At 37.6% G+C, this 522,111-nt stretch overlaps 45 protein-coding genes, 5 long non-coding RNA genes, 2 other non-coding genes and 2 pseudogenes across 72 annotated transcripts; 33 read left to right on the top strand and 21 right to left on the bottom strand.

Annotated features, from left to right (window-relative positions):
• Positions 1 to 9,034: 9,034 nt before the first annotated feature.
• On the top strand, positions 9,035 to 18,291 carry LOC145228446 (CUB and sushi domain-containing protein 3-like). 2 transcript variants are annotated; one of them, XM_080093501.1, is made up of 17 exons: positions 9,035 to 9,143; positions 9,364 to 9,552; positions 9,809 to 9,973; positions 10,432 to 10,563; positions 11,318 to 11,524; positions 11,655 to 11,858; positions 12,799 to 12,993; positions 13,314 to 13,511; positions 13,874 to 14,059; positions 14,473 to 14,691; positions 14,972 to 15,181; positions 15,431 to 15,625; positions 15,916 to 16,107; positions 16,765 to 16,980; positions 17,169 to 17,375; positions 17,450 to 17,669; positions 17,782 to 18,291. In XM_080093501.1, the coding sequence occupies exons 1-17, from the start codon at positions 9,080 to 9,082 to the stop codon at positions 17,792 to 17,794; spliced, it is 3,012 nt and encodes a 1,003-aa protein (XP_079949627.1). In that variant the 5' UTR covers positions 9,035 to 9,079; the 3' UTR covers positions 17,795 to 18,291. The 2 variants fall into 2 exon arrangements, with proteins under 2 accessions (XP_079949627.1, XP_079949628.1); XM_080093502.1 differs by lacking the exon at positions 15,916 to 16,107.
• Positions 18,292 to 22,225: 3,934 nt separating this feature from the next.
• Positions 22,226 to 24,530, top strand: LOC145228218 (complement receptor type 2-like). Its single transcript, XM_080093223.1, has 6 exons — positions 22,226 to 22,334; positions 22,626 to 22,847; positions 23,073 to 23,282; positions 23,768 to 23,980; positions 24,047 to 24,238; positions 24,307 to 24,530. Exons 1-6 carry the CDS (start codon positions 22,226 to 22,228, stop codon positions 24,528 to 24,530), a joined length of 1,170 nt encoding a protein of 389 aa, XP_079949349.1.
• A 2,611-nt stretch (positions 24,531 to 27,141) lies between these two features.
• LOC145230494 (CUB and sushi domain-containing protein 3-like) lies at positions 27,142 to 28,846 on the top strand. Its single transcript, XM_080095927.1, has 5 exons — positions 27,142 to 27,424; positions 27,569 to 27,754; positions 27,890 to 28,120; positions 28,278 to 28,487; positions 28,705 to 28,846. Exons 1-5 carry the CDS (start codon positions 27,355 to 27,357, stop codon positions 28,749 to 28,751), a joined length of 744 nt encoding a protein of 247 aa, XP_079952053.1. The 5' UTR covers positions 27,142 to 27,354; the 3' UTR covers positions 28,752 to 28,846.
• Positions 28,847 to 30,545: 1,699 nt separating this feature from the next.
• Positions 30,546 to 41,713, top strand: LOC145228217 (sushi, von Willebrand factor type A, EGF and pentraxin domain-containing protein 1-like). Its single transcript, XM_080093222.1, has 20 exons — positions 30,546 to 30,627; positions 31,284 to 31,478; positions 31,764 to 31,901; positions 32,152 to 32,295; positions 33,660 to 33,854; positions 34,151 to 34,348; positions 34,750 to 34,935; positions 35,241 to 35,408; positions 35,784 to 35,984; positions 36,109 to 36,297; positions 36,406 to 36,591; positions 36,773 to 36,958; positions 37,198 to 37,380; positions 37,527 to 37,712; positions 37,922 to 38,104; positions 39,050 to 39,235; positions 39,547 to 39,726; positions 39,924 to 40,106; positions 40,533 to 40,712; positions 41,490 to 41,713. Exons 1-20 carry the CDS (start codon positions 30,546 to 30,548, stop codon positions 41,711 to 41,713), a joined length of 3,573 nt encoding a protein of 1,190 aa, XP_079949348.1.
• A 281-nt stretch (positions 41,714 to 41,994) lies between these two features.
• On the top strand, positions 41,995 to 48,338 carry LOC145228216 (CUB and sushi domain-containing protein 3-like). The gene is made up of 13 exons (XM_080093221.1): positions 41,995 to 42,177; positions 42,238 to 42,423; positions 42,723 to 42,908; positions 43,299 to 43,484; positions 43,770 to 43,955; positions 44,231 to 44,428; positions 44,951 to 45,136; positions 45,241 to 45,453; positions 45,785 to 45,967; positions 46,422 to 46,616; positions 47,240 to 47,425; positions 47,603 to 47,788; positions 48,053 to 48,338. Exons 2-13 carry the CDS (start codon positions 42,354 to 42,356, stop codon positions 48,310 to 48,312), a joined length of 2,235 nt encoding a protein of 744 aa, XP_079949347.1. The 5' UTR covers positions 41,995 to 42,177; positions 42,238 to 42,353; the 3' UTR covers positions 48,313 to 48,338.
• A 185-nt stretch (positions 48,339 to 48,523) lies between these two features.
• On the top strand, positions 48,524 to 50,758 carry LOC145229216 (E-selectin-like). Its single transcript, XM_080094514.1, has 5 exons — positions 48,524 to 48,715; positions 49,061 to 49,267; positions 49,513 to 49,743; positions 50,105 to 50,300; positions 50,613 to 50,758. Exons 2-5 carry the CDS (start codon positions 49,237 to 49,239, stop codon positions 50,638 to 50,640), a joined length of 486 nt encoding a protein of 161 aa, XP_079950640.1. The 5' UTR covers positions 48,524 to 48,715; positions 49,061 to 49,236; the 3' UTR covers positions 50,641 to 50,758.
• A 1,034-nt stretch (positions 50,759 to 51,792) lies between these two features.
• On the top strand, positions 51,793 to 64,392 carry LOC145229061 (CUB and sushi domain-containing protein 1-like). 3 transcript variants are annotated; one of them, XM_080094316.1, is made up of 17 exons: positions 51,793 to 52,091; positions 52,235 to 52,326; positions 52,605 to 52,805; positions 54,013 to 54,210; positions 54,564 to 54,710; positions 55,586 to 55,801; positions 57,558 to 57,752; positions 58,086 to 58,283; positions 58,604 to 58,810; positions 59,080 to 59,280; positions 59,468 to 59,665; positions 59,960 to 60,166; positions 61,759 to 61,962; positions 62,287 to 62,490; positions 63,086 to 63,289; positions 63,611 to 63,820; positions 64,152 to 64,392. In XM_080094316.1, exons 2-17 carry the CDS (start codon positions 52,260 to 52,262, stop codon positions 64,163 to 64,165), a joined length of 2,871 nt encoding a protein of 956 aa, XP_079950442.1. In that variant the 5' UTR covers positions 51,793 to 52,091; positions 52,235 to 52,259; the 3' UTR covers positions 64,166 to 64,392. The 3 variants fall into 3 exon arrangements, with proteins under 3 accessions (XP_079950442.1, XP_079950441.1, XP_079950440.1); XM_080094315.1 differs by having other exon boundaries at positions 63,083 to 63,289; positions 63,614 to 63,820; XM_080094314.1 differs by having other exon boundaries at positions 63,083 to 63,289.
• Positions 64,393 to 65,060: 668 nt separating this feature from the next.
• Positions 65,061 to 77,136, bottom strand: LOC145229478 (uncharacterized). 4 transcript variants are annotated; one of them, XM_080094819.1, is made up of 7 exons: positions 71,752 to 71,961; positions 70,019 to 71,325; positions 69,066 to 69,226; positions 68,501 to 68,614; positions 68,095 to 68,280; positions 67,747 to 67,836; positions 65,061 to 66,957 (listed from the first exon to the last, which is right to left on the bottom strand). In XM_080094819.1, exons 2-7 carry the CDS (start codon positions 70,027 to 70,029, stop codon positions 66,950 to 66,952), a joined length of 570 nt encoding a protein of 189 aa, XP_079950945.1. In that variant the 5' UTR covers positions 70,030 to 71,325; positions 71,752 to 71,961; the 3' UTR covers positions 65,061 to 66,949. The 4 variants fall into 4 exon arrangements, 3 of the variants coding, with proteins under 3 accessions (XP_079950945.1, XP_079950944.1, XP_079950943.1); XR_013860456.1 differs by lacking the exons at positions 65,061 to 66,957; positions 67,747 to 67,836; positions 68,095 to 68,280; positions 68,501 to 68,614; positions 69,066 to 69,226 and adding exons at positions 72,360 to 72,449; positions 73,364 to 73,549; positions 75,211 to 75,327; positions 75,433 to 75,602; positions 76,925 to 77,135 and having other exon boundaries at positions 70,117 to 71,325; XM_080094818.1 differs by lacking the exons at positions 65,061 to 66,957; positions 67,747 to 67,836; positions 68,095 to 68,280; ... (1 more) ...; positions 69,066 to 69,226; positions 71,752 to 71,961 and adding exons at positions 72,360 to 72,449; positions 73,364 to 73,549; positions 75,211 to 75,327; positions 75,433 to 75,602; positions 76,925 to 77,135 and having other exon boundaries at positions 70,117 to 71,325.
• Positions 77,137 to 79,102: 1,966 nt separating this feature from the next.
• Positions 79,103 to 84,602, bottom strand: LOC145230118 (uncharacterized). 2 transcript variants are annotated; one of them, XM_080095496.1, is made up of 10 exons: positions 84,372 to 84,600; positions 83,937 to 84,118; positions 83,766 to 83,873; positions 82,472 to 82,663; positions 81,938 to 82,048; positions 81,717 to 81,770; positions 81,349 to 81,374; positions 81,223 to 81,288; positions 80,790 to 81,039; positions 79,103 to 80,498 (listed from the first exon to the last, which is right to left on the bottom strand). In XM_080095496.1, coding segments are annotated over exons 1-10 (1,092 nt in total). In that variant the 5' UTR covers positions 84,374 to 84,600; the 3' UTR covers positions 79,103 to 80,397. The 2 variants fall into 2 exon arrangements, with proteins under 2 accessions (XP_079951622.1, XP_079951623.1); XM_080095497.1 differs by lacking the exon at positions 83,766 to 83,873 and having other exon boundaries at positions 84,372 to 84,602.
• A 15,467-nt stretch (positions 84,603 to 100,069) lies between these two features.
• Positions 100,070 to 102,947, top strand: LOC145229020 (uncharacterized). 2 transcript variants are annotated; one of them, XM_080094268.1, is made up of 5 exons: positions 100,070 to 100,347; positions 100,509 to 100,741; positions 101,020 to 101,164; positions 101,456 to 101,562; positions 102,130 to 102,947. In XM_080094268.1, exons 1-5 carry the CDS (start codon positions 100,335 to 100,337, stop codon positions 102,412 to 102,414), a joined length of 783 nt encoding a protein of 260 aa, XP_079950394.1. In that variant the 5' UTR covers positions 100,070 to 100,334; the 3' UTR covers positions 102,415 to 102,947. The 2 variants fall into 2 exon arrangements, with proteins under 2 accessions (XP_079950394.1, XP_079950393.1); XM_080094267.1 differs by lacking the exon at positions 100,070 to 100,347 and having other exon boundaries at positions 100,383 to 100,741.
• A 687-nt stretch (positions 102,948 to 103,634) lies between these two features.
• LOC145230703 (L-rhamnose-binding lectin CSL3-like) lies at positions 103,635 to 106,261 on the top strand. Its single transcript, XM_080096206.1, has 7 exons — positions 103,635 to 103,730; positions 103,848 to 103,959; positions 104,074 to 104,237; positions 104,354 to 104,474; positions 104,797 to 104,972; positions 105,319 to 105,439; positions 105,853 to 106,261. The coding sequence occupies exons 1-7, from the start codon at positions 103,685 to 103,687 to the stop codon at positions 106,025 to 106,027; spliced, it is 915 nt and encodes a 304-aa protein (XP_079952332.1). The 5' UTR covers positions 103,635 to 103,684; the 3' UTR covers positions 106,028 to 106,261.
• Positions 106,262 to 106,330: 69 nt separating this feature from the next.
• LOC145228214 (uncharacterized) lies at positions 106,331 to 112,334 on the top strand. The gene is made up of 10 exons (XM_080093220.1): positions 106,331 to 106,348; positions 107,929 to 108,112; positions 108,331 to 108,511; positions 108,643 to 108,816; positions 109,066 to 109,226; positions 109,654 to 109,864; positions 110,207 to 110,325; positions 110,703 to 110,907; positions 111,206 to 111,518; positions 112,023 to 112,334. The coding sequence occupies exons 1-10, from the start codon at positions 106,331 to 106,333 to the stop codon at positions 112,332 to 112,334; spliced, it is 1,878 nt and encodes a 625-aa protein (XP_079949346.1).
• Positions 112,335 to 115,315: 2,981 nt separating this feature from the next.
• Positions 115,316 to 122,992, top strand: LOC145228213 (sodium-coupled monocarboxylate transporter 1-like). The gene is made up of 11 exons (XM_080093219.1): positions 115,316 to 115,523; positions 116,276 to 116,415; positions 116,837 to 116,954; positions 117,677 to 117,899; positions 118,360 to 118,500; positions 119,114 to 119,332; positions 119,753 to 119,855; positions 120,205 to 120,366; positions 120,877 to 121,091; positions 121,326 to 121,426; positions 122,709 to 122,992. Exons 1-11 carry the CDS (start codon positions 115,316 to 115,318, stop codon positions 122,990 to 122,992), a joined length of 1,914 nt encoding a protein of 637 aa, XP_079949345.1.
• Trnas-gga (transfer RNA serine (anticodon GGA)) lies at positions 121,899 to 121,972 on the bottom strand. The gene has a single exon. It is a non-coding gene; the product is annotated as a tRNA-Ser (tRNA).
• Trnas-gga (transfer RNA serine (anticodon GGA)) lies at positions 122,254 to 122,327 on the bottom strand. The gene has a single exon. It is a non-coding gene; the product is annotated as a tRNA-Ser (tRNA).
• Positions 122,993 to 141,067: 18,075 nt separating the features above from the next.
• On the top strand, positions 141,068 to 153,492 carry LOC145229779 (T-box transcription factor TBX1-like). Its single transcript, XM_080095108.1, has 7 exons — positions 141,068 to 141,808; positions 144,660 to 144,776; positions 145,075 to 145,231; positions 146,182 to 146,337; positions 149,548 to 149,615; positions 151,345 to 151,475; positions 152,123 to 153,492. Exons 1-7 carry the CDS (start codon positions 141,159 to 141,161, stop codon positions 152,659 to 152,661), a joined length of 1,818 nt encoding a protein of 605 aa, XP_079951234.1. The 5' UTR covers positions 141,068 to 141,158; the 3' UTR covers positions 152,662 to 153,492.
• Positions 153,493 to 170,341: 16,849 nt separating this feature from the next.
• LOC145228811 (uncharacterized) lies at positions 170,342 to 172,977 on the bottom strand. The gene is made up of 3 exons (XR_013860304.1): positions 172,880 to 172,977; positions 172,706 to 172,813; positions 170,342 to 171,833 (listed from the first exon to the last, which is right to left on the bottom strand). It is a non-coding gene; the product is annotated as an uncharacterized LOC145228811 (long non-coding RNA).
• Positions 172,978 to 173,253: 276 nt separating this feature from the next.
• LOC145228807 (perilipin-2-like) lies at positions 173,254 to 179,535 on the top strand. 3 transcript variants are annotated; one of them, XM_080093996.1, is made up of 11 exons: positions 173,254 to 173,371; positions 173,772 to 173,891; positions 174,006 to 174,161; positions 174,480 to 174,636; positions 174,900 to 174,955; positions 175,444 to 175,542; positions 176,095 to 176,232; positions 176,377 to 176,493; positions 177,150 to 177,326; positions 178,096 to 178,186; positions 179,148 to 179,535. In XM_080093996.1, exons 2-11 carry the CDS (start codon positions 173,832 to 173,834, stop codon positions 179,204 to 179,206), a joined length of 1,110 nt encoding a protein of 369 aa, XP_079950122.1. In that variant the 5' UTR covers positions 173,254 to 173,371; positions 173,772 to 173,831; the 3' UTR covers positions 179,207 to 179,535. The 3 variants fall into 3 exon arrangements, with proteins under 3 accessions (XP_079950122.1, XP_079950120.1, XP_079950121.1); XM_080093994.1 differs by lacking the exon at positions 173,254 to 173,371 and adding an exon at positions 173,570 to 173,707; XM_080093995.1 differs by lacking the exons at positions 173,254 to 173,371; positions 178,096 to 178,186 and adding an exon at positions 173,571 to 173,707.
• Positions 179,536 to 179,919: 384 nt separating this feature from the next.
• LOC145228810 (uncharacterized) lies at positions 179,920 to 183,101 on the bottom strand. The gene is made up of 3 exons (XM_080093998.1): positions 181,999 to 183,101; positions 181,389 to 181,583; positions 179,920 to 180,472 (listed from the first exon to the last, which is right to left on the bottom strand). Exons 1-3 carry the CDS (start codon positions 182,048 to 182,050, stop codon positions 180,246 to 180,248), a joined length of 474 nt encoding a protein of 157 aa, XP_079950124.1. The 5' UTR covers positions 182,051 to 183,101; the 3' UTR covers positions 179,920 to 180,245.
• A 70-nt stretch (positions 183,102 to 183,171) lies between these two features.
• LOC145228809 (uncharacterized) lies at positions 183,172 to 187,424 on the bottom strand. The gene is made up of 8 exons (XM_080093997.1): positions 187,314 to 187,424; positions 186,743 to 186,928; positions 186,246 to 186,344; positions 185,616 to 185,804; positions 185,159 to 185,293; positions 184,454 to 184,618; positions 183,724 to 184,029; positions 183,172 to 183,274 (listed from the first exon to the last, which is right to left on the bottom strand). Exons 1-7 carry the CDS (start codon positions 187,366 to 187,368, stop codon positions 183,728 to 183,730), a joined length of 1,131 nt encoding a protein of 376 aa, XP_079950123.1. The 5' UTR covers positions 187,369 to 187,424; the 3' UTR covers positions 183,172 to 183,274; positions 183,724 to 183,727.
• Positions 187,425 to 189,178: 1,754 nt separating this feature from the next.
• On the bottom strand, positions 189,179 to 195,494 carry LOC145230193 (uncharacterized). 2 transcript variants are annotated; one of them, XM_080095580.1, is made up of 13 exons: positions 195,306 to 195,494; positions 194,919 to 195,010; positions 194,677 to 194,748; positions 194,411 to 194,489; positions 194,060 to 194,132; positions 193,566 to 193,969; positions 192,989 to 193,167; positions 191,787 to 191,898; positions 191,483 to 191,531; positions 190,920 to 191,129; positions 190,392 to 190,431; positions 190,227 to 190,311; positions 189,179 to 189,885 (listed from the first exon to the last, which is right to left on the bottom strand). In XM_080095580.1, the coding sequence occupies exons 1-13, from the start codon at positions 195,398 to 195,400 to the stop codon at positions 189,768 to 189,770; spliced, it is 1,608 nt and encodes a 535-aa protein (XP_079951706.1). In that variant the 5' UTR covers positions 195,401 to 195,494; the 3' UTR covers positions 189,179 to 189,767. The 2 variants fall into 2 exon arrangements, with proteins under 2 accessions (XP_079951706.1, XP_079951707.1); XM_080095581.1 differs by lacking the exons at positions 189,179 to 189,885; positions 190,227 to 190,311; positions 190,392 to 190,431 and adding an exon at positions 190,438 to 190,545 and having other exon boundaries at positions 195,306 to 195,489.
• Positions 195,495 to 196,794: 1,300 nt separating this feature from the next.
• On the top strand, positions 196,795 to 205,156 carry LOC145229007 (ATP-dependent RNA helicase DHX58-like). The gene is made up of 21 exons (XM_080094245.1): positions 196,795 to 196,967; positions 197,983 to 198,105; positions 198,176 to 198,362; positions 198,731 to 198,918; positions 199,322 to 199,395; positions 199,458 to 199,508; positions 199,567 to 199,765; positions 199,839 to 200,010; positions 200,210 to 200,312; positions 200,411 to 200,554; positions 200,774 to 200,939; positions 201,003 to 201,098; positions 201,386 to 201,546; positions 201,833 to 201,977; positions 202,039 to 202,196; positions 202,251 to 202,335; positions 202,778 to 202,948; positions 203,517 to 203,674; positions 203,914 to 204,062; positions 204,423 to 204,467; positions 204,628 to 205,156. Exons 1-21 carry the CDS (start codon positions 196,865 to 196,867, stop codon positions 204,956 to 204,958), a joined length of 3,009 nt encoding a protein of 1,002 aa, XP_079950371.1. The 5' UTR covers positions 196,795 to 196,864; the 3' UTR covers positions 204,959 to 205,156.
• Positions 205,157 to 205,766: 610 nt separating this feature from the next.
• On the top strand, positions 205,767 to 215,458 carry LOC145229006 (ATP-dependent RNA helicase DHX58-like). 2 transcript variants are annotated; one of them, XM_080094244.1, is made up of 23 exons: positions 205,767 to 205,837; positions 206,382 to 206,516; positions 206,677 to 206,799; positions 207,107 to 207,293; positions 207,493 to 207,680; positions 208,119 to 208,207; positions 208,462 to 208,536; positions 208,757 to 208,832; positions 209,015 to 209,152; positions 209,336 to 209,504; positions 209,702 to 209,804; positions 209,999 to 210,142; positions 210,574 to 210,730; positions 210,915 to 211,010; positions 211,258 to 211,418; positions 211,538 to 211,682; positions 212,291 to 212,448; positions 212,509 to 212,593; positions 212,666 to 212,836; positions 213,026 to 213,183; positions 214,172 to 214,323; positions 214,551 to 214,586; positions 214,762 to 215,458. In XM_080094244.1, exons 2-23 carry the CDS (start codon positions 206,402 to 206,404, stop codon positions 215,099 to 215,101), a joined length of 3,066 nt encoding a protein of 1,021 aa, XP_079950370.1. In that variant the 5' UTR covers positions 205,767 to 205,837; positions 206,382 to 206,401; the 3' UTR covers positions 215,102 to 215,458. The 2 variants fall into 2 exon arrangements, with proteins under 2 accessions (XP_079950370.1, XP_079950369.1); XM_080094243.1 differs by lacking the exon at positions 205,767 to 205,837 and adding an exon at positions 205,897 to 206,135.
• A 3,292-nt stretch (positions 215,459 to 218,750) lies between these two features.
• Positions 218,751 to 231,452, bottom strand: LOC145228207 (uncharacterized; annotated as a pseudogene). Its single transcript, XR_013860038.1, has 10 exons — positions 231,392 to 231,452; positions 227,258 to 227,371; positions 226,925 to 227,088; positions 226,385 to 226,568; positions 223,347 to 223,416; positions 222,737 to 222,903; positions 222,477 to 222,637; positions 222,160 to 222,340; positions 220,943 to 221,013; positions 218,751 to 218,959 (listed from the first exon to the last, which is right to left on the bottom strand). The product of XR_013860038.1 is annotated as an uncharacterized LOC145228207 (transcript).
• Positions 231,453 to 233,866: 2,414 nt separating this feature from the next.
• On the top strand, positions 233,867 to 242,875 carry LOC145230016 (ATP-dependent RNA helicase DHX58-like). Its single transcript, XM_080095369.1, has 21 exons — positions 233,867 to 234,061; positions 234,195 to 234,329; positions 234,469 to 234,652; positions 234,833 to 235,017; positions 235,564 to 235,703; positions 235,940 to 236,047; positions 236,197 to 236,296; positions 236,463 to 236,582; positions 237,250 to 237,397; positions 237,505 to 237,607; positions 237,792 to 237,956; positions 238,100 to 238,271; positions 238,764 to 238,859; positions 238,978 to 239,147; positions 239,252 to 239,396; positions 239,819 to 239,976; positions 240,339 to 240,423; positions 240,699 to 240,869; positions 241,389 to 241,549; positions 241,728 to 241,876; positions 242,074 to 242,875. The coding sequence occupies exons 1-21, from the start codon at positions 233,959 to 233,961 to the stop codon at positions 242,402 to 242,404; spliced, it is 3,129 nt and encodes a 1,042-aa protein (XP_079951495.1). The 5' UTR covers positions 233,867 to 233,958; the 3' UTR covers positions 242,405 to 242,875.
• On the bottom strand, positions 237,865 to 243,436 carry LOC145230017 (uncharacterized). The gene is made up of 6 exons (XR_013860540.1): positions 243,326 to 243,436; positions 243,001 to 243,099; positions 241,064 to 241,141; positions 240,647 to 240,831; positions 238,050 to 239,389; positions 237,865 to 237,920 (listed from the first exon to the last, which is right to left on the bottom strand). It is a non-coding gene; the product is annotated as an uncharacterized LOC145230017 (long non-coding RNA).
• Positions 243,437 to 245,129: 1,693 nt separating this feature from the next.
• On the top strand, positions 245,130 to 255,174 carry LOC145228962 (codanin-1-like). 2 transcript variants are annotated; one of them, XM_080094190.1, is made up of 19 exons: positions 245,130 to 245,954; positions 246,496 to 246,611; positions 248,289 to 248,410; positions 248,623 to 248,771; positions 248,843 to 248,932; positions 249,655 to 249,802; positions 250,222 to 250,312; positions 250,599 to 250,795; positions 250,881 to 251,007; positions 251,083 to 251,171; positions 251,494 to 251,692; positions 251,939 to 252,080; positions 252,523 to 252,702; positions 253,212 to 253,372; positions 253,435 to 253,473; positions 253,536 to 253,659; positions 254,204 to 254,326; positions 254,689 to 254,782; positions 254,848 to 255,174. In XM_080094190.1, exons 1-19 carry the CDS (start codon positions 245,184 to 245,186, stop codon positions 255,102 to 255,104), a joined length of 3,219 nt encoding a protein of 1,072 aa, XP_079950316.1. In that variant the 5' UTR covers positions 245,130 to 245,183; the 3' UTR covers positions 255,105 to 255,174. The 2 variants fall into 2 exon arrangements, with proteins under 2 accessions (XP_079950316.1, XP_079950315.1); XM_080094189.1 differs by having other exon boundaries at positions 246,496 to 246,617.
• A 621-nt stretch (positions 255,175 to 255,795) lies between these two features.
• On the bottom strand, positions 255,796 to 261,283 carry LOC145228964 (NACHT, LRR and PYD domains-containing protein 3-like). Its single transcript, XM_080094191.1, has 9 exons — positions 261,233 to 261,283; positions 261,082 to 261,143; positions 260,769 to 260,880; positions 257,501 to 259,254; positions 257,265 to 257,426; positions 257,048 to 257,206; positions 256,752 to 256,913; positions 256,467 to 256,628; positions 255,796 to 256,305 (listed from the first exon to the last, which is right to left on the bottom strand). The coding sequence occupies exons 3-9, from the start codon at positions 260,839 to 260,841 to the stop codon at positions 256,243 to 256,245; spliced, it is 2,535 nt and encodes an 844-aa protein (XP_079950317.1). The 5' UTR covers positions 260,842 to 260,880; positions 261,082 to 261,143; positions 261,233 to 261,283; the 3' UTR covers positions 255,796 to 256,242.
• A 10-nt stretch (positions 261,284 to 261,293) lies between these two features.
• On the bottom strand, positions 261,294 to 262,128 carry LOC145228206 (uncharacterized). The gene is made up of 2 exons (XR_013860037.1): positions 261,790 to 262,128; positions 261,294 to 261,503 (listed from the first exon to the last, which is right to left on the bottom strand). It is a non-coding gene; the product is annotated as an uncharacterized LOC145228206 (long non-coding RNA).
• A 1,115-nt stretch (positions 262,129 to 263,243) lies between these two features.
• LOC145230534 (NACHT, LRR and PYD domains-containing protein 3-like) lies at positions 263,244 to 270,564 on the bottom strand. The gene is made up of 11 exons (XM_080095976.1): positions 270,123 to 270,564; positions 269,633 to 269,809; positions 269,533 to 269,569; positions 269,204 to 269,283; positions 268,918 to 269,014; positions 265,822 to 267,575; positions 265,588 to 265,749; positions 265,375 to 265,536; positions 264,505 to 264,666; positions 264,110 to 264,271; positions 263,244 to 263,846 (listed from the first exon to the last, which is right to left on the bottom strand). Exons 1-11 carry the CDS (start codon positions 270,126 to 270,128, stop codon positions 263,787 to 263,789), a joined length of 2,859 nt encoding a protein of 952 aa, XP_079952102.1. The 5' UTR covers positions 270,129 to 270,564; the 3' UTR covers positions 263,244 to 263,786.
• Positions 270,565 to 270,761: 197 nt separating this feature from the next.
• LOC145228820 (NACHT, LRR and PYD domains-containing protein 3-like) lies at positions 270,762 to 278,861 on the bottom strand (annotated as a pseudogene). Its single transcript, XR_013860305.1, has 11 exons — positions 278,472 to 278,861; positions 278,044 to 278,247; positions 277,939 to 277,978; positions 277,734 to 277,780; positions 277,571 to 277,670; positions 275,586 to 277,337; positions 275,351 to 275,514; positions 274,778 to 274,939; positions 274,433 to 274,594; positions 272,683 to 272,844; positions 270,762 to 272,616 (listed from the first exon to the last, which is right to left on the bottom strand). The product of XR_013860305.1 is annotated as an NACHT, LRR and PYD domains-containing protein 3-like (transcript).
• Positions 278,862 to 278,904: 43 nt separating this feature from the next.
• Positions 278,905 to 282,099, top strand: LOC145228822 (12S rRNA N(4)-cytidine methyltransferase METTL15-like). The gene is made up of 4 exons (XM_080094015.1): positions 278,905 to 279,388; positions 279,561 to 279,752; positions 280,730 to 280,800; positions 280,858 to 282,099. Exons 1-4 carry the CDS (start codon positions 279,111 to 279,113, stop codon positions 281,376 to 281,378), a joined length of 1,062 nt encoding a protein of 353 aa, XP_079950141.1. The 5' UTR covers positions 278,905 to 279,110; the 3' UTR covers positions 281,379 to 282,099.
• Positions 280,858 to 285,056, bottom strand: LOC145228821 (integrator complex subunit 11-like). Its single transcript, XM_080094014.1, has 11 exons — positions 284,797 to 285,056; positions 284,485 to 284,713; positions 283,997 to 284,211; positions 283,416 to 283,557; positions 283,218 to 283,360; positions 282,955 to 283,153; positions 282,741 to 282,899; positions 282,299 to 282,480; positions 282,130 to 282,187; positions 281,930 to 282,067; positions 280,858 to 281,526 (listed from the first exon to the last, which is right to left on the bottom strand). Exons 1-11 carry the CDS (start codon positions 284,997 to 284,999, stop codon positions 281,386 to 281,388), a joined length of 1,809 nt encoding a protein of 602 aa, XP_079950140.1. The 5' UTR covers positions 285,000 to 285,056; the 3' UTR covers positions 280,858 to 281,385.
• A 559-nt stretch (positions 285,057 to 285,615) lies between these two features.
• Positions 285,616 to 338,675, top strand: LOC145227914 (calcineurin-binding protein cabin-1-like). 2 transcript variants are annotated; one of them, XM_080092875.1, is made up of 45 exons: positions 285,616 to 285,733; positions 285,934 to 286,020; positions 286,113 to 286,226; positions 286,828 to 286,980; positions 287,261 to 287,441; positions 287,774 to 287,903; positions 288,428 to 288,476; positions 288,541 to 288,645; positions 289,044 to 289,185; positions 289,703 to 290,179; positions 290,345 to 290,432; positions 290,588 to 290,648; positions 291,279 to 291,399; positions 292,013 to 292,182; positions 292,310 to 292,425; positions 292,524 to 292,609; positions 292,754 to 292,969; positions 293,374 to 293,521; positions 294,654 to 294,897; positions 295,374 to 295,461; positions 295,905 to 296,094; positions 296,511 to 296,617; positions 296,772 to 296,841; positions 297,098 to 297,223; positions 297,780 to 297,936; positions 299,006 to 299,220; positions 301,046 to 301,136; positions 301,270 to 301,409; positions 301,606 to 301,723; positions 301,974 to 302,110; positions 302,538 to 302,716; positions 302,929 to 303,020; positions 303,120 to 303,225; positions 304,134 to 304,268; positions 304,634 to 304,821; positions 305,070 to 305,218; positions 306,103 to 306,231; positions 322,073 to 322,266; positions 323,639 to 323,673; positions 333,683 to 333,919; positions 334,927 to 335,052; positions 335,454 to 335,747; positions 335,906 to 336,110; positions 336,455 to 336,679; positions 337,162 to 338,675. In XM_080092875.1, exons 1-45 carry the CDS (start codon positions 285,731 to 285,733, stop codon positions 337,383 to 337,385), a joined length of 6,648 nt encoding a protein of 2,215 aa, XP_079949001.1. In that variant the 5' UTR covers positions 285,616 to 285,730; the 3' UTR covers positions 337,386 to 338,675. The 2 variants fall into 2 exon arrangements, with proteins under 2 accessions (XP_079949001.1, XP_079949000.1); XM_080092874.1 differs by having other exon boundaries at positions 291,276 to 291,399.
• On the bottom strand, positions 291,396 to 292,826 carry LOC145227915 (uncharacterized). Its single transcript, XR_013860007.1, has 3 exons — positions 292,761 to 292,826; positions 292,501 to 292,577; positions 291,396 to 292,195 (listed from the first exon to the last, which is right to left on the bottom strand). It is a non-coding gene; the product is annotated as an uncharacterized LOC145227915 (long non-coding RNA).
• Positions 338,676 to 341,012: 2,337 nt separating the features above from the next.
• Positions 341,013 to 351,778, top strand: LOC145229080 (ubiquinone/menaquinone biosynthesis C-methyltransferase UbiE-like). Its single transcript, XM_080094342.1, has 5 exons — positions 341,013 to 341,193; positions 349,447 to 349,683; positions 349,743 to 349,860; positions 351,058 to 351,172; positions 351,352 to 351,778. The coding sequence occupies exons 2-5, from the start codon at positions 349,473 to 349,475 to the stop codon at positions 351,550 to 351,552; spliced, it is 645 nt and encodes a 214-aa protein (XP_079950468.1). The 5' UTR covers positions 341,013 to 341,193; positions 349,447 to 349,472; the 3' UTR covers positions 351,553 to 351,778.
• Positions 351,779 to 355,295: 3,517 nt separating this feature from the next.
• Positions 355,296 to 357,397, top strand: LOC145230070 (ubiquinone/menaquinone biosynthesis C-methyltransferase UbiE-like). Its single transcript, XM_080095442.1, has 4 exons — positions 355,296 to 355,528; positions 355,588 to 355,705; positions 356,879 to 356,993; positions 357,173 to 357,397. The coding sequence occupies exons 1-4, from the start codon at positions 355,318 to 355,320 to the stop codon at positions 357,371 to 357,373; spliced, it is 645 nt and encodes a 214-aa protein (XP_079951568.1). The 5' UTR covers positions 355,296 to 355,317; the 3' UTR covers positions 357,374 to 357,397.
• A 6,886-nt stretch (positions 357,398 to 364,283) lies between these two features.
• On the bottom strand, positions 364,284 to 370,742 carry LOC145228204 (uncharacterized). The gene is made up of 2 exons (XM_080093209.1): positions 364,605 to 370,742; positions 364,284 to 364,377 (listed from the first exon to the last, which is right to left on the bottom strand). The coding sequence occupies exon 1, from the start codon at positions 370,740 to 370,742 to the stop codon at positions 364,980 to 364,982; it is 5,763 nt and encodes a 1,920-aa protein (XP_079949335.1). The 3' UTR covers positions 364,284 to 364,377; positions 364,605 to 364,979.
• Positions 370,743 to 374,123: 3,381 nt separating this feature from the next.
• Positions 374,124 to 378,668, top strand: LOC145228203 (uncharacterized). Its single transcript, XM_080093208.1, has 4 exons — positions 374,124 to 374,274; positions 374,322 to 375,283; positions 375,349 to 376,420; positions 376,498 to 378,668. The coding sequence occupies exons 1-4, from the start codon at positions 374,124 to 374,126 to the stop codon at positions 378,666 to 378,668; spliced, it is 4,356 nt and encodes a 1,451-aa protein (XP_079949334.1).
• A 126-nt stretch (positions 378,669 to 378,794) lies between these two features.
• Positions 378,795 to 379,856, top strand: LOC145228196 (uncharacterized). The gene has a single exon (XM_080093202.1). The coding sequence runs from the start codon at positions 378,795 to 378,797 to the stop codon at positions 379,854 to 379,856; it is 1,062 nt and encodes a 353-aa protein (XP_079949328.1).
• Positions 379,857 to 381,451: 1,595 nt separating this feature from the next.
• On the top strand, positions 381,452 to 383,483 carry LOC145229397 (uncharacterized). Its single transcript, XM_080094727.1, has 4 exons — positions 381,452 to 381,668; positions 381,729 to 381,846; positions 382,233 to 382,347; positions 382,562 to 383,483. Exons 1-4 carry the CDS (start codon positions 381,452 to 381,454, stop codon positions 382,760 to 382,762), a joined length of 651 nt encoding a protein of 216 aa, XP_079950853.1. The 3' UTR covers positions 382,763 to 383,483.
• A 2,889-nt stretch (positions 383,484 to 386,372) lies between these two features.
• Positions 386,373 to 387,736, top strand: LOC145229950 (uncharacterized). The gene is made up of 4 exons (XM_080095291.1): positions 386,373 to 386,641; positions 386,702 to 386,819; positions 387,206 to 387,320; positions 387,536 to 387,736. The coding sequence occupies exons 1-4, from the start codon at positions 386,425 to 386,427 to the stop codon at positions 387,734 to 387,736; spliced, it is 651 nt and encodes a 216-aa protein (XP_079951417.1). The 5' UTR covers positions 386,373 to 386,424.
• Positions 387,737 to 396,111: 8,375 nt separating this feature from the next.
• On the top strand, positions 396,112 to 397,604 carry LOC145229845 (uncharacterized). Its single transcript, XM_080095173.1, has 4 exons — positions 396,112 to 396,353; positions 396,414 to 396,531; positions 396,918 to 397,032; positions 397,202 to 397,604. The coding sequence occupies exons 1-4, from the start codon at positions 396,137 to 396,139 to the stop codon at positions 397,400 to 397,402; spliced, it is 651 nt and encodes a 216-aa protein (XP_079951299.1). The 5' UTR covers positions 396,112 to 396,136; the 3' UTR covers positions 397,403 to 397,604.
• A 4,585-nt stretch (positions 397,605 to 402,189) lies between these two features.
• LOC145230043 (ubiquinone/menaquinone biosynthesis C-methyltransferase UbiE-like) lies at positions 402,190 to 404,291 on the top strand. The gene is made up of 4 exons (XM_080095404.1): positions 402,190 to 402,422; positions 402,482 to 402,599; positions 403,797 to 403,911; positions 404,091 to 404,291. Exons 1-4 carry the CDS (start codon positions 402,212 to 402,214, stop codon positions 404,289 to 404,291), a joined length of 645 nt encoding a protein of 214 aa, XP_079951530.1. The 5' UTR covers positions 402,190 to 402,211.
• A 3,458-nt stretch (positions 404,292 to 407,749) lies between these two features.
• Positions 407,750 to 409,736, top strand: LOC145229470 (uncharacterized). The gene is made up of 4 exons (XM_080094808.1): positions 407,750 to 408,081; positions 408,142 to 408,259; positions 408,646 to 408,760; positions 408,976 to 409,736. The coding sequence occupies exons 1-4, from the start codon at positions 407,865 to 407,867 to the stop codon at positions 409,174 to 409,176; spliced, it is 651 nt and encodes a 216-aa protein (XP_079950934.1). The 5' UTR covers positions 407,750 to 407,864; the 3' UTR covers positions 409,177 to 409,736.
• Positions 409,737 to 413,351: 3,615 nt separating this feature from the next.
• LOC145229427 (uncharacterized) lies at positions 413,352 to 415,472 on the top strand. Its single transcript, XM_080094765.1, has 4 exons — positions 413,352 to 413,568; positions 413,629 to 413,746; positions 414,133 to 414,247; positions 414,462 to 415,472. The coding sequence occupies exons 1-4, from the start codon at positions 413,352 to 413,354 to the stop codon at positions 414,660 to 414,662; spliced, it is 651 nt and encodes a 216-aa protein (XP_079950891.1). The 3' UTR covers positions 414,663 to 415,472.
• Positions 415,473 to 418,268: 2,796 nt separating this feature from the next.
• On the top strand, positions 418,269 to 419,839 carry LOC145229489 (uncharacterized). Its single transcript, XM_080094836.1, has 4 exons — positions 418,269 to 418,539; positions 418,600 to 418,717; positions 419,104 to 419,218; positions 419,433 to 419,839. Exons 1-4 carry the CDS (start codon positions 418,323 to 418,325, stop codon positions 419,631 to 419,633), a joined length of 651 nt encoding a protein of 216 aa, XP_079950962.1. The 5' UTR covers positions 418,269 to 418,322; the 3' UTR covers positions 419,634 to 419,839.
• Positions 419,840 to 423,913: 4,074 nt separating this feature from the next.
• Positions 423,914 to 426,105, top strand: LOC145229783 (ubiquinone/menaquinone biosynthesis C-methyltransferase UbiE-like). The gene is made up of 4 exons (XM_080095112.1): positions 423,914 to 424,172; positions 424,232 to 424,349; positions 425,583 to 425,697; positions 425,868 to 426,105. The coding sequence occupies exons 1-4, from the start codon at positions 423,962 to 423,964 to the stop codon at positions 426,066 to 426,068; spliced, it is 645 nt and encodes a 214-aa protein (XP_079951238.1). The 5' UTR covers positions 423,914 to 423,961; the 3' UTR covers positions 426,069 to 426,105.
• A 6,900-nt stretch (positions 426,106 to 433,005) lies between these two features.
• LOC145229236 (uncharacterized) lies at positions 433,006 to 435,744 on the top strand. Of its 2 annotated transcripts, none has more exons than XM_080094537.1 (5): positions 433,006 to 433,179; positions 434,345 to 434,516; positions 434,571 to 434,688; positions 435,105 to 435,219; positions 435,427 to 435,744. In XM_080094537.1, the coding sequence occupies exons 1-5, from the start codon at positions 433,105 to 433,107 to the stop codon at positions 435,625 to 435,627; spliced, it is 681 nt and encodes a 226-aa protein (XP_079950663.1). In that variant the 5' UTR covers positions 433,006 to 433,104; the 3' UTR covers positions 435,628 to 435,744. The 2 variants fall into 2 exon arrangements, with proteins under 2 accessions (XP_079950663.1, XP_079950664.1); XM_080094538.1 differs by having other exon boundaries at positions 433,113 to 433,179; positions 434,283 to 434,516.
• Positions 435,745 to 436,378: 634 nt separating this feature from the next.
• Positions 436,379 to 445,393, bottom strand: LOC145229235 (uncharacterized). Of its 2 annotated transcripts, XM_080094535.1 has the most exons (13): positions 445,219 to 445,393; positions 444,475 to 444,813; positions 444,215 to 444,273; positions 443,937 to 444,087; positions 443,373 to 443,550; positions 443,079 to 443,225; positions 440,865 to 441,025; positions 440,583 to 440,710; positions 440,374 to 440,518; positions 440,179 to 440,216; positions 439,960 to 440,019; positions 439,626 to 439,863; positions 439,202 to 439,512 (listed from the first exon to the last, which is right to left on the bottom strand). In XM_080094535.1, the coding sequence occupies exons 1-13, from the start codon at positions 445,376 to 445,378 to the stop codon at positions 439,415 to 439,417; spliced, it is 1,902 nt and encodes a 633-aa protein (XP_079950661.1). In that variant the 5' UTR covers positions 445,379 to 445,393; the 3' UTR covers positions 439,202 to 439,414. The 2 variants fall into 2 exon arrangements, with proteins under 2 accessions (XP_079950662.1, XP_079950661.1); XM_080094536.1 differs by lacking the exon at positions 439,960 to 440,019 and having other exon boundaries at positions 436,379 to 439,512.
• Positions 445,394 to 462,361: 16,968 nt separating this feature from the next.
• Positions 462,362 to 464,698, bottom strand: LOC145229389 (demethylmenaquinone methyltransferase-like). The gene is given in 5 exon segments (XM_080094719.1): positions 462,362 to 463,792; positions 463,998 to 464,048; positions 464,051 to 464,126; positions 464,290 to 464,407; positions 464,473 to 464,698. Coding segments are annotated over 5 exon segments (663 nt in total). The 5' UTR covers positions 464,684 to 464,698; the 3' UTR covers positions 462,362 to 463,585.
• A 1,801-nt stretch (positions 464,699 to 466,499) lies between these two features.
• LOC145230357 (uncharacterized) lies at positions 466,500 to 468,912 on the bottom strand. 2 transcript variants are annotated; one of them, XM_080095777.1, is made up of 5 exons: positions 468,765 to 468,912; positions 468,628 to 468,705; positions 467,901 to 468,064; positions 467,478 to 467,613; positions 466,500 to 467,320 (listed from the first exon to the last, which is right to left on the bottom strand). In XM_080095777.1, the coding sequence occupies exons 2-5, from the start codon at positions 468,698 to 468,700 to the stop codon at positions 467,010 to 467,012; spliced, it is 684 nt and encodes a 227-aa protein (XP_079951903.1). In that variant the 5' UTR covers positions 468,701 to 468,705; positions 468,765 to 468,912; the 3' UTR covers positions 466,500 to 467,009. The 2 variants fall into 2 exon arrangements, with proteins under 2 accessions (XP_079951903.1, XP_079951902.1); XM_080095776.1 differs by lacking the exon at positions 468,765 to 468,912 and having other exon boundaries at positions 468,628 to 468,758.
• A 3,910-nt stretch (positions 468,913 to 472,822) lies between these two features.
• On the top strand, positions 472,823 to 475,069 carry LOC145229148 (uncharacterized). 2 transcript variants are annotated; one of them, XR_013860375.1, is made up of 3 exons: positions 472,823 to 473,246; positions 473,324 to 473,398; positions 473,523 to 475,069. It is a non-coding gene; the product is annotated as an uncharacterized LOC145229148 (long non-coding RNA). The 2 variants fall into 2 exon arrangements; XR_013860374.1 differs by having other exon boundaries at positions 472,827 to 473,237.
• Positions 475,070 to 499,029: 23,960 nt separating this feature from the next.
• LOC145229794 (forkhead box protein J3-like) lies at positions 499,030 to 520,056 on the bottom strand. The gene is made up of 14 exons (XM_080095120.1): positions 519,090 to 520,056; positions 518,144 to 518,251; positions 517,670 to 517,793; positions 517,389 to 517,463; positions 516,288 to 516,365; positions 512,296 to 512,355; positions 511,099 to 511,179; positions 510,346 to 510,475; positions 509,235 to 509,340; positions 508,596 to 508,795; positions 505,936 to 506,037; positions 502,606 to 502,788; positions 501,502 to 501,580; positions 499,030 to 500,849 (listed from the first exon to the last, which is right to left on the bottom strand). Exons 1-14 carry the CDS (start codon positions 519,176 to 519,178, stop codon positions 500,783 to 500,785), a joined length of 1,482 nt encoding a protein of 493 aa, XP_079951246.1. The 5' UTR covers positions 519,179 to 520,056; the 3' UTR covers positions 499,030 to 500,782.
• Positions 520,057 to 522,111: the final 2,055 nt, after the last annotated feature.

Raw genomic sequence — 522,111 nt, 5'->3', positions numbered from 1 at the left:
AGTATCATTTTTTCGAGAAACTTTTTTTTTCATTGTGGATTCCAAAGAGTTTTATAAAATTGTTAAGGTCGATTCGATTACACATGGCACTGTCAATCCAAGACTATTTAGCTAATTTTTTTTTCTATTTAGCTATGTTCCTAAAAAACTGACACCCTTGCGCCTTCTAATGGATGTTTGTTTGCTTATTTTGTACCGCTATTGGCACACCTGTGGTGACGTCATCCAACGCCCCAGGCCCTTGTTTCATTTTATTTCAACAACTCCGACATAACCAATTGAGAAAAGACAAGTTTTTGACTCGATCTTATACACTCATGACAACTCTCATAAACTTTACATGTAACGTTGAAATTGCAGTAAAGCACAAAACACGATAATAACACTCTGTAGCTTTCTTTGGTGTTAGGACGATTGCCATGAATGGTGATAAAACTTTTAACTAAAAAGCCTTAAACCTAAATTACTTAGTTGCCTAACAAAAACATGAACTTACTTATACTTGAATTTTGATTACCATTTAACAGAGGAAAAAATGTAGTTAAAGTGCAGTTTTATCATTCACTTCACCAAGGGAAGTTGGCTTTTGGTCTTCTTCGAACAGGTTGGAATGTTGACGGATCAACTTGGTCAAACGCGAGGAGCGACTCAATTGTACTTGCACGGGTTTGCTTGCAGCATTGCTAGCAGCTCTAACACGACAGGTTTGCGTTTTAGTCAACTCTTTAATGGAGTCTATTTGTTCTACAGTGACAGGTTTGGTTACTTATTGCTCAGATCCAATGCATTGGTCTGCGGTTTTGTAACGATAAACTATAATTAAACAGTTGTAATCAACAAAAAAGACATTAATTTTTAATGCAATTTACGAGATGGGACTAAAGCACTCCCTAAAGTACGAAATAACGATCAGGTTTTCCAAGAGGTTTTTCGTCAAACAGACGCAAAAAGCAGGTTTTTTTCTAGCGACCTAATGCGGTTGTAATATTGTAACTATTTAATCCGCTAGAGGTCAATATCAAGTTCACACAACAAATATAAATGGTAAGTTTATGGCGCGTCTGACCCACATACAGACATAAAAAACCGTGGTTGGGATTCGTCCCGGGGAGCGTCCTGGGGAACCCTGTGAAGAAAAAAGAGTGCATGGAAGATAATAGAACCATCATAGATTACAGTTCACCACAAAAACGTTTTAAGCATCCGTGAAACACAAATAAGAAGTAAAAATAAATTGTAAAATATTGACATATTAAAAAGCAACATACCTACCCAATATACACTACATTTTCACGTTTTCATTCAGTACATTATGTCCCATAATAAATAAGGTTTATGTTTATCATTTGCATTGCATTTACTCTGCTAAAAAAGTAACATAGCTTTAGAATTTGTGTAGACAAGTTATACAGCGGTTTTTATCTGTTAACTTTTAAATCTTCTACCATGACCCATTTTGAAATAGTTTGTGATAACTTTAACCAGCCATGAAAGTACAGTAATTTTCTTACTGTATTTGTCAAAATGGAACGATACGGTATTTGTCATTTTTTTCCAAAATGTTAACAATTGAACGCCGTACTTGTTTCCTTTCACCATGGTCTTCACACATGTGTAATTGATAAACATATAAACCATTTTGCTAAATATACCCTTTAACGCTTTGGATGTTTAGAATTTTTCTGCAGGCTACACAAATGAGTTGTTTTTTGTTTTATATATGGCAACTTTTATATCCACTATCAAGCGCCATAAAGCAACGTAATTGCGTCTGAAATTATCATGTTTATTTATCGGCGCTATAAACAATATAAATAATGTCGATTGATCAAACTAAATAGAAAACGGAATATCAGGAGAAATAAAAAACTTAAATTTGAAAGAGAAATTCGAAGAAATCAAGTCAATTAATCTATGATTTCACATTTTGTTTGAAATACTAATTTCTAAAAATTGAATTTAAAATTGTTTTGTATATAACACGTGTAGATGTTTGTACGCGCACTGTCAATTTCAGATTGTAACTATAAAAAAAATGGAAACAAAATTAAAATCACTAAGTGTTAAAAGTCCCAAAGCGTTGGCGAACAAAGTACTTCTTGACAAGTGCTCGCAAAATATTTCTGCGGTCGCCTTAAGGCAGAACATTGCGTGGTATGCCCTGTAACGAAAGATGTGGGCCAAAACATTCCGAACTATTGAAATGTATATACACTTCACTACACGTTTTGTAACCATATGAAACAACGAGCTTGTTTACCGACGGTTAATACACTGAAGTTTAATGGAAGTGTACAACTACATATATTTAATTCGATAAAATACAACTGCTTCACAAAAAGGAATTGACAGCTAAAACTCGTGTAAGACAGCTAAAACTCGTGTATAAATAGTATTAATAAATGTTATTGTAAGGATTTATGTTTTTACATTTTGGCTGCATTGTTTTGGTTCGATACATTTTTTAAAAATTTTGCTGGCTCGATAGAACAGCTTGAAGAAAAACGAACTTTTAGACTTGCGTGTTATAAGCATGGGACATATTTTTGTTAGCTTAGGACTATTTCTAGCGGTGTCCTATATCAAACATCTCAAGACGCGGCTGCCACCATTTTCCACCATTTCGAATTTCACGAGGTCAGGTTGGTAAAGATAAAATCAGATAATCGTTACAAATTTGCCTCACGTGTGATATGACCACAGGCAGACCCAGACTACATTTAAAATTCTTACAAACTAAGGTTTTATGTGAAACACTGTTAGACAAACTATTGTAGTAAAGTCGAATCCTGCCCTCAGGCGAGAGTGACTTCTGTCGAACGGTAGGGCTTGTGCTTTGCGACACAGGTTAGCACATCGCTCGTACTATCTTGAATTTGCTAAAATTGAAACACACCCAAAGGCATTCGCAGCGACTGAAGTAAAAAGCAGATGTTTTGATGATTTATTGTGGGGAATGTAGTTCGCTGTTGAAACCAACCAACTGTTTTGTTGTTTCAACCATATTCTGGTTACAGTGGACAGCGTGGGTCAGGTTAAACTGGTTCCTGACACAAAAGTGGGACTTTTTTACATGTTGGCAAAATTTACCATTGTTAATGGAATTAAAGTACAGAATACGCAACAATGCAAAATCAATCAACAATTTCTACAGATCCCTATTGATTTCACCATTATTTTTCGTTACAATTTTGCAACAAAGAATTAGGTAGATGTTCAATTTTCATGTGGTTTTGTGATCACGACACATCAAACACAATATGAAAGGAGGAGTTTTATCTCGGGACTATAAGAAGTGCGTGGGACAACTGGCACCAGCACGGGAAGCAGCGATTACATTAAATTGCCGGGTTTTCTATCCGAGCGACGAAACTCTCTCCTACCGAAATCGTCACCTTTTGTTTTCCGTCCGCTCGACGCAATGTTTAAAGACGCAAAAATAATCGGTTCTCACAAAAACGCACAACCATTTGAAAGCTGACTGGCTGTTTGTGGGAGCTACCTATAGATTTGACTTTGATTGATTGATGTGAAAGTTTGATTGACGTGATTGACATAAAGACAGGCTATGCCGGGTTTCATTTGCAGGTTGGGCACTATTAGGTAATCCGCTTTCCGGATTATTAACACAGATGCTCGTACTTATCAAAATTAATAATCTCTGCACCACACCCGAGTTCACATTTAATCCTTGTCGGAAATTATTGAAACAGATTATCAAAGTTAGGCGTTAGCTTATCACCATACTTGTTAAACAGGGTGTGTGTAAACATGAAATATTTGCACAAAAATGTGCAGAATTTAAAAGACTCACGTATTTAAATGTGAATATAACACATTAAGGACATGATGCTGTTTTGTTAACGTAAATTATAAATCATGTTAAATCAGTGCAAGTCTGGCATAAAATTACGCCAATAGGGTTTGCGAGTAAGTGATTTCTTATGCTGTAAGGAATTAAGTTACATTCAGACGAAGCAACAGCCTTCTCACGATGACTTTGCATGAATAAGTCAGTGATCTGTTAATATACGACAGTTTTTTGCAATCACGCCTCAGGGAACACAAATAAATAATATGTTACAATATAAACCAGCTGACGTGGGGAAACAGTTGTTTACACTTTAAAACCTGGCAAATCGTGGGTACCTTTCAAAGGAGCGGTCTAATTATTTGCGAAGAAATGCCGATTTATTGAACCTGTCTCTCAAACAAAAAAAAACTTTCGTGACGATGTTAAGTGGTGTGTTGTCAAGGTATGGGTATGCTTGTTTTCTCCCGAAGGTGTTGGGATAAAACCAAATGTTCCCAAAGCTTCACTAACCGATGAAAAAATTGAAAATGACTTTGAGTCTCAGGACATGCAGACCAAAGTTTTTCAAAGAAAAATAAATTCGTAGTTAGGTTTTAGCAACAAATATAGCATTGCATACAATAAATAATATTAAACTGGTGTGACATTATAAAATGCACGTTTTTCTTGTTGACCTTTCCTGACAATCATATAATCTCATCATCAAATAAGACGCAATAATTTTAAAGCAGTGCTTATGTTTAACGATCTCGTAAACGATAAAAGCCACATTCCAAGCAGGACTGCGTTTTACCATCTCGGAAGTGTCAAGATCTACTTCAAAGCCCCATAAAAAAGCGTAAATTTATATCGAACATTGTTTGACATTGTAAGTAATAAATTACAACTACGTGGCCAATTAGGAACAATCGTACATCGCATAAAACCTAAGCTGTGAAATTAAAGCCCAAGTCAGTCAATAATTGATGTGATTAAACCAACGTAGCTTGCACGTAAAGACTTACTAAAATTAATGGTGAGAAATAGAAGCACGTGCGCCATTAAAAAAGATCAATTCTGTAATAGCGGTGTTTTGTTATTGCTTTGTTAAAGGTCGAAACAGGTGTTTGCACTGATGTAGACGTTTATGGTGACTTTTTTAAATTGAAATGTCATTAAGATCAAGCCTCATTAGGATCAAGCGTGGATATGTTGATAAATTGTGAACGACTGGGTAGTTACTTTTGTTTTGTTGATAAGAGCGTTTTTTAATTAGTTGGTACGAATCACGGACTTTTCATTTAAAACGCTTTGAGCTTGTAAACACCAGCTAATTTTACCAACATCAAAACAAAAAAGAAACCTGTATCAAAAAGGATTCTTTATTCCTGACCTCAGTTTTAACTGTTTCGTTACTTTATAATCTGAAATGTGTGCGTTAAGATTTACATTGAAAACGTACAAATAATATTAAAGGCTGAACAATTTGTTTTTCGTAAACGACGGTAAAATCAGTAGGAGGCAAAACTGTTATTTTGTATTGTAACTAAAAGGTATATATTAACGTACTGTTTCAAAAAGCTAAAAAGCTAAATTATTTATACCATAAAAAAACGATTGCAATGTAGCCTGCATGAGACATATTCAATCTATACCCATCGGTATTTTCTCCCGTGCATTGAACTCTATAACCTCGATGAACGAAGGGGACGCTAATTAATGAGGTATCTTTACCTTGAAATTAGATGGCCCTTATGCATTGCGATGACATCAATGGGAACACGATAGTAAATAACTTAACGTCAGTTGTTATAAAACACACAAAGTGCTTTTTATGCTTCAATCATACTTCTAAACATCTCAGTTTAAAAATAAAATACTGAACATGATTTATACATTTTCCTTTTGTGAAAAACTCCATTGGGCCACTCTACATTGCAACGTTCACACAAACGACAGTGATTGTTTTTCGCCGTCGGCAATGGAATAAGGTGCACAAAGAGATAACGAAAACAAACACCTGGTCACGGTTATTCCGCATTGCTGTCAACTACGCGATAACCTTGCACGGAATAAACATCTCAACCGTCTCTAGAGATCGAGGGTGCCCGATGAGTGTTCTATTACCAGCGTAACAAATTTGTTTGTTATCGCGACCACATCCCGTCCAGTGAACGTAATGAGTAGTAATAATTGTTGCCTAATTTAAAACGCACACGATTTCTCCCAATCTATTTAACTGTTGTTGGTAAATCAAGTCTATGCAAGGATTTTTAGTAACACTTTTCCCAGTTTATGTCATTTTATGGTTTAAAATTAAATTGATAAAATTGGAGTACACACGCGCCTTAATCAGAAAAAAATTGACAAAAGGTTTTTCTGTAAACTGAATTGATTTGAAACATTTAAGTGATACAGTTTGGTTTTGCGGAAGGAAACACGTAACTCAACTCAAATACAAAAAGTAACGAAATAAACGTTAACGCACAACGATTATTTGCTTTACAAAACAATGTGCCTCTAAAGCCGGAAAATCAACTGACAATTAAAACCGGCTCCCAAAATTTTGTTTGAAGTCGCGCAACAATGGAAGTAGTAAAAGTCCACAAAGTGCGCATTTGCTGTGTTAGAAAGAGTCCCGTGCATCAAACAAAAAACTGTGCGATGCACAATTAAGTGATTATGAGTGGACGGCGGTATTGTTTACAGACATTGCTGTACACAAGGAAATCACCGGTGTTCTGCATGGAATAGGAATTCTACGTATGCTCTTAAACTTCTAACCTGGCACACAGAAACTCCATTTAATAACCATAAAGCCACAATGCACTTTTAAATGTCGCAAAAACCACCTGCACTGAGCGAAAGTCCAAAAGTTCAAACATCGAAAAAAAAGTTTTGTTAAAAAACTGCAGCACTGACATTATGTAGGTCATTAACATTTTCGTTCAATATGTTAATCTGGTGGATTTGATTTTTGGCCAAAAACAATCTCGGTACGCTGCACAAATGTCAATCCTATTGATGCAACAGATTTGGAGATTATTTTGGCTGCATGCAAGAAATCGCAACGTTGCAGATTTTAGTTGAAGATGCAAAACTCTGCTGGACGAAACGGTAAAAAATAACATGTTCTGTAACCAAAAAATCTAGTAATTTGTGTAATTCAAACTCGTTGGACGAAAACTTTAATATAGATTCAAAAATCTGTTGCACAACAATAGTTACTAAAAATGCTTTCAAAGCACAACTGATTACTAAACAACGTCATGATTATTTCAACAAACTATGATGTTGAATTCTGTCCAAGTTAAACACAAACAATAAAATAAACAAAACCAATATTTACTGTTGTGGAATGTATGTTTGAACCACAGATAATTTGAAAAGTGATTCTGTTGTCAAAGTACCACTAAATATGAAGAGCAGGTGTGAGATAACTTTTCATGCTGGATTTTGTCTCGATTTAGAGTATTTGCAGGGCGTTTAATTGGATTCAAAAATGCCTACGGCACTGGCAGTATTACCAGAGCAGTTTAGGACAATTTTGCTCTTTTAAAACCAAACCTTATTTCAAGCGGGGGCCCTCATATTTTTATAATAAAACAGAGCAAACATTTTGATTCCAAATTTTACTGATTACAGTTTGCATTTGTTGGCGGTTTAGAAATTTAGCTTATCATAGATTTGGCATCCGCCCAACACATGACCGCCTCCACAAGAATATTGGTTTTATTGTGGCACAGCTTTCGGCACAAACGGATATAAGTAAGTATGTGTTTATCGCAACACAAAAAATAAGGGGCTTTCGACCTACAACGCTACAATACTAATTGGTTAATTAAGCCAAAACATTGACTTTTATCAGAAAACACTTATCTCGATTGTATGGGCCTTTGTCCATGCGTAGTGGGTATAAATTCTATCATGGTTTTGAGTTTCTAGACGTAAATATCCGGGCAATTTTTGGTTTATGGAACAATTGGGTCAAGTAACTTTCGGAAATTAATAAAACGATTATCAAATACAATTAACGTAAATCGGTCACGATTCTGACCACACTTAGACACGGCAATAGCTTATGTCGGTAGCGCTACGGTCAGAAAGTGTTTCAAATAAGCCGTCATTTGAAAAATTCACACATTGCCGGCAGGCACATTAAAAATTTCGTTTGACTCTTTTTCGCGCAACGCACAAAATGTTGCAGCGCAAGGAGTGCCTCAGGGATGTGTTTTGGAACCCTCTCGGACCAGGCGGCATCTAGAGTATACTATCCATGAAGTCGCTTACAAAAAGGTAGGAAAGAAAGGCAGTGATATAAACACAGAAGAGCAGTGGGGAACATAAATCAGAACTCGAAAGCACGAGAAAGAGACGTTTATGTCTTCCTTAATCAGGCTCTTTGGAGGCCGTAAAACTGTAACGAGAAGTACGTGTTTATGTGCGACACGTTTTACTTTCGGCTTTATATAGCTCGCCTTTACTTGCAGATGACATAGCATTTCCCAAGTTAGTGGCCACAGGCAGCAGCTTGCTAATGCGTAGTATACCTGTGTTTAGGAAGCACAATTGTCTGAGAAGAATCGAAACATTCATTAAACAAGAAAAGTAACGCGCTTCGTAGCGTATTAGTTTGGGCGTTTGATATTTTTTGAAATGTTTTTTTTCCTTTGAACAACCAACGAAAAGGTTGCTTTGCTTTGTACAGACAAAATAATTCGCAACAATAAGTAACGCGCTTCTTAGCTTATTAGTTTGTGCAATTTAATTCTTTATAAAATGGTGTTTTAATTTGAACAACCATCGCGAAGGTTGATTTGCTTTAAATTCGCAACAGAAACAAAATATTGCGTGAACCGTTACCAGACGTCTTTAAGCCGGAGGGTATGGAAAATTTTAAATACCTAATGACATTATCCATAAAATTGAATGGCGTAACAGGACGCACATCTTGTGTGATAATAGGCAGGTGCGCGCAATTTAAAGTACTCTAGTAGACTGTGTTTGGAAGTAGTTACAACACGCTAAATGCTATTCTGGTCAGTTGTTTACGTAATGTCGAGTGATTGGTCCCGGCAATCCAAAGGTTTCAGTTGTCAGTTTACTAATACCAGCCCCAACTCGGCGCAATAGGTATCCACTGAGAAACAGCGGGAAACATTATACTTTTCAGTTGATTTTTTATCGTCGATATTAAACGAGTAGTGGTGGTGACAAAAAATTCCTTCAGTGAAGGAATATCAAATTAACAATTTTACTTTTAACTTTTAGCTCATAAACTTAAAAATGGGTAACGCTACTTGGTTTCTTGGGACCCTGGCCTTGCTGGCAGTGGTATTGGATGTTCAAGGTAAGTTTACCGTTGAATTCTTGTTTTTCATCAAAAGTGTTAAAACCGCTATATAACCGACCGAAACCTTTCTTAAGCCTAATGCTAACTTGAATAATGTAAAAACAAGACCAAAAAATTAAACTTTACAATTTTTTTATCCATATCTTGTATGGCTAATTACGCTGTCGCAATTCCCTCTGAGTTTGTCACAAAGTAACCAAGCACTCCTTGCACACAGGAATGTGTCCTAAACCGCTACCCATCCCGTTTGCCACTATCTCACCTGACCAAACAACTTACGAAGACGATGCAAGTATCATAATCACTTGCAACGACGGTTACCGCAATATGGGAGAGGGCGTAGCTAGATGTGAAGGAAACATTTGGAAAGTCAACGGCGGAAGGCTGAATGCTCCAAGATGCGTTGGTAAGACATAGTAATCCAAGTTAGCAAATAGTTTTGTTGATTCTTTTTCTAGGACACAATGGATTTTATCAAACGTGGATAAATGCTTAAATGATAAGTCAAGTTCCAATTTTTCGTATTTAATTAGTACATAAAAACTAGATGATATGCTTTAAAAACAATTTTGGTTCACATTTCTTGTACGAAAACAAATAAATTCATCTGTAACTGACTGAAAGGGTTTATATAATGTCTAATATAACTTTTTATGTTGCAGTGAACGTCATCGCGCCAGTTGTAACGCTACCTACACCCGTGGGTTTTGCCGTCAGTTGCCCCGCCAATTGCGATCTGGCAAACAGTCAATGCGTTATCTACCAAGGTGTAAGGATGTGCGCTTGTAATCCCGGCTTCTTCAAGCACCCTGTCGAAGGATGCGTTTGTAAGTAGCTTGAATTATATTCAAACCAACAGAAATTCCATAAGTTAGTATTTTTTATTGAACTTTTGTTTTACAAATCTAAGCACAACCAAATTTGACTAAGTCAGTAAAATATTTGGTAAGTTTGGTAAAATGTAGTTCATTAGCTTTCTCTTTAATTTTTGCAAAAACAAGAAAAATATTAGTGCATTTTTTGGAAAACGCTAATTTTTAATTGTGCATTCCCTGTTCGCTCCTTTAATGGAAAACTCTCTTTTTTACCTCTTAAAAAGGTTGTAAGCGGGCCTTATATTAAAAAGTAATGCCAAACCCGAACTTAACAATTAAGCTCGAGTTATCAAGCTTGTTTCGTTCCACCTTAAGCATTGGCCATAACAGAGTTGCAAACCAGCCCACAAAATCAAATGTTTTGCAGTTTCCAATGTATAGATTTAAAAACTACTTTCTGTAATCCGCAGCACGATCGAGCATTATTGCGTCCAGTGAATGCAATAGCTGCCCAGCTAACTCCGCCTGTGGCAGATACAGAAACACAGCTTGCTTCTGCAACAATGGATACTTCTTGGTTTCACAATTGCGCCAATGCGTCGGTAAGTTGAAGAAAATACTTGCAAACGTTTTTAGCGAGTTAAATTACTTATTTTAAACACAAAAATTAATAATGGGTGCCATCATTACAATGCGATTCCCTGTGGAACAACATTTTGCTGGTCATAAATCATCTAAAGAGAACGGAAGAAACATTTGTTCATGTACATGTTGTCTGTTTTTGGTGATGGCTTATAACCTAGTCTTTAAAAAGGTTAGGCTGCTTATTCTATAGTACAGAAAGACATAAAACTAGTAGCAATTTTTGGCCCGACGGGTATAGCTCTCAACGCTACATCAAAGCAAAAAAGATTATGGTCATTTTCCGAAACAAAGTTCTTATCTTGGTAATTTATACGGGTCGTATGGCAAAAGTCAAGGCTTTGGAGAGAGACAAATTGACGGATCGGTCAATGGTAATTTGCGGTGGGTCGTATATAACGATTGGGCGTGGTCGACTGACATTTCCTTCCCAAAGCAAACGGGTAATTGATCTTGTTAAACGCCTAAGAAACGTCATTTAATAGCCCTTGACTGCAAGAGTTTCAATGTTAACCAACACAGCGTAATGGAGTAAAATGTTTCACTCTGCCACACTTTAAAATAACCACACTAAAAAAAAACTTTTACAGTCAGTTAATTACTTTTCAGTATTTTCGTTACATGTGTCACTAGTGTTCATTTCGTAGAAATAATCTAGACGTCATGTTTATACACATACAACTTTTCATTTACCCGGTTACTATTTCTCTTTAGCTTTGCCAGCCGCACCAGTGCCCACAACTTGTTCAAGACCATCTGGTCCAAATCTTGTGGTTGCACCAGCAGGACGAACCGTGTGGGCGGTTGGCCAATCCGCAGCCTTTGCTTGCTCCGGAAACTACGCCCTCTCTGGTCAACGCATCGCAACATGTGCAGCTTCAGGCACCTTCAACGTTCCACTGCCAACATGCATACTACTACGTATGTATTGACTTTTTTTGAACGCCAGGTTTAGGCTCCGCCACTGGTTGTGCTATTGAAAAGTTAATGAATTACCAGTTTAAGATCTGCCCAGTGATTAAATCACGCTTAAACAACTTAAACTTTTTAGTCGACCCAGTCCCAACAGTACCAGTCACTTGCTCCAACCCGTCAACACCAGCGAATGGAGTTTCAATTCCTGTCGGTAAAACGGTTTGGAATGTTGGCGAAGAAGTGAGGTTCGCCTGCAACTCCAACTACAACATCCAAGGTGTCACCACTGCAACCTGTCTCAGCACTGGATTCTTCACACCCCATAACCCAAGTTGTATCGGTAAGCCAAGTTGTTTTATATTACTCTCTTATCGAGGCAACAAAAGCGGTCACAAATAAGCTGAAGTCACAAAAACTCAAAGTACTTAAAGTAGACCTAAAGCTTATGTAGCGGTCACGTGCTTTTAAACCATCATCTTAGTACTTTGGTTGAGCTAAGCATTAAGTAATGGAAAATTTTAACTTTGCAACCATGACTTTTCGTTCCATGGAATTTATATGCTGCTTTTGCGACATATGGTATCGAGCGGTGTAACTATTGGAAGCACATATTCAGTGTCGTTGTTACATGTTCCCGTCTTCCTGATATGTTCCAACAAGCGTTTAACTTAAAACAAACTAATAACTGATGTGAGTAAAAGAAGGTACTGTTTTGCAATGATCGCACGAAAAAACGAGTATCAGTTTAAAAGCCAACGTTTATCGTTGATCTTTCTCTTTTCCATCGTATTTCCTTGAGATAAATGAGACTTGATGTGTGTTGTGTAACCAGAATAAAAGACAAGAACTAAATTGATCTTTTGTGGATCATGTCGGCTCTATGCAGCAAGCGTTAAGAATCGTAATAATGAACTTACTCGCTACTGCAGACGACCGATACGAGCCAAGAGAAGCGGAAGAAATAACAAGCTTTCAAGTAAACAATAACACAGCACGCGCACACTCTAGACCCCGCACTTATATGTATTTTATCTCATATGAAGCAAATGCGATTACATCCCAGTTGTCGTAAGGGCCACCTGTCCTAAAAAAATATACTATTCATAGACCGAAAAAAAAAACGCAAAACAAAATTATGATGGGGTCTCACAATTGTTAACCATTTACTGCAAATCCAGAAGGTGACATTTCCCCATAATTCGTGGCAATTACAGTGCATGCATGTAATTTACTGTGTTTAGAGTTAAATAAGCACTTCTCGACTACTTTTGGTTTCACAGGGAACATTGCGCCAGTCCAATGCACTGGTCCTCTTACGCCAGCAAACGGAATATCTTTGCCAGTGGGCACGACCGCATGGAATGTCGGCGCAATTGTTGGTTTTCAATGCAACAGCGGATACCGATTGTCAGGAAGTAGCACAGCCACCTGTACTGCTAGCGGAACATTCACAGCACACAACCCAAGCTGTACATGTAAGAAGCCTATTTTTATTATTGCGAACGCAAGTCACAAACATTGGTAACCATTAGTTCACTATTCTTGTGTGGATTTAAGAAAAAAGGACGAAACAAAGTAAAAAAAATGAGGGGAAGTTTTGTTATACTTGCAGCACTAGCAAACGTATTACAGATCAGATAGGTATCACTGATATTTCAAATATAATTGCCGGTTGGTCAAAATGACACTTTGTGAATATGCCTCGCAACAGTATCATGTACAGCTCTAGGTTTGTCGAACGGGAGTGACGCGACTTCAATTCATAAATAAAACCCAAACATTTTATATTATGAAGTAATTCAAGTGGTCGTGAGGGCAACTTGCCCTGCACCGGTTGCTCCACTCAATGGAAGAGTGAACGAGGCAAGACAAGTATGGAGAGAAGGAGATCGAGTGACTTACAGCTGCAACGCAGGGTTTCCATTGAGCGGCAGTAGCGCGGCGGTCTGTCAGAGCAACGGAGAGTACAGCAATGCACCACCATTTTGCGGAAGTAAGTCTCCAAGTTACGTGTGCTTTCAAAAATTAAGATTTTGTCTTTAAAAAAAATTGGTTAACACGTGATACCCTCTCCAGGTAACGGCAACAAAAACTAAAAAACGATTGCTTGTTACACGTGAAAAGACAGCTTATGTAGGGCTGGTGCCCTGACCAATAAGCTATTACTTCCAGACATATACCCCGAAGTCAAAACGAAATGCAAAAACTCCATGCATTTACATAGGCTGAATGTGCCCTGGGACAAATTTTGCAAAAAAAACAGTTGATTAAAAAGTCGATTTGAACTTCAATCTTGATATGCCGCCACACATTTTAACACAAATTTTACTCACAATCTTACTTCTTACATTTTAGCTCCTCAAAGATGCTCACCACCAGTTGTGCCGTTTGGCGGCATGCACGACAAGATGGAAATTACTGAACTTTCACCAGGACAAAATGTCCGATACACCTGCAGAGCTGGATTCCGGTTGTACGGAAACCCACTTTTAAGATGCCTGAACAATGGTTCATACTCTTCACCATTCCCACACTGTATCAGTAAGTTTTTGGGAACCTTCATCAACAGTATTAGGCCTTAAAATAACACTGCATTTGATGTGATGATTTGCTCAGTAAACTCAAAACGACAACTTTAGTAATAGATCAGTACCATCAAAAGCATGACTTGTAGCAGCACATTCATTTTAACACATTTTCGTAGAAAGGCGATTTTGGGCTCCGTTTCAACAATTCTCATTAATGCTTGTTGCTAAACCTAAACCTAATGGGTCACACAATTTTGGCCACGCTGAACCAACACAATAAAAAACGGTTAATTTGGCAGCAAACCCTATTGGACCTTATATACTGTGCTGCAACTGTTACTTGTGCATTACTTTGAAGAAACAAAAACGCAGAGCAAAACTACAGTGCACTCGTTGACTTGTGAAATCGCAATTTTTCTTACCCAGGTCTGACACCTATCACGACGGAAGTGCCAACCACGCAAACAGTAGTTTCTTGCCGCAACCCAGTCGCCCCAGCAAACAGTTTTATCATTGGCGGTAACGTTTATTTTGTTGGCCAAGCAGTCCAAATTCGTTGCATTACTGGATATCAGCTAGTCGGACCATCAACCTTCTTCTGTCAGGCAAATGGAGAATTCAGCCCAGTCACCCAAAGATGCGATGGTGAGTTCTGGATAATTGAACTATCTTGTAAAACACAATCAGCTGTCTTGTAGTTTCGATGAGTAAAAGTAATAACCTACAAAATCTTTGTAGTAAATATCATCATAAAAAAAGGAAATCTTTTACCGCGAGCACTGTGTAATTCAGTCTCTCAATACTATAAATTTACTTTGATCAGTTTCACACAGCACAAAGTATGACTTTAGGTGAAGCGTATTCTATCGACAAAGTTGTCCAGTACCTCTCAAAGATGACAAAAAAAATTTTTGCGATATTACAGCCATCGTTACCGGACCAACTGGATGTGGCAGACCACAAGCGCCAATTAATGGCGAAATTTTACTGCAACCCGGAGAAGCAAACAAAAACTTTTGGTCCCCTGGCGAGAGAGTTCTTTTCAACTGCGCACCTGGTTATAACTTGGTCGGTGTGGAAACTCTCCTCTGTCAAGACAATGGCGCTTTCAACGCAAACGTTCCTGTTTGCATTGGTAAGATTTTCGGGACAATACATACAAGAGTTGTTCTGCAGTAACTATAATCACACAAATACCAAAGTACGCACTTTGTAGATGTTACGTTGATTTGATTCAACGCTTTGGTATGGGCTTATTTTTAAACAAAAAAATCCAGCAAGTTGACACATTATTAAGTTCTAACAAATTTATAGATCGTAAATTCTACATATATTTAAGTTACAAACAGCTGATAAAATAATCGACAATTGAACTTTTGTACAGATACTATCCGCGTGGTATGCCCAGCGCCCCAACTACCACCGTTGCTGTTCATAACGAACTCCAAATCGACGGAATGGGAAGAGGGAGACATCGTGCAATTTGGATGTCCTCTTGGATTTGAACCGTCGCGTCAACCGGCATCAATCCTCTGTCAGTCGAATTCCGAATATTCCGCTGATCCACCCACTTGCATCGGTAAGCTTAAACCTTGCCATAATAGACACAGTAATGATATACTGCAGTAGCCTTCCGTATAAAAAAGCTTCTAACACTCCACTGTGGTGACACTATTCTAGTCTACACATTACAAAATATCTTACAATAAAATTCCAATTTTTTTCGCAACATTACTTTTTGGATAATTCATCCTACATGATACAATTTTTCCAGCACGCAAGTAAAACGCCTTATTCGTTAATTTACTTTAATGAAAAATACTCTAACCCTACACGGCAATATCATACACAACTGTTTGCTGTCTGTAGTGTCTGGCAGCACAACAGTAATGTGCTCAATCACGAACCCCCAAAACGGTTTCGTGGTCGGTGGGAAATCGAGCGCCAGTCCCGGGGAACTTGTTGATTTTGGTTGTTCAAGTGGTTTTGACCTAGTTGGCATATCTAGGATGGTTTGTCAGTTTGACGGCGAATTATCGTCTGCAGAACCCACATGTGAAGGTATGGTTTGGGTCCAACCGCTTTAGCTTTGGAATGCCGGCTTTTGGGGATTTCGCTTCAGTTTTGCTGCTGATCTACCAGTAGCTTTGGGGTAGTTGCTTGCAAATTTCGTCCCAAAGTTCTGAGGACTTTGTGGCTAAATCTTAAAGCTTGTGGGTCTTGGTGAAGCTTGCACATGTTTACGTACATAAGAGGCGATTCGAAAACGCAACTACTCGGCTGAGCCAGCTGGAAGTAAGTTGCGAAACCTTCGAAAAAAAGCTTGGATTGTCCAACTTTGTCAACGACGTAACCAATCACAAAGTCATAATGCTTGTGTAGTAGTGTATTGGACTATATTAACAAAATAAAACAACACCTTTTGTGACTTTTTCAGTTTATCGTCAAGACATATCATTACATGACATGCAAATTAATAAATACAAAAGATGCCTTTATTCTTTGAAACGATTTTTACAGTATAACTAAACTATTATGATGCAGTAAACCTTATAAATAAATGGTGATTGTCATTATTTAACAAGCAGATAAAAATCTGTGTTATTATTTATTGATGGCAGTATATTTATACGCAGGAGGGTAACAAACTTTTTTTCTAATCCGTTCATTGAAGAACCAATTAAGTACAACAGCCTAATGCAAATATATGTTGTACAGCAATTACTACGCAACCTATGACGACAATGACAGCAGTGACTTGTGACAATCCTGAAGTTCCACTAAACGGCATGACCATTCCACCAGATCAAACCTCTTGGCCAGTTAACCAGCTTATCACTTATGAGTGTATGTCTGGCTACCGAATGGTTGGTCTTCCAACCCGATTCTGCCAACCAGATGGAACTATATTTGGTGATGTTCCATCATGCGAAGGTAAGAAAGTTAAACCAATTAGAATTGCATAGGCAATCAGTGGTAATCAATGCAGTCTGGTTACTGCATATAACAAAACTTAATCAGTCAACACAGGTATAGGTCGATGAAAAAGTACAAACGTACATCAACTTGATAAAAAACAGACATTTTACAACAACTTTTCATACCATTTACGTTTGTACCAGAAACGACCGAAGAGACACCAAAAACATGTAGTAACCCTGAAGTGCCAGTAAACGCAAGGACGGTACCACAAACGCAGACAACATGGCAAGCTACTGAACTCATCAGATATGAATGTATGGATGGTTACGAGCTTGCTCCAGGAAGTGTGGGACTTCGTTTCTGCCAACCAGATGGAACCATTTTCGGCCCTGTGCCAGATTGCAGAGGTTTTTAACCGTTACTAGTTCACTGTATGATTTAATTTCGTAAAAAATAAATAAACATACATTTGTCTTTTAAGTGAAATCCAGCGTTCCTGCACAACCATCGACGACGAACCCACTAATGTGTACGCCCCCACAACCGGTAAATGGATACATCGAGCCACAAGGCCAAACTATGTTCGATGTCGAAGTAGTATTCTTCCTCAAATGCAACGAAGGATATGAACTGCAGGGCATGGAAAGGAACATGTGTCTTAAGGACCAAACCCTTGCAATTGAATTGGCCAGATGCGTTTCGTAAGTGAACAACATTGGAGATAATTATAACTAAAAAGTTTGGCAAAAATGCTGTTTAACAAAATTATAACTTCTATAAATTTTGATCTTACAATAAAATACTTTATTTCAGAATTGGAAACTAAATGAAGATGGCCGATTGACGAAAAAAATAGTAAAACGTTGTATGAGCACATTCTCGATTTTATTTCTGTATTTTATACGTTCCCATCGACCGAGTATCTTGCATCGTAAGACAAATTCGGCATCTTGTATATTTTAGTCATGCATTTATAAATTTCTAAATAAAAATGTGTGTATATTTGATAACAACATTGTATATTTGCCACTTTATATTCAATCGTGTTGTATGACCGGCTTGGGCTGTGTTAAACATACAGGTCGTATGTTAAACAATTTAAAATACCTCATGCTCACTTGATCTTGCTTTCCCGAAATAATTCATTTTAAAGCATTGCCTTACTTCTCCAATTGCCAAGGCATAAAACTAATTATGGCATACAAATATTACGTGAATTTTTCGGCAAGGTTTTTATCACGTCAAGTGTTCCCCTTTATCCGGTGTGTCGAAATTTCTATCGAAATCGTTAAGTTTTGCAAATATTAAACCAACAGCACGTTGTTTGTATCGTGTATATGTCCCAAGGAGATACTACTGCCGACTTATATACGCCAGTAGGTAACAAAAGTTCTGTTTTTGTGTTAGAAGATCGAAACAGTGCACAACGTAAACAGAAATCGTGACCAGCGACGGTTTACTTTTGCCCCTAAAATGTTTTGGTATTTAGTGGTAAGTTAATTTAAAGCAACTTGAATCAAACGCAAAAACCAATTGTCGTTTTTATCCAAAACAAAGACATACATTGTAAACAACAAAATTGAATTGATTTAACAAATTTGTCGTTCAACTGGTGTAATGCTAAACAAAATATTAGTTGTTTTTTCAAGAACTTGTATTTTTGATGACGTTTCGCCCACCGGAACGGTAGAGCAATGAATGCTACATTTGTGTGATAACTTTACGTCGATAAATGTAACTTCAGAGTGTACAACTCTACTTTGCATATTTGAGTAGGTTTTGTACTGAAAAAGCTAAATGTGGTGGTAGGTAAAGATCCAAATTACCACTTCACAGCAACTTGCCAACACGGGTAAGCGCCACCGAACGGTACGGTTACAAATTCTATATTTTATCTAACAACAAACACACTTCATCAATAAACGTTTGAATGTAGTAACAAACCTCGGTTTTATGCACATATGACGAAGCAAATTTTGTAAGATGAATCATAATCATACTGGGATCAGCCCAATCCTACCGCAGGCTAGATTTCCGTGCCTTGCCGCATGAGAATGCTTGGGAGACCAGCTGATTTGGTACAACGCCTTTAATAGACCTGGCGTACTATGATAAAACAAATTTTGCATACATTCTGTTGTATAAAATATCGGTCGAGACGACCGTATGTCAAATTATCTAATTCTAAAGAAACAAGATGCGCAGATTTGGGCTATCAGTTGCATTAGCGGTATCATAATGTTGATACCGCTAATAATTTTACCATTGAAATTCAGCGGTCATCTAGGTCAGGGCTTCTCAAACTGTGGGTCGCGACCCCAATTGGGGTAGCGGAATATAATTTTGGGGTCGCGAAACATCGTGCGTTATTTTTCATTGCCACATTAAATGGTTTACATGCGTAAATTTATTGTTTAAACATCATTCTCGTGTATAGGCTATACCAGTGGTTCTTAAACTTTTTTGACCGCGACCCAAATCTGAGTTATATGAACATCTCACGACCCAAGCTCCATTTTCTTCTGATATGCATGAAAAAAGACGCAGACAGCCAGTTGTAGTACACAGTACTATGAAACAATGATTAATTAGAAACAAATGATTGATTTATTGTAGCGTGTTTCATTAAATTGAAATTTTTCTTTCATAAATCTTCAATGCACGGCTCTATTTTTCATTCAAGAGACCACTTGATATTTATATTCAGTAAAGGTCTGTGATTCGACTTTTAACTGTCCTGTTCGACAACGAAACAGACTGCAATTTTGAGGCCACGTCGTCGCCGCATAACATGGCTAAATGGCTGCAGGCTTAACGAGGTCAATTCGTTCGACAACACTACATAACACAACACACATCGTGGCTTTGCAGCATGATCGTTGATAGAAGTGAATCCCAAATCTAAACATGTTTCTTTGTACGAATACTTGTCCTATTATTCCCCGTGTTACGACGTCACAATCGCCATGTGCGTGACAGTAAAGTTGGAAGCCTATTGTCGTCTGTATAGAGTAATGAATGGTTCATTTTAATGTAAAACGTGGTCGAGTGAGGGGACTGTGCTACTGCATTAAGTAAATTTGTTTGTGTTTACTTAATGTAGTAATAGTTCGTTCAGAATTGAATCACTATAGCGCGACCCATTTTTTGACCCTGCGCGACCCATGTTTGGGTCGCGACCCATACTTTGAGAACCACTGGGCTATACCAAGGGTGCACAAGTGCGGCGACAGAGACGAGTTTATTAAAATGTATGTACTGGCGGCCGTGACGTAAATAAAAACTCTTTTTCCAAATATTTTGATTTTCAAACTGCTCTAAGCACATTTTGTGGAGCTTAAAGAAATATTACCAGCCTAGAAGCCATATGCGCCACACTTTTAATGCCTATTGTGTGCAAACAATGCGAAAAAGCTGAAACCACAGGCGTTACAATATAGATTATGACGTCATAAAAGCTAACACTGACAATCTGTGTATCAAGTTGGAAATTAATTTAGGCTTGTTAGGCGCTATTAGATGGTATATATATATATATATAATATATAAGTATTTCTTCAGATCAGTAATTTTGAAACACAAGCAAGCAGGCAATTGGCGGCCGTTGAGAAAATAAATATGCGGCCGTCATGGCGAAGAGGTTGTGCACCCCTGGGCTGTACCCATCAAGGGGTCGCGTAAACATTTCTGTTTGAAAATGGTGTCGCAGAGCTAGAAAGTTTGAGTAGCCCTGATCTAGGTAATGGTCAAGGTAAGTTTCTCGCGTTTAAAAGCAATTGCGTCAAAATCAAAGTTAGGCGCCAATGTTTAGAAAAAGTTACGGGAAACAGCACAAAACTTGGCGGGGAAACAACATGCAACATCACCAAAGTGTCTTGCAAACGCAAATTAAGGCGGTCCCCAAAGGTCATTGGGATTCGTTACTGCCTATCAGATGGAACATTGTTTGGCATTGTACCAGAGTGCAGAAGTATTTAAACCGTCAATGCTTTTCTGTATGTTTGAATGAGGAGGTAAATTAAAATTGTGTTTGCAGTTCAAGAGATAGTCACCAATGTTCAAACAACAAAGACGGTGAACACAACGCAAAAAATGTACACCCCCAACACCGGAAAATGGATTTATAGTACCAAAGAACCAAACTAAGTTTGACTATGAAGTAATATTCGTTCTGAAATGCAACTAAGGATATGAGTTGTTAGGCCTAGAAAGAAACATGTGTCTTGGTGACCAAAACCAAGAAATTCTAGCAGTTGAAATACCCAAATGTGTGCTTTAAGTATAGCTGAACAATAACGTCATGACAATACCAACTTTGTGTGCTAAAATGCAGTTTAAAACGGCACACCAGCGCCATAAACACGTATAAGCATTTGTGGCCGATGTTGTCATTTTGTTATTACAGCTTTAGCTGTCAAAATAAAATTTTGATCATAAAGACTGCGTAAAATGTAGATCTAACAATAAAATGCTTTGTTTCGGAATTACAAATCAAACGACGACGACCGGTTGCCAAAAGGAATGGTGAAAGAGGCATTGTTATAACGTTGTTCGCACATGTTCTCGATTTTATTTTAATTTTAACGATCCCATCCTTTTGTACAAAGAGCTATCTTACATTGTAAGAAAGATTTGACGTCTTCTATTTTTTTGGCCATCGCAAATGAAATTGTGTGTACATTTAGTCATAACATTGCATGTATGTCATGTCATATTTAATCATGTGGCGTATATAATATAATCACAGATTTTTCCACAAACTCTGTCGAAATTGTTATGTTTTGTAAATAGTTAACCAACAACAAAAAACAAATCACATATTTTTCATACGAGAAAACGCACGTTTTTACACTGTGTGTGCAACTTTCGATGTGCATGTTGTACAAACAAAAAACTTTAATAATATTTTAATAAATGTATGAACATGAATTTTAGCATACATGCTCGAGACCGCGTAAGCTTTTAACCGCTGCTGCATACAGCCCTTGTAGTACATGACTTTCTGACGTACATAAGCGGTAAAACGTGAAACAAGTTGTACGGGAACAAGGCACATGCGGTAGTATTATTCAAGAACGAACATACTTTATCAATGAATCCTTGACGTATCGTTGCATGTAAATACGAGTACCACAAAACTTTTAGGAGTTCGAGGAACTGCCAAGAGGCAACTTAATAAATCCGTAAATATTGCATTCATTTTTATTATATAAAGTCTCGGTCGAAACGTTCGTTGGTTAAATGTACAGTAAGAAAAATGCACTTCGGAAAACAGACCAAAGTTTACAGTTGTATTGTGGGTATTATAATCTTGACATTGGGAATTTTTGCATTGACGTTTACCGGCTATGTTGGTGATAAACAAGGTATGTTAGTTACGTTTTTTGTGTGAAATTAGGTCAAAAATCGTTCCGCGTTTAGAAAAAGTGTCAAAAAATGTCTCAAGATTAGGAGGAGAAACAACATGTAACATCACCAAAGTGCCCGCAGTTTTGTTGTATATAGTGATATATCCGCACCAAGCTCACATCTATGAAATCACTTTAACGTTAATCAACTTGTAATTGTCACCAGTTTAACTAGCGAGTCTGTTTTTTGCAAACCGACAAAAACAAGAATGACCTAATCAAGCTGACTTTTTTGCAGCTGTTTTACAGATTTTTACGTCACTACGCCACCATCGACAACAGTTACCCCAGTGACTTGTGACAACCCAGAAGTTCCGAAAAACGGCAAGACTATTCCAGCTGACAAAACCAGTTGGGCAGCAAATGAGCTTATCACTTACGAATGCTTGCCTGACTATCAAATAATTGGTCTTCCGACTCGTTTCTGCCAACCAGACGGAACTATATTTGGTGAAATTCCAACATGCGAAGGTGAGAACTTTAAGCGCCTTACTACAGACTGGTCTCCAATAGGCGATGTGCATTGAGCAAACCGTTTCTTTCTAATTCTTAACAAAATGAATTAGAGTCCACCAATTCATAGGTGGACAAAAAAATACACACTAGCTTTTTTGAATGAATTCAAAAGAAGATTAACAGCAACATAAAACGAATTGACCCAAAGTTGCTTAGTTTAATTTTTTTATTCCAAAACAGAGACCGATCAGGCTGTTTCCGAAACAAAAACAACATGTCAAAATCCCATCGTTCCGCAAAACGCAATAACTGTCCCAATTGGAAAGACAATCTGGCAACCCACAGAGCTTATCACTTATGAATGCATGGTTGGATACCGCATGGTTGGTCGCTCTACTCGGATGTGCAAACCGGATGGAACTATCGCAGGAAATGTCCCAAAATGTGAAGGTAATCGTAGTCTCGAAACTTCAGAAATAAGAAGACTTCCAATTAAAATAATTTTGACAACCAATTGCACTAAAGCAGACCAGTGTTGAAGTAGAGCATTTGCAGCACGAAACATCCCCTGTACGAGTCGAGTATGCTCCGTGTTCAGGCACTTTAAAAACGATTTTCGCAACAAACCTGTTTACCGTCTACAATTAAACCTGAACTTAATTTTGTGCCAGTGTAAGTGGTTTGTTCGGCGCCCCAACTACCACCGTTGGTGTTTATTACTAACCCCAAATCTGGGGTGTGGTAACAAGATGACACCATGCAGTTTGGATGTCCTCACGGACTCGAACCGTCGCCAACCGGCCTCAATCCGCTGCCAGTCAAACGGAACGTTTTCCGCTGATACACCCACTTGCATCGGTATATTTAAATCTTGCCATAGTAGACACAGTACAGAACAAATACTCTGCAATAACCTATTCCTGAACGTTTTACAGGAGTCACTGCGCCACCAATTACAGTCACACCAGTAACTTGCGATAACCCAGAAGTTCCAAAAAACGGCATGACCATTCCACCTGAGAAAACCAGTTGGGCAGCAAATGAGCTTATCACATATGATTGCTTGCATGGCTATCGAATGGTTAGTATCCCGACTCGATTCTGCCAACCAGACGGAACTATATTTGGTGATATTCCATCATGCGAAGGTAAGAAAGTTAAACCAATTTTAACACATTCTAGACTTTCCGTTTATACTCCAACAATTTCGACAGAAACCAAAACATGCAGTAACCCTGAAGTGCCAGCAAACGCAAGGACGGTACCAGAAAAGCAGACAGCATGGCAAGCTACTCAACTCATCAGATATGAATGTATGGAAGGTTACGAGCTTGCTCCAGGAAGTATCGGACTTCGCTTCTGCAATTCGGATGGAACAATTTTCGGCCCTGTACCAGATTGCCGAAGTATGCAAACCGTCACTAGTTCACTGTATGATTTAATAGTGGGAAAAAGTATATATTTGTTATTTAAGCGAAACCCAGCGTTCCTGCACAGCCTTCGACGACGGCACCACTGATGTGTACGCCCCCACAACCGGTAAATGGATACATCGAGCCACAAGGCCAAACTATGTTCGATGTCGAAGTAGTATTCTTCCTCAAATGCAACGAAGGATATGAACTGCAGGGCATGGAAAGGAACATGTGTCTTGGGGACCGAACCCTAGCAGTCGAATTGGCCAGATGTGTTTCGTAAGTGAACAATATTGGAGATAATTATACCAAAAAGTTTGGCAAAAATGCTGCTTAAGCTCTTGTCGTTTTTTAAGCAGCTAAAACAAATTAGCGAATTAAAATATTCAGCCCAAAAAATATATATAATTCCAGATCTTACAACAAAATACTTTGTTTCAGAATGGGAAACTAAATGAAGATGACTGGCTGACGAAACAGATTGCAAATTCGTTGTATGAGCAGATTCGATTTTATTTCTGTATTTTATACGTTCCAATCGACCGAGTATCTTGCATTGTAAAACAAATTCGGCGTATTTTATATTTTAGTCATGCATTATAAATCTCTAAGTAAAAATGTGTCTATATTTGATCATAACATTGTATATTTGCCACGTTATATTCAATCGTGTTATATGACCGGCTAGGGCTGTGTTAGACATACAGGTCGTGTTTTAAACGATTTAAATTACCTCATGCTCATCTAATCTTGCCGAAAATGATTCATTTTAAATTTAAAGCATAGCCTATTTTCTCCAATTACCGACGGATAAAAGTAATTTTGATAAAAGAATACTGTGTGATTTTTTTTCGGCAAGATTTTTATCACGTCAAGTGTTCCCCTTTACATGGCAAAGTGTGCCGAAATCGTTATGTTTTGCGAATATTAAACCAACAACACATTATTTACACAACAAGGACACAAGCTAACAGTGATGTGATTTCTTAAAATTTTTCTAAACCTTGTTAAATAAAATAAAAAAAAATACACATAAAAAGAGGCGTAATGGAAACTAAACAAACATAAGAATGAAGTGCTTGTTTGAGACGTTTTCCTAAAATACAGACAGGACGATTGCAATTTTGTACGATTGCATCTTTTAAGTGATTTTCTCTTATATATAAAGTTCCAAATGTTTTGGTTTTGTCGCATGCTGAAAGTTATAGATATTATTATCAGTTTTGGGTATAGTTTGTAAGTTTCAGTTTTAAATCACACTATTACACTTGTGTACCATACGCAAATAAAACACGCATACAGATATAGAATTCTTAACTTTTCTGTTATGTTAAGAACTAATTGATTAAACAACAGACGTACAAAAACTTTTTCAATCCAAGCAAAAGCTTAATCCAACTGTCTTTTAACGGCAAACTCGGATATCAAAACTCGGTACTTAGTTTGGCCTTCAAACTTGTTTGGGTCAACTTTAAACAAACATGTGAAATGAAATGAAGATCCGTTTTGGCTCCTCATTTGTTATGCATTCCATTTACCATGTCCAATTCTGCAATCTGGTCTGATTTCTAAAAAATGAAATATTTGTCACCTAATTCTATGCTGAAAAAATCCGTACAAGATTACAAGTTAGTATGCCACAAGACTTTACTGTTACCAAATGTTCCGCGCAAATTAACATATCCAACATCAGACGAACAGCGCAAAGCGCCACAAAACTGCCGCGCAAAACAGGCGTTGATTACAGGCACGCCTTTTGTACCCTTTATCGACGACATGCTTTTTCACTATAGTACACGTTTTGTTACTTAAAAATTAAAAAACACGTGTTGTTGTTAGCAGTTGTCCTCATTGAAAACAGATGTAAATGCTAGTGAGATATTTGGAAGTACGTATAAATAAGAAGCATGTAAATAGGTCGATGTCATATATCTGTAAAACAACAGATGTGTTTTATTTAAAAAGGCTACTGATGAAAAGGAGAAAATTAAGTATCTCACAAATCACAAACAACGAATGACTTCGTGTTTTTTATGAACGAAAATCTATTTTTAAACTATGTTAATGTAGTGAGTATATGCAGATAATTCAAGCAGCATCTGCTCTACAACTTTGCAATAAAAATCATCCCCGAATTCAATGAGGTACAAAGCCTTTAGTCCAGCGGTTCTCCAACTGGGGTCCGCGGTCCTTTAGGGGTGCGTGAGGCGATTTCGGGGGAACCGCGAAACTTTGGCGTCAGTTTGTCCACTGAATAAGTTTAAATCAAAGTAGAATTGAGAATTGACTGTCTCCATTGCTAAACAATAGCCTTTATTGCGTAACAACCAACAAAAATGCAGTTGTTCGCGCACAATTGTAATGTTTTGTTGTCTTGTCTGTGATGTCGCAAGTTGTCTTTGGATCTTTGTTATGCGTAATTTCGCAAAACTAGCTAAAATCCTGTGATCAACTTTCGTTTTTCTGAAAAACACATTCAGGCTTGAGGACCGCGAGCCCTCGAAATAATGGCAAAGAAACCGTTTTGAAAAAATAATGGAAAAGTTTGAGAACCACTGCTTTAGTCCAAGCAGTAAAAAAGCTGTTCTGCCTACAAATTTACATTGAAGGCCTGTCCGACTTGTAGCCTTAGGCATCCGTTTTCCAACTACTGGTCTGCAACGCAATCAAGGCAAATTGCGAATATTTGTTCCATGGAAATAAGCGTCTTGCATTAATTTATCATCACGTTTTGTCGTAGCGCATTTTTCCAATGTAACGTTCGCCGATAAAATAGAAACTGATGTTGTGGTATATTTCTAAAAATTAACACTCACATAGGCATCACGTTTTCAAAGTAAAACTCTTACCTATATGGCGATAACAAAATTGTTACACGAACTACTGCCAGGCATTACACAAAATTAAGCTTTGCATGTTAATGAACAACTCAAGAACTTGGAGTTTCAACGAATGGCCAACGGCTTGGAACAAAAGCAAAGAATACTTTGCATATACATTAGCAAGTTCTGTATAAAACCAACAACTGCCTGTTACTTTCGGTATCAAACTCCAACTTCGACATACGCATTAAGGAAGACAAAAACTTGGAAATCAACAACGACATCATGGACTGCAAAACTTCTATGTTTAGTTTTCTTGTATTTGCTAGTCTTGGTCTTCTTGTTATTGGACAAGGTAAGAAACGTTTTCTTTCATTTGAAGGGGGGTGATGATATGCAGGAACGCTGTTATTTGCCTGATGGACAAAAATCGCGCAGATGAGTATATCAGAACGATTAAGTACTCTGATTAATTTCGGCATGTTCTCTTTCATTACAGGTACTTGTAAAAGTCCGAGAGTGCCACCGAACGCAAAGATTTACCCCAAAGGAAAAACGGAGTGGCAGACACTGGAAATTATTGCGTATAAGTGCATCTCCGGTTATACGTTCACACATGACAGCCACCCACTACGGTTTTGTCTGCCGAACGGGAAAATTTTCGGCAAATTGCCAGTTTGCAAAGGTGAGTCAAAAATATCAACTCTGCACATAGTGGTTATTTTAGAGTTGGGGCTAATTTAAATAAATGAGTATGCTGACAAACTTTAATCTAAATGTTTACAAGAAAGTAAAAACATAGTGTATGTATATTTCACAGAAGTGGAGATTGACCAAGTAGCTTCGCCATTCGTACAACCAAACATTTCAGTGACTTGCAACAACCCACAAGTTCCGGCAAACGCCATGACTGTTCCACCAGAAAAGACGGTTTGGAAACCCACGGAGCTAATTACTTACAAGTGCACTACTGGCTACCAAATTGTTGGTTCCTCAACTCGTTTCTGCACACCGGACGGAACCATTTTAGGAGATGTCCCAAAATGCAAAGGTAAGAAAAAAAAACTAATGACTCTTTAACACTACATTAAGATGCAGCGGACGTTTCTTTAATATCTCCAACTCGTTTTACAGTTACTTAACAAGTGTCTTAGCAGATGTGGGTAAATGACAATGCACATACGTTAATCATGTGTAAATTTTTGCAGAAGTGATTTGCAACAATCCTGAAGTTCCTGCAAATGCTAAGATCGTTCCTGAAAGCAAATCGAAATGGCGAGCCAACGAAATTATCACTTACATGTGTCTGCCAGGTTACCGTTATGAGACAAGTCCGACCAGCCACCCAATATTTGCTCTACCAATTCGATTCTGTCAAGGGGACGGCAGTATATTCGGTCCTCTGCCGGTTTGTGAAGGTAGGTTACTTTTCTTATCTCGTTGTATTGATTTAACTTTATCATTTACCGCAAAATTAAATCGAATAATTTCCAATAGTTGCAAAAGAAATCTTTTAGTCGTTTGAAAAGTGTTAATTGAGATACTATGCAGAAGGGTTTCGTTAAAGTGCAAACGTAACAGTTTATTGCCACTCCCACTACTTCGTGACAAACATTTATTCAATGTTTTTTGCAGCTATTTCAACCGAGTCACCAACCCCGATTACTTCGAGTCTCATGTAAGGTTGTTGTTATTGCTGCAGAAAGAAATTTTTTTTTCCAAAGCTGAGTGTTAAAATACCGATACTGTGCGCTGTTTTTGTCAATAAACCTCCAAAATGCTGTTTTTGAAAGCTTTGAGGCAGCTTTTCAATGCTAAAGGTTAGAAACACGGTTGGAAATTATCAACACCAACCGTATAGATCAGGTCTTTGACCAGGTGTCAATTTGATATGATTTTGGATTCTATAAAAGAAAATGTAGGACATTTTTAAGAGATGAAAATCATTTACGTTGTCACGCACATTATAGTAACATACTATCAGAAAGGACATACAAAAAAAAATTTCTACAAGGATTCAGTTTGTTAATATTTTAGGTAAACGACACCACAAACGCAATATACACGGCATTAAACTTCTATAGCTTCAGGACCAAATAACCTAATCTTTAAAGGTTAAGGGTCAGTGTTTTGTTTCGAATAGCTTTAGGGCAATACAAAGTATATGTCAAAGGGTAACGACAAATTCCAGGTAAATATTTATGGCAAACAACGAAGCTTGCATAAGCACGAGACTATCATAAAAAGCCGATATTATCAAACTAAAAAAATCTTGCAATTGTAAAAGTAGGTTTCGATGTTGCTGAATAAACCTGGTTGTTAAAAAAATCAGAATTAGTAAAGCAACTTTTATACAATATTTACGGTTGATGCCACAAATATGAAGCGAAAAAGGAACTTTAGCTCAAGTACTATCGACATACATAAAAGACAACATAAAAACAAACATGTAAAAAATAACCACAGTCGCCAAGTAAATGATCACGAAACGTGCAGTTGGGGAGGACACAAGGCCCGATAAACAAGTGAAGTTTCCAGGTAAAGAGTTTTGCCTACAGGGGGTCTTGAGAATTTAGAGAGCACGTATTTTAAGTGGATATGTAAAAGAATTCGTGCTGGAGGTGTCAAAGACAGTGCAAATTAGCGAACAATAGTGTCACTGATCAGTCATTTGTTTTCTTTGAAGTGTTCCCTATATTTTTTGACAAAAACACAAATGGTTTTAAAAGCCTGATGCTTGTGGTAGTTTAAAGCGAATTGCTAAAACAACAAATCATCACTTTAAGGTTTTTACTTTGCGATGCGAAACGTGAAATCCAGACATCAAACATAAATCATACCATTGGTCAAATGTCCAGTATCAATGTAAAATTAGCCCCACCTTCTGCAATTGAAATGACGAGAACTATCGTTTACCCAAAAAGGCACATATATCTTATCGAAAAACGTATCAATCATCCCAAACTCACATATCGTTTTATAACGAACTTTTCATCGCAAAATACCGACCTCAAGTGAAAATGGAAAGTAACAGTGCATTATGTGCAGGCTGCGGTCCCAAATATCAAAATTCTAATCTTACCCGAGGTCTTAGAGGGGCGTCAAGTTACCCACAAAACTCGGGGCTTGACTGGGAATCGCTGGGAGGCAAGACACAAGATTGAATTCGTCCCACAATGTTAAAAAAGAATACATTCTGGCAAAAGACTTAAAAAGGTTTGACTCAGATCAGCACAAGCAGTCACATGAACTCGTTTTGAGTTTGGGTAGCAACGTTTCGAAAATGGCATATTATTTAAAATTCGCATCCTCCAAAGCCTATAGTCACTTTAGCGTTTGTTCGACTCCTTTTGTTTTAAACACAAGGAAGCAAGAGAAAGTGTTTTTTTTTTCAAAACCAAAATAACAGTTAGTCTAATGTGTGCTTTCGTATTGACAGGATTCCTTTAAAATTATATTTTTGCGAAGACAGTACAATGGTTCACTCAAAGTGGTTGTTTTGCTGTCTAACACTGACAAGCGTAACTCTCGTGGTTGACGGACAACAGCAACCTGTTGGTGAGTTTTCCGTGGACGTCAATTGGAGACAAATATACTGAATATAAGATGACATGTAAAATATAAAAATATTTTGCATGTTGGTAACTATTATAAACCGAGTAAAAAACTGCAAAACAGTGAAGTTTTTGCAGCTTACAAAAAATTTTTTAGAGTCTTTTTTGGTGCTGTCACTGCTTTTCGTTGTATAATGACATTGCTACCAGTGGCGAAGCGGTGCTTTCTAAATACTTGTTCTTTGACAAAACAAATATTTGTTAGGTTTGCTCATCGCTAATTCTTTTTTTCCAATTCAACTGTTGCCTGGCGAAGTCAGCATTACTTTACCATTATTAATATTAGTTGCCAATTAATTTGTGTTAATAAACGGTGATATATAAGGTACTTGAAAGTACTTCAACAAAGTACGGCCCATTGCTTGTATCTTTTCAAATTGATAAACTAAAAAAAATATTTAAAAAAAATTGTTAACATAAAATTTATACGTACTCACAACGGTTCACAAAGTTTGCTGTTTGTTCTGTAAAAAAATGAGTTTCAGGTTGGCGTTTATGTCCGCTGTCATCTCAGCAGGAGCACAACTAAAGACACAGAATCCGTGAAAACTAGTAGAAGTGTGCAAGTATACAATACCTTATCCTTTTTTCCAAATACAGACTTCTGTTACCGTCCTCCGGGGATACTGAATGCAATTTACATCCCTGACCCACCACTCTCCAGGGAGAGGTACAACGCAGGTGACAACATAACTTTTATCTGCAACGCAGGCTACAAAAGTGTCGGAGGTAGTGTAGCTGTTTGTGGTGATGGTATATGGACGGTGGAAGGAGGAACCACGCCGAGATGTCTAAGTACGTTAAACAGGAAAAACTAATTATGGTGCATTATATAGTCTACATTCGTATACTACCGTCAAATCCGCTTTTATGTAAGCTGTATTCATATCATCAGTTTGGAGTATATTCCAAAAAAATTATATTTGTTTGACAAAGATTTTTACAGAAAATTTTCAGCGTTTGCTGCTATGCCGGTACAGTGCATTTTTTGTTCGTAAACTGGGATTGTGGCTTCACACTAACATCTCGGGGCCATTACACGTATTTCAGCCAACAGTTTACAAATCAAAATATTTTTAGATATCCAGCCCTCCATTAACGTCGCGACGAGATGCACAAAAAACTGTGAGCGAAACAGTCACTGCGTGTCATACCAACGACAAGATATATGTGTTTGTAACCCTGGATTTTTCACACACCCTGCAGATGGTTGTGTCGGTAAGTTTGGGGTGAGAGCAAATACTTTTCCGTCAAAGCTGTATTTGAAACATAAGATCGGGGGATAAACGAAAAAAATGATCGATCGTCTTAAAGTGGTGTTTTGTGCAAAAGCAAAGTACTTAATGTGAGGAGTCTAAGAAAAAAAGGAATTAACCGAAAACTGTAGACCACAAATTGATAAAAACTAAAGTAGTTAATTGAATTAGTCAAGCCCCTAATGTTTGTTTCAATTTATGCATTTTAACAGAACGTACGAGACTTACTCCAGCTTCTTTTGGCGATTGTGCTGCACTTAATTGCCCGCTCAACTCCCAGTGTCTTACATACAGAAGGGTCGCCTGTATTTGTCAAGACAGCTATTTTCTATTTCTGCCTTTGCGGCAATGTATCGGTAAGTGAAAGTGAAATATCGCGTAGCGTCAGCATCTGGTCGAGTTATGTGGATTTGTAGAAAATGCAAAAGCTTTGGTGAAAAATATCCAACAAAATGCTATCCATTACACTTGAAATGGCGTAGCTAAAACCAATTTTGGAAGAGGGACAATCATTTTTTGGAAAGAACGTAAAACGGTTGTGTCATATATATATACGTGTGTGTATAGTGGTTCTCAAACCTTTTAAGCACGCGGCGCAATAAGAACTAAAATTCCCAGCCGCGGCACACGCAGGCAAACATAAAACAAACGTTGTTCACAGAATGTTAATTTTCAACTTTATTGCGGTGGGTAAGGATGCTTTTCATCACCAACACAAAAAATATGAGCTTTGAAGCGTTGTCATGCACACCAGTACTTTGTCATAAAGTCAATCCCTAAACACCAGGGAATGTCTGCACTATGAAATAGAAAATATTTTGCAGAACACTTTGAAATCTCTCACGGCACACTGGTGTGTCGCGGCACACAGTTCACAGTCAGTTTAAAACACCAAGATATTGAACCAAAAATGAGCAGTTTAAATTTTTTTGGAGGAGGTGACCCCTGGCCTGGCTACGCCAATGAGTCCAACCACAAATAAACCAGGTGCTTTAAAAAGTAACACGTTTGGTACCCAGTTTTAAAGCGATACATTTGAAGCAAAGCTGCAATCTTACCACAACGCGATTACATGTACAGGAAAAAATCCGTTAGAGCATCTGTTAGAACAAAAAAGATTAGCGCTGAAAGCCGACCCAATATGGTTGTGTTTCTTAAACCTGAGTTCGTAGACTCACGTGTGTTCATAAACTGTTTTTTGTGAGTCGTGAGAAAAACCTTTTCAACGCCATACTACTCTCATAAAAAACAATATCAACAAATGCACGAATGGATATTCTGATTCAATAATGGTCCGAGAACAGAAAATATTGGATAACACTGTCAAAAGGTTGCAGCTAATCAATCAAATATGGCCCAGTAGAATTTTTTCTATGAAGACAATGCCCCTAAATAAATTCCAAAACGCAATGAATTGGACGTCCATCCTTGCGTAATGCAAATACAACTACATGTACTCCAATTTTAGTACATAAGTTTGTGGATGATGTAATGCTCAACACAAGTTCAGCAATGCAACTATGGGTGAATAGGCCTACCTTGCAATTATCGTAATCTTGAAATATAATACAAGTTTGAAACATACAGATCTATACGAATTATGCAATACCAACTGGTTTATTGCAATACATAACGTGTTTGTGTATCATGGCGCGGCGCATTAGTCAAGTGCAATGTTAATGTACACTTGGTAGGTTAAAAGTTATTTTCTCTTTTGTAGCTATGCCAGAGGCAATTTGTCCTAAACCTATCGGCGAAAACCTTCTTCTATTTCCCGCTGAAAAGTCGGAATGGATGGAAAGGGAGGCAATAGGATATGCATGTGCTGAAGGCTACAACCTTGTAGGACAAAATACTTCTGTCTGCACTGCATCGGGAACATTTGGTTCTGTTCCAGTGTGTCAAGTGAAACAAGGTAAATTGTCTTCGTTTAGAAACTTACACTCAGTTTGATTTATAAATGCCTTTAACTGTATTTAAAAGAAAGACTGGCAAGCTTTTATTACCAGCGAGGTATTTCAAAGACCCTTGTAGCTATACCACTAAAACACGAACAGTTGTGCTTTGAAGTTTTGCCGCAATATATTTATTTTTCGGAAGTGAATGTGATGAATATACAAAACGTTCAGTGTCGAATCAAAATCAAATATAAATATACCAGAGTGGCATTAAGTGATTATATTGAGGTAGTTATTACAAATACTTTTCCAGCTGATCAACCTTCAAGTGTTTCGTGTACCAATCTATCAATCTCAGAGAATGTGATTGTCCTGCCATCTGGTCAAACCGAATGGGCCGTCAATGAACGTGTGTTCTTTGTTTGTGACAATGGATTAATTCTGCAAGGAGAAAGCAGTGCGACATGCCAGGAAGATGGAGTTTTTACTGAACATAATCCCACTTGCAGAGGTAGCAATATCATTATTCACAACGCAACCAATAAGTTAATTGTTATGTGTAAATATTTTCACAGATATACAATTAGTTTGCGTTGTAACAAAAACTGTTGTGAAACTCTTTTTTAGTTTTTTCTCTGGACCAATTAATTATCAAACATAAATGAAACCAGACTAACTGTAATGCAAATCGGTTAAGTTTTAAAACTAACGATTAAACAGTGGACACAAGCCTTGCTCAAAACCTATGGAAGCTACGCGAGGTACTGTTTCATCAACCCCAATCATAACTAGCCCACATAGGACAAAACTAGCTGCCTCTGTTTGGATATACAAACCGTAAAAAACACAAAAATAAAATAGCGCCAGTTCAAATATACAAAGGTCTCTCAGGTAACGGTAAATACTTTACAGCTGTAGATTCTACTTGTCAAGCACCCTTAGCGCCACCCAACGGAATACTTGAAAACCCCTCGGAAAGATGGATGTTAGGGGATATAGTGATGTACGCTTGCAACGCTGGATATACGGTGACTGGAAGAAGTATGGCCGTTTGCCTAGGCAATGGAGAGTTCAGTAACGGTCCGCCAACATGCTCAAGTAAGCGATGTTATTAATATCATGTCGATAAGAAGAAAGTACAGCTAAGATATTCATGTTATGGACTAGTAGGCTTAAAACGTCATAACTTTTTAGCTTATGTTTCAATAAGGATACATAAGTAGATCAAAAATTAAAAAAGTACCTACTTTTATAGGCTAATGTCCCTGTTCCGAGGTAAGTTAATTATTAATGCCTTTTTTAATGAGGACAACACCTAGTATTTTTAGCTTAACTTCAAACATCTAACTAGATTGGGTGCTTTCAACCTGGCGTAGTCGTAGTAAATCTTTACTACCTTGCAGTGATGACGACGACATGTTCTCAATTCACTGCACCACTTAACGGAAGAATCGTTATCCAAAACGCAAACGTCGTGGTGTTTGCCTGCAACATAGGATTTATGATGACAGGAACCAATCTGATAGAATGCCGGAACGGATTGTTTTCCGGACAGGCCCCAACGTGTTCGAGTGAGCAAAATTACTAGTAAAAGTTGAAATCAGTATTCATTGATATAATAAAGACAAAAAAGTTGAATTTAGAAAGCATGGATCAGTTTTAAGGGTGAAATGTTCACTGCTCGTAAAAATAAAGACCACTTAACAAGACAAAATGTTTTAATCGCAAGGGATGAAATACTACAAAAAAACCGTAGAAGTAAGCGACAGACGTTTTCACATTGGATCCATTTTAAAACACAGTACCGATATTGGCTTTTTCAATCTTGAAAAAATATTTTTTTGGTAATTTGTGACCAAGCAAAATAATAGGAGGTTGTGAAAACCATGCAGAGTTGACAGGGACACTGAATATAAGCCAGACTGCTTTGTAATTTTTTTCCAAATTTTGTTTACAAACAGGAGTAGTGCAATGCACAAATCCTTCCACACCATTGAATGGAACTTCATGGCCTCGAGGAAAGTCTGTTTGGGGTTTCAACGAAATTGTGAACTTTACTTGCAACGCCGGGTTTACCTTAGTTGGTTCCAGTAGTGCAAGATGTCTGAATACCGGATTATTTACATCGCATAACCCTATATGTACAGGTGAGAACGTAGTATAAATTTAAAACGTTTAAAGAAGTTAGAGGCAAACAAATGGCAATATTTCTGTACAGTTTTAAAATTAAGTGTACAATTAAATTTGTCTTACAATATCATGTCTTAATAGCAGCGATATTTGTAACCTGCAATCGACCTGTGGCGCCAATTAATGGAGGAATAACTGAACAACGCTTGCAATGGCGAATAGGAGAAAGATTGACGTTTGCATGTAACAGTGGATTTGTAATAAATGGAAACAGTGTTGTAGTTTGCCAGAACAACGGACAGTTCAGCAGCCCAGCGCCATTGTGTAATAGTAAGTATTTGCCAATACATTATCGAGAAGTAGAAACAAGAAAACCTGCCTGTATCAGCAGGCATATGAATTAAGGATGCTTTTGGTTAATGCATCGTTTACCAACAGGACAAGTGCAATGTACAAATCCATCCACTCCATCAAATGGAATTTCATGGCCTCGAGGAAAAACTGTGTGGAATATAAACGAAATTGTGAACTTCACTTGCAATGCCGGGTTTACTTTAACTGGTTTGAATAATGCCAGATGTCTGAGTACTGGATTATTCACACCACACAATCCTAGATGTATAGGTGAGATCATAGTTAAATAGTTTAACACAAATATTCAATTTAACCCACCAAACGGTATATTTTTGTAACTTTATAACGTTGCTTGACGGATTGTTAGAATTTCCCAAATAATGTAACACGCATCAACTAAGCAGCATCATGGACTACAGTAATCTTTGATCCATCCAAATATCTTTTCTAGTCATAACTGCAACCTGCAACCGTCCTGAGGCTCCCATCAATGGACAGATATCTGAACAACGCTCGCAATGGCAAGTGGGAGAAAGTTTAACGTTTACATGCAACATAGGATTTGCAATGACTGGAAACAGTGTTGCAGTTTGCCTGAACAACGGACAGTTCAGTAGCATGGCACCCATGTGCAACAGTAAGTTACTGTTTAAAATAAAAGTAAACAAACTAGTCGTTTTTGTGAGTAAAGTGTTATGACAAGCTGATAAAATGCGTTTCGTGATTCAGTTCAAGATCAGGCTACATTCAATAGACGCGATTCTTTTAGTCAACGAAGTGTTGGAAAATTATCAACAACACAGTAACTGGTTTATCATACAGTTCCATAGTCAAGCGTTTGCAATTTAAGGAAACAACAAAGTTTTTTGCAAACAGTAGTACAATGTACAAATCCATCCACTCCTGTAAATGGAATATCATGGCCTCGAGGAAAGACTGTTTGGAGTTTGAACGAAATTGTAAACTTTACTTGCAACGTCGGGTTTAGTTTGACCGGATCGAGTAGCGCAAGATGTCAAAATACTGGATTCTTCACATCACACAATCCCAGTTGCACAGGTTTGAAAATAGATACAGTTTTAAAGCGGTGGGGTCAAACAAGACGTTTGATCACACAAGCGTTTGTAATTAATGCATTTGACATGTATTATAAATAGTAGTATTATTTATCACACTTCTGTTAATTCCTTCAAAATATTTTCTAGCTATATCGATATCCTGCAATCGACCAGCTGCGCCTATCAATGGAGGAATAACTGAACGACGCTTACAATGGCAAGTAGGAGAAAGTTTGACGTTTACATGTAACAGTGGATTTACGATGACTGGAAACAGTGTGACAGTTTGCCTTGGAAACGGACAGTTCAGCAGCATAGCACCCATGTGCAACAGTAAGTACAAACCGAAAGTCTTAAAGGTAAACGATGCACTGATCATTCAGCATATATGACACAGACTTTCAAATCACCATAGTTGAGTTGAGTTTGATATAATCATACGTTAAAAAATCGTAAATATTATAATTATTAGTCTAATTAGACGGCTTGTCATTTAACGTTTTACATTTAAACAAAACAACAAAGGTTTTGTTCACACACAGTCGTACAATGTACAAATCCAACCACTCCTGTAAATGGAATATCATGGCCTCGAGGAAAGACTGTTTGGAGTTTGAACGAGATTGTAAACTTTACTTGCAACCCTGGGTTTTCTTTGACTGGTTCAAGTAGCGCAAGATGTCTGAGTACCGGAATATTTACATCACACAATCCCAGTTGTACAGGTGAGATCAAAAATCAAAGAGTTTAAAAGTGTGAGCAAGGAAATCAAATAAAATGCGTCTATTTGTAGACATACAAAAAAGGTCTTGTTCACGTATAGTATTTGACAACATCCTTGTACAACAATTAAGGAGCCAAGTAATAATAATACAGTTAATGTATTTACTTTTTCTAATCATAGCAATCACGTGCAATCGACCTGCGGCGCCAATCAATGGAGGAATAACTGAACAACGCTTACAATGGCGTATAGGAGAAAGATTGACTTTTACATGCAACAGCGGATTTGTAATGCGCGGAAACAGTGTAGCGGTTTGCCAAAGCAACGGACAATTTAGCAATATGGCTCCCATGTGTAATAGTGAGTACTTTTTACAAAAAAGCAACTATTTTGTCAGATGCCATAAATAAATCATAAGAAATCATGACAAATTTCTGCATTTAGTTAGGATTGCATACGATCATAACGAAATCAAACAACAATCGTTCTGTTTACCCACAGTAGTGCAATGCACAAATCCATCGACACCCTTGAACGGAATTTCTTGGCCTCGAGAAAAAACTGTTTGGAGTTTGAACGAAATTGTAAACTTTACTTGTAACCCTGGGTTTTCTTTGACTGGTTCAAGTAGCGCAAGATGTCTGAGTACCGGAATATTTACATCACACAATCCCAGTTGTAGAGGTAAGATCATAGAACAAAGAGTTAAAAAAAGTATTAAAATGTGAACAATTGCAAAAACAAAAAAGCGTCTTTTGTGAAAACACACAAAAGGTTGCATTGAAAAAAATCGTTTCACCATACTTTACTAAGAGTAACATATACTAATACTTTACTAACAGCCACCATACTTTACTAACAGCCGGTTAACTAACAGTAACATACTTGCACAACAGTAGATATAAACAACAAAACATTGAATGTGATTACGTTCAAATCCTTTTAGCCATAGCCGTCACGTGCAGTCGACCTGCGGCGCCAATGAATGGAGGAATAAGTGAACAACGCTTGCAATGGGGACAAGGAGAGAGATTGACATTTACATGTAACAGTGGATTTGTGATGAATGGAGACAGCGTGGTGGTTTGCCAGAGCAACGGACAATTCAACAGCCTAGCACCATTGTGTAATAGTAAGTTCTTATACCGAGGAAACCGAGTATTTGCAACACAAATCCGGAAACGAACCTCCAAAATATGCGTAAAAGTGCAAATAAAATTTTGATGAACCATTTTTGATCACAAAACCTGAAAGTATGAGGTATTGGGCATTTTAATCATAAAAAAATGTTCAGAAAGTGTTAAATTCAAATATCATAAGGTTTTATTTTCTTTGATCCCATAAGTAGTCGTTGACATTTTTCATCAAAAATCTGGCACCTTTCTGGTGATAAAAATATGGTATTTCTAACCAGAAATAACTTATCAAACGTTTTTTAAACAGGAGTTACTTGTACTATTACACCACTATTGGATGGCAGAACCTTACCACTCGGTCAGAATGAGTGGGGAGTGGGAGAAGTTGTGAACTTTGTCTGCAACGACGGATTTACCTTGCTGGGTTTCGAAAGTGCCACATGTTTAGGGAATGGATCATTTTCAACACAAAATCCATCTTGTGCAGGTAGGAATGACCAGAAGAGAAACACTATATCTAGTTTAAAACGCACCTGTTCGTCATTCAAAGTATTATAAGTTTTCTAAAACAAAAGCATAACTGACGACAAGGGCTTGGAAACATAGCCTGTGTGGTTGATTAAAAAAATCAACCAGCATGTTCTTGTCATAATATACTTTTAACGTCATCAATACAACCAACAGTGGTATCAGCTTGCGAACGACCTGTGGAACCGGCTAATGGTGGAATAATGGGAGAGAAGATCTTGTGGCAGACAGACGAAGAGATCGTCTATATGTGCAACAATGGTTTTACTTTGAGGGGCAGCAGCAATGCAGTTTGCTTGAGTAACGGACAGTTCAGTAGCGTTCCTCCAGCGTGTATTGGTAAGTCCCCATTGTTTTGGCAAAACGCAGCAGTGGCAGAGTAATACAAAGCAGCATTAAAGTTAAATATATGTCTAAACAAAAACCGTTAATAACAACAATCAACAACATAAAATTATTGTCATTGCAGGTCAGGATTACTGTAATTTCTTAGTTTTTGTTGTGTTAAACTTGTATTATTTCCTTCTTTACATCGAGAGATAAACAAATGATACTCGAATTATAGTTATAACAAACTGAAACCGCAACTCAACAGACTGACTACAAAGTCAAACAAATTACCACATCAAGAAAATTATCCATGCTTCAGTTTAGAGAATGAATTGAGACAATTGGAAGCAAATTAAATGCTTAGTGGAAGTGGAAACTGGTGGTTTTTAGTTTCGAAATTTGAATTGAAACTTTAATTAATCTTAAAACTTGCAGCAGCAACCTGCAGCAACCCAACAGTTCCAGTCAACGGTCGGATTGTTATTAGCCTTTTACAGTGGCCAGTTGGAACTCAAGTAACTTACACCTGTAATGATGGATTCGAGCTGATTGGAAGAATTTCGTCGACTTGTCAGAACAACGGACAGTTTGACAACCGACCGCCCATATGCAGGCGTAGGAAGGAACATGTTTTGTTAATACGTGCTCTTGTTTCATGACAAACATATATATTACGTTACATATCAGATAAAACTCAAAAACACAGAACAAAATTCTGTGCATTTAACCAAAAAACTTTACATTTTCAATGAGTTCACCAAAAGTAAAGAGTGTATTTGGAAAAGTGTGCAATATGAATCCTCTTGTGCTGTTTAGGTAAAATATATTTTTTCAGGAATAATTTTATGCACTGACCCCAAAACACCAAGGAATGGCTACACGATACCCCGAAACACAACTGTTTGGCGAATTAATGAGGTTGTGTCGTTCGCTTGCAATCCTGGGTTCAACTTTCAAGGCGTAAGGACTGCGAGGTGCCTCAGTACCGGATTATTTTCGCCACATACTACTTTTTGCGCAGGTATAATATGTAAATCATAATGTTCATGAAAATAGGCAATTTGCAGCGGAGTTGTAGGCGGACCAGAAATCGAGGTCCGAACCCGAAAGTACATGTCTAAAACCCTGGCCGAACCCGAACTGAAAAGCCAGGCCCAACTTACAACTCTTACAACTCAACTCTGAGTTAACTATTGATCCTAGAATCCTAGATGCTCGATATATAAGTTAATAGGGGCTAGCACATGCAAAAATGTGCGAAATTAGAATTGGGTTTGTAGTGAGAGAAATATAGTAAAAGTATATAGAGGTGATAGATGTATTGTTTTTCCTGTGCAAAGGTGGTCAAAAAACGTTATCAAATACACCCGCCAAAAATTCTCTTTCACTTAGAAATGGCACCAATTTGTGCGCGCCCACCTGTCCCAATCAATGGCCGAATTTTGGAACAGAGAGTCCAGTGGACGCCGGGACAACAAATAACATATTCCTGCAATGCTGGATATGTGATGAGCGGCAGCAGCGAGTCATTTTGCCAGAACAATGGACAGTTTGACAACCCGCCTCCCATATGCAGTAGTAAGTACCCAATTGAAATGTATTTTTCGCCAAACTAAAACAAAGTTAAATATGCTGTTCATATCTTCAAAGTCTTCTGATTTCGCTCTACAATTTACTTCTTGGCAATAGTGTCGACTGGTGAATTTTCCCCACATGCCAAAACCCAATTGCAAAATGTACCAAACCAATTGCCTTCGTGACTTACGAATCAGTGAATGCGTGTAGGCTAAAAAACAGAATAGTATTGGATTAACTTAAATCAAAACTGTTGTCAGACCTTAATTTGTTACATTTCTTCAACCGTTCCAACATCTTAAACATCTGTTTCCAATCCCTGCAGTTCGGTGTGCAAGGCCGACTGCACCCGAAAACGGCTTCATTCTGACACTGAACCAATCCGACTGGGGTGTGAACGAGGTTGTGGCATTCGATTGTATACGTGGTTACCGTTTTCAGGGCATCAGCATTGCCACTTGCCTCTCTTCTGGATTCTTTACGTCACACAGCGCAGAATGCAAAGGTAACGTTATTATCATCAAGATATCGCAACGAATTTTAACCTTATTCCTCTACATTGTAGCGATTACCTCAACTTGTGCTCGACCTCGGGCACCAATTAATGGAAGAATCACGGAGCTTAGAGTCCAATGGTTAGAAGGCGACAGCTTAACCTACACGTGCAACCCTGGCTATGAGATGACGGGAAGCCCTATGGCCGTTTGTCAAAACAACGGACAATTTGATCAAAGAACACCACTCTGCAGCAGTAAGCATTTTTTTAATAACTACCAATAAACAATTGCACACACAAGCTCAAATCTCCACTAACAAACCTGATTTCACATTATCAATGCTGTTTAACCTATTTACACAAGATCCATGCCACTATTTAATAATTTCTCGCAATACAGCGATGCTGAAAGCGTTTAAAACCAATTAGTGTTTTGAGTCACTAGATCGTCGCTACCGCACAATTGTGAGAACCGACAATTTTCCCTCAAACTGTGCACAATTCCAATGGCACCGTTTAACACAATTCAATAAAGTATGCGCTGCTGTTTTCAGGAGTGACTCGTTGCATCCCGCCTGTAACACCGGACAATGGCTACATCCTGCCACTAAACCAAACCGTGTGGAGAGTAACGGATGTTGTAGGTTTTGTTTGCAACGATGGATTCACCTTTCAGGGTGTCAGCACAGCAACATGCCTGAGGAATGGCTACTTTTCAGCACACACTGCTTCGTGCATAGGTAAAACTGATACCCAATGTTTTTTAAGTAGTGTTCACACCACAATCAAAGATAACCAAATATAGCGCTGTTCCAATAGGAATAAAAGTTAGCGTGTTTCGTAACTAGTGTACGGCATTTATAAACACCTATAGGTAAATAAGGTTGTACCTATAGGTACATTGCTAGCCAAATCCATTCGATATGGCGCCTTCAATGGGTCTGGCGTACTGTGATTTATATATGAGTGTGCCGTATAATCGCTGGTCTGCATAGACGCTTCAGTGCTGATCCCAGTTATTTATGTTCATCTTAACAGGTTTCATTCTAGTTAGTTTAGAATGCAAATCCGCTTGCTATTTTGTAGGAAAGTCAAAAACATGAGTATCACGGTCAGATATTTTATTTTAGCAAACAGGGCAAGGTGTGCGAAGCCTACGTCGCCAATAAACGGAGGAATTTCGCAACAGGGTGACGAATGGAGGGAGGGAGATAGCATTTCCTACTTCTGTAACTCTGGATATGAGATGCGGGGAAGTAGTGTGGCCTTTTGTCGCAACAACGGACTTTTCAGTAACCCACCACCTATGTGCAGTAGTAAGTCTACCCTTATAAACTATACTATGGTATTAGCAATCGCCATTATACATGTTTAAGTGATCACCGTAAATAAACGTACATTTTGTCAACTTTTATTCTGACATACTTTTACGCTGTTTAACCATTAATTAAACTTATCTTGCAAATCTTTTTCACCTAGGAAAACTATCAAATATTGAAAAAGTGCCAAAGGCGCACAAAATTTGTCTTTACTTGAAGCTGTGCAAGTTTCTTTAGGACGCAAGTACCGCTAATGACACAGATAATGTTATTTTTGTACAGGAGTTATTCAATGTGTCGACCCCAAACCACCGGTGTTTGGCTTCGCACGACCGTTTGGAAAGATTGCGTGGAATGTTAACGAAGTTGTAACATTCGGATGCGACGAAGGGTTCGTGTTGCAAGGCGGAAACTCGGCAACTTGTCTTTCTTTCGGATTTTTCTCAACGCACAACACCACCTGTATCGGTAACCGCATAGTAAACATGGTATTTTCGGGTCGCTAAATCAGGCCTCAGCACGCCGACTATTTTGGTCGAAACTTCGAAGAACAAAGGTTCTACGTCTAACGTGTTCATAAAAAGCTGGAAGTAAGGACCGTTAAAATAGACACAACAGCGCAGGTACACGTCAGACTTTGACCAGACAACTTTTTTTAAGCAGGGACCGATTGTGCTTTGAGTTGCCGGACCGATTTGCTTTGACAAGATTGTTTTCTTTTACTAACACAATTTACTTTTTAGAAGAGATATCAATGCGATCACAAAGGGTCCTTTGCGTTCCGCCTGTGAACCCACTCAACGGAAGAATCGTGGGTCAGAATGTCGAATGGAGTGTTGGTCAGCGAATAAGATATGCCTGCAACTTCGGGTTTACAATAAACGGAGCAAGTGAAGCGGTGTGCCAAAGAGATGGACAGTTCAGCAGCCCGACACCTATTTGTACATGTACGAAGAATTTGCCTAATATGTATAAAATTGCAACACCGTCCGGCGCAAATTATTATCGCCATATTCTTGTTTGGTTTCCCAAATCTACGTTAAAGCTATCCACGTAAACACATACACGGGTTTAATTTATCCTTGGTGCTCATTCGCCAGTATAGATCATTTATCAATACAAATCCAAGGCCTAATTGGAGTCTGACGAAATATTTCGTTTCAATCAACATTGGGCCACTTCGTATCAGTTACCCAAAACCAGGAACTTATTTAATTTTACGCCTTTTGTACGAAAATAAAACACTCGCAGCAGATAACTTATGCCAAAACAAAAGAAATAAACTAAATGTAGCCGGATTTTGATATGCTCCGTAAAAAACCCAAGTCCAGGTCCAAATCCGGGGTAAAATTATATATTATCCAAGTTCAATTGCAGATCAGTGTGCCTTTGTGGGTTTGGGCCAAAAAGTGATGTACATTGTCAGAGGTTCATGCTCGTTTTCCATAAACCTATTTCTACAGATATGATGCAATGTTGTCGGCCAGTTATTCCAGAAGGAGGAATGATTAATGGTTCGCAGTTCGAACGTCGCAATACCGGAGATGTCGTTGCCTACACTTGTTTGGATGGTTACCAACTCGTCGGCCAAGCATTCCTAACCTGCTTGTCAGATGGAAACTACACCTCACCTTTTCCTTACTGCATACGTAAGTTTGCTACATATGATATGCAGTGACCGCTTGCCGACGGTTTAAAAAGTTTTGCCATCAACTTTAGAATTTGGGTTACCTGATAAATTACATTGCTGCAGGAGATTTTCATGATGGGGGAATTGCTGCTGATGTGACTTGCATTAACCCACCAACGCCCATCAACGGCCGTGTAGTAGGCGGCGGTGGAAAGGTGTTTACAGAGGGACAAGTGGTCGAGGTTACGTGCGTAGAGGGATACCGGCTGATCGGACCATCGTCCTTCCAATGTCGAAGTGACGGGACGTTTGAAAACATCAGAAACATGTGTGTCGGTAAGAGCGTATGGTGTGCTGTCTGCATATTATGCCACGTATTTCGCATTATAACGCTAGAAATCAAAGCACATCAGGCGTATTAGAGGCGTTATACTGATTCAAGTCTGTCGCCAAACCATTCCCATACGACAAGGCATAGGCTATAAAACCTTGCATGACAAGCTGAACCATTATAGAATCCTTTGTTTAACTAACTTTCTGATCACTCAAAAACCTTCCGAGGATGTAAAACAAATCAAGCTGTAGGTGTTACTGTTTTCACATTACTACCAAAATACCTGCTCACATTACAGAAAATTGCAATACACGTTCATGTTACATATTCTAGCAAACAAGTGCACCAATCCATCCACTCCGCGAAATGGAAATTCTCTACCATTGGGGCAGACTGAATGGAATGTCAACGAAGAGGTGACCTTTTCCTGCCAGACGGGATACACGTTATCAGGGGTAGCTCGAGCAACCTGCCTTTCTAATGGATTGTTTTCCAAGCACGATCCAAGATGCACAGGTACTTAAGCTAGCAGAAATGTCCTTCGCTTGTTTAACACGACTGGCTTGTATATGGTTCAAACAAAAATAGTGCAAACTTGAAATGACAAAACCTATCAAAATCGATGCGGTCTAGTTTCACCTGTACAAAGTGGCACTTATATTAGGAGTGCGGCAGGCTTAGATAGTTTCCACTGCCTTTTATAAAATATTATCCATCGGGGACTTGGAGGCCTCACACCAAAGTTATTATCAGTCATTCCGGATTCTCCATTAAAATTGGGAAAATATTTAAGAAATCTGCCTTGCTGGGATAACAGAAATCAGATGCTAGGTTTTGCATGAACATGTGGTAACTCTAACAGCTTGAAACTTAAACACATGCGCTTATAGAATTCATTGTTATCCGTTGAAAACCACTAGAGACCCCAGCTCTTGACGTTGCATTTTGCCCAGTGGGTTTCACGTTTCAGCTACTACAGTGGAAATACCAACATGTCCACCTCCCAGTCCACCAACCAATGGAAGAATAGTGGAAGTCCGAACACAATGGAGAGCGGGCGATCGCGTCACCTACATATGTGACAGTGGATATAATTTGACCGGAATTGCACAAATTGTCTGCCTCAACAACGGACAATACGGAAGCGACCCTCCCGTATGCACAAGTAGGTGATAAAATTTAATGGTACGCCTTGCATGTGAAAACAAAACTCTGCGCAGACCGAATTTGTCATGAACTTTGTTACAGTTTTCAAAGCGGGAAAATTTAAGTCTGGAAGGGATAAGCAACCATAAACTTTCAAATGTTTCGAGAAAAGAAAACTTAAACTCTGCGCAGACCGAATTTGTCATGAACTTTGTTACAGTTTTCAAAGCGGGAAAATTTAAGTCTGGGAGGGATAAGCAACCATAAACTTTCAAATGTTTTGAGAAAAGAAAACTTATTTGTGTGATTCGACTGATATGGTGTTTGCATGCCGCAGCATTAATATCAGCATAATACTCCACCAGAACTTGTCTACACGTTTTTGCAACCAACGGGTTTGGAGTGTTGGTTAGTTCGAATAACACGATATTTATTTAAATCGGCTATCGTGAGAACATGAATTTTCTACCGACATACTAAATGCAACATTGCAAAAATCATAATTTATAGATTAAACAGTCTTTATACAACATATTTATCAGGTCAACTTGCGTAGTCAACAAGTCATAACAAGAAAGTAAACCTCTAGGTCGGATAAATTTTAGCAGTGGGTTGAACCTAATACTATTTTATTGTTTTAAGTGCCACAGAAGTGTCCTCCTCCCGTGGTGCAATTCGGAGCAACCATTAACGGCACAGTCGAGCAGCTACGTTCTCCAGGAGATGTTGTTCAGTATTCCTGTACCCTTAGACTTCAACTTATCGGCAACCCTATTATTAGATGTATGACCAATGGACAGTATTCGGACACCTTCCCAATATGCACAGGTTAGTGTGCAGACTTCAGAAAATCCTACGGTCAAAATCAAGATGCGGACAAAAATGCCTTGGTCGAGCTTAAATATACGATTTGCAGCACTAAAGCGCAGATAAATTAAACCAACATCTCGGAAACTTAGAGTCCGTTAAACCCCCTCTATTTATTTTGTTATTTGCCTATTTCAGGTCGTCAGATCACTTGTTCAAATCCGCTATTGCCAGCAAACTTACGACTAGTGAGAGAGGCAACGGTTTTTACTGTGGGACAAGTCGCAAGATTAGAGTGTGCAGCTGGATACCGTTTAGTCGGGAGTGCGATGATTAACTGTCAAGCTGATGGAACATTCAGTCAGCTCTCAGCAAGTTGTGAAAGTAAGAAAATTCCTCATACAGTATATAGTGTCAATAAACTCAGGTCGGAAGTGGGCAGCTTAAATTGTTCATTGCAGTTTGTCGTGCATTAAGCAATATGTTACACACCTGATTTCTGCTTTTCATTGCCCTGCAATACAAACTACATGACTTTGACCGTAAAAAGCGATTGTTTTTCTCATTTTACACATATGCTTACTGATGTTGTTTGCTTTATAGGTTAAACAACACATAAAATTGCTTTCTAATCTTTTATATTTGCAGTTGTACAACAAGGATGCCGAAGACCTTTACCACCAGACAATGGCCAAATTCTTCTCAGAATAGACGAAGCAAACAAAAGCTTTTGGCCAGTGGGTGAAAGAATCCTGTTCAACTGTGACGCGAACTACAACCTAGTTGGACCAGAAAGCTTGGTTTGTCTTGCAACCGAACAATTTAACGGCAATGTTCCAATTTGCACCAGTAAGTCAAATAGCAGTATTCCGAAAACAGGGGGATACCAAGTAGCATCGGTACTTTAGGCATCATTTTTACGTGATAGAAAACACAGCGCATTGAACGAAACGAAAAAGTGGTAGTTTGACAAAAAAATATTGAAGTTGCCACTGGCACGTTTTGTAACAACAAAAACTTACACCATGAAGACCTTAAACGTTACAAGAAAGTCCGTCAAAAAATAGAAATGATTTTTCAAGCGAAAGACCAAACAGCAAATATTCTTTATAGAGGGGCCTTTAACAAGGCTCTGTCCAGCACCCATCCTACCCACGTTGATATTTATTTCAAACCCTAAAAATGGGCCATGGGAAGCAGGAGACACCGTGCAGTTTGGATGTCCACCAGGACTCGAACCGTCGCGTCAACCGGCATCCATCCTCTGCCAGTCGAATGGGCAGTTTTCTGCTGATCCACCCACTTGCGTCGGTAAATGAAAAAGTTTTATATTAGTTATACAGCAAAGGATTGTATGAGCGAAAATCGTTCGTGTCTGGTCCCAAAAGTGGGTATAGGTATGTTTCGCAATAATTTTCAAGTTTACCAAATGTGAAGATATTGTTATTTGTTTCGGTTAATTTATTTCGCCGCCGCAATCTTCACATAGTTCAGTTCAAGATGGCATCGTTACGTACCATTGAGCGAGTAAACTAAGAAGATCGTCAAATTAAGGAAGTACTTGGGGACAAAATGGGTTGAATAAGTGTCGAATAAAATCAAAACTTAAAAATGATTCTAAAAGTCACTTACACTATTTAAAATATCTTGACACAGAAGCACAGAAGTCAAATGTAACAACATGCAAAAATCCTGAAGTGCCACCGAACGCACAGCTGGTGCCGCCTGACCAAACCGAATGGAAGCCGTTTCAGATTATCGCCTATAGATGTAAGCAAGGATATGAACTGGCTCCATTCAGCAGTGGCCTGCGCTTCTGTCAAGAGAGTGGCATGGTTTTCGGAGATTTGCCAGTTTGCAATCGTAAGTATGAACAATTTATAGTTGGAGAACTGTTTTAGTGATTTAAGTCAGTAAAAAATAAGGCATCCATACTGGTACGGGTTTAAACTTATCATCAGTCCACACTTCTTGATTTCAAAAATAACAACCATTAGTGTGTTTTTGTAATCAAATCTGAATAAAACATGCAAATCTAGTGAGTTACTAATGTTTTGTATCAAGGCAATGAGTTAATGCAACAATTTATGCTTTTCCATTTTCGACAGTGAGTCCCTCAAAATCCCCAGTTCTAACGACAACTCCAAAAACTGTGACTTGCAAAAGACCAGAGGCCCCGGCAAACGTAAGGATTTTACCTGAAGACAGAACAGAATACCAGCCAAATGGTATCATAACCTATGAATGTGTGACTGGCTATCAGCTTTCAGCTAATACTACTGGAAGGCGGTATTGTCTTGAGAATGGGACAATATTAGGAGAGGAGCCAAAATGCGTCAGTAAGTACCTTTAACATATATGTACTGTTAACCATACGGAGGCAAGGCATTTATGTGTGGATTCAAGTAAAATTGGAAGATTGTTGAGAAACATTTAACAATCCATGCTGCCTACATGGAAACAAGTTATTTAGTAATTATTTCGAATAGGAAACTACTAGATAAATTGCACACGTGGAAACTATTTCAAACTTAAAAAACTGCGCAACAACCCAACGTATTAGCTATTACAGCTTGTGCAATCTTCAAAGCGCAAATTGTTCCCAGTTTGGTGCATTTAAAATTTGTCGCATCTTTACTGTATTGCAAATTTTTCAAGTATCGCCGACAAAGCTCTTATTGCATTTATACATTTTTACAGAGGGAACAGCAACCGGGTCGGTCACATGCGAACCAGAACTAGCAGAAAACGTATTCATCGTGCCGAATGGTACAACTGTGGTTAATAGTAATGCCTTAATAACGTTTGCCTGCAATGAAGGATACGAGCTTGTTGGCCTACAAAGAAATTTGTGTCTTTCAAGTGGACAGTTGGCCGTCGAACCGCCTACATGCAAGTAAGTACAGATTTCTATTGGTCCTTGCTAGAAATGATAACGTTCTCTGCGCAAACGATTTTGACGATAACATCTGCCACATTTTAGGTCACCAAGCACGCCATAGTACAAAATAGGCGCTGAAATCTGATTGAAGAATACTAAAACTGACAAAAAGTAGTCTTTTGTAATATGGATTCCCAATATCATTTCCTGAAAGGTCTCAAAAGCGTGCAGCAAAACTTAGAAAATCTAATTTCTTATGCCATCCATTCACTTAAAAACGTATTTAGCGTTTGAAAAATTTGCTAAAATTGCTTTGTATATTTGCAGGCTCATAACAGAAAACAAACAAGAATAAAAGATGCATCAACTTGTTGTCGTTAGTAATAAGCTGCGAAACTACATTAGAAAGTGCTTGCTGCATGTTAACCAATTAATGCAAGTATTTACCCGGTGATTCTATAAATACAAAACAATAAAGCAACCAAGTTGAGTTTTTTTCAACGACAGTTTACGATGCAGGAATGCTTTCAACGACAAGTGCAGATTGTTTACACACCGAACGAGTGTATATATTTAAAGGAAATTTTAAATCTCGTAAGCTATGAAAGCGGTATACTTTAGAACAGGGCTCGGAACCTTTTAGGCGACGCGTGCCAATTTACTTGTTATTTTTATGTATTAACTAACCTCTCCAGCAGATTGCAATAATAAGTTATCGAGAAAGCAGAGTGTTTTATACATGTAAGGTTGAATTTAAAACAATGCCATAATGAAAACTGAAAAAAGCAGTGTTACTGGTTGAATTGTTACTCAATATAAACACGCAAATCGGTTGGCGTGCCATGAAAAACACCCTCGCGTGCCAATCTTGGTACGCGTGTCATGGATTGCCGACCCCTGCTTTAGAATAACATATCTAAAGCGGTTTTCTTGTTATTCTTGCAGAGCTAAAACAACCAACCTCGAAAAAACAAACAACGCTGTTCAAATTTGTGCAAAACAAGAGTTATTGGATAACAAGAAACAATTTATTCTCGGTGGTTGTGCGATTGGGGCATATTAACAATGTGTAATTCTTACAAACGACAATTAAAACATTTAATTAGAAGAAGCCAAAATTCACAGCAAAAACATACTGAAAATTTTTGGAAATTTCAAAATCAACTTCCAATGACATGTTTACATCGTTGTTGTCGACAAACACCTATCAACGCAAGGCCAAACTTCGACCCAACTTTGCAGACAGCAGAACCTGCGTAGTGGCCAAAATTGAAACTCGTATCCTGCGCAAATAACCGGTTTTGAGTTGCAGAAGTGGAAGATTTTTGTCAGATGAGTGTTTGTGATTGGGGCTTGCTATCACAAACACGGAATCTATTTAAACCTCGCGTTCTGCCTTCGGGCAGACGTGGCCGCCCCGAGAACTACGCGCCATCGCAGCAAACGAGTCAAATGGCGCAGATTGCGCGCAGTGACATAACTTCAGTATGTGGGAAAAGATCGATGTACAATACTTTATAAGATTGATAAAAGCTAAAGTCGTTGAATTCAGTTTAAAGTGCCAAAACTATTTAAACATAATATAGAAATACAAGCTCAGGAAAGAATAAAGGTGCTGTCATACAAGAAAATGATTTGTATATCCAATGTCCTTGTATGTGCTCATGTATTACAAGCAGAATAATCACAAACCGCTTCAGGCCTAGCTTATGCAGAAAAACAACATTTTGTCAAGAGTACGTGGTACATATGGATGTCGGACGCTTTTAGAGCCCAAGGCTCAGGTAGATTGTAACACTGATTCATGTAAGTAAACACTTTGCTCAATACAAAACACAACAACGATGTTTTATAGAGACAAATGGAGTTTAGATTGAAAAAAGTTACAACCCGACGTCAACGCGAATACATCAACTGTTTTGAAACCAATAACATTGTATGTTTTTTAGAAGTCGGCAAATTAGCATTGGCAAAATGAATCGCTTGTTAGGTGTTTTGACATTGGCAGGTTTCATCTTGCTGACAAAAGCACAGTTACGAAGTAAGTATTATAAGTAATCACTAATAAGTAATCAGGGTTGTAAAATGTAAGTTTCGAGCCTTTGTACTCGATGTAACTGCAGTTTTGGCACCAGTGGAGGTCAAATTAACTAAGAAGTGGATTCGAGAAATGAAAGTATATCGGATAAACTAGCATTTGATGAATAAATTAAGCTTTCGTGTTTCGTGAATTTGTTAATGAAAATAGGCTTTCGTGTTTTCTATTATACCAACAATTGGTCTCGCATGCTCATTACCAACACCAGCTTTTTGTTTCAGCTTTTTGCAACAGACCGTATTTCGTGCAGAATGCAGTTTACACGCCCCAACCTACAGGCACACTTCAAAGATACAACAGGGGAGACAGGATTACAATAACCTGTAACAATGGGTATGAAAACTTGGGAGAAAGCGTACTGGAGTGCATTGGAACCTACTGGAGGTCGATTCGGAATCCAAGATCCGGGCCGCGATGCGTCCGTAAGAACATGTACCAACAATTAAACGCATGCAGCATTTTTTATATTAAAGTCTAACGCCACCCCGGTAATATTTTTACTTCTGTAGTTAGGCGTTTAATAAAATCACAAGCCATAAGCTAAAGACATCATGAAAGATACTCTTAGCCCAAACACAAGTTCGGGGGAAAGTTTTCGCTTATAATTTATTGTACACTTAGAGCCAAAGTTTGTGGACAGAAGTTAGCGATCTGCGGCATTATGCGAGACAATAACGTCGTGTTTGTGATCCATAGTTATAACAAATTTGGTGACACCAAACCTGGTTATTTTTAACTCGAGCTATAACAAATATATTTTTCTTATCTTCTATATGGCAAATGGTTCCTTACTTGTACTTGTAAAATTTAAATGTACTTCTGAATCACTATTAATGTTCATAACGTAACTATAAGCTGCACATCAGTAACACGATAGTAACATGTATGTAACTTTTCTGGGTTTTTGGAAGTAACAGTAACAAAGACATGCATAAATGGATAGAATGCGAGTATGGTCACCATGGTGCAGTTGTATGAAACGAAAGTAGCTTTTTTAAACACAATTTTATAGCAAGATATCGGGCAAAAGTCAACCTGGCCGGGGGCGAATTGTTGGAGAAAGTGCATGTGTCGGTCAATATCATGGCGTTGACGCTTATAGGCAATTTTGACTGTAAGAATATTTTTTAAAAACCTTCCATGGCTAAAACGTGTGCACGTATGCAGAGAAAACAAACATTGCTGATCGTTTAACGCTTGTCAGGAAGCAGGTGTGTCACTATTTAAAAACTACGAATTTCGCGGACATTGTGGAAATGAATTCACGCAAAATTGCTACTTTGTGGTCAAATGCCATTTGTATCCAAATGCCTTGCGTGATAATGCATTATTTTCAAAAACATGCTGCCCGGAAGTACAACCAATTCTTTGCACCAATTTCGCGCGCTAGGTAGGTGCAAAACAGAAGGAAAGAAAACATATACAGTTGACAAACTAGAAGACGCAATTAAAACAAATAACATTTTTCGGTGATGTGTTTATTAACAATGTGCAATTAGGCGGCTGTGTTCAGATGCGTAGGCGTTATACACCTCGTTTCTAGCTGGTTGTTTGTGTTTTGCTGCTGTTAGATCTTTACACATTTTGCTAATGGCAACAAACTTTTAATTTTTACGGCCTATTTTTTAGGTATCAATAACCCTATGATGGGAGGAATGGGGCCAGTCGCTACGGTTGGTCCTGTATTACCAGCACCAGATGTAGGCGTGGCGGTTTACTGCGCCGTAAACGCTTGTGCAGATAATAGCAGATGTGTGACATATGGGGGAACAAACTATTGCGCCTGTAACGCTGGTTACTTCAGGCACCAGACGGATGGGTGCGTAGGTGAGTATTGGATAATTGGAAGTGTCGTACACAAAACCTTCCTATGAAATCGCGAATCATGCAAATTAATTTTAGTGGGCAATTCGGTTTCCCATTCTGGCGGTGTGATCATAGTAAAGCGGAAAGTTGACCGCAGCGTTTTAAGAAATCATCCAAATAGTAAAGCGGAAAGTTGACCGCAGCGTTTTAAGAAATCATCCAAATATCTCATAATAAATGAAAAAAATCTCTAGTACAACATCGTAAAAAAGTAACAACACCGTTTAATAAACGAGATTTAAAATATTTTCCTTTCTTTAGTATTTGTTTCATTTAGGAAACAATAACTTTTAACAATATGCTTTTTGTTTTAGCCCGAAGCCTGCTTACAGATGCAACTCCAGCTCAGTGCGCTACACAACAGCCGTGCCCTGCAAACTCTGCGTGCGCTGTTTACAAACTACCGGCATGTATTTGCAATCCCGGATATTTTGTGTCCTTCTCATTACGACGATGTATTGGTAAGTAGAAAGAAATAGAAGAGACGCAGCACCAAAAAACATACCCGCGCAGAACTTTGTTGTCCCATAATGTAAAAAAAACACGAAGTATGGCGGCAACATGATGACTTAAAATTACAGGGTGTTATGATTTCGCAGAACGGAAGCGCATTGGTTACCATGTTGCACATTACCAGTCAGTTTTGCACATTGTAGGTGCAAATTTCATATCACAGAAGTAAAGCACATAATTATAATCGAGAAAGGTTCGTTTAAGAGCAGGGTGTGTGCGACACCTGCGAAAAAGGATAACCTGGCCAGAGGCAATGTTAAGTACACGAAGGCGACGAAGGTTACAGGGTAGAAAAAGCGTTTCTGTAAACGTTCAAATTATGCCCCAGGACGAGGCTCCGTCAAACTTTTGTTTATATTAAAAACAAACTTTATTGACATGTTAATGGGGCTTTCTGGTGACATAAACGCTGAAACGTTATGAAACTTTTGACAATGTTTATAATATAACATGATTAACAAACAGTAAACGTATAAAAAAAAACAATTCTGTACGAACTTTTGCTTCTAAACATTTGTGTAACCCTGACGAGGCCGACAACTCTGATCGATCGTTAATCGCCACAAGATAAGTGGTTTTTGAGCGGAGGCGGCTCATATATATAAATCCAAACGAAGGCGGTTTATGTAAATAGTCAATAAAATATTTTACAAAGTTCAAAATTTGTTAATTCAACATTCATCACAGTAAACCGTTTTATTCGAAGTTCTTTAGAACATTTTCTACAACCATCCTCGAAATCTTTAAAAGTTGTCTGCCGAAAACGTTTTTGAAAAGTCCTCTCCAAATTTTGCTCAGTTCAAAACCAATTTCACTTTTGCAGCCATGCCAACGTTCATACCATCAGTACCTGTGGAACCCACTGTTTGTCAGCGACCAACTGGAGACAATCTGGTTACATTGCCTGCTGGCAAAGCGGTCTGGGCAGTGGGAGAATCCATCGCATTTGGATGTCCCGGAGATTACTCATTGGATGGGCAACGTCTTTCAGCATGCGCATCAAATGGACAATTTTCCACCGCTATTCCAATTTGTCGACGTGAGTCATTAATAAATATTTACTTTTTTAGCTAATTCATTCGAGTAATATCCCGCAGCCAGCACAAACGAATTCTAGCTTTTTGAACAATGTGGCATTACATAGATCTATACCTCATTGATGAGCAAAAAACTTCAAAACATCAAACATTTACTGAATAGAATGATTAAAATAAACAAACTTGAAAGAACTTAAAAGATGTATATCAATCTTCATTTATCAAAGATCCCAGTAAAAAAAGCGTACAGAGCAGTGGTTCCCAAACTTTTTCATTATTTTGTCAAAACGGTCCCTTTGCCATTATTTCGAGGGCTCGCGGTCCATAAGCTGGAATGTGTATTTTAGAAAAACGAAAGTTGATTGCAGGATTTTCGCTAGTTATGCAAAATTGCGCATAATAATGATCTAAATTCTAAACACAGCTTGTGACATTAAAGACAAGAAAAAAAGCAGTACGATTGTGCGCGAACAATTGCATTTTTGATAGTTGTCATTTAATAAAGGCTATTGTTTAGCAATGGAGACAGTCGATTTCTCAATTCTCTTGATTTAAACTCATTCAGTGGCACAAACTGACGCTAAATAAGATTATAGAATTACTTTACCCGCCTTGCGGTCCCACCAAAATTGCCTCACGGACCCCTAAAGGACCGCGGACCCCAGTTTGGGAACCGCTGGTATAGAGGGTTTTGGTGGTGGTACAAACTCGGGATTAAGACTTATCAAAGAACGAAAAACCTATAATGCCTATATTAAATTGCGTATTATACCAAATTTACCTTGCTAAGAAAACAACAGCAATTTCTGTTGTTGTTTTTTGTCACAAATGTCGAGTAGCACAACGCAAAGAATTTAAAATTCAAGCACGCAAATTGCTGAGCAAAATGTTGGGTTGTATAAACAGCCAAAAAAAAAATTTCGTTTAACCCCGGGGCATTCGTGAGTGAAAATCGGAGACTGGCCAAAAGCCAAAAGCAGCAGCATGCCGTTGCTGAGAAACCATAAAAACAACAAAGTAAAGATGAATCAAACAAATGTGAGCTAGAATTTTTTTGCGCTGTCACGCACACTGAATAGTCCTTACTGTTTTACCTGGAACGAAAAGACAATGAACAGTGAAAATGAAAAGAGTCCGCAAAATGTTGTTTGTTGTTTTTGAAAGTGTATGACAACATCAATATGTTCAAGTCTAAGGTTGTTTTGAAGAAGTGTATTTTTCTAATCGTTTTGCAGCCCCGCAGAGGAGCTGTTCACCAGTGTCTATAGCTGGAGGGATTGTCACACCGCACACACACTAAATAGTCCAACTTATGCAACTCCTTTGCCACTTTTCAAACAGTGTGCCGTTTGAAAATTAGTATTTTTAGACCAAATTCAAGAAAACCGCAAAACAACATTATAATCGGCTCATACAATTGTTAACAATTTACTGGAAATCCAGAGGGTAACATTTCCCAATCCCTATAATTCGTGGTAATTACCGTGTATGCACGAAATAAAAACGGGATTTCTTGGAGATCTTGACAAAAAACGCCATGGTGTGAAGGTACTTAATGTACATAAATTATTATCATTAGTTATTTATTTTATTTGAAAAACTCTCAATTTTGTTTTAATCATACAAGCGTAAATATTACTTTATATATGGCCCCAGTTTGGAATATTCCAACTCCCAAATCTTTTTCACGTTCCGTGTTGTGGTCTTGCTGTGTTTAGAGTTAAATAAGCACTTTCTCGATTACTTTTGGATCCACAGGGAACATTGCACCAGTCCAATGCACTGGTCCTCTTACGCCAGCAAACGGAATATCTCTGCCGGTCGGAACCACAGCATGGAATGTCGGCGCAAGTGTTGGTTTCCAATGCAACAACGGATACCGATTGTCAGGAAGTAGCACAGCCACCTGCACTGCTAGCGGAACATTCACAGCACACAACCCAAGCTGCACATGTAAGAAGTCTAGTTTTTTTAATAATGCAAACGCAATTTACAAACATTGGTATCCATGAGTTCACTTCTTATATTTTTGTGTGGATTTCAAAAAAAGGACGAAACAAAATGAATAAAATTACGAAGAAAGTTTTAATATACTTGCAGCACTAGCAAACGCATTACAGATCAAATAGGTATCAATGATATTTCAAATATAATTGCCGGTTAATCAAAATAACAGTTTGTGGATTATGCCTGGCAACAGCACTATGTGCAGCCATAGGTTTGTCGAACGAGAGTAACGCGACTTTTAATTCACAAATTAAATCCCAAACATTTTATATTATGAAGTAATTCAAGTGGTCGTGAGGGCAACTTGTCCTTCACCGGTTGCCCCACTCAATGGAAGAGTGAACGAGGCAAGACAAGTATGGAGAGAAGGAGATCGAGTGACTTACAGCTGCAACGCAGGGTTTCCATTGAGCGGCAGCAGCTCGGCGGTTTGTCAGAACAACGGAGAGTACAGCAACGCACCACCATTTTGCGGAAGTAAAAGCATTTTTAAAAGCTTAATAGTATTAGCAGATTTGCGACATTACATTTTTATTAATTTGTATGTGTTTTTTTGCAGTCCAGTCTGCAAAATGAAAATTTTAAGCTTTGATCTGAATAAAGTATTCAAACTACTTTCGGATGAAGTTTGGATTCTCTAAGTTTAAGGCAGCGGCTTTACCATTACTTTTGTAGCTCTATAAAAATAACATTAAAATGCAAATTTGAAAAGCGACTAAAAATGTTGTTTGTCGTTTTTGAACATGTATGAAAACATCAATATTTGAGTTTAACGTTGTTATGTAACCGCTTTGCAGCTCCACAGAGGTGCAGTGTACCAGTGGCTATAGCTGGTGGGACTATGGTTATAGCTGGTGGGACTGTGACTCCCGCCAATATGCGAGAACTAAACCCGGGAGAAACAGTCCAATATTCGTGCGCCACTGGCTTAAGGATATTTGGAGAATCACAACTTAGATGTCAAAGCAACGGGAGATACAACCATCCATTTCCATACTGCATCGGCAAGTGAAAGCCTTTTGCTGGCAAAGGCGTTGAAACACATGCCAACAACATACTCTATTATGAGACTAAACCTTGATTACAGAAGAAAACATTAAATCTGTAGATGCAAGTTAAAGGCCAGGCCAAGTTACACAATAAAGCATTCACACGTTGAAAAAATGTTGACAAATTTAACAATGATATTTGGAGCCTTATTATTTCGTTAGATAATGTTTAACAGGCTCTGTTTGCAAGTATTCTCTATAAACTCGCTTTCCGTACGTTATAGGCGCCGAACCATCTCCGGTAGCTGCGACCTGCTCTAACCCAGGGGCACCAGCAAACGGTTTCGTCGCAAGTAATCAAGGCACGTACGTAGTTAGGCAAGCTGTGCAGATTGTGTGTGTTAGTGGATATGAAATTGTGGGACAAACGCCACCAGTCTGTCAGGCTGACGGTTCTTTCAGCTCTGGAAATGTGCAATGCATTGGTGAGTATCAAAAGTTCTTTGTTCCTATGTATTGATTAAACTTCTCTAACCATTGAACGAAGCATTCGCCCTGATCCGCGAGTTTTGGCGTAGTCTGCTGACATGCAAAATATAGTGAAACATACAAAATAGTGATGCACCGAATCAGATAAATTAGGTTAAGACCTAAACCGATGTATTTTCGCAGCAACACAACCACCAGTTGGAGTAACTTGCTCAAACCCGACTTCGCCACAAAATGGTTTTGTTACAAACAACAGAGGATCGTACGTTGTTGGTGAGGATGTTCAAGTATCATGTAACAGTGGATACCAGCTGGTTGGTCAAGTTCCTGCAGTCTGTCAGAATAATGGATTTTTTAGCGCAGGAAATGTTCAATGTGTTTGTAAGTATTCATAGTAAGCATATTTTAAGGTCCTGTATTTGGATTACTCAGCGTATGTAACGCAACAAGTAGCCTACCTAATTTGAACAGCCACAAAATTTTCACAAATCTCCACAAACCACTTCAGATTAAACCACATAAAGGCAAACAGTAATCATGTTCATTGCAATGTCTCATATAAAATGTCAATTACAAGTTTGCGCAATGCATTTTTCTCTGCACACATTTGTATTGAACTCGTCTTTACACGCATTCCTGTAATAGTGAAAACCTTAAGGCAAGCTTTTTTCGCAGTATTAACAACGCAACCACCACCAGTAGCAGTGTCCTGCTCAAACCCAACAACACCAGCAAACGGTGTCGTTACAAACAACAGAGGGACGTACGTTGTTGGTGAGGCTGTTCAAGTATCATGTAACAGTGGATACCAGCTGGTTGGTCAAGTTCCTGTAGTCTGTCAGAATAATGGGCTTTTTAGCTCCGGAAACGTGCAATGCGCTCGTACGTATTTGTTTTTTTAAATTTTGCTTCAGTTACCGAAACGAAAACAGTTCGATATACTATGTATATGACACATTTAAACGAGCAGCTTTATACATTAGTCTGCCTAGAAAGAAACCATAAACTTTGAAATCAAGTTGTTAGACGATAATAAATAACCAAAACGCACTGATACAAGGTACTTTTAACGGACGTAATATGTACAGCAGTAGGTCAAGTTCCTTATTTTTCAAGTTTTTTTCTGGTCCTGAAGATTTTGCTTTAACAATAGTCAAGATTTTTTCCTGCAATTGCATTAAGTGTTAATTTTGGTTTCACAAGAGTTGATTACCACGACAACTTAAAAATAATGCTTGTGCAAATTCCAAATATCACACAAAGATCAAACATTTTTATGTCAAACACAACCCATTAATTTTAAAGTGAAATAAAAATGGAAAAATCAGTTCTGCATTTTTATCTGCAGAGTCATGAGTACTTAAGAGTAAACCAACAATGTTTATACCCCATCATAAACGTCAAACCATACACATTTTTCAACCTTTCCAGCAAGAAAATAACACATACGTATTGTGACCACACCAGTAAGCATTACATGCTTACAAACCTATGTTTAGTTGGTTGCACACAAACCAAGATAAAGCTAATTTTTAGCTAGTCTGTAGTCAAATCTCTGAGAGAACAATATTTGGTGAAGTATAAGTCGTATGTTCAAAACACCATCGCCTTTAACACTCCTTGAAATAAACTTTAATGTAAACAACAACTCAAAGTTCTGAAATAAAAATACAACCAGATTTAACTTGCTGCTCACTTTGTGATTGCACAAGTAAAAATCTTTACCAGCCGAAATTATTAAATGTTCAACCGACTACTCTAAAATTTCAGTTGTCACACGATCATAAAAGAATATGACACAACATTTTGTTACAGCAACCGCAACAAATCGTAATGTAGCAGTTACATGCTCAAACCCAACAGCACCAGCAAACGGTTTTGTCACAAATAACCGAGGGGGGTACGTTGTTGGTGAGGCTGTTCAAATTGGCTGTGCCAGCGGATACCAGCTTGTTGGTCAATTGCCTTCAGTCTGTCAGAATAATGGGATTTTTAGCTCAGGAAATGTGCAATGCGCTCGTATGTATTTAGTTTTAAATAGGTTCAGACGCCAAAAAGCAATCTAACATGCATGGCACATTTAAACCCGCTGTTTTATACACTACTTAAAAAACACACACTTTGAAACCAAGTTGCTGGACGATGACGCCCCTTGGAACAATGCTGCAAAGCACTGTCAGTTGTGGAATGTACCAGAACGTGAATGTGTTACCGACAACCTGAATTTTAAAACACAATTTCTGTTTCATTCCACAAATAAAAACCTTGCTTTGGGCAAAATAATGATCTGGTGTCATGCAAGTGTACGAATACTTTGATTATCATTTATATTACAAGTTACAAAAACCGCAATAAACGACTCACTGTGTCACTTTAAGTAAGCCAAATTGAACTGCCTTAAAACACTTTATTGCTTCATACCATGTGTTGTTAATACTGATGACTGATAACTAAAATCAATTATATTTCCGCAGAAATTGTTACAAATCCGCCAATTATATCGGTGACCTGCTCTAACCCAGCGGCGCCCGCAAACGGTTTTGTAGTAAATCTTCAAAGCTCGTATACAGTTGGAGAGGCAGTACAGTTGGGCTGTGTGACAGGATATCAGCTTGTAGGTCCTACACCTCCTGTTTGTCAATCCAGCGGCTTTTTCAGTACGGGCACACAGTCCTGCCGTAAGTCTAATTTTCTTTTGTCTTTACTGTCTTTTATTTGTGTACAGAGGACCGAAAAAAAAAGTTTTTAAAAACAGTAAAATAAATTTAGTGGATACGCGTTTTTTTAACGAACATCAAAACGAACTTTGTCTTACGTAACCTTTCCATGATGACTAGTCGCAAACGCATCAAAGATTTCAGCTGATAAGAAAACATAGGTCAGGAATTCTCAGTACAAATGGCATATTGCTTCAGGAAATTTGCTACGCGCTTTTGTGCTGATAAATGCAGTCATTTTTTCTGTATCAATTATTTTTGCAAACAAACGTTTATACTTCGCAGAGCTTCTTCCACCTCCAAACCCGAACACGTGCACTAACCCTACGGTGCCTGCAAATGGAAGAATCGAACCCGTCGACAAAACAGAGTGGCAAGAAGGCGAACTGATCGTTGTCGTGTGTTTCGAAAATTTCTCGTTGGCCAACGCAGGAACGAGGCTGTGTCAAAGCGGAGGTGTCATTTTTGGTGAAACACCACAATGTGAACGTAGGTGGTCAGAATTTTTGTTTATATACAAATTTACGCATGAAAGGGACGTCTTGCCAACTCGCATAACCAAGAAATTATTTGGGTAAGGCAAGTCCATAATCGCTTCAATGTGCACCTTATGATTTGATATATTGAAGAATGGGTATTGTTTGTACCCTTAAAGAAATGAGCTATCAAGAAGGGAACAGCATGTAAAACGCTTCAGGGTCTAATTTGCAAACACTAATTTACTGCACCTATAATGATGGGCAATGTAGAACAATTTGCTTTTCTAGAATTGTTCTAGTTTACTTGCTTTGAATCCGAAACACCGAATCCAGTTCTGTTTTTGCACAAGTTTTCTTTTCGTTTTTTTTTTCTAAGTTAATGTGACTGCTTCTCATCACAAATAAATACAAAGTATGTCTGCGCGTCTGTTCTTATCGCACAATCGTTGTGTTTGATCGACAACAAGAACATGTGAAAGAGTTAAAGTGAATTCGAAAATTCTGTTTTGGATTTGTATGTTTCAGGATCCGAATAATCTAAGATCGCTTTCTAAATAACATAACAATAACTGTATCGCTAAAGTATTCAGCTATTTTCTCAGCAGCTGAAGAGCCCACAGAACCACCTTTGCCCACATGCACACCGACTCCACCCATAAACGGTCATTTTGTGCCAAAAGATGTAACACAATTTGAAGTCGGTGTTCCGTTCAGCGTGGCCTGCGACGAAGGTTATGTGCGTAAAGGATTGGGCCTTAATGTGTGCTTATTGGATGGCACAGTGGCTGTTGAAGTCGCAACGTGCGAGGGTAAGTAAGACTGTATCCGTAATGGCAAAAGAGGGCGTCATTGGTAAGAAATACTTTGAAGTATGCAATAAACATTAGCGAACTACAACTATTTGGGATTTTTCTAAGAAGCGCCACAACCAACCAAAAGAAAATAATAAAATTAAGAAATAAGTTAAGTCATATTTATCATATCTAAAACAGATCCTTCAAAGATTGATAAATTATTTTGCAATTGGATAGACAAAAATACGCTTAAATACTATGAAAGAAGTCTCAAAACAGACCTGCAATTTTTAGGTTTGGCTTGAAACCGTTTAGAAACTAAACATTCTTATTCAGCAGCGACTGTGGCACCGGTTGCGGCAGATAGCACATGTACCCCGCAAAGCCCCGTAAATGGATACATTGAGCCGAGGGCACAAACGGAATACAATGTGGGCACTTCTTTTACCTACGCCTGTGAAGATGGTCATATACTGGTTGGAACCCCCGTCAATTCATGTCGGTCCACTGCGGGCAATGAGGTTCTTCCTATACCTTTATGTGTTGGTAAGTGTTAAACAGTACAACAAAATTACCCAGGCATCTTTAGATTGATCAAAAAAATCTCACGAGAAAAAACGCACACTTCGCTACTTCTGTCGCTGTGAAAAACAAGTTCTAAACCTAATAGCAGGTAAAAAGATCGTAACTGTACCACATTAATTGTAACATGCAAAGTCGCGGAAAGCAAATACCGATTCGCGGTGACTATTTAGTGTCGCTATGTTTTTCTCACCAGCGCAAGAGGTTAAAATCAACCCGACGCCAATGAATCGGTATTTGGCACATTGCAAAATCAAGTGCAGAAAACCGAAGTGTCGTGTTTCTATTTTTTCAGCAAGTATTAACTAACCTGGATCAAGCTACGGAAACATGATCTATAGATTCGTTCCGAGTTGACACTAACACTGACTAATGAACCAAGGAAAGAACGTCGCTAACCTTATGGATTCTCTGCTTGTTGCCACTCTGCTTTATTGGCGACGATGACACCGAATCCATCTTGACTGACCACCAACATATATTTCGCCTAAAACGTGTACAGATATTGTTGGAGACAATAAATTTGAAGCATTTGAGGTTTGTGAAGACATAGAATGACACACAGCCGTAAAAGCTTTACAGACTGGTCTCGGATTAAGCGTTTAGGGCAGAGAATCATGTAGTAGTCCATGTCACAAAATTAAGGTACTACTGAATTTAATTTAACTTACAGCCGTTAGCACATTATGGTACCTGCCCAACAAAACACCTTTTGAACTTACAAAGTTACTGATCTACAGTAAAAGCAACACTAAACATTATCAGGGTTTTATTATTGCAAGTTTACCCGTTCTTTGATCAGCAAGGTCATAGGTGGCAACAGATTTAAACCAAGTATTTTTTTCAGATTTAAGCTATATTTCGGCTATGATATTTTATGCTACTTTTTGCGTCTAACGCTAAATATCAACTTATCACCGCTCTTCTCTGTATTAATTTAACAATAACAAAAGCAAGGCATTTAAATGCAGAACTTGTTCGAGTTAGTTTATATGAGTTCATGTAAAATGGATAGCAGACTACCCAATCGATTTATTTTTAAATGGCAGAACTATGTAAAACTTCGCTTCGAAACATCGTCCAGGGAAACAAGATTCCAACAAAATGATGATAACAGTATAAACGGTTAATAAATTTACCAACGAAAAAATACGCCTAAAAACTGCTGCCAAACGTTTAGTAAGTAAGCTAATGACGCAGTAACTGGAAAACAATTTAGAACTTTATTTTGTTATGCGTTCGAAATCACATGAAGAAAGAAATAAGAAATTTGGAAAATAGAAAAAACAAACGAAAAATATATTGCTTGCTTTGCAAAAAACGTACATCGAAAAGTGCTTCGCAATGCCCTAAAATAGTTCGAAATATAAATTACACAAGGTGGCGCTAGAAAACAGTGCATCACGAGTTCATCAAACAGAAGGCGAGTAGTGTTATGTCGAGTTGTTAACCAGCCTAAGGCGCGACTTGCAAAATATAAAACCAGGTCTAAGTCCCTACGACCTAGGCTCGGTTAGTTTACCTTAAAGAAATGCCTCAGTAGTAGGGCTGTTATCAAACAAATAATTGTTTGATTATTTGAAATTTTTAATTATTTGAAAATTTATCAAATAATTTTGTATTCGTTTCAAATAATCAAATATTTTTTTCCTATGCAGTACACCTCGATATATGTACAAAATCAATTTATTTGAACACATTGGGGACTTTTTTATGAAATTGCGGTTACACAGAAGCACTTAAACATATGTTTTCAGCCTTATATTAATGTTCATTACCCATTACCCCAAAAATGTTGGACCAAAAAAGCATGATAATTTTTTGTTCATTCCGGTACTAGTTACACCCAGGAATAATTGAAGTTTTTCCAGCAAGTTATTAAAATGGTATAGATCACAATTCAATTCAGCCAGTATCCAAGAAAAAGATGTTGTAATAGCATAAACATACACACGGAATATGTGCATATGGTTTTGCCAAATTAGGGAGAATAATTGAAGCTTGTCTCTATCTGTACTAATTTATTATTTTAAACAGAAAAGAAGATGTAGCCTAGATTTAATGACTAAGAGCTTATAAAATTTGTTTAGTAATTTCAACTATCCTTATTTAATAATGACTCTGGGACTTATATATCCGGTATTGTAAATTATTTGAATTATTTGATTTGAAAGGAAAAAAATATTTGATTATTTGAAAAATTAAAAACCTTTATTTGATAACAGCCCTACTCAGTAGGCCTGTATCGGCCTTAAGTAGATTATACACCCCAACCTGACCGGAAAAGCCTGGTCACACTTATAACTCTAATTCGGGCATTGGGGAATTAATATTGTAGCATTGAAGTTTAGCAATAAAAAGTAAGACACCAGGGATATCTCAAAACATAAATCTTTGTCCAAAAGACTATGTTTATCATTTGCTGGTACCATTGATGACATAAAATCACAACACATTATAAGGCACATTTATGTTTAAACTAAAACCATCACAAACAAAAATGTGCCTTTTGAACTTACGGATTGAATTTGCACCATCAAAAAATAAACACCAATGAAGAACTCGGTCGCAACACGTTTTACATCTTGAAGTTGGAGGATCAAATCCCATTGGGGCAGTTAATAAAAAATGGTAGCTACCATTTCTTTCAGAAACCAAAGTTTGTTGATACAGGTTGCAATTGAATGCAATAATAGATAAACATGTACCTTAGTTTACATGACAAAGATTAAAAAACACAAAATCAGTTAAGGGTAATAATATCAAAAAATGCTAAAAAATTATTTGGATAAAAAGGAAAAACAGTGCATATAAACAAACTTGTACAGATAACAGTTGAAGAATTTTTACTTTCATAAACAATTGAAAGTTGAAACATTTTAATAGATTTTTCAATTTAAATTGGAAATGTAAACAAACACCAACACATTTTAGAGGTTTAGTGCAAAACCTGCTTTTTGTGAAGTTTTTGAAATCACCCAGATGAAATTGACAACCTCAGTTAGGCACCTTTGCAAAAACAATTTATGACCTGAGTCTAACAGGAAATTCCATGTCTTAAATATTGAACAACAGCTGCAACTCCACAAAGAGTCAAGATCCTGATAAAAAATAGAATTTGTTTAATATTGGCAGCATGACAGAATGCAAGTTACCCTTAAATTCAGTTTTATTGCTAATATTTGGGTGCTTTGAAAAATACAACAAAACATTTATAATTTTGTGTGCAAAGTGCAAATATTGCATGCAAAAAACAAACTTGAAATGGTGAAAAAATATTCTCACAACAATCCATACACTGACTAACATTTTTTCACATACCTTGTATTAGCTTGAATGCTCTAAATTTAAGATTTTCGTCTGTCTTCAATTCATTTCTTCCTACTTGTACTATCTTCTTACATTGTTGTACCGTACCTTCCATCTCTCTCTGTGTTATTTTCTTTTGACACAAACTCTGCCCTTTTCTGTCTCATTTTTCTGACAGATCTTTTTCTTTGATGCTTTTTGTACACAGTTTAATTAAACTGTTTTCACTCACTTTACAGCTTACACAAGTGTTAAATCAAATTTGTGTACTTTTTCAAACTGCTGTACATCTAACTTTTAAGTTTGTGTCAAACAGCTAAATCAGTAAACAGATTTGGTACAACAATGTTTGCTTCGTAATAAATAAATATGTTTCCTTCACATCTAGTATATGTTAACAGATAAAAAAAACGATATCTGCAGACCATCTTTTGCTGTGAAGGTTTTAGCTGTACATGTCTGTAAGTTGCACTGGCCAAAACTTACATACTAAACAAATCAATTTTTTGTAACTTATATATATCTGAACATCTTTTGTGCCAATAGTTAAGCACATATACCAAAGCTTTAGATCTACTTACGTTCAGATTGTGTACCCATGGCGGTGGTGTATTCCCGTGACACAACTAAATTCCAACTCTTGAGTTTATCTCCAATTTCATAATTTGTCTCTGTAAGCACATTATATAATATAAAACATAAACTGTTTCTTTGTGTGTTACTAGTGCAATGTAAAAAAATACTACATTAATATCAGCCAATCCATAGCAATGTATTTTTTTCTTCTCTTTGGAAGCTTGCAGTGTTAATCACTGGGGATATTGAGTGAAAGAAACAGATAACACGTCACCACAGCCATATCTACTATAAGTGCACAAGTTTTCACCAGGATTCCAAAATTGTTGTAATTGGATAAAACATAAACTTACCAAATCCTTCTTTTTGAATCCAGTGCAGAAGTGTCTGGTATTGTTTTTCCTGGTTAGCCTCATGGTCTACATTTATATTATGCAATGCGTTGCTATCCATTTCAAATTTGTTCCGAACAATATCATCCCATTGAGGACCATAGTATGTTTTCGCAAAGCCATATAGTAAAAATGCCCGATCACGATCTGCAATACAGAAAAAACATTGTTTTGCTAGAACAGCAATATGTGCATAGAACTTTAAAACGAATTCATTTAAGAGCACACAAAAAGAGCTAGTTTTTATACAGTATCAGTTTTAATGGGTTACATTTTATTTCATCGAGATTTAACTTTCAACAATTTTTACACATTTTTATATTTAACTTTTCTTGCTAGGTTGAATAGTAGGGTAGAAAAGAAGTACTTTTTGCAAGTTTTGATTCAAGTCCACTGTCAACATCACGATTTCTTTCATCTGCATTAAACACTTCGTGTTTCACTTTTTTTATTAACTGTTTTCTGTTAACATCCAACGCACCTAAAAAAATTAGCAAAGTTCAGTTAAATGCCATTTGTTCCAGTTCCCGAAATCATTAATTATTTTTACCAACAAAATATAGCAAATCATGTAAACTTTAAACTTATCTCATTGCAGCTGATCAGAGTATTTTTACACAGTAGTTCTTACAACAGTAAAGAGTGTAAGGATTTGTTCGTTGCTACAAGGACAAAATATGGAGTTTGTGTGCAGCATACACATATATATATATAACTCAACAAAAACATTGGCAAGACAATGTTAGACCAACCATAAATAAACTGGTTACCTACAAAACAGCAGTTACATCAATATTTTATCTTTTTTTTCGTTTTATATTTCGTCTTGCGACAATTAGGTACATTCAACAGTAACCCAATAAAAAGCAAGCCTATTTTTCAAGGACAGTCAGAACATTTTTTACAAATTATTCACAAATCAAGTAATATACCCATTTTCATGACCCATTGATTTAACATTGCATGTTTGGTTGTGTTTTGGTCCATAATTAAATTCTCTGGCATTCCAAGCTTCCGCAGGAACTCCAGCCATTTTTTTCCAACATCTTCAATCAACTGATCAAAAAGTTCATTTCTTTCTCGATTAGTAAGTCTGAAAGGTTAAAAAACTTTGATCCAATAAAGGATTTTAATAAATAATACACACTTTCCAGACAAAGGTACAAAGCAAAATATTATTTACCAAAAGATCCCCCCTTTTTACCTACAACTTCGTGCAAATGGAGATAAAATTGTCACACAACCATACTCAGACTTGCCTTTACAACAAGTAAAAACAGAAAAACAAGTTGTAAAGTTGAAAAACGTTCAGCACAAAGTCAGTGCTGTATAATATTTTTTTCTAACCACAGAAAGTAAAAGCAAATATTACCATTTGACAGTAAATGATAAAAATGGCAAATGAAGTTGAACTACCCAAACTACATTTCAATAAATTTCTGTTTCACCCTGCCGCTGTAAATAATTTTTATCATTTTTCGATTTATAGTGGCTTGCAGTGCTCATTAAAATTGTTCTTTTGTGGCAAAGATGGGAAAACCACTGAGGCAATCTGGGAAGCAATACAGACTGAAAAGCTGTAGACCATATGCACCTGTTTTAAAAAATTCATAACAATTTATAACAAGCAAGTGCTGCTACAGATTACAAAATGAAAAAGGCAAAAAGTTTTCCTTGGGAAACCAATACCAGTTTCAATTATAAAGATATAAATGGAACTCCAAAATACAATAATCTGTTTGAATAAAGGCAAAAGGATGCACACAAAGTGTCATTAATTGGTACCATTATATAACATTCCATACTATAAAAAAGAATAAATACGAATTGCATTAAAAACTCCTAACATTTTGCAGTTGTTATAATCCTAAAAGATGAAACTTACACATTAGTCATGATGACTCCAAAGAATTCCCCAGTTGAAAACACCTTATTCCACTTACTGACAAAAAAACTATCAATATAGATAAATTAAAATTACACCTAAATAAACAACAAGATTTTAAACTTACATATTCGTTTAAATTAAACATTATGAAAAGATTTGCTGTCTGTGACATGATTACACATACAGTCCATTACAATACAGCAGGTAAGTTAAATCACCTATACCAATACACTTAATTGAAAAAATAAAAATAATTGAGTCAATAAGTTTATGCCACCCAATGTCAAGAAACTACATTTCAGGCCAAAAAAAAAACCAATAGACCACTAAAATTCCAAAAAGGCACATTTTAAGTAAAGAAAAAAGTTCACATAGCATAAAGTTGCATTGCATACACTTTGAAGACACAATGAACAAACATCATATCTTTTAATAGGACAACACCAAATTGGTCATTTAAAGACACAATTTTAACAAAAAAATAGGCTTTACCCAAATATGAGGATGGAAGAAAGACTGTAATTGCGCAGCACTTAAGAGTCAATAAAAGTTTTGGCTATGTTTACAAACAATGGTGGAAATAGATAAAATTTTATGACAGTAATTTTAAGAACCATAGTTTTTGGAATAGTTAAACAAAATCAAGCCAAAATCGCTCAGTATTAGCAATCCTACAGATAGGTGGTGAAACAAAACATTGATATAGACACATAAGATCAAGTAGTTTTTCAAACACGACTTTTTCAATGTAAGCACACAAAAAATTTGGTCAAAGATGGAACTTTTCTTTTTAAACAATACAAAAAAAAGTATCAAATATATTTGACATCATAATAGCTAAAATACGCTTGAAAAGCAACAGGGTTTACAAGAGGTGCTGTTGAGTGTTAGAGTTTGATATAGAACAAAAAACATCACATGTCACATATAAAAACAAATGGTGAAATCATATTTCGGTTAAAAACAAAAAAATAGAAAAAGTTAAGCCTGTATGAGGTTTACCCCCTAAAAAAACAAAAGAATACAATTATCTGAAAATATTTATGCCGTATAATACACTTCTAAAGACTTGATTTTGTGACAAGCAAACAAAGGAAAACTTTTAAAAACTACTATGTTTACAAAAGTTTGTGCATATTGCTGGTTAACCATTATATCAAAAGTATAAGCTGACTGCTTAAACAACACACTTGAAAAACCCATATAAAATAATTTAATTTGTAAAATTAACTGCATAGACTTCAGAAATTACAAACTGGAACATTGCTGCAAGAGGTTTGTTTCTGTAGAAACACACCAATGTCCTGAAAATACAAAAACAAATGGTAGGTTAAAAATATGCATATCAGCACAACAAACCATACAGTAACAAAACATGTTTGAACCCAAAACATAGTCTAGGTAAATGCAGTACACCAGAAAATCTGATGGCCAGTACGGCTGTTAATCTATTAGCAGACTTTAGCTTAAACCATACTTTAAGCAAAATGTATATGCTCATAGTATAAATCCTGATGGTATCAAAGCACTGACAAGTTGACACAGCATGGTTAGTAAACCTGCATTAATCCCTTGCTGCAAAGAACCCTGAAGAAGAATAAATCCCCATTTGAAGAACCCTGCGTTAAATAGTCAAACAAATCGTTGTGCACAATTGAAACGAACAGTGTTAAAAAAATAAATCACCCACAAAAACAAGGAATCTTCACATAAATAAACAGATACATAACCTTGGTTGGCATTATTCTTAATCTTCTTCTGCAGACTCGTTATGTATCATTATGTATCTTGCATCTGCAGGCTCATAATGTATGTTTTAACCATAGTTTTTTTTACATTCTGTTTTTGTCTCTGAGTAGCTTTTACATAGCTTTGCTCCTTAGTCAAGGTTGTTAATATTGTTTACTACAATGTTCTTGGTCCCTCCTGTCTTCTTTTTTCTAAATTGTTTTTCTGTATTAGTCCCTTTTAACTTTCCTTCCGTTGTATTTTTATTCTTTATAAAACACTTCAACAAACATAACAACTTTGTTGACAGTATTGTTTTTCCTCTTAACCATGCCACACAAATAGCCCACCTAGCTGCCACAACTGGAGTTGCTAATAGTTAACTTAATTATGTGTCAGTATGCCAACACTAAGCACCTAGCTTATGATTCAAGTACCGCATAAATATTATGCAAAAAGGTTCTAAATATTATGCTAAAAAAATTATCAAAAAAGAAAAGAACACAAGCAAATATGTTTTAAAACTTACGGGCATGCAAAAAAAGTACAAAATATCTAATCTTCTATTTCCAGCGAAAAATAAAGCTAACATGCACAAGTATGTACTTACATTCCTGTTCGGCCCCTTCACGGTTAACATATGCATTAGGGTGCAACAATTTCAAGTCTATTAATGCACGCTCTATTTCAACATTGCTCCCTGCAAACAAAGTAGGTCAATGATTAGAAAACATGACTTCGTTTTTGCAGCAAATTTATGTACTATATTCATTATGTACAATTTGCAATGCTTACAATGATGAAGGAGATTATATATATTGCAATAAAAATACGTTTTTGTTTGTGAGTGTTGCGCAGATGTGTGTAATGAGTGTATGCAGGTGTGTCATTATTTGGTAATTTTGCTTAAAAAGTAAATATTTAAAAATACCATGCCATTTCCAGGAAATTAACTAATACCAAGGTACACAACAAAGTATTAAGTTTTCACACTAGGTATTTACTAGAAGCAACTATGTAGTGATCATACCATAGCAACTTAATTTGCTTGCTTGTAGAAAGCTAAAATGAGCTAGAACACCAGTTTTTAAACAAAGATAATTATCTATGACATGCGGTAAATAAAGGAAAAAACATGTATTCTTGTAAACTACAATATAGCCAAATATGGATGTACTTGAATTACTGTGCTTTATCTACTAAGCTACGTAGATGGGACAATTAAAGCCATGGCATATTTATTTTATAATACAAAGTGTAGCCCAGGGGTCGGCAACCCCTGGCATGCATGCCAAGGTTGGAACGGGAGGTTGTTTTTCATGGTACGCCAACCGATTTGCGTGTTTATGTTAAAGTAACATCTTAACCTGTTACACTGCTTTTTATAGTTTTTATCATGCCATTGTCTTAAAATTCAGACTTACATGCACAAAACATAATGTTTTCTCTTTTTTATTGATACCTGCTGACACAAGCCACACTATTATTTAGAAAAACGTTGGCATGCAAGGTCATTAATACATGAAAATAACAAGTAAATTGGCAAGCGTCGCCTTAAAGGTTGCCGACCCCAGGAGTAGCCAAACACATAACAAGGTTACATATAACACTCACTAAAACCCTTTTTCTGGACCCAGTAAGCAAGCACCATGTATCGATTTTCTTGACTGGTTTTGTGATCTTCACAAATATCAAACAAAACACTGTCACGAATCTTCAATTCTCGCCGAGCGATCTCCTTCCAACTCTTACCATAGAAGTTGTCCATAACAGAATAAAGCAAAAATGCTCGATCACGACCTATAACAGAAAAAAGCAGTTAAAACACTGAAAGGATACCAGAAAACTATGGCAGACAAAAGACTAATTGAAATAAAAACTATTTCTGCCAAACCTGGAACTGTTTAGGAACAATATACACTCACTTTAAAATGAATTTAATCATAAACAAAGGTACCATATAACTGGTGTATATAGAATACATGATGCAGTCAATTCAACAATCTCTGTTGTCATCATCAGTTCAGGTTGTCCACCGAGCCGATGGTTAGTTACAAATATTCAATTAAAGTGTCTTCTAAAGGTCTGCTGCTAAACCTCCAATGCTTGGCATAATGTCTGTCTTCCAGTAACTAACTCCACAGTATTTGTGACTGTGGCAATTTAACAAGTGCATCACTGCTTCAGAAAGGTGTTTTCGCCCTTTAGTGTTTTTAGCACTGAGGTTTCGTTAAAATTATTTTTGGTGTTGTCATTAGGAATTTAGGATAATAGATAATAATAGGACCTGATGCCACCACTTGACACCTCAGCAATTCTAAGCTGTAGACAGCGCAAAACTTTTTGGCATAACAGGTTTTTAAATTTCAGGTCTGTTTTTACACTTGGAAGAAGGCATTTACTGCTGTACATGTCATTTTAAATTATTGAATAAAATAGGCAATGAAACAACTACTGACTAGCAGACATGAATTTTATAGCATAATTTCCCAGAGTAAATGGGAATAGATGTCATTGGGGAAGTTTATAAATTTAAGTTACAGTATATGCCCCTAATCACATCATAAGGACAGACTCAGACCATTTCATGTTTATTCAGTTTTCATTTTGAAATGATCTGTTTTAGAAGACCAGAAATGTAACTGACGGGCTGTAAGAGGGAGCACAATATTGGATCCAGGAAAAGTAAAAGGGGGTTGGGAAAAAATTTTAAACTTGCAATAATGCTATCGAATTCTTTTGAAGTGCTACATCATCTTTTATGTTTCAAATTGCTGCAAATCAAGGCTAGTTTCGCAGTCCATATGTTTCAATCAAAGTAGATATAAATCAGATATGACAGACACCTTTAGTTATGACTAAATTCAGTTAAAAGTTGCATAAAACTTACAATGGTTCAACCTATAAAACTTATTCTAACTTGAATATTGTTACAAAAATGACTAAGACAGGTAAATAATATTAGGACAAAAACACTATGTACCAAAAGCATGTCACAATCCATAATGATTTTTATTCAGACACTTTTAAATAATCAGTGTTCAATAGTTGTTTAGAGTGTTACATAAAAAGTAGCTGAATCTTCTTTATTAAATACATAAACCAGGTGTCGGCAACACCTGACATGCGTTGGCACGCGAGGTGGTTTTTCATGGCATCCCAACCGATTGGCGTGTTTATATTGAAGTAACAATTGCTTGCTTATAGTTTTAATGTCACACTGCTTGTTTATAGTTTTTATTATGCCATTGTCTTAAAATTCACCCTTACATGCACAAAACACTTTGCTTTCTCTTTAATATTAATATCTGCTGACACGAACCACTACTATTTGAAAAAGCGTTGGCACGCGAGGGCTTAACACATGGAAATAAAAGTAAATTGGCATGTGCCGCCTAAAAAATTGCAGACACCTGACATAAACAAATCAACAAATAAATAAAGAGCCATATGACACCTACTTTGTGCAAGTTTTTCTGGAAGGCTTCTATCAACCTCACATTTTCTTGGTTCCTCTGGATTTAAAACCTCATGTCTTACTTTGCGCATTAGAACAACTTTTTCAGCAGTGAGTGTCCCTGTCCAAACATATTTGCAAATCAGTTAAACTTAAAAGACATTGTCAATACGTGGTTGCTTTTCAAATTTATACCACAACCACATAAACTTGTGTAACAACGTACCAATTTTCATAACCCATTGACATAACACAGCATGTTTGTCAGTTTTACTGTCTGGTTGTGTTGGCATATCAGATTCTGGCATTCCAAGTTTTCTCAAATATTCATGCCACATGCCACCAATAGTGGAAATTAAATTCGCAAATACCTCATTTTTTTCTGCATTAGTAAGTCTGAAAAAATCACAGTCAGTGTTTTTTTTAAGGTGTTTTGGGGGAACGAAACGGTCCCCCAAATTTTTCCAGCGGTTTCCCAAATAAGCAAATATGGCTATTTTTTGGTATTTAAATGAAACACTTGCGGTCTCTTAAAACTACTTAGCGGTCACCCAAACCAAACCTTAAAAAAAACTGATCACAGTATAGAGCAGGGGTGTGCAACATTTTTCATAGGTGGGCTGTATAACCAATTTCTGACCTCAAGCGATGGCCACATAACTTTTTTTCATGTGCACAATAAATTCGAAATTCTTCCAAAAGCATCAACCAATTTATTTTCTACAACATATAAAGTTTTGGCGCAACGCTGGCTTTCGCAACAAAGTAATTGTTTACAAGACAAAGGGAATTGTTACGTCACATGCAGTGAAGTAGGCTACTTGTTGTAACTGCTGTATGATCCACTAGTTGGAAAACGCTAATTTAGCTTATATTGTTACATATAGTATAGCAACTTAGGAGATTTACTAAAAACTAGTGGAAAATTTTGCCAAATTCTTAGAAGAATTGCATTTTTTATCTATATCAGTGTGTTGGTGGGGGCCACACTAAAAAGCTTGGCAGGCCGGACTGTGGCCCGCGGGCCGTATGTTGCACTCCCCTGGTATAGAGCATTAATCACTTTAATAACCTTAGCACAAACTCATAGGTCAACTTTTATCATTGACATTAGAGCAGTGGTTCCCTACCAATAGTATATATGTGTACCACTAGCAAGACAGCATTCCCGGTGGTCTGTGAACAGCTATCAGCACTTAGTTATTCTGTTACTGAAACACATTGTTGTATCACTTACAATCTGGTGCAAAAGTAGGACGCTAGTAACTTTTTGTACACAAAACGTTTTTTCTTCGATTATGCACTCACCAATAAACTAGTGTCTAGGGAATTTAGGTGTACAGAAAGTGCAAAAAGTACATTGGAAAGCAAGAACTTACAAATGGTGCATTAGTATGCTAAGCTCTTCATTGTACTACACTTTTAGATTCAGTATGTATATAACAGTTTCTGCTTGAAAACAGGGTGTGTAACCTTAAAACTGGTACCACAAAAAAGTTAGGAAACCACTGTATTAGAGATCATAAACAGCTTTATCAAAATAACCACAGTTTTAGAAGTGCTTTATATATTAGCCAACATGCACAGTTACACTTAACTTTATAAAAACTATTTGCCCTTTTGGTAGTCAACACAAAAACTTTGCCACAAAAAAACTGATGTAATGGAATGAGGTATAACACAAATATACTTGAGAAAAAAGTAAACAGAAAACTTACTGGCGGTTGGGGTCTTCGTTTTCAGTCATTTTCCATGAAAAAACAGTAGTTTAGTGGGATTGGTAAATGCCTGAATGGTCAAAGATAGTTCAATGACAACTGACATAAGAGTGTCTGGAAACTTTACGGAGATCTGTTAAACTCACATTAAACATATAACTGTAACATGTTTGTAAAAAAACTTCTGAACAAAAGAAAACACTTTTGTTACTACCAGTGCTTTTACTTTTACTCTACAGAACACAAAAGGTTTATTTGAGAACACTAATATTGATGCACCCTTATCCCTTATATCACTTGGTGCACCTTAACATGGATTAGTACATTTTTTTCGCTTGGTGCACCTTTATGCCACTTGGCGCACCTATTATATCGACAGGTAAAAATGCACCTAGCCGTAGACAGGTACACCAAGCGATTTAAAGGTACATCGAGCGATATGAAGGTGCACCAAGCAATATTAGACCTAGAGTGATATTAATTTGCACCAAGCAAACCAATATTCAAAGTAATACATGCGGTCCTGTTTATTTTAGATGTACAGCCGGCTCGGAGACAAATCAGCAATTCAACACAATACAGCTCGAGCTGTTTGCTTTTTTAGGAAAGAGGAACTACCGTAACAAATACCATTAACAAATTGAGAATATGATTGCAACTTTAATTGTAGTGAAGCTGAATAAAATCACTAAAATTATTTTATGTTATTACTATTGTAATCGAAATGCAAACAAACAAAAACAAAAAGTATGTGCAAACAAATCGTTTCGTTGTTGCTAGTTTTTATTTTTTTAAATGTTTTTTTTTCACGGGGTTCGAATCCAGGACACTCCCGGGGACGAATCCCGATTAAGGTTTTTTTTATGTCTGTATGTGGGTCAGGCGCGCCAGACCATTCGGCCAAGTTCCTGCCCTCGTTGTTGCTAGTTGCCCCAAACATTTTTCCCGCGCATTTCTTCCGCCACTAGTGGTAATGATGTTACTGTAAGGCACATTGCAGACGACTCAAAATCAAATGTGGTCTAAACAAGAAAATATGAACAAATGGTAAGCATTTTTTATATGAGCGGAGCAATTGCTAGGATTAAGCTCATTTAACACCAACCTTTCTTAAAGAGAAAAACTGATAGACTATCCGTCCATAATAGCCTAGCTAGTAGGCTGGCTACTTTTTCAATAGAAACGCTTGCAGTATTATATGGTTTAGGTTCGGGTTTACTACCTACTGTTTTTAGGGGGTTCTGGTTCGGTTCAGATTGTTTTAAACAAACTATTTTAGGGTTCGGGTTAATGTCCGTTTCAAACCGAATTGCGTTTTTTAAACCGGGTAAAGTTCGATTTTGTATGTTTTAATTCTGCTCTTAGCCTACATACCGTACACAGCCTTATCAAACTCAAAATGAATGTCAGCTGTGCAGTGTGAACTTCGCGACGTATTGTTTTTTTAGTTTGACTAGGTTCCCGGAAAAAAATGAGTTGGAAACCTCTGACCAATGATAGCCTATCAAGACAAGGTAGAAAAAGCAGGATTAGATTTAGAAGCTTTCGCCACCTTTCATGTACATTTCACTATATCATTACAAACACTTTATAATACGGCGTAGGTGTAGCTGCAGCGCGTTCAGCTGTTATTAACAAGTGTGCCACACTTTCTTGGGCTCCATAACGTTTTAACGTTGCGCAGCTATTTCAAGCGAAATAAACTCAACGCACGGTTCCAAACCCTTTGTCTTTTACCTGAGTGAAACTGGCCAACAATCGCTATTGCTCCAAAACTAAAAAAGATACGATACCAAATTTTGGCACAATATTCTACGCATTTAAAGCTTTTCAGCGCACAAACGTTTGAAAACAAATATTTTCCAGTTATTAATATGCATATTTTGGAATTTGTATTCATCGATATGAACGTCATAACGCCAGGGGTACTCTACAAAATGGGCTTACATGCACACCACTTGGGTGATAAACAGTGGTGGGGTTCAAATTTTTTGTCAGTCGGTTCTTTCACAAAAGTCACATTTTTTAGCCGGTTCTGTTACAAAAAGTTCATTGACAGTAACCAGTAGGCTAATGCTAACCAGTTCGCTAATCTCATAAACTTTCGTGAGACCCTTCTAAAGAACCTGTGCGAACCGGCTGAATCCCACCACTGGTAAAAAACAAATAGCACAACTGTTTCATCTAAATACATTGAATATTTCCCGCCAAAGTACATATGCAAACAACACAAGGAATAAGAAACAGGAAGAAAGTAGAAGGGTGACATGGCACATTTTGTCGTTGCGCATACACTACAACTCATTTTAAAACATTAATATATTTCCTTCGCTTATTTTATGTTGAGTCCAATATTAGCAAACGTCTTTTATAACCTTAGTTGTTTCCGCAAGCAGAAACTCATGGGTCCCCACACATGCAAGGTGCAAAATAATGCATTTCAAGAGATAACCATGTGAAAGTCGGGTGTTGTAAGGTAAAACACAGTGATCGGCACTGGGCTTTAATAATAATACTATGTAGATCACAGACTATACAAGTTAGATTCACCCCAGATATTGTATGCTCTATTTAACGTTCTTTTTAAAGAAAAGGAGTAAATAGTGGTATAATGGGGTAAAACAAAAAATAGACACCTACAACTAGCAAATTTACAAGCTGTCCAATTTTCATTAAATTTAAACATTGTTAAAAGTGTCACTCATTTTAGGGGCCAGCTGGAATTGTGGTACTAAAACACAACAATTGAGGACTTAAAATAGTATGTTCAATAAACTTTGCAAATTTCATTTAATTCTGACGTTTTTTAAACGATCACTTATTTTAGTTGACAAACTTTGGAAAGAAAAATAACATTTTAGGGGGTTAGCGGGGTAAATACTGGGGTTATCAACACAAGCAAGGTGGAATGCACATCTACATAACTATATCTGTGGAAGTTTCAGCCAAATCCATGAAACATTTTATGGCAATACGAGTCGGGCAAGCTTTGGGGAAAAAAACAATTTAGGGGGCTAGCAGCGTAAATGCTGGGGTGATCAACACAAACAAAGTGGGATTCACATCCACATAACAAAATCTACCATCTGTGTAAGTTTCATCCAAATCCATCAAACATTTGACAGCAAAACGAGTGGGACAAACTTTCAGGAAACAAAAAGAAAAAACGATTAGAGTAAAATCAATATGTGTCCCCTTCAGGGAAAGGGACCCATGTATATTATAATTAAAAGTTTTGGTATAGACCCATAAAAATAACCAATAAAACTGTAATATACAAAAAAGATATGCTTATATCAGCAAAATAACACAGAAGGTATGCTTTTACCAGTACATTGAACATAGAAAATTAAACCATCACAGTGCTTTACATACATCATCATTTAACATTGTCTTGCTGCCAACAACCAAGTCAATAAGGTTTAAGACTATGAGTAAACTTTAATCTCGACATAGCTGATGTTAATTATTATTCATCGAATGTAGAGTTGAACTTCTTTCAGCAATGCATTAAACTCTTCCTCAAACGGATGTTTAGTAAAATCAAAGTACTTTAGGTCTTCCATGATCAAGTCTAAGAAACAGTCAAATAAAGTCTGCTGTAAACATTTACTTTATTGTGATTCATTTTAGTTTAACAAATGTTTTGTCAAACAAATTCTACCTTATTGTTTTAGTTTGTTATTCAAAACAAGTTGCCCTTAAGGCAGGATTGCTGCATGAATTTCTTTATTGTAGGTATTTTATCATGCCAGTTATAATAACAAGTCGACTGTATCTGTTTGCTGTTTAATCAACAAAATTATACAGTACATGGTAGGTTTTGAATCCTGTTTGTCAATTTCATACAAGCTATTATAATTACCTAACCATTCGTCAGGCTTAAAACCTTCTTCTACTTTGATAGGAATAATATGTTTTTTCTGTTTTGAAGCAGCAACTGCCTCCTTTCTACAGTTGTCGCTCTCTTGATATGCCTTGGAAATAAACATTAAAAAAATGTGGCATTGCTTCACAGCGTCTGCCATAGAGGAATACAATCGGCCATGGATATTTTCTTCATCAATCCAAATTCTAAAATTAAGATCAGGGCTCTTGGTGATGCGCAATGCAATCTGCAAAAAAAGGACAACATTGAATACTTGAGTTTAATAAAACAAAAAAAAGTATTTGATTGATTGAGTCAAATACTAATGTTTTGCTGGAAAGGTTTTAGTACTTTTGGCTACTTTGTAAGCCAAATCATGACAAAGTCATTTAAATCATGTGGCCAAGAAAGGTTTTTTTAAAACTTTTACCTGTCTAGGGATTGTAGAAAGTTGGTGTGCATAGCTGAACATTAGGCAGCACTCTACAGGAGGATTCTAAAAATCAATTAGTCATGATTAAAAAACTGAAAAGAGTTCACCAAAAAGTAGATATACCTGCAGTGATGGTTGTGAGGGGTTCACTGCAAATAAAACATACTAGGTCTGAAGACTTCATAAAACTCTATGTAAGGTATGTAGGTATATGTAAAGATTAGTTTACCTTTTAACTATGTTTTTTGTACTTTAAAATGCCAATTTTGCTCTGAAGTTAAACCTATTGACTTAAATACAAGTGTTGTAAAAATTTGTTTTTTCAAGAAAAATCTATAACAACGTTTAACAATAAAAGAATGGAAATGCTGCATTGTTGGTTTAATGTATTAATAAATTATACAAGTTGTGTTTTTTTCAAACTAATATACCAAACTATCATATAATTCTTTGACATAGTTGTTTAGACATGAAAATAATGAATTGTGCACCTGCAGAAACATTGCAAGTCACAGGACCTTCAGATATTGATCCATCCACATGATCTGAAAAGAAAAAGAACTTAGCTTTAGGTTATGTATAACATGTTCAACAGGCCTGGCATACTATGATTTTGACCATGTCATCATCGCTGGTCTAAATGCTTCAAGGATTATTCAAGTGATCAACATATGTTCATGTTTGTTAGAAAAAGTATCAAAAAGTTTTTTACCTTCTTGTCTGGAACCATTCTCTGTTTGCACAGGTTGAAAAATAAAATCGAATTCATCAGGAACATAGGCATTTAAGTGCCTAAAGCCATGGGCAATTTCATGCACAGTATCTGGAATATATACATATATATATATGACCCTGAAGGTGGGTTGGACAAACACCTATGCAGAAATAATTTATTGTGTAGGCTGGAGCATATTGCAATGCATGTGTCATAATTGGTCAGCCCTGCACAAAAGTGTTCAGCAGTCAGTTCTAAAGTAAAAAAATAATTATTTTACAACTACACATCGCCACCAGCACAAATAAATAATACAAGACACAATAGTTTTTAAATAGGAGCAAAGGTTAACACCTTAAATAGGGCAAGCTTAACCAAAATTAAAGCAGGCTGATAATTACAATAAGAACAGTAAAACAGTATATATTTTTGAAATCATAAAATCCCCCGAAAGATAGCAACAAAAATGTACTTTCAAAGAAAATTATGTAAGCAGTGCTGTTGTCTGGATTAGCGTCTATGTTTACTTACTTTTATTTGTTTGTTTGCACCAAGTCAACACCATCTGAAACTTTTGTTCACTAGTGTTTTGGTAATAATCATTTTTGATTTGTTGAATATTATCTTCAGTTAATTCCATTTTTCCTCTAACAATTCCCAAAAAGACAGCATCAGCACAGTAAAACTTGACAAACAGGTATATAAGCCATGCTTTGTCCCGATCTGGAGTATACAATAGTGTCGAATTAAACACAAAAACATACACAGATAACTGATGAAAAGTTGCATTGGACTGATTATTAACTTAATTTTGTCAGTTCGGTTATTTGCAACTGGACTTTTCTAAAGCACATAAAATCATTAAAAACACTATTCACCAGTGGTTCCCAACCTAAGGTTCGCGGACCCCCAAGGGGCTGTGAGATGGTTTTAGGGGGTCCTTGGAGGCAAACATTTTAGTACCATTTACCAACAGTAAAAAATGTGTAAGTGTTTGACCCGTTTTTACTTACCTGCATACAAGTGCAGACTGTTAATTAAACCTTCGGGTCAGGAAAAATTACTTTTTTGTGATTGTTAGTCCCATTGTGACATCACAACACACATGAACAATGGAATTTATAATGCTTTGTTTCAACCTTCGTACACTAGAATATATATATCTCTTTGTTGCTACAGTAAAAAATTAAGGAGTGTGAAGGTTGAGCAAAAATGCTACCCAAAAAGTACAGTAACATATTATGAAAGAAACGAAAAACATAAAGACTTAAGAAAAGTTACCTTGGGGGTCATCTGGCATCTAAAATTTATAAAAGGGGTCTGTGACTACAAAAAGGTTGGGAACCACTGCTATACACAGACTTGAAATCATTCTTAGCCAAGTTAAAGTTTAACCCCTATGTTTGCATTGGCCAAAATCATGAGGATCAATGGCAAAACTTTGCTAGTGTTGTGTTGAAATGTTGTCCCCTGGTACAAAAACTTATGAACAAACCCCAAAAATGCATTTTTACAAAGACTTTAAATCACAGCTTTTATTGATACTGGTGGTATATATAAGTACCAAAGATTGGGAAACAGTGGTTTGGAGTAAAACACATTTTAGCACATATTTATGTCCCGTAACATTTAGCGACAGTCATTGTAAAAAATAGAAGCATGTTTGATTTGATATAGTATTTGCTTTGACACAGTCACATCAGTGGGTGAGTATTATTTTCACTAGATCCTTTTTAACAATGTTTGGGGTGCCTAAAAACATTTGCTACAAATTGAAAACATTGAAAACTTTTAAATTATGTACAGCCGACTAAGAAAGTCTTACTAGCTAAAAGTTTTACTGGCAGGTGATTGTCCAGGCCTGTGACTCTGGGACCATACAATTCCCTTTTAACCTCATTCAGTATTTTTTTCTGGTTGTCATTGAAATTTCCTAAAAATATACTGGTAAACCTCTACAGAGAGGGAGAGCAAGTACAATATCACACATTATTACCAATGTAGTTGCTCCAAGTAATAAGCATTTTGTGTTTCTTTTCACTGATTACTTCCTGTAGCTCCCATGCATTTTGAATATCGGGTTCTGAAAGTCCTAGTTTTCTCACATACTCAAACCATTGTTTGATACCGACATCTTCAATTACTTGTTGAAAACAATCTCTCCTCTGTGTTTCAGACCTTTGTTTGTAAACAAATATATTAACAAGTAGGCCTAAAGTAACACAATACTTATGACGATTCCCTGCTGGATGGTATGCACATGAAATGTTGAGTTGTGCAGTCAATCAAATTTCTTATATTATGTAGTTAAATGCAATGTTAGGTACAAGTACAACCTTGCTTTGAAATGCGCAAACAAAATAACTAAAAGTTTAAAACAATGAAAAATTTAAAAAACTATTGACTAACAAAGCAGGCATATCATGCTTACATATTTTCCAACTTGATTGTTTAACGTTGATACATAATGATCAAATTGACGAGTGCTACTCAGTTTCAGCAACTGCCTTATACAAGGACATTGGTAAACACTAAACAAATGTCAGAATAAAACCTAACGGAGGAACTACTAAACAAGGCGAAAACCCTACATCGTTTCATAAATACCGTATTTACTCGATTGTAAGCCGCGGCTTACATTGTTTTTTAACCACCGTCATTTCGCCGAAATGAGAATTCGAGTTTTTTTGTGGAAATGTATGTGGTTTATCCGTTTACCATATACATGTTTCGAAATGTTTTTTTTTTTTTATCGACAATCAGGCGGCAGTCCGATAACTGAAAATTTAACAAAATGTTTATTTGGAAAAAAGCGTTTTTTTTGTTCGGGACAAATTTATTTAAGTTTAAAACCTTATGGCCATGCTTTTTAGCTGAATTTATTTTATCTTTAACTTTTAAGTGGCTAATCAGGAATACTAAAGTAAAACTTATTTGTATTACGAATTCTACCTTAAAGTTTGCAACTTTAACTAGGACTTTCCAACCACGCCCAGGAGGCAGTCCTTGCGGTGGTCGTTCGGTTTTTTTGTTAACCCAGGACCTTTGCCAATAGCCGTATTTTACCTGGGCCTAGAGCAGGGGTCTCAAACACGCGGCCCGCGGGCCGCATGCGGCCCTCCAAGGTTTTTTGTGCGGCCCGCGAAGGAACTTTTAGAAGTTATGTGTTTTACTCGGGCGGAATACCTAGTAAAACTAGTGAGTTTACATGATATATTCATTCTCTGATAGCAGTATTTGCAACGTTTAAATGGCATAATCGAAATAGTCCTTCTTTAGAATCAGCAATTGCGATTGTTGCGTCACTGTTATTGTGGTGTCACTGTATGCCATTGTTTCCACACAAAGCAACAGGGCAGAGTTGGCTCTTTCACTTTGCTACACTGTATATTTGTTTGTTATTTATCACAATATTGTTTGTTCAATAAAGATAATGGGATTAATGAACATTTCCCCTTTTTAATCACGCAATATGTTTGTTGTCATGCTACACTGTAACAAATGTTTCGATAGTGCGGGCCTCGACTTACTTAATAGTTTGTTGTTTTTGGCCCTCAAAGCACTTTGAGTTTGAGACCCCTGGCCTAGAGTTTGTTAGGTTTTGTATGGAGATCTGCAGTTTTTTATTTCGTAGTTGACTGTTGGTTTTTTTCAAAAGTATTACAGGATAAGGAGAAATTAGCAGTAGCAACGTCGTACGACGTTTCATCGCAGGTAGCCTGGTAGTAAATTATAGCCTCACGGTTTACAACTATATCCAAAAATTCGAGCAAATTGTAATTTGTTTTGTTAACAACGGAATTCAACAAGCTTTGTTTCGAAATTAAATTTGGTTTTAATTCTAATCCCACTCTTGAAGAACTAACAATTTGGCCGTCTGAAAATTGGCGGTTCCTAATTTTTTCTCGGCACAGGAAATGCTTTACGTATTGCCACAAATTAAAGGTTTCAATTGTCGAAATATTGCTTTTCTCAAATGAAAAATTTTGATAATACTTTTTTAGGTCGCATTTTGATAAGGTCAAATAAAGGCAGTATCTATACCCAGCAGTTACACATTGGGCGTTGGTCCAGTTCATACTCATATCACGTAGCAAGTGTTCTGTTACAGTATGATAAATTTCTCTGTCCTTGTTGTTTAAATCCAGTTCAGTTATTTTATCAATTACATTATCTGAAGTAGCGTGGTACAACGGATAATTTTCAAAAAAATTTTTTTCAGAAATTTGAGCGTTAGCGTGTTGTAAGTTAAGTTTTCTTTTTTTTTTTCTTTAGATTGTGATAGGGATTTGGCTTGTACTTAGCATATTCTGGGGAATTTGAGATAATTTAGTGTAAAACAAAATGTATGCGCCACTCTGTATTCGATGTTCAACATTGTCCCAATTAACATGTTTGATTTTTTTGTCATTGTATTCTAATATTCCTTGCTCCGCAAATGAGTAGGCCATGTAATGCCCGGAACTGGATTGCGCGCCAACATGAACAATTGCACATTTTAAAACAAACACAGCGTCTCCTAGTGTCAATCGCAAATCCGATAAAATCGTTTTGGTGCATTTTCCGCTAATACTAGATCGTGGCAATACGGTCGGCAAAACGTCGGAAGTTGAAACAAGTTTTAATTTTTTTTCAAACTGTTTTTCACTGCCGCAAGTGGAGCAGTTTGCCAAAAAGATTTCATTGCAACATTTATCGAAATACTTGCTTAATTTACTGCCAGCAACTATGTTTTGGTACATCGGAACAAACCAAAAGTTTTGCTCCGGTTCCATTTGATTCTGGACGCTTTTGCAGGTTTGGCAGGTGGTGGTTGACCGAAATTGATGCATAGGATTAAGGCCACAGTTTTCTAGCAGACTACCATTTTGATATAACATTAAAAACTCGCCGGCATCATGTTGATTACTAAAGTTCCATTTAAGATCTTTACAGATTTTTTTAATCAAATTGCGATGGACGTCTACGTCGTACGATTTGTTACTTAAGGAAGTTAAAAAGTTAGCAACGGGGTCAGAAACAGCCGTACGAGGTGAATTGGCAAACTTTTGCTTCATGAGGAATTTAAGTGATTGAAAAACAGAATTTAACCAGCATGTGTTTCCAAAGTTTTGCAAACCGACGGATTGGTCATTTTGTTCGTCTAAATGTCGTTTTATTGCAAAATTGCACTGTGGCGAATTTTCTACTAAGGCGTATGCAATCCACTGACCGAAAAACTTAGGATTACATAGGGGTTGTTTTGATACGTTTGAAATAATTCGGTCTACTCCATAACAAACGCAAACTCCGCAACTTAACTGGTCTGTTTGTGGTATTAAAGTGTCATGGAAGAATTTAATCTTTGAGCCTGGGCCAGTAATGTCATTTAAAAACGGCACTAGATGGGACTGTATTAACTTAACAAGTTCGTTTTGGGGTTCTTTAGCTGATTCAAATAATTTAAGTTCCATTTTATCTTTGCAAAACCAAATTAACATAAAATGATTTTTCCATAGGATAGGAATAAGTAAGTTATTCCTGATTTGACCGTCTGTTGGCCGACAGATGGGCTGCATAACTCCTTGCAAGTTTTTAAATGCTTTGTTCTTCGTTAAATTTAACGAATTTGGAATCAAAATTTGTTACCAATAGAGAAAATGCATAGGGCACCGTTCCCATGTTAGTGGACTGCCGTTGGGCGTTATTAAAGCCTGATTTAAAATTGATGCGTCAGTAAATGTCACATGATGCCAAATATAATTTGCCAATGTTTTCACCATTTTTACGACAGAGGGAGTTGATGGAACAAAGGAAAAATGCGCCAAAGTTGGGGTACGGGTTAATACATTGTTGTCTTTAGTACTATTATTTTGAAACCGAATTCGTTTTGCCAATCGTGGTGACGAATAGAAGCTTTTTGAGTTTCGTTTTCGTTTTTTAAATTGCGCCAAAACCAGAGGCGTGGATTTTTCGTCTGTTCCAGTGTTTTGCGTATTTTTATTTAAATGCATCAAACTGTCAGCAAATTGTTTTTCCTGAACCTTTATCGCTTTGTGATATAGATGGACAAAGTCGTCTATTCGTGCTACTCTTTTACCGTCGATATAATTTTGTTTCATGTCCCCGAAATGTTGTTCTATAATTCCTTGTGTGTTATTGTTTGTCAAAATGGTCTGAAATTTCACATTACTTAATTTGTCACATTTATTTGAATAATCTAAGTACAGCTCATGCTGCTCAGGCGACGTGTCGTCGGCAACATGTCGAGATAAATCCCCTAGCAATAGATGTGATGTGCAACAAATTCTGCTCAGTACCCGTTCAAGTAATATTTTGAAAAAAGTTGGATTGTGGTACAAATTGTTTTCAAGATTTGCTGACAGTTGTATGTTGTACTCGTCTGAAACCATGATATTTTTAAACATTCTGTCGTAACGATGAAAAAATCGGGATTTTTTTCTTGTAAAGCATCATCACTTTTTCCAGTAAAAAAATAATCTGCATCATCACCCGGGTCCAATTCAAAGGTGTTATCGTTAACGTTTTCATTTGGGGAGTTATCGAGTTTATGTTTCAAATTGTTAAAATGTTTTTCTACAAGGGGAGAGTTTTTTTCGCAGTGGGTTAAAATAATTAAACTAGCAACAGCATCATCTAATTCCTTAATAGTTTTGCAAGTAAAAAGCAAATTTATCCAGTATAGAGCCGACTGAGCTAATTTCTTGTCGGACCATTGTTTCAGGCAAAGAATTTTGGCTGCTTTCATGACATGACTGTAACAATTATGCACTATTGTTAGTTTTAAATCATCTTTGAGTGGCAACCCAACTACTATGGGGTGACAACGATTGTAATATTCAAGGCGCGATTCTCTACATAAGGCTTTAAGAACCCCATTCCACATGGCCATGGATTCATCAATTATTATAAAAGCCGGTTTTCTAGAAACTTTACAAATTTTTACAACGTTCATAAAAAAAAACTCGAAAAAAAAGGCTGATGCTGTTGCTGTCATGACAAGTGGTAACGTTTGTTGCCATCGGAAGTGCCACTTCCCCTTTAGTAGGGTTTCTTACTAAAAGTGTATACACCTGAAAATCAGAGTATCCATTTTGACTACGGAGGCAACTTCCAGTAGCATCAAAGTAGACGATATCTTTTAAACAAAGATCGAAATAGAGTTTTACTTGTGGATTTGAATATAATGTTACAGACGGGGGATGAATGCATATTAGGCGAACAAAAGTTCGTTGCTTTTTTAACTGGAGAAAGTGCAACAAATTTATAAACCATAGTTTAAAATAATGGAACATGGATTTACCTTCGCTTTTTATGTTGCGAAGCACGGATTGAGAGGGTAAAAAAGTATGTGCACCTAACCAACGTTCCGCTTCTGTTAAATTGTCAAATAATTTTCTTTGTAATTTATTCGCAGACTGAAATTGAAGTTGGCGTTTAAGTTGGCCCCGTCTTTTACCAGATGCCCGTCGTCTCCGTTTGCAACCTTTTTGGTGGTTTCGCATGCCTCTTACCGTTACTTGGCCTTCAACTCGATCCACGAACGAAATCAAATCCACACATATTTTTATTTCACAGTTGCAGCATCTCCCGTGGGCACAATACAGTTTGATTGCTCCTTCGAGGTAGCTGTCGGAATTTGGCTTAATAGTATTGACATTTTGGGGATCCCGTAAATAATGGCTTTCAATGTTAGGGACGCAATTATCATATATTTGTCGTATTTTTTTAAAAAATAGTGTCTTTGTACGCATTGCTCCCAAACTTATTCGCAGTGCGTTTTTTTGTAATACTGTCCCAAACGTCAAGATCATTGTGAATTTTTTCTTGCAGGTTAACGTAAACATTGCATCAGAGAAGTTGTTTGTTTTTTAACTTTACCAAGGTCGTTTAAAACATTTGTCGAAATCCATTTCTCCTCTGACGAACTGTTTTGAATTGTGCTCTCAATTTGTGAATCGACACTACAATCGCTTAAATTATCAGAAAATGCGCAATCGTTCGCGTGAGTTGACATGGCGTCCGTGGCAGGTGAGAGGCTTTCGTCAGAAAAGTCGGATGATAGCGGTTGAGTTTTTGAAATACTAGTTGAAACAACGGGATTAATTGAGTTAGGGGATGCTGGCTTGCTCGTACTGATTGTGCCTATATCAATGGAAGCATGGCGGTACACGTTTTTTGGATCGGCGTCGTTTACAATTGAATTATTACATACAAAATGAAGCTTATTCCATTGCTCGTTGCTAAATTTTTGGGGGGTGACATTTTGAAACACGCATCGTGGATGAAACCATTGTAAACACGATTCACATTCTACCATTTGTTCTCCGCACCAAACAGTTTTGCAAACACAACATGTTTTTTGACCTATGACTGTTGGACGCATTTTCTAAATGCCAGGTTATTGAACCATTTATATCGAATCGTTTTTACTGTTTGCTTAGCAGTTATTGCAGTTATTGCACTTATAGGTAAAGATGAGTGATTGGGGTATCTAGTGAGCTGCTTTGCCAGAGCATCAATACACGCTTTTTTATATTCATCCTGATTGCAACTAGTATCCTTGTTTCCATGTAATGTTTTTATATACTCCCTTTCAAACGCAAAAAGCTTGTTCAAACGGTCAGATTGAGTATAATTTTTCCAAAATGAGTTTATTTTTAAAAAGTGTTTAGCGGATGTATCATCAAACCCCAAAATAACAAGTTTTTTAAAGTACAAAGCAATTGCTTTTGCCAAACGATTTATCACGTTTTTTATTTGCACCGCCAATTTTAATTTTAGGGTTGTTGTAAACTACATATGTACCATGCAAAGCTCAACATTGTGGGCAAATTTGATTGTTTGAACCGTTTTTCTGTTGTGATAGGGGAAAACAAATGGGGATTTAATCCACGACCATGTTTCGTATGCAAGAAAAAAGTCTGTGAGAAAAAAATCAAAAAACAAACACATACACAAACCGTCGACTTCCGGGAAGAGCACACACAAGATGCATAGGTAGGTAGTGAAGACACACTGTGCATCACACTTTATATACGCCTATTGTGTTCAAACAATGCAAATAAACAGTCACCTCGTGCGTCACAATATAGATTATAACGTCATAAATAGCTCAGACTGTTCGTCAGACTGTTTACTTTAGCTCGATCTGTGGATCAAGTTTTAAATTATCCGGGCTTTTTGAACGCCATTAAATGGTTTATGGGTGGGACAAGCCCTTTTTTCACATAATAAATTTAAAAACAAAAACAAGCAGGTAATTGGCGGCCGTTGGTGAAATAGGAATCTGCGATGCGGCCGTCTAAGCAAAAAGGTTGTGCACCCCTCACCTAAATGGTTTCGCCTTAGCTTAGCATACAGTATCGTTTTCATTACTTCTGCCTGTTGCAGCTTATAGGATGACAACTGTATGATAGAAAGGTATTAGCGGATCCAAATCAACGCACGTTACATTTAAGTCTATTAAATTTTTTTGGCGGCCCAAAATTGGCCATATTATTCAAATGTATGAAATAGAAGAATAAGCTCAATTCTGCAATAAATTTTTAGTTTAACAAACTGACCAGTTGCAACACATAAGGAAATACTGAATTCACGTAATGGCGAGAGATGTGCCAAAATGTATTCGAACATGATTTTGCTTTAAATCACGTTTTGGCCTTTACGCCAACTGCAGGCAGTCGCAATGCGGTTTTATGCAAGAATGGGCAACGAAGAGATTGTAGAAACCCGAGAATAAGTTTCTGAATTGCGAGACGGCCAGTGGGTGGAACTGGAAAGGCTTTGTATAAGTTTGACAATAGCTTAAACTTGACGCTATATCACAAAACGATATCCCAACCTAAATAGCATTAACCGTCATTATGTTCACTCGCAAATTCAGCGGAAAAAAACAGTTTGTCGAAAATTTGGCGGTTTGCAGACATAGTGTTTCAGTGTCGCCTTGGCCTTCGTGAAGTTCGTGTATATACTAGTGCGGTGTATTACGCACTATTGGGCAAAGTCACGAAGCGTTTTAATACTTGAAGACAGTAAGTTCAACCAGTTGCCGACAACAAAAAGTCAAATGAAAAGACTTTAGATGGGGTCGGCTTAGAATACAGTATAGTCTTCATTACTTCTGCCTGTTGTAGCTAATTAGGAAACAACTGTACAATGGAAATGCTTTTAGCAGACCCAAAAATCGGCCTTTCTAACATTCAATAAGTGTTTGCAATGTAAGAACAGACTTAAATCCTGTAACCCATTTTTGAGGAATAAGCTCAATCCTGTAATATATATTTTTCGTTTGACAAACTGACCAGTTGCAACACATACGGAAATAGCAAATTAAGGGGCAGAGTATAAAACATGAGGGCAAAAAATGTGACAAAATGTATTCGAACATGGTTTTGCTTTGAATCACGGTTTCGCAGACAGTCACGTTCACTACGGCGCGGTATTATGCAACATTGAGAAACGTCACCGGGATGTAATCGTTTCCTGCAGCCTGCAGTTTGTTTTCAAGTAGAGATAGTATTGAGCGTGTTGCCTCTGTTTTTTAAATACTTAAATAGAGTATATTGTTGTCAGGATTTTACTGTTAACGGTACAAAGTTGCACCGTATGTGTCAAATTCTCGGAGAAATAGTGTTGATGTTGCATGAAGTTTTAAATTTATTGTTTGTTGGGGAACACAGTTTCGTACGCATAGGCTAGTTTCAAGACTATTGTACCGTAAAAAACAAGCTAAGCACTAAGTATTTATTATGTCCAAGGGGTTGTCAACGCTAGATCTGAAAGAAGCCCAAGGGTTACCAAACCTTTTGCCACAGGAACGGATAGTTTTCGAAAAATTGCACTAAGGCCAAACAGTTCAGAAGCCCCAACGCAGCCGTTTCAAACCGGAGTAACTTGGGGTTTACAGAAGCCAAAAAACTAACGTGCTTCGGTTTATAGTTTACAACGTATCAGAAGGTTGGAAACCGCTATGCCAATTTCTAACTGTCGAGATTCCTGACCTTCCGTTTCCCCACAAGAACAAGAAAGGAGATTTTTTCATTCCCCGTAACAACACAAAAATTTCGCTGCGAATTTTACCCTCAGCATTCCTGAATTTTTCAGTGCTGGTAGCTTGTCTATCCTTTGCGATGTATTATGTTTTTGCTGTGTTTCGCAAGTGAATCAAAAAAATATTAACCCTATTGCAAAGGTGTTAAACCTTTTATATGCCCTAAGCACGTATACGTATAATTCATATGTGACTTAACTCATATGTGACTTACAGCAGTGGTCGGCAACCGCCGGTCCGCGGCCCGATACCGGTCCGCGAGGAGTTCGTTACCGGGCCGTATAATTTTTCAGGTTAAATGCTATAAAACATTTTGCGAATGTATACCGGGGATGATAAACTAATTTAAGCGTTTTTATAGCTATATATTTTTAGTTTTTTGAAGACCGGTCCGCGATAAAATTTTAGTTTTCAAACCGGTCCGCAGTGCAAAAAAGGTTGCCGACCCCTGACTTATAGTACCAATGGCAAATCCAGCTATGCTCACAGCGTTATGTCGATGCTAGGTGTACCACAGTGTAACTAAATTTCAACATTTATATACCTTTTGGAAAAAAACAGAAACATTTTTTGACGGTGACAAATTAGAACGTTGAAACTCATGAACAAATACAATGGTTTTGGTCACAAACACGCAGGAGGTTTTGAAGAAAAGCAAGTGAAATTATGTCATGTTCCGTACACTATATGTTACTTGTATTTTAGTCTTAAGGTGTACGTGTACCGCCGTGGTTGAAAGATTTGTTTGTGCGATGTACGTCAAACAACAATTGCAGAGCACCATAGTGTTCTAAGCCAGTAAGCCTTTTTACATGAGCGAATCGAACCGTATCGTTGATGCGCATTGTGTGACGTCACGATTTCGATTCGCTAAAGCGTAAAATTACATGTTGCCGAAACGAATCGCATTCAAGGTTTTCAGCTTTGCGCAAAAACGATATGGTGGTTATTGTAAAGTGATATACAAACATAAGGCCGCTTAATTGTTAATTTTAAAGTATTTTTAGCGTTTTAGTCTATTCTTCCGAAAAAATCTGTATTAATTTGTGTGCAGCAGTTGTTTGCGTCGAGTTTAGACATACCAAATGTATGAATTTCTTTATTGTGAACAGTTAAACCATCAGGAGTAGTTGGAAGAAACATTCAAAGTGTATAGATTACTCTGACTTCGCTGTCCAATAGTAATACGTGCTGATTTCTAAGTTTACATACTAAAACTGTATTACATTCCCAGGCCATGTAGCACATTAAAAAAATCCTTTATATGACTGTACAAATCTATTAAATTTGTTTCATTAAAGTCTCTTGTGCGTTATATGTATAAAAAACGACTAATTTGTATAACTTTGCACCAGTTGGACGAACAAATTAATGAAATATGTAACTTGGTGTATGGAACGTATGTTCAGCATTAACTACAAATTTCCCTGTTATATTAGGCACCAAATTAAACTAAATACATATGGTTTCAAGTTGACCTATTTGTTCACAAAAGAGTTCTCCTAAGCGTATTGGTGCCTAAGCGTATTCAAACCACCTGTGCCGAGCGCATCGAGAATCGGAGAAGTCTAATACGCTTTGCCTTTTTTCTTATGAGCATCTACTTTTTGACTTCGCCTCGTGGCGTTATTTTAATATTTCCCAAGGCTTTAACTTGTTGCCCAATAATAATTTCATTGCTTGTTGTGATAATGGTTAAAACTCTTTGTGACGTCATAAAGTGATGTGTTAGTTCACAGTTGAGCGTTGTCTGGCTAATAATTCTTGGATTCAGCTCCAAGTTCGGAATAAATGGAAATGTTTGGTCGAAAACAACAACAACAGTATTTGTTCGTTATAAGGTTATTGATTTGCCAAACTGGCGTAGCAATTTTCAAAAAGCTTTCTTAATTTAGAGACAGAAATACAATTAAAATAACATGTCCATGGGTCGCGAAAAAACACTTGACGAAATTTTGGTAAGTATTTGGGTCGCGTTAAAAAAAGGTTGGGAACCACTGTTCTAAGCTATTTTTACACCAAAGTACATTAATTTAATGTCTTAAGAACTCGGGAACATTTTAACAGTAAAATTCAGATCGAAATTTGGCAGATTTTCTCTTACAAGATTCTCTATTTAAGCACCGGTATATTGCAGTTCGTGTACTTGCGTGCGTTTTACTTTGACCGTCGTCACATACATAGTCATTGGTTTGTGTTTGCACTGTGATATGATAGCCTCTTGCGGTGTTTGTTTAGTATGTGTGACACCGACAATGTGACAGTAGGTGAAATACCAAGTCAAAAATGCAAACGAAAGCGATCCAACGTACTTGCAATGAGGCAGACAACTCGATGGCGAACTCATTGGGAACGTAACGCATTCAGGCGTTGCCCAAGAAGAAAACAAAAAATGATGTATTCAAGAAAGTTCTCTCAACATCGTCTCATGCCAAGCCCATAAGTTCTAAGATTTTTAGCGTTGTACTACCAGCAGTTTCAGCCAAAACATTCGCCAGGTACAGTCCCAGGTTTGTAAATGGACAATACTAATTTACGGAAAACGGAAATGACAGAAACGAAAGAAACGACATACTAATTTACGGAAATAGGAAAAGACGGAAATAATTCAAATCTAATTTACGGAAATAGGAAATACTTTCAAAATGACGGAAATCGACAGAGATCATTCTCTATGCATTTCTTATGACGGAAATCGACAGAGATCATTCTCTATGTGTTTCTGATGACGGAAATCGAAACTCAACATTCTGTATGCATTTCTTATGACGGAAATCGACAGAGATCATTCTCTATGTATTTCTTATGACGGAAATCGACAGAGATCATTCTCTATGTGTTTCTGATGACGGAAATCGACAGAGATCATTCTCTATGTGTTTCTGATGACGGAAATCGACAGAGATCATTCTCTATGCATTTCTTATGACGGAAATCGACATAGATCATTCTCTATGCATTTCTTATGACGGAAATCGACAGAGATCATTCTCTATGCATTTCTTATGACGGAAATCGACATAGATCTTTCTCTATGTGTTTCTTATGACGGAAATTGGCACTTAACTTTCTCTATGTGTTTCTTATGACGGAAATCAACAGGGATCATTCTCTATGCATTTCTTATGACGGAAATCGACATAGATCATTCTCCATGTGTTTCTTACGACGGAAATCGACAGAGATCATTCTCTATGTGTTTCTTATGACGGAAATCGACAGAGATCTTTCTCTATGCATTTCTTATGACGGAAATCGACATAGATCATTCTCTATGTGTTTCTTATGACGGAAATCGACATAGATCATTCTCTATGTGTTTCTTATGACGGAAATTGACAGAGATCATTCTCTATGTGTTTCTTATGACGGAAATCGACACTCAACATTCTGTATGTATTTCTTATGACGGAAATCGACAGAGATCGTTCTCTATGTATTTCTTTTGACGGAAATCGACAGAGATCATTCTCTATGTATTTCTTATGACGGAAATCGACAGAGATCATTCTCTATGTGTTTCTTATGACGGAAATCGACAAAGTTCATTCTCTATGTGTTTCTTATGACGAAAATCGACACTCAACATCCTCTATGCTTTTCTTATGACGGAAATCGACAGAGATCATTCTCTATGCATTTCTTATGACGGAAATCGACATAGATCATTCTCTATGTGTTTCTTATGACGGAAATCGACAGATATCATTCTCTATGCATTTCTTATGACGGAAATCGACACTCAACATTCTCTATACATTCCTTATGACGGAAATCGACATAGATCATTCTCTATGTATTTCTTATGACGGAAATCGACAGAGATCATTCTCTATGCATTTCTTATGACGGAAATCGACATAGATCATTCTCTATGCATTTCTTATGACGGAAATCGACAGAGATTATTCTCTATGCATTTCTTATGACGGAAATCGACAGAGATCATTCTCTATGCATTTCTTATGACGGAAACCGACAGAGATCATTTTCTATGCATTTCTTATGACGGAAATCGACACAGAACAAATTCTGAACGAAATCTTCTTTAATTTTTGAAAAAAAATATTAACGAATTGTAAAAGTACACTGCAAAGGGAAGCAATAGTTTGAATATATGAAAATATTTTTAATTAGGTTTTTTTGTGCATGAAAAGTATGTTCCCGAAAATGCAACTTTTCCAGGCGAGCAAGATTTATGGAACCACCTTCGGTAAGTCTCGCACAAAATTTGTTGCTCATCGGTTTTGTTGCCGTCACAATCTTCGGCCTCACATGCAGACCATCGGTTTGACGTAGAGATATCGCCAATTACTTTATTGTAAGAACAATCTTGGATGGCAATTTTTGAAGAAAAATCATCTTGACTTCTCCAAACTGTTCCTACTCTTTTTTTTTGCTTCATCCAACCTGACTCTGGGTTGTCGTTCGGTGGTTATGGGTGGGCTTTTCAGTATAAGTTGTTTTATCCATTTTCTGAAGCAATTTGGACAGGTATTGGCAGTTTGCTTATAATACAGTAGCAGTTTATGATCACATGTACGCCACAATCGAATGAATTTGATTTGCATTCGGACATCGGTGCATCGCAAGAAACGCCAATCATCAATTCCGGTTGTTTGATCGCTACTGCAAAGCATGCTTTGACGATGTTGAATGTGGCCGCGAAATAATTTTTAACTTGGGACAATGATGTTGGCAAAGAATCTAATAAAAATATGTTTGAAGTCTACCACAATCAGATACCAATGAATTCCAGTATTTGCAGCAAACATTAATCTGTCGCAATTTAATGCATCGTTATTGCACGCGAATGCTGCAATAATTTGATGCTCGTTTTTAATCGAGCCATTGATTAAAAAACTGTCACCAAATAGATAACCTTCTGTGTCAGAATGTATCGCCTTCACAGCTCTCTCAATAGTTAAGTCAGCCAACCAATTTTGTTCATCTAAGCATTCCCAAGTTATGCTGGATGTATTGTCTTGCGGTAGCTTGATTTCAACAATTGCCTGTTTCCATAGGTATGGCGTTGGTAGAGGAGCATGTTCCGTTTGTTGTAGACAATCGTCGCTCGTGTCTAGTTCCGAAAGTATATACTTACTTTCTATATAGAAGATACTCTTGATATGCTAAATGTGTTGTCATACTCTTCAATGATATTTCTTTTCTTTTTTGGTGTTGATGTAGAAATGACCTTAGAACGGTCAACTGGATTTATCGCGTCGGGTGCGGGATTAACTGAGTAATCGTAATCATTGGGTCGTGGTCGTTTTCTTCCGGATCTTTTTTCATTTCCTCTGTATTTACGCATCATCATTGATAAAGAATAAATTGCCGTGTCGTTCATTTGCCCTTCAGGAGTTTGAAGAGACATGTGGGCTGCCGTTATGTGAAAGCATCGCCCAGTGCTGGGGCATGAACAACGCGAAGGTAATGGAAGAAAAACCTGCCTATATAACCTTATAATAAACCCTTTATTTACCTTACTGTTACATAACAATACACGATCAGAAGCTGGCCGGCTGTCTCATAGTATGGAAAATATACGCTCGTTTTTGTTTAGAGCAGTGGTTCTTAACTTTTTTCCTTGCTGCACCCCTTTCAAATCACCAACCAGTTTTCTCACCCCCTGGGTTTTTGCACTTATATACAATAGACCTAAGCAACCTTAATGATTTAGCATCCCCGCACCCCCTAGGAACAGTTCTCGCACCCCTTGGGGGTGCTTGCACCCCTGGTTAAGAACCCCTGGTTTAGAGCACTGGTTCTCAAACTTTTTTATTGTCGGGGCCAAATGGTATTTTTTTAAGTGTGTAGAGAGCCACTAAAGATTATTACTTTGAAAGCTAAAATAGCAATGTTTGGTGGTTTTCTGAGGTCTGGTGCGAGCCGCAAAATAAGTAGTTGGGAGTCGCATGCAGCCCCGAAAACCGAGTTTGAGAACCACTGGTTTAGAGCATACTGCGTTCTCCTTCCCAACATACATATGCCACTGACATGACATGTTCTCAAAATACATTATATTATCAAATTCTGGGAGCTTCTTTCAAGAGTCTTTTTTAACACACGCCTACAAACGGAAAAGGCCAATCGAAGCACAGACTGTCGCAAACAGTATATAACCAAGAAATCACATAAGATTCTTTATGTTACTTCATAATGGTAGTCTACGTTCCTCGATGAAACTGCCAGGTCAGCAAGTTTGTCCATCTCGACGTGCTAACGTCACAGATCAAGTTGGATTCAATCTAGGAAGGAAAAACTTGCTGAATTGACAATTACATCGAATAATATTGACCACCATTATGAAATAAAACTGTGTCTTTTATACAAGATATCGATCTCCGTCATCAAAAATGCATAGAGAATGATCTCTGTCGATTTCCGTCATCAGAAATGCATAGAGAATGATCTATGTCGATTTCCGTCATAAGAAATACATACAGAATGATCTCTGTCGATTTCCGTTATAAGAAACACATAGAGAATGATCTCTGTCGATTTCCGTCATAAGAAATGCATAGAGAATGTTAAGTGTCGATTTCCGTCATAAGAAATGCATAGAGAATGATCTCTGTCGATTTCCGTCTTTTGAGAAATATTTCTTATTTCCGTAAATTAGATTTCAATTATTTCCGTCATTTCCGTCTTTTCCTATTTCCGTAAATTAGTATGTCGTTTCTTTCGTTTCCGTCATTTCCGTTTTCCGTAAATTAGTATTGTCCTTTGTAAATACACTACGACACAAAAAGAACGCTGGGACAAACTATAAGAAAGGCGCTTTGGATATGGTGTAGTTCTTAAGTTGAACATTAACCACGAACCGCCCAGAACAGTTTGTGACAAGTTTGTTAAATGGTATACTCGGCGAATCTAAAAACCTTTCAATTTGAAAAGAAACAAAAGCTTAATTTGCCAACATTGTCCAAAATCGGATGTGTAGATTTACACCCTTACAATTCTGTGGAAGGCGAGTTTATTTTCTTTAATATTCCAATTTTATCGAATACCTGCATTGCCTTTTAAAGTAAACTTTTTAATGAAACAACTGTGTTTTGTTAACTTCTGTGCAGAATGTCAAGAATGTTATTGAATAGTGCTGGAAACGTTTCGCAACAAAAAGCGGGTCAAGTTATTTGCGACAGATTTATCAGAAATCGACTTACTGGAAAAGTTTATCATTGACTGTGACGTGCCGTGGTATCAATGTACATCGTTGACCGACATGAAATGTTCGCAAGTTCGCTTCCCTTGCAAAGCCAGCACATGAAAGGCATGGGAAGAAAACTGCCATAACCCTGGGAACGGTCACAGTATAAAGTCATTTGAGGAAAAGTGATGACACTGGCAGGTCAAACCTCACGGATTTAATAAAATGCAAATTTGCAGTTAATCAGTTAAAGTGAAAGTTAGAAGCTTTTTAGCTTTGTATTCTGATATTTTCCTTGCAAATTTTAGGTATTAGGGATAACCAGTATAATCTCAACGTAAAAATGAAGGTGATTTTAGCAGGATACTCCAAAACGGGCACAAAGACAATGGCAGCAGCGTTTCGTCTTCTGGGCTTCACAACCTACGATTTCTTGGAGAACTACTACTACGCATATGAGGGCTGGGAAAAGATTTTTAAGGGCACAGCTACAGTGGAGGATATTAAAAAGACGTTTGAGGGTGTTGATGCAGTTACGGACACACCAGCCTGCCATTACTGGGAAGAATTGCATGAAGCTTTCCCAGAAGCAAAAGTAAGATTTTGTCAGAAAATATTATTAATGTGACAAAACATATGATGGGTGAAGATATATTTCCTTTCACCGTTCTGTTAAACATATGAGATAAAACGTTTGCCTACGACAGACAAAACAGCTTGGGTATACCGCCATTTGCTTAAATATACTCTCATATTCAATACACTTGTATTTTACTCAAATTTACTGACGTAGGGTTCATTATAGTCATTACCACCAAGCAAAAAGCTAGGTGATTATTGTTTAATTTGTAATTCGTATGATTTGTGTTTTAGATTATTTTCACTTGTCGTGATGAAGACTCTTGGTACAAAAGCATGGTTAATCAGATTGAACTGCTGAATCAGACCAAAGTATCGTGGTTCCTCTCGGCTTTCGCTCCAGCCTGCTACCTACGCGACGGCTACCAACGCTTTATGTGTAAGTAACAATCAACCTCGTGGTATCAACAGGAAACGAAGTTATGGTTTTTGCATGTAGTCAGATAAAAGTATAAAAGGGCCCGCCTATAAAGTCTTCCCTAAACTAATTTGCTGAACAAATAAGGTCGCAAACTTTGTAAACCGTTGAGTACGTATAAGCTAATACATCTGAGGGTTCTGAGATGGATTTAGGGCTACATCTCAACTAATATGTTTTCCGTACGCTCGGTATGGCTAATGCCCAGAAAATGCTTTGCAGCAGAGGTCTAACTTTTTTTTAATAATTTAGACCGGTACCTGGGTGATTTCTCGAGATTCCCTATTCCCATAATCAAACCCCACTTGGAAAAGGTGTTGAGGGCTCACTACAAATATCACAACGCCAATGTTTTAGAGGTAAGAACCGCAAATTCCGTTTTCTGGTTATATCGATGGCTACAGAGCTCTTCCTATTTTATATTTGTTGCAAAAAGTTATTCGCTCCTTTGGGTTTTATTTAATGTTGCCAGTGGTATATTGGAGCTTTATTTCAAATTAATGAGGCAATAGTTCACACTCGACGATATAGCAAAGGAAAGAAGGCAATTTGTCGGCGCAGGTATCCAGATCGCTGTAGGTGCTTAAACAAACACATTTTAAGTGCCCTTGAGAGAAGCCGCTAAACGGTGGTTCCCAACATTTTTCGATAAATTCCTCCATTAACAGTTAAAACATTTTCATTTTTCCCAATAGATAACATAGTCGATATCAAACCATACAAAGATAACTAAAATGGGTCTTTCATTAACTTCACAGGTTATATTCCCAGAGCTGAAGTGTCTATTTACACATTGACGAATTAAAGTAAATTTCTCCTCTCCCCGGTTGGGAATCACTGCGCTACAATGTACAATTTAAAAACATTATAGGTTTCGTGATAAAAGCGTGAAACAACTTTACTAAAGACACTAAAACTTATTACAGAAAGCTCCCAAAGACAAACTCCTGGTCTACAAACTGTCGGACGGCTGGGAACCATTGTGTGAATTTCTTGGTGTTCCGGTTCCGAAAGAACCGTTTCCACACCGAAATAAGGGTGGAAACATTATCGAGGAGGTAACGAAATCAGACGCAGTAGTGGCGAAACTACTTGGGCAGGCAATGATCGGAGCTTCAGTCGTGACAGGTTGTCTGGGATATCTTGCCTATAATTTATTTTCGTCCGGTACCTGGACGTCAGTCACCCAAGCTTTGTATAACATTTTTTGAAGTAAGGTAACAATAGTTTTGCTTGTACGCATACAAGGTTTGGTCAACATGCTGTATATCTTCAATGTAATTTTTTCGCTTCTCTTCCTGTTAAATATTCATTTTTGCCTAATTTATTTTTCTGAGCGCCCAAATGTTTGACATGTTTCTAAATTATAGAATTAATCGTCATAAGCGTAATATCCCTCGGTCTTTTCGTTACTAACCCACATGCTGTTTTTGATGTATTTGTTTTTTAACATTTTTTGGCGTCTTTGTTGATTTTGTACGTAATTGTGCAAGTGAATTGACTTTGTACAAACAAGTTACTGCGAAAATCTGTGGTGCTGTTTTCTGTGGTATTATTTAAAGACTTTAAAACCCCTTTAATGACTCATTTGGGCCAGCAGGCTCGCGATTATAATATATTAGACTGTTATATTGACCTGGGCATGTGTAGTCCCTGGAAGCACCATAGTTAAGAACCGTAGGTTGTTTTGTTGCATTTTAAGCAAAAAAGAAACATTGTTAATAAAGTTAAAAATCGGGCAGGACTTTTTGGGCAGGGTTTGGGCTCAGTTTTAAAACGGTCTTGATTCGGACTTTGTTTTTTCAATCAATCTGGTTTAGGCCAGGTTTGCTGCTTGTACTTGGAGCCTCGGTTAGGCTTGCTAACAACTTCGACTAACACCACAAAAAGGAGTATTGATACTACTACAATATTAGTATTGGTACGGCAGTTAAAAATGCAAAAACCGCGATTGACAATTTATCCGTTGTCCACTTAGCAACATACCACAGGAGAACATTATAAGACATTATAAGATTTTTCTATGCGCAATCTTCACGCGATAGTTTACGACATAATATTATTCATTTGCACAAAGACACAGAATACAGAAATACAGAATACAGCTGCCTTCTAATCGCTGTCAACGAAGAGATTTCAAGCACGCACAGTCTTTAGTAACTACACCTGTAGTATCAATTACAACCTACACAGCACTGTGTCAAAGTTCCAACCAGTCCAAAGTCTTGGTAAACAAAAGGGGTAAACTTGTTTGATTTGCCCTGAAGCGAGGCGAGAGAACTAGATGCCCATGCGTCCAGGATTGTTTAGGCAATTATGGACTTGAAACAAGTTCCAATTGCTTCAGATTACACTTATTAGTCATTGGAGACCCGTTAATATTTAGTTTACACACAAAGGCCTTTTAACACAAATACTTTGGCACTAGCCCATATAAGACCGTGATTGACTGAGTTGGGACACAAGACTGCTTGGTTAAAAATGCAGTTTTACGTTTTTTGCCTGATAGTGGCCATTGCAAGCGCTGGTAAGTAAGTTGTGCTTTATCTTAAAATATTTTATCTTGCTATTTGTAGTTTAATTTTTACCAACCGGTAGTGGAACGTACTATGAGCAACCAAATTTATACTCTTTAATCCAACAGAAGCCACTGCAGACGTAAAAACAGCCATTCATGCTGAAGCAACAGCAACGTGTCCTGCTGGTACGTTCATCAACGTCAGAACAGCGTACTACGGACGTCGATACATGATAGAGTAAGTTTATGTGTCCATTTGCGATTCAACCAAACCTAACAAATCAGCAGACTGCTAAATTTTCCTCTAAAAATGAAGCGAAACTTTTATTCTAAGCTATAAACAACATTTTAGGTGTGGTGGGGATCTAAGCTCAAGTTGTCACGTGATCAATTCCACCATTGTGCTCACTGCAGTGTGTCAGGGTCAAAATTCATGTTCTGTGAGTCCTGCGCAGTTTACATTCGTCGATCCGTGCCCAACCACAACCAAGTACACGAGATTGGATTACGAATGCAGTAAGTTGAAACACAAGGGTCCCAATAACGTTTCAAAACACTGGTCTGTCAAATAAACAATAAAGATGTATTTTCCGTAAATTTTTGTTTTATTACTTTTTTCTTTATTTTTTTAGCGAACTTAAAAGCCCAAAAACAACTGGCATGTGAATTTGGTTTGCCGTCAACAGCAGTCTGCCCTGCCGGAAAAGTAATTCAAGTTCATCGTGGATTGTACGGGCGAACAGACCCTTATCGGTAAGTCATAAAAAGCATTAATCAAGCATACGGATATATGAATCATAGTACGCCAGGCCTAATGAGGGCATCATATCGAATCCAATCACAGGAGATTTTTCCTAGCCCATTCCTTGCTTTTGTAATTGGCGGACAACCTTGACAAAAGGCAAATGCTAAGCTTTATCGTTGAAAAAGGTTTAGAACATTTGTAATATTTTGCAACACCGTTGGAAAACAAGTTTGGTTGATGGTTTAACAAGTTGGTCTAAGTGAGAACAAATTGTTATTAAGCTAGTTTTACTGTAATAATCGTACTTATGATCAATACTGTTTGACTTAGTTGCGTAGGAAACCCGAATCCCGGGTGCGAGTTACCGAGTTCCCTTGAGAAAATCCGCCAGCTGTGCGAGTACCACGACAAGTGCGAATTGATTGCGAGCAACGATATATTTGGGGATCCCTGCCCATATGTTCCCAAGTACTTCGAGATGGATTATTTCTGCGTATCATCGCCGGGTAAGATTTGACAGGTCGATTATAAAAACAACGTTCAATGGATTCGATGATTAATGTATTTCTGTATGTAGTGAGCTTTTTTTAATTTATTTTAGATTGAATTATCCTAAAAATGTTTAAAATTGTGTATTTAGCTGTCACAGTTTTATATCATACTTTATACTGACGGTGGTTCACAGCTTATTTTGTAGCAAAGAAATAACAATTACATTTTTGTGATTTAAAAGCTAAAAGTACAAAAACTTCCTTTTAAGAGATTGCATGTATAACGAAAAAACATTTGACGAACACCTTTTTGTAAACGCTACATGGGCTATCTCGTTTAAATAATTTCTTACTTTGCAAGTGACGCACCACAGTCAACCCACAATAACTATTTGTGAGCACTCTAGCGCCACCATCACTTGCCCCGGCCAGCAGCAAATACTGGTTCTCAGCGGTTTCTATGGAAATGACGCTACAACAACGTATGTGCACTCAGATTTTTTTTGTATATTTTCTATTGTCACAAAACTGTAGTTTTAGTTTCAGAGGGCCCAGAATATGTAACCTAATAACAACTGCTTTTTAATTTAGGCGTTTATGGTGTGAATTAATACGTTTTCTCGATGGTAAATATATGCTAGTTTGCTGCCCTATAGCCCGAAAACACTACATACCATAAGTCCTTGGTTTCATGATTGTGCTGTTATCTATTTAATTCCTCGGCCTGAATTGCTGCTGATAATAATTACTTTGTATTGAATTGTAAGTAACCTTAACCTATACAGCTTTCAAAAATACCTTAAAGTCTATGTATAATCTTCTTTCGACTTTTCACAAAAAAACAAATATTTAACGACTGAATTACAGTGTTTAAATGGGTATTTTTTATACACAGGTGTGGCAACAATCCTCCCGTGACAAGCTGTAAAGCTTTCGCAGCGCTACAAAAACTGAGGATCCTCTGCAGTCTTCGCAATTCCTGTACACTTCATGCCAGCAATTCAGTGTTCGGCGACCCATGCCCGTATTATACCAAATTCATTAAACTCACATATGACTGTATACAGTAGAAAAGCATGTAAGCTTAAATAAATATGTACCTACCCGCCTTACCGACAGGTCAAAGAACTCCTATCATAATTGAAGCACTTGTGTCTCATTTGTCTTGCTTAACACTTTTTGTATATGTGTGAGTTTGTTCACTGTAAAAAAATGTTTTTCGTCGATGCATGTAGTAAAATGGTTGGTGACTGTTTATTGCTCGTTGTTGGCTATGATCATTAAACCATGTCTAGTACTGTTAAGGTGTTGCGTGATAACTCTAAACGAAAGAAACATAAAACCATTCCACGTTTTTACAAAACATAGATAAAATGCTAGTGAACCCCAATGTAAGTGTAAGACACACCCATATATGGTCATGTAGCTACTGAGGACACACCTCTCATACTGCCATGGACTGAACAAACAAAGTACTTGACAAATGCAGTCGAAAGATTGCGCACGTCATTGCATGACCAACAAGAACAACGTCAACTAAGTAACAGGTGCTGGTCACGTGCAAACCACTCTGGTCTACGTGACAGCGAGTTGAGAAAAACGTTTCAACGTTTGTCTAATCGATTGCATGTTTGTTCACAGCAAAAAAATATGTTATTGCAGTTTATGAAATCATACGAAACGTAATCAAAAGACACGAGAAGCAAAATGCAAAGATTCTTGACCAAAATATCACGTCTATTTGTTCGATTTCATTTCGTCTATTTGTTCCATAACAGTCATTTTTTCAAGCTTTAAAAAGCGCATAATTCTGACAATCGGTCCTTAATGGTCCAACGCTATAGTTTACAAACAATTTACCAGTAAAAACATTTCCGAATAGAAAAAGTGACGGTAGCAAATTTGCGCAGATCTACCTACGTCATTAGCTTCTCGTAACATGCGTGGTTAAATTGGAACATTTTGTGGCAGGATGTGCAACCCCATGTGAGTAGGGGAGGGGCTGGGTAACAAGACGCACAAATAAACAAAAAGCAGGTGCAAAACCACCGTCACCCTTAACAACCAACGACGAAATTACAAAACAGCAATTATCCCATTTGACACACGCACGCTTCCGGGTATCAAGTATAATGCATTGGCGTTTATAAAAACATCCACTTAAGGACAACATATTGAGTTGTGAAAGCGCGTGTTTCAATGGTAATCGTACCCCATTAACACACTTATAACATCACACCCCTTGCGTTTTATACCAACAACATGCACATGTGCATAGACATTTACACCACAAAAGTCCTTTATGGAAAATTTCTCCTATGAATTCGAGAGCTCTTGCGTCAAACAGGCAAGAACAAAGTTGATTTTGCAAATATGTGTTTGATTTGGGGCTTGGGAAAGCATATGATATGACGACTTAGTTTGGCGTATATATATCGGGTACAAAGTTGGTACACTTATTGTTTCGCTTCTGTTTAGAACTGCGAACACCAACGAAGAAATATGAAGTTACTTCTTGTACTGCTGGCCTGCTTTGCCGTAAGTCTGCTGTTTTTCTATATGCCTTGGGGTTAGGGATTAATGCTTTACATCAAATGTTTCGTACTTTTGGGCTTATTGCTTGTCCACATACGCACAAATGTAGTGGTAGTTTTATTGACTTTTTCAATGCAGCTTAGTGTACATATTCTGCATTGCAAAGTTTACCCCTTTTTATTTCAAATTTTTACGTATGTATTATTGCAAATTTTGTTTGTTACTTTTTAAAACTTACACTAACCTTTATTCAAAGATAGTTTATTGGACTGTATTTATCTGCAACATGGCACCGTTTTTTAAAGACGTTAATCATATAAATGTTCAATATGAGCAAGACTATAAAAACACAATACTTAAATGTTAAATTAAATTCACGTTCCCACTCAAGTTAGAAATCTCAACCTAATTATAACCGTTAAATGTGTTTTTCTAGGCAGCCAATGCAGCCAGCACGTACGGTTACAGTTACTACTATCAAAGAGGTTTCTGCGTCTACCCGTCTTCACAAATCTACTGCTACCAAATCAACTTCAACCCATATTGGTGTTCCACTCGGTACTATGCCTCCATTTTGAAGGTTTATCCCGGTAGCGACTGCGGTAGTGCCGATTGGAAAGGTATGATAAAAAGAATGTTGCGAAACAATGTATCACAAAGAGTCCAAAAGATTATAAACTTTTCCGAAACAATAATAAACGAATACGTTATTTTTTTAAAAATAACCGTCCAAAGGTTATTTTTGTGATTATTAAAAGTCAACAGGGGCAAAATTTACAACAAACTTAACAACTTACCCCTATTGCGTGACAATAAATTTAACAGCACTGTATCACAGAGACCCCGATCGCCGATGTCGTCTCCGAGATGCAAAACATGCTGAAAGAATCTCTTCACAATATGGCGAAGGGGCTGGTCGCCAGCAGGGATGCATGGATAAAGAAGATCGACAGCTACCATGCTAGCTTCAAGTCTACCTTTGTTAATTACATTACACGTTACTATGACTACAAGCTCTCGTGAGTACATCTGAGTCAACGTAAATTTTGAGATTGAAAATGTCGGGTAAAACAATTTTTTTTCGTAATATTTCGATAACCCACATTTGCGTCCATTAATTGGAAATAGTCTTAAACAGTTTGTTTAACAGATGCGTCACCGACGATGCTGAAAAATCCGAACTGATCAAAGAAAGAGACACAAAGATTGCCGAGTATAATGCAAAGTTGGACAAGACCAGGGAAGAAATTTTAAAGAAATACAACGATGCCCTTCTGTCCAAGCTTAACTCTGTCATTGAATTCCATGCCAAGCTTGTGGAAAAGTAAGTAATCGTGCACAATTAATAAAATGCATCGTTTAAAACAACATCGACACTTTGGTTGATAAGTTTGGTTTTCTACCAACGCCTCCAACATGAAACTTACATTAACCTAAGTTAATTGGTTTTTATATTACAACATAATAAAGGATACAGATAAACGGCGAAAATATATTCGATTTTCCGCCTTTAAAAATTTGAGATGTAATTCTTCAACGAAATTCTGTCATTTAAGAAAATGTTATTGTGTAGCGCCGCCAAGTGTTTGACCACTCGTGCCGGAAAAATTGATGATTTCACTCTCGAAGTCAACACGAAGCTTAAAACTAACGTGCTCAACTACTACAAATACCTTCTTGCTATCCTCAAGAATCGAACCGAAAGCTACAGAAAAAACTTGGCTGTCGTTCATTGTAAGTTACAAACCTGAAATGGTCAAAAACATTACGCTAATGAATTCGTGGCATGCATGGTGTTCATTGCACAACATGAGACAACATTGCGACTTCGAACTTTATAATACGTGTAGTAGGCTACGTGTTAATTTTAGTCCCTATATGACATATCAACATAAGTTATACGAAAAAAGACTAAATATAACTGTAAATAGTGTTACATATGCTGGAAGCAAAGCATAAACTAATAATGTTGTGGAAATTGTCGTTATGTTTCCAATCAAGTTATTAAACGACGTTTAAAAATATTTTGTGATGTGTAGCTTAAGTCATTAGTGTTTCAATGTTTTGAACGATTTTTTTATTTTGCGCATTTGCTAATTCTATAAAGTTTACAACCAAATTGGTGTTTTCACCGTTACACGACATTTCTCTATGTTTGCAGGCAGTGCCGATTGGGAGAAGGATATTGTGGACGGAGCTATCGCCTCTTTCGCCAAGCATGAAATGTTGAAGATTAGAGACATGGTTGCCGACTACAGCAAAAAACTTCTCAGCGCCAAAGACAAGTTGATCGGCTACTACACATGTGCTTACCGATGCTACCTCTCCAACTCATATCTTCAGTTCTCCAGACGATATTATTACGCTGGATGGTAAGAATAAGTAATTTAGCTAAATCGCGTTGTGGGCAATTAAATTTAAAATGGCGATTTAACTTCAATTTAGGGCGTTAAATGTTAACATTTTAAACGTTATTTAATCTACATCCACAAATGTTAAACATTTTTGTTTGATGTTTGGAAGCAAAGAAAGCGCATAAAAACTAATAATGAGAAACTTTTGAAAAGAAATTGCAAAAAAGTGCAAGCGCGGATTTTTTTAATATATTTGGATTGGATTTGAAAATAAAATTTAAAGAAAGGGCCAGTTTCTTTTCGGTCGGTGAACCACTTTACTCATCCCGGCCCAACTAAAATGCAGCGTTATTTTTTCAGCCAAAGTTTGGGAGAGTGGTACCAATACACAAAATATACTTACACCAACTATTGCGTACCAGCATACAGCTATAAGTGGCGCAAATCAACTTACACCGGACTGAAGACATGCGACTTGAGTAAGTATTGTTGGGTACACCTAAAATGTAGTTGTTTGATATTTGCACCAAATTATCCGAAGACTAAATTCTCGGAAAATCGACAATGTCCATCATACATAGGCTGGTTTAGGTGTTTTAAAATTAAATATGGGTTTATCCAACACTCTTTCAGCTTTCCAACTACATAATTGAACTATGACACAACCCGTTTTGCTAAAACGAATTCGAAAATACGCAACACAAGTTATGTCGGAAGAACTAACTTCTAACAGTTTTCTAAAATATTCTAAAAAATCTAGCAAAAGCTATTTAAAAACATTAACATGATCACTTATGTTAACCGAAAAAAGAATTATTCACCGACATGTGTTTAACTTATTGTTGTTCATTTTAAGACGCTTTGAATAAAAGCGTGGATCAAGTTTCGGAAGAGCTAAAGCAAAAACTTGAAGAGGCTTACAACAAATACGTCCAGGAGTTTGCCGCATGGAAGGGTAAATGGATTCAGTACCACATCGACTACGTGGCCCGTTATAAGGCGATTGTGAAGGCCAGACACGAGTGGATCATCCAATATACCACTTCAAAATACCAAGCCTAGTAAGTGTGCAAATTTATAAAATCGTATTTTCGCAAAACAATCCGGAAATTCAGAAAAGCTTGGCCGACAATAATCTCTTTTGGTTTGTTTGCTGGCATCCATTATCTTTCTTTCAGTATAATACTAATTTTAGTTAAAGATTAGACCTTGGTTGTTGTTGTTTGTTTTTTCAAAAAATAACAACATATTTACTAGCATTGAAGCTCATTGTGACACAACCTCTGGTCGCATATTTTTTGCCTTGTTACAAACTATTGCATGTATGAGTTTTTTGACAACACATTTTTACTCTATCAGCAACGGCAGCAAGGACTTGACCCCCGAGCAGCAAGCAGCAATTGCCGAACTGACCAAAAAGCTGAGTACACAATACGACGAGGTTGTGGCAGCTTACGCGAAGAAACTGAATGAAATTGTGAACCAATGCGTTGTCACCTTCACAACCAACATCGCAAATTACCGTAAATATGCTGAGTCATATTTCAACAGATTCCTTTCCCAGTATTCTTCCTGTATGTCCAACCGCGATGCAAGAATCGAGAGTTACAAGAAGAGCTTGGAGAGCAACAGAGACAGGCAAAGGTCTTCAATCCTTAAATACATTTCTGCGGTAAGAGTTTATGCTGATATTGTTGGGCCAAGTAGGCAACATTTTTGCATTTTTCGTGTTGCTTTATAGCTTTATGGCGTACAGGCCGCAATGCACAAACTATTTAAAGGCTTTTTGTTAAAAGCATTGGTGATGAAAGGTTTGCAAACGACAAAAATGGCAAAGAACGGGGGATAGATAAAAGATATAGGCTCCATCATACCCCAATAGTGAAAAAACAATCCAAACAAACTTAACTATTGGCTTGGTTGACAAAGTAGATTATGTATGAAATACGCAAAAGCCTATTATACTTTAAACTAAAATCGTCCAGCTCGTTGCTTGGTGTATAAAGACTATCATGAACCTTGTGCTTGTTGTAAAGGCGAAATACATGTAACTTATATTAAATTAATAACGATAAATGACTAAATGCGTTTATAAATTAGAATCAGTATACAATACACTGCATAAAATTAGGTCACTGTTTAAATGATACCCATTATGTACTTTTTTGAACAACAGGGCAAACTTGCTCACTTCCAAAACTACATTAAAATGATTGCCTCATACCATGGTGATAATCTTCCTGAAGAGGCTACTGACTTGATCGATGCCTATGCCAACAAACTGGTCACCTACTGCAAGTCTGTGATGGGAGACTTCGACAACTATTGGGCTGACATCATCAGCAAACTTGTCCTGCACTACAGCTGCTCATACAAGTGCACATACAGAGAACCTACTGCTCCCACTTACAGTTTTGGTAGCTACTACAGATGGACTGTGTGCTATCCCACCGCACAGAGCTATTCCTACTACTATAGTACCTACTAGTAAGTATTATTTTTCACAAAACCATATGTGCCTGTGATTGATATGTACTCTTTTCTGTATATATGCTCCTGCGCAAAAACGTTATTCAAATTTGGGAACCATTTTACATCGCATGAAACCTTTGTCCAAGATTTGTGTTGCAACTATTTGAATTGAATAGACAATAACATAATTTTAACTAATATCTTAACTTGTACTTAAAAGTATGTCATTTTTTCTTTAATTGTTTTAAAGCTGTTTTTAAATTTAGAATTTGTTTTTTCAGCTACAACTGCAATTAAGCCCCGACCCGCCTGAGCAAATGACAGCGACGAAGCAGCGCCCGAGACAGCGCCACACATCGAATTCAGAGGATTTTTTTTCGCCACCACATGTATTAGTGTATGCTTTTCCCTAGCGTAGTTGTGTCTTGTCCCCTTGCGTGCAAAAAATTAAAAACAACGGGTAGTGAATACCTGAAACAAAACCTAATGTTGTGTTGTTGTTTTCACTTGACTCAGAAACGAAAAATAATGTTTTTGTTTTTGTGTCGGTTAGTATAACATCTACTACTACAGTATGAGCTCATTGAAAATGCAGTTGGTTGGTAATAGTTTGTGTTTTAAGGGGAAACCCGAATGTGCAAGCCAGAAACCTAAAGCAGGGGTGGGCAACCTTTTTTTCACTGCGCACCGTTTTTGAAAAACTACAAATATATATCAATAAAATCGCCATAAAACGAAATTAGTTGATCATTCCCGGGTTACACGAGGAAAATGTTTTGAAGCATTTAGACTGAAAATTATACGGACCGGTAACAAATTCCTCGCTGACCGGCGGTTGCCGACCACTGGTTTACAACATACGTGCTACACACAGGGTGTATACTGATTTATTGCATTACATTTCGTTTATATATTTTATCAAGATATTGTGGACTTACGAAAAGCAGCCGGTGTTTCTGGATCTCAGCAAATAACACCCGTATATATAGGCAACATAAAGAGAATAGACTTATTGCTGTAAGTTTGCTGGTAAAACGTTTAACAAAAGCCCCTTGCGCATGTTAAAAATATAATAGTTTTCACTTTCTATGTTTGTTTGTTTTTGTTCAACCGAAGCAAAGCATTTTATATATTCGCAAAAATAAATTTTAGACTAAGTTTTTACGCCACTGGGCGTGTTGTTACGAACACACACATAAATAAATCGAACAAACTATCTTTGTACCATAACCACTGTACTTCTTTTTACGACGTCTTGACACCAAATTTTGACCACACTTTTAACTAATGCATTCGGTGAAATGTGTTTTACACAAACAAAAATATATTACTCGTTTGTAACTGTCATTTTTCCGTTCAAACAAACATGGTTGCTTTATTAGTTTTAGCTGTTTTTATTGCAAGCACAATGTGAGGCAGGTTAAACACTGAAGGGACTTTATCACGTTAGCACGAAAAATAAATTACAAAAGTTTTATATCCTTGGTCGACGTGTTTTAGAGTCGCTCTTATTTTAATATCAGATAGCATACAAGGGACCATTGGCTTACCTAACACACCTTTGTATTCGAGATTTGAACTTGTTTTTAACGTTCACAATAAAACTTTTGGTAGCACAAATATAGTACTGTTAGTAGGAAAAACACTGCTGGTTTAGCAAATGCTTGGCATAAACTGCTCTTGGGAATATAAGGTATTCAAAAAGTTTCCTAACGATGACCAGAACATTTGTCGAAACTTTTGTGAACAAAGTATATTGTATAATATATCTATATTTGCAACGTTATATTCATCGCAAAACAAAGACTCGTTTTTAAACTCATTTTTGTTATTTTTGATTCTATTTAGCACTGCTTGGTTTAGACGTAAAACTTTTCTGCCTAGGAAGTTCTTTTACTGCCACTGAGCCTATTGCACAAGTGAAAGAAAAAGGCACCCAGTGACGTAAATAGGGCAGCAAAAGTAAAACTCGCTCGTTTGAACATTCACTGACTGTCTCTTCTTCTATCTTGGTGCATGATACTTTTTAGTTATTAGATGTTTCGACAGAATGTGTTGGTTTTAAGATATATTAAAATTCCGAGTAGTTTTGTAATTCTTGACATACACAGTGGGAGTGGGTACAGTGTTGAAGGTCCCGATGTTAGGTTAAGGAGTAACCTATTTTAAACCATGGTTGCCTGTGAAATTTGTTGTTGCAAAACAACGGATTTTTTGCACCTCAGGGAATCGTAAATGATCGCAATGCAGTTTAATAAATATAATTTGTAAGAGAGTAGCAAATGATTATCTACTTTATCCTAACTTTTTTTAACTAAGTTGCAACCCAATGCAAGGCAAACCTGCAAGCGGTTCTAACAACAATCCTCAGCAAACGTTATTTTTTACCACCAAACTTTGACCTCAGAGATTGCGTCACAACGTATGACGTCAATAGCTCCCGGTGATCGCAATCATAAAGTTTAAAACATGCCAGACTTTTGTGTTTCTGATTTCTCATAAATGCGTTATTTTTATGTTAGACAGATACCGCGTGACGTTAATGGGACACAACAAATGTGAAAACATCGTTTAGACCAAATTGTGAATCTGCGTTTGTAAATAGGTTTGATAGAAAGTAAACCAGTAGCGTAAAACCATTAACTGTAAGCTCGCATTGATTTTTATGAACCAGTGGTTGGTCAAGTAAAGTCACCCGTACGGTAATATAAACATACTTACATGTTCTATGTAAAACAGTAATTCCAACTGCGCGTCTCGACCTGTACCTCCACCGTCTCCTCCCATTCTGTTTTACCTATTTTTTATAGTGCCAAAAGCAAAACATTCGTTAGTGTGCTGCAATTACACAAAATAAGGCGTGACTTATAAAATTGTCAGTGTTTCAAATGAAAGGAACGTAGAAACTACATTGGTAGGGAAAATTACCTTTAAAATGTTTGTATTACAGTGGTTTATGGAAAGTTTAGTGAATAGTTTTTTCAAAATATTTGTAAAATGGAAGAAATCACTCGTTCCTTCGTAGTTTGGGATTACGTTGTTTTTGGTGGTTTGTTTCTTATCTCAGCGTGTATAGGAATTTTCTTTGCTCTCATTTCGAGAAAGAAAACAAACAACAGCGATGACTACTTGATGGGAGGACGACAAATGCATGCAGTTCCGGTGGGATTTTCTCTCACGGCGGGATTCCTGTCTGCAATAACAGGTAAATAGAGTTGATTTGAGGACAGGGATATATACATATAAGAGGCAGCTGGGGTGTCTTAGCCAACACATTCTGGGCCAAAACTGCTGTACACGCTAGTTGCGACAAAAAACCTAAAAAGCAATTATACATGAAACCGTTAAGTGCTACTAAGGGTCACAAATTTGCACTTGTTTTTATAGGGAGGGGAATACATCTAATATGTATATATAGGTCAAACCAAGCTCGTACCCGATTAATGGTTATTTTGTGAAGTGCTTCGGTAAATGGAAATAAGCAAATACTTAAATAATATTTTCAATATCACCCATAGTCACCAAACACTTTTTAAAAAAACGGGTCAGGTTTAAAAATGCAGGCCTGCAAATGCCAACTTTGCCACATGTGCGTCGTAATTCCACTTCCTTTGTACGAATTTGTATGCGAACAGGGTGTACAATAGTTTGTTGCGTGCAGCCGAACATTTATTACGCCGTTGTATAGATAAGTCGGCCAAGTTGATTCATTTGGTAAACAAGGCCTTGGCGCCTAATTCGGGCTTTGAAAAAAGGGCTTTGTACGTACTTTCGGGTTTCGGCCCAACGCTTAAGGCCCGCTAACAACCAGGTACTACAATCATATTTTTACATCATTTATGTAATATTAAAAAATAAGGATTAGGCCGAGCACCTTTCGCACATGCGGCTCATCATTATTGTGCATGTTCTTTTATTGTCGAATTTCTTTGAAACGGATTGTTTTTGTTTTTCCAGTTATAGGTACCCCGTCAGAGTTTTATATTTACGGAACGATGTTCGCATGGTATATGCTCAGTTACATTATTGTTGCCATTGTGTCAGCGGAAATCTACATTCCTCTGTATTACAGACAACACATCACAAGCACATATGAGGTGAAAAACTATTTTTAATTAAAAAGCGTCTGTATTCGTTTCGATGTGTTAACGTTAACCTACCTAAAACTTGAGCAAGTCAGATTCCACTATTTCGAACAAGATTATTGCGATTTTAGGATTTTATACTCTCGTCTTTGCATTTAGTGTGGTAGAACGCCTCTTGGTCTGGCCAATGCCCTCATATACATTTTCGAAACTGACGTATTTCAACTGCTGGTAGTGTTTAGTGGACTGTAACACGACAAAAAATCATTGCAGAGGCTGACAAATAAAAAACATAAGTTTTGCGGGAATCGATACCGAAAAAGTGTAATAGCATAAATCTGATGTTTGCTATTGTTCGGTTAAAAGTGATTTTATTGTCTACAAAACAGGGATTTTATTGTGTTACAACAAGGAAATTTGTCTGTTTTTACAGTATCTTGAATTACGGTTCAGTAAATACATTCGTGTGATGGCCACGACCATTTTCATCATCAACCAGGTGATTTATATTGGAATTGTTATCTACGCACCATCCCTGGCGCTCAACGAAGGTAATATAATTAAGTTGGAATTTGATTATATGTAACATTCGGTATTATGTGTAACATTCATAATTTTTCTCCCTTCAAATCAAATATTCAAACAATTTAAATAATTTAGAATATCTGATCCATAAGGCCCAGAGTTATTAATAAATAAGGAATGAAAATCCCAGCGGAAATTACTAAACGAAATTTTGCAAGTCCATAAACAGTAAAATAAACAGTAAATTGTCATGCATTTTTGTCCAACATTTTTGGGGGAATGGGTTAATAAACAATAATATAAGGCTAAAACATATGTTGCATAGTGCTTCTGTGTAACCTCTATTTCATAAAAATGTTACCAATGTGTTCAAGTAAATTGATTTTGCGCATATATCGAGGTTAACTTATAGGAAAAAAATATTTGATTATTTGAAATGTGTTAAAAATTACTTGATAAATTTTCAAATAATTAAAAATTTCAAATACTGTAATCAAATAATTATTTGTTTGATAACAGCCCTATTCTTGATATTTTAGGACAAATGCAACAAAATTGTAGATAAATTGAAACGCATATCCTAAAAAATACCTTTCAATACCTTAAAAATAAAAAGTACCTACAAAATACATCAAAAATGACTAGTTTTTACGTTACCTCTATGGCAGCTTTATTCTGTGCGATGTGCACCAAGAGCAGCGTTGTAGATGTATAATAATAAAAAAATTGTATGAACATATTTTTTTAGTGACTGGTTTGGATTCATGGACCTCTATTGCCGTTACGGGTGTGGTGTGCACGTTTTACACAACACTGGGAGGGCTAAAGGCGGTTATATGGACTGACGTCTTTCAATGCATCGTCATGGCCGTGGGATTCATTGCTGTTATTATACAAGGATGCATTGTACTGGGAGGGATGGAAAATGTATGGAAAATAGCAAACTCACGAGGGCGTATTAATTTTATTCAGTAAGTCGAATTTTCTATTTTGTTCTGCTTGCATTATGGCCTTTGTGTTTGCTTTTTGGACGTGGTACGAAAACTTGGTGACCGGGTGAACATATAAAAGTGTGCAAGTTTAACTATAGAGAGCCATGTTTGAATATTAATTTACTAAATTAGAAAAATTGACCCGCAAAAATACGACTATGATACTCTTGCTGTTGATTATCTTGAACAAATGAGTATTTCAAATATGCGTATAATTTAACAAAGTTAAAAAAACACGTAAAAGTGGGTCCGCGATCGTAGGGGTAGGTTTGTTGCCTTCATAAGGGTAAAGAGGTCGATGACCACATCTATAGATTTTTATTTGTTGGAATAAAACTGCTTTTTGAGGTGAAACAGAATTCGGTTCAAATTTTCCAAAAACAAATTGTAACGAAAATAAATTAAAGGTAACAATATGTACGGGATTTTTTTATTACAGCTTCGAAGGCGACCCTCGTATTCGACACACGTTTTGGTCAATTATTGTGGGGGGAACCATGGCATGGGTAGGAACGTATTGTACCACACAGACCGTAGTGCAAAGATACCTGTGTTGCAAATCTGAGCGTCACGCAAAAGCGTAAGTAAAGTTTAACCTGTTGTACGACTAATTGTCTTTTCTAATTCTTTTCGACTAATTTTCAGATATTATAGATGCATTATTTACTACGAGTCTTTTACTTTATCTACGCTAGTGCCGATTTTGCTAACTCCAAATATAACTAACACTACAATCCTATTGCCCTCTCTAACTAAGGAATCAACGAATAAAACTACGAGAAAATTGTTTTCAAGTTTTTAGCAAGGCGCCTACTACGCAAATTTAACTCCGCACCCAAAAAACGAACGTACAATGGTTCTTTCCCAAGGCAAAATTTGTAAATCCCTTGGCCTGCGTCAAGTTAACATAATATATGTTTATGCAGCCCGGATTTTACTCATAAAATACTGGTTTAGTGCCACTTGTGGTTTAGGTTCGGAAAAAAAGATATTTGCAACATACACTCAATTCTGCGAATTATAAAAAATAGCTCTAGACTTTTGTTGAATGTTTCTAGTAAACCTACACCCACGCCCCCCTGGAGTTTAGCTAGTGGTTTCCCCAGTGGTTCCCCCTTTGAGAACCACTGTTATAAATCACAACTCAAGCACACAATCTGCAAATACTAATTTCTGTGTTCTCATTTATTTAGATCAGTCTATATGAACGCATTCGGAATGTGTACCATTATGGTGTTGGCCGGTTTGTCAGGCCTAACCATGTTCGCTTATTACGCGAACTGTGACCCGTACGATGCTGGGTGGGTGTCAGCAACCGATCAACTGATGCCTTACTTTGTTATGGATGTTCTCTACGCTTTTCCTGGTCTCCCAGGCGTTTATTTGTGCAGTGTGTTTAGTGGCACGTTAAGGTAAAACTGTGTTAGTTAAGTTTTGTTTTCTAAATTAGAGCTATATGCTAGTTTGTATGGAAAAATGATTTATATTAAGTCGGGATGAATATTTTGGTAACATTATGGGTCCGATATATATCAGTGGCGAAGGGTGACACAACATTTAGTTTTCAGCATTCACGCTTTTATAGATATCGGATCGATTGTTATTATGCGGCTTGCAATGGCATTTCAAACTTTTCCGCTTTTTCTGTGATAGACAAAATGTTTATGATTACGTAGAGTAAAAAACATGTTTGCAGTCAAATTATTATTATCAGTGCGTCGATTTAGCTTTACAGGGACTGTCAAAAAGCTATATTTTATTCAGAAAAGTGTTTTGTTGCAACTCACAGGTTACTTGTTCAGAAAAAAAACAATATTTAACTATTTTGTCAGCACCGTATCGTCCGGAATAAACGCAATGGCCACAGTTACTCTGGAGGACTTTATAAAACCGCATAAGAAGCTAACACAGACACAAGAAGTGTGGATTTCTAAGGTACAAAATTATTTCTTCAAACAAGTTTGGGATAAAAAACTTTGTTCATGTGCCAGAATCCTAAACGGTTTGAGAACATCTGCTTAAACTCTTATACGTAGTTAAGCAATCCAATATGTCATGGCTTGCATAAATGCAAAAACACGTTTGTTTCGTTTGGTATGAATTAAATTTTTCGTTTGTAAATTTTTGGGGGTCCATGTCAATGGCATCCAGCATATAGCACTGTCACAATTGAATGGTTAAGCTCGTTTAAACTTTAGACTTTTAAACCCCATTTAAAAGTGCAAGGAGCTATATCCAAAAAGAGCAGGTCAGAATTTCTCCATTAAAATTGTTTTCGAGACAGATTTTGATTATTTCCTTTGGCGGATGCTGCTTAGCAATGGCGGCCCTGGGCTCGAATCTAGGCGGAATTCTCAACGCTGCACTTAGCATCCAATCAATGATAAATGGACCCATCGTTGCGCTGTTTACAATGGCTTGGGCTTTTCCGTGGTGCAATTCATGGGTGAGTTTTACGAGTGATATGAAACCGAAAAAATAACAGAATTTTCATTTGGAAGCTTTTATGGACCGAATAAAATTTAGAGGTTCTAGAGGTTGAACAAAGGTTTCTGTATTTCGTTTTATTGGAGCATGACCTGAATGCGTCATTCTTATTGTATACGGGAGTTGTAAACTTTAATTTAGTTCAACTCGGGTTTAAGAGGGCTGAAATTAATGGATGCCGTCCTCGATTGTGAGCCGCATTTTTTGATTTTATGTACAATTGTTTAATAACACTATTTCTCCATTGTACAACCCATTGTCAACAATTGTTAAGTCACGCAAATAATTGTACCCAGCACAGTGTTTTTGACGTGTAAAGTCAATATGCAAAGATTTGATAGACATGACATAAAAATGTAAGCCACCCTCGATGGGTAAAAACTTTATAAGCCGCGACTTACAATCGAATGAATACAGTTTTGTTTAAGATTATTGCCAACAAACACAATTTATTGCATTGCATTTCCAGGGAGCTTTCACTGGTGTTGTAGGCGGACTATCAGTATCAGTTTGGTGTTACATAGGAAGCACAATTTATCCGCCGCCGAATAAATATCTTCGAGTGCTGGAACGCAGTACAGTGGATTGCGTATTTCCGAACACAACTATTAGTCCCGATGTTTTCACCACAGGTAACAGCGTAACACCATTTCAGGGACGTATTACAAGCGGGTTGAGCCCCGAGTTTCGTTTACTTAATAGTTTTCTTTTATGCTTTTCGTTTAAGCGCATTAGGGCGACATTTTGTTTGTTTCGACGAAAAATAGATTAGAAGAACATACAGTATGTTTCAGGCATACTTTACATAATACACTTTCTCTAGAAGAACATACAGTATATGACGTCATGAAACTGACATAATAACCACACTCACGCTGAATATACAGATGCATTGCAAACCACGACCGAAGCATACAGACGACCCATTGCCGAAATGTATTCGCTTTCCTACGCGTATAACGGAGTTTTTGGATTTGTCGTCGCATTGATTGTTGGACACATCGTTTCGTTTCTAACAGGTGACAATCGTAATGCTATCTTATTGGGCACCGGGTTGCTTCCTTTAGAAGTAAATAAAGTAGCGGGGTCTGCAGTCGTATGCCGTATATAAATGGATTATGAGACTATAAAATAAAGTCTTACAGTTGCCAGCAAAAACAGCTATATTATATATTACTGATACAATCCCAAACTTTTGCCTGTTTGTTTTTAAATACCAGACAAAGTAACAACTTTCGAAGTTTTAATTTTCTTCGCGTAACGTCAAATATGTGAAAAATAGCAACCCCTCTACACTGTTTACGAAATGTCCATAAACTTATGACCATTGACCATAACCAAAACTGCATTGTTGGAATGGGAGACCTTAACGATTTAAACAAACCTAAAACTAAAAGGCACAGTACGCCAGGCCCACTGAAGGCGCTATACCGAATCAGCCGGTCACCAAGCATCCACCACCATATGGCAAGGCGTAGGCTAGAAAAATCTAGCCTGCGGTGGGATTCGAACCCACGACAGGAGTCTTTCCGGGACTCGCGCTCTACCAACTGAGCTACACAGGCCCAGTGGAGAATCCGCCGAAAGTCGAATCACAAGCACCGTTGCCTGCCTCGCATGCTGCACATGTCAGCTTCGTAGTAGGGGATCGCCAGATTGACCAGTATCAGTTAAGATGCACATAAATTCATAACTGGGATCAGCCCTGAAGCGTCTATGCAGACCAGCGATCACGGCACACTCATGTATAAATCACAGTACGCCAGGCCCACTGAAGGCGCTATACCGAATCAGCCGGTCACCAAGCATCCACCACCATATGGCAAGGCGTAGGCTAGAAAAATCTAGCCTGCGGTGGGATTCGAACCCACGACAGGAGTCTTTCCGGGACTCGCGCTCTACCAACTGAGCTACACAGGCCCAGTGGAGAATCCGCCGAAAGTCGAATCACAAGCACCGTTGCCTGCCTCGCATGCTGCACATGTCAGCTTCGTAGTAGGGGATCGCCAGATTGACCAGTATCAGTTAAGATGCACATAAATTCATAACTGGGATCAGCCCTGAAGCGTCTATGCAGACCAGCGATCACGGCACACTTCTAGCCTACGCCTTGCCATATGGTGGTGGATGCTTGGTGACCGGCTGATTCGGTATAGCGCCTTCAGTGGGCCTGGCGTACTGTGATTTATATATGAGTGTGCCGTGATCGCTGGTCTGCATAGACGCTTCAGGGCTGATCCCAGTTATGAATTTATGTGCATCTTAAAACTAAAAGGCAAACCTTTTAAAACGTCCAAACAGGTTACCAACGTCCCAGTGACTTACCAGCTGGTGTCACGATCCCATTTTTCGATCATCCAATCTTCAAGTGGCTTCCTGAGAAGGTGCGACGATTTCTATGGTGCGGAGTGCCCTATGACAAATACAGAGACGAGAAAGAGTCGGTAAAAAACACAGGCAAAACCGAGAACGATTGGGCGGACGTCAATGAGCTAGAAATCAAAGGAAAAGGAAATACCAACGTTGCTTATGTAACTGACGATAGTAATTCGGGCATCAGCGAATCCAAAGTTACGTCACTTTGAATACACTGTTGCTGCCAGGCATAACGTATCAACAAAATTTTCATAACGTATCAACAAAAAATTGAAAATTTTGTTGTTACGTCACTTTGATTAAACAACGTTACTGAGCCTTTTTAGGACTGTAATAATATACACTGTAGAGTAGATAGAAGTGTTACTTGTATTTTTAGCATGTTCTTAGAGTAAATTTCTCAACCATTTTTTCCTCGTTTACGCATTTTAATTTTTTGTGACACAATAATTAGGCATAGATATCCCTGTTATCTAATTATGAAGCGCGGCAAGTTTTTGGGTAGTGGTAACTAATTTATTTTATTGTTTTAAGTTTTAAACACTATGTTGCTTAACCTTGGAAGACAACATACGAGATTAATTGAATTTACACCCAAACTTTTCTCACGCGTGTACATAGAACTAAATGTTTTCTGTTTGCAATGATCACAACAGCAATAAGTGCTGCACCCCGTGAAGTTTCCAACAGGGGTCTGATTGTGTTACACTAGTGTATTGTTTTGTACTTTTTTGTTTCGATTTTATATATCAGTATCGAAATTGAAACAAGACAATACAACATTTGAAAAAATTAATGTGACCATGTTTCCTACTTTGCCACATATGGTTGCTATGTGAAAAACACTTTAGGTTAAAGTAAATTACAATTTTCTAATCGTTCGAAATATATTTGCAATATTTTTTGTGTAATTCAACTATAAAAAGCCAGAAATTAAAACCACTCCCTAAGGGGGCGCAAAAGAGCAACTCCAGCAATATTCCACTACAAACTCAGTTAACTGTGTAATAAACAATAGCGGTTTAGGATCATTGTGCTGTATTTCCTGGTACTCCTTTCTAACAATAAGTCTACCACTAGAGACAGTTTTTCTATAAAATAACATCCACTAGGGACTAAATGAGCTGTTATAAGCTGATCATTTGCAATCCATTGTCTTTGTTAACTCATTGTTATAGTTTTATGACGACATAGTCAAATCATTGATTGATATTTGTTTTTGTTTTACAAAGCACATCATAACAGTTCAGTGCAATGTAAATGCAGCTTGCACAGTTTTAGTACCGTTCCAAGTAAAACAAATCGAGAGTGCAAAGAAAAGAACAAATCTTCTAAGCTCACATTCAGAGGTTTAAACGGTTGTGCCAAGGTAAGAGGTAGTATGATAACATACCAGCTGGTAGGAATAGATTATTGACTTAACAAATGAAGTAAAAAAAGAACAATTTGCATGTTTCAGAAAAACAGTATGCTTGGCGAGAGACAGCCCCTTGGACAACTTGACCCCAATGTGCCGAGGGTCCAACCGTCGCGGGCCGCTAAAACCGGCCATAAATGGTTTGGCATGCGTCGCTCCAGGAGCAGTCAAGATTTTGAAACTTGCTCCTCTCGTCTTGGATGTTTCCAGCTCCAAACCAGCAAGCAACACCCCTTAAGCTCACAAACCCAACTCTGTGATAACTACAACAACGGTGTGATTAGAAACAACATCTACCGACAACCCTTAACAGTTCTATCGGGAAATAAAATTGTTGGGGATGTAGGAACAAAGGCCTCAAACGCTGAGATGAATAAAAGTCATTACTTTCCACCTTTGCAAGTCTCACAACACAGCGTTGAGTCAATGAGCATGGACACCCCGTCCGACGCTTCATTTGCCAGTGTCAACGAAAGTGATGGGACCGAAGACCCAGAATCTTCAGGATATAAATCCAATGCTCAAAGACAAAATGAACATCTCGAAGACAAGCCATTTTCGAGCAAAATATATGTAAAAGACGACTACGTTGGGGACATTCTAACTTGCATGAAGATATCAGAAGCAAAATACTTGCCAAACCCTGGTTATTTAGACGAACAGAGTGAGATAACTGCTGCTATGCGAGTCAAGCTTGTGGATTGGCTTGTAGAAGTTCAGGACGAGTACAAACTTCACAATGAAACGCTGTATCTTGCAGTTTCGTACGTTGATCGATTTTTGTCCACCATGTCGGTCGCGAGAGCCAAGCTTCAATTGCTGGGTCAGTAACAGTTATTTTAATTTCGTGCAGGGTCCAGTTTACAATAAAATGCACATATCTAATTGCCCCAATTCAAGTCACCTATAGTAGGCCAGCAAATTAATTTCATTTTGGTTTTAATTGGAAACAGTAAAATTATACGAAAAAAGTGCTCAGCTATGACAATTTGACAATGGGACCGACTATGTTCACTATGCCACTGAAAAATAGCATTTAAAAACACCTGAAATAACAAACACATAACGTTTAGATTAGATAAATCGGCCAAACTAATTTATCATCGTTATCAATCATAACCTAACTCCTTGTGCAACCAACACTAAAATAACTAGATTTTAGGGGGGCGGGTAAACGTTTTTCATCGCTTTCAAAACACAACCCCCTTGGAGCAACCCTAAGTGAACCGTTCAAAAATACTCAGCAGTGACCCAGGCACCTCACATGACCCATGACTAATGTCCCGCAGTTAGCAAACCGCTTCAAACGAAACTTACTAAACTCAAAGCACTTTTTTGTTCTAGGCACCACAGCTATGTTCTTAGCGGCCAAGTTTGAAGAGATTTACCCCCCAGACGCTGACGAGTTTGCTTACGTCACTGCCGACACCTATTCCCGTTCTGAGGTGCTTATGATGGAGCGATTGATTTTACGGGTTTTCGAATACAGACTGGCAGTGCCAACCCCCCACCAGTATCTCATGATCTTCTCTGAGGTAACGGATACATTTTTGCCCCCTGCGTTGTGATGACGTTGTAATTTAAGCTGATCGAGTTTCAGAGCGAAAAAACTGTTAAATGTGCCGCAGTTTGTCATGACAGTAAGATACAACACTTATACATACGTAAGTCTTACACACAAAACTTTTTGCAGTTCTTGTTTACGTACAATTTCACCTAATAAGTCATTCTTTAAATTAAAACAACAAGAACAGTGTCCAGGCTCACGTTCAGTACATTAATTTACGTTGAATCCGTTTATTTAACATTTCGAACTTTTGATTACCATCCGACCCACAATCAAAGCATAACAATCTAAAACTGTACTCTACTGCACCATTCTAAAACTGTACTCTACTTTTTCGGAAAGTTCTATAATCTATCGAAATTTTGTTGCGGTTAGGGACATGCCTAAACAGTAGCGGATAGCCTACAGGTCGATTACAGTAGAGTTGCCTGCCATTAAGATGGCCTGCTAAAATCGTTAATCGGTAATAGTTAAATTTGTGTACAAAATAGATTGAGACCCATCATAAGTGCTCTGCTTTTCATTTGCAGAAAGCGGGATTATGTGACGAAATCGTGTTTTTGTCGCATTATCTCTGCGAACTTGCGTTGCTAGATGGAAAATACTTAAAATACTCGCCATCGGTTCGAGCTGCTGCTTCACTCACACTGGCGTGGTTTACCATTACCCGACAGAAAACTTCAACCATCCAAAATCTGAATGAGTGTGAGTTTAATTATTAGTTTGGGTAGCCAAACGGTTCACCGAGAGAAAATATTTATTGCGACAAACTACCCTTTCGGTCATGGACTTTTACTAAATTTCGAAACAGCAAAAAAACTTCTAGGATGAACGATGCTGTAATAAAGTCAAACAGGTGTATATTCGTTTGAAAGGAACCTGATTAGCCTATAAGCAATGTGAAAGTGGGATGCAGATAAGGAAGCATAGTAGAGAATTTTAATTAAATTAAAAATTTATTATCATGTATTTGCTCGATGCTTGGTAAATTTTATTACATTAAATTGTACTGCCTAACTACGTAAATTTAATCAGTTATCAGGAGTTCAGTGAACAAAATCACTCAATCCAACATCAACTGTCACACCACGGAAAGTGACAAGTTCCCTCGTTTTCCTCTAGCCGTGCGACAATGCTTGCAAGACAACTTGTCGGACGTGAGAATATGCGATTACTTATATAGTTTTGGTGTTAATAGGATGTTTTTTAGGCATGTCATTTTCAAACCGTGTGAAAGTTTCTTGTCTTATGTTTTAGGAATTGCTAACAAAATGCGAGTATGCAACAAGGCGAGAATCTCAGTTTGATTATGTTTGTTACCAAAAGCAGTCTGACCACTTACACTGAAGCAAATGAATTTATTTGAACAGCTTGTATTTTAACCTAAGTGTAGCGCCAATAATAGCTTGACAATGCGCCTAAGCTCAAAAGTTTGGATCCGTACTAAAAGAAAACATGCATTTTAATAGCTTGGAAAATCACACAAAGGTTGTAATGCGGGATACCACAGCGACTCTATTTTGACTAGAAAACTAGCTTTGTATGCAATAGTATTACGAGGTCAAATTCTTCAAAAAGCACAACTACTGTAAAAAAGCAGCCCAACTTTATCGTCAAATAACTGGTGGACAACATGTCAAAATGCATGCAAAATAAATCAGAAAAATTGCCATGTGACAAGCCGCCCAAAAAAGGCAACCCGCAATTCAATGTCACATAGGAGTCCAATTGCGGGACAAGGGACGCAACATTTAGAAAACAAATGTTATTTTGACGCAGGTATGCGAGTGCACAAATGACCTCGCCCAAACCCATCGCGAAGAGTGCGAACGTCATCAGAGTTTTGTACACGAAAAATATTCGGCGCAAAAACTAAAGTGCGTCGCGAAAATCCGACCTCTTCCAGAAACCTGCTTTACATGGAAGATGATGACGTGCATCTGGGTGACGTAATTACACGCTCAACAGCGGTACCACGCGGTGGAAATTTTTACGATTCAGGTATTCAACCATGTATTCAACCATATATTCAGCGTACGCTTCGTGAGATGTGCAAAGAGCCCGTGACTTTTCGTTTTAGTTTTGAACCTGTTTTTGTTTTAATCTAAAGAAGTTATCACTATAAATGTAACATTTTGGGCCTTTTGAACCGTTAACGTCATTTCTACGAGTTGATATTAAGTAATTTAATTCAAGTGTGTTCAAATGAGCCATTATGAAAAGCAAATACATCGGTACCGTTTCTACATATTTAACAAAGACCAAATACTGTGTGTTTGTTGCTCCCATTTCTAAAACAAAACTTTATGGTTTAATTTAATACATTGTACTATGCTGTCTTTTTTCCACAATATGTGCATCACGTTGTCAATTGTCTTGTCTCGTTATACATTGTGCGCTCATCTGCAATATGTTCTATATTCTGTTGCGAGCACTGTGATCGTTTTTTGTTGTACTCCGCATATAAATAACACAGTATAAAGTGCGTGGTTTTTAACATGGCAATTTCAGCTTGTTTAAATGAGAGAACAAACTAAAATTGGCACTAAGCGTGATTTAGTTCGCAGATACCTGGAAGACAAAACAAGTTGTGTCTATATAACAGACAAGTTTGTAGGTCTAGTTGCTACGAGGTTTTACGTTTAAAGTAAATCACACCAATAAAATTGGTCAAGAGTACGTAGGTCTTTCATAAGTAGATGCAAAATGCATCATAGGGGAAAAATACCCTGAACAAATACAACTACGGTGCAGATGCCAAACGGTCGCGGTGGCATCCAGTGTTCTCCCAGGACGACCGAGTTTCCTTGTCTGTCAAGCGCTTGAACGGCATCTAGGCGCTCTGTGGTTTGATGCGCTCCCTAGGCGACCAAATTAACTTGTCACTGCGGCATGTTCGGCAATCATAACGACACGTCTCTGCTTCTGCGGCTGTCGAAAGCTCGAAGATTCAATCACATATCTGTAGTACTGGGCACATTGGGAGCGATCGACGTTGTAAAAATTTGGAATTGTGTTTTTTTGGATGGACGTTAACCGTTATAAGGGTCAAAAACACAGCTTACTTTGATTTTTCTTACGTTCATGTGCAAGTCTCCTCATTTTTTTAGTGTGGTAACGTTCATGTGGGTTTTTTTCATAGCCCATTTGTGCCACCAATTATACCGCACGAAACAAAACAAGTTTAAAGACTTTTCTGCAACGAAAGGTGTGAGCAGCGGATTAAGACCTGCTTTCGTAGAGGGTTAGAAATATGAATATTAAAACTACTCTTGTATCAAACATCCTGCTCCAGACGTTGGCCTTAGCGTTAAATAACCCGTGTCGAGTATTACAAACAAACCCACAGTGCGCTTGCTTTAGGAACGCTTTCCTCAAAAGCGTTGGCCCAAAGCCCGTCCTCGAAAACTATGTGGAGGCCAGCACAATATTGTTGGTATATCCCGATTAAGAATGATGGTCTGTCCGCTGGCCGGCAGCACGCGTCAATCAAATGATCCGACCGTCTTGTTGTCACAGGGATAATGGGTAAGACGCCTATCGCACCAGAACCGGTCTCTGGCAGTCTTGGCGTGTTCTAAAAGCGAACAGCATTGACGATGGGGACTATAAACTGATATACGCGTGTTTTCCCAGTTGGTTCAAGCGGCAAATTTCAAACGACGAAGATTTGTTTGCAGAACGCTGCAGACATGTTTGTTTTTTGCTTCGCATTTGGTTTCAGTTTTTTTTCTTCTTATGTAATACGCAATGTGGGATTTGTGTTTTGCATTGTCATGTCTGTGAATATATAGTGAATGGAAAATATGCATCGTTTATAATCATAAAACTCCCCAAACCAAAAGTTTTACAAATAAATTAGCGTCTTATACAGAATTTGAAAAAAAACGTGTAATTGTTTCTGCACCACCCACGCAAACGCTATTGCACATTCCCAGACCAATTCACATAGCACATTTAAACAACAAACCGCATAAACCACCGAGTCGAATCGATTCAAGGCGTTGATTGCTTGAATCAAGCGATTACAACCCACAAATATCAATGCCATTCCAGACGAGCATTAACAGATTGTGTAGCCGATGAAAGATAGACATCGGAATTGTATTTTAAAGAACTATTGCATAGCAAAACTACATAAAAAAGTAAAAAATTGTTAAAATTTGTTAAAACTGTCTATTTTTACACGATCTTTCCCTTCAATTGCAGGCTTCCTATGTCGACGAACATTGATTGACTGTTATTTTTCAGCAATCCTAATAACAAAGCAACAGTGCTTCTATATCAGAATCAATCAACACAACTTTTTATTTGTTCAAACTGGTGCGTATATTACGACGAAAAAATGAATGTAATTGGTCGAAATTATAAAAAATCACTCCCAAAACAGCTTCAAAAAAATTAGGATATGGCAAATGATATAGATGCAAATTTTATCTGGCCCGGCTTTCAGCGCTACGGACATGTTCTGAGGCCTCGCGAGGCGAAATGGGATGCATCGCGCTGCCACAGCGTCGCCGATTGATTGTCTTAACAATGTAGTCGAATCACAATCACTTAGCGCTTGGCATCGACTCAACGAATCTCCCCCCTTGCTACAGAGACTCCAGCGATGAAGTCACTTGTTGCTTGTAGGGAGATCATGTCGTGTATTAATAGGAACACGGACAAAATATAGCCCCGCATTCGTTGCTCGTACAATTTGAAACCGAGGCATATAAACGTGCGATTGTGTTCGGTTTGGAAGAATTGTGGTGCTTTAGTACACTGTTATTGCAATATAACTTCGGCTGAGTAGAAATTAGCAGGTAAAACATTTTTGGCAAACTGTAAAGCGTTGGCCAAAATAAACCTTATGTAACTTTTTTGATGAATATTTTGAAGTGATTTTCTAGTCGCCTTGATCAGGGTTAACAACTAGCTAAAATATTTATTACCCCTTTTGCTACCAGAAACCATAAAAAGGTCATAAAGTGTTCGGCATGCAGTCATAGATTTTGAAACCAATGTCCGTATAATCGGCAATAAAGACAGGGAAACAGAATTCACAGAGCGCTATCAAATGACACGTATTTTAAAAACGCACTGAAGTTAACATGAGATAAAAATGCTATGTTAATTTGTATCAATTGTATGTTTCTCATGCTGTACAACACATTTGTAAGGGAAGCACGGACTTAGACATTGTCTGCCAAAACACCGGCGTTCTCAACATGGCTTGTCCACTCGATTAGCAACATTTCGATGTGCCCGACGACGAGATATTGAATAACAAGCAGGGTTTTAGTGTCCGTCCATCTTGACGTATTTCAAGCATGGAGCAGCGAGACCGCGGACTGCCCCTCGCCTATCTATTGCCGTAAACCGTTAACCGACCCTTGCGATATCAGAACCGGATCACAAAAGTTTAACGAACTGAGTTTGATGTCATGAGACAAAATATTTATTTGTTTCACATTTTTAATCATCTGTGTTTTATACAACATTGCAAACATACAATAGGTTAAGTCCGGCACCGCGCCAGACTGAGAAAGCATTTTAAATTTTGAGGATATGATGTGCACCCGTTGCCCCACTAACTTTTTTTTTGAACCAGCCTCTAAATTACCACTGACCGGTCCAGGAAATGTCGCTGGCCTCTGCGTCGCACGTGCGCCAGTCAAGTTGTCACCGATCATCCACTACTTGAAAGCCCTCGAGACTTGTGTGTACACATCTGCAGAGTACGGCGCGCAAATGCGTTAAGCGCAGGCAATCAGGCACAGTTTTGCCGCAGTTTTAGTGCCAAAGGTGAAAATCTGGCAGTGTCAGACTAAAAGTTTTTCAGTTATAACCACTCACATATTCTGGGATTTATTAGAGTAAAGTTGATTTTGCAGCTGACAGTTTTTCAAAAAAAGTTTGTTTTCGTGATTTTGGTATTTATGTGCCGAAAGTTTTTTTAAAATTGTCCTGACAAACCATGGTTTGTGAGATAGTGCGTTTATGGAGCTGAAACGTTTATTAAGGCGACTTTTCTTTGAAAGATACTGAGCTCAAGTTTGTGTTAATCAGTAATTGAACTATTTTATGCGAGTATCTGTGTCGTTTTTCAAGGTTCATCGTTGTATAAAACTGTAGTGAGAGGAACAATCTGGAATCACAAAATTTTGTTTTTGTTTTAAAGCAGTCGCGTAATGTAAAAAACACCTTAGAGTTTTGCCCCGAAGAAAAGCAATATTTGATCAGTTAAATCAATGTAATATTTATTATGTCGATAAACTAGCTTAGATAAGGCGCTTGGAAGATATATTACTTTAAAATATATTACGAAATGCGATGTCAAAACATCACGTTGCAAATAATTGTGGAAAAAGATTTTCCGAGTGGTATTAAGTTTTATTTTACGCTTCCGCCAAAATGGACGATCGAATCGTTTCTACTATTTAATCAGGCTCCAGCCATGGCTGGAGTGGGGCGTCAGGCAGCAGTTTGAAACAGGTTGGTTAGAACTAACTTTATTCCCTTCGACAAGCAAAACCGTTTTTAAACATTATTGGAATAACGCATAATAAGTCTGTTATCATGCCACATATATGCAATTCTTTTTTATGGGCACCTGTTTGATAAAAGCATGGTTTATATTTAATTGTTCTGTTTGGTTCCAAATAGTATGTTTATTTAATTTTAAAGAAATAAACAAATCTATCAATTTGTTGATACAATTATTGCAAGATAATTTAAACATAAATTTGGTCAAAAAACCTTTTGAAATATTTTTGTCAAGATAACCGTAATAATTTGAATGTTGAGCGCGCATTTTTTTCGGTTTTTTTTTTTTTTTCGTTTTTTCCGTTTCTTTTGCAAACTCAATAATTGCAAAAAACAAACGTTAATTTAAAAAATCGAACGCCAGGTACAAACGTACGTTTAGCAACAAAACGTTTTTAACACGCCCATGACCGTAGTTTAAATACAAAGCACCTATTTGATGCCATATAAATCAAAAAATATGTCGCACCAAACAAATAAAAAATGTGAAGTTTTATGATTGTTGAAGGCTGTAATTTCAATCATATCAACTGGGATTCGATCGCCAAGTTGTACAAGAATCTTTCCAAATTTGTACCATGTTGCCACCCGTATAAAGAAACACAGCCTTGTGTGCGTTAAAGATCGAACGGCAGATAAACAAGATAACAATACAACTCATCGAGAATTGGCAAGTGCGCCTGACCACCAGAAGCAGGTGTCTGTTTATGTTGATCCGTTCTAATCGCCAAATCCACTTGTCAACACATTACCAGCCCCTGCTGTAGCGGTCAACCCAGTTCCCACGAAACTGTTGAAATAAACCTGATAAGCCGACAAGTTTCGTTTAAAAGATTGCGCGAACGGACTTGCTTAAGTTCTTCATTAAAAACTTAGATGTTTCATGTCAAATTTTTGTAAAATTTTGCCCTCGAATAGCATACGTTGTATATTTTACTGTGGCTACCAGAAACGCAAAAATTTCAACCATTTACCTCATATATTTAAACTGATTTCTTGAACTTTCATATCGGCAAAATATCATTTTCAGAGATAAAAACATTAATTTTGCTTTTCCAACTAAATGTAGACACATTTTGTTTGTAAGAAACATTTTAAACCAAATGTTCCTTTATTCAATAAATGGACAAATGTGACAGTTTTGCCGTATTGAGACAATGTATTCCCTGCAACATTCAGTTGTTGCTTCAGATTTTCTAAACTAAATAATACGGGCTCTTATTGGCGAAGCAACCGGTGAACTTTTTCAAAAATGCCCACCGAGTAATTTTTTTTTTACCAATCGTGAAGAGAGTGTTATTATCCATATACCAAAAAAGGCAAAACAATCGGTCAAAATAGGCTAGGCATAACAAACTAAAGAGTCGGATAGGAAATCCGACGCACTTGACGAGCAACAACAAAATTGGGTCAATAATAACAAAAACGAAAGTTTCTATCAGGGTTGCACTTGCCCAGACCTCGTTTCCCGGATATTGTATACAAACCCTATTACGCCTTCCGTCGCTTTAACCACGATGGTGTACAGCGAAGTAGCTTACGTTGGTTTGACACCGCCGAACATTAGCCATGCCCTGGATCGAACGGGACTGCTGGTGGATATCAAGATTCGAAATCGCTGTGTTTTGCCCGAATTCCGTGGCCGATAAGCTGATTGCCGTTGAGTCAAACGCAGAGGCGAAATCTTGAGGCGCATTTAGGCTGTGGGAATGCTGTGTACTATGTTTACGCGGTTGTGGGTGTTCTTAAATCAAAACCTGACATTTTAATTTGGAAAATATTCGACACTTGACTTATTGCAAAGTAAGATTGGTAGCCGCAACACTCTTTAGTAAAGCGAAAAATACATTGTTGCATACGGTTACTTATTCCATAGTGTTTTTAAATCTTGTATTATTCTAAAATATGCTTGCCCTTTTTGGCGCATGTTTTACAGATTGCACTGTAATTACAATGCCTCCCTCCTTTAGGAGTTATGTCATAGTACGCGTGGGTCATCGGAAAACATCTCTAGACGGTGTTGCCTTGCCTTTGAAGTAGCGTTTTATTGCATGCGGTATAAGAACAAGAGTGTTACAGGACATGGCAATAACCACATATTGCTTGGAACCACACGTGGTGACAGCTTAGCAACTGCTTGAGAGCGTGCTTCGATGAGACAGCGGTTATGTCCTGCGCTTGGGAGTAAAGGATGTAAAATCTAACCAAGCTGTTCGTATTTCCCGTGTTCAAAGAGTTAGAACAAAAGTTGTCGAGAGTGCGGAATTAAAAATTTTGTATTAATTTAACAGGGTTTTACTATTTCGCCTTTGCTGCTTTATGACAACTTACAGTCATTTATTTGGTCATTACCCTAGTGAAGGTGTTCTATGGGACGTCGAAACATCGCTTGTTATAATAAAAAAACTGCTGGAAGAGCCATTAATTGTTAATATATTATGCCAGGCAGCAGCAGCTTATTTAAAGTTTGGCCATGTTGCATAATTATTACGTTGATCCCTAGCAAGAAGATTAGTGGTCAAACGGGAGGTATTTTTTAGGCTAAGAGGGTACATCCATGGACTTATTAGACACAGCGTATTTGTTTTATGGATTAAAAAAGTGCATAACGTTCTGCACCAAACTAGTTCCTTCAAAACAGGTAGTGTGTTTCAAAAATCGAGTTCTCGCTGGACTGTTGCTGTTTCGACTTTAGGGTTTGAATTATAGTGAGCGTCTCCCAGCACAAAAAACGTTTCTCGAGACAGGCAACACGACCATGATCCGGGGTTTTATCCTAAAACCGAATCTGACACCAGTTGAGATGGTGAGCGTCAAAATTGTGGAACCAAACAAATAAGAGGGGGGTTGGTGTTACCCAATACGATCGCCCCCCACTAAGTCGCCTAACAACTTCAAGTGACGAAATGATTATATATAAACACTGTAAGCTAAACTCATAACTTTATAATTTAATATTCTACTATGGGATCGTAAAGTAATCTAGACCAACAAACATATAAAAAATGCAAATTGTTATTTTTTGCAAAAAAATCAATCAGGTAATTTTTGCAATCTCTTTCTTCCTAACGTACATTTCAATTTGGGTAAGCGTCATCAAATTAATAATAAACTAGAGTGGTCAGTGTAGAAAAAGTGACTCGGGCCTATGCGGTATATGCTCGCAGGGTCCACGGGCTAGTAGCATTCTGGGTAAAGAATTCCTTTGATCATGGCCGACATTCGATGACCGGTTACTCACTCCGAAGGCGTCACCGTGACTTAGGGCTTATTGGGACAGCGATGCCCGGTGGTATCATTACCCGTGAAGCGGTGATGACTTTATAGCGCCCGTAGCACTGTCCTGGCACGTAGCTCTGTGTGCCAAGGCGTCTCTGCCGCACCAGCCGTCTCGTGCGTGGTGAAAAAAAATGCTTGCAACCCACGCCTTAGTAGCACAAAATTCGACCAATTCACAAAATGGCTGCGCACGGGTTCTGCGGCAGACGCGAGACGTTCACTACAAAGAGATTAGTCTCTACTTTCAACAGCCCCGTCAGGTGTTTCGTTTAGGCTCTGCGAGTTTCGGTCAGCACACAGCTGTGCACATAGTCCAGCCCTGTTTGGTACAGGCTTAACTGTTGAATTCAGGCAGGGTTGCCAGATTTGTTTACATTGTTTACAGTGCTCAAGCGTTTTGTTGACATGTTCAAACACAAGAGTCAAGTTTTCTAAAAGTCCACAAGTAAATAGAATAAAAGTTTTAAATGGGTTTTGAGGCAGTGTGCTGTCTCTAGCGGATGTATGTTGGTCGTTCTGGACTTCTGGACTAAGATAAAATTTTGTGGCTTTAGGGTGTGTGGTAATTGACTTAACTATTTTAACTATTATCACTCCAGGATCTTCAAGCTATTCCTCTCAATCAAAAGTGTAAAAAGTGATAGACTAAAATTGTACAAAGCTTTTTATGCAGCCTGTAAATGTCTCTTGTTTTTGTACTGGTTTGTTTTGATAGGCGTCATGCTTAATTAGCAGTGATGTCTTAAGTTGCACGAGACTCGTGAGATTTCTGTATCTGTTCAGATTTTAGCTAAAACCTTTCACATGGTGACAATAGTTTTGTCAGTGTGTTTGATACGAAAAATGACTTAAACTATATCTTATACCAAATTCAAAGTTTTGGTAAGCTAATATTTAAGGCCATCTCTGGTTGGCTTTAAAGCGTATTATGATTACATACACTTCCCACTTTAGCAGGATTACTTATGTCTTCGCCGCACAAAAGTTATTGTATCGATGAAAAGTGATTTAATTTTTTTAAATGCCATAACGTCAGTGACTAGTCACAAACGGTGAAAGTATTTAAATCGATGTATTGGCCTGATTTAAAACTAATCTAAAATTGTATTCAAGTGTAGTGCTGGTTATTCCAGCTATTTGAAAAAAAACTCACAACATCTAGAAGTAAATTTGTAATGTGACGAGCATCAGAACCATTTTCAGTATTTTTTTTAAATGCCTCATAACTTAATTGTGAAACAACGATTTGTATGCCAAGTTGGACAGGACATGGCGCCGGTTTGCACTCAGTAAGTATAACATTTAACAGCCACAACAGTTCAAAAGTGTTTCAATGGGGTAAGCGATTTTTAAAAACTATATTTTAATGCTACTCTAATTTGCACGCATGTAAACAACTAGTTTGTACGTTGAATGTTATGTGCACAAATCAATAACTCCCATGTAATTAAGCAACTCGTGTAAATGATAGCAAGTCTAACTTGGAAAGGTAAATTAACCAATCAAAGTAGCTTTTAAGAAGAAGGCACAGACACACAATTCATTTAGTTTAAACTTGAAAATTAGCAATCAAAACACAAAGATATTATAGCAACAACAACAGTAACAAGACATCAAGCGTAAAACTAGTTGGCATGTCATTTTAATTTAGATTACATCTATGGGCACTTGACATAACAGGCTCACTTCATTCATTTAGTTGTAGATCGGATGGTAGATATCGGCGCTTAATTGGTTGCGCCATTTTGATCGCAGATAAGGTTGAGGTTCATTGCCAGTCGTCCGTATACACTTCCCGTCTTTTAGATGTATAAATCCGTTTGCCAATAGACGACACCGCAATTTTGAAATATTTTCGAGTTTGTGCAAATGGTATAAGTTACGTTATGGTATTTTATCTTTGTGTTATATCGAGTAAGCAATGAATTGTACTTTGGGGGTAAGATGTACATTACGAAAGCTTTGGTTATTTTTTAACACTCTTATCACTTTGTGGGGAATGTCAATGCCAATAATAGGTAATAGGAAATGGCAATTATGCAGGCTGTGCCGGAACCCTGTTTTACTTATTCGATCATATAAAGACATATTTTGCCCCAACAAAAGCTACTTTTTATATAATAAGGAGCCTGTGGCTTACGCACGATTTTTGGAGGTTTTAAATCGTCCTTTAATATTCCAGGGTTTGAATTATAAAGAAAACACGTTTGTGTCTATTAAAAGTCGAAAAAATTGCTATCTGCCCTGGTTTATAAAAGATAATGTAGCAGAAAATTTGAGGAAATGAATTGGGGAAATGAACAGAAAACTTGAGACAAAATTGATCAAAGATTTGTTTGTTCAGGAATTCTAAAGCGCAGATTTAAATGCAAATGTATTTGACCATAAAAGTTTTTAGCAACTTGCAATCGTACAGGAATAAGGGTTGTATGTTTTTGAGTGCTGGTGGCAAAATGGATTTTTGTGTTGCTTTTCTCCAAATACTTTTTGCCTAATGCAATACTTATAGGTTTACACTTACAGCCTAGGATCGGTTTGTTTAAAAGGAACCACAGAGTGACATGTGCATGAAAAGAAAGACATGTGACAAAGAACGTAAGTCACAACAGTCAAACTAGTGGGTTTGTCGCGCTATTCCTAAACCTAACAAACAAGATTTTTTAAGGTGTTATTCTCATAAGAAATTGTTTAGAAATTGCAATTTCCTGCGCTCAATAGCAGCATCCACGTTAACGCACTATAACCATTTTTTCACGCATATTTTCAATCATATCCGCCTCGCGACAGCCGTCAACATATCTCAACAAGTTTTCATTAACCAAACACAACCACAACGACATCTAATACCGTTGCGTGAATCAAAAATAACCTTTCGAAGCCAATTTTCCTTCCTATACCGGTTGGCAATTTCCGATCCAATGTCTACTGGGAGTTAGCTGATCTTACGTGATACGTAAAGTTATTGACTTTGATCGTGTTGTGTGTGCTGCCTTAAATGATCGCTGTCGTTGAAGCTTGTAGCTTAAGTACAAAGCTTTGTAAACAGCATATAGCGGATTTGTGTATAGATCGTCTCTAGGGAGATGGTCGCTATTAATAGAACGCCTTTGGTTGCATCGCCAATCGAATAATTATCATTGCCAAGACATCCAACTCAGATTTTTAAATAAAATTCATAATAATTTTGACTTTACGTATTATTAAACACATTCGGCACTTTTGCTCGTAAAATTGCAATGCAATATAGGTACATTTTTGCAGCAGGTTTCTTTTTATCAATTGCTTCATATTATCATTTACATTTTATGTTGAACTAAACACAGATTTACCATTTATATACCTTTATCAATAGAACGCCTATGCAGTACTATTCACAAATAGTGTAGCCCTTTACATAGTTTTAAAGTGTTGTATTATTGTTGTTGCAAAACAAATTCATCATCACGCGCAAGAATATTAAAGCTGTTTTAACCACAAAGTGTGAATCCATTTTATGAAAATAATTTTAAATTAGTGATAAAAAGAAATTTGAAACATTTTTGTTTTTAATGAAAAAAGGGATACAATTTTCGTTTTTTGCAACATCGTTGCATGGCAATACAAGATTTTTTTTGACAAGTTGGTTTACAAAAAAACAAATTTTATTAAAGCAAGGTTTTGATCATCGTATACCTTAATCATAAAATCGGCCGCTTATTACTCCATAGAAGTTTTCTAAATAAGAAAGCCGCTATTCGTCCATTTAAAGTGATTACAGACGACCCGTGCAGAAAAACAACACAACACGAAACAACAAAGCTTGGTAACAAAACATCATTCAACCCACCACTAGTCATTTACAAGCAAACAAAAATTCCAACTGGCAAAACAATTCTCCAGAGACAGCGATTAGCCGTTTAGCCGATTTTAAAGTTAAGCTATCAATGTTCGAAAATTAAGCCGTCATTTTACCGGGCACGCGGCGTTTACAAACAGGCCGCAGTCTTGTTGTAAAAGAGCGGAGATACTATCTTCTTTAGTGTGTTGTTCTTGGTGAGGGCTAGGGCGATGTTACAGGGCTGGGGATGTACAAACGTACATCTCTTTTGCTCGAGAATGATGGCTGATCACCGGTGGACAAGGGCTCATTACTGTCAATGCTTAAATATACAGAAAACTTCTGTATTTACTTTGCTATGACAGCGTTTTGACTGAGTCAGGGAGGGTGGTTTTCGTTCATAGATATTCGGTAAAATTTTGTCGGCCCCTGCAAACGTTTTTCTTTTCGGCCATAAACTGTTTAAAACTTGGCATTTAGTTTGTATCCAACGATTTGTTTATTAATACAGCTAAATTTATGAAATACAACAACGTAAGAATAAACATAAGTAAATTTTCTTTCTAGTTTACCATAAAATTACTCACATTTTAAAATTATATACTAGTGCTGTTTAATCACAAAAGATTACAATAATTGCAAAACAAAATGCCAAAAATAATGCAATAACTTTAGTCACCAAATAATGGAAAGCAAAGATAAAAGAGTTATATAATGAAGGTTTGGAATAAACTATATTCGTGTGATAAACAGGCGACAACAAAGAGGCGACCACGCCGCAAGTTGTGAATCCGGAAACTGCCACTTGACATTCGAACCACTAGTTGCAAAAACACGGACCACCATTTCACTTACAACAAAAGAACTTATGGGTTGAGCTGAGTTTATGTCACTTGGTGAGAATAAACTAACCGTCACAATTGCAAGTTCAAAACAGTTCAGTTTAAATACCAATCTACATCCACAGGAACGTATTTTGTACAACTTGGGTTGAGCGGGTGGACTTGTGATTTACGTTTTTAGAATGCAGATTCTCTTCAGCAACAAATAACATCTGAACCATGTCAAATTTAATAGCAACAAACAAACATTAACAAGAAATACAAATAACTAAGTGTGTTGTCTTTTGAAAGACAATTGTCCGCAACATGCGTAAAACTATCAGTTTCATCGACGCCTTTGTGCTCCCCGTCACGGTCAATATGCGAGAAAACATATCTAGTTACGAGGGTCTGTACATACGCGCTCAGATCACAGTGGTCACGTTATACCGCAGATATGCACTAGACCTAGATTATGGTCCTTGATTTCACAAACGATAAGGCAAAGTGTTTTTGAAGCTGGACAGTTGGTGAGCGGATCAAAGACCTAGATCGCGGCAAGCTGATTGATCGTTTAGCGGTTCGGTTGTAATACACAGACGCCATATTGTAGCAGACAAGTTTGAAACATTGATAGAAAGAGTTTTCCAATATACTAGGCCTACACGACAAAGGATACTTGGGTATACAGTTGTAGCTAAAAAGATGATGTTTGCTAACACATGCTATATGGTTTTGAACAAATCAATAATAGAACTATATTGTAAGGCATCTAAGAAAGTTGTGGCGAGGAAGTGCAAAATTGCCGATTTTCGCCGTGTAAGTGGAGAATTAGTATTAAATAACCAAACTAAAATCGAATCCATTTACAGGTGCCGCCTTTGTTTGAAGTTTATAGGTGTTAAATCTGATTACGGGCCAGTGATTGTCGATTAACGGGCTAATGTGCACCCGAATCGCCGTCGCTAATGATTCATTTCACTCGATGTTAGCCCATCATGCGGTAAGAGAGAAGAACCCATCGCCCGACATTTCCGATAATGTCGATATGGCCCCGGTCCCTGGGCAAGCCCATTTAACCCCGGTAACCTTGGACAAGCCGAGCCGTCAGTTTGACCACTTCATACACTACCCTGATGCGGCGTTCTATCCAGCTCCAGAAGACAAGCAGCATAATCCTTCGCCGGGAAATTCCGGCTACCCCGAATACGGCAAAGCCGACGCATTGCACGGCTACCCGATGGACAGCGACGCGAGCGGCAAAGGCGACAGTTACCGTGACACTTCATCCGCCGGAGGTCACTATCACTCTCCGCCACCATACGAAAATCAAAACAAGGGCCTTTCCCAAAACAATGTGGATTTGATAAAGTTCGAACAATCGCTTGCCGAGATGGACAAGCAAGGCGCGACGACGGGGGAGTTGAGTCAAGCCGCTACGTCATCAACTTCGCCTACGTCATCGTGTACACGTCACGAGCCGTTTCGTAAGAATGAGAAGGTGGCAAATGTCGAGGCGCGACTGGAGATGAAATCACTGTGGAATGAGTTTAATGAACTTGGAACAGAGATGATTGTCACGAAAGCGGGAAGGTAACTATGCAATGTTTAAATTGTTTTATCTAAAAACAACCTTAAATGGAAAAATTGTAATAGTCAAAACAAATAAATGTTGCAGTAGACTATGTACCTGTGGGCCATTGGAAATAAAAAAAACATATAGTGAATAAAAAAGTATTTGCTGGAAATAGCTATCTTCAAATCTGATTTTGTACATCGCTGTCTCTCCCATTGTTGTTGTCATGTTTTATGTCAGAAATCACAGGGCCTAAATGCGATTTCACGATGGACCATGACATTTTAGCAGTACTGCAATAAAACTCGAGATATATGTCATCAGTAATTCAAAGTTGTTTGCAAACGCATTTCAGCAAGAGGTTAATAATCTTACGCCAGTTTCCCCTCAGCGTTTCGTGTGTGGTCCGCAATTTCAACGAAACCCGAAAATTTACCAACTACCTTGACACCTCGTTTACGCTCAATAAAAGAGCATTTCACGAAAAACAAACAAACAAAAAAGCGTCCACCAGTACAATTGCCCTCCGTGCCCCAACCCATGCTCCTATTGGGAACATAAAGCTCGTTTATTACAAAACCGTCAAGCGAGGCGTTAAGTGTGATTCCGGTGTCGTGATCCTGTGAATTGGTAAAAGGTGGTAAAGCATCAGAAAAGCGGCTGAAATGGCGACGGTTTCGACACTCTAAAAGTCACGGATCGTAGCCAATGTTCTAAATCAAAATGATGAAGTCGTGTAGCACGTGTTGGTGGCTTCCGTTTACATCTAGGCAATTTCCTAGGAAAACCACAATGTTGGCAGGACTAAGAATGCAGCATTATTCGAGATATTAGTCCGACTATAAGGTATGAGCTAATTCTGGCTCATTTGATACTTCCTGAGGCACAATTTAAAGTTTTTCGCCGATTCGATTCGCTCAACAGTAAAATGCAGGTCAATGTCATGTTTTTCAAAGGCTAATTTGCGCAAAACAGAAAAGCAGACACAATTTTTTAATTAAATAATCGTTATCCGCTATGTTAAAAAATCAGGCTTTTCGAAATAACGTTCTGCGATTTTGTGTTTTTGTCATACACAAAAAAATTGAATGAATTTTAGCTTTTTTGAGCTGAAAATTTTTAAAAAAATTTTTAACATCGCAGGTTTGCCACGAGCAAAAACTTTCTCCTAAAGCATTTTAGCACATTTATTTCTCAACAATGAGGAAAAACCAATCTGAAAAACATTTGGGTTCCTTAAAAAAATAATTGGGGATGGCCATTCGTGTTGCAAAACAAAAGCTTATTGCAACCAATCAAAGCCGTCAAAAACTTCAAACATTCTTTCGGATTTTTATGTCTAGAGAGGGTGTGGCCGCTTCCCAAGGCCCATTACACCACCAGACTCGTGTTTATGTGTTTACGAAGAAACCTCTGATAAGCAAAGAGTTTTTGGATTAAACTGAGAAAGGAATTTTCATTTGTTTACCGGATATTTGAGTTTACATCTGGTCAGCGTCAGTCTGTGTCGGAACGAATAGTTTTTAATCTGTACTGAGAGGTCGGGGTTAATTTAATCAAAGAAGCTAAAAAAACTACTGGCCTTTTCAAACGCATTTTAAAGATAACTATTTCTTTCCAATGTTCCAAAATTCTATCCGATGGCATTGGTTTCTTTTAATGGTATTAGAAAAACAACAGGCAGAAGTTTTAAAATTGAAACCAAGCATGTAGGATATCTAACCAAATGTATGTTAAACAAGATAAGTTATAACATGTAGAAAGTTAAAGAGTTACTTAATTTATAATGATTAAAACATCTGTTAAGTACAACAATATGGTCAAAAACAAAAACCTTTTTGAATTTGGCAAAAAATTGATCGGGGGGTCATCAAGCAGTGGAAGTGTTCAACAAGTATAACAACGTCTAATGTGGCGCTAAAAGTAGAAGGTTACCGCGTTTAGGGGCCTGATTTCGATCTTAAAGGCTAGTCAGTGGCAACCGAGTGACCTGGCCAGTCTGTAAATCGATGCGAGTCGTGTGAACTTTGTTACTTTTAAAAACACTTGCCCATGAAGGGGTCGGGAGGGTCAAGACATGATAAAGCTGACCGCTCCTTTGATTTCAACCTTCGCGGTTGCGCCAAGGTTAAATTACCAGCCGTGCCACTGGGGGAAGATCGACCATGAGGACTTGGAGCTCATGAAACGTGAGCAAGACGTACGGTGTCCACGTGCGTCAAGAGTGCAGACGTCCGGCCGTTACCGCTCGTCTCGGACAATTAATGCCCGTGTTCAATTATGTGTCGATCGCCTGTTTAAGGTCAGGTTAAGGTCCGATCCCTTGAACCTGTCGCAACTGTCATTGGGATGTGTTGACCTTTGTGACCTATGCCGTTTTTTTTCCTGGATTGATCACTTGTGAACCGGAATCCGGAAGAAAGGTCCCTTCAGTCTGGATTAACACAAGATCGATTTGTTGTCGTTTTGGCCGGAATCTAGTAACTTGTTGGCAGTTGATGCTCAAATTACTTAGTAAGAAACGACTTGTTTAGAGTTAGACGAATTGGACTTGAAAACTTAACTTCGACTTTACTGGACAAGTGAAATAAACCCAAATAGTTTCTTTGAAGCGTGCGTTCGGTCTTAGTTTTTAGAATTGCTTCGAGTCAATTCGCTGAAGAACAAAAGGTGAACAGTAAAGACCTATCGTTTCACGGAGTGCATAACTGCTTCGACTAAAAAATTATATAGACCCACAATGTGTTTGGAATCCATCCAAATACACATAGTTTAATAGCAAATTTATCTTCACCTACACCTGTTTTGACAAAAAAAGGGTTTTATTAACCCTAATCTTCTGAGTTGTCAATCTTTTTGTTTTTGCAGACGAATGTTTCCAACTTTTCAAGTCAAAGTCTTTGGTCTTGACCTCGACAGCGAATATATTCTACTAATGGATTTCGTAGCGGTCGATGACAAAAGATACAGATACGCTTTTCACACGTAAGAACATCAGTACCAAAAAATGTAATGATTACTTTACTACATGTTAAGTATTTTGATCAAATTATTTTTTTGTAAACTGAAAATCTTCATTAAATTAAAAGCATTGCTTCCCGGTTACAAATAGCAAAAAGGCTAACCTTTCGCAATACAAGACGTTAAAAGGATTTGAAAGGCTGAAGGCAAATATCTCAAAATTAATCGCCAAATTTTTTCAGTGATGTCGGAAACACAGAACTTTGTGTGTGTCTATTTCATTATAGGAATGCTTATCAGCTCCAAACAATATTTTCTGCAGATCGAGTTGGTCGGTGGCGGGAAAGGCCGACGCTTCGATGCCTCCACGAATCCACGTTCATCCCGATTCACCCGCAAAAGGAGGACATTGGATGAAACAGATCGTTTCGTTCGACAAGTTAAAACTTACAAACAACCTTCTCGACGACAACGGACATGTAAGGAAGATATATATATATTACAATATACAATATGGAAATGGATGGAAATTGCGTGTCGCATTGCTAGGGTTTAATAACAACCATATGCGTGCAGGGTACAGAAAATGTTTGCAAATGTCGAAGGTTATTAAACAGAAAGCAGAACATAACCTCTCGGTGTGGCTTTGCCCCGAATTCATCTTTATTGAATTATCGCTGATAAAAAAGTTGCTTCTTGGTAGTTATCTTATTGACCAACGATTGTAAAAAACTCCTTTACGAAAATTCCCCGCCGAGTAAGCAAATAAATCCACATTGGCACTTTCGCCAATATATACGACAATCTATAGCTCTCTACCTAATCCAAAAAACGTGCTTGTAGGAGGTATAGCTAAAATCGTGATGTAACGTGGGCAAAGGCGCTCGTACACTTGACATAGAAGTGATAAAGGTTAAGGCCGAGTTCATTTAACCGAATCCCCGCCGCGTAACGCGAGATAAGTCGCTCGGGGTCTTTTATCTTTTGATCCCACAGCCGCCATTTTGTTTCGCTGTTTGAACTTGACGCCTCAATCACATCACAAGCAATACGTAGTTGCTCTAGGCTCAATTGAGGGGATGCTGCTACCGAAAATTCAGTGCCAATGTTTGTTTCTTTGTCTTAAAAATTAAAGCAAGGGTGGACAAGAAGGAAAGCAAACTTTTACAACAAATTTATGGATTTATTATGCTGGTGATGTTGTACGTAGGCTACGATCACGTTAATTGGAAACAGTTTTATTTGCTAATCTATAAAAATATCGTTCTTAAAGATGGACATAATCATACTGGGATCTGCCCTAAAGCGTCCATGCCGACCAGCGATCACGCTACAGATATACATAAATCATAGTACGCCAGACGCATTAACGTTGTGATACCGAATCAGTCGATCATCTCGTATTAAATTGTTGTATTTTGCATTGCAGATTATCCTTAACTCGATGCATCGTTTCCAACCACGGTTTCATGTTGTGTTGGTTGACAAAGGACGTGACAGCGTGCTCAGGGCAGAACAAAACTTCAAGACTTTCGTGTTCGATGAAACCAAGTTCACAGCTGTAACGGCTTACCAAAACCACCGGGCAAGTACCAAACGTATTTGCACCAGAAAAAGTTTCATAAAAAGTTAAACTCTCCATTAGTCACATTAAGATATCAAAAACCAACCAACGATAGGCAAATCAAATATTTTTTGCAACATCATAAAATCCATCGATAGAAAATCGGTAAAAAACAGAAATGGCAATAATTCAAAGATAGTTTTTGATTTGCATATTTGTCGGTTGTAAAAACATGTTTTGATTTAAGAGTTCGCATAATTGTCTTTTGCTTTATAAGTTCGCATAAAATGTATTTAACAATACAAGTAAAAAAATGTTAATATTTGTTAAAGCAAAAGTGAAAAATCGCTTTTTAGTAATGAAGCAAACGTTTACATGTATTTGACATATGCAAGTGTTTAGTTTATTTTCAATCCGCAAACTTCCACATGTTAGTAAACACCGGGTAAATCATAACTGGGTTTTGAGTTAATTTTAAAAATAAACGTAAACGTTGTAGGTGGATTTAGTAAATCTAAGCTTATATCTATCAACGAACACAAGTGCTGGCACTCATTTTATTCAGGACTCACGAATATATCATACCATTATATCAACTTCTGACGTTGTTTGCTAGGCGTATTACCGAAGCAGAGCAGGTCTTTTAACTATCTAGTATTGCACAACGTACGTCCCAAAATAACAGGCACATATTTCTATTTTCCGTGCTAGGGTGGAATACTGAAAGCACACACCCAGGCAGCCCAAACACTAGAACCAGTGGCATATTTTGACAGGCAATCCCTCAAAACCGAATGAAATAAGGGAAGTATAAGATACACAATAATTGCTGATAGTGAATAAACCTGTCAGCACCTGGGGAACTTGGTTCTACATTGGGTACAAAAGGGCCCTGGTGGCACGCGCGCCGGCCAGTCCCCGTCCTATTGTATATGGGCAGAGTAGAGAGACTATTGACCAAACAAAAGACAAATCGTGACTTGATATTTGATGGTACGCATGCCAAAAGCGGGGGTAGTCGCAGTGCGAGGGCTGCCCACATATTCGCGTGTCTGGAAGGTGAAGAAGATTAAGGGGCATTTAGGCTGGTTTTGTCAGAGCCACCGATAGTCACGAAAGTTAAACAAGGTGCGACCCACGAAGAATGACTCAACATCGCACGATGTTTATGTACTTTTTAAAGGCAATCGCGTTCACGCACTCAAATGTAAAATACTCTAGACTGTTTTTGCAATTTCATGTTTAGTTAGCGCTGGATTTCCGGTCGCTGTGTCAGAAGTAAAATCGCAATCAGCCCTCAAACGATCAATTAACCCACAGGCAATCTTTCAACTGGCGTGATATAGATATTGGGGTATATCTGATTTTTCGCAGGGGTCTTCATCCAAGCTTCTATATATTATAGGAGAACAAAGACTTTCGTTTCGCGCCCCTAGAGTCAAAGGGCAACCCATTACGAGGGCTGGGGCTTGACCTGGGTACACAGGGGCACGCGCGGTACATACCCACCCCTTGCATTCATCATAATATCGCCGTAGCGCTCTCGAAGCCGTGCAAGTGCGGGCGCGGACTTCAAAAGGCGTCGAGTTGAGTGAGCGTGGCAGAGGCTGTCAGCACTGGAATGCTCAAGCTCTCGTTGCTAAACCCAGGCCAGGTGAATGCGTTTTGGGCTCGTCACTTTTCCGTTGCGCTCCATGGTGTGTTGTTTTAGGCATGGTAGCGCCGAAACAGCGAGAGAGATAGCGCATTATTGCCAATACCCTTACCAAAGTAAACAAGTTGGCGTGTGTTGAGTCATTGGAGTGGGATCGAATGCTCGAAAAGTGACAGACTAGTTGGATTACAGGGTCGATCTGCCAGAATTGTAAACATCACAAAATATGAGCTAAAACGTTTGAAACACGAGCTCCAAATTGCGTCGGGAATAACGTTTGTGAGAGGACAAATTTAGACCAATAACATCACATCTCACTAATTTATTACAAATGTTAAAGCTTTATAACACACGTGTAAACAAACTAATTAAAACCTAGATTTCAGTAATTCGTCGTGGCATAGTTCTCTCGTTTCGCAATAGACGCATTTCGATCGTGTTTCTGTCACGTTAAAGTAAAGTAATTAAAAAGTTTGTTGCAACGTATATTTTTAGAGACAATACTAGTGTTTAAACCTATTCTTAAAAGTCCACAAGTAAGTTACGTTGTCACACTTATAAAGTTAAACGTATATTTACCTCAGTCCATCAACACCTCGCAGCGTATCACTCCGGCCGACAAATAGTTTCATTAATGCCGTAACCCAGGTGCGAAACGCAAATCCATAAAGTGGGTGAGGTTAAATAAACGAGCATCCGGCCACCGGTTCATCATAAATCCAGCGTCAGCCTGATGCTTTTACCGACACTTTTTAGGCGTTATTAATGTGTGTACACACGCGTATATATAGCCATACTGATGTGTGCAGAGGATTCAAAGTTCCTCAGTCAAGCGCAACCTGTGCCAGTCAGCATGCCCACGGCGCGTAGCGCTGGGTATCGAGCAAATGTGCGAAGTTTCAAGGAAATGAAGGATTTGGTGAAATCGTGATCTCAGCGCTCATGGCGTCACGCAACACGGATGCCCTGCTTGACTTTGATGGCCTTCGGTGATCCAAATGCAAATAAACAATCGCGAAACTGTTTCGTGCCGCCTTCCAATGCATTGCACGTAATGGAAAGGGATTTAATTCGTTGTTTTGTTTTTGCCCTAAAGTCCACCGGAAACTTAGCTCGTGGCATGATTGTGTTTGTATGCGAGGGTTTCGCGAAGTAGACTGTTGGGCGCTGGTACCAGTGCACTCGCATTTGTTTTCAGACAACAACGTCGCTGTTCCTCCAAGAGGACTGTAAAAGTTTTCACACAAAACAGGTTTTCCGAAAACCTCCAAATATGATTGAAAAACATTCTATAAAATAAAGCCCTTCGCAAAAAGCCGAAACAACGCGAAAAGCCACATAGCACAAAACATTCAAAAAACAAATTTGTGTCCTCGTAACATAACATCATAAAACATGATGACATATAATTAATCTTGCAAGAACATAAACGTTTTGAAAAAATAGTATGCCGACCAATGATCTTGCTAAATTACAAAGTGAAACGTGAAATATTCAAATTGTAAGGAGAAGTGTTAAAAGTAAAACACAGAAATGTGACTTGCATGAAGGTTTGTAAACGCTCTTTTTTATTGCAGATTACGCAGCTAAAGATCCAAAGCAATCCGTTTGCGAAAGGTTTTCGTGACTGCGACCCGGAAGAATGGTAAGAAGTTTTGCTTTTACCGTAAAATAATGTAAAGTGTTGAAGGTTTGTGGGTTGTGGGATATACGTTTAATATAAAATTCCAAACAAATATTTAGTCCATCATGTTGCATATTTAGTAAATATTTTTGTATCCAACAGATATTAGTAATACAAAATAGGTAAAAGGACTTGTAAAACATTTTAGACGAAAAACTTGATTCACTATGATTAAATATGAATATGCAAACAATTGCACAAATAGTTTTGTCAAAAAAGAAATTGCAAGCTATCTCGTACAATCACTGTTCTAAACTTTTTTACACAGGCGTTTTGTCATTACGTTACGACTATGCGAACAATTTGTCCACATAATAGCCTCATGAAGTAGAAGCACAAAATTTTAAGCCAATACAGAACAATGGTTGCGCAACTGATAAAGCAAATGTGAAAACATGTAACTCAACCATAAAACACGAGTTACCACCCCCCCCACCACGTCCCAAACGGTAATCTGAGCCAAAATATTTCCGAAATTAATGCACAATAATCAGAACGCGATTCACGTATTTCAGGGCGAATTTGTCGTTACATAGTCTTTTCCTGATCCGCACGATCTAAAGGTGTCACCTCTAAATTTGTCAACGATCACTCGCCACAAGCCAATATAACATTCCCGGTGTTTCCAATACCGTCCACGTTGGTTGTAACAGTTCGTGTGGAGTGAAGCAAAGTTTACAACCTTCGCGGGGAACGTTCGGATGAAAGGGTAAAAATGTTCCACGCGTTGGTAAAACATAAACCCGAATGTATTCGGCTAAGATAAGCATACACTTTTCACTGGGATCTGCCCTGAAGCATTCCGACGATCAGCGTGTGTAGATCTGTTAGTAAACCGCCCAGGAAAAGCTCCTGTCGTGGGTTCGAATCCCGTCGCAGGCTCATTGGCTTCCCCGTATGTCAGGGGTGGCCAAGCTTTTTTACCAGAGGGCCAAATTTGCAACTGTCTTGCCACTGGAGGGCCGGATTAAATGAGATTTACGTAAAATTTGTCGTAACTGGTTGCCATCTTTATTAAAATATATATTATTGTAGTAGAATAACAATAAATAACACCATCTTGTTTACACTTGTATTTAATAAAAGGTTTATATATGTTCACAGTGGTAAATATGGTGCTTGGAAAAAAACCAGGCAAGGTGTTTGGCGGGCCGGATGAAACCGGACTGCGGGCCGTAGTTTGGCCACCACTGTATGTTAACAAATTAAAGGATCGCAAAAATTGTCCACTTGATCACGTTTACATAAATCGTGCTGGTGGCAGATTTTTTACCATAAACTTTTGCAACTCAAGTTTGAATTCAGCAAAAAAAACTTTTGCAATTCAAGTTTGAATTCATCAAAAAAAACTTTTGCATTTCAAGTTTGAATTCATCAAAAAAAAGAGAAAGTCAAGTCAGATCTACAAACCTAACCAATGCGAATTTCCCCTGTCGGCTGTCACCATAACATTTTCTTACCGATTCCAAAATAATGTTGGTAAAGCATCAAATCATCTGTATTCGGATCGGTCAGAAAAAAACTCTTTCAAAATAAGAATAAATTTCACCCTCCATCATGATAATTAATACACATAGTTTAATGTAGCAAAAGTCGAAAAGATGCTGTCTTTTGGACGAATAAATCCCGCGCAAACCCCTCTATGTCAAACCAATCAAAGCATTATTCAAATTTCGTGTTTCTGTTACAGCACAATGGAAGTGTTAGGAACAGCGGCATCTGCAAGTCGACCGCGTAGCTATCATCGGCCCAGCTCTTTACAATTGATGGGAGTAGCCGCCAAACATCGTGTACTTCAACTTAACGAGAGTGCATCGAAGGGTAAGACCTTGTAGTTTCTGCGTCGACCGATGTTAGCACAAGACCTCCCGATGTCTGCGCGTTGAAAAGCTGTTGGCAATGTCATATACGTCTTTTTTCCAGTCATATAGTAAGCTCTAGTTGACAGATTGGCTATTTTTGTCAAAGTGAAACCACATTCGCATCAGGGAGTTGACATTAGGCTGATTTACTGTTGGTTTGATCAATATGCAATTTCTGACGTGTGGCATAAAAAGCACAAACTGCTTTAGACAAATCTTGGCGTATCAGCCAACGCATTAACTTGCGCGTTGCCATGTAAGAACAACCCTCTTGTTTTTACAAGAATGTTAGAATATGTTTCCTGCTCAATTACTTCTGACCAGTCATTCTATTTTCCGGAAACACGTGTTTCAATAGGTGCATATCAACCATATTAAAATGGCTAGAATTTTATTTTATTAGGTTATGATTTACTTGTTGTTTTTTGTGTAAGATGCTTGTTTAATTCAAAAACTTTCCCGACATACCTATAATAGCCGTATAATTTTTTCGCACACGAGAATCATATTTTTACAATTATTATGGCAAGCAGGATGTGCTAATATTTTTGTGATGGAAAAGTTTTAAACGCAAAAGACTTGTAACAAACAACTTTTCTCTTTCAGAATCAAGCAATCCCAAAACAAACTCTCGGTCCCCACATGATGACCTTCACCAATCTCCGCCAAACAACTTTTCCTCTTCTAGCGACACAAGCGCAGCGCCCAGCTCCTCCTACGCAACCGATACGTCACTGGGTTCCTCCCTTCCTCCTCTAGCGGACGTAACGTCAGGGCATCACCCTCACCATCTCCTGCATCCAGGATCTGGGGTCCCACTTCGAGCAGAGGATCACGGTCGTCTTGATCTTCATCCATCCACCCACGCGTTCCTCCCGCCTCCTCACCAGCTACACTACGCGCACTCCGCGGCTGCAGCAAGTATGACGTCACCATTTGATGACGCAAGAACCAGTGGTTTTAAGTATCCACAGCCGGCGTACGGTGCGTACGGGGGGTATCTGCCACCTGGGCATACCCGTCATTCACCTTACCCCATTATGGGCACAAAACAAGTTTATCCAGCCCCAGGAAACCACAGCGCAACAATTTACCCTGATTTTTCTGAGGCAATGAATCGCTATCCTGTGTTCGACAGCAGATAAGCAAATTAGAAAAGCGTCTTAATACGGTCCACTTTTGAGACTGTGTCTGGTACGTAAAGCTTTCACGATTGCACCACGGGTTTAGCAATTCGCCTTTAATGGTCTTGTTTAGTCAAAACGTTACCAATTAACAAGCTTTTTGTTCTGTTCTTTTTTCATGCGCTCCACCATTTTGTTTTTCTTCACTAGGTGCCTTTATTCTTCAGCTTTTATAGACTTGCCGTTTTCTTCAAAATGTTACTTGCGGGTTATTAACTTCAAGTTTTACATCCATTTTCGTTACACGTTTGTTTTTATCATCACTAGACCGTTTAGATTTTTCACATTTGTTCATCACGTTTTTTCAAAAAAAACAATAACAACCACTGGCAAAAACGAAACTTTTTTACAGCTGCGTAACGAAAGTGTTAGTATGATTATCAAACATTTTAGTTCCTCATATTTGTTAAACAGCATGCTTCCAAGAAAAACAACAGCTTTTATGGTTTTTAAATGACGTCTTTATAATGGAGAATTTATTTGGTTGTTTTGTTTTTCATAAACCATTTAACTTAAATTTCACTTTTGCACAAAAAGTTTGCAAAAAATTTCCAATGACAAAATGGCGAACCAAAACCCCCAAAATGCAAAAATCAACATCACCAATAGTGGAACTTATGGCACAACAGTTTTTCATAGGAAACCAGGTCCATAAATTGTTTGCCCAAAGCATTCTTGATTCGATCGCTAGGTTTATCGTTTATGTCTGACTGTCGGTCTTTTTGGCCGTTTCTGATTTGCTGAGATTACTTTTACCTACCGCCGTTTTTGTAAATAAAAAGCGTCACCACATTTTTCGCTGCATTTTGAGCAATTACAAATGGAACACGCAACAGGAATTTACATTTGTCTGTTCGATCTTACAAAGAACTGCTCGTTGTTCTAGACACGTTTCCCTCAAAGGGAGGATTTAATGGCTAAACACATATTTAAAAAATAATAATTATTTATATAATGTTTTAATGAAACATCTGTCGGCTATAGTGAAAGGCGCCACCCTATTTACTTAAGTTGAATAAGTGTTCAAAAACAACTTTAGAAAGTTATGAAGCAAGACAAGCATTCGAAACAAATAGCGAAAAACGCAACCGCGATTCAAAATATGTGGATGCGGACTTCTGTGAGTATAGCTCACACAAAAGAGGTGGTCAAAAGCATAAAAAAGTGTTTCCATTAGGGTCAGGTTTCGAACGAATACAATTCCGAAAGACAAAACAGTTTTTTTTTTTTTCAGATCAGAGCTGAAAAGCGTTTTGTAAGTGCTGAAAAGATGGTCAGTCTTATGACTAACTGCATGTAAGCTTACTTTTTTTCTAATGGCTAATACCGTACCAGCTAATAACAACTATAGAATGCTTCGTCTCACACCAAGTTAGAAAATCAGATCGCATGCAAATTGATAGATATCACCATAACACTGCAAGGGGCCTAATAGCTGGTTGTATCAACTACAACACGATAACGAAAGAAGATAAGCTTGGACAAAACAGAAATCGGGATACATAGAAACAAGCTGTTAATAACTTTCATGTTGTAATTTTAAAACGATAATTAATCTATATAAAAAACATATCACTGAGAAAGCTCTCGTGCACCACTAGTGGTAGACAGATATAGAGCGCTACTGTCGTTAAGTATGAGATACATTTTTTTCAACGCGATTGCTGTTGTTTTTCCTTCCGTGCTATCAAAACATTAAGGTCCAATGCAAAACTCAAAAACGTAACTTTGCTATTCTCACACGTTATTCAACACCCTTGCGTAGATGTTTACACTGTACCGCGAGTGCAATGCACAATTCGAGTACTAAATGGACACAAGCTTCAGTTTTCAAATACCCATTGCAGTGGAAATTTATGTACGCCTACAAAACATTTAGCAAAACATTCCCTCCCCATGTATTTCTAGTAATTAAGTTTCGACATGTCCATTTAAAGAAAAAATAAAATTGTAGTCACCTTGAAAATTAGGAAGTCGTTTCATTTCAGGCACCGCTTGTTGCTTGCCTTCAGAACATTTCTAAAAAACAAAAAGTTATTTTTCGACAATACGCAATGTCTTGTTAGAACTTGTATTTCTGAAACACCTCTAGACGTTTTAGGGCAAACAACTTTAAACTTGTCACTGAATACTACATTATTTAAGGTAGTTAACCGGCATTCCAACACAAATCCCGATTATGGGTCTGAGTGTCTGTGTATATAGAAGTTACTCAAAATCAGTGCAAGCTAATACAGAACAGTTTTTTGTTCTTGTGACACTTGTGTGCCCCCTTCCGACAAAACAAGTATTTACAGAAAACCACTAAAGACGCCACAAAGCGCATAATTGGCATTCCGCGGACGTGGTTCAACGCTGACTGAAAGAAAAAAGAAACCGTACCTTGGAGTAATGGAAAAAGGCGCAATAATGACCGAAGATATAGGAAGTATTAGTAAACAAACAGTGGCAGTGGTTTGGATGGAAAAGTGCCAGTGTTAGCGTGATATGAAAAATGTTGGGAAAACGAGAAACGTAGTTTTTAAAGTTATGGGTGGTTATGCAAAAAACTTTGCTTATAGGCTAACACATTACCAAAAACACCTAGTGTTTAAGTGAAACAAAATGGTGTACATGTTTTTGTTATATTTCAGTGTGTAGATCATTCAGAATTAGACAGACGCGTAAGCCTTCGTACAAACAGTTGTTGTTTTGCTGCCACAGACATGCTTGTATCCAATGGAAGGACATGTTTAGTTCAAACTATAGTTACCATAAAGGCTTCAGTAAGGTTCTTTGCAATGGCTGCTGGTAACAAGGCCAAGCAGAAAAAAACACGGAGCTAAAAATATCAGCGCTTGCTTTGCGATTCGGTCGAACTTTGCGATAAGCGTGACAGGGGAGTGCAGCCCGGAAGTCATTGGAGAACCAAACAGGAACTTAACTGAATCTCAAATTAGATACAGCGACCGCGCAAGTGCTTACGCAAGGCTTGATTTTGCTTCAACAACAATGACGGGAATTTTGCAAAGGCTTTTACTGGGGCTTGGTCACCTCACGATATGTTGATGACCCCATTGCAGGCCGGTCTCGTGTGGTTAAGAGCGGACAGGATGCTTGTCATGCCATTCAATGCCCTCTGCGGTCATAAGGGGAAAGAAGCGTAATTTGACGCGGAGGAGCTTGAACAAGCCGCGGCGGAGCCGCTACCCCAAGGCGGCACATGTTTCAACGCGACACAACGTTGTTTTTGATAATTCTAAGGCGTTATTGTGATGGTTATGATGGAAGTCCGTAAATCTGCATACAGTTTTGAATACACGAGGGTTGCCGTGTATTGAATAAGCTTACTGGTTGCTTGAAATCTTCGGTACCGGAGGTTAGGCGCATGGCAGAGATACAATGACTACAAAAATGATTTTGATTCGTAAATTTTAAAGCAGAATTGTGTAACAATCAGAGTAAAGTTAATTGTGTCATTTTTTTAGATTGATGGCCAGCAGGCTTTCTACCAATACAATTTATACTTAATCAACCTTCAACAGCGAGTAACGCAAACGATAAAACTTGTTTGGTTAGTTTCGTAGGTTATTTAGGGGTATAATATTCGGTTAAAATCAGCTGCAAAATTGAGTTGACAAGACCATATTGACTTCACGAACTGCAAAGCACGGAAGTATGGAAGGACTATATATTGCCGGGAATAAAGTGGCAAATGAGAAGCTCACAGAAGGTAAACCAAAACCATTACTTGCATTTCGTTAATCTGTTGTTATTGTTTTGCCTTAATATTGCTGGTAACCAAACAAAAGTTTAAAACTTGAAAATAATAGACATATGTTTTAAACCTACCATTGCAGGCATTTTCAAAATATTCTCCACTCACAGGCCTAAAACGATTTTTTTTGTTTACAGAAATCACAAGGCTGAAAAAAAGAACCAATCTTTTAATCGCTGGCCTTATTATTACAATAGTGCTGGTGGTCGCAGTAGCAGGTAAGCAAATCACATTTTTAGGCTTTCACCGTGTATAAGCATTTCAATAGCTTAAATGGCAACAAACATAGTTCACCAATTTCAACAAAAATATATTTATAAGAAGCTAATTCGGTCGAATAGGCGAACTATATTTTCGTTTTTCAGAACTGACAGATTTGTTTTATTTAGGAATTTTAAGGCTGAAATATATTTTGCAAATGTGTTGGCAAACCCGACACAAATAAAATTTTACCATCAGCTTGAACGAAAACGGTTGAAAAAGCATCGTACCCCCCCTATTTTGTGTTTTCGTGACCTAATGTCACGGGAAATCGTCATTACCGAAGGAGCGAGGCCCTTCAATATCTAAAATTAATGACGAAATACAAATTTTGTTTTGTTACAAACGGAAATTATGAGATCAGACTTGTCAGCCTTGCATCATGTCGTCATGTTCATGATATAACTGGAACTTAATCTCACAATGTAATGGCTTAAGAAAACTAACGACAATTTTCTTTAGTTAGGTACTATAAGTCGTTTTAGTTTGGTACACAAGACACGGTTCTAAATATTTTCAGCAAGAAGATACAACCCAATAACTGAGTCATTTTACATTTTATCCGTCGATAACAATGGAAACTCGAAACGTTGTAATGTATATAACTCAGATATTGGATAGTTTCTTAATTAATTTCGTATTTGAATGTAAAATGTCAGGTAATTAACAAAAATGGCCACACACATGGTGTAATGTTTATTACCAGGGCGCGCGTTTTTAAACAAACTTGTATGGTGTTTCAAATCCAATTTACACCCACAGGAGAGCATGAACTTGTTCATCCGACAAGAAAATACATTGGAGGCTTGTTGTGATTTAAATTTAAAATGCCCGCGTCAGGAAATACGCAGTATCCTTATCAACCCAATGCTCCAACTGGTCCTTTAATTCAGAGTCCTTGCACGGTTTATTTAAGCATGTAGAGCTGAATTACAAGCTTTTTTGTTGGTTTGATATAACCATTGCCCAAACTTAGTTGCGTTCAAATAGTGGGCAATCAAATTTTAAATTTATAACAATAAACGGATATCGTGCCAAAGCATTTTGTTCCTTGTATACATGTGAGCTAACCGTCAAAAATGTTTCAAAGTTTCAGTGCTATACCCTTGTAGGCTCCGTTACAACTTCACCTACATGCTTACTATCTTATTCTGATAAGCGTTTATGTTCATGCGCAGCTTGGTTACATGTTTGGCCTCTTGCTCCGGATATGGCACTACAGCCAAAGCAATGTGCCTGTTCCACACATCAAGCTTTAAATTTTGTGATAATAAAATTCGATATTTAAGCAAAGTACCCAACAAGTTTAAGGCACAGTTTAAGGGCTCTCGCGAGCTGTGGTGTCTTCATGAAATGTTTTCAATAATGGCAACGTTGCCCCTTTCCGTATTACCCGACAGCAAACTCCTTCGAAACATTTATTCCCCCCATAAACAGGCAATGCGACGTCCGTCTCCATGTTAAATTGCTTTAATAGGGATCATGGAATGCCAACAAGTTTGATCTAAACGCAATAACCGCCAATATTCATCCAGGCAACCGCGAAACTATCATTCCCTTGAGAAACATAACTGTCAATAAATGACCTTTGACATATAGAGACGAACGACAGGACGTCAATTTAGAATCAAAATGTAACGAATTGTTTAACGCGTTGTTTTATTAAAGTTACACAATTGTGTTAAGCAAGAGCAATGTCAACGTTGCACAAAAACCAAAAGATAGCACGAGTAAAAAATACCTAAAGCATTGGTAAATGTTGCTCTATTAATGAAATCTCCTTGCAAGTAATTTGAAGCACGACGATTCAGGGAGTGAAAAACACTAAATTCGTCGCTGAGTTCGCAAAGATGTGAAGCAGTAGTACTTAACCAAGGATAAATTCCCCCCCTGTGGTAAATTCGACATACTTTAGATATATGAAAAACGATTGAAGATTTAAGGAACTTTGGGCTAAATTTTTAACGATATAAAACTTGGATTTTTTACTATCAAAATTTGGTAAGTGGTAAACAAGAGAAAAAGATTTGAGAAGCTACAAGACCCAAGGAAATTCTAAATACGCGTTAAATCGGTTGCATTCAATACAAATTCATTTTAAATAGCCGTTGTGAGTCAAGGCGCCATATCGATCACCTTCCCAAGAATTTACTGGAACTGGGATTCAAATTTGTTTTGCGCTGTCGCCGAAAAGACAGTTGGAAGACAACTTGTCGTTTTGATGGTCGTTTCCACCTTGCTATGAATAGTTAATCACCTAGTATACTGTCGCATTACCACATCCTGCATACAACGAACACGTTCAATATAGGCGACATCGCGACAGCACCAACGTGAGACCCAAATTCGGAGATAATTAATCAAACAGTGCCATGCATTAGCACTGAGGATCGGTTGAAACTTATCCTTTAAAAGCAGAAACTGAACATATTTAAATTTTAACCGATTTATTGTTGAATGTCGGAAAAAACCTAACTGCATATTGCATCTTTCAAATGTGAATGAGTGAATTAATTCAATGAGATGAGTACAACTTTATAAGACCGTTACCAACGAAAACAATAGTAACACGAAGAAAGTTGTAACCTTATTTGTCAATAAATCCCTGATTAAATCAAAATTGTACTTAAGGACATTTTAAAATAGGTATTTAATACAAGAAAATGCTTTTTGTTGGCAAAAACACCAGGTAGAGATATCGCTTGTACGTTAAACAATAGGTGAGCTTCACCCCCGATATACACGTTTAACATAATCGTTGACCTGGTCTAAAAATAAACCGGTACATTTACTTGCAGTGATCTATTTTCTCAACATACCAGTGACACCTTATCAGACAGGGTCAAAAAGTTTGTTCGGAGCTGGAAAGAACACGCCCAACGCTAATGAACTTAACGCAAATCTTACCAAGAGGCTACTGGCAGTTGAAGACCAACTTCAGATTCTACAGGTAACATCAGTAGCAAATATATACGGTGGAAAGGTGCAACTTTGAAAAATCGAACAAAAGTACACTGTATTTTGCTATAAGTTAGCAAAAGTCTATGCCAAGAAGAACCATGAATAGGGGATTTTGAAACTGAGTCAAACCTTCAAGATAGTATCATGTGATGCATTTCCTTTTCAACGTTTTTTTATCAGGAAAAATATTTAGTTGAGGATGCATTTCTCGATCGAGTCAGTACTTAAGGTCAGGGTGCTCCAGCAACCTCATGCTTGTATTGAAATAATAAACTGGTACGAATGTCTCGCTATCAACTCAATCGATTGTGTATTTGACCTGCCTCATTGCAAACTTTATTGTCCGGTGTAAACACAATTAATAATATATCTTGCACAACCACTGTCACGGGGCTTTCTTTGGGAAGTTTTATTATATCTTAAGTTATTTGAACAGAATATGCGAGACACTTTTCTATTCGTTATCGTAAAGTCCGATTAAGTAAAGCTTATTTCATTTCACCGTTCTTTAACAGAAAAGTGTGAGCTGTAAAACCAATGTATCTTGCCGATCTAGTGTAGGAGTTAAGGCCCCTGTTACCTAACCATTTACATCATTTACACGTACCGTAGGGTTCATGCTTTGTTTCTATATTAATTACCGCTCATAAAAGGAGCACGTGATTGCTGTGCTTTTCCTTGTGTATGACCAGAATATCTGCCTGCCAAGTGATAAATTAAAAAGGCCACTTCCTTTTTGGCTGACATAAAACACTTCTCCTAATAAGGCGAAATCTAACAGACGAAATAATTAACAGTGAGGAAAAGCACACAACGCGAGTAACGTTTTCGGTCGAGTTGGGCTTACCTGCAACTTTCGTGGTTGAAACATATTCAAGCTGAACAAAATCACGCGAAAAAAATGTACTGTTTTCTGTTATTGTTGATTGTACGAAGCCTCTTGGCAAACTTCCTAGTTGTGTGCGTACTAATGCATTCAGTTTTGGTTTCAAATCATTTTTGCAAATACTTCTCATTTGAATATAATTTTATGCTTTTTTTACAGGATCAACTGGCAAAAGTGTCAACTTCGACGCAAGCAAACAAGGCACGAGCTAAAGCTGTAGACAAGAAGAGTGATTTATATGTAAAGGTAAAGTCTTATGAATATTGATGTTTGTTATGGAATGTCATCTGCGGCCTGGTTTCAGTTCCCACTTTTCACTTAAAACACCTCTAATCAGTCCTATCACGCATAAAACGTTTACATACACGTATTGTTTGAAACGTTTGATTCACTATCAGCAGTAGTAGTGCACGGAATGGATTATGGATCAATCATTTGCTTGACTCAGTCCGTTAGCTTTGCAAAGCGACAAATTAAAAAAGTCACTTCCAAAAAGCGACTGTTTGGTCTTCAACAGAAACTGAACGAAAGTCTGACGAAAAACAGCGACAAAATGAAGCAAGAAATCAGCAAAATGGAGGAAAACTTACAACAAAACGTTCAGGTTCGAAAACTTTTATTCGACAAACAAAACAAAAAACACCTTTGCTATGAAACCTATCTTCGTTTTTCCTTGAACAAAGCAACCAGAAAACCAAAATGCTTGGTGGAATGGTTCCGTATAAAACTAATTTGTAATACGCACTCGTAATGTATTCTCAGGCGGTGAACATGACAACAAAGCAGAATCTTGGTAAAGTGGGTCAAGAAATGGAGGAATTAAAGAAGCTTGTACAGCTATTGCAGGTAACGTCAGTCTTAATACTACGAAAAAGGTCTTTTACATTACGTTAGCGGTCACGACTGAAACGGAAGTGACGTAAAACCCTAGTGACGTAGGTTGTTCATGACAGGAAACCGACGCGGCGATCATCGATAATACCACAGCGTCACTTGATGGAGTAAAAGACGCGCAGAATCGACTCAGTGAAAGAATGCAGGTAGACGTACACTTCAAGGTCACTAAATGTCATTCGTATATGAACCTGTCAGCTGTTCCAGAAAGTAGGATTTGACTGTGCAAACTTTCATTTTACCACACATCATGGGCTTCGAAAACATTTTAAAGCCAAATTACCTTGACCGAAAGCTTATATACCTACTAACGATGATTTAAACTTAATTTAGAAGCATATTTCTAACCACAGTTATACATATCAAACAAATTGTCGTCTTGAGAAATTGCCATGGCTTGTGAATACCCATTTTAAACGCGAAATTACCACAATACGCCAATAAGCCACGACACATATCCCGATTCTCTACAACCCACCTAACGTGAAATAGAAAGCATTTTGTTACTACTTTATTGTTATACAGCAAACCAAAGCAAATATGATGACGAAAGTAGCCTCAGTCCAAGGAACGGTCAGAAATCTCAGCAATGAACTCAACACTTTAGGGGTAAGTTAACTCGGGCTGCTTGGATCCGAAAGTTATCTGATACACACGTATTTCTGTGCTAAAAACCAGGTTAGTTTACTCTCCTTACTTTACAAGCACCTTTGAAACGAGGAATAAACCTTCATTACACACCACTTCGTAAACAACTCTAAATAACATTATCAATAGTTGCAGCTACGCCAAACATAGAAACAAACAACTATTTTACCTAAATAACGCGAAAACAACTTTACATGCTGAAATTGGGGTCTGAAAACACTCGAATCAAAGCAAAAGACTGGACGTTTTGTAGTGGTATAATGTTATGCATCGTATTGTACATTTTTCAACTGCAAGCTTTCGAAAACCAGTGATAACGCCATGACCAGGAAGCAAATTTTGTGATGATAGATCAGGGGTGGCCAGACCTGCTTCATGCTCGAGCCGCATATCACAAAACTTAGTTTAAAAAGAGCCGCAAGACAAAAAATCAAAAACGAATTTATTCACGCCAAATAAAGTCTACGCTATCAAATAATGATTGTTGTGTGGTGATGCTGTGTGTCTCCGCCTGGGCTCCAGGGTGTTTGAAATTAGGCTGATATGATGGGAACGTTTTTGTGTTTAGCTTCGTTATGACGTTTCAAGTTACTAGTTTTGTAATAATTAGGCGAAGCTGGACAGATAAGACGCACAGGTTTACCTCCATTCTTAATGAATGCAAACTCCTCCTCCCATTCTGTTTTAAAAGTTATATTTTCCTGTTTATGTTTCTTTTTTGTCAGTTATTTCTCAGCAACGTGTTTTTGGCTAAACTTTGCAGTCATTGCATGTGCAACAGTAAAGAGCCGCAATGAAAGGCTCAAAGAGCCGCAGTTTGGCCACCCCTGTGATAGATCATCCAACCATAAAACAATGCATGGTGCAAGAATATTAAATGGAAGGGTCAATTGTGGCGCAGGAGCAGTGAAACCTGTGAGCACAATAAGGGTACTATCCATCAAATTTATGACCGTCTCGCTAATCAGCAGTATTGTTCTGAACAAACAGCGGGTATTGCCTTTACGCACCACTTTCCAGCCTTTTCAATTACCGACCATGAAACTGAAAAAGCATCGTTTTTACACAAACTGGAACTCTATATGACGCTTTTTTAGACAATTGGCTTTTGTTTTAATAATTTTACGTCGGAACGAAGCCATAGTGACGTATTTGCTCTTGTGTGCAGAAAACGCTACAAGACCAGCGCAACGAGACAGCACAACTGCGTGATGAGTATGTGGGCATACGCAACCATATCGTTAACATAAAGGTGAGTTATTTTTACAGTGTCACAAATCTGCTTGGTTTTGCCTTGGGCTATTACAAAAATAAACGATTTTTTTTACCTGATAAATTAAACACGTGTTTTTCTTAGAATTAAACAGTAATTCGCGAGGTGGAAACTTTGTGACAGAAAATGCCAATAAACATGTTAGAACAAATAAATTTGCCTAATTGCATATTGGTTGTTTGTGTACTTTTTTTAAGTGCAAAAGGATTGTGTATCTAAAAAACTATCTGAAAAACTGTTAAATCTATGGTCAATTGCAAATAAGCCGACTGAGTGTGCGAATAACAAGATTGGTAAATTCGCAAATGTTCGCCTTTGTCTAAAAGTCCAATGTACGTCATGACAAAACACGTCAACAATGTATCGAATATGCGGATACAAGGACAACTGCAGGAACAATTTGAATGTTATATGCTATTTTGCAGGCGAGTTCGGCGAACCAGAGTGCACTTGATGACGTCAAAGCGCAATTGGAACAATACCACAGTCACGTGACAGGAAATATTACGGTAAATTAATTTTCAAAAGCAAGTCCTAAGCCTTATGTGTTTTGACAGAGTGTATTCAATTGCCCCTTTTTCAACAATCATTACAAGCCGAGTTTGCGCTATGAAATAGGAAACGAAGCGATGACCGAAAACCTTTCAAACAAATACAGTTTTCTAAAGACATTCAAACAAATACAGTTCTTTAAATTCTGCAAATAGTGGTGGCATTTTTATTATTATCCGCATTTAGCATTGAATTTAATCGCGTTTAACCTAATTTTATATCTTGTAGCTCCAAGTACATATGCATTTTTAAATACCACCTTTCCAGCTGCAAGTAGGTTTACCACCGTTTAAACTACACACTAAGCGTTGACATCATGCATTTCAGGGACAACTTGAAGAGTTGGAAAACAAGGCGCTTCGGATAGCTTTGGCAACGCAACAAAACAACGAAGCAGCCTTGGCTAACATCACAGTAAGATATTCAGTTGTTTTCACATTGACATTTGATTTATGTGGTAAATTGTGTAGGACGATCTACAGACAACCCAGGGAAAAGTGGATGCGGTTTCGAGGGATGTGGACGCATTGCGAAACGAAGTAGCAACAGAATTCACGGTATGTTTGAAGAAGGGAAGCACAAATATTTTAGCTTTGGGAAAGGTTAATTTACATTATTGTTTTTTGTGACACCCTGCAAATGTTTGCCGCCAAGAGAATAAGCAAAATCTAATTATGTTGTTAAGAGAGTCTGTTATGCCCAGTTGTTGCATCAAATAGTCTAATAGATTTAACTTTTCAGTCTGTAGCTCCCAACAAACTGGAGTGCCTTAATGTTCCTACACTAGCATAACAATCAAGTGCACTGACGAGACCTCATGGGTCGAAACAGTGTGTTCTGCCTGTAGCTTACTTTTTTCAATTACGTTTTAGAATGTTCGAGAGGAGGTTGCATTAGAAGCAAACAATGCCGAAACAAACACCAACGATCTTAGGCGAGAACTTCAAGGCATTGTCCAGGTCAGGATTCTTTGCAATACAAACATTATTGACATAGTTTGTCACAGTATTCTGCATGCCGGTTTGTTTAATACAACTTTTTAACAGGAGACTAAAACCAGTCGCATATGGCGATACTGGTATGATGGTCAATAACTAGTTTCGACATATCTTTTACTGACACACACTGTTGCCTAAATATTTTGTACTGCAGCCACCATACGTTCTGTGTGTTGTGTTTCAGAATGTTCGAGACCAGGTTACAGCAGAAGCAACCCAAACCGAAACAAATGTCAACGATCTTAAACTGGAACTTCTAGGCGTAGTTCAGGTCAGTGCTGGTTTAATTTTACTGGTTTTCAGCAAAATTAATGCAATTACTCGATAATTGTAAATAATTTAATATTGTGTAAAAGGCCTTTGGTACAAAACGCATTATTTGCGATTTAAAATATGTTCTTAAAACTGATTTGCCAATGATTTAGAACTTAACGGAGGAGTTTTATCCGCGTTTGGAAAAGCTTGGAAAAAGCCTTAGTGGAAACAATGAAGCTCTCAATCGATCAATTGCGGTAAGAAAATGTGTCAAGACAATGTTGTAATGACAAAATTTAAAACATGACAAACGTGTGCTATAAAAAACTACATGATTGTTAAATAAAACTGTCTAAAAGTGTTTTGGGGCGTTTGTGCCCCTTCAAATAATAACTAGCTAGACTTGACTCAAATACATGGTAAATTAATCGTGTAAAACCCAGCGTTTCATTGCCATTTAATTAAAAACAATATATTCATAAAAAACTAAATGCCACTTACCCATAATATACCTATTCCGTGCAGAGCGACCTTCAATCGACGCAGGACAAGGTTGAGACTGTTTCCGAGAATGTAGTTGCACTGCGGATGGATTTGGTGGCCAATATAACGGTAACAGGGACCGCTTAAAATAAACTCACATCTTGGTTGGATTAAAAAGGAAACCGTAAAACATAATGCTGCAAATTAGTGATTTTTTATACTGGTACCAACCACTGAAAAAAGTAAATCGAATTTTAGTTATTAACATGAAAGTTTAAAGTAAAATTGCTAGCTTTTTACATTTCACCGGTATTCTATACACTTTTTTGATAATTGTTTTAAAGTTAAACAATACCCTGACCTTACTTTTTAAGAATTATTGTAAGCCAAACAGATCTTTGTTGTGAGACCCTATTTCGTAACCCTACTTTTGTGGTTCGTACCCCTTTTAGGAGGTACTCGAAACCCTGGAAAAAAACTTTTCTAAATGACTGTTATTTGTCCATTTGAACCTCACAAACCTATTAGTGGTGAGTAATTTGGCACTTTATGCTGCAGAGTCTTAAAGAGGATGCAACAAACCATGCCACCATTGATCAGGCAAATTTAGCAACCCTGAAAGGCGAGCTCATGGACTCCGTTCAGGTTAGTACAACTTAAAGTGTATTTATATAAGTCGGGATTTGGTTCAGCTTAAACGTTCATTTAATTTTTGCAGGACCTTAACGCAACTGTTTTTCCGCATCTGGTGGAACTTGAAAAGAGTCTCGGGGACAATATAGAGAAGCTGAACGGCACCATCGCGGTAAGAAAACAATTCATAACGCTCGGTAAAAGCACACTCTCTTTGACCACAAAACAGTGGACTTTTAGAAAACTTTAAGTTGAAAAAGTATAATGATGTTCCACAAAAGTTATGAAAGTGTAACGTTACACAAAACAGCCTTCCCCCAAAAAAATTGTGGAATAAGGTCAAAAAATTACAACAAAATTGTCTGTGACCTTTTTACGCGACCATCGCATTTATACCATGCACGCGGCTGCAGTAAGGTTTCAGGGTGGATCGCAATAAAGCTCTTAATTAAAGTGCTCGTTTATTAGACGAAACTCACAAGTCTTCCCACGAGACTGGTACAACTCGAAGACAAACTGGATCAACTGGCGAACAACGTCAGCACTCAGTTGAAGGTAAGAGAAAGTCAAACCCTGTCAAAAGCCCACATGGGAAGGTGTGTCACATAACGGAACCGTAAATGTGTTTATTATCCATCAACAGAATAACTTCATCACTAATATCAACACCAATGAAGGAGGAGAAGCGTCAGTTGCGCCACAGACAAGTAGTGAAGAAATTTTGGTAAGCCAATTGTGTACATATCTACAACATTGGAGCTCATATTCTTCCGAATAGTTTATATTTGCTTACACCTAAACATGTTTAATGCGTCTGTGTTTTGCGGATGAAACCACCCATTACTTCTAGAAAATAATTACACCGAAAAATACAGAAAAGGCTAACACCATGAAATGCACTGTAAGTTTAAATGCAGGGTGCAATGCAAAGAGTTTACAAAATAAGGACAACATCAGACAGATCAACATTATCATATGAGCAAAGCTATGCCTCTATGAATTGCAGCAGCAAAATCCCTTGTTTGTTACGCTTCTCTGCATTAAAGCCCACATTTTTAACAACAGCATCCAACTAAAGCAATTTTAAAGTCAGCGAGGCAAAATTGAACCAGCAGGAGTACATTTTCAACTAAGGGTCAAAATTCACATTTTAACAATGTCCATCAAGCACGCCATAGCAGTATACTTTTGACAAAGTCGTTAAGAAGAAATTTATCTACGCTTTATGCAATATATTTTCGCGATTAGTATGTTAAGAATATCAGTTGATTTATCAAGCGGTCAAAAAGCAAATGAGACAGGAAAGATTGAGCCTCTTTAAAGCATCACAAATTCTACAGCGCTTCAATGTGACAAATTATTTCGCTGAAGTCTTTGGCGGCCTACCCGCCACAGCAAACGCGCTCATATTACATGTGCACAGGATATTGATAAGTGGGATTACATCGAGGTCCATGCGCGCGAAAATTCACCATTAAGGTCGAGCCCGAGCACATACGGGACAACACGGCGCCAAAATGTCTTGCTTTCTGTTGCTACGAGCGCCAACAGGGGTCAGTGTAACTCATTTGGCATTTCATCCCAAATACTTGCGGGTTTGAATGGCAAAGCGATGGAATACGATTTAATTGACAACTATTGTTTCTGGCCTTTGAAGTGATTAAAACGGGAAGTTGTTGCTTTTGGTTGCACAACTTGTCACCACTTTACATAATGTGACCCGCCTCTTATAACTTACTTATCAGCTCTGCCGAGTAAAAATGACTTGCCAAATTCAACAAAAGCATACTTATTTAAAAACAACGATGTTTGTTTCAGGCCGCCATACAACCCAAGCTGGACAAAATAACCCAAAGTGTTCAAGCAAAGATCGATCAACTGGGGGCAGAAGTATACAAAAACATGACGGTGAATTTTAAATAATTTGTTCTGTAAAATGACACAAGAATAAACTCGAAAAGTAGCGTGATGAATGATTAGCTGTCATATGTTTACTTCCATTTATGATAACATGGGCTTAAAATACCGAACAAGTGTTTCGTCCACCAGGTAGCACACTTAACAAATTTGCCAATCAACTTGTGTAATGCTAAACAAAATACTAGTTGTTTTTCATGAACTTGTTCTTTTGTTGACCTTTCGCCTACCGGAACGGTAGGGCTGCTTTAGAGCAATGAATTGTAAATTGCGAGCTGAAGCCGTTCTGATGGGCGAAACGTAAGCAAGAACACAAGTTCTTGAAAAACAACTGGTATTTTATTTACAATTACACCAGTTGATTGACAAATTTGTTAAACATGGGTTAAGCTGAAACGCTTTTTATTCAAGTGCTGCTTGTCATGCCGTCCATGTTTCTAATAAACCATATTTGACAAAGGTTGCATACAAATATTTTCCTTTCATTTGAAAATTTTCTATTGATTTTATTTGGGGAAATTAACGATTTTGTTTCGCGTCGATCTTCCTTTTTACCCAAAGTATGGCAACCCTGCATTGTACAAGTTTTCTGGTAGTTATGTTTTTTGTCAAACTATGCTGCATCATTATCATAACAAAAAGCCAATAACATACCGCTAACAAGCAATTTAGTATACAGCAGGCAAAAGTCGTTTTATTATAATAAATATTGATATTTTTAGATCGAAGCGAAAAACTTAAACGATCAGATGATAATTCTTGAAGCAGCTGTGGCTGAAGGCAATGGCGATTATGTAAGTATTATTAAATAGCTAAACAATTGCGATCCTATGCATTATACTAATCATCCGCACCTTAATAAAGTAGCATTTCCTTTTGACTCAATGCGACAGCGAAAATAAATAGTGCTGTTTGTTGTGTGCATCCCAAGGCGTTTGTAATTCATAAAGATGTTAATATAACAACATTATTTGTGACAGGGGGAACAGGAACCGGAAGGATAAAATCATTCCTTGAGCGTCACCTTACATGTAACACTGTGACAAAATGGAAGTTCATGAGTTTTAAACCGCGGGCAAAAAGCTATTTTCAGAGCTTTTTATTGAGAATGAAAAAGGTTGCCAAAATTCATCTTTGTGATTACAACGTTATTATTGGTCCCCTTCCATGAAGGGGACAAATATTTTTTTTGTCCCTATTTTTTTCTGTCTACGCTGGTTTATTAAACGCGTGGTCAAGAACGAGTGCTTTAAATTTATTCAAATTTGCACAGATGTTAGTTATTAATCCAGATTTAATCCTCCTGAAGTTTGACCCCAAACGACCCAGCGGTTCACCCACAGGCCCCCAAAACGAATTTTTTTTTAAACGGCTGTACTGACTAAAGTACATAATCTGAGAGTTTCGTGCTTTGGTTGGTGCAATAGGTTAAAGAATTTTGTGACTCTTTATTGGATTCACCAATTTGCACCCCTTAAACCCCCAAATAATAAGTTTTAGTTTTAGGCCAGAAATGCAAGCTCTAATGTGATAAAATATTAAACAATTGTTTGCATTAGGTTATTCGTTTAGTATTTAAAACTTTGCCTTAATCGGCCAAATAGTTACTTTTACAGTCCATAATATGTGTACACTGTCAGTCAGACAGAAGCCTCAAATCTCAAGGGAGTAATTTACTGGTTTACAATTAAGGCGGGTGTATGCAGAGCGGGAGGGCTCAGCTTGACGTCCGGACAGGCGTTTCACGAGACAGTCGTTTCGGTGATTAGAAATCAGCTGTTTTTGCGCAGCTATGCCATATCGTTTTTTTAAGTTATCACGCACATTTTTAGTTTTGAAAATTGTGTTCAAAAACTGACCTTGAACGACAATATCAAGGTCAAAGCATGAGATTAAATTGAAAGTATTTTTCCTGTTCTTATTTACTGTTTTTTTTTGTAATTATATGACAATAATGATGCAAAAAGAATACAGACAAAAATTTTAAAGTTGGGTTAATGCCCTTTGAAAGTTTTTCCCTAAGAATCTAAAAATAACCGGTACATTTGTTTACCCTAAATCCGCACAAACATGAGTGTGGGGACCCATTCGTTTTTGCTTGCAAAAACAATCATATATGTAGATCAAATGATGTGTATAGTAAATTGGTAAATAGGATATAGAATATATAAAATGGAAGTATATTAGAAAGCCACCTTTCTAGTTATATCCTGGTATTGATAAAGGCACAACGAAACTTCGATGTAGCTTAACAAGTCGTACTTGCAATTAGTGTTTCACAAAACTTTGTAGATAAAATACTAAGTGTTAACAAACGCCTGGTTTTAATTTCTTGTGTTTTAGTTGATGTTCTTATTTTATACGTATTTGTATGTTTATAAGTTTGACACAGCAACTTTTTTTTTACTGATCAATCGTGTCGTGTTCAATATATATTTTACATGCAACGCCTCTGTTCGCTTTTGTAAGTCTTGCTATAAGTCAGTAGTTATCACAAGAAGATAACTGAATCTCTAGGCCAGGGGTGTCCAAACTTTTTTTAACGGGGGCCAAATTTTACCACGTAAAGACGCCCGCGGGCCAACGTTTTTTCAGAATTTAGACACAAATTTACAGGATTTAAGGAAATTTTGTGATTTTGTTGAGTCAGCACCTTCCTTTTTACCGGTAAATGAAGTTCCATGGAAAGCTTTTGCGTGATGTAGCGTCGCCAAAACCCAAAAACTTAATCCAAAGTTCCAAACTATGGCGGGCCATACGCAACACAATTGTAAAAAAAAAACAGCCGCGGGCCACTTAAAATGCCGTCGGGGGCCGCATTTGGCCCGCGGGCCGCAGTTTGGACACCCCTGCTCTAGGCTAATGTTGATAAAAACAGATATTAAGTTGTTTTGAGTTTAACAATTGTTTGACTTTAATAGTCAAGTTCGCGCTTTTATAAAGTTTGTTGTGTTTGGAAGCGTGTCATTGTTCTAAAACATGTTGGGTAGATCTCAGAAACAATAAGAAGTTAAACGCTACTTGGACAAAAAAGTTAGATAATAACCACTCAGGTCAGCAGACAGTCAAGCCATGTTCCATCAGCTGGTCAATTAGATTGTATGTGTTCTTTTGTGAATAAACAAACTTTGAAACACATTTGTGCGTAGCGTATACTTCTTTGATTGTAACTGCAAACCAAGCAACAGCACAAATCCATGCATTCAGCCACTAGAATAGGTAATGGGCAGAGTCCGTTGCCCATCACCTAACAAAATGACGTGTTGAGGCAAGAGCGCTTTCTGTATTGCGTGTTTTGCATACCGCAAGCAAGTTTAATATTTTTTGAACAAATTTTGTTATTTTGTTGTTTAGGCTTGCCCATCACCGTAATATTTCCTTTACATAGGGGCCTTTTCACAGCCTTTTTTACGCGATCTCACAAGAAGCTAGGGCATGTTTGGTCGCGTTTCGAATCTTGGGCGACATCTTGTAATTTAAAGTTTTTGCCGGCATCAGTCCAGTGGATCTTAACCGGTGTTCGATCGAATCCCAGGGGTTCGGCAACGCTGAATTAGGGGTTCGACGAAGGTCTTCTCGAAGTCGTTTTCATCAAACTTTAACGTTCTATGGTCGCTAAAAATGACAATTTTTGTTTGCTAAATATCAAAACACTGTAAGGTTGCACTAAAGTTTTGTTTTCTTTTTTTGAGGTAACAAAGAGCATTGTGCGCGTTGTTCGTCAGCAGGAAAACAACGAAATTTTGTTGACAGCAAAAACTTTTTACTTCATCTTTATAATGTTTGTGTACATCAGTTGCTAAAAATACAATGCTTCATTTTGATAAAAACAAAAAAATGCCGGAATTGAAGCAATCCTGAAACAAGTTGCTTGTATTGTCAGAATTTAACAAAATGACAAACAGTACCTGTTGTCACTACGTTTCAGGGGGTCGAACCGGAACTGAACCCGAACCAGCGAACCGGTTTGAGCGGTTAATTTCATTAAACCCGAACCGAACCCGAACCGCTAATTACGATTTTCTAAAAACCCGAACCGGAGTTGAACCCCATATTTTGTTTGGCGTTAAACCCGGAACCGAACCAGCAAAAAATGCTGTCTGTATTATGTTTTGTAATTTTGTTTCAAAACAGCGCATTAAACAATACGCACGTCAAAAATAATAATGCATAGTCAAAATTCTTTTGGAGTTTGATAAGGCCAGGTAGATGATGAGTAGAATTAAATTAAAAAGAATAAAAATTTGAACCGGTTTAAATACCGCAAACCGGTTCGAACCTGATAAAACCTGAAGAATATCGTAGGGTCATGATAAAAAGTTTAAGAACCACTGCATTAGCCAAAAGCATAACCCGACGGTACTACCGGCACGGTTTAAAGTCCTACTCATTACAAACGTAACCTACCCTATCGCGTGCTGGAAACCACTCAACACAAAAGTCTGTTCAGAACTAGTAATTAGACTGGAAAATAGTAAAATACTTACTGATCACTTTCCATCAAGGTTTATTTTCAGTGGTAATGTTGAGTCAGTTACCTTGGGGCTCAAACGTGTATGAAACCATAAAATTCAGTTAAAGTTCACAATCACAACCTGAAAATATAATTTGATTAAACATGTTTTCCTTGAGCAAACTTCGGAATGTTTGTGTTTGTCTACCGTTAAAGCACTTGTAGACTGGAGCTTCTCCTGCGAAACGCCCACCACTTTCTTTGTACCGAAAAAGTCAGCTGAAAAAAAGGCTTACAAAATCAATCACTAAACTAAAAAAGGCAATGTTCGCGCTAAAATATTTGAAATCAGATGAGCTTTTGAACAAGATGGATAATAGGACGTTAAAAATACGAATTGTAAGTATTTATTGATGTATATTTTTATAAATTTTCAATCTGGAAACAAAAATTACTTTGATAATATGTTCACATATGTTCTATTCGTTTTGTCTAAAACAAATACAGATTGGCTTCTGTGTAAATATATTATATGAAAGCTCCACACTGTATGACGTCATTATCACGTAACACACAGCTGATCGATGCACAAACATCGATGCTGGTCAAAGTCCAAAGATCTCTTGGGTGTGATTGTGATTGCTGAATCTGAACTGCTGGCGTACGTGTCTTTCAAAACGTCTCGTTCTCGTGACTTTAGGTTTGTCTGACAACTATTGCATCACTTTGTCGCATAGTATATATGTTGCTTCTCGCATGAATTGGACATTGGATAGGGATTAGAAAAGAGGCACAGTTAGTTGATAGTCGATCTTCTGATAAAATTAACGTTCAGTTACCTGATAGTCTAATGGCTTTGTTGTTTAAAGTCCAAATATTGGTGTCTTAAAATTGTTTTTTTTTTGTGTGTGTGTGTGTGTATGCAGAAAAATTACAGTTGATAATAGTTTACAAATACTACTCTTAAACTGAAAAGATGACCGAAATCAGTGCGAAGCAGAGAGTTGTTGGTTTTGATGAATGTCTTTTACCACCGGTATGCTATTTTTCAAGTTTTGTTACTCTGTAACATATAATTAATATTTAATTTTTTCTGCTAGAATGAAAATGCATTACACCGTGTGGTGAAGCTTCCCATAGTCAATTCGACGTGGAGTTTTATGCAATCATACTACAACAGTATGAAGGAAGCTTACCCAACAGTAACGCCTTACTTGGAGGTAAGAAATTGAACATGTGTTTCTCACAGATACATACTTGGCATAAACTGAACCAGCCAAAAATGAGCTGTAACTTTTGTTTGGTCTTTTACATATTTGTCTCTTCGTTTGTAGGCTGCTGAAACATTGACTTCTACAGCAGCGAACATTGCCTTGGTGACATCTAAGCCTGTGGTGGACAAATTTGGGCCAAGTTTTAATGATTACGCAAATCGAGGTCTGGACACGCTTGAGGATAAAGTACCCATTATCCTTAAACAACCAGATGAGGTAAAATAAATTTGTAAATCATCAATTGGGTGGTTTTATAGGAGTTTTTAGTGCTCTGTGAATAATTGTGGCATTAAATGCTGTCATAATCAAGTAGTTTATTTGTTTGGTTACTAGGGATTAGGGTACCTCCGTCCTCCACCCCTTGTTTATATTCAATAGTCCTGACCCAATTCCAAATCATCTTTACCAAAAGCATTTTTTTTACAGCTAAATTTTATTACAGCTAAAACCAACAACCCTCTGTCTCATCTCACATTTTAGCATTTTAATGGTTTTGGTCTTCAGAGAGATTACATAAAATCTTTTTTTACATAGATTTTGAAAGAAACCAAATCCACTGCTGGCAGCATCTTGACAAGCCCAGTGGACAATGCACTGAGTGCAACTGAGAGGTATGTTGACTACTATCTCCCGAGTGATGAAGAAGATCATGCTTATGACAGTGATGACTCAAGTACAACTTGTGAGGAAGGTCAGTTTTGCAAAACTGTTAGTCAAGTTGCTTTGCACTTTCATCCCATCTAATCAAAATGTGCAGTGTGCTAGTTAAGTCTAACATTTAATATGCACAAAAAATTAAGTAAAACTAAAAAATTGTTGACTGTGCAACATTTGTACTGTTACACTGCCAATCCTGTTGACTGTTCAAAACACCTAAAGTTCATTAAAATTGTCATTCAAATGGCTGCAGAATTAAGGTTTGATATAATAACTACATTTTGTTTTGCTATTCAGGGGAGCTAAATGGAAGCAAGAAGGCTGGTGACCGTATTAGAGACATCTCAAACAAGGTGACTATGTATAAGCTATTGGTGCCAGGCATAATATCAAGTTTGTAGAGCTCTTCTGGCAAATGTAATTTTATTCCGACGTTTCGACGTCCTATATAGGTCGTCTTCATCAGGGTAAATAACACTGAATGCGCCTAATACAGTACACGATAAACTTTTTTCCTTTGTTTATCGTGCACTATACTAGTCGCATTCAGTGTTATTTACCCTGATGAAGACGACCTGTATAGGACGTCGAAACGTCAGAATAAAATTACATTTGCCAGAAGAGCTCTACAAACTTGAAGGTGACTATGTATTTCCTGTTTTAATGAAGCAAAGATATTGATGTTAAAAATGATTGCTGTGTTATTAGATTATGTGGCATCATAATATCATGAAGAATGCTCAACAGGATAAATGCTTGTCCAAACAAAACATTAGAGTTTTGGTAAAACAACCACTAAAAATTATGAACCTCAGTTCTCATTTTTTAAATCCTATTTTAGGTCCGTCGCCGATCATACAAGCATGCGATGAAACGTTGGCATGGAATTCATGTGAGAAGCCAGGAGGCTTTAAGCAAGCTCAACTTCACTGTTGATCTGGTAAGAATCACAAACAACAAATTTCCAGTCATAATCATTGAGTTTAATTATCACCTCTTTTTATGATAATAGTCTTGCACAAAGTAATAATGTTGTAAAAGATAAATCTGAATTGATTGAGGAGAAATAAGCACAATTGAGAATATTTTAGGACACAAATTGTGCAATCTTTTGTGTGTTATCCACATGTTTGAAAAAAGCTTGAATGGACATAGTTGGGTACAAGGTCCATGTGTTGTAACATCTGTTTGCATAGTGTAACTTGTACAGGACTTTGCCCATATTTGAACTTTTACATGTCTTATTTTCATTATTAATGATTAACTGGCTGTTGTTTAAATTCCTTTAAGTGATTGAACTTTATTGAAGCCTGCAATAAAAATACATCACTAGACTCATTTCAACCCAGATGTCAGAGTACAAAAGTCATTTCAATTAGGCTGATAAACACTACAAGATATTTGTGTACGGAATATGTTTAAGAATTTTCGTACAGTTGGCCAGTTGTCATGAGTTAAGACAGTCTTGTAAAACATTTGGTGGATTTTTTAGATTCAATATGCCCACAATGGTATTTCAGCAACATCTGCCACTCTTCAGAACTCTGCAAGCTTGGCAAATGATACTGTACACAAAGGCCTGGAGACTGCAAGGTCAAATTGGAAAACCACAACCAACATGTTAAATGACGTAAGATGACCACCATGACCGTGTATGGTCCAATATAACAATATGATTATGCAACTAACTTTTGTCCAGTATAATTATGCAACAAAATCAAACTGTTTTTGTTTATATTTGAAAAAGTGTACATATGTTTGTGTTGGTTAACAGATGGACGGAACTATTCTAACTCATGCCCAAAACCTTACCAAGCAACTAAACGCGACCTGTGCAACAGCTGTTAGCTATGTAGCCGATATCCCCCAACTTCAACATCTGTTAGAGAAGGTATGGTGTGTTTCATTTCAAATCCAGTCTTCCTTTCATCCCAAAGCTGAGTCTACTTTAATTGAATGGTACTCGGCACCAAGCATTGCCCTTTAGGTGCTTTGTATTTAGTCAAATTCGCTTAAACTTTGCTGACAAGAAATTCAACAAAACTACTCATTACTCTAGAGCAGTGGTTCTCAAACTGTGGTACGTCAGAACTTTTCAGGTGGTACGCAGGTATGGTTTCTGTGATATACCTAATACCGAATTTAGGCCTAATACCTAATTTAAGTCCGATATAAAATTGCAACTTGAAACTCGTGTTTTGGACATTCTTTGAAATTGCTAAATATGCTAACCAGGTTAAGAAAATGGCCCTATTTCTTGGTTTATCTATTCAAACAGGCTTTAGGTGGTATGCAGCAATAGAAACAGTTGTCAGGTGGTACGCGATCCGTAAAAGATTGAGAACCACTGCTCTAGAGGCAAACAACTAAGTGCAAAAATTGAAAAAAAGCTAATAAAACTGTATGTAGCTAATTAATGAACAGGATAAGTGCTTAGCCACTAAGACATAGACCCACTTTTTTGCAAAACAAATACATTTTTAAAGCCCCTAAACATTTTTTACTGTTCCCTACTTTGTCTTTTTTGCTAAATTCTTTTAAATGTAGGCACGTAATGCTAAGGAAGCAACTGAGGAGCTCTACACAATGTTTGCAAACAAAACCAGTGTCAGTCAACTTTCTGTGTCAGTTGTTGAAGCAGCAAGACCTAAGATGAAGCTGGTTGAAGATGCTTTGCTTCAAATACTTGAAAAACTTGTTGATCATCCCCCAATGAAATGGCTGGTAAGAACTGGAAAGACATGCTGCTGACTGTTGCTGTGCATGTAGCTTGTTGCTTAATCTGAACTGCAAAATTTACTTAGCGAAAATTGGTAACCAAACAATAAATTGACAGTCAAAATGCACTGTCCATTATGGTTTTTGCTCTAATCCACACTGGGTAATCAATAGGCTTTTACCAGCAAGCAGTGCACCATATTTCAACCTATGGGGTCTCATCAGTGCAGTTGGTAGCAAGACATTGGCCAAATAGGCCAGTATATGGCACTTCAGTTTGTTTAAATTTATAGGTGGAAATGTCAAGCCATACCACTTCCTGCAGGGGTCACAACTAGGCATAAACTACAGTGGATCAAACTCACAATGGTCACTCAGCCAAAAACCTGCAGCCAACTTGGCATTATATCTCTCCACATTGCTGTTTTATGTTGTACCAAATACTGCAGTTAATATCATAATTTGGTAAAAGTTCACCACTATTGATAACATGTATAAAAAATAAAGTGATTTGGAATTTTTTGATAAGAATTGTTGATTTTTAAAGGTAGTTTTAATGTCGCTACTGCAATTGTACTTCCAAGGAAAAGTAGTGCATCTTTAAGCCATTTTTCAACAAATCCAAGCAATCTAAGACAATGTGGCAGTCTGTACCAACAAATTACTATTTTTTTGTGCTGTGCACTTCTTGTCAACTGACTAACAAACAATTAAAACAAGCCTGGATTGAATTTATAGTGAGGTTTTAAGCTGTTTGGTGGTGTTTAACACTTAGGCTCCTGATTGTGATGTGGACCCTTTGGGTGGTCTTGTGATGGAGGAAATAGAAGCACAGTTATATGGACCACCGCGTGACCATGATAATGGTGTGTTGGAGTGTTGTGGTCCTTAGTCCTTCATTTTGTTTCTTGCATGTTTGGTGCTGTGGCAGTTGCATGGCTTCGATATTTAGAGCTTGCATAGATTCTTTGTTTGTTGACTAAACTGTTTTGTCGGTGTGTGTGTGTGGCATTGTTGATTAACCTTCTAACATATGTAGCAATTTTGAGTGTGAATTTTGCATTACTTTAGCTTGAAGTTTGAATTTTGTTCAAGAAAATAGTTACTTCTAAACACACACCGACAAAAAACACATACTTCTAACTAAATGTAGATTACTACAATCATTTCTGTAATACTAAGAATTTTTTAAAAACTAGATCTGTTCAGAATAAATTATTCATGTAAAACCATTTTGTATACAGGTTGGTCTAATTAGAAGTTGCATGCTATGCTTTGCATCTTGTACTGTGGCAATTAACATTATGATTCGCCATGTGGCAATTAACATTGAGATATTGTGACTATGCTATTGCTACATCAACACACTCTTTTTTGAAAAAAAGAAACTCTTTGTTTGAAAAAAACAATTATTGTTTCTACAGTGTACAATGTGTTTGTAGCATTTGTAACAGCCAAACTGCTTCCAATTTCTAAAATTGTAACATCACTGTTATGTATATCGTATATGTCCAATTATACATAACAAAAAATGGTATAGATTTGTGATTAAATCTGTTTTCATTACAGGATTGTTACACATAAATATATACATCCTACAATAGCCAGTGTTGCATACGTGTTTGTTACACCTTATAATCTTGCTTGATTATTGTGGATTAGTGCAGTTAAGTTTTATTACAGATTGCCAAATCATTTTGACCGAAAGCACTCCAATATGGCCTATCCATCCGAATAAAGCTTCGATGGGTTGTTTATTGTATACCTTGCACAATGTTCGAAATGGATGCAAAAGTTGATTCTATGATTTCTATGATTTCTATGCAGGTGGGGCGCCCCCGCAGCCGCGAAGTCGAAGCCCGTCTGGCGATCGGAGGCAAGGCTGATTGTGAAACAGACGAAGAAGACTAATGTACAGTGTACATAGATACAAGAATAACATAAATTAACACCCTTATCCCCTAAACATGTTATTTAACACAGTTAAAAAGAACTACTCGACTAATAATAATTACTAACACCTGGTAGCATATATGGACAAAATATTTTATGTTTATTGAGGTTTTTAATTTGTCTTTTACTGGATGTCGTCGTTGTTCTGAATGTTGTATTTGTAAGTTCTCTTAAGCTTGGTGAAATAAGGAAGAAATCATGTGTGAAGTGTACTTACTACTTTGTCGTGCTTCAATAAACTAATCATGTATTCGAAGTAAAAGGAAGACAGAATTTAACAAATGTTTTTAAAAAACCCTTTTCAATGCTAAAATATTGATTAGCGACCAAACGTTTGTCAAAACCAAAGATTTACATTTTGGTAATCGCAAAAAAAACTGGAAGATTAGTTTCCAAATCCATGCTAAAAATTCCGTTTATTTGCGTGTTTTGAGTACATCTAAATCGGCCACAAGGTTTAAAAGATTGCAAAACAATGGCCGATAACTGTTACTTATTGTTTCTTTATGGAGTCAAACCTAAAAAAATCTGATCACATATTTCTTTTTGACACGCCGTATGCTTGATTAGAGCTTCAACCTTTCGAGCACTGTAAGATTGCTTTACAACCTTGCGTGTTCAGGATTTGATATTAACGCTCCAGAAGTTTGATTATTTTTGTTGTTTATTTCACACAGAGCGATTCACGAATATCAGTTCAATGCAAGAATAATGACTGAACGTTAAAGTGAAGTAGAATAATGAATGCGCTCGGCCTAGCTGACTACATATATATTTGGTTCTAAACATAATGTCAGTTATTTCAAATATTGTTTACCGAAATGCCTTTACATACTCAGAAGCTATTGTCCAGTTGGTCGTCCAGCATAATAACCGTCCGAATTCAAACGGTTCGTTGCTAGTAAACATGCAACGGCCAAACAATTCTTAGTGGAATTCCATAAAATCAACACAAATTAATAAAACTCAATATTAATACGTTACAGTACATTTGAAAGCGGGACGGGGTATGCGGACTTGACATGTACAATGATAAATTCTGCCTCCGACACGCTTGTCAAAGTTTGCATGAATGGGATAACGGGTGTTGGTGCGACGGTCCAAACATCCAATTTCGTTGTGTTGAGAGTAATTGGGAAGGAAAACTGCTGTCTCCCCGGTAGACGATTGGCTGGACGACGAATTAGTTGACGATCCACCTACAATATTCAATGTTTTTAATTTATTTTCTGCTTAAGATGTAGACAGTGCAACCGTTTTGACCTAAAAGGTCTCATCAGTGCAGCTGGTGACGAGAGATTGGCCGTATATTGGATAGTGTAGCCATCCAACGCAGTGGCGTAGCCAGGGAGGGGCCAAAGGGGCCATGGCCCCTCCCAAATTTTTAAAGTTGTATATTGAAAAACTTTAATTTAGTGTAGTTTTGTCCCTCATCATTGTGGTTTCGTCTTTCAACTATCAAAGGGATATACAAATTAACAAAATTGACTGTTGTCACCAAGGTGTAAGCTGAAATCCATGCTTTTTATATTTATATATTTTTATATTGAACAAATCAATAAAGCGTTTCCTGGCCCGTCGAATCACAGTTTGGCAAGTCACGTGTTTGGTAAACGCATGTATTACGCCGAGCATTAGCAAATAGTTGTATTAGACAGCAAACTATTTGGCCCCTCCCAAAATTTTCGTCTGCCTACGCCACTGATCCAACGGCACTCCAGTTTGTTGTCAGTAAGAGGCCTAAAAGCCATGCCTTACCTATTCTGTGCAATGCCGCAACTGGGCAAACACCACAGAGGCAACTGCCTCACAATGGCCAAGCAGTTGCTCGGGAACCAAAGTTTGTGCAATTTCTGCAGCTTATTATTTATTGGCTCGGTGCTTTTACATTTTCTGCTTAGCTGTATAAAAAAGCAACATACATACAATGGTGTATAGACCAATGATAGTAGGAAGTATTCTATTTGGTTTAAGATAAGCCTGTCATTACTATTTAAACTAACCTACAATTTTTTTAATGAAACTATATATACCGTATTTTGCGAACCATACAACCGTAAAAAGCATTGTAACAATTTTAGGCTAGGTTTTTTAGTACAAAATCGTGGTTTATACCTTGTGCTCCATTTACGTTTCTTCCACGTTGGGTCGTAGTGCGCAGGTTTTTTCGTGTGCAAAGGAGTCGTACGCAATCGTTACCATAACAGCGACATAAGTAACTCCCATCACCTTTATCGCTAACAAACGTTTGACCGTGGGAGAACGAAAATCCAGTTGAAGAGCAAGTTTCCGTCCCAGTTGTCTGATTACCTAGGAAAATATGTAGTATTTTACAAAGACGTTTGAAACCTTTAAAAGATCGAGTCCTACGTTATTACAACCAGTGGTGGGAATCAGTCGGTTTGCACCGGTTCTATAGAACAGTCTCACGAATTTTTTTGTGATCAGCGAACCGGTTAGCATTACTGGTTACTGGTATGACTTTTATAATAGAAACGGCTGACAAAAAATTTGAATCCCACCACTGATTACAACATGTATTGTAAAGCCACACAAGTTTTACGAATATGTTACAGGCCTACAGATTGTAAATTCTGCCAAAGCCCCAAAAAATTGCAAAGTCAATAAAATTTAGTTCGATTAGTCTGCGAAAGGTGATTCACACGTGTTGCAAACGCTGCCATACAATAATCCTTCGAAAACTCATGTAATTAAAATAGCCCACCTTGAACACACACGGATAGAACTAAAGTAAGAACGATAGTGTTTAAGAGCATTTTTACACTTTAATCTAGAGATAAACCTGAAACAAAGCAAAAAAATAAACTATAATACTCTGACTAAAAAGTATTGCAATACCCATACTGCAGCAAAAACACAGCTTGATCTACTTTAATTGGCAAGCGGTGGACCTTATTTTTCAAAGAAGTCTGTATCAAATAGTCAAAAATTCGGCTTTGCGATTGTGCAAGTCATTGCTGCACTGGGAAAGTAGGCAAGGAGCATTTAACTGTGTGGATTTAACCCGCAGTTTGCCCAGAAGCTAAGATCTGATGCTCTTCGCCGAACTAAAATCACTAAAGCAAACGTAATTAACCGAGTTGCTCTTGCCGTTGTGATGTCAGTGCTTTTGGCAAAACAACAGAAAAAGCTTTTGATACGCTTGATTGTTCATCCGTAAACGTACATACCAACACAATTGGGTAAAACGCTTTTTACATGGATCGGTTTAAGTGGTAATTGAAAAGTTTTAACAAATCACATCAAAGTTAAAACTTTGCACGTGTTGTTACGTTCCGAATGGCCAAGCCGCACAGTCCATCAAGTACTTTCCATTTATTTTGATCAGAAAATCTAGCAGTTCTTATCGCGCACCTCCTAACACTGTGGATCGCAATCTGCTGTGTCGAGTTTATTTCGCCGGGTGAAACAAATCGTAGCAGCACAATTGCGCCAACCATGGCACACGCGCCAGGGGTTGCCGACCCCTGAGTGAAAGCGATATGTATCGGGCTTGGTCAACAATACAACTGACAAATTATGTTCGACTTATGTGTCAGACAGCGTTCAACAAGTTAAAACAGACAGGACAAGGATCCATCAATAATCGAGTGATTAACACGGATATTTCTTGTGGGGTTTGGAGTAAATAGACGCCGTGAAGGTTAACGCTACTGGTCTTTTACTGACATGATTTTGACATGTTAAACGTTGTACAGCATGGCTTAATGTTTTAAACAAGTCGCTCATTTTGGATCGTGTGGAGGCAACGTGTTATCTTGATCCGTTTCTTTTAAACGATTTCCAAACCACTGTTTTATTGTTTGAGTAAAAGAATATGTTTGTTTATCAGATAGCAATTGTTCCCTGCTCAGGCACAAAATCACCACGACTACAATAACGACTCGAAAACAGCTTTTATTTACAAATTTCCGACAAGCAGTTGCTTTCAAACTGTTTGAGTTGTTTCCCTTTTGAGATTGAAGCTAAATCACCGCCACCTAAAAACGATAAAAATTACCGGTCAAAAGAATTTGGATTTTTCACCCAAGTTTTAGACATTTTTGCAAGGGCGGTAAAGTCGGTGCTCAACTTCTTACACTTTAACGCGTATTTACTAACGAATTTTATGATGACATTTTCACTGAAGCTTTAGCTTAGTGCCAATTCTTGCCAAAGTGTTATCAGTTAAGAAACGTTTTCATCGATGTTTTTAACTTAAATTCTTTTAGGTTTCTTGAGGGTTACAAAAGTTTTGAGTCAGTAAAATTTTGAGTCATTTCATTTACAACCTTTTATACACGTATGCATCTTATCTAGTTTTAAATGAGCGAAAGGATTTACAAATTCTTCTTTTGTATCATATGCGTCAGTAGCTCTTGTCTCTAACATCAGTAAATTGCGACACACAAAGTGTTTAAGAGAACATGGCTCAATGATCAATACTCACTTTATTAATTTGCGTGATGCCAGTTGCATGAAATACTGGCTCGGGTGGGGCTCACAGTGCATGTGCAGCGCCAAGTGGATGTCCCACGATTCTGAAAGAATGTTTGGCCGTGCGAGTATCGTTGTTTGGTTCGTTGATCGTAGCAGTCGGTCACTTCGCCTTGTGCATAGGTTGGAAGGAAGCTCTGTCCTGGATAGACTGGCCTTGGTCGGGGCTGGGGTCGAGGTCTGGGGTAGGGTCTTGGTTGGGGTCGAGGACGCGGTACCCTTATTGGCTCGTTCGGGTACGTTGGATAACCTGGTCTGACTAAAAAGATACACAGTCGCGCATTGTTGGTAAGGTATATTTTGCTCAGAATATAAAAGCGTGTTCTATAATACGCGAAATAAGCACCAGAGTAATAAAATAACGATCACTACCGTCCTTAGCTTTTATTAAAAACATTTTCCAAGAGTATATAAAAAAAATGCCATATACAGTTACCATAATTACACAATTTTGCCCGCTTTAAAACTGTGTTTTTTTGACATAAGAATCAACGTTTGTAATATGTATTATGTTATAGCACTTTTGCCTGGCTTTAGGCTTTATTATTTTTTTATGTCTTAATTTTTATATCTTTGCCGTATTGCTCGTTTCGCAAAAAAAGGTAATACGCAGCATATATGGCCTAGTGAGTTTTAAATGTAGGCTACAAGAATCAGGCTTTAACAACGTTTAAGCTACCGACCTGATGGCCGATTGTCCCTGGGGTTTACTGGAACACAGTTGGCGTATCGTCCTCGCCCTCCCATGCACATGCATTTCACTCGCAATTTGGCGTGTATTGTTACGAAGATCGAACCATTTTCAACATATTCTCCGGTCGACATGTCACAGCAAGGGATGTCCACAGCTGTAAACGCAGCAAGGTAAAGTCGAACAGTACCGGATTTGACCATTTTAACGACATTAGAACATATTAAAAAAAGCAAAACATAAGAGATCAATACCACAATGTTTACAATTAAAGCAGCATCTTTGTGTTGGTCAGCGTTAGCTCTTTAAGCTTGTGTTAGACTGACAAGTTATTTAATGTTCGCGGTACACTTAATAGGTTTTAACATACTAGCCTATATCAAACGGATCAATTTGCATTTTTAATGAGATGAGTGACGCTGCTTTTGCAAACAAATACGATCACACAGGTTGTCATAAGCCTTAAAACAAATGCTGTCAGCAGGAACTCGGATCAAAGGACATTTCGCAGCACGTAAATAAAAACCTTGCCTTACAAAAGTGCCTTACAATGTGCCGCAGCACAGCGTTTGAAAACACTGACAGTGTATGTGTAAGTTCTGACGTTGGCTTAAACACGATTGTTTGAAACAGCGTCTGTTTATACCTGTTTTACGTGTATGAATAAATGTACGTGATAAAAGCACGACAAACCTACCCGAGCATCGCATAAAGTTGTTGTTGCAAGTGCAAGTATATACCCCGGTAATCGATCCGTCGTGACTCATGTCACGTGTTCTGTCGTAACGCTCTCCGTCGTAGTAAGAACGGTCGTTCCACGAGTCGTAGCACCCTGCAAAATTATTAAAACACAATCTGAGGCCGTTTGATAAAAGTACTAATTACGTTAGGTCATCAAAGAACTGCAGGTATGCCGAAATGATCAAACTTTTGCAAACGAATACTTGAAAATTCATTAATCAACTAATCTTGGTCTGCACAAAACAGGAGTCACGTTTGCATGCAAAGTACTGACTGTTTTGTTAAGCTTACAATTTCTGAGGGTTGTATGAATGTTTTATAGATGAGTTTACTTGCACTAACAATATAAGGTTTGGTCCGAACATTCATCAGGGTGTTAGGTTTGGCCTGCCTAAATTACTTAGCCTGTTTACCGCCTAGTCCAGTGTCGCCATAATTTGGGTTCGTCCGAGTCGGCGACTTCGGCAAATCGCATCCGGCTGGCTGGCAATCTATCGTCGGAACTCCGGAGACCATTTTACATGTGCAAAGTTCTCTGTGTCGAAATACACGTAGAAACGTTTCGCCGATCTCATACTGCCGTCTCTGGTGTTGACACACTTCTGTAAGAAACAGCAATTTTTGTTTATAATGACCTGTCGGTAATTTGTGTTCCAATCCCTTACTATAGTGTACTTAGTAATTGTATTTTACAAGGGTTGTAGAGTAGTAATCCTTTTTTAATATTATCATGTTTAACAGAAAACATATGTGGTGTTAAACGCATTTGCAAAGGCAGCAAATGTTACATAAAAAAAGCTTGTCTTTGCCTTGATTTTAACTGTTTCTGGGTGCCTGTTTTATTGCAATTGTAGTTAATTGACGAAAATAACGGCCCAAATAGACGTGAATCCCCGTTTAGCCAGGTGTAACTGAGCATTTGCCGAAATGTTTGAATAATAAAGCATGTTGTTTTTTTCGTCCCTTAGGGCCGTTATGTCAGTTGCCAGTAAATCCACCAAAATGCCACAGTATCAAAATCTCCAAAAATTTTAGTTGCATACCTGCAACAGGTAGAACAGGTTTGGGCCCAGAGGGTTGGAAGTCTGGATTCACAACTTCTCCACCAATAGCGTCCCCATCGCCTGTAGATACGTTTGGGTCTATATAAAACAGCATGTTAAAGTTAACTATACTCAACTGGAGATGAGTTACGAAACAGCGTACATAGGAGTGTGTGTGTTTTCAGAAATAGTACTTAACTCACTACAAAGGCACCATTCAATTCACCATTCGGTTTTCTTTAAAACCTTTGGCTAAAAATGCAGCAAGATGCTTTGGAAAGCACTTTTTCTAAGCAGCCTGCAACTAGAAGAAGGATTTTTCAAGCTATGGTGTACTTCCAAACAAGGCGCTCTTGGCTAAGTCAGCCGTAAGTGCTCATTGTGTTTTAACAAACCCTAGAATCATTTAGGTGTGTTTTTGACACAAGCATTATACCTTAGCGACCTGGCATTTCATGTCAAAAATATAGGTTCAACGCAAAATCCCTAAATTTTACCTGTTGTCAGTGGCGGTGTAGTTGTTACAGGACGGGCGACGACAGTTGTTCTGCGGGTGCAAACCAGTCGCACACAGTTAGTACCAGCGCATCTGCAAGCGTAGTTTGAACCGTCCGCCTTCACGCTGGTGAACCTTTCTGCGTTTTGATAGGACACGCCACTCGCAGTGCAAGTTTCCGTCATTCCTGTTAAAGCAAAAAAAAAAACATTAATTAATACTTGTGAATTGGTAAAAACTGTTTTTTTTTAGAAAGTTGTCAAGTCGTTATAGTTTAAATCTAAAAAAAGATAAATGTTTTCCAAAATTGCTTCCGCTTTGTCACTTCATGTTAAAAACCTTTTATTTAACATTCCGTTAGCACAAATGTCAAACGATCATAAAACACAAAACTAAAACGTTGCAAGTGAAGTTTCCAATAACACAAAACAAGCAGGATAGAAAAGCCCTTATAAATGGGGACAGATAGCCATAGGGGGACTATGAAACATAAAGTGTTTGTGTTAATATTGGAAAACAATTTCTAAACCTCTATAACGTCAACTTTTGTGGAAAAATCAATAGAATCTTACCTTCAACGAGGGCAGACGCAGTCAAAAGAAGACAAAAACCATATAAAAGCATCATTATCGATTGGTCAAATCCTAACAACCTAAAAATAAAATCATACTACACCGTAAGCTTACGGGCAAACCGATCAACAGTAGCAGAACTATTATCTGCGAAAGCAGCACTTGAAGACTGTGGGTACTCCAAGTACCAGCACAGCGTCTTATATAGGCTGAGTGGTTCGACCTAGATAAACATAAAAGGTCTTACAACCACCAATCTCGGAAGCTGTTTGCTCAACTGCAAGTGATTGCATTCAACCGTGCAATTGGTACCTTCTTGCCACTGGTGCTAGAATCAGTAGACGCCGTCGGTTCGAACGAACGATCAAACTTGCTAGTTCAGTGACGTAGGCGCTGACGTAAGTATGGCGCATCGAGGGCGGGAGGGGGATAACAATTCTGACTCCCTGCCGCTTAGCTAATGTTTTTTACCGGAATAAATACATACAACAGTTACTAATACAACACACTTTAAACAACATGTTTTTTTATTTTTCAAGGGGTTTGAACCAAGGACGTCTCGAGTACAAATCCAGATCAGTTTTTTATGTCTGTGTAACTAATACAAGCAACAGTTACTAGTATAGCACACTTTAAACGACATGTTTTTTATTCTCAAGGGGTTTGAACCCAGGACGTCCCGAGTACGAATCCATATCAGGTTTTTATGTCTGTATATAGGTCAAGTACCGCAGTCCAATCGACAACACGGTTTTCCAAAACAAGACAACTGCCAAAACTTGATTTTAACACCTTAAAGTGGGATGTAATTGGTTTCCGCACTAAAAATAATTGGTTTCCGCACTTTTTGTTTTCTTCGAGCTTGTAGAGATCGAGTTTGGCAATAACAGTGCTGTTTTCGCCATTGTTACCTATTTTGAGTGAAGTTATCGATTAAAACCGGTAGAGATAGGAATCTTTGAGCAAGAAATGTTCGTTAGTGATGGTCCAATGCCAATTGTGTCGATCCGACCGGTATTATGGCAGTTAACAGGATAAGGGTATGACCCACCTTAATTGCAAAACAATTACTGAAAGAGGCAAAAATCGACGTAAACAACCCACACTTGAAGATGTTGGTTTCCTCGCAGAAACAATTATGCTACTGATTTTGCGGCCGTGCAACTGCCTTGTATGGGTTGGTTTCTGCAAATCAAGTATTGGCTGTAGCCTATTGTCCGAAGCACTTCAAATTGTAGGTTTTAATGATCACAAGTGAAAAAACATGTAGGCTAAGTCGGTTTTAGTTAGTTTTCATTTTTTATCAGTACAAAGTCGTTGTTTTGAAATATAAGTCACGTTTAATTGGATTCTAGATGTCTCTTTTGTTCTGAGAAATTGAGACACTTTAGATTAAACGCGTTGGTCTCACAATAACAAAATTAAATATAGCTAATGGAGGAAAGCGTGTCCATGTTTTTCAACCTTAGAATTTCTCTGAGAGTATCTGAAATATCATGTCCCTATACCAGTGGTTCTCAAACTGTGCGCCGCCGAAAAGTTCTGTTTCGTGGCTTTTTGTTGTTGTGTCAATAAACCCAACTTTAAAAATGAGTTTCCTCATTAACATTTATTTACTGGTGCGTCGCAAGTCCAGAAAAACTTGTCCAGGGGCGTCGCAACAAAAAAAGTTTGAGAACCACTGCCCTATACTGAAAGGTCATGTCTCCAAAAGTCCACGGCTGCAAACCTTCGGTTCTCCATTATTATTTTAAAGCGTAGTTTTGTGCAAACTGTGCAAATCAAAAAAAAACTTTTAGGGGGCCACGGTGCATGAAAGGTTGAGAACTACTGCTCTATAGGCTACTAACATATTATATCGTGAAATATAACCAAGACATTTTTTCACAGTAGCCGCTTGTTTTGGCGAATTGCAACACAGTGAGATGAAACGCGTCAAAGAAAATCCAAGTCACAGTTCACGTCGTATACATTTTGAATGACTGACAAATAAACGAAAGGAACTTGAACGTAAAACCGTGAAACAGTATAGGTAAACAGATTAATAGGCCAGGTAAATGAATAGGTAACTGTAGTGCTATGATAGAGTTATAAAGGCAAGGCGTGGTATGTAGGCAGATAATTGAATGCAAAAAAGAATCTGTTTCAGACACGTTTTCAGGCAAAAATACAGAAATTTGGAATCTAAACCTTTGGCTGCGTTTAGAGGCTGTAAAGAATTTATGTTATTGATAAGAACTTGTTACCTGCCACTTTGTAAAAGTGTACAAACCAGGTAATTTGCAAAACTTTAAAGCGACGACTGGCTAAAAATCTCAATCATTTAGAAGTGTCACCTTATACCAACAATCCATACACCTAAAGCTATATAAAAAAAAGTCAATAGCGTTAAGCAGAGAAAAATTTATCGGAACTTTAAGTCTCTCCAATCTCCATGTTGTTTTTCGACGTCTCCTAATCCCCGTCTTCTTCAAACCACCGTTTCGGCTCACTGAGCAGCGACAAAGACGACATATGACGTAGGCGGATGACGCAATCGTCAGGGGCCTTTTCTCGCGGAGACTGAAGGCATCTGCAGAAAAGCGGCAGTGTAAAGTCACAAGGTCATGTTATAATAAAATCTTATGCAACCAAATGGTTGAATACATACAGTGTTAATTAACATTTTTTGTGTTATGGAACCCTTGGCGTTTTTTCCAGGTTTCCAAAATATATTTTTGTGAAAAAAACAACGGATAAACAGAAAAAGGTGTGTATGTTTCACTAAATCAAACCACATAACTATAGTTGATATTAAACATTCATGCTTCAAAAATTATGCCGAAATTAAACAGCAAAACTTAGTTGACGTTCAACCAAAGTATTTCATGGTATATGTTTCGTTGTGAAGAAAAATCGCGTTTGCTTTTTTACCTTTGAAGCTTCTTCCCTGAAAGACGGACTCCAACTTTGAGCAGCTTGTCACGTATGAGGCGAACGTCGGAGTTTAAAGAGTCGTCTGCAGAAAATAAAACACATTTGAGGTTTTGTTATGACAAAGTGCTGTCAGTGATTTGAAGAGAACCTTAGTTACTTTACCTGAGCTTTTAGACGAATTGGAAAATGACTGCTTCGGTGTCTGTGGAACAAAAACAGAAAGTGGCGGTTGTGGGTACAAAGGCACTCAGATAACTTCAAATGGTCCACGACGTTCACAGGTGCTTAAACAGTGGCTTTTAGCCTTTTTGGCGACCTAAGTATCAGGCATAATTTGACAACAAAGCTGTGACTACCCAATGTCCGGACAACACCAGAAAGTGTTGCAATGCCACAGAGCCATTCAACAAATAGCAACACATTGCTGCGAAAATTCGCAAGTCGGAAACTTGAAAAGAAAATATATGAAGTACGGTAATAATTACTACATCTACAACTATTGCAACTAAACGCACGCAATGGGTCCAAATTTCATCCACATCGTGGTAGCTTACTATCTTTGAGCCCAAAAGCATACTATATCACAGAAGTTAAATAAGCACCATAGCCAGAACAAAAAATAATTCCCTACATGGGAAACACAATATTCGACCATGTGACCCCAATTTACTTACTAATCTGTACACTCACCACAGACTTTGGAGTAAAGTTGGTTGTTGCAGTTTCGGGTCGCTGTAACCAACGTTCCGAGCCGGGGCGCTTAATTAGAGGTCGAGCGGACAAAGCTTGGCGTGGGGCTGGTATTGTGTCTGTTGGCGTTGAACGCCCTCCAACGCATTTGAAAGGATCAGATATAATTTGAATAGGAATCCTACGACTTCTGTTTTTCACATCAGGTTCCTGAGTTTCAACAAAAACGGTAAAGTACGTATGTTCAGGTGACTACACAGCGTCAAACCGGACAATAAAAAATAAAATATCATTAATTAAAATTTAACTTGAAGCATATTATTTATCATCGAAAATGTCTATGTATATATGGAACACCATATACAGATCTGTTCAGAAGTTTAATGGTGAAAAAAACGGCCCAAATACACGTAAAAAGCGGCATGCTTTATTATTTAAACGTTTCGGCAAATGCTCATGCCATCATTAGTGATATGAAGGCCACATCAGTTACCTCCGTTTGTATAGACTTGAGTCACGTATGTATATACGGGTTAAACCTTTAGTTTTTAGGCTAAACTTACGCTTTGTGTGCAGTTCTTTTTCTTACTCGCATATCTTCTTTTCTGTTGACTGTAAAAACACTTATTTAAGTACAATATGCATCAAGCATCAGTGTGTTCATTAAGAGTCGATTTAAAACCGCATCTAACCCCCTATAGCGCTTAAATCGTCAATATAGTTAGCAGTTAAAGTAAACGGTACATAAAGTCAAAAGTTTAAACTTTATTGACGATAGGCCGAGGTTTACATATACATTATTAGAAGAATAATTGGGCATGTTCAGTTTTTTTTTTTGAAAAAGTGCATAGGACACATTATACTAACAATTTAGGGATTGCTTTTCTCTGCATGAGAAGATGTAAGTCGTCATCATCAAGTGGTTTCGCAAGTCCAAGAGCCGCCATTTGTGTTACAATCTCATCGCTGCTTTTTTGTTCTGCAAGAATATATGTAGGGATGGGCCGAGCCGAGCCAGAACTCGAGTACTCGGTACCGAGCATCGCTGTTTTTGATGCTCGGTGCTCGGCCGAGTAGTTGCACAAACTGACCCGAGCGTTAAATTTGCATATTCATGCCCTGCTAACATACGTAACTAGTGTTCTAAAGGGTATCCACGAAATAAAACGAATGCTTTTTCAAATGTATTAGATGGTGGGAAAACGCGTTCTTTGTGGGCATGTAGAGCTCAATAAAACACCGCCGGTGACGTAAGAGACCTTGTAGAGCTAAAACGCAGAAAGGGGATTTTTTGTGACGTCATAATGCACCGAGCGTGTTTGGCCGAGCACCGAGCATTAAAGTGAGATGCTCGGTGCTCGACCAAACAGAACATTTGGAGTTTTGGCACATCCCTAAATATATGAGTTATATTTTACGTTTGGCCAGTGCCTGTTTATATACATTGCAAAAACCTGTATAACAGTACTAAACAGAACTCCTCCAAAAGGTAAAACAATGATGATATCACTGATCTATATGGGTTTGGTGCACAAGTGCATTATTATTAAACGTAAAAACTCAAGATACATCGCCGAGAAAGTGATTAAAATAAGCAAATTGAAAAGCTAACATGAAACATCATTGATCACTCTTTAGTTGTATAGCGTGAAAGCTTAACAATTAACGCTGGATATGGGCGTTTTTCAAATTTATAGGAACAACTGCGTCGTATTTTTCTGTTTGAAAGGAGGGTAGTTGAAAGTTTTTATGGGTGTTCGTTACTTAAGAACTGCAAACTTTTAAAGTTAGTTAGTTTTCATACATAAAGTATAGTGTGATTGAAATCTCAAACCAAAACACAGCTTTTACACCACCCTTTCTTTAACACAAACAAAGTAACTATCCAGTTCTTGCATTTATGAAGCTATTCAGCGGAAACTTGGTTAAAAACTAATTAAAATCATCAACGAAAACCCAGGTCGCGTTTTAATATGTTCCTATTGATTGGTTACAGCACGCTACGCTTCAAACCTCAGTGTACTCTATATATTGGCAACAGCAAAACCAAGAAGCCAAAACAAACGAACTCGTATTGTTTTCTGTCGTTTTTGAAGTGGGCGCTTCGGTTGAGCCATTGTTGAAGGCATCGGTGTAGTCGATAGCCACCGTCGATGGCTCGAAGGTTCGTCGTTTCGAAGTATTGCGCGGTCTGCGCTTGTTGTGACGGGAAGGGCGACGCTTGTTTCGCGTACCGCTTATTTTAACCCTGCAAATCAGTTTGGTATTTTTCATGCTTGTGTCAAATTAAGGACATAACAATCAAATTAGACAAAATTTGGATTGAGAGATGCCTAACATAAAATTTACGAAAACAAAACTAGCAAATTAAAAACAAAATACTTCAACCTATTAGACAACCATGTGCTTCATTTCAAACTTAGATAACCAAATTTGATTTTATAAATAGACAAAATCAGTTGTTTCATTGAACACATTTAATTTGGAAACAATGGATTTTTGTTAACATATACTCAAAACATGATTACATTTTAGTTCTGTATTTTACTTGCTGATACGTTTTATCATAGTGTGTGAAACTGAAAATTTATTTGTAATAACATTTCAAACAAACCAGCAAAAAATCTTTATACCAAACACTAATACCTTGGTGAACCTGGTGGGGTATTTATACGGAAATCATCATCAAGTAATGATTGATTTGTTTGTTCACAAAATAATTCCAATTCTTCAGATTCCGGTGATGGCAGCGGACCAGGATCAGTCCCAATTATGCAACCTTTGCTATCACACAATGTAATATCAATTGCCACTTTTGTTTTTTCCAATTTACAAAGAGGAATGTCCTTGGAAGGATTAATAGTTTCAGTTGGTTTTATTTCTCCCACTGTCTCCGCATGAATCAACTTCAATAAGGGGTCTTTTTCTGTGCAGTTTGGTGACTCTCTGGAAGATACTGGTTTTTGTTGAGAACCAAATTCACTTGGTGCATCATCATTAGATAAAATACTTGGCAAAGACTTGTAAAGTGGCCTTCTCAAAAGCAAGTGCTGTAGAAAAGTGTAGAATGTAAGCGTTAGTTACTGACTGAAACATTCTTTCTAATTCTTGAAACATTAATTACGTCATAAGAAGCTTACCTCACAAAAATTATCTGAGTATTCATCGTAAATGTTTTTCATATAGTCTGGAGTTGGACATCTTGTGGAAGATCTATAAACAAAATCTTTAAATTTGAAATTTACCTACACATAAAACAAACAACGAGTAAGAAAAACACCACAATGCAAAATAAACATAAAAATAGATTTTAGAAAAAAAAAACAGTACATATCTCAAAAGGAAAGATATCAGCGATTTTTTTAAAAAATTGTTTCAAGTCATAAAGAATAATTCAAATGTTAGCATTGGTTCTGTTCTATTTTTTAAATGCACAAAATGGTTAAGAAACAAATTAATTTGCAAATATGTGTAAATGTTTGCAAAAATACCCAGAATCATTGGTTGACTGGTGAGAAAGATGTTGGTCTGGTGTTAAGGTTGGCCCATGAAGGTATCTGTCACCTTTTACTAAACAAATATAGAGCCATTGTCATTTTTCAGATAAACTTTGTATAAATGTTTGTAAGGCAACCATTTCTGTATGCTATTACTGTCACTTTTTTTGCTGAACAATGTTATCACTAAAATATTTTTTTTCATTAAGCAAATTTAAAAAAATAAATAAAATTGATTTCCAAAAAAACAACTAGCCTACCACAAATCTCATTGTCACTTGGTATATAACTGGACTTGGGTCTTTGAATTCGTTCTGGAATGTGATTAGGACCTGTTTGTGTAGAAACATTGAAAAGGTATACAAATACTAGGTTTAAGTTTATGGTTGGCAGTTTACATGTCACCAAAACATTGATATCTTTTTTTAAATAAATAGTTTGCAAAACAGTGTTGCAGTTTATTTAACAGCTTAAATAATAGTCAGTGCATTTTAAAACTGACCTGATAGGCCTGAACTTTTAGGGCGACGCTTGTAAGATAAATATGTCTTGTCTTTCATTGAATTTAATGCAGGATTTGAAGCTGGATGTGCCCTGTTAATTCACACAGTAAAAAACATATTTAAAAAGCTAACTCAGATTGATGTTGCAATTGTGTCAATGACAAATGACATTTCATTTTTAAGTTTTAATGCTTTTGGCTTTTGTTTCTCTAAAGTACAAAGTTTGCTTCTACCATATACATATCCGAAGTGCATTACAGATAGCCAGTAATTGTACCATAAATAAATGTTGTGTGGTTGTTCCTGGATATTAAAAAACATATCACACAGATTTACATTTTGGATTTTGCTAACGTAATCGTAATACATATGAAATCAAAACTTACCAATAATTTTGCTCTGCAATAGTTGTGAACGGTGGCTTAGTTGAGATCTTTGTGTAGGAAAATACTGGGCGTCTGCCCGGCGAAGTTGCTTGCATTGTGTAGTGAATTAAACGTGCATTAAAGAAACCACCTGTTCAAACTTAGACCACACACAAAACCATTTCAATAAAATTTTCTGCAGACAGGGAAATTTGTCGGAGCAAAAATAGAAATCGTACTTTAGGCCATCGGCTTCACTAAATATTTTTGTCCTTCAAATATTGTTGGTACTGATGTCTTGAAGTGGAGACCAACCGCAGACTGACTTTTTTAGTTTTTAGGTTTAAACACTTGTTTTTCGTAAATGCTCTGCAAAGCGCAGCAGAGTGGTTAGTCGGGTCAGGTTTAGTCCGGGTTCGGACAATCTTTGGCAAAACTTGTGACCTGATTTTAAACTCGGCATAACATAGCAGTTGTACGAAGTTTGAGACTTAATTTGGGATCTGAAAAACGATGGAAGGCCCGCATAAAACTTCAGCAGTATAGTATTATAATAGGTAAATAGCATGCCAAACTTTGCAAGAGGGGGCAAAACGTAGCACCTACATACAAAACGCCAGATACTGTATAAAACGGAAACAGGACCAGCGTGTATTAATAAGCCTGTAGTGGTTGACATGCGAAAGCATTTGATTTACAATCATAAACTTCTAAAATTACCCAAAGTCATTTAAACGTATAGCGTATGTGTTAAACGTATAGCGTATGTAAATTTCGTGTTTGTGCGTTGGGGATGTGATTTAGTGTTCCCTGCTGAATTTCGTACCACGTGTTTTGCGCTATGTAAGGTGTTGCGTTTCGTTTAATAAAACACTCTAGTCTAGACACTCTTCGTTCTGGAGTCACGAATCTACTGTGCACACTCCACACTCTCTACTCTACACTACGAACTCTACGCACTAGAGTGAACTCTACTCTACTCTCCGCACTCTACGCTCTGGAGTCGGAACTGGGAAACACACTGGACAGTGGGAACACACTGGCCCCAGTCTACACAATCGTAGCGGGCCACATGTGTGCAACAAAACCAAACGGCCGCCCCCACAAGCCAAACATCGTTAAACTCCCTTGTTTAGATAGTAAATACTCACTGACTTTCTTTCCCTCACTTTTTTGAGTCTGATACTTTTTCTTTCATTACGTTTTTCCACCAAATGGTAAATTTAAGGTAAAATAAATTTCCAGAGGGAAGGCAAATGCCCCCTATTGCCCTTACAAGCCAACGCCAATAGTTAATATAATTAACAGTAAAACACATAGTGAACAAAAGAAAAAAAAGGTAAAGGGGTTTTGATATGTGTGTTTCGCCAATGATACTATGCATTATACTATACAAGTGTTCGAACTTTCATTATAATTATTAAACTACCCAAAACACTATACTTTACAAAGCCATAAATGGAAATTTTAAGCGCTGTGACGAGTTTTGTGGTTGGGGAAAACCCCCTATTTCGCGTCTGTAGTTTCGCTAATCACTTACCGACGTTTATTGGTTGCAGTGTCAATAACGTTCGTACATAATGGATGAGAAACTGAAAGCATGCTTACATCATTGGCAACCACTGTTAGAAAACTTTTTAAGTCCGTTGGAAGTTGCAGAAAGAATGCCGTCGTTTCGGAAAGGTGGTCGACACAATCTTTTTATTGCTTTTATCTTTTTTTATCAAATCTTTAGCTTAGCTGTTTTGCACTAAATTACAAATTTGGTGACACACCTTGAGTGAAATGTGCCATGTAAAACTATACAAGCCTGTGCTGAGCCCTTGCAAAGCTAGGGAATCGTGAGATAATAGAAGTACTACTTAATTGCAAACCAAACACAATAGTCCTGATTGGGTACATTTTATTAAAGGTCCAGAAAGTTAAAATTTACCTATAGAGGCTTGGCAGACTAGGCATAGGCTTGTTTCGTTTTTGTCGTTGGCCATTGTTGACATGCAATATATGAGTCCCCTGTGGAGCCACATGTTGGTGAAATCATTTTTTGTTTGATTTTTTTAAGTCAGGGCGAGGGCAACTGCAACTGCTTTAGTTTGTTTGCTCAAACAAATGGCCAAGCCAGGATTAAAACCCACAACCTTGGCAGTTGGGCAAAGTACTTAGTCATCATGGCGTATCATTATGCTTCCAAATGCTTAATTTTTGAGTAATAAAATAGAGGGTACTGCACCAGTTTAACAGTGTAATATAAATCATTCAAATAAAACACATTAGGGTTTGTTATGTCCTCCACAGCAAACATCCACAACAGTGAACAAGCAAAGTTTTGTTTCGAACAAAAATTTTGTGTAGCAAGAAATTGATATTTTTCAAAAGTAATTGTATTGTTGTCAGATTTTTTACAGCTAGTTTTCACCTGTTGTTTTATAGCAACTGCAATTATCCACATAAATATGTTTTGTATTTTTGCTATGAATGTAATCAAGTATGGATTTATTCAAAAACTCTGCTGTAGAATGTATACCTGTTAGTATTTATTTTCCATTTGCTGTTGCTGATCTTACTTTTCCATTCCAATGTTGTTTTTCACCAAACTAGTGATTTGAAACATAAACTTACATGTAGTATATATATTTTCTACTGATTTGATGTTTTAGGTAATTGTAAAGCAACTTTAAAATCTGTTCCATTTTTTAAGAGTTTCGTCAACTAAGAAACATTGATGGCCATCTGCAGGCTCAAGAGTTCATGAAAATCATACTTGGATCGAATAATGAAGATATTTACACTGAGTTTGTAGAAGGACTTAAATCATGTGAAGGTGACTAAAATGGAAGCAGTAGGGGGTTTTGTTAATTTTCCGTTGTTACAAACAATTTTTAATTATTTAGGTCAAAATTGGTTGCATAAACTGATATTTGAAGATATCAGTGTACCAGATCTCACAGAGTACATATCCCATTTTGAAGACTTACCTCGTCTAAAACAAGCCATGCACGAACTTTCTCCAAAGTTGCATTTCATAAATTCAATGGATTTTCTGTATGATCTCAGAAGTTTGTTTCCTGATCATGAATGGTACATAAGAATAACTTTCATTTTAAAACTTCGCTTAGTAACTAATAACCTAATAAACACAGACTGTAATCTATATTTGTTGGTCTTTATTTTATTGTAAGTTATTGTAGCTTTTGAAGCTAATTACAGTAATGAATTTGAGTTCAAAAATACTAAACATAAAACAAATTGGTTCTTTTTTAGAAGGAGGCTTTTTTAATACATTCTTTTTACTTGCTGTGCTTATTTGCATTTCTCCAAGTGCCTTGATATAATGTGTTAAATATATTTGTACGAAACATGTCAGATATGGTCATGGTGGTTTGTTATTTATTATTATTTGTCCCACAAAGATACAATATGTTTAAGTTAACAAACAATTTTTTCAGGCACCAACTTCATGCAGTTGTTGAACAGCGTGGCAATACTTTTGGTTTGTGGGAAATTTTTGAAGTGCTTCCCAAAAAAGATCCAGAATGGAAAAAAAGGTTTTGGATACATACCAAAGAAAACAAATTAAGAAAGTCTGAAGGATATGGCTTGATTGCTGATGCTTTGGGAAGACTTTTTCAGTTTGGTTAGTCTTGAATTTTTGCTAAACAGCAAATAGTCTAGCCTAAAACTGTGCTTATTAGGCTAATTTAAATTTAATGCACTTTAAATGAAACATCTGGTTTGTGTATCACAGTAATACTTTCTGATAAGTGAAACAAATACTGTATTTAATTGATTCTTACCTGCCCTTGATTATAGAAACCTTTAGTTGTAAGGTGTTAAAACATATGCTGATGTTGCATACTATTGATTCATAGTAATACGATTTATCACAAACTGTAGGATAAAAACTTTATCAGTGGCTTACAGTCCAATAAATACAATGAATAAAGAAAAGAAAAAAGTTTGCATTATTTTTTACAATTTTTTGCTGACATGTACATACTGTGCAACTTAAATCCTAACATTGTTTCTTGTTTCACAAGGCTCTGAAGATACAGATATTGTTGAAAGCATTTCCACAGTGCAAGTAAATGAACCCCCTACTTCTTTGTTAAAAGTATGGTTCTGTTTATTTTTTCTTTTCATTATAATTTATGTTTTGTATAACATGTACTTCAGGTAGAAAACCAACCCGAGTTGTTGGAAACACAACTGGCTACAAAACCTAAAGTAAGTTTTATGTGTTTTTTTGGAAATGTTTATTTGCACTTAATATTGTTATTTGCAGTCAGTCCTCAGTCCAGAAACAAATATACCTAGAAACACCCTAGATGACCAACCAAGTGTTGCGGCCCCTACTCAACATCCAACATCAACAGTTCATTTACTTGAAAAATCAATCAATGAAATTCCCCTCAGAAGTTATCAAAAGGAACTCCTAAAGAAAGTCTCTGGCAGGGAAAGTACTATAGTATTTGCTCTCCCAGGTATAAATTATTTTTTAAAGGAAATTATTAGAATTTCAGTTTATCTTTAAACATTTATGTTGTGGGTATACAGGAAGTGGAAAGACATTGATAGCTGCTCACTTGATAAAGAGGACACTAGATAGGCCATCAAGAAACATTAAAAGAAAGCACAGATGTAAAGTTGTATTTTTTGCACCCAGTGTTGCCCTTGTTACTCAACAAATGGAAAAGTTTGAACAATATCTTGGGAACAGCGACTGCTTGTGAGAATGTTGATAATAATATGAACTGTCATGTCTTGTGTACATACTTTGCAAGTTTTGGATTTCAAGTGCTAAAAATTTTTCATCCAATTATTCAACATGATATGTTTAATTTTATGTATAGTTGTCCTCTGAACTTCCCCAAATGTTTTACACTTATAGATTTACAACATGTCAAAAATAATAATTTGTTGCATAGAATTGACTGCATGCATGGTCGCTCTGAAGAAGACCTTTATTTCAAATTGGGCAACACTGATGTATTGTGTGTAACTCCCCAAGTCATATTGAATGCGATTCAGGTACCAAACAGTAAACACAACATAAAATAATTTTACTTTTTAGCCCTAGTTGTGAAAAAACACAATGATTCAATTTTATTAATGCTACTTATTTGCAGAAAAAAGATGCAGAGGTCTCACTTGAGAATTTTGATCTTCTTGTGTTTGATGAATGTCATCACTGTACTGGTATGAGTCCATATAACAGACTGATGAGACAATATCTACATCTAAAAAAAAGAAGATCACTTTGTTTGCCACAAGTAAAACATGACCTCATAGTTATAATATTGTGTTTATTTAACAAGTTTAGGTCAAAAAAAAGATCTTTAATAATATTTATAAAGATAATGGCAAGCTCTTGTCAATTCAGTGTGTAAGTTTTTATTTTGTTTAAATATGTATATGTTTCGAACCCTGTTTGACCTTCTTTCAAGGGTCTTTCTGATGTAAATTATGTCATGTGTTTTACTGTCTGTTAGGTAATAGGTTTGACTGCAACATTGGGGATTGGAAAAACCACCAGCCTAGCACAAGCTAAGATCAATATCTTGCTGCCTTGTGCACATCTCAATGCAGTTGGTGGAATAGCAACTGTTGTTGAACACAAAGAAGAGCTTCTTCAGTATGTGGCAATGCCTACAGAGAGTAAGTTTTTTGGGTTGTTTATTCCTGCTAATCTAATGTTTCAAATCATTTGAAAATTCACAGGAAAAATTAGATTGCCTGAACAAAGAGAAAATTCATTTACAATGAAACTTGACAAAACTATGAATGGAATAATAACAATTCTTGAAGATTTAGATGGTATGTGTTTAAATGTGGCAATATATTACAAATAAGGATTACACAGGACAAATTTAAAAAAAATATTAGAGACTTTTTTGCACTTTATAGAGAGAGTTTTGTAGTGACTACAATCAATCACTAGGCCTTTGAATTGAGTCATGTAAGCAATAAAATAGTAAATAAACAAAAAATGCAGATCGTTTTGCCTCAAAGACTTGTGCGAGATTTCATCAAGACTAAACTTGACTATGAAATAACTACTTTTGACACTACACATACAACCTAAGGTTTTTTTATCTTTACAGTTTATACATACTTCGCTACAAGCCCTGTGCTTAAAAACTTCAAAAACTTAAAGAAAGGAACATTTCAATTTGAACAGAACTGCGCTAGTTTGGATAAATTACTGGAAGAGTCCGAGTTTCCTGCTCCGAGGGATGCACATGTTTGCAGTGACTACTTACAGGTGTTGAGACATGTTTGTTTATGTGTGTTGTCTCCATCACCTGTTAAGCATTGTATCTATTAACAACCTTGAAATTTCATATTTTCTCATTTTTAAAATTTTTGAATTTTTTCAACAAACCCAAAAATGTCTAAACTTGCCATGTCAAATTTACATAGTTTAATAAAGAATCAATTATATTTATTCCAACAATATTTTTTTGAAAATAGGTGGCAAACTTATATATTAAAATGGATCAATTAAATAATAGTAACATTAACAGCATTTTTTCTGGCTATCACTGTAGAAATACAGCAAAGGTCTCGAGATGCAGCGCAAACTGAGGCCGCAAGATTGCATAAAATTTTTAAATAAATATCTCAAGGAAAGAGAAGAACTAACTGCCAAGGTGGAAAATGAGACTGAACAAAAACTCTTTCTTGAATTAAAAGGTTGTTTATGCATATATGTCGTAAGGGATTTAGCATCTAGTAATTTTAACTGCTTTGACAGAACTTGTTCCACAGTTGGAGAAAATAGCCATTGAGCCACAGTGTCAGAACCAATATTTGGAATTCATTGAACAGGAAATTGTTCGACAGTTTAATCTATTTCCTGAATCAAGAGTAATGGTGATGGTTGAAGAAAGGCAACATACTTTAGCAATAAAGGTAAATGAAAAATATTATTTGGAAAGCACAAAAGTAAACACTTAGTTGGTGCAGAATTGGATGAACAGCCATGACAAGCTAAAGTGCTTTAATGCCGAATATTTTGTGGGAACTGCTCAAAGAAATCGAGATGAAATTGGTAATTGCATAAGACGTCAAAAACGTTTTTCACTAACACCACATTTTAAAATCATTTCTAAAGTCTCTGCCAAATCACATGTACAAATATATACGTGACAACATTTTTTGTCAAAATTTTTTTTATGAAGCTCAAACTAGTAGAAATAATTTTTAATTTGATACTTTGAAGTTCATTCCTTTGTTGCTCAAACAGTATTAAAAAAAATATTGTTAGTTTTGCAATGGACAAAGATTATGTAAACTAAGTCAATGGTTTCCACGTTTTTCATTCACATATGCATTTCATGTTGCTTATTGTGTTTAGTCATGTAGCTAAATTGTTGACATATTGTTTCTAATTCAGTTATGTATTATTAATAGTCTTTCCTTATAAGTATGTATACATGATATATTTTAATAAAACAGAATTTTAATACTAGTAGTATGTATTTAAATTGAAGGCATGGATGAACAAAGACAATTGGTAGTCATGGATGGATTTAAGGATGGTATACACAAAATTTTGGTCTGTACCAGTGAAGCATCAGGAGAAGGCATTGATGTGCAAAACTGTAGCATGGTTCTCTGCTATGATTACAGCAAAAATGAAATTAGTTTGGTACAACAACGAGGTCTGTTACATTTTAACTTTCCAAGCAATGCAAAAAACTTAAGCTTAACTAATCACTTGGTTTAACCCAGCGGATCCAAAACTGGGGTCTGCGTTCCTTTAGGGGTCTGTGAACCAATTTTGCAGGGTCGGCGAAAATGTTGACAAACTTCTATAATCTTATTTGGCATCAGTTTGTGTCACTGAATAAGTTAAAATCAAAGTAAAAATAAAGATAGGCTGTCTCCAATACGAAACAATAGCTTTTATTGCGTTTCAGCTATAAAAAATGCAATTGTTCGCGCACAATCGTAATGTTTTCTGTCTTGTCGGTGATGTCACAATCTGTCTTTGATCATTGTTTTGCATAATTATGGATAAAAAAGCTAAAATTCTGCAAATCAACTTGTGTTTTGCTAAAATACACATTCAGGCTTAAGGACCGCAAGCCCTTGATATAATGGCAATAGGCCGTTTTGAAACAATAATGAAAAAGTTTGAAACCAACTGGTTTAACTAATGCTGTAACACAGCAGTTACCTTGCATTGCTGAAATTGCTATGATAAGTTAATTTGAGTATATTAAACAGGGAGAGTAAGAGATAAAGAGGGTCAAGTGGTGAAACTTTCTACTGCTGATGTACAAAAGAAAGATGAGAAAAATATGTACAAAGTTATGGTGATGGAGAAGGCCACAGAAGCTGTACAAAATGACTATGTAACAAACAAAGCCAAGTATGTTGAACAAGTAATTGTTCAAAATAATGTATTGTTTAATGAATTGTAGCCTTGTTCTGTAAGTTTTGTCACCAAAATTTTAAGTTTTGTTACCAAAATTTTAAGCCCTGTGCGTACAGTAATTTGTAGCATATATGGCATGTCCTTAATGCAGTTCAATATGCAGAAAACATAGGTAAGCAAGTTGGCAAAAGCTATACAATATTTCATGTTATACTGAAATGGTGCTTAATGCCTGTATTCTTGCAGCTGGAAACATTGCAAAGAAAGTTTGTGATGCAATATCAACGGAGTATTGCTCGAATAATGAGAAGGCAACAGCAGCAATGTTTTAAAAAGGAACTTCGTCTGCAATGCAGAAAGTGCAGAGTGGATGTTTGTTCATCGAAAGACATCCGGTATTAAATAACCTGCTAGATAATCTTGAATTTATCATGATAACATGCTAAATTCGGTGGTCATTATTTTTTGCATCAAGGAATGTGTGGTTTTTTTCATTTATCTACTGTGTACACTAAAATACTGACTAAGTGGAAATAGTTGTGCACTTTAAAGTATATGACAAACGATTGAGTTGGTAGATAAGTGGTGCACTCATTCTGTCCAGGTCTATACTGTGTCAGGATAGTGCTAGTTTGTCCATGTTTTTATGATGACTTTAGCCTTGCTCGTGCCATTAGACAGCAGGACTAAAACTAGCAGTAGCTAACCAGTTTTATTTCCAAAAACTTTTTGCAACAAAATTTGCACTTTTTTAGGCGGGTCATTGATGGAGAAGAAACTGGTGATTTGTTTTCAATCATGTAAGTGTGTTTAACCTGTAATATTTTAGTATCTTACTATCCAACAACCAAATTTTGAATGTATGTATTAAAACCATCATATAATTTGCAAGTTAATACATAGTCTTGCAGTGTAAAATGTATACATTTCGTGATTTCAAATTTATGTTCCTGCATAAAGGAATGGTGCAAAGTACATCAATATCTCTGATGAATTCAAAACAAAATACCAGTCAGTAACTCATCCCAAAATTCAAGCAATGGGTGTGGATTGGAACAAAACCAACAAAATCTCTTGTGTCACATGTGGTAAAGCATGGGGAATTGAAGCGGAGTGGAGAGGCATATTGCATTATCCACTCATGAAAATTGATGGGTTTAGAATCGTGGATCCAGTTGACCCCACATTCCTTCAAGTTCCTCGACAATGGCAATCCACATGTTTTGTGCCAGACATCCTTAATCTTGAAACAGTTCTCGAATCGTGTGAAGCAGATGTCAATAACCAGTGAATGGCACATTTTGTAGTTTTTGTGCAATAGTTTGTTTTGCATTTTAGTGTATGTTGAACTTACTTCAATGTAGATACTTTTACATGCTATGGTGCTTTTGTAAGTAACGTTGTAACTGCATGTCGAAACAGCTCTCTTGTAAGTTGTGTTTTGCAGTTTCCACAGTTAATTGGCAAGTCATACACAAAACAAGCAAACAATATATGTCTGCATGTACTTTTTTGCATTTCGCACCAGTGTAAAATACTGTTTCTGGTTTGGCTAACAACGGTTTCCTGTCATTTTTTACAAAAAAGTGTTGGAACTGATGTTACAGCAGCGTGATTTTCATCTCATTTCAATGTCTCAGAAAGCGTTATGTTAGCACAATTATGGCCGTCTATTTTACCACTAGTAAACGAAGATATTTGTGGCTACTTTTAGTCTGTAAAACCGCTGCAGTATGATAATAATAAACTCAACTCAAAAAAAATCTAAATGATCCTTAATTTTTGTTGAATATTCGTTTAATGTAGCTATTTAACTTTTTTTTACATTTAGTACAGTAGGCGACGCGCTTACAAGACAATAGAAGCATACCATTTAAGAGTTTGTTATGACATTTCAAAGGATTTTCCCAGGTTCATTTTTTTTCTAAAGATTTTTCCATTTTCATATTGTTTCTCGTTCAGTTTGCATCGGTTTCTTTGCTGGTTTTTAAAAAAAACGCTTTAACACCGAATCTATAGCTACGTGCGATGTTTGTCCTTTACATTAAATCAGGAAACGCAGTCCTTTTCATATCTGTTTGTACAACAGCTGCAGTACGGTTGGTATATTGACCAGTAAACAATACAATTTTCATTAGTCTTTGTGAGCCACTCATCGACGAAAAACAAAGTAAGTCACGCACTGATCAAGCTTTGACGTGTTGATACTTTTCATACCACCAAAGTACTGAACTATTACTGAAAAATAGTCAGTTTTGATTACCTTGAAGCTCGGAGCACATCGTTTAAAAAACGCTGCACGTCATGTATTTGGAAAAAGTTTAAATGAAAGGAATGTTTTCCTTTGAGGAAACCCCCTAAGGTGTGCCGTTGGTTTTCGAAGAAACGCACCTGTGCGCTCACAATGCTGTGCTTTTAAAGGCAGTGTTTAGGTAACAGACTCTCGCGCTGCCGTTATAAATTCTTTGGTTAGTATTTCTTGGTTTGCCGATTGGAATAGTATTATTAAATTACGTTGCATTGTTCGACACACTTGTGATACACCAGTGACTGTTCAAAAGTTATGCTACAATGTGTCAAATTATACATTAATTCTTTTGTTGCTTCATAATTAAATGCAATCAATCGTTGACTGTATATAAATACAACTAAAAAAACTAGGCAGGTAAATTGCAACAACCAAGATTTAATACAGAAGTATTGTTTGTTTTTAGAGACTTAAAATAAGTGTGCAATGGATGAAAAACAAGGACAGCATCTACGGCATTGGCAACCAATATTGGAAACTTTCATTAGTCCTTTAGATGTTGCTGAAAAACTGTCACCAGTCCTAGAAGTTGGAGGTAATGGTAAGTATGACTGAGGCAATGCTTTCAAAATGTACTTCTTTAATTTAAAGTGTTTAGTGTACATCATGTAAACAGACACCCTCAAAAAATTGCAATGCTTTGATCTTAGCTGCTAATAGTATCTAAAATGTTTGATTAACTTGGTGCTTATTTTTTGCAGTCATTTCTCATGTAGCAAGCACCCATGAGACTTTGCAGACCCATGAACTTATGGAAATGATTCTGGCATCAGACAATGAAGGGATATATGATCGATTTGTTTTAGCACTTCGCTCATGTGAAAGTGAGTGTAAATAATCTAAATGTGAACTATAATCTAAATGTGAACTATAATGTAATACAGAGGTTCTCAACCATTTTAATTGAACATACTTCAGGCAGAACTGGAATTAGCTGGTGAATAATTTTTTTTAAAATATATAGTGATTTTTGTCAGCATTAATGCTTATACATGCTGATTAGAGTCATGGTTGTCATAGATAATATGCTTGTCACACAGTTAAAACAAAGTTTGTCCTTACTTCTTATCAGTTTCATGATGGCATGAACTCTGTGGATTTTTACTTTATGAAATGCAAAATCTTTGATAGATCTAAAATGGTTACGTGAACTGATGTTTGATGACAATAGTGATGTTGATCTGAGTGAGCATTTGTCACAAGTTGAAAACTTTCCAGAATTTAAGCGATTGATGTGCGAACTTACCCCCAGTTTACATAACATCAAGCCATTTGAACTTTTGACTGATGTCAGAAGTTTGTTTGGTGATCATGAATGGTTTGTAATTAGTTTATTGGTCACATATTTATTACAACTTTGACCAACAGTTAATTTGTTTTCAGACACCTTAGAGATGTATTCTTTTTTTCATAAATATGTGAAATGACATCATTTGAATAACCTTTTAAAGCAAATTTAATTATATTGTTCCCTCACTTTATTGTAACCACATATACCTGTATTCATTTACTCATAGGAATAAACTTAAAGCAGATGTAGACAAGTATGGGGAAACTACTGGTCTATGTTTAATACTTCTTGCACTTCCAAAAAGAGGGCCAGAATGGAAAACGAAACTTTGGGAGCATGCAAAGCGTAACAATTTGAGAAAATCGGAAGGTTATGGTTCAATTGCTGATACTTTACAAAGAATTTTTAACATCGGTAAATGTTGCAACACAAACTTATTTAGAGGGCATCACAAATCTTACTACATAACCCATTTTGTCAAGAATGGTTTTAACATTTTCAAAATTATCTGTGTGACCGATACCTACCTGAATTTGTGTGCAGTAGGGTTTGACTCCAGTTTATCCACAGCCAAAAAAATTTAATAACCTATAAATGAAGGAACTTAGCACAGTGGTTTACTCAATGCATTTGTTTTTGTGTTTACAGGCTACATTATGCATCTAAAATATTTTTTATGCATCAATAATGATAACAGTCCCAATTACCAGCAACAATGTAGTTCATTTTTTACTAAGTTTTGATATTTTATAGGTTCTGGGATTCCTTTGCAAGGCATATTTTTTATCTTCAAATCTAAGAAAAGCTTAATATTTAGATTTGTCCACAGAAAGTTTTTTTTTTTTCTTATAGAAGAAGGTTCAGAAAACATAGAAATGTTAGAGGGTGTTTCATCAATGGAGGTTGATCAACCTTGTACTTCTGCTTCTGCAAAGTTAACGGTATTCAAACCAATTTAATTCCCTTTAATAAATCGCCCTTTTTGTTTTGCATAACAACAATTCTGCAAAATTTCAAATTTTATCTTGTTTTTGAAAAAAAAATTACATATTTTTTTGCTAATTTCAAATTTTCTCATGTACTGTAGTATTTGCTAGTATTATGATTAATCAAACTGAACTCTAAAGGTTTATGATGGAAGTGATTCTTTATTTTGAAATAGTAGATCAAAAAAATAGCATTGTTGATGTTTCAGGCAAATATTGAGGACCCTTCGCTACAGCCAGGACAATCCATACCAACAAAACGAGCATTTTCATCAAATGCTGAAGTAGGTGTTTATATTTGCCCAAAAAATAAATGAACACTTGTTATAAAGTTTGTTTGTAACTTTGAACTACAGTAAAATTTCTGTGTAATGTAAAAAAACAATTTGTAAATAGATACGAAGCAAAGCATCGAAATCTTGTTATATTCTTGGTCTGTTTGAAACAAGACAGTAACACACCCACACTGTTACGCTTGTAAGCTTGAAAGAATTTGTACCACAGGTGATTCCTTGTGAAGCTAAACAACCGAGAAAAGATGAAGTTCAATGCTCTTCTGATGTTCAGTCAAACATGACAGGTGATCATTGTCACATGTTTTTGCACCTTTTCAAATGGTGATATGTTTCCAAAATTTTTGTCCACCTAAGGAATTTTTTTGTAAATATGTTTTTTTGTGAAGGCTTACATAAAAAAAAAACAATATTTGCTAACATGTATCATGCACACACAACTTAAGTGCCTCCTGTTGGCTTTTTTTAGGCAATTCTATTCAAGGGCCTGTTACTGCCAAACTGCAGCAAGAAAAATGTATTGATGAAATTACCCTGCTGAAACATCAGGTTGAACTTTTGAATAAAGTCCCTGATGGTGAAAGTACGATTGTTTGTGCTCCAACAGGTATATATAACAAGTTTATAATATCATGAATGATTCAACTTGTGCAGACCGTTATTGTTGGGTATGATGGTGTAGTTTCTTACCTATGGCTGCACTAGTGTAAATCCTTTTTTTTTTATTTTTACTGACCTTTTTTGTGTTATGCGGATTACAACTGCTCTGAAGTATGTATTTTTTGTACAGGAAGTGGAAAAACTTTGGTTGCTGCCCACTTGATAAAAAAGACACTGGAGAGAACCACAGCAAATGCTGAAAGAAAGTACAAATGCAAAGTTGTATTTTTTGCTCCCAGTGTTGTTCTTGTTAACCAACAAACAGAAAAGCTTCAGGAATATTTTGGAAACAAATATCTGTAAGTGAATTTATGAAGTATTGTGTACAAATAGTGATGAACATTTTTTGGTTAAATTAAGAAAATGATCCAGTTAACTGTTGTGTTACAAAACGATGTTTTTTTACAAGAATTAAATCAAATAGGCTATAAATGATTCATTTACAAATATTAGTTCAAGTTGTATTTACCTTTTATTTGAACTGTTTTGTGTGTAGGGTTGATTGTGTGCATGGAGGAGAGACAGAAAACATTTTCTATTTTCTCAACAACTGTGATATTGTGTGTTTAACACCCCAAATATTGTTAGATGCAGTTCAGGTAAAAGAAATGTTTTTATTTTGGGTTTTGGTTATGCATTCTTAAAGGACCAATTTGTGTGTTTGTGTGTTTCCAATGTTTGTTTCAGTTTAGATCAGATTCCTTGTTTACATGCAGAATTTATATTTGACTGGCCAACTGCAGCTAATTTAACAAAAGTTTTGCTAATATTATACATGTATAATATTTTTCAGAGAAAATCGGCAGAGGTGTCCCTCAAGGATTTTGACCTGCTTGTGTTTGATGAATGTCATCATTGTACTGGCATGGATCCATACAACAGACTAATGAAGGAATATCTGCATCTTAAAAGCAAATGTACACACAGACTACCCCAGGTATTGTTTTGATTTTATACCTAGAAATATTTAAAAATTGAAATAAATCTTAGCGTTTAAATGAAAAATGATCATACAATGCATATTGCTTTATCAAAGAAATTAACTAGGCAGTTTAAATTAAATCAGTTTTTTTTTTTAATTAATTTTTTTTTCAGTTGGCCCCAATAGCAAATTGTGAAATATGCATAGTGCGAAGCTTCTCTCAAAGTATGTGTGTGCACTTACAGGCCCTGATTTCGTTTAATTTTTATCTTTTGTTTTGCTGGCAATCTGCTGGCCAACAGCTAAGTAATCCATGCAAAAAAACTTGTTATATACCTAGATTTCATAATGATAATTACATGAAGTCACATGGAACCCTTAGAAGACAAAAAAAATTTAAATTAAGAAATGTTTTACATACTGCAAAATAAATTGCCTGATTACAGGTGATTGGTTTGACTGCGACATTGGGTATTGGTAAAACAACAAGTCTAATAAAAGGCATGGAGTACATCCTACAGATTTGTGCTAACCTTAATGCATTTGGTGGAATTGCAACAGTTACTGAAAATATAGCTTCGCTACGTCGAAAGCCTTCTGAAAGTAAGTCATTTTTAAATATGCTGCTGTTAGTCCTAATTGCTTTGATGGAGAATTGGAATTCCCAGGCGTATTGTTTAAGAAGAGTTTTGTTAAACAGTAAAGTGGTTACAAAAAGTGGTAGCCACTTTGATACAAGCGTTTAAGTTACTTGTTGAGGTATTTCACTTACAATGTTTTTGTGTAGAAAGAATCAAATTGCAGGAACGAGGAGAGAATCCTTTATCCCTGAAGCTGATTGAAACAATGAATGAAATCATCAAAATGCTTAAAGAACTAGATGGTGAATTTCTAATAATGCCACATATTTACTCATTTTTTCAGCATTGTTTTCTTCAGGAGCGTTTAAATGCTTTTAATGTGTGAAAAGTTTAATGAAGGGCATGTGAGTCCATAAAAGTGTACACATGAAACGTTTTTAAATATTCTAGAAGTAACTCTGCCTTTGCAGCCTTGTTGGCTCACTGAATATCTATACTGTTTATTTTTGTTGTCAAAAGCAACTTATCTAAAATAATGTCTTTCTGCAGTGTACTCCTTTTTTTCCTGGAGTCCAGAGCTAAAAAACTTTTTGGACTTAAAAATGGGAACATTTCAATTTGACCAGAACTGTGGCATCTTGGAAAAATTAATTAATGAATCGGAGTTTCCAAGACCAAGAGATGCACATGCTTGCAATGAATACTTACAGGTGATCAGTTCAAGCTTATATACTATTCTAATGCATAGAATACACAATAACCAGTAGTTGGTTTGTTAAATAAGTTGATGTCTTGTGAGCTGAAACATTTGTGTTATTTTTTCTTTCAGATATATAACAAGGCCCTGGACAAACAGTACAAGTTGACACCTTTTGATTGCCTAAACTTGTTAAGGAAATACCTAGAAGAGAGAGAAGAGCGGACAGGGAAGGTTGAAAATGGAACAGAAGAGACACTTTTTGAAATGCTGAAAGGTTGTGCTTACTTTTATGTAGTTGTGGGTCTCATCAAAACTTTTGAACAGTTACTAAATTGGGACAAAACTTAGTATTACTATAGTTTGGGTTTGGTATTTTATTAGTTTGGGCTGTTAGCTCCCAAAGTAGATGATTGTTTAAACAATGTTCGAACTGTATGCAATCAGTTTATAGAATATGCGATTTTAGTTTATTGATTGTTGTGTTTTATCCTGTAGCCAGTGAGGGGATTTATCCGGCACCGGTTCTAAATGACTGTCTCACAAAATTTTATGAGATCAGCGAACCGGTTAGCATTACTGGTTACTGTCAATGGATCTTTTGTAACAGAACCGGCTGAAAAATATGACTTTTGTGACAGAACCAGCTGACAAAAAATTTGAATCCCACCACTGCCTGTAGCTACAACATTTACCTAAACAACTCCATAAAATATGTAGTTTTTTAACAATGTCTGAATTGGATTATGTTTATACATATGCTGTTTTGGTTTGTTGATTGATGTTTTGTTCACTGTAGCCTTTAACATTTTTGCAAAAGGTCATAGTGTATGTGCAAATGGGTAATGCATCCTTCTGGTATAAATCTTTGAATACTTTTGGTAGATATTATTCCCGAATTGAAAGAACTAAGCACTCTGCCAGAATGTCAGAACCAATACTTGGAACTAATTAAACATCAGATTGTTAATCAGTTTGACTTATTTGCTGAATCAAGAGTAATGGTAATGGTTGAAGAAAGATCTCAAACAGTTGCAATCAAGGTACCCCAATACGTTTGCATTTTGTAAAAAAGGAAGTTGCTGCATTTTGCTACATTGCAGAGATGGATAAATGACAATGACGACTTAAAGCAATACAAAGCAGAATATCTTGTGGGAGTTGCCCAAAAAAACCAAGATGATGTTGGTAATTACCCACTAAAAATGTTACACATACAAATACACATTTGTAACAATTAAATATTTGTTTAATATTAAGCAATGGATGAAAAAAAGCAGCAGATAGTAATGGATGGATTTCAACAAGGCAGACACAAAATTTTAGTCTGCACCAGTGAATCAACAGGAGAAGGCATTGATGTGTCAAACTGTAACATGGTTCTCTGCTATGATTATAGCAAAAATGAAATTGGATTGGTGCAACAAGCAGGTATTGTTTTTAACCCATTTGTAACTTGTGGAGCTAAATATTGTTGCATAAAAAACACATATCCAGTGCATACCTTGTCAAATGCAACTGTTACTACAATGAGTTCTGTGTTGAATTTAAAAAAAAAACATTTTACCTCAAACCTACATTGCCATATCACAAAGTTCTGTGAAACATTTTGTCAAACAGGGAGAGTAAGAGATAAAAATGGTCAAGTGGTGAAACTTTCCACTGCTGAAGTACAAAAGAAAGATGAGAAAAATATGTACAAAGTTATGGTGATGGAAAAAGCAACAAAAGCTGTACAGCGTGAATATACAACCAATAAAGTCGGGTACACTGAGAAGGTGACTATATAGACATGGTTGCCATACTGTCCTTATTTGCAAGATTTGTCATTATTTTGAAGGGCCATGTCCTAGAAAAATTTATGTCCTTTTGACTTGATCCCCTGGTTTGTCTTATTTTCAACAATTACAAGTCAAATCAAAGAGTTGCTGGAACAGATTGTTTTCGGCTAAAATAATAGCATGTTATATGCCATGAAAAAAGTTGTCATAATTTTAGGGTCCATGTTGATGGCAACCCTGCATATAGGCTCTGAAATAAGCTAGCAAATATTTTAAGGTTATTGGCTATAAGATGTCACTATGTAATTTCACAATGTTTCAACATTTTTGAGGGAATGCATTTCTAAATGCTATAGAAAATATTTTATTTCTAGAAAACGGAAAGTCTTGTAAGTGATGCACTTACATTGTTTGTTTTCTTTCATAAGCAATTAACCAGTTGACAAAACATATTTGCAAACATTCAATACCACGCAAAATTATTTTGAAATGTGTGGTGAGTTATTATTGTGTTAAAACGTTTGCTAAATCTTCTGATGGAGTTTAATGCTATATCACTATGTACCCAGGGGAGTGATTCACTGATTTACAGCATAGTGATATTGCTGAAACAAAACTGTGAAATTGCAGACAACCTTTTTTTGTTTCGCACTTTGTTTTCACACAGATGCGAAAAAAGAGTTTGTCGTTTATAACCTGCAATGTGATATGGTGTAATCGATTCAAACATTTTCTACACAAGTTTGCTTGGGTAGTTTAAATGGATTGGCAAAAAATACAGATTTCCTTAGAATCTAACATTCATTTACCGCAAATCCGCACTAACACGCATGTCGGGACCCATTGGTTTTTGCTTGCAAAGAAATTATATGTGTAGATCAAATTATGTGTAACGTAAATTGGTAAATATGATATAGAATATATATAATATGGAAGTATATTAGAAAGCCACTTTCTGATTTTTTATTGTAATTATGATTTTCAGCTAAAAAAAATACAAAAATGCATTCTTGCTGAAGATATACAGTACAGAATTGCTCTGAAAATGAAAAAGAAAGAGCAGCAAGTTAACCAAAAGGAATATCGCATTGAGTGCAGAAAATGCAGGGTACATGTTTGTTCATCAAATGATGTTAGGTAGGCAAAAAATTGTATCATGTCATTTCTCAGAAAATTCTGTGTGGCTTATATTTTTTTTTTCAAAAATATTTAGCTGTGTTTATGGTAATATGGTAGTATGTTTACCAATGCCCATCTCTTGGCAGCACCAATACACTTGAGTAAATATCTATCTAATCCTAGTTTATGTTGTTAAACATCACATCATGTCTTTTCCAAAACTGGTTTCCTTTTTTCTTTTTCAGACGTGTCTTTGATGGGGATAGTCCTGTGGATAAGTCGTAAGTCTAACATTTTTGTTCAATATATCTAAACAAATATCACCTTTTATTTACTTATTTCATTTGTGACTATTGTTAAACAGTAGGACTATTGTTAAATTTGTGACTAAAAATGTTGGTCCGTGGTATTTATGAGAACACATTGTAGTTAACATTTTAATTTACTGTTAAAAAGGAAAGGTGCAAAATACATCAACATTTCTGAAGAGTTTAAAACCAAATACAAAGCTGTGGAACACCAAAAAATTCAACCAATGGGCCCTAACTGGAACAAAAAGAATAAAATCGCTTGCGCTGCATGTGGTAAACCATGGGGTATTATAGCAGAATGGAGACAACTTTTGAAATACCCTCTAATGAAAATTGATGGATTTAGATTTGTAGATCCAGGCAAACCTAAACTAGTTCAGCTTCCAAGACAATGGCAATATGCTTTGTTTGAACCACCCATTGCAAGGCTTGAAGACCTTGTTGACATACCCTCTCAAGATACAACAGAAGAACAAAATGTGTGATTATGTAATGTGACTGTTTGTTTGTAAAGATTTTTATTCATTTCAATTTAGCACTTCTTATAGTTGTAGATTTGATTCCCTTTATATTTTGTGATCTGCCTTTTACCTAATTTAAGCATATATGCAAGCAAGAATGGTTTTATCAAAAAATCTGCACTTACAAATTGTATTTTTATATGTGGTGATTTGTTTACGGATGAAATCTTGTGCTGTAATTAGTTCAATGCATATAGGCTACTAATGAGAAATTTCGGACTACTTTATGTAAATATTAAATTACCACTTAGTAAGTTGGTTTGTTATGTTATTTGATGTTAATGTTTAAAGTATGAAAACGTTGTAATATTTTTAATGGTTAAAAGCATTTGGTTGTTTGGTTGTAAAATTTAAGTTCAAATCCTAAAAAAATTATGAGCATGGTTAGAAAGCGTTTAAGAGACGTACAAAACCAGCGTAAAACAAGCATACATTTCCTTTAAATAAGCTATTGCTGTCAGGCATAGTTTTCAAGTTTCGACGTCCTATACAGGTCGGGTCTTTTCGTCGAACATCAACGGGATGTTGCCAACAAATAAGTCGACCCTTTCCAATCACGCGGTATCACAAGGCCACCGTATTGATTTGCAGACGTTCAGGCGGTCTTCAAGGTACTGGTAATGCTACTCTCACAATTTAACAACGCAACAGGTTTGCGCTATGAGCCTCACTAAGTTTATAGTTCAAACTGCTGCCTCAAGATTCCTTGGAGATAAACTCCAGAAAACACCACTTCCATAATCCGTTGACTACATTGTTGGTTTATTTGGTTATCAGCGACAGAAATGTTTCAGAAGTCTTATTCAAATAGAATCGTAATTGAATAGAAAATAGTAATTCGCAATTAACACCAAAGTATAAAAGAATCCGAAACTTGATTTAAATATTTAATGGTACAGGTAATATTTCACAAACACGGTTAAGTATTAACTTGCAACTCTATGTCTCAGTTCTAATTAATTACACTTGCATGTTCCGGTTAGTTAATTATTTCTTCTCGGCCTTACGGGTAGACTTGAGGTCAGGGCCGCCATTTTGTTTTGGCCGGCAATTAAGGGCCGCTGGCCCGCGCGCAGATTTCAGTTAAATTCGGCCTCTATTTAAACTTAAACACTTAGTCATTTCTCCGGCCACTGTTAAATTTTCTAAGTCCCAGGGCTTCAAGTTCAATTAAAAGACTTTGTCATTTTTCTAGCTAGCAGTCGTTAAAATTTCAGAGTCCAGCCACTTGAAGTTAAATTCAAACACTGTCATTTTTCCAGCCTTATCTAAGCTAACGCAGGTACGCCTTTTCTTTAGCTCCCACCTGTCTAAACGTTAGCATAAAAATGGCAATTTTCCCAAAAATCGCGGTTTATATAGGCAGGAGTAGGGGATTCCCGAGCGCTGTGAGCGGTCAAGAGGAGCTCGGAGCCATTTTAGAGCGCGATGTATTTTCTATGACAGTGGTTCTCAAACTTTTTTGAACGCGACCCAAATCTGAGTCTTATAAACACCTCACGACCCAAGCCTCAAACAACAAATAATGTCTTTTATTTCCTTGTACGAATACTTATCCTTAAACGCTAACTGTCACATGGCCAAGTTCAGTTAACGCAAGATTAACTTATCCTATTATTTCCCGTGCTATGACGTTACAATCGCCATGTGCGAAACAGTATAGTGGGAAGGCTATTGTGTGCGCGACCCATTTTTTTACCCTGTGCGACCCATACTTTGAGAACCACTGTTCTATGACGTACGGGGAGTTTTCTAGTCTGCTGTACGCGGCTATACAAAATGGCGGGTATTGGCATGTTGCCGCTACAGATTTCAATGCGGCGTCTGTTGTGGCCCGGGAGCCTGACTACAGGAAAAGACTATTTCTTGAGTCATGGAATATTCACCATCCGGGCAACACAATGAACATCAAAACAGACGTGATGCTTTCAGCGTGCTACAGGCACCTGCTCAAAGATTAGAGGCCCAATCATTCGTTATTGCGCGGTGTTTTCGTTGCGTTGTGACGTGCTTGCGTTTTATTCCTTTTTTCTTTGTTAATCGTGCACTGTATTAGTCGCATTCAGTGTTATTTACCCTGATAAAGACGACCTGTATAGGACGTCGAAACGTCGGAATAAAATACATTTGCCAGAAGAGCTCTATAAACTTAATACAGTTCCTTTGTTTTTTTTAATGAATTTTAGCAACTTAGTTAGTTATCGAGTGCCTAATAAATAGCACGGTTTATTAAATTGTTTACTCTGATTTCTGTAACTTCACCGAAAATCTTTTTACACCGCTAAATCACAGTAGGCCTACGCCAGGCCTAGTGAAGGCGTATACCGAATCATATACGGTTACCAAGCATTTACCATATGGCAAGGCGTGTAGGCTAGAATCTGCGATGGGATTCGAACCCACGACAAAAGCCTTTTCGGGACTTTTCCGAAATGTAACATGTTTTGTCCATCACGAAATAAACCAAAAAGACAAAAAAATAAGCAAAAAGGCAGCAAAAATATAATTTTTTTTCAGTTTGCGCAACAGACCAAGTGACATTTTCGCGTATACACGTGATTAGATGGCCGGTTCAAGGGAATAAAAGGTTTGGAAGGCGCAACGTGACTTAAGGTTATCCACTCGAGTTGATCACGTTTCACCTGTTGGTAAAATCTCAAGGCTTGTTTAGTTATTGTCACTTGTCTACATTGCCAAGAGCCCCTCAAATCCGTGCTTAAGATAATGCTTTGGTAAAATTCCAATGTTTGTCGTAGTCTTAGCAAACCCTGAGCCAAATTAGTGTGCAAAAGGTTTGGGAATTCGTTTGGCGCGGTCTGTGCCTCTAATGAATAGGGTAAATGGTTTTGTTTGAACCTTGAATTGTCACTGTCCCACGCGTAAGCCAGAACTGCCTTTTGTAGCGTAATCCAGCGGTTGATCTTACGCTTAGCTTCGGTTGAGAGCTCTAAACAACGATTTCTGGCTGGGGCAACTGAGCCACCTGCCTGAGCGCTTTCCACGTTAGGTTCTGGAGTTCTGATGAAGCTAGGCGTCTTACAACGTGCTGAAATTCTGGCGGTTCTCGTGCAAATTATATCTTGAAATCCTGATTTTTGTAATGCACATTTTCAATAGCTGATAAGGACACACAGAGCGTTTTATTTCTGTCTCTGTATTCTTGAGTAAACGTTTAAATGGCGAACGATTAAAATCAGCTTTCACCTCTACAATTGGAGAAAATAGGACAAAAAGTCAAGTTATTTATATCAGCACCAAGTTTCCCTTCAAGTTATAGAATTTGTTTTATGGCAAATTTGCAAATTTATAAAGTCATAGCGCAAACGTTAATATAAACATTATACACAATAATATTATAGCCGCTACATAGGCAATAGCAGCTTGTTATGAACAATATATCTTGTTCGGAGCAGCTAATGCAAGAAAGTTCCAAAACAACTGAAAGCATTGTACCCAGATGGTGCAAGCTAACAGCGATTTTCTTTGAAACAAAACAAAAGGTTGGTTAGAGAGTCAACACCTTTAGTTTAGAGTTAGACTTTTGAGCGAAATTGTACATAACACCACACAAGAGGACCACCAAAATAAACAGTAAAAATGTGATTATTTCTTGGTGTTGTGACTCCCAAATGGGTTTCAATACTTCTTCAATATTTGCATATTCAACTTCTTTTTCATCTGTTTCCTCATTGAGCTCGAAGTCGAAGGTGGTTGGTTTGGAGGAGATAATGATTGGACCAGCTGATATGGTGTATTTCTCTCCAGTTGGTGTTATTTCGCGTCGTCGACGTATTGTTTCGCACTAGTGTAACGAAGGTCATTCTGAGTTTTAAATCTCTTCTGTTAATTGCTTTTTCCATAGAGTTTTAGCATAAAAACGCATCAACATTAAGATAGATATAATAATAGTATTGGGTTGATCAAAGTATTAACATAATTGGGATGTTGAGTGCAAGTTTATTTCCTCTGGTAAAACGAATCGTAACAAAATATTCACCAAGCCAGATTAGAAAGATAATCATAAGGAACTGTACATGGCGGGATTTTGTTTGCTTGCACAATTGTAACGATTATGATTTCTGTGTTTAAGTTTTGGAATCGAGATTACGTGAGGTTGTCGCCCGTTTTTCTCGTGGTGAGACTATTGCTGTGTTTGTTTTGTATCTTTAATCGGATTTAATCGTTGCATTCTATTTGAATAAGATCGTACAGGCAAACTAAGGTAATAATAAAGTTGATTTGGTAACCTACAAAAAGTGTTGAACGTTACAATACTCTAATATGATTTAGGGCAGGGGTGGGCAAACTTTTCAGTGCAAGGGCCGCATTCAAAAGTTCTTAATCTCAAGGGGCCGCATAGTATTTCACCAACGACCGCCACTTGCTTGCTTGTTTTTTTTAAATAACTGGTCTAAAGAATTAGGTTTATATCATATAAAATTTCTTACTTGACGCATAGGTTTAGCTAAACTGAGCTAACTGTTTATGACGTCATAATCTGTATTGTGACGATTGCGGTGCCTGTTCTTTCGCATTGTTTGCAGACAATAACCGGATAAAAAGCCTGGTACATATGGTTACTAGTCTGGTAATCTTTTTTATCCAGTCTCAAGAAATCTGTTTTTAGCAGTTTCAAAATCAAAATATTTGGCAAAATAATTTTAGTTACGTCACCGCCGCCAGCACGTGTATTTCAACATACATGGTCACAGCCGCACAAACTCGTCTCCGCGGCCGCATGTGGCCGTACGGCCGCAGGTTGTGCACCCTCGATTTAGCCCAAAATATAAAAACAGTTCAATAAATGTTATTGCTTTCTATAGGCAAAAGTCGCTTTGCGAATTGTCAAAATACTTCCAATTTAACTTGAGTTTATTTTCCTTGGTAAGAGAACACGTAGCGACACAGTTTAATTAAATCAATCAACAAGCCGGAAATAGCTGCACGAAGTTAAAACGATATGGTGCGCACAATAGTGAATTGCACGGTTGGTGGATCATGACTAGGGCGATTATTTTTTGACCTGAAAAACGAAAAATTTTGACCTACAAATTAAAATTTTTGACAAATTTAGACTTAAAAAAACTCTTTTTTGACAAAATTTTGACCTATGAAAAATTCAAGTAGTTAAATTACACATTATTGTACAAAAAGTTAAAATATGGCTGTAGGCTACTCTGTAGAGCAAAAGAATGTGCAAAAATCTGAACACAGACCTAGCCTGTTCTGAAAAGGGAAATGAGCTAATTAAAAATAACTACCAAAAAACTGCAGCTAAGACCCAACGAAAATTATTCAATACATTTGTCTAAACGAAAGATACATGAAGTACCTAAAGCAAAACCGAAGCAATAGCTGCAGCTGCCGTAAAATGACTTGGCACGTACTAAAATTTTGCACGTTTTGAGATGTGTTGAGCATCACGCCATATCAACCTAATTATTTCACTCACTTGATGGTTTATGATTCACAATAAGTAGGCAATGGGCCAATTACAACAGTATAAAGTAGGCTACAAGGTGTAAAATAAACAGTTCACTGACAGTACAACCTCTACAAGACCACGACAATGCAGTTTGTAAACAATTTTAACTTGGTAAAAAATTTTGACTTTTTTTGACAAGTCAAAAAATAATCGCCCTAATCATGACTAAACGCGCTGCAGCTAAAAGGTGTGGTTCATATATTTGGTTCATAATTTAGGTACATATTAGACATCAACTTTTTCCATTACATGTTGTGAAGGTAAACACATCATTAGACATATGGGTTTACAACACAATACTTCAGCTAAAAAATGCACACCTGGCTGTAATGACAGGATAGACTGGAGTAGAAGCCGAGTTCATTTTCTCTGTTGCCCAGCACGAGATCATCTACAACAGGTATTGCATTAAAGTTAAGTTTTTATGCATTGAAAAATACTTGACAATAAGTAATAGGCTATCTATGCGACAACTAAAGGTAGCGCACACAGGACAGGGACATAAAAAAAAAACTTATAACCACTTGCTGACAACCAGAATGCCAGTAAAGTAGAACAAAACGTATCCCTTTGATCGCCACATTAAACGCTGTGACAAAGCAATTGTCATCATCCGTAAAGTAACGGAAGGCAAACCAATCAGCGTAGGAAGAAAAGACTAGTTAACCAGGTCGCTAATTTTACAAAAAGATTACAGTGGACCTTGAACGTCGTGTTGATTTTAAGTTTCGTTACATAGGCTACTATTTCGGTAGCTTGGACGGAAAAAACATAGGGGAAGGGCGTTTTGGCGGATGGGTCCCCTTGCTACTGTTACCGAATTTTTTCGGCAGGCCTGATAAATCGATCTGATGCACCAAGCCTGCTTACCTAATTCGCAACCGGTCCAGAACCCTGCAATAACGGCTCACCACTAAAGCCAAATACTCCCGCACACTGGTTTAGCTTATGGGCACGGACTTATATTTAAAACAATGTAAAAACGACGTACGTTACACCGGGCACGTGGCAACCCACCCCCAATACTAACAACACCACCACCACGTTTCACGGCGCCCAGAGAAAAAGCCATATCAACGACTAGCGACGCGCTATTTAAGGCATGTGGAACAAGAAGGCACACTCCGGCTCAATCAACGCCTTGCAAACCAATCGCCCCTAAGGGGAAGCAGCGGGGGTGCCACTGCCACAACACAAAAACGTAATTAAGGTGCCACAACGAAAAAGAACGAAAACAATAAGTGACGGTGACAAAAACCAATAAGCAAATAAAATTTCGCTACACTACGTAATTGTGCTCTTTGTTGTTTAACAACCCCCAAAAAGAAGTTAAATACAGTGAAATGCTCCATCTAAAATCTAAACCATTAATACCCTCGCGTTCTGTAAAGTTGAGTGTGTGCGTGGCGTGATTTGGAAGTGCTTCTAATTTTTGTCTCCGCAGGCCCAATAAGTTCAACATTGTGCTATGTTTCTGTCATTTCTTTAGATTTGCTTTGCCCGGTTTGGAACAGTAAATTTCGAATATGGAACTTACTTCAACATGAAAGTTGTCGGCGGAAACAGGAACATCATTAAGTTTTACTTCCGCACAAACATATTCAGGAACAGTAACTATATCACCGTCGCTCAGTGGATTCTCAAACGAATCGTTGCCATACAAATCCAAGGTCACCTGAAATTCTCCCTTTGCTGGTTCGGATTGAAGTCCTATTTTTCTGTACAACGTGTTCAAACAAGTTCAACTTGCCCAAAAGATTTTTTCTTTGGGATAAGCTGTTAAACCAAGGATGAAAAATAATAAAAAATTATCGCTGGTAGAATTGGATTTTTGGATACTTGTTTGCTATTTACCTTATCTCCGGGTCGATTTCGGAGGAGCTGGCTGTAACATTGGCATCAAACTCACAAGTAAAGTTGACGCAGAAGGCCATGTATCGCTGAACTGGTGTCGAAAGATCAAGGTATTTTTGGTTCCATACGATGTATGTCAGTTTGATCAGTCCACCCGAATCCTAGCAAAAATAAAATTTCAACATAAACTGAAATTTACCACATTGCTTGTTGCCACGCATCTGCGGTGATATTGTCAATGAAACTAATCGATGACTTACTGAAGCAACTGGGGCACATTGTGTTAGGTTAAAAACAAAAAAACGGTTGTTGTATGTTTGTCACACAACTCGGTTCTACATCTCCAGGTTTAACATCCTCGCTCGGCGCAATATACAAAATGTCAAGATTTGATGAGTTCAAATTTTTTAGATTTTCTTCGTCTAATCTGCAAGAGAAAAAACAATTTGGTTTTAAGTGGAGTAAGAGGATAAGGTTTTTTTACAAATTTAATAAAACATAGGCTTGTTCTCACATATAATTGATAACAATCATTAAACCTGTGTTTGGACTCTTTTTTGCATCTTGCATGCTGTATTAATGGTAGAGCTACTAACGTAAGAACTCACAGTGGCCACGTTTGCAAGAAATTGCTGACCCAGGAATTATTGTCACCGTAAACGTTTATGCTCCGTGACGTCACCTATCGGAAATTCCCAAACCTGGCTACTGTGAGTTCTTACGTTAGTAGTTCTACCGTACTTAATCAGGCCATAAAAGTGATAAAGCTGCTCAGTGAAAAATGACAAGATGGCAAGTTTTACTATCAAACAAAGCTATCTTTAAGATAACTGTGCCAGGTTGAAGCGTTACAAATTCAATGTTTATTACTCAATAATCGTTGTTTCTCCGCATGTGATTGATTGTGGTGTTGGAGGCGATGGAGGAGGGGGAGGACAAACTGAAAAGCAACAACATTTATTATTTAGGGACATCAACATTAGAAAGCAATTAATCAAACAAACAATGTAGAACACAAATTGACCATGCTCTCAAATTAAAATTAATGACAATTTCGCTTTTTTTAGAAAATGATAAGCGAAAAAAGAAGTAGACACGGCACAAATGAATGGTATTTTTTCTTTAAGTATGTTTTAAACATTGTCTTTTGCAATCATTTGTCCTTTTTGTTTTGTATTATTGTTCTTCGTAATAGATATTTTTAGTTAAACTATAATACTTGAACATCAAATATTTACGTTTTTATTTAAACTTACGTGTTTTTAACAAAGCTCAATGTCAAAATGATGGTAAATAGTTCTTTATAGACTGGACCAGCAGGTGAACTTTTTTTATGTACACAAATTTTAACAAAATCGCACCTTTATTCGAAACGGGTAGGTGGTTTGTGAATGGGGCAGTTAAGGGTCGAAATTTCCGCATGGTGTCGCCACGCAACAGTTATAATTGTCATAACGGCACAAACGCGCGCAAATTTGGAAGCCTCAAAACAACTCCACTCCGTCATATTTTTACCATAAAACACTGTTATTTGCCAACATAAATCAATTAAAAATGGATTATTCTAAATGGACAACATACAGATTATAATCTGAGTTAAATATGTGCCAAAACAACCGGCAAGAAAGAGGATTTAAAGATGCGTTGTATTTCTGTTCTTTTTTTTTGCAATAGCTTCTTGTTTTTTTCTCTGCATTCAGGCTTATGATAGGAATGACAACTTTGCTTGTGATGTGAGCTTGATGGAGAATGTAGGTAGCAGCTCTGAGTTACAGTGGCCCAAAATAGATACTTAAATAACCAGCTTGGACCAAATACCACACACAACTGAGGAACAAGTGAAAGTTTCTTTTCAAGTCCACATGTGATAAAATTTCCAACAATGATGTGAAGGCTATTGTGAAAGGACGCCTAGTCTGAAATGTTTATCTGAGTTTTGTTTAAGTGACATTGTACATGCTTCATTGAAAAAAAAAATGTTTTATAAAATGTCAAAATGGAAAACAGTGGAGAAATTGTAAATTCAGAATGAGTGCAGCAAGAAGAGGGCTTGTTGCTGCATGCAAACATCTAACAGCCATAGCTCTTATGGTTTTCAAATTTCACATCACAGAAGAGCTATCTGTTAAGAAAAGTTGTACACCACCCTGCAAAACAAATTGAAAAGTAAATTACTTTATTTATTACATGTACTGTATAGTGGTGACTTGTAAACCATGTTTTCTACAAATTAAAAAATTGAATGAAACACAACTGAACAAAGTAAGTGCAAGGAATGTTAACCACTGAAAGTTTCGCATAACATCACCAAAATTTAGGGATATTATTTTGGCAACTGAAAGAAGAAATATGGAAAACTATGTGACTCTTTGCACTGTCTACAGAAGCAATATGCCATGCAGGTCTGTTTATTGACAACCAACAGTCATACCTTGCTGCAACACCAGATGCAAAAGCAGAGGAAACTGATTTGGTTAAGATTAAATGTCCATATAGTAAAAAAAATGAAATTATTACTGAAGGTGCTAACTTCCCATACCTGAATTTGTGAGTGATAAATTACAAAACCTTCAATTAAAAAAAATCGTAAATACTACTTTCAGATTCAAGGACAAATAGGCATTGCTAATAAGCAGTACTGGTACTTATCATGTATTTCTTATAATTTCATGTATTCCTTTATAAGAAATACATCATACTTTTTGGGCTCTTGATTTAGGCTTAAAATCTTTTTTAACCCACCTTTATTGTTTTGTGGCCATTTGGTAAAATAATGTAAGAAACAAACCACAAAAAAGTATTCACAGAGACCAAGTTTGTTGGTAATCATAATTACTGTCAAAAATACACACACCTAAATAAAATAAAAACATGGATGCTTTAATGCAACAGCCAGATAGTCCTATAGACAACCCACAAACAAAACACATCGTCCTGGACAGAACTGCCATAACCTAACTGGCATACACAAAAAAAATTAACACTTATCTCTAACAATACATTGCCTAACATTTGTCCACATAAAACAAACAAAAATAAGTTTATTTGACAGGCACAGCATAATGAGGCGTGGATTGCATTAATATCTTGTATATTTTAGCTAGTCCTATGACTCTCTCAACATGGATCTTTTCTGATGCAGTATGCCTCTCCTTTAGTTACTACTGAAATAAGCTTGCTTTTTCCTTTTAGCATTGTGGTTAGGAATGTCAACAAATACATCAAAGGATGTAAACCAATCTTGCACTCTGATTCCTCCATCTGCCATAATGCTGTCTTTGGGTTAAGAAAACTCTGAGGCATTTTAGTATAGTACAGAATCTTCTATTACTTGCCTATCACTTGCACATCCTCCATAAAAATTACTTAGAACAGTCACCAGCCCTTTTGGTAAAATTCCAACCAGAATCTTTATGGTATTTTTACATGTTGAAAATGTGGAATTTTGAGCTTTAACATTTGTTGTTGTTTTTATTTTTGTGGCGTCCAAAATAACTCTGGTAGCAGGAAACTGCTGTTTAAATTTGGCGATCATTGATTGATCAACAACTTCTCGTGCTGGCCATGTATTAATTTCTTTCATCTGATAGAATAAATAAATTATCGGTTTCCACAACTTTTCAGTTTAAGGGTCATAACGCTTGATAGCCACCATTCTTTTCTCATAAAGTTGACTATTAGGTGGAAATTTATGGCCACCTTTACTTTCCAGGCAATTTGGCACACAACAGTATTGTGACATTGTATCAGCAATATGATTAATTTCTTAAACTTTGCTTTCAAACGTTCGACTTCATCAGACAACAGTAGTCCCGCAATACAAATCCCCTGCTAACCATAACTGTTGCGTGGCGACATCGTGTGGTCATTTAATATTTTAATTAACTGCCCCATTGATTAACACTCACCTCTGGTCACATTTACTGCCATGTTATGATCTTGTGTACCAGATCCACCGAACAGGTCACTCATGTACATAAGTCGCACTATATTGCCTCCATTATTCCAAGTGTCCATAATTGCAGGACTGCCATGCGTACCAAACATCGCTGGTGACCCAAGTATACCTGAGACTTCTTCGAGCCAGTTTATCTAAAAATCCAGAAACGCAAATGTTAAGTTATACCTTGTGGTTTAAGTTTGTTTGTTTGTTTCATTCTTATCTTCTTTAGGAGAGTCACGCCTGATTGTATTATGCTCAAATGAGTGGTAACGTTTTATTGAAGTATTTTGGCTTCCAGGTAGCTGGTTATTCAAGTCAGGTCAAGATTTTACTCAGTTGAAGCAATGCCACTCAAGTTTTTTTTAAGTAAATACGGGCTGTCAAGACAAGGGGATTAAAATACAACGCGGTTGTGCTAACCACTTGGCCATTTAGCGACAACCGAAATGTTTGGCATATATTTATTTATACAACGTGCGCACACGAGGAGCTCGTCAAAACTTACAAAAATAAAGTTTCCCGGTGCCAACGAAGCCTTCACGTCGAAACGAAAACTACATTGCTCAGCTGCCTGGAATGTCAAAATGCAATATGATCCACGTGGCAGCTGTGGTCCTAACTCAATGGTATTGAATTCTTCACTGTGTGTTGACCCACATTCGCCACCCTCTGAAAACATGTTGAAAAATTGTGCAGTATAAAACACTTTTTAGAACAGCGATTCCCAAACTGAGGTCGACGCGGTTTCCGAAGAGAAGTAATTTAAACATTGCTTATGTACAAACGATGTTTAGTGTTTTTCAAGCGCAGAACTATATCAAAGTTTTCCAGCCAATACCTTTTGTCTGGTACCTCCAGGTTAATTCGTTGATTGTACTATTGGTACAAAACAGCAAAAGATTGCCACTATTTGATAGAACACCACCGACCGCCGCCCAGCGTTCCGAGGGTGCTTACACCATCATAAACCTGTACGACAGTGGCGGCTCGTGCCTAAAATTTGTGGGGGTTCTGCTTCAAATTTTAGCCTTTATTGAACAAATATTAGTTGACAATATATAGAAAAGCCACATTTCTAGTTTTCTAGCAATTGTTTTGTGTACAAAAACAAATCTTAATCGGCAACTCCATTGTGACGTAATGTTTGTTACGCAATAATGTACAGAAGTGTAAACCGCAGACGGTATCATTGGGGAATTTTGTTTACTTGCACAGCGACGGACCAAACTTAATAACATGCAGGAAAAAAGTGGCACAAAACACACGTGACACAGACTCGAAACGAAGCGGTTGTAAATACGGTAAAACACAACAACAGTACATAGAAAAAAATATTAATAAATGAGTCGAAAAAGATCGAAGTATATTAGTTGGACAACATTAAAGTAAAACTGGTTATAACTAGTGATGTACCGAATCGGCGAAATTACGATTCGGCCGAAACCGAATATTCGGCGGTTTTGCCGAATAAATTCGGCCGAATCAACCGAATCATTTATGACGTCACGCGAAGTCGTACGCTACGCGTTTGACATGAAAAAAATGTTTATCTACCAGGCAATTAGTGCAGAATAGTTGTGTTTCGTCCTCATTTCAGTTCTGTAGGGTTTAAAATTGCCTCAAGCATGATTGGCAACCTGTCAATGAGTTGCTAATTTTTTTGACAACAGTGGGAAACCGATAATGTGTTGAAAAAGATAAAAATTGACGTGATTTTCGTTATGTTTGGGCTTTTAAAAGATTTGCGTGGTACCTTAAGCAGAAAAGACACGTTTAACGCTTTACATTTATGTTCGTAAAAGATTCGGTTTCGGCCGAATCGCAACAAATTATTCGGCCGAAACCGAATCTTTGCAAAAATGACCGATTCGGCCTGTAACGTATTAATTTTGAGTTTTATTAATTTGCGTTTGTTTTATGGAGTTTCCATTTTCATATCCGTTTCCATACTCCTTTGACTTCGTGTCAGAAGGTATTTGTTTGGTTGAAATGTTTATCAGTTGCCTTTTCATGTTGCAGTTCGTTTGCAAGTCTTTCCAACGGTCAAAGTTCATTTTCGGACAAAGTTCAGAGTTGTTTGAATATATCACGTCGCCATGGGCACAAAATTGTAAGATTGAAGGTCTTACAGCCTTGCGTGTTCAGATTGGATATTAATTGCTCCAGAAGTTGATTGTTTTTGTAGTTTATTCGATTCTACTCAGAGCGGATCCACGAATATCAGTTCAATGCAGCACAACAGAATATAAGTAGAATGGAATAACGCTCGGCCTAACTTACTACGTATATATATAGATCTAGACAAACCGTCAGTTATTTCAAATATTGTTTACCAACGCTCAACGGTTATGCAATATCAGGCTCTGAAGCTATTGTCCAACTTAACGGTCAGCATCTTAGCAACTCTCCAACCACTGCGCTTTTGTGGTGACAACGCAGTCTGAGTAAACACAAACAACTTCGTACACAACGAGTTAGTAGGGGGAACAAAAGACCGTTACTGCACTCAATCAATCGGCTGTCAGTGGACAAGCATTATTTAGGGCGTTGGACAAGATATCAAAAGGGTCATTCAAATTCCAACGGTTCGTTGCTAGTAAACAACGGGAACAAACATTTTACTAATGGAAACTCCATAAAACAAACGCAAATTAATAAAACTCAAAATTAATACGTTACAGGCCGAATAAATCCGGCAAACCGAATATTCGGTACATCTCTAGTTATAACCATGACTACTAGCTAACACACTTGCTATTCAGTCATTAATATGGTCATGTATCATTTAGGTAACTTATAGCCACAGTCAGCATTTTCAACATATTTTATGGCACTTCACAGATTATAATTACCACAAAAAAACTATCCATAAAGCTTTTAATTTGTATCATAACTGATAAATTTAACGACCACATTACATTTGTGTCAGAACTTGTTTATTTTATTCAACATCTTTACTTAACTTTTGTGTACAACTAGTAATTGTTTTTAAGGCTCTTAACTGCTATACTTGTTGCGTTATTTGGTGGCAAGTAGCTTATAATTCATTTTTTTGAAGTGCAAAAGTCTCCAAGCTTTGAAAATTACAACACTCTCACTTAAATTTAAAACATATTATTGAACCTTGTGCTTCTATTTTACAACTTAAATGAATCATAAAGTTATAGTTTGAGCAAAATAATGGATAGCTTCTTCCTTGATTTCCAAATGACAACTGAGAAACTGTTTTTTTTTTCCTTCTATTTAGTGCTATCACTGCAAGTGCAAGTCTTTTTGGAAATAATGGTGTTCCTTAGAAAAGTTTGCATCCTTTTTAGTGTTGACAAGAATCGTTTTGCCTTTGAGAGACTCATGGAAATTGCTGGCTAACTGGCTTTTCTTTTTAAAAGTTTCAGTAACTTTTCTAACAACAGGATATGCTTGGTGGTAACTACTATCTCCGCTGTAGAATGTTCATTCTTGAGAAACATTTCCTGTGAAGCAATTTAGCAGCTACTGTTTAGAGAAACAGTACATGTCCATTATATCAATACACAAGATTGCAAATACTGTCCACATGGTGTGTTAAGAAACCAAAACTTGAAATTGTCATCACTAAGATATTTCAAAATTCCTGTTGCTTGTGCAATTGTTTGTTCTGCATTTAATATTGCCTAAATTTCAGTAAGGCATTTAACTTCACAGTCACAAAGCTATTTTTTCTTTGTTGGCATTCAAAACTAAAACTGAGTAGTTCTTGTGGTTGCTTATTCCTGCATGACATATTAGGAATAGCGGATGTTTTATCCCAGTTTTCTTAACTTTTTATTCAGGTTTTTATTATAAAGGTTAATCGTGACTTTTCAAACGGTTAGATGACCTTTTTTTCTTTTTCAAGGTGGTAGATACACTTTTTAAGTAGATACACTTTTTTGGGTAGATACACTTTTTTCACCCTTTTTAATTCAATGATCACTGCAAAAACTAAAGCCCACTTACAGTCATCTTAAAAAAACCACGACTAACCTTCAAAGAATAAATTAAAAGATGACAAAATAATTATTTAACTGTGCTCACTGTCGAACTTAAGAATATAGCAAACGGGTTTAGTTTTGTAGCACAGTAAACCCGGAACAGACAACACTGAACTACAGGCCGGTTCACACGCTGCGTGATTGGTGGAGCTGCGCGAGCCGCAGAACCCTGTCGCCTATTTCGCCCAGCTTGTAGCTTCCCAACTGCGCATGCGCACAAGTGCAAAACGTCATAAAACGTCACGATTAGTCATGAAACTGGAGCTGCAGTTCCACCATAGATAACATATTAATGCCATAATTTTTTTTAAATGAAAAAAATGCCGATCAAGGCGGAAATTTTACTTATAAAAATTATACTTTAGAATAAAAAAATAAGTATCATGAAAGTTATCTGTAATGTTGTGGTGGGAATATTAAGTAAAAATATCTAGGGGGTGCTGCAGCTCCGCAGCACCCTAGCACGAGCCGCCCCTGCTGTACGACCACAAAACAAAGTATAATTGGATAACCGATACCGGTCAATAGATAACTAGACTATTTCCTAAAGTTATTTGAAAAAGAATAACCGTGTTTACCCACAATGAACCTTCTTGTAACCCTAAAGCATTGACAATGCATAATAGCTGTTATGCGTTTTACCATGTCTTACAACGACGACAATTTGTCTTGGTAAAAAACCTTAAATTGAACTTAAAATTTAAAATGCCTCAACGCAACTCAAATACAGCACATTTTTTTACCTCCCAATGGGCGTCAGATTCAATATATCCATTTGACAAGTAATGGTCGAAGGAGCATCGCTCATAATAATAATAGCAGCAAAAATACAATTGCTGTCGATTTGAATTGTACCGCTGTTGCTGGAAATTTTTTGGTTGTTACAAATCCCATTTACTGAAATAGTGAAAAACAATTATATGCTTTAAAATAAAGTAGGCCTAAGTTTATTTCCTTACCTTGATGTGTTGCAAGAATAGTGAAAACAACGAACAACGAGCCCCATTTTGTAAAGAACATGTTTCAACGATTAGCCGAAATTTAAACAAAATGCTTTAACATTCACATGCACTGAGCAACCAACAGGAAATCTATATGTTGCGTTTCGCATATACAACGTTTTGTAACAAAGGGAGGTCCGAAGGATGTGATTAGATTAATCATCAGCGACGCAACAAATAGCTGATGTTTCTGCAACTACAACATTCTGCAACACAGTTGTAACACAATGAATTTATGTCCACAAAAAACTCTTACACAAAACAGGTTTTTTAGTAAATTTACATGCAAACAGCACGAAAGCTTTAAACAATACTCCGGGAAATAAGCTAAATTGATAAGGTTTATCTGATGTAAAAGTGAACAGTAAAATTTATTTAGTCCGGTTAACAATTTAGACGGTAAAAACTAGTGGTGCATCACGGTGTGAGACAATTTAGCCAGTCCAACAACCATTAAAAAACAGCGATAACGCGTCATAGATCAAAAGCCAGGGTGATAATAATGGCTGGAGTAACAACCTGGTGGACGAAACGTTTCTTTAAAATTTTCCTATTACGTACAATTTCATGGACTCGCCAATTTGCCATAACCCTGTTGCCTTGAAAATTGCGACTGTTTGACTTTATATTTGCACTAACGTCGTGGGACGCCCGTCATCATGACAGGTTTGGGGGTTTTGGCTAGATTCGGCCGTTTGGCTAAATTTTAAATTTTGGCCCCAACTTTTAGAGGTAATTTGGGTGCATCAATATAGCATAAAATGCAAACAGATCTTGAGGAGGAATGCCTTGCTTGGTTACCTACATCTACATCAGTGATTCTTAACCTTTTTACAACGGCCGAACCCCTACGACATTTTTCAGCCTTTGGTCGAACCCCAAAGTTACATCCTAGGTTTTTAACCCATTTTGTTTGGTGGGTCATAATTAGAACGTTGTGGCAACAGTTACTGTTTGTCTTTTTGTTAAATTCTGACACAATACTATAAGCAATGATTGCTTTAATTCCGGCAATTTTTTTTTTAGTTTTTACCAAAATAAAGCATTGTATTTTTAGCATCTGTACACAAACATGAAAAAGATGAAGTAATAAGTTTTTTCTGCCAACACAATTTCGTTGTGTTTCTGCTTACGAACAACGCGAACATTGCTCTTTGTTATATCAAAAATAAAACCTTAGTGCAGAGGTGCACAATCATTTTGCTAGGACGGCCGAATCGCAGATTCTTATTTCACCAATGACCGTCATTTACCTGCTTATTTTTGTTTTAAAATACTTGTTTTATATCATGTATTTACCATCTAATTGCGCCCAAAAAGCCCAGATTAATTTCTATCTCGGTGCACAGATTGAGCTGCACAACGAGGAGATCAGTCTTCAGTGTTTATGATGTCATAATCTATATGGTGATGCTTGTGGTACCTGTTTTGTTCGCATTGTTGGCACACTATAGGCGTACAAAAAGTCTGACACATATGGTTATTAGGCTGGTAATACTCTTTTTAGTACCACAAAAATTGTTTAGGGCAATTTAAAACACCCCTGCCTAAGTTTAACCTTCCAGTCATGGGCGTCCGCAGCGGGGGGCAAGCCCCCCTGGAAAAAAGAAAAACGCAAACGGTCGGAGAATCTGCAACTTAAAACAAAACACAATAAACATTCACACAGTGTTATACAAAAACTATTCCTGGAACGTAAACTGAAGACGCCGTGGGTCTCCACCCCTTTATTACAAGTGTAACTGTAACAGAACAGAATAAGGTTTTGCAACAAATTAAATGAATCGAACATTATTACTTAACAATAGTTCGGTAACAAGCATATTATTACGTCATTGATGGATGTGTTAAACAGGCATTATGTGATATCTTTACTGTATTTTGTTACATCTGATAAGGTTCGTCAATGTAAATCCTACTTCCGTTAAAAAGTATTTGCCAACCTACCACATACTTCAGTGATGTTTAATATTGTGTTTATTGTATTATTTTGCTACTTTGGGATTGGCAAGAATGAGTAGCACAGTCAGATGATTTTTGTTCTGAAATACTGTTTATCGAACGGCGATGTGACGATAGTTTTGCCCTCCCCTGTATTTTTTCCTGCGGACTCCCATGCTTCCAATGTTTTGTAATTTAGCAAAAACAAATTGCCGTTTTTAGCGTCTATAGGCCTTAAAGTTTGACAAAAACGAGTATTTGCATTGAACTAAAAAAGACCTTCGTCGAACCTCTGATTCGGCGTTGCCGAACTCCTGGGGTTCGATCGAACCCCGGTTAAGAACCACTGATCTACATTTTTACCGCAAACCAGTTTGCCGCGGTAAAGTGGTTGAAAATTCTAGCAGGTTTGGGATGTGCGTTGATCGTTGTCAATTGTGGAAACCAAAAGATCAATTGCGGGGATCTCCCTAAATGAAAAGAAAACATTCGTGTGCAAGCAAAACACCACTAGTCGGGCGTTGGCCGTGGGTAGTCGGATGTTCTGTAAGTTTCGTCTAGGAATTTTGATAAAAGAAGCCTAAATGGACCCAAAACAAAAAGATTTCATACGTTGTTGGGAAAAGGTGTTTCAAAACTTTCTTTTTCCTGTGCCGATATGTCTAAACATGGAAAGTTTTCGCGAAGGTACAGTAAAATTTATAGCGTTGCTTCAATTGAAATGATAAAAAAATTCTAAATTGGCAAAACCCTTGTGGTGTGTAAAAAATTATAAATTTGCAGAATATTTGTGATATTAACTGTGAACTTTGTTGTTTAGTGCATGAGCGTCTTTGTGATTGTGAAGTGAAAAAAAGTCAAAGAGAGCAGGTTGATATATTGCTGAATAGTTTGTTGAAATCGGAATTAAAGGATATATTTAATGAGTTTAAAGAAGCATGGGAAAAGTGCCCAGGTAAAATTTTGTATTTTACTCTAGTATGTGTTTTAATTATGGAATACTAAAACATTTATGTTATGAAACAACATTTGATGATTTTAGTCAGCACACAACAACTGCAAATCATTTTAACTGTTGTTTTTGTTTGTTTTAGAACAAAAATGGCTTTATGATTTGGTGTTTGAGAAGGAAACATGTGATTTATCAAAACATATTCACCATGTTGAAAACATTGACGCCATCAAAAGGGTTATGCACAAATTAAAACCTGAACTGCACAATATTGATGGGATAGAGTTTATTGAATCATTAAGCGATTTTTTTTCTCCTGAAGAAAGGTTAAAACTATTTTTAAAATGTAACATTTTAACCCAATAAATTAAAAAGTTTTAGAATAGTTACATTGTATTAACGAAATATACATACTAAAATAAAACACTTTAGGCAAAAATTTATTTGTTTGTTTCCAACAATCACCAATTGGTACATTTTTGGACTTGTAAACTCATGTTTTTTAGGAGTCAAATAATGACTATTTTGGAAACCAAGGGAAACATACATGGTCTTTGGAAGATTTTTGAGATCCTACCAAGCAAAAACCCAGTCTGGAAGAATAAAATGTTTGACTTTGTCAAGGAACAGCGACTAAGGAAAACTAATGGTGGTCTGATTAAAGAAGCTCTTGAGGAATACTTTGATGTTGGCAAGTCAATTTATTTGTTTTATGCCTGTTTAATGTTATATTTTTTACCCAATAAAACCCCCATCTCAATTAAGCCTACACCTGTGGTTTGTATTCATAAATTTACAACAATTTTCTAAACATTTTTGACCTGTCATGTAATTAGTTGATTTGCACTTAAATGCTGTTTGAAACTTTAAATTTTTTTTTTGATATTTCACTTTAAATTCTGTAAAAATTTTGCAAGCATGTATGGGCAGAATTTTACATGACCAACATTGCAATTTTAACATTATTCAATCACAAACCAGGTTTTAAACAAATAAAAAATGCCTCATCAGAATTGCAGCAACTATGTTGTTTCCCACTTGATGACAAATTTAGAGTCTAATAAAGTTTACTGTTGCACTATTTAGGCTTTTTTGCATGAAACTGAAACATACTACTGATTTGTTTTAGTTATGCTTAGTCACTACATTTTTCATTGCTAAAAGAAGTAAACTGAACTTAATATCAATCTAAGCACAATGTATTTTCTCCTTTTTATCCTACCAAACTTTTGCAAAGGCTTTGATCAGGATAAAAATGATCATTCTACTGGGGCACTGAAAAGTACATCAGGTGGAGCAGAAGAAAATGCAACAACATCTCATCATAAAATTGGTCATGTAGAAGAGGTGGCCTCTTCCTCACAAGAGAAAACTGAGGTACATCTTTTGTTTTAAAGCACAACTTGAGTTGGGTTTAGTTTAATTTTGATTTAAGTTGAATTTATTAACAAGAAGCACATATGGTAATGCTGATATTAATATGTATTTCTACACACACATATATATGTTTGTGTGTATGTATAATCTGCAAAGAGTTGTACACTGGGTTTGAGAGAGAAACATAAACTGTTTGGACAACTGGTAATATGTTAATACATATAGTTGCTTTATAGGGAGCAATTCCTCCCGAGTTTGTTTCACTTCATGGAGAAATGGTGGTTCCATTTTTTCAAGCTGAAAATGATGAGTTTGCACAACACAATTCACTTGCTGAACAACAGGTCAATATCAATGTTTGGTCAGTTTATGCCCAAAGAACAATTGCCCAGAAGTATCAATATGTACCATACCAACAAGTATCAGTAATATCAACCAAGGAGTGGGGTGTAGATCATTGCAGAAAGTTAATAAACCACTTTTGTATTGCCAGGAACCACAATCAGAAGATGAATCAATTGCAAATGTGTCCGAAAATTCAAGTGGATCAGAAAACTCAACTAAATCAGATGTTGAAGAAAGTCAAGCTGATTGTACGTCTACCTGTGTTTTTATTTTGTAAAATAGCTTTATGAGAAGTTTACCAAACACCATAAATACTGCCAGTACTTACCTTGTAAAGTTTATCCAAAAGTAAATTTGTATGAAAAATTGTTTCAAACTTAGATTTAAACTTGCTTTTTTGGTTTTGATGTTTAGCAGAGACAGAGGAAGTCAATGAATCCAGCAATGAGTCAGACTTTGAACTGCGTGGGTATCAAAAGGTGTTGGTTAATGCAGCTTTACAAGGAAGTAATTGTATCTTATGTGCACCACCTGGTATGTGGCACATTGCTAACAAATACACATATCTTATATATATATGCTTTATTGTTTTGTTTCTCAGTCTACTTTTAATTTTATTGTACTAATAAATTCTTTAAAACTTATCAGCTGTTATTATTGTTTACAACTTCTCAATTGTTCTTAATGATGCCCTCACCAAGTCGGTTTGGAGTCACATTTTTTCAATTAACGAAACTTTTTTTAAAACTTTATTGAAAGTAGTTGTATCTAGTTGGCTGTGAGGGTGGGCAAAATTGCATTATACTGTGTTTTTAGAATGTTGTTATATTCTAGGTTTTTCCAAAATCATGTGAAACAAGCACAGATTTGTTTCTTATTAAGCTACTGAAATTGCAACAAAAGCTTGCAAATGTACTATGCTTTTTGTATATTGCCTCGTCCTTCTTGACAGAACTTTGTTAGCTTTTAAGAAACAAAAACAACTATAAATAACCGTGAAGCTATACTTTTGAATCACTTAAGGAGAAATTTCACTCACTCTGAAAACTACTGTAGCCCACTGGAAGCAAAAATTACGGACATTAGCAATGTCTTTAAAAATTATTTATAAACTCAAATTTCACATCTGAATGCTGCAAATTTGTCTATGATTGTGTGTCTAATTTTCTCTTCAGTGCTTAACAACATCAATCATTTTCAGGCAGTGGAAAGACTCTAATTGCTGGCCAAATTATACTGCGACTTTTAGAAAAATATCCTGGTTGCAGAGTTCTTTTCTTTGCCCCTTCTGTAGCTTTGGTAAACCAGCAAAAACAGAGATTGACGTCATACTTTAATGGAAAATATGAGTAAGTCTGTTGAGACACCATGACTAAGTTCATGTTTTGTTTGCAAGACTTGTAAATATAAGTTTCTGTTTATGTGACGAGTTTGTAAAAAATCGTTTTGTTAAAAGGGTTGGCTGTGTTCATGGGAGGTCTGAAAATGAAACAGACCTTCGCATTGGAAGACTGCAAGTGATATGCTTAACACCACAGATTTTGATCAATAACTTGTTGGTCAGTATAACAAATATATATAGAAGTAGAAGTATATGCAAATAGGTGGCATTGGGCCCAAATTTCCAAATTTTGTTTTATTTCATTACCAATGTTTTGCATGTTAAGTTTTAGTATTGACTTCATACGATAAATACATTTATCCAACCATCGGTCTTGAAACCAAGAAAGTATTTTGTTTCAGAAAAAAAGTCACCCTGAGGACAAAGAACTAAAAATTTCCATGACAGATTTTAAGTGCTTTATTTTTGACGAATGTCATCATTGCATTGATAAGAACCCCTATGGAAGTTTAATGCAGCAATATGCAAACCTGAAAAACAGTGAAGAAGAATGTGATTTGCCCCTGGTTTGTAATTAAGTTGATCTAGATTTTTAGTGCAGGAAATGATATGCTTAAATATAAAAAATAATGTTTGTAGATTAAAAACGTTTTTTTTACCTGAAAAAACAGAATTCTGATTAACTTGTGTAACTTGGAATGTGTTACAGGTCGTTGGCCTTACAGCTACTCTTGGTGTTGGCTCTTCAACTGAAATGACCAAAGTAAAAGACAACATCAAGCTGTTATGCGCCAATATGGATGCCTATGGGGGTATTCACACTATTAATACAAAAGCTGATGTTGAAGAGCTGCACCAGTTTATTGCACATCCAGAGGAAGGTTAAACAAAAATCTTGTATACAAGTTATTATTTCGGCGATGTAGGGATAAACACAAAAGAAATGCACAAAATAGCACATGAAGCAGCAGCAAAAAGTGTAATAAAAACAAATATAACATCACTACCATCTAATCATTCTCTCCCTGTAAAGTTGGGCGTCAAACTCATTTGGCTTTCATGTTACTGTAGAATACTTGAAACAGAGTGCAAATGACCTTTTTTAACAATTAAATATTAATCTTTTGTGTCGCAAATCATTTTCAAAGCCATGTGCTGTCTATAGTATGTATATCACAATTAATGGGAAAATGGAAATATTTTTTAAGATTTAAGTTTACACAGACTTTAGTTCATTAAAACATTTAAAGAAAAATGCCATGAGGTTCATTATAGTCTTTGTACACCAAGCACTAAGCTAAGTAATAGTGTTATTGAGTTTGAAGTATAAATATTGGTAAAAACAAACTCCCTTTTATTTTGTGGTTTTATAGAGATAATTAGGCTAGAGGAAAGAAAAACTGATCAATTTATGTCTTGCTTGGAGCAGTTTGTTAGTACTTTGCTTCTTAAGTTGGAACAATTTGGAGGTAAGATACTGAGTAATGTAATATACAGTTTTTCAGTCTGAACGTCATTTGCACATTTTTAACCAAAGGAAATAACTAATGCATTAATCTAATAACAGACACAACTTCTCTTCTGTAGTTTTCAAGTTTTTTGAAAGCTCTTTGGCGGACTGCAGTTTGAAAGAGTTTCAAGATATGAATAAAAGTTCTTCCCAGTTCCGTATGAGGTGCAGTACACTCCGTAAATGTATTGAGACTTCTCAAATACACATAAGAAGAGAGGCAGTGTCAATCATGGAGTACTTGGAGGTTGGTATAATTTCAGTGAAATGGTAAAAAAATGGAAACACATTTAAACAAAACAATAATGTGCAAAAGTTAACAAAGAAATGTATTTGTTTGATTTCTTTTAGATATGTCAAAAGGCATCCTCATTTTATTATCACTGCCAAGCCAGTGATGCATTAGGTGTACTAACTGGGTTTCTTGATGAAATTACTGAAAGATCAGCAGAAGACGAAAATGACACTGAAGTTGAACTTTTTCAAAGCCTACAAGGTTAATTAAAGTTGTAAAATTTAAAAACAATGTAACGTATAGAGCCATTACATGATAAGTAAATTGCACACTTTTGTGGGTCTAATCAGTACATCTGCAGACAAGAAATTGGTCATATGAAGCAGTGTAGCTAGTTCATGACATCCAATTTTTTTTTCAAATTTTGCTCTAGGCCACAACTGGGTATTAACCACAGAGGAACTAGTTCCACTGTAGTGCCACGAGGTGTCTACACCAGTTCATATGGCCATGTTTTGTTTTAATCTGCAGTGATGAGACCTTATGTGTCAAAACAATGTGGCTGTCTGCAACTTACTTATTATAACATGGTTTGCAACAAAAAATGACCGACAATAAATAGTTACTTCTATAGTGTGTTTGACAGTAATGAATTGCGATAACATCAAACTGCTTTGTTATAGCCAAGATAGCTGAACTAGAAGGATTGACATTGGAGTTTGATTGCAACAACCAACACTTAATAGAAATCCAGGACAAAATTTTGAAAACATTTGCAAGCCAACCTAACTCCAGAATTATGGTCCTTGTGTCAGAACGTTCATTTACTGAAGCAATACAGGTATTGTTTGCTTACTGGCCGCACTAAAATTTCTGTTATTTTTTCAGTGGGGTTTCAATATATGATACATTTAACCTTTAAGTGAAGTAGGAATAGGCTGTAGATGTCAAATAAAATACAATAAAAAATACAGTAGTATTTATCTGCCCAATAGTTTCAAAACACCACTGTAAGTGTTTGCAAGTCTTCTAGTTCCAATGTCTTTTCTAGTGTGATAGTACATACAGGCTATTTAGGTTTGTATTAAAAATTTTAAAATCTAAAATCCAATAAATGAAATCATAAGATGTTATCTCTGTGGTGTTTAATTTAACCATGATTTTTACTGTAATTATTTAAGATGCACTATTGTTTCCTTATAGAAATGGATGAATGACAATGATAAACTGAAGAGTTTTAATGCAGAACTGTTTGTTGGTGTGGTAAATGCAAATCGGGATGCTTTAAGTAAGTAGTTTAGGTTTAAGTTTTTTTGTTACAGGAAAAAATAGAATAATGTCTGGCTGTAACACATTTTATAGAAGTTTATAGAGGCCAAATGTTAACCCATGTCACATTTTCTTTTAAACAATGCAACAAAACCTATTTATGGTGAGTTATATTATGTAGCCCTTGTAAAACAAGATGTTGATAGAATATATGCACTGATTATACAATGTCACATGCTTACTGTTTGTCATTTTGTTGTTTGTTCTTTTGATGTAAGCAGTTACATTTTTTAGAAATGGGTCCTGAGAAACAACAGAAAATTTTGAAAGCTTTTCGGGAAGGAGAGCACAAGATTCTTGTTTGTACCATTGGAGCAGCTGCGGAGGGATTGGATGTTGTTGACTGTAATTTGGTTATCACATACAACTGTGAACACAACGAGATCACATTGGTTCAGACCAGAGGTAATCTCTCAAGCCCAGTATGTATTGCTGATGTAGCCCGATGATGCATAGATTACAAGTCATTTAATACCCAGCCCATAAATATGAAACTCGGACGTATTTACTGTCAAAACACTCATCGCATATTGGAAGGAAAACGGAATAAGAGAACTGGCAACATGAATTTATTCATTTGCACTTATACCATTACTTACCCCAACTTTTATGCAGCTAACAAATGACGGTGACTTCCATTTTTACGGTCATGCAGATTTTCTTTTGATTATCCTATCCTGTAATTTAAAACGAAATGTGTTAAACTTTATGTATGCATAACTTGCACTAATTTTTTAACATCAAAACATTAGGGGTTACAATCGCAGGTGTTTAGTTTTTGTCATATTTTAGTATGCAGTTTACAATCGCGTTAATATGTATGTCTAGCTTAAGACTTTGTTTTTTTAGGTTTTTTAATTTTCTAGTTGTACTTTTATATGATCTGAATAGGCCTTATTAAACCGATTGTTTCTATCCTGATAGGAAGAGTTAGAAAACAAGGTGGAGTGATGGTTAAGATGTTCAAGTCCCACTCATCTCTATTAAGAGATAGACTAAATTTATTCAAGGAAATTCTAATGAAAAAGGCCACAACTGAAGTACAGAAAGATATATTGGAAGACAGAGAAAAGTTTTTAACGGAGGTAAAAAGATGTGTTGCCTGAACTGTGTATTTAATGGTATAACATAGGGTTTTCCAACAAAGTCATTATTATATACAAGGTTGCCATGCCATTCATATTTCTAAGACCTGTCCTTATTTTAAAGATGTTTTTTCAAAAAACTTATTCTCCTGTTTTATACTACAATTTTGTTATGCAGATTAGGAAAAACCAGCACGAAAGTAACTTGAATTTCCAGATTTGGTGTGGTAAATTGATGAGGGCATTGGCAATAAAGCAAAATGCCAAAGAATATCATTTGCATTGCAGAAAATGCCTGGAATTTGCTTGCTCCACATTAGATGTCAAGTAACTGTTCACACACTTTCATAGTTGATCTATAAACATTAACAAGCAGGTTTTTAAATGCAAGTAAAATAACCTGTACTCCAGGAAAAGATTATTAGAAATTTTGTAGTTTGATTTAGACTTCCTGCAAAATAACTGATTTTAAAAGTTGCTTACATTTTTGAAAATTGAGACTTGATTTAAATACTTATGCTTAGAAGATTGTCAGCTGGCCAAGTCATCAACATGGAGAAAAGTTTTGAAGAAAAATACACAACTCGTGACCACCCAAGAAAAAAGTTTATGGGGCCCGGCTGGGAAAAAAAGAGCAAAATTCAATGCAAAAAATGTGGCAATGATTGGGGATTAAAAGCAGAATGGAAAAGCTTGTTGATTTTTCCTTTCCCTAAAATGGTGTCATTTAGTATTGTTGATCCAGATAACAAAAATCAAATTTGGTCTCCTAAAACTTGGAGCAAGGCACACTTTTATATTCCTGAGGTAGATTTAGAGGATCTTGTGAAGATGCTTAACAAGGAAGAGCAGTAAACAGTAAAATTGTTGTTACCTGAAGCATTTAATAATAATTTTGTCAAGAAAAAATATGTGTGTTTTGTTATTTTGCCTGTTGCACTAAATCAACATCTAAATAAATTGTGTGATGTTTATAGCATTAGATGTACACTTTTTTGTATATATTAGATATTTCCTAATCAATACTTACCCACTGTATATTGTTTTTTACTGTTTCACTACATCAACATTTAAAAAAAATTGTGGGATATTTATAGCTTTAGATATTCATATTATGTGTGTATATTGGACATGTCTTAACTAATCCATATCAATTAATCGTTTCCCCCGCAGTCGTGCTATATTCACAGTGTGTCAAACTCCATCCCTAATGACCTCATGCCACACACCGCTTCATAATATGGTGTAGCTGCAGCATGTTTAGTCATGTTTCACCAACTGTGCCATTCATTATTTTGCGCTCCCATACCGTTTCGACGTTGCACACCTATTTCTGGCTTGGTGATTGTTTAGTGCCATTGGACGCTATATGTGCTTTTACAAAGCAAACTAAAGTTAACTCAATACTTAACCACTGTGAAACAAATAACCACTGTGAAACAAAATGTTACCTGGCACTTGAAACTGTCTTCATTTCAATGTTTGTTATGTATTGCACTTGAACTATTCATACTACACTTGAACCATGTATTGCACTTGATTTTCTGCGTCTGTAAAAACAATTTCTGTCAAATTTTATACTTTTCTATTGCCTTTTCAAACCACTAACTTAATCTTTCGCATAACACTTCCCACTCTGTGGTACATTGTGTTTTGTACAGAAACATTTTATTTTGTGTTGTTCTTTGATTTCATGTGTGTCGTATTTTTAGCAACTTACACAATAAAAATCGATAGATCTGCTTTCTTATATTTTTTGTGCCACAAAGTACTCACAATTATCATGCACCAAGCCTATTATAGTTTTTTTTAACGGGGTCTCCGGAGAAGTAGATTGCGGGCGTTTGTACATTTCTGCCCTTCCTCCTTTAGGTGCAAAGAGCGAGTTGTGAAGTATACTAAAGCAAAACATTGTGTCTAATTTTTTTTTGGGGGGAGAGGGGTGGGGGGAACCTGTTTTTTGTTCACAAGGGTGTAGCCCAGGGGTTCCCAAACTTTTTTGGTCTGTGGCCCAAATGTCTATTTAATAGCGATTCATGGCTCACCACATGCTGAAATTTGGGCACACAAAAAAAAATAATAACTCAAAAACAGGCGAAATTTTTTGGCAATTTATTTTTAATGAGACACATGCTCCTGAAATTTGGCTACAAGATTCGGAATTCTTTGCAAATATTATGGTTTTTAAAACAAAGCGCATAATATCTACAGTATAACAAAACAGTAGAATCTGTTCAAATGGTTCTGTGGCCCATTGAAAATGTCTTGGTGGCCTAGTACTGGGCCATGGCCCACGCCCCACAGTTTGGGAACCACTGGTGTAGCCTGTAGCGAGGTAATCAACAAATTTCACAGAACCCATCCCGAATGATAAAAAATTTAAAAAAGCGTATGTACAAAATCTTAATTGCATTTTTCACGGACAGTGAAATGCCCTTAATATACAAATCAGATTTTTTACCGTGATACTTTTAAACCAAAAATTAATATTTCGACATTTAGTTTATTTTCATCAAAGCGTGACAAATTCCCGCTTAGTGTGCAGGAAGCGTGACCAACCCAAATTGTCAATCAATACATGTGACGAGTCAAGCGGTTGCATTTGCACAGGAAACAGGAATATATATTTTTGGCCCTTGAAAAACTATATGTCAGCAAAGTACTTCAGATTTAAATACAGCAAAAGCAGTTCATGTATTAGGAACTTGAAACCAATAAAGCTGACCTGTTACAATTAGGCAAACGTGCTTAACAATTAAAACTATACGGTTTTGCGAAACTATACGGTTTTGCGAAATTAAACGTGTTGATAAAATCAAACATATCCAAAAAGTAACAGGTGTTTCTTGGTACCAAACACACATCCAATACGTCGTTCGTTTAATTTATTAATTACAAGATGTATTAAAATGTATTTTTTAGGTTTTCAAAGGCAGCTCAGACATCTGTTTAAGGATGACTGGTTTCTTGCTGGTAGATTAGACTGATTGAAAATACAATGAATATTCCAGAATTTTTTTCAACTTTAACTTAATATAAATTACAAGATGCTCTTCTGGCAAATCCTATTCAGGTTGCCTTTATCAGGGTGGTAACTGGTAACACTCTGATACTCAAGTACAACCCAAAATGTAAAACCTAAAACGTTAAATCATGGGTGCAATTGCTGATGGTTAGTGCTGTTAAGGGGGGTTGAGATTTTATAAGAATGTACAAAACCCAGTTTCTGCCTAAAAGACATAAAACAATTTCCTGGCATGCCTGCACGGAATATGCTGAATCCGAAAACTGCTTAATCAAGGGGCAGCCAGAGGGTGCCATGTTTCATATGTCCAATAACAGCATTAGTTTTCACAAAACCTTACCCTGGCCATTAACATTTTTATCCATTTTATTGATTACCTGAAATTTAGAATTCAGCTGTTTTCATGATGTCCGACACTGTCCCACGATGTATCACAGTTTTAGTTTTGCCAAAAAGTAAAAAACTATCAATAAACAAACCTTAAGATAAGGATTGCAAAGTTTTCTTAATTGAAAGTCTTAACTCAGTAGTTATACTGTTAAAGTTTACAATGGCAAACAAATTTTGTTTACCTGAAGTAACTTTTAGATTGATAGGGAAGTTTTTGTGATGATTGTTATGGACCACTGCTCCACACTGACGGAGTACCTGAGGTCGGATACAGTCATCAAGTGTGCAAATGAGCTTCCAAAAAGTCTATGCAATCCACATTTTATATCTTTCTTTTTGAACTATGTTCACACTGCTGCCTCCAAGCTGTGTGAACTTCGGGCAACATGCACAAGTCCTGCTAGTAACCCAACTCATATTGGCTCAAATAAAAGACTGTCAGGTAAAAAATCAGCGAGTAGAGACAGGGTCAGCACTCCCAAGCAACAAAGAGATGGATTTTCACCATCAGGATCAGCAAAATCTATGGAAGCAGTTATGGGATTAACAAAACGAAACCGACGATCAAGGGGAAAGTCACCACTTGTAAAGCAGAATGAAACTGCTGCTCCTGGTAGACATAATGTGAAATCTGATTGCCAGCAGAGAAGAATCCCTCTTACCCAAGTTACAGAAATAAAATCTTCCCCTAAGTTTGACCTTGCAAATACAAGTGACTTTCCGACTTTGGGCAAAGAAGCACCTGTGACCATAAAGCCCATTTTGTCAGATCACAAGCAAGTCAGTCGTCGTATAAAGCCCACTTTAGTAACCAAAAGACCTTCAGAACGATGTCAGTTGTTTACTGCCGATAAATCCACTGTGAACACTAATGATAAATTTGCGTCAGCAACTGTAAAACTTGACTTGCAACAGGAACGCAAGCAACTTCTGCAAACGAGAATATTTTCTGTGGATAAAGCTTTGTCTGCTGATGTTGAAAGTTTGCAGGTGAATAAAATATTTTGATTTTCAAACATTTAAAACTATTTTTTACTCTTCATTTGTTTAAATGATTTGCATTTTATTTTGGTAATTGCTCAAGAGTTTTTGTGGGCTACATCAGTGCACTAAAACCTTGTTGCTTTCTGTGCCCTTCTGAATGCGATTACATCCACCCTTATCATTTGTGTAACAACTAACTAACTTTTCGGGCAAAATTTGGGATATAACAAAAAATTGTTATGTGTGAAATTAACAAAAATCTATTGGTATGGTGGTACATATCTTTTCAAGCACTTACTCCAAATCTCTTAGAATAGATAGATCTAAATGAATAAATGTAGCACTTGCAACTTTTCTTGTTCTTGACCATGTAGCTGTTGTGGTGCATTCTAGAGTGCATTGTATATCTCAGCTGAAGAGTTTTAGCCTAAATAATTGTTTAGCCTCTAGTCCACAATGTAGCTACTAAATTACCAGCTAAGTTTATGCCTATAACAAGTTTATGTGCAGCGAGGTACCGATGAGCAAATTTAAGTTTTGTTTTTAGATTGGTGATGCTTTGGAAAAAGAACTTCAGTTTATAAGCCCTATTAAAACAGAGGATGCATCGACCCTACTTCAGAATACTGCCACTCCACCACAGCATAAAAATGAACTGGAACGGTACCAGTGTGTAATAAGCATTTTTAAATGTGACTGTGTTTTTTAATGCATCTACACTAGGGTTACCACTTTACGACATGTACAAGGCAGGGCTGTTTAAGAAAATCATTTTATATTTCTGGAATGCAAACACTAGACTACATTTACCACAAAACCAACTGCTTGTTTATTCTTATGTGGGTTAAGATTGACATAACAGGTTTTATATGTTGTGGTCTTGTGCAAGGTTTTTGATGCTTGCAGTTGCATGTAAAACATTGATCAGCATAACTAAAATGATATCTGGTAAAGCAGGGGTGCAAAAATTTTTCAAAAATTGGTAGCGCGCAGAAAATTTTAGTAGTACACATGTTTTTGTATATGTGTCTATTTCTACCTAATGCACAACCATTTCGCTATTAATAGCCGTATCGCAGGTTCCTTATTTACAAACAACCACCAAATGTCTTAATGTTGTTGTAATAATCTAGTGATTTCAAGAATTTTCATTTATTTCAGAATATCCCATATGCTTGTGCCTAAAAGTTTATGCTTAATCCATAGATTGAACTGAACCGTTTGATGATCGGTCTCAATTGTTAATGAGGTCACTTTCTAAATTGTTAAGTTGTGTGTTACCTGAACATTTGGCATCTTTTGCACACAATAGCGTACAACCGAGGTCTCTCCAATAGCCTTGCAAAATTTGTTTATGCCAGTTTTTAAACCCTAAAAAATAAGTTTAAATCAACGCATGACCGCTAACACATAGAGTTTGCCGCAATAATTCGTCTGCCTAAGTGCATATTGTCCAGCTTTTAATCCGACACCTGACGAACGTCTTTCCGCTTGTCTCAAATGTTCAAACAAACAGTAAACGTTTCAACCTAAAGCAGAGATTGTGTTGCAATGGCAACTGAGCTAAAAGTTCGTTTGAAGTGACTGCAAGTAGTTGCAGAAACGGCAGATAAAGCACCTTTTACACATTTACAAATGTTTGACTTCAGCTTATTTGTTATGGTACTAGCGCTGACCTGTTTCTGAGAGAGTAGTCTAATTTATTAAACTAGAAATTACTGGATAAACTCTAAGTGAGAAACAGGCGTTTATGAAGGAAATGTGAATACGATTAACTGATACGAGAACAGTATTCTAGTCACTAACTTTTTTCGCCAAAATATAGCGTCGTTAGTTACAAATCCGTTGTAAATACATGTGCGGCGAGAGTGACATGTTGCGCCCAACGTGTAAGAAATGCTGATTATGAGAATAATTGTTCTTTATGGGGTATAAAATAAAGTAAGGCAACCACTATTTTAATTGAACCGTCACGTCATGTCAATTGATGATTGCACCTTTTACACAGTTAGCATCGCGATAGTGCCTCAAAAATTAAAATCTTCAGTATGCGACTGACGTAAATCGTTTGAGCGTGTTTCCGCGAAAACAATATTGGTAAATCGTTGCTTAAACTCTATTTTTCCGCTAGTTGTGACGCTGCATCAGTACTTTATTATTATTCTGATAATGTATAGTTAAAAACATATAAACCACCTTTATTTGTTTCTGCAAATTACGGTCGCGCACGCAAGTTTATTGGTTGCGCGACCGTGCGACCGCATTTTTGCACCCCTGTGGTAAAGCTAACCAAACCCTGTTAGGATTGTGTTGAATCTTATCCTTTCTGTTTCATTCCAGTCTTGCTGATCTTTATGTCCACTACATAACCTCATCATTTGTCGCAAGCGTGGTTGCAGAAATACATGTGCTTGTTGCACTGCAAGCTGTTGATGGAAATGGTGAATGCATTCTTCCAACAGGTAAATTTATTATAGAAGATTTGCATTAATGGATAACAAATAAATTTCTAACCATTAAAATAAATGTAATGAACCAAGTTGTGAACAAATGTTAGCATCCCTTCATTTTAATCTCTGCATTTAAAACTTGGTGTCAAAACATTTGGTTTACATACTTATAGATTTAGGTTTTTGTTAATTGAAATTTTCTCATGTGGATGTTTTCTGTTTAGAGTTTGATTCGATTAATCAATTTCTGTCAACTTGTGCGAATGCAAGATTTTTTGCTACCACTTCATTGTGCCGACTTGCTGCCAAAAACTTTCTTTTCCTGTTTAGTGATGAAACACTGTCTTTACTGCAAGCAAATACACTAGGCAGGGTGAGTAAAAGACAATGACATATAAATACAATTTAAAAAAACAACATCACTAACCTTTTTATATTTTACAGGATGATTTTTCAGCTTTTAATGTTTTCTTGTCAAATGAATTGACGGCCCGAGAGAAATCAAAACAAAGACTGAATTCACCGATAGTCAATGTAAGAGTTGTTGTGTGTTACACTTCTGGTTGTGCATGAAATTGTAATGTAAACCATGCTTTGAATGGGCCAAAACTGCAGATGTTGTGTTTGGTCGAGCACCAAGCATCTCATGTTAGTGCTCGGCACACTCTGTGCAGTGTTACATCACAACATTAACATTTTCACACTAGTTTTGTAGCTTTCCTGTCCCTTACCTCAGCAGCGGTGTATTGAACTCTGCAGGCCCCAGAAGTATGTGTTTTCCACCATCTAGCACATATAAAACAGTCACTTGGTTAACCTTTAGACATCCTGTTTTGTATTAGCAGGGCATAAATATGCAAACGTAATGCTCGGGTCAGTTGGTGCAACTGCTCAGTTGAGCACCGAGCATCAAAACAGTGATACTCAGTACCAAGTACATGGTTCTGACTCAGCCCATTTTTACACTGTAACGTTCAGTAAAACATGTAACAGCCTGACCTTTTAATTACAATTTTTTGGTACTGTGCTCGCAGTCGACATTTTGAACAACATTGCCATTTTTTGCTAATTTAAAGTTATGAATGTCTTTTGCTGCAAAAATATGATTGGCTTTAAATATCAGCCTATGTAATTGTGGATTATCGGTTACAGTATTGCCTTTAAAAACATAGTAGTCTATCGTCTTTTGCTACTTTCTTTCATGTGCTGCAAATAATTGTTTTTTTACATTGGTTTTTGTTTTAATTGATTTTTAGAGCTTTTCCAACCTTGGATCTGTCCCATTCAAGGCAGAGACAGATGACAAAACTAACTTTTCATCAGAAAAATCATTTCACGGTTTCCGCAAGCAGAGAGATATGTTTTATTCCTTGATGAGGGAATGGCATGAAAGTCATGATCTAAGTAAGACAGAAATGTTTAAATTGTGACTGAGGCAAGAATCTGATGTCTTTAAATTGTTGCAGATGTATTTACACTGTTAAGTGCACATGAGACATAATCTAATGAGACATAATCTAATGCAGTGTTGATAACTGATTTAAAACAATCATGAAATTAAATAATACATTAAAAATGAATTTTGTGATGCACAACTATGCTGATTAAATATCCTAATAGTTTGTCGATTTGGTGTTGCCATAACACAAATTTTATGCGTCACATCAAAAACAATAGTGAATATATACTTTATGCTTTGTATTTATAAAACTGATTTGTACTTCTCATCATTTTTTGTCTGCTACTGTTTTTTCAGCCTTCAGGTTCATAGCATTGGTCTATCTGGGTAGAATAAACTGACTATTATGTTTGATATTTTTTAGATGCTAGCTCTGCACCAAAAGAAACTATTGGAAAAATCCGCTGGCTTGTCACTCAAGTAAAGACATTATCAACTTACAGCGCATTTCTGAGGTATGCCCTATATTTTGTACACCTCTCAAATCAGTTTGTGCTACTACTAAAAACACTTTAGTGTTAAAAGTAAAGGTTCTGTATACAATTGATAACAATGTTATTGGTAATGCTTAATGCTTGGCAACATGTTAAATTGAATAACATGAGTTTAAATAGTATTTTAACCAATAAGATTTGGTGCAAATGGTATTGCTGCATTAAAATGTATTTGCATTCAGACTGAATTATAACAGGTGTCCCTGTGTTACTGTATCTGCTTCAAACCATAACACACGTTGCCTAGATTGTTTATAGATCATCTCCTTCATGTGGGAACGGAAAAGGAAAGCCATGAAACAAGAGATTTAAACAGTTCAGCACTTAGAGCCATCTTGGGAAATGACCCAGAAAAACGTAGAAGGCTGGAGAGTCGAGTTTCTACCCCCGCACAACCAAATACCTCACATGAATGGCTTTTTAAAGATTTTCAGTTTTTTCGTGGTATGTTTGACATAAAATAAATTATAATTTTTTTTTCATGTTTAAACATTACCATAAATAGCTTTTTTAACGACATTTTTGGCAGATTTTCTGGCCATTGCTGACAACTACAGTTTAAATGTAAGATTATGTGACGTGCTGCGAAAGCGAATATCTGAAATTGAATCACAAAATGCTCTTATGGATGAAAATTGTTTGGAGCATGTTGACAGGTAAAACAATGTGTTCCTTGCAAAAGATAGTTTCCAATCTAAACAATCCTTTAACAAAACTCTTTATTATTCCAGTGAATCCTGCATGATTTCTCAGGTTATTTTGGGTCTTCGTATATGTGCGAACTTCTATGGCTACATCACATTTTTGCCATACAAAAAAGGTGTGGTATTTTAGGTTTGTTCCTTGTGTATTAAGACAATCAAACTTGGAAACCCTATAAGTGTCAGCTGCTTGCTGTGATGTGAGATACTGGTGTTTCATGGTACTTTCTTGTGTTGTTACACAGTAAAATTGTTTGTCAACAATAAAGGTGGGAAGGGGGTGAGGTACAATATTGATATGACATTAAAATGTAATTCGTTTTATTCTGCGAGCCGCACAAACTGTAGACTCAATCTTTACAAGCTCTTGCTTGCAATCAAAAATATACAGCATGCAAATGCAAATATTTAATGTGTAATATGTTTTTGATATTTTTGCAGATGATGTGAAAGATGGACTTTCTCATGTTGAATCCTCCGCTTCATCGTTTGTTTCAAATTCCCTGAAAAATGCTTTAAAGAGCGGCCACCTATTTATAACCGTTCCATGGGTGATTCAGTTCCTCTGTTTTGCTCCATGCACATTATTTGCGGAAGATAGCATGGCTGATATTCTTCATAACCTTTGTTCTATAGTCAAGTATGTTTATCCTAAGGAAATTTTTAACTTTTTCTTAGACATGCTTTTGAAAGTGTTTGCTTCTCAATGTCTTATAACCAAAATCTCAATTATTTAATCTGATTTTCAAAAAGTTGCATTTTATGTGTCATTTCAAAACAATAATAACAGTACAAAAAATAATATACTTCTATCACCTCTCAGTCTTGTTGCTGCCATTTATTTTAGATTAATGTGCCTTATGCATATACTTTTTCGAATGAATAGGACCAACAGTTCTTTTTCAACTGAGCCATCAATGTTCAAATTGTTTCTATCGGTGGTTATTGGCTATCTCTTTGAACAAGAATCTGTCAATAATGAGATTTATTACCAATCAACATCAACTAACACAACAAGGACCATATTGGTAAAGGAATTTATGTATAATTGTGTATGTTTCCCTTTAGTGTACCATTTTAAATAACAGCTTACCAGGATAAACAAAACTGACAAGGTGCTTAAATTTTAATTTTGTCACATGGTATATATCATTAAATGAGCAGTACAGTAAACTTCGGTTAAACCGGGTTAGTCTGGATCTTCGACTAATTTAGGCAAAACTCTGTACAAATCATTTGTAACATGGTAAGGCTTGAACTAATCGACATCCGTTAATCTAAATCTTGGCCTAATTCGGACAATTTCTTTGGTCCAAATGAAGCCAGATTAAATGAAGTTTACTGTACAAACAGGCCCATGCATAGTATTTTTTATTAACTAACATAGTACTTATAACTAGGAAATATTTTGTGTTTTAATTGTGTCTGTTGCCTCTAAAAAATAATTATTTAACAAACCCTGTATTGCAGCCCCCATCAAACTGCATTGATTCAGTTGCCTCTGATTTGATAAACCATGAGTTTCTATACGAGATGCATTGGAAACTAAATGATATAAACAAGTTATTAAAATCTCGATCAACATCGCTCTGTAGTCGCCAGCTTCCAAAGAAGATTAAACCATCAACGGAAAAGTTACCTGAACATTCTGTATGTGTTTTGCTCAAGCTTTAAAATCACAATTTCTAGTATCTTAAGCTGTTTTGTAGTTCTGGTCACCTTGAAATGTCTTTTTAATACAATTTTTTATAAATATTAATCAATCATCTTGTTTTGTAAGCTGTTAATTTTTGTCTAAATATGAAAATGATTCACTGAAATGCATTGACCTTTTTTGAGGTTTTATAAACTGAATTGTGTGCATAAAGTGATAATCTATTTAAATATTCACCAATTTATTGTTGTGTGTTGTATAATATATAACACTGCACGAACATGAGATGCATTATCCCAGCAAAAACAGTTTCCATATTGTATGTATTACACTCAACAACATTTGTGTTTTACAATCATAATTGTCTGTTGTTTAAAATCAGTTTTGCAAAAAATCTTATTCTAATTTATTTAAGGCTGCCTTTTTAACAAAATCTTTCCTTCAAACCCTTCAACAATGTTGTCATCAATTCCAAAATTACACATAACATAAAACTTGTTCTTAGAATTTACAGGCAACATTGGAGGCCAACTTTTTTCGCAACCAATCATTGTCTTTGAAGCGGACAGTTTCATTTGTAGCGGAGCGATGTCACTCCAATTGTATTAAGCAAATATGTACAAAAATTATTCCAGAATATTGTGAAAACAATGAACTAATTCAAAGGTTGGTGAAAAGTTGTGTAATGTTAAAAATATGTATAAATTTTTGATGCAACATTGTTTTAGGCTAACTCCAGAAGGACAGGATATCAAGAATGGAATAAAGTAAGTTTAAATGAGGCAATTGTTGCATAATTATGGCCTAATTTGTGAATGTCTTTTTCCAGTTCTATTGTTGTGAAAGTGTTTGAAGACGCTTCAAAATCTATCCGGCAACAAGCTTTTATTTTTAACTCACAGAATGTTACTCAGTGCATGCAAATGCTTGTTTCATCAACTGCCCCACCCCAGGTGAGCAAACAAAACCATTTAAGTTGTTACATTACATTGTTCTGTGAACTATTTTTTCATAATATATTTTCCTGAGACAGAAACTGGAAAGGAAAAAGTTAGTGAAAAAATAATTTTCACTTGTGTATAAAGCAGCACATAAATGACCTGTTAAAACAAGTAAATGGAACTAAACTACCCTACTTTTGCATATTTCTCTCTTCTAGAAGTGCACAAATCTTGATAAAAGAGGCTAGCAACCCAGGCCAGAGCTCATTTATACCTTGTTCCCCACCTCTTGTAACTTTATTTTTGTCCTAAAGTCAATGTTGGGCACAAAAAACATTTGTAGTCAAATTTTTTTGGTCCCCTTCGCAAGGGGCAACACATTTTTTTTTAATTTTCCTGATTTGCGGCACACAAAATTTGTAGCATAAGCATGTGAACAAGATGTTTAAGTGACACTTTAAATGATATCAGCTTTCTGGTAAGTCCAAAGCCATCTTAGGTTGACTTCAAAATCTGTAAAGCTAGAAAATTTTAATACAGGTGATTTTTTTCTCAGGTTCTTCAAACAGCATCAGATATTGCTGAACGACAATCAAAGGAGACTATAACAGCTTGGTTAAGAGAAAAGCTGTTTGACTTGTTAGTTTCCAGAGTCAAACTGCTTCAAGTTTCAAACGAGGTAAATTCAACAAAAGTTTATTTGGGTCAGACATGATTCAAAAATTTGTTTCTTTTGTATGCCAACTAGAACATATTAATATTTTGTGCAATTAACTACAGTTCATTCTTACCAAATAATGGATTCAAACTCCATATGCAATTAAACAGAATATGTAATCAACTAAAATGCAATTAGCCAGATTATTCTGTATATCTTTATTTCATATTGACACTTTCACATATATAACCTTTATAATTGTGACCCCAGCAGTTAATTTTTCCACTTATCTTGTCAACCTAATCTATATCGTGACTTTTTAATTTAATTAAGGTTGTTAGTTACCACAACCTTAATTGTATTATATAACATATACATTACAGAAAACAGCTGGGCCTTCTATTAATTATGGAGAAGCTAAACTCTCAACAGTTCTGCATGAATTGCGTGAAACAATTATAAGAAATCAAAAAGCAGGTTAGTAGCAAAAACAACATCTGAATCCGCAAATAAACTTAAACAAACATTTTTGCTGTATTTAGATTTGAAAGATCAACAAGAGCTTAAGGAAGACACTTTAAACTGTATCAAATCAGCATGTGGAACTTTGACTAAACTCTATGATGCATTGCCATTGAACATTAAACAATCCTTTAATTTTTTATTGTGCCAGTTGCTAATGCAAATAACTAGATTATCTGTGACAGAATTGCCAAACAACATTTTAAACACCTCTATGTTTACATCATCTGAAAAACTTATCTTAGAAAAATGTCTGACAGATAATCGGGCAAAATAATGGTGTTTAACTATTGGTGTATTTTTGATGTTGCAATTGTCACAAAAATACAAATATTCTTTACTTATAACTGCTTACAAGTGTCAGTCTGGCAATTCCATTGGGCATATTGTCATGTTCAACAAGCTATATTTAGTGGTTTATGATTTTTTTCAGTCCATACAGGCTTGTATTGGATTAGTTACCTCCAAATTTACTCTGATAGAAAATCATTTGAGTGTCTTTTTTTTACTTATGTTTTTTACACACTGGTTAGTCTAAAGCAGCTATAGCTAATGCAATTGCTCCAGCCCAGTCACCGTTCTGCAGTTGTCAATGTTGAATGGTAAAAGATTAAAAAGGCAAGTTGCTAATGCGCCAATTCTTACTTTACCAATGTGGTGCAAAATAAGCGTGTATATCTAGAGGAAAAATTGTTTTGCCTTAACGTCTAAAAAACAGGTCAATCTTTGTCACCGTGGGGCCAAATACAATTACCAAGATTAGATTGTGGGGCACACCTTATATAACACAAGTTGATTTTACTTTGTTGCATACTAAAATAGGCCTATATTGAGTTAACAAAGTAAAATTTATTTGATTCTAGCTGCTTATTGTCAGATCAAAGAAAAGTAGCAGCGGGTGCATTGATCTGCTCAAAACTACTTAATAATTGGACTCTTTTTCCAGTACATTACAATTCTATGCATCATTGCGGACAGCACAACTTTTATTCAATGGGCTGCAGGTTTCACACCCCTGGCGTAAAATGTTATTTAAGGCAAATGAATAATAGACATGTATGTTGAAGGCAAAAACATAAAAAGATACTTGTTGAGCAGTTGGGAGGCTTCATTGGGTATTTTATACATCTTCTTTGTTTTTATGACCACAAAAGATTTCAAAGGAAATTATATGCAGTTAATACACAAAGTATGTCATGCTTATTAAAGATGATACACAATCCAGTTTTCCAACAATTTACAATTATAGGTAAGATGTCAATTTATTCAACTGAACAAAATGTGTTTCATTTGAATCAATTTCAATTAAATTCTAGAAACATTGTGTATATTGAAGAACATAAATGCTTGCAAAGACAAGTAATGAAAACAGGAATTGTTGTTTTTAACTGTGTAGCGAATTGTACATCCAATCTTCAAATAAGATCGATGTATGTCTGGCCAAGCCCTGGAATTTGGCCCAAGTAAACCCTTGATTTCTAAAAAAGTATAATGTTAATTGTTTCTTAAGAATAATAATTGTTTCTTTAGCTTACTTCATTTTTATTTATTTTGAGAATGAAAAATAATGTACTAGTTTGTAACCTTGCATATGACATGTACTCTGATTGGCAGGTGTCTATTTTTTGTTAAGGCTTACATTCTTTGGCAGCTGGCTGTGCATTTTTTGCAATTGATTAAATCCAGCCTCCGTAATGCCAACACTTTTGATTAGAAGTTCTGCAACATTTTCTAAGCATTTGCTAAATGCATAAGCACCTTGGTCACCGATGGCATTGTTTCCAACGTTTATCTTTTTCATCTAAAATATATTGTTATGCTATGCTATATTTTCCATAATTTGTACATCCATTTGAAAAAACAGTGTGTTCATGATGAATATTTTTTTCATAGTTGACAACAACACAACACTGTCATTACTTACTGGTTTCTTTAAAACGGCTATAGCCGATGCAAGTTTTGCAGCCCCAGTCCCAAATATCTTACATTTGTTAACATTCAGCTGATCAAGGTTAAAAATACAAGTTGACAATGCACTGGCTCCTTTGTCACCAATATTGTTGTTGTGCAAATTCAGATTGAACATCTAAAGAGAAAGTAATTTTTTTTCCTATTTATGATCAGTCAGTCGACTGTTAGCACTACTGTAACAAGCTTAAAACTACAAACTTAGTCCGTTACAACTCACTTACATAACAGAAGCTAACATAAAGAACCTACTCTGTTGGGAAGGCAATGCACAGCATTAGCAAGTGTTTGTGCACCTATGTCAGTGATTGAGCAGTTGTTGAGATTGAGAACTTTAAGGTTTCCCAAACAATTAGCCAAATATGGTGTGCCCGCATCTCCAAATGGATTGTCTTTGAGAAACAAATATATCTGCAAATGCAAAACAAGTTAAAGCTTAAAAAAAGAAGTTCAATGTAAATCTTATTACTGGTGTTTGAAGCTGTTGTATCCCAGGTTGCAAGGCCTGCAAACATGCACCAGTTATGCTACAGTTGACCATCCACAAGTGTTCTGTTCCTCTTAAACATTTTGCAATAAGTGCTACCATTTCCACATCCAAGTCGTTAAATCCAAGATATAACATCGGTGTCTGCAGTATAACCAGGTTAGCATGAAACTGGAACATTTGACACAAATAGCATTAAATATTTGTGAAACTACTACCTTGCACTTGTTGAGTTTGATACTTTGAAACAAAATAGTACAGCTGTCAGCAACAAACTGGATGTTGTTGGTGGTGATTTCCCAATCTTTTATTCTGGATGCAAGCAAAAATGCTATGCTGGTTGCATCAGTTGGAAAGAAGGTACCACTCAAATGTAGGTTTGCTGATAGGTTGTTTATGATGGCATTGGTCATCTCAGAATCATTAGCTTCATTCAGCCATGTTGAAACCTGCAACAACTTTGGGCACTGCTCAGGTACATCAAATGTGGAGATGGAAATTGAAAGCTGATCTGCGAACTCTTGAATCGCCTGTTTCTTCTGAGACCACAGGTCGGAAGTTGCAACAGTAGCTGGTAGAAGGCGTTGAATCTGTGTCTTTGTCTGGTTGTTGCAAAGACCAAACATGAACTTAGACACAACCTCCCAGCGGCTGGATGTGAATTCTGACACATGCTTTTGGAATTCATCAAATGACAGAAAGAACATATAATGGACTGCAGACAAAACCTCTTGCCAAATCAGATGAGAAAATGAGCTATGTTTGTCACCTTCTAGAAGCTGGAATTGTAGATTTGCTGTGGGGTGTATATATGTTACAAGAAAGGCCTGAAAGCCCTCAACACTTAAACAAGCTTTAAGAACATCTGACTCAGAAAATACAGCTTTACCATCAAGAAACCCACTCCAAGCGAGTTGGGTTAAACCACCCAGGTCATTCACTTTTCCTCGCATGTGATCAGATCGGCAATATGCAGAAAGAGCATACACTAAAACATGTGTCATGGTTTGAAGTGAATGTACAGAGCTATCCTGGATCCCCAGATGCAAAGATGCCATGGCAATAATGCATGTAACAGGAACATAGCAGGCAGAAAAGATACCAGGATGTGACAAAAGATGTTTCTTAACTTGTGGCCAATTTTCTTTGCAAATTTGCCTTCCCAAGTTTTCCTGGGCATCTCTGTCCAATCCTAAAATCTGTAGGATTGTATGTGGACGATGTGACTTATTTAGCTCAAAAGCTTGTCTGGGCCGACATGTCCAAAGAATTTTAGCATTTGGAAGGAGATCCCCTGACAATAGGTTATGGATTAGAACACTTGGCTTGGTGATAGCATCATGGCTGCATGCACTAGATGATTCCTTTAGATCATCAACTTTTACTTCATCGACACCATCAAAGATAATTAAGACATTTGGACTGTCTTTCACTAGAAGAAGCATTTCTTCGACTGATAGATCAGTCTTATCCAACGCCCCCTTTGTAGTTATTAGCTGGATAAGATGAAGATTCTGCTTAAAATTTACATCACGAAGTCTGACATAAAGGATAAACTCAGTCTCTGGTAAAATCTTTTTATCCACTGCAAGTTGTGCCACAATTTTGGTTAGAGTGGTTTTACCTATGCCAGCCTGGCCTATGACCAGTACGTTGTTGCCATGTTTTGCGACAAATCTGCGTTTTGCATCTTTTGTGGTGCACAATTTTTCACTTTCTTCGGTTGCATTTTGTTGTGCACACTGAAAGATCTGCTCAACATTTATATTTCCTTTTGGATCACCATACACCTTTTTAAGATCACTTCTTCTAATGTAATGACCACTATCTTCGAATATTGAAGGTGATGTTTGCAATTTTTTGGAGATTTGTAAGGAAACTGTCTTGATGGCGGTGTGCAGCTGAATTGGAAGTTGTATTTCCCCAGCTATTTCTCTTGCCATATCAACTAAGGTTGCCTTGAATATGGAAACTGAAAAACATAGTTTTAAGTTGTTTGTTTAGTTTCGGCTGGCAATTTTTGCTACTTTTTGTTATTTTTTGTTAAAACATGGGGAAACAATGTCCGCAAGGATTGATTTGCATTGAAAACAATAATTAAGCGCAGAATCTACCATAGTTTTTAAGAATGTAGATGATGTTTTTTGATGGTGCCCAAAAATGATTTTTCAAAGGCTTATTGTTTATATAACTGTTTGGTAATGTGTTTTTGTCTGAATGCAATAACTTCTTTATTGTTTGGAGTAATGCATACATTATTTTTTAAAATAAATTATTTGACTTGACATGGCAGGACAGAAAGTGATGTGTTTTCATCTTAAAAAAACAGCTGTTTTAAGTAGCAGCACAGTGTTGTTTTTAAAAACTTTTTCATTACAGATTCCAGGCACTACTTGCATCAAATACACAGAATATTTGTGCAGCAAACTTTAAGGTCGACCAGAAGATTTCATGTTATGCATTCCAGTCAGTTGACTGTTGACATGTGTAGTATATTCAGCGAAAGGGAAGTTGTGCTTTTTACAAGTATTTAAAATTGCTATTATGCAACCTTTTTTGTGTTTTTGTTATAATTTGTTACTTGTTTGTTATAATCTGAATAATCTAAATTTGCAAATTTACTTCAGTCAGAAGAATGTTTATCTCACATTTTAGAGAAATGTATATATTGGGACACCATTTTTTGTTTATTTAGTACTTGTTTTGTTATAATCTCAATGATTCCAATTTGCAAGTTTACTTTGGTCAGAAGAATGTTTATCTCACATGTTAGGAAAATGTATCCATTGGGGCACCATATTTTGTTCATTTAGTATTTAATTTGTTATGACTTGAAGCCCCTATGGATGGTTTGATTATTTAATGAAAATTTGTTTTACATTGCAGACGAGGGTAAAATCAGGTGTTGTAATGTACATGTATGTTATTTTGTTTTTTGGCTGCTGTGTGGTCATTTTTTAAACACTATATGTTACAAAGCATGTCTGTATCGGTTCTTCAATAATATTTTTCAAATCTCTTGTTTCATTGATATATCACAGAAAAACACTATTAAGTAGTGCCATGAACCTATTCTGAGTTTTTGCCTTGACCAATTTTTTAAACTGCTGTGATGTTTGCAAGCAGTCTACAAATGCCACAAGAGTGTGGCCAGTTGCCATGAAGACGAAAACAGAAACAGGTAGAATACTTTTAGAATACTAGTAGGTTACTTAGCTCTGCCAAGGTGCATTTACAGTTTAGTCAACTGTTTCTAAAGATATGAGCTAAACAATATGGTAAATAATTGAAACAAAAAAATGGCTATTTTTGATGTGATACCTTCAGATCTGTGTCGTTTGTAAATGATACAAAGTAAGTTTTTGCTGAAAACTTCCAGACATGTTGAACAGACTAAAAACATTATAGCTTTACATGTAAATGTTTTGAAGCAAATCATGATCGCAGTACTGCAGTTTAAGGGATGTCCATTATATTAAACCTTACCATTGGCTTGTACAATATTTTTATTAGATGGTACGCTGTGATGAGGTGATAGGTTGGTATGTAGATCTCCCATTATCACTTGTTGTGGATGATCAATGTGTATTTCATTTTTCTATGGAGTTAAAGTATATTCAAATTTGTTTACTGCAGACGTGTGTTTGTTTTGATACTTTAAAAGTAAAACCAAACATTATTTCAGACAAAAAAAGTCATACAAAAACTCAATCCATCTAACCAATGCTTTGTGTGACTATTCTCATATAAAAGTATGTTAACCACACAATCACTCTTTTGGCATAAAGTGTTTTTTTACCTTTGTGTTAGATGTGCAGGAAACAGTTGATGCTTTGTTTTGCTTTTGGGTTTCTGTGTCTGCTGTTTGACATTAAAAGTGCAGTGGTTTTGATTTCACAGGAAAAAATATTTATGAGAACACAGACAAGAAATATCAATTGCTTGCTTACCTGACTTATGATCCTCTTTTTGTTTGATAGCCTGTAGAGTTAAAGTCAGTGTTTACTAGATCTATAAGAAATTCAAACCACATATAATAAAGCTTACATTAAGTTGCATGAGTACAGAATTGTATTTGCTATTTAATTGATGCATGTGTTCATGTTCTTTGCATTTTAAATCTAGTTCCCGTTGTAAATGTTGAAGTTTCTGTTGTAGATATATCACCATGTTTTTCAGTTCAATCCATGAACACTCATCCAATATGTCAGGAATGTCCACCTGTATAGAACATTACCAAGAAGTTAACAAGTTTCAAGTTGTTAAGCAAAGTTTTGTCTCTACTTGATCTGTGTCCAGATTAAGTTTTTAATCAATAAAATTCCAATTAAAGTCCAAATTGTTTAATAAATTCTTTTTATTTTATTTTGGGAAATTTGAAAACATGCATTTAGTTAGGATGCATGATGTGTACAATTGATAAATATATTCATTGTTTATGAGAACATTTTTTTTACTTTCCAATTGGAAATGCAACTCTTTGTTTATTTATAGAATTATAACTCACCTCCATTTCAAGGGTTTCAACCTGAGTTTGTTTTCACTTCCTAAAACTAAGTAGTGACTGAATAACACCAAATGTAATCTTCACTGAAACAGATTGAAATATATAGGCTGGAACTGTAAAGCAAGTGAAAGTCACATTGCTGGACAAGGTTGCCAAGGTCGAACTACTAGCTACAAAACCTTTGTTTGTCACCTTCATCCAAATTCCATTTTTAAACATCACAGAACATGCTTGAATGTAAACTTGTTTTTCTCATAGGGTGGACAAAAGAAAATACATGTAATGTGACCCATTCAACAAGCCAAAAGCACTCTATACATGGGCCCCTTTTAATTAGATAGATGACAACACAGGTCACTTGCTGCACCACACAGTGATTAAGCCAGTTTAAGGAATGATATGTAGTGTGCCTAAATCTTACTTTAACGGTTGTGTTTTTATGACAAGGTGTCTTGTGAAGTTCATTTTACTTTTATGGTCATTTTTGTGTATGATTTCTGACAAGTATTATATCAAATTATGTCACAGGTTCCCTTTATATCACAATGTAGATTTTAAATTGAAGCTGGTACAAAATTGACAAAAGTAATTGTTTAAAACACAGTGACACAAAAGTGGATCAAACTTACCAATATATTTATTTGATTCAATATTAATACTGTAAAACAAAAGGATGAAAACAGTCTAAACACTTAAAATGGATACATCATTCTTTTGCAATAGTTTTCAATTGTATATATTTTCCAAACAAAACTTTTAACTAAAATGTTTAGTGGACCTTAGTGACCTTCGTCCATTGGGCTATTAGCTTGAAGTTACTTGCTTTGTGCCCAAGAACCAATATATTGCCCAACTAAAGAAGCAACACCAGAAGGACAAGCCTCACTTCAGCAAAAGCATTTTTTCACCTTTATCTGACATTCATTAAGGTTGAAACAGGATCCACTCAGGAATTAAAACAAAAGCCTTATACTTGTTCAGTAAATTCTCTAAATGACAAATAACAAAACTGAAAACAGATTGATGCTAAGGACAGTACAGGTCACAATGTGAATTGTACTGCATTGATATGCCAAGTCATTTTGCAACAGAATGCTGGTCAAAACATTGATGACCAAAAAGCTAAGACTTTAAACACACACAAGTGCTCACTATTGTTGATCAATATCCCACATCATTAAACATCATTTTTCATTGTGTCATTGGTTACACTGTTTGTTTCATCCTAATTGTTGACTTCCTGGACTAATTTTGTGTACAAAAGCATCATGCCAAATAATTGATAGATGTATACTTATGCAATTTTGTGTGCTTCTATCGCTACAAATACAATTGTCCCAGTACCAATGCAACAAGCATGGTTGTTGTTTTTTGTGCATTTGTCTGTATTCATTATATTGTTGGAACGGAAGTTTTCAAAAGCATATAAGTTTCAATATATATAAATACAGATTCGTTCAATTGTTAGTAAAGACAAGGGTTTTGAGTTGGATACCTAAATTTATGACTTTCAATTTAAAAAAAAATTGCCTTTGCTTTTCATAATGTTAAAGTTGTCAACTGGTGAGGTAAAACATGGCAGACGCACTGACCACATGACCATCTTGCTACCAACGGGGTACACATATTTGGAAAATATAAAACTACTAGGAATATCTTTAAAAAGACCATACACTTGGGAAAGAATCTAAAATGTACACTGCTATTGCAAGTTTTGCCGTAATATTAAAACATATTTCTCTCTTTAATTTTTTTGTTAGGAGTGTAATAAACAATGATTCTTCAGTCGAAATATATTTTTAGCATGCAACCTTGAAACTAAAACAGAAACACAAACAGATTGAAGCAAACAACATGGTTAGATATTGAATAGAAAGCATTCGTACAGCATAAGAGCATGATACATACAATGAAACTAAGCAATGGCAAAATACAAAAGCACCAAGTAAAAAAATATGCTCAAAATCAAAATTTAAAAAAATGTGAAGATTATTGAGTCAAAACAGGTCAATGTATGTCTGGCCCATCCCTGGAATCTGTCCCAGATACACTCTTGTCTGAAAAACACACCGTAAACTTATGACAAATGCAAATTCACATAAGTTGACTTGAAAGCTTTCCTAGGAGGCGGTAAATAACTCTAATATGTATATCTAACTCATATGTTTGACTGGTTGAAATAAAACCCAAACTTTGTTCTAAAAAATCATCATTCATCCTACATGTCAATTGTTTTACTTGACTTGAGTGTTTAAAATGGAATGTGACTTATTTAGAGAATTTTTGCCATTACATTCTTCATTTCACTTAAAAAGCTTACCTTCTTTGACAACTGGCTGTGCATTTTCTGCATTTGCTTTAATCCAGTCTCAGTGACACCGCAATCTTTGATCCACAGTTCTGAGATTTTTTCCAGGCATTTGCTAAATGCACAGGCACCTTGGTCGCCAATGGCATTGTTGCCAATGTTAATCAATTCCATCTGCAAAGATACTAAATGTATCATTCAACTGTTTGAGTACCAAATGCTGCACACATTTTAGCAAATTTCATTTTGAGTAGAGTGTTTGCATTCAATAGCAGTAAACTATGCTGTGTAGCCATTGTTACATTGCAAAGTAACTACTAAATTGGTCAATAAGTAAAATATTCAGTATGTTTGATATTGCACACTTTGCATGTATGTGAATTGTCATTTATGTATGTTCTACTCACTGGTTGTGTGAGAGCAGTCAATGCCCTGGCAAGTTCCCCAGCACCAGTTCCAGATATTTTGCAGTTGTTAATATCAAGTACATCCAGATTAAAAATACAAGGTGCCAATGCGCTGATTCCATTATCACCAATGTTGTTGTTTTGCAAGTTGAGAATGTGTAACTAAAATGTATTATATAAGTCACAATTTAACCTAAAACTTTTATTTAGGCATGTATGCAAACTTTAGGCATTTTTGCCTTGAGAGAGGGAGAAGATTACATACACTCTAATGCAGGGGCGGGCAACTTCTTCAGTCGGCGGGCCTGATATGGAAAAATGAAGTACTTGGCGGGCCGGATTCCTGAATCGATACATTAATCGCGTATTTATCCAGTGATTTAAAACGGATTTTTGACCACCTAAACCAAATACAATCAAGAACATCACAAATACAGTCCAAACAATCTAACTGATATAACATAAAATTATTCACCACAGCGAATTTAATGCATACACCACAGCCTTAGATACCGCTGAAACACAAACTAGGCTACACATGTGGAAACAAAGGAAACCGTGAAAGCAGGCCACACACATGGTTGGCAGTTATGTCGTAACAATGGACATATGGTGCAATGGTAACAACGGCGGGAAAGTTTTTTGATATTGGGGAGCGTTACTGTCCGTTACAACTAAAATTTGACGCAGTAAGCAAGTAGTGGGGGACCCCAGGCCACATTATCATGTAAGACCTGAAACTGTCTGCAGGCCGCTCAAAATCCCGTAGCAGGCCGGATCCGGCCCACGGGCCGTATGTTGCCCGCCCCTGCTCTAATGCAAAAATCTGGTAATTAATTTTGTTTAACATTTAATAGGGGATTAAACTACCTTGTGACCAAGTTGCTGTACTGAAAAAGCCAGTGATTCTACACCAATGAAGGTGATAGAGCAGTTATTTAGGTTGAGAACCTTGAGGTGTCCTAAGCAACCTGCCAAATGTGTTGCACCAGAATCTCCAAATGGATTGTTGTTGAGATACCAAAAATCCATCTATAAAAATAAGTTATAAATGGCATAAAGTTTGTTTTACTGTCATATTACCTGTTCTTGAAGCTGTTGTATCCCCTGTTGTAAGGCTTTTATGCAAGCACCAGTCAAAGAACAGTTGACCATCCACAATTTTTTGGTTCCCCTTAAACACTTTGCAATAAGTGCCACCATTTCTACATCCATATCATTGAATCCAAGATACAACATTGGCGTCTACAATATAACCAATTTCACATGGAAAATTATATTTGGCATAAAAGCAGTACTAATTTGTCAGACCAATACCTTGCATTTGTTGCGCTCAATGCTCCGAAACAAAATTATACAGCTGTCACCAACAAACTGGATATTGTTGATGTTGATTTCCCAATCCTTGTTTCCTGATGCAAGCAAAAATGCTATGCTGGTTGAATCAGTCGGAAAGAAGGTACCACTCAAATGTAGGTTTGCTGATAAGTTGTATATGATGGCATTGGTCATCTCAGAATCATTAGCTTCATTCAACCATGTGGAAATCTGAAGCAACTTCGGGCACTGCTCAGGTACATCAAATGTGGAGATGGAAATTGAGAGCTGGTCTGCAAAATCTTGAATGGCTTGTTTCTTCTGAGACCACAGGTCTGATGTAGCAACAGTAGCTGGTAAAAGACGTTGAATCTGTTTCTTTGTCTGGTTGTTGCAAAGACCAAACATGAACTTAGACACAACCTCCCAGTGACTGGATGTGAATTCTGACACATGCTTTTGGAATTCATCAAATGTGAGAAAGAACATATAATAGACTGCAGAAAAAACCTCTTGCCAAATCAGGTGAGAGAATGAGCTGCATTTGTCGCCTTCTAGAAGCTGGAACTTCAAACTTGCTGTGGGATCTATAAACGTTACAAGAAAAGCCTGAAATCCTTCAACACTTAAACAAGCTTTAAGAACATCTGACTCAGTAAACACAGCTTTTCCATCGAGAAACCCACACCAAGCTAGCTTAGTCAATCCACTGAGGTCATTTACTTTTCCTCTCATGTGATCTGATCTACAATATGTAGCAAGAGCATATACTAAAACCTGGGTCATGTTTTGAAGTGAAAGTGCAGAGCTATCTTGGATACCCAAGTGCAAAGAAGCCATGGCAATAATGCATGTAGCAGGAACATAGCAGGCAGAAAAGATATCAGGATGGGACAAAAGATGTTTCTTAACTTGTGGCCAGTTTTCTTGGCAAATCTGCCTTCCTAGGTTTTCCTGAGCATCTCTGTCCAATCCTAAAATCTGTAGGATTGTGTGGGGACGGTGGGATTCGTGCAGCTCAAAAGCTTGTCTTGGCCGACATGTCCAAAGAATTTTGGCATTGGGAAGGAGATCCCCTGACATTAGATTACAAATTAGCACACTCGGCTTGGTGATAGCATCATGGCTGCATGCAGTTGATTGCTTTTTTAGATCATCTACTTTGACTTCATCGACACCATCAAAGATAATTAAGACATTTGGACTGTCTTTTACCAATAAAAGCATTTCCTCAACTGATAAATTACTTTTATCTAACGCCCCTTTTGTAGTTACTAGCTGGGTAAGATGAAGATTCTGTTGAAAATTGACTTCTCGAAGCCGAATGTACAGGATATACTCAGTCTCTGGTAAAATCTTTTTATCCACTGCAAGTTGTGCCACAATTTTGGTTAGAGTGGTTTTACCTATTCCAGCCTGACCAATGATCATTACATTGTTGCCATGTTTTGCTATAAACTTGGTTTGTGCATCATTTGAGTTGCAGGATTTTGCACTTTCTTTAGTTGCATTTTCTTTTGCACATTGAAAGATTTGTTCAATTTTGATGTTCCCCTTGGGACAAGTGAACATTTTTTTAAGATCATCTCGCCTGATGTAATGTCCACCATCTTCAAGTACTGAAGGTGACTTTTGTATTTTTTGTGAGATTTGCAGGGAAACTGTCTTGATTGCTGTGTGCAGTTCTACTGGAAGTTGTATTTCCCCAGCTATTTGTTTTGCCAAATCAATCAAGGTTGTCTTAAATCTGACAACTGTAAACACAAAGTTTTTTGTTTGTTCTACGATTTTTGACATGGGGTGTGCATTTTTCAAGTCTATTAGCTTACTGCAACAAGTCTATTTTGACATTTGTTGGAAACAACGGCTTTTTGAATGTCTTCAATAACTATTGTTAACTACTTGTTTTGTTAAACGCTCATCTTTTGTTAGCAGGTTCATGGAACCAATTTAAAGGTACTTAAAATGGTGACATGAGCAATTTTCTGTGGAAAAAGGAAGAGTGGATCAGGTCGGGTCATTTTTTTGTTTTTCATTCAAGGTATTTTGGATTTTTTAAATTACAAAAAAGTATATATTTAATATGGTACTGTGAGTTTTCTTATTATAGTGTGATAAACTTGGTATGGATGGTGAGAAGAATGTTGGTATTTATTGGCTCATGTGGAGTCAAATTTTGTAAAACTGTGTCTAAACCGCATGGTCATTTTCAAAAAATTGTTTTTCATGAGGGACAAAAACAAGATGTAAGATTTATCAATTGTTTTGCTAAAGAGGTGAAAAAATCGGCATGTAAAGTACATGTCATTGACATACGATTTAGTTACTTTACATATGCCATTTAAATTGTTGTCAATTGTTTATAGGTCCCTTGATTTTCCGTTTTTTCTTTGTATTGCTGGTTCACCTATTTGGTTATGTAAGAGTGGTGAAAACTTTGTCATTTAATTGGTTATCTGAAGTTTGATGACAGGCACCCAAAATGTAAAACTTCAATTACGGTTGTCAGCATTTATTGATCATATGTAGTGCAGTTTGTTACAGCTTTGCAACATGGCTTTTTTACTTGTTATCGTGTGATACTGTTTAATTCTTAAAGGAATGGTAGTGTTTTTTTCTGTAATTTAATACAGAAAGTTATAATGTTGTAAAAAGAATATTGGTTTGAATTGATGCTTTTTCCTAATATGTTGTTCCAAATCTAAAATTATTGGTACCATTTTAATACCATGACCAATTTTCATTTACGTTTGTGAGGGGCCAATTCATTTTTGCTTGAAAAAACATCATGTTCATATTATAATTGGTTTATATGGTAAAATTGACATTACTTAAGAAAGTCACCTTTCTAAACTAAAGTGCTTTTCAAATGGTCCTAGGTTGTTGTTTTTTTCTGAAAACTTTTCTACATTTTAAACAGCTAATTGGTTCCAATTGGTAAAGTAATTTATCTGGGTTTATTTAATGAGAATAAATAACTGTCATTGTAAGGAGATTGATCAAAAAATCCCACACCTATAAATTTTGGGAGCCAGCAGCGCGCTCTTTACAGTTGTTTCAAATTAAGATTTTTAACATTGTTTCACAATACCTTACCATTTGCTGGTGTACTGTCCTTATTTGATTGCAAATTATGCTGATGTACATCCCCCAATATCACTTGTTGTGGTTGATTAATGCACACTTCATTGTTCTAAATATTTATAAAATGTGTTTTGTACACTTGTAATTGTTTTTTATCTTCAATAGGTAAAACGAAACCAAATATTTACCACTGTACTAAAATAGGTTCTGTTTCTTTGAGAAAAAGAACATCAAAACAATAAGAAGCACAAAAGCTATCTATCTTGGGAAACACTTTAAATGAAAAATTAAATGTTACCTTTAAATTTAATGTGCAAGAAATGGATGGAATAGCTTTTTCGTGCCAATCAGTTTTGTTGTCTGCTGTTTGATGCAGTTCTTAAAACGAATAGGTAAAAAAGTAGGTCATAAATTTAATGTTGCTTAAGAATAGCTCTAATATTCTTAATTATTATGGGTAAATTTTCATTTAAGCAACATAAGGATTGTTTTTATTGTAGGAAAGCAAAATACAAAAAATGTCAAGACTTACCAAACTAAAAGAATTCAATGACATGAAATTTTTATTCGCACCACTGAAAATTGTCTTACAAGTATGCAACTTGTGAAAGAATAAAAATGCTTTACCTTGTTGCGCCAGATGATCCTCTTTTTGTTTGATAAACTGCAAAAGTTCAAACCTCAGAAATCGTTAACATACCCTTTAACCAAATGTGATAAAACTTACACTAAGCTGCATGACTGCAGAAACGTATTTATTGTTCAATGCTTGCAGTTGTTCATAATGATTTGTCAAATTGGAATCAAGTTGATGTTGTAATTTTTGAAGTTCCTGCCTTTGTTGGATTACAATATTTATCAGTTGATTTCTTGAGCATTCTTCCAAAGTGTCAGGAATGTCCAACTGTATGGGTAAAATACAGTTTTGTCAACAACTAATAACAATGTAAGTTTCACTAAGTTGAGTTTCTTTTGCTTGTTGAAAGACATTGGATAGTGTCTGGTTACCAAAGTTTTGCAACTTTTGACCTGTGTGTTAAAATTATTTAATTGAATATAGACAAAAAATGTTGATTAAATATTTTTTTATTATTTGTAAAACATTATTTATATGTCAAGTATAAAGTGCAAAATTGAATTATGAAGGATTTTATTTGCTAAACAGATGAGAAAATAAATGGATTAGAGATTTACTTAACCAAATTTAGTGGACTCACCTCCATTTCATCAAGTTTAGTTGCCTTTATTGTCACTTGTCAAAAGGACATGGGGGCCCAAAACCATCAAATGAAATCTGACTGAAATTAGCTGTTCTTAAAATACCTGAAACTGTAAAATGAGAATTGTTTTGTGAAAGTCCAATCAGAAGTTACACCCCCTTTTTTGCCCCTTGATCTGAAATTCACCAGGACTTCAAATAACATTCTTGAATGGAAACTTGTTTTATTTTAAGGTTGACAAAAGAGAATAAATGTAATCTGATCTACCCAAACATCTAAAAAGTTCTCTATACAAGAGCACCTTTCAAATAGGTATGCTGCTTGCTTGAACGTCAACACAAGTCACACCTGGTACATGTTCTTACTTATGTTTATTGCAAGACAGAAATTAGGGTATTATAATAAATTTTGAAAATGTTTATTAACATGGCAATGTAGATTGCATTAAAATCTATAAAATTTTATTATAAATGTAAGAAATTTTATTATACAGGACACAACTTTAACACTGATCTATCAACCATCTATGCAATTTTTTGTAAAAATTAGATTAACAGAATTACTCATGACAATAAGACTATTATTATTTTTTAGGGGGGGGGGGGGGGGGGGGAAGAAAAACAAAACTGATTGAGATTCACCACACACTTCGGTACTTTTCAAATGTGAATTAGTTCATTGGATTGCTATGACTAAAATCACTCAAATGTACAAAGTTTTTCCACCATCTATAGCAGTGGTTCTCAACCGGGGTCCGCGGAACGTTTTTAGGGGGTCAGTGACAATTTCTTTAATTTGCTCACATGGAGATTGATAGAGCGCCATTTAAAAAAATGTTTCAGCATTTTAAAATAGCATGAAACTTGTTTGAAAACATTCTTCATGTCGGCAAACCAAAAGAATGCATTGTGACATAGTAACCCCATTGTGACACAACAGTGGCAAATAACGTCACATCACAGTGTAATGGCTCTTTTTGTTCATTTCCGAAGTCGCAACCCAGACAAAGGGATTTAAATTTTGGTCCTTGTTTTTTGTACCCTGTTCTGGTTGCTTGTTCATGAAAGAGGACACAAAATACCAAAACCTTCAAAGAGGTCCGTAAACTTTTGTCACCTTTGATTAAAATCCAAGGAGGTTGAAACTTTACCCAACCTGATTACCTTGTTTGGTTTCACCGGAAAGGGGCATATAATACAAGTAATTTGACCCACCCAGAAAGCAAAACAAAGACACTTTCACCAGCTCATCAAATTCACGAATAGCCCAACCAAATCAAAAAAACGATTATTGCTAAGGTCAACATAGATCACAGGTTGAACTGCATGGTTCAAGTTACAACTAAACTACTGGGCTGTATGTTAAATAATAAAAGCATGCTTTGTTTTACCAACACTAGATGGGGATTAATAGTTTGAGACAATGCCAGACACGTTTTTACCTTCAATGACAATACCAAACACATTATATGCTATCCTTGGGTGCAAGTTTTTGTGTCTTTTTGTTTTATCTTGATTGTTAAAATTTGTAGGGGTTCATTTTGCATCCCTGTATGAAGTGTTGTGACAAACAGTAGCAGTACCATTTAAAAAGGCATGGTTGTGTACACACAATTTTAATTTTATTCTGCGGATAATTATCAAAGAAAATCAAGGTGGGCATGATTGCAACGGTGATTTTGCAGAAACAATGGTACAAAAGAAAAAAGAACTACAGAAAATTCAAGTCATATTATTTCAAGTTTAAATTTTCCATTCTTAATGTAACTTAAAGATAGTGCCCATAAAAATTTTGCAAAAAATATTCCATTTCAATTTTAACTTAAACATTTTAACCAAAGCATAACAACCAAATTTAAAGTAAACAGCTTTAGTACAGGGGTGTCAAAACACGAGGTCCTCCAAGAGTTTTTGTGCAGCCTGCGAAAGAACTTTTAGAAGTTATGTGTTTAACTTAGGCGGAGTATCCTGTCTGACCAGTGAGTTTACATGATACAATCAATTCAACGTCTAATTGGATGATCAAAATAGCCCATCTTTATAATCAGTAATTGTGATTGTTGCGTCATTGCATGCCATTGTCTTCACACAAAGCAATAAAGCACAGTTGTTTCTTTCACTCTGTTACACTGCACTGTACTGTTATTTATTACAATAGTGTTTTTTAATGTACTTAATGGCATTAATGAACATTTAACTTTTAAATCATGCAGTTTTTTGTTATCATGTTATGTTATAACAAAACGTTTCCATAGTGCGGCACTCGACTTTATGGAAAGTTTGTTTTTGGCTCTCAAAGTTGTTTGAGTTTGACACCCCTGATTTAGTGCATCATGTAAAAGTGCTTTTAATAGGCAATGGCAAACTAAAAAAAAGTCTTTTCTTTAGCATAATGCTAACATATGCTACAGAATGTACAGGTGCCTCCATTAGACAGAATCAATGTATGTCTGGCCTATTCCTGGAATCTGCCCAAGATACACTCTCATTTTCTAAAAATAAAACAATCTTAAATAATTATGTTTCCCTTTTTCCCTAATTGGTCTTATTAAACTTACATTCTTTGGTAACTGGCCATGTATTTTTTGCATTTGCTTTAATCCATTCTCAGTGACACCACAATCTTTCATCCACAGTTCTGAGACTTTTTCCAGGCATTTTCTAAATGCATAGGCACCTTGATCACCAATGGCATTGTTGCTGATGTTAATCAACTCCATCTGCAAAAATAACTAGAAGGGTGGCTTAGCACATATTGCCATTGCACATACACCGTGACCTATTTCTTAAAATATATTTACATCCGACACTTATTTTATATTGGTCCCATATCATCCACTGTCTTTTATAACCTTAGTTGTTTCCGCAAGCAGAAACTCATGGGTCCCCACACATGCAAAGTTGTAAATAATGCAATTGAAGAGATAACAGTGAGAAAGTTCGGCATTGTATCGTCAAACACAGTAGTCGGTACTGTGCATAAATAAATATGCTATATGGAGTAAAGACTATTTAAATTCATTCCATTCATACATTTTTGAAGGTTTTTCTATTTTATGACTATCTGAGAAAAAAGTGTTAAATGGTGAGAAAATAGGCCAAAACACAACAATCAGCTCCTATCAATAGTGAATTGTACATGACTGTGGGAGTCTAGTGGAGTAAATGATAGGTACTACAGAGTTTAACACCCAATACCTACAAATGGTACACTCTACAAACTGTCCAAACTTCATTTAATTCATACATTGTTTAAAAAATTGAACCATTTTAGGGGGCTAGTGGGGTAAATGTTGGGGCAACAGGGTTAAACACAACATTCTACACCTATAAATGGCACACTCTACAAGCTCTGTAAATTTCATTCAATTCTGACATTGTTTACAAAATAGACCCATTTTGGGGGGCTAGTGGGGTAAATGTTGGGGCGGCAGGGCTGAACATAACAAACACCAACTATACATAGTACACTCTATAAGCTGTCAAAATTTCATCAAATTCGGACAATGTTTAAAAAATTCACCCTTTTTAGGGGGCCAGAGGGGTAAATCTTGGGGTTACAGGGTTAAACAATACAATTGACACCTATAAATGACAAATTTTGCAAGTATTTCAAATTTCACTAAATTCCGACACTGTTTAAAAAACCCACTCATTTTAGGGGGTCAGTGGGGTAACTGATGGTGTTTATCACCCAAAAGTGTAAAATATGAAACCACGATGACCCAATTAACAGTCATGTAAGATTTTATCCAAATCGAACAATGTTTAAAATTCTAACCACTGGAGGTGTTATTAACAACATTTGTCAATGCTTCTGATGTCATATGGCTGTTAACCCTCTGACCGGCATGTGCAAAAACAACCACCAAGTAATGCACAAACACAAGTACCATGTGTACTGGTGCCTTTATTATACCATTACACCACAGAATTCTTTTGTTTGTGGTGCGCAGCAACATACAAAAATGTTTTACACTTTGGGGTCTAGCGGGGTAAATACAGGGGTCATCAAGTCAAACGAAGCAAATGGCACATCTGCATAAATATATCTACCATCTGTGAAAGTTTCATCCAAATTCACCAACGACTTCATGCCAAAAGTGCATGGACAAACTTCACTGGAGAAAAAAAAAACTGAGTGAAATCGAGATGCGTCCCCTTTAGGGAAGGGGACCCACAACAACTATATCAATAACTGTTTAGGTACCAAATGGTGGACTCTTTTTAACTAACTATTCTGTATGATTGGCATTACACCTTTTGCAGGCATGATGAAGTGGGGTTTGTTAAGTATGTTCTACTCACTGGTTGGGTAAGAGCAGTCAATGCCCCAGCAAGTTCCCCAGCACCGGTACTGGATATTTGCAGTTGTTGATGTCAAGAACATCATGATTAAAAATGAAGGTTCCCAGTGCACTGAATACAATCATCACAAATGCTGTTATTTCGTAAGTTGAGTATGTGTAACTTAAAAGTATCAAAAAAAAAATTAGTGAACAGTTCTTGTTGTGGGAATTTAGCAGTGTTTGTCTTTTTATGTCCTCAGCAAAATTAATGGTTATCACAGGTGATATATGACGAAGTTTGCTCATATTCAAATGTGAAAATCTGGTATTAAGTGTTGTTCAACATCATATGTTATCAAAATACCTTCTGACCAAGTCGTTGTAGAGCAAACGCCAGTGATTCCACACCAATAGAGGTCATGGAGCAGTTATTTAGGTTGAGAACCTTTAGGTGTCCTAAGCAACCTGCCAAATGTGTTGCACCAGAATCTCCAAATGGATTATTGTTGAGGTATAAAAATTCCATCTACAAAAATCATGAAGTTATATGGGCTGTTAGTTAGTGATGGGACGGGTACCGGGTACTCAGTATCGAACGATTTCAGTGGTATCGATACTCAGACTTGGTATAGAAATATTTTGTCTCAGTTTTCGATACCAACGTGTGAGTTCCGCCAGGTTACGTGTATAAAAAGTTCCGCCAGGTTTCATATATTTTTTTCACTATCAGGTGGAGATTACATTTTTCTGCATGCTTGTGTGCGCGCCTGTACCCGGGCCATGACAGATAAATTAGCCAGTGATACACAACAAAGTACAACATTATTTAAGTACTCGTTATTGAAGGTATATACATGTGATACTCATACTCGGTACTCACTTCAAAACCTGGTATTGTCCCATCACTACTGTTAGTTGAATATCGCTGTCATAATACCTGTTCTTTTCGCTGTTTTATTCCAAGTTGCAAGGCCTGTATACAACCACCAGTCAAAGAACAGTTGACCATCCATAATTTTTCAGTTCCACTCTTAAACACTTTGCAATAAGTGCCACCATTTCCACATCCATATCATTGAATCCCAGATACAACATTGGTGTCTGCAATTCAATTGACATTGATAAGTATGTTAGTTATATTTGGTTACATTACCTTTCTGTCACACCAATACCTTGCATTTGTTGCGCTCAATGCTTTGAAATAGAATCACACAGCTATCAGAAACAAACTGGATATTATTGATGTTGACTTTCCAATCCTTGTTTCCTGATGCAAGCAAAAATGTTATGCTCGTTGCACAGTTGGAAAGAAGGTACCACTCAAATGTAGGCTTCCTGATAAGTGGTGCATGGTAGCATTGGTCATCTCAGAATCATTAGCTTCATTCAGCCATGTGGAAATCTGAAGCAACTTCGGGCACTGCTCAGGTACATCATATGTGGAGATAGAAATTGAGAGCTGGTCTGCAAAATCTTGAATGGCTTGTTTCTTCTGGGACCACAGGTCTGATGTAGCAACAGTAGCTGGTAAAGACGTTGAATCTGTGTCTTTGTCTGGTTGTTGCAAAGACCAAACATGAATTTAGACACAACTTCCCAGCGGCTGGATGTGAATTGTGACACGTGCTTTTGGAATTCATCAAATGACAGAAAGAACATATAATGGACTGCAGACAAAACCTCTTGCCAAATCAGATGAGAAAATGAGCTGCGTTTGTCGCCTTCCAGAAGCTGGAATTTTAGACTTGCTGTGGGGTCTATGTATGTTACAAGAAAGGCCTGAAATCCTTCAATACTTAAACAAGCTTCAAGAACATGAGACTCAGAAAATACAGCTATTCTGTCAACAAACTCACTCCATGCTAGCTTGGTTAATCCCTTGAGATCGTTTACTTTACCCCTCATATGATCTGATCTACAATATGTAGCAAGAGCATATACCAAAACCTGGGTTATGGTTTGAAGTGAAATTGCAGAGCTATCTTGGATTCCCAAGTGCAAAGATGCCATGGCAGTAATGCATGTAGCAGGAACATAGCAGGCAGAAAAGATATCAGGATGGGACAAAAGATGTTTCTTAACTTGTGGCCAGTTTTCTTGGCAAATCTGCCTTCCCAAGTTTTCCTGAGCATCTCTGTCCAATCCTAAAATCTGTAGGATTGTGTGGGGACGATGGGATTCATGCAGCTCAAAAGCTTGTCTTGGACGACATGTCCAAAGAATTTTAGCATTTGGAAGGAGATCTCCTGACATTAGATTACGAATTAGCACACTCGGCTTGGTGATAGCATCATGGCTGCATGCAGTAGATGGTTCCTTTAGATCATCAACTTTTACTTCATCAACACCATCAAAGATAACTAGGACATTTGGACTATCTTTAACCAAGGCAAGTACTTCTTCGACTGATAAATCAGTCCTATCCAAAGCCCCCTTAGTGGAAATTAGCTGGATAACATGAAGATTCTGCTCAAAATTAACTTCTCTAAGCCTGACATACAGAACAAACTCAGTCTCTGGTAGAATCTTTTTATCCACTGCAAGTTGTGCCACAATTTTGGTTAGAGTGGTTTTACCTATACCAGCCTGGCCTATGACCAGTACATTGTTGCCATGCTTTGCTACAAACCTCTTTTTTGCATCATTTGCGGTGCAGAACTTTTCACACTCTTTAGTTGCATTTTCTAGAGCACATTTGAAGATCTCCTCGATTTGGATGTTTCCCTTAGGACACGCAAACATTTTTTTAAGATCATCTCGCCTAATGTAATGGCCACTATCTTCAAATATGGAGGGTGATTTTTTGACTTCTTTTGATATTTGCAAGGAAACTGCCTTTATTGCTGTGTGTAGCTCAATTGGAAGTTGTATTTCCCCAGCTATTTCTCTTGCCATTTCAATCAAAGTTGTTTTGAACTCTGCAACTACACAAAAAATAAGTATTTTAGTCTAACTTCCAGTCTATAAAGCTTTATTTGCTGACAATAAGCAACTTTTTGGGTTTTGTGTGATTCCACTGTGACTGGAAACAATATCGGTTGTACTAAGTAGTAACTATGGCCCATTTAATGTAAAGATGATGGTTTATATTATGCAGTAAAAGATCTAAACTCTTAATATTAAATCAACTGCCTACTGTAGGAAAAATATAGCCTACCCTTGGCTGGTATCATCTCCTCATGCAAAGGTGGATCATTGTTATAATGTACATCTCCTATTATCACCTGCTGTGGTTGGTCAATGTGAACATTATTCATCTAAAATATCAAAAAACAATGTATATATTTAGGTATCACAAGGTGTGCCACATGTATGTCTACCTTCGATGTACTTGAAGTAGGTAAAGTAACTCTTGGTATTTTTGGAACTAGAAAAATAAAATGGTGTATATTTCTGAGATTACTCAAGGTATGCTTTGATTTTGCATCCTTTTTATACATAAAGAATACTGGCAGTAAAGTAAAATTAATCATAATATTGTACAAAATTTTAGCAAATGACAATAATAGAAAATGAGCTGCTTACTTGTTTCTGACTCATTTTCATGTTGTTTGCGCTTGTGCACCTGCAAAATTAACACATTATAACACCTAGAACTGATGTCAATAGACTATAAACTGCCCAAAATACCTTAAGCTGCATGAGTGCAGAAATGTATTTCTCATTCAAATCCTGTATTTGTCTATGATGCTGCTCTAATTGGACTGCCAATCTTGTGTCATACTCAAAAATTGTTTACTGCAGTTGGCTCTGCAATCGTTGACCTCTGGTTCTTTCCAAAATAGTTATCAGTTCATCTCTGGAACATTCATTCAAGTTGTCAGGAAATTCAATCTAAAAGAATATTGACAAACCAACTGCAAAGGATTTTCAGTCAAGCTTATGTTAGTGTGTTTATCAGTAATACACAGCTCTACACATTACATTACACATTATTTTGCACCACATTAAGCGATGAGGTTGAAAAAAAAAACATAAACATAGGTTACCAAAAACAGTAAAATGTTTTGTTTAATTTGTTACATATTCCATTAAAAGGATAAAACTTTATTTCCTACATCTGTTTCATTGCTTTCATGAGAGTCCATCTTTCCAGCACATTACTTTGAACGTATAACGCTTGCAAATCAGTTTTATATGTGGCCGAGAAAAGAGGAACCAATTTTAGGGCGCAGTACACCTACGGTCCTACACCCACAGCGTTAAAACATCCTAGTTCCTCCAAAAAATGTCAATAGCGCCATTTTAAAACGTGGTCTTTTTGCTTCCTGGTTTCCTAACAGCAGTGTTAGGAATCAAAATTTTCCGGTAAATAGAAACTTGAATCACGACCAAGTTTGTTGTTTTGTGAAACAACAAACGAAACAATGGCAATGAATAAACCAACTTCGGTTTCGAAATCGAAACAAATGGTAGGAAGGGGATTTACCACGGGGGACTGCATGTTCAGCTATTTACACAATGGTTGATGACTTTTTTGATAAGAAACATGTGGCTTCACTGCTGGAGGCTAGTCTGTACTCTGGGCCCGGTGTAACGCTCGCCTCTTTACTAAATAGTTTAACAAGCGGAGATGTCTTTGAGTAAACTATGATTACAAAACCCAATTGATATGTAAAGATTGCGGATGCATCTTCTATCTTTAACACTTTCATTTCACCGTTTAGCAACTGCTATGCGAATGTGAAGCCTCAAACATGCTAAGACGCAAGTCGTTAGCGATTGGACTTCGGGCTCTACATAGTGCGACTTCTGTTTCTGCAAAACATCCAAAACCACTCCATATCCCTGTTTTGCTGGAAGAAGTTTTGGAAAACCTAAATTTAAATGACCAAAGCATGGTGTTGGACCTTACCTTTGGTGCAGGTGGACACAGTGAAGAAGTACTGAAAAGATATTCAAAATCCCATGTTTTTGCACTAGATAGAGATGAACAGGCATTTTCCTTAGCTAAAGAAATGTCTGCAAAATACAGGTGGATGAGAATTTTCTACAATTTGTTATCTATTTAATTGCCTGATGAACATGCTAAGCAATAGTCTGATTTTGTTATCTGCTTGGTGTTTGGCCAACATTGCTGCAAACCAGAAAGTTGTACTTAAAAAAATAACATTAACACATCTAAACTTATATATCATTTTTTTCAGCCAAAGACTGACTCCAATGCTGGGCAAATTTTCAGAGTTGCATGAATTGCTGCAAGCAGCCGGTCTTTCTTATGGCGAAATTAATGCTGCCATTATAGATCCAGGGTGCTCATCAATGCAGTTTGATGAGCCTGGTCGAGGATTTTCACTTGCATACGATGGGCCATTGGATATGAGAATGGATGGCAACAGGTATAAAAAGGTTTGCATTGAAACACCTCATCAAATTTTATATTGTGAATTTATAGTGAGTGTAAAAAAACATTGTACATATGATGTACTGAAGCAGTTTAAAGGATCTAGGGTTAAAACTAAATATTCAGCACAATAGTTACAACTGAAACCAGTGAAACCTATAGTTTTCTCAACATGAATGTTTTAGAGCAGTGGTTCTTAACCTTTTTGTAGTCACAGACCCCTTTTATGAATTTTGTGAGTCTGCGGACTCCCAACGCAATTTACCATAAGTCTTTTGTTTCACGCTTCTTGCATTATACCATGTCATGCTTTTGAAGCATTTAATTCTGCCTTTACAGTCCTTTAAAATCAATGACGTTTGTGTATTGTAGTGGCCAACACATCGAATTGATAATATTTCTGGTAAATATAACTTCACAAATCACTTGTCCTATAAAGCCTATTGTCCATGTGTGTTATGATGTCACAATAGGGAAGACAATCACAAGAAGTAATTGTTCTTGGCATAATTAAGGTGTAATAAACAGCGTGCACTCGTATGCAGGATTGTAAAAACGGTTGAGAAACTTAAAAATATTCTTTTGTTGGTTAATGATACTTAAAATATTTCCCTCCGTGGACCCCCTGAAACCATCTCACGGACCCCTTGGGGGTCCGCGAACCCCAGTTTTAGAGGGTCTTATGTGTTAATGAAAGCAAATGCCAGCATACACATTTTGTTAATTTGTAATCTTGGGGTAAACAATTTGGCATAAGCAATACAATCCCAAATAGCCAATAAGAAAGTTGTTATGTGGGTTTGTATTTTCAATTCAACTACCATTCCAATAAAAGGACTCTTGACTTGATAACCTATGTTTTTTCGGTGTCCTTGCTGTTTATGTATTTGTTCAACATTGGAGCTGTGATGATTAAGTGACTATGTAAATAAAAATTGACTTGACTTGAATAGTTTTTGAACTGTCTTCTAGAAATACAAACCAACCTACAGCAGCTGATGTTGTAAACCACCTCAGTGAAGAAGAGATTGATATGATTTTGTGTAAGTGTAAATGTACATGGGGAATTTTTAAATGTTAGCAATTTGTCTCTTTTCCAGTGAAGTATGGAGATGAAAGACTAAGCAAAAAAATTGCTAGAAGTATTGTGGAAAACCGACCAATCCACACAACGAAAGCTTTGGCTGAAGCAGTTGGAAATGCATTTTCTTATAGATCACACATGATAGGGACAGATGCTATTGGTAGAAGACGACACGCTGCCACGAAAACTTTTATGGCACTTCGGATATTTGTCAACGATGAAATTAATGAACTACATTCTGGAATAACAACTGTAGGAAGATATTTGTCTGACAAAGGACGTCTCGCTATTATCACATTCCATCCCAATGAGGACAGGCTTGTTAAACAAGCTTTAAATGTCAAGGATTTTGTTAAACTGCCAACATGTGAAAACAGTGAAACCAAGACATTAGGTAGAAATGCCATTTGGACTAACTTGCATAAAGGTGTTATCCTGCCTTGTAAAGCTGAGATTCAAAATAACACAAGGGCACGATCAGCCAAACTAAGGGTGGCAGTAAAAAATATGACAACTGATGCAAATGTGAAAAGTTAATATAGTTTCATGATGTTCGCACAGGAAGGCCAACTTTTAGAAGGTCCATAATGTTTGTTCCCAAATCTTCATCATGTAAAGACCATGACACTAGCACATTGACACTTTTCTGCTCCTCATCATCACTTGACTGCACTCTCAGCAATACCTAAATCATATATTAACTTTAAATTTGCTAATTAATCAAACAATGCCATCAGTGTTGTGTGTTGTGGTGGTACTAAACACTGCATGGTACACAGTTTTGCGACATGCTTTATTGTTCAAACATTTCAACAAATACCCATGCCATTATCAGTGATATGTCATATCGATTTTTATGCCTATTTGGGCAGTTATTTTTATTATTTAACTTATGAACAGATCTGTATATTGCATTCCAAAATACTTTATACAAATATTTAAATTTGATGATTTTTGAAAGTCCGGATAGTGAGAGCTATTCAGGATGGATGAGGTATGTTATGACACTATAATCTGGTCCAAGACATGTGGTGTACCATGCTGTATGTAGTACCACCCGTTAATACAATACAGCAATAAAAACTCACAGAATCTATAAGAATACTGCCATCCGTTGTCGAGCTGACATTGTGTGATTTGAGAGACTTTTTCAAGTGCTGCATTAGTTCTGCTGTGGCCACTGTGTGATGTATGTTGGGAACTTGAACGGTGGATGTGAATCTTAACTGTAAGCAATAAAATCAGTTATTTTTCATAAGTTGCCTTGAGTCATATTTGCCTATGAAACCTCATGCTTAGGAATGTCCAATTCTTCCATTGCTTCTTCTTGGTCCATAAGCTGCATGCTACAAAAAATATTTAATACTGTGAACATACTGTACTAAACAATTTGGGCCTTTCACCATGCAATGCAAACACCATAAAAGAACAGTCTACCTATATTCATCAATACATACCTGTTGCCTTTGATTAGTACAGTGCCATGGATAGTTTTAATGCGCTTTGGATTAGGGGTAGTTCCAGCCACTTGTCTGTGTTTGCTAAGAAGCTTCATGGAAGCATCTACTGTGATTGGTGGATTGGTTGTGATGGTAACGGTCTCACCATTGGCTGGCTTAAAACATGGCAGATGCAACTCCTGTATAGCAATGCAAGGGTTAGCATGTTGCCAACCCCAGGATTTCGATGGGTGCACAATAAATACAATTACATGAAAAAAATAACAAATTAATTCTTGGTTTAAACTGGTAAGAAAATTTGCAACCTATTGTTATTGTTAGTTGTCTTGTACCACTAAAAGATGCTTAGAAGATTTTTTTGCTTTAAATTCTGGATTCATATTCTTTATATGCAACTTAACTCAGACTTGACTATTATTGTAACTAATTTTGTACACACCTTGTTGATTTTCGAGGCAAGAAATTCCATTTTCACTGCTTCTCCATGCACAAGCATAACATTTTCTGGTTCACACATTCTAATTAGCTGCATTATTCCTTTAGCATCGGCATGTGCACTAAATGACATGTACTGCACTTGCATTTTGATTTCTACCACCTGCAAAGACAAATGCACTTAAAAAATAATATCTTGTATATAAGAAACGCTTTACCTGTCCTGGTTTTAGCTCTATTTTTCTCATTCCTGACAAAATTTTATTGCCGACTGTGCCTGCAACACAATAGCCAGGCATAATGATCATGTTCTTCTCATTAGTGCACCACTTTTTAAAAATCTCCAAAGACAATCCTCCATGCAGCATTCCAGGTGTAGCAAAAACCACCATTGGGCCAGGGTTTTCAATATAGGCTCTAAAATTCAGATAATAAACAATCAATTGAGGACAAGTTTACACTGTTTAATGTAAATTAATACCTGTTAAAACCTTTGATGTGTTTAAAGTCAAACATATTTCTTTCCACAAATGTGTTTTTGATCTTTTGGTTGGTCCAGGTGATAAAAAGTTTGTAGTACTCGGTTGCTTTGTTGGTCAGGCCAGTGGAGAAATAAATTGGCACCTTTAATGAAATGTTTATTTTAGCTATGACTTACATTGAGGAAACTTAGCAGCACCTTTAGGTTCATTCGGTCCCAGTAGGACTCCAGCAGAATACAAAGTTCCTGAGCTCGACCTAATGCAAACACAGGTATGAGAACTTTCCCACCATCTTCAATTCTTTCATGGACTTTCTTTAGAAAATCCCTTTCTCTGCACCTATGAAACATGATCTGATGTTTACAAAATTGTCCTTGAGATTGACCTCTCCTCTATCCCAAATTTTTGTTTTCATTCTTTTTTAGACAAACATGCTAAAAGCAAGGAGCTGCATACCTATTTGTAAATGGCAGGCGCATACCAAGCTTAGGTAGTATGCTGGTACTGTGGGTGTGGTGCATGGCTAAAACTAGCTGAACATAACTTTAAACACCAATGTTTAAAACACACAGCCACATTTGTGAAATTACATAACCCCTGAGCTTGCTAGGTTGGTAACTGAGCATGAAATTCTTTGGCGCACAATCAAACTGAACGCTTACAGGGTAAGATCAACACATAAATACAACATAAAAACATGCACTGATACAATCGAAAATAAGTTGCAGACAGTGCACACTGTTTTGGTCAATAAGGACAACATCTTCAAACAAAATACCTTTTGGAGTCCCTTATGGTTGTGGCATAAGTGGATTCAGTAATTAACAAGCTTGGTCTGCATTTGTCCACCCATGCAGCCCCCAAATGCCTGTCAGGGGTCATATTGTAATCACCAGTGTACAGGACAGAGTCACTGCCGACCTTCATGTAAAACATTGCTGCTCCAAGAACATGACCTGCATAGTAAGCTTTAATCTCCAACTCATCATCAACCTAGGAGATAACATAATACAGTTCTGACAGAAGGTTATGGTGACAAACTGTTTTACTTGCTATGTAAGTGTTTCTAAAACCGTACAGTTTTACAATAATCATCTTGTGAATTAAATGATGAAATTTTCCATGTTTTATAGAACCATTTTTATTGTGTCTATATTGGAGCCAATGATTTTATTTGAGTGAGGAAAATCTAAACTTTACAAAGATGTTCTTTATGTATTGTTTATTGTGCCCTGAAATCATATGTGTAATAAAAACAATGCTTACATGAATTGTTTGGTGCAAATTTACTGCTACCACTTTTTTCATGCAATCTTTGATCATTTGTGATGTGAAAAAGTCGGTTTCCCCTTTTCTATCAACAGTGATTTTGCGGTAATCTTCCAACAATATTGGACAGATTGCCTTAGTGGGATGTGTCATGTAAATTGGTCCTTCAAAGCCCACCATTTCTGACATGTACGGCAGTGCTCCACAATGATCAAGATGAAAATGACTAAAATAAAAACAAAGAGTTTAATAATATGGTCTGTTGCAAAAGTTTTAATGAGGTAAAAAAAATATATGTTGTTGTGGTACCTGATTATGACACAATCAATGTGTTCTGTAAGGGTGCTCATTCCCCCGGTGATATACCCAAAGTATGGAAACCTTCTTTCATCATTAAAACCCATGTGCATTCCACAGTCCAGCATTATATTTTTACCACCAAGGCTGACAATGATGCAACTGCGACCAACATCTTGCCCAGCACCTAATGGCACTATTTTGATTTCAGGCATATCTTTTTTACTTTTTATGATGTGATTTTACACGCAGTTGCCCTCAATGCAAACAGAAACACTAAAAACAAAAAGGAATTTAACAATTTAGAAGGAATTTAGAATATATGAATATGAGCAACAATAATCGAAAATCATTTATTTGCATATTTACTCTTTTGAAGCATGGTACTAAATACTGCTTATAAATAAAGACACAAGTTTTATGCATTTTAACGTTGGTGCATGTGTTCACTCCAGGTAGATCTTTTACTATTTGCATCTAATACTGGCAACTTGTTTTACTATTTTATCGCTTTTATAACAATGTTGTATTCGCTCACAGGAACTGAACTGAGGATACAATAAAAATTTGGTGACATACAAATTCTGTGAAAATATAGCGTGCAGCGATTGATTCTGTTTGGCTTATGGTTTTATACACTGGGTTTTGGATTACATTAACGTTGGGGAATAAAGTACAGTTTCCCTGTAACCAGGGCATAACAAAACACTACAAATATTTCACGTGCTACTTTAAGTAACTACTTTAGTATTTACCCTCGTGGCCTTGTAAGTTTGTTTGGTTATTTCCCATTTTCAAAATCCCCTATTACGCGAAAGCGTGTTATCACACAGAAATGTTAAATTTGCTTTTTTCCTCCAAGAAGTAGCAAAAGGATATTTCTCAAGCACTGTTAACAGAGGTTTTAAGCACTGTTAACAGAGGAGTCCTGCACATACATTGCAGCATGGTAAGACTTTAACTTTTTTCATTAAGTTTACTCAATACTATTTAGCATTTATTCAACAATTTTTTTTTACTTTTTTTATGGTTGTTATTTTTATTGCAAATCTTGCAGTGCTCTTGCTCAGTAAATTATTACACAATATTTGGTTGGTATGAATAAAAAGTGTACCTACGTTGTATGTTTAACAAACATAATTTTACCAGTTCAAGCTTGCTGCTCTAAATGACAAAGATATTGAGGACAAATCAAGAGACACAGATGGAAAAACAAAGGGAACCAAAGAAGCCCAGGTTTGCAATTTAACTTGGTTTTAAATTTCCTGTTTACTTTTTTACTAGCTCCGCAGTTCGTTGATATCTCTTTTTTGCAAACTTCTTTACAGGAAGTGCATGCATTTGATTTGTACAACAAAGCCCTTCAACTGCAGCGTGACAACCAACATGACCTGGCTTTCCGAGTTTATGAACAGCTACTGAAAACATCATTGGTCACTGATGTATGTTGTTTGTATTGTTTTAAAGATGCACAAATATATTTGTATATAATTTTCACAATCATATAACTTGCTTTGCCTAATAGCTAAACATCCAACTTAAGCTTGTGCCCTTTTAGCAAAAGTTTTGTTTTTTTAAAAAGGAAAAATAAACATTACCAAAACCTGTTTTAAGAATTTCATTCACTAGCCAACTGACAAAAACTATCACAATTAAGCTCAGAAAAAAGCTCATCATAATTACCGTATTTTACGGACCATAAGGCTCAATTTAAATCCTTTTTTTTCCTCATAAATTGATCGTGCGCCTTATAAGCCTAATGTATGGATCAAGTAGTGCTTTATTGCCTACACTCCAACCAGTACCGATACTATTATACGGTAACCATGCTTTATACGGTAACCGATACTCCTTAAAATACGTTGCGTTCTATAGCCCGGTGCGCCTTATGTATGAACAAAAAACTGATCAAAGCAATTTATTGACAGTGCACCTTATAATCGGGTGCGCTTTATGGTCCGTAAAATACGGTATTGTCAGGAAAAAGCAAAATGCGAATAATAATTAGGCTCAGAAAAAAAACTGTAACTTATGTGCGTTTAGGCTGCATCCACACTAGTTGATGAGAATGGTGAAGCCACAGAAAGACCCCTCAAAGACCCTGGTCTCATTCTTAAATATTCAACTCACAAAAATCTTGCAAGCATATCTGCTGACAAGGGTGACATAGATACTGCCATGGAACATTATCTGCAGGTGTGACAGTTCACTTAATCGCATATTCCATTTTAGTGCATGTAAATTATGAATTCCCCTCCACAAAATTATTAAAAGATAGTCCAGGCAAGATATATTTTTGTGTGAAAAGTAAATGTTATATTAAAGTTTTTCATATTTTATTTGCATTATTCCATATTTTATTTGCATTATTCATTAGCAAGCTCATTTAATCTAAACAAGTAAATAAACATAAAGACACTGTATACAGTTGCAGTTATAAACCTATGTTGGAGTTCCTCATTTGCATGCATTGTAGGCAGTGATGTTGGACACAACAGATGTAACATTATGGCAAAGAATTGGAACCCATGCCATCAGCCTAGGAAAACTTGCTTTAGCTCGACATGCCTTTACAAGTGGCCTTACTTGCAATGAAAACTATTGGCCTTGCTTAGATGCAGCTGTGACGGTTTTGTTTGCATTACTAGACTATGAAAGTAAGTTGGTGAAATAAAGTTATGATTATTGTATAGGCCGTATTGTGTAAAAACGAGATAGTTGTACTTATTGTGTAAAAACAAGAAGTATTATACTAACTATTGAAAAATGCTCATGGTGAAAGTGTTTGCTGTTTGGACCACCAACAATAAAAGCATGGGAAAAATATGAATTACCGGGTTTGTTTGCATCAGCTAAAAAAAATGTCTGCATAGTCCATGCTGTGTCAGTGTAATCATTTGGTATGCTTAATAAGTTTAAGAGCATAAAGTTTGCATTAAATTAATTAAAATGTTTAGTTTGCATTATAAGCTATTTTGTTGTTTAACAGGCTGTCTGTACTGGATTTCCAAAGCATTTGAAAGGAACCCTGCCTATGCCAAGGGTCTTGTACTTCGTGAAAAGATGTTTCGTGATTGTCCACACTTGCGAAAAGACACACAGAATTTGTTTCGAAATTGGTGAACGTCTATATCAGTTATAACTTTAACCATATAGCAGTAACTGTCTATGAGTCACAACCCGAACAGTAGTGTAGTTTTTATTGAGCCATTGTTATTTGGCCCATGACAGGACTTTGACATAGAGTGAAACTGCTAAAGTTTGCATCAGGGTTATGTTTAGTAATTAAACCATTGCTAAACATTGATGTACTTTGCACAACAGTAAAAACGTGAAGTGTACTTCTATGAAACAACTTGTGTTAGATCATCTTGTTTGAGCTTGTGAGAATAATAAAGGCCTGCGTAGCTTGCAGGTATATATAACTGAAAAAAATTGAACTGCCATAGTCAAGATTTGTTACCTACTGCCATATAGAAATAGTAGTGTTTGATGCACTGTATGTGTTAGTATAGAAACATACAATATCTTTGCTTAACACTGTTAGCTCATGTAACATGTTTGGAAGCATAATTATTTTGCTGATAAATACAATAAGTGTGTTAAGTTTACGTACCTACAGTGACTATTTTTGTTGCCATAGCGATTTTTCAATATATGAGATGGATGTTGATGAAGAAGAAGTAAAAGAAGTAAGGTTTTTGTTTATTGCTATCCACATATATTCATAATGCTTATGCATAACTATTTTATTAGTACATTGATGAGGCTATGCTGTTAAGGGAAAGACATCGAAAGTCTTGTGTTTCGGTCCCTCCTGGAGATGTAGCAATTCGACCTGAAATGTTAAACCTTACATGGGTATTTAGAACTGTGTATGACTTTTTATTTCTTGTTATTACCTTTACAAAACTTTTTTAGCAAGGGTGCTGGCATTTCTTTCATATTTTTACACTAAAAATGTAATTAATTTCAACAATTAAAAAAATAAAAAGATAATCTGATTTTGAAATCAATAACGTTTGTTTAAATAAAATGAATACGTTTTACTCTACGTCGCTGGCAATTTGCTTTTTATTAAATAATTACTTTCAACTGTAAAAAAATGCTTTGAAAAAACAATGACATCAAATCCATTGCGTTTTCTTATGTTGCAACTTGCAATATATTTTGCACCAAATTTATTAGTAAACTGTTACTTTTTTCTTAGAACTGCACTGTTTTGAAGTAATGTCTCTTTACTTTTTTTTCACTTGCAGGCAAATTTAGGGAAATGTCTTGTCTCAACTTATGAGTATATTTCCACCACTGACGACAATGCAACATTTACATCAAAGTGTGTTTTTACCAACATTCAATTTTTAGAAGACCAGCTTGAACAAAAGAAACAAGCCATTAAAGGTAGCAAAATAAAATTATACCCGAAATTTCCAAAAAGTTTATTTGTTCATGTATGTGTTATAAAGTAAGTTATCTGCTATGTTCTCTTTATTGGTTGTCCTCTTGTCTTTGTGTATCATGTAAGACGGTTTATAAGTGGGTTTGAAAGCATGAGTCTTTAGACCAAAGGTGGGCAACCTTTTTACATGCGCAGGCAAAAAAGTAGTGATGTATTGTGGAGGCTTAACATAGCAGTGTAGTCAAAGTCAAACACACAATGATTTTGTCTTCAAACGTAACAATGCCTATTCTTAGTAATAAAGTACTAACTATCAACGTTTAATGTAACAACTCTTTGGTACAAAAATGGGATTTAGCACATACATACATCCGGCCGATCAAAATAAAATACAAGTCGCAGGCTGCTAAAAAGTTGCTTTTAGGTTGAGTTGCCCATCCCTGCTATAGCAGCTCTCTCTGGAATTCAGTGTTAATTTGTAAAGTAATAAAAACCAACTTCTCATTAATGGTCACACAGAAAAGGAAGCTAACGAAAACAAACAGGATGATGAAACAACAAAACCCAAAAGTCCATACATTCCTGGAGAAGTGTCTGAAGACTCAGTGGACTCTATGCTTGGTTTGGATCTTGCCATGGAAGTGCAAAAGACGTCACCTGCTAGGATGTCAGTTTCTTTTGACCTTGCAGTTCCCGATAACTTTTGTTCAAGTCAGGATTCAACCCAACAAAGCATGGACATTGGAAATGCTGTTTTCACTGAAGTTAACCAACTTCTAGTGGAACTAGTTGATGAAGTTGCAAAGCAGGATGACCAAGTAGCCGTTGAAAGTAATGATGAAGATGTGGTTGAGGAAATTATGAATGAAATGATGTCTATGGTGGTGCAAGGATATAAATTGATGTTCGACGACAAGGGTGGTGTGGTTGAAGATGTTTTGCAACAATTGATTAGCGATGTTGTTAAAAATGTCAATGGTGCAGAGATTGTTTCAGGTATGTCATTTTTGAGCTATACCATTGCTTAATTAGCTTCTGTGTTGCTATATTGGTCCCTATTTAGTAAGGATTCTAATTTTTACTGTGCATTTGTAACTTTGTGAAAAGATGGTCACAATGCATTTGAAAGTTTCTTATTTTAAATAAAACTTTCATTCTTAGAAAGTGCCACTGATACCAACACATCACAAGAAATGTCATTCAAGGGGAAGAGAGCAACTAAACGAAAAAGAAATCTCACTGATGCATTGTAGGATTTTTCATTGTGTTCGTGTTTTCTTTTTTAAGCCATAATTTAAAAAAATTACAAACAATGAATATTTAATACAAAAGTTAGTGTTAATGGTCAAAATGATCAAAAACTTTTATTTGTTACTCAGAAAAAAATGATAATTTTTTTCATAGGGATGAACATTCGAAGCGCAGATCAACAAGAGTACGAGTGTCTACCAAGAAAAAGCAGCAGGTTTGAATTTTGGCATTTCAAAATAAGTTTCTGTTAATTTTTGTTCCGACACTTAAAGGCATGTTTTTTCAACGCTAACTTCAGCAAAAGCTGCCTTACCGAAAAAAAAAACGCCGGTAGGTCAGGGATGCAAGCCTGAAAAGGGCTGGATTTCATCATAAAAAGGTGTCTGTATTTTGAACATCGGTTGATTTCTACCAAGCCTGCGTAGCTTGGTTGGTTTTGTACCTCCTATATGAATTTTGTGAGTTCTAATTCCGCTGCCAGTTAGATTTTTCAGCCTTGCTAGTTGCTACACGTAAATGATCGCAAACGCCGTTTTTGTATTTAGAATGTAGTGTCATGTTAGATCAGTTTGTCTAAAGCGCCCGTCGGTATAACTACAGACGAACGTCGGTTGCGTTCAAAGTTGTTTTGTAACAATTATTTGCTTCTATTGCAGCAGGTTTTGAAGATTATCGCTCCTCCTCCGCCTAAAACTGATTATATGATCGCAAACGCCGTTTTTGTATTTAGAATGTAGTGTCATGTTAGATCAGTTTGTCTAAAGCGCCCGTCGGTATAACTACAGACAAACGTCGGTTGCGTTCAAAGTTGTTTTGTAACAATAATTTGCTTCTATTGCAGCAGGTTTTGAAGATTCTCGCTCCTCCTCCGCCTAAAACTGATTATCGATCGAAACTCATCAAACTTCTTCCTGCAAGTTTATTGAATCGGTCTCCAAACAACACTTCAACTTCAACAAAACAAGGTAAGTAGGCGTTTATTTTTTAAGTCTCGTGTGCTAATTGTATATTCCTTGGACACTGACTAAGAAAAGTCTGTGAACGTATGTTTGTCCGATTGGGATCATATAATTGTGGGTGGCATAGTACGGTAGGCCAGGGTTCGAAACCTATGCCTTGTCAGGTGTGAATGCTTAGTGACCGTCTGATTCGGTATGACGCCTTTTGTAGGCCTGACATACCATGAATGAGAAATGAGTGCTCTGTTATCGAGATCTGCTTGAAACCTTCAAGGCTAAACCCAGCATTGAACTTATATTAATTTTATTGTAGGTGACTGTAAACGTTTTTTGTTTGTTTGGTTGAAATGAGATTATTAGTGCGACAGTAGGATAAGGCAAAACAAGGCGAAGTGTAAACATCTTTTGCATTAAGATTAAATACTTTCCACACCAGGGGTTTGACTTACTGTTAGCTAACATGGCGAGTTTGACACCAGGACGATACAAATCTATAAAAAATTCAACCAAAGAACTTCGTTGATCAATAGGAGATTTTTTTCTTTGGGAAAATGAATAGGAAAAAAAGCGGGTAGTGTTCTGTCAGATTCCTTGTGTTGTTCAAAAACGTTTTTTTTAGATGAAGGCAAGAATAAAGAACGATCGGTCCACCCCCGATCACGTGACCCAAATCCTAGCAAGTATGACGTCATAACCGAAGCTAATGACGTTTTGGAATTTGTGAAAAACAACAACGGCGAAGCGATCGTTGATTTACTGCACAGATTTGATCTCGTCCTCTCCGAAAAGGTAACGCGAAAACCTGTAAAATAAAAATGTAAAATATCTGTTTTCAGTGTTAATGTGACAAAATTATGGAAAATGTTTTGACTATGGTGATTTGCGACTCTCTAAGAAGCCTTACTTTACTTTTTAGGCGTCTTGGCAATGGGCAAAAGGGACAAAAGAAATGCTTGTATCGGTGTTTGCTTGTACACAAAAACATTTGCAGTTTATGGAACTTGACGAAGTCGACAGCGAAGACAACATGAGGTAAAAAATACTGAGATATAAAAGCTGTTTCTAACAAATTAAAAAAAAATGTAAAATTTTAAAAGTCATACTAACAAGTGTTGTTATTTTGTATTCAGAAGATGCAGAGATGACCTGTACAGTATTCTAAACTGTGTTGAATGCCAAATCGACTGTAATGAGAAGAAAGTTAAGACTTCACATGGTATCATATAATTCAGTTGCAAAAAATGATTTACTTTTTTGTTCCTCTTATTCAACAAATTGCAAACTTGTTGAACTATTATAAATATCAACGTTTATTAATTGATATTTACGGAATTCTCATTTATTAACTGTTCACTTTCAGAACTCACTGCTGAAGAGCTGGACGGTCACATTCATTATCTTGAATCCGCTCTTCTGCACAAACGCATCTTCCGCACCACCAGTAGCCATCCACTCGACTCCCTGCCTCTTCAGGACATCCGTCACTTCGCAATGAGGTTTTTGTGGACAAGATCTAAACTAACTGGGCCGTTTCGACCGAGCGATGAAGCTATCAGAGACCTAAATGTGTGCAAAGGTAAGAAAATGAAAACCCGAAGAAAAACTTAAATGAGAACATTTTATACAGTTGGTATCTAGGTGGGGAATAGTTTATACACTGAGATAGTCGAAATATAAATTCAAAGAAATTTGTGGTAATGAATTTTGCCTATTTTAGGATTTAAGTTTCTTTTAAAATGTTTCTCTTAAATTTTACCCATTAAAAACTTTAAATATTTTGCTTAAAAACTGTTCGAGATGCCTTTTGTTCTATTTTCTGTAATTACAAAAGTTTTTGCCCTAACTTTAAATCCCTGTTTGAAAAATACAAAAAGTAACCCCTACGTTGTAGAGACATCGAAAATTCTCACAATGAAACCTTAAAGTTACGTACATTTGTGCGCAGACAGTTTGGTATTACAATGTTTGCTCTTTTTGCAGATTTACTTGTAAAAGCTTCTCGGCCTCATATCCCGGAACCATTTGGAACATCTGACCATGGACCATTCTATCTTCATCTGCCAAATCTTCACAATGGCCCGATTATTTCAATGAAAACTGTCAAAAATAGACTTGAAGTCTTCGAGAGGTAGGTTCATTAGACATGAGTAACTTTTAACCACCAACAAACGACCTGAACCCAAAGCCATTTCTTACGCTTTTGCCAATCTCGCTATGTATCTAAACCACATTTTTTGATTCATATAATTTTATTCCTTTTTTTCATGGAGTTAAATTAAAATAAGTAATTTAATTAACGTAGCTGGTCAAACTGAGGTAAAGAATATTAATTCACAGAAGTTTGGGTTGGCCGGAACATTTTTGACCGATGTTTCGGTTTCGGCCCACACTTCTTTTTCAACTTTTTGGAGTGTATGAAAATAATGCCACAACTTTTAATATCGCCGACTAATAACATCATAAAGTAACTAATTGTTGCATCTAAATTTTTTAGATTCTAAAAACACGACCCACGTTGTCTGCAAGATAATTGTTGACATAAATATTTGATGTTCTGAAGTGGCATAAATGACCTGTATCAATAACACGAGGTTTAATTGGATATCCATTAGGGATGTGCCAAAACTCCAAATGTTCTGTTTGGTCGAGCACCGAGCATCTCACTTTAATGCTCGGTGCTCGCCCGATCACGCTCGGTGCATTATGGCGTCACAAAAAAATCCCCTTTCTGCGTTTTAGCTCTACAAGGTCTCTTACGTCACCGGCGGTGTTTTATTGAGCTCTACATGCCCACAAAGAACGCGTTTTCCCACCATCTAATACATTTGAAAAATCATTCGTTTTATTTCATAGACACCCTTTAGAACACTAGTTACGTATGTTAGTAGGGCATGAATATGCAAATTTAACGCTCGGGTCAGTTTGTGCAACTACTCGGCCGAGCACCGAGCATCAAAAACAGCGATGCTCGGTACCGAGTACTCGGGTTCTGGCTCGGCTTTTGGGGTTGGCCTCGTTCGGCCGAATATTCGGTTTGGTCCGTACCTTTAAAGGCGGTTTCGGTACATCACTAAAGTTAAGAACTACGGACTTTGGTTAAACCCTTTTCACCAATAACAGACACAGACTGACCACTTTGTCTTATGTTTTGTAGTAGTGATGCTAAGCAGCAAAAAATACATACCGATATTGTTCACCGCCATAACTAAGAGCAGCTTAGATTAAGAAAACACCTCGCATAAAAATATTTCCTATTTTAGAAAACAAGTTCTGGACAACGTCAAGCGGCTTTTCGAAAGCGAATCTTACTCAGAAGTGATCGAGCTTTTGTGCTCCACCCTCAACGACACACCCCAAATATCGACCAATCCGGATCGTCCACGTCAAATCCGCCAACTGCTCATCTCACACGAGAAAATGTTGGACAACGTTGGAGTCGCAAGAAGTGCAAGTTACGTTGTCGCCGAAATAGTGACCAATGCTGAAAAGGCCTCGGAATTAAAGGTAAGAGCATTGCACAAAGTTGAATATGTCCATGTTCAATTTGCATGGTTAATTTGTCGTGATCGGTTATATGACTATGCGGTTTCATGTTTGTCATACCTATATTAGGATTTGATTAGTCTTTTTGAATAGTCTTCGGTGCGAAAAAATTAAATATTCGTATTCTGAAACTTCCATTAACTATTTGGTATGTTGTTTAACGTATAATTAGGGCAGGCTATGAATTAGCCTAAACATCTGATTAAATTGCAGTTGTTTTTAATTGACCTCTGGCTTTTGTGTTACTTGCGGCACTTATTATTTGTTGTGTAATAAGTTTTGGTTACTACACCATTAGCGGTGAATAAAACTTTGCCAAATGCATAACGTTTTGAAAATCCCAACGAAAAATATCAGTCATGCCAAATAGTTTGTTTGTTTATCGAATACTCTGCACACTTTTTCACTGCTATTAAGTCATGCAACTTTTTCGTCAGGACAACAGAGATGATGAGGTTGTCGAATCACAGACAAATAAGAGATCGCTTAAGGAATGGACTTCCACTCTTCATGTTGTCGTCCAAAGTAATTTTTTATTTTATTTTTACTGCAATGCAAGCAATCCCCTCTTTTTACTTGTGTTTATTTTGGTCAAATTTACTGATTCGTAAGTCTTTGGTGAAAGGTTTGTAGAGATTTGGTCCGAAACTATGTAATTCGGAAAATAGTGACGTAACCCTTATATGACGTAATATTTTTCGCAAATTTTCGGCAAAATTCAGTCAAGCTTCGGCCATTGCGTTAATGCAGGACCGTTCAGGCCTGAAAAAAGATGAATTCCAAATCTCCATGTGGTTTAGGTTGAATATCTTAAATATATTACATTTTCGTAATAAATCTTTCATTACAAATGAAATCTCCATGCAAGTAAAAACTAAAGGACTGCGACGGTTCATGGTCATTAATTCATGACTGCCAGAAATTTCGAAATTAAACCGCTAGATCGCCGTATGTTCCACTTTCTTTAGTTACTGCCCGAGCGTTGGACAACGAAGCATCGTCCTTTGACCAACTGACCACAGACGACCGAAGCAGACTGTGTAACGGTATCGCATCAGCTATTGGTTTCGTATTCACCGAGTTGGACGAAGGTCGATCGTTTCTGGCTAAAAATACTGCCGCCAATCTGGCAACTTTACAATGGATCATTTTGTACAAGTATGTTCCATTTTGGCTTGATAGCTAAACAAAACCAAAGCCCAACAATGTTTGAATTCTTACTGACAATATATTTATTCGCCTGCTACAGCTTACTGCTCACAACTATGATATTTAGGTCGTTGCAGTGCTTTTTTTAGTTGTTTAGTGAGCCTTTTATCGTATACCACAATATGAACCATGGTACACTAATTCATTTTCTAACAAAACATAAAGGAAACAAAACCAACGTTACAAGGCGCTAAATCCAGGTCCTCATGAACGGAATGTACTTTAGTACCATGTGTAGGCATTTTGGACTGTTTTCATGTAAAAAGTGTTACGTCTTACGATTAAAAACAGCATGCTGCCCAGGGAGTTCGTTTATGTGGACGCAAAATGCCACACATTAAAGAAATGTTTTTTTGTTGTTGCAGACTTGTAAAATACGAAGAACGTCACATCGATTTTCCAACTGAAGTGACAGAAATTCCGTCATCGTTCTGTGTGCTCAACACTGCCCACCAGTGGACAGGAGAGAGGGGTAGGTTTTATGAACAAGTCATAAAGTACAAAAATACACTAAAATTATATCATAATGCTGCAAGTTGCAACCGACAGTCGATTTTCATAATTCTTTAATGTGACTACAAATACTGTACTTGGTAATTAAATAAGCATACATTTGTGATGTTTAGGCATGTGTATTGTCAACAATGGACAACTGCTGCGATTTACTATTCAGGAGTATAACACAAGGGTAAAAAGGTATAAGCTGCTTTTATAGTGTATTGCTAAAAAAATAAACAGCCAAAGTTCCATGTTTATGCGTAGCAGTTTAGATTTCGAAAAAATGTTGGTCCAATGCAAAACATGACTGGTCTGACAAAAATACAGTCATGCATGTGTGTGGTCTAAATTATGTGACATAACATAGGACAACTTGAAATGTATTGGCCGATTGAACTCGCCCTACTAATTCAACAAATAAAATATCAAGTAGAATTATTAGTGTGTATTTCAGGATCAAGCACCACCTGTTGCCATCGGTGCGTGACAGCATTTCACGCATGGTTGAACAATGTTTTTGTTGTCTCTTTGCTTATCCAAGCAGAGGAAAAGTGCGATACCTGCAAGAACACAGTGTCAAGTAAGTTACGTCATGTCTCAGATGTACGTTTAGGAATCCTTTTACGGGGAATTGGAAACCGACTTGTGCTTCCCAAGTTTAGGTATTTTCCTTCCTAAAATTAGAATCATCTAGCACGTCACTTAATGGATAAAAGATATAATGAATAATATTTAAAGAACTGAGAAAACATTAGGTCATTTGTCTTTAACATTATGACACTTGTACTTTAAACTTATAAATAGAATCACCCAGCTTGTAGCTTGGTAGATGAACCTTATGTCCATTGATTTGAATTCATGAAAAACACCAAGTCATTCGTTATAAAGATTTTAAGATATATATATTTCGCCTTAACAGCATTATCAGTGTCTTTGAACAAGGATATTTGAGTAATGGTTAATTTTAAAAAGTTAAATAAGGTTTTATGTTAAATCTAACATGCAATAACGCCATATAAACGTGTGGCTTATTCGTTTATTGATAAAGATTTTTTCCCAATACTATCAAATTTCAAAACAAATCGTAAATGTTGCGTTTCAGAAACGTCTAACCAATAGTTGCTTAACTCTTTTAGACAACTGACTGCGACTTGGCCCGACTACCTCGCAATGTTCAACTTTTCACGACCACCACGTCTTCCTGAATTCGACAGCTTCAAGGCCATCACAGTGTCGTTTGACTTTACGCAGTTGATACTCAGAGCTATTAACTTTGTCCCGCAATCTGTACAGGTATACATAATCTAAAGTTATAACGTTACTTGCCCAAGACTTGTGATTTGTAAATATATAAATAAATCCAAACTTTTCAATGGCCACAGTTGTTTTCTCGGGTTACTAGGATTGGGTTGCCGTTCGCCTAGATTTTGAAACCTTAAACTTGTAAAAAAGACACAAAAGTAACGCTAATATTTCAAAAAAAGCATCAGTCCAATAATTGATGGGTAAGCTGCTGTTAGATGGTTACTCTAGCCCAGGGGTTCCCAACCTGTGGTACGCGTACTACTAGTGGTACGCGAAGGTTTTTCAGGTGGTTCGCGAGTAGCGTCCGTTTTTTTCACAAAAACCTGGATTTACAACTTTATCATTTATTTATCTGGTTTTGTTGACCAATTGGTGGACAGTAAACAAAAACATTAGTTGCGGGTTCTTAGCGTTATTTTTAGTAGGCGAATATTATTCTCTTGAATAAAATATGATTCGCACAAATTAGTTGTTCTGCGTGAAGTGGTACGCGTGGCAGTAAAGAGCGTCCAAGTGGTACGAGATCGTAAAAAGGTTGGGAACCCCTGCTCTAGCCAGTACGGCCTGTGTCTTGTTACCATTTGTCCTGTACTGATGAGACCTTATAGGTCGAAACAGTTAGCATTGTCTTTAGCTTATGTATAGTTGCTAATATTGATTACATTAGGCTCCCAATTGGCGTGGTTATGTACACGTACTTGATATTCACCCGAATTTAGGTTCTTAAGATTAAGTATTTTGCCTTAAGATTTTAAATATTTCGTCTTAACAACATCATCAGTATCCTTTTTATTAAAAGTGTTTAAAAGGAAAGGACGGATGTCAAGTTTAAGTATTATATTATAACGTTAAAAATATGTACTCTTTCGTAACTTTGTTCTACTTGTTGGCGAGTGAAACACTAATCTTACATTGATTGTTTTCGACAACTTTTTGTGTGCAGTACCGAAATAATTTTCTGTATGTTTCGATGTTTGTTTTCACCCACGAAAAGACAAACATTTAGCATATATTCGTCATGCACTAAACATTACAGCGATTGCATAATTTTTTACAGTCCCAGATTCCCAACTCTGATTCTGACGTTACCGCGTTTGTTGAATCTCACCGCGATGACGTCACCGCTGGACTGAAGACGCTGGAGGGCGACAAAGATGAAGTAAGGGCGCTCGGAGACATGTATTATCTGCTGGGCGATTACAATTTCAAGAACAAGGATATGACCAAAGCTGTGAAATATTATTCCCTCGATCTACGGATAAACCCCACAAGGTGAGTAAATGGAAACTAAGATTTTTATAAACAGACTTTTTATTAAAAGTTAAAAAGTAATTTTGTTTTTGTGGAAAAAAAGATTTTTGTGGAAAAAAACACTGTATAAGAGATAGGATGAAAAAAAAAATCATATTAATAAGTTTGGTTTTCGTTAGAATTAGTTTTCATTGCCGTTAGTTTTGATCAAATTATTACCTTGTGTTTCTGAGCGTCGTAACGTTTGTTGAATTTGGATTTATCAATAACTCTGCCCAATTACGGCTCACATTGTTTATTGAGATTTTTCCTTCATTGTAAATGCTAACCGTAATTATGGGTCCCCTTCCCTGAAGGGGACACATATTGATTTTACTCAAAATGTTTTTGTTTTTTTCTTTTTTTTTCTTTCATTTTTCTTCTCCCCAAAGTTTGTCCGATCCTTGATGGATTTGGATGAAATTTACACAGATGGTAGATGTAGTTATGTAGATGTGCATCCCACTTTGTTTTTGTTCATAACCCCGGTATTTACCCCGCTAGCCCCCTAAAATAGGTATTTTCCCCCGAAGTTTGTCCGACTCGTTTTTCCATCAAATGTTTGATGGATTTGGCTGAAATTTACACAGATGGTAGATGTAGTTATGTAGATTTGCATCCCACTTTGTTTTTGTTGATAACCCCAGTATTTACCCCGCTCGCCCCCTAAAATGGGTATTTTCCCCCGAAGTTTGTCTGACTCGTTTTTCTATCAAATGTTTGATGGATTCAGCTGAAATTTACACAGACGGTAGATGTAGTTATGTAGATGTGCATCCCACTTTGTTTGTTTTTTTATAACCCCAGTATTTACCCCGCTAGCCCCCTAAAATGTTTTTTTTTCCGAAGTTTGTCTGACTCGTTTTGCCATCAAATGCTTGATGGATGTGGCTGAAACTTATACAGATGGTAGATGTAGTTATGTAGATGTGCATCCCACTTTGTTTTTGTTGATAACCCCAGTATTCACCCCGCTAGCCCCTTAAAATGGGTATTTCCCCCCGAAGTTTGTCCGACTCGTTTTTCTATCAAATGTTTGATGGATTCGGCTGAAATTAACACAGATGGTAGATGTAGTTATGTAGATGTACATCCTACTTTGTTTTTGTTGATAACCCCAGTATTTACCCCACTAGCCCCCTAAAATGTTTTTCCCCGAAGTTTGTCTGACTCGTTTTGCCATCAAATGCTTGATGGATGTGGCTGAAACTTATACAGATGGTAGATATAGTTATGTAGATGTGCATCCCACTTTGTTTGTCCGGATAACCCTAGTATTTACCTCACTAGCCCCCTAAAAGGGGTGAGTTTATAAACAATGTCAGAATTGGCTAAAATTTGGATAGCTTGTAAAGTATGCCAATTATCGTTATTGCGTCATTGCAGTTCGGGGGTTGTTAACAGCCCTTTGACGTCAGAAACATTAACAGTTGTTGCTCAAAACACCTCTAGTGGTTGAAATTTTAAACGTTGGCAGATTGGACTGAAATTTTGCAGTACTATTGATTGAGTCATTGTGGTTTCCTTCGTTTAAGTTTGTGTGTGTTGAACCTCAATTAGTTATCCTACCTACTCATTGTTATCTATTGAAATGCATTATCTACAACTTTGCATGTGTGGGGACCCATGAGTTTTTGCTTGCAGAAACAACCAAGGTTATAAAAGACGATGGCTAATATAGGACCCAATATAAATAAGTGTAGGAAATATATTAATGTTTCAAAATATGCTATAGTGTATGTGCAAGGGCAATATGTGCTAAGCCACCCTTCTAGTTGTGTTTGAAATTTGTTTTTTTGTTTTTCAGATTCGATTCATGGGCTGGAATGGCGCTTGCACGATCGAGTCAAACCGACGACAGACTGAGACTTTGCGAGTCGAAGAAATCACAACACAAGGTAATCGAAAAAACATAAAGTCATTTGGTGGGTCTTTTGCTTCTGTGATCGTATAAAATGCATATAAATGTGTCGTGCTCGCCAAACGCTTATAAGATTTTTTAAAGAATGTTGTCTCACTTACGTTTTGCAGCTTTCTGACAGTGGAACTGAAAAGAAGGGCTTAGTTGCTCTCTCTTGCTTCAAACGTGCTTTGAACTTTGAATCTACCAGCGCCAAATTGTTAATTGAACACGGCTCGCTTGCGTATTGGATGCACTCAATGTATTCCAGGTATTATAGTTAGAAACTACACATACTTCTTCATTGCAACATTTCTCACGTTTTTTCACCGAATTTTACAGTTTTGGGGGACGTGTTGAAATTTAGTCGTATTTTCTTTGCTTTCTTCTGTTGTTTAAGTATTTGTACATCTGCTAATTTCCATTTTAGGGCACCAATTTGCCCCTAACACTTGTTTTTAACGCAGACAAATCAAGCGCAAATCGTCTCAGCTTTCTGAAGAGGACATTAAAACAATTAATAACAAGAAGGACGAAATGTTAAAGATTGCACGGAAGAGTTTCGAAGTTGTTCGCGAATGTGACGTAAGTTATTCGTTTGTCAAATGACGTCATACTTAATATGTTTGATGACGTAACGCAGCTTCAACTTCTATATTAGACGAATAACACATTTAAAGCAGAAAAGGTTATTTTGCAATTGTGCAATTTTTAACAAATTTGAGCCTATGGTCTCTATTCTATTTCAAATTAATTTACTGATTTTTAATTATGTTAAGGTTTGCCATTTCTTTGCCGATGTGTTGAATATTACTCAGCTTATTTTGTTGTGTAGACCGAAGAGATATACGGGGAGGAATGGTTTATTGACTACATGACAGGGAAACTTTGTGAAAAGGAAAGGAAACCGATTCGAGTTTATCTTCGATATTTCCAATCAGCGGCCGAGATTTTGCACCGGCGTCATGCAAAGTTTGTTTTGACTGTTTGCTCCAAACAGAGTCTGCTCTGGCAAAATGTTTTTCTGTTTCGTTTTTTTTACATAAATTTTTTGACTTAAAAAAGGTCACGGCGATTCGCAATTAAAGTTGCGTTTTAAGTATGTGGCATTAGGATTGCACAGTTGACGGAACTGGGTAGTATTTTTTATTTGCAGCGATTTTTTTTTGAAAAATTACCTTTATTACGTAACTTTCGTAACATTAGGAAATATCATGGGCCACATGCGTCTCTAGATTGGCGTTTTCTACTTAAATGCTGGTCCCAGCACCACATATTTAAAACCGTCGTTGGTCCGAGTACTGAGATGTGGTCCTGACTGTTTCGTTTATAACATTTAGTGCTCCACCGTTAGTTTATTACATGGTAGAACGGACAGTGGCTAACTGCAGTTTTTTAGGTATCCGAAACGAATTCAGCCAAAATACGGCGCCGTCAACGATATGGCGATAGAGGCGCTTGAGATGCACTTTCGTGTTCACTGCTCGATACTGAAGTACCTAATGTCCCGGGTGAAGAATAATAGTGGTCAAAAAGTGGAATACGACGTTACAAGTGATGAAGTGGCATTTATGAAAGGTGACTGGTTTGCTCATTTTCAAACTTCATGCATGCTAATATGTTAAAAATGCACATTTTTGCATCGATTGGGCATCAATGGTTGTATTTGGTTTTCTGGATCTTCATATAACTGTTGAAATGTTTTGTTGAACTATTTTAAGAAAAGGGTGCTAAACACTGTTTGTTTTTCAAAACAATACCTTAATGACCACAACTGTTCATACACGCAGATTTGGTTGACCAAATGTCAAAAAGTCCTTTTGTTTTACGCGAAGAACGCAAATCAACAACCCAATTTGCGGTTGCAGCTGATGTTAATAAGGTACAAGTTTGTTTTATTTCAATATATATCAAGCATAATTGCATTTACCCTTTTTCTTTGTATCATTTTGTGTTTAATCGAACTTTGTTTAATTTTTAGCCTCCGAAACTTGCGGCTGTTTCTGAGTCTTCTGACCTGACAATGGGTTCCTTGCTCCCCGATTCCGTACTTCAGGCGCTTCATATCGAAGTTGAAGAAAAAACTGGTAAGAGAAACATCAAACTGAAAATGTTACGGTTTGATTTTGCCCAACGTAGCATCAACCGTAGTTGACAAGTTACAAGAATATGGTGGACATATGATTAAGCTGAACTTTCGAAAATAGTATTTAGGGTGCACCACAACAGCCACAGGAATGCATGAGCAAGATTGGTTCACCCAATGCATTTTTGATGTTAGAGTGACAGTAATTAGTTGCAGAGTGTCGCATTGTGTGTACGATTACATATGTGGAACCACTTCAATTTTTGTTTTCCAAAAATGTAATTTAACAGTTTATGTAACCTAACATTTCATTACACGTCTGCAATCCAACCAAAAAGTAGATTAATTCATATGTCGATAACAAGAGTGCACGAAATAGCAGCGTCGGTTCACAAGTGGGCACACGGTTTGAGGGCAAAGGTCTGCCTGAATGATTTATAACGTGGGCCGCCCACCTAACTAAAATTTGGGCGAGCTAAGGAGTGTTGACAAACTTCTACAAGACATTTCAGTATCATAGATTTACACTTAACTATGAGATGCAAATTATTTGATTTTATTTTTTAGACGCGTTAGGTATAATTTGTGCCTGCACAACTTTTGTATGACACACATACAAAAATACACCAATAAACCTGGATCGTACAACTATTTCACCTTATGCCTTCATTCCGCCACGCTTAAACTCTTTTAGGATTTTTTATAAGAAAAAAAAAACATTGTTTTGAGGGTCCGCCACTGATAGTTATACTGGACAATCAGTCATTTACTTTACATAAACTTCGTATAACCCGTTTGAGAATCACCGCTTTGATCTAGATGCTATAGCAAGTTAAATAACATGGAATATTTTTTTGGCTCAATAACTTGATCGGTTGCATTAATCAAGCTCCTATCTTTTGTATGCAGATGAAGACACCCAACCATCAGTACTGTCCACTGACGGTGACACACAAGGGACTGTGACGTCAGAAAGACGAGATTCGTCCTCACGTCAAGAAATGGCTGGATCCAGTGATGACGCTCAGGCTAATGTCTTAAAAGGTACGACAGTCCTCAAATGATTAAATTTCAAGCGCTCATTTGAATCACTGTAGGTCAGCCCTTTAATGACAGTCTTGTGCCGAATGTGACCATTTTAAGCATTCGTTTCTCCAATTTGGTTGGATTTAGCTGGTTTCTTTTAAAATTTAACTCGTATAGATTATTGCCACGCCTTGAAATGCGTAAAATTGCAGATCCTGTTTTCATGACTTGATATGGTCAAAGTGTTAAAAAAGTTAAAAAATTTCACATTTGTGGACAATTTCTTGCCGTTAATGAATTTTTTCTACATGTGTTTTTCGACACTACATGTTTTTGTAATTAATAGCGTTTTATGCGTTTTGATTCTTTCGTTTGTGTTTTAGGTCAAGACGGGAGTTTTGATCCAGCTCGTAGACCGAGCGTGGACGACCACGTACGTCATGAGAAGGATTGTGACGCAATAATCACCGCTTGTGAGTCAGCGTTGCGTTTATGTTTGCGAAGGTTTCCACAACACAACAAGTCAGCGTATCGTCTTGCCCAACTCTACTCTACTAACAGCTCCAAAAAGGTGAATTAAAACTGTTTTGTTGTCTTTTGACCCAGGCCCCGCTTTTGACCCAAATAAAAACCACTTCTGCAGTTAATGACGTACAAAGTTTCTAAGACGTCGTGCATCTAACTAAGGATAAATTTTGAAAATTAGGACGATATGTTTTCACCAAGCGAAAATGCAGTTTGTCTCCTTTATTCCCCATAGCAGCATTACAACTAATATTTTATAATTTAGCTGCAAAAGCTAACTATTGTCTCGTTCAGCACCTCAACTGGTCACGTGACCTGCTCTTCGGGTCGCCGTCGCCATGGCAACAGAAGTGGCACATGCCGGCGCCCGGCTTGCTGTCCGATCGCAACAAGACCAATCTGTTTAACGGTGTATGGCGGATTCCAATGGATGACATAGACAGGTAAAAGTTATTGTGTTTTATCGCTTTCCAGCTATATCAGTGGTTCCCAAACTTTGGTGGTTGCGTACCACTTTTAGGTTTCGCATCGTTCCCACAGCCACCCATGCTCAGTTACATTTTGAATCTAAAAACAAACGCCAATGCGCAATATGTAACTGCTTGCTTTCCAGCTGTCGATTAATGCAAAGCAAAACTTCTTTTGACACAATATGTCGTATACATGTATAATGTTTTAGCTTCGACATTGTACGAAAAGAAAAACTTATTACATTCAATACGCTTTTTGCTTGCAGTACATCCTAATCCCTTAATCGTTTTTTGTTTTAGTCATAAAGAAACAATTGAACACAAAACATTTTCTTTGAAAAAGTAATACTAGCGTTCTAACTTTGCACCAGCATAGCAGGTGACACACAGACTGATGTTGGACAAACGTTTTATGTAAGATTAAGCGATTCGGTGCAAAAATACGGAATAAATAAAATTCCGAAAGGTGTTCGCGTACCACCAGACATGACGTGTATAGATGGCACTGTATATAGTTATGAATAGATAATGGACAACATACACTTGCGTCTATTGAAACGTTACACATTATTGTAATAAGAAAGTAATCTGGTTAGTTTCGTGATTCTATATTCGGCTTTCATTCATTCATACACTGTCCTTTTGGTAGGCTAAAATAATCGTCTTCTAATGTAAGACCTTTATTGCATACACTTTTTAGTTTGTGTTGGGGGAGCAGTGAGTGGGTTTGTAAGGGAATTTTTTTTTAATTGTGAGCCACTGGGTTAGTAAGAACAGTGCTTTACAATAAATTGCAGTACGTCGTACGGTTGTGTTAAACTTTTTAAAACATTGGATACTACTGTTATACCACACAGGCCTGGAAGCTTCTCGGCACATCTTCGCCGCTGCGTGGCGCTGTTGACTGACGTGATGCGCGAAATGGGAGATCACCAATCGCTTCTACACTTGCACAACATGCTTAACCGTAGTCCTGATCACGGAAGGTGAGTGATATCAATAACTGGTTTGTCCATAACTTAATGAACAATAAACCCTTTGCTGTAAAGTATTGTAAGCGGTTCTGGAAAATTCTCGAAATAAACCCCGAATTAGACCCGAAAGTTCATAAAATGGAAGCAATTGAGGCCGAGTTAGGCCCGAACCAAGCCTGTTTTATGCAAGTTAAAGGCCGAATCAGGCTCTGTTTCAAACCAAAGACCCATTTTGGCCCGAAAGATAATGCCTTTGCGTCACATATGGGACCGAGTTTAAAGTTAGGCCAAAATTAAGCCCGCTTTATTTAGCCCAAATCTAAAAGCACAAGCCCTCATCAGGCTCTGCTTCAAACCAAAGGCCTGGGCCAGAAGTTAAGGCAATTGCGTGGGGCCGAGTTTAAAGTCCGGTTGAATTAAGCCCGTTCATGCATACTTAAGCCCGGAACCCGACCCGAAAATCCCGGCTCTTTCAACTTTGCTGCATATCGTTTCTTTTCAGGAGCCTACAGATTCTTTTTTACCCTGTCCGGAAAATGTGACGGGTTTACCTTACTAGTTGAAAAATACTATATTTCTGTTTAACTATGCTCATAGTTATGGTAAACGCTAAACTCATAAGTGTCTGAGCTAAAAATATTTCTCAATACCAACGTGTATTTGCTATTGACCCTCAATGACGTAAGTTGTGTAGAACGTGAGTTGTATAGTAACCATTGCTCACTTTGGTTTGATGTTTACCAGCAAGCGTAAAAAAATCACGTTTCGGTATCTTGAACTCATGAACTGGCTTTGTTTAGTTTATGTCTGTAGGTTTTTACGTCACGAACGAATGAGATTTTGTGCACGTTTGATTTATCGACCGCCTACGATTTGTGCTCGTTCAGTTAAGCTCATCACACAAATGCACGTATGTGGTAGTTTGCGTTTGTCTCCAATCATTATGTATAATTGTTCCTTTCATTTACGAACAACTAAAAAACCAAGGTATTATCGCCAAGTGCTAGTGTACCAAAACGTATTTCATCGCGCTTTTGCTCACCAGACCACACAGTAACTTTATGGCTTTAGTAGTGTGGTACCAATGCATATATAACTTATCACAAATGATTGAAGCTTTAACCTATCGCACGGCCTTATTTCTTGTTAATGACTCGTACTGACCCCGAGTCAAAAATCTCTTATCGACCGGCAAATTGCACCAGTGGTGGTTCTTGTTTTACAACGCGGCTATTTTTGGTTCTGCGAAGTTTAAACATTTATGTAGAAGGTCATACCGGTCATGTGTTTTTACCGTCTGTTTGGAAGTCTACGCCTTCCATGCCCTGTAGGTCAATCACGATTTTACGCCACGTAATATCCAGGGTACAATGGTTTTAAAAATTTTCCTTACCTGAAAACTATTTACCCTATTCGGTGTTCCGGTTAATCGTTCTTCCTACCTGTCACAGCATATGGCCATTTTAAACCGTGTTTTCATGGGAACACATAGCACATCGATTGCTCATTTTCTATATTTAGCCAAGAACGATTGTGTGCATAGCATCAGGTAACAGACGACCATGTTGGCAAAAAGCGACGTGCTTATTCCAAGCGTCCATATTTGGTGATCGTCGATGGCTTCGGTATTGATAATGGCTTGACTAAAGGCAGTCGGCCGTGAAATATGTCGTAAATTGAGTGGCACTGATACATATCGCACAAAAAATGTGTCGTAGCCGTTGTGAAACCCTCTGGTACTAAAAGGTAAAATCATTTTATACCATCAGGGGTTCTTGACCTTTTCAGGTTTTGAACTATTTTGCCCCAACTTAACCGCAGATTTAAGTAAACCTTGATAGAATGAACCAATATTTAAGTTAAAATCTTCGTGGTAAGATGGTCACGGACTGAAAAAATGTTTTTTGTGTTGCAACCATCAATAAGGTTATTCCAACACAACACGGCTTCCCTTCAAGCTTTTTATTCCGGTATAAAAACAAGCTGAATGTGTTTGTGCACACACACACAATATTTACAACCATATGTCGAATTGACAGCCAATATTTTTACTGTTCATCCAACCGTTAAACTCGTAGTTAAGTTTGTATGTAGCCAATTTCACGTCACCATCTACCGCATTGATTCTATTTATGTAAAAAAGCTGAAATACAAACAGGTAGAGGAGTCATTTGGGCTCGGTGTTAACTAAGACTGTTGGAAGAAATATTGGGCACATGAATGCTCTAATACTGATAGGACCACTGATGTTCTGAGTTTTTTTATAATTTGTTTGGTTCTGTAGGAATCTTCACGTTTAGCTGTCTCAAGCAGTTCAATGCTGTCTTTTATAGATAATGACCTCCAATTCGAAGAAAACGTGTTGTTGATAAACCAGAATTGCTTTACATGGCGTTTTCAGCTGTTTGTTTTTAACCTTACTTTTGCCTTACTAGACAATATAGCTTTATGTAGATTTTACAACACTCCTAATCTTTTTTTTGGCAGGTTAGAAAACAAAACGGTTGTAATCACCGACAAATATAGTTGTACTAGTCATACATCGGAAACAATAGCTTGTGGATCTGCGTTTTGGGGAACATACCATTTCGTTGGTTTAAAAAGATCACGCCTATCATTTATCGACAAAACCGAAATATACGCCAATATTGGAAACCTTTTCGAATCCCCCCCCCCCCCCCAAAAAAAAACCGCAAGCCATTTAAACTATTTCAGCTGACTTATATGTAAATTAGTCTTTGTATTATACAAACTTTTGCGTCGATCGACTAAAACTTTGCGTCGGGGCAACTTTACAGCAAGCGTCGGGGTTTAAATCGACGCTATCAATTAAAATCCTCGACTGTGGAGCTTGTGACCGCATTTAGGACAGAAAAATCGATGCAAAAGATCACAAAATCGATTGAAACAACCGAACAAAAATCCGTCCCTAAAACCCATCAAATCTTGTGTTGTACAATTGCAACCTTTTTAGCACTCAGACTGCTTTGTCTCGACGTTACCTTTACGGACATGATGGAAAAGTACAACAAAGAAAAGCAGTATGGAGTTAAAACTATTTTTGTATACTGTAAGGTGGTTTCGAACTGGGTTAAAAAAACAATAAACTAATACAGGGGTGGCCAACCCGCGGCTCGCGAGCCGCATGCGGTTCTTTGCCTGGTTTTGTGCGGCTCTTACGTTGTCGAAGTTTTGGGGCACTGTGAATATTTTGGTTAGTTTGTGGCGATCTGGTACGAAAAAAAGTGTAAAGTAAAGCTATAACAATTTTGCTTTTGAACAAACTTACTATCGGTATGGCCACAAACCTTGGCTTGAAACTGCAACCTTATGTGGCAAACGGCTTGATTATGATGCCACACTTTCAATTGTTGAACAATGAATGATTGCTCGTTGTTGCGTACAATGCGAATGAGACGCAAGGCAACAGCAATATTTACAACAACTTGATCCAAAATCAATAATGTTTCAATCCATTGTTTTTGGGGTTTTGACGAACGTTATATTTTGTGGGCAGTTTGTCTTCTGGTCTTGAGCGATTGTTGGTGTTGAAAGCGTTAGTGACGTCGCAGTGAATTTAGTTTCGCCACCTTGGGCTTTTGTAAAACTCGACGCCTAAGTTTGGGACTCATACGTGTTACATAAAAATACCGCAAATATTTTTGTTTGTGGGTTTCGTTAAAATGAGATTTTGTGTGTTAGACCAGTGGTCAGCAACCGCCGGTTCGCGACGAGTTCGTTGGCGGGCCGTATACTTTTTCAGTTTAAATGCTTTAAAACATGTATCCCGTGATGATAAAGGATGGTTTAGTGATGCACCGAACTCGCCTAAAAAGGTTCAGGCCAAAACCGAATATTCGGCCACGAGACCGAATAATTTCGGCCGAATCAGGCCGAACCTAAAATCCCCTTTCTTATGGACGTTTTCAACTGAACCTTGTGTTGTCAATGCAAGTAAACTCAATCATGACAAACCAAAATCAATTTCACAATGCGTAAGGTTTACTAAACTTCCAAAAACTTCGGGCCGAAGCCGAACGTTAGAAAACAGCGTATTCGGCCGAAATGTTTCGGCCAACCGAAACTTCGGTGCATCACTAGAATGGTTCCGCGATAAAATTTTAGTTTCAAAAATGTTCCACAGCACAAAAAAGGTTCCCGACGCCTGTGTTAGACAGTGAAAACCATTCATCGTTGAAAATGACTGGCCCGTGGTCTGTACAAGTCAAACTGTGTCATTATCATGTTTGTGTGCGACATTTAGAATAAAGCTGGCTGAGCCCAGGTCTCTGTGTGTGAGGAAGGGACGAAGCAATGAACATCAGTGCATGCCCATGTGTAATGTGGCTCTTTGTGGTAACACAGTAACAAATGTGGCTCTTAGGCTTTGACCGGTTGGCCACCCCTGCACTAATAGATGTGATAATAATTGTTACTAATTTTGGTTTTGTATTTGATGTTTTTATTTAGACTTAAAATTTTGGGACAATATATACATATATTATACATTGATTGAACGATACAGCACATAGCATCAGGTATCGGTACCAATACAGTAATATCGGGCCAACCAAACTAGCAACACAATTGGAACTTAATTCAAATCGGAAAATTGTCAAAGGTTTTGAAAAAAAGAAAACTAATACACAAGACTAGTTAACAAGGTTTCCATTTTTCCATAAAATTCCATAAAATATGTATATATATGTATATATATATTACAATGACTATCAGTGGACATATTTCAGTTTTACAAATGCCGTAAACAAAATGACCAATTTTTAGAAAGTTGATTTGTGGTTGAAACATTGGAAATACTGGAAAACAATTCCTCTAAGTTATAAACCAGTGGAAAAACATTTTGGTAGCTTTGAAAATTGACACTGACCATGAAACAAACCCCAAACCTAACGAAAAAACAGCGTTTTCTTTTCATTCCTAAACCAAAAAGACGATCCTTTTAAAGCCAAAGTATGACGACCGAACTAAATTCAAACAGTACATGACATTTCCCCGTCTACATTTTCAATTCATGACAAAGGTACACGGGGTAAACTAAAATAGAAATCTGAAAATAATTTTGTAGCAGGATTTCCTGACCCGTGCAGCCTCTCCTGACACGGTTTTATCACGAATAGTAATTCGCGGCATGTTTTTATGCACACCCTAATCAGTCGTGTTCTGAATAGTTTTTTATTTGGCCCCACAACAATCCAGGACATGGAATTAAGAGGGTGTGGCAAAGGTATTTTGCGAATGTGGTTTTGAAGTGTAGTGTACCCGGATACTTGTGGTTTTATGTGACACAGGTTGAAAAAGTAGCAAGAAAAGCTTGGCATGGTGGATTTTTCAGCAGTTTTCTGATCATTTATTTGAAACTTGCTTGTTACTAATCAATGGTATCGTTTATGACCTTTATTTGTCAAAATATTTAAATAATTCAAGGCATTAAAATACAGTAGTGTCCAGTGTTGTAAGCGGGCCCGAAATTCGAGCCCGAACCGAGCCGAACCCGAAAGTATAAGCCCGAAGGCCTGCGCGAACCCAAAACGTTTTTGAGAAGCGCGTTTTGGGCCCGAAAGTTTGATTGACAGGCTTCCAATAAAAAGACATGCACGATGCACAATACGAGATAATGGCCTAAATAAGACGTTTGTTTAGCTAAAGTCCAGCAACTAGCTACTTAGCTATATATATTTCAAATTTACTAAACACAGGATGTGAAGTAAGGCTCGAATCAAGTCCGTTTGATAGAAAAACCAAAGCCTGAGCTCATTTTGACTTACCACTTTGGTAGTTCCTATTATTTCCAAGGCTTTGCCAAGGTATAAAGGAAAACCCAACCAGAGTTGTAAACGGACCTGAAACTATAAAGCCCGAACCCTGCCCCAACCCGAAAGTACAAGCCCGATACCTGGCCCGAACCCGATTCGTTTTTGAGAAGCACGTTTTGGCCAGAAAGTTTGATTGACAACCTGTACATTGTAGCCTCAGGAAAAACCAAGCTAACAGATGCCTTGGACATGGCGTTTGACATTAGGTCAGGTCCAGTGGTGGGATTCAAATCAACCGGTTCTATCACAAAAGTCATATTTTTCAGCCGGTTCCGTTACAAAATTCATTGACAGTAATCAGTAATGCTAACTGGTTCGCTGATCTCTTAAAATTTCGCGAGACGGTTCTATAGAATCGGTGCGAACTGGCTGAATCCCAACACTGGTCAGGTCCATTAAAAGATACTGACACAGCTTGTAAAGTCAGGCCCGAATCAAGCCCATTTTTTATAAAACCCAAGCCCGAACCCGGCCCGACTTACAACTCTGAACCAAACAGTATTTGAATTAGGTGAATTCCTAGAAGCCAACAACATCTTCGCGAACTTCTCAGTTGATTTAAAACCATTGAAACCCCAAAAAACCTTGAAAAGCTTTTGTAAAAATCATTGCGGTCAAGTTCTAGTCCCCTAAACGTTATGTCATGTACGCTTGACTGCGTTTAATTGTGACGGAACAAACGTCGTACAGGTGTGTGGGCGATGAGGCGTAAAGCCACTAAAACCTGTCGAGTCAATTTGCATTTGTTGAAAAGACTTTTAAAGTCAAGGACCCTCATCTTCGAGGCTCTAAAAGCCATTACATCATGCGTGTGCAACAGACCAAAACGCCATGTCTGTCGTCTGTACGTTTAAGTGTGCCGAAAATTGTTTCTCCGTGTAAAGTACGCGATGTTATGTTATCTTCAAAAAAGAATCATTTCCTTTTCTGTAGAAAGATTTAGCGTGATTTCATGCAATTTAGGCCCGGTGTACTGGTGCCAAGCCCGATAAAGATTTTATTTTCTCTTAATAAACGCTTAGTTAGTGCTTTGATTAACATTGCAACTGTTTAATAAACGAATCGCCAAATAAATAAAAAAGTTGTCTCAAACCACGTTTTAACGTATTAGTTCAATGTTTCCAACTTTGCCCAATTTGCTCTATGCAATACTTACATACGCTACCCAATGTCAACACTACCGTATAGTGTAAACTCCAGGCAGACTTTCCCAAGGCGAACAAAAATAAACTCAATTACCCTGTTACAACGCAAGTAATGGCGCCGGTCCGTCAAGTTGTGACAAGCTATCAAATCGTACCGTAGCCGACTATACTTTACGCAAGGCCGCCTCACAAGCATTTAGCAGCTAGCATCCTTTGCTTCAGGTATTCTTTGCAGACGAGTTGACGCAATTGGATATCGAACCTGAGATCTCTACATAAGCCTAATGTTCCTGTGCTCGGTCGGCGTCTCTGTGCTCGGAACGTGACAGTCTGCAGCTAATTTTAGCCGATTTGCTGCGTTGCGCTGGTGCTGTCTCTGATTTATGTGTGGACTCTTGTTTGCTAGGTTGTATGTGAATGCGCTTGTGTGTAATTGCTTACATGAAAAGTGACAAATGTATTGTAGAAAAGAGTTATAAGCTAGGCCGATTTAAGCCCGTTTTATTGAGAAATATGCAGGTGCAAAAATGGTTGCATGCGAAACCTTGATGTTTGGTGTTGCAAAACCAGACTGCTTATTGCAACGCTGCTAATAATTTTGTGCCTCTTATTTGTTACTGCTTAAGCATGGTGTTAGTGCAGATCACTTCAAACCTTTAAGTAAGAGTAATAGCACCAAGGTTTTTATTTCAGAAATTCTAAGCGGGCGAGGGCTTCTTTGCTGAAAAAAAAAAATAAACAAAAAATTAATGTAAATTTTTAGTTTTTGTTCGGAGCATAAAAATGTCAAAGGTGCACGTACTCGTATAAATGCCAAAAAATGATTTGCTTTCTTGAGTTCGATGTGGAAGAAACGTGACCTGCGAACAAAGAGTGGTACACTTATGCTGTGGCAACTATTTTTTAGCCAAAAAAACACGTTTTTTTTGCTGCACCCATTGTTACTTGCAAAGTTTTTCTGATTTAGCACGGAACCTTCTATTCTCTGATGGTGCCAATTTTGTCGCTTCAACGATTCAACCTTTTTAGACCAATGTTCTCGAACTGGTTATTTGCACTTAACTTTAAATGTCCGGAAAGGAACCCAGATGCCTCTGCACCTGCAGGGCCAGTTATGTAATGGGGGTTAATAGTGGTAGCGTATCGAGTAACAAAGAAGTTGGTTTCACTCTTTCTGCAGAATTTATCGCGGAAAGGCTGTTACATATTCAGAAATGCATGTCTCTTTAAAGGGAATTCGGTAGTCAGAGTTGTTTTTATTGTTGTATTTTGTGTTTAGCAGTTTGTGGCTTTTACGTATTAGTTGAAATTTGAGGTTAAATTCTGTTGTAACCTTTTTCAAGTAATTAATTTTGTTTAGTTGCTAATATGGATATCTCAACGTCAGGGATTAAGCGTTCATTTGTATGTTTCCTTTTGCCCCTTTGCCGACCTGCGGTAACATGCTTTTACAATTTAGATTTTAATTGCTATTGCTTCATATAACATCGGGCATATTAGCAATTGCCAGTACTGTACTCCTACCGTAGCTGGTATCATAGTTATATTGTAAAATACTGCACAAGCTTTTCGTCCACCAGGTTGCATACTTAACAAAATTTGTCGTTCAATTGGTGTGATTCTACACAAAATACCAATTGTTTTCTGAACTTACGTTACGCTGACGTTACGCCCACCAGAATGGCAGGGCTTCTTCTGAGCAATGAAGTGAAATATTTGCGAGTACACCAGCAAAAACGTACAGGAACAACGGGATACAATAAAATAATTACATAGGGACAAAGGTTATCTAAGAAAAAAATATTTATTTTGTGTTTGTAACGTGCGCACCGTGCATCTCGAAATATCCAAACGTCAGGCCTTGTTTGTCTGATGGAAATAGAAATAATTTCCTAGACATAATTTTGCATCCGCTTTTAGTGTAAGTTTTTAGCGTCGTTTGTATATTTCCGTCCGAGTTGCAACACGCATGCGTCGCATTTAGCCGCGTTTATCTTGACTTCCGACGCTGTGTCGTACGTCACAGCGCCTCACGGGTCGCTCGCCTCGACGCAAATAGCTGACGAACGCGTTGCAAACAAGATTGCCGCGTCCTGAAGTCAACTCCCAAGCCGAAGCTCAACTATTCGCCACAAAAACTTGAAAGTTTAGCCTGGGGCGACGTTGTTCTGCTGTAAAGCGTCGTTTGCTGCCTTGCACGAAGTTCGCAGTTCCACGCCTTACGGTGTCAGCTAATAGTTTCAGTTTTCCTGGTAGATAGAAATGTCAGTAACTGGGCGTTACTCGGTGTGTAAAGTGATTTCCTTAGCTTTTTGCTCAGTTTTGTTGAACGTTGGGCGTGGTGCATTTTTTAAAAGTCAAGTGCATTTGTTTTGTATATTTTTAAGTTGAAAGAAATGCAGTGTTGTCGACCCTCTATTGATAAGTATATGTTGTAAAACGCTGGTTTCAACGGAAAATACTTATGTTGTAGAAGACTACAATGTTGTCAGTATAAAGATTACATGTTTTTTGTTTTGTTTTCTTTTGCAAACGTTGAAACTAACCAATAAAATGCACTGCTTTTTAAAGTAGTATATAAATGTTTTACAATTTAGCAGTAAAGTAATGATGCGTCAGACGAAAAATGGCTTCAATACCTTTATGGTGAGTGTATTATCTATTTAAACATAGTGATGCTTTCTCCTTTGTGTTGACATAAACGCTGAAACTTTGGAATTATTGGCATATAATGTGAAACTGCGACAAAAATGCGCCCACTATGTTGTTATTTCCTCTCCAGTCCTAAGATCTTATCTTTATAATTGGTTGATAGGTTGGCTATCGAAGTTTTGCAGAGTCATGCAAGTAACTGGGCGCATATTTTTGTTTTTTTTTTGTACAAAGTGCTAACCAATTAGTTGTTGGGTGATAACTTTTGTCATATGATGCCGTTCGTTACTAAATAGAACAGATGCACGGCCCGGGTCTTTTTGTAAATTTATCATGTGTGACGTGTGCAAAATGTCCACTTTCCATTTACCAAAATAGCAATAGATTGAGCAACCATTAGAGCATGACCACTTAAATCTATATGAGTCATGGTTTATATTTGACATGGTCTAATATTAGAAACATTTTGGGAAACCAAAAGGTTGCAAATTGTCTGTTAACTGTCGGAACAATTGAATGAATCGGGTAAAATCAATTCTGCAACCTTGTTGTGTTGCACCATAGATTACATAACCGGTGGTTTTTGCTGGATAATACGATTTGGCGACCTGTTTTTAACAAAACATGTACTTCATTATTTGATACCTCGCTAAAGTTTGGTCCAAATTTATTTGACGTTCAACAGTATACACAAGGCCCAAAGGCATACAAATTTACGATGCCCACAAGCTACAGCCTTTTGCAAAGTTAGGTTGTGCACGCGTGTCGCAACACAACAAAATCGACCATATTGATGAGGTTGTTATTGGTCGCACTGTCTGTGTGTCTATGAAGAAGTAAACAATTTCCTTCTTTATCATAAGAAATTGCTGCAACTTTACAAATTATGCGGCAGAACATAGACTGGAGGTTGTTATTTTTTTAAGACACATTTTTATGCATGATTTTACGTTTATTTAAATATATAGCTGCATTATGTAGAATCGCTGACGACTGGGCGGTTGTTGGAAATGGGGAGCACTTCCGTTTTGAAATTCCATCCACCTAAAGTTTTTTTTGCCGCTGACAAGAACAAGAAAATAGTTAGATTTACTTTCAGTGGCGTTTACGACAACCCCACGTCCATAAAAGTTCTTGCACACTGAAATGTGTGTTTCTTGTTTTTTGCCATGTAAGTACTGTTGTGACAATTATTGGGTAAAACGCTTTGAGTAATATGTGCTACGAGCATTTCACTCATTTTTCTAATAGGGCTAATATAATATTTATTTTGCCCAGGTAGTCAAAGTTTTTTAGACAAACACGCACAATTTCGTTTGTGGTACAACCCCATTAATACCAACACCCATCTCAGGTCTTACCACGAAACCATGACTTATGTAACTTCCTTCTGTGCGGCTGCAATGCACACAAAACAGAGCAGCGCATTCACGTTTTTTTGGACAAATGTATCGTGATTTACTTAACTTATTTCTACCCAACTTGCGATCACGCCAAATATTTTACGACATACAGGGGCATTTTAGTTTTTTTTTATTCGACTTTGTTGCTTTTTTGTTGTTTCCGTGTTAATCGTGATTGAACTGTAAAAAAATGTGGAATGTTTTTTTTTTTTTTTTGAAAAATCGATTTAAATTGGATCGGTCAAATTGACTTAATTTAAACATCGTTTAGCACACAGTATAAAACAGACCGCCCCTGTCTAACAGTTCAGAAGTTTGGTGCGTGTGAGACTGTTCATGGGTCATTTGTTTCAACTTTTCTTGCAGTGTACGACAGTAGGTCGAATAACTAAAGTTTGTTAATTGGGAAAAACTTTTTAGTTCAAAGGTTTTAGTTATCCTAAATTTGTCGCTGTATATCGTAGTTTTACAATGTGATTTTAGGTTCTGGCTGAGTGTTTACACTTTTTGTGAAAAAATGACCGTGAGTCGTCAAAGTCACTTGCTTTTTGGAAAGAAGATTGCAAAATGAAGCAAAACTTCTTACTTAGTTTTTGCGCCCACTTTGTATAATACGAATGTATTCATTATGCAAATACTGCAAAGAAACTAGATTAATGCCATTAATCAAGCGTTCCCATTCAGACCTTCGTGCAACATTTTAGTGACACGTTATTTAGCACTACCTTCGATATGAGTGTTCGTGCATCACGTGGGGAAATAGGGTAAAAGCCGGGAACCCATTGTATGCAAAACAGCCCCAAAACCAGTCACGAAAAATAACACGAGGTGATACTATTACGTAGCTCACAGGGGGTAGGTTTTTTTCCTGGAACGCGGGCGACACTTTAGCGGAGCCTGTGCTGTCACGAATGTTATAATTTTTAGGATGAAAGAGGAAGGTGTGATATGTTTCATTATGGAAGCTTTTTAAGTTTAGGCCATGTGTAAGTCTTCTTAGGGAAACTAAGAAGTGTACTGCTGGCTGTTTTGTCGCTAGTGTGAGCTTTTGTTTGGAAAACAGCAACACTATTTGCAAATATGAATATGGTTATAGCTTTGTTGATGTAAAAACTTAAATATAATGAAGACTAAAAACTTATTTTATGTCAGTACACTTTACTGCAAACAAAATATGGTTCAAAAACGAATAACTTAAAATATTTTGTAAAATTGCTAAAAAATGGTAATTGAGCTGTCATGATTGCCTTTTCACTTTAGGATTTTTCATCTAACTTCTGATCACGCCATGATATATTCGTACACTCATATTAGTACCATGTTTTTAAGCAAAAATGGTTAAAAACGAATTACCAAAAACAACGTATCTTCCGTACAATATTGCATAAAATAGTTTTTTTTCACTTAAAGGTTTCCACATTAAAGTTTCTTATCTCATTGTACATCAGTTCACTTTACTGCAAACAAAAATGGTTAGAAAACCACAACTAAACTAATGTATATTCCGTACAATATTGCATAACATAGTAATTAGGCTTTTTAAATTGCCTTTTCACTTGAGGATTTCCCAGCCAAATTCAAGGTTTCACTTACACTGTGTAGACGTAAACACTCTTTTGCACACCTGCTAACAGCGCTTGCTCTCACCTCAGTCAGCACTTCGGCCCGACTGCCTCTCTTAAGATTTTAAGTGCCCACTCAGACCTATATAAGGGTTGTCAAGTGCTGCAACGATGTGAGATCACTTCACGTCATAACGCGTAATAAAGATTTTCACGTGGGTGTATCTCGGCTGTTGAGTAGTTCCACTATGCCTCTTGTTTTTATGACTTTAAATATATCTATTGTTTGTTGTAATGGACTAGTAGCACGCTTTAGCATAAGTTTCTAAGGTTGTTGTTTTTAGGAGTTTTTTTTAAAGTCGGTACCATACATGTTCTTAACCGTGTGGAAATTTGATAAACTTCGTAGGTAAATAAATGTAATTAAATAGCTTCTTTTCTAACAGCTCAGCTTTCTAAACAGTGTTGTGTATGCGCGCTGAGTGTGCTTGGGGTGTGATTTTTATTCTTCGAATATGCAAACGAGACCTAATGGCATTTCAGGTCAGGTTTTTTATATTGCTGTTTGATATTAGGAGTGTTGAAACTACCTTTAAAAGTTGCAATCTCGACAAGCCCAGCAACAAGTATAGGACACTGCAGTGTATTGGGCCTGTTAACGGACTGGCCAGAGCGTTTCCAAGCTGCAAAACGTGATGTTTGTGCGTTGCGGTTGCGATATAGACTGGTTGTCTGACTCGTGAAGGTTATGACGATTGTAAAACGCAGTACCGATTGCTTTCTTTGGCACAACTTCCATCGCCAAAGTTCTTTGTTAAACTTCACTTTTTAGAGACCTCATTATCCACGAGATCATATTAGTTTAGTTAAGCATTGCAGTCTTTTAAAATACGTCGTTTGTAAAAATAGTTGTGTTGGGTTTGTTGTTTTAACTGAGTAGTGTTGCTGTATTGGCCATTGTTTTTTGCAGAAATTTTGTTTCAGCTGCAAATAGTGCACACTGGTAAATCCCTAGCCCTAAGGTTTTATTAGTGCAGCTGGTGACAAGACATTGGCCGACATACAACACTCTTTGTTGAACTTAATTTTGTTTTTGGAAAGATTGCCTGTTTAGAGACAAAATAAAACAAAGCAGTGATAGCTCAACTACAATCTCTTGTGCTTGTGGGCAGGGTTTTTTTTAAGGTTTGGTTTGGGTGACCGCTAAGTAGTTTTAAGAGACCGCAAGTGTTTCATTTAAATACCAAAAACTAGCCATTTCCAAATTTTGGGAAACCGCTGGAGAAATTTGACAAAACACCTTAAAAAACACTGTTTGTGGGTGTTCCGAAACAATATAGAAACCGATATGGAGTAAGCTTCACCCTCACATCACAACTTAAAAACAAATTCAATCATGACAGCTATAATCGAACACTCTCACTTTGAAACTTGAAAAATCCGGATTGATTATTTAGTATGATGAACCAAACGGTTTAAATTGAACTAAATTGGCCTGGAAAGTTAACACCAGTTGCGTGGAATATGTCGTCGGTCTACTAAGCATTTTTTCGCCACTAATACGTCTTAAACGAACTTAAATTTGTGTCAAACAAGCGTAAAATATAACAAATAAATCTTTTTTTAACATGTGTGTGTTATTTATGAAGCTATATTTCCTGGGACTTATTCATAAAAGGGGTTTTGTATGAAAAATAGGCGAAATCGTTTAGTGTACGAAGGTCGATCTTATTTCCGCGTCTACTCGCCAATAATCAGAAAGATCACGGGACTATAACTTATAAGTGCAGTCGGAGTTGGTGTCACGGGACGCGCTTTGTCGATCGCAAATGCTTGAAACCTTGTTGAATTATGCATGTGATATTCGTCGCTAAGCACATGCTGCTTTGGCTTAACGTTTCCTAGAAATTGTGGATGGTTTGCTTTATCTGGACCTAAACGACTATAAATGCCAGCCCGGATGTTTGCGAGTTTGACGCGTCTTTTGCATCAAAGTTTTGGATATACTACACAAAATCCACCAACAAACCTTTATGTAGATATCTGAAAGAATTTGAAATCTTCTGAAAAATCTTCCTTACGTGAAAAAGATCTGGATCTTATAAATTTTAAAACATGAGACAAAGAAAAAAGAAGCATTTGTTTAAAAGGGAGTTCTGCTGTACAATTGTGGACATTTAAAGCTCCCTTTTTCTGCAATTGTTGACCATGTTGAGTTGAAAATTCCACACAATGCTTCCAAACAAATGCAAAATAGGGCTTTTATGATGAAAAATGTATAGCCTACATTGTGGAATTATATTTTTTACTGTGTGAAACTGTAGGAGATCAAATTGATCCAGAGTTCGATAAACGAATTGTTTGTGTATGCAAAGTTACAGTTACATATGGTGTACCCAGTATTGCACAACCGTCACCACGCCAAGATTTTTAAGAAAAATTTTGCTTGCTTCGGCAAAACCTTGCGAACAACTTCCTTATGCGGCTTCCTTGACCCCCTTTGCAGTTCGCCTGACATTTTCCCTGTTCCTCCTCCCGAACTTGCCACGACATTCGCTTCAGTGGAAATATTCCTGCAGATTTATTTTTGTGCAACAGGCCTTGCCCCTTGAGCAATAGTTTCAATATATGCAGTGGATGCCATAGTTGCCCAGTCATTGTGCATACCAACAGAATGGAAGTGTCAAGATACTCTTTGAAAGACTGTAAATATTAATAAAGCCTGATGTCGTCGAGGATTTTCTTTGATGTCTTTTAAGTAACTTATTTAAATTAAATCGGCGTTCACAAACATAAACATTTAAACCGCCAAGTGATGCTTGTTAAAACCATGCTTTTGTTCATAATCCGTACCGTTTTGCTGTGGTGACTATACAACAGATGTAGACGTGCAGAATTCACATTTTATGTAGCAAAATAGTCGTAAAACTTACAGCAGGGCAGTGTTTTTTAGGAAGTTATGAACTATGTATAGACGGTAATGTTGTAATGTTAATGAGTCGTTACATTGTTTTAGTGTGTGCAGTTTCTGTTTACTTCTGTTTAAAAGAACTTGTTGATCGGTAAGGCGCATCACAGTATTGGGGCAAACTATGAAACTAGGCAAAAAATACTGTAAAAAACAGTTATGTTTGCCAATATAAGCTCACGCCTGCAAGATACAGTTGTGGATATCTTTTCCTGCTGGGCGGACAGCTTACTGAAATAGACGTAATACGATATCCGTGTGTAGCTAAAAACTACTTTCGTTTTTACAGAAAATACTTGCGGGACGACGACAGAATACAGCTAGCACGGCAAGCGTTGGTCTATTGTAGGTCTGTTTTGCACAGAAAAGTTTCTGAGCTCAAGCTTTTTGTTTCTCCAAATCGGAATACTCGTAAATCTGACCTTGGAGTTGAACCCAAGCTTGGACCTTCCTTTGCCACAGTTGGAAAATATATTCAAACAGGTTGGTATATTAAATTGCACCAACCAGGATAAATGATTGTTTGCAAAAAGTAGAAATTGAAAAAGTTGTAACTTTCATAAAAAGTTTTAAATAGAAAATTAAACTAGTCGAATTTTTTTATTTGGAAAAATAGTGGAAATATTGACAACGTTGTAAAATCGTTTCCCCCGTCAAATATTATTACTTGAAAAAGGAAAAAATGGAATATTTTAGCTTAAAGGTCAAAACGTATTCTGGTGAGTATCAACAAAGCTTCAGTACAATTCGATTCTATTAAATCCTGTGTTAATTACTCCATTCGTAATTTATGGAGAATAACCCAAGTCTATCAATCACCACTAACGCAATTTCAATCGATGTTATGACGCAAGTAGTAGTCACTGCGTTGGTATTTAGTTAAGATACATGCCTCTTATGATTAGAACTACTAATTAAGCACATGTCTCTCGAATTAGGGCAATTTGATCCACTGGAACAGATTACAAACAAATGAATTCTTCAAATGGAGAAAAATATGAAAAATCGAATTTTGCTCTGAAAAGTCCAAAAGTTCATTTAAAAGTTGTTTTGCCCTATAGTAAGTTGTTTCCACCTTTCTGTGGTAAACGTCTAGTCTGCGGAATCCTACAATGGTTCTTTACCGTTTGTGCTTCGTAATCATAGCAAAACGAATTATAGCAGTAAACATGAATCTTTTTTTACAAGTAAGCCTAAACGGTCACTAATTTTTCCTTCTGTATCGTACCCCCTGGTTGTGTTTAGTAGCCTAGGTAAAGAACCCCTAGCCTAAGCCAACATGGTTAAAACTGGAGTGTGCAAAACAAAACAACAAACTACTTTGGTATATCACGCATGTATTTTCTCCATCGCTCTCCCGATTTTGTGTAGGTTATATCGCTCTATATCTGAGCTAACTGCTTCAAATATTACGCTTTACAAAGTTTGACAACAAAAATACTTTTCGCACTACCTAAAATCGTAATTTTGCAATTGGCCTTTTTAGTTAAAACATTTGATAAGGCTCCAGAATCCTCCGCGTGAACTGAAGACCAGGGATGAGGTGTGGGGTTTTTGTCGCTGCATTTGTCTCGTAATATTTACTAAATAACTATTGTAGTTTGTAACCATAGACAAATATTAGTTTGTATGAACAGCAGAAACATGTTAATATTTGACTAACGCCACACTAATACGCAAACATGAGCGAACCAATTGACACTTGACCTAATGAACGTATGAGGTTTTCTTTTCCAAGACGTATCGTGGCACAAGAAAAAACAAATGCATGCATGACCTAGCTGGAACTTATTATAGTCATAACCAGTTATAATCACAGTTACGTATCGCATTAAGCTTTTCTCTGTTTATTTAGGGCAGCCAAGCATGCCATTCTCTTCAATGACAACGGTAAGATTTTACCTTTTGGTTCGTACCTTTAAATTAAATTAATGTACATTTCCCCACCATTTTAGTAAATAGGTCATGGAGTGTAAATGTAAATAGGTGATGTTTTCCAACCTCAATATATTCAAAGATAAATCCCGTGTTAGTTTCTGGTCCATTATCTCCCGTGACTTGCAATTACCGGCGTGAGTCATACAGGAAGTGTGTTGACTACAAGCGGTCCAAAAAATTTGTTGTACTGTCTTTAAAAACTTTGCAAAACCTGTTTTGATCTGTGTTGTTTGTCTGCTGATTTCCATAGTAAGCTTATGTACGATTTCTTTGAATTGCCTTTTCAACATTTTTTTTCCCTTGGTGATAAAAATCAATAATACTGAACTGTTAAAAGCAATCACCAAGTCGGTCATAGGTACGCAGCATCAAAAAGTTATGGTTAGCAAGTCGAAGGCAAAAACAGTGTAGATTAAATGTGCTGCAGCTACACAGAAATGTTTTGATGCAGGATCGTACAAAACGGTAGAGTGACTCTTACTTTAATGTATAAAAGTTACTTCAACTAAACGAACATAATAGGTAATAGCGCGGGAAATAAAAACTTTGATTTGTCAGAAAAAAATGTTAAGATTTGATAGAAAATAATTTTCCAAAAAATGGTTGCTCGGGGCTCATGCTTAATGTAAACGTATCTATGTGAAATAACATTTAAAGAAATCAATTTCTGGTCTTTTCTCCGGGTTGAGCCAAAAACAAAGGGGACCTCCTAGCCAGCTTGCAGCGTTACAATATGCCGCAAACGAAATCAATCACCCACAATCAAAACCGTGCTCCTGACGAGCTCGGTGCTGGTAATCAGCTGGTAGCGATCGAGCAACGTGCTACTGTCAGAGGACGTGTCAAACAGAGCTTCCGTATCGTGTTTAAGATCACGTTATTTAGCGGATATGCGCCGATAACTGAAACTGGTTACATTGTGACAGGATATTCACGACAGCACTTTGATGGGTTAGCTTGTAAATGCGGGCTTGACCTTATGTGAGTTGATTTTTTTTCTCTGTAGTCGTGCATAGGTTAATGACTCTTGTTCAGTTTTTACCACAAGGGCATTTTCCAGGTCCTGCTTTGCTTGTGTTACTAAGAATGTCGCCTTGTTTTTATTATGTCATCCTTATTCACTTTCCTTTTCAAAACCACATGGCTACAGCGAACAGTCTATTACGAACATATTTTATACTTAACTATCTTAAAGGTGGTAGAGTGAGAACTGAAATCACGTTTTGACCACGTTAATGTGGCTAGACCAAAATTTATTGTAGGCAGGATAACGGGCAGTGGTATTTCTCTCAGCAGCCGGTCATGATTTCATCGACCTTTTTGTTTAGCCCGGTTCGTGATTGCTTTGTCACTTCCGTGTTTCCGATATACTTTCTTGCGCAACCGGCATTGTTATGCTGGGAAACCCTATTTCTATTATTAGCTGCCCATATCGGACCATGAAAGTGCAGAAGCGTGCACACAGCACTATCCAGCAAATCGAAATTCATTGTTCGACCAGCTTGGGGATAGGTTGGGAGATGTTTAGCTCTGCTTATAATTTACTCGCACGTATTCAGGGTATGTAAGCGAAGCTGGTAATACCAAAACTGTAAACACTATATATGAGTTAATCTCCGAATCTAGCTTGTTTTATTTGTTGTTGTATCTTTTTGTCGAGTAGGAAAGTTGCTATAAATTTTTTAGTAAATTTTTTTTCTTGACGGAACCTATAGCATATATTGGGCAGTCATTGCAAGTGGGTCATTAAATGCGTTTGAGCCTTTTGTTTCTTTTTGACTCACCTTTTCTGTACTGCCAGGTCATTTGTAGTGGTTAGGGAGTATAAAATGTCAATTTTTTTCGGAGCGATTTCACACCCTTGGTTAACTATTTTGCAATTTTACGTGCAGCATGGCTTTTGTTTGACCTTGCAGCATAACGGTTATCATCTCAATACAAGCGATTCAGGCCGGAAGTTAGAAAACCACAATGTGGGGTTGAAGACAGGGTTAAGAACGTAGCTGCTTCGGGTCGCGTCTAATTTTGCATCTAACAACTGGTTCTTTGTAAAGTTACAAACAACTGAGCACCTTTAGAATTCCACATTTGCGAACTGAGATGTGTTTTTTTGTAAAAATTAGTTGTCAACAGTCCCTAAGCGATTGCAGCAAAATGTCTTTACTGTGTGAAAGTTCTTTTTACGTTCAATCAAAATTAAAACCAAATCGATAAAATCAATTCAGTCGTAAACCCATTGCCAGATTCACAGGTGCACCATATTAGCTTTCGCGTCACGCAGAGTGGACTGCGTCATACTTTATGTTTCCCACAATCCATTTGCGGTGTAATCAGACCCCTCCATCATCGATCTTCATATTTTGTAGCTCGGTCAAAACTACTACCTTTAAACCACACGTAGTTAACTTCTACTTCCCTAATGATACGCTACGACGAATGTTTTGTCGTGGTCTTTTACAACCCAACTGCCCATTACTGAAGTTTCAAGGCGTTACGTTTGAAGTCCGCGCAGGTAATAATCGTCGTATTGAACTCATTATTACCTCAAAGACGACTGTGTTCTTTGAGCCTTCGCTTGATGCTGTGTAATTAGTTTTGTCTACTTTTCCAAATCAATTTGAACTGAACGCACAGTGTCAACAATATTGAGTAATGTTAAGTGAAATATGTTTATTTGGAAATCACGCAAAAAGTCAAATTGTGCAACAAACAATTTTAAACGGCAATGCAATACAAACTTTTAAAAGGTAATTGCCTTGTTCTATAAAACACTACATAAGTTTACTTCCCTCTTGTTTTTTGACTAACTGCCTAAAAACACTATTTACGAGAGATCGTTGTACATCAATTGTCTAAGGCACATCAGCTTATTTCCTCCATCTCTCAGCAAACAGAGAATCCCGTGTAATTCGAGTTCGTTCGAGCAGGTTACACGAGTCTAACCCCGGCTACTTTCCGTATCAAATTCCTGTAAATGTCTTTACAGTTTGTACAAATAAATGTTTCCATACATTGGTTGGCATCGTATTTAGGGTGTAAATAGACATTTTTAGTAATGTAGATTTAACGTTCGGTCGTACAATGCCCTTTTTATCTCGTGTAACAGGTATGTTTCCCGTGTTTGCGTGCTTTGTTTGCGTATCGAAAAAGATAAAACTAGGCAGCGTGATTTGGAAGGCATTCACGTGATTTTGGGTTACTGACGCTTTTATGCAGCACAGCAAGCCATTTATTAATTATTAGAGTGGTTTCGATTTATAGCGATTCTGTGGTGACACAGCGTTTCAGTCCAAATAAAAAGTGTCGTCGTGCCTATCGACCTAAGAGCACGGCGTGCCTAGTAATCACTAAACGGGCTCGCAATCCGCGATATTGTTTGACTAGTCTCATTTTTACGCCCACATCGGTGGAAACGCGACGACCGGTGCTCCTGTACTGTTCACAGCGAACGGCGCGGACCATGCTCGTCGTATTTTAACAGAATGGCGGACTGAGCGACCAGCGGCTAAAAATAGACGGACTGTTTCCGCCTGGCAGAAGGCGCGATGATACTGTAACGACGCGTGTCAATGGATTAGTAAACGTGTGTGTGCGCGCGGTCACATCGGCTTCACGCGTTCGTCGTACGTCTCGGGAACACACAATTGTGGGCGTTTGTTTCGCTCTTGCCACAGCTTATCCAACTTTCGAAGCGTCGGACAGGTTGCTGGTTTGACTGTGACTGGTACCTTATTTATTTGGGAAAAAATAGAGGTAAAATGTGTCAGATTTCACCTTTCAGGACTATTTTTCTTGTTGTATTGTTCAGGTTCAGAGTTCAGACTCGAAGTGATATTCAAAATTCAAACATTTCAACACAGCAAGTTTGAATAGTAAGGTAGTTTTACAAGGTTATGAGTTATGCTCATGTTTTTTGTTTGAAACTTGAAGTTAGTTTAATTGTTTGCCAAATAGTATGTATAGTCATGTTGTTTAATTGCGCACAAGTTAGAAACAACAGCAGCCAGCAACCGACAAAACACTGTTGCTTTTTCCCATGGGCTTATTGATGTTTGTCTGTGTTCGGCTTTCAATTGATCTTGTGATGTTTGGATACAGCTTGTTGATTTTGTTAGTTTGTTAAGTTTTCATAAGATTCCTTTTTTTATGTAGTTTCCTTTGTTTTGTTTTTGTGTTGTCACTGTGTAGAATAAAGTTCAGTTGTGTATTTTGTTTATAAAGTCCGACAATTTTGCAATACTTACACTTCTATTTGGAATCACAAAGACAACTTTAACAAAATTTGACAAAGCTTTGTTAACAAATTTTGTCATTGAGCAACAGTATTAATCATCCATGCCATTTGCAAAAATACATTTGTTGTTCTTTGTTTGTTAACCACTTAACACTATGTTTTAATATTGATTGTGTGGTGCTATGTCTTTTTTAGGAAAGTATTTTGTCACTAATTAGAGTGTGATTGGAATCTTAGTAAATTTTGTTGTGTTATTCTATGCATAAACTAGTGTTCGTATTATCCACTATCTACTAGTATACACCAAATAGTAAAAATAGTATAAGCAGTGATTACCATTGGCCAACCCTAAACTACAGTACTAGTCGTAAAAACAACCTGGAAAAGTTTGCAGTAAAATGTTTGTTAATGATTAGCAAAACAATAGCTTATTTTGAGCTCATTTGCATTAAAATTTAAAAAGTTTGATGATTTTATCTTTTACAACACCATGCAAATCTATTGAATTTACACAATTTTGTACAAAAGTAAATCACATATGTAAAACTTCTACCAATTAAAGAGTTAAAAAGTAATTAATATGATATCCTTGTGCAGTGCTGTTTCTATCCAACAGTGGCAGCCAATATTATACAGACAAGCCATCAATTATACATGAAATGGCTGCCTACATTTTTTTCCAACCTGCAGCATTTTTCATGGAATTCCTCTCTCATATTTTTCCATCCTTCCATTTGCTAGCATCAATTAATGAGCGTGCCAGATGTGCGTGGGCGCAAAATAAACATGTGCTGTACAGCACCGGATTAATACATTAGCTAAATATAATCCTATGAAGAGAGCAAGTCACCGGAAACAGCACTCTTGTTGATTTCATCCAACCCACGCCGTGTTCCTCTCTTTGTTAACCCGCTACAGCGTTGGCGTTTCCGACCTGGTCTCTTACTCTGGCTGTGACGTGAAGATGGAGAAAAGCACTGTCCAAGCAGTGGTTATAAGTAGTAATCTAATATGAGGTTGGGTAAACTTAGAAGAGACAGAGAGCAGTATGATTTGGCTTTTTGCCTATTTTGGCGATGACCGGTCGAAATTGTTGAGCAATCTTTTGGGAATGCTGGATTTGTAAAAAAAATGAGTAAAAGCTTGTAATATTAAAGTATGCAACTTCGAAAATGGATGTATGTAGTATTGTTCAGTTAACCAAGAATTTTCGATCTGCCTTGTGTATAGCCAGTATTCAGGATTTACAACGCAGCCCTTCGTGAAAAGTACCGCTAAAACTTTGTGCTATTGCCAGTTTCTGCCCGGCATTGAAATAGATTGGAAATATGCGCCGGGTGCACGTTGGTTGACTCAGAGGATGTCCACTTAATCGGTTTGCATACAATGTCCTGTTATTCACATTTTCACTGGATTAGCATTAATTGGATGGCTGTTGTCGGGTTGTAAGTAAAATATATTTTGATGAGATACCTTTCTAAGGGTAATCTACAGGTGAGTTTTGTTGTTAGCTATGTAGCATCAGGAAGGAGTTTCTGCTGTTAGATTCAACCTCAAGTATATAGTTTGGTTTGGCAATCAACTGTAAGGGCTTAGCCGAATTCTGTAGATTTGTCTCTTAAAAACAAACTTAAATTTTGCTCAAGTGTTATACACTAGACTGTGTTGTTTTAAATCATTGTGGTAGGCCTACCAGAAATTGTACTTTTCGCACAATATCGCAATAATGTAACGTGTAAAGACATAAACAAATTTTTGATAAATTTCAACTGGTACCACAATGATTTTTTTGATGAAGTGTTTGTTGATACAGTTTTTTTGAAAATTGTTTTAAGTTTCTCTAAACCACTGAAAAGTCAAGGCTAAAAATTCCCCGCCGTTTCCTTAACGTTCTAGCTGTCAGAGATGACTTCAAAAAAATTAACCAGGACGTGACGCATATTACGTTGACCCGCTTCTGACAACACATCACCCAAGTATACGTAATTGCTGCTAGCAGTGCCAACGTGTATGTTATACGTGCCATATGTTGCTGTCCTTTGTATTCTGGTTGGTGAAAACCAATGCCTACATTTGCTAAGGTTTTAAGTGGCTCTGAAATAACATTATTTTTCTATGCCGTGTATCGATTAATTCGTCACAATGATCATGGCCCAAAAATCAATAAAATTGTAGGTGAATGTCCAAAACCTAAATCACCTCGTCAGCCAACATCGTTTTATGGCAATGTTTTATTTGCATGTCACTTCGTACTAAAATAACCTTCGGTCCTTTTACCATTGGGGTTAACAAATGTAGGTGAAGCTAAAGTAACTACACTTGCGTTGACAAAACGGGGTAGGATTTCTAGACATTATAGAAATCCCCTTGGAACTGTTGGCTACGAAACAAAAAACCCACGAAACTCACTTTAGCACTTGGCTTCACCCTCTAGTTGAAGTATACCGTGGTTATGGCAAGGTGAAAATAAACTTTGACGTGGTTTTGAATGATTCACCTCGAAAATTTAATGTTTTTCGGTACTTTCCGCTCATTAACACACCGTAGTTCTTGTGGTTTCTCGCAGCAGGAAACTGATCACTTAAACAACACCTGTAACCAATTACTAGTAAAGCAGAACAAATACCAGCCATTCTAAAGCTAAGTTTTGTAACTACAGTTCTTTCCCGGAAGCGAGCCTGTTATGGGTGTATTGATTAAAAATGCAATAAACGGAGGTTGACCAACGGAGAAAGGCATTCGTGTTATTTGTTGAGGCCTTACCTAGAACCAAGGTCGTATGGTGACATTACAAAAGTCAAACCGGGCGACTCTATTTTAAGGCTTGAAGTGTTTTCCTAGAAGTGTGGGTTGTGGGAAAGACCTTGGATTACATGAAACCTACCGCATATTTCGTAATGCAATGTTTCGGTTTACACAGGCGAAATTTGTAATGCTCTGTGTTCTGTGTGATATTCATTGTACATGGTCAAATCTATTGTGTTAAGATTAGTTTTGTAAATTTTGTTCCTAGCTAAGGAAGCCTTTTCATTTCATGTTGTACCAACAGTTCAAACACTAGAGGTCTACAGTTTGCTTTTTGCAAATTAAATCAGCGTTATGTACCTTTACGTTTGTGGTCTATATCTTTAAACACGCAATCACGGAATTTTCTATTAATAAAGGCTATTGAGACGTGGTACCTTTATGATTTGCTAACCACTCGCGCAGTTGGCTCTAGATTCTTGTATGCAGTAAAGTTGTAGATGACGCTATCGTATACGTGACATGTCTAGGGTATATTCACCTGCTCGGGATTGAGAAAAATGACGGGATTTGAGATGTATTGGCGTCCACGAAACCTGCTGGTCACGGACTTTGTTATGATTTTATTTTTAAGAGTTGTTGTGAAATAAAGTCGTGTGATTTTTTTGGTGTAGACAGCGTGTTTTATCGTGGAAAAATGATAGTGTTTTATTGGAAAAGTTTGATTTCATTTTCCACACTTATTGAAGCAAATTATAGAAAGCCAAGGACAGTTATTTGCTCATTTTAAGGTATAAAAGTTATATTGGTGAACACACCCACATACCGCCTCACTGGGTTTCATTTGACAAATTATCATTATGTGGAAGGAAGTTGGTAGCTTGCTTCGGAAGCACCAAATTACTTTTAAATCCTTTGCAGTACCGGCATTAGTGTCTAGATTTGTTTACATGTTCACAGTTTTAACCCGAAAATTGGAAAGCTTTTGGCATTTTTGCGCAGTTCATAGCACAAAGCTGGTTAATCAACCCGCTTCAAGCTTGGAAATCGTATCATACAAGAAATACTTCACACAAACTAGTTTCTCAATTCAAGCTAACTGCCTAAGAGCCTTTTGTGGGTTATTTTTCAAGCAGTCTTGTTTACAGCTGTAGTTCCAAGCAATCGACTCGAAATATCGGTGACGTTAGAGCAGTCGTTCTATATATTGTCGTGCGACGTGGAGTTGTTTTCCAGGCTTCTTGTTATGCTCAAAACCGTATCGATCATCGATTGACGTGAAAACCGATGTTATTTATACACACGGCAATCAAGGGAACAAGAATGAGAAGGTTTTCATCAACCGATTCAGCTTTGGGGTAGGATGTGGGAATAAAGAATGTGTGTTTAGGTCAGGGGAAGTTTGGTGTTTATCTTGGCGTCTCCACGACGTCTGATATAGCACTCAGCGTTCTATTTAGATATTCTGCTTAACTTACATAAAGGTGTAAAAAAGGAAGAGAAAGTCGTAGTTTATGCTTCGAGTGTTCAGTCAAGGAAGGCTGTCAGCCTTTCCGCAGTGAAAAGCCGCAACTGAAACCCGGCGTCAGAAGATTCAGTCAGTTATAAGTGGCATTAACGTGCAGTAAATACGCATTGAGTCTTAAAGCTGTACGCAGGCATATTATGCACTTACTTTCTTTGTTGAAGAAATTGGTATTTTGCAGCGTTAAAGGTGCGAAATGTGATATGATCGAAAAGGTGCCTAAAAATAGGTATAGCATGTGCTGGAGCAAATGTCATTTGAAGGCATAAACAGTTTGTCCGCCGCATACGTGAAGTCTATAAAGGGCGTTTCTACTTTTGTTCGCTTTTCGGTGCCGAAGTTTTAAGCTACACCCTGTAAGCTATTTGCATACAGTTGTGGACAGTGCCAGTATGCGTAGGGCCTAAGTCTGTGGCAAGAATAAATTGATTTATATTTTGCAATTGTGTGCGCGTTTGCAGCGTGTGTGGAGTTAAATATACATGACTATTTGTGTGCTGTGTGACGTACTAAACGAACATCTGCTTGTGCTATAACTATTACAGACAAATTCGTTTCATTTCCCTTCTTAATTTTGCCGGTTTTTACAGCATCCAAATTTGCAGCTTACGTTTTGAAAGACTTAAAGTCATCTTTTGAATGGGTCGGACAGGCCACAAAGAAAGAACTTGCATTTTCATGCAAGGCATTCTTCATTATGCCGACAGGGCTTATGAACACCATTGAAATCGTTTTTCTTAATTACCAAAATTCCAGTATAAAAGCACATCTGAAGACAAACGCTACTTTGGCGTAGGTTTGTTGATTGTTTTGTGGTTGCCAGGTCAATTCGGGTGGTCTAATGCGTTAGCTTTGGATGTAAACAGCTTTTTCTTACCAGAGGAAGTGATTCGTCAGGCTTAGGCATTTGGTGTGCACCGCTAATACACAACTGAATCAGATGAATGACGAGTCAGACACATCAGTTAGCCCAGTTGGCATCCATTCCAGTAGTTGGAATACGTTTGTTTTTGGAGTTGTCTTGCCAAAACTGTGTTTGTCAGCCAGGGTTAATAGTTTATTGTAACTAGAAAATTAAATAAAAAAGTTGGCTTTGTTAGTGAGCTTAATTTTGATGGTCATTTTTTTGACTACTTGCTATATATGTAGAGATAGTAGTATTAAAAAATGATGCTGTACCTAAAAAATGTACAAAATAAGTATGTCAAAATGTACACGTAGAATCCATATGTGTCTTGCGCAGTGATAATGTATATACATTAAAAAGTGACATCTTTGATTTTCAATTTAAACTGGTCATAATACTTCTGGCAAGGTCGAACACTTTAATGATACTTGAAAAATAGTTGATTGTCCGGGATTAAACACCTATGACGGGTTGCTAAATGGGATATTCTAAAACAAACACAAAAGTTAACAATCTGTACTATTTTAACCAAAGTTTTTCTTTTACGCAGACTGCAAATCCTGATAAGAGCCATAGAATGGACAATAGTGATATAACCGATTCCTGTCAAACTTCCTCTGCTGTGGAGGAAAGCCTTAATCTTGTTATGGACGCGTACAAAGTATTTCAAGATACCCAACGTCACCCGGACTCCACAACCAAAGTGGACACCAGCGTAGACGAACATGACGTCACGCAGCAACGTCTTCTCGCCGACGCTTATCACAAATACACGTGTTGTGTGGCGGTAGGTACTGTAGTACTGGGATATGGACATGCGTTCCAGGGATGTTGGAGTAGTTTTAAGGTGTGCGAATGCCTGGTAGCAAATACACGGCCCTATTTATAACTTGGCATGTGTATTTGCGCGGTTGAAACTTGTGGAAAGTATCGCGGTTTTACCCGCGCCATGTTGCTAAGTTCACAGGGGTACTGTTATAGAGTTAAAACGGCTCAACAAAGCGAATATATGCTAACTTGGTGAAAGGTTAAATGTTTAAGATTTTCAAATGATAAATCTTATTGCTTTTATCTTTATACATATTTGTCTGGAGAACTGTTTTGTGCAAATATTGGCAAAAGGTTTATCGACCTACACTAAAACCTAAAACACGGTGAAAATGGTGGGATAGTTTTCTATGTCCAATAGGCTTAATATCCGAAGTAGCCCCTTTTGGATTAGGTGCATCTCGAGTCGACGCAAATTTCAGCTGCGTGTCGTGTTTCGTTGCGACAAATTTGCTATATTTAGCTAAAAACACTAAACGCGTCGATATGCGACAACTCAAAAAAGTACGTTTCCCAAACTACTCAAAATCATTTTTTGATGTGTTTTTATTTAATAAGTACCAAACGTAAATTAAATGTTCGATTCGCCGGCCGCTGCCTAAAGGGTGTGGATAAGTTTTGGGTTTTGTAATGATTATGTTGCAAATTTACGGCTTCAAGAACAAGGAATACATTTTTACAAAGTAATCCAGTCACTTGGGTTTGCCTGGCGGGGCCGAGCTATTTATAACTATATAAAGGTGTGAGTTAGTGGTTAGGTTTGCAAGGTATAGGGATAGCTGTGGCCGTTTTGTGGTTACAAATGAGGTTAATCGGAACAAAGTACTAAATTGTAATTGCAAAGTGGAAATATCATTTTTTGAGCATTTAAATGATAGTCAGCAGGTTTAAAAGTCTAAACCCAAAAGACACACGTTTGTGATCATTTTTGTAGTTATTTTTCTAATTCCTATGTGTGTTGTACAGGTTCATTCCTCAAACGATGATACAGCCACAGTCGCCTTACAGGAGAAGCTTCCAGACTCACTTGTCGTCCCCACATTCGAACAAGCCGTCAGGTTTTGCCAACACCGCGCCTTTGTCAGAAAACAGGTGAATAATTTACAGATACTCAATCGCAATTTTGCTTGATATTTTTGTCCCAAGTGCATTTTAAAGAAAAGACCTAACGATTTCAATCGGCCCAATTTAAATGTTTAAAATCGATGATCCCTATTTGGAAAAAGGTTTGGGTGAGATTGTTGGAAGTATGAAGTTCAATTTAATATTTTTTTTCACCGGCATCCTTGGATGTCAAGATTCTAACTTCATTGGGTTTTCAATGGGTTTTCGCTAAAGATTCATTGTGAAGCAAGCCCTGACTTGTACCTACCGTTCATGGTATTAGTGCTAATAAAAATGTAAATACATTACCGATATTTAGACGCTTTATCAACCAATAAGTGAAAAACATACTTTATTTCTATTTTATTACATATACCCTTTTCATACAGGCGTCATCGACAAACAGCAAATCTCACGTTACGTCGACCACGCCTAGTCAGACGAGCATTAAGTCGCCCAAGGACCATACACAACCCCCTTCGGACACCGCCAGACTCACACATGATGATGCCATGCGCAGCGACAGCGGTGGTGCCACGGCCGCTGCCAACCATGTTAAAGGACTCAGCTTAGTTGATGCCGCAATGGGAAATGCAGATTCAACTGAAAATAGCAAAGAGGGTTCGGGTTCGAATCCCACCCCAGCAGAGCCTGGGAAGCCATCCGGAGATCACACGTCAAAGGTACCTTTGGTTTGTCCTCAGGCTTGGTGTCGGTTTATTTTTACGCGCGCTTGATAGTATATCCTTAATTACGACCTCAATACGGCACAAATATAGGTTGGTTTCCGATATCTCAAATTACAAAGTTCTATACTTACATTTTGCCATTGATATCACAGGTGACTATGGTAGAGAAAGAAGGCAAGAAGTACACCCGCATTGGGCCCCCATTGTCCAAGCCTGGTTTGGGAAACCACTCTTTTATGCCGTCTAGTGGAAGCGCATTTACTGCTACCTCGCGGTTAGGAGGCGATGAAGGGTCGAAACAGAAACGACTGAGAGTTGATCCCGGTTTGAAACATCTAATGCTGCCAACCACATCTGGTAAGTGCAAGGATATTTTATCTACTTAAACACTGTTCCCTTGTATGTCAATGGCGCTTTTAAATCATTTGTTTCTATTCATATCGCAGCTGTAACTTACAGAACATTTGAATCAGTCTGTGTATATCTTAATGCAAATCTATGGACTGATTTAAGTTTGTGATAAGTCACAGCTGTGTTACGTTAATATATGCAACTGAAACGTCTGTTGAGCATCAGTGGGTCAGAACCATTTCTTTATTAGCACATCGTTATTTCCCATTTAAATAGAACTTGGTATAATTGATATGTTGGGCTTTCGTAATCTCAACATAAACTTCTGACATCCAATAACCTACTTGCAGACGTCAACGGTTCATCCAACAAAAGGCTCGTGCGATCCACCTCTGTCCCCGTCACACAGACCCACCTTGATGAACAAGATGCTGATGCAGAAAACAAGCCCCCTTACGTCCACAGGGCAATTTACAGAACAGGGTCCTCGGTATCTGACTACACACTTGATAGATTAAAGAAATCGATTCTGGCCCGCACTTCCGCTGCGCTTGTCAGAAAGCCAAGTATCACAGGTAAGTGTTCATACATTTTGTTTTAAATGTAGTATTTTTTGTTTTAATGCAGTAATGCAAATTTATTGTCTCACTGCAGCAGTTATGCAAAGTTTTTTCAAGTTGTTTTCTTTGTTCTGGTTGTTTATTTATTTACATTATAAATGAAAAATAGGTTGTATAGTGTAATAAACCGGTTTGCTTTCACTGTTGTCAAAATTAATAATTGCACAGTCGAAAATGATAGAACTGGATTCGATATTCTGGGTTGGAAACAATTACCAAGAACATGCAGTTATTCTAGTTATCCCTATAAGTGAGATATCTTGCTTAGATTTACTGTTTTTTGCTATGTTCTTGATATGTTTTGTCGCAACCTTCAGGATGTATAATTCTACAATAAGTTTGTTGACTAAAAAAAGTTTGAAATCAGTTCAAAGGTTAACTTTGGCTGTCGGTATAGTACTCAACTGTAAACAAATCCCCTTTTGTTTCCCGTGCAGAGCAAGAGATGATGCAGATTGGCAATGACGTCGATTACGACTCGTCATCACAGAGCGAGGACGAAGATGACGCGACAAACGACGAAACTAGTCGATCTAACAAGCGAAAATATTGCGATGATGGACCAAACCCGGTCAACCCTGATTCCTTCACCGAAGTCCCAGTTACCAGCCCCCTAGCCGCCATGCAGTCGACTGTTATCACCACGGCGGGATCTACCTAGCCCTCGTGTGCATGGTGACGTCAGAAAGTGTCATATGTGACGTCATAGGGAAGATTTTTGGCGTTCAAAGTTGACAAATGCTGTTGCTGACAATTTTATTCTTGTCGGATACAAAAAGCAATATTGTTTTTGGAAGGGTTGCAAAGAAATCCCTACTGCGACATGCATGACGTCACACGTTACGTCATCGCTTGGTCGTCGTGCTGCAGTTGCAGACGAGAACAATTTACTTACTTGTACTGATGCGCAGTATTGCTTCTGTAAAATTACTGTCCAAAACTCTTCCTGTGTACACAACGGACTGGCCAAAATTTCAACGTGCCTAAGAAAAAGAAATGTCAAGATGCTTTAAAAATATCTTGACTATTTTTTCCTACTGCTGTTATCTGTACACAAATTGATTTATGGTTTATTTATGTTCCAATGTAAATCACCAATGAAGAATGTTAATGGAAAATCATAGTAGCATTAGTTGCAAATGTTTGAAGTAACAAAAAAAAAACAGAATGTTTTAGTACTGATGAAATAAAGTAAAGATATTCTAACTTTTCAGCGTGTAAAGTTGTATTATTTCCCGTGTATTCATCCCCGCTATTGTTAACCAAAGAAGTTGTGCGTAAGAATTTCACCAGACCGAGTCAGTATCTTTCATTTTGTACATACATTGGTTTAAGCTTGCACATGAGGCCCGCTGTTCGATATTTCCATCAGTTTTTCTAAATCATACGGCAAGTTTAATATAGTATGAAGTTAAATTTGATATCACGTCCTAAAACACTTTCACATATCCGTAAGTCTCATGGGCGCAAGGTAACGTAACTTCTTATTCGCTGCTCGCTCTGTGCATTATTTTTGTGCTTTTCCGCGACTGGTCATCGCTATTACGAAAAACAAACGTCCAGGTTGTATCGTTTACTATTATATCATTCGATTCTCGCATCGGGCTCCAGGCGTTAAAAATAGACTTCCCGCCTACATCGAACGTTTGTACAAACCTTTGCTTTGTTCTTTATTACGTCACAAAACGTTTTGCCATTCCTATGATCTTTATGTGCCAGTCAAACCTGTTTTGTGTGTAATCGGTTTCATCTGCTGCTTTTGACTGCAATTTGCTCGGCCCCCACCTTTCACAGGAAATTTCCATTGGCCCCGTGCAGTCACCCGTACGTTAAAGCATTCCGCTACCCGCCCCCCTTTTTATGTGTGCAGTTTTTGTTCTTTTTCGCGACCAAACTACGCCGGCTGTTGTCGGTTTCTTGACCGAATAATCATAAAAGAAAATTCTTGCGTCTTTGGTCATTTGTTGCTCTTAGTTTGACTGTGAGGCTCAGAATTACGAGTGGGGTTTCAAAGCAGGAATTGATGCAAATCTAAGCTAGTGCCAGGTAAGAAAACAACCACATGCGCACTTCAGCCCAAGTTTATCAACCCAAATTATTAGCAGTAGAATCGTTACAACGAGACATATTCTCCATCTCCTGTTTGTTTTAACTGTTACTATAAACAATACCTATTGGTTTGGAAATGTTCTCCTGCGTCAGCTGAGCTTCTTAGGCTATGTTATTCTTTACTCGGAAGCTTATTGTTTCTTTTGCTTCTCGTAGCTCGTATCGGTCGTCTGCAGTAGCGAGTAAGTTCATTATTACGATTCTTAACGCTTGCTGCACAGAGCCGACGTGATCCACAAAAGATCAATTTAGTACTTGTCTTTTATTCTGGTTACGCAACACACATCAAGTCTCATTTATCTCTAGGAAAGTAAACGTTGGAAAAGAGAAAGATCAACGATAAACATTTGCTTTTAAACTGATACTCGTTTTTCGTGCGATCATTCCAGAACAGTACCATCTTTTACTCCCATCAGTTATTAGTTTGTTTTAAGTTAAACGCGTGCAAAGATATGCAGCACTGCAATGGATTGCACAACTATTTCGAAACACCCTATCTTATGATCAGGCTGTTAGAACATGTCAGGAAGACAGGAACATGTAACGGTGCGGGAGCAACGACACTGAATATGTACTTCAACAGTTACTGAATCATGAGAACACATGGAACAGTAAAGTTACACCGCTCAATACCATATGTCGCAAAAGCAGCATATAATTTCCATGGAACGAAAAGTCATACTTGCAAAGTTAAAATTTTCCATTACTTAACGCTTAGCCAAACCAAAGGGCTAAAATGATGGTTTGAAAGCACGTGAACGCTACATATGTAACAAATGCAACTGTAATGTGCAGCACAAAACATGAGTTTTTATTATTTTGCTTAAACGTACATGGAACTACTTCAATGCCAATTACCATGGAAATGCAACTGCGACTGGCAAGTCATATGCTTCTCGCCGATATGTGTTTTTTAACTCTTCTAGCCGGATTTTTAAGCGGATGAGAAGCCCAAACCCTAATCGCAAAACAAAACAAATTAGGTCAGATTTACCAAGGTCAAATTACCACATACATATAGCCAAAATAGAAAACAGATCCGAATCATGCAAGTTTCATTAAAACTTTTAAAGCCCTGAGATGCTTTGTTCCCAACCTGGAAAGTTCAACTTACAACTCAGCTTTTAACCAAAAAATATATTGTTACTCATTTGCCAGTAATTGGTGATTTCTATTGGTTCCCGCTTTTCCTCACTAAAACTTGTGTTGCCATCTATTGCGTTGTGTGACGTAATAATCGACTGTCAGTTTTGTGTGATAACGCAATGTGGTTTAGGTCTTTTCGTTGCTGACTTCCGTGGGGCGCGGTGCTGCGTAGTTTGAATTAGAAATACCGTTTATTGTCGTGTTGACGATTATTGGTGAGTCACTTAGTAAATATGTGTTTAATGACTCCAAAATGTGAATTACTATAATGAACGCAATGACCTAAAATGACATTTTGCTTTCAACAGTTGTACTGTACGTGTAGTTGGGTTTAGACAAGGTGCATAAGTTGCATTTTGTTTACGTATTGTTCCTGTTTTATCCTTATATGTTTAGGTGTACCAGTAATTGCTGCGAGTTGAATACACGTGCTATTTACTCTCTCCGGTTACCACAACAGTTCATTTGTAAGATTTGTGCTGTATTTATAGCACAAACGTCTATCAGAGTGGATTGCTTGTTAGAAGACTTTAGGAATCGCGTTTCAATTCTCTCCTCGTGCTTGAAAAAATGCCCAAATTTCCCCTTTTTAAAAGAATTTCTGATTTTTCTAACACATCTGTGACAAGTATGCCTTTGAAAACAGCCAAATATACATCTTCAGCTTAATTGTTAAAGAACACTGGTAAATTTAACATTTTTATGAAAATATAAGCTATTTTAGTGTTGTGATGTTGGGATTGAAATATGGTAGGCTTAGTCTATGTTGACTTTACCGTGCAAACTTGTTTTTGCTGGTGTGATTTTCCGCAAGTGACTTATCCAGTGGACAAGTCCTCCTTCCCTGATTGTGTTGTCAAACTGCGCCGCAAACCTTGCCTGGAGTTTTATCGTTCAGCAGCAGGGTAATTGTTTGCTTTCCCCGGACAATCGTGCCTTCGTTGTCTTGCACACACTTGTCTGGCTTCTTGACTGCAGTAACTCAAAAACAAACTTGTCTTTTGTTGTTTGGGTAGTTAAGAGTAGTTTTAGGGTAGTTTTAGTTTTTGTTGTTAGGTTAGCCTACTTTTGGGGACTCAATAATACGATTTGAAACATTATAGCTTGACGACTTTTCGGGACAAAACATCGGGCAATGGAATTGGAATTAGATAAACAATGGAAAAAGGAATTAAGGGAAAAAAATTTGCAAGACGGGAAATAGCAATCTTAAAGTAAGTTCTAACGGTTTTGGATATTTTTATTAATATGTGATACTCCTGTGTTTCATTTCTGTAGCATTTTGACGAAATCAAATTTAGTGCTAAATTACTAGTTACCGACAAGTTCGAAGGTTCAAGCGGAAATTTTCCAACCTTCCGTTGGAAATTCCACATTTTTCTTTACCAATCATCCTGCCCATTAAATGTAGTTCTCACATGTATCAACTATATTGTTAAAGTACAAATCACTTTGTATAATGACAGTAAACGTTCAGCATAAGTTGGAACAACGTTGTTGAAAGTACATTCATTATAAAACTGGTTTAACGACTTGGACATCCACATTGTTAAAATCGGTTAAAAAAACGAATCAACAAACCCAATATCTTGCATGTAAGCTACTTAGGCGTAGTTCATGAAATAAATTTACTGGTAACGAGATAATGCCACAAGCTACGGAAACTGTTTCACAATTAAAATGAAATTGGACACATTCAGCCTGTGTAACTGCATAGAGTTTTTTTTTATTTCGTTTCAAAAAAACAAAATTTCGTTTCGTATGACTTTTTTTCGTTTAAAAACCAAAATTTGGGAATAAAATATAATGCAAAAAAAAACGGAAAAATTGTCAATGGGGCAGTTAATTAAAATATTAAATAACCACACGATGTCGCCACGCAACAGAATTGTCAATGGGGCAGTTATTGTTATCGTCGGATTTGTATTGCGGGACTACCGTTGTCTGATGAATTCGAACGTTTGAAAGAAAAGTTTAGGAAATTAATCATATTGCTGATTTAGGCAAGTAATAGAAGATTACTATACTGTACTATACTAAAATGCCTCAGAGTTTTTTTAACCCAAAGACAGAAATATGGCAGATAGAGGAATCAGAGTGCAAGATTTGTCTGCATCCTTTTGATGTATTTGTTAAAAAGCCAGCTTGAAAATATTTCAGTTGTAAAGGACAGGCCTACTGCATCAGAAGGATCCATGTTGAGAGAGTCATAGGACTCGCTAGAATATACAAGATATTAAAGCAATCCATGCCTCATTATGCTGCGCCTGTCAAATAAACTTTTGTTTTATGTTGACAAATGTTATGCAATGGATTGTTAGGGATAAGTGTTAATTTTTTTTGTGTATGGCAGTTCTGTCCAGGACAATGTGTTTTGTTTCTGGGTTGTCTATAGGACTATCTGGCTGTTGCATTAAAACATCCATGTTTTTATTACTTTTTTGTGGTTTGTTTCTTACATTATTTTACCAAATGGCAACAAAACAATAAAGGTGAGTAAAAAAGATTTAAACGTTAATCAAGAGCCCAAAAAGTACATGATAATGTATTCTTATGTTATGAACAAAACATTATGGTAGCCACACTTTGACATAAAAATGTTGCAATTTGGGCAACATAGGATCAGTAAAAACACGCTTATTAAAGGGTATTTTTTGCACAAATATATCTTTAAATGTTTACACCACAAAGTAGCAGTACTGCTTATTAGCAATGCCCATCTGTCCTTGAATCTGAAAGTAGTATTTATGATTTTTTTAATTGAAGACTGTCACTCACAAATTCCAGATATGGGAAGTTATGACCTTCGGTAATAATTTCATTTCTTTCACTATGTGGACATTTAATCTTAACCACACCAGTTTCCTCTTCCTTTGCATCTGGTGTTGCAGCAAGGTGTGGCTGTTGGTTGTCAATAAATAATAATAAACAGACCTGCTGGACTCATGTGGATATTTTTTGTTGTGCTGAACAAAGTAAGTGCCCTTCTTTCATACATTTTGCCATGGCATATTGCTTCTGTGGACAGTGCAAACTTCACATAGTTTTGCATATTTCTTCTTTCAGTTGCCAAAATAATATTCCTAAATTTTGGTGCTTTTATGCGAAACTTTCATTGGTTAACATTCCTTGCACTTACTTTGTTCGGTTGTGTTTCATTCAATTTTTTAATTTGTAGAAAACATGGTTTACAAGCCACCACTATACAGTACATGTAATAAATAAAGTGAGTAATTACTTTTCAATTGTTTTGCAGGGTGGTGAAACGTTTAAATCTGATCTGGACAACTTTTCTTAACGTATAGCTCTTCTGTGGCTGCTAGATGTTTGCATGTAGCAACAGGTCCTCTTCCTGCTGCACATTTACATTCTGAATTTACAATTTCTCCACTGTTTTCAAGTTTCATTTTGACATTGTATAAAACATTTTTTTCAGTGAAGCATGTGTCACTTACATAAAACTCAGATAACATTTCAGACTAGGTGTCCTTTCACAATAGCCTTCACAACACTGTTGGAAATTTTGTTAAATGTGGACTTGAAATGAAAATAAACTTTCACTTGTTCCTCAGTTGTGTGTGGTATTTGATCCAAGCTGGTTATTTAAGTATCTATACTTTGGGCCACTGTAACTCAAGAGCTGCTACCTACATTCTCCCCCAAGCTCACAGCACAAGTGAAGTTGTCATTCCTATCATAAGTCTGAAGTCTATCTACAAGTAGTTATGCAGAGAAAAAAACAAGAAGCTATTGCCAAAAAAAACAGAAATACAACGCATCTTAAAATTAAATCCTCTTGCCAGTTGTTTTGGTACATCTTCTATTTAACTCGGATTTTAATCTGTATGTTGTCCATTTAGAATATTCCATTTCCACTTGATTTATGTTGTCAAATAGCAGTGTTTTTTGGTAAAAATATGACGGAGTGGAGTTGTGTTAATAGAGTAAATACGAAATTTAAGCCTCTAAATTTGAGCGCGTTTGTGCCGTTATGACAACTATAACTGTTGCGTGGCGACACCATGCGGAAATTTCGATCCTTAACTGCCCCATTAGTTGGCACTAGGGCAGTGTTTCCCAACCTATGGGTCGCGACCCAAAGTTGGGTCGCCTGTAAATTCTGTTGGGTCGCCAGTTTTTATGAAAATTAGAGCATCTATGTTTCATAGCGTTATTTTGTTGTTTCCCAAGGCTATGAATTGTTTCCCAATAACAATTTCATGACTATTTAGCGTGATAATGAATTATTCTGTTTGTGACGTCATAATGTTTGTGTGAGATCACTGTTAAGCGATGTCTGGGATATAATGCCTTAAACCAGCTCTAAAGTTGGCGGAAAACGTATAATTTTTGTTTGATGTTTTTTATTTTTCAAACTAGCGTAGTAATTTTCGAAAAACTTTCCTGATTTACAAACAAAAATACAACCCAAATAGTAAGAATGCATATCCATGGGTCGCGAGAAGCCACAAAACAAAATTTTGGTAAGCATTTGGGTCGCGACAAAAAAAGGTTGGGAACCACTGCACTAGGGGATGCCTTTGGGCCTTGAGGAAAAAAAGAGTTTAATTTTTTGAATTAAAGTTCGTTTGAATAATGTTTGCGAAACGAAATTTCGTTTTTATGTTAGGTTTAAAAACGAAATACAAATTGGTTTGGGTTTCACCAAGAAATCAGGTAAAAATTACAACATTTTTGGGAATAAAAGAAATTGTAACATAATTGCCAATTTGCGATATAAGAGATTGTAACATAAGTGCCAATTGCGATATACTTAAGTTGTTGATGCTAGAAACAAATGCCTTCAAATGCTTTTATAGCCTATATCTGTTGGTGCCAAGTGTTGGCTGTAAATGTATTGGTTCATTGAAGCAAAATTGCCTTAAAATGCTTCAATATTCCTGCTGGCACTAAGTGTTTGCTGTAAACGTCTTAGTTCACTAATAGAAAAAAAAACTTTAAATGCTTTAATATTTCTGCTGGTACCAAGGCTCGAATTTTCGGAAAGCTTTACTTCGAGACAAAAATACAACCAAAATAGTAAGAACGCATGTCCGCGGGTCGCGACAAACCACAAATATTTTGGGAATTATTTGGGTCGCTTCAAAAAAGGTTGGGAACCACTGTGCTAAGCCAATCGACTTACAATCATTTTATCAAGTGTTGGTAGTGCTGTAAGTTTCTCCGATTCTAGAAAACTTTGCACGTTATACATCATTGCAAGCCTTGCAAGTTCATCCATCTTTAGTTTTGCCTTCCTTCACACCTCAATGCCCTGCAACGAGCCCAAACATTCCAACTTGACCGCAAGTTCAAGTTTTACCCGGCGACTATTTTTACCTATCTTACTGCCACAAGCAACGCAGAAAAGTAAATGCGCTTCTTTTTAATATCTTAAAGAGTTTTCTATAAATCGTGGCAAACTATGCTCTTTCCAAAATCACAAAAAATACCAAAGTGTCATGAGCTCATAATGACCAATTTTTAACGTATTTTTTGAAACTTCGTTTGTAATTTTGTGGGAAACTGGTGAAAATTACTTCAACCAACAATGCAATACATACTTATTTCGATTAATATTTGCCACATACACAAATTTTATTGGGTTTATTTGCTGCGTTATGTTTTCTGCATAGAATAGCAAATTTTAGATTGTTGACTTGCTTGGAACAAAGCCTATAACGAACTTTGGTCACCTTACATTTAAAAAAGAAAGACATCAAAATTAATACGAATTATGTTGTTCAAATTTTAACTTACAGGCGTTTTGTACTAATCAACTAATGGTTAAGTTACTACGCAGCATTAAAGAGCATTTGGGGTATGAGCGATCGTTCCTGAACCTTCGTCGTTTAATTTTTAGCAAAATAATTTCGTTTTCTACTAAACTTCGGTGATACAAGAACCGCGTCCAAAGTAAACAAATTTCAGGCGTCCTTTTTCGTTTTTAGAATTCTATGTGAGTACTAGGCGTCAATAGTTGTGCAAGATCAGCCAAATTTGGTTCTGCATCGTTAAAGCTTCTATGCCCTGCAACGACCCCAAACATTTCACTTTTATTGTTGCGCCAGGAAACGCAGTGAGAACCCAGGTTTTTATTTGTTCTCTGACTATTTTCAACTCTCGTATTGCCACACCGCCAAACCAAATCATAAAATTGTCTTTCACCTTCATGTATTGTTCAAACTTAAACTGCAACAAAGGCATGTCCAAGTTTTGTAAACAGCTTTTGAATGCAACTTTTATTAGTTTACATCTCAAAGTTGTGTTACATGACAAACACTGTAAAATGTAGCAAACGCATTTGGTCATTTTCGTATTGTGGGCATGGTATACAATTTGCATTGAGTTTGTTAGTTACAACAAATTATACAGAAACGCGTTAATGTTCGTTGGGACAAATCTTATAATAAGGTTCGTGCCCAGTTCGCGTTCCACGTGTAAAGAACATGTCAAACAATGAAATACGAAATGACAGAATCTTAACTTCCTTATAGGGGTTAAAGTTAAATTATTATGCACTGGGCTATTAGCGGTCGTTTACGTATGTTTGTGTGGTAATTTTTAGTGAAGCGTGTTTGGTTGGAAGAGCTACTAACGTAAGAACTCACAGTAGCCAGGTTTACTAATTTCCGGAAGATAACGTAAAAATGTACAGTGAAACTGATGTAGGGTTAGGGACAAACTTTAACATAAAGATGTAACAAACTGCTTTAAATTGTTGCCCCTCAATAATTCCAAGACAACTTGGCGTAATAATGGTTAATTCTGTTTGTGAGGTCTTATTGGTTGCTAATGCTTTGAGTCAGATCTAAAGTTCGGGCTAAATGGAAATGCTTTGTCGAAAAAAAAAACGTAAAGTATGTGTCTGATTTTTAAATTTTCCAAACTGGCGTAATAATTTTTAAAACGCTTTTCCGATTTAGAAACAAAAATACAACCAAAATAGTAAGAACGCATGTCCATGCGTCGCGAGAAACCACAAAACAAAATTTTGGGAATTATTAGGGTCGCTTCAAAAAAGGTTGGAAACCACTGTGCTAAGCCACCCTTCTAGTTTTATTGTAGAATGTGGAACCACAAACAGTAATTCGACAGCTACGGTTTTTTGGATTAAATATAAAAACTTTCCCGTTTATAAGCCATGGCTTTATCGGCCTACAGTCATATTACCAAGTGAAGGTAGCGGTGTAAGTTTGTTCAGTTTAGAAAACTTTGCACGTTATACATCAATGCAATATTTGTTGCAAACCTTGCAAGTTTAACCATCTTTAGTTCTGGCTCCCTTCATGCCCAAGTGCGCTGCAACGATCCCCAAACATTCCAACTTGACGCAAGATCAAGTTTTACTCATCGACTATTTTTACCTCTCCTACTGCCACAAGCAACGCCAAAAATTAAATGAGACGTTTTCTCTTGAAAAGTTACAGGTCGTGGAAACGTTTGTTCCGTTTTCTGCCTGACTTTTAGTTTTGCAGTAGGTTTGGGCTGTAGTTCACTAACTGTAGCGATCTTACCCAGGTTAAAAAAATTGTTTATCAAAACAATTTTGTCGTTACCTAGCAACAATATTGTACCCTTAATTGAGCTCGTGTTACTTGTCCTTTGAATGACATATAGACTTTGGTCCTGAAGGCTCCCAAAATCAGTCACACGTTGATTTCATTCTGTTTTTTAATTTTTTCTATATTTTATTCTTTTTTCTCTGGTCAAGTTTGTCCTTTGGTGGATTTGTATGAAATTTTCACATGTGATAAATAAAGTTAAGTAGATGTGCCGTACGCTTCGTTTGCGGGAGAGAGATGTTTTGACTAAGCCTTGTATTTGTATAATTTTACCTGGTATTGCATTTATTAAAACCAGAAGGTGGTGTGCTAAAGGTTGTAAGTATTTAGGGGCATAGCCCTGCTAAATAGTTTACGTCTAATTTAAACTGAAAATAGTGCACAGGGATCCGTAAGCGTAACAGTGAATTCACGCTTGATAAAGTATAAAATTAGATTTTAATTTGTGACGACAGTTTAGACTTGAGACTGATAATTTAGTCTTAAAAGGCTAACTGAAGCGTTAACACATAGTAAATATATTAATGTTTTAAAATAGGTTATGTTGTGTCCTATGCACTGTGTTCAATGACGTTCTGGCAGTCGGTCTTGACCGATGCACAAACAGGTTAACATGCTGTCATTTGCTTGTTTTTACTTTAAATTTAATTGCTTGCTCGAAATGTATAGCTGGGGTTAATCAACGTATGTTAAATTAAAAAGTAATTAAAGCATATCGAGAAAAATTGGTTTTGATTGAAAAATTGATTTGAACTAAGAATAAGATATTGAGTTTCATACCCGATAGATCTTTTTCTAGTCGTCAGCGAGCTTTAATTTTAGCGGTCGTTCCCTCGAATATTAAATCAGTGCGCTTCTCATTTTGGATTTGCTCATTGAAATGACCTGAAACTTTGCAGGCTACAACTAACTAAATTTGGAGTTGGTCTGTGAAAACGGTTTGAATTTATGTTGAACCGATAATGTTTTATACCCGATAGATCTTTGTTTGGTCGTCAGCGCGCCGTAATTTTTTGCGGTCGTGCCCTTTAAATAATGACGATGCGCGCTTCGCATTTGTGATTTGCTCATTGGAGTGACGGGAAGCAGACCATAACTGCCTAAAATTTACATTTGGCCTGTGAAAACCTGACACGAAAACGAAGTTTCGTTTTGCAAACGTTATTCGAAACAAAATTGTATTTCGAAACCAAAATTTTCGTTCCTAATTTCCTTGTACAGCGAGTGATTGGCAATAGTAAAGAAAAGTTACTTTTCGCCTAATAAAATGTTTTACGATCAACTCTCCACAGCCCTCTAGCGTCACCATGCGCAAATGAAAAAAATTCGAAACAAAATTTCGTTTTCATTTTTTTTCGTTGTGGACCTTCTACTTTCGTCTTTACTATCCCATATTTTCTTTTGTTGTTCAACCAATGTCATTAGCCTTATTAGGCAGGTAATTAACTAGCACCTCAGTTTGTTTTCAATTATTAAGAAGCAACAAAACAACACAAATTATTAATGTACGCCTCATGTAACTAAAGATGAAATCTGAATACGTGGCATTCAATTTCTATGTCTAAATAGCGACAGGAAATGATTTCAAGTTTTAAGGATATTTGGCAAACTAGTTGAATTAAACCACTGCACATTTTGACTTCCTTGCAAGCTTTGAGCTGACCAGTCGAAGCGAGCTGATTTAAACTGAAAACGACTGCAGACAAAAGCTATATCTTGTAAAACGATAGACGAAATCAGCGTAGAGTTTAGACAGTAAAAGGAATAAAACCTTACCAACCTTTTTGGTTTAGTAAAAAGTCTGATAAAACTGATTGCCTGTAAAATTGTCGAAAAAAGTGTTTAGACATTAAATGGAATGAAACCTTGCCAACCTTTCTTGTTTAAACTTTTTTAAAATAGAACGTCTGATAAAGCAAAACTTAACAATGGAAGACGAAGACAAAATGTGTTCAAGTCTTTTATCCGTGTGGAGCACTACAAATGCAATGGAAACTCAAAAAATCTACAATATTTGGGCACCGAAATTTGACAGTGATCTAAACAATGATGGAATAAACATACATGCTGAAGTTGCAAAGTGTGTAACGAAGTACGGTTGCAACAACAGGGATGCGCAACTGTTGGATGTTGCTGCAGGTTTGACAAACTGAACAATACACTGCATCCTGTGTTTGAATATTGCATATAACTTATAGGTACAGGTGTGGTTGGATTTTGTCTTCGAAAGTACGAAAACTTTTGCGGGGAGATTGATATCTTGGATGCAAACATGGAAATGCTGTACGTTGCGAGCAAAAAGGGACTCAATTTCAGGTAAGGTTGAATTGGTACCTACCAATGTAACAAGTTTGCTTTATACAGGTTGTACATCCCTTCCTTATGAAAAGTAGCGCACGTGGACATGATGCAAATTTGCAATTGCTCTACTGCAGTGTTTCCCAGTCTCTTTGTCCACTTTTTATCTAGATAACGCACCATTACTCCCATGCAGTCTTACATCCACAGTAAACCTCGGTTAATCAGGCTCTGTTTGGACCAAAATATTGTCCGGATTAGGCGAAGATCCGATTAACCGATGTCGGTTAGTTCAGACCACAATACAAATCATTTGTACCTCAAATTTTGTCCGAATTAGGCGAAGATCAAGATTAACCGAAACCGGTTTAACCGATGTTTACTGTGTCTTAAGTGGAACTTCATTCAGCAAGAAAAGCCCCAAACTCAGATAAGATGGTTTGAACAAGCTTTTCACGAAATTGTCTACAGCAAATGAGAAAAAAGATGTTTACAAACATACGCGCCGAGTTTTACAAAAATGCAAGGTGGCGAATGTAAAATATGACGTCACTTGATGTGACGTCATTAATGAGTGCAATCGCAAGAACTCAAAGCCCTACACACTTCCCTCAGAATACAAAGTTGGTCATAATACAGAAAAAACGGCATGTTTGAAATAGTATTTAGTGGGCAATTGCAACACGTTGCTGTAACGTTTGTCATTGGTTTAGCAACGTTTGAACAAAATTCGTCAAGTCGTTGCTGTATTATATCCTGAGATAACCATTCATTACACGAAAATGACCAGACATTCACTGGCAGACAACTGTGTGTTTGACGTCACAAACAAGGCACTAACCTAGGCATGTTGCAGTTTTAAGCCACGTTTTGTAGTTTTTTCCCCAGTACGCTTGTTCAAAAGCAAAGATGTTTCTAATTTTCTTCAGATTTGACGATATTTCGTACGATACCGCTATAACCAAACCAAAATATCCACGGTGGCCGCCACCGTTCTTTAGAAACCCAAGGTGGCGGCGCCACCCCGCCACCGCCTACTCCGCGCCTATGTATACATAATACATATCTAAGTAAGCTGGAATTTAGGTCAGTTTTTCAGTCTGTATCTGGCCATCTCGAATCCGAACAGAAATATCCATCTCTACTAAAAACCGTAATGTACTTGCGGTTTTTATGCACAGTTTGGCCCTGGAAGTGTAAATATTTATTGCTTAGAAACATCATACGTCATTGGATCAATGGAGATTTGCCACTGGCTAAAAAGTCATATGACGTCATCACTTGCATCGGGTCCTTTATTCCTCGACATTTGCCTCCGTCAACTTTGCAGGTTTGGGAGTAAAAATAAAAGTGTACCAAGATAATTCTATAACTGTGCACAACTATACGTACATTTCAGAAACAAGCTTTTGTGATATAGGCTACACTAACCCTTCTTTAAGGCCTTCCTTTTCTGCTTACATTTACAAACAAGCATTCATACATCAATATTGGCGTTTTTTGATGTAGAACTTGCTGAAGTTAATAAAAGATGGCGGTTTCTTGATTTTTAACGGAAGAGCAAATTTGTTGCCCTACAATGATGAATTACTAAAGACGATCGACCATCTGGAAAGTGAGGGACAAATGAAAGTTCTTGAAACGATGGAGTTGTTCTACACTTCAGACGCATTTTTATCTAAGTTGTACGTTTGTCAGGTGCCTAAGTAGGTGTGTACGATGTCTGTTATTATAGAGTTAAGTAAAAAACAGATACCAAACACGTGGGTAAAGAAATCTTTCAGTACACTGTCTTTATAAGCGTAGCATGCAGCGAAGTTTCAAGTTGGGTCGGAAACAAGGCGAACTCGATTCAAGCTGATTTCGTTTTTTTCCTTATCTGTGTTGCTATTTCACTTTGGCAAATAAAACTTTCGGACCCAATTTTAGGCTTTAAAACCCAGTTTGGACACCAATTTCGCATCCGCTTACAGCCCCAACGTGGGGTTGAATGAAACCCTAGGCAGAAGCAGACTTGGGGGTAATGGTCCAACCAATGAGATATGTATGTTTAGTGGTAAGTTTGCCGCAGACTAAATCGGTTTACAACGATTGCTTCTGTAATATGCTGAACATTGTTCTATCACCGCAGGCTAGAGTTTAGCGCGGTCATCTTGTAAGCGTTTACGAAAACATTGAAAAAACGATAGCTTATTTAACAAAAACGTGGTGTAAATATCATGCAAAGAGAAATTCTAGCCTGGTGCACTATTACTACGATTCCATATCGCGAGTTTGGGCCATGTGACCATATTTGGAAGTGAAAAACATGACGCAGCAACATTACGAGACGGGCATGCGAGCGTTTTTTTGCACAATGTGCTCGAAAACGTGCAGGTCAAAATGCCACAAGCAACGCCAAAAATTAAATGAGACTTTTTCTCTTGAAAGTTACAGGTCGTGGAAACGTTTGTTCCGTTTTCGGCCTGACCTTTAGTTTTGCAGTAGGTTTGGGCAGTAGTTCACTAACGGCAGCGATCTTACCCAGGTTAAAAAAGTTGTTTATCAAAAACAATTTTGTCGTTACCTACCAACAATATTTTACGCTTCATTGAGCTCGTGTTTGTTGTCCTTTGAAGGACATAAAAGTTGCAAAATATCAAGTTTTGATGCAATGCTTGTTGTTATTATCAAAACAACACGATAAGATAGAACATCATTTTCGTAAAAGTGAAACATGTCGGATGTTGTAAGTTATTTTGGGTCCCCCGTCCTGAAGGCTCCCAAATCAGTCACACGTTGATTTCATTCTGTTTTTTTAATTTTTTCTATATTTTATTCTTTTTTTCTCTGGTCAAGTTTGTCCTTTGGTGGATTTGTATGAAACTTTCATATGTGATAAATAAAGTTATGTAGATGTGCCCTACGCTTCGTTTGACCTAATAACCTAACAGATCGTAAGTTACATATGTTTATGCATTGTTTGGTGGACGTTTTCGCACGTTTCTTGAAAGTTAAGGTGGTGTCAACAGCCTTTACGACATCAGAAGCAGTGCCGAATTAAGGGTCTGCTGGCCTGTAGGCACATTTTATAAGTGGCCCGAAAATCAGGGTTGCCAACTAAAAAATTAGAGTTATCAGTGTTGCCAAATCATTGTCACAAAGATAAAGTGGCATGGATTTTTGACTGACCTGTAGGCACGTGTCTACTTTGCCTAATGGTTAATCCAGCACTGATCAGAAGCGTTATCGAATGTTCCTAAAACGCCTCTAGTGGTCAAAAATGTGAACATTGGCCGATTTGCTTAAAATTGCCTGCAGAAACAACTAAGGTTATAAAAGACGGTGGGATCCATTTTGAAATAAGCATAGCGTTGCGTAATGCAACATGGTGCCTTTTGCTAACCATGGTGTTATAATAACACAGACAATCGATCATTTCCGTCATGCTCGGTTTGCTCGGATGGGACGGGAAATGTTTAGTCTGGCGTTGTTAAAAGAAACAAACCATGCATTTCAAAAACGAATAACTGACGCATTCTTTATCGCAACTCTTGTAACTTTATTCGCATGTATTCTCTTTTTATTGTGTAAAGTTAGAAGCGCATGACGCAAGCTGGCAACCGGATATAAAGGGCGCGCCCAGTTGCGTCAGTATTTATAGATATTTTGACTAAGCCTTTGTAAAGCCTTGTATTTGTATACTTTTACCTGGTATTGCATTTATTGAAACCAGAAGGTGGTGTGCTAAAGGTTGTAAGTATTTAGGGGCATAGCCCTGCTAAATAGTTTACGTCTAATTTAAACTGAAAATAGTGCACAGGGATCCGTAAGCGTAACAGTGAATTCACGCTTGATTAAGTATTAAATTAGATTTTAATTTGTGACGACAGTTTAGACTTGAGACTGATAATTTAGTCTTGAAAGGCTAACTGAAGCGTTAACACATAGTAAATATATTAATGTTTTAAAATAGGTTATGTTGTGTCCTATGCACTGTGTTCAATGACGTTCTGGCGGTCGGTCTTGACCGATGCACAAACAGGTTAACATGCTGTCATTTGCTTGTTTTCTACTTTAAATTTAACAAAATTTTGTTACGTGATACTACCGTCTATTTAAAATTAGACTGTGCAAACAGTTTTTATTTAAGTGCTTTGCTTTTGAATTGGCAAACGAATGGGCGTCCCAATGGGCTCTTTTTATGGGCACAACTAGATTGATATGCTGTAATTGCTTGCTCGAAACGTATAGCCGGGGTTAATCAACGTATGTTAAATTAAAAAGTAATTAAAGCATATCGAGAAAAAATGGTGTGTCGATTTGAACTAAGAATAGGAGATTGTGTTTCACACCCGATAGATCTTTATCTGGTCGTCAGAACGCTTTAATTTTAGCAGTCCTGATCTCGAATAATAAAGATGTGCGTTTCTCATTTCTGATTCGATGATTGGAATGACCTGAAGTGTTGCAGACTGTAAATGACTAAAATTTAGAGTTGGCCTGTGAAAACCGTTTAAATTTATGTTAAACCGATAATGTTTTATACCCGATAGATCTTTGTTTGGTCGCCAGCGCGCCGTAATTTTTTGCGGCCGTGCCCTTTAAATAATGACGATGTGCGCTTCGCATTTGTGATTTGCTCATTGGAATGACGGGAAGCAGACCATAACTGGCTAAAATTTACAGTTGGCCTGTGAAAACCTGACACGAAAACGAAGTTTCGTTTTTCCAAACGTTATTCGAAACAAAATTGTATTTTAAAACCAAAATTTCCGTTCCTAATTTCCTTGTACGGCGAGTGATTGGCAATAGTAAAGAAAAGTTACTTTTTTTTCGATCAACTCTCCACAGTCCTCTAGCGCCACCATGCGCAAATAAAGAAAATCAAAACAAAATTTCCCTTTCATTTTTTTGTCGTTGTGGACCTTCTACCTTCGTCTTTACTATCCCATGTTTTATTTTGTTGTTCAACCAATGTCATTAGCCTTATTAGGCAGGTAATTAACTAGCACCTCAGTTTGTTTTCAATTATTAAGAATAAACAAAACAACACAAATTATATAATGTAGCCTACGCCTCATGTAACTAAAGATGAAATCTGAATACGTGGCATTCAATTTCTATGTCTAAATAGCGACAGGAAATGATTTCAAGTTTTAAGGATATTTGGCAAACTAGTTGAATCAAACCACTGCACATTTTGACTTCCTTGCAAGCTTTGAGCTGACCAGTCGAAGCGAGCTGATTTAAACTGAAAACGACTGCAGACAAAAGCTATATCTTGTAAAACGATAGACTAAATAAGCGTAGAGTTTAGACAGTAAAAGGAATAAAACCTTACCAACCTTTTTGGTTTAGTAAAAAGTCTGATAAAACTGATTGCCTGTAAAATTGTCGAAAAAAGTGTTTAGACATTAAATGGAATGAAACCTTGCCAACCTTTCTTGTTTAAACTTTTTAAAAATAGAACGTCTGATAAAGCAAAACTTAACAATGGAAGACGAAGACAAAATGTGTTCAAGTCTTTTATCCGTGTGGAGCACTACAAATGCAATGGAAACTCAAAAAATCTACAATATTTGGGCACCGAAATTTGACAGTGATCTAAACAATGATGGAATAAACATACATGCTGAAGTTGCAAAGTGTGTAACAAAGTACGTTTGCAACAACAGGGATACGCAACTGTTGGATGTTGCTGCAGGTTTGACAAACTGAACAATACACTGCATCCTGTGTTTGAATATTGCATATAACTTATAGGTACAGGTGTGGTTGGATTTTGTCTTCGAAAGTACGAAAACTTTTGCGGGGAGATTGATATCTTGGATGCAAACATGGAAATGCTGTACGTTGCGAGCAAAAAGGGACTCAATTTCAGGTAAGGTTGAATTGGTACCTACCAATGTAACAAGTTTGCTTTATACAGGTTGTACATCCCTTCCTTATGAAAAGTAGTGCACGTGGATATGATACAGATTTGCAATTGCACTACTGCAGTGTTTCCCAGTCTCTTTGTCCACTTTTCATCTAGATAACGCACCATTACTCCCATGCAGTCTTACATCCACAGTAAACCTCGGTTAGTCAGGCTCTGTTTGGACAAAAATATTGTCCGGATTAGGCGAAGATCCGATTAACCGATTGCGGTTAGTTCAGACCACAATACAAATCATTTGTACCTCAAATTTTGTCCGAATTAGGCGAAGATCAAGATTAACCGAAACCGGTTTAACCGATGTTTACTGTGTCTTAAGTGGAACTTCATTCAGCAAGAAAAGCCCCAAACTCAGATAAGATGGTTTGAACAAGCTTTTCACGAAATTGTCTACAGCAAATGAGAAAAAAGATGTTTACAAACATACGCGCCGAGTTTTACAAAAATGCAAGGTGGCGAATGTAAAATATGACGTCACAGAGTGCAATCACAAGAACTCAAAGCCCTACACACTTCCCTCAGAATACAAAGTTGGTCATAATACAGAAAAAACGGCATGTTTGAAATACTATTTAGTGGGCAATTGCAACACGTTGCTGTAACGTTTGTCATCGGTTTAGCAACGTTTAAACAAAATTCGTCAAGTCGTTGCTGTATTATAGATAACCATTCATTACACGAAAATGACCAGACATTCACTGGCAGACAACTGTGTGTTTGACGTCACAAACAAGGCACTAACCTAGGCATGTTGCAGTTTTAAGCCACGTTTTGTAGTTTTTTCCCCAGTACGCTTGTTCAAAAGCAAAGATGTTTCTAATTTTCTTCAGATTTGACGATATTTCGTACGATACCGCTATAAACAACCCAAAATATCCACGGTGGCCGCCACCGTTCTTTAGAAACCCAAGGTGGCGGCGCCACCCCGCCACCGCCTACTCCGCGCCTATGTATACATAATACATATCTAAGTAAGCTGGAATTTAGGTCAGTTTTTCAGTCTGTATCTGGCCATCTCGAATCCGAACAGAAATATCCATCTCTACTAAAAACCGTAATGTACTTGCGGTTTTTATGCACAGTTTGGCCCTGGAAGTGTAAATATTTATTGCTTAGAAACATCATACGTCATTGGATTGATGGAGATCTGCCACTGACTAAAAAGTCATATGACGTCATCACTTGCATCGGGTCCTTTATTCCTCGACATTTGCCTCCGTCAACTTTGCAGGTTTGGGAGTAAAAATAAAAGTGTACCAAGATAATTCTATAACTGTGCACAACTATACGTACGTTTCAGAAACAAGCTTTTGTGATATAGGCTACACTAACCCTTCTTTAAGGCCTTCCTTTTCTGCTTACATTTACAAACAAGCATTCATACATCAATATTGGCGTTTTTTGATGTAGAACTTGCTGAAGTTAATAAAATATGGCGGTTTCTTGATTTTTAACGGAAAAGCAAATTTGTTGCCCTACAATGATGGATTACTAAAGACGATCGACCATCTGGAAAGTGAGGGACAAATGAGAGTTGTTGAAATGATGGAGTTGTTCTACACTTCAGACGCGTTTTTATCTAAGTTGTACGTTTGTCAGGTGCCTAAGTAGGTGTACTGTATACGATGTCTGTTATTAAAGAGCAAAAACAAACAAATACCAAACATGTGGGTAAAGAAATCTTTCAGTACACTGTCTGTATAAAGAGTGGCAAAGAGATATTTTTTCAAGAAATGTTTTCGTTGCAATTCGTAAAAAGAAAATCAAATGTTTTTTTTTGAAGCGGCAAAATTTCAAGTCTGGTCGGAAACAAGGAGAACTTGATATAGGCTGATTTCGTTTTTTGCCCTATCTGTGTTGCAATTTTACTTTGGCAAATCAAACTTTCGGACCTAATTTTAGGCTTTAAAACCGAGTTTGGACACCAATTTCGCGTCCACTCACAGCCCCAACGTGGGGTTGAATGAAACCCTAGGCAGAAGCAGATTTGGGGGTAATGGTCCAACCAATGAGATATGTATGCTTAGTGGTAAGTTTGCCGCAGACTAAATCGGTTTACAACGATTGCTTCTGTAATATGCTGAACATTGTTTTATCACCGCAGGCTAGACGTTTAGCGCGGTCATCTTGTAAGCGTTTACGAAAACTTTGGGAAAAACGATAGCTTATTTAACAAAAACGTTGTGGTGCAAATATCATGCAAGTAGAAATACTAGCCTGGCGCACTATGATTTACACATTAAATAAATAAATTTTGTATTTACAAACTTCCAGTCTTCAAAGAAAGTATTTTATAATTTACAACTTCAAGTCTTGATTTGTAAACGTAAGTGTTGCTGTTTAGAAAATTAATAATTTAAACCCGGACATTGGCCATTTAAAGTTATACAAACAAATCAGCAAGAACTCGAGTAGCTAAAAAGTAATGTCCTAAATCTTTTTGCCATTTTAAGTCGACCCATCCAAACAAAAGCGAGAAACCGATACATTTATCAAATACATTTCATAGTTATCCGCTCAGCCCAGTTTATAACAATATGTCAATTAGCCTACCTGATAACGTTCAACCAGTTCCTATGAAGTTCCACACTCCGCTGAGTCATGTTCTCTTTCTGTTTTTTTTTTCACGGGTTTCGAACCCAGGACTCTCCCGGGGACGAATCCTGATCAGGGTTTTTTATGTCTGTATATGGGTCAGGCGCGCCGGACCATTCGGCCAAGTTCTTCAAGTGAAGATACTGCTAATCACAGCACGCCACCTCGTGTACATAATACGTTGTCAGCAAATTGACAGAGAAAGTACGTGTTTTGCATTACTTTGTCGTTACGACATTCTTTCATAAAAAGCTGCACTTTTACTTGGTATTTGTCCCGCACGCTTTCTGGCACTTCACTTTCTCGTCACATAATATCATCAAAACAAGTTTTTTTGTCGATCAAATCGTTATTTTGCAAATCTTCATACAGGCAGTACAGAGAGTGTTATTCTAATGACATTTATTGTCTACGTTTTACGATAAAAAAAAATTGACGGACACTGGCACCGGACAAATATACAAATATATAATCATGCGCTTAGCCATGAAATCTACAATATTTCCATCTATTCAATTTTTTTCTTTGCTTTCCTGTTGGTCAATGATTGCATAATTTATGATTATGTCACCAAACACTACATAATATTTGATCGAACCCAAATTTAACCAATTTGAAGCAACCCTATCAGTCAATCGGTCAGTCAGTCAAATTTTTATTTGCATTGCCACTATAGCCAATTGTCATTGATGAAGAGTTTAATAAAAACAGCAAGGACACCGAAAAAAAACATTGGTTATAGAGTCAAGTGTCCCGTTATTTGAATGATGTTTGAAGTATTGTGGGTGTGTTCTGCCGTAGGATCGCAACCGACCGCACGAACCTGGCGTTGTACGTCCGGTTGCATAAGACGGTGGTTGAACCCGCGGGTTCTGCTGGCCAAATGAAACCCGCCTAAACGGAAACACCAGCTCGGTTCCTCGGAACGTTTCCTGTGGTCCCGTAGGCAGACCCGGGTGTCCCGAGGACAGTTCGTTGCGATAGAAGTTGGTTCAAAAGTGGCCGTCGCTTATCTCCTCTTCTTCCTGGGTGTCGTAGGATCGATGGCAGGGATCTCCAATGTTGATCGGTGTGGAAGTAGAAGGCGATGACTGTTCTCGTCCCGGTTGGCAGATCTGTAAAAGTTAAATCCTACGGCAGTACTTTACTCTTTTATGTGTGACTACGTAATGTTGGTCATAGACAAAATAAACAAATATTAAAAAACGATAAAAATAAAAGCACACTGGAATAAAACTGTGGGAAAAGCAATAAAAACGAAAAATCGGAGTTTGTGGAGAAGGAAAAGGAAACAAGGCTATAAATTAATTGTTCTCGTGGGACTGGGGGCCTGGACTTCGAGGTGTATTAGTTAGATATTGGTGGTATTGCATCAGTAGATGCGAACGGTATTTTTTTCTAAAGGAGGAGCGTGAGAGCGACTTTGTGACGTGTGGTATTTCTTCCCATACTTTTGGACCTCGATGGCAAATTGACCTTGTGCCAATGGCGGTGATTGCGCGTGGATAAAAGTAATTCTGACTGTCGGCCCTTCTGGTGTTGTGATCATGGACTGACGAAATAGGTGTAAACAGGGTGTTGTATGTGGAAGGTAGTGCACCAGAATGAAACGCGTGAACCAGTTTGGCTAACTCTAGTTTATAAATGTCTCTAATTTTTAGAAGGCGCATATGGTAGTATATGGGGGTGGCTCGACATCGGTAGGTACTGCGAGTAATAGGGCGCAAGATGTTATTGTGTTTAATGTTGAGGTTATGCAGTGACGCGGTGCAGCCACTGCCCCAAGCGGCGACGGCATATTGCAGATGGGAGTATGTAAATAAGTAATCAATAATTCGGAGAAACTTTTCTCCAAGGTAATCGCGCAGCTTGTACACTATACCGCAAGCTTGAGCCAATTTTCTTTCGACATACGTTACATGGTGTTTCCAGTTTAACTGATGTATACTCCAAGGTATTTTGTTTTCGTCGATCGTTGTACTTGTTGCGATTCCATAAATATGGAAAACTTGTCGAAAAAGAGCGCTTGGTAGGACGAAACAGTAGGTACGTTGTTTTACTGGTGTTAAGCGATAATTTGTTGTGTCGCATCCAATTATCCACGTGCGTGAGTTCCTTGTTTACGTTTACCTGCAGATCAGCTAAAGACTCTGATGACATGCATAGGCACGTGTCATCCGCAAATAGTTTGGTTGTGAATTGGGATGCAGTGGGGAGGTCATTAATATAAAGGGAAAACAGAAGAGGGGCCAAGGATGAACCTTGAGGACAACTGCACGTAACGTATTGAAATTGCGATGGTACATGTGATATGCGTGTGCATTGCCTGCGGTTACTTAAGTAGCTACATAGTAATTTTAAGGGGCTTCCCCGTATTCCATACAGGTGCTCCAACTTCCAAAACAAAACCCTGTGATCGACGGTGTCAAACGCTTTTGATAAGTCCAGGAAAATAGCGCATGTATATTTCTTCTGGTCAAGGGCAGCTAACACTCTTTCATGGATGTCGTAAATTGCCAGGGAGGTGGACCGATTGCATCGAAAACCATACTGGTGAGTTGTTAACATTCCATTTTTTTCAACGTAGTCATATAAACGTTGATACATAATTTTTTCAAATATCTTTGCAAACGGGGATAACAGTGAAACTGGTCTGTAGGTAGTGCATTCAACTTGTGAACCTGATTTATAAATTGGTATTACCTCAGCAATTTTAATTTCATCGGGGTATTCCCCATTTTGTATACACCAGTTAAAAATCTCTGAGAGCATAGGTGAAATAATGTCTTTAACCATTTTGATGTATTTAATAGGAATTTCATAACTGGGCACAGATTTTTGACTGTCAAGTGTGGATATATACATTTCCACCTCATCTGGGGTAATGTCATAGTAGAAGAAGAAGGATGACTGTGTGGTGTAGGCACTGGTCGGTGGTGGCATTACTGGTCATGGAATGGATGATGCCATATTTGCTCCAATGCTAGCAAAGAACTGATTAAAGTTGCTGGCAATTGTAAGTGGGTCTGTGGTGCAATGTGCTACACCATCTAAGTTAGTTTGAGTTCTGCCGGGGCATTGTGTAGAGTTTGTTTTCGTGACAACAAAACCCTATAGTTTTTCTAAATTTGTTAAATGCAAATTTGAGGTCTGTGTTCACTGTGTTTTGTGGCAAGCAAGTCAACAGAAAATGCAAAACTTTTCATACTTGAAATCAGCATTTAAACATTATTCACTTGACAATACTTCCAATAATACTGACTCTTGTTTTACTAACCTACTAATCTTAGGTTTCTGTATTCAGATAAAACGTAACCCAAACTAAGTGTGACGGACAGTAACGCTTCCCAATAAGCAAAACTTACCTGCCGTTGCAACTATTGTGCCATAGATTTGTTATTATGACATAACTGCCAACGTTGTATGTGTCCCAATTCAACTGTTTCCGTCGTTCACACACGTGCAGTCTAGTTGGTGTTAAAGCGGTATCTTAGTCAGTTGTGAGTGTTCTAAATTTGCTGTGGTGAATAAATTTATGTGATGTACATCAGATTATTTCGACTGTTTTGTATGTTTTTGCTTGAAGTGGTCAAAAATTGCTTCAAATCACTCTTCATTTCAGTGCATGCAAAACTGACCGCTCTTTTTCTACCAGTCAAGGTACTGGGAATTAGAATTAGCAAAAAGGCTTAAATTTTACACCAGTTTTCCTTTCTATTGAAAAGTCCACAATGTTAATGAGTGCATTTGAGTGCATGCATAGGTCATTTTGTTATTTTGCCGGAGCCTACTTTACCAGTTGCATTGCTTCCATAGCTTGCAGATTGAGCCAAAGTTGCCAGAAAAATAAAATAGCTTGTAGCCAGTTTCAGCACACTTCCAAATAATACCTTAATGTCCCAAATATATTTAACCTGAATGCACTTTGAAATAGAAAAAAAAATATGTGCAAATTAGACCAATTCAACACAATACGGATGAAAACAAGGAATCAACAGTAAAATAACTAAACACAAACGACAAACAAATTACGAACAACTAAAATGTGTTCCACACAAGACAATTTTCGTCATCAAGAAATTAAAGCACTATTAGTCTTCGACAGCATGTATTTGCAATCCTTTGTGGACTAAACCAGTATCATAAAATGAGTTTTTACTAAATCTGTTAAAGCGTTAAATAGTAGTTACCAAATGAATGACAAAATATTAGGTTTCTACAAAAAACAAAGTTTCAAACTCCGTTAAGGAATTTGCAAAAGAGGGTCACTTTCGCTTTAGGATCAGTGCAATTCGCAAAAATCTTTGCTCCAGTTTCAGGGTCAACTTGATCAATGAGTGTTGCTGATTTAATTTCACTGTAGCCATGAACTCTTGAAAAATGTGAGCTAATATTGTTACTGGAAATACTATAAATTGCTTTACAGTTACGAGCAAGTAGTATCTTCTCCAATTGCGTTCCCATGTTACTGAGCAAGCCCAGGTTTCGATATTCAGGTGAAACGTATGCCAAACCTAGCTCAGCATACATATCTGTATTAAATTCAGACAACAAATCTTCTTCAAACTTTTCGTAAAACCTTTCGCGATCCAAAACCTGTTTTGTTGTTGTAACACCATAGTTTTGAAGCAGCTGTTCTATGGAAGGTACAGGGGGTTGTTCTCCATGCAAACAGGCCATAATTTGTCCAACCAAGCGTCTACCTTTTTCTTGAAATCCCACCGCTAACTTTTGTTCGATGCAAAATCGTGCGCGCAGCTGTTGGACTGTTACATTATCTTTTGTCGATATTCCAGCTAATTTTCGTAAAACATCTTCCTTTGCGTAATTGCCCATGAGTCGATACACTTGTTTTAAATGACTCAAGTTTAGTCGTTGAAACACAAGACCTTCCATTCTGTTATTGCACGCTGCTTGACAGTGCACAAACTAAAGACAAAACTATCAGCTATGCAAGACAAAAGAAAAATCTGTGATCATGACCTTTTCTCAGCAAAGTCACTTAACTAACCCCACGTTTTATGTCTATTCCCGCTAAATGCAATCAGTAATTTTGTGTTATCCTATTTAGTGACTGTTTTATACACGTGAAACTAAGCGGATGTACTAGGTTTATCAATGCAGTTTGTTTTCAGCTGACGAGAAGCGTCATGTGATGTTTAATTACTGAGAAACTTGATGTGATTTATAACAAATAGTATTTTGCGTCACCAACAGCATCGGTGGCTTCCAGTAGCCTTGGTGAATATGTTTTTCAAAGCTTTGTTTGGCAAATTTCATTCTTTTATAGCATGTTCTTTTGTGGACATTTTGTACCGACCAACACCAAACGAAATTATTTGCACCCTGCTTAAACTTGCCGAAAAATCTCAAATTGAGCCCCACGCACAATTCAACATATTGTTTAATGAAAAGCAACCTGCTTCATAAGGGTGAGTATTGATTTGGTTTTGATGACGAGGCGCGGTGAGTTGCCACATAGCTTGTCATTGTAGAAACGGAGGTGTATACGAATAACCAGTATTGGCTCACGCAGTGAACTGGTATTGCAGGGCTGTGAGCCTTTGCACAAAACAAATGAAAAGTTTGAAACTTGTCTTTTTGGCTTAATAAGGTATCACACAATTGTTTACACCACGCCATAACCAAATCACAACGAGGCATTCGCTATATGCTTTTGCAAACGTGCCTTTTGTTTCAACAGTTGACATGGTTTCGTAAATCCATACATAAAACTTGCATCTTAGTAAACAACTAAGTTTGTTACAAATGCAATATAGTCCGTAGGTGCTTTAAACTCAAGATGGAAAGCCAGGTGTAACGACCGCTAGGTGCGCAGCCTGGCCCTGCGCCGTTCGTCACACTAGATAACCCTTTTTTGTAAAACGCGCCCGTCCTACAGCCTGTCCTCCAAGACGACCCACTCTTGCATTTGCAACGAATGTTCTTTTTTGGCGATAAAAGGCAACGCTGACGAATAAACCAAGACGACAACGTCAATAGCAACGGCAACGGTTTTTCTGTAACCACAAATAACATACATAAGCCAGACGTACACATTATGACGTCATAGCGACCATCACACAATAAGCAGTTTTAACAGTACACACAGGTCTTACTTAAATCCACGTTAATCAGTCACATTTTACATTAAAATTACTTACAATTACTCATAACAAGTCAAGTTACTGTTAAAATACACATTAACACAAGTTAAACACAAATCAAGTAAGAACATAAAACATACCAACTGTTGGGTAACCAGGGCTTTACTAGCACGCGGCTAGAGGTTCCACAACTGACAATTCAGCATTTTTGCTATTGCTCTTAACATTTACAGTTTCACTATAAACAAAATAGTCACAAGAAATTAGGATAAATTCACTTAAATTGACTGCAAACCTAGCAACTAACGCAGCTCACAAAAACGTGGCGTTCAAAGCACATGCTCTGTTGCGGATAAATATTTCAATACGTCACGAATAAAGGAGAACTTAAATCAGCCAAGCGGAACGATTAATTCTCGCTGTAACATACCCCCCGACGATGTGCGAACCCATGAGAACATCTTTACAACACACAAACAGCGAAAAAGGAAAACGTAACGAACAAACACAACACTTTAAGCCTTCATAATCAAACACAATTTCACGATCGGTCGTTTGAACGATCCAACGTGCGTTTTAACCAAAGCACTTCGCACAAACCCGGACTTATCCGGGTACGTTTCTACGATTCTTCCGGTAAGCCATTTTCCTCGTGGTGCCGAGTTGTCGACCAACAGGACCAGATCACCAGCGTCGAGGTTCTCTTCGGGAAATTGCCATTTCTGACGCGTCTGTAGCGTCAGCAGGTACTCATTTGTCCATCGGACCCAAAACTGGTCGGCCAAGTACTGGACCTGGCGCCAGTGTCGTCGAACGTAGTTGTCTTCCTTCACAAATACTCCGGGTGGCGAGATATCATGTCGCCAAATTAAAAGCAGGTGGTTCGGTGTCAGAGGCTCTCTGTCGGCAGGATCAAGACTGATGGGAGTCAAGGGCCTCGAGTTTAGGATGAACTCGACCTCAACAAGCAGCGTACTCAGCGTCTCGTCAGAAGGCACTTGCTGTCCCAACAATACACTCAAGATCTTGCGCACCGAACGAATTAGACGTTCCCAGACGCCACCCATGTGGCTGGCGGCAGGTGGGTTAAATGACCAGTCGACGCCCCACTGGCGAAGACGTTCTTCGATGTGAGTTTGATTCCATTTTTCAAGAGACTCGCGCAGTATGCGCTCAGCGCCGACGAAGTTCGTTCCATTATCACTGAAAATGCGCCTGGGCTTTCCGCGTCTTCCAATAAACCTTCGGAAAGCGTCAATAAATGAGTCAGTAGAAAGCGAGTGCGCTACTTCCAAATGCACAGCACGCACGGTCATACACGTGAAGATGCAACCGTATCGTTTGACTTCACTTCTTCCTTGTTTTACGAGTATGGGTCCAAAGTAATCCACACCCACAGATGAAAACGGTGGCTCACCCGGAGTCGTGCGCTCAACAGGTAAGTCGGCCATCATTTGTTTCGAGACTGGAGCATTTCTTCTTCGACAAAACACACAGTTTCCAAGGATTCTTCTTACCGCTACACCACCTCGCACAATCCAATATCTCTGACGAACAATTGCCCAAGTGTGCGACATTCCGGAATGGCAAACATTAGCGTGTGTCTCGCGAATAATCAAAGTAGTAATATGATGTGCGTTTGGGAGAATCATCGGGTGTTTAATTTCAAAGGGAATCGGTGCCCTTTCCAGACGGCCACCCACTCGCAACACACCATCAATCAAAACAGGATTCAGTCTGTGAAGAGCCTTTGAGGGCAGTTTCTTCAAGACTTTCTTCTTTCCGCCGCGTTCTAAGTCTTCACACTTACACAAGGCGTCTATTTCGTCAGAAAACTGTCTTCCTTGAACATATTTGACAATCGCTAGCTCAGCCCTTTCAAGATCAGCGACAGTCAGTCTTTTGGATAGCTGTTGGTTCTTCTGAGAACGCAGATAGTCAACGAATCGCTGGAGCCAAGCAACTGCCTTCTTTAATTTCTTCCATGAAGAATAGCGACAAATTAAATCATCAAACAAACACTGCTCCTCTGCAACATGTACAGCCAACATTTTCTTCGGTTTCATGTTTAAATATTCCTCGGGAACATCTTTGGTATTCACAGGATTCGTAGGCCAGTGACGTTCATCGCTGCCTAAAAACGAAGGTCCGGTGAACCAACGCTTGTTTTGGAGAAAAGCCTTTACAGTACACCCACGAGATGCGTCATCAGCTGGGTTTAGTGCAGTAGGAACATGCTTCCACTGCGACGCGTCGGATCCTTCCTCAATTTTTGCCAGTCGGTTGGCGAAAAAGGTACAAAAACGCTTATTTACGTTGTAAATGGATTGCAGAACTGCAGTTGAATCGGTCCAAAACACGGATCGTCCGATATCCAAGTCAAGTTCCTGCCTTAAAACTTGGTCCATCTTAACAGCAAGAGTAGCTGCGGTCAATTCCAATCTGGGAATGGACACCATCTTTAAAGGCGCAAGACGGGCCTTTCCAGTAACAAAAGAACAATGCACATTGCCTTGTTCATCCATTGTTCGCAAGTATGCGACTGTTCCGTATCCACAGGAAGACGCATCTGCGAAATGATGCAGCTCGTGCGTCTTGACTTCGAGCCCAGTTGTTTGGAAACACCTTTTAATCTTAATTACCGATAGACCTGGAAGCTCAGAAGTCCATGCGTTCCATCTCTTTTCTATATCCGGTGAAACTTCCTGATCCCAGCCATAGTTTTCTTTGCAAAGCTCCTGCAAAAGCTTTCGCGCATGTAATACTACAGGCGCAACGAAACCCAAGGGATCGAACAAGGAGCTGACCACGGAAAGTATTCCTCTCCTCGTTACAGGCTTCTTTTTGACCTTTACGTCAAATTCAAACACATCGGAGCGAAAATTCCACAACACTCCAAGCACACGTTCCATGTGCTTTACATCAACATTTAATATAATGGACTGTACAGATCTATCTTCGGTTGGGACTGACGACAACACACGCTCGCTGTTGCTCACCCATTTTCTGAGCCGAAATCCTCCGAGCTGCAACAATTCACGCAACTCGCCGGCCAATTTGATTGCATCGTCTTCGTTCTTTACGGACTTCAAACAATCATCCACGTAGAAGTTTTGTTTCACTGTCGAAATCGCTTCAGAACTGAAATTCTCCTTGTTATCTTCGGCAGTTTTCTGCAAACAGTACCCAGCACAGCAAGGAGATGAGGCTGCACCGAATATGTGTACCAGCATCTGGTAATCAACGGGTTCACGTGACAAATCGCCTTCAGGCCACCAAACGAATCTTAGTGCAGATGTATCGATCGGATCAACCTTTACCTGGTGAAACATCGCTTCTACATCGGCGACAAACGCAACTGGTTCCTGGCGAAATCGAACAAGCGTCCCAAAAAGACTGTTGAGCAAATCTGGGCCTTGCAAAAGCTGGTCATTCAGCGAAATATTATGATATCTGGCGGCGCAGTCAAAGACGACCCTCACCTTTCCAGGTTTCTGCGGGTGTACAACCGGGTGATGCGGCAGGTACCAAACAGCGCCATCTTCCGGCTCCTTGTCGTCGCCCTTTAAACGTCTGGCATAACCCTCGTTCAAGTAGGTATCCAACGTTTGCTTGTACTTCTCATACAGCTGCGAATCAGTTTCCAATCGCCGTTTTAAGTATGACAAACGCTTCATTGCCATAGCACGGTTATTTGGCAAGTTTGGAGCACCTGGTCTCCATGGCAATCGCAGTTGGTAGTGTCCGTCATGACACTTCACTGAGCTTTCCATCTGCTTCAATGCGTATCTGTCTTCTTTCGACAGTGTCGTTCTGGGTGATAACGCGGTTTGGCCAAAGTCGCTTTCCCACATGCATTTTATCTGTTGGTGCAACGTTTCGTCCTGCGAGGTTACAAAATTCACCCGTATCTGTGAACTTCTTGAACCATTACTATGACAAGGACCTACAAGCGACCAACCGAGCATAGAACGCACGGCACTTGGCTCCTTTCTTCCGCCTCTTCGTTCATCATTTATCCAGAACACCTCGGGAACGTTCGCTCCAATCAGCAACATGACTTCCCCATGGGACAAGACAGGAAACTCTAAATTTCGCAAGTGAGGCCATCGCCAAAGTGACCCTTCCGGTATTCTGTTTGGGGAGACTGGCAAACTGTCCACGCTCAAAACGTCGTTTAATCGTACGGATTGCTTCCCGTCGAGCGACGCCACCATTAAATCGACGGCCAAACCATCTCTTCTCTGTGACCTATCACTGACAGTGGTCAAGGAGTACGTTGTCTTTCTCCCCCCGACGTCTAGCTGCTCGATCAGTCGTTTGTCACACAAGGTTGTAGTCGATCCTTGATCCAAAAAGGCGTAAGTTTCCAGCTTTCTGCCATTACTGGCCGTAACCTTTACCGGCAATATGTTAAGGTACACACTCTCTGCTTGAGTGCTCATGTAAGTCCAGGTGACAGTTGCATTTGATGATGTGGGTTTCTCTTCTGAGGCCTGCGTAGACGCTTCGCGTACGGGTGCAGTTGAAGAAGTCTTCCATTCTGTCCAGTGCAGAAGATTGTGATGCTTTCCACGGCATCCGCCGATGGTGCAAGAGCTTGGTAAACTACATGTTCTTGCTATATGACCCTTTACGAAACAATTGTCACACAGCCGAACTTGACGCAGAAACTTCCTTCGCTCTACAAAGGTCTTCCGTTTGAACACGTCGCAATTGCCAAGGTCGTGCGATTTACTGCACAAGGGACATCCCTGCTTCTGAGGACTTCTCGGTTCAGCCTTACGCTCGTTTCCCGTAGCAACCGATGTCGCATGAGTCGATGCTCTTGTCCTCGCCGTAGGAGATTTGCTGCGCCTTTTCTGCGCATCTCTATCCTTCCGAGGACCCAACACTCGACCAAACATCGTGGTTCCGATGTACGCTTCCTTCTTAACGAATTCAACAAGGTGACAGAAACGAGGCTCTTCCCCATTCTTTTCAATTTTAGCAGCATGTCTTCTCCATTGACTTTGCAGTGCAAACGGCAATCGCTTTATTATATTCAGCATATTTTCAAAATTGTTGATGTCTGCGAAGTATCCCAGATGAGTCAGGGTCACCAGACACTCTTCTAATGCCTGTGCTAGCTCTATCAATCCGTCAGTATCATCGGATCTCAGATAAGGCCAATGACTTAGCTTATCCATGTATGCACGTGCGATAATGATAGGACGTCCGTAACGCTCGAATAACAACTCTCGAGCCCTTCGGTAACCTTCCAGGGGGTGAAGGCCAATGCAGAAAGCAATCATTGCATGTGCTTCCTTTCGACAGTATTGGATGAGATAATTAAGCTTCACACTGTCGCTGTCTACACGTCGACCAATATTTTCGTCAAAGCTTATCATGAAACGCGTGTACATTAGCGGATCACCTTCAAAATATAATAGCTGTGGTCTGGGAAGCTCCATCCCTGCCTTCAAGACTGCAGCAACACGGCACAGGTCACTCACCTCCGGCTCATGATTCAGCACTTCCGTTTTTGTTTTAGGTTCGCAACGCGATGAGGACGGAATGTCCGTTACCTGCGCTTCTAAACTGCTTCTGTTAATATTGCCGGACTCTGGTGCATGCCTTTCCTCCTTTACTACTTCGAGTTTGGACTCAGGTGTGAAGAGGACTGGTAATTTAACTTGCTTCTCAGGCTGAAATCCAGCAAAACATGACCCAGATGAAGATGTCCTTTCCCATAAGTCAGCTTCCACTGTGGCAGCCTTTATCTTATGATCAGCTTCGAGAATTTTTAATTGATTTTCAGAGGATTTAAGTAAACTTTCTGCTTCCATCTTTTTCTGCAGAAACTCCTTTTCCAGAAGTGCGACCTCTTTTCTCACGCGCGCTTCAGTACGTTTGCAACTCGACCTCGAGCTAGCATATGAACCAGTCTTGCTTCTAGAACCAAAATCGCTGACAGACGGTTCCTTGTTTGAGTGTTCAGGCGGTTTGGAACGCCTTACTTCCTCTAACCATTCTTCTGTGCGCGCATCAAATTCTTGCTTGCCACTTCGCAAACTTGAGAGCGCAGCATTAATTCTCCTTCTATCTTTTTTCTTTTTAACAAAATCCAGTCGTGTTGTATGTTTGCCAACACATTCGTCGTACAGGACATCAATGGCCGAAGTCTTCTCTTTTAACTGTTGCACATTCGAGGAATCAATCATAATTTCCTCTGCATCTTGATATGCCAAGTTCAGTCGTTTAACTAAATTGTCAAGAGTGTGTTGAGATTCAACCATCTTGATAGCTCTACCAACGATGTTAGAAAGTTCGAAGTTGAAAACCTTTATTTTCAACGAGTTGAAAAACTTTATTTTTCAACAGTTTTTCCGTAAGTTGAAAAACTTTAATGTAACGACCGCTAGGTGCGCAGCCTGGCCCTGCGCCGTTCGTCACACTAGATAACCCTTTTTCGTAAAACGCGCCCGTCCTACAGCCTGTCCTCCAAGACGACCCACTCTTGCATTTGCAACGAATGTTCTTTTTTGGCGATAAAAGGCAACGCTGACGAATAAACCAAGACGACAACGTCAATAGCAACGGCAACGGTTTTTCTGTAACCACAAATAACACACATAAGCCATACGTACACATTATGACGTCATAGCGACCATCACACAATAAGCAGTTTTAACAGTACACACAGGTCTTACTTAAATCCACGTTAATCAGTCACATTTTACATTAAAATTACTTACAATTACTCATAACAAGTCAAGTTACTGTTAAAATACACATTAACACAAGTTAAACACAAATCAAGTAAGAACATAAAACATACCAACTGTTGGGTAACCAGGGCTTTACTAGTACGCGGCTAGAGGTTCCACAACTGACAATTCAGCATTTTTGCTATTGCTCTTAACATTTACAGTTTCACTATAAACAAAATAGAACACAAGAAATTAGGATAAATTCACTTAAATTGACTGCAAACCTAGCAACTAACGCAGCTCACAAAAACGTGGCGTTCAAAGCACATGCTCTGTCGCGGATGAATATTTCAATACGTCACGAATAAAGGAGAACTTAAATCAGCCAAGCGGAACAATTAATTCTCGCTGTAACACCAGGCTAACTTACAACTGGGCTTTTAACTTAAATATATATTGTGTTGATATTACAATGTACAAACTGGTTTTGCTGGTGTGATTTTTCGCAAGTGACTCTTCCAGTAGACAAGTTTTTCTATCTGTGATTGTGTTGCCAAACTGTGCTGCCGCCATTCATCCGTAAGCATTTCTGCGTTTGCACAACGTTGCCGGGAGGTTATCGCACATTAAACGCGTTTTCGTTTGACACCACAGTCTCGCATACACTTGTATGGCTTCTTAAATGCAGTAGCTCAAAACCAACCTTGTCATTTGTTGTTAGGTAGACTTTTTAACACAAAACATCGGTTAATGGCATTGGAATTAGATCAGGGGTTCCCAACCTTTTTACGATCTCGTACCACTTGGACGCTTTGCACTGCCATGCGTACCACCATAGAGCACATCAATACGGTACCACTACCACCATACAGCACATCTCTGTGGTACCACTTCTTGCAGAACAACTAATTTGTTCGAATCATGTTTCTTTCAACGCTACAAAACAGTAGATTATATCTATCAAGAGAAATCATTTGATATAATTAATGCCCACCGTGTCGTACGGCTTTTCATAGCAACTGTGCTTTTTGTTGGCAATTGACATGACCTGTATTTTGAAGATCGTAGTGAACGAAACAACAGAAATAGTTACGTAACAATGACAATAGGCCTGGGGAGTGTTTTTTGTAAACAAAACCAGATAAACAAAATATAAGGTTGTAAATCCAGGTTCATGTGAACAAAACGGAAGCTACTCGCGTACCACCTGAAAAACCTTCGCGTACCACTAGTGGTACGCGTACCACAGGTTGGGAACCCCTGAATTAGATAAACAATGGAAAACATGTATAAGGGAAAAATTATTGGAAGATAGGAAATAGCAGTCTCAAATTCTCAAATTTATTTTCGTTAATGTGAGGTACACTTGGGTTTTATTTCTAGGGCTTTTTAGTTCCCTATGTGTGTTGCAATACATAATGAAAATAAGCCGGTTGCACATGGTTTGCTATAAACATTACGTATAATGTGTTTGTGTTTATCTTTGCTTCCACAGTACAAGATATGATAAAGTTTACGGCATCAATGGCGAAATCCAATTTAGTGCTAATCAATTTTATTAAATTTTCCAACCTTCTTGGAAATGCCACATTTTCTTTACCAATCATCCTGAACATTCGCCCATTAAATGTAGTTCTCACATGTATCTTAAGACTATATTGTTAAAGTACAACCCATTTGAATAATGACATAAACGTCCAGCATAAGTTGGAACAAAGTACATTCGCACTAATACTGCTTTAACGACTTTGACATCCACATTGTCTCAATCGGTTAAAAAAAAGCGAAACAACAAACCCAATATTTTGCATGTAAGCTACTTAGGCCTAGTTCAGGAATTAAATTTATTGGTAACGAAATAATGCAACAAGCTACGGAAACTGTTTCACAATTCAAATGAAATTTGATATTTATTATAGCGGCAAAAAACGACCATATGCCTAGTGCTTATATTCAAAGTTTCACACAGGCCAACATTTGTATTTGCGCATAGTTGAAAGTTTAAACATTAAAGAATGCCTTGTACTATTTTAAATTAAAACCTTCCGAAGGCAATATATACAGTCTGTTTATTAATGAAGTGAACTGACTATTGTTGACAATGATGTATCAAAATGTCTGTTACAGCGAGAATTAATTGTTCCGCTTGGCTGATTTAAGTTCTCCTTTATTCGTGACGTATTGAAATATTCATCCGCGACAGAGCATGTGCTTTGAACGCCACGTTTTTGTGAGCTGCGCTAGTTGCTAGGTTTGCAGTCAATTTAAGTGAATTATCCTAATTTCTTGTGTTCTATTTTGTTTATAGTGAAACTGCAAATGTTAAGAGCAATAGCTAAAATGCTGAATTGTCAGTTGTGGAACATCTAGCCGCGTGCTAGTAAAGCCCTGGTTACCCAACAGTTGGTATGTTTTATGTTCTTACTTGATTTGTGTTTAACTTGTGTTAATGTGTATTTAACAGTAACTTGACTTGTTATGAGTAATTTGGAAGTAATCTAATGTAAAATATGACCGATTAATGTAGATTTAATTGAAACCTTGTGTGTACTGCTAAAACTGCTTATTGTGTGATGGTCGCTATGACGTCATAATGTGAACGTATGGCTTATGTGTGTTATTTGTGGTTACAGAAAAACCGTTGCCGTTGCTATTGACGTTGTCGTCTTGGTTTATTCGTCAGCGTTGCCTTTTATCGCCAAAAAAGAACATTCGTTGCAAATGCAAGAGTGGGTCGTCTTGGAGGACAGGCTGTAGGACGGGCGCGTTTTACAAAAAGGGTTATCTAGTGTGACGAACGGCGCAGGGCCAGGCTGCGCACCTAGCGGTCGTTACATTAAAGTTTTTCAACTTTGGAACACAAAGTGTTCAACCTACGGAAATCGTTGAAAAATAAAGTTTTTCAACTCGTTGAAAATAAAGGTTTTCAACTTCGAACTTTCTAACATCGTTGGTAGAGCTATCAAGATGGTTGAATCTCAACACACTCTTGACAATTTAGTTAAACGACTGAACTTGGCATATCAAGATGCAGAGGAAATTATGATTGATTCCTCGAATGTGCAACAGTTAAAAGAGAAGACTTCATCCATTGATGTTTTGTACGACGAATGTGTTGGCAAACATACAACACGACTGGTAAAAAAAAAAGACTTCGTAAAAAAGATAGAAAGAAAATTAATGCTGCTCTCTCAAGTTTGCGAAGTGGCAAGCAAGAATTTGATGCGCGCACAGAAGAATGGTTAGAGGAAGTAAGGCGTTCCAAACCGCCTGAACATCCAAGTAAGGAACCATCTGTTAGCGACTTTGGTTCAAGAAGTAGAATTGGTTCACATACAAGTTCGAGGTCGAGTTGCAGACGTACTGAGGCGCTGGTGAATAAGGAAGTCGCGCTGCTGGAAAAGGAGTTTCTGCAAAAAAGGATGGAAACAGAAAATCAGTTAAAACTTCTGGAAGCTGACCATAAAATAAAGGCTGCCACAGTGGCAGCTGAGTTATGGGAAAGAACGTCTTCATCGGGATCATGTTTCGCTGGATTTCAGCCAGAGAAGCAAGTTGAATTACCAGTCCTCTTCTCACCTGAGACCAAACCCGAAGTAGTAAAAGAGGAAAAGCAAGCATCAGACTCCGGCATTATTAACAGAAGCAGTTCAGAAGCGCAGGTAACGGACATTCCGTCCTCCTCGCGTTGCGAACCTAAACCAAAAACGGAAGCGCTGAATCATGAGCCGGAGGTGAGTGACCTGTGTCGTGTTGCTGCAGTCTTGAAGGCAGGGATGGAGCTTCCCAGACCACAGCTATTATATTTTGAAGGTGATCCGCTAATGTACACGCGTTTCATGATAAGCTTTGACGAAAATATTGGTCGGCGGGTAGACAGCGACAGTGTGAAGCTTAATTATCTGATCCAATACTGTCGAAAAGAAGCACATGTAATGATCGCCTTTTGCATTGGCCTTGACCCTCCGGAAGGTTACCGAAGAGCTCGAAAGTTGTTATTCGAGCGGTATGGACGTCCTATCATAGTCGCACGTGCGTACGTGGATAAGCTAAGTCACTGGCCTTATCTGAAATCCGATGATACTGACGGATTGATAGAGCTAGCACAGGCATTAGAAGAGTGTCTGGTGACCCTGACTCATCTGGGATACTTCGCAGACATCAACAATTTTGAAAATATGCTGAATATAAGCGATTGCCGTTTGCACTGCAAAGTCAATGGAGAAGACATGCAGCTAAAATTGAAAGGAATGGGGAAGAGCCACGTTTCTGTCACCTTGTTGAATTCGTTAAGAAGGAAGCGTACATTGGAACCACGATGTTTGGTCGAGTGTTGGGTCCTCGGAAGGACAGAGATACGCAGAAACGGCGCAACAGATCTCCTACGACGAGGAAAAGTGCATCGACTCATGCGACATCGGTTGCTCCGGGAAACGAGCGTAAGGCTGAACCGAGAAATCCTCAGAAGCATGGATGTCCTTTGTGCAGTAAATCACACGACCTTGGCAATTGCGACGTGTTCAAACGGAAAACGTTTGTCGAGCGAAGAAGGTTTTTGCGTCAAGTTCGGCTGTGTGACAATTGTTTTTTAAAGGGTCATATAGCAAGAACATGTAGTTTACCAAGTTCTTGCACTATCGGCGGATGCCGTGGAAAGCATCACAATCTTCTGCACTGGACAGAATGGAAGACTTCTTCAACTGCACCCGTACGCGAAGCGTCTACGCAGGCCTCAGAAGAGAAACCCACATCATCAAATGCAACTGTCACCTGGACTTGCATGAGCACTCATGCAGAGAGTGTGTACCTTAACATAGTGCCTGTAAAGGTTACGGCGAGTAATGGTAGAAAGCTGGAAACTTACGCCTTTTTGGATCAAGGATCGACTACAACCTTGTGTGACAAACGACTGATCGAGCAGCTAGACGTCGGGGGGAGAAAGACAACGTACTCCTTGACCACGGTCAGTGATAGGTCGCAAAGAAGAGATGGTTTGGCCGTCGATTTAATGGTGGCGTCGCTCGACGGGAAGCAATCCGTACGATTAAACGACGTTTTGAGCGTGGACAGTTTGCCAGTCTCCCCAAACAGAATACCGGAAGGGTCACTTTGGCGATGGCCTCACTTGCGAAATTTAGAGTTTCCTGTCTTGCCCCATGGGGAAGTCATGTTGCTGATTGGAGCGAAGGTTCCCGAGGTGTTCTGGATAAATGAAGAACGAAGAGGCGGAAGAAAGGAGCCAAGTGCCGTGCGTTCTATGCTCGGTTGGTCGCTTGTAGGTCCATGTCGTAGTAATGGTTCAAGAAGTTCACAGATACGGGTGAATTTTGTAACCTCGCAGGACGAAACGTTGCACCAACAGATAAAATGCATGTGGGAAAGCGACTTTGGCCAAACCGCGTTGTCACCCGGAACGACACTGTCGAAAGAAGACAGGTACGCATTGAAACAGAAGTAAAGTGTCATGACGGACACTACCAACTGCGATTGCCATGGAGACCAGGTGCTCCAAACTTGCCAAATAACCGTGCTATGGCAATGAAGCGTTTGTCATACTTGAAACGGCGATTGGAAACTGATTCGCAGCTGTATGAGAAGTACAAGCAAACGTTGGATACCTACTTGAACGAGGGTTATGCCAGACGTTTAAAGGGCGACGACAAGGAGCCGGAAGATGGCGCTGTTTGGTACCTGCCGCATCACCCGGTTGTACACCCGCAGAAACCTGGAAAGGTGTGGGTCGTCTTTGACTGCGCCGCCAGATATCATAATATTTCGCTGAATGACCAGCTGTTGCAAGGCCCAGATTTACTCAACAGTCTTTTTGGGACGCTTGTCCGATTTCGCCAGGAACCAGTTGCTTTTGTCGCCGATGTAGAAGCGATGTTTCACCAGGTAAAGGTTGATCCGATCGATGCATCTGCACTAAGATTCGTTTGGTGGCCTGAAGGCGATTTGTCGCGTGAACCCGTTGATTACCAGATGCTGGTGCACATATTTGGTGCAGCCTCGTCTCCTTGCTGTGCTGGGTACTGCTTGCAGAAAACTGCCGAAGATAACAAGGAGAAATTCAGTTCTGAAGCGGTTTCGACAGTGAAACAAAACTTCTACGTGGACGATTGTTTGAAGTCCGTAAGGAACGAAGACGATGCAATCAAATTGGCTGGAGAGTTGCGTGAATTGTTGCAGCTCGGAGGATTTCGGCTCAGAAAATGGGTGAGCAACAGCGAGCGTGTGTTGTCGTCAGTCCCAACCGAAGATAGATCTGTACAGTCCATTGTATTAAATGTTGATGAAAAGCACATGGAACGTGTGCTTGGAGTGTTGTGGAATTTTCGCTCCGACGTGTTTGAATTTGACGTAAAGGTCAAAAAGAAGCCTGTAACGAGAAGAGGGATACTTTCCGTGGTCAGCTCCTTGTTCGATCCCTTGGGTTTCGTTGCGCCTGTAATATTACATGCGCGAAAGCTTTTGCAGGAGCTTTGCAAAGAAAACTATGGCTGGGATGAGGAAGTTCCACCGGATATAGAAAAGAGATGGAACGCATGGATTTCTGAGCTTCCAGGTCTATCAGAAATTAAGATTAAAAGGTGTTTTCAGACCACTGGACTTGAAGTCAAGACGCACGAGCTGCATCATTTTGCAGATGCGTCTTCCTGTGGATACGGAACAGTCGCATACTTGCGAACAGTGGATGAACAAGGCAATGTGCATTGTTCTTTTGTTACTGGAAAGGCCCGTCTTGCGCCTTTAAAGATGGTGTCCATTCCCAGATTGGAATTGACCGCAGCTACTCTTGCTGTTAAGATGGACCAAGTTTTAAGGCAGGAACTTGACTTGGATATCGGACGATCCGTGTTTTGGACCGATTCAACTGCAGTTCTGCAATCCATTTACAACGTAAATAAGCGTTTTTGTACCTTTTTCGCCAACCGTCTGGCGAAAATTGAGGAAGGATCCGACGCGTCGCAGTGGAAGCATGTTCCTACTGCACTGAACCCAGCTGATGACGCATCTCGTGGGTGTACTGTAAAGGCTTTTCTCCAAAACAAGCGTTGGTTCACCGGACCTTCGTTTTTAGGCAGCGATGAACGTCACTGGCCTACGAATCCTGTGAACACCAAAGATGTTCCCGAGGAATATTTAAACATGAAACCGAAGAAAATGTTGGCTGTGCATGCTGCAGAGGAGCAGTGTTTGTTTGACGACTTAATTTGTCGCTATTCTTCATGGAAGAAATTAAAGAAGGCAGTTGCTTGGCTCCAGCGGTTTGTTGACTATCTGTGTTCTCAGAAGGACCAACCGCTATCCAAAAGACTGACTGTCGCTGATCTTGAAAGGGCTGAGCTAGCGATTGTCAAATATGTTCAAGGAAGACAGTTTTCTGACGAAATAGACGCCTTGTGTAAGTGTGAAGACTTAGAACGCGGCGGAAAGAAGAAAGTCTTGAAGAAACTGCCCTCAAAGGCTCTTCACAGACTGAATCCTGTTTTGATTGATGGTGTGTTGTGAGTGGGTGGCCGTCTGGAAAGGGCACCGATTCCCTTTGAAATTAAACACCCGATGATTCTCCCAAACGCACATCACATTACTACTTTGATTATTCGCGAGACACACGCTAATGTTGGCCATTCCGGAATGTCGCACACTTGGGCAATTGTTCGTCAGAGATATTGGATTGTGCGAGGTGGTGTAGCGGTAAGAAGGATCCTTGGAAACTGTGTGTTCTGTCGAAGAAGAAATGCTTCAGTCTCGAAACAAATGATGGCCGACTTACCTGTTGAGCGCACGACTCTGGGTGAGCCACCGTTTTCGTCTGTGGGTGTGGATTACTTTGGACCCATACTCGTAAAACAAGGAAGAAGCGAAGTCAAACGATACGGTTGCATCTTCACGTGTATGACCGTGCGTGCTGTGCATTTGGAAGTAGCGCACTCGCTTTCTACCGACTCATTTATTGACGCTTTCCGAAGGTTTATTGGAAGACGCGGAAAGCCCAGGCGCATTTTCAGTGATAATGGAACGAACTTCGTCGGCGCTGAACGCATACTGCGCGAGTCTCTTGAAAAATGGAATCAGGCTCACATCGAAGAACGTCTTCGCCAGTGGGGTGTCGACTGGTCATTTAACCCACCTGCCGCCAGTCACATGGGTGGCGTCTGGGAACGTCTAATTTGTTCGTTGCGCAAGATCTTGAATGTATTGTTGGGACAGCAAGTGCCTTCTGACGAGACGCTGAGTACGCTGCTTGTTGAGGTCGAGTTTATCCTAAACTCGAGGCCCTTGACTCCCATCAGTCTTGATCCTACCGACAGAGAGCCTCTGACACCGAACCACTTGCTTTTGATTGGGCGACATGATATCTCGCCACCCGGAGTATTTGTGAAAGAAGACAACTACGTTCGACGACACTGGCGCCAGGTCCAGTACTTGGCCGACCAGTTTTGGGTCCGATGGACAAATGAGTACCTGCTGACGCTACAGACGCGTCAGAAATGGCAATTTCCCGAAGAGAACCTCGACGCTGGTGATCTGGTCCTGTTGGTCGACAACTCGGCACCACGAGGAAAATGGCTTACCGGAAGAATCGTAGAAACGTACCCGGATAAGTCCGGGTTTGTGCGAAGTGCTTTGGTTAAAACGCACGTTGGATCGTTCAAACGACCGATCGTGAAATTGTGTTTGATTATGAAGGCTTAAAGTGTTGTGTTTGTTCGTTACGTTTTCCTTCCTCGCTGTTTGTGTGTTGTAAAGATGTTCTCATGGGTTCGCACATCGTCGGGGGGTATGTTACAGCGAGAATTAATTGTTCCGCTTGGCTGATTTAAGTTCTCCTTTATTCGTGACGTATTGAAATATTCATCCGCGACAGAGCATGTGCTTTGAACGCCACGTTTTTGTGAGCTGCGCTAGTTGCTAGGTTTGCAGTCAATTTAAGTGAATTATCCTAATTTCTTGTGTTCTATTTTGTTTATAGTGAAACTGCAAATGTTAAGAGCAATAGCTAAAATGCTGAATTGTCAGTTGTGGAACCTCTAGACGCGTGCTAGTAAAGCCCTGGTTACCCAACAGTTGGTATGTTTTATGTTCTTACTTGATTTGTGTTTAACTTGTGTTAATGTGTATTTAACAGTAACTTGACTTGTTATGAGTAATTTGGAAGTAATCTAATGTAAAATATGACCGATTAATGTAGATTTAATTGAAACCTTGTGTGTACTGCTAAAACTGCTTATTGTGTGATGGTCGCTATGACGTCATAATGTGAACGTATGGCTTATGTGTGTTATTTGTGGTTACAGAAAAACCGTTGCCGTTGCTGTTGACGTTGTCGTCTTGGTTTATTCGTCAGCGTTGCCTTTTATCGCCAAAAAAGAACATTCGTTGCAAATGCAAGAGTGGGTCGTCTTGGAGGACAGGCTGTAGGACGGGCGCGTTTTACAAAAAGGGTTATCTAGTGTGACGAACGGCGCAGGGCCAGGCTGCGCACCTAGCGGTCGTTACAATGTCTTTGTTTTATTCTGCTTCACAGCGCAGTGCTTTTGTGGACAAATTTAGGTGTACCTTATATTGTGGTAAAGAGCAGGAGCGGCGTTGCGAACACGTTTCGCAGAGTTTAGTGAGCTTCGTAATCACGTATCACCTAGTTGAGTCGAGTTTTGGTTTTACGAACCCCTATTTCCCTAACCGGACCTCTTTCTGGATTTATAGGACTGTTAGTTGAGTCTAGCGCTCCAGTCATTTTGTACATTTTTGTCAAACAATAGCGGATAACATTTGGGTGATACAGGTAGTTACAGGCAACTTGTACCTTTGTCTTTACTTTCTGATTTTTTGTTGTGCAACAAATGTTATGAGCATGATTAGGCAGGTAATAAACTAGCACCTCAGTTTCTTCAATTGTTAAGAAGCAACAAAACAGGTCATTGCAAAGTATTATTATACGCTTCATGTAACTGAAGTTATTAGCGTTAGCAAAAATATCAGCGATGTGATTTATGAAATCTGAATACGTGGCATTCAATTTCTATATTCTAAATAGCGACAGGAAATGATTTCAAGTTTTAAGCATGATTTGGCAAACTAGTTAAATCAAACCATTGCACATTTTGACTTCCTTGCAAGCTTTGAGCTGCCCAGTCGAGACGAGCTGATTTAAACTGCAAACGACTGCAGACAAAATCTATATCTTGTAAAACGATAGACGAAATAAGCGTTTAGAGTTTAGACAGTAAAAGGAATAAACACGGACCAACCTTTTTTTGTTTTAGTAAAAAGTCTGATAAAACTGAACAATGGAAAACAAAGGCACAAAGTTTTCAAGCGGTCTCATCTCGAAGGTATGGGACACTACCAGTGCAATGGAAGCTCAAAAAATCTACGATATTTGGGCATCGAAATTTGACAGTGATCTAAACAATAATGGAATAAACATACATGCTGAAGTTGCAAAGTGTGTAACGAAGTACGGTTGCAACAACAGGGATACGCAACTTTTGGATGTTGCTGCAGGTTTGAGCAAACTGAACAATACACTGCATCCTGTGTTTGAATATTGCATATAACTTATAGGTACAGGTGTGGTTGGATTTTGTCTTCGAAAGTACGAAAACTTTTGCGGGGAGATTGATATCTTGGATGCAAACATGGAAATGCTGTACGTTGCGAGCAAAAAGGGACTCAATTTCAGGTAAGGTTGAATTGGTAACTACCAATGTAACAAGTTTGCTTTATACAGGTTGTACATCCCTTCCTTATGAAAAGTGGTGCACGTGGACATGATACAAATTTGCAATTGCACTACTGCAGTGTTTCCCACCCTTTGCCCTTCATTTAAATCCCCATCGCCTCATGTAATGATACATATGCAATAAACCTCGGTTAATCCGGACCGTTTCGACCAAAATAGATTTTCGGATTAACCGATATCGATAAGGTAAATCTTTACCACACTTTATCATTTGACATTGGGTTTTGTTCGAATAAGGCGAAGAACCGATTTCGGTTTATCTAAGTCTTACTGTGTTTGTTTTATTGCACAATTTTGCCCTGAGAATGTATTCATTTCTTGCTCAGAAACATTATGCGTCATTGGATTGATGGAGATTTGCCACTGACTGCAAAGTCATATGACGTCATCACTTGTATAGGATCCTTTGTTCCTCGCCATTTGCCTCCGTCAACTTTGCAGGTTTGTCAGTGGAAATGAGATGTTACAAAAAAACCTGATTCTTCACAACTGTATGTATGTTGCAAAAACATGCTTCTGCGAAATAAACCTTTTTAAGGCCCTAATTCAGCAAATGGTAGAAAATCATACAGATAAACTGTTTTGTGCATTTATGAACATTGCAGAACCCTCCACCAAATATTGACGTTTTCGATTGTAATTTTTTGTTGTATAGAACTTGCTGAAGTTAATAAAAGATGGCGGTTTCTTGATTTTTAACGGAAGAGCAAATTTGTTGCCCTATAACAATGAATTACTAAAGATGATCGACCAACTGGAAAGTGAGGGACAAATGAAAGTTCTTGAAACGATGGAGTTGTTCTACACTTCAGACGCATTTTTATCTAAGTTGTATGTTTGTCAGGTGCCTAAGTAGGCGTGTACGATGTCTGTTATTATAGAGTTAAGTAAAAACAGATACCAAACATGTGGGTAAAGAAATCTTTCAGTACACTGTCTTTATAAGCGTAGCATGCAGCGAAGTTTCAAGTCGGGTCGGAAACAAGGCGAACTCGATTCAAGCTGATTTCGTTTTTTTCCTTATCTGTGTTGCTATTTCACTTTGGCAAATCAAACTTTCGGACCCAATTTTAGGCTTTAAACCGAGTTTGGACACCAATTTCGCGTCCGCTTACAGCCCCAACGTGGGGTCGAATGAAACCCTAGGCAGAAGCAGACTTTGGGGTAATGGTCCAACCAATGAGATATGTATGCTTAGTGGTAAGTTTGCTGCAACCTAAATCGGTTTACAACGATTGCTTCTGTAATATGCTGAACATTGTTTTATCACCGCAGGCTAGAGTTTAGCGCGGTCATCTTGTAAGCGTTTACGAAAACATTGAAAAAACGATAGCTTATTTAACAAAAACGTGGTGTAAATATCATGCAAAGAGAAATTCTAGCCTGGTGCACTATTACTACGTTTCCATATCGCGAGTTTGGGCCATGTGACCATATTTGGAAGTGAAAAACATGACGCAGCAACATTACGAGACGGGCATGCGAGCGTTTTTTTGCACAATGTGCTCGAAAACGTGCAGGTCAAAATGCCACAAGCAACGCCAAAAATTAAATGAGACTTTTTCTCTTGAAAGTTACAGGTCGTGGAAACGTTTGTTCCGTTTTCGGCCTGAACTTTAGTTTTGCAGTAGGTTTGGGCAGTAGTTCACTAACGGCAGCGATCTTACCCAGGTTAAAAAAGTTGTTTATCAAAAACAATTTTGTCGTTACCTACCAACAATATTTTACGCTTCATTGAGCTCGTGTTTGTTGTCCTTTGAAGGACATAAAAGTTGCAAAATATCAAGTTTTGATGCAATGCTTGTTGTTATTATCAAAACAACACGATAAGATAGAACATCATTTTCGTAAAAGTGAAACATGTCGGATGTTGTAAGTTATTTTGGGTCCCCCGTCCTGAAGGCTCCCAAATCAGTCACACGTTGATTTCATTCTGTTTTTTTAATTTTTTCTATATTTTATTCTTTTTTTCTCTGGTCAAGTTTGTCCTTTGGTGGATTTGTATGAAACTTTCATATGTGATAAATAAAGTTATGTAGATGTGCCCTACGCTTCGTTTGACCTAATAACCTAACAGATCGTAAGTTACATATGTTTATGCATTGTTTGGTGGACGTTTTCGCACGTTTCTTGAAAGTTAAGGTGGTGTCAACAGCCTTTACGACATCAGAAGCAGTGCCGAATTAAGGGTCTGCTGGCCTGTAGGCACATTTTATAAGTGGCCCGAAAATCAGGGTTGCCAACTAAAAAATTAGAGTTATCAGTGTTGCCAAATCATTGTCACAAAGATAAAGTGGCATGGATTTTTGACTGACCTGTAGGCACGTGTCTACTTTGCCTAATGGTTAATCCAGCACTGATCAGAAGCGTTATCGAATGTTCCTAAAACGCCTCTAGTGGTCAAAAATGTGAACATTGGCCGATTTGGTTAAAATTGCCTGCAGAAACAACTAAGGTTATAAAAGACGGTGGGATCCATTTTGAAATGAGCATAGCGTTGCGTAATGCAACATGGTGCCATTTTCTAACCATGGTGTTATAATAACACAGACAATCAATCATTTCCGTCATGCTCGGTTTGCTCGGATGGGACGGGAAATGTTTAGTCTGGCGTTGTTAAAAGAAACAAACATGCATTTCAAAAACGAATAACTGACGCATTCTTTATCGCAACTCTTGTAACTTTATTCGCATGTATTCTCTTTTTATTGTGTAAAGTTAGAAGCGCATGACGCAAGCTGGCAACCGGATAAAAGGGCGCGCCCAGTTGCGTCAGTATTTATAGATATTTTGACTAAGCCTTTGTAAAGCCTTGTATTTGTATAATTTTACCTGGTATTGCATTTATTGAAACCAGAAGGTTGTGTGCTAAAGGTTGTAAGTATTTAGGGGCATAGCCCTGCTATGTAGTTTACGTCTAATTTAAACTGAAAATAGTGCACAGGGATCCGTAAGCGTAACAGTGAATTCACGCTTGATTAAGTATTAAATTAGATTTTAATTTGTGACGACAGTTTAGACTTGAGACTGATAATTTAGTCTTAAAAGGCTAACTGAAGCGTTAACACATAGTAAACATATTAATGTTTTAAAATAGGTTATGTTGTGTCCTATGCACTGTGTTCAATGACGTTCTGGCGGTCGGTCTTGACCGATGCACAAACAGGTTAACATGCTGTCATTTGCTTGTTTTCTACTTTAAATTTAACAAAATTTTGTTACGTGATACTACCGTCTATTTAAAATTAGACTGTGCAAACAGTTTTTATTTAAGTGCTTTGCTTTTGAATTGGCAAACGAATAGGCGTCCCAATGGGCTCTTTTTATGGGCACAACTAGATTGACATGCTGTAATTGCTTGCTCGAAACGTATAGCCGGGGTTAATCAACGTATGTTAAATTAAAAAGTAATTAAAGCATATCGAGAAAAAATGGTGTGTCGATTTGAACTAAGAATAGGATATTGTGTTTCACACCCGATAGATCTTTATCTGGTCGTCAGAACGCTTTAATTTTAGCAGTCCTGATCTCGAATAATAAAGATGTGCGTTTCTCATTTCTGATTCGATGATTGGAATGACCTGAAGTGTTGCAGACTGTAAATGACTAAAATTTAGAGTTGGCCTGTGAAAACCGTTTAAATTTATGTTAAACCGATAATGTTTTATACCCGATAGATCTTTGTTTGGTCGTCAGCGCGCCGTAATTTTTTGCGGCCGTGCCCTTTAAATAATGACGATGCGCGCTTCGCATTTGTGATTTGCTCATTGGAATGACGTGAAGCAGACCATAACTGGCTAAAATTTACAGTTGGCCTGTGAAAACCTGACACGAAAACGAAGTTTCGTTTTTCCAAACGTTATTCGAAACAAAATTGTATTTCAAAACCAAAATTTCCGTTCCTAATTTCCTTGTACGGCGAGTGATTGGCAATAGTAAAGAAAAGTTACTGTTTTTTCGATCAACTCTCCACAGTCCTCTAGCGCCACCATGCGCAAATAAAGAAAATCAAAACAAAATTTCCCTTTCATTTTTTTGTCGTTGTGGACCTTCTACCTTCGTCTTTACTATCCCATGTTTTATTTTGTTGTTCAACCAATGTCATTAGCCTTATTAGGCAGGTAATTAACTAGCACCTCAGTTTGTTTTCAATTATTAAGAAGCAACAAAACAACACAAATTATATAATGTAGCCTACGCCTCATGTAACTAAAGATGAAATCTGAATACGTGGCATTCAATTTCTATATTCTAAATAGCGACAGGAAATGGTTTCAAGTTTCAAGCATGATTTGGCAAACTAGTTAAATCAAACCACTGCACATTTTGACTTCCTTGCAAGCTTTGAGCTGAACAGCCGAAACGATTTCATTTAAACTGAAAACGACTGCAGACAAAAGTCATTGTCTGTAAAATTGTCGAAAAAAGTGTTTAGACATTAAATGGAATAAAACCTTACCAACCTTTCTTGTTTCAACTTTTTAAAAATAGAACGTCTGATAAAGCAAAACTTTAACAATGGAAAACGAAGGCAAAATGTGTTCAAGCGGTCTTATCTCGAAGGTATGGGACACTACCAGTGCAATGGAAGCTCAAAAAATCTACGATATTTGGGCACCGAAATTTGACAGTGATCTAAACAATAATGGAATAAACATACATGCTGAAGTTGCAAAGTGTGTAACGAAGTACGGTTGCAACAACAGGGATACGCAACTGTTGGATGTTGCTGCAGGTTTGAGCAAACTGAACAATACACTGCATCCTGTGTTTGAATATTGCATATAACTTATAGGTACAGGTGTGGTTGGATTTTGTCTTCGAAAGTACGAAAACTTTTGCGGGGTGATTGATATCTTGGATGCAAACATGGAAATGCTGTACGTTGCGAGCAAAAAGGGACTCAATTTCAGGTAAGGTTGAATTGGTAACTACCAATGTAACAAGTTTGCTTTATACAGGTTGTACATCCCTTCCTTATGAAAAGTGGTGCACGTGGACATGATACAAATTTGCAAATGCACTACTGCAGTGTTTCCCACCCTTTGCCCTTCATTTAAATCCCCATCGCCTCATGTAATGATACATATGCAATAAACCTCGGTTAATCCGGACCGTTTCGACCAAAATAGATTTTCGGATTAACCGATATCGATAAGGTAAATCTTTACCACACTTTATCATTTGACATTGGGTTTTGTTCGAATAAGGCGAAGAACCGATTTCGGTTTATCTAAGTCTTACTGTGTTTGTTTTATTGCACAATTTTGCCCTGAGAATGTATTCATTTCTTGCTCAGAAACATTATGCGTCATTGGATTGATGGAGATTTGCCACTGACTGCAAAGTCATATGACGTCATCACTTGTATAGGATCCTTTGTTCCTCGCCATTTGCCTCCGTCAACTTTGCAGGTTTGTCAGTGGAAATGAGATGTTGCAAAAAAAACCTGATTCTTCACAACTGTATGTATGTTGCAAAAACATGCTTCTGCGAAATAAACCTTTTTAAGGCCCTAATTCAGCAAATGGTAGAAAATCATACAGGTAAACTGTTTTGTGCATTTACGAACATTGCAGAACCCTCCACCAAATATTGACGTTTTCGATTGTAATTTTTTGTTGTACAGACCTTGCTGAAGTTAATAAAAGATGGCGGTTTCTTGATTTTTAACGGAAGAGCAAATTTGTTGCCCTATAACAATGAATTACTAAAGATGATCGACCAACAGGAAAGTGAGGGACAAATGAAAGTTCTTGAAACGATGGAGTTGTTCTACACTTCAGACGCATTTTTATCTAAGTTGTACGTTTGTCAGGTGCCTAAGTAGGCGTGTACGATGTCTGTTATTATAGTGTTAAGTAAAAAAACAGATACCAAACATGTGGGTAAAGAAATCTTTCAGTACACTGTCTGTATAAAGAGTGGCAAAGAGATATTTTTTCAAGAAATGTTTTCGTTGTCAATCGTAAAAAGAAAATCAAATGCTTCTTAAGCGGCAAAGCGTAGCATGCAGCCAAGATTCAAGTCGGGTCGGAAACAAGGCGAACTTGATTCAAGCTGATTTCGCTTTTTTTCCTTATCTGTGTTGCAATTTTACTTTGGCAAATCAAACTTTCGGACCCAATTTTAGGCTTTAAAACCGAGTTTGGACACCAATTTCGCGTCCACTTACAGCCCCAACGTGGGGTCGAATGAAACCCTAGGCAGAAGCAGACTTGGGGGTAATGGTCCAACCAATGAGATATGTATGCTTAGTGGTAAGTTTGCTGCAACCTAAATCGGTTTACAACGATTGCTTCTGTAATATGCTGAACATTGTTCTATCACCGCAGGCTAGAGTTTAGCGCGGTCATCTTGTAAGCGTTTACGAAAACATTGAAAAAACGATAGCTTATTTAACAAAAACGTGGTGTAAATATCATGCAAAGAGAAATTCTAGCCTGGTGCACTATTACTACGATTCCATATCGCGAGTTTGGGCCATGTGACCATATTTGGAAGTGAAAAACATGACGCAGCAACATTACGAGACGGGCATGCGAGCGTTTTTTTGCACAATGTGCTCGAAAACGTGCAGGTCAAAATGCCACAAGCAACGCCAAAAATTAAATGAGACTTTTTCTCTTGAAAGTTACAGGTCGTGGAAACGTTTGTTCCGTTTTCGGCCTGACCTTTAGTTTTGCAGTAGGTTTGGGCAGTAGTTCACTAACGGCAGCGATCTTACCCAGGTTAAAAAAGTTGTTTATCAAAAACAATTTTGTCGTTACCTACCAACAATATTTTACGCTTCATTGAGCTCGTGTTTGTTGTCCTTTGAAGGACATAAAAGTTGCAAAATATCAAGTTTTGATGCAATGCTTGTTGTTATTATCAAAACAACACGATAAGATAGAACATCATTTTCGTAAAAGTGAAACATGTCGGATGTTGTAAGTTATTTTGGGTCCCCCGTCCTGAAGGCTCCCAAATCAGTCACACGTTGATTTCATTCTGTTTTTTTAAATTTTTCTATATTTTATTCTTTTTTTCTCTGGTCAAGTTTGTCCTTTGGTGGATTTGTATGAAACTTTCACATGTGATAAATAAAGTTATGTAGATGTGCCCTACGCTTCGTTTGACCTAATAACCTAACAGATCGTAAGTTACATATGTTTATGCATTGTTTGGTGGACGTTTTCGCACGTTTCTTGAAAGTTAAGGTGGTGTCAACAGCCTTTACGACATCAGAAGCAGTGCCGAATTAAGGGTCTGCTGGCCTGTAGGCACATTTTATAAGTGGCCCGAAAATCAGGGTTGCCAACTAAAAAATTAGAGTTATCAGTGTTGCCAAATCATTGTCACAAAGATAAAGTGGCATGGATTTTTGACTGACCTGTAGGCACGTGTCTACTTTGCCTAATGGTTAATCCAGCACTGATCAGAAGCGTTATCGAATGTTCCTAAAACGCCTCCAGTGGTCAAAAATGTGAACATTGGCCGATTTGGTTAAAATTGCCTGCAGAAACAACTAAGGTTATAAAAGACGGTGGGATCCATTTTGAAATAAGCATAGCGTTGCGTAATGCAACATGGTGCCTTTTGCTAACCATGGTGTTATAATAACACAGACAATCGATCATTTCCGTCATGCTCGGTTTGCTCGGATGGGACGGGAAATGTTTAGTCTGGCGTTGTTAAAAGAAACAAACCATGCATTTCAAAAACGAATAACTGACGCATTCTTTATCGCAACTCTTGTAACTTTATTCGCATGTATTCTCTTTTTATTGTGTAAAGTTAGAAGCGCATGACGCAAGCTGGCAACCGGATATAAAGGGCGCGCCCAGTTGCGTCAGTATTTATAGATATTTTGACTAAGCCTTTGTAAAGCCTTGTATTTGTATAATTTTACCTGGTATTGCATTTATTGAAACCAGAAGGTGGTGTGCTAAAGGTTGTAAGTATTTAGGGGCATAGCCCTGCTAAATAGTTTACGTCTAATTTAAACTGAAAATAGTGCACAGGGATCCGTAAGCGTAACAGTGAATTCACGCTTGATTAAGTATTAAATTAGATTTTAATTTGTGACGACAGTTTAGACTTGAGACTGATAATTTAGTCTTAAAAGGCTAACTGAAGCGTTAACACATAGTAAATATATTAATGTTTTAAAATAGGTTATGTTGTGTCCTATGCACTGTGTTCAATGACGTTCTGGCGGTCGGTCTTGACCGATGCACAAACAGGTTAACATGCTGTCATTTGCTTGTTTTCTACTTTAAATTTAACAAAATTTTGTTACGTGATACTACCGTCTATTTAAAATTAGACTGTGCAAACAGTTTTTATTTAAGTGCTTTGCTTTTGAATTGGCAAACGAATGGGCGTCCCAATGGGCTCTTTTTATGGGCACAACTAGATTGATATGCTGTAATTGCTTGCTCGAAACGTATAGCCGGGGTTAATCAACGTATGTTAAATTAAAAAGTAATTAAAGCATATCGAGAAAAAATGGTGTGTCGATTTGAACTAAGAATAGGAGATTGTGTTTCACACCCGATAGATCTTTATCTGGTCGTCAGAACGCTTTAATTTTAGCAGTCCTGATCTCGAATAATAAAGATGTGCGTTTCTCATTTCTGATTCGATGATTGGAATGACCTGAAGTGTTGCAGACTGTAAATGACTAAAATTTAGGGTTGGCCTGTGAAAACCGTTTAAATTTATGTTAAACCGATAATGTTTTATACCCGATAGATCTTTGTTTGGTCGCCAGCGCGCCGTAATTTTTTGCGGCCGTGCCCTTTAAATAATGACGATGCGCGCTTCGCATTTGTGATTTGCTCATTGGAATGACGGGAAGCAGACCATAACTGGCTAAAATTTACAGTTGGCCTGTGAAAACCTGACACGAAAACGAAGTTTCGTTTTTCCAAACGTTATTCGAAACAAAATTGTATTTTAAAACCAAAATTTCCGTTCCTAATTTCCTTGTACGGCGAGTGATTGGCAATAGTAAAGAAAAGTTACTTTTTTTTCGATCAATTCTCCACAGTCCTCTAGCGCCACCATGCGCAAATAAAGAAAATCAAAACAAAATTTCCCTTTCATTTTTTTGTCGTTGTGGACCTTCTACCTTTGTCTTTACTATCCCATGTTTTATTTTGTTGTTCAACCAATGTCATTAGCCTTATTAGGCAGGTAATTAACTAGCACCTCAGTTTGTTTTCAATTATTAAGAATCAACAAAACAACACAAATTATATAATGTAGCCTACGCCTCATGTAACTAAAGATGAAATCTGAATACGTGGCATTCAATTTCTATATTCTAAATAGCGACAGTGTTGTATTTCTTTGTATTGTTCGCTCGAAGAGTAAAATAGAATGATTAACGAATAAATGAAACAAGCATTTATAGCTTGGATAATTGGCAATTTACATAGCACACACGAATAGTAATCACCACAAGCAAAATAGTAATGAATGCGGTACAATTAACGAATCACGTGACTGTGGAATGCGCGTACGCGATTACTGCCTGAAGGACAGTACATGAAGCGGAACCACAACACCTCCCCTTCGAAGATCAGAATCCCCCCTCAGATTAGAAGTGAAATCGCTCGGGAGGTTTACGCGACCTCTTAGTTCGTCGTGGATTGTCGGGACCGAATGAAGGAGAGCTACGATTCAGTGGCATGTCTGAATCTGCACCAGCAGTAGGAGCCTGCGGAATACTTTCTTCCGCTCCCGGTTCCAAATCCTCGTCGGACGCGTATCGAGCGCGTAGTTGGTCGATATGACGTCTACAATTTGGACCACGTGGAAGAACTTTAACATGAAATGTACGACTTCCACACAGTTTAATAATCGTGGCAGGAACCCAGCGAGCATCCTCGGTACGTCTTGGACCAAGATACAAAGCGTAACATGGGTCTCCAATGTTGAAAGAAGTGATGTTCACGGGTTTTCGTGTTGCTTGCACTTGCTTACGTTGCATCAGGTGTGCTGGCGAAGGCAACAGAGTATCTATTTTCGCCCGAATTTGTCTGCCGTTAAGTAGTTCACTTGGTGAAAATCCACTGGCGTTTGGAATACGCCTGTATTGCAGTAGAAACTCTTGCAACGCCTCTTTAGGAGGTTTAGAAGACTTCTTAAGTGCCTTTTTGAAAGTTTGCACTAATCGTTCTGCAGCGCCATTTGTAGCAGGAAAGTACGGAGCTCCGGTCAGATGAACGATGCCCCTTTGTTTACAGAAGTCTTGAAATTCGGCAGACATAAAAGCTTGCGCATTGTCGGAAACAATAGTATGAGGGTAACCGAAATGGGCAAAATCTTGTTCCAACAACTCCATAGTTGTTCTCGATGACATAGATTGCGTTTGGTGTATACACGGGTATTTTGAGTGAGCATCTATCATCACAAGCCAGTTACTTCCCAGAAAGTTAACTGCGTGATCGATGTGTAAGCGACTCCATGGCTTTTCCGGCATCATCCATGGATGTACAGGTGCCTTTGGCGGAGCGTTTTGATGTTCAGCACAAGTCTGGCACTTGTGGCAAAGAACAGTAATGTCGTCATCGATATTTGGCCAATAGACTGCAGTTCTTGCCAGTTGCTTCATTCGTTGAATCCCAAAATGTCCTTGATGAAGGATCTGAAGAACAGCAGAACAAAGTGATTCCGGTATAACCAACCGTGAACCATACAGTAGACACCCATAACTGGTGCTCAACGAATCCATAACCTTGCGAAACTTTGCAACTGGATCGTTGTATGCAATAGTAGATGGCCAACCTTCTCTCGTAAAACGCATGACTTTGGATAAGGTTGGATCTTTTCCACTTTCCTTTCGTAGTAACGCCGAATCGGTGGGTTGCACTTGTAAACTAAGACTGGTAATTGCACAAACAGTGTCGGTGTCATGTGCACTTTCCTCCCTGTCGAAGTCAGCATCCTCACCAACTGGTAACCGACTGAGTGCATCGGCATTTTGATGTTGCGATGTCTTTCGATATTCAATGGCGTATTGAAATTGGCCAAGAAAAAGTGCCCACCTTGCTAAGCGATTTGCAGCTAGAGCAGGCGTAGCTTTATTAGGACAGAATAATGCCAGCAGTGGCTTGTGGTCTGTCAGTAGAATAAATTTCCTACCATATATATATTGGTAGAATTTCTTCAGCGCAAAGATTATAGCGAGAGCCTCTTTCTGAATTTGGCTGTAGTTGCGCTGGCTTTTAGTTAGTGATTTGGATACGTTGGCAATTGGTCTCTCACTTCCATCTTGATAGCGGTGAAACAAAACTGCTCCAATTCCAACATTTGATGCATCGCAGGAAATGCCAATAGGTAAAGTAGGGTCAAAATGTGTCAGAACTGTATCAGCTGACAGCAATTCTTTCATTTTGCAAAATGCAGCTTGCTCGTTAGGACCCCATTCCCATGCAATGTTTGACCGGGTAAGTCTGTACAGTGGTTCTGCAACGCTGGAAAATTGTGATGGCAGAAACTTGCTGTAGAATTGAACGGAACCAAGGAAAGAACGTAAGTTTGAGACATCTTTTGGTGATGACATATTAATAACGGTATCCACCTTAGAACCTTTGGAAATGCCATCTTTTGACAAAATATGACCCAAGTATTCCACTTGAGGTAACGCAAATTTACATTTTTCCAAACGACAGCGTAGACCTTTGTCGTTAAGCCGTTGAAGAAGTTGGCGAAGATTGTAAACATGCTCTTCAGCCGTTGATCCGCTAACTAAAAGATCATCGAGATAAACTGTAACACCTTGTAGATCGCTTGTAATCTCTTCCATGATTGATTGAAAATAACCAGGAGCAGATGTTATACCGAATGGTAAAACATTTTGCAGTAGCACCCCACGGTGTGTACTAATAGCTAGTCGCTTTCGGCTCTCTGGTCCCAACCGGATTTGGTTGTAGGCATCAGCTAAATCAATCTTTGTAAAACCGTAACCACCACGCAACTTGCGCATCAAGTCTTCTGGAAGAGGAAGTGGATGGCGGTGTGTAGATAACTGCGGGTTAACTGTTACAGAATAGTCTCCGCAAACTCGTATCTTGGCTTTACTTTGTGCGGGAAGTGGTGTCTTTCGTATAGGAACTACTGGAGTCCCCCACTCGTTAAATTTTGCCGGAGTCCAAATACCTTTTGCGATGCCAGCATCGTATGCTTGATTGACGTCATCCTGTAGAGCAAATGGAACAGGCCTTGGCTTGCAGAAAACAGGCTTTACGTCTTTGGTGAATTTTACTTCCAGTGCAAAATCCTTCAAACACCCCAAATCTTCCTTGAAAAGGTCTGGATATTCCTCGCAAAGCTTTTTGCAAGCACGTTGTAATGATGCGTCTGCTTGGTTGCTGGCGTCAGATAATACGTTTACCTTATCGTCGGTACGATAAAGTAACTTGTCCAATGATATGCGCAACGCCTCGATTCCACGTCGACCAAGTAAATTTAAATGCGGCATTTCGGAAACAAACATCGTAAGACTACATGTTGTTGTCCTATGTTTGACTTCAGCTTCGAATGCGCCCAGTATCGGCACCAGATGTTCCGTTGCAGAGTTGAAACGCTGATTGGTTTCCTTCAAACTCGGTTTCCCAATTTTCTTCCAGAAATTTACAGAAATAAAATTTCCGCTTGTTGCTGTGTCAATCTCTAACAGACAAGCTTTACCGTTTATGTTGACGGTTACCTCGAGTTTTGGACTAATATCTGCTTCTGGCTTCATCGAAAGTAGCGAATTTACATGTTGAACTGGCAAAACAGACGCTTGTTTCTTTCTGCAAACAATTTCCAAATGGCCTATACGTTTACAGAATTTGCAAGTGGCTCTTTTATAACCGCAATCGGGTGCCAGGTGATCAGGTTTTCCACATCGGTAACAAGTTGTATTCTTTCTAAACTTGTCAATTGTAGGTGTGGACGTATTGAAACCTTTCTTTGCATCCCGTACCTTGTGTACCGATCCGCGAGTTCCATACACGGTTTCCTTTGCAACCTTTGCAGCGTCTTCGGTTTGCATTGCAACTTCAATAGCACGTGTAAATGTCAACTCATCGGCGTTGATTTTGAAGATTGCCTTTAGCACTGCTTCGTTACCTATAGAGCAAATGAACCTTGTACGCAACGCTTCGTCCAGCGGGTCTTTAATTGAAGGAAAATCGCACGTGCCTGCGTCGTGACGAATGCGTGCAGCTAACTCTTGCACTGTTTCCCCGGGCTTGCGTTGCATGTTGCTCCAAAACTTAAAGCGTTCCCGTATAACAAACCTTTTCGGATCGAACTGTTCCTTCATGAAACCTTCAATTTCTTTGATTGAAAGATCGTTCACAGTCTTGACTGGAGAGCTTTGACCAGCCAGATTGGATAGAAGCTTGTACGTCACAGGGGTTTGATTGGTGAGAAAAACTTGAGCCATCCTCGTTTCTGGTACAGCATGTGCTTGTATAAACGTTGTAAACCTCGACCAGTAGTCGTCCCACAGCTCCGATGTTGAGTCGAATGAGGCAAAGCTTGGCGTAGCAACGGAAGGTGCAGCGTTTTGACTGGAACCGGCTTTCTCAACTAAGGCGAGAATTAGCTTCATTTGTTCATCGTGGCGTCTTTGCTGCTCTTGTAGTTGTTCTTGCATCAGCTTTGCAATTTTCTCCATCTTCGAAAGAACTATCTTCGATAACAAACTGCGTACAACTTGTTCAGTTGGTAGATCCCGTCCTCGTCGCCAATTAACTCTGTTGTATTTCTTTGTATTGTTCGCTCGAAGAGTAAAATAGAATGATTAACGAATAAATGAAACAAGCATTTATAGCTTGGATAATTGGCAATTTACATAGCACACACGAATAGTAACCACCACAAGCAAAATAGTAATGAATGCGGTACAATTAACGAATCACGTGACTGTGGAATGCGCGTACGCGATTACTGCCTTAAGGACAGTACATGAAGCGGAACCACAACAGACAGGAAATGGTTTCAAGTTTCAAGCATGATTTGGCAAACTAGTTGAATTAAACCACTGCACATTTTGACTTCCTTGCAAGCTTTGAGCTGAACCGCCGAAACGATTTCATTTAAACTGAAAACGACTGCAGACAAAAGTCATTGTCTGTAAAATTGTCGAAAAAAGTGTTTAGACATTAAATGGAATAAAACCTTACCAACCTTTCTTGTTTCAACTTTTTAGAAATAGAACATCTGATAAAGCAAAACTTTAACAATGGAAAACGAAGGCAAAATGTGTTCAAGCGGTCTTATCTCGAAGGTATGGGACACTACCAGTGCAATGGAAGCTCAAAAAATCTACGATATTTGGGCACCGAAATTTGACAGTGATCTAAACAATAATGGAATAAACATACATGCTGAAGTTGCAAAGTGTGTAACGAAGTACGGTTGCAACAACAGGGATACGCAACTGTTGGATGTTGCTGCAGGTTTGAGCAAACTGAACAATACACTGCATCCTGTGTTTGAATATTGCATATAACTTATAGGTACAGGTGTGGTTGGATTTTGTCTTCGAAAGTACGAAAACTTTTGCGGGGTGATTGATATCTTGGATGCAAACATGGAAATGCTGTACGTTGCGAGCAAAAAGGGACTCAATTTCAGGTAAGGTTGAATTGGTAACTACCAATGTAACAAGTTTGCTTTATACAGGTTGTACATCCCTTCCTTATGAAAAGTAGTGCACGTGGACATGATACAAATTTGCAAATGCACTACTGCAGTGTTTCCCACCCTTTGCCCTTCATTTAAATCCCCATCGCCTCATGTAATGATACATATGCAATAAACCTCGGTTAATCCGGACCGTTTCGACCAAAATAGATTTTCGGATTAACCGATATCGATAAGGTAAATCTTTACCACACTTTATCATTTGACATTGGGTTTTGTTCGAATAAGGCGAAGAACCGATTTCGGTTTATCTAAGTCTTACTGTGTTTGTTTTATTGCACAATTTTGCCCTGAGAATGTATTCATTTCTTGCTCAGAAACATTATGCGTCATTGGATTGATGGAGATTTGCCACTGACTGCAAAGTCATATGACGTCATCACTTGTATAGGATCCTTTGTTCCTCGCCATTTGCCTCCGTCAACTTTGCAGGTTTGTCAGTGGAAATGAGATGTTACAAAAAACCTGATTCTTCACAACTGTATGTATGTTGCAAAAACATGCTTCTGCGAAATAAACCTTTTTAAGGCCCTAATTCAGCAAATGGTAGAAAATCATACAGATAAACTGTTTTGTGCATTTATGAATTTTTGTTGTATAGAACTTGCTGAAGTTAATAAAAGATGGCGGTTTCTTGATTTTTAACGGAAGAGCAAATTTGTTGCCCTATAACAATGAATTACTAAAGATGATCGACCAACTGGAAAGTGAGGGACAAATGAAAGTTCTTGAAACGATGGAGTTGTTCTACACTTCAGACGCATTTTTATCTAAGTTGTATGTTTGTCAGGTGCCTAAGTAGGCGTGTACGATGTCTGTTATTATAGAGTTAAGTAAAAACAGATACCAAACATGTGGGTAAAGAAATCTTTCAGTACACTGTCTTTATAAGCGTAGCATGCAGCGAAGTTTCAAGTCGGGTCGGAAACAAGGCGAACTCGATTCAAGCTGATTTCGTTTTTTTCCTTATCTGTGTTGCTATTTTACTTTGGCAAATCAAACTTTCGGACCCAATTTTAGGCTTTAAACCGAGTTTGGACACCAATTTCGCGTCCGCTTACAGCCCCAACGTGGGGTCGAATGAAACCCTAGGCAGAAGCAGACTTTGGGGTAATGGTCCAACCAATGAGATATGTATGTTTAGTGGTAAGTTTGCTGCAACCTAAATCGGTTTACAACGATTGCTTCTGTAATATGCTGAACATTGTTCTATCACCGCAGGCTAGAGTTTAGCGCGGTCCTCTTGTAAGCGTTTACGAAAACATTGAAAAAACGATAGCTTATTTAACAAAAACGTGGTGTAAATATCATGCAAAGAGAAATTCTAGCCTGGTGCACTATTACTACGTTTCCATATCGCGAGTTTGGGCCATGTGACCATATTTGGAAGTGAAAAACATGACGCAGCAACATTACGAGACGGGCATGCGAGCGTTTTTTTGCACAATGTGCTCGAAAACGTGCAGGTCAAAATGCCACAAGCAACGCCAAAAATTAAATGAGACTTTTTCTCTTGAAAGTTACAGGTCGTGGAAACGTTTGTTCCGTTTTCGGCCTGACCTTTAGTTTTGCAGTAGGTTTGGGCAGTAGTTCACTAACGGCAGCGATCTTACCCAGGTTAAAAAAGTTGTTTATCAAAAACAATTTTGTCGTTACCTACCAACAATATTTTACGCTTCATTGAGCTCGTGTTTGTTGTCCTTTGAAGGACATAAAAGTTGCAAAATATCAAGTTTTGATGCAATGCTTGTTGTTATTATCAAAACAACACGATAAGATAGAACATCATTTTCGTAAAAGTGAAACATGTCGGATGTTGTAAGTTATTTTGGGTCCCCCGTCCTGAAGGCTCCCACATCAGTCACACGTTGATTTCATTCTGTTTTTTTAATTTTTTCTATATTTTATTCTTTTTTTCTCTGGTCAAGTTTGTCCTTTGGTGGATTTGTATGAAACTTTCATATGTGATAAATAAAGTTATGTAGATGTGTCCTACGCTTCGTTTGACCTAATAACCTAACAGATCATAAGTTACATATGTTTATGCATTGTTTGGTGGACGTTTTCGCACGTTTCTTGAAAGTTAAGGTGGTGTCAACAGCCTTTACGACATCAGAAGCAGTGCCGAATTAAGGGTCTGCTGGCCTGTAGGCACATTTTATAAGTGGCCCGAAAATCAGGGTTGCCAACTAAAAAATTAGAGTTATCAGTGTTGCCAAATCATTGTCACAAAGATAAAGTGGCATGGATTTTTGACTGACCTGTAGGCACGTGTCTACTTTGCCTAATGGTTAATCCAGCACTGATCAGAAGCGTTATCGAATGTTCCTAAAACGCCTCTAGTGGTCAAAAATGTGAACATTGGCCGATTTGGTTAAAATTGCCTGCAGAAACAACTAAGGTTATAAAAGACGGTGGGATCCATTTTGAAATACGCATAGCTTTGCGTAATGCAACATGGTGCCATTTGCTAACCATGGTGTTATAATAACACAGAGTCTGTGTGGTCCAACTTTATTTTGTTGCGGGCCATTCAAAATCGTTAACTTACTACGCGGGCCAAGGTTTACATTTTTGCTGGAAAGACTTTTTTTCTAGGTCAAACTCTAGGGTAGCTTTACATCTTTTTTATCAAAAGATAAGTTTATTTTTATATTTTATAGTTTTACTGAGTAGAAGCTGTCAAAAACATTTTAAACACAGTTTCCACTCTAGCGCAAAAATGCCTCTGAACGGTTTATAGAAGCAGAACCCTTTATTACATAACAATGCCTTGTCATGTTGTGGCGCCCAATTTAATGGTTGCCAAAAGCCCTCGAACACTGCACTAACGGCTAGTCACGAAAAACCCTAGTTTAGACGCGTTCGAGCACTGCTGTCTTTATTTAAAACACTATATAAAATTCTACAATATTGGCAAAGTCACTGCGCTGCACATAAATCAACACAAGTTAACAGTACGACAGTCGGGGAAGAACTCCTCTCAACAACACGTGGCCCGCAAAAGGACTGCAAAACACTCGAAAAAGGGTTCGCGACAAAACTAGTAAAAGAAACAAGGAAACCAACAAGTCACGTGGTCGAAACGCACCGGTCAATTATCATCGCCCTAGCGGCTTACTTTAGAATGTAACACCTGGGATTGAAGCCGGAATGCTGCGAAAGGCAACGACAGGGGAGGAGTTAAAGCAAGGTGCAGTGAACACAAGGTGTGCCGTGGGTTAAATTCCCGTATAATTGAAAACAATGCACAGGAAAGCAATCGAACAGTTAAAAGATAAACGTGAACGTAACAAAAAGATGTGAATGCGATTAAGTGAAAAACATGAAAAACACATCGTGAAATTAAGGTAACTAACTTCCGTTTTAGGAAAATAAGCACATACACAGAAAATAAACTTAATAAACCGACAAAACAAGACAGTACACCGGTGGTGGCTAACGTGAAACAAGGTGATAACATAACGCAAAAATTACGGTAACAATGTGTCACAATATGAGATTTAGCAGTATTTAGCATGTGGTAATCCTCACATTTTGAAAAGATTGAATTATTGAAAACAAAACTTATAGTTGTCATTAAAATGTTGGGACTTTCGCGGGCCAACAAAATTATCTCGCGGGCCAAAATTGGCCCGCGGGCCTGCAGTTGGACCACGCTGACACAGACAATCAATCATTTCCGTCATGCTCGGTTTGCTCGGATGGGACAGGAAATGTTTAGTCTGGCGTTGTTAAAAGAAACAAACCATGCATTTCAAAAACGAATAACTGACGCATTCTTTTTCGCAACTCTTGTAACTTTATTCGCATGTATTCTCTTTTTATTGTGTAAAGTTAGAAGCGCATGACGCAAGCTGGCAACCGGATATAAAGGCCGCGCCCAGTTGCGTCAGTATTTATAGATATTTTGACTAAGCCTTTGTAAAGCCTTGTATTTGTATAATTTTACCTGGTATTGCATTTATTGAAACCAGAAGGTGGTGTGCTAAAGGTTGTAAGTATTTAGGGGCATAGCCCTGCTAAATAGTTTACGTCTAATTTAAACTGAAAATAGTGCACAGGGATCCGTAAGCGTAACAGTGAATTCACGCTTGATTAAGTATTAAATTAGATTTTAATTTGTGACGACAGTTTAGACTTGAGACAGATAATTTAGTCTTAAAAGGTTATCTGAAGCGTTAACACATAGTAAATATATTAATGTTTTAAAATAGGTTATGTTGTGTCCTATGCACTGTGCAAACAGTTTTTTATTAAGTGCTTTGCTTTTGAATTGGCAAACGAATAGGCGTCCCAATGGGCTCTTTTTATGGGCACAACTAGATTGACATGCTGTAATTGCTTGCTCGAAACGTATAGCCGGGGTTAATCAACGTATGTTAAATTAAAAAGTAATTAAAGCATATCGAGAAAAAATGGTGTGTCGATTTGAACTAAGAATAGGAGATTGTGTTTCACACCCGATAGATCTTTATCTGGTCGTCAGAACGCTTTAATTTTAGCAGTCCTGATCTCGAATAATAAAGATGTGCGTTTCTCATTTCTGATTCGATGATTGGAATGACCTGAAGTGTTGCAGACTGTAAATGACTAAAATTTAGAGTTGGCCTGTGAAAACCGTTTAAATTTATGTTAAACCGATAATGTTTTATACCCGATAGATCTTTGTTTGGTCGTCAGCGCGCCGTAATTTTTTGCGGTCGTGCCCTTTAAATAATGACGATGCGCCTTCGCATTTGTGATTTGCTCATTGGAATGACGTGAAGCAGACCATAACTGCCTAAAATTTACAGTTGGCCTGTGAAAACCTGACACGAAAACGAAGTTTCGGTTTGCAAACGTTATTCGAAACAAAATTGTATTTCGATACCAAAATTTCCGTTCCTAATTCCTTGTACGGCGAGTGATTGGCAATAGTAAAGAAAAGTTACTTTTCGCCTAATAAAATGTTTTACGATCAACTCTCCACAGTCCTCCAGCGTCACCATGCGCAAATGAAAAAAATTCGAAACAAAATTTCGTTTTCATTTTTTTTCGTTGTGGACCTTCTACCTTCGTCTTTACTATCCCATGTTTTATTTTGTTGTTCAACCAATGTCATTAGCCTTATTAGGCAGGTAATTAACTAGCACCTCAGTTTGTTTTCAATTATTAAGAAGCAACAAAACAACACAAATTATGAATGTACGCCTCATGTAACTAAAGATGAAATCTGAATACGTGGCATTCAATTTCTATGTTCTAAATAGCGACAGGAAATGATTTCAAGTTTTAAGGATATTTGGCAAACTAGTTGAATTAAACCACTGCACATTTTGACTTCCTTGCAAGCTTTGAGCTGACCAGTCGAAGCGAGCTGATTTAAACTGAAAACGACTGCAGACAAAAGCTATATCTTGTAAAACGATAGACGAAATCAGCGTAGAGTTTAGACAGTAAAAGGAATAAAACCTTACCAACCTTTTTGGTTTAGTAAAAAGTCTGATAAAACTGATTGCCTGTAAAATTGTCGAAAAAAGTGTTTAGACATTAAATGGAATGAAACCTTGCCAACCTTTCTTGTTTCAACTTTTTAAAAATAGAACGTCTGATAAAGCAAAACTTAACAATGGAAGACGAAGACAAAATGTGTTCAAGTCTTTTATCCGTGTGGAGCACTACAAATGCAATGGAAACTCAAAAAATCTACGATATTTGGGCACCGAAATTTGACAGTGATCTAAACAATGATGGAATAAACATACATGCTGAAGTTGCAAAGTGTGTAACGAAGTACGGTTGCAACAACAGGGATGCGCAACTGTTGGATGTTGCTGCAGGTTTGACAAACTGAACAATACACTGCATCCTGTGTTTGAATATTGCATATAACTTATAGGTACAGGTGTGGTTGGATTTTGTCTTCGAAAGTACGAAAACTTTTGCGGGGAGATTGATATCTTGGATGCAAACATGGAAATGCTGTACGTTGCGAGCAAAAAGGGACTCAATTTCAGGTAAGGTTGAATTGGTACCTACCAATGTAACAAGTTTGCTTTATACAGGTTGTACATCCCTTCCTTATGAAAAGTAGCGCACGTGGACATGATGCAAATTTGCAATTGCTCTACTGCAGTGTTTCCCAGTCTCTTTGTCCACTTTTTATCTAGATAACGCACCATTACTCCCATGCAGTCTTACATCCACAGTAAACCTCGGTTAATCAGGCTCTGTTTGGACCAAAATATTGTCCGGATTAGGCGAAGATCCGATTAACCGATGTCGGTTAGTTCAGACCACAATACAAATCATTTGTACCTCAAATTTTGTCCGAATTAGGCGAAGATCAAGATTAACCGAAACCGGTTTAACCGATGTTTACTGTGTCTTAAGTGGAACTTCATTCAGCAAGAAAAGCCCCAAACTCAGATAAGATGGTTTGAACAAGCTTTTCACGAAATTGTCTACAGCAAATGAGAAAAAAGATGTATACAAACATACGCGCCGAGTTTTACAAAAATGCAAGGTGGCGAATGTAAAATATGACGTCACTTGATGTGACGTCATTAATGAGTGCAATCGCAAGAACTCAAAGCCCTACACACTTCCCTCAGAATACAAAGTTGGTCATAATACAGAAAAAACGGCATGTTTGAAATACTATTTAGTGGGCAATTGCAACACGTTGCTGTAACGTTTGTCATTGGTTTAGCAACGTTTGAACAAAATTCGTCAAGTCGTTGCTGTATTATATCCTGAGAAAACCATTCATTACACGAAAATGACCAGACATTCACTGGCAGACAACTGTGTGTTTGACGTCACAAACAAGGCACTAACCTAGGCATGTTGCAGTTTTAAGCCACGTTTTGTAGTTTTTTCCCCAGTACGCTTGTTCAAAAGCAAAGATGTTTCTAATTTTCTTCAGATTTGACGATATTTCGTACGATACCGCTATAAACAAACCAAAATATCCACGGTGGCCGCCACCGTTCTTTAGAAACCCAAGGTGGCGGCGCCACCCCGCCACCGCCTACTCCGCGCCTATGTATACATAATACATATCTAAGTAAGCTGGAATTTAGGTCAGTTTTTCAGTCTGTATCTGGCCATGTCGAATCCGAACAGAAATATCCATCTCTACTAAAAACCGTAATGTACTTGCGGTTTTTATGCACAGTTTGGCCCTGGAAGTGTAAATATTTATTGCTTAGAAACATCATACGTCATTGGATCAATGGAGATTTGCCACTGGCTAAAAAGTCATATGACGTCATCACTTGCATCGGGTCCTTTATTCCTCGACATTTGCCTCCGTCAACTTTGCAGGTTTGGGAGTAAAAATAAAAGTGTACCAAGATAATTCTATAACTGTGCACAACTATACGTACATTTCAGAAACAAGCTTTTGTGATATAGGCTACACTAACCCTTTTTTAAGGCCTTCCTTTTCTGCTTACATTTACAAACAAGCATTCATACATCAATATTGGCGTTTTTTGATGTAGAACTTGCTGAAGTTAATAAAAGATGGCGGTTTCTTGATTTTTAACGGAAGAGCAAATTTGTTGCCCTACAATGATGAATTACTAAAGACGATCGACCATCTGGAAAGTGAGGGACAAATGAAAGTTCTTGAAACGATGGAGTTGTTCTACACTTCAGACGCATTTTTATCTAAGTTGTACGTTTGTCAGGTGCCTAAGTAGGTATGTACGATGTCTGTTATTATAGAGTTAAGTAAAAAACAGATAGCAAACTTGTGGGTAAAGAAATCTTTCAGTACACTGTCTTTCTAAGCGTAGCATGCAGCGAAGTTTCAAGTCGGGTCGGAAACAAGGCGAACTCGATTCAAGCTGATTTCGTTTTTTTCCTTATCTGTGTTGCTATTTCACTTTGGCAAATCAAACTTTCGGACCCAATTTTAGGCTTTAAACCGAGTTTGGACACCAATTTCGCGTCCGCTTACAGCCCCAACGTGGGGTCGAATGAAACCCTAGGCAGAAGCAGACTTGGGGTAATGGTCCAACCAATGAGATATGTATGCTTAGTGGTAAGTTTGCTGCAACCTAAATCGGTTTACAACGATTGCTTCTGTAATATGCTGAACATTGTTCTATCACCGCAGGCTAGAGTTTAGCGCGGTCATCTTGTAAGCGTTTACGAAAACATTGAAAAAACGATAGCTTATTTAACAAAAACGTGGTGTAAATATCATGCAAAGAGAAATTCTAGCCTGGTGCACTATTACTACGTTTCCATATCGCGAGTTTGGGCCATGTGACCATATTTGGAAGTGAAAAACATGACGCAGCAACATTACGAGACGGGCATGCGAGCGTTTTTTTGCACAATGTGCTCGAAAACGTGCAGGTCAAAATGCCACAAGCAACGCCAAAAATTAAATGAGACTTTTTCTCTTGAAAGTTACAGGTCGTGGAAACGTTTGTTCCGTTTTCGGCCTGACCTTTAGTTTTGCAGTAGGTTTGGGCAGTAGTTCACTAACGGCAGCGATCTTACCCAGGTTAAAAAAGTTGTTTATCAAAAACAATTTTGTCGTTACCTACCAACAATATTTTACGCTTCATTGAGCTCGTGTTTGTTGTCCTTTGAAGGACATAAAAGTTGCAAAATATCAAGTTTTGATGCAATGCTTGTTGTTATTATCAAAACAACACGATAAGATAGAACATCATTTTCGTAAAAGTGAAACATGTCGGATGTTGTAAGTTATTTTGGGTCCCCCGTCCTGAAGGCTCCCAAATCAGTCACACGTTGATTTCATTCTGTTTTTTTAAATTTTTCTATATTTTATTCTTTTTTTCTCTGGTCAAGTATGTCCTTTGGTGGATTTGTATGAAACTTTCACATGTGATAAATAAAGTTATGTAGATGTGCCCTACGCTTCGTTTGACCTAATAACCTAACAGATCGTAAGTTACATATGTTTATGCATTGTTTGGTGGACGTTTTCGCACGTTTCTTGAAAGTTAAGGTGGTGTCAACAGCCTTTACGACATCAGAAGCAGTGCCGAATTAAGGGTCTGCTGGCCTGTAGGCACATTTTATAAGTGGCCCGAAAATCAGGGTTCCCAACTAAAAAATTAGAGTTATCAGTGTTGCCAAATCATTGTCACAAAGATAAAGTGGCATGGATTTTTGACTGACCTGTAGGCACGTGTCTACTTTGCCTAATGGTTAATCCAGCACTGATCAGAAGTGTTATCGAATGTTCCTAAAACGCCTCTAGTGGTCAAAAATGTGAACATTGGCCGATTTGCTTAAAATTGCCTGCAGAAACAACTAAGGTTATAAAAGACGGTGGGATCCATTTTGAAATAAGCATAGCGTTGCGTAATGCAACATGGTGCCATTTCCTAACCATGGTGTTATAACAATCATTTCCGTCATGCTCGGTTTGCTCGGATGGGACGGGAAATGTTTAGTCTGGCGTTGTTAAAAGAAACAAACCATGCATTTCAAAAACGAATAACTGACGCATTCTTTATCGCAACTCTTGTAACTTTATTCGCATGTATTCTCTTTTTATTGTGTAAAGTTAGAAGCGCATGACGCAAGCTGGCAACCGGATATAAAGGGCGCGCCCAGTTGCGTCAGTATTTATAGATATTTTGACTAAGCCTTTGTAAAGCCTTGTATTTGTCTAATTTACCTGGTATTGCATTTATTGAAACCAGAAGGTGGTGTGCTAAAGGTTGTAAGTATTTAGGGGCATAGCCCTGCTAAATAGTTTACGTCTAATTTAAACTGAAAATAGTGCACAGGGATCCGTAAGCGTAAGTGAATTCACGCTTGATTAAGTATTAAATTAGATTTTAATTTGTGACGACAGTTTAGACTTGAGACTGATAATTTAGTCTTGAAAGGCTAACTGAAGCGTTAACACATAGTAAATATATTAATGTTTTAAAATAGGTTATGTTGTGTCCTATGCACTGTGTTCAATGACGTTCTGGCGGTCGGTCTTGACCGATGCACAAACAGGTTAACATGCTGTCATTTGCTTGTTTTCTACTTTAAATTTAACAAAATTTTGTTACGTGATACTACCGTCTATTTAAAATTAGACTGTGCAAACAGTTTTTATTTAAGTGCTTTGCTTTTGAATTGGCAAACGAATGGGCGTCCCAATGGGCTCTTTTTATGGGCACAACTAGATTGACATGCTGTAATTGCTTGCTCGAAACGTATAGCCGGGGTTAATCAACGTATGTTAAATTAAAAAGTAATTAAAGCATATCGAGAAAAAATGGTGTGTCGATTTGAACTAAGAATAGGAGATTGTGTTTCACACCCGATAGATCTTTATCTGGTCGTCAGAACGCTTTAATTTTAGCAGTCCTGATCTCGAATAATAAAGATGTGCGTTTCTCATTTCTGATTCGATGATTGGAATGACCTGAAGTGTTGCAGACTGTAAATGACTAAAATTTAGAGTTGGCCTGTGAAAACCGTTTAAATTTATGTTAAACCGATAATGTTTTATACCCGATAGATCTTTGTTTGGTCGTCAGCGCGCCGTAATTTTTTGCGGCCGTGCCCTTTAAATAATGACGATGCGCGCTTCGCATTTGTGATTTGCTCATTGGAATGACGTGAAGCAGACCATAACTGCCTAAAATTTACAGTTGGCCTGTGAAAACCTGACACGAAAACGAAGTTTCGTTTTTCCAAACGTTATTCGAAACAAAATTGTATTTCAAAACCAAAATTTCCGTTCCTAATTTCCTTGTACGGCGAGTGATTGGCAATAGTAAAGAAAAGTTACTTTTTTTTCGATCAACTCTCCACAGTCCTCTAGCGCCACCATGCGCAAATAAAGAAAATCAAAACAAAATTTCCCTTTCATTTTTTTTTCGTGGGGGTAATTAACTAGCTCCTCAGTTTGTTTTCAATTATTAAGAATCAACAAAACAACACAAATTATATAATGTAGCCTACGCCTCATGTAACTAAAGATGAAATCTGAATACGTGGCATTCAATTTCTATATTCTAAATAGCGACAGGAAATGGTTTCAAGTTTCAAGCATGATTTGGCAAACTAGTTAAATCAAACCACTGCACATTTTGACTTCCTTGCAAGCTTTGAGCTGAACCGCCGAAACAATTTCATTTAAACTGAAAACGACTGCAGACAAAAGTCATTGTCTGTAAAATTGTCGAAAAAAGTGTTTAGACATTAAATGGAATAAAACCTTACCAACCTTTTTTGTTTCAACTTTTTAAAAATAGAACGTCTGATAAAGCAAAACTTTAACAATGGAAAACGAAGGCAAAATGTGTTCAAGCGGTCTTATCTCGAAGGTATGGGACACTACCAGTGCAATGGAAGCTCAAAAAATCTACGATATTTGGGCACCGAAATTTGACAGTGATCTAAACAATAATGGAATAAACATACATGCTGAAGTTGCAAAGTGTGTAACGAAGTACGGTTGCAACAACAAGGATACGCAACTGTTGGATGTTGCTGCAGGTTTGAGCAAACTGAACAATACACTGCATCCTGTGTTTGAATATTGCATATAACTTATAGGTACAGGTGTGGTTGGATTTTGTCTTCGAAAGTACGAAAACTTTTGCGGGGTGATTGATATCTTGGATGCAAACATGGAAATGCTGTACGTTGCGAGCAAAAAGGGACTCAATTTCAGGTAAGGTTGAATTGGTAACTACCAATGTAACAAGTTTGCTTTATACAGGTTGTACATCCCTTCCTTATGAAAAGTGGTGCACGTGGACATGATACAAATTTGCAAATGCACTACTGCAGTGTTTCCCACCCTTTGCCCTTCATTTAAATCCCCATCGCCTCATGTAATGATACATATGCAATAAACCTCGGTTAATCCGGACCGTTTCGACCAAAATAGATTTTCGGATTAACCGATATCGATAAGGTAAATCTTTACCACACTTTATCATTTGACATTGGGTTTTGTTCGAATAAGGCGAAGAACCGATTTCGGTTTATCTAAGTCTTACTGTGTTTGTTTTATTGCACAATTTTGCCCTGAGAATGTATTCATTTCTTGCTCAGAAACATTATGCGTCATTGGATTGATGGAGATTTGCCACTGACTGCAAAGTCATATGACGTCATCACTTGTATAGGATCCTTTGTTCCTCGCCATTTGCCTCCGTCAACTTTGCAGGTTTGTCAGTGGAAATGAGATGTTACAACAAAAAACTGATTCTTCACAACTGTATGTATGTTGCAAAAACATGCTTCTGCGAAATAAACCTTTTTAAGGCCCTAATTCAGCAAATGGTAGAAAATCATACAGGTAAACTGTTTTGTGCATTTATGAACATTGCAGAACCCTCCACCAAATATTGACGTTTTCGATTGTAATTTTTTGTTGTATAGAACTTGCTGAAGTTAATAAAAGATGGCGGTTTCTTGATTTTTAACGGAAGAGCAAATTTGTTGCCCTATAACAATGAATTACTAAAGATGATCGACCAACTGGAAAGTGAGGGACAAATGAAAGTTCTTGAAACGATGGAGTTGTTCTACACTTCAGACGCATTTTTATCTAAGTTGTATGTTTGTCAGGTGCCTAAGTAGGCGTGTACGATGTCTGTTATTATAGAGTTAAGTAAAAAAAGATACCAAACATGTGGGTAAAGAAATCTTTCAGTACACTGTCTTTATAAGCGTAGCATGCAACAAAGTTTCAAGTCGGGTCGGAAACAAGGCGAACTCGATTCAAGCTGATTTCGTTTTTTTCCTTATCTGTGTTGCTATTTCACTTTGGCAAATAAAACGGACCCAATTCGGACCCAATTTTAGGCTTTAAAACCCAGTTTGGACACCAATTTCGCATCCGCTTACAGCCCCAACGTGGGGTTGAATGAAACCCTAGGCAGAAGCAGACTTGGGGGTAATGGTCCAACCAATGAGATATGTATGCTTAGTGGTAAGTTTGCTGCAACCTAAATCGGTTTACAACGATTGCTTCTGTAATATGCTGAACATTGTTCTATCACCGCAGGCTAGAGTTTAGCGCGGTCATCTTGTAAGCGTTTACGAAAACATTGAAAAAACGATAGCTTATTTAACAAAAACGTGGTGTAAATATCATGCAAAGAGAAATTCTAGCCTGGTGCACTATTACTACGATTCCATATCGCGAGTTTGGGCCATGTGACCATATTTGGAAGTGGAAAACATGACGCAGCAACATTACGAGACGGGCATGCGAGCGTTTTTTTGCACAATGTGCTCGAAAACGTGCAGGTCAAAATGTGCGCACATTTTTCGAAAATGTGCAGGTCAAAATGCCACAAGCAACACCGAAAGTTAAATGAGACTTTTTCTCTTGAAAGTTACAGGTCGTGGAAACGTTTGTTCTGTTTTCGGCCTGACCTTTAGTTTTGCAGTAGGTTTGGGCAGTAGTTCACTCACGGCAGCGATCTTACCCAGGTTAAAAAAGTTGTTTATCAAAAACAATTTTGTCGTTACCTACCAACAATATTTTACGCTTCATTGAGCTCGTGTTTGTTGTCCTTTGAAGGACATAAAAGTTGCAAAATATCAAGTTTTGATGCAATGCTTGTTGTTATTATCAAAACAACACGATAAGATAGAACATCATTTTCGTAAAAGTGAAACATGTCGGATGTTGTAAGTTATTTTGGGTCCCCCGTCCTGAAGGCTCCCAAATCAGTCACACGTTGATTTCATTCTGTTTTTTTAATTTTTTCTATATTTTATTCTTTTTTTCTCTGGTCAAGTTTGTCCTTTGGTGGATTTGTATGAAACTTTCATATGTGATAAATAAAGTTATGTAGATGTGCCCTACGCTTCGTTTGACCTAATAACCTAACAGATCGTAAGTTACATATGTTTATGCATTGTTTGGTGGACGTTTTCGCACGTTTCTTGAAAGTTAAGGTGGTGTCAACAGCCGTTACGACATCAGAAGCAGTGCCGAATTAAGAGTCTGCTGGCCTGTAGGCACATTTTATAAGTGGCCCGAAAATCAGGGTTGCCAACTAAAAAATTAGAGTTATCAGTGTTGCCAAATCATTGTCACAAAGATAAAGTGGCATGGATTTTTGACTGACCTGTAGGCACGTGTCTACTTTGCCTAATGGTTAATCCAGCACTGATCAGAAGCGTTATCGAATGTTCCTAAAATGCCTCTAGTGGTCAAAAATGTGAACATTGGCCGATTTGCTTAAAATTGCCTGCAGAAACAACTAAGGTTATAAAAGACGGTGGGACCCATTTTGAAATAAGCATAGCGTTGCGTAATGCAACATGGTGCCATTTGCTAACCATGGTGTTATAATAACACAGACCAGTGTGATCCAACTTTATTTTGTTGCGGGCCATTCAAAATCGTTAACTTACTACGCGGGCCAAGGTTTACATTTTTGCTGGAAAGACTTTTTTTCTAGGTCAAACTCTAGGGTAGCTTTACATCTTTTTTATCAAAAGATAAGTTTATTTTTGTATTTTTTGTAGTTTTACTGAGTAGAAGCTGTCAAAAACATTTTAAACACAGTTTCCACTCTAGCGCAAAAATGCCTCTGAACGGTTTATAGAAGCAGAACCCTTTATTACATAACAATGCCTTGTCATGTGTCACAATATGAGATTTAGCAGTATTTAGCATGTGGTAATCCTCACATTTTGAAAAGATTGAATTATTGAAAACAAAACTTATAGTTGTCATTAAAATGTTTGGACTTTCGCGGGCCAACAAAATTATCTCGCGGGCCAAAATTGGCCCGCGGGCCTGCAGTTGGCCCACGCTGACACAGACAATCAATCATTTCCGTCATGCTCGGTTTGTTCGGATGGGACAGGAAATGTTTAGTCTGGCGTTGTTAAAAGAAACAAACCATGCATTTCAAAAACGAATAACTGACGCATTCTTTTTCGCAACTCTTGTAACTTTATTCGCATGTATTCTCTTTTTATTGTGTAAAGTTAGAAGCGCATGACGCAAGCTGGCAACCGGATATAAAGGCCGCGCCCAGTTGCGTCAGTATTTATAGATATTTTGACTAAGCCTTTGTAAAGCCTTGTATTTGTATAATTTTACCTGGTATTGCATTTATTGAAACCAGAAGGTGGTGTGCTAAAAGTTGTAAGTATTTAGGGGCATAGCCCTGCTAAATAGTTTACGTCTAATTTAAACTGAAAATAGTGCACAGGGATCCGTAAGCGTAACAGTGAATTCACGCTTGATTAAGTATTAAATTAGATTTTAATTTGTGACGACAGTTTAGACTTGAGACTGATAATTTAGTCTTAAAAGGCTAACTGAAGCGTTAACACATAGTAAACATATTAATGTTTTAAAATAGGTTATGTTGTGTCCTATGCACTGTGTTCAATGACGTTCTGGCGGTCGGTCTTGACCGATGCACAAACAGGTTAACATGCTGTCATTTGCTTGTTTTCTACTTTAAATTTAACAAAATTTTGTTACGTGATACTACCGTCTATTTAAAATTAGACTGTGCAAACAGTTTTTATTTAAGTGCTTTGCTTTTGAATTGGCAAACGAATAGGCGTCCCAATGGGCTCTTTTTATGGGCACAACTAGATTGACATGCTGTAATTGCTTGCTCGAAACGTATAGCCGGGGTTAATCAACGTATGTTAAATTAAAAAGTAATTAAAGCATATCGAGAAAAAATGGTGTGTCGATTTGAACTAAGAATAGGATATTGTGTTTCACACCCGATAGATCTTTATCTGGTCGTCAGAACGCTTTAATTTTAGCAGTCCTGATCTCGAATAATAAAGATGTGCGTTTCTCATTTCTGATTCGATGATTGGAATGACCTGAAGTGTTGCAGACTGTAAATGACTAAAATTTAGAGTTGGCCTGTGAAAACCGTTTAAATTTATATTAAACCGATAATGTTTTATACCCGATAGATCTTTGTTTGGTCGTCAGCGCGCCGTAATTTTTTGCGGCCGTGCCCTTTAAATAATGACGATGCGCGCTTCGCATTTGTGATTTGCTCATTGGAATGACGTGAAGCAGACCATAACTGGCTAAAATTTACAGTTGGCCTGTGAAAACCTGACACGAAAACGAAGTTTCGTTTTTCCAAACGTTATTCGAAACAAAATTGTATTTCAAAACCAAAATTTCCGTTCCTAATTTCCTTGTACGGCGAGTGATTGGCAATAGTAAAGAAAAGTTACTTTTTTTTTCGATCAACTCTCCACAGTCCTCTAGCGCCACCATGCGCAAATAAAGAAAATCGAAACAAAATTTCCCTTTCATTTTTTTGTCGTTGTGGACCTTCTACCTTCGTCTTTACTATCCCATGTTTTATTTTGTTGTTCAACCAATGTCATTAGCCTTATTAGGCAGGTAATTAACTAGCACCTCAGTTTGTTTTCAATTATTAAGAATCAACAAAACAACACAAATTATATAATGTAGCCTACGCCTCATGTAACTAAAGATGAAATCTGAATACGTGGCATTCAATTTCTATATTCTAAATAGCGACAGGAAATGGTTTCAAGTTTCAAGCATGATTTGGCAAACTAGTTAAATCAAACCACTGCACATTTTGACTTCCTTGCAAGCTTTGAGCTGACCAGCCGAAACGATTTCATTTAAACTGAAAACGACTGCAGACAAAAGTCATTGTCTGTAAAATTGTCGAAAAAAGTGTTTAGACATTAAATGGAATAAAACCTTACCAACCTTTTTTGTTTCAACTTTTTAAAAATAGAACGTCTGATAAAGCAGAACTTTAACAATGGAAAACGAAGGCAAAATGTGTTCAAGCGGTCTTATCTCGAAGGTATGGGACACTACCAGTGCAATGGAAGCTCAAAAAATCTACGATATTTGGGCACCGAAATTTGACAGTGATCTAAACAATAATGGAATAAACATACATGCTGAAGTTGCAAAGTGTGTAACGAAGTACGGTTGCAACAACAAGGATACGCAACTGTTGGATGTTGCTGCAGGTTTGAGCAAACTGAACAATACACTGCATCCTGTGTTTGAATATTGCATATAACTTATAGGTACAGGTGTGGTTGGATTTTGTCTTCGAAAGTACGAAAACTTTTGCGGGGTGATTGATATCTTGGATGCAAACATGGAAATGCTGTACGTTGCGAGCAAAAAGGGACTCAATTTCAGGTAAGGTTGAATTGGTAACTACCAATGTAACAAGTTTGCTTTATACAGGTTGTACATCCCTTCCTTATGAAAAGTGGTGCACGTGGACATGATACAAATTTGCAAATGCACTACTGCAGTGTTTCCCACCCTTTGCCCTTCATTTAAATCCCCATCGCCTCATGTAATGATACATATGCAATAAACCTCGGTTAATCCGGACCGTTTCGACCAAAATAGATTTTCGGATTAACCGATATCGATAAGGTAAATCTTTACCACACTTTATCATTTGACATTGGGTTTTGTTCGAATAAGGCGAAGAACCGATCTCGGTTTATCTAAGTTTTACTGTGTTTGTTTTATTGCACAATTTTGCCCTGAGAATGTATTCATTTCTTGCTCAGAAACATTATGCGTCATTGGATTGATGGAGATTTGCCACTGACTGCAAAGTCATATGACGTCATCACTTGTATAGGATCCTTTGTTCCTCGCCATTTGCCTCCGTCAACTTTGCAGGTTTGTCAGTGGAAATGAGATGTTACAAAAAAACCTGATTCTTCACAACTGTATGTATGTTGCAAAAACATGCTTCTGCGAAATAAACCTTTTTAAGGCCCTAATTCAGCAAATGGTAGAAAATCATACAGGTAAACTGTTTTGTGCATTTATGAACATTGCAGAACCCTCCACCAAATATTGACGTTTTCGATTGTAATTTTTTGTTGTATAGAACTTGCTGAAGTTAATAAAAGATGGCGGTTTCTTGATTTTTAACGGAAGAGCAAATTTGTTGCCCTATAACAATGAATTACTAAAGATGATCGACCAACTGGAAAGTGAGGGACAAATGAAAGTTCTTGAAACGATGGAGTTGTTCTACACTTCAGACGCATTTTTATCTAAGTTGTATGTTTGTCAGGTGCCTAAGTAGGCGTGTACGATGTCTGTTATTATAGAGTTAAGTAAAAAAAGATACCAAACATGTGGGTAAAGAAATCTTTCAGTACACTGTCTTTATGAGCGTAGCATGCAACGAAGTTTCAAGTCGGGTCGGAAACAAGGCGAACTCGATTCAAGCTGATTTCGTTTTTTTCCTTATCTGTGTTGCTATTTCACTTTAGCAAATCAAACTTTCGGACCCAATTTTAGGCTTTAAAACCCAGTTTGGACACCAATTTCGCGTCCGCTTACAGCCCCAACGTGGGGTCGAATGAAACCCTAGGCAGAAGCAGACTTTGGGGTAATGGTCCAACCAATGAGATATGTATGTTTAGTGGTAAGTTTGCTGCAACCTAAATCGGTTTACAACGATTGCTTCTGTAATATGCTGAACATTGTTTTATCACCGCAGGCTAGAGTTTAGCGCGGTCATCTTGTAAGCGTTTACGAAAACATTGAAAAAACGATAGCTTATTTAACAAAAACGTGGTGTAAATATCATGCAAAGAGAAATTCTTGCCTGGTGCACTATTACTACGTTTCCATATCGCGAGTTTGGGCCATGTGACCATATTTGGAAGTGAAAAACATGACGCAGCAACATTACGAGACGGGCATGCGAGCGTTTTTTTGCACAATGTGCTCGAAAACGTGCAGGTCAAAATGCCACAAGCAACGCCAAAAATTAAATGAGACTTTTTCTCTTGAAAGTTACAGGTCGTGGAAACGTTTGTTCCGTTTTCGGCCTGACCTTTAGTTTTGCAGTAGGTTTGGGCAGTAGTTCACTAACGGCAGCGATCTTACCCAGGTTAAAAAGTTGTTTATCAAAAACAATTTTGTCGTTACCTACCAACAATAGTTTACGCTTCATTGAGCTCGTGTTTGTTGTCCTTTGAAGGACATAAAAGTTGCAAAATATCAAGTTTTGATGCAATGCTTGTTGTTATTATCAAAACAACACGATAAGATAGAACATCATTTTCGTAAAAGTGAAACATGTCGGATGTTGTAAGTTATTTTGGGTCCCCCGTCCTGAAGGCTCCCAAATCAGTCACACGTTGATTTCATTCTGTTTTTTTTTTAATTTTTCTATATTTTATTCTTTTTTTCTCTGGTCAAGTTTGTCCTTTGGTGGATTTGTATGAAACTTTCATATGTGATAAATAAAGTTATGTAGATGTGCCCTACGCTTCGTTTGACCTAATAACCTAACAGATCGTAAGTTACATATGTTTATGCATTGTTTGGTGGACGTTTTCGCACGTTTCTTGAAAGTTAAGGTGGTGTCAACAGCCTTTACGACATCAGAAGCAGTGCCGAATTAAGGGTCTGCTGGCCTGTAGGCACATTTTATAAGTGGCCCGAAAATCAGGGTTGCCAACTAAAAAATTAGAGTTATCAGTGTTGCCAAATCATTGTCACAAAGATAAAGTGGCATGGATTTTTGACTGACCTGTAGGCACGTGTCTACTTTGCCTAATGGTTAATCCAGCACTGATCAGAAGCGTTATCGAATGTTCCTAAAACGCCTCTAGTGGTCAAAAATGTGAACATTGGCCGATTTGGTCAAAATTGCCTGCAGAAACAACTAAGGTTATAAAAGACGGTGGGATCCATTTTGAAATGAGCATAGCGTTGCGTAATGCAACATGGTGCCATTTTCTAACCATGGTGTTATAATAACACAGACAATCAATCATTTCCGTCATGCTCGGTTTGCTCGGATGGGACGGGAAATGTTTAGTCTGGCGTTGTTAAAAGAAACAAACCATGCATTTCAAAAACGAATAACTGACGCATTCTTTATCGCAACTCTTGTAACTTTATTCGCATGTATTCTCTTTTTATTGTGTAAAGTTAGAAGCGCATGACGCAAGCTGGCAACCGGATATAAAGGGCGCGCCCAGTTGCGTCAGTATTTATAGATATTTTGACTAAGCCTTTGTAAAGCCTTGTATTTGTATAATTTTACCTGGTATTGCATTTATTGAAACCAGAAGGTGGTGTGCTAAAGGTTGTAAGTATTTAGGGGCATAGCCCTGCTATGTAGTTTACGTCTAATTTAAACTGAAAATAGTGCACAGGGATCCGTAAGCGTAACAGTGAATTCACGCTTGATTAAGTATTAAATTAGATTTTAATTTGTGACGACAGTTTAGACTTGAGACTGATAATTTAGTCTTAAAAGGCTATCTGAAGCGTTAACACATAGTAAATATATTAATGTTTTAAAATAGGTTATGTTGTGTCCTATGCACTGTGTTCAATGACGTTCTGACGGTCGGTCTTGACCGATGCACAAACAGGTTAACATGCTGTCATTTGCTTGTTTTCTACTTTAAATTTAACAAAATTTTGTTACGTGATACTACCGTCTATTTAAAATTAGACTGTGCAAACAGTTTTTATTGAAGTGCTTTGCTTTTGAATTGGCAAACGAATAGGCGTCCCAATGAGCTCTTTTTATGGGCACAACTAGATTGACATGCTGTAATTGCTTGCTCGAAACGTATAGCCGGGGTTAATCAACGTATGTTAAATTAAAAAGTAATTAAAGCATATCGAAAAAAATGGTGTGTCGATTTGAACTAAGAATAGGAGATTGTGTTTCACACCCGATAGATCTTTATCTGGTCGTCAGAACGCTTTAATTTTAGCAGTCCTGATCTCGAATAATAAAGATGTGCGTTTCTCATTTCTGATTCGATGATTGGAATGACCTGTGTTGCAGACTGTAAATGACTAAAATTTAGAGTTGGCCTGTGAAAACCGTTTAAATTTATGTTAAACCGATAATGTTTTATACCCGATAGATCTTTGTTTGGTCGTCAGCGCGCCGTAATTTTTTGCGGTCGTGCCCTTTAAATAATGACGATGCGCCTTCGCATTTGTGATTTGCTCATTGGAATGACGTGAAGCAGACCATAACTGCCTAAAATTTACAGTTGACCTGTGAAAACCTGACACGAAAACGAAGTTTCGTTTTTCCAAACGTTATTCGAAACAAAATTGTATTTCAAAACCAAAATTTTCGTTCCTAATTTCCTTGTACGGCGAGTGATTGGCAATAGTAAAGAAAAGTTACTTTTTTTTCGATCAACTCTCCACAGTCCTCTAGCGCCACCATGCGCAAATAAAGAAAATCAAAACAAAATTTCCCTTTCATTTTTTGTCGTTGTGGACCTTCTACCTTCGTCTTTACTATCCCATGTTTTATTTTGTTGTTCAACCAATGTCATTAGCCTTATTAGGCAGGTAATTAACTAGCACCTCAGTTTGTTTTCAATTATTAAGAATCAACAAAACAACACAAATTATATAATGTAGCCTACGCCTCATGTAACTAAAGATGAAATCTGAATACGTGGCATTCAATTTCTATATTCTAAATAGCGACAGGAAATGGTTTCAAGTTTCAAGCATGATTTGGCAAACTAGTTAAATCAAACCACTGCTCATTTTGACTTCCTTGCAAGCTTTGAGCTGAACCGCCGAAACGATTTCATTTAAACTGAAAACGACTGCAGACAAAAGTCATTGTCTGTAAAATTGTCGAAAAAAGTGTTTAGACATTAAATGGAATAAAACCTTACCAACCTTTCTTGTTTCAACTTTTTAAAAATAGAACGTCTGATAAAGCAAAACTTTAACAATGGAAAACGAAGGCAAAATGTGTTCAAGCGGTCTTATCTCGAAGGTATGGGACACTACCAGTGCAATGGAAGCTCAAAAAATCTACGATATTTGGGCACCGAAATTTGACAGTGATCTAAACAATAATGGAATAAACATACATGCTGAAGTTGCAAAGTGTATAACGAAGTACGGTTGCAACAACAGGGATACGCAACTGTTGGATGTTGCTGCAGGTTTGAGCAAACTGAACAATACACTGCATCCTGTGTTTGAATATTGCATATAACTTATAGGTACAGGTGTGGTTGGATTTTGTCTTCGAAAGTACGAAAACTTTTGCGGGGTGATTGATATCTTGGATGCAAACATGGAAATGCTGTACGTTGCGAGCAAAAAGGGACTCAATTTCAGGTAAGATTGAATTGGTAACTACCAATGTAACAAGTTTGCTTTATACAGGTTGTACATCCCTTCCTTATGAAAAGTGGTGCACGTGGACATGATACAAATTTGCAAATGCACTACTGCAGTGTTTCCCACCCTTTGCCCTTAATTTAAATCCCCATCGCCTCATGTAATGATACATATGCAATAAACCTCGGTTAATCCGGACCGTTTCGACCAAAATAGATTTTCGGATTAACCGATATCGATAAGGTAAATCTTTACCACACTTTATCATTTGACATTGGGTTTTGTTCGAATAAGGCGAAGAACCGATTTCGGTTTATCTAAGTTTTACTGTGTTTGTTTTATTGCACAATTTTGCCCTGAGAATGTATTCATTTCTTGCTCAGAAACATTATGCGTCATTGGATTGATGGAGATTTGCCACTGACTGCAAAGTCATATGACGTCATCACTTGTATAGGATCCTTTGTTCCTCGCCATTTGCCTCCGTCAACTTTGCAGGTTTGTCAGTGGAAATGAGATGTTACAAAAAAACCTGATTCTTCACAACTGTATGTATGTTGCAAAAACATGCTTCTGCGAAATAAACCTTTTTAAGGCCCTAATTTAGCAAATGGTAGAAAATCATACAGGTAAACTGTTTTGTGCATTTATGAACATTGCAGAACCCTCCACCAAATATTGACGTTTTCGACTGTAATTTTTTGTTGTATAGAACTTGCTGAAGTTAATAAAAGATGGCGGTTTCTTGATTTTTAACGGAAGAGCAAATTTGTTGCCCTATAACAATGAATTACTAAAGATGATCGACCAACTGGAAAGTGAGGGACAAATGAAAGTTCTTGAAACGATGGAGTTGTTCTACACTTCAGACGCATTTTTATCTAAGTTGTATGTTTGTCAGGTGCCTAAGTAGGCGTGTACGATGTCTGTTATTATAGAGTTAAGTAAAAAACAGATACCAAACATGTGGGTAAAGAAATCTTTCAGTACACTGTCTTTATAAGCGTAGCATGCAGCGAAGTTTCAAGTCGGGTCGGAAACAAGGCGAACTCGATTCAAGCTGATTTCGTTTTTTTCCTTATCTGTGTTGCTATTTTACTTTGGCAAATCAAACTTTCGGACCCAATTTTAGGCTTTAAACCGAGTTTGGACACCAATTTCGCGTCCGCTTACAGCCCCAACGTGGGGTCGAATGAAACCCTAGGCAGAAGCAGACTTTGGGGTAATGGTCCAACCAATGAGATATGTATGTTTAGTGGTAAGTTTGCTGCAACCTAAATCGGTTTACAACGATTGCTTCTGTAATATGCTGAACATTGTTTTATCACCGCAGGCTAGAGTTTAGCGCGGTCATCTTGTAAGCGTTTACGAAAACATTGAAAAAACGATAGCTTATTTAACAAAAACGTGGTGTAAATATCATGCAAAGAGAAATTCTTGCCTGGTGCACTATTACTACGTTTCCATATCGCGAGTTTGGGCCATGTGACCATATTTGGAAGTGAAAAACATGACGCAGCAACATTACGAGACGGGCATGCGAGCGTTTTTTTGCACAATGTGCTCGAAAACGTGCAGGTCAAAATGCCACAAGCAACGCCAAAAATTAAATGAGACTTTTTCTCTTGAAAGTTACAGGTCGTGGAAACGTTTGTTCCGTTTTCGGCCTGACCTTTAGTTTTGCAGTAGGTTTGGGCAGTAGTTCACTAACGGCAGCGATCTTACCCAGGTTAAAAAGTTGTTTATCAAAAACAATTTTGTCGTTACCTACCAACAATAGTTTACGCTTCATTGAGCTCGTGTTTGTTGTCCTTTGAAGGACATAAAAGTTGCAAAATATCAAGTTTTGATGCAATGCTTGTTGTTATTATCAAAACAACACGATAAGATAGAACATCATTTTCGTAAAAGTGAAACATGTCGGATGTTGTAAGTTATTTTGGGTCCCCCGTCCTGAAGGCTCCCAAATCAGTCACACGTTGATTTCATTCTGTTTTTTTTTTAATTTTTCTATATTTTATTCTTTTTTTCTCTGGTCAAGTTTGTCCTTTGGTGGATTTGTATGAAACTTTCATATGTGATAAATAAAGTTATGTAGATGTGCCCTACGCTTCGTTTGACCTAATAACCTAACAGATCGTAAGTTACATATGTTTATGCATTGTTTGGTGGACGTTTTCGCACGTTTCTTGAAAGTTAAGGTGGTGTCAACAGCCTTTACGACATCAGAAGCAGTGCCGAATTAAGGGTCTGCTGGCCTGTAGGCACATTTTATAAGTGGCCCGAAAATCAGGGTTGCCAACTAAAAAATTAGAGTTATCAGTGTTGCCAAATCATTGTCACAAAGATAAAGTGGCATGGATTTTTGACTGACCTGTAGGCACGTGTCTACTTTGCCTAATGGTTAATCCAGCACTGATCAGAAGCGTTATCGAATGTTCCTAAAACGCCTCTAGTGGTCAAAAATGTGAACATTGGCCGATTTGCTTAAAATTGCCTGCAGAAACAACTAAGGTTATAAAAGACGGTGGGACCCATTTTGAAATAAGCATAGCGTTGCGTAATGCAACATGGTGCCATTTGCTAACCATGGTGTTATAATAACACAGACCAGTGTGGTCCAACTTTATTTTGTTGCGGGCCATTCAAAATCGTTAACTTACTACGCGGGCCAAGGTTTACATTTTTGCTGGAAAGACTTTTTTTCTAGGTCAAACTCTAGGGTAGCTTTACATCTTTTTTATCAAACGATAAGTTTATTTTTATATTTTTTGTAGTTTTACTGAGTAGAAGCTGTCAAAAACATTTTAAACACAGTTTCCACTCTAGCGCAAAAATGCCTCTGAACGGTTTATAGAAGCAGAACCCTTTATTACATAACAATGCCTTGTCATGTGTCACAATATGAGATTTAGCAGTATTTAGCATGTGGTAATCCTCACATTTTGAAAAGATTGAATTATTGAAAACAAAACTTATAGTTGTCATTAAAATGTTGGGACTTTCGCGGGCCAACAAAATTATCTCGCGGGCCAAAATTGGCCCGCGGGCCTGCAGTTGGACCACGCTGACACAGACAATCAATCATTTCCGTCATGCTCGGTTTGCTCGGATGGGACAGGAAATGTTTAGTCTGGCGTTGTTAAAAGAAACAAACCATGCATTTCAAAAACGAATAACTGACGCATTTTTTTTCGCAACTCTTGTAACTTTATTCGCATGTATTCTCTTTTTATTGTGTAAAGTTAGAAGCGCATGACGCAAGCTGGCAACCGGATATAAAGGCCGCGCCCAGTTGCGTCAGTATTTATAGATATTTTGACTAAGCCTTTGTAAAGCCTTGTATTTGTATAATTTTACCTGGTATTGCATTTATTGAAACCAGAAGGTGGTGTGCTAAAGGTTGTAAGTATTTAGGGGCATAGCCCTGCTATGTAGTTTACGTCTAATTTAAACTGAAAATAGTGCACAGGGATCCGTAAGCGTAACAGTGAATTCACGCTTGATTAAGTATTAAATTAGATTTTAATTTGTGACGACAGTTTAGACTTGAGACTGATAATTTAGTCTTAAAAGGCTAACTGAAGCGTTAACACATAGTAAATATATTAATGTTTTAAAATAGGTTATGTTGTGTCCTATGCACTGTGTTCAATGACGTTCTGACGGTCGGTCTTGACCGATGCACAAACAGGTTAACATGCTGTCATTTGCTTGTTTTCTACTTTAAATTTAACAAAATTTTGTTACGTGATACTACCGTCTATTTAAAATTAGACTGTGCAAACAGTTTTTATTTAAGTGCTTTGCTTTTGAATTGGCAAACGAATAGGCGTCCCAATGAGCTCTTTTGATGGGCACAACTAGATTGACATGCTGTAATTGCTTGCTCGAAACGTATAGCCGGGGTTAATCAACGTATGTTAAATTAAAAAGTAATTAAAGCATATCGAGAAAAAATGGTGTGTCGATTTGAACTAAGAATAGGAGATTGTGTTTCACACCCGATAGATCTTTATCTGGTCGTCAGAACGCTTTAATTTTAGCAGTCCTGATCTCGAATAATAAAGATGTGCGTTTCTCATTTCTGATTCGATGATTGGAATGACCTGTGTTGCAGACTGTAAATGACTAAAATTTAGAGTTGGCCTGTGAAAACCGTTTAAATTTATGTTAAACCGATAATGTTTTATACCCGATAGATCTTTGTTTGGTCGTCAGCGCGCCGTAATTTTTTGCGGTCGTGCCCTTTAAATAATGACGATGCGCCTTCGCATTTGTGATTTGCTCATTGGAATGACGTGAAGCAGACCATAACTGCCTAAAATTTACAGTTGGCCTGTGAAAACCTGACACGAAAACGAAGTTTCGGTTTGCAAACGTTATTCGAAACAAAATTGTATTTCGATACCAAAATTTCCGTTCCTAATTCCTTGTACGGCGAGTGATTGGCAATAGTAAAGAAAAGTTACTTTTCGCCTAATAAAATGTTTTACGATCAACTCTCCACAGCCCTCTAGCGTCACCATGCGCAAATGAAAAAAATCGAAACAAAATTTCGTTTTCATTTTTTTTCGTTGTGGACCTTCTACCTTCGTCTTTACTATCCCATGTTTTATTTTGTTGTTCAACCAATGTCATTAGCCTTATTAGGCAGGTAATTAACTAGCACCTCAGTTTGTTTTCAATTATTAAGAAGCAACAAAACAACACAAATTATTAATGTACGCCTCATGTAACTAAAGATGAAATCTGAATACGTGGCATTCAATTTCTATGTCTAAATAGCGACAGGAAATGATTTCAAGTTTTAAGGATATTTGGCAAACTAGTTGAATTAAACCACTGCACATTTTGACTTCCTTGCAAGCTTTGAGCTGACCAGTCGAAGCGAGCTGATTTAAACTGAAAACGACTGCAGACAAAAGCTATATCTTGTAAAACGATAGACGAAATAAGTGTAGAGTTTAGACAGTAAAAGGAATGAAACCTTACCAACCTTTTTGGTTTAGTAAAAAGTCTGATAAAACTGATTGCCTGTAAAATTGTCGAAAAAAGTGTTTAGACATTAAATGGAATGAAACCTTACCAACCTTTTTGGTTTAGTAAAAAGTCTGATAAAACTGATTGCCTGTAAAATTGTCGAAAAAAGTGTTTAGACATTAAATGGAATGAAACCTTGCCAACCTTTCTTGTTTAAACTTTTTTAAAATAGAACGTCTGATAAAGCAAAACTTAACAATGGAAGACGTAGACAAAATGTGTTCAAGTCTTTTATCCGTGTGGAGCACTACAAATGCAATGGAAACTCAAAAAATCTACAATATTTGGGCACCGAAATTTGACAGTGATCTAAACAATGATGGAATAAACATACATGCTGAAGTTGCAAAGTGTGTAACGAAGTACGGTTGCAACAACAGGGATACGCAACTGTTGGATGTTGCTGCAGGTTTGACAAACTGAACAATACACTGCATCCTGTGTTTGAATATTGCATATAACTTATAGGTACAGGTGTGGTTGGATTTTGTCTTCGAAAGTACGAAAACTTTTGCGGGGAGATTGATATCTTGGATGCAAACATGGAAATGCTGTACGTTGCGAGCAAAAAGGGACTCAATTTCAGGTAAGGTTGAATTGGTACCTACCAATGTAACAAGTTTTTGCACTATTTTTTGGAGTAATGGTGGTACCTACCAATGTAACAAGTTTTTGGAGTAATGGTGCGTTATCTAGATGAAAAGTGGACAAAGAGACTGGGAAACACTTGCACTACTGCAGTGTTTCCCAGTCTCTTTGTCCACTTTTCATCTAGATAACGCACCATTACTCCCATGCAGTCTTACATCCACAGTAAACCTCGGTTAGTCAGGCTCTGTTTGGACCAAAATATTGTCCGGATTAGGCGAAGATCCGATTAACCCATTGCGGTTAGTTCAGACCACAATACAAATCATTTGTACCTCAAATTTTGTCCGAATTAGGCGAAGATCAAGATTAACCGAAACCGGTTTAACCGATGTTTACTGTGTCTTAAGTGGAACTTCATTCAGCAAGAAAAGCCCCAAACTCAGATAAGATGGTTTGAACAAGCTTTTCACGAAATTGTCTACAGCAAATGAGAAAAAAGATGTATACAAACATACGCGCCGATTTTTACAAAAATGCAAGGTGGCGAATGTAAAATATGACGTCACTTAATGTGACGTCATTAATGAGTGCAATCACAAGAACTCAAAGCCCTACACACTTCCCTCAGAATACAAAGTTGGTCATAATACAGAAAAAACGTCATGTTTGAAATACTATTTAGTGGGCAATTGCAACACGTTGCTGTAACGTTTGTCATTGGTTTAGCAACGTTTAAACAAAATTCGTCAAGTCGTTGCTGTATTATATCCTGAGATAACCATTCATTACACGAAAATGACCAGACATTCACTGGCAGACAACTGTGTGTTTGACGTCACAAACAAGGCACTAACCTAGGCATGTTGCAGTTTTAAGCCACGTTTTGTAGTTTTTTCCCCAGTACGCTTGTTCAAAAGCAAAGATGTTTCTAATTTTCTTCAGATTTGACGATATTTCGTACGATACCGCTATAAACAAACCAAAATATCCACGGTGGCCGCCACCGTTCTTTAGAAACCCAAGGTGGCGGCGCCACCCCGCCACCGCCTACTCCGCGCCTATGTATACATAATACATATCTAAGTAAGCTGGAATTTAGGTCAGTTTTTCAGTCTGTATCTGGCCATCTCGAATCCGAACAGAAATATCCATCTCTACTAAAAACCGTAATGTACTTGCGGTTTTTATGCACAGTTTGGCCCTGGAAGTGTAAATATTTATTGCTTAGAAACATCATACGTCATTGGATTGATGGAGATCTGCCACTGGCTAAAAAGTCATATGACGTCATCACTTGCATCGGGTCCTTTATTCCTCGACATTTGCCTCCGTCAACTTTGCAGGTTTGGGAGTAAAAATAAAAGTGTAATTCTATAACTGTGCACAACTATACGTACGTTCAGAAACAAGCTTTTGTGATATAGGCTACACTAACCCTTCTTTAAGGCCTTCCTTTTCTGCTTACATTTACAAACAAGCATTCATACATCAATATTGGCGTTTTTTGATGTAGAACTTGCTGAAGTTAATAAAATATGGCGGTTTCTTGATTTTTAACGGAAGAGCAAATTTGTTGCCCTACAATGATGAATTACTAAAGACGATCGACCATCTGGAAAGTGAGGGACAAATAAGAGTTGTTGAAATGATGGAGTTGTTCTACACTTCAGACGCGTTTTTATCTAAGTTGTATGTTTGTCAGGTGCCTAAGTAGGTGTACTCTATACGATGTCTGTTATTAAAGAGTAAAAAAACAAACAAATACCAAACATGTGGGTAAAGAAATCTTTCAGTACACTGTCTGTATAAAGAGTGGCAAAGAGATATTTTTTCAAGAAATGTTTTCGTTGCAATTCGTAAAAAGAAAATCAAATGTTTTTTTTTATTGAAGCGGCAAAGTTTCAAGTCTGGTCGGAAACAAGGCGAACTTGATATAGGCTGATTTCGCTTTTTGCCCTATCTGTGTTGCAATTTTACTTTGGCAAATCAAACTTTCAGACCTAATTTTAGGCTTTAAAACCGAGTTTGGACACCAATTTCGCGTCCACTTACAGCCCCAACGTGGGGTCGAATGAAACCCTAGACAGAAGCAGATTTGGGGGTAATGGTCCAACCAATGAGATATGTATGCTTAGTGGTAAGTTTGCCGCAGACTAAATCGGTTTACAACGATTGCTTCTGTAATATGCTGAACATTGTTTTATCACCGCAGGCTAGAGTTTAGCGCGGTCATCTTGTAAGCGTTTACGTAAACTTTGGGAAAAACGATAACTTATTAACAAAAACGTTGTGGTGCAAATGTCACGCAAGTAGAAATACTAGCCTGGCGCACTATGATTTACACATTAAATAAATAAATTTTGTATTTACAAACTTCCAGTCTTCAAAAAAAGTTTATCAAATACAATTCATAGTTATCCGCTCAGCCCAGTTTATAACAATATCTCAATTAGCCTACCTGATAACGTTCAACCAGTTCGTATGAAGTTCCACTGTCCGCTGAGTCATGTTCTCTTTCTGTTTCTTCAAGTGGAGGTACTGCTAATCACAGCACGCCACCTCATGTACATAATACGTTGTCAGCAAATTGACAGAGAAAGTACGTGTTTTGCATTACTTTGTCGTTACGACATTCTTTCATAAAAAGCTGCACTTTTACTTGGTATTTGTCCCGCACGCTTTCTGGCACTTCACTTTCTCGTCACATAATATCATCAAAACAAGGTTTTTTTGTCGATCAAATCGTTATTTTGCAAATCTTCATACAGGCTTCAAAGAGAGTGTTATTCTAATGACATTTATTGTCTACGTTTTACGATAAAAAAAAAATTGACGGACACTGGCACCGGACAAATATATAATCATACGCTTAGCCATGAAATCTACAATATTTCCATCTATTCAATTTTTTTCTTTGCTTTCCTGTTGGTCAATGATTGCATAATTTATGATTATGTCACCAAAGAACAATCACTTATGTCTTCGAACAATAACTACATAATATTTGATCGAACCCAAATTTAACCAATTCGAAGCAACCCCATCAGTCAATCGGTCAGTCAGTCAAATTTTTATTTGCATTGCCACTATACCCAATTGTCATTGATGAACAGTTTAATGAAAACAGCAAGGACACCGAAAAAACCATTGGTTATCGAGTCAAGTGTACCTTCATTTGAATGATGCTTGAAGTATTGTGGGTGTGTTCTGCCGTAGGATCGCAACCGACCGCACGAACTTGGCGGGGTACGTCCGGTTGCATAAGACGGTGGTTGAACCCGCGGGTTCTGCTGGCCAAATGAAACCCGCTTAAAGGGAAACACCAGCTCGGTTCCTCGGAACGTTTCCTGTGGTCCCGTAGGCAGACCCGGGTGTCCCGAGGACAGTTCGTTGCGATCCCGTAGGCAGACCCGGGTGTCCCGAGGACAGTACGTTGGTTCAAAAGTGGCCGTCGCTTATCTCCTCTTCTTCCTGGGTTTCGTAGGATCGATGGCGGGGATCTCCAATGTTGATCGGTGTGGAAGTAGAAGGTGATGACTGTTCTCGTCCCGATTGGCAGATCTGTAAAAGTCAAATCCTATGGCAGTACTTTGCTCTTTTATGTGTGACTACGTAATGTTGGTCATAGACAAAATAAACAAACATTAAAAAACAATAAAAATGAAAGCACACTGGAATAAAACTGTGGGAAAAGGAATAAAAACGAAAAATCGGAGTTTGTGGAGAAGGAAAAGTAAACATGGCTATAAATTAATTGTTCTCGTGGGAATGGGGGCCTGGACTTCGAGGTGTATTAGTTAGATATTGGTGGCATTGCATCAGTAGATGCGAACGGTATTTTTTTCTAAAGGAGGAGCGTGAGAGCGACTTTGTGACGTGTGGTATTTCTTCCCATACTTTTGGACCTCGATGGCAAATTGACCTTGTGCCAATGGCGGTGATTGCGCGGGGATAAAAGTAATTCTGACTGTCGGCCCTTCTGGTGTTGTGATCATGGACTGACGAAATAGGTGTAAACAGGGCGTTGTATGTGGAAGGTAGTGCAGTGCACCAGAATGAAACGCGGGAACCAGTTTGGCTAACTCTAGTTTATAAATGTCTCTAATTTTTAGAAGGCACATATGGTAGTATATGGGGGTGGCTCGACATCGGTAGGTACTGCAAGTAATAGATCGCAAGATTTTATTGTGTTTAATGTTGAGGTTATGCAGTGACGCGGTGCAGCCACTGCCCCAAGCGGCGACGGCATATTGCAGATGGGAGTATGTAAATGAGTAATAAATAATTCGGAGAACCTTTTCTCCAAGGTAATCGCGCAGCTTATACACTATACCGCAAGCTTGAGCCAATTTTCTTTCGACATACGTTACATGGTGTTTCCAATTTAACTGATTGTCGATGTATACTCCAAGGTATTTTGTTTTCGTCGATCGCTGTACTTGTTGCGATTCCATAAATATGGAAAACTTGTCGAAAAAGAGCGCTTGGTAGGACGAAACAGTAGGTACGTTGTTTTACTGGTGTTAAGCGATAATTTGTTGTGTCGCATCCAATTATCCACGTGCGTGAGTTCCTTGTTTACGTTTACCTGCAGATCAGCTAAAAACTCTGATGACATGCATAGGCACGTGTCATCCGCAAATAGTTTGGTTGTGAATTGGGATGCAGTGGGGAGGTCATTAATATAAAGGGAAAACAGAAGAGGGGCCAAGGATGAACCTTGAGGACAACTGCACGTAACGTATTGAAATTGCGATGGTACATGTGATATGCGTGTGCATTGCCTGCGGTTACTTAAGTAGCTACATAGTAATTTTAAGGGGCTTCCCCGTATTCCATACAGGTGCTCCAACTTCCAAAACAAAACCCTGTGATCGACGGTGTCAAACGCTTTTGATAAGTCCAGTAAAATAGCGCATGTATATTTCTTCTGGTCAAGGGCAGCTAACACTCTTTCATGGGTGTCGTAAATTGCCAGGGAGGTGGACCGATTGCATCGAAAACCATACTGGTGAGTTGTTAACATTCCATTTGTTTCAACGTAGTCATATAAACGTTGATACATAATTTTTTCAAATATCTTAGCAAATGGGGATAGCAGTGAAACTGGTCTGTAGTTAGTGCATTCAACTTGTGAACCTGATTTATAAATTGGTATTACCTCAGCAGTTTTAATTTCATCGGGGTATTCCCCATTTTGTGTACACCAGTTAAAAATCTCTGAGAGCATAGGTGAAATAATGTCTTTAACCATTTTGATGTATTTAATAGGAATTTCATAACTGGGCACAGATTTTTGACTGTCAAGTGTGGATATATACATTTCCACCTCATCTGGGGTAGTGTCATAGAAGAAGAAGAAGAAGAAGGATGATGACTGTGTGGTGTAGGCACTGGTCGGTGGTGGCATTACTGGTCATGGAATGGATGATACCGTATTTGCTCCAATGCTAGCAAAGAACTGATTAAAGTTGCTGGCAATTGTAAGTGGGTCTGTGGTGCAATGTGCTACACCATCTAGTTTGAGTTCTGCCGGGCATTGTGTAGAGTTTGTTTTCGTGACAACAAAACCCTATAGTTTTTCTAAATTTGTTAAATGCAAATTTGAGGTCTGTGTTCACTGTGTTTTGTGGCAAGCAAGTCAACAGAAAATGCAAAACTTTACATACTTGAAATCAGCATTAAAACATTATTCACTTGACAATACTTCCAATAATACTATTGACTCTTGTTTTACCAACCTACTAATCTTAGGTTTCTGTATTCAGATAAAACGTAACCCAAACTAAGTGTGACGGACAGTAACGCTTCCCAATAAGCAAAATTTACCTGATGTTGCAACTATTGTGCCATAGATTTGTTATTATGACATAACTGCCAACGTTGTATGTGTCCCAATTCAACTGTTTCCGTCGTTCCCACATGTGCAGTCTAGTTGGTGTTAAAGCGGTATCTTAGTCAGTTGTGAGTGTTCTAAATTTGCTGGGGTGGATAAATTTATGTGATGTACATCAGATTATTTCGACTGTTTTGTATGTTTTTGCTTGAAGTGGTCAAAAATTGCTTCAAATCACTCTTCATTTCAGTGCATGTAAAACTGACCGCTCTTTTTCTACCAGTCAAGATACTGGGAATTAGAATTAGCAAAAAGGCTTAAATTCTACACCAGTTTTCCTATCTTTTTCTATTGAAAAGTCCACAATGTTAATGAGTGCATTTAATAGGTCATTTTGCTATTTTGCCGGAGCCTACTTTACCAGTTGCATTGCTTCCATAGCTTGCAGATTGAGCCAAGGTTGCCAGAAAAATAATACAGCTTGTAGCCAGTTTCAGCACACTTCCAACTAATCCTTAATGTCCCAAATATATTTAAACTGAATGCACTTTGAAATAGAAAAAACAAATGTGCAAATTAGACCAATTCAACACAAAACGGATGAAAACAAGGAATCAACAGTAAAATAACTAAACACAAGCGACAAACAAATTACGAACAACTAAAATGTGCTCCACACTAGACAATTTTCGTCATCAAGAAATTAAAGCACTATTAGTCTTCGACAGCATGTAATTGCAATGCTTTGTGGACTAAACCAGTTTCATAAAAATGAAATTTTACTAAATCTGTTTAAGCGTTAAATAGTATATTAACCAAATAAATGACAAAATATTAGGTTTCTACAAAAAGCAAAGTTTCAAACTCCGTTAAGGGATTTGCAAAAGAGGGTCACTTTCGCTTTAGGATCAGTGCAATTCGCAAAAATCTTTGCTCCAGTTTCAGGGTCAACTTGATCTATGAGTGTTGCTGATTTAATTTCACTGTAGCCATGAACTCTTGAAACATGTGAGCTAATATTGTTACTGGAAATACTATAAATTGCTTTACAGTTACGAGCAAGTAGTATCTTCTCCAATTGCGTTCCCATGTTACCGAGCAAGCCCAAGTTTCGATATTCAGGTGAAACGTACGCCGAACCTCCGAACCTAGTTTAGCATACATACCTGTGTTAAATTCAGACAACAAATCTTCTTCAAACTTTTCGTAAAACCTTTCGCGATCCAAAACCTGTTTTGTTGTGGTAACACTGTAGTACTTTAGCAGCTGTTCTATGGAAGGTACAGGTGGTTGTTCTCCATGCAAGCAAGCCATAATTTGTCCAACCAAGCGTCCACTTTTTTCTTGAAATCCCACCGCTAAGTTTTGTTCGATGCAAAATCGTGCGCGCAGCTGTTGGACTGTTACATTATCTTTTGTCGATATTCCAGCTAATTTTCGTAAAACGTCTTCATTTGCGTAATTGTTCATGATTCGATACACTTGTTTCAAATGACTCATGTTTAGTCGTTGAAACATAAGACCTTCCATTTTGCTATTGCACGCTGCTTGACAATGCACAAATTGAAGACAAAACTATCAGCTATGCAAGATAAAAGAAAGATCTGTGATCATGACCTTTTCTCAGCAAAGTCACTTAACTAACCCCACGGTTTATGTCTATTCCCGCTAAATGCAATCAGTAACTTTGTGTTACTCTATTTAGTGACCGTTTTATACCCGTAAAACTATAAGCGGATGTAGCAGGTCGATGACTGTAGTTTTGTTTTCAAAAGGATGTTTTCAGCTGACGAGAAATGTTATGTGATGTTTAATTACTGAGAAACTTGATGTGATTAATAACAAATAGTATTTTGCGTCACCAACAGCATCGGTGGCTTCCAGTAGCCTTGGTGAATATGTTTTTCAAATCTTTGTTTGGTAAATTTCATTCTTTTATTGTTTGTTCTTTTGTGGACATTTTGTACCGACCAACCCCAAAGGAAATTATTTGCACCCTGCTTAAACTTGCCGAAAAATCTCAAATTGAGCCCCACGCACAATTCAACATATTGTTCAATGAAAAGCAACCTGCTTCATAAGGGCGAGTATTCATTTGGTGTTGGTGATGAGTCGCGGAGAGCTGCCACATAGCTTGTCATTGTATAGAAACGGAGGTGTATGCGAATAGCCTGCATTGGCTTTGGCTCACGCATTGAACTGGTATTAGAGGGCTGTGAGCCTTTGCACAGTTAAGGATTTAGTTACTTGAATTGTTTCACCAAAACAAATAAAAAGTTTGAAACTTGTCTTTTTGGCTTAATAAGGTATCACACAATTGTTCACACCACGCCATAACCAAATCACAACGAGGCATTCGCTATGTGCTTTTGCAAACGTGCCTTTTGTTTCAACAGTTGACATGGTTTCGCAAATCCATACATAAAACTTGCATCTTAGTAAACAACTAAGTTTGTGACAAATGCAATACAGTCCGTAGGTGCTTTGAACCCAAGATGGAAAGCCAGGTTAACTTACAACTGGGCTTTTAACTTAAATATACATAAAATGCTGTACAGGCGTTTTTTGTTAAATATATATTGTGTTGATATTACAATGTACAAACTGGTTTTGCTGGTGTGATTTTTCGCAAGTGACTCTTCCAGTGGACAAGTTTTTCTATCTGTGACTGTGTTGCCAAATTGCGCCGTGCATTTCATCTGAAAGCATTTCTGCGTTTGCACAACGTTGCCGGAAGGTTATCGCACATTAAGCTAATTGTTTTCGTTCGTCGGGCAAACGCGTTTTCGTTTGAGTCGTGCACACACTTGTACCACAGTCGTGCACACACTTGTATGGCTTCTTAAATGCAGTAGCTCAAAACCAACCTTGTCATTTGTTGTTAGGTAGACTTTTTAACACAAAACATCGGTTAATGGAATTGGAATTAGATAAACAATGGAAAACATGTATGAAAAATTATTGGAAGACAGGAAATAGCAGTCTCAAAGTAAGTTCAATCAGTTTTGTTTATTTTCGTTAATGTGAGGTACACTTGGGTTTTATTTCTAGGGCTTTTTAGTTCCCTATGTGTGTTGCAATATATAATGAAAATAAGCCGGTTGTACATGGTTTGCTATAAACTCTACGTGTAATGTGTTTGTGTTTATCTTTGCTTCCACAGTACAAGATATGATAAAGTTCACGTCGTCAATGGCGAAATCCAATTTAGTGCTAATCAATTTTATTAAATTTTCCAACCTTCTTGGAAATGCCACATTTTTCTTTACCAATTATCCTGAACATTCGCCCATTAAATGTAGTTCTCACATGTATCTTAAGACTATATTGTTAAAGTACAACCCATTTGAATAATGACATAAACGTCCAGCATAAGTTGGAACAAAGTACATTCGCACTAATACTGCTTTAACGACTTTGACATCCACATTTCAATCGGTTAAAAAAAGCGAAACAACAAACCCAATATTTTTGCATGTAAGCTACTTATGCCTTTAGGAATTAAATTTAACGAAATAATGCCTACGGAAACTGTTTCACAATTCAAATGAAATTTGATATTTATTATAGCGGCAAAAAACGACCATATGCCTAGTGCTTACATTCAAACTTTCACACAGGCCAACATTTGTATTTGCGCAAAGTTGAAAGTTTGGTTGTTAAAGGCAATTTGTACTCTTGTCTTTACTATCTGATTTTTTGTTGTTCAACAAATGTTATGAGCATGATTAGGCAATAATTAACTAGCACCTCAGTTTTCTTCAATTGTTAAGAAGCAACAAAACAGGTCATTGCAAAATATGATTATACGCTTCATCAGCGATGTGATTTATGAAATCTGAATGCGTGGCATTCAATTTCTATATTCTAAATAACGACAGGAAATGATTTCAAGTTTCAAGCATGATTTGGCAAACTAGTTAAATTAAACCACTGCACATTTTGACTTCCTTGCAAGCTTTGAGCTGCCCAGTCGAAACGAGCTGATTTAAACTGCAAACGACTGCAGACAAAAGCTATATCTTGTAAAACGATAGACGAAATAAGCGTTTAGAGTTTAGACAGTAAAAGGAATAAACACTTTTGTTTAAGTCCGATAAAACTGAACAATGGAAACCGAAGCCACGAAGTTTTCAAGCGGTCTTATCTCGAAGGTGTGGAGCACTACAAATGCAATGGAAGCTCAAAAAATCTACGATATTTGGGCACCGAAATTTGACAGTGATCTAAACAATGATGGCATAAACATACATGTTGAAGTTGCGAAGTGTGTAACGAAGTACGGTTGCAACAACAAGGATGCGCAACTGTTGGATGTTGCTGCAGGTTTGAGCAAATTAAAAACACTGTATATCCTGTTTTTGAATATTGCGTATATAGGTACAGGCATGGTTGGATTTTGTCTTCGAAAGTACGAAAACTTTTGCGGGCAAATTGATATTTTGGATGCAAACATGGAAATGCTGTACGTTGCGAGCAAAAGGGGTCTTAATTTTAGGTAAGGTTAAATTGATAGTTATGTAACAACGTTGCTTTCTATCAGGAACGCGGCTACAGGTTGTGCATTCCTTCCTTGTGTAGAGTAGTGCATGTGGACATGACACAAATTTTCCATTTTTGAAATTTGTTTCCCAGCTTTTTGCCCATCGTTATATCGAGATAACCCCCATTGCGCCATGTACATATACAGTAAACCTCGCTTTATCCGGACCGTTTGGACCAAAATATTGTCCGGAATAGGCGAAGATTCGGATTAACCGATATATATAATTTAAATCCTTACCACACTTTATCATTTGACATTGGGTTTTGTTCGAATAAGGCGAAGAACCGATTCCGGTTTAACTAAGTTTTACTGTGTTTGTCGTTTTATTGCACAATTTTGCCCTGAGAGTGTATTTATTTATTGCTTAGAAACATTATGCGTCATTGGATTGATGGAGATTTGCCACTGACAGCAAAATCTTACGACGTTATCACTTGTATCGGGTCCTTTATTCCTCGCCATTTGCCTCCGTCAACTTTGCAGGTTTGTCAGTGGAAATAAGGGTTTACCAAAAAATCCTATGATTCTTCACAATTGTATGTTCGTTTTGAAAACATGCTTTTGTGAAATAAACCTTTCAAAGGCCCTAATTAAGAAAGTCATACAGTAAACTGTTTTTGTACATTTATAAACATTGCAGAATCCTACACCAATATTGGCGTTTTTTGATTTTCACTTTTTGTTGTATAGAACCTGCTAAAGTTAATCAAAGATGGCGGTTTCTTGATTTTTAACGGAAGAGCAAATTTGTTGCCTTATAATGATGAATTACTAAAGATGATCGACCAACTGGAAAGTGAGGGACAAATGAAAGTTGTTGATACGATGGAGTTGTTCTACACTTCAGACGCATTTTTATCTAAGTTGTATGTTTGTCAGGTGCCCAAGTAGATGCCTACGGTGTCTGTTAAAGAGTTAAGAAAAAAATGAATACCAAACATGCTGGTATATAATTCTTTGAGTACACCGTCTGAGTGAAGAGTGGCAAATATATATTTTCTAAACCAGTGTTTCGGTAGTATCAATTTTTTTTTGTTTTTCGTGGCAATGTTTAGAATGCAGAAAAGTAGGCTATTAAGTCGGGCCGGGAATAAAACGGATTTGTTTCTGGCCTAATTTCGCTTTCTACTCTATCTGTGTCGCAATTTTGCTTTTGGCAAATCAAACTTTCGAAAAATTAGGTTTTCAAAATCGGATTCAGACATTTTGCGTCAACTTACAGCCCCAACGTGGGGTTGAATCCAAACCCTAGAGAGAATCTTATTTCGGCGTATTGCTCCATTTAATGAGATTCGCATGCTCAGTGGTAATTTTGCCGCAAGCTAAATCGGATTCAACGCTTGCTTCTATAAATGCTGCACAGTATTTTTTATCACTGAAGGCTAGATTTTTAGCTATTCTTAACATCGTAAAAATGCTATAACACATGGTTCGGCATCAAAATATTATGTTTGTGGTCTGACGCACTATGATTTCCAGACTTTTTTCTATTTTAAAACTTCCAGTCCCTAAGTTACTAAACGTAAGTACTGCTCTTTAGCAAATTACCCGTTTAAACACAGACAAACACCGACAAAACGGTTCACATACACAGGATAAAATTATAAATACAAATAAAAACCCTGAATAGCTGAGGACAGCATTGACTAAATCCTTTATTGCATTTAAAATCAATCCATTCAAACGAGAGCGAGAACCCATACATTTATCAAACACATTTCATTAGTTAAAGGCTGCCCAATTTATAAGAATATGTAAATTCTATGACGACGTACAACCAGTTCCTTTGAAGTTACACTATCTGCTGCGTCTTCAAGCGCCGATATACTGCTGATCAAAGCACGCCACCTTATGTACATAAAATGTTGCCAGCAAGTTAAGAGAGAAAACATGTGTTTTGCATTACTTTACATTGTCAGCACCCTGTTATTATATTACTTTTTTGGTGTTGATGTTGGAAATCAAAAAGTCCCATATTTCAATAACTTAAGGATTTTGGCGTAAATAGCACATAGTAAAATAGTGTTGAAAGAACTCTTTCAGTGCGCTTTCTGTGTAACGGCTTGCAAGAAATAAATGTAAAACAAAAAATTCTCATGGTTTTTAATTTAATTGTGTGACAAAGCAAAGTGACAGCCCACATATAAAACGATTACTAAGTGCAGTTTCTATGTGAAAACGCCGATGTTGAATGATGGCTAAAGTTTCATGTCTTAATCTTTCAGACTGTAAACGACAAGGTGATGCGAAACACGTACTTTCTCTATTAGTCTGCTGACAACATTTTATGCACATCAGGTGGAGTATATTGTAATAAAGTGTGCAACGTGATTGGAATGTCATTTTTTATTAGTGCATGCAGCCAAGCAAGTAAAATAGGTATCTAAGTAGAAAGGACCAGGTATTGGAAGTTTTGTAGTTTGTTTATCCTTGGTATGGTAGCTGGACTAAAAGCGTTAGCGCGTTTACTGTTACTTGGCTCGTTACTGCAAACCGTTAATCGTCAAATGTTTTATAGGGGTGGATATTGCAAATTTATTGACGTGTAATATTATTCCTAATAACTGATCTTGATGCCAATACTTTATTTGTAGACTTATATCAGCAGACAAAATGCTTACGGTTATGGTCGTGTAAGAGAGAAGACATCGGCAAATACAGAAAACAAAAGAGACAAAATACAGTATCAAAGATTTCGCACTGTAAACAAATATAAGCCCAATGTTAATATAGATAGCTGCACATAGACCGGACTTTCTCTAACCGTATTATTTGTCCACAATTTTTCGCAACAAATGTTTAAAAGTTATGGTTTTAGGAAACAAACTTATTGAAATGTATTTGATAAAGTGATCGGCTTTCTTGCTTTTGTTTGGATGGGCCATTTCAGAATGCCAAAAGGAAGATTTAAACCTTTCTCCTGTCAGCTATTCAGGTTTTTGTTGATTTGTATTGATAACTTCAATGTTTATTTGTCAAACTAAACGGTTTGGTTGGTCATTATCCGGGTTTTAACTTGTTTTTTGGTAGAAAACGTGTCGATACAAATCTATCCTGCGGTGATAAATCGTAATGATGGCAAAAACCTAAGCGCAGTTTTCCGCGACATTTTGCGTCCGACTTCCTCACCAAACATCGGACATTAGATACGCACTGTCATATGGCATACAACTCTTCACGGAATTCCTTTGTTCTTGTAATTCTTTTTCGTTATATCCAGCTGCGCTTGTGCATTTCGCTTGTTGTGCTCTCAATATCATTCATTGCTCTGAAGAGTGAAGAAGCCCTACCGTTCTGGTGAGCGAAACGTTAGCTAAAATACATGCATTACACCAGTTGAACGAAAAATTTGTTAAATATGCAACCTGGTGGACGAAACCCCTGCTCAGTATTTTCTACAAAATTCTAATTAACGTGACACGTTAGCAACTACCAGTAGACATTTCATTCAACATTGTATTGCTGCTACAGTCAGCAACAAAGTGGGCGTTTGCATTTTAAAAAAAATTGTCCATTGTAAAGTTGCCTCGAACCCTTTGACAAAAAAGCAGTTTAAGGCCTGAAAATTACGTTACAATGTGAATATAGTTAATATGCTTCACAACGCAATTCGTCACAGTAAAAAGTTTATAACGCAGATTATATAAAATAGGTTTTTCGTTGGTATTTTATACCTTTCTTAAGTAGCCTAGCGCAGATGGGTAAAAGCAAATATAACTTTTAGCGGGTTTGGATTGAGTTAACCATGTTTAATAAGTGAATCGAGAAACAAAGTGTTGGCATGATTTCAAAAAAAGTTGCAAACACCATAATGACAAATTTTGTTTGGCTCACGTTTTTCTCTTCAGATTTTGTGTTGAGTTTAGTAATTTAACTTGTAATGAAATGAAATATGAAACGTCTTGTGTTTCAACAAACAGCACCCACCACAACAAGGCAATATGTTTTGCTCTTCGGAGAGAAATCTCTTGGTATTTCCTGTTCATTGCCCAGGTCCGGATTAATTGCAGCGCGACCCTTAAACTTTGGTCGAGGCGCCTCTGACCCCACCGTTTTGTGAAATATGTGTACACTTTGATTTCCGCACTCGTTAGCAAAGAGTCATAGTTTTTACCGTTGTTTGTTTCTATTTTTGCAAAAGAAAATCACTTTCGGTTCAGGATTAGTGCAATTTGCAAAAATCTTTGCTCCCGTTTCTGATGTTTTTCGGATTTAATTGACTGTAGCTATAAGCTTTTGAAATGTGTAAGGTAATTTTGGTACTAGCTATGGTACAAATGACTTTTCAACTTAGCAAGCCAATAGGATCTTCTCCGATTGTCTTACCAACTTATGGACAGGTCTAGTCTTTTTGATGAGAAAGAAAAACAATTAAGATTGTCGTTTTGGTAACCGAGTAAAAAGTGTTCAAGAACAAACAACATTTTACGGCACGAGCGACCTTATAAATGCATCGGTAGCTTCAAACAGTTATAAACTTTATATTTTCTGAATGGTTTGAGCTACATACTACACCCCATACTATACAAGCAAAAACACTAAACTCCAAAAAAACGATTAAAGTTGCTGACGTAAAAACTCTACAGTTGCTTAAACGTTTGAACAGTAAAGAATATCGCTTTTTACGTTTATTTAAACTTATAAACAGATCAGTGTCAAGTTTGTTTGTTTTTTAAATTTACAGTGCTTTCTCAATTTCTGCAACCAAAGCCTGTACGCTCTGTTCAAAATTGGAGTCGGAAAATTGAATCCATTTCTTTCCAGCAATGATCAACTCTAAAAATACATTTTTTATGTTGACACCGTATAATAATTTTCAGGTGTTGCTGTATGGAATCATAAAGTAAAATGTGCATACAACGCCTAGTTTTGTTGCGCTAAGCACTTACCCAGCCACGGATCAAGCTTTACATCTTGAAGCTTGATTGGAATTATTGGTTTCCTTTTATCAGCGGCGAGACTGGCCTCTCTTTGACAGTTTACGCTCTTGCTGTAATACTCTGACATGCAGATCAGCACTACATGTGCGTTAATGACAGCTGTGCCCATCTCCTGGTAGAGGTTTCCGTGCATATTTTTTGTGTCGATCCAAATTTCGTATCCCCTGGCTTCCAAGACCACAGACAACTACCAACAATAAAGCGTAAGCTTAAGCATTACAATAATCAGCGTGGAACAAACAATGTAATAATCAAATACCCAAAGACGCCCAGAAAACTTTACCTTTTGTGGGATGTCTTCAAGTTTTTGTGCGTAGCTAATCATAATGTTTTTTTTCTGTCCCTGTATGCCGGTATGTAAAAGTGAAAAAATTGTAAGTTTGTGGTAAACATTCATTTAAGGTGGTAATGCATTATTTCGATTTGTTTAGTGATGAGGATTTGGGGGGGTTTGCTTGTTTATAACACGGTGAAGCAATGACTATGTAAACTATAACATCACCTGTGGTTGTGAGGATAGATGTTTTGGAGCTTCTTGGACTGCAAGAATATATGGACAATGTCATAACGAGTCGTTTAGGATATTAAAAATATATGTGTAAAAATAAATCTGTGTGTTACAAGTGCGTATATTTTATATTTTTTGCTTCACAAAATTTTAACAGCAATTTAGCTTTTTTGCCTCTGTTAAACCTACTTTCAAGTTTCTCCAATGCAGCCGGGTTAAGCCTCCACACACAATCATCTTTCTCCAGACCAATTCCCAATACCTCAGGAAGATACTGAATGCGAACATCATTATTGGATTCAAAGCCTTCCACTACCCCAGTCTTTCCGAGCAGCTGTGGTGGAGCAATGAAGTCAAGCCATATTTTGTTATTTTTGTTTGTCTTTTTATGTTGTTACCACAATCATGTGTTTGTACCATCCACCGTGACCCTGCTGCATTCTTTCCATAACTTCAGGGTGAAGTACGATCCTCACTGTATCGCCAACCTCAAAATTGCGAGGGCAATTTGCATCTGCTTCTGCGCCTGTAAATGATTGTATCGTATATGAGTTGATGCAAAAGATTTTCCGCTGAAGAGTATTATTTTATTTTTTGTACTATTGCTACAACAAGGTTCTAACTTACTGGTATTCTAATAAAACTAGCCTATTATCAGACACGTATAAACGGTTATTTACCACAGTATGCCAGGTGATCCTTATAGTATGCCATTCCATTGCCAGGTTTTAGCGCAATCAAATCAACTTTTCCTTTGCTGCCAGCGCGGTAGTTATTCTCATGGCCGTTCTTCCACCTAACACTTGCTCCGTCCTGAACAGCTTCGTCAGTGAAACCAACTCTGTCACAAAACAAAAATATTCATACAAAGACGCTGTAAGAATTTCTCTGCGCTTTTATTAGTTGTTTGTGGAACCTCATGTTACACGCAGCGGTTCCCAACCTGTGGGTCGCGACCCCAACTGGGGTCGCCTGACAATTTACCTGGGGTCGCCTACGGGAATGGCTCCCAACTCATTTTAGGCCATAGACTAATTTAACAAAAGAATTGGGCACAACATTTTTTCCCGCGATTGTTTGTTAAAGTATGTAAACTAGTAACTACAGCTGGGGTGGATCTTTGATTTTCGAAGACTTAATTGTTTTCACAAAATGCTAATTATTGCCTTAGTATACTTAATTATTACTGCATTTACATAATCATGACCATTAAGTCAGAACCTGCCAACTTGTTTTGTATTCCCACGATAATATCACTATCCTCCAATTATAACTTAATAGTCAACGAAACTGAAATTGAATTTGTAAAATTTCAGGCTGTCAATGATGCATCGAAAGACAAGTATTAAAAAAAGTATAGTGAGAAATAAAGTTCGCGATATTTAGAATTATTTTAATATATAACCTACTAATTTTATCCGTGGGGTCATAGGCGCCGAATAGGCGGTGGCGGGGTGGCGCCGCCACCTTGGGTTTAAAAAGCACGGTGCCGGCCACCGAGGATATTTGGGTTTGTTTGTATCGGTATCTTACGAAACATCGTAAAATCTGAACTAATTTGGGAACAGTTTTGCTTTTAAACAAGCGTGCTGACGAAAAAGCAACAAAACGTACCGAAACAGCAACCAGTTTGGTTGGTGCCTTACTTGTTTATGATGTCAAACACACAATTGTGGCAGTGAATGATTGGCCATTATGGTGTACAATGCGATTGTTCTGTAATAAATAGTCACTTTGGGTGATACAAAGGCAACGACTTGACGAAACATTTTCTAAACGTTGCTAAACCAATAGAAACGTTAAAGCAAAGTGTTCCAAATCAATGTTACTTTCAAATTTTTTTAAAAAAATTTGACAAACTTTGCTTTTTATTAAAAGTATATTGGGCTTTGAATTGGAGCTCGTTTGGTTACACGCATTTGTGACGTCATAATTTACGTCCGCCACGTTGCATTTTTGTAAAACTCGGCGCCTATGCGTTGGGTCACCGCAACTTCGGAACTGTTTTAAGGGGTCGAGGCACGAGAAAGGTTGGGAACCGCTGTGTTACAGGCTTCATTGCGCATATGCACAACAAGCGTTTGATTGATGCGTCACTCTTGCGCATGCGCGAACTGTTGATATCATTTCCAAGTCTGTGTGTTAAGGTTTGTCTGTTTCTGCCCGTGTCGACTGGTTAGGTTAACGATTGGGATTTATGTCTAATGCTGTCGTAGTTGTGTAATCTACCCTAGTCTATACATTGTTGCAGCTGTGAAATATAGTGGCGAACTGTAAACTTTTTTGGATTGTATTTAAATGAAATTCGATTGGCGGTCGTGTGATTCTGTACATTGCTGTCGTGGTAAGCTTTCTTTCACATGTTTCTAACTTAACGTATTCGAATTTAATCTAACTTTGAATGTAAATATTACAGTTGTGACATCCGACCGCCTGTAAAGTGCACAGTCGTGTTGACTGCAAGTACATATTGCTGGAGAGTGAATCGTATGTGCTGTGACGTCATAATGCTTATTGACGTGAAATATGTTATTGTAGCGTTGCCACTCTAAGTTACCTCTGTGGGCCATTTCTCACAGTTAAAAAACTGCATTGCTACGTGACTGAGATGGCTCGTATTCGGCGATTAAAGCATTTTATTTGAGGGTGTGTTGTCGGTGTTGTGGTTACGTACATTGCGGAGATTGCAGAGGTGACCTGTTACGCTGTGCGAAGAAGCTGGCCACTTTTCTGAAGGGACTGCGTAACAGACGAAATACTGTGCTAATCACAAACAATTTTGCTTGATTATTTTTGCTCCTCCTCATTAAACAAACGATCCGATTTAGTCAATGCTTTGTTTATATTAGTCATAAAAGCTCTTCTCAAACAGCCAAATACAATTTATTTCTTACGTCATTTCATATATAAGACCCCGTTTTCCTTCACCACCGTCTTGATCGTCCCACTCCCAGTCTCTGCCCCTGGTTACGGCGGCCCCAATACACAAGCCCTTGCTTTGAATTCGCCGCCGTGCTTTAGACCGCGCCGCAACCAAACTCCTAAATAGTAAAAATGTGAATATAAGACAAAAGCTGAACGTAAAAACATTTAATTTAAAACTTCAGTCCATATATCAGTGGTTTCCAATTGCGTATAAATAACCACGTTTTGATATGAGGAACTTTTTTAACTACTGTAAAACCTACCCTGGCGAATCGCTGTTGTCAATCCGAACAAACAAATGGCTCAAAGTGTGTTTGTTTCCCATATAACAGGTCGTGCACAAGTCGTAGTCGTCGCATTCGTTGCATTTCCAACGAGTTCCTCGAATGTAACCAGCAGAATTGTCACATTCATCACAGGTGACTCCATCGTGTTTTATACCTGTTTACAATAGACAATCTTACATGTATAAAAAACTGGAGCGCTACCCTATGGTCATGACAAAACCCTAAACTCTGTTAAATACGTTAAATTTGCTAGTTACTAATATGCAATCTCAATATGTTCCAATTTACTGTGCGCGTATATTACCAACAAAGTTATAATGGTTTGCTAGAAAACATGCCAAATATCCAACCAGCACACACAAAACAATGGTGATCAATATTGAATTAAAATATACCTACAACCCAAGCGTCAATAGCAAACCTGTTTTGCAACATAAATATCTTATTACTTTGACTTTACATGCGTAGGACCAGCTAATCTAATAGAAGTTTATTTTGAATGCGGTACGAAACGTTTTCGCAATTTCGAAAATAACGTACCTGCTGGTGCACTGTCTAGAATAAGGATGTCGTATGCCCCATCTTCTCCTGACCTGTAACTTGCCTCTGTTCCATGATCCCATAAAACATTAACCCAGCTTTCGTCATCTTCCCAACCGACCACAGTCCCGAGGTTTCCTTCTCCTTCATCCTTAATTAGTCAACGGTTGAAGTTAAACAAAACAGTTAAGTTTAAACTTCTAATTCAGGACGCAAGTTCCAGTGAGATCGGTAGGTTCCTTATTATTTTCGCATTTTTACTGTAGTTTTCGGTTTACCTGGTCATCCCACTTCCAAGACGGCCCACGTACAACCCTCATTCCCACCAAAGGCTCATCTAAGTAAATGCAGCTTCTTTCAACAGAAGTAACATTGTAATTGTAAACTAATTCCTATTTTTACCACTTTTTTACATTTTTTTAAAGATAAACTAGCAAGCTACTGGCACGAGATACTTTAAAATACGATTACTATACATAACGTATTAGCTTTGGTGTGTTTCGGAATGATTCGGTTTGCTTTGCGTTCCCTCTCTTACCGTCTTCATCATTGTCGTCACTATTATCTTTCTCTGTTTCGTCATCCTCGTCATTTTCGTCATCGTCGGCCTCACCTACGTCATTTTCGTCATCGTCGGTCTCACCTTCGTCATTTCCGTCATCGTCGACGACCTCACCTTCGTCATTTTCGCCATTGTCGGTCTCACCTTCGTCATTTTCGCCATTGTCGGTCTCACCTTCGTCATTTCCGTCATCGTCGGCCTCACCTTCGTCATTTTCATTATTGTCGTCACTATCAACATTGGCCATTTCTTCAACGAAATCTTCAGCCAACATGTTTAAAGTGACGTTGAACGCGTCCATGAGCTGTTTTAGTTCTGAAGACATCGATATTTTTAACAGATTGTTTCAAGTATCCAATCTTTTTGTTTTCAACATCAATAACGACATGTCTTCATTCGATTGATAAAATTGCGATTGATTTTATTAAAACGTTAATGGATTGTCTCGAAACCAATATGTTTTTCAAGCCGTTTTTATATAGAATCTCTTAATAAAAAAAATGAGATTAAATAAAAAACGAGGTTTTAAAACTAAGAAATTACATCAAATCATGAACAATTTAGTTTAAAAAACAGTAAGGAAATCAAATCCTAAACAATTAATTTTTTTTTAAATAAGGAAATCAAATCCTAAGCATACGTACACAAAACCACATCGCAACTACAAAAATCAATTTAAATGTTCGGAAAGCAACAACACTGTAATGAAACACGTCAAACCTTTATTTTTTTGCTCAGAACCCGGTTGGCGATACGCTTGTTTACATTCTTCTTCGTGAATTAGCTTGTCCACGAAGGTCCTACACGTCTTTCCACACTTTGCACATTTGTTTGGCCCTGATCTGGTCGGTGGACGTTGAACTTCCAGCTTGTTTCCCATTCTCTACTTGCAACTTGACAAACGACAGCGTTTTACAATTTTGAATTGAAACGGCAAAGTTCCGGTTTAACTAATTTCACTCGACCTAGCTTGTAGATGATGTAGCTTGCTGGGATTTGTATGTACATGTACCGTCTGCTAAGAGACAGAACTGTTTGTCCTTCTCTCATGTGGAGCTTGTTTAGGTTTTGAAGAGGACAAAGTCAGTAATTTGATATGGCTGTTACTCAGAAATACTGTTGTAAAGGTTTCAAAAGCACAGCTGACAAACAATACCTACCTCAAACAAAACATTGGTTTTTGTTCTAGTTACAAAAGGGGAGATGCCGAAGCTTTTTTTTTCATGTTGTTGTTTTGCATGAGCAGAACTCCCTTTGTTTTATTTTTATTTAAAACCCGTATTACAGCTATTAGGTTTACTTCTTTCCAAAAACTAGCCACAAAATCGGCTTGACCTGGGCTACGCAACATTTCTTTACTCACGTAAACAAACTTAAATCACTGGGACACCTAAACCTGAAATGCCAGTAAACGTAAGACCAGCAAAATCATCGTGTTTTGATGATATGTTTGGGCTTGTTGGAGTAGGCACCATCGTTGTATTGTGCTGTAATGTAGAAAAACAATGAAAAATTCTCTTCCAATAAGTTTTTGTATCAATATATAGGTCAAGTTTGAACAGATTTTCTGCGGCAAACTTACACCGCCATGTGGCAAAACGGTTACGAAACCATGGCTATGCGTCGTTAAAATAGAATCATTACCGTTGGGAATGTCGCTACGATGTCGTTGCTAGGCGTTAGGTGACTAAAACCCACAGGAAAGTTAGGATGACATAAGAAGAGCGTTACACGACGTTTACTTCCCATAACCTCTATCAGAAGTTTTCTATGTGAGAATGTGGACCTTAAGCTGCGTGTTGTTAATGCCAGGATAAATTCAATACAACATGATTTACAAACACTATTTTGCAACATTAGTAACCGTAATTATAACTGCATCGGTGTCCACAAATAGCATAAAAGTTATTGCTTTGTGGGTAGTAATTTTCGCAGTGGGCTACTGGACTTTAATTTATTTTTTGCTGCTTGCACATATATGTTTTCGCCGCTTTTCGCAACAACAGAAACCTTGAATGTATAGCCAAATTTGCAAATATAAATATTACTAACAAAACGTAAGAGGGTTTCGTGACTTCGTAAATATATCCAGTCGATTTTTTGCTATTAAAATGTACTCTTATACAAATTGCAAAACATTTAGCTGAAAAAAGCCATGTAAAATTCTACTGTATTATATACTTTAAACAATTTTGTGTTCTTTTCTGTGCTTCCAAGGTACCTGCAGGTGACAAGGCCCCATAAAAAACTATTGCGTATAGCTGACTATCCAGGCCAGATTTGGTATGATGGTTGCAGAGGTTGATATTAAACATCCATCAGATTTGAGGACGTTTGCAAGTTTTGTTTTTGTAGGATGACAGTTTAAAAAATAAAACTTGGGCCCAAATAGGCTACATTCCTATGCTGTTAATAAAGTCAAACATTTTCTTGTTTTTAAAAATAGTCTAGAAACCAATCAGACTCATACTTTGCTTCGGTCAAAATAAAGTTCAAACAAGCAACGTTATTAACTTTTATAACACATATGCTGTTAATTAAGACATATAACTTAACTGTTAATCTGAAATTACTAGCAACAAGGAATAAACGACCTCTTGGCGGTCGACAACCAAAAAAACTAAAAGAAAGATTACTTCCACAAACTCTTGTTCGACTCTTTATCTCCCTAAGAAAGCAAAAAAAAGCCTTTACTATAAAAGACACTTTAGAAAATGACCATAAATTTTTGGTGTTATTGCAAGCAATGGGTGACAAACAAAACCGTAATAAAATTTATTTGAAGTAATTCCTTTTTCCAGATAATGCTTCAAATTAAACTTAAATGATCCCATTACCAACATATCTTAATAAGTTTTCATTTCGACAACACAACCTTTCCTTTTTTGTTACCAAGTTTTAAAAAAGTTATAAAAGTTGAAAACAAACTTTCAAATTTGTATTGGTCTTAACAATTATACACAACTTGCAGGTCCAAAACTTTGTAAATCATTGTACGCACGTATATATTTTAATTACTATATATTTAAAAATTACTTTAAAACATAAACATTTTTTCTTGTATAACTTCCATAAAAAACATGAGCAGTGGGCCTTATTACTTTCCGGGCCTACATACCTTCAGGTACCTCAATAACGTTTTTAGCAGGGGCGTGACTTCAAGCGGAAACTACAGACCTGACTGAAAATGTAATTAAAGAAACCAAATGATTCTATTGGAAATATAAACGTCAAAATTTAATTATAGTTTTCCAAATAATTTTTTATACATACACTGTGGCTAAAAGAAACGACAGGTTTTACGCACCCTCACAAAATGATAAATTATCGACGCCACTCAAGGTTTAAATAAATAAGGCAAAAATCTATGCAAATAGCCGGACATCATCACCAACATTACAACAGTTGAATAAAATGAAATTTTTAACGTTCGTTTGTACTAATTTATGTTTCATTTAGGACTGAAAAAGTTGAATACAACACGATATCAGTGAACATGAGTTGACAACGTAAGTAGGCTGTTAGATTTGTACAACAATTAAGCGAAGTCTGTCAGTAGTTCACATTGAGAAAATTCTCTTCAAATAAATTTACAGACGAGAGTCGCCTTAGCATCAGGATCAGTGCAATACGCAAAAAACTTTGCTCCAGTGTCCCGGTCAACTTCATCTATTAGTGATACAGATTTAATTTCATTGTAGCCAAGGGTATTTAAAATATGTGAACTGGCATCGGTAATGGCAATACCATAAATTACTTTACAATCGCGAGCTATTAGCATTTTCTCCAATCGTTTTTTTAACTCACCAAGCAAGCCTATGTTTCGATATTGAGGCAAAACGTACCCTAAACTCAGTTTGGCAGATATCTTTGTGTTAATTTCAGACAACAAATCTTCTTCAAACTTTTCGTAAAATCTTTCGCGATCCAAAACCTGTTTTGTTGTTGTAACACTGTAATATCGAAGCAGTTGTTCTGTTGAAGGTACGGGTGGTTGTTCTCCGTGCAAACAAGCCATAATTTGTCCAACCAAGCGTCCGCTTTTTACTTGAAATCCCACCGCTAATTTTTGTTCGATGCAAAATCGTGCGCGCAGCTGTTGAACAGTTACACTATCTTTTGTCGATAATCCAACTAAGTTCCGTAAAACGCCTTCATTCGAGTAGTTATCCATGAGTCGATAAACTTGCTTTATATGGCTGATGTTTAGTCGTTGAAATACAAGACTTTCCATTTTGTTTTTGCACTTTGGCTGCCAATGCATGCACTAAAGACAAAACTATCTGCAATGCAGAATAAAACAATTTGGTTATTATTCTTTTGCAATTTTTTGCAGCCAAATTATTGCGGCAAAAATCAACATGGTGTGATATTGCGAAATCCAACATGGTGTTATCACAACACAGACTAATACTCATTTCCGTTTCCCTTAAAATATTACCAAGTTGAAATCTCACGCTGTATGTTTTGCCAACAGAAAGCAGGATGCCATATGTTCTTTTCCACACGACTTGGTTTTCTCAGATTGCGACAAAAACGTTGAGGCTTGCCGTTGTTAAATAAACTAGAACCATGCATTTCAAAGTTGGATGATTGATGTATATCTTCTCTTAATTTTTATTCGCAGTATTCTGTTTTTATGGTGTAAACGTGAAACCTACGACGCAAGCTGGGGGGAGGCAATTTTTGCCATGTGTGTTACATTGTATGTTGTTTATTAAAATTAAATGGTGGTGTGTAAATGGTTCTATGCATTTAGAGGTATTACACTGCTAAAGAGTTTAACTCTAATTTAAACTGAAATTAGCACACAAAGATACATAAGCGTAAGTGTTGTTGTCAAGATTCAGTAAAGCGTATCAATATCGACTTCTATTAGTTGTGGCGTGGTGATTGTTGTGTCTCGTGTCATTTACCATTCGTTTTATACGAGGCAGCCTACAGTTATTGCGTAAGCCTTATTTTGTGTCAGTTTTGTAGTACATTATCTGGTTATTAGGGTTGTATAGGATTTAGTTTTGATAAGTAGTTGTGTGTAAGGTAACTACAGGTGATTAGAGCAGTGGTTCCCAACCTTTTATTGTCGTGACCCAAATACGTACCAAATTTTTGATTTGTGGCTTCTCGCGACCCATGGATATGCATTCTTACTATTTGGGATGTATTTTTGTTTGTGAACCAGAAAAGTTTTTCGAAAATACTACGCTAGTTTGAAAAATAAAAAACATCAAACAAAATTATTCGTTTTTCCGCCAACTTTAGAGCTGGTTCAAAGCATTATGAGCCAGACAACGCTTAACAGTGATCTCACACAAACATTATGACGCTACAAACGGAATAATTCACCATTACGCCAAATAGTCATGAAAAACAACTCATAACCTTGGGAAATAACAAAATAACGCTACGAAACGTATGATGCTCTAATTGTCACAAAAACTGGCGACCAACAGAATTTACAGGCGACCCAACTTTGGGCCAGTAGGCTGTATGTCCTGGACTGTCCTTCACTATCTGTCCTAGACCGCTCTTTACTGATCTGTACTCTCCTAGTATCTGTCTGGTCCTGTTCGGAACTGTCCAGTTTCGTTGTACTGTCGGACTCGGTATTGGAATAAGACTTCATTTGTATTGTTACAACTCACAAGTGTGACAGATACCATTTGGCGGTGCAAGTAACCCACACAATGGCCAGCTAGAAAGCTAGCTTGGACGTGGGATCAGAACCAAAGGGTTTTGTATTCTCCAGTAAGAGTGAATTCAGGCTTGACTAAGTATAAATTGAAAGACTTAATCTTTGTTAACATAAAATTTTATTTTAATTTGTGACGGTAGTTTTAGATAGATATCGCAGTCTTAATATAGGCTAACTATACAAACGTTGCGTTGGTGCCCGAGTGGTGATCATTGCGCTTCGGCATAAACCCTAGTTTTTTTGTTTAATCGCTGTATATAGAAAATTGTTTTATCACATTACTGAACTGAAACATGCGAGGTTACAAGACGAAACTGATTCTAAATTATCTAAATCAGTGGGATTTACGGACGCAAACGCTTTGCAAACTGATAGCAACAGTGCTCATTTAAAATTTAGTAAAACAGAATGTTTGACTGCAATAATAGCAAATTTGTGTCAAGATACTGATCGTTTGAATCATCTCGGTGAGTACAGCAGTTCGGTTTCTAAAAATATTCTGTTAAATAATGTAGAATCATTGACCGAAGTCCGATCTTTACAACAGCTAATTTTGCATAACAGAATAAGTCAAATGCACAATTCTCACCCAAAGATGAAGCTACAGACTAACAGTTTCGCACCTTTTTCTCAATCTGTTATGTGACGCAAAAGTTTATAAACGAGTTTGACCTCTTATATCACTGATAATGACATTATTTTCCTTTTAAACTTATCCGTGCGTAGTGTAAGTTTTTTTTTTAAGAATGTGAAGAGATTTCAAAGGTTCTCGCTAGTTACGTTTCTCGTCGTTTTGATTTAACTCTCGCGAACTGAAGTGGGCTTGCGCACCACCTTAAAGACTACTATAGTGGTTTGCGTAACACAGTTTGGAAACCACTGGTATAATGTAGCAGCCCGTAGCACAGAACAAGGCCACAGCGCCACACGCTTAGTGCAAAACATAGGAAAGCCATTGGTGCGTCCCGAGTCTAGTCTACAGTGCACAGTTTAATTGGTGTGGATAACAAAACAGTTAACTGCAAAGTTGTGGAGTTAAATAATGCCAGAAGACTGTTATTAGTTCACAAAGAAAAAACTTTGTTCAAATAAATTTACAAACGAGAGTCGCCTTTGCTTCAGGATCAGTGCAATACGCAAAGAACTTTGCTCCAGTTTTCGGGTCAATTTGATCTATGAGTGTTGCTGATTTAATTTCAGTGTACCCAAGAGTTTTTACAATATGTGAACTGACATTGGTAATGGCAATACTATAAATTACTTTACAATTTCGAGCAATTAGAATTTTCTCCAATTGTTTTATCAACTCACCAAGCAAGCCGATGTTTCGATATTCAGGCAAAACGTACCCTAAACTCAGTTTAGCAAACATCTTAGTGTTGAATTCAGATAACAAATCGTCTTCAAACTTTTCGTAAAACCTTTCTTGATCCAAAACCTGTTTTGTTGTTGTCACACCATAGTTCTTAAGCAGCTGTTCTATTGAAGGTACAGATGGTTGTTCTCCATGCAAACAGGCCATAACTTGTCCAACCAAGCGCCCACTTTTCTCTTGAAATCCCACCGCTAACTTTTGTTCGATGCAAAATCGTGCGCGCAGCTGTTGAACAGTTACATGATCTTTTGTTGATATACGAGCTAATTTCCGTAAAACGCCTTCTTTCGCGTAGTTATCCATGAGTCGATAAACTTGCTTTATATGGCTGATGTTTAGTCGTTGAAATACAAGACCTTCCATTTTGCTATTGTACTTTGGTTGCCAACGCATGAACTAAACACAAAACTATCTGCAATGCAAAATAAAACAATTTGGTCATTATCACTGTTGCCATTTTATCGCAGCCAAATTATTGGGGCACAATTCGACATATTGCGAATATATTGTGATATTGCGAAATCCAACATGGTGTTATGACAACACTGACTAGGACTCATTTCCGTTTCCTTCGAAATATGATCAAGTTTCAAATTCCATGCTGTATGTTTGGTCAATAGACAGCAGATGTCATTTTTTCAATAGAAAGCAGATGTCATTACATTTATGTTCGTTTGCTAATTCTGATTTGACTCATGCTAACTCAATTGCACTAGTGCGATTGTGGATACACATACTGAGCTGACAAACATGTGATTCCAAAAACGTTACAAGTGACAAGTCGTTGAACAATTGCAGCCTACAAACAGTGCAGGCAAAAACTCCTAGGAGGATGTGGATTGACGAAGGCTTGTTCAACAAAAAAGGACATTTGTAGTAACTTAAGTTCATTTATTCGGAAAAAAATTGCATTTTAGATTCATGCTACACGCAGTTACTGTACATTTAGCTGGCATGAAGCACTAAACCGGTACCATATTTCCATTATCTTTGTCTTGAATGTTTTTATGTGACTTTTTGTAATGGTGAAATTAAGCGGATGTCCTAAATCAGTGGTTCTTAACCTTCTTTCCTTGCTGCACCCCTTTCAAATCACTAACCAATTTTCGCACCCCCTTTCAAATCACTAACCAATTTTCGCTCCCCCTTCTGTAATTGCTTAAATAGAATAGACCTAACCAACCTTAATGATTCAGCATCCCCGCACCCCCTAGGAACAGTTCTCGCACCCCTTGGGGGTGCGTGCACCCCAGGTTAAGAACCCCTGTCCTAAATTGATTTGCGCGGTTTGCTTTTGCGATGATGTTTCCAGATCGTTTAAAAATAGATGTACGGATGAAAAACCTTTTTATTTTGCAACTGTTAGTAACCGTAATTATAACCGCATCATTGCCACAAATAACAAATAGTGCTTTGCAGGTAGTACTTTTCGTAGTGGGCTACTAGACTTTAATTTAATTTTTTGCTGCTTGCACACGTATGTTTCCGCGGCTTTATGCAACATCAGAAACCTTGAAAGTATAGCTACATTAGCAAGTATCAATTTTACCAACAAAACGTCAGAGCGTTTCGTGGCCTCGTAAAAATGTTAAGTATATGTGTTTGCTATTTATTTGGCCAATGTGTTTTGCCATTAAAATGAACTCTAATAAAAATTAAACCAAAGATATTTAACTGAAAAAAAGCAGTCCAAACCGATGTAATGCTTCTTCTACTATATTATCTACTTTAACCAATTTTTGCTTTCTGTACTCCCAATAACGGTTTTAGCAAAGGCGTGCCTTTAAGCAGAAAGTGCAGACCTGACTTCAAAAAGGTAATTCAAGAAAAATAATTTTGATTCTATTGAAAACAAACACGTCAAATTAGAGTATAGTTTGTCAAAACATTTTTTTATACATATATGGTAATTAAATCTATGCAAATAATAGTACATCAACATCATACACTAAAACAGGTATGATAATAAAACAAACCTACACATATTTTAGACAACAAATACTTTTCAAACAAAACGATGTTCAAGCAATCTTCAAACCTAAACATGTATACGTTTTTGTTGAATGAATTTTCAACGTTCTTTTATACTATTTTATTTTTCATTTAGGACTGAAACAGTTGAATACAAAACGATAAGTCATACAAAGTAGGGTACAACACGATATCAGTAAACATGAGTACGTAAGAGGGCTCAGCGAAGTCTGTCAGTAGTTCACATAGAAAAAACTTTGTTCAAATAAATTTACGAACGAGAGTCGCCTTTGCTTCAGGATCAGTGCAATACGCAAAGAACTTGGCTCCAGTTTTCGGGTCAACCTGATCTATTAGTGATGCAAATTTAATTTCATTGTAGCCAAGAGTTTTCAGAATATGTGAACTGACATTGGTAATGGCAATACCATAAATTACTTTACAATTGCGAGCTATTAGCATCTCCTCCAATTGTTTTGTCAACTCACTAAGCAAGCCTATGTTTCGATATTCAGGCAAAACGTACCCTAAACTCAAACAGGCCATAAATTGCCCAACCAAGCGTCCACTTTTCTCTTGAAATCCTACTGCTAACTTTTGTTCGATGCAAAATCGTGCGCCCAGCTGTTGGACTGTTACATTATCTTTTGTCGATATTCCAGCTAATTTCCGTAAAACGTCTTCTTTCGCGTATTTGTCCATGAGTCGATAAACTTGCTTTATATGGCTGATGCAGAGTTGCAAGTCGGGCCGGGCTTTTCGGGCCGGGTTCGGGTTCGGGCCGGGTTCGGGTCGGGTTCGGGCTTAGGTATTTGTGAGAAAACGGGCTTAAAACGGGCCTGACTTTACGTTCCGTGTCCGCCATTTAAAAAAACAAAATAAAATCACTCGGCTAAGAAACTCTGGCTTTGACCTAATGCCCACTCTACTCTAAAACGTATTGTTTACCCCATGGTCTACTATTGATCATTGTGTTTGTTGTCTATCTCTTTTTTCTTTCTCATCCTGTCAATCAAAATTTCGGGCCTAAACGGGCTTCGCAAAAACGTTTCGGGTTCGGGCCGGGCTTCGGGCTCATACTTTCGGGTTCGGGCCGGGTTCGGGCTCAGATTTCGGGCCCGCTTGCAACTCTGGGCTGATGTTCAGTCGTTCAAACACAAGACCTTCCATTTTGTTTTTACACTTTCATTGCCAATGCATGATCTCAAGACAAAACTGTCAGCCATGCAGGACAAAACAAATTGGTCATTATCACTGTTGCCATTTTTTCGCATCCAAATTACCTAAGCTAAATCTGAGCTATCAAACGAATTTTAACGTCCGTATTATACACATGAAACTTAGCGGATGTACGCAATTAATTAATGTAGTTTGGTTTGGGAGAGATTTTTCATTTTTTCGTAGCAGATAAAAAAGCTTGATGTGGCGTTTAATTACTGAGAAACAAACAACGTTTTACGGCACGATAAACCTAATAAATGCATCGGTTGCTTTAAATAGCTTGGACCTATTATCTTCTGCGGCTTTTTGCTGATCCTTTTTGGCAAGCAATTTACTGAGTATGAGTACCTTGTTTAAAAACATGTTTTTTGTTTGAGGTGGGGTAGATTGCACTTAAAAACCGATGCCTCTGTGAGGCTAAGCATTTTGAATTCCCCGTACATTTTACAGATAATACCCACCTAAACCAGGTTGGTTGATTTACAAAATTACGAACCAGGTTTGGGACTGTTTAACTTTTAAACTTTGTTTTGAGTCAGTGACTCGACTCGAGTCCGACTCGAATCACCTTTTTTAAAGACTTGAATTGACTCGAGTTTCAGTTGTGAAAAGACTCGACTTGACTTGGACTCGGACTCGTTATTTCACCGGCAAAACGGAAATTTCTTATAATGGATAACCTATTCAGCTGGTTTCAACCAAACAACAGCAGCAATTTACTGTGCGATGCGAAGCTATTTTTGCTTAGTTTTAACGGAACGAAATCGCTGCTACATACAAAAACTTTCTTTCGCTGGCATTAAGCGTTGTACTTGCTTGGTTTAAGGTAAGCGAATGCAGCACATGTCGGCCAATATTCACTTTTAAGCGCTTATATTACTGTACAAGCGCTCTAGCGCATGCAGTAAAAATACATTTTTTTTTTTCAAAAACTTCTTTGAACGGATTGACGCTCTTGTCCGCGCTGTTTAATGAGTGTCAATTAACGTGTTTCATTAAAGTTGACCATACTCTAATAAAGGGACGTTGATGGAATTTTGTACTGTAGTGAAGTGGTGCCCGTTTTCAGGTAAAAAAGTTGAGATGAACAATTCAAATAGATTAACTATCTAAACCTTTAACCTTTCCTTGCAAAAACTTTTGGGGGCTTACCTTGATTCTAACCGCTAATGACTTGACTCGACTTGAGACTGGAACCCCTTCTGACTTGACTTGACTTGACTTGACACTCGACTAATAGGACTAGTTACCCAACCCTGGTACGAGCACTATAAATTATATGACAAAGTTAACCAATTCGCCTTTTCCCGAAAGCCCAGTCCAATTTTGTGATTTCCTAATTAATTTTGGTTGCACTATACGCAGTCATTACTGAGCCTTATTCGAAATGTATACGGCGCATTGTGAGTAAACAAGTGCGACGTTTGGTTACCGCATGCTTTTTAATCAGATGTTTTCTAAGTGACTAAAAGCGGCCTGTTGTGTTTACCCAGAATAAACACATTACCAGAATAGGATTTTTTAAGGGTTTGTTTTAACTCTTGTATATGGTGCTAGTATATGTTAAAGTAAAACAACAAAGGCTAAAGAGTGGTGTAGTGATCCACTGGTGCAGTATAACAGCCGTAGACATCAAGTACTCGCAACTGATAAGGACACAAAGCTGTGGCCACAGCGCCACACGCTCTGTCGTAAAACAAAAAAAAGGACTGCTAAGCATTTGTTGAATTTTAAACTGGTTTTGTAAAAATAAGAATCAATCCAGAATCTACAATCATCACGCCTGTAGACCCGTATCAAATACATTTCTGCTATAATTGCATTAACAGAAAATAACACATTGTGGTTTAAATTTACTGCGACTTTAGGAAAAACTGCAGACAACTTTCTGTTATACTAACGCAGTTTTCTTTTATCGCGAATTTGTCAGCTTCTTTTAGTATCTGTTGCAACACAGATGCTTGAAAATTGTGATAAAATGTCATACACTCAGTCAAATACATCTTGTGGTGGCAGTTACGTTGGGACGTTCGAAATTGCATGCAACCCACGCGTGGTGGCGACTGCCTGATCGGCTAGCACAGTATTGTAATCAACCATGACTGTTTATATTTGTGCGATGATACACGTGTTACAGAGCCGAAAAGCGTTGAAAAGCGAAGACTTGGACGCGACAGAAAACAAAATGGCAAAATTGTTTACAGCACACAAACATCATGAAGCAAACGCACAAAAAGACGATACGAAGTAAAACCTTGACTACAAACCACGTTGACACGCGGACGGCAGAAACATACGTTTCATGATAACGTAATATTACGTGGTATCAATAGAAAACCTGATCGGTGTTCTGCAAAAAGTCCGATAGGTTTGGCTCTCTCTTCAACTTAAGTTTGGTCTTTCAATTCGATCACAATGACTTCTGGCTCCAGGGGATCATGGCGGCCGGAAAAGTTACATTTCTGGACAAAGTAATGTTTTCCTCGGTTGACGATCGTCTCAAAAGTTTTTGAGTAAAGTATGGGATTAATTGCACTGTTGATGGGAAGTAACAGACAAGCACTTATCACGTAAGCTTCAGCTGGCATCTTTATTCCACCGACGCTTAAATACCCCATAACACAAACTGGAATCCAGCAACAAAAGTCTGTCACAATTAACCTGGAGATTCTCTTTTGCATCTTCGAGCTAAAGTCAGTGTTCTTTGTTTTGTTCATTGAGTTGGCTTTTTTATAAAGAAGAACATAAGCGATAGCCATGTACACAAACAAAACAAAGTTAAGTGTGATTAGGAATGTAGAATATCCCCATGCATCTTCGTTGCTGGTTGCAAACAAACGTGGCAAACACACGCTTGTTTCTCCATAATATCCAAATTCCTTCACAAATGCAAACGGAAACGACTTTTCAATATTTTCCTTTGCCTTTTCCCAAGATTTTGATATGGAATGGTTTAATCCTGTCATGGACACTATTTTTTGAGATAGCACGAAAATGTCATCTTTTGACACCAAATCGGTTTTGTAAAAGTTGTTTGGAAACCAAATAACAGACACAAAATAGCCAGCAGTACCTTTTAGCAGTGGAATTGTTGCCAGTATTGCAGAAATTATCCAATTGACTAACTCTATCAGCACAAATATTGAATGTCGAACATGTTTTGTCAAAAACGGCCTGTATGCGGAAATGAGTCTGTAAGTTGACACAGTAACCATTGTAAGTGCAGATGCTTCAGTTGATACAATGGCAAGTACCCCAAGGCCTGAACAGAGTGAACTTGACCTCCAGCTTTTATCAAAATAGCAATATGATCCTGAATATTTGTGAGTTTGAATAATTATAAAAATTAAATAGATGCCCATGAGAAAGTCTGAAAAACACAGATTTAAAACTAAAATATCTGAATTGACAGCAACGTTTTTCTTTCGTTGTTCAACTTTGCACAACCGTTTAATGGTTGTGACAAACACAGTTGCGTTTCCACACAACGATAGCAAAGCCATCATCCAAAAGAAGGCACGGAAGAAGGGATTAGCAATCATCTCATTGATATCTGCAAACGGGTTGTTCGACAAATTTACGCATTCGTCACTTGCGTCCGAACAATCTTCTATTCCGTTTTGCACAAGCTTTAAATCGATTGACAAAGGATCGCCACTGATGCAATAAAACCTTGTACTGTTACAGTTGCATCTACTTTCATCTTGTCCATCATCACAATCAACTTTACCATCACAGATTCTCTTTTTGTCGATTGAAATCTTCCCACTGCTCTTGCAGTAATACCGTTCGGCTTGACATAGTTTTAAGTACTCGTCCGAAGAGTCATCGCAGTCAATGACTCCGTCACACACACTTTGGGCAGGAATATTTACTCTTCCTTTGGTTGGGCAGTGGAATCGATGCTTGCAAAACAATTCAGTTTTCTGATCAAAGTTACTATCGAATTCTCCATCACACCAAATGGATTCTTGACCATCAAAATACGTAGAATTTATTGAAGATATAGAAACCGGACAATACTTTTTGAAATCTTCAAACTCTTTACAGTCTTTGCATTTAGAAGATCCATCCATACAACGTAATGTTCTCAAACAAACTTCTAGCAAACTTATTCCTTTTTGCAAATTGCACATTTTAGTCGGGACAGGAACGTTTTTAGGCTCTTCATCAAAGCAATACTTTGTGTTATGATCATTCGTGCATTGAGTACGGGAGTTGCATAAAACATTGTCAATCGCCCGACAGTCTGTCAAGTTGTCACACAGCATTTCATTTGAAGAACATGAACCTATTAAATTTTTGTAGATGGTTTGATTTTCACACAAATATTCGTCAGAAAGATCGAAGCAATCCACAATACCGTCACACACCTGGTGAAGTGAAATTACCAGTCGTTTATCCAAACACTGAAAACATCTGAATTTGCCATCAACAAAACAAACGTCTCTAGTGTCTAGGCATTGAGCAACTGAATCGTAAATGTTAATTTGAGGCAGAACACAAAGTCCGCTTCGTTCCTTTCCTAAACATTTTAATCCAAATCCATGTTTGATCTCATCACTTTTGTCGCTGCAATCATAACGTCCATTACAGAAGTCAGTACTCAAGATGACACTTCCGTCTTTACAAATGAACAAATCGCAGTTGAGTTCTGTTGCCCCACCGCATGTTGTTGAGCAAAACGTAAAGTTGTAGTTTGGTGAGAGATTATCAAGATACACTTTGCTTGAAACTGTTTTGCACTGGATAGGTCTTGTGTGGTGAACAAGATATCGAGAGGATTGTTCATCAGGGCAAGTTGTAACCTGAACATCGCAAAGCCCACATGTAACGTTTGATATTTTACAAGCTTCATCACTTCCGTCAGAGCAATCAACAAACCCGTCACTGATCCAATCAAATGGAATACAGCGACCAGTTTGAGGACATTTTTTGTTGTTGTTGTTTTCACAAGGACACCTTGCATAGTTTCCGGAGCAGTTACAAATGTGGTGATTTTCGTCACTTCCATCAAAACAATCTTCTGTTCCATCACACATAAATTTATGGTTGACGCAGTTGTTTACTGCTTCAATACATGTTCTGGAATTGAGACATTCACACGTAAATTGACGGGCTGGACACGTACAAATGGTTTCGTCGCTGTTGTCTTCACACTCGGAAATGCCATTACAGAGAGAAGACTTTGAAAAGCAGCCTCGACGAGTGCAATTTTTCACCCGGTTGCAATGACATTCGAACATATTGGTCGGGCACATGCAGTTTATTTCATCACTCCAGTCTCCGCAATCATTAACTCCATTACATTGAACGGATTCGGGGAGACAGGTGCTTCGTTTACATGTATTTGCATTTCGACACGCACATTTAAATTGATCGTTTCTACAACTGCAATTTATTTCATCACTTCCGTCAGCACAGTCCATAAACCCATCACATACATGCGAACTGGAGATCAATCCATTAGCTTTAGTAAAAATGTGATTTTTGTAGAAAGTACATTCAAACAAGAATGATGGGATTGTGCAATTAGCTTCGTCGCTCCAATCACCACAATGGTTAAAACCGTCACACAAATAGCTTTCCGGAACGCAGCCATCAAAATGCTCAAAGTTAGGAACGACAGGACACGAAAGATTTTCAAGGCACGAGCATTTAAAGTGTTTAGAAGGGCAAGAGCAATTGAATTCGTCACTTAGGTCCCCACAGTCGTCTACTCTGTTGCACTGAAGTTTAGTTGAAATACAGCCATTAAGAACGCTACATTTGCCAGTTTTGTAACAAGAACACTCAAACTGGTCATTTGCACAAGTACAATTCTCTTCATCGCTCCAATCACCGCAATCATTTATCCCATCACATTGCTTTGATATCGAGTGGCAGCCTTCATAAACACCATTCACACGACAGGAACGATTTCTGTAACACGGACATTCGAATGTACCAGCAGGGCAAGTGCAGTTGATTTCATCACTGCCGTCTGCGCATTCGTAAAATCCGTTGCATCGTCCGTTCTTCGGAATGCATCCTGTAATAAACTTTGAGCATGACAAGTTTTTAAAACATGAACATTCAAAGGTATCGTTCGGACAACCACAGTTAATCTCATCACTCCAGTCTCCACAAGTATTCAATCTATCACACTGGCGTATTTTTAGGATGCATCCCTTCGAACCTTTACAAGTAGTATTGAAGCAGTCGCACTGAAACCTGTCAGCTGGACAAATCTTGCTTAACTCGTCACTCCAGTCTCCGCAGTCGTTTAGTTGGTTGAAAACTTTCGACATCTCAATGCATCCGCTGTTGTTTAAATAATTTTTGCATGTGCCGAATCTGTGGCAAACGCATTCGAACATTGACGAAGGGCAGGAACAGTTTGTTGAGGTGAAAGGAGCTTCGCAAACGTTTGGAGGACCTACAATAATTAAAAACTGTAATCTGCCCTGTAGCGTTTGTGTTAATCATTGACAACGGTGTATGTAAATATATGCAAATTGCAGCATGCACGCCCAGTCATTAAAGTGTGTTTTATGCGACAAAGCATAGCGGCAGCATAATTTTTGGTTAGTTCAGGGTCTTGCATTACTTTCTGGTCGATTTTGCTTTTTGTCTTATCACTGCCGCAATGTAACTTAAAATAAATATAACTTTTGGTGTTAAAATAGGCTTTTTTGCAAAAAATCGGGTTTGGAAGCCAATTCCGGGCCGCTTGGTAACTCTGACGTGTGGTTAAATCCGATCATGCAGAACAGGATCTTAATCATGATAACGCTTCATTCAATAACCTTATTAGTGCAACGTGTTTTTCAGGCTAAACTGTTTGTATCGATTGCTACTGTTAATATTGCATATCAGGCTAGATTTTTATCGACGCTTGGCTAAAGAATTATTTTCTACTAAATTACAAATTAAAACCCGAATGGTGACCAACAAAACCGTTTAGTTTCACAAATCAACAATAACCTGAATAGCTGACAGGAGCAAGGTTTAAATCTTCCTTCTGGCATTCTGAAACGGCCCATCCGAACAAAAGCAAGAAAGCCGATAACTTTATCAAATACATTTCACAAAGTTTGTTTCCTAACACCAAAACAATAAAATATTTGTTTAATAGGCACGAAAAATAACACATAATACGGTTAGATAAAAGTCATGAGTTGTCTTTGTAGATCTATCTACATTAACACTGTGCGTATATTTATTCAAATGCGAAATCTTAGATAATGTGTTTTTTTCTCTTTTGTTTCTGTATATTTGCCGAAGTATTCTATCTTACACGACCATCACCGTAAGCTGCCTCCAAGATACCTAAAAGTCCTCAAGGATATCGTCTACATATATATTTTTATATGTATATTTCCACAGATAGAACTTAACCAAACCGGGTTTTAGCAAATAAACCAGACGTCAATAAAGTTACAATATCCTCGTCAACAAAACATCTGTCGATTCACGGTTTGCAGCAACAAGCATCAACACTCCTAGTCCATCTATCATAGCAAGGATGAACAAGCCACATATCTTACAATACCTGGTCATTTCTCCTTAGATACCTGCTTCACTTTCTTGACTGCATGCACTAACAAATAAGATTTCAATTGCGCTGCACACTTTATTACAAAATGCAAATTACCGGATGACGTTCAACCAGTTCCTATAAAATTCCACTATCTGCTGCGTCATGTCATTTTGCTGTTTTTTTTACACGGCCGTTGTTGTTATGCACAACACGCCACCTCATGTGCATAAAACGTTGTCAGCAGACTAATAGAGAAAGTACGTGTTTCGCATCACCTTGTCGTTTACAGTCTGAAAGATTAAAACATGAAACTTTAGCCATCACCCAACATCGGCGTTTTCACATAGAAACTGCACTTTATAGTATTCGTTCTATACGTGGGCTGTCACTTTGCTTTGTCAGACAATTATATTTAAAACAACGGGAGTTTTTTGTTTTTAAATTTCTTTCTTGCTATTCGTCATACAGACAGCTCACTGAAAGAGTTCTTTCAACGCTATTTCATCATTTGCTATTTACGCCGAAAACCTTTAGTTAATAAAATATGGGACCTTTTGATTTCTAACATGATGACCAAAAAAGTCCCATTATACCAGGGTACTGACAATGTAAAGTAATGCAAAACACGTATTTTCTCTGTCAATTTGCTGAAAACATTTTATGTAGATGAGGTGGCGTGCTGTGATCAATGGTACCGACGCTTCGAGAAACAGAAAGCACATGACTCCGTATATTTTTGTTGTTCATTTTGTAACTTACTATTAGCTATTTTAGCACTTTGCACGTAAAACATGGTTATTAGGCTATACAGCTTGTTTTGTCAAGATAACGAAGACTAATAGTGCTTTAATTTCTTGATGACGAAAGTTGCATTGTGTAGAACACATTTTTTTGTGTTTGTAATTTGTTTGTCGCTTGCATTTAGTTATTAACTTGTTGGTTCCGTGTTTGCATCTTTTTGTGTTGAATTGGTCTAATTTGCACAGATTTTTAGTTCTATTTTCACAGCGCATTCAAACTAAATATATTTGGGCCATTCAGATATTAGTTGGAGGTGTGTTGACTACTGATTGCCAATCGGCTTTAATACAGCATCAAACTGGCACATTTGATTAAAAGGGTTAAATAAATTTCAAAATATACCGGGTCATAATATTAAACTATTAGTACCATATGTTATGCCTAAAATAAACACGTAACCAAACATTGCTTGGCTTTGGTAATAAAACAACGTTACTTTTGTTTGTTAAAATCTGTTTATTTAATTTTTCATGCAAATGTGGTTATCCTTATTCGTGTGCAACTACTTTGGCACCTGACAAACATACAACTTAGATAAGAATGCGTCTGATCGTAAAGTGTAAAACAATTCCTTCGTTTCAAGAACTTTCATTTTTCCCTCGCTTTCCAGTTGGTCGATCATCTTTAGTAACTCGACATTATATGAGTGTACGTTTGTTTTCATGTTGAAAATCAATAAACCGCCATCTTTCAATAACTTGAGCAAGTTCTACGACAGAAAATCATATTAAAGCGTTAACATTAGTGTGGATTGATTTAAAATAGAAAACAGTGTTTGTGGTTTACTTCAAACCTTACAGTAGGACAAGGCATGGTTTAAGTTTGTTTAAAAAGTGGGAAGTTTTTCTTGAAGTACGATCATAAGGTAACTTGAGATACTGCTACATGAATAACCTTCAGTCTTGCTCACAAACCTGCAAAGTGGATGGAGGCAAGTGCAAGGGAATGAAGGTTTAATGAAGGAAAATCCAACACAAGTGATGACGTCATGTGACTTTTTAGCCAGTGGCAAATCTCCATCAATCCAATGACGTATGATGTTTCTAAGCACCAAACGAATACACCACATTAACAATAATTTTTTGCGAGAATTATTTAATCTAAATAAAATGGTCAAAAGCGGGTTGTGCAATAAAAGAAAAGAGAAAAAAATTTTTTTTTCATTTTAGTTAGTGTATAAAATTTGAGCCTTCAATGCAACTGTACCTGAAGTTGAGTCCATGTTTGCTTGCAACGTACAACATTTCCATATTGGCATCTAAAATATCAATTTCCCCCTCAAAGTTCTCGTTCTTTCGCAGACAAAAGCCAACCAAACCAGTACCTAAATAGTAAAACAAAGAGTGTCATAACTGACAGATTAAACTAGTTTTTAAGTTTGGTTCAAACCTGCGGCAACATCCAACAAACGTGTGTCTTTTTTGTTACAACCGTACTTCGTGACGCACTTCGCAACTTCAACATGCATGTTTAAGCCCATGTTGTTCAGATCACTGTCAAATTTTGAAGACCAACCATCGTACACTTGTTGTGCTTCCGTGTGATTCGTGCTGCTCAAAAGTTTGAAATATTGTTCCGTTAAATTATCTTTGTTTTCCATTTCATTGGTTGTTTATTCACTTAAAATATAATAAATGTTGAGTTATTGCTTGTATCTGTAGTCGTTTTCTCTTCATTTTTACAGAACATTGCACAAGAAAAAGGTGATTAAAGATCTTTCAAACGGCTGATGTTGATTTCTAAACGCTTTGTAGCCTTGCTTTTTCTTGGTCGTCTGACGCTGACCTCCATCTGTTCAAACAAGTAACTTTGCAAACATGTGGTCGTGCATTGCTACGGTTGAGACTTAAGAGTATCGAGTTTCTTACTTCCTACCCTCACTATTATTCAGTTGTTTCCGCCATGGCTTGTGTCTGCATTGCGTTGTGAAGCGTATTCACTTCCTGCCCTAAACGAATAATGTAAGAGCATTGTAATTCGCAACATCACAAATATGTATTTTCCTTCGATTCAGAATTTGTAACTTTGCAATGAACCGACTAAGCCCGCTCAAAATCAAACAAAATGTTTGTTTTTTTCCTTGACCGTTACTTCGCAAACACTGTGACTATTACTTGGCCTTTAACTGGGTTGTTTTAAGGGTATGATGCACTTTATAGTGACTGGAGAATATTTATGCTGGCGTTGATATAGTAACAGACAAACGTTTCTTTGTTTGCTGACTGCAGCAGCACCATAGGGTTTGTTGTTACGCGATAAATGAAGTATTTAATGCTATTTGATAACGCCACACTTAGAAATGTGAAAAATTGTAGATTTTTTTTGCAGAATACCTTTTACGTCCTGTACCGTTTTTATAGCTATACCTTTTCGCTATTTTTTCGTTATATTTCTTGTTTCTCTTATCTTCTTTCTTCGTTTTAAAATAAGTTTAAGGTGATTAAAGCCATTTGAAAATAAGCTGATTTAATTTGAAACCGCTGACTTTGGTTTCTTAACGAAAAAATGTTTTTGTCTTGGCGTTTGTGGTTGCTCGATGCCAACTTCTTTAACCATTCCCTTCTTAAAACCCATAACTGTCTGTGCTTACAAGTACTTAATTTGCATATGTGCTGGTGCATTACAACAGTTGTGAGTATCGAATTTTCAATTTCCTACACTATTATTTAGCTGTTTCCGCCATGGCTTGTGACAGTGTTGCATTGTAAGGCGTATTCACTGCCTGCCCTAAACGAATAATGTAAGACCATTGTAATTTGCAAAATTACGAATATGTACTTTTATGCAGTTCAGATTTTAGAACTTTGCAATTAACCGGCTAAGCCCGCTCTAAATGAAAGAAAACACTTGTACATTCACTTTACCGCTACTTGCAAACACAGTGGCTCTATTTTTTCTGCCATTAACTGCGTTGACAAACGTTTACTGTGTTTGCTGACTGAAGCAGCACTATAGGGTTTCATTGTTAGGCGCTAAATGAAATATTTAACGCAGTTGATAATGCCACACAAAGAAAAGTCAAAATTCCAGATTTGCTTATTACAGAATAATTATTACGTTTGGTATGTTTGTTATAGCTACATCGTTTTGCTTTTTAGACACAAAAACGGCTATCACGGCTTTTTGATTTAACTGCATACTGTTTTACCTTTCTGGCAACCTTGGCTTAATCTGCGAGCTATAGAAGCAAAACAGCTGGTAATATAAGCTCCGACAAAAAAGAAAAATGACATGTTTGATCAGAAGCTACTAAATAGAGACTGTACACTGCGTTTTTTTATTAATATTGCTTCCGCTTGAATGCGCCAATTAACGTTGTGACCTTTTCATAGAAAATGGATAGGAAAACTGGTGTAGAATTTAAGCCTTTTACTAATTGTACCTTCCATTCTCTTGACTGGTAGAAAACGAGCGGCCAGTTGCACATGCACTTTAATGAAATAAAGAGTGATTCAGAAAGATTTTCGACCACCACTAGCCCAAAAAATACAAAACTGCCGAAATAATTTAATGTACAGCACATAAAATTATCCACCACAGCAAAACTTTAATAAATTCACCTAACCAAGTTTTGATACATCCATTGTAACTTATTTGTGTTTGATTTTCAAATATAATAAGAAAAAAGCGGGAAATTTTGACGTTTGTGGAGAACAGATTTGATTTTTGTCCCGAAGTTTTTTTTAGATATTAACACGTTCGGAAATAAATGATGTGGATAAGAAACGGTTTAGATGGAGTTTTACGAATTGTGCAAAGGTTTTTAAACCAGCTATTTACAACGATCAGGATAGGTATAACGACGTTGTGTTTGAAAGCCTATTATAATGCATAATGTTTCAGCTACAAAGTTCATAATTTTGAAGTTACGATAGTTGTAATTTACAATATGCAAACTAAATTTGAGTTTCAAAGATTTTTATACATTACAAATATTTTACAACTTCAATGCGATAAACTTGGTTGGCCCAAAGACCTCCTTTTCCGGAACTTTTACAGTTGGTGCTGGGCCCATACAGTCGATAAGTGTGTTCGGCGTCACGTGATCCAGCGCACCAACCACCGTCTTGCAATGCGATGACAGTATAGCCTCGCGCGTGTCCTGCTTGCACGCATTTGGCAATTGCGTCCATACGTGTTGTAAAATTTCCGTTCAGGACTGGGTCAAGTTCTTCAAGGGTCGGAATTGCACGATAATTTTCTATGTCACTCCAACACCCGAGATCTTCGAGATACACTGAACATAAAAGTTTGGTAATTTGTCCTTCGTTGTTGCAGTTTAATTAAAACGAATCACGCTCTCGGAATACTAGTATCTTTCCATAAAGGGTTTATGGCATAGGGACTAAAAGATTTTTGTTTTGCTGGGAAAATATACTTTACCCAATACTCACCTTTTGCAATGGAATTGATTTCGTAAACTTGATTAGCATAAGAACCTCCTTTACCGTCAGCTTTACATGCAGTGCTCGGACCATATTTGCGGAAATTATTACGAGCTGTAGGCGAGCTGGTGCACCAACCTCCATCCTGTGAGAAATATAAATGTCATAAAATGTCTGAGGGTGGTTCTGTTGGAATAAGTAGAGCCATTTCTAGCAAGTATTAGTGTGTATTAAATGGTTTTGTTCCTTTCTTGAAAAAGTGTTTCCATAGATTGTATCCTGCGTTACGCAAGTAAATCACAAGTTGCTCTATTCTAAACGAACTAACTAACGTGTTTTGTGTATAACATTGGCCACTCAAAACGAAACTACAACTGTAATTACGCGACACATTTTGAAGAATCGGTAAACGTTAAACGCTCACGACGTTACCTGAAGAGCAAATACGTCATCGCCGTGACTTCTAGCAACTCTGGCGCATTTTGCAATCGCGTTGGCTCTTGTTTTGTAGTTGCCATCTAAAATCGGGTCTCCTTCTCGTGTGGTAATTGTTTCCTTCGCGGTATCTCTCCAACATCCGAGATTGTTGTAAGTAACTGAACGAACAAAACTTATGTAAAACGTCTTGAGTTATTTTAATGGCATGAAATAAATCTACATTTTGCTTGTTTGAGAGATATCTGCAGTAAACTTTGGTTAAATCGGATTCGGTTAATCTGGATTTCGTCTAATTTAAGCAAAACTCGTGGTACAAATGATTTGTAGTGTGGTAAAGCTTTAACTAATCGACATTGGTTAATCCAGATCTTCGGCTAATCCGGAGAAAATATTTGGTCCAAACGGGCCCGGCTTACTGTAATTCACAGTTAAATGGGTGTTAGATACAGATATAGTCGCGTTGAAATAGATAATGCTAACGGTATCTATGCCGAAAACATAAAATCACATTAGGTACAAATACAAGACTTTGAGTCAAACTGGCCCTTCTACTTGCACTAACCTATACTCTAAGGACAAATCATGAAAAACTCATGGAGATAACTAAGGCGCATGGCAGTAAAATACCTTGGGACATATAAAATGCCCCAAGGTCTTGCGTTCTTGACACTGATGATTACACAAAGCTAGTTTAAGCTTTTTTGTTGGAACATTATCTTACCTGGATAATAATGCTTCACTGCGCTTGCAGCCCCTATGAAAACACAGGCGATGGTCAAAATAACAATCTTCATCTTGACTAATATCAAAAGATACTTATTGATAAACGGTATTCAAATAACAAACTTATATACTTACGAATAGCTAGCTGTTCGCTTTCACGGTGAAGCAGAACATATAATATATAGGACAAGAGGACGTGGCTTTTCCTTCTGTCTAAATGCAAGCGGTTTACTTACGAAGTATAGACCTACAAAGCACAGAGCGCGCCGCAGGAAACATCTGTTTTAATGGCGGAAACCCGTACAAAGATGGCAAATATTGAAGGCTTAAAACAATTGCTTTGAAAACGAGTGTGCCAACATTTTTCTGAGACATCGTGCATGCGCGGGACTTTAGGAAATGTTTTTCCTTCAACGATTGTTAAGCCTTCGTTAACAATAGGCTTATTGTTAACGAAGGCATTTCCATGAAATGCTTTGCACACGAAACGCTATAACGCTAAGTTATATTGCTACATTGGTACATTGCTGCATTGGCAATGTTTAGGTTTTACTGAATATTACGGGATATAACTTTAACTAAACACTTCTTGTAATTACACGTCAAACCCTATCTTTTGGATATCACTTCTCAGTACTTTTGTAGTGGTTGACATGCGAAAGCATTAGATTTAAAATCATAAACTTCGAAAAGTACCCAAAGTCATTTAAACATGTCATATAGCGTATTTTTGTGTGTCCTGAATTTCGTGTTTGTGCGTTGGGGATTAGGCCGTCGTAATTTCCTTTGTTACGGAGTCAGGAAGCTTGTGTTTCCAGCCGTGTGCCTGCAAATGTGATTTAGTGTCACCTGCTGAGTTTTGTACCACGTGCTTTGCGCTATATAAGGTTTTGCGATTCGTTTAATAAAACACTCCACACTCTCTACTCTACACACACACTGGAGAGTGGGAACACACTGGCCTTCAGTCTACACTAGCGACTGGCCATGATGACAACGAACTAACGGCCGCCCCCACACTTTCCAAAAGGCGACCAACAGTTGTGCAAGCTCCTAAAAGTATCGTTTGTTAAAGAGGCAAAAATTAAATAAGTGGGCAAAGGCTTTTGTTTCTCAAGTTGTAAAAACCTGATCGGAATTCGACCCCGTGGAGAAAGGGGGCTACTTTGCTTCCGTTTAAAGAGAGAATCAATGCGCTAAAAGCGTAACAACGTAAACAGTACAAACAAATAATTACCAAATCAGAACCTCCGGTTTAAAACTTCTTAAAAACTCTTTGTACACAAAAAGTTACAATTACGCTACTATAGAACCATTATCTGCTCAATTAACCCGGCTGAAAACTGACCAAATTACCTATATTGTTTATTTTCAAGTTCAAAATAAATCACATAAACCGTAACTTTCTTCACACACCGCATGATTGAAGTTTAATACGCTTGAGGGGCGCGTCCAATCAGCGCTCAGTGAGTTTTTGGCGTGCCAAAGTCATTCAAGGCGAAGTCATTTGGCTCGTGGTGTTTGCAGCGAGCGGACGTGGAAATGTCGAGATGCTTTAAGGTAAATCCAAATACTGTCGTTTACTTCTGTTAACAGAATTGGAAATACTATGATAGTATTGTAGTATGTTCGTATTTAAACCGAGATGAAAAAAATGTTTCTGCATGTTGATTTAAAATGAGTACTAGTTACAATGTACAATCTTACTTTTAGATACGTAAGTGTGGAAACATTGGATACTTGGCATTAAAAGTCTTTTGTGAATATTGTATGTTAACATGTTGCAAGTATATACCCCTTTTGCAAATAGAAGTCACGTTATATACTTAAACCATATCGTAAAATATGTACTCGAGACTAAATGCGCATTATATATATTCGTGGTTTCGCTCTTATATTGACATTACAAAACTTCAGTAACTATTCAAGCCAGTAAAAACAGTTCACACAAGGCGGTTGCAACGCCACGCGCTGTAGGCATTGTTACGTCACACACACGCCGGCGCGTTTTTGAAAATCGGCGCTGCTTGTGAGATCTGTAACGGCAGTTTTATAGCTTCGGCCACACTAGATTTACTATTACAATTGGCACAGCCTTATATGTTGTTATTTTATCCACAGAATCAAAAAAGTTTTTCTGCTCAACGATCTTTCCACTTTCATTCTTCATCATCTTGATCATCATTCAACTTCAATATTTACTTGTATGTAAACGTAAGAGTCTGTCGTGGGTCAACCGGGTCTGTGGAACTGTTAGGCCTAACTTAGATAAACTGGCGCTAGGGTTGAGTGACTTATTCTTTATCCGAGGAGGAACCGTAAAAGAATTCCTCCACGGTTGAAGAATGGTCCAAGTCTGTAGGAGTGCCACTAAGTCAGCAAGTTGGCGCTGGGGCTAGACCTTGGGGTGGCACTCGTTAACTAGGTTAGGTAACATAGGTGGGGTACATTTTGGGTTCGCGCGCCACGTAGGGACTTTAACTTAGATCGTTTTCTAGCTAGGTGTGGCGCGTTGCTAAATGGCTTTAGCTAAACTAAAGTGAGGTTAGAAACACGGTCTGGGTATGGCCTCCACCGCATCGCACTGGCCGCGGTGTAGGCGAAACCAAGTAGGGACACCGCTATTTCCAATGAAGGCCCAGGCTCTTGGGCCAGAGGAGACCGGCTTTGCATATAGCCCGAAAAGTTTCGTGAGCCACCCTGATAGGGCGCAAACTGTTGTTAAATTTCCCAGCCCTGCGTTTGCGTAATTTATTTGGGTCCTTGTGGGTGGGTCTCGAAGGGCAAGGGACAGTAACTCGTTGTTATTGAGTTATACGCCTTAAAACGTCACTGTTCTTTTTTAAACATTATGCTGCGCATATCTTAACTGTAATTATAGGTATGCTGTGGATTTTTTTGTTGGGTTTTAACCAGCTTTTTTATCCATGCTTGTACATCCAGCACAAGGTTTTCTTTTCTAAAGAGGCGTCGAGTTGGGTATCAAGCATGTGATGTAATACCTCTTGTTGTTCACGACATAGTTTATGTTAAAAGTTAATTAAAAATTTCGCCGATTAAAAAGCCCCAAATTTCCCATTTTGCTGGTTATCCCATTTTGTGTGTGGATTTTTCATAAGCATACTTCAGTTCCGTATTCCTGCTTGACCCGGTCACCCAGTCAATATGGGGCAATGGCTATTTGGGTGGTTGTAAAACACGACAGACTCGCTTTCTATTGTTATTAGGCTAATTTGCGGCGGCTGTATACGCAGGGCAGTTAGTTGAGGCAAGTTTGTGTTTGGTACTTTTACGTCGGCGGCGCAGGGACGGTGGCGGTTCCAACGTTTTTTCAGAAAATCATCCAAAGCACCAAACGAACAATTGCTTTGTGTCCGTTACGATATTTATATATCGCCGAAGATGAAAAACTTCGTCGAAGTATTAATTGCAGTTGAATTTATTTTTTATTAACTTACAGCCCAAAGCGTACTAGATTTATCTTTCGTATTCTCTCTTTCAACAACAAAAATGTGTGCGGAGTCCACTTTTTCTATCCTTTTATTTCTCTTTAAGTAGACCAGTTCTTGGGGGGTGTTGTGCCTTTTACATCAGCCGTCAGGTTCTGGATAATTTTATTGTGTATTTACTTATCGCCTGTCGCTCCTTTTAACCAAGCGAACCGCCATCGTCAGAATGTGAAAAGTGTAGTTGCCGAAATCTAGTTTTGTTGTTGTCATCTACAAACCGACTTTTGCTAAATTGTAAGTTTCTTGCGGTATCTAATTTTGTTTTTTTCTGTTCCAGGGTTTATGTCAAAAATTTAATTTTGTTGTGAAATTTATGTGCAAAATATCAAAAAGTTTTCAAGTCTTTGTTATGGAATCCAGTAGTGATTTTTCAGGTATTTTTGTTATTCTTGATATTTATTTCGTACAGCAAATAACATTTTTTACAGGTTTATTCTTATTAACTTATGTTTTGTGATTTCAGGTTCTAATCATATTTTTGTTTTTCAGATATTTACGAGCATTAGACTAGATTTCCTAACAATATGCTTGTTTGTTTTTCAGATTTAAATAGAATTTTTGTTTTCCAGATTTTCGAAGGCTTTAAATTTTTTGGATTTCTCAACACTTTGTTTTGTTTTTCAGGTTTTAGGAATAGTATTAACATTAACAAAAATTTTAGGACACTGTTTTGTTTTTCAGGTTTTAGGAATAGTATTAACATTGACATATTTTACAACATTGATTTTTTAAAAAAATTAATCAAGAGTGTTTTTCCATTTTAGAGAAATTAGGAAAATTCTTTTATGCGGGTGTTGGAAAAAGTACCACTTTAATGGCCTTTTTCCAAGTTTTATGAAACATTTTGTTTTTGTTTTCAGGATTAAGGTTTTTAGGGTTTTTCAGTAAAGATAAAATAGTGTGCATGCTCATTTAAACACAGTCTTTAGTTTTACAGGTTTTAGGATTTAATGTAGAACTATTTTAAACTGTGTTTTTGTTTTTCAGTTATAAGGTTTTCAGAGTTAAAAAAATGCTAGATTTCATATTTTTACAGGTTTACTAATTTCCATTTTCACAACCGAAACAAAAAGAAAAATTCAGAAAAACTGGCATTTACGTAAATAAGGTTAAAATTTCTGTTTACAAACTATTTTATGACCCTTAAACGCGTGGTAATATTGTTTTTTCCAACATGTTTTTCAGATACTCCATTCGAGATTGATGCCACACCCGATCCAGCAAACGACGGCAACAAGGATTTTGACAACCAAGAAAAAGGTAAAACAGTTTTTTTCAAATCCTAATGTATTAAAATGGTCCATATAAATTCTTTTTCAATAGGCTATAATTGTTTGAGGTTGTTTTTGTGGGGTTTGAAGTTTAAACGAATTTCATATTTCAGATGCCGACCTCACTTCATTGGTGTCTAACTGAGGGCGGCCTTCAAAGCAGGAATTCCCCCGACATACTCGTCAACGTCTTCATTACCTTCAATCAGATATTGTCTGCCTTCAGCAGAAAATTATCTCACAGTCGCAATGACGTAACAAAGTGCTACGTTTCCATTCGGCCGTGTCCTGAGACGACGACGTTACCACGATCCATGTCGCCATCGCAACTCTCTACGTTGCGATGACATAACCGACGTGACGTAACGCTATGGTTCCATAAAAGCGTTCTCTGCCCCTAGACCACGGCGGTGCTCAACGCTGCTGAGCTTCTCCTGCGTCACAGCTACGTGGATAGCTGATGTAATGTTTGCTATTGGAGTGCTTGACGGTCATCGTTTTGGAACTGTAATTGCGAACCAATGGACAATGTGGGCTATATCACTTTTTTGCAAAAGAACGCACACACACGAACGCAACTGCATGCTATATTCGAACATATTTATTTTTAACAACACCGCGATGCGTAGAAGGCTTAGCCATGTTGTTTATCATTTTCAACCAATAACAGTTCAGTTATGAGATGTGCCTTATCTGCCACAGAACATATTCAATTCCAAATTTGATAATTGCTCTTTATACTAACAAAGAATCACACGGCATATACAATAAACTTCTATGTGATGTTCTACGTATCGTAACATGTCTTTTACATAGCTGTGATAATAGTTAGATAATAGTTTTTAGTTTGATAATACTTCTTAGCAATGTTCCACTTGGGGCATTGCGCTGATTTTGTTTCGACTTTTAAGCTTATTAACACAACCTGCTGTTTTTTGTTAGTGTTTACATTAAATTCCCTTGCAACGTAGCAGTTTTTTAAGTTTATGATTTGCATTAAAACTTTATCTATTTAGCTTTAGCGGTAATTCATGTTTTGTGAAAGTTTAGTGTCATTTGTGGTGTTCGTTGTGTTTTGATCTATTACCTAAAATCCATGCGTGTTTTTTTGTTTCACCACTCCTCCGTTTGTTCATTTTTACGCCAATTCTACGTTCATTTTAACGTGGATTCTGGTAACAGGCAAATCTGGTAAAAAAGTAGTTCAGTTGTTTGAAAATTTGTCTCTACTTGACTGTAACATCCGACATTAACTATCACCTCATTGCAAAGTAGCAATATTAAACATATCTAAATAGTATAAATTCGGGTTATAACTTTGCTCGCATCGGTGCAACGCAATTGTTTTTGTGGGACATGCTTTGTGTGTTTGTGTTATATCGTACTTGTACATCCATTGGTTTTAATTGCTGACATTTTATTGTTTTCTATGTGCTTTGCATATCTCGTCTGATGCAACGCATGTATGTGTTTTTGCACCTAAAGTGTACGTTGCCATATCATCGATAATCGAAACGATATTTTCCGTTACCCAGTAGTGCCTGTAGAGTTGTTGTCCCGTAATTGTCTTATACAATCAGTTACAACAGTTTTTTGCTTTAAAGTTTCCTAGTTTCAAACCCTATTAAATGTAATTTTTACATTTTATACCAACGTTGAGCCTAAACTATTGCCATCTTTGTTAAAATAATACATGCTAAACCAAAACAACGAATTTTATTCCCAGCGTAGAAACTTCATTATTGCAACAATTTTAGCCAGGCAACTAAGTTTGCGCTTTGTGTACAAATATATTTGAATTTTAGATGTGCTTCTGATAACATTTCCCCCTTCATTTACAAGTTTTAATCCAATTAATGTCTGTTTAAAATTATTTTGCATCGTTGTCATCCGCTAACACAGGCATACAATATAAGATTTGATGTTTTTGGTGCTCATTGTGCACAGATGATTAGCAATTTTTAAACAAAGATTTCATTTTAGTTCAGAAAACGTTCTCAAAAGTAGAAAAAAACATATTAATAGCAAATTAAATTTTCTTTCCTTACACACGGGTTTCCTTACACAGAAGACATATATAAACTAACATAACCATACGTATTAAGTTAGGTTTGCAAGAAGCTGTCGTTGCACCAAAACTTTTGTGCAGAACATAAATCAATTAGACCGGTTTGTTTAAGAAAACTGTCGATGTTCAATGCACTTTAATAATCCTACACGTCAACTGAAGGGATTTCATTTCGGGTGGTTTAATAAAAAAAAAATAATTGGCAAATTTATCAGACCGTTAAAAAAAATTGAAGAAAAATCCGATTTGGGGTGGCTTTTCGCCGGAATATTCCAGTTCCAAACTGGTTTAGACCGGTTTCTGCCCCTACCGAACCTCCAAACCAGTTTAAACCGGAATCGGAGAGACACAATTTTAACCTGATTTTTGAAAATTCCCTAAGGCTATAGCCTTTCCGTTTTTTCAGCTTTCGGAAGCCAAAAAATTGAAGAAAAATCCGGTTTTGGGTGGCTTTTCGCCGGAATATTCCAATTCCAAACTGGTTTAGACCGGTTTGAGCCCCCTACCGAACCTCCAGACTGGTTTAAACCGGAATCGGAGAGACAAAATTTCGACCTGATTTTTGAAAATTCTCTAAGGCCATAGCCTTTCCCTTTTTTTCAGTTTTCGGGAGCCAAAAATTGAAGAGAAATCCGGTTTTGGGTGGCTTTTCGCCGGAATATTCCAGTTCCAAACTGGTTTAGACCGGTTTCTGCCCCCTACCGAACCTCCAAACCGGTTTAAACCGGAATCGGAGAGACAAAATTTTTACCCGATTTTTGAAAAAAACGTAAGGCCTTTCTGTTTTTTCGGTTTTCGGGAGCCAAAAAATTGAAGAAAAATCCGGTTTTGGGTGGCTTTTCGCCGGAATATTCCAGTTTCAAACTGGTTTAGACCGGTTTCTGCCCCCTACCGAACCTCCAAACCGGTTTAAACCGGAATCGGAGAGACAAAATTTTGACCCGATTTTTGAAAAAAACGTAAGGCTATATGCCTTTCCCTTTTTTCAGTTTTCGGGAGCCAAAAATTGAAGAAAAATCCGATTTGGGGTGGCTTTTCGTCGGAATATTCCAGTTCCAAACTGGTTTAGACCGGTTTCTGCCCCCTACCGAACCTCCAAACCGGTTTAAACCGGAATCGGAGAGACAAAATTTCGACCCGATTTTTGAAAAAAACGTAAGGCTATAGCCTTTCCCTTTTTTCAGTTTTCGGGAGCCAAAAAGTGAAGAAAAATACGGTTTTGGGTGGCTTTTCGCCGGAATATTCCAGTTTCAAACTGGTTTAGACCGGTTTGAGCCCCCTACCGAACCTCCAAACCAGTTTAAACCGTTATCGGAGAGACAAAATTTTAACCTGATTTTTGAAAATTCCCTAAAGGCTATAGCCTTTCCCTTTTTTCAGTTTTCGGAAGCCAAAAATTTGAACAAAAATCCGGTTTTGGGTGGCTTTTCGCCGGAATATTCCAGTTCCAAACTGGTTTAGACCGGTTTCTGCCCCCTTCCGAACCTACAAATCGTTTTAAACCGGAATCGGAGAGATCAAATTTTGACCCGATTTTTGAAAATTCCCCAAGGCTATAGCCTTTCTGTTTTTTCGGTTTTCGGGAGCCAAAAATTGAAGAAAAATCCGATTTGGGGTGGCTTTTCGCCGGAATATTCCAGTTCCAAACTGTTTTAGACCGGTTTCTGCCCCCTACCGAACCTCCAAACCGGTTTAAACCGGAATCGGAGAGACAAAATTTTGACCCGATTTTTGAAAGAACCCTAAGGCTATAGCCTTTCCCTTTTTCCAGTTTTCGGGAGCCAAAAATTGAAGAAAAATCCGATTTGGGGTGGCTTTTCGCCGGAATATTCCAGTTTCAAACTGGTTTAGACCGGTTTCTGCCCCTACCGAACCTCCAAACCGGTTTAAACCGGAATCGGAGAGACAAAATTTTGACCCGATTTTTGAAAAAAACGTAAGGCTATAGCCTTTCCCTTTTTTCAGTTTTCGAGAGCCAAAACACTGAAGAAAAATCCGGTTTTGGGTGGCTTTTCGCCGGAATATTCCAGTTCCAAACTGGTTTAGACGGTTTCTGCCCCCTACCAAACCTCCAAACCGGTTTAAACCGGAATCGGAGAGACAAAATTTCGACCCGATTTTTGAAAAAAACGTAAGGCTATAGCCTTTCCCTTTTTTCAGTTTTCGGGAGCCAAAAAGTGAAGAAAAATACGGTTTTGGGTGGCTTTTCGCCGGAATATTCCAGTTTCAAACTGGTTTAGACCGGTTTGAGCCCCCTACCGAACCTCCAAACCAGTTTAAACCGTTATCGGAGAGACAAAATTTTAACCTGATTTTTGAAAATTCCCTAAAGGCTATAGCCTTTCCCTTTTTTCAGTTTTCGGAAGCCAAAAATTTGAACAAAAATCCGGTTTTGGGTGGCTTTTCGCCGGAATATTCCAGTTCCAAACTGGTTTAGACCGGTTTCTGCCCCCTTCCGAACCTACAAATCGTTTTAAACCGGAATCGGAGAGATCAAATTTTGACCCGATTTTTGAAAATTCCCCAAGGCTATAGCCTTTCTGTTTTTTCGGTTTTCGGGAGCCAAAAATTGAAGAAAAATCCGATTTGGGGTGGCTTTTCGCCGGAATATTCCAGTTCCAAACTGTTTTAGACCGGTTTCTGCCCCCTACCGAACCTCCAAACCGGTTTAAACCGGAATCGGAGAGACAAAATTTTGACCCGATTTTTGAAAGAACCCTAAGGCTATAGCCTTTCCCTTTTTCCAGTTTTCGGGAGCCAAAAATTGAAGAAAAATCCGATTTGGGGTGGCTTTTCGCCGGAATATTCCAGTTTCAAACTGGTTTAGACCGGTTTCTGCCCCTACCGAACCTCCAAACCGGTTTAAACCGGAATCGGAGAGACAAAATTTTGACCCGATTTTTGAAAAAAACGTAAGGCTATAGCCTTTCCCTTTTTTCAGTTTTCGAGAGCCAAAACACTGAAGAAAAATCCGGTTTTGGGTGGCTTTTCGCCGGAATATTCCAGTTCCAAACTGGTTTAGACGGTTTCTGCCCCCTACCAAACCTCCAAACCGGTTTAAACCGGAATCGGAGAGACAAAATTTCGACCCGATTTTTGAAAAAAACGTAAGGCTATAGCCTTTCCCTTTTTTCAGTTTTCGGGAGCCAAAAAGTGAAGAAAAATACGGTTTTGGGTGGCTTTTCGCCGGAATATTCCAGTTTCAAACTGGTTTAGACCGGTTTGAGCCCCCTACCGAACCTCCAAACCAGTTTAAACCGTTATCGGAGAGACAAAATTTTAACCTGATTTTTGAAAATTCCCTAAAGGCTATAGCCTTTCCCTTTTTTCAGTTTTCGGAAGCCAAAAATTTGAACAAAAATCCGGTTTTGGGTGGCTTTTCGCCGGAATATTCCAGTTCCAAACTGGTTTAGACCGGTTTCTGCCCCCTTCCGAACCTACAAATCGTTTTAAACCGGAATCGGAGAGATCAAATTTTGACCCGATTTTTGAAAATTCCCCAAGGCTATAGCCTTTCTGTTTTTTCGGTTTTCGGGAGCCAAAAATTGAAGAAAAATCCGATTTGGGGTGGCTTTTCGCCGGAATATTCCAGTTCCAAACTGTTTTAGACCGGTTTCTGCCCCCTACCGAACCTCCAAACCGGTTTAAACCGGAATCGGAGAGACAAAATTTTGACCCGATTTTTGAAAGAACCCTAAGGCTATAGCCTTTCCCTTTTTCCAGTTTTCGGGAGCCAAAAATTGAAGAAAAATCCGATTTGGGGTGGCTTTTCGCCGGAATATTCCAGTTTCAAACTGGTTTAGACCGGTTTCTGCCCCTACCGAACCTCCAAACCGGTTTAAACCGGAATCGGAGACACAAAATTTTGACCCGATTTTTGAAAAAAACGTAAGGCTATAGCCTTTCCCTTTTTTCAGTTTTCGAGAGCCAAAACACTGAAGAAAAATCCGGTTTTGGGTGGCTTTTCGCCGGAATATTCCAGTTCCAAACTGGTTTAGACGGTTTCTGCCCCCTACCAAACCTCCAAACCGGTTTAAACCGGAATCGGAGAGACAAAATTTTGACCCGATTTTTGAAAATTCCCCAAGGCTATAGCCTTTCTGTTTCTTCGGTTTTCGGGAGACAAAATTGAAGAGAAATCCGATTTGGGGTGGTCTTTCACCGGAATATTCCAGTTCCAAACTGGATTAGACCGGTTTCTGCCCCCTACCGAACCTACAAACCGGTTTAAACCGGAATCGGAGAGACAAAATTTTGACCCGATTTTTGAAAAAAACGTAAGGCCTTTCTGTTTTTTCGGTTTTCGGGAGCCAAAAAATTGAAGAAAAATCCGGTTTTGGGTGGCTTTTCGCCGGAATATTCCAGTTTCAAACTGGTTTAGACCGGTTTCTGCCCCCTACCGAACCTACAAACCGGTTTAAACCGGAATCGGAGAGACAAAATTTTTACCCGATTTTTGAAAAAAACGTAAGGCTATAGCCTTTCCCTTTTTCCAGTTTTCGGGAGCCAAAAATTGAAGAAAAATCCGATTTGGGGTGGCTTTTCGCCGGAATATTCCAGTTTCAAACTGGTTTAGACCGGTTTCTGCCCCTACCGAACCTACAAACCGGTTTAAACCGGAATCGGAGAGACAAAATTTTGACCCGATTTTTGAAAAAAACGTAAGGCTATAGCCTTTCCCTTTTTTCAGTTTTCGAGAGCCAAAACACTGAAGAAAAATACGGTTTTGGGTGGCTTTTCGCCGGAATATTCCAGTTCCAAACTGGTTTAGACGGTTTCTGCCCCCTACCAAACCTCCAAACCGGTTTAAACCGGAATCGGAGAGACAAAATTTTGACCCGATTTTTGAAAATTCCCTAAGGCTATAGCCATTCTGTTTTTTCGGTTTTCGGGAGACAAAATTGAAGAGAAATCCGATTTGGGGTGGTCTTTCTCCGGAATATTCCAGTTCCAAACTGGATTAGACCGGTTTCTGCCCCCTACCGAACCTACAAACCGGTTTAAACCGGAATCGGAGAGACAAAATTTTGACCCGATTTTTGAAAAAAACGTAAGGCTATTGCCTTTCTGTTTTTTCGGTTTTCGGGAGCCAAAAAATTGAAGAAAAATCCGGTTTTGGGTGGCTTTTCGCCGGAATATTCCAGTTTCAAACTGGTTTAGACCGGTTTCTGCCCCCTACCGAACCTCCAAACCGGTTTAAACCGGAATCGGAGAGACAAAATTTTGACCCGATTTTTGAAAAAAACGTAAGGCTATAGCCTTTCCCTTTTTTCAGTTTTCGGGAGCCAAAAATTGCAGAAAAATCCGATTTGGGGTGGCTTTTCGCCGGAATATTCCAGTTTCAAACTGGTTTAGACCGGTTTCTGCCCCCTACCGAACCTCCAAACCGGTTTAAACCGGAATCGGAGAGACAAATTTTCGACCTGATTTTTGAAAAAAACGTAAGGCTATAGCCTTTCCCTTTTTTCAGTTTTCGGGAGCCAAAACACTGAAGAAAAATCCGATTTGGGGTGGCTTTTCGCCGGAATATTCCAGTTCCAAACTGGTTTAGACCGGTTTCTGCCCCCTACCGAACCTCCAAACCAGTTTAAACCGGAATCGGAGAGACAACATTTCGACCTGATTTTTGAAAATTCTCTAAGGCTATAGCCTTTCCCTTTTTTCAGTTTTCGGGAGCCAAAACACTGAAGAAAAATCCGGTTTTGGGTGGCTTTTCGCCGGAATATTCCAGTTCCAAACTGGTTTAGACCGGTTTCTGCCCCCTTCCGAACCTACAAACCGGTTTAAACCGGAATCGGAGAGATCAAATTTCGACCCGATTTTTGAAAATTCCCCAAGGCTATAGCCTTTCTGTTTTTTCGGTTTTCGGGAGCCAAAAATTGAAGAAAAATCCGATTTGGGGTGGCTTTTCGCCGGAATATTCCAGTTCCAAACTGTTTTAGACCGGTTTCTGCCCCCTACCGAACCTCCAAACCGGTTTAAACCGGAATCGGAGAGACAAAATTTTGACCCGATTTTTGAAAGAACCCTAAGGCTATAGCCTTTCCCTTTTTCCAGTTTTCGGGAGCCAAAAATTGAAGAAAAATCCGATTTGGGGTGGCTTTTCGCCGGAATATTCCAGTTTCAAACTGGTTTAGACCGGTTTCTGCCCCTTCCGAACCTACAAACCGGTTTAAACCGGAATCGGAGAGACAAAATTTTCACCCGATTTTTGAAAAAAACGTAAGGCTATAGCCTTTCCCTTTTTTCAGTTTTCGAGAGCCAAAACACTGAAGAAAAATACGGTTTTGGGTGGCTTTTCGCCGGAATATTCCAGTTCCAAACTGGTTTAGACGGTTTCTGCCCCCTACCAAACCTCCAAACCGGTTTAAACCGGAATCGGAGAGACAAAATTTTGACCCGATTTTTGAAAATTCCCTAAGGCTATAGCCTTTCTGTTTTTTCGGTTTTCGGGAGACAAAATTGAAGAGAAATCCGATTTGGGGTGGTCTTTCACCGGAATATTCCAGTTCCAAACTGGATTAGACCGGTTTCTGCCCCCTACCGAACCTACAAACCGGTTTAAACCGGAATCGGAGAGACAAAATTTTGACCCGATTTTTGAAAAAAACGTAAGGCCTTTCTGTTTTTTCGGTTTTCGGGAGCCAAAAAATTGAAGAGAAATCCGGTTTTGGGTGGCTTTTCGCCGGAATATTCCAGTTTCAAACTGGTTTAGACCGGTTTCTGCCCCCTACCGAACCTCCAAACCGGTTTAAACCGGAATCGGAGAGACAAAATTTTTACCCGATTTTTGAAAAAAACGTAAGGCTATAGCCTTTCCCTTTTTCCAGTTTTCGGGAGCCAAAAATTGAAGAAAAATCCGATTTGGGGTGGCTTTTCGCCGGAATATTCCAGTTTCAAACTGGTTTAGACCGGTTTCTGCCCCTACCGAACCTACAAACCGGTTTAAACCGGAATCGGAGAGACAAAATTTTGACCCGATTTTTGAAAAAAACGTAAGGCTATAGCCTTTCCCTTTTTTCAGTTTTCGAGAGCCAAAACACTGAAGAAAAATACGGTTTTGGGTGGCTTTTCGCCGGAATATTCCAGTTCCAAACTGGTTTAGACGGTTTCTGCCCCCTACCAAACCTCCAAACCGGTTTAAACCGGAATCGGAGAGACAAAATTTTGACCCGATTTTTGAAAAAAACGTAAGGCTATAGCCTTTCCCTTTTTTCAGTTTTCGGGAGCCAAAAATTGCAGAAAAATCCGATTTGGGGTGGCTTTTCGCCGGAATATTCCAGTTTCAAACTGGTTTAGACCGGTTTCTGCCCCCTACCGAACCTCCAAACCGGTTTAAACCGGAATCGGAGAGACAAATTTTCGACCTGATTTTTGAAAATTCTCTAAGGCTATAGCCTTTCCCTTTTTTCAGTTTTCGGGAGCCAAAACACTGAAGAAAAATCCGATTTGGGGTGGCTTTTCGCCGGAATATTCCAGTTCCAAACTGGTTTAGACCGGTTTCTGCCCCCTACCGAACCTCCAAACCAGTTTAAACCGGAATCGGAGAGACAAAATTTCGACCTGATTTTTGAAAATTCTCTAAGGCTATAGCCTTTCCCTTTTTTCAGTTTTCGGGAGCCAAAACACTGAAGAAAAATACGGTTTTGGGTGGCTTTTCGCCGGAATATTCCAGTTCCAAACTGGTTTAGACCGGTTTCTGCCCCCTTCCGAACCTACGAACCGTTTTAAACTGGAATCGGAGAGACAAAATTTTGACCCGATTTTTGTAAAATTCCCCAAGGCTATAGCCTTTCTGTTTTTTCGGTTTTCGGGAGCCAAAAATTGAACAAAAATCCGATTTGGGGTGGCTTTTCGCCGGAATATTCCAGTTCCAAACTGTTTTCGACCGGTTTCTGCCCCCTACCGAACCTCCAAACCGGTTTAAACCGGAATCGGAGAGACAAAATTTTGACCCGATTTTTGAAAAAAACGTAAGACTATAGCCTTTCCCTTTTTTCAGTTTTCGAGAGCCAAAACACTGAAGAAAAATACGGTTTTGGGTGGCTTTTCGCCGGAATATTCCAGTTCCAAACTGGTTTAGACCGGTTTGAGCCCCCTACCGAACCTCCGAACCGGTTTAAACCGGAATCGGAGAGACAAAATTTCGAACCGATTTTTGAAAGAACCCTAAGGCTATAGTCTTTCCGTTTTTTCAGTTTTCGGAAGCCAAAACACTGAAGAAAAATACGGTTTTGGGTGGCTTTTCGCCGGAATATTCCAGTTCCAAACTGGTTTAGACCGGTTTCTGCCCCCTACCGAACCTCCATACCGGTTTAAACCGGAATCGGAGAGACAAAATTTCGACCTGATTTTTGAAAATTCTCTAAGGCCATAGCCTTTCCCTTTTTTTCAGTTTTCGGAAGCCAAAAATTGAAGAGAAATCCGGTTTTGGGTGGCTTTTCGCCGGAATATTCCAGTTCCAAACTGGTTTAGACCGGTTTCTGCCCCCTACCAAACCTCCAAACCGGTTTAAACCGGAATCGGAGAGACAAAATTTTGACCCGATTTTTGAAAATTCCCTAAGGCTATAGCCTTTCTGTTTTTTCGGTTTTCGGGAGACAAAATTGAAGAGAAATCCGATTTGGGGTGGTCTTTCACCGGAATATTCCAGTTCCAAACTGGATTAGACCGGTTTCTGCCCCCTACCGAACCTACAAACCGGTTTAAACCGGAATCGGAGAGACAAAATTTTGACCCGATTTTTGAAAAAAACGTAAGGCTATAGCCTTTCCCTTTTTTCAGTTTTCGGGAGCCAAAAATTGAAGAAAAATCCGATTTGGGGTGGCTTTTCGCCGGAATATTCCAGTTCCAAACTGGTTTAGACCGGTTTCTGCCCCCTACCGAACCTCCAAACCGGTTTAAACCGGAATCGGAGAGACAAAATTTCGACCCGATTTTTGAAAATTCCCTAAGGCTATAGCCTTTCCCTTTTTTCAGTTTTCGGGAGCCAAAACACTGAAGAAAAATACGGTTTTGGGTGGCTTTTCGCCGGAATATTCCAGTTCCAAACTGGTTTAGACCGGTTTGAGCCCCCTACCGAACCTCCAAACCAGTTTAAACCGTTATCGGAGAGACAAAATTTTAACCTGATTTTTGAAAATTCCCCAAAGGCTATAGCCTTTCCCTTTTTTCAGTTTTCGGAAGCCAAAAATTTGAACAAAAATCCGGTTTTGGGTGGCTTTTCGCCGGAATATTCCAGTTCCAAACTGGTTTAGACCGGTTTCTGACCCCTTCCGAACCTACAAACCGGTTTAAACCGGAATCGGAGAGATCAAATTTTGACCCGATTTTTGAAAATTCCCCAAGGCTATAGCCTTTCTGTTTTTTCGGTTTTCGGGAGCCAAAAATTGAACAAAAATCCGATTTGGGGTGGCTTTTCGCCGGAATATTCCAGTTCCAAACTGTTTTAGACCGGTTTCTGCCCCCTTCCGAACCTACAAACCGGTTTAAACCGGAATCGGAGAGACAAAATTTTGACCCGATTTTTGAAAAAAACGTAAGGCTATAGCCTTTCCCTTTTTTCAGTTTTCGAGAGCCAAAACACTGAAGAAAAATCCGGTTTTGGGTGGCTTTTCGCCGGAATATTCCAGTTTCAAACTGGTTTAGACCGGTTTCTGCCCCCTACCGAACCTCCAAACCGGTTTAAACCGGAATCGGAGAGACAAAATTTTTACCCGATTTTTGAAAAAAACGTAAGGCTATAGCCTTTCCGTTTTTTCAGTTTTCGGAAGCCAAAAATTGAAGAGAAATCCGGTTTTGGGTGGCTTTTCGCCGGAATATTCCAGTTCCAAACTGGTTTAGACCGGTTTCTGCCCCCTACCAAACCTCCAAACCGGTTTAAACCGGAATCGGAGAGACAAAATTTTGACCCGATTTTTGAAAAAAACGTAAGACTATAGCCTTTCCCTTTTTTCAGTTTTCGAGAGCCAAAACACTGAAGAAAAATACGGTTTTGGGTGGCTTTTCGCCGGAATATTCCAGTTCCAAACTGGTTTAGACCGGTTTGAGCCCCCTACCGAACCTCCAAACCGGTTTAAACCGGAATCGGAGAGACAAAATTTCGAACCGATTTTTGAAAGAACCCTAAGGCTATAGCCTTTCCCTTTTTTCAGTTTTCGGAAGCCAAAAATTGAAGAGAAATCCGGTTTTGGGTGGCTTTTCGCCGGAATATTCCAGTTCCAAACTGGTTTAGACCGGTTTCTGCCCCCTACCGAACCTCCAAACCGGTTTAAACCGGAATCGGAGAGATCAAATTTTGACCCGATTTTTGAAAATTCCCCAAGGCTATAGCCTTTCTGTTTTTTCGGTTTTCGGGAGCCAAAAATTGAAGAAAAATCCGATTTGGGGTGGCTTTTCGCCGGAATATTCCAGTTCCAAACTGTTTTAGACCGGTTTCTGCCCCCTACCGAACCTCCAAACCGGTTTAAACCGGAATCGGAGAGACAAAATTTTGACCCGATTTTTGAAAGAACCCTAAGGCTATAGCCTTTCCCTTTTTCCAGTTTTCGGGAGCCAAAAATTGAAGAAAAATCCGATTTGGGGTGGCTTTTCGCCGGAATATTCCAGTTTCAAACTGGTTTAGACCGGTTTCTGCCCCCTACCGAACCTCCAAACCGGTTTAAACCGGAATCGGAGAGACAAAATTTTGACCCAATTTTTGAAAAAAACGTAAGGCTATAGCCTTTCCCTTTTTTCAGTTTTCGAGAGCCAAAACACTGAAGAAAAATCCGGTTTTGGGTGGCTTTTCGCCGGAATATTCCAGTTTCAAACTGGTTTAGACCGGTTTCTGCCCCCTACCGAACCTACAAACCGGTTTAAACCGGAATCGGAGAGACAAAATTTTGACCCGATTTTTGAAAAAAACGTAAGGCCATAGCCTTTCCCTTTTTTCAGTTTTCGGGAGCCAAAAATTGAAGAAAAATCCGATTTGGGGTGGCTTTTCGCCGGAATATTCCAGTTCAAAACTGGTTTAGACCGGTTTCTGCCCCCTACCGAACCTCCAAACCGGTTTAAACCGGAATCGGAGAGACAAAATTTCGACCCGATTTTTGAAAATTCCCTAAGGCTATAGCCTTTCCCTTTTTTCAGTTTTCGGGAGCCAAAACACTGAAGAAAAATCCGGTTTTGGGTGGCTTTTCGCCGGAATATTCCAGTTCCAAACTGGTTTAGACCGGTTTGAGCCCCCTACCGAACCTCCAAACCAGTTTAAACCGTTATCGGAGAGACAAAATTTTAACCCGATTTTTGAAAATTCCCCAAAGGCTATAGCCTTTCCCTTTTTTCAGTTTTCGGGAGCCAAAAATTTGAACAAAAATCCGGTTTTGGGTGGCTTTTCGCCGGAATATTCCAGTTCCAAACTGGTTTAGACCGGTTTCTGCCCCCTTCCGAACCTCCAAACCGTTTTAAACCGGAATCGGAGAGATCAAATTTTGACCCGATTTTTGAAAATTCCCCAAGGCTATAGCCTTTCTGTTTTTTCGGTTTTCGGGAGCCAAAAATTGAAGAAAAATCCGATTTGGGGTGGCTTTTCGCCGGAATATTCCAGTTCCAAACTGGTTTAGACCGGTTTCTGCCCCCTACCGAACCTCCAAACCGGTTTAAACCGGAATCGGAGAGACAAAATTTTGACCCGATTTTTGAAAGAACCCTAAGGCTATAGCCTTTCCCTTTTTCCAGTTTTCGGGAGCCAAAAATTGAAGAAAAATCCGATTTGGGGTGGCTTTTCGCCGGAATATTCCAGTTTCAAACTGGTTTAGACCGGTTTCTGCCCCTACCGAACCTACAAACCGGTTTAAACCGGAATCGGAGAGACAAAATTTTGACCCGATTTTTGAAAATTCTCTAAGGCTATAGCCTTTCTGTTTTTTCGGTTTTTCGGGAGCCAAAAATTGAAGAGAAATCCGATTTGGGGTGGTCTTTCACCGGAATATTCCAGTTCCAAACTGGATTAGACCGGTTTCTGCCCCCTACCGAACCTACAAACCGGTTTAAACCGGAATCGGAGAGACAAAATTTTGACCCGATTTTTGAAAAAAACGTAAGGCTATAGCCTTTCCCTTTTTTCAGTTTTCGGGAGCCAAAAATTGAAGAAAAATCCGATTTGGGGTGGCTTTTCGCCGGAATATTCCAGTTCCAAACTGGTTTAGACCGGTTTCTGCCCCCTACCGAACCTCCAAACCGGTTTAAACCGGAATCGGAGAGACAAAATTTCGACCCGATTTTTGAAAATTCCCTAAGGCTATAGCCTTTCCCTTTTTTCAGTTTTCGGGAGCCAAAACACTGAAGAAAAATACGGTTTTGGGTGGCTTTTCGCCGGAATATTCCAGTTCCAAACTGGTTTAGACCGGTTTGAGCCCCCTACCGAACCTCCAAACCAGTTTAAACCGTTATCGGAGAGACAAAATTTTAACCTGATTTTTGAAAATTCCCCAAAGGCTATAGCCTTTCCCTTTTTTCAGTTTTCGGAAGCCAAAAATTTGAACAAAAATCCGGTTTTGGGTGGCTTTTCGCCGGAATATTCCAGTTCCAAACTGGTTTAGACCGGTTTCTGACCCCTTCCGAACCTACAAACCGGTTTAAACCGGAATCGGAGAGATCAAATTTTGACCCGATTTTTGAAAATTCCCCAAGGCTATAGCCTTTCTGTTTTTTCGGTTTTCGGGAGCCAAAAATTGAACAAAAATCCGATTTGGGGTGGCTTTTCGCCGGAATATTCCAGTTCCAAACTGTTTTAGACCGGTTTCTGCCCCCTACCGAACCTCCAAACCGGTTTAAACCGGAATCGGAGAGACAAAATTTTTACCCGATTTTTGAAAATTCCCCAAGGCTATAGCCTTTCCCTTTTTCCAGTTTTCGGGAGCCAAAAATTGAAGAAAAATCCGATTTGGGGTGGCTTTTCGCCGGAATATTCCAGTTTAAAACTGGTTTAGACCGGTTTCTGCCCCCTTCCGAACCTACAAACCGGTTTAAACCGGAATCGGAGAGACAAAATTTTGACCCGATTTTTGAAAAAAACGTAAGGCTATAGCCTTTCCCTTTTTTCAGTTTTCGAGAGCCAAAACACTGAAGAAAAATCCGGTTTTGGGTGGCTTTTCGCCGGAATATTCCAGTTTCAAACTGGTTTAGACCGGTTTCTGCCCCCTACCGAACCTCCAAACCGGTTTAAACCGGAATCGGAGAGACAAAATTTTTACCCGATTTTTGAAAAAAACGTAAGGCTATAGCCTTTCCGTTTTTTCAGTTTTCGGAAGCCAAAAATTGAAGAGAAATCCGGTTTTGGGTGGCTTTTCGCCGGAATATTCCAGTTCCAAACTGGTTTAGACCGGTTTGAGCCCCCTACCGAACCTCCAAACCAGTTTAAACCGTTATCGGAGAGACAAAATTTTAACCCGATTTTTGAAAATTCCCCAAAGGCTATAGCCTTTCCCTTTTTTCAGTTTTCGGGAGCCAAAAATTTGAACAAAAATCCGGTTTTGGGTGGCTTTTCGCCGGAATATTCCAGTTCCAAACTGGTTTAGACCGGTTTCTGCCCCCTTCCGAACCTCCAAACCGTTTTAAACCGGAATCGGAGAGATCAAATTTTGACCCGATTTTTGAAAATTCCCCAAGGCTATAGCCTTTCTGTTTTTTCGGTTTTCGGGAGCCAAAAATTGAAGAAAAATCCGATTTGGGGTGGCTTTTCGCCGGAATATTCCAGTTCCAAACTGGTTTAGACCGGTTTCTGCCCCCTACCGAACCTCCAAACCGGTTTAAACCGGAATCGGAGAGACAAAATTTTGACCCGATTTTTGAAAGAACCCTAAGGCTATAGCCTTTCCCTTTTTCCAGTTTTCGGGAGCCAAAAATTGAAGAAAAATCCGATTTGGGGTGGCTTTTCGCCGGAATATTCCAGTTTCAAACTGGTTTAGACCGGTTTCTGCCCCTACCGAACCTACAAACCGGTTTAAACCGGAATCGGAGAGACAAAATTTTGACCCGATTTTTGAAAATTCTCTAAGGCTATAGCCTTTCTGTTTTTTCGGTTTTTCGGGAGCCAAAAATTGAAGAGAAATCCGATTTGGGGTGGTCTTTCACCGGAATATTCCAGTTCCAAACTGGATTAGACCGGTTTCTGCCCCCTACCGAACCTACAAACCGGTTTAAACCGGAATCGGAGAGACAAAATTTTGACCCGATTTTTGAAAAAAACGTAAGGCTATAGCCTTTCCCTTTTTTCAGTTTTCGGGAGCCAAAAATTGAAGAAAAATCCGATTTGGGGTGGCTTTTCGCCGGAATATTCCAGTTCCAAACTGGTTTAGACCGGTTTCTGCCCCCTACCGAACCTCCAAACCGGTTTAAACCGGAATCGGAGAGACAAAATTTCGACCCGATTTTTGAAAATTCCCTAAGGCTATAGCCTTTCCCTTTTTTCAGTTTTCGGGAGCCAAAACACTGAAGAAAAATACGGTTTTGGGTGGCTTTTCGCCGGAATATTCCAGTTCCAAACTGGTTTAGACCGGTTTGAGCCCCCTACCGAACCTCCAAACCAGTTTAAACCGTTATCGGAGAGACAAAATTTTAACCTGATTTTTGAAAATTCCCCAAAGGCTATAGCCTTTCCCTTTTTTCAGTTTTCGGAAGCCAAAAATTTGAACAAAAATCCGGTTTTGGGTGGCTTTTCGCCGGAATATTCCAGTTCCAAACTGGTTTAGACCGGTTTCTGACCCCTTCCGAACCTACAAACCGGTTTAAACCGGAATCGGAGAGATCAAATTTTGACCCGATTTTTGAAAATTCCCCAAGGCTATAGCCTTTCTGTTTTTTCGGTTTTCGGGAGCCAAAAATTGAACAAAAATCCGATTTGGGGTGGCTTTTCGCCGGAATATTCCAGTTCCAAACTGTTTTAGACCGGTTTCTGCCCCCTACCGAACCTCCAAACCGGTTTAAACCGGAATCGGAGAGACAAAATTTTTACCCGATTTTTGAAAATTCCCCAAGGCTATAGCCTTTCCCTTTTTCCAGTTTTCGGGAGCCAAAAATTGAAGAAAAATCCGATTTGGGGTGGCTTTTCGCCGGAATATTCCAGTTTAAAACTGGTTTAGACCGGTTTCTGCCCCCTTCCGAACCTACAAACCGGTTTAAACCGGAATCGGAGAGACAAAATTTTGACCCGATTTTTGAAAAAAACGTAAGGCTATAGCCTTTCCCTTTTTTCAGTTTTCGAGAGCCAAAACACTGAAGAAAAATCCGGTTTTGGGTGGCTTTTCGCCGGAATATTCCAGTTTCAAACTGGTTTAGACCGGTTTCTGCCCCCTACCGAACCTCCAAACCGGTTTAAACCGGAATCGGAGAGACAAAATTTTTACCCGATTTTTGAAAAAAACGTAAGGCTATAGCCTTTCCGTTTTTTCAGTTTTCGGAAGCCAAAAATTGAAGAGAAATCCGGTTTTGGGTGGCTTTTCGCCGGAATATTCCAGTTCCAAACTGGTTTAGACCGGTTTCTGCCCCCTACCAAACCTCCAAACCGGTTTAAACCGGAATCGGAGAGACAAAATTTTGACCCGATTTTTGAAAAAAACGTAAGACTATAGCCTTTCCCTTTTTTCAGTTTTCGAGAGCCAAAACACTGAAGAAAAATACGGTTTTGGGTGGCTTTTCGCCGGAATATTCCAGTTCCAAACTGGTTTAAACCGGTTTGAGCCCCCTACCGAACCTCCAAACCGGTTTAAACCGGAATCGGAGAGACAAAATTTCGAACCGATTTTTGAAAGAACCCTAAGGCTATAGCCTTTCCCTTTTTTCAGTTTTCGGAAGCCAAAAATTGAAGAGAAATCCGGTTTTGGGTGGCTTTTCGCCGGAATATTCCAGTTCCAAACTGGTTTAGACCGGTTTCTGCCCCCTACCGAACCTCCAAACCGGTTTAAACCGGAATCGGAGAGATCAAATTTTGACCCGATTTTTGAAAATTCCCCAAGGCTATAGCCTTTCTGTTTTTTCGGTTTTCGGGAGCCAAAAATTGAAGAAAAATCCGATTTGGGGTGGCTTTTCGCCGGAATATTCCAGTTCCAAACTGTTTTAGACCGGTTTCTGCCCCCTACCGAACCTCCAAACCGGTTTAAACCGGAATCGGAGAGACAAAATTTTGACCCGATTTTTGAAAGAACCCTAAGGCTATAGCCTTTCCCTTTTTCCAGTTTTCGGGAGCCAAAAATTGAAGAAAAATCCGATTTGGGGTGGCTTTTCGCCGGAATATTCCAGTTTCAAACTGGTTTAGACCGGTTTCTGCCCCCTACCGAACCTCCAAACCGGTTTAAACCGGAATCGGAGAGACAAAATTTTGACCCAATTTTTGAAAAAAACGTAAGGCTATAGCCTTTCCCTTTTTTCAGTTTTCGAGAGCCAAAACACTGAAGAAAAATCCGGTTTTGGGTGGCTTTTCGCCGGAATATTCCAGTTTCAAACTGGTTTAGACCGGTTTCTGCCCCCTACCGAACCTACAAACCGGTTTAAACCGGAATCGGAGAGACAAAATTTTGACCCGATTTTTGAAAAAAACGTAAGGCCATAGCCTTTCCCTTTTTTCAGTTTTCGGGAGCCAAAAATTGAAGAAAAATCCGATTTGGGGTGGCTTTTCGCCGGAATATTCCAGTTCCAAACTGGTTTAGACCGGTTTCTGCCCCCTACCGAACCTCCAAACCGGTTTAAACCGGAATCGGAGAGACAAAATTTCGACCCGATTTTTGAAAATTCCCTAAGGCTATAGCCTTTCCCTTTTTTCAGTTTTCGGGAGCCAAAACACTGAAGAAAAATCCGGTTTTGGGTGGCTTTTCGCCGGAATATTCCAGTTCCAAACTGGTTTAGACCGGTTTGAGCCCCCTACCGAACCTCCAAACCAGTTTAAACCGTTATCGGAGAGACAAAATTTTAACCCGATTTTTGAAAATTCCCCAAAGGCTATAGCCTTTCCCTTTTTTCAGTTTTCGGGAGCCAAAAATTTGAACAAAAATCCGGTTTTGGGTGGCTTTTCGCCGGAATATTCCAGTTCCAAACTGGTTTAGACCGGTTTCTGCCCCCTTCCGAACCTCCAAACCGTTTTAAACCGGAATCGGAGAGATCAAATTTTGACCCGATTTTTGAAAATTCCCCAAGGCTATAGCCTTTCTGTTTTTTCGGTTTTCGGGAGCCAAAAATTGAAGAAAAATCCGATTTGGGGTGGCTTTTCGCCGGAATATTCCAGTTCCAAACTGGTTTAGACCGGTTTCTGCCCCCTACCGAACCTCCAAACCGGTTTAAACCGGAATCGGAGAGACAAAATTTTGACCCGATTTTTGAAAGAACCCTAAGGCTATAGCCTTTCCCTTTTTCCAGTTTTCGGGAGCCAAAAATTGAAGAAAAATCCGATTTGGGGTGGCTTTTCGCCGGAATATTCCAGTTTCAAACTGGTTTAGACCGGTTTCTGCCCCTACCGAACCTACAAACCGGTTTAAACCGGAATCGGAGAGACAAAATTTTGACCCGATTTTTGAAAATTCTCTAAGGCTATAGCCTTTCTGTTTTTTCGGTTTTTCGGGAGCCAAAAATTGAAGAGAAATCCGATTTGGGGTGGTCTTTCACCGGAATATTCCAGTTCCAAACTGGATTAGACCGGTTTCTGCCCCCTACCGAACCTACAAACCGGTTTAAACCGGAATCGGAGAGACAAAATTTTGACCCGATTTTTGAAAAAAACGTAAGGCTATAGCCTTTCCCTTTTTTCAGTTTTCGGGAGCCAAAAATTGAAGAAAAATCCGATTTGGGGTGGCTTTTCGCCGGAATATTCCAGTTCCAAACTGGTTTAGACCGGTTTCTGCCCCCTACCGAACCTCCAAACCGGTTTAAACCGGAATCGGAGAGACAAAATTTCGACCCGATTTTTGAAAATTCCCTAAGGCTATAGCCTTTCCCTTTTTTCAGTTTTCGGGAGCCAAAACACTGAAGAAAAATACGGTTTTGGGTGGCTTTTCGCCGGAATATTCCAGTTCCAAACTGGTTTAGACCGGTTTGAGCCCCCTACCGAACCTCCAAACCAGTTTAAACCGTTATCGGAGAGACAAAATTTTAACCTGATTTTTGAAAATTCCCCAAAGGCTATAGCCTTTCCCTTTTTTCAGTTTTCGGAAGCCAAAAATTTGAACAAAAATCCGGTTTTGGGTGGCTTTTCGCCGGAATATTCCAGTTCCAAACTGGTTTAGACCGGTTTCTGACCCCTTCCGAACCTACAAACCGGTTTAAACCGGAATCGGAGAGATCAAATTTTGACCCGATTTTTGAAAATTCCCCAAGGCTATAGCCTTTCTGTTTTTTCGGTTTTCGGGAGCCAAAAATTGAACAAAAATCCGATTTGGGGTGGCTTTTCGCCGGAATATTCCAGTTCCAAACTGTTTTAGACCGGTTTCTGCCCCCTACCGAACCTCCAAACCGGTTTAAACCGGAATCGGAGAGACAAAATTTTTACCCGATTTTTGAAAATTCCCCAAGGCTATAGCCTTTCCCTTTTTCCAGTTTTCGGGAGCCAAAAATTGAAGAAAAATCCGATTTGGGGTGGCTTTTCGCCGGAATATTCCAGTTTAAAACTGGTTTAGACCGGTTTCTGCCCCCTTCCGAACCTACAAACCGGTTTAAACCGGAATCGGAGAGACAAAATTTTGACCCGATTTTTGAAAAAAACGTAAGGCTATAGCCTTTCCCTTTTTTCAGTTTTCGAGAGCCAAAACACTGAAGAAAAATCCGGTTTTGGGTTGCTTTTCGCCGGAATATTCCAGTTTCAAACTGGTTTAGACCGGTTTCTGCCCCCTACCGAACCTCCAAACCGGTTTAAACCGGAATCGGAGAGACAAAATTTTTACCCGATTTTTGAAAAAAACGTAAGGCTATAGCCTTTCCGTTTTTTCAGTTTTCGGAAGCCAAAAATTGAAGAGAAATCCGGTTTTGGGTGGCTTTTCGCCGGAATATTCCAGTTCCAAACTGGTTTAGACCGGTTTCTGCCCCCTACCAAACCTCCAAACCGGTTTAAACCGGAATCGGAGAGACAAAATTTTGACCCGATTTTTGAAAAAAACGTAAGACTATAGCCTTTCCCTTTTTTCAGTTTTCGAGAGCCAAAACACTGAAGAAAAATACGGTTTTGGGTGGCTTTTCGCCGGAATATTCCAGTTCCAAACTGGTTTAGACCGGTTTGAGCCCCCTACCGAACCTCCAAACCGGTTTAAACCGGAATCGGAGAGACAAAATTTCGAACCGATTTTTGAAAGAACCCTAAGGCTATAGCCTTTCCCTTTTTTCAGTTTTCGGAAGCCAAAAATTGAAGAGAAATCCGGTTTTGGGTGGCTTTTCGCCGGAATATTCCAGTTCCAAACTGGTTTAGACCGGTTTGAGCCCCCTACCGAACCTCCAAACCAGTTTAAACCGTTATCGGAGAGACAAAATTTCGACCCGATTTTTGAAAATTCCCTAAGGCTATAGCCTTTCCCTTTTTTCAGTTTTCGGGAGCCAAAACACTGAAGAAAAATCCGGTTTTGGGTGGCTTTTCGCCGGAATATTCCAGTTCCAAACTGGTTTAGACCGGTTTGAGCCCCCTACCGAACCTCCAAACCAGTTTAAACCGTTATCGGAGAGACAAAATTTTAACCCGATTTTTGAAAATTCCCCAAAGGCTATAGCCTTTCCCTTTTTTCAGTTTTCGGGAGCCAAAAATTTGAACAAAAATCCGGTTTTGGGTGGCTTTTCGCCGGAATATTCCAGTTCCAAACTGGTTTAGACCGGTTTCTGCCCCCTTCCGAACCTCCAAACCGTTTTAAACCGGAATCGGAGAGATCAAATTTTGACCCGATTTTTGAAAATTCCCCAAGGCTATAGCCTTTCTGTTTTTTCGGTTTTCGGGAGCCAAAAATTGAAGAAAAATCCGATTTGGGGTGGCTTTTCGCCGGAATATTCCAGTTCCAAACTGGTTTAGACCGGTTTCTGCCCCCTACCAAACCTCCAAACCGGTTTAAACCGGAATCGGAGAGACAAAATTTTGACCCGATTTTTGAAAAAAACGTAAGACTATAGCCTTTCCCTTTTTTCAGTTTTCGAGAGCCAAAACACTGAAGAAAAATACGGTTTTGGGTGGCTTTTCGCCGGAATATTCCAGTTCCAAACTGGTTTAGACCGGTTTGAGCCCCCTACCGAACCTCCAAACCGGTTTAAACCGGAATCGGAGAGACAAAATTTCGAACCGATTTTTGAAAGAACCCTAAGGCTATAGCCTTTCCCTTTTTTCAGTTTTCGGAAGCCAAAAATTGAAGAGAAATCCGGTTTTGGGTGGCTTTTCGCCGGAATATTCCAGTTCCAAACTGGTTTAGACCGGTTTGAGCCCCCTACCGAACCTCCAAACCAGTTTAAACCGTTATCGGAGAGACAAAATTTCGACCCGATTTTTGAAAATTCCCTAAGGCTATAGCCTTTCCCTTTTTTCAGTTTTCGGGAGCCAAAACACTGAAGAAAAATCCGGTTTTGGGTGGCTTTTCGCCGGAATATTCCAGTTCCAAACTGGTTTAGACCGGTTTGAGCCCCCTACCGAACCTCCAAACCAGTTTAAACCGTTATCGGAGAGACAAAATTTTAACCCGATTTTTGAAAATTCCCCAAAGGCTATAGCCTTTCCCTTTTTTCAGTTTTCGGGAGCCAAAAATTTGAACAAAAATCCGGTTTTGGGTGGCTTTTCGCCGGAATATTCCAGTTCCAAACTGGTTTAGACCGGTTTCTGCCCCCTTCCGAACCTCCAAACCGTTTTAAACCGGAATCGGAGAGATCAAATTTTGACCCGATTTTTGAAAATTCCCCAAGGCTATAGCCTTTCTGTTTTTTCGGTTTTCGGGAGCCAAAAATTGAAGAAAAATCCGATTTGGGGTGGCTTTTCGCCGGAATATTCCAGTTCCAAACTGGTTTAGACCGGTTTCTGCCCCCTACCGAACCTCCAAACCGGTTTAAACCGGAATCGGAGAGACAAAATTTTGACCCGATTTTTGAAAGAACCCTAAGGCTATAGCCTTTCCCTTTTTCCAGTTTTCGGGAGCCAAAAATTGAAGAAAAATCCGATTTGGGGTGGCTTTTCGCCGGAATATTCCAGTTTCAAACTGGTTTAGACCGGTTTCTGCCCCTACCGAACCTACAAACCGGTTTAAACCGGAATCGGAGAGACAAAATTTTGACCCGATTTTTGAAAATTCTCTAAGGCTATAGCCTTTCTGTTTTTTCGGTTTTTCGGGAGCCAAAAATTGAAGAAAAATCCGATTTGGGGTGGCTTTTCGCCGGAATATTCCAGTTCCAAACTGTTTTAGACCGGTTTCTGCCCCCTACCGAACCTCCAAACCGGTTTAAACCGGAATCGGAGAGACAAAATTTTGACCCGATTTTTGAAAAAAACGTAAGGCTATTGCCTTTCTGCTGTTTTTTCGGTTTTCGGGAGCCAAAAAATTGAACAAAAATCCGGTTTTGGGTGGGTTTTCGCCGGAATATTCCAGTTTCAAACTGGTTTAGACCGGTTTCTGCCCCTACCGAACCTACAAACCGGTTTAAACCGGAATCGGAGAGACAAAATTTTGACCCGATTTTTGAAAAAAACGTAAGGCTATAGCCTTTCCCTTTTTTCAGTTTTCGGGAGCCAAAAATTGAAGAAAAATCCGATTTGGGGTGGCTTTTCGCCGGAATATTCCAGTTCCAAACTGGTTTAGACAGGTTTCTGCCCCCTACCGAACCTCCAAACCGGTTTAAACCGGAATCGGAGAGACAAAATTTCGACCTGATTTTTGAAAATTCTCTAAGGCTATAGCCTTTCCCTTTTTTCAGTTTTCGGGAGCCAAAACACTGAAGAAAAATACGGTTTTGGGTGGCTTTTCGCCGGAATATTCCAGTTCCAAACTGGTTTAGACCGGTTTCTTCCCCCTTCCGAACCTACAAACCGTTTTAAATTGGAAACGGAGAGACAAAATTTTGACCCGATTTTTGAAAATTCCCTAAGGCTATAGCCTTTCAGTTTTTTCAGCTTTCGGGAGCCAAAAAATTGAAGAGAAATCCGGTTTTGGGTGGCTTTTCGCCGGAGTATTCCAGTTCCAAACTGGTTTAGACCGGTTTCTGCCCCCTTCCGAACCTACAAACCGTTTCAAACTGGAATCGGAGAGACAAAATTTTGACCCGATTTTTGTAAAATTCCCCAAGGCTATAGCCTTTCTGTTTTTTCGGTTTTCGGGAGCCAAAAATTGAACAAAAATCCGATTTGGGGTGGCTTTTCGCCGGAATATTCCAGTTCCAAACTGTTTTAGACCGGTTTCTGCCCCTACCGAACCTACAAACCGGTTTAAACCGGAATCGGAGAGACAAAATTTTGACCCGATTTTTGAAAAAAACGTAAGACTATAGCCTTTCCCTTTTTTCAGTTTTCGAGAGCCAAAACACTGAAGAAAAATACGGTTTTGGGTGGCTTTTCGCCGGAATATTCCAGTTCCAAACTGGTTTAGACCGGTTTCTGCCCCCTACCGAACCTCCGAACCGGTTTAAACCGGAATCGGAGAGACAAAATTTTGACCCGATTTTTGAAAAAAACGTAAGACTATAGCCTTTCCCTTTTTTCAGTTTTCGAGAGCCAAAACACTGAAGAAAAATACGGTTTTGGGTGGCTTTTCGCCGGAATATTCCAGTTCCAAACTGGTTTAGACCGGTTTGAGCCCCCTACCGAACCTCCGAACCGGTTTAAACCGGAATCGGAGAGACAAAATTTCGAACCGATTTTTGAAAGAACCCTAAGGCTATAGCCTTTCCCTTTTTTCAGTTTTCGGGAGCCAAAAATTGAAGAGAAATCCGGTTTTGGGTGGCTTTTCGCCGGAATATTCCAGTTCCAAACTGGTTTAGACCGGTTTCTGCCCCCTACCAAACCTCCAAACCGGTTTAAACCGGATTCGGAGAGACAAAATTTTGACCCGATTTTTGAAAATTCCCTAAGGCTATTCTGTTTTTTCGGTTTTCGGGAGACAAAATTGAAGAGAAATCCGATTTGGGGTGGTCTTTCACCGGAATATTCCAGTTCCAAACTGGATTTGACCGGTTTCTGCCCCTACCGAACCTCCAAACCGGTTTAAACCGGAATCGGAGAGACAAAATTTTGAACCGATTTTTGAAAATTCCCTAAGGCTGTAGCCTTTCCCTTTTTTTTTTCAGTTTTCGGAAGCCAAAAAATTGAAGAGAAATCCGGTTTTGGGTGGCTTTTCGCCGGAATATTCCAGTTCCAAACTGGTTTAGACCGGTTTCTGCCCCCTACCGAACCTCCATACCGGTTTAAGCCGGAATCGGAGAGACAAAATTTTGAACCGATTTTTGAAAATTCCCTAAGGCTGTAGCCTTTCCCTTTTTTCAGTTTTCGGAAGCCAAAAAATTGAAGAAAAATCCTGTTTTGGGTGGTTTTTCGCCGGAATAGCGATTTTTTTGAAATCAAAATATCCAATTGCAAGACACGGCACTCTTTACAAAACCACATCGGTTTAATCTGTATTTCCGTGAAATAATTATGTACACCGTTCAAGATAACAACACGAACAACTCACACTACTATTGCGTCACAAAACGCCAATGATTTCTATGGCTAGTGGTCGATCAATGACGTCATACCGAATCGGCAAAAGATTAAAACTTTTTCAAATGCTAAAAGCGACATTAATACTGCGAGTGACGTTTCAAAATCGTTCGTGACGTCACCTCTGGCAATCGAAGTGACATTGACCACAACAATGACGCTTGTCTGACGTAACAAACCGGTGCTGGTTAGTCCATTGATGTTCAACCGGTGTGCAAATATGCATGGGGTGCACCAGTACGAAAAGGTATACAAGGGTGCATCACAAACTTTTAATGAACCATTAATATTTGACCTTCAGAATATTAGAAAAAAGTTTCAACTGAGTTATAAATGAACCTCTGTACATTTTTTAAAATGTTGATGTCTAATTATATTTTGTTTTTAGGCATAATATATAAATTGACATGATGATATGCGTAATGATTTTTCATATCGCATTTTACCTCAGTTTACCTTTCAAGTAAACAGGGTACATGAGTTCGTCACAACAACTTTAAGGGTTCACCAAACCAAAAAAGGTTGAAGAGCACTGGGTTAGACAACATGGTAACTATAAGCTATTGGCCAGAACGTTTAAGCGAAGTTGCGAATCAAGACACCGTAAATGTTACGTCACAATAACGAAGTCGAAGCGAAGAGCAAAGTAGAAAAATATAGTAATCTAAAGAAAGGCGAAAGAAATGCATTTTACAACGGACAATAAGGCACACTCGGGCTGAAAGAAAACAAAACAAGCGAACAAACAAATTTAATTTAAAAAGATAAAATTGTAATGTTTATTGAAGGGCCACAATAAGGGTTCGATCGTATTATTAACGTGCAAATACTTTTTTGGCAGTTTAATGGATTGGGTTTCGGTAGATGTGTTTCTACAAAATTTGGCTCAAAGTTAAACCGCACCTACGTCAAAAACACGTCATTCATATGACGAAACATGGTGTTTAGACCTTTACGAAATCCCGATGTGATACTTCGTATACACCACAAAAAACGACTTTAGTCAACCAATATCGAAAAAACATTTCGTTTAAGTTTACCTTGATGATTTTTAAAATTTTAGCAACTTGCTGAAGCGCATGGGTGATATGTGTGGAACCAACGGCGAAAAAGAGGAAAGACAGGAACATAAGCTGGCGATGCGTATTTACAAGATCAGGTCGCAGTGATCGCGGAAAAACGGGAAAACGCACCGAAAAGCGGAACTACGGTTGAAACAGCACGAACAGACACCCTTGGACCCGTCACAGTTGACTAACCACGGAGCACCTGGCAAAGAGTTAAAGAAAAAGCGACGCGTAAAAAAAGGAAAATACTAAAAAACGGAACGAAGCGGAATGTTGAGAAAACAGTGAAAATAAAAAAAATATTATCAAAACTGTTTTGCATTTAGGAATGTTACATTTGGACCGATATGAAAAACTTTGTATGTTATGTTTCAACAGTGAATGCACAGATGTAGAATGTTAACTTTTGTATTACTCGAAAGGTTTACAAATGAAACGGCTTTTCCATGTTTCAGAACCTTGGACAAAGACATGCAAATCCTTCGCAACGCCAGTAGACGTTTGGTCAATGGAAAAAAAGGCAACACACACAAACATCACAAAAATTTGCAACGAGCGAAACAAATAAGGTGACTAGCATATCGAGTCCCAGTCAAAATTGTCGTCAATATCGTCTTGTTGCGAATCTGTAGCGTTGTACCTAAAGAAGATATTGCGTTTGAGTTACGTTATATTAACTGCAAGTGTCCATAAAATTTTAAATCCTTAAACACGTATACACAGATACGTGTTTTTGTTAGTAAAATAGTGAAGATTAGCGTTCTGCCTTTTAACTTTAAATTTGTATACCCAGCTGAATTTAATAGTTGTTCTTTTATTCATGCCTGACTGAGTTTGATGCATGACTGATTTTGCCATGTATCAAGGGGCACATTGCATGACCTTGCACTCTGACTGTTCAGTTGTAGTTGGTATATGTAAACTATTGTGTGTGTGTTCTGCAGTTATGTTTATTAATGGTCTGTTTATGTTTCTATTTGAATAAGGTAATTAAACAAGGTGACACTGCCGTTTTTGAGTTGAGAATTGAGATATTATTGTTTTAAGATAAAAAACAGCAGCACAAAAACATTTCAATCAGGAAAACAAACACCAAACAAACGCCAAACAAGAAATACCTGCGCAGCGTAACAGATAAAGCAAAAAAAGAGGCGAAAATAGGTTGAACGCATTGTAGCTAAACCGCATTACACAGCAACATTACGTCAAAACAGAACACATAAACGGAAAATGTGTATCCTTACTACTAGTAGGGACAATAATAAAATATTTTATAGCGCAACTGCACTTACTTTGGTGGTGGAGCGACGTTGCTCTGCCTCAAATTGATGGGAGAAGTCATCGCGTTGCTATGGTGATTCGAAGGATGACCTGCAAAATTTTAAAAGCTGAGTCATAAGCTGTGGTAGCAAATGGCAAAAGTAAGATTTAGCAGTCCAAATTTAACACATTTTAAGATGTTTTTAATTTCACATGTTTTTTTAAAAAATACGTTTTGGCCACGAATATACATGAACCTAACTTTGAATCTAAAATGTGTAGGTCAGCTGTTAACAGTATGTTCTCAACCTGAATATAGTTGAGCCTGCCAAAAAAGGGCATTGCTATACTAAAACGATTTCTAGAGCTGAATGCCACACAATTTTATTGGGTTAATGGGTTAAAAAGCATGATCTGCTGAAATGCTAATTTAAAAGTACAGTGTTAAATGTACAAAGCAGTGATGGAAAATAACATGAGATTAAATGCCGATTTTTACCCAATTACTGACCCGAATTCGGCCCGTGGCTGGGGTAAGAGGTAACACCCCTACCGGATGATGGGGCCAAAGTAGGGTGACTGACCCCATAATGTCGCTGGGACACTACAATCAAAATTTGAATCGTATATTAGACCAGTTCAAAACGTTGGGCTGTTCTGGAAACGTGTTTTCTGGAAATTTCTTCAGAAAAAGCTTGACAGTAGGTTACATTTTTTCCTGAGCGCAAATTTGTTTGATAACACACTGGCCTTATGCTTTGTGCTGGCGCATAGACGCGTAAACTAACCAAAACCGTTCTATGTTATTGATGAACCCGCCTCTAAAGGCTCGGGAACAATCAGGTAATTTAAGATGATGCTTGAAATTTGCTAGAAATTTATGAGAGTTTAGGCAATAGTTTGATACGTTGCAAAAGTTCGGTTTCGGCCCCAACTTCTTTAAGAACAAGCCGGCAAAAAGGCAAAACCGAAACTTAGGTGCATTACTAGTCTATGTTGCCTAACAATTTAGAACTTTTCAAACAAGCTTAGAAAACGTTCGTTTCCCGCACCATCACGTAACAAGCTGCAATTCGACACCTTCACACCACACAGCACAATCCACAAGCACGTCACGTAGTATTTGAGCCACTCACCGTGCGGCATATGTTGCTGCTGCTGAGATATGTGGGCGTGTCCAGCCGAGGCGGAATGTGATTGGTCAGGCATCACCCCCGTCCGTCGGAAGAATGTATTAAGGCTGCAGCACAGGTTGTCCATTGACTGTTGGTCGATTTCCCAGTTTTTCTGATCCGCTTGCTGCATGTTCTCGATCAGGTCTGCAATAACAAAATAATGAGGAATCTAAAATTTGTTTCCACATGGTATAAAACTAACAACTATGTTTATATAAGCTATTGTTGCCAGGCATAATATCAAGTTTGTAGAGCTCTTCTGGCAAATGTAGAAGAACTCTACAAACTTAACAACTATGTTAATTGTACCAAACAACTAAGTAAATTAGAGAATGTTAAATCTGCAATAACAAAATAATGAAGAATCTAAAGTTTGTTTCTAAATATTTAAAAACTAACAACATTGGTATATAAAATAAATTAAAGTACGTGAGGTCTGCAATAACAAATATTGAAGAATGTAAAATGGGTTTCTAACATGGGCGCCGCCACGTAGGGGCACTTGCCCATCAGCCAAAATTTGCCCCCTCTTGCAAAATTTTCTGCCGGCGACCATGGTTTCTAAGTATTTCAAAACTACCAATCACGGTATATAATATAAATCGAAGAACGTCAGGTCTGCAAAAACAAAATACTAAAGAATTTAAAATTGTTTGTTCTGTATATTTCAAACAACTTTGGAACGTAAATCTGCAGGGAGTGTCTGAATCTAAGCATGTAAACAAGGCAAGGTATTGTCTCAAAAAACTGGCCTGCTGCGGTGGGATTCGAACCCACGACATAAACCTACGCGAGGAAAGCGTTCTACCTATTTTACAAGCTCAAGCATATAATGCACACGTTACCGTGTTCTGTAAAAAAAGTTGTATGAAATACATATTACACCCAAATTTTAACACTAGGTGTCAGAAAAGAGACTGTTAACAGCGACAGACGGCACCAGTCAAGCGCGACCGAAACTGTCTGACAAAACAAGTGTGTGTTCCTCAATAACTTTTTGAATTATGCCACGGGTTTTCTTATATATTATAATAACCGTCTGTCGATTGCGCCGTATCATTGTAGAAAAATCCTAAAATAAAAGTGTGTAATGGCAGATCAGGCCTTCTGCAATACGACATTTTAGCAGACGCTTTATCGCATGGTGAGGCATGAAAGGCCGGCCTGATTTGGTAAGAACCTTTGCACAATTGAACACTGCGATAGACATATGAGTTTACTCTTAATTGTCATTGAATCCCACAAACGCTTGGTGTGTTCCTAGTAACAAACAAACTCTCAGATATCAAAGTTGACAATATGTAGGTAGTTCACCTTTTACGAAATTAACATTTCACAGTAATGTTTATGAAAGCCTATGGTGCCCCAAAAATTAATATCCTCAAAATCGATCTGCTAAAAATACGACTGTGGTTTCCTCGACTCATTCAAAACTCTTAACTGTTAAAGGTCGCGAGAGTTACACAAAAAGTTGAGAACCGTTGTTTCTTAGTGACTAGTTTGCACCAATGGCAGCGATTCTATGCCAAAGTAAAGTGTTTTAGTTGTAATTAAAAAGCTATAAAACAGTGGTTCCCAACCTAGGGTTTTGGACGGCAAATGGGTCTACGAGGTAGTTGAGGGGGTCAGTGGTAAATGGATTTTTTTCCGAAAATATTAAGCTTTTCAAAGGGGTTAATTGTCAACTGACATGATTAGTGGTCCGCACCCCCAAAAAGGTCAAGAACCACTGCTCTAGAGTAAAGGCATATGATCATGGGCCAAACACGTTATACGCTGCACGCACGCTGTAGCGGACTTCGACCGAACCAGCTGCAGACGAAAGTGTGACAGCTTTTCCCAATGATAACGCATATTTGAGAGAACAAATATTGAATTATTGTGCCCCAATGGGACGACAGGCGCAAATGTCAAGGAGATTCAAGTCCTAACCTCTTCGCACGACAATGAAATATATTTGTTGACGAGAATTTATACTCATAAACATGAGTTTCTGTATGGCGCAACTGCGGTAAACTCGCAGGGTGCGGGTTCGAATCCCGCTTTGGCGTTACGTCTTATTTTTAGCGACTGCTTCTAAAATCAATGACTCTGACAATTAAAAACAGAAGTTCCAACTTGTTTGCAGTGAGTAGTGTAACATTATAAGTGTGTAGAATAGCTCTTAAAAAATATAATTTGTCTGTAACAGTTGCACCAGCACGAAAACGAAAGGAATACATGCGTTCCAAGCATTGTACTTTTCATTATAATGGGGTTTGCATAATAAAAAAAAACCTAATATCCAACAGAAATGAACACCTACAATGATTGAAAGTCAGCTGGTTTGTTATATTTGACAAAAGCATTGAAAGCACCCCAAAGCTTTGTACTTCTCAGTGTAATAGAAGGGGGACTTTGCATCATAAAGAATAAAAGTAGAAATCAAATTCTCAACAAAATTGGACACAAAGTCACCTATTATGCTTGAATACCAGATGATGTGTTGTTATGTTAGCTTTAATTCACAGTCGATTAAATTCAGAAAAATTGAATGGCGTTCAAGCAGTTCAACTGCAGTGACCTTTCGGTTTCAGTGCGAATCCAAAACAGGCATGTTAGCGACAAACCACAAGACGGGATCAGAACGCGACAGTGTGGTGCGACAAACTTTCTTCAGTGCAAACACCATTGATGCGCAAACTTTCAGCCACAAAAGCGAAAGAATTCGAAATTCAACATTTCTATTAGTCTGTCAACAAAAGGCAAAACCCCAAATCCCACAAAATCTACGTGCTTCGTTGAGCACAATGTGTGCATATCGTAAATAAGAGACATTTACTGCACAAGAGTTGTGAATTTTAATCCTTTCTTCCAAACTAAGCGTCAGTTTGCCAACCCTTGCCGCGAGCGTGCGCGTCAGGGTGACGTCATACTACGGTTATTAGTCTCGCAATGACGTCAAAAACTCGACAGGTCGGCGTTTTAATTTCCCTGCGCCCTTCTGACCTTGAACTATGAACGTTTCATTTTCTTGCAAATAAAAGCCATAAAAAGTGAATTTGAAAAACGGAAAACAACTCTAGCCGACCTAAAGAGCTTCATCAGAGCAGTTGGAGGTGAAACATTCAGGCCACGGCAATCCAGTTTGTTGGGTCTACTGGCGGAGGGTCATAGTAGCCCCATATTCGAGACCGAACCGGCTCGAACCCGTTTTTTAAGCCTGTTTTAGACCGAAACCTGTTTGACAGGCCTAATGAAAGTCCACAAAAAGTACAGATGGCTTCAACACGAAAACGTGACAAATTATACCTTGAAACTGTGTGAAGTCCACGCCGGACCAGTTGTGATTTTGAGCCATTCTGCAACTCTGGCGTAAAACCTCCACGTTGTTGCCGAACTCGAAGCCGAGACCTGAATTACAAAATGATCAGTTGTTTTTCCGAATAAAATCGAAAATCTATCGTCACGAATGGTCGAAGTGTGTTTTGGTAAGCCATTAACACTGAACGGGCTTAATACAATGTAAATACAGCGGATTGCGATGGCAAACACAGCCTATCGAGCGTTTTCGCAAAAATAACTGGTTTACCCTTCTCAAAATGGATCGTAAATCAAAACATAGTAATTGGAATTTGTATAAAACGGTTTTCCGTTCTAACGACATGCTAAAATTTAGCAACTATACTTGTTGTTCTCCGCATAAATTGATTGTATTTCTATTTAATTGGAGCTTGGTTTAGGCTTATAAGCAGGGTTGCCATCGACATACACCCCAAAGTAAGGACAACCGAAATTTTAAATTTTTATACGAAACGAAACACACTTTGCAACAAGTCTTTGCATTTATACAAGCCATGACATATCACATGTCCAGCAACTCCTTGTTTGCAGAAAATACTTTGTGTATCTCACGACAGGTCTAGGTTTACTTTTACTTGTAGCAAGGATTTGACTTGTAATTGTTGAAAATAAAACAAAATAAGGACTCAAGTCAACGAGGACATTTCTTAGAGAGAAGGAGAATATTTTTTTCCATGACATTGCCTTTTAAAATAAGGACAAATCTTAGAAATGAGGACGGTATGGGAACCCTGCGTATAACCAAACCCAACCCTTCCTTACATTGTACTTAGTAGAAATGGTCTACTCCAGAAAAAAGTCCTTTATTCGCACACGCCTGGTCTAGCAAGCGGATCTACCACAAGCTTATCAAAAGCACGGCTTTGCCTTATGTTGACACAGTGGTTTTGTAAAAGGGACCAAGGTAGCACAAACTCCTCCCTCGCCAAACCCTCACGCGATCCACGTAACAATAGACTCACTTGTGACGTAACATACAAGTGATAAAGCATGTGGAGCTCTTGTGTGTAATGTCAGATAGCGTTTTTTATGAATTAAGTTTGAAAAGATAAAAGGTCAACAGTCAGTTCGTCTTCTTTTTACTCTTATACTTCTTAATGGTATTGTTACGTAATGGAACCATGGCAAATAGAAAGCAATGAGTAAATTTAGCCTTTTGGCGTCGTTTAATTTAGTCATAGCCAGTGGTAGGATTTAATTGTTTTGTCAGCCGGTTCTATCACAAAAGTCATATGTTTCAGTCGGTTCAGTTACAAAAAGTCCATTGACGGAAAGCAGTAATGCTAACCGGTTCGCTGATCTCAAAAAAATCGTGTGGCGGTTCTATAGAACCGGTGCGAACCGGCTGAATTCCACCACTGGTTATAGCAAACCTATAATACCACCAAAACACACTTAGAAACTAATCTACCTGCCAAATACACGTGTATGATTCGGTATTAGATGGAATTGCAGACAATACGGACTAATACCGCTACATTAGGAGAAAAAAAGTTATCCCATAATTACTGCGGCCTTGAAACAGACTACTTAAATCAGTGTTGTTTGGCCTCAAACTGTAGTAAAACTGCATTTTTTACTTAATTTTGATCAGCAAACACATAGAACAGGAGGTTGCTTGCGAAAAGTAAGGAGAAGGTCATGTCAGTTAGCGGAAAACCGGAAAGCAATAAATCTCTAAATGTGCGATTTCGACCACGGAAACTACCGGGCCTCTTGACCTTATGACTCCCGGGTAACACTTACAAATTTGATGGACATTCTTTGTCGGATTCAGCTCGTAAACTGACAGACAAAACACACAAACGGGTTTTGGATGAGATTTTATGAGACGGTCAACACAGAATGTATGAATTCCCTGAGTTTGGCGATGGGCCAGATTTGAGTTGAAAATGTTACTTTTTTTAAATCAAGGTACTAGAAAATATTTAACACTTGCGAACACGTGTACGACCCGAAATTATTAAACCAGCGGTTCCCAACCGGGGTGGATTTCCAAGTGAGAAATTTTAAAACTTAAGAGGAGGAATTTACTTGACATACACTTAAGCTCTGGGAAAATCACCTGTAAAGTTGATAAAAGACCCAATCTTAAATGATCTTTGTATGGTTTAGCATCTACTATGTATTAATTAGGGTGAAATAAAAATGTTTTCAATTGTTAAGGGAGGAATTCATTAAAAAAGGCAGGGAACCACTGCGTCATACCATGGCAAGTATTGTCACACTAATACATTTTTTTCGAATGTATTATTCGCCAATTTGAAAGATATTTAACGTTTTGTGCTACTACAATGACAATTGGCCTTTTAATCAGTGTCTTGTACCTCAATTTAATCAAGGATAATGGACACATTCAATTTTTCTCGAATTGACGTTAAAGTGAAAGTATGTACAACCTTAATAAGGGGTAGCTGATATGGTGAAAATAGGTAGTTTATCGCCATCCCGCACATTTTTCGGCTTCCAATTTTCAATTTTTTATGGAATATTTTGTGTGCAAATAACTTACTCACTTAAGATCAGGCACATACAGAGGTAATTTCGGTAAATTTCCAACCGAAATGTACAGGTGTCACAAATGTAAATTTAACAAATTATTTTCTTACCTGAAGCACTGGCAGATGCTTTGTTGATTTGGTTAAGTGTCGCTGATCTTCCTAGACCAGGGGCTCCCCCAATGTTGCGGTCTGACCGGACGTGACGTAATGGACTGGGGTTGTTGTCGGACAAGTGAAGGTAATTGTGTTGGGGGGGTGCAAGGTGTTGAACGCCCCCCTGGTTCATATTGTAGTTGTATGACGTGGAGCTGCATAAGGATAAGAATGATATTTAGTGTCATGAGTTTTGTATTTAGTTTTAAACCTAAAAAAGCTAACACTCAAATAACCCGCATAAAACATATACAAAAACAGGAAAAAAACAGAAAATTCCAAAAACGGAAAATTCCAAAAACGGAAAATTCAATAAGCTTTTTAAAAAATCTCAAATAACGAAACGTGAAAAGTAGTAAAAAATCATAGAACGCCAGGCCTATTAAAGGCGTTATACCGATGCAGACAGACACCAAGAATTCACCAAAAGGGGGTGTAGGCTAGAAAAAAAAAAGGTGTAGGCTAGAAAAATCAACCTTGTGGTGGGATTCAAACCCAAGTCTTTTGGGACATCATCTATTTCTTAAGTAGTAAAAAACACTGTCTGGTGCAACATTTACTAAAATAGAACTTATCAATTGTTATCCTACATACTTTGAAAAGCTGTCAGCTGAGCCAGCTGTCAATGATGAGGTGGAGAAAGCACATGAACTTCCTCTTGAATTGTTCATCATACTCCGTCCACTCATTGAGTTGCCACCTAAAACAGATATGAAATACAGTAAAACTCAGTTAAACCGGATTCGGTTAATTTTGATTTTTGCCTATTTCGGACAAAACTTGAGGTACAATTGATTTGTAATATGGTAAGGTATTAACTAATCGACATCTGTTAATCCAAAACTTCTCCTAATCCAAAAACATTTTTCGGTCCAAACGGATTAACTGGTGTTTTATGCAGATGTTTTAAGGTGCTTCCATTTAAATCCTCTATTAAACATTGTTTATTAGGTTGTATGTCAACAAGCAGTAAAGCAATTTGATCATTTTAATTGATGGACGTTAAAGATTCGAAGCATGAACAAACTTCAGGAAGCGCAAACCTGTTTTATGGGGTCATCTTAAACAAATACAAAGTAGGGAAAAGGTAAAATTGAATTTTAAGCCGACTCGGTGACATTCAATATATATCAGATTTTCTCATAAAAGACAGGCTACGCTGAGATATTATTAGGTGAATACCACAGTTTGTATACATAGCAGTAAATATACAGTGATGTAATGTGGTTTGTAGGCATGTGAAGAATGAAAACTGGCATATGGTGACTTAAAAATATGATTATAACAAAGAATCTATGTTTACATTTTTTTGACAACAAAAACTTAAGCTTACACTCATTTTTTCAAACACTTAAACCAGATTTAAAAAAAAAGCTTTGAAAAAACGGAAAAATGTTTTCTGTTAGCTGTTGTGTGACATTGTAACATGCGGTGTTAATCACTTTCACTAACATTATTTTTTAACAACAAAATCATGCTTAAGAAGCTTCATATGTATTCTTTTTTAACTAAAACCAGCTTAATCAATAGTTGCGAAGTGATAATGCTTTTAATTCAGATAACCTTGATGACAATAGCACTAATCGAAACATAGTGATGTTTTATGCACGAATACTGTCTCTGATTTTTTTGCTCAGATTACTCAAACCCGTGAACAGTGTAACTAACAATGTTTAATTTTTTAATTGTGTTATAGGACTCCCACCTTCACTAACATGAGGTTCAAATACAGTTCGGTATATTTTCTGAAACGAGCAGCTTAGATCCTTCAAATCTTCCATTCCCTCCAAACCTCTACTACTGCCGGAAAAGCTCTGATCACCACAGCTTGAATTCTAAATGACATAAAATGAAACTGTTTACCGTGAGAAACTAAGGGGAACATACACACACACTGGGATCAGCCCTGAAGCATTTATGCAGACCAGCGATCAGGGCACACTCATTTATAAATCATTGTACTATAATTTGTTTACCTTGAGTTTATAAATATTTTTGGTAAGTGATACTAGTGACAATATAACAAATTGTCAACATTTTTGAAACATGTAATATGAAATTGCTATTCAAATTGGGTAAAAAGTGTATTAAAAGACATATATAATGTTTATAAATATTACATGTGAACATATTTTAAATGCTGACTCACTGAAAAACCACACATTTTCTACAATATATCCTTAAAATAGACAGACCCCACATACGCTCAACACCAAAAATAGTTTTGCGTAGGATGGTACAACACAAGTTAAATGTTCTGCACCAATGCACCTGTGTTAAAAATAAGCGTGCGTGCTCACGCTGGTTGCTTCTGTTTTCAACATAGCGTGCACAAATTATTATTTATATATAATCCTAAACCATTTTTGAAATGTTATGGGCCAACAGAAATACTCGATTTCACTGACAAAAATAAACCAATACAGGTGCAGTTCTATATGGCAAATTTATTACTTACATGGGACATCTGTGATTGGTTAAGAGGTGTTGACGCATGGCATGGCGTTGGTGGCATTGGACTGTTCCCTTGTGGAGAGGCCTGATAAAAATAGTAAAATTAGTATTTAAAATACCAGCAGCTACAAAAATAGTCGGAAATTATTTTAAAACTAGATTGAAAAACATATAGCTGTGGAAACTGATTTTTATTAGGCATAAATGTAAAATATGGTACTATATTTATTCAAGTTTACACTGCAAAAGCTTTTTACTCTACCGTTGGTGCGGCTTATAATCAAGGGCAGCTTACATTTTAATATCATACCAATATTATTTCCACCATAGGGGTAGAGTTTTAAAAAATACCGGGGGTGCGACTTTTGATAATTGACGCCGATGCCTATATGCCATGTGCAGTATTTGTACCCGTATAGGACCAAATACCACCTTTTACTTACTTTAGCCTGTAGTTTCCATAAAATTAATTTGCAAATAGTCACTTGACACTATTTGTTTGTGTTCGATTGGAACGTTTGCTGTGCGTCTGATAACGTCTGATGGAACGAAAGGGCGATTTGCTGAATCAGCAATTTTAACAACGATTTAGTTACGCGGAAAATAAAAGTAAAAGCAATTCACGTTTTAAATATAGCCGACTATGTATTGCTGACGCCTAAACTTAGGCCACCTTGGATCAAGTTTAGACCGTTGCAGTGCTTTGCAAACGGACATTAAACACGCTTAGGAATCAATTCATTGACTATTTTCCCAGTTATTTTTTATTGCAGAAAGTTATTGCGACAAATAATACTAAAACGTTAACTTCTATGTCATGTTTATGTTGCATTAAAATGCCCGTTTATTGCGAAACAATTACAATTGTTACGTTTCGACCGACGTCTGTTCGATCAATTACATGAGTGCGGGCGCATTTGTTTAGCAGGAAACAAGTTCTAAAACCGACGTAACTTGAACAAGGATGCGATTTTGACGTTATACAAAGGTCAAGGCCGGGGGTGCGCGGCACCCCCGCACCCCCGTACTCTACGCCAGTGATTTCCACACACCCCTGCTTTTTGTTTTATTTCGTGTTCAACATCCTTTTGAACATTGGCTTTACATACTAACATATGCTCAGTTATTTGTGTGATAACAAAAGAAACGATAACTAATTTTTTAAAATATTACCTGCTAAATCAAGAATGTGAGTACTTACATGATATCCATTGTCATAGACTGCAATTCTTGGAATGCTTTCTCCTTGGTAGTAAAAGCACTAAAAAGAAAACCAAGACAAAAAATTTACCAAAATCTATCATTTAAATTAGACTGTTGTATATTTGAAAACAAGAATGCATTATTTCAAAAATAAGCACTCTGATTTTTTCATCAAATAGAACATTATTTTATGTAGCAAAGATGACATAACTTTCTCATTCTTATGGAAAACCAGTATTGTTAATATGTCTAAATATTCTTTTCAATTATTTAGGAAAAGCTACATATTTAAATTATGCTAAACCAGATTAAACTGTTAATGGATCTGCATAATGGGTTCCAATTTCCATACAGGTGAAAAACCTACTTCACATGAGCAAGGGGGGAATACAAACATGATAATGTGAGATAAGAGAGCAATAGGCTGTTTGTAAACCAATGTATACAAACACATGTAAGTGGCTTGTGTGATAGCTATGGCAAAATAAAATATGTTCGGAATTTGTCAACAAAACTATATCACATTTTAAAGCATTTGTTTTCCAGCATAGAAAAGAAAAAGACGAATAAAAAACAAACGTATTTTTTTAATTTCCAGATGGGAAAAAGTGCTCCAAAGCATCAAATGTCTAAAAAAAAAAAAATAGCCAAAAAAAATTTACTACATATTTGGACATAGTTAATCGTAATATTGTGCATGTAACACAACTGTATAAAACGCTAGTAACACAACAAATCCTTAACATGTAGTTGGACACCACATCAGAAACGGACATCCTTAACAGCACATTTGAAAGTAAACAAATCAACACAAACACAACTGAATTGTGCGTGTGAAAAAGGTGTCCTTGCCCTGCCCAGCAGTCGGAAACAGAAGACAATAGAAAGCCAAATCTTTTCTCAAACGGTCACAATAGAGGTTTAGTTACAGCTGTTGTATGTTTGTGACAATAGAAGGAGAAAAATGTGGTAACATCTAAATATACCCTGAAACTATGACATCTGTATTGTGCTTCAATAAGTGGAAAAGAATTGGAAATCATTTTTATTACTGTTTTTTTTGGCAAGCCTAAAAACCTTTTTATATGATTTATATTCAAATTTCACACATACATGTTGCTTCAATGCATATGTACTGCGTTATTGCTGCAACAATCATGTAAGTCCTAAAAAAATACCACAGTAGGTCAAAAAACTACCCATACTTTATGTGTTAGCAGAGTCACATAACTATATATAGGAGCCCAAAGCTAAAATGTAATATGTAACAATATCCATTTTAATAAGTGGAATATTTTACACCAATAAGAATTTCAAATGATCAAGTCCGATGAGTTTGATAAATTCAGCTAGATGCCTAAACGTACCAAAAATCCTTTAGAGGAGTACATATTGTTCTACAATTCACACATAGGGTTCATTGAGTTTTAGAAGTTGGTTGGACCTTAACAAACCACCACGTAGGGCATGGCACGCTTGAAAGCCTTGTTAAAATACTTGACAACAAAGGTATGAAAAAGGATCAGGTCTCTTAATTAAGCAGGGAAAGCCACGGAAAGCAAACTCAAGCCTTTGAAGAGGTACTTCTTAGCAGTAAGTCCACATGTGCATCGATGCGATGTTGGTTTAACAACATCACAAGCCTGTATGAGTTTTGTAACCGACTTTGGAATTGCAAAAAGTGGTGCAACATATTTGAAGTACAAAGTAACTGAATTTTCTGATGAAATTTTCATACAATTTTTCAATAGTTTGAGTAATTTACAGTATGTTTTGACATTTCAATTATAACACAATGTAAAAAATTGCCATTTCATCCAAACACAAACATGCAAAACCAAAATTTCATAAAAAATTATATGTAAAATATACAGCCTACAAAGACTATTTTTTGGCATAATTTTGTTGACAACCTCAAAATAGGGCAATTCTAGAAAGAAATATCAGGCACTGCTACATATTGTAAATTTGTCAGGATTGTAGAGTGATCCTTGCTAGCCAAACAAGCATGAGGGTACAGTAAACATATATTGAGGCATCACTTGGTCAAACACATATAAGATCTGTTTGCCCAAGTTAATGACGCAATGTGGAAAGCTGGAGTGGAATTTAACACAAAGAGTCGGCTAAATTTGCCTGGTTACATCATTGCTAGTGGTAAACTTTGTGCGAGGAAACAACAATGTATTTTTTACATGTTTAGGTATGTTTCTAAATAAGCACTAATAAATGTCTATCGTTATTACAAACCCAGTGTTTGCAATATTTTTTAAAAAAGGCTGCGAAACTGTGAAAACTTTATGGCATTAAACAGTTAAGTGAGTTTTACATACGGTAAGACTAAAGCTTTTATAAAATATAAAAAAGGAGTTTTTTAAAAAAAGTTTTTTTTTTCTGGGATGGTAAGTGAAAAATCAAATTCACTAAAATCAGATAAATGTTGCTACAACTAACACAAAATCAAAGCTTTTATTTGCATGTTTGCAGCGGCAACACCATTATGAATCTTATTTATTGCCAACTATCAACTATGACAAGGATTTTTTTATTTGTCTGACAATTTTGTCAACACTTAAGCTTCATAGACCAATGTGTGTGTCATGATCTACAAATGGGTTTTAACTAAGACATAATTGCATAAGGCCTAAAAATTACCCTAAAATCCCATTGTAGCCAGTTTATGGCCACAATACATAAATTCAAGGTAATAGCAAATGTAACACACAAAAAAATCCCCAACACTGCACATACTCCAGCAACAAAATCTGCGTACGCATTTGAATCACCCTGAGGAGCAATAAAACACTGTTTGATATCAAACACGTGTCACAGCCTTTCTCAAAGATGGACAATGGACAAACGTTTGAAGACAAACACAAACATGCTCGATCAATTTCACTTGGGAAGAATTGGCGTCATCGAGGCAAACAGACTTGTCAGACCAATTTCACACTGGTAAACACTTGCGTCATGCTACCTCATAATACTCCTATTTTATGGGGGCTTCCGTGTACAGATCTGGTTACTATACTCCACATTTACTGGAATGTGCCATTTATTGTTAGAAACGGAAGTTTCTTTAAATTTGTTATTTCTGGGTTGCCATGCTAGGGCATGCAAACATTAAAAAAATATGAAAACATGTTGGTTGAAAAATAACTCAATGTATTCTGCAGAGTGAAAATTTGATTTAACTATAACCATAAATATTTACTTGGTCTTAGCTTAGTGTTTAAAAAACCCCGGAATACTTACCACAAGGGGGTTCTTTGCCTACATACAGTGGGCTGCAACGGCTACAGCAAAAAAGAAAACATTTAGCAGCAACATTTCTAAGCAATAAAAAAGTGTATGTCTCAGACTTGGATTTACTTAAGTTATATAAAGGTATTTTCATTCGTGGCCTATTAAAAGAAGACCACATGAAAAACTCAAACCATTTCATTCATCCTTGTTTTTCCTAACATCATATTGAGAACATTACAGTAAAAAAATAAATGCCTAATAACATGACTATGTAAAAAAGGTTGGGCTGAAAGCCATTGCTGGTATCCAATGTGGGAACATATATGTCAAAGCTGGCACTAAAGATTAAGAATGCAGGATTGCTTGCTAGGTTTGTCACTGGGTGTGACAGGTTATCCAATTTGTGTGAAAACAATGAAAGTATTGACAAGTTTACTGCCTTCCCATTTCCTGTGAGTTTAATCACGTGATTGCAAAAAAAAATTGAGGGGGTTGCAAGTTACATTTGTTTGCTGAAATGAGCCGCCGGACAAAAAATGGAAAAAAAACACTGTTCTAGGAATAGCATTAAAGAAAAAAAACAGGACATCCATAAAAGATTACAAAACACAAGCCATAATGACAAAGCAACACACTAACCACTAATTATTTATCCTAACCACAACTTGAGAATTATCCCAAATACAATTCTACAGGTCTAAGTAGGAAAATATGTGGAATATGAATAACACATAAGACACTTACATCCTTATAAGGAAGTTTCCTTCTTTTTGCACTGGGTTGTTCATCTGACGGGGTGTTGTCGATAGCCCAATAGGATCCCTAGAAACATGAACTTATTTTAAAAACCAAAGCATTACTCAGATATGTGACCTTTCAGAATATAGTTGTTTAAAAAAATGTTTTCAAAATTGTGTAAGATTGCAACATTGTGTTGTTGTTGTTTTTGTTCGGTCAGGATCACCAAATCAATGTTACAGTGCTTGTAGACAGAGAGCAGCAAAAAACACATTTTACAGTGAGCTCTTGAACAAAGTACATGGGCACACAAAATAAACAATTCGACACCTTCAACAGGCAGTCCGGATGTGTGGCTTCTGTTTGTGATCAAACACAGCCTATACTGTTGAAATTACTTGAATAACATAAAGCATACAACTATTTGGGTATTATTTTTATACAAGCATAATGCAAAATCAAAACAGTCAAATTATTTTTTATCTAAAAAACTTTACAAAAGGAACTAGGATTGGCTTTAGGCCGTTTCAAGTCTTTTACTAAAAAAATTAAATATGGAAACTTTAACAAACAATAACATCAAAATAGCTCAAGCTTTAAGTGCAAGTATGAAACATCGCTTGTTGTATTTTGCAGGGGTATCAACTTATTAATTAAAGATAATTTTTAGCAACATTAACTAATAGAATTCGGCGAAAACATGGAATTAAAATTGAACCAAGTTCTTTGCATGTTAAAATAGATAGCGTGTGACCTTGAATAAAAAGGCAGTGAATGTACTAATGGAGCATCTTTCTTAATATTGTCTTACAGCCATTCATACAACACAAAGCCATGTACAACAGTAAAGGATACAATAACCGTACAACTTGTACTGCCTAGTCCTGTTTGTTATCCCTTCTCCTTACCACAACATTTGCTATCTTACACTTAAATAAAACTTTTTATATTTTTGTTTTTAAAAAAATTGGTTTAATTTTGGCAGCAGTATGTAGGTTATAATTCAGCTTGCTTTGAAACCCCCAAATAATAATGTTGAAAATTTAGATTTAAAAGCCTAATTGTAATGCAAAAGTACAAACAAAGGTACATAACAAATTCTCACACCTTTCCAGGGTCATCCTTTGATCTTGGAACTTTCATAAAACACTTGTTTAGTGACAAGTTGTGCCGTATAGAGTTCTAAAAATGTAAAATTGCATAAGAATTGGTAACATCTTTTTTTCTCATGATAAAAGAATTTATCAAGTTATATTTTAAACAGTGTCAAGTAAGGGTAGGACCACTCAGATTCACACTTAAATGCAACATATATACATACATACATATGTACTTAACAAACTATAAATTAAAGCTTATGAAAGAAGCCCTTTCTAACAACCACCTACCTTCCATCCATTTCCAGCATCATTATAATAGGGATAATTTTCACATATCCACTTGTATATTTCACTCAGAGTCATTTTCTTCTTGTCTGATGAGTTTATGGCCAAGGTGATCAGGTTGGCATAACTGAAAAGCAGAAACTGTTATACTGGCTCTAATTCGGATGTTCACGTAGCTGAAAGAGGTTGATGGGTTAAACGTAGAAAGTCCATGATTGTGAAAATTGCACATCAAAATTACAAATACTAAACTTTTTTCAAATGCTCAACTTAGTTAGAGAAAGAGTTTCATTTAAACTTTATGTGGAGTTAGCAAACCAAAATTTGAAAGAATTTTGGAAAACATCCAGTTAAAATGAAAAAGTGAGAACAAGAATGGGTTAATATTACCACGGAAAATTAAAAAAAGCAAAATCATTTATATTTGATCTGAAATTTATGTCAATCATAACTACACTTCTATGTAATGCCAGTTACCTGTAAGGTGGTTTGCCATCTTTTCCCTGTCCATCCCCTGTTTCCCCATCACCACTTGATTTTGAATCTCCTTTGTTTTGTTTTTCTTTAGACGAGTTTACTCCAGTCCTGCAATTGCAAACCATAATATCATACACCAAAGACAAACACATTTGGACTGAGCATACAAACAAGTAAAATATGTTGCAAAAGCAAATTAAAACATTTAAATATGCATATTTGTGTGGTAATAAACTTTTATGCAGCTTAATTGCAAAATAGGCAATTTATATATATACTTTAAAAAGAAAAGTTTTGAAAAATCTTGGGATCAATTCGATTGTCGGGCTTTTAGAAAAGAACAAGGTTAAACATCCAATACTTGTTTTGCAACTTGAAAAGGTAACATTCCCTTATTGACCTTTTATGCTTGGTTGCACAATAACACTTATCGACCAGCCTGTGTTTGGCTCTGCTGAATAATTTACTAGGCACACAAGGTAATATTAAAGTGCCATTAAATGTAAAAGCCTGGAAACATACAAGGCATGAAAGTAATTTAAATCTAGAATTGGAAAAATAAAGATAGCATTCAACTGACATAGTTGTCAAATATAATGCTTTTTTGATGCATTTGAATTTAATTTTGTGGCTAGGGCTACAAATACCTAATACCCTTGCTCAATGGTACCAAAAAAATGCCTAGAAAAAAAGAAAAAATGGCCTGCAAAAGAACATGTATGTTTGAGTTGGTTGGTCATACATTTTTGGTATTTTTTTTTATAATGAACACAGTGCATCCATATTTTCTTTCATGTAATTAATTTCCTTAAATTGTGTAAAATCTACAGTCCTTTAATTTGCTTGAACAATACAAAAATTTACATTTTTCTTATAATGCTAACCCAAAATTGTCATGTGTAATCTATCATCACTTAACCAGAAACAACCATAATTGTGTACTTACAACCAAGCAAGGGAGGTGAGGCTGTTTCCAAGATTGTTATCTGTATCACGCATATTGCTTGTCATATTAAGCACAGCGGCCGCAGTCATGTGGAATTTTTTTATGGACTTTCCAATACAAACTCAACGTATGTCACTCCCTAGATAATTTATGGTGAAGTTTAAGATCAGACGTCACTACAGAATGAGACTGAATTAGTAAAACGAGCAGGTATTTTAACAACAGAAATTTAAATTATTTATACAGTCGGATCAAAGTTTCAAAAAAGGCTAAAATAACAAATCTATAGTGATTAAACATTGCAGTGGTGATGTACCACACACTTTTGAGGTTTTTTTAGAACATCGAATATACTGCTAACATAAAATTTAACGTCAAATGCAGTGTGTTTCCATTGGGACAGTTCTTATTGTAAGTTACAGAAAAACTTTCAGCAAAAAGTTTCAGTTTAGCAGCACTTCATAAAAACACTTTTTTTATAAACAAACTTTCACACAACGACATATTTCATAATCTCTTTTTATGTCATACAACTACAAGATATTTGCACAAAGTAATAATGTTGAACAAAAATCAAACTTTTAACCTAAATGACAAAGACTACCAATATTACAGTTCTGAACCATCTGAAAAAATATTTTATGCAACCTACAGCCCATTGCAATACTGTTTGTACTTTTACAAAATGAATTTGTTTGTTGGAAAACATTCAACACCCATTCAATCAGCAAAACGTAAAAACCAGATAGCAATAAAAAACGAATATTTTCAGACAAGCTCGCAACAACAGTTTCTTGCAACACACAAAAACAATTAAACATCCATGAAATTAACAACAAAAAATACATACCAATACAGTAATACTCATCACAACTAACACGTAACCTTCTTTAACACTAGCATCACCAGTGTCATTCTGGCAGAATAATTTCCCCTAAACACAAAAATTTTACCACAAAATTTCAGGTACCATATCAAATGAAATATTAATGAAAAACACAATTAAAAACGAAAAAATAAATGGAAAAATGAAATGATAAAGAGCATTTGAATGTGATCACGCGTCAAAGAATCTAAATACTCAAAATAAAATAGAACCATGCAAAATCTTGTGCGTCCATTGTGACATTTTTTCGAATTTTATTGTCATCATAGAAATCATAGCTTTCAGTGTCAAAACACACAAAAATTAGCCGTGAAAACCCTTAATTTTGAAACTGTTCCGGAGGGGGGCTTTTAACCAGCTGGATACCATGTTGTAGCCCAGAGCTTACTCTTTTCTATCCCGTTGCCGTTACGAGACACCCTTTGCGCATTTTTACAGCAGAACGCTTTACGCGAGAGACCTTTTTCAATTTTTCAAACATCTGTTTAATTTTTCCAATGCGAATAAATTAGCCGTAAACAACCTCAATTTTGAAACTGTTCCGGAGGGGGGCTTTTAACCAGCTGGATACCATGTTGTAGCCCAGAGCTTACTCTTTTCTATCCCGTTGCCGTTACGACACACCCTTTGCGCATTTTTACAGCAGAACGCTTTACGCGAGAGACCTTTTTCAATTTTTCAAACATCTGTTTAATTTTTCCAATGCGAATAAATTAGCCGTAAACAACCTCAATTTTGAAACTGTTCCGGAGGGGGGCTTTTAACCAGCTGGATACCATGTTGTAGCCCAGAGCTTACTCTTTTCTATCCCGTTGCCGTTACGAGACACCCTTTGCGCATTTTTACAGCAGAACGCTTTACGCGAGAGACCTTTTTTAATTTTTCAAACATCTGTTTAATTTTTCCAATGCGAATAAATTAGCCGTAAACAACCTCAATTTTGAAACTGTTCCGGAGGGGGGCTTTTAACCAGCTGGATACCATGTTGTAGCCCAGAGCTTACTCTTTTCTATCCCGTTGCCGTTACGAGACACCCTTCGCGCATTTTTACAGCAGAACGCTTTACGCGAGAGACCTTTTTCAATTTTTCAAACATCTGTTTAATTTTTCCAATGCGAATAAATTAGCCGTAAACAACCTCAATTTTGAAACTGTTCCGGAGGGGGGCTTTTAACCAGCTGGATACCATGTTGTAGCCCAGAGCTTACTCTTTTCTATCCCGTTGCCGTTACGAGACACCCTTTGCGCATTTTTACAGCAGAACGCTTTACGCGAGAGACCTTTTTTAATTTTTCAAACATCTGTTTAATTTTTCCAATGCGAATAAATTAGCCGTAAACAACCTCAATTTTGAAACTGTTCCGGAGGGGGGCTTTTAACCAGCTGGATACCATGTTGTAGCCCAGAGCTTACTCTTTTCTATCCCGTTGCCGTTACGAGACACCCTTTGCGCATTTTTACAGCAGAACGCTTTACGCGAGAGACCTTTTTTAATTTTTCAAACATCTGTTTAATTTTTCCAATGCGAATAAATTAGCCGTAAACAACCTCAATTTTGAAACTGTTCCGGAGGGGGGCTTTTAACCAGCTGGATACCATGTTGTAGCCCAGAGCTTACTCTTTTCTATCCCGTTGCCGTTACGAGACACCCTTTGCGCATTTTTACAGCAGAACGCTTTACGCGAGAGACCTTTTTCAATTTTTCAAACATCTGTTTAATTTTTCCAATGCGAATAAATTAGCCGTAAACAACCTCAATTTTGAAACTGTTCCGGAGGGGGGCTTTTAACCAGCAAGATACCATGTTGTATTATCAACATGCGAAATTTTAGTTTGTTTGATTATTCAAAAATGCGAAGCGAACATCTTAAATGATCGAAAGGCATGACCGCCCGTCAACATGACGCATCCGCACCATGGAAACGGGAAAGACCTACCAGCGATAAAAAACGAACGGTTAGCACATATTCAACCAGTTTTTGCAGACCAACTCGAAATTGCATCCATTACCAACGTGCAATGTTATAGTTCATTCCAATTAGCCAATCAGAAATGAGAAGCGAACATCTTAAATGATCGAAGGGCATGACCGCCCGTCAACATGACGCATCCGCACCATGGAAACGGGAAAGACCT

Source organism: Phallusia mammillata, chromosome 5 (assembly GCF_965637545.1).
Source record: "Phallusia mammillata chromosome 5, kaPhaMamm4.hap1.1, whole genome shotgun sequence".
Taxonomy (NCBI): Eukaryota; Metazoa; Chordata; class Ascidiacea; order Phlebobranchia; family Ascidiidae; genus Phallusia; species Phallusia mammillata.
Note: the sequence above shows the minus strand (reverse complement) of the source record. Positions and strands in the feature narration are given on the sequence as shown.

What these genes read in the sequence shown, in the direction of transcription:
- LOC145228446 (XM_080093501.1), top strand. Translation starts at nt 9,080, where the DNA reads ATGGGTAACGCTACTTGGTTTCTTGGGACCCTGGCCTTGCTGGCAGTG. An exon ending in CCCTGTCGAAGGATGCGTTT is followed by an intron (nt 9,974 to 10,431) that starts GTAAGTAGCTTG and finishes TGTAATCCGCAG; the next exon opens with CACGATCGAGCATTATTGCG. An exon ending in AGTCACCCAAAGATGCGATG is followed by an intron (nt 14,692 to 14,971) that starts GTGAGTTCTGGA and finishes GCGATATTACAG; the next exon opens with CCATCGTTACCGGACCAACT.
- LOC145228218 (XM_080093223.1), top strand. Translation starts at nt 22,226, where the DNA reads ATGCACTTCGGAAAACAGACCAAAGTTTACAGTTGTATTGTGGGTATT. An exon ending in CTATGTTGGTGATAAACAAG is followed by an intron (nt 22,335 to 22,625) that starts GTATGTTAGTTA and finishes GCTGTTTTACAG; the next exon opens with ATTTTTACGTCACTACGCCA. An exon ending in CCCTGTACCAGATTGCCGAA is followed by an intron (nt 24,239 to 24,306) that starts GTATGCAAACCG and finishes TTGTTATTTAAG; the next exon opens with CGAAACCCAGCGTTCCTGCA.
- LOC145230494 (XM_080095927.1), top strand. Translation starts at nt 27,355, where the DNA reads ATGGACTGCAAAACTTCTATGTTTAGTTTTCTTGTATTTGCTAGTCTT. An exon ending in CAAATTGCCAGTTTGCAAAG is followed by an intron (nt 27,755 to 27,889) that starts GTGAGTCAAAAA and finishes TATATTTCACAG; the next exon opens with AAGTGGAGATTGACCAAGTA. An exon ending in TCCTCTGCCGGTTTGTGAAG is followed by an intron (nt 28,488 to 28,704) that starts GTAGGTTACTTT and finishes TGTTTTTTGCAG; the next exon opens with CTATTTCAACCGAGTCACCA.
- LOC145228217 (XM_080093222.1), top strand. Translation starts at nt 30,546, where the DNA reads ATGGTTCACTCAAAGTGGTTGTTTTGCTGTCTAACACTGACAAGCGTA. An exon ending in CCCAGCGCCATTGTGTAATA is followed by an intron (nt 36,298 to 36,405) that starts GTAAGTATTTGC and finishes GTTTACCAACAG; the next exon opens with GACAAGTGCAATGTACAAAT. An exon ending in ACACAATCCCAGTTGCACAG is followed by an intron (nt 37,381 to 37,526) that starts GTTTGAAAATAG and finishes AATATTTTCTAG; the next exon opens with CTATATCGATATCCTGCAAT.
- LOC145228216 (XM_080093221.1), top strand. Translation starts at nt 42,354, where the DNA reads ATGACGGGAAGCCCTATGGCCGTTTGTCAAAACAACGGACAATTTGAT. An exon ending in AAGAACACCACTCTGCAGCA is followed by an intron (nt 42,424 to 42,722) that starts GTAAGCATTTTT and finishes TGCTGTTTTCAG; the next exon opens with GAGTGACTCGTTGCATCCCG. An exon ending in GCTCTCAGCAAGTTGTGAAA is followed by an intron (nt 47,789 to 48,052) that starts GTAAGAAAATTC and finishes TTATATTTGCAG; the next exon opens with TTGTACAACAAGGATGCCGA.
- LOC145229216 (XM_080094514.1), top strand. Translation starts at nt 49,237, where the DNA reads ATGGTTTTCGGAGATTTGCCAGTTTGCAATC. An exon ending in AGATTTGCCAGTTTGCAATC is followed by an intron (nt 49,268 to 49,512) that starts GTAAGTATGAAC and finishes CATTTTCGACAG; the next exon opens with TGAGTCCCTCAAAATCCCCA. An exon ending in AGAGGAGCCAAAATGCGTCA is followed by an intron (nt 49,744 to 50,104) that starts GTAAGTACCTTT and finishes ACATTTTTACAG; the next exon opens with AGGGAACAGCAACCGGGTCG.
- LOC145229061 (XM_080094314.1), top strand. Translation starts at nt 52,260, where the DNA reads ATGAATCGCTTGTTAGGTGTTTTGACATTGGCAGGTTTCATCTTGCTG. An exon ending in AGGAAATGTTCAATGTGTTT is followed by an intron (nt 59,666 to 59,959) that starts GTAAGTATTCAT and finishes CTTTTTTCGCAG; the next exon opens with TATTAACAACGCAACCACCA. An exon ending in TACGGGCACACAGTCCTGCC is followed by an intron (nt 61,963 to 62,286) that starts GTAAGTCTAATT and finishes TATACTTCGCAG; the next exon opens with AGCTTCTTCCACCTCCAAAC.
- LOC145229478 (XM_080094817.1), bottom strand. Translation starts at nt 76,953, where the DNA reads ATGACTGAAAACGAAGACCCCAACCGCCA. An exon ending in AACGAAGACCCCAACCGCCA is followed by an intron (nt 75,603 to 76,924) that starts GTAAGTTTTCTG and finishes TGATTTTTTCAG; the next exon opens with ACTTACTAATGCAGAAAAAA. An exon ending in GGTCCAGAAAAAGGGTTTTA is followed by an intron (nt 72,450 to 73,363) that starts GTGAGTGTTATA and finishes CTTTGTTTGCAG; the next exon opens with GGAGCAATGTTGAAATAGAG.
- LOC145230118 (XM_080095496.1), bottom strand. An exon ending in GCCAGTAAAACTTTTAGCTA is followed by an intron (nt 82,664 to 83,765) that starts GTAAGACTTTCT and finishes TGTATACTCCAG; the next exon opens with ATCGGGACAAAGCATGGCTT. An exon ending in TAAGCCTGACGAATGGTTAG is followed by an intron (nt 80,499 to 80,789) that starts GTAATTATAATA and finishes ACTGTTTCTTAG; the next exon opens with ACTTGATCATGGAAGACCTA.
- LOC145229020 (XM_080094267.1), top strand. Translation starts at nt 100,490, where the DNA reads ATGAAGGTGATTTTAGCAGGATACTCCAAAACGGGCACAAAGACAATG. An exon ending in CGGCTACCAACGCTTTATGT is followed by an intron (nt 101,165 to 101,455) that starts GTAAGTAACAAT and finishes TTAATAATTTAG; the next exon opens with ACCGGTACCTGGGTGATTTC. An exon ending in ACAACGCCAATGTTTTAGAG is followed by an intron (nt 101,563 to 102,129) that starts GTAAGAACCGCA and finishes AACTTATTACAG; the next exon opens with AAAGCTCCCAAAGACAAACT.
- LOC145230703 (XM_080096206.1), top strand. Translation starts at nt 103,685, where the DNA reads ATGCAGTTTTACGTTTTTTGCCTGATAGTGGCCATTGCAAGCGCTG. An exon ending in AGTGGCCATTGCAAGCGCTG is followed by an intron (nt 103,731 to 103,847) that starts GTAAGTAAGTTG and finishes TTAATCCAACAG; the next exon opens with AAGCCACTGCAGACGTAAAA. An exon ending in GAGATTGGATTACGAATGCA is followed by an intron (nt 104,238 to 104,353) that starts GTAAGTTGAAAC and finishes TTATTTTTTTAG; the next exon opens with CGAACTTAAAAGCCCAAAAA.
- LOC145228214 (XM_080093220.1), top strand. An exon ending in AAACTTGGCTGTCGTTCATT is followed by an intron (nt 109,227 to 109,653) that starts GTAAGTTACAAA and finishes CTATGTTTGCAG; the next exon opens with GCAGTGCCGATTGGGAGAAG. An exon ending in TCCTTAAATACATTTCTGCG is followed by an intron (nt 111,519 to 112,022) that starts GTAAGAGTTTAT and finishes TTTGAACAACAG; the next exon opens with GGCAAACTTGCTCACTTCCA.
- LOC145228213 (XM_080093219.1), top strand. Translation starts at nt 115,316, where the DNA reads ATGGAAGAAATCACTCGTTCCTTCGTAGTTTGGGATTACGTTGTTTTT. An exon ending in ATTCCTGTCTGCAATAACAG is followed by an intron (nt 115,524 to 116,275) that starts GTAAATAGAGTT and finishes TTGTTTTTCCAG; the next exon opens with TTATAGGTACCCCGTCAGAG. An exon ending in AAGAAGTGTGGATTTCTAAG is followed by an intron (nt 119,856 to 120,204) that starts GTACAAAATTAT and finishes TTTTCGAGACAG; the next exon opens with ATTTTGATTATTTCCTTTGG.
- LOC145229779 (XM_080095108.1), top strand. Translation starts at nt 141,159, where the DNA reads ATGTGCACCCGAATCGCCGTCGCTAATGATTCATTTCACTCGATGTTA. An exon ending in TACAGATACGCTTTTCACAC is followed by an intron (nt 144,777 to 145,074) that starts GTAAGAACATCA and finishes TATTTTCTGCAG; the next exon opens with ATCGAGTTGGTCGGTGGCGG. An exon ending in TAACGAGAGTGCATCGAAGG is followed by an intron (nt 151,476 to 152,122) that starts GTAAGACCTTGT and finishes TTTCTCTTTCAG; the next exon opens with AATCAAGCAATCCCAAAACA.
- LOC145228807 (XM_080093994.1), top strand. Translation starts at nt 173,648, where the DNA reads ATGACCGAAATCAGTGCGAAGCAGAGAGTTGTTGGTTTTGATGAATGT. An exon ending in TTAGAGACATCTCAAACAAG is followed by an intron (nt 174,956 to 175,443) that starts GTGACTATGTAT and finishes ATCCTATTTTAG; the next exon opens with GTCCGTCGCCGATCATACAA. An exon ending in ATCCCCCAATGAAATGGCTG is followed by an intron (nt 177,327 to 178,095) that starts GTAAGAACTGGA and finishes TTTAACACTTAG; the next exon opens with GCTCCTGATTGTGATGTGGA.
- LOC145228810 (XM_080093998.1), bottom strand. Translation starts at nt 182,050, where the DNA reads ATGCTCTTAAACACTATCGTTCTTACTTTAGTTCTATCCGTGTGTGTT. An exon ending in TCTATCCGTGTGTGTTCAAG is followed by an intron (nt 181,584 to 181,998) that starts GTGGGCTATTTT and finishes ATATTTTCCTAG; the next exon opens with GTAATCAGACAACTGGGACG. An exon ending in AAACGTAAATGGAGCACAAG is followed by an intron (nt 180,473 to 181,388) that starts GTATAAACCACG and finishes TGAATATTGTAG; the next exon opens with GTGGATCGTCAACTAATTCG.
- LOC145228809 (XM_080093997.1), bottom strand. Translation starts at nt 187,368, where the DNA reads ATGATGCTTTTATATGGTTTTTGTCTTCTTTTGACTGCGTCTGCCCTC. An exon ending in TGCGTCTGCCCTCGTTGAAG is followed by an intron (nt 186,929 to 187,313) that starts GTAAGATTCTAT and finishes TTGCTTTAACAG; the next exon opens with GAATGACGGAAACTTGCACT. An exon ending in CAACTTTATGCGATGCTCGG is followed by an intron (nt 184,619 to 185,158) that starts GTAGGTTTGTCG and finishes CTGCGTTTACAG; the next exon opens with CTGTGGACATCCCTTGCTGT.
- LOC145230193 (XM_080095580.1), bottom strand. Translation starts at nt 195,400, where the DNA reads ATGCAAGCAACTTCGCCGGGCAGACGCCCAGTATTTTCCTACACAAAG. An exon ending in AACGACAGAAAACAATACGA is followed by an intron (nt 191,899 to 192,988) that starts GTTCGTTTGTTT and finishes ATATTCTTGCAG; the next exon opens with AACAAAAAAGCAGCGATGAG. An exon ending in TCAGGGAAGAAGCTTCAAAG is followed by an intron (nt 189,886 to 190,226) that starts GTAAAAAAGCAA and finishes GCTTTTCTGCAG; the next exon opens with ATGCCTTCAGTCTCCGCGAG.
- LOC145229007 (XM_080094245.1), top strand. Translation starts at nt 196,865, where the DNA reads ATGGATGAGAAACTGAAAGCATGCTTACATCATTGGCAACCACTGTTA. An exon ending in GGGAAGACTTTTTCAGTTTG is followed by an intron (nt 198,919 to 199,321) that starts GTTAGTCTTGAA and finishes TTGTTTCACAAG; the next exon opens with GCTCTGAAGATACAGATATT. An exon ending in ACTCTTTCTTGAATTAAAAG is followed by an intron (nt 201,978 to 202,038) that starts GTTGTTTATGCA and finishes CTGCTTTGACAG; the next exon opens with AACTTGTTCCACAGTTGGAG.
- LOC145229006 (XM_080094244.1), top strand. Translation starts at nt 206,402, where the DNA reads ATGGATGAAAAACAAGGACAGCATCTACGGCATTGGCAACCAATATTG. An exon ending in ACTTTTTGAAATGCTGAAAG is followed by an intron (nt 211,683 to 212,290) that starts GTTGTGCTTACT and finishes TACTTTTGGTAG; the next exon opens with ATATTATTCCCGAATTGAAA. An exon ending in TGGATTGGTGCAACAAGCAG is followed by an intron (nt 212,837 to 213,025) that starts GTATTGTTTTTA and finishes TTTGTCAAACAG; the next exon opens with GGAGAGTAAGAGATAAAAAT.
- LOC145230016 (XM_080095369.1), top strand. Translation starts at nt 233,959, where the DNA reads ATGGACCCAAAACAAAAAGATTTCATACGTTGTTGGGAAAAGGTGTTT. An exon ending in TTTTTTTCTCCTGAAGAAAG is followed by an intron (nt 234,653 to 234,832) that starts GTTAAAACTATT and finishes CATGTTTTTTAG; the next exon opens with GAGTCAAATAATGACTATTT. An exon ending in AAGAATGTGATTTGCCCCTG is followed by an intron (nt 237,957 to 238,099) that starts GTTTGTAATTAA and finishes AATGTGTTACAG; the next exon opens with GTCGTTGGCCTTACAGCTAC.
- LOC145228962 (XM_080094189.1), top strand. Translation starts at nt 245,184, where the DNA reads ATGATTGTTATGGACCACTGCTCCACACTGACGGAGTACCTGAGGTCG. An exon ending in ATTTTTGCCATACAAAAAAG is followed by an intron (nt 251,172 to 251,493) that starts GTGTGGTATTTT and finishes ATATTTTTGCAG; the next exon opens with ATGATGTGAAAGATGGACTT. An exon ending in CATCAACTGCCCCACCCCAG is followed by an intron (nt 253,660 to 254,203) that starts GTGAGCAAACAA and finishes TTTTTTTCTCAG; the next exon opens with GTTCTTCAAACAGCATCAGA.
- LOC145228964 (XM_080094191.1), bottom strand. Translation starts at nt 260,841, where the DNA reads ATGGGAGATCTACATACCAACCTATCACCTCATCACAGCGTACCATCT. An exon ending in AAATATTGTACAAGCCAATG is followed by an intron (nt 259,255 to 260,768) that starts GTAAGGTTTAAT and finishes TATGTTTTTCAG; the next exon opens with TTTCCATATTCAAGGCAACC. An exon ending in TCAAACTCAACAAGTGCAAG is followed by an intron (nt 257,427 to 257,500) that starts GTAGTAGTTTCA and finishes GTTATACTGCAG; the next exon opens with ACACCGATGTTATATCTTGG.
- LOC145230534 (XM_080095976.1), bottom strand. An exon ending in CTGCAGTCATGCAGCTTAGT is followed by an intron (nt 269,570 to 269,632) that starts GTAAGTTTTATC and finishes GAACTTTTGCAG; the next exon opens with TTTATCAAACAAAAAGAGGA. An exon ending in TACAACAGCTTCAAGAACAG is followed by an intron (nt 265,537 to 265,587) that starts GTAATATGACAG and finishes TTATTTTTATAG; the next exon opens with ATGGATTTTTGGTATCTCAA.
- LOC145228822 (XM_080094015.1), top strand. Translation starts at nt 279,111, where the DNA reads ATGCTAAGACGCAAGTCGTTAGCGATTGGACTTCGGGCTCTACATAGT. An exon ending in GAAATGTCTGCAAAATACAG is followed by an intron (nt 279,389 to 279,560) that starts GTGGATGAGAAT and finishes CATTTTTTTCAG; the next exon opens with CCAAAGACTGACTCCAATGC. An exon ending in AGAGATTGATATGATTTTGT is followed by an intron (nt 280,801 to 280,857) that starts GTAAGTGTAAAT and finishes TCTCTTTTCCAG; the next exon opens with TGAAGTATGGAGATGAAAGA.
- LOC145228821 (XM_080094014.1), bottom strand. Translation starts at nt 284,999, where the DNA reads ATGCCTGAAATCAAAATAGTGCCATTAGGTGCTGGGCAAGATGTTGGT. An exon ending in TAGAGCTAAAACCAGGACAG is followed by an intron (nt 282,900 to 282,954) that starts GTAAAGCGTTTC and finishes TTGTCTTTGCAG; the next exon opens with GTGGTAGAAATCAAAATGCA. An exon ending in TGGACATTCCTAAGCATGAG is followed by an intron (nt 282,068 to 282,129) that starts GTTTCATAGGCA and finishes TATTGCTTACAG; the next exon opens with TTAAGATTCACATCCACCGT.
- LOC145227914 (XM_080092874.1), top strand. An exon ending in TGGTGCAGAGATTGTTTCAG is followed by an intron (nt 290,180 to 290,344) that starts GTATGTCATTTT and finishes TTTCATTCTTAG; the next exon opens with AAAGTGCCACTGATACCAAC. An exon ending in CGTAGTCCTGATCACGGAAG is followed by an intron (nt 306,232 to 322,072) that starts GTGAGTGATATC and finishes TCGTTTTTACAG; the next exon opens with AAAATACTTGCGGGACGACG.
- LOC145229080 (XM_080094342.1), top strand. Translation starts at nt 349,473, where the DNA reads ATGGAAGACGAAGACAAAATGTGTTCAAGTCTTTTATCCGTGTGGAGC. An exon ending in AAAAAGGGACTCAATTTCAG is followed by an intron (nt 349,861 to 351,057) that starts GTAAGGTTGAAT and finishes TTTATTGCTTAG; the next exon opens with AAACATCATACGTCATTGGA. An exon ending in TGCCTCCGTCAACTTTGCAG is followed by an intron (nt 351,173 to 351,351) that starts GTTTGGGAGTAA and finishes TTTTTGATGTAG; the next exon opens with AACTTGCTGAAGTTAATAAA.
- LOC145230070 (XM_080095442.1), top strand. Translation starts at nt 355,318, where the DNA reads ATGGAAGACGAAGACAAAATGTGTTCAAGTCTTTTATCCGTGTGGAGC. An exon ending in ACTGTTGGATGTTGCTGCAG is followed by an intron (nt 355,529 to 355,587) that starts GTTTGACAAACT and finishes TATAACTTATAG; the next exon opens with GTACAGGTGTGGTTGGATTT. An exon ending in AAAAAGGGACTCAATTTCAG is followed by an intron (nt 355,706 to 356,878) that starts GTAAGGTTGAAT and finishes TTTATTGCTTAG; the next exon opens with AAACATCATACGTCATTGGA.
- LOC145228204 (XM_080093209.1), bottom strand. Translation starts at nt 370,742, where the DNA reads ATGGTTGAATCTCAACACACTCTTGACAATTTAGTTAAACGACTGAAC.
- LOC145228203 (XM_080093208.1), top strand. Translation starts at nt 374,124, where the DNA reads ATGGTTGAATCTCAACACACTCTTGACAATTTAGTTAAACGACTGAAC. An exon ending in TTTGTACGACGAATGTGTTG is followed by an intron (nt 374,275 to 374,321) that starts GCAAACATACAA and finishes TTCGTAAAAAAG; the next exon opens with ATAGAAAGAAAATTAATGCT. An exon ending in AGGCATTAGAAGAGTGTCTG is followed by an intron (nt 375,284 to 375,348) that starts GTGACCCTGACT and finishes GCTGAATATAAG; the next exon opens with CGATTGCCGTTTGCACTGCA.
- LOC145228196 (XM_080093202.1), top strand. Translation starts at nt 378,795, where the DNA reads ATGTCGCACACTTGGGCAATTGTTCGTCAGAGATATTGGATTGTGCGA.
- LOC145229397 (XM_080094727.1), top strand. Translation starts at nt 381,452, where the DNA reads ATGGAAAACAAAGGCACAAAGTTTTCAAGCGGTCTCATCTCGAAGGTA. An exon ending in AAAAAGGGACTCAATTTCAG is followed by an intron (nt 381,847 to 382,232) that starts GTAAGGTTGAAT and finishes TTTCTTGCTCAG; the next exon opens with AAACATTATGCGTCATTGGA. An exon ending in TGCCTCCGTCAACTTTGCAG is followed by an intron (nt 382,348 to 382,561) that starts GTTTGTCAGTGG and finishes TTTGTTGTATAG; the next exon opens with AACTTGCTGAAGTTAATAAA.
- LOC145229950 (XM_080095291.1), top strand. Translation starts at nt 386,425, where the DNA reads ATGGAAAACGAAGGCAAAATGTGTTCAAGCGGTCTTATCTCGAAGGTA. An exon ending in ACTGTTGGATGTTGCTGCAG is followed by an intron (nt 386,642 to 386,701) that starts GTTTGAGCAAAC and finishes TATAACTTATAG; the next exon opens with GTACAGGTGTGGTTGGATTT. An exon ending in AAAAAGGGACTCAATTTCAG is followed by an intron (nt 386,820 to 387,205) that starts GTAAGGTTGAAT and finishes TTTCTTGCTCAG; the next exon opens with AAACATTATGCGTCATTGGA.
- LOC145229845 (XM_080095173.1), top strand. Translation starts at nt 396,137, where the DNA reads ATGGAAAACGAAGGCAAAATGTGTTCAAGCGGTCTTATCTCGAAGGTA. An exon ending in ACTGTTGGATGTTGCTGCAG is followed by an intron (nt 396,354 to 396,413) that starts GTTTGAGCAAAC and finishes TATAACTTATAG; the next exon opens with GTACAGGTGTGGTTGGATTT. An exon ending in TGCCTCCGTCAACTTTGCAG is followed by an intron (nt 397,033 to 397,201) that starts GTTTGTCAGTGG and finishes TTTGTTGTATAG; the next exon opens with AACTTGCTGAAGTTAATAAA.
- LOC145230043 (XM_080095404.1), top strand. Translation starts at nt 402,212, where the DNA reads ATGGAAGACGAAGACAAAATGTGTTCAAGTCTTTTATCCGTGTGGAGC. An exon ending in ACTGTTGGATGTTGCTGCAG is followed by an intron (nt 402,423 to 402,481) that starts GTTTGACAAACT and finishes TATAACTTATAG; the next exon opens with GTACAGGTGTGGTTGGATTT. An exon ending in TGCCTCCGTCAACTTTGCAG is followed by an intron (nt 403,912 to 404,090) that starts GTTTGGGAGTAA and finishes TTTTTGATGTAG; the next exon opens with AACTTGCTGAAGTTAATAAA.
- LOC145229470 (XM_080094808.1), top strand. Translation starts at nt 407,865, where the DNA reads ATGGAAAACGAAGGCAAAATGTGTTCAAGCGGTCTTATCTCGAAGGTA. An exon ending in AAAAAGGGACTCAATTTCAG is followed by an intron (nt 408,260 to 408,645) that starts GTAAGGTTGAAT and finishes TTTCTTGCTCAG; the next exon opens with AAACATTATGCGTCATTGGA. An exon ending in TGCCTCCGTCAACTTTGCAG is followed by an intron (nt 408,761 to 408,975) that starts GTTTGTCAGTGG and finishes TTTGTTGTATAG; the next exon opens with AACTTGCTGAAGTTAATAAA.
- LOC145229427 (XM_080094765.1), top strand. Translation starts at nt 413,352, where the DNA reads ATGGAAAACGAAGGCAAAATGTGTTCAAGCGGTCTTATCTCGAAGGTA. An exon ending in ACTGTTGGATGTTGCTGCAG is followed by an intron (nt 413,569 to 413,628) that starts GTTTGAGCAAAC and finishes TATAACTTATAG; the next exon opens with GTACAGGTGTGGTTGGATTT. An exon ending in AAAAAGGGACTCAATTTCAG is followed by an intron (nt 413,747 to 414,132) that starts GTAAGGTTGAAT and finishes TTTCTTGCTCAG; the next exon opens with AAACATTATGCGTCATTGGA.
- LOC145229489 (XM_080094836.1), top strand. Translation starts at nt 418,323, where the DNA reads ATGGAAAACGAAGGCAAAATGTGTTCAAGCGGTCTTATCTCGAAGGTA. An exon ending in ACTGTTGGATGTTGCTGCAG is followed by an intron (nt 418,540 to 418,599) that starts GTTTGAGCAAAC and finishes TATAACTTATAG; the next exon opens with GTACAGGTGTGGTTGGATTT. An exon ending in TGCCTCCGTCAACTTTGCAG is followed by an intron (nt 419,219 to 419,432) that starts GTTTGTCAGTGG and finishes TTTGTTGTATAG; the next exon opens with AACTTGCTGAAGTTAATAAA.
- LOC145229783 (XM_080095112.1), top strand. Translation starts at nt 423,962, where the DNA reads ATGGAAGACGTAGACAAAATGTGTTCAAGTCTTTTATCCGTGTGGAGC. An exon ending in AAAAAGGGACTCAATTTCAG is followed by an intron (nt 424,350 to 425,582) that starts GTAAGGTTGAAT and finishes TTTATTGCTTAG; the next exon opens with AAACATCATACGTCATTGGA. An exon ending in TGCCTCCGTCAACTTTGCAG is followed by an intron (nt 425,698 to 425,867) that starts GTTTGGGAGTAA and finishes TTTTTGATGTAG; the next exon opens with AACTTGCTGAAGTTAATAAA.
- LOC145229236 (XM_080094537.1), top strand. Translation starts at nt 433,105, where the DNA reads ATGGAATTGGAATTAGATAAACAATGGAAAACATGTATGAAAAATTAT. An exon ending in ACTGTTGGATGTTGCTGCAG is followed by an intron (nt 434,517 to 434,570) that starts GTTTGAGCAAAT and finishes TTGCGTATATAG; the next exon opens with GTACAGGCATGGTTGGATTT. An exon ending in AAAAGGGGTCTTAATTTTAG is followed by an intron (nt 434,689 to 435,104) that starts GTAAGGTTAAAT and finishes TTTATTGCTTAG; the next exon opens with AAACATTATGCGTCATTGGA.
- LOC145229235 (XM_080094535.1), bottom strand. Translation starts at nt 445,378, where the DNA reads ATGGGAAACAAGCTGGAAGTTCAACGTCCACCGACCAGATCAGGGCCA. An exon ending in TCTAGACAGTGCACCAGCAG is followed by an intron (nt 443,551 to 443,936) that starts GTACGTTATTTT and finishes TATTGTAAACAG; the next exon opens with GTATAAAACACGATGGAGTC. An exon ending in GGATCACCTGGCATACTGTG is followed by an intron (nt 440,711 to 440,864) that starts GTAAATAACCGT and finishes AATCATTTACAG; the next exon opens with GCGCAGAAGCAGATGCAAAT.
- LOC145230357 (XM_080095777.1), bottom strand. Translation starts at nt 468,700, where the DNA reads ATGAAGATTGTTATTTTGACCATCGCCTGTGTTTTCATAGGGGCTGCA. An exon ending in ATGACGTATTTGCTCTTCAG is followed by an intron (nt 467,614 to 467,900) that starts GTAACGTCGTGA and finishes TATTTCTCACAG; the next exon opens with GATGGAGGTTGGTGCACCAG. An exon ending in AATCAATTCCATTGCAAAAG is followed by an intron (nt 467,321 to 467,477) that starts GTGAGTATTGGG and finishes TTTTATGTTCAG; the next exon opens with TGTATCTCGAAGATCTCGGG.
- LOC145229794 (XM_080095120.1), bottom strand. Translation starts at nt 519,178, where the DNA reads ATGACTGCGGCCGCTGTGCTTAATATGACAAGCAATATGCGTGATACA. An exon ending in TCAGCTGACAGCTTTTCAAA is followed by an intron (nt 508,796 to 509,234) that starts GTATGTAGGATA and finishes ATCCTTATGCAG; the next exon opens with CTCCACGTCATACAACTACA. An exon ending in AACGTCGCTCCACCACCAAA is followed by an intron (nt 500,850 to 501,501) that starts GTAAGTGCAGTT and finishes TATCTTCTTTAG; the next exon opens with GTACAACGCTACAGATTCGC.